Here is a 576,716-nt window from a genome sequence, read left to right on the forward strand (position 1 = left end):
ATTTCTTCTTCAAAACCCGGTTTTGAAGAAGAATCAATCTCTGATATAAGACAGAGTCTAACATCGGCTCCATTTGGGATGGCAGCTGCAGCTTCCTGGAGGTGCCAAGAACCGCAGAACTTTGGGAGAGCAGACCGTGCCTCCACCATTGGGCAATGGAGTCATCATCAACAAATCAACACAGCTGAAGACTTATTTTCACACTGAAACTGAACTCAAACAAACTAAAAGCCAACTGAAACAAGATGCTGCCCTTGTGGCTGCTTATTTATTTACAAAACCTACTCTAATCTGCTGTACAAACAATAGATCAAGTAATGCTAAAATGCCAAATTAACCACTCGAGTAAACCTGACAATGAAGCCGCTTGAGAATGCTGCCACGAAGTCACAGATGCAGTTGCCGGCAGCCCTTCATGCACATGTTGATCCTGGTCAGGTACAAGACAGCCCGATCTGTCAATCAAAGTGAAAAATGTGTCCATGTATGCTGCAATAGGATCACGGACACCGGCCTCTGTTGGCTGCCCCAACTCTACAATGCATATTTCCAGCTGCACATTGTCAATGTATATCTCTATAGGCAAGTCTGTGATTTCTTGTTTCGATGGAGGAAGGATTTCCAAGAACTTTTTAGGGTCTTGGAAATCATAAGAGTGGATCTGCTCATCGAGATATTGAATCTCATTTTCAACTCTTTCAACCACTAACTCATAAAATCTAGTTTTGCCTTCAAAAAGAAGCTTCGGAGATTTCCAACATTGAAGGAAAATACTGAAAAATTCTTCATTAATTTCAATACCTGCTAACATCTCTCTAACTCCATCTAGAACTTCACAAAGTGCAGGGTCTGCCACATACCCTACCATTGCATGAACATATCAACAGGCACTGGAATGTCTGGATCGAGTTGGAGTCGCCAGGTGAATGATTCAGCCTGCATAAGTGTCTGACTGCTGTCCACCATCAGCATCAGATCTGAAATTGATACATGTACTGGGGTAAAGTGTCAATGAAGCGCTATGTTCACAAATCCCACGGAGATAGACTGAAGCAGCGTTTATCTACTTGCGCTGATGTAAAACAAGAGCGTTTTCGAAGGCTTCTGGAGTAACTTCAAGCTCCGTCTAAGACTTATGAAATAACACGACAATGAGCAAACGATTAATATGTTCTTCCCCAGTATGGTCGCCAATATGTTAGCGCTTGAGATTTCACCCTAGGCTGAGGAAGGTAAACCTTCAAGGCTACATCAAACCATTTCACCTCGTAGCTAGCCCTACGAGGTATGAGAAGGCTCTCTCGGGTCAGATTCGATAGATCTTTCAATATGATTAGGCTGACCAATTAAGAATAAGGATTTTAGGCTAGTAAATTGATAGGGGGTTTGGATTTAATGATTTTTGGGGTTTTTTAATGGAATGACGGGGCTTTTCTGGGCTGCATGGGCAAAATCACAGCTTCAAACAGAGAAATATAATGACTACACAGGTTATCAACTGAGGCAAGGTAGGCATGCAATTTAACACCAAATCTGGTTTCAAATGGGATGGCAAGACTGGTGAGGAGCTAAGGAGGGCAGACAATAACTCTGAATCCTCCTTAAACAGTAGAAAACATTGAATGCGAACAAACTTATAGGAGGAGCATATAATACTATGAATTCCTACCTAATCACTTCATTTGTTCAGCTTGAAAGGGTCATGAAATGAAATGGAACATAACTGATTACATATGAAACAAGGGAAAACTTATGCTAAATCAACATACCACATGAATCTCAGCAAACAGAGCTGTGAAATTCCATTAAATTCTCTGCAGAAAACTGTACAATGAAGCTCTGCTATGCTACAGCAACTCTCAGCGCTCAGAAAACTCTCCCCTCTCTCACTCTCCTCTCTCCTTACAAAATGAATTTGTTTTTATAATAAATACATTAAAAGTAAACTGCTGCCCAAAACAGAGGCGCTGTTTTAACTAAAGCCATAAAAATAGAGGAGAATCCTCCATCTGCTCCTAAAGATAGAAAAGCCTTCCATTATTCCAGCGACAACTAGCTGATGATAGAAATAGGTAATCGCACTTTTGAATGCCACTTTGCAACGATTGCCACGTAACTGATAGCTTTAATTCATATGCAGAAGGTTCTATAAAACAACGACTTATGTATAAACAACTCAATGCGGTTTAAAATCCTCTGATGGCCATTTAAAGATATCAACTGGGGCGTAGATCCACCTGGAGATTTAACTAAAGCTATTAATAGAAGATCGAATCTTATTTCTCTATTACGCAGGCTCCCATTGATGACACAATTCTCCCATGTTCACAACTGGCCAGCCACGCGGTCTTCTACGGTTTCAACACTTGTAAGGCATTTTGAAATGCTTGTATCTGGAAAGCAAGCTGTAGTTTCCCTAAAGATAACACCATTATCTTCTCGGCTATCTGATCCATTAGTCTCCAGTCGTTGTTTTGAGGGAGTAAATTCTCTTTCATCAAAATTATTGATTTGCTCTTCCTTTTTGGATAAGAAAGAAGGCATATTGTCGTGACTATGTTCTTCAGTGTCATTAAGTGCATCAGCATAGCACTGAAACAAATTCAGTTAAGAACTGGTCTATCAAATCTGGGCACAGCATTTGATTCCATAATACTAGAACCCACTCTCCCGATTGGTTCAAGTTATATGCCTCTGCCATAATCAGCGCTTCCTGAAATCGGCACTGTTCAACAAGAGCTCGCCGTGCATTTGTTTCAGAACGATTAAGCCACATGGTATCTGGCATTCGTATTTGGAGGGAAACTAATGATGCTTGTGCACAAGACCATCTTGCTTTATTTCCTGCATCTATGCTTGAGTAAACTTCAGCGGCTTCTACATAGAAGCGCATCATTTCTAACAACTCCTCACTCTGTTCTTTATCACGACGCTGAAGCCATTGATCTAGGGCCTTCTGTGCACATGACTCCAACAGAGCCGACATTTCATGTTTCATATCAAAATGATTGTATACCATGGCAAATGCATCAAGATCATCAGGGTTGAAATGCTTCAGAGCTGAAAGAACAGCCATCCGGAAACCTCTGATAGCTTCTGCCGATTCTGTTGTTGCATCTGCCACGGCATATTTTTGAAGAAGGAGCTCAAGCTGACCATTTTCAATGAGAATATCCAGCATGAAATACAGAGCATGGAAATTCCCAACTCCTGTCACCAAGCGAGCCAAACACGAAAAATCCCCTTCTGCAACATATGACTCAACTCGTGTTGCTGCAAGGGCCACAAGAACATCCACTCCATCAAGACATGCAGATGTCTTGTAGAAATGGTACGCCAAAATGAGCAACTCAACCTCACAGGCATGAGGCATGTCATGACCAGTTATGACCAACCGCATTAAGGCATGCCCAAGTTCTGGCTCAGAAGGACACAATTCTGCCCACTTTAAGAAATCAGAGGCTCTCCATAAAAGAGGAGCAGGTCCTTCCTCTCTTTGTGATGATTCCATGTATCCACCACGGTGTGCTGCCAAAAGGCCCTTCAAAAATGATTCTGCAAGAATACGTGCAATGCTTGCTGCCGGCATTGAGTGAGTCTCAACAAGAAGTTTAGCTTCCTCTAGTGAATCTTGGGCTTTGAGAGAAAGAAGCTGAAGAAGTTCAATTGGCTGCTTCTGGAATGCTTCAGAAAATGACAGCTCTAGAAAATTGGCAATCTTCACCACCGCTATTATCCTCTTGCATAAACCTCTTCCACATCCTTCACAGCATTTAGTTGCAATCACTTCTAATACCTCTAAAGGTGTCCTCATATTGATGTTTTCTGTTACATTCAAAAACTGGAGTAATGCAAATGCCGGACACTTGGTCATTGGCAATGTAACATATCCATTCATATTAGGATTGGAAATCTCTGCAACTTTCAAAGCTTCCTCTATAAGTAAGAGCTCTGATGGTACATATGTTGGTGAAAGTTTGTGTTGGAGCTGTTTTGCTGCAGCTATTTGACCAACCTCTAGAAGTGATAACACAGCCCTTTCAAGTTCTGCTGCTACGACCCTTTCTTCCCATCCTGCAAGAGCTGCCTCTATCTTTATATTTTCCTCAAATGATGGAAAAACACCCCCATGTTCATTACTTCTGATAGGAGATATAGAAGATAATAGATTATCTTCAGTGTCACTCTGACCTCTTTCTGCACTATCAAGTGGAGCTCGTTTATGAAGTACATACCCTCTGTTCCTTCGTTTTGGTTTTGAGCCACCACCAGACACATTAGTGAAACTAATGTCTACTATGTGTGGATTACGATTATCTGACTTGCTAATTTCCTTGTTATCAATTTGATATGTAGATCTTGCTCTGATGATGTTCAAGTGACTATCCATTATTGCAATGATACTTGCTGTGTGGTCAATGACACTAGCATTATTTCCTATATTACATTCCTGGTTTGACCTCAAATAAACATTTGGAATCTGAAAAATGGCCTTTCCATTCTTCATCTCTGCTTCAGATTCCACAGCCAGAAGCCACACTCTAGTTTCAATTTCTCGAAGCAAATGTAAGGGATAGACCGGCTGCGACTGTGTCATGCTGCCACTTAACCACTGTAATGCAAGCAACAGCATTCCATGCAGCTCTAATGCTGGAACATCCTTTTCAATAGCTTCTGCATGCTTCAGGAAGAACATACCCGCCTGCAATGGGGGAAAGGAGTATTTTTAAAAAAAATCTTGACAGTGGCCCCACAAAGCAGCCTGTTCTTCTGGCACATCCCATAAAAACTCTTTCCACTCTGCCACCATGGCCTCAGCCACATGAATCTCTTCACTGTCATCCAACTGCAATGGAGCTGTAACACCATAAAGACAACCAAAATATATACCTGCATTTTGCAATACCTGCTCTCCACAAAATATATATAAATGATGCTTTGAAATTGTGTTTGTGCAGGTAGGAGTTTTTGAAGTTTGCTGCTGCCTTAAGAAGAGCTGAAGATAAATTACATAATCTGAAAAGCAACATTAATGATTTCTTCTTCAAAACCCGGTTTTGAAGAAGAATCAATCTCTGATATAAGACAGAGTCTAACAGTTTGCAAATGATGATATATCTACAATCCTTCAAGCAACTTTAACTCAGCTTTTGCCATTAATTCCTTCATATGTCATGTGAACTGTCATAAAAACAGCGCTTGTGTATTTCCAAATACCTGGAAATCAAAATATAATGAAGATTCATTGTCATTCTTTCTCTTTTCTCCTTAATGTTTGATTCACTTTATCTTGTGACATATGCACCAAGCAGAACCATTTTCCATGTCCTCCGTTCCAAACCACTAAAGATCAGCTCCAACAATCTTCATAAAGAGTAACTCCAACATAAAGGTGATGGAACTAGGGGAATGGAGACACCGAGTGAAGATGGAGACAATGGTTTCCAAAACATAAGGATGCTTAAAATCAGTGAAGAAAAACCTTTGCAACTCATATGGTGACTGTTAACTCTTGTCTATCTGTTGCAGGGTTGATGAAACTGGTGAAGATAATACAGTGACAGGGCTGCCTTTGAAGCTGAAACAGGGCTGTCATTTGAAGAGTTGGAAAATTTGAAACATTTTGACAACTTACCTATTTATTACAAAGACACATCTGATGATTTCTTCTTCAAAACGGGGTTTTGAAGAAGAATCCATCTCGCATTGATAACCATCTTGAGATAGAAACTCACTGAACCTTCTTCTAGCCTGTAGGAATCATTTGACAAGTTTGAAGACCAACTATAAAACCTTGACTCTGAAATGACTCTTTTCTGGGCCACAGTAACATCAATGACTGCGAATGACGAGAAATGAACCTTGGTGAATTTGATTGCAGCGAGCTGACAAGATGGAGTCTAACAGAACATACCTAAAATTAACATGGTATTGGAGCTGTGGTGAAGACAAATCCCAAGTAAGAGAAAAAGAGAAATCACCGAAGATAGTTGGAAAGGAAGAAAAGGCTCAATGGGTTCTTCATCACTCTTCAAATTCACCAAGGCTGAAGTCGAAGCAGAGAATAATATTCAAGTGGTGCAGTGGAAGATTTTGATGGCCTACCTAAAGATCACTTTAATGGGAAGTCTAGATCTAAGGGTAGAAAGAAAGGCAAATGCCTTTCTTGAAATAAGTTCGATCATTATGTGAAGGAGTTTCCGAATGGTCGAGACACACACGATGATAAAAATCATTTCGGGACACCTTCAATGATTGGAGGAATGATAGGTAATGCAAGACATCAAGGAAATGGCCGACTCTTCAAAGAAAGAAAGGAACCCCAGGTATGAAGAATCAAATATTGTTATATTGGCCCTCTCCTCCAGACTCTTTGGGAATCTATAGTGCTTCAAGGCATTTCATCGGATAGAAGGGTGCTCTCCCAAATTTGGTAGGGATGGAAACAAATCGTGGGATCCCGAAAAGGGTGTGGGGAATGTTACCCCTCAATTGAATGAGGGTAACTCGATTCATTTACAAGAATCTGTTTATGTACTTGATCGCAAGAAGAACCTGGTTTCCATTTCGGCAATGGAAGTCAAAAGTTTCAAGGTGACATTCATCGTTGGAAAGGTACGTGTTTTGGAATTTTAAAAGATTCTTTTATTCAAGGTTAGAAATTTGTATCAAGTTGCAGGAAGTCCATTGGGGACCATGTCAGTTAACACATCTCAACTATAGCACCGAAGGTATGTTTATTATGGAGCCCTACCCGATGTGAATCAGATGGTAACTAAGATGCCTGAATTAAAGAAGAGGATGAAGGTACATGTCCGAGATGTACCAAAGGAAAATATTACAAGGGGACCATTCCCCTCATGTAGAAAATCCACAAGTTTGGAACAAACCGAGGGGTTTGAAATTCATGGTCAGGAATCTCATGTATGCAGGTGGAAGAAAGCCCTCTATGGCTTAAAGTGAAACACCCTAGGAATTATATGAGAGGATTGATAACTATCTGATGAAGCTAAGATTCACTAGGAGTGAAGCCGATCCAAACCTTTTCTTGAAGGTTGTGGATGATAGACCTCTCATACTGGCATCTTATGAGGATGACCTCTTTATGACAGGTGCAAACCCTCTCGTTTGCAAAAGCAAGAGGGAGTTGGATTTTGGATTTGGAATGGTGAACTGCAAGCCCATGACTACCTTGATAGAGCTCAACTTTTAGAAGTTATGTGGTAGGGATGTTGTACCTGATTTGGGAAATGCCTCTGAGTTTCATAAACTCATTCTAGCATTGATGTTCTTGGTGAACTTCTGTCTGGATATATATTTTGCAGTTAGCATGTTGAGCTCATATATGGTTGAGCCTCACTAGATTAGTGCCAATAATCTTCTGAGATATATTTGGGGCACAATCTCTCATGGATCAAGATACACTGCCGGAAATGTGAAGTTGCATGACTATTTGAATGTTGACTAGGCAAGAAGTGTGGAGGATCGCAAGAGCACTTCTGAGTGCTAGTTCTCTTTGGGTTCTGCTACGATATCTTGGATGAGCAGGAAGCAAAAGACGGTTGCTTCAAGCACTGCTGAGACCGAATACATAGCAACGAGTATGACCTCGTGTGAATATTCCTGGTTGGATAAGCTCTTCAGTGAGTTGTTTGTACACATGATGGATACCACCGTGATCTTCTGTGTCAACTAGAGGGGATTCGATTATTAAGGAATCTAGTATTCTATGATTTCTTCAAGCATATAGACATCAATTACCACTTTATCTTGGATATGGTACATCAATGAGCAAGAAGGCTCCATCACATTGGGATTGATGTATAGGTTGCCAACATTCTGTCGAAGCCCCTAGGAAAGGTCAAATTTGTGACTTTCCGAGAATGACTAGGAGTCATGGAGAGACTTTCTCCTAAGGGTCCTATATGATATGGACATTGAGCTCTGGGAGCTCTAGGGGATTTGGGGGTACATCGTGGAGCGATGAGAGACCATAGGGTGAGTGGTCCAACCTTCCCCTAATGGTTTTCTATGTAGGCAGGATGAGTGGTTCATCCCTCTCCTGCCGAGACACAATCATAGGGTGAGTGGTTCATCCTTCCCCTAGTGATTTGTTGTGTAGAAGGTGTTGGATACCTATACCAATAGGTTTCATATTTCATGATTGGCAAGAGAAAAGCCAAATATGCTCTGCTCTGGTATCCCAGAGATCCCATATTTCGTAGAAAGCAAGAGCTGGGTAAAGTGTTTCAAGTATTGAGGACCTTATTTCAAATTTTGTGGATGATTCAACAGTCTAAACTGGATCATGCCATGTTTCAATTTTGAGTTGTAGAATAGAGAAAGAGGTCTGTCCAAACAGCTTAATCTTGGCAGACAAGTAGTTCAGGTAGAGAAGCAAAGGTTCCCAAAAGTTTAATCTGGGACCTTGGAAGACATAAGGGTAGAAGTAGATAGAGAGAAAAGGAAAAAGCTAAAAAAAAAAGAAAAGGCAATTGAGGGTTGCAAGTCCAAGTGCCCCTCCAAGAAGAAACAAAAAATGCTAGGCAAAATAGTTGGGTAGGCAGTTGTGGTTGCAGAAAGAATATGATCACCATTACACAGGTATCAATAGGTCTCTTGCCAAGGCAATAAATCTATCAGCAAACAAAGTGGTGAATTCCATGAACTCACAGCAAAGAGGATCACTAACTTCTTTTCTTTCCCTCTCTAGTCCATCACTAACACCCCCTTTCTAATTCCCCTCCTTCATTCATATTAACTCCTAATTCTACTATATAACCTCCCCTATCTTACCCCCACCCCTAATAATACTAACACTAAGGTGTATAAAACCCCAAATCTTATGTATATTCCCTCCCCTAGGCATAATAGCCGTGTATTTTTCAAAAGGGACCAAAATGGCATCTGGCCACTTTGGTGAACCTATTCCACCCTATTCCCCCTTTGCTGCAAGTTAATTTACCCTCAAATCACCTCTGCATTGATAAAACCGCCACCTCACCGCCCCTTTGACCAGTCACCCACTGCCACGTCGCCCGATGACGTCAGCAGAAAAAAGCGCCTAATTGGTAAAATAACCCATATTTACCAATTTTCCCGTGTTTTTCACCACTTTCACTGTTATTGCTGTTGGACGCTCTGCATGACCGTTTGCACTCTAATTTTCGCCAACCAGTCTATTAGCCCGGGCGACCTCCTCAAGCAGCAACTGTGCACCTTTGCTTCAACCTCTGCTCATCGAATTACAGGTATTTAGACCGTTTCGCCCTCCATACGACCTTCATTAAGCTTGAAATTGCTCAGAGGGATAGTAGAACCATAAAAACGATATTTGCACCGTTCATTTCCATTTGTTCATCCACCATTGTCATTGTGAGGGCCAAGAAGTACCTGCAGAGCTTTAGAAACCTGCAATTCACATAAAACCACTGTAATTCTGCGTTTTCCCGGCAGAGTTCCTAATAGATATAATTCACCCGATTGGAGAGTTCAGTTAGACCACAGAGAAGTTCTGTCACTAGACTCCAGTAGTATTTCAATTGCTATTGAGAGAATTCCCCTTGGATACTCAAAACATCAACTGTTTCCACAGAGAACTGCCTCCAGACTGTGTTTTTACCATTCCACCTGTCCACCTGCAATTCTTGCAACTTGAAGAGCTATGGAGACCCCTATTGCACTGAATATTAAGCCCATCAATGCTCCTCACCAGGAATTAGCATGGAAAGCCCTGGGAGACATGGACTACCAAATGCTGGATTGGTTCCCCATGGGAACCAAGTACAATATTCAAATGTTGAATGAATTAAGAGCCCAGCACCTCAGTGGGGCAGATATCTTGGGGATTTGGGAGTCTAATTTGCCCATATACAACCTTCCCCAAGTCAATCCTATGCCAGAGCTCATTTATAGCTGCCAGGAATGCTATGACCCCAGCCAAAGAGCAGTCATGAGCCCCACAGGCCTAGTCCTGTTCCAGATCACCCCAGAGAGCATAAACCAGATGCTGCGCTTCAAAACAGCCAAGAAATTGACCCCTCTATCCATGCAGAATCTGATTAACAGAGGGATCAAGCTGTCCAGTGACCAGATTGTCAAAATCAACCAACTGTTTGTCACACCAGGTTCTGAAACAGTCAGAACCCCTCCTATTGGGTACCAATATCTAAATGAGTTGGGCAGAATGTTGGTGGATCTAATTGGCTATGTCCTAGGATTCAGGGGGTTGGAAGATGTAGATGACAACATAATGGCAATGCTGTCTATATTTGCCCCTGGTAAGCCTCCAGCTGTGCAGTATGATTATGCAACTTACATAGCAGAGAAAATCCATGAGCAGTTCATGAATTTGAAAAGGGAGAGACTGTTCAGGTACACCTCCTATATATATCATTTATTCCTTTTCAACCAGCCAGCTACCTTCTCTGTTCCTTTGAGGCCACTCAATGCCCAAGGAAGCCCAAGATCAGTTGTTTTCTGGACCTCTGTTTTTCATTCTACCTCAGTATCACCCTATACATACTGTGAGTTTATTGATTTATTTGTTCATCCAGCCCTAACAGCGCTGCAAGGTACTCCTCCTCCTAGATTAACCGATGATATGAAGAGGATTCTACATTTGAACAAATCTTACAATATTGGCAACTGGTACTTCTACCAGAACCACACAGTCATTAGGATATATGGCTGTGAATTGAACCCATTTAGGTTGCCGAGGTATGTACCCATGAGGCTTTTTGCCTTAGAATATTTCAGGCAGTTTGGGAACTCAGATTACCTTCACTTTCAGAGTAGAAACAAGAAGTCACAATTGAAGGTAAGAAACCAGCTAGGTTCCTTCCTATATAACAGGAAAGAGGAAGGGTGGAAAGAGGCAGACAGCATCCTGGAAGGCCTCAGATTGCAGACCAGTTTTGAATGGATTCCCTATGACCCCAATCATTCTATCTCCCTCAGGAGAATTAGATACAAATTGGGCAACTATGCACATAAAAGACAACCTGAAATTGAACAGTATGCCAATGCACTAGATTGGGAAGAGGGTACACTAGTAGAACAAGTCACTAAGGAAGAATTACTTGAGAAAGAAGCTAGGAATGTGCAAAAAGAAGCTGACTTGGAAACTTGTGGACAGGTGCCCCTCTCCTACAGAAAGCAAATTGGAACAGCTGCTAAATCTTCAGCAGCACAGCAGCAAACTACTGAGAAGACACCCCAGGCAGCAAGCAAAGACAAAGGAAAACAGGTGGAACAGCCACCTATATTGACAGAAGAACAAGTTGACACCTTGCTACAGCAGCAAGAAGAAATGGAACAGCAAGAACTGGGGCAGCAACAAGAAGAAGCACAGTCCAGTGAACAGCAGCCCTTGCAGCAGGAAAAGGGGACAGATCTACCTAGTTACACTGAGCAGCAGCCCCAAACAGAGGTGCCTCCCAGGACAGACACCAATGTAGACACCTCAGTCCTCCAAACACCACAGAAGGAGGACTTGACCAGGAAAAGGGAGAGAGAGACCCCCCACACCTCATCCTTCATCAGAGGAGAGAAGAGACAAAGACTGAATGACTCCCAAGAGGAGGACATAGCAGTAAGGCAAGCCATGGGCATGGGCCCACCCAGTGGAGAACTTTCGGCCAGCTCATCTCAGCGTGGACATGACATGACTATGGGAGGAGAGGTCAGCTCCTCCGGTCAACATAGAGAAGGGCAGTCAAGTATAAAGCAGCAATTCATTGACATCAAAAGGAGGAGTGATCCCATAAAAGTGCAGCTGTATAATCACTTGTTAAACCTAGCTCCTAGCAACCAGCAGAGACTCATGTCTGCTTTCGATGTGAGCGAAGGCAAAATGATAATGAGCCACTTCATGCCCACAACTTTGCATCCTCAGTCCACCTCGGACTATCTAAGAACCAACATGGAGGTTCTTGCCAAAGACATACACCCTATGGACAAGATTGAATTACATAAACAAACTGGTGAAATGGTGTATGCCTGCCTGGCAGATGAGACATTGGAGAACTACAAACTAAAGAGCAGCCTGGATAACACAGCTTCTCAGCTGGAATTAGAAAGAGCATCATCACAAGCCAAGGACAATAGGATCAAGTCCTTGGAAGAGGTAATTATAGATATAGGGCATGATCCTAAAGATGTCAAAGGCATCCAAGAACTCCTGAAGATAAGGGATGCAGACATGGCGGCCCTAAGAAAGAAAATCAAACTCCCGGCCACCATCCATCCACAAACAGATGAAGTTGCCCAGCAAAGGCAAGAAAAGGATACTACAGACCTGCTGGTATCCCTATACAAAGAGCTGGTTAGGACTCAAGACCAGCTAGGACAAACTGAAGCTGCAAAGGCAGCACTACAAGAAGCACTGAAGCAAAGAGAAGAGGGCCAACCCTCCCAGCCTCCTCCTGTGATAATAAATCTTGAGGAAGTCCCTCCAAAGACTACTCCTCCTCCTCAGCAAACAGAAGCTACAGCACCAACTACAGCGCCATCCACAGCAACAACAACTACAACATCGGAACAGGCTACTAGTTTAGACATGCAAAAGCTGCAAGCTGAGATCCAAGCCATGGAATCTCAAATGAAAGAGCTGGATGAACTTAAGAAAACCTTGGCTAAGGTAAATGAAAAGTTTGACAAGAGCAAACAGAATGAGGCAGCCAAGGAGAGAGAGGTAAGAGCTCTTAAGAGGAGAATTGCTGAACTAGAGAAAGAGCTTGCACTAGAAAAAGTGACAGCTGAAATGAAAGCAGTGCTATGGAGCAACATTGGGCGGTCCATTGCCAACCAGTGGCAATATATTGAGACCATGGATGAGCAAATGGTGCTCATCACTAAAGCAAACAGAGAAATACAGAGAGCCAGGGCAAGCCTTGGACACATGCCAGAAGCTGCTACTAGGATGATCAATATTCTGAACTATAAGACTAGCTCTCGATTAGCTGTCATGGGAATCACCAACAGGACAGAAACAATTGCTGTAGCCAAAAGAGTCATAACATTGAGGAACTTGGTTGGAACACTGGAGAGGAGGACACAGGATATGCAGACTGAAATCAACAGATTCCTGGAAAAATTCGTGGCACTACAGAACAGAGGCCTCCCCAGCATTTTAAGCAGTGTAGGAAGACTGCTCACCCTAGACAATTACAATAAGAGAATTGATGCCCATGCAGTAGCAGAGATTGCAAAACCGCCCAGCACTTCAGCAGACGCAGGGCCAGCCACCGGGCAGACTATGTATGACAGGGTGGAGAACCTATTTTTCCTCATGAATGAAGTTGAGCATCTGTTTGATACACCACCTAACTTCTTCAAATTCACAGAAGCAGATGAAACTCTAGGGGCAATCTTAGCACACCAACTGCCCACACAGGATGTCTGGAGAAATTTGACACAGACAATTTTGTCAGGCCAGAATCAGTAGCGCTAATTCTCCAGGCAAATGAGCATACATGCGCAAGCACAATTTTGAAGAAAGATATCTACAAGGAAGAGGCAGAGGCTGAGCCAACTCAGCAGGACCATTGACTCACCACAAGCAGCAGTCACAATCACAGGTGACAAGTCCAAGATACAGCGTACAAGCCTTAAAGACAGGTCTTCCAGCATTTATTCAGAATATCTCGACCGACTTAGCTGTTTCCAAAGGCTAAAATATCTTCTGACAGAGCATTAAAATGCCTGTACTCTGTAATCAATGCTGTATTAAATTTTGGTCATAATATCTTAAGTGGTTGGTAAGAATGTAAAATCTGAGATAACTCAGAACTCAGATATTTTGTAAATGACCGCAAGTATATATTCACCCTTGACAGCAGTTGAAAGGGTTGTTGGAATTTTCTTTTGAGAACTCTCTCTTACTGTAATATTTTCAGAGAAGTAATACAAAGGAAGTATGGAATTTCCAAGGCTTGGTGTACTTTGATGTATTGTGGTGAAAGATGAATGTTACAGGATTCCAGGGTGTTGCATAAAACAATAAGTATTCTCAAATCTCTTTGTTATATGTTTTCGAGTCTTTTGTTCTCTTTTGTTGTTTAAATGTTTTACACTTGATAGCAAGGTGAAAGGATAGTTCCAGGACTTAACCCATGATTACCCTGGACTCAAACTGAGCTATTATACATGTTTTCCTCAGATACAGTGACAGAATTGTAATTCTTAATTGCTGCATTTCAAAACTGTGTCTTTTACTGTGATAGGCATTCTCAGGGATTCAATTTTTGCCCCTGAGACCTCTGTCTTTTCCTCTTAAACCTGTCTGTTGGGAATATATAAACAATAAGTGAAAATCCTTAAATGCTTTCACTGTTTGTGTTACCTGTTTCCAGTCATTTAATCAAAAATCTGTTCTATTAAGCACTCAAATGGCCTTGTAAGTTCCATCTTTCATCTCAAAGTTTCAAACACATATAGCCACAGACTCCATTGCCCAATGGTACTCAACCTCTCTGAAAACTACATCACTGGAATCTAAAAGGAGTTTCATCAACCAAAACATAAACAAAACCTGTGCATAATAGCTAGCCTAAAACCCTATCATAAACAGTTACAAATCATAAAGAGAGAGCCCTCTCCGATCACAGTTTGGCTAGAAACAGTGATCCAAAGATTGGTTAGTGGTTACCCCGGCCGTATTCCCTTGGGAGTCATAGGGAACAACCTGGGTGTTAACATAATTGGCGACTCCACTGGGGACTTAACATTTTGCAATTACTAGCTATCTTCCAAAGCTACCATCAAGCCTGAAACTAGCCAAGAGGCCTAAGGATTGTTTCTCTAATACAGGGACAGCTTTAGGGAAGAGCTAGCTAGGGAAACTTCATCTTAGCTTTGAGACCTATATAGTCATTCCAAAATGCTTGTTCAGTCCTTGTACATATAAAACTTCTGTATAAAGTTCTAAAAGAATACTTAGAAGCTGGCTCCCAAAAGAAACCCAAGGCACACTAGGGCAAACCCTGACCCTAATCAACCCATCATTGTCGATAACCCAAATATCATACCAAAGAACATAAGGAGACAGCAAAAGCAGGACAAGCCTGCTGATTCAAATATAAGTTCGGACCAACCTATCCTCATTCCCACTCCTTGCAAAGTTCTTTTCCGTTCCACACCCAATTCCCCCAGTTCACCATCAACCCCTCAAAGTCCTCTCCTTCCATCTTCACCATCTGCACATACTCCCTCAACCAGTTCCCCACTTATTACCCATCCTCTTAACCCGGTTACACCTGTAATCCCTGTTGTCCCATTTGTTCCTATTAACCCTATAAACCCCATAAATATGGCTAACAGATATGCACCCCTGCAGATACCAGCCAATGCTCCAGCTCTACCCCAAGACTACCAAACTAGACTCTCATTTTTTGACTCCCATGGCCCTTTGACAGCCATCCAGCATGCTAAAAAGATGCAAGACCACTTTGAGACCTATGAAATAGATGATGACAGTGTCAGGATGAGAATCTTTGTTCAAAGCTTAACTGGGGATGTCAGAACTTGGTTTAGATCCTTAAATGCAAATTCCATTGCAACCCCTGAAGTTCTATACCAGGAATTTACCAACAGATGGGAGAAAAAGAGAGATCCGCACCATATACTTGGTGAATATAACACTATTAAAAGAGGTCCCCAAGAAACGGTTTTGGAGTATTGTGCTAGGTTTAACAACATATACAATGCTATCCCCCAGAACTTAAGGCCCCCTCCTGATTTGGCCCTTTATAACTTCCCTGATGGTTTTGATTCTGATATGGCCTATCAGTTGAGAGAAAGAGACCCTCCAACCCTTGCAGAAGCCCAAAGGGTTGCAGTCACTGTAGAGGCCAACCTAATTGCCAAAAGAAACAGGGCAAAGCTGGAAAAGAAGACTGGTTTCAAAGAAGAACCCTCGGGTTTTGATCAAAAGTTAGATGCAATTCTAAATAGCATGAAGAGATTGGGAGAGAGAGTGGAATCAGTAGAAAGGAAATCATCATGGGAGGCACCACAAAACAACCCTCCTAGAAACCCAAATTTTAGGAGAGTCCAGAACCCCAATATAGGAAAGACAGGTGCTGACCAAGATATCAGACCCCCTTTTCAAGAAAACTATGCAGAAACTTCCTCAGCAAATCAGCTCAATGAGGATCTTGAAATCAACCTAATAGGTCTGGATGGCAAAAGTCATGTATTCTTAACTCAGGAGGACCATGAGGAGGATGAAAGCAAAACATTCCAAACTCAATCAGGAGAATCCTTCGACTTTAAACAAGGATATGATACTGCTGTCTATGAAGTCCATAAGCAATACAAACTAAGGAGTAGGACTGTGAACGTGAATCAGCCCGAAAAGATAAAGGAGAAACAACAATCTAAAGAAACCTTAATCACTGAACCTAATGACAAAACAAACTTGCCTACAAAGGAAGTAGTGGTTGAGGAGGTCACTGAACTACTGTCCCCACCACAACAGCCCATGGCAGCCTCGTCCTCTCACCCTAACCCAAACATTAACCCTCAAGACATCAATATAAGGGGCAGGTTCCAAAATCAGGATGAAATCCACCAAGAAGATCTAATGAACAGAGAAAGAACTGCTACCCGTGACTCCAAAATCCAAATTGATAAACCCTTTGACCTAGGAACAGAGATTGGCAAGTTAAAGGTAGCAATCCCCCTTTCAGAGCTAGCCAAGCATGACATATATAAGAAACAGATCAAAAAATCCCTTCAGCTCACCAACAGCAAAGATGATGTAAATGTGCTAGATGACACTCCAGAATTACTGTTTGGCCCAGAGGTAGATGGAAAAACAGTAGTCACAGGGGTTTTACCTTTTTATGTCAGCTTGCATGTTCATGATAAAATACTGCATAATGCAATGTTTGACTCAGGTGCCTCTCACAACCTGATGCCAAAAGCAGTCATGGAAAGATTAAACTTAGACATCACAAGACCATACAAAGACCTGTTTTCTTTTGATTCTAGTCAAGTCAAATGCTTGGGCCTAATTAAGGATTTATGTGTGTCCCTGGTTCAATTTCCCAACAAAACCATACTAATGGATGTTGTAGTTGCTGATATCCCACCCAAATATGGGATGCTCTTATCAAGATCATGGGGAGCGAAACTCCAAGGCTCCCTGCAATTAGACATGTCATATGCAACCATCTCTGTATTTGGGCAACCAAAAAGACTTTATAGGGAAACACTCATGAAGTATATGGTCAGCAGTGAAGAGAAACCCCAAAATTTCCCAATATACGCTGTTCATTCGGACATAGACTCCTTTATCCTCTTTAATGACAGTGCAGGCCTCTCAAGCAGTGATATTAAGACGGAGACACTTATACAAGAACAAAACCCTGATCAAACAAGTAGCACCTGTCAAACATCAATCAGTTCAACAAGACACTTTAGCTCTCCTCTAGTGGTCAAAGATGGTCAAGCAAATGATGAAGTTATCCTAGAAAACAAATGGGAGAACAAACCCCAACTCATGCTCACACTACCATCCCATGAACAGAATTTGAAATCTCCTATTCAGCAAGATAGTCTGTGGGTCCTAGAGTTTGATGGCTCAGTTAACAAGTTAGGGGCAGGAGCTGGAGTATGGATACATAACAAAGAGAAAGGCTATGCAGAAGGCAGGGCTTACAGATTGAAGTTTAGATGCACTAACAACATAGCAGAATATGAAGCGCTGCTATTGGGTCTAAAGCTAGCAAAATCACTACAAGCTCCTAAACTCTCCATCATGGGAGACTCTGATCTAATAATTCAACAAGTGAAAGGAAATTTTGTTACCAATGACAAAAGATTGAGGTCCTATAGGTCTGCTGTAATTGAAATACTAGAGACTTTCTCCGAGTTCGTTATCACAAAGATTCCAAGGGGCCACAATCTCCATGCACACAGCTTGGCAACATTTGCCAGCACCTTCAAATTCCCACTACAACCCAACAATTGTTTCACGGCAGAGGTTAAATATAGGCCTTCTATTCCAAACAATGTCAAAGAGTGGCAAGTATTTGAGAATGACAGGCAAATAAACAATTTTTTAACCTTGCAACAAGAGTTCACAGGATTAAATATTGACCTTGAGATAGCAAGTCAATCACAAATATTTGATGGAGCAAGTCAATCACAATTACAGTTTCAACAGTCTGCCCACCCAATGTCACCTAGAACAGCCAAACAATTACTCATTCCAACCATTTTCAACAAAGAAAACATTCAGCAAATTCACCAAATTGACTGTGAAGAGCTGAGCAACGCTGAAGATGAAATCATACAACTCAAAGACAATCTGCTTCCAGCAGGCCTTACCCCACTAGAGGATATTTTTGACTCAAATGATGTCCCCAGGAAACCAAAGATGCAGCCATTAGATGCAACAATTGAAGAATGTAACATTGGTACCGCTGACAAGCCTAAAATAATAAAGCTATCTGCTGCTTTTCCCCCTGACCAAAAACCCAAATATATTGATCTCTTTAAAGAGTTCCAAGATGTCTTTGCCTGGGGTTATGAGGACTTGAAGTCTTATGATACCTCTGTTATCCAGCACACCATTCCCCTCAAGCCTAATCAAAAACCATTCAAACAGAAATTGAGAAGAATCAATCCTGTGCTCCTTCCTTCCATTGAAAAGGAATTACAAAAAATGTTCAAAGCTGGTATCATAGCACCAATCAGGTTTTCTGAGTGGATTTCAAATTTGGTCCCTACAAGAAAGAAAACTGGTGAGATTAGGCTTTGTGTAGACTTAAGGAATCTGAATCAAGTATCACTCAAAGATAACTACCCCTTACCCAAAATGGATCACATCCTTCAGAGGGTAGTAGGGGCCTCAAGAATATCATTGTTGGATGGTTTCTCAGGCTTCAATCAAATCCTGGTACACCCTGATGATCAAGACAAAACTGCATTTACTACCCCATGGGGCACTTTCAAGTATGTGAAGATGCCCTTTGGATTGAAAAATGCAGGGGCAACGTTTCAAAGAGCAATGGACATTGCTTTTGCAAAGGAAATTCATGATTTCTTGGTCATTTACTTAGATGATCTTACACCCTTTTCAAAATCTGACCAAGAACACTTGAAACATTTAAGACAAATCTTCATAACATGCAGAAAATATGGCATTTCCTTAAACCCCAAGAAGTCATTATTTGGCTTGGAAGAAGGGAAACTTCTAGGGCATATTATTTCGAAAGATGGCATAAGAATTGATCCAGATAGGATACAAGCTATCCTACAAATGCCTCACCCAAGGAATGTCAAGGAGCTGCAAGGATTCTTAGGAAAAATCAACTTTTTGAGAAGGTTTATCCCAAATTTAGCAGAGTTAATCAGATTACTAAACAATATGCTAAAGAAAGATTCAAAGGTTAAGTGGACCGTTGAAGCAAAGCAAGCCTTTGAAAGTATAAAATTGGCCTTGACTCAAACCCCAGTGTTAACTAACCCTCAGTTTGACAGAGACTTCATCATTTTCTCCTTTGCTTCCCAACATACTATTGCTGCTGTTTTATTACAGAAAGATGACCAAGGGAATGAAAAGCCCATTGCTTTTTTCAGCAGAGCTCTTAGAGATGCTCCTCTAAAGTACCAAATAATGGAAAAACAAGCCTATGCCTTAATCAAAGCTATCAAAGACTTTAGGATTTACATCCTTTACTCCCATGTTGTGGCTTATGTACCAAGTCCTATTGTCAAAGACATTCTCACACAAGAAAACTTAGAGGGTAGAAGAGGAAAATGGATTGCAAACATACTTGAATTTGACATTGAAATAAAGCCTACAAAGCTGATAAAAGGGCAAGGTTTGGCCAAGTTAATGACAGAAGCAAATTTCCAAGCCTTAGACATTAACCAACTGGACAGTGAAACAGAGCTGGCGACTCCAAAGATCAATGTAGCCTTTGAACAATCTCCATGGTACTCTGATATCTGTTATGTATTACAAAACCTGTGTGCTCCCCCAGGACTGTCCAGAACTAAGTCTAGGTTCCTAAAAATGAAAACATCTAAATTTTGTGTGATAGATGAGAATCTACTCTGGAAAAACCATGAAGGTATTTTGCTGCACTGTCTTCTTGAGAGTGAAACTGACAATATCATGCAAGAATTCCATGCTGGAGACTGTGGTGGACATTTGTACTGGAAGTCCACTGTAGACAAGATATTAAGGGCTGGTTATTACTGGCCCACTATGTTCTCTGATGTGAAGAAATTCACAACATCATGCCACAAGTGCCAACTGTTTGAAGGCAAAAGACAGTTGCTGCCACTTCCTTTGAGGCCCATTGCAACAGAGAGACCTTTTCAACAATGGGGCTTGGATTTCATTGGAGAAATTCATCCCTCATCTTCAGGACAACACAGATGGATCTTGACAGCAACAGACTACTTCACCAAGTGGATTGAAGCTGTCCCATGCAGACAAGCAAATGATTCAGTAATCATTCAATTTTTGGAAAACAATATACTGGCTAGATTTGGCTGCCCAGACAAGATAATAACAGACAATGCTGCTGCCTTCAGATCCAAGAAGATGGTGAACTTTTGCCATAAATTTCACATTACTTTGGGCCATTCTACAGCTTACTATCCTCAAGGAAATGGCCTTGCTGAATCCTCAAACAAAAGCCTGATAAACATCATAAAGAAAGTGTTGGAAGAGAACAAAAAGAACTGGCATAAGAAACTAGTAAATGCTTTATGGGCAGACAGATTAACCACTAAAAGATCAATTGGGACCAGCCCATATGAGTTAGTCTATGGATTAGAGGCCAGATTTCCTTCATCACTAGGAGTGCCAGTTATGAAACTTCTACAAGAAAGCCAAGCAGAGCCAAATGACATGCAAAGAAGGATTAACCAGATAATCTGTTTACAGTAGACCAGAGAACAAGTTTTCAGCAGAATGCAGATATTACAAGAGAAACTAAAAAAGGCCTTTGACAGAAGAACTAAAGCAGAAGATTTCAATGTAGGGGACAAAGTTTTAAAGTGGGATGCAAGAAGAGAAGAGAAAGGAAAACATGGGAAGTTTGATTCTTTATGGAAAGGACCATTTTCTGTCCAAGCAGTACAAGGTAATAACACCTACTTCCTAAAAAGTTTGACTGTAACTGAACTGGATGAAGGTCCTGTCAATGGCAGGATGCTGAAGCACTATTTTGACTGTTCACTATGATAGAGATTTAGAGGTTCATTGTATATATGCAGCCTTACATATTATCTTCTATTTTAGAATGTAAAAAGAGGTTTTCCCAAATGCTGCACCTAGCAGCAACAGGCAGATAGAATCAGAGGTTCTCCAAGAAAAGGCACACAATTTTGACAGATTATATGCAGCAAATTTCAAAGATTAAGATGGGCAGTCAAGGAATAAGGCAATCTGACCTGTTGTTCTTGGTCTTTCAAAAGAAAAACCATCCCCATGTGGAGCCACTGTTGGATACCTATACCAATAGGTTTCATATTTCATGATTGGCAAGAGAAAAGCCAAATATGCTCTGCTCTGGTATCCCAGAGATCCCATATTTCGTAGAAAGCAAGAGCTGGGTAAAGTGTTTCAAGTATTGAGGACCTTATTTCAAATTTTGTGGATGATTCAACAGTCTAAACTGGATCATGCCATGTTTCAATTTTGAGTTGTAGAATAGAGAAAGAGGTCTGTCCAAACAGCTTAATCTTGGCAGACAAGTAGTTCAGGTAGAGAAGCAAAGGTTCCCAAAAGTTTAATCTGGGACCTTGGAAGACATAAGGGTAGAAGTAGATAGAGAGAAAAGGAAAAAGCTAAAAAAAAAGAAAAGGCAATTGAGGGTTGCAAGTCCAAGTGCCCCTCCAAGAAGAAACAAAAAATGCTAGGCAAAATAGTTGGGTAGGCAGTTGTGGTTGCAGAAAGAATATGATCACCATTACACAGGTATCAATAGGTCTCTTGCCAAGGCAATAAATCTATCAGCAAACAAAGTGGTGAATTCCATGAACTCACAGCAAAGAGGATCACTAACTTCTTTTCTTTCCCTCTCTAGTCCATCACTAACACCCCCTTTCTAATTCCCCTCCTTCATTCATATTAACTCCTAATTCTACTATATAACCTCCCCTATCTTACCCCCACCCCTAATAATACTAACACTAAGGTGTATAAAACCCCAAATCTTATGTATATTCCCTCCCCTAGGCATAATAGCCGTGTATTTTTCAAAAGGGACCAAAATGGCATCTGGCCACTTTGGTGAACCTATTCCACCCTATTCCCCCTTTGCTGCAAGTTAATTTACCCTCAAATCACCTCTGCATTGATAAAACCGCCACCTCACCGCCCCTTTGACCAATCACCCACTGCCACGTCGCCCGATGATGTCAGCAGAAAAAAGCGCCTAATTGGTAAAATAACCCATATTTACCAATTTTCCCGTGTTTTTCACCACTTTCACTGTTATTGCTGTTGGACGCTCTGCATGACCGTTTGCACTCTAATTTTCGCCAACCAGTCTATTAGCCCGGGCGACCTCCTCAAGCAGCAACTGTGCACCTTTGCTTCAACCTCTGCTCATCGAATTACAGGTATTTAGACCGTTTCGCCCTCCATACGACCTTCATTAAGCTTGAAATTGCTCAGAGGGACAGTAGAACCATAAAAACGATATTTGCACCGTTCATTTCCATTTGTTCATCCACCATTGTCATTGTGAGGGCCAAGAAGTACCTGCAGAGCTTTAGAAACCTGCAATTCACATAAAACCACTGTAATTCTGCGTTTTCCCGGCAGAGTTCCTAATAGATATAATTCACCCGATTGGAGAGTTCAGTTAGACCACAGAGAAGTTCTGTCACTAGACTCCAGTAGTATTTCAATTGCTATTGAGAGAATTCCCCTTGGATACTCAAAACATCAACTGTTTCCACAGAGAACTGCCTCCAGACTGTGTTTTTACCATTCCACCTGTCCACCTGCAATTCTTGCAACTTGAAGAGCTATGGAGACCCCTATTGCACTGAATATTAAGCCCATCAATGCTCCTCACCAGGAATTAGCATGGAAAGCCCTGGGAGACATGGACTACCAAATGCTGGATTGGTTCCCCATGGGAACCAAGTACAATATTCAAATGTTGAATGAATTAAGAGCCCAGCACCTCAGTGGGGCAGATATCTTGGGGATTTGGGAGTCTAATTTGCCCATATACAACCTTCCCCAAGTCAATCCTATGCCAGAGCTCATTTATAGCTGCCAGGAATGCTATGACCCCAGCCAAAGAGCAGTCATGAGCCCCACAGGCCTAGTCCTGTTCCAGATCACCCCAGAGAGCATAAACCAGATGCTGCGCTTCAAAACAGCCAAGAAATTGACCCCTCTATCCATGCAGAATCTGATTAACAGAGGGATCAAGCTGTCCAGTGACCAGATTGTCAAAATCAACCAACTGTTTGTCACACCAGGCTCTGAAACAGTCAGAACCCCTCCTATTGGGTACCAATATCTAAATGAGTTGGGCAGAATGTTGGTGGATCTAATTGGCTATGTCCTAGGATTCAGGGGGTTGGAAGATGTAGATGACAGCATAATGGCAATGCTGTCTATATTTGCCCCTGGTAAGCCTCCAGCTGTGCAGTATGATTATGCAACTTACATAGCAGAGAAAATCCATGAGCAGTTCATGAATTTGAAAAGGGAGAGACTGTTCAGGTACACCTCCTATATATATCATTTATTCCTTTTCAACCAGCCAGCTACCTTCTCTGTTCCTTTGAGGCCACTCAATGCCCAAGGAAGCCCAAGATCAGTTGTTTTCTGGACCTCTGTTTTTCATTCTACCTCAGTATCACCCTATACATACTGTGAGTTTATTGATTTATTTGTTCATCCAGCCCTAACAGCGCTGCAAGGTACTCCTCCTCCTAGATTAACCGATGATATGAAGAGGATTCTACATTTGAACAAATCTTACAATATTGGCAACTGGTACTTCTACCAGAACCACACAGTCATTAGGATATATGGCTGTGAATTGAACCCATTTAGGTTGCCGAGGTATGTACCCATGAGGCTTTTTGCCTTAGAATATTTCAGGCAGTTTGGGAACTCAGATTACCTTCACTTTCAGAGTAGAAACAAGAAGTCACAATTGAAGGTAAGAAACCAGCTAGGTTCCTTCCTATATAACAGGAAAGAGGAAGGGTGGAAAGAGGCAGACAGCATCCTGGAAGGCCTCAGATTGCAGACCAGTTTTGAATGGATTCCCTATGACCCCAATCATTCTATCTCCCTCAGGAGAATTAGATACAAATTGGGCAACTATGCACATAAAAGACAACCTGAAATTGAACAGTATGCCAATGCACTAGATTGGGAAGAGGGTACACTAGTAGAACAAGTCACTAAGGAAGAATTACTTGAGAAAGAAGCTAGGAATGTGCAAAAAGAAGCTGACTTGGAAACTTGTGGACAGGTGCCCCTCTCCTACAGAAAGCAAATTGGAACAGCTGCTAAATCTTCAGCAGCACAGCAGCAAACTACTGAGAAGACACCCCAGGCAGCAAGCAAAGACAAAGGAAAACAGGTGGAACAGCCACCTATATTGACAGAAGAACAAGTTGACACCTTGCTACAGCAGCAAGAAGAAATGGAACAGCAAGAACTGGGGCAGCAACAAGAAGAAGCACAGTCCAGTGAACAGCAGCCCTTGCAGCAGGAAAAGGGGACAGATCTACCTAGTTACACTGAGCAGCAGCCCCAAACAGAGGTGCCTCCCAGGACAGACACCAATGTAGACACCTCAGTCCTCCAAACACCACAGAAGGAGGACTTGACCAGGAAAAGGGAGAGAGAGACCCCCCACACCTCATCCTTCATCAGAGGAGAGAAGAGACAAAGACTGAATGACTCCCAAGAGGAGGACATAGCAGTAAGGCAAGCCATGGGCATGGGCCCACCCAGTGGAGAACTTTCGGCCAGCTCATCTCAACGTGGACATGACATGACTATGGGAGGAGAGGTCAGCTCCTCCGGTCAACATAGAGAAGGGCAGTCAAGTATAAAGCAGCAATTCATTGACATCAAAAGGAGGAGTGATCCCATAAAAGTGCAGCTGTATAATCACTTGTTAAACCTAGCTCCTAGCAACCAGCAGAGACTCATGTCTGCTTTCGATGTGAGCGAAGGCAAAATGATAATGAGCCACTTCATGCCCACAACTTTGCATCCTCATTCCACCTCGGACTATCTAAGAACCAACATGGAGGTTCTTGCCAAAGACATACACCCTATGGACAAGATTGAATTACATAAACAAACTGGTGAAATGGTGTATGCCTGCCTGGCAGATGAGACATTGGAGAACTACAAACTAAAGAGCAGCCTGGATAACACAGCTTCTCAGCTGGAATTAGAAAGAGCATCATCACAAGCCAAGGACAATAGGATCAAGTCCTTGGAAGAGGTAATTATAGATATAGGGCATGATCCTAAAGATGTCAAAGGCATCCAAGAACTCCTGAAGATAAGGGATGCAGACATGGCGGCCCTAAGAAAGAAAATCAAACTCCCGGCCACCATCCATCCACAAACAGATGAAGTTGCCCAGCAAAGGCAAGAAAAGGATACTACAGACCTGCTGGTATCCCTATACAAAGAGCTGGTTAGGACTCAAGACCAGCTAGGACAAACTGAAGCTGCAAAGGCAGCACTACAAGAAGCACTGAAGCAAAGAGAAGAGGGCCAACCCTCCCAGCCTCCTCTTGTGATAATAAATCTTGAGGAAGTCCCTCCAAAGACTACTCCTCCTCCTCAGCCTACAGAAGCTACAACACCAACTACAGCGCCATCCACAGCAACAACAACTACAACATCGGAACAGGCTACTAGTTTAGACATGCAAAAGCTGCAAGCTGAGATCCAAGCCATGGAATCTCAAATGAAAGAGCTGGATGAACTTAAGAAAACCTTGGCTAAGGTAAATGAAAAGTTTGACAAGAGCAAACAGAATGAGGCAGCCAAGGAGAGAGAGGTAAGAGCTCTTAAGAGGAGAATTGCTGAACTAGAGAAAGAGCTTGCACTAGAAAAAGTGACAGCTGAAATGAAAGCAGTGCTATGGAGCAACATTGGGCGGTCCATTGCCAACCAATGGCAATATATTGAGACCATGGATGAGCAAATGGTGCTCATCACTAAAGCAAACAGAGAAATACAGAGAGCCAGGGCAAGCCTTGGACACATGCCAGAAGCTGCTACTAGGATGATCAATATTCTGAACTATAAGACTAGCTCTCAATTAGCTGTCATGGGAATCACCAACAGGACAGAAACAATTGCTGTAGCCAAAAGAGTCATAACATTGAGGAACTTGGTTGGAACACTGGAGAGGAGGACACAGGATATGCAGACTGAAATCAACAGATTCCTGGAAAAATTCGTGGCACTACAGAACAGAGGCCTCCCCAGCATTTTAAGCAGTGTAGGAAGACTGCTCACCCTAGACAATTACAATAAGAGAATTGATGCCCATGCAGTAGCAGAGATTGCAAAACCGCCCAGCACTTCAGCAGACGCAGGGCCAGCCACCGGGCAGACTATGTATGACAGGGTGGAGAACCTATTTTTCCTCATGAATGAAGTTGAGCATCTGTTTGATACACCACCTAACTTCTTCAAATTCACAGAAGCAGATGAAACTCTAGGGGCAATCTTAGCACACCAACTGCCCACACAGGATGTCTGGAGAAATTTGACACAGACAATTTTGTCAGGCCAGAATCAGTAGCGCTAATTCTCCAGGCAAATGAGCATACATGCGCAGGCACAATTTTGAAGAAAGATATCTACAAGGAAGAGGCAGAGGCTGAGCCAACTCAGCAGGACCATTGACTCACCACAAGCAGCAGTCACAATCACAGGTGACAAGTCCAAGATACAGCGTACAAGCCTTAAAGACAGGTCTTCCAGCATTTATTCAGAATATCTCGACCGACTTAGCTGTTTCCAAAGGCTAAAATATCTTCTGACAGAGCATTAAAATGCCTGTACTCTGTAATCAATGCTGTATTAAATTTTGGTCATAATATCTTAAGTGGTTGGTAAGAATGTAAAATCTGAGATAACTCAGAACTCAGATATTTTGTAAATGACCGCAAGTATATATTCACCCTTGACAGCAGTTGAAAGGGTTGTTGGAATTTTCTTTTGAGAACTCTCTCTTACTGTAATATTTTCAGAGAAGTAATACAAAGGAAGTATGGAATTTCCAAGGCTTGGTGTACTTTGATGTATTGTGGTGAAAGATGAATGTTACAGGATTCCAGGGTGTTGCATAAAACAATAAGTATTCTCAAATCTCTTTGTTATATGTTTTCGAGTCTTTTGTTCTCTTTTGTTGTTTAAATGTTTTACACTTGATAGCAAGGTGAAAGGATAGTTCCAGGACTTAACCCATGATTACCCTGGACTCAAACTGAGCTATTATACATGTTTTCCTCAGATACAGTGACAGAATTGTAATTCTTAATTGCTGCATTTCAAAACTGTGTCTTTTACTGTGATAGGCATTCTCAGGGATTCAATTTTTGCCCCTGAGACCTCTGTCTTTTCCTCTTAAACCTGTCTGTTGGGAATATATAAACAATAAGTGAAAATCCTTAAATGCTTTCACTGTTTGTGTTACCTGTTTCCAGTCATTTAATCAAAAATCTGTTCTATTAAGCACTCAAATGGCCTTGTAAGTTCCATCTTTCATCTCAAAGTTTCAAACACATATAGCCACAGACTCCATTGCCCAATGGTACTCAACCTCTCTGAAAACTACATCACTGGAATCTAAAAGGAGTTTCATCAACCAAAACATAAACAAAACCTGTGCATAATAGCTAGCCTAAAACCCTATCATAAACAGTTACAAATCATAAAGAGAGAGCCCTCTCCGATCACAGTTTGGCTAGAAACAGTGATCCAAAGATTGGTTAGTGGTTACCCCGGCCGTATTCCCTTGGGAGTCATAGGGAACAACCTGGGTGTTAACAGAAGGTGAGTGGTTCAGCCTTCCCCTGGGATACCCCTTGCGACATGTAGGCAAGATGAGTGGTTAATCCTTCTCCTGCTGAGACATCCTACCCATGCAGTTTGGGACTCATGGGAAGTACCTCTCATCTGGCCAATGAGAAGGGAAATGAGCATAGGGACCATAGTAATACCGATGGACGCATCGTGTTACTACCATACTTCTGATGCTAGGATGATATTGATCTAGGATCAATGTAACTGAATTCGGGTCAGTATGAGTGGTTTGAGACACTCTCTTTTGATATTGATCTGGGATCAATGAAACTGACTTCGGGTCAGTATGAGTGGTTTGAGACACTCTCTTTTGATATTGATCTAGGATCAATGAAACTGACTTCGGGTCAGTATGAGTGATTTGAGACACTCTCTTGTGATATTGATCTGGGATTAATGAAACTGACTTCGGGTCAGTAAGAGTGATATAAATCACTCTCTTTTGGAACTGATATGGAATCAGTAAGAGTGGTATGACACACTCTCTTCATATGGTACTGACTTCGAGTCAGTAGAGAATGGTACGAGACATTCTCAATCAATTCTTCTTCTTCAAGGTTCAACAGAGGAAAGAAAATTAGTGTAGGGCACTAATGGCAGAGATAATCTGATTCCGATAAGTATTCATGGAGATATGTATTTATTTGTGTTATGGGACAATTTGTCAAGGTTGGCCAGCAACTAAACTGCCCCCACTTGTGCTCCACATTTTAGTATAAATACAAGTGCCTTGCAAGTCATTTGTACATACAACTCTCTTGAGATTTCTTCTTCTCCACTTGTTTTGGGTTTTAGTGGAAAGAAGAATATCTAAGGGAAAAACGTAGGTCTAGAAGGAGACCCTATATGAAAAAAAAGGAGGACACCCTAGCCATTGTCATAATGAAGCCTAGCCATAAGTCTTGTGAAGGTTTGGCCGCAGTTCAAAGGGAGATCTAGCACGGTGAAGGAGGCCTAACAACTGACCCTAAACGCAGTCTTATCACACCCTAGATTCCCTAATCTATACGTTGTTTTGGAAGGGCTTGAGATAACCCTTAGACATTGCAAAAGAGATACCCTAACCATAGTAAAGAGGCTCCCATAAGCTGCCCTAAACTGGCTGTCTAAAGGATTCCTAGCCGCATTCCAAGTAGGGAGATCTAATACCTATACACGCTGCCCTAATGCGCAGTCTTATCCTTCCCTAGTCGTAGGTCCCTCATGCTTTAGTCGCAGGTCTTTCACCTTAGATAGAGACTCTTTCTCTGTCCTTAAAGAAGGCTCCTCAACGCAACAAGGAGGCCTCCATATGGTGTCCCCATTACGTTGGCCACAGGTCATGAAGAGAGCAACCTAATTTGCAATCTTCAAGGTTCCTCATCTGCTATCTTAATATCCACTGCAATGAGATCTATACGCTAGCCTAATGATAGAAAAAATCAATCACCTAAACGTTATCTATGGCCACAGTCAAGGAGGATGCATATGTTGCCTTCTATATGCTACTTGTATGCTTCCCTAAGTCACTGTAATGGAAACCTAGCAGCAATGTCAAAATACTGTTGGATTATGTATGGTAGTAGTTGTCTCTATATTGAGGGAGAAGCTGTATGTTTGAACTTGAACTATAGCCTAGCTGCTCTGCTAGGCTGCAAGCCATAGCAAGCAGCTAAGGCTGGTATATGCAGCATAATAATGGTGCAGCATGATGAAGGCAACATGGTACAGTATGGTGCAACAATGGTACAACATGGTGATGATGGGCATATAGCAGTAGCAAGAATGTATTGCAGCAACAGGATGATGAGGTATTGTAGCATGCATTTGGGTGCAGCATAGTGCAATGAAGAGCTCAACATAGTGCAACATGAGGAGATGTAGTATAGTTATGGGTACAATCGTGATTAGTGAAGCATGATGAGATACAACATAGTGATGATGGGTGCAACATGGTGCAACACAGTGAGGTGCAACATGATGATGAGGTGCAGCATGGTGATGGAGTCACCTTGGAGAATCAGTTGAAGCAGCATGTCTTCAACTGAGTTCAGCTACCTCATGTATCATCTTCTTAGAGATGATATATGCTCTTATTTAGATAAGTAAAAGTGTTGACTTATGTTGTATATGTACTATCTCTCTCTCTCTGCTAAACTATTGAAGAACATATAAGAAGAATAGATGAAGGGTTTCTCGACATTGGGGTTTGTCCTTGGCTAGCACCACATCTTGTGTCCTCTTTTCTTGGCTTTTCTTTTGTGATTTATGTCTATGTTCTATCTGCAATTTACTATTATGCTGATGTGATTGCTAATATGGAAAAGATATTGAGCTAACTATGAAAATTGAAATAGATTGCTCTAAGAATAGAACATACGCAAAATTAACAATAAAGAATTCCTCTCATGACTCCACTCATTTTCCAAACCCCTAGTTTACTTGAAGGCGACAACATTCCCCCTTTAACTAGGGTTGTTGCAAAAAGGGGAGAAAAAACTTCATCACCTATTGGAACCACTCTTTTCCTTGAGTTTGAGAAGGTCAATGATCCATCTCCAAAGATTCCATCTAGTTCTAACACTAACCGAAAACAAGATACACCCAAGATGACCAAGAGTGAAAGACACTTGGTTAGTGCCTTTGCCCCTTTGAAATTGAGTGATGATCCCAAACCACTACTTGAAAAATATAACTGATGGTAACCCAAATTCAAAGGGGGTGCTACTTGGACTTCCCATGTCTTTATTGGAGAATTATATTGGCGAATGTCCCCCAGAATGATCTATGATGAATATAGTCTCATGTTGCTTTTCTCCTCATCACTTGAGGGACAAGCAAGACATTGGTACCTTAGACTTCCCCCTACATGCATACAATACTCTAATGAATTTTAAGACCTATTCATGAAGAGGTGGTCGTGCAATGCCCAAGGGACCTTCAATATCAAAAGATTCTACCAAATAACCAAGGGAAGGGAGGATGTGTGAGAATTCATTCAAAATTTTGATAAGTTAGTCAAAGACATACCTGATCATTTGAATCCATCCGAAGCCAATATTCTTGATAAGTTCATAAAAGAGGTGGGTGGCCACTTCACCTATGCATTAAGGGATAAGAAACCATCCACTTTGGCTGAGGCTAAAGAGATAATAATGGAAGTTGAAGAGAACATATGAATCTCGAAGGTTGATATCAATGACCACCCTAGAGCTAGAGTTGAGGTCAAGAAGGAGAATTCCAATGATCAACATGAAGAATTTATCCTTGCCATCCTAAAAAATATGGATAAGTTCGCCGAAGAATCCAATGCACGTGACATGGTTATCATGAAAAAAATCACTGCCTTAGAAAGGGCCCAAAAATCTAGCTATATCCTGAAAGGAAAGGCTTTTCCCAAAAGGAAAAGTGAAGAAGCTAGGCCAAGAATCCTAAACACTTTGGCTCCAACTAATATTGTTGATCCAGACTCTTCATTTGAGGATAAGGAAAGTGAAGGGGAAGAGGGTGAGGATGAACAAACTGATGAGCAGGCCAACCTTGTGGAATCTGACATATTCAACATTTTTCTTGGGGGGGCCATATACATATCCTCCCATTAGTGAGGTCGCCCTTAAAGGGTAAAATGAAGAATCCATCCTTAACTCTGATAGCAAGGGAAGGTTCAAAAGCATCCAATACTCACGAAAATAAAATAACAAAGAAACCACAACCCCCAAGGAACCATCTAAAGGAGATCCATCACCTAAGCAAGCCCCTCCCAAAGAATCTCTCCTTGAAATTCCTTCCAAGAAGGATCCCCCAACAAAAACCAATCTGAAAAAGGATCCTCCAAGGAAAGAAAACATGAAGAAGAAGGAAAAGAGGAAAGAAGTTAAACTTGACATCGACATAGGATTTGTCGTAGGAAGAATGAATATATCCGTTCCTTTGAAAGAGATTGCTAAGCTTCCTTAGCAACAATAACAAATTAAGAAGTCCCTAGGAATTCAGGAGGAAGAAATACCTAAAGAATTGAAAAAAATTCATATTCCTAACCGAAACCCTAGGCATGAACCTTTCTTGCTTACTTTGGTTATCAATGACCTATTCTTACATAATTGTATGTTAGACTCAGGGGCTTCTGCAAATATCATGCTTTTAACAGTTATGAAGCAATTGGGTCTCAACATCACTCAACTATACAAGAAGGTGTGTGGTTTTAATTCCAAACCTGTGGAAGTGGAAGGTCTCATCAAGGACCTAAAGGTTTCTTTAGCTAGGAATCCAGATATATCCCTCCTCATGTATGTTATTGTCATTGATATTCTTGATGTGTAGGAGATGTTGTTATCTAGGTTGGGGGCCATGTTCAAATGGGCTTATCATATACCACCATTTCGCAATCTGATGGCACCTATTTTATCCTTTACAGGAAACCTACCTACTTACCTCATGTGATCAAGCCTGGACCTTACTACAAAATGTGTGAAATCAAGAGGCCTTTTCCTATTCTCCACACTCAAGAAGTTTCTATCCTCAAGCGACCAATCTCTAAAACGAGCAAAATGTGGAAGCCTAAAAAAGAATATAAAGTTGGGGATTTAGTCTTGGTTGATAGAGATCGAATAACCGTCAAGATTCATGGAAAGGTTGGGGAGGATTATTACTACATTTCCAAACATAACAACAAACTTTGGCCCGAGCCGGTCAAATTAAATTGTATCACCTCTTTCCTTGAGACTTGACATTGTATAATATGCATGGTAGATTAGGATGCATTGCATGATGATTTTTGCATTAGATTTAATGTCATGTGATATTTATCAGGGTAGATAGATGCATCTTTGCATATTTTATGTTTCTGTTAATTTTATGGCCTAACATTTAGCATGTTCGATCATGAGACACCGTGAAAGCGTGTTGTCCCATGTTCATCTATTATATGTGCAGGTAATAGGTCTACAATAACCAAGAGATTGTTGGAGTTCTCATGACCTCCCGTTCAAGTAGCTTCATCCACCTCTTTGAGAGATCATGTCCTAGTTGGAGCCAAATGTTACCCACCATTTTGTGGGTGATATCCCTATGAGATTTTTTTTCTCCAATATGGTCCTCAGCTAGCACCCAACAACCCCTTGCATCCACCAGCTAGCTCATTGTTCCATTTCTCCACCACATGAGCTAGCCATATAGTCCTTCAACCATCTTTCATGATCGTATTTGTGAAGGTGGGCCTCCCGAACCTAAAGGTATCCCTTGTTATTTGGTAATTGAGTATTGTAGTTTGTTTATCATGGACACTTCTGGGCGTGGATTAATGGGGGGATTCAATAGAAATAATGGGCTAGGTATGTGCTCTTGTATCCTAGACCCCTTTTGGATATTAACCTTGGATTCTAGTCCCGTGGGATATCTTTTATTGACCATTGGTTCTAGGGATGGTATTTCACGGGAAACCTTGATTTTGGTTGCATGGTCCTGCTCCCTTATCTTCATATATTACCCCCTTTCTACTCATTACTTCCCCATTCATCATTTCTCCTACCTGGGTCCACATAGGGCTAGTTCACCCCTTCCCCTTTCTCACACCTTGGGTCAGGCTTGAAATGATGCCCCAAATGTTGATGCAACTAAAAATAAAACTAAAAGCATATTGGGCCACCTTAAACAAGAAAATGTACAACAAAATGAAAAATATGGTTGGGATAAACACATTTAGCACAAGCTAATACATTAGCTTTACCCCATCATCATGACCATCACCCTGGTTCCTATAGGTTCTATGAGCCTCCTTCATCATATAAGAACCCATGATTTTCCATACCCCTTGTGAGAAATGAACCACCCTACCCTAAAAAGGGGTATTCACTACTATATCTCATACATCATTCTCTTAACCCTTGAGCCCCGGGCAGTTAATCAAAGAAAAATCATAAAAAGGCAGAAGGCATATAAAGAAGGGTGGAAAAATCAAGGTCAAGGCACCTCATGTACCACTATTTCTCCCTCCTATACATTATAAACCCAAGTGTGGGCTTCACTTTTATTAGCTACCCTTGCACCCCAACATGTGGCCAAGGGTTTCCCATTCTCACCCCGACTTCATTCACCTATCTATCACATACCACCACCTTTTAAAGGATGTACCTTGAACATATTATCCCCTTTAGAAGTATAAACTGTGAAAATTTAAGAATCCCACCCGAATCTACTACTGCGGAAACTGATTAAGCTTTTCCTATTTGTTAATTACTAAAACAAATTATCTACTACTTCCTACAACAAATATCGAAGCTAATACAACTACAACCTTCACTTAATTAATTAATTTTACCAAAACAAGGACATAACAATAGAGAAAGATACACATAAGTGACATAGTATTTTTTGGACAAATGTCCTCGGAAAAACCCAATGCGAGAAAACAGTGCAGTAGCTCTGAAGGTTTTATATGATTAAGCAATAGTTTCCGAATACAACTATGGATGCCCTTCTGGTGATCCAGTTACAGAGAAATAAACTAGTAGAAAAACTTAGTGAGATTACCTCACTCTACCTGATAAGTCCCAGCTGATCCAGTAGCTGAACCAACATGTCCCCGGCTATCTCGACGTTGCCCCTACATCAGCCGCAAAGGCCCTGCGTCTGCTCTACACTGAATCTACTTACCTCCTAGAGATTTGACATCAACCTTCCCGTACCAGACGTCAACTCCCCAACAAATATTAGACTTCTGCTGGAAGACTGCACTACTTTTACGTGAGCCCTTCTGGCTCTGCGTCAAAAACTGCGTGGGCCCTTTTGGCCCAGCGTCAAACCCTCCTGGGTTACGCTACCTCCTCTTGGTGTCTCTCTACCTCTCTGCTGTGTATCTTGGGGTTTGGAGAAGATACTCCAACCCAACTATCCCTGCCCCTCATTGCAAAATCTCACTATTGAAATTCTCTCGACAGCTCCTCTGCTCTACTTAAGAAAATCAAACTTCTGAACTCTCTGTATCTTTTCCAAATGACCCTCAAGCCTCAAATAATCTTCTCGTTGACATTCAACGACCCATATTAGAAGCTAATCAATGGCTAAGATCATTTCTGCTTGATCCTAATCTTCTTCTAGAAGTTACACCCACAATTTATATTAATACCCTTTAATTATTTTATTTTCCTAAGTTTAGACTTAGAGTCCCTTTAAAAATAATTAATTATTTTAATAAAATTGTCTTTGGGTGGAATTTCCCAAAACTCTTTCTGGGTTCTTTGGAATACATGTGCCTAAGCCTCCCTGTAAAATTTAAGGATCAAAGCACATCTTATGCTACTAGAAATCAATAATCCGTCTTAGCGAGGAATGTGCTCTAGCAATGCCTCCCACTGAAGCATCACACTGACTTCATATCATCGTCCTCTGCACTATTGATGTTTGACATGTTGTCCATCAACTACTGCAAAAATGGTGCATCTGTACTTTTGTTGACACTGCCACTGCCAAAACTGCATCCCTACTGCAACTCCCTCTGAATTTCTTCATCCGTGCTGCTACTGGCACTGCCACTGCATTGCAAACTGTTGTTGCTACTACATCAACAATGGAAAAACATCCCAAATTACTGAACTAGATACCATGAATGTTGCTAGTCTCTGTGATGATCCTTTGAATCTACTGTGATGTTGCCGACCTCTGCTCTATGCCATTTGCACTACTGCCAACTCTGCTCTGCACTGTTCAATCTCTGGTGCTCCTAGCCACTGCAACTATCTCTCCCACACTCCTCAGCACCATCCGACACCAATCCATCCTGCTACTTCTGATCTCAGATCTTGTAGTAAGGAAGTGATCCGAGAGATGGGTTCCTCAAGGATCCTACCCATCTATAGCTCTTTTGAACTACAACTCCAAATCAGCCCACCTCCCTCCTCGATGTAGCTCAACTGTCATGGTGAACTCCTCTTCCTCGATCTTCATAGGTGCAACCTTTCGATCGTGCTTCTCATCCTTATCCTTCTTCTTGAGAGGAAACTATGTAGCGTAGTGACCCATCTCACCACACTTGAAGCACTTTATCTTTTAGATGTCCTTCTTACGTCTCTATTGCTTCTGCTACCCCTTAGGTGCAAGGGTTGCATTCTCCTCCTCCTCCTTGGGCTTTAACCCACTGTTTCTGCTTTTGTCAAGTTTACACTTTACCAAGTCTCTTCTCAGATCCTCTTGCTTGAGAGCTTCCCACATCTCATCACAATTTGGAAAAGTCACCCTGCCTAGGATACTCTGTACAAAGACTTGCCACTCATTTGAGACATAATTGAGGGCCAGTCTAACTAACTCTAAGTCTTGAGGTGTAGACCCCACAACAGATAACTCATCACAGGTGTCCTGAAGCTTCATGAGGAATGAATCCACACACTCCCCCTTCTGCATTTGAGAAGATCTCATCTTCTTCTCCAAGTACATCTTCTGCTACTCGGAAGATCCCTGATATAGTGTAGACAATGCATACCACATCTCCTTAGCAATCCCTTTTCTAGCGATGTGACAGACAACGTGATCCTTCACTCCATCGAGGATCATTCTTTTTTCCTTTTCCATTTCATCTTGGTACTTCTTCAACAGATCTGCATCTGTAGGCACAACCACCACGTTGTCAACACGTCTTGAGGGCATGCTCATCTAGAAGGAATGACATTCTAGACTTCTAAATGACATAGTTGGATGCTCCATCCAATCTATCCTGATCCCTCAATCCACTGGTTGCCATCTCTGCCACAAATGTCGAAAACATCCTCTCTGGTCCTTACTGCTACTTCTCAACCAATAATAAAACATGCTTCTTGGAGGGAAGTATTTCTAAGGAAAATTTCCCTCACAATGCTTCTTCCTTCTCTTCTAACGTCTTTCTGCCCAACAAAACAACCTACAAAAAAGAATGTGTCCCACCAGCTTCTCCTCATGCTAAGGCTTCAATGTTACTCCCTCTGCCCCAACAAACTTTCGAACTGGGAGCCCTTCCTCTCTGTTGACTAACCCAGAGAGAGACTGCCTCGAAAATCATCCCTCCGGTTAGGATTGTGTAAACCCTCCGGGGTTTCGAACTGCTGCCTCCTGCAAATTTTTCGAACTCCCTCTTTTGCTAAGTGTTGGGTTCTTTGGCATTATTCTTCTTGCTTCACCTGCACTCCTTTGACACCATGTGAAACTTCGAGAATCCCACTTGAATCTAGTACTGCAGCAACTGATTAAACTTATCCTATTTGTTAATTACTCAAACAAATTATCTACTGCTTCCTACAACAAATATCAAATTTAATACAACTACAACCTTCACTTAATTAATTAATTTTCTCAAAACAACAACATAATAATAGAGAAATATACACACAAGTGACACAGTATTTTTTGGACAAATGTCCTCGGAAAAACCTAATTCGTGAAAACCAATGCAACAACTCTAAAGGTTTTATATTATTAAGCAGTAGTTTTTGAATACAATTATGGATGCCCTTCTGGTGATCTAGTTATAGAGAAATAAACAGGCAGAAAAACTTAGTGATATTACCTCACTCTACCCAGCAAGTCTCGACTGAGCTGGAAGCTAAACCAACATGTCTCTGGCTATCTCTGCACTGCCCCTGCATGGGCCCTGCATCACCCTCAAAGGCTATGCATCAGCTCTGCGCTGAATCTACTTGCCTCCTATAGCTCTGACATCAACCTTCCTGGCTCAGATGACAATTCCATGACAAATCTTGGACTTCTGCTGGAAGAATGTGTTTCTTCTACATAAGCCCTTTTGGCTTGTGTCAAGCACTACATGGGCCCTTCTGGCCCAACATCAACCCCTCCTGGGTCTGCGATGCCTCCTCCTGGTGTCTCTCTGCCTCTTTGCTACATATCCTAGGCTCTGGGGAAGATACTCCAACCCAACTATCCCTGCCCCTCACTGCAATAGCTCACTATCGAAATTCTCTTGGTAGCTCCTCTACTTTGCTTCAAAAAATCGAACTTCTAAACTCTCTGTATCCTTTCCAAATAACCCTCCTTAAATAATATTCTCGTTGACATTCAATGACCAAGATTAGAAGCTAATCAATGGCTATGATCATTCCTACTTGATCTTCATCTTCTTCTAGAAGTTACATCCATAGTTTATATTAATACCCTCTAATTGTTTTATTTTCCTAAGTTTAGACTTAAGGTCCCCTTAAAAATAATTAATTATTTTAATAAAACTGTCTCTGGGTGGAATTTCCCAAAGTGTTTTCTAGTTGCTTTAGAATACATGTGCCTAAGCCTCCCTGCAAAATTTTAGACTTAGAGCACATCTAATGCTACCATAAATCAACAAAAAACACCTAATAGGATACTTGGTTAATACCATTTGGAGTTTGGGAGACATTGGGACATCCTAAAGCCCATTATGGAAAGGAAGGCCATTATGAAGTTTCCACTTGTGTTCCATGGTTGGTAAGCTCATTTACTTGATTTCTCTAATGAATTGTTATACTAGAAGGCTAGGGGACGCATTAGATCTTATGCAGGATTGAATATGGTCTCCATCTTGGGTTTGGTTTCCCTATATGGGGTCATAACCATCTTGAGGGCTACATTGGCACATGTAGGGTGTTTATTGAGAGACATGGGCCTTCACAATAGTAGAAAACACTCCATGGATCCCCGAGGATGTTTAGATATTGCTCAAGATTCACCTATTCGATGAGGAAGATGCACCTGGTTAACCTTTGCCCAACCGGCCCCACAGATGTACCATGCACTTGGCAACTGACCGAAGACTTATAGGATGATGTGGCATCACCTACACCACCATCAAAGCCATTTTAGATGATCTACAGGCATCTTTGACTCATTTGGAGACCCATGAGATTATTATTGTGCCCCACACCCACTGAGGGAACCACAAGTTTATTGTTTGGAGAACAAGAGGCCAACCCCTTGTACATCAATTTTGAGGGTTATATTCTTCATTACGGAACTTATGGACCTCATCAAGCCACCTAGAGGGCCCTACGACATGTATTATTTTTCATTTGACCTCTTAAGAGGCTTATTATTTTATTTGTGAGCTAGTTTGGTGGGCTTGTCACCAAAAGTTAGGTTATTAACACATTATTTTATTTTTGGGGCTTATATAGGCCTAGAAGACTAATTTGAACCCCTCATTAGTGTATAAATACAAGTGATACGAGTTCATTTTCTCATAATCACTTTGGATTAGATCTCCTCTCTCTCTCTTGAGAATTTCCCATTTTTTCATGGTGGATGAATTGGAGCTTTATGGATGAATTTTGATGTTTGGATTTGGTTTATCTTATCTTGGAGCTTCTCTATTGTCAAATTATGGATGTTTGGATATTTTATATTACATGTAAGTACATTCTTTTAAAGCTATTCTTGTTTTACTTTTTCATATACATTGGATTGGGAATTTCGTTATTTTTAGGACTAATTGCTGCATGCATTTACTACTTATGAGCCATGTAATTTCGAATGAAATTTCCTAGGGATAATTCTATTAACAAATTCATCTTGATAAGCCATCACCTTTTTCAAGCTGAAGTATAAAAGTTGTAAGGTCGCTTCTCTTTTCCCTAAAAGGTTAGCGAGGTAGTCTTAAGGCCTCCTTGACTAAGAAATAAGGTCCTCATTCATATTTATCATAGACTCCATTCTCCCAAGACTAAGGCATAGATCTATCAAGAGGTGGTCACTCAAAATTCTACTCCTTTTCACCTTTTTCTAGGTCTAGCCAAGTTAGTTCACCTAGGGCATCATTTTCTGAACAAATTAACCCTCCAAAAAAGTTTGATCTCCTATCCTCTCCTGCATTGGTGGGTCCTTAAAGCCTCCTCCAATTTTGAAGCCATTCTGACGGTGGATTCGTGAGAAAAGCCAAGCTCTAGCTCCGAGACCAAACTTTTCCCTAATGTCCCCAAGGTTAGTACCTCATACGATCAATTCAACACCTTTAAGTGAAACTTCTTACTTTGATCCTTCCCCCTCCTTGTCTGGGTTAAGAACATCATTGATTGTTAAATACTTGTCTCTTGACCTAGGTTGGGTCTACTTGGTCTCTTGTGGTCCCACTCCTTTGAAAAGACAATTCTTCAAGAACCATCTAGGATACCATTTCAATAAGGCTATTAGGGATTGGGAAACTCTTTCACAAGTCATATTCCATAAACCTAACCCTCAAATCCCCACATCCTTCTCCTAGCAGACATTGTACCTTGCTTCAAAAGCACACAAGCTCCATTTTTTATCCTCTTCTGGAAGAGGATTGTTTGGGTCACTTTATATCCATTTGTTGATCTATCCTTCATTTGTGACTCCATATATAGTAGGTATCCTCCCATTGGTGAAAGTATGTAAATAGTAGGGAGCCTTAGCTAAGGTGACAGTGGGCTAAGGCTCCATTTGTTTCCCTTGGTCTAGCATTTGACCCTTTAGGAATCCCCTTCAGGTCCCTTGCTAGTTTGAGCGGTAACAAGGTCTATTTCTTACTCAACACAGATAGTATGCCAAGTCAGAGAGCTCAAGTTCATTATAAGTTAAATTACCACTAGGAATGAGGGAAATGAGGGCACACTTAGGAATAAGTAATGGTGGAAATTTTTGTTGCATGGTTTTGGGAGCTTACTCCTCAACCTATCCAAGAGGAGCTTCCTTAGATGAAAAAAAAATTGTATAATCAGAGTCATGTCGTTACAAACATAGAAGTACTTGCATAAGTTGTAGATTGGGTTCTTTATATTGGGCACACATGCCAATGATATAATCAATACATGTATATGGTGGATGTTTATTAGAACCTCAAGTTCCTTCTTGGTAGGGTCTTGGTTCAAAAAAATGAAAACAAGGAGGACATCCTCCTCTCTTTGAATCACATGCAATATCAAATGATAGCTTTAGATTATTGACAAGGGCATATTGAGAAAAATATGGGCATTCCTCCTGATTATGGTTTCTCTTTGGGAAGAAACAAGGAGCCCATACCTGTCGAAGCCACATATTAAGATATTTCCTTCCAATTTGAATATTCATCTCCTATTCTTAGTTTTCTATGTTTCAATCCTATATTTCTTAATCTTTTAAGGGCCTAGGAGGTCCTACATTTAGCATATGTATTTTTGGGTTTTAATTCTCTATGTAGACTCTTGTCTTTTTCTATTTTGAAAAGATTGAAATTTTGGGTATCATCAAGTTTTCCTAGTGGCCAAACATGTTTGAATTCAAGGCCTTAGAATATACTCCTTGATTTTAAGGTAATACAAATAATTCACTTCACCAAAAAAAAAGGTTATATTAATGAAAATTGTTTCCTAAAGTTTTGTTTTGTCTTCTTTTAGTATCCTTCCTTAAGCTAATTAAACATACATATGGTACCCTATTGGGAATGCATGTTTAAACTAGTTAACTTTATAACATAACCTTCTTTTAATTTTGTTTGAATGCTCATTTAAAGTTTGTTATTTGAAAAACTAAAATATCTTCAATATTTGAAGGGAATCTAAATTAAAAAAAGAAGAAGAGGAATTACCCCATCTAGCTACTGGAATCTTTCATCTAAATTAAACTGAGAAATTTTCCTCCAAGGACAACCTAAGGAACAACAATGACATCCTTCTTGTGGGTGTAATAAGGGTTTAACAACCCTCTAGTGTTGATAATATTGTAATTATAGTAGCCATTGGACATAATATGGATTGATTCTAATATGTTCGTTACTATTAAACAAGGCCCATTAGATAGTTATAATTTAGTTATAATTAAAGTTTCTAGCTGGATGCAAATAAGGATGATGATGTAGTATTTGGGGGCTTGTAATCAAAGGAACACAATAGAATTTAAATAAAATACAAGATGTATAATTGCAATAAATACTGCATTCCACAAATAACCAATTATCCAATTAAAAATGCGTTACAATTTACAAAAAAGGCATTCAATAACGTTCTCTACAACTTTATTGAGTTGATAACCAGTGCTATTGAGTCTTATTACATTTACATATAAACTAACATGGTCTCTGTATTAAACACAAAAAAAACTATATAAATCCCAAACCGAGGAGAACCAATAAGCCCATATTACATTATTTCTCAAATATTTGAGCTCTAAATCCATGGCTATTCAATTCCCAAGTCTTTTTATTTATGGGGAAACCCAAAAATTCATTCAATTAATACACATTTAATAATCATATCCTTAATTTCCACATACAACACGATATTGTGGGTTGCATATTTGAAATCAAATAAAAAATAAGCATATGGAAGGAATTTTGAGTTTTATGCCTCTCTATGTTTTTCTTGAACATAACACTTAAACTTGATATATTTTGATTAAATTTAGCGGGGAAAAAATAGAGGATGTCCCTACAACATATAGAAATTTTAGACTGTAACTCCAAGTATTAGATGCATGCAAGTCAAAATAATTCCTATGCTTTGCCTCAAGACTTGTATAATACTTAAACTCACTATTTTTAATGAAGTTTTTTTAGGAAGGTAGATAAAATGGTTATCTATAACAGATCCAAATTTCATATCTTAAATCGAAGAGATGAGAGGATGTTGACCAAAAATTTATCATGTGACATCATGGAAAATCACAAAAAATATAAAATAAAACCAAAATTAAATTAAAAATATGTTTCGTTGTACAAGATTTCTCAAATCCCAGGGATTTTCTTGCATTAGAATTCCCTAGTTAGAATTGATGAATCAACATCTACCAAATATATGAACTTTTTTTTCTTTCCTCTTTTATTTTCCCTTTGTTTTTCAAGTTCTTCTCTTCATTCATCTCCTCTGTATTCTTCAACTCTAGAAAACACATCATTTTTACAAAACACTGCAAATGAAACAATAACGATTCTTAATGTATTCAAACACTCATGCCCAATAAGGCTTACTAACTCCCCACCCTCTCTCTTATATGCAACCATCGTTACTTCATGTCCAAACTTTCCAATACCTTGTTTGGCCATACCATCTCTACTACCACATATTTTACCATAAACATGTCTCATTATTCATTATTAACCTTCATAGAGAAAACATATTCAAATTATTGTTCTACACATTCTTTCTTGGTTGTTTCCTTTGTGGTTTTCATCTCCATAACCATCATCTTAATTTATTTTGCTACAATATCTTCAACCTCTATTGTTTCTTCATATGGTCTACATATTCACTACTTCCAAACATCAAAATAAGTATCTATTGTACCTTAGATTATCTATGATCTTCTATGGGTACATTCCCTTTTCCTTCTTGTAGATTACTAGATAAATGTGTGTGAAAGAACTCCTATTCCCTTAAAAATTTCTTAGGAAAATATATCATAATTCTTCTCTATGTGTTTTCCTCAAACATAGGAAATAATCTAAAAATTCTATTACCTTCCAAAAACTAATAACTATTTTTCACTTCATCAAAATATACCATTTTCTCATGCATCCAAGATATGCCACGCGATACATGACAAGAATCCATAGAAACAACATCAAAATGTATTTGGTCCTAATAATCTTCTAACTAAAAATTCAATAGGAATTGTTTTAAAGCAATAATATGATGACCTTTCTACAACAATGACACCCCAAGGAATAGGACGTGGAATACATTTCAACTTCAATTTCCCAATCATATTTTTTAAAAATAATTTTTCATTGCTTCCATCATCAATAATAATGTTACAACACTTAAATTAGATCTTTCATTTTGTCTTCAAAATTCTTTTCCCTTGTGTCGATTCTTCAACAATATTTTTCTCTAACTTGTAGAAATTCCCATTGTAGATCAACAGATTATGTAATGTACTAAAACACAATACAAGATCTACTTCTACAACTTTGCTTAATTGAATTGAGCAAGATCAAGAGAATACATATAACTGAGAATGAGAAATCAATCACACATAACACAGAAGAAATATTACGGGGAAAGCCTCAGCCTAAAACCCCAACTTTGTATTATCATACAAGTGGAAATCTTGTTCAAGTTACAAAAAGAATCAACTCTCAAGTTATCCTGCTCTCTCTGCAATCCCTCTGCTGCTCATAGACAGTCAAAGGCCTCTCTCAAACCTTCTCCTCTGCCCTCCAAGCCTCCTATTTCTTAGCGCAATTTTCCATGGGGTCCAATGCAGCCACTTGTGTGAATTGGCCTCTTCACACACTCACTAACCTCTTATCTAACTGTGCAATCGTGAAGGAGATAAATGCTTCTCCATGGATGTGTTTCTTTTATAGGAAAAATCCATCCAATTGATAGTACATTATCCCTCCTCTAATCTCAACTGGTTCTCTATCTGAACTGACATGCATGAGTTATTCATGAGAGAATATTCAGTTATTTGAAGTGCAGCAGTTATATGCAAGCATGCATTAACTAACTGAACTCACATTAATTTAAACAAATTGTTTAAGTCAATCTAACTGGACTTGACTTAGTTAACTGAGCCAACTAATTACAAGTCAAATTAGAACTCATCCTTATCTCTTTAACTGATGGATAAATTCCTCAATTAATGGAGAAACTGTTGCATGTCCTCACATAGACTTCATGTTTGATTTTTCACAACTAATTAACTCATGGTGAATTAATTAATTTATTTTCAAATAGCTGTTAAGTTCAAATTCGAATTTTACTTCATTATTTTAGTTTAGGGACTGACTAAAATAGGAATCCATCCCGAACTGCTAAAAATAGCAATGCTATTTTTAACACTTCCATTTTTCATTCCTTGTTGCTCAATCCAGCACTGGTACCCAATCTACTATTTATAGCAGTGTTATTTTTAGAACTTCTATTTTTAGCATTTCCTGTTGCCATTTTCAACACTCCCTCTCAACAAGAAAGGCATTCAACTCGAACCCGATCCTGTACCTTTGGAATGTTCTACATGCAACACTTCTACCAAGAGTGGTTGCTCTAGCAACTCTAGAAACAAAAAAAACTCCCCACTGACCTCTTTGTTGGGCTAGAAACATACTCTGATGCTAAAGCTCTACCTACTGCTGACAAGTGCTCCCTCTCTGACCTCTGAGCTGCTGCAACACTCCATGCATCTTAGACCGTTGCACACCTCTCTGTGCCATCCTACACTAGTGCAACACTCCTATGCCTCTCGCATTGTTGCAGCCTGCTAGCTTTACACAGTCCTGGTACTCCTGCACTGTAGCTCTATCTGCCACTCCATCTGCATCTGTCTCTACCCACTCAGCCAGTCCTACTACTCCTCATCAGGGCTCCTATAGTAAAGTTGAATCAAAGAGGTTGGGCACCTTAAGGATCCTTCCCCTATTCCAACCTTCTTGGGACTGTCACTCCACATCACCCACCTCCGACCTGAAGGTATGGATGCATGTGATACCTCTGCCCACCTGGCTCGAAATTTCCCCCTACTGAAGGTCTCTGCATGAGTAGATCTCTCTACTCAATCTCCTCTCAACTTCTCTAGTTGTGACTGCTCCACAACCTCCTGAAGCTGCTTCATCAATCATGGCTCCTCCACAATCATCTCAGACTTCTTCTGACATTGCATGTTGAGAGGTAATGTACTCTCCCTCTCAGCCACCAAGTCTCCATCAGTTGCCTTGCTCCTCAAGGCTTTGCATGCATCTTGAACCTCAAGAGCATACAGATTCTTGACTCGTGAACCGATCTACTTCACCTTTCTAATGATGATGTGTCTAAGGAAAACCTTTCCCTTACTGAAGACTACATCATAGCCTCTGTATTCTAGCATCGCGATTGAAACCAAATTTCTCTTCAGTCCTGCTACATACTTGACATCGGTCAAGGTAATGCGAGCTCCATGCTCCCTCTAAAAAACAACCGTGCCATCACCTGAGACACTATACATTTCATCATCACCCATCGTTATGAGTATTTGAGATCTTTCTCCTCCAAAGTACTGAACAAACTCTTGTCGAAGGTCATGTGGAAAGAAGCTCCAATGTCAAGAAACCAACCACTTCCCACCATGGATAAAACCATGCATGCGAATAGTGTGAAATCCAACTCGAACTGTGAGGCCAGTGCCTCACCTTCTGGTCCTTCCACAGATCCATTCTTGGATTTCCTCAATGGAAAATTTGTAGCAAAATGGCCCACCTCATGACAACAAAAGCATCGCACTTTCGATTTGTCAAACTTCTTCCCACCTTGGGAAGAACTGGATTGGGAAAGAGAATCCTTCTCCTTCCTCTTCTTCGCCTTACTCGCTAAGGAACAGTTTTCTTCATCCTCCATGGATGAAGAGCCATCTCTGGTGCTTCTTCTTATCTCCTCCTGCATCAGATCCGACCAAAGTCATTCCCAATTTGGCAGTTTCTCTCTTCCATTAACTGAGTCCTGGTAGCTATGCCAGCTCTTAGGAAGACCGAGGAGTGCAAGACTCACCATGTAATCTCAGATGTCACGATCCCTACACTTCCAAGCTCATCCTTGCATGTTGTGATCTTGTTCAGATACGTAGAGATCATGTCGCCCTTTTCACACTTGATCTTATGAAGCTTGTCCTTCAGCATCAACTTCCTCTGATCGCTGCTATACTAATATAGATCTTTCAATGTTTTCCACATCGAAAATGGTGTCTCCTTCCCATGGAGGCTTGAGACAATGTGGTCTTGAACTCCCTCCAGGAGGATTCTCCTTGCTCTAGCCACACATTTCTTCCATTCTACCAGTTGAGTAGCATTAGTCGGCTTGGGGACTTATTGATCAATGAAGTCCTTTAGATTGTTATCCTCTAACACTGCCTCCATGCGATCCTTCCAAGGTATATAATTCAAGCTACCATCAAGGGCATACTTGATTCTTAAACCACTGAATGCCATAGGTGAAATAGAGATGTGATAAGAACTCGATTTCTATATTCAGGAACCAAACTTAGAACTTCTCCTTCTTCTATACTATTCTTCACCTTGATCACCTTTGCTCTGAGACCATGTAGAAATTCCAACTGTAGATCAACAGATTATGTAATATACTAAAACACAATACAAAATATACTTCTGCAACTTTGCAGAAGCTTAATCGAATTGAGAAAGATCAAGAGAACACATATAACTGAGAATGATAAATCAATCACACATAACACAGAAGAAATATCACGGGGAAAGCCTCAGCCTAAATCCCCAACTCTGTATTATCACACAAGTGGAACTCTTGTTCAAGTTACAAAAAGAATAAGCTCTCAAGCCATCCTGCTCTCTCTGCAATCCCTCTACTGCTCATAGACAGTCAAATGCCTCTTTCAAACGTTCTCCTCTGCCCTCCAAGCCTCCTATTTCTTTGCGCAATTTTCCTTGGGGTCCAATGCAGCCACTTGTGTAAATTTGCCTCTTCACACACTCACTAACCTCTGATCTAACTGCGTAATCCTAAAGGAGATAAATCCTTCTCCATGGATGAGTTTCCTTTATAGGAAAAATCCATCCAACTAATAGTACATTGTCCCTCCTCTGATCTCAACTGGGTCTTTGTCTGAACTGACATGCATGAGTTATTCATGAGAGAATATTCAGTTATCTGAAGTGTAGTAGTTATATGCAAGCATGCATTAATTAATTGAACTCACATTAATTTAAACAAACTGTTTAAATCAATCTAAGTGGACTTGATTCAGTTAACTAAGCCAACTAATCACAACTCAAATTAGAACTCATCCTTATCTCTTTAACTGATGGATAAATTCCTCAATTAATGGAGAAAATGTTGCATGTCCTCACATAGACTTCATGTTTGATTTTTCACAACTAATTAACTCATGGTGAATTAATTAATTTATTTTCAAACAATTATTAAGTTCAAATTCGAATTTTACTTCACTATTTTAGTTTAGGGACTGACTAAAGTAGGAATCCATCCCAAACTGCTAAAAATAGCAATGTTATTTTTAGCATTTCTATTTTTCATTCCTTGTTTCTCAATCCAGCACTGGTACCCAAACTGCTATTTATAGCAATGCTATTTTTAGCATTTCTTGTTGCCATTTTCAACATAACTTGAGTAATACTATTCTAACATATGCTTCTCACCTTGTTCATGACATGTTTCTAACATATTATCACAAACCACTAAATAATATTCTACCTAAGCTATGTGTGCCTCTATGTCACTCTTGCCATAATTTTGATGTCCCAATCTATCTTCTACCTTATGCTGTTGTGCTCTACATTTGTAACATGTGATCATGTATTAGCCTTTTCCTTTACTAGCATATGCATTTCCATTGAGACTATGATTGCTACTTGCTTCTTCTTCATCTCTTATATATGCCTGATCTCTTCCAATGTTTTATATTCCTCTTCATCTAATTGATCCTTTGCTTCTAACATTCTATTTCCTTCTATATAATTTCCCTTACATCTTCAAAGAACTCTGAAATGACTCTTCAAAATTATGAAAGCATTGAGTGTTAAGTTCATTTTTGAATCATAAATCTCAAAACAGTTACATACATTTCCTCTTAAGTATTTACATTCATCCAATTCAAATGAATTCCCATTTTTCAAAAAAATATTCAATGTAGTTTCTAACATTCAAGTCCTTTTGCCTCAAATTTTGGACTTGTCTAAACAAATTATGTTGCCAGTTTGTGTGTAAGAAATTTTCATTTATATTTCTTACCATCATTCCCCTTATGCATTCCCACTCTAAATTTCTAAACATAATCCCACCATACTAAAACTTCTCAATTATGCAACATCAAAATTTTTCCTATATGGATCCTCTACATTCTCAATATCAAAGTACATTTCTCTATTGTAAATCCAATCAATCAATACATTAATGTTTAAATTATCATCAAAACAAGATAACTTTATTCTAACACCACCACTGCCATTCAAGAATCTAATCAATTTTAGTCCAAGGTCATTCTCCTTATTTCTATTCTCTTCTATGATATTTGGTCTAGGTTTTTTTAATTTTCATCCTCTTCAACATTTCTAGTGTCTTTTAAATGGCATGATTATTCATATTCTCCTAACAACTCTCACTCCAATCACTTCCCATAGACCAATGTAATCTTAGTATTGTTCCCAACAAGAAAGTGACTCACTCAATAATTGTTTTTGCTCAAACAACTACCTCCATTCACAAGATAAAAAATTTCTTCCTTTCTAATAATCTAACATAGTGGATATGCGACCATTATTGTTCAATTCCTAGGTTTTTTAATTTATTTTGGTAACTCAAGCACTTATTTAGTTAATACATGGTGAAGAATTTCCATCTTAACTTCCAAATGTGACTTAGGATTTATGGTTTGAATATTCAAACTCATAAAAAATAAACACAAAAATGTGTGATTTTTTGTGTGGCATACTTTCTTTTAGCTTATAAACACCGATTAAAGTCCATATATTCTATGAAATTTGGTGGGAAGGTAAAGGAGGATGTTCTCTACAACATATAAAATTTTATTTTTTAACTGCAAATGTTGAATGCATGCAAGTCAAAATACTAAACCTTCCTTTCAACCCATACATTAAAATTCTTGTACATTGACTCAAGGCATGTGCATGGTACTTAAACTCAATATTAATTTATGATATTTGGTGGGAAGGTATAAGAAGGTGTCCTCTATAACATATCCAATTTTTTACCTTAAATCCAAGATATAAGGGTGCATTGATAAAAAATATTGTCCTCTAAGTCAAGGGTGTGTTATATGAAATAAAGAGGTTTTCCTATCTAATTCTTGAATACATTGTTTGTGTCTCAATTTTAAGGGTTAAGGATCATGACACTTATTGAACCAATCTCCTCAAATATTCTTTATTACTTATCTCAATATGGATAATGAGTTATTATTATTATTTTGGTTATATTTATATTTCTCACAATATCAGCTTTCCCTTGCATCTTTACTTCATTTTAACATTTTAACTAGAGACTAAAATTCATCTCATTACTTGTTGCATATAACTAGAGACAAATGCCACTTTAATATTCAAATGCCCTATTTATTATGAGATCCTTGGTTATTCCTACTACTTTTGCAAGGTCTCTTAAGGGTTCCTTTTTAGCCTTAATTCATTATCAAGACTACGATGGATGACCATTGTTTCTAAGAGAAAAATAAACAAAGGATGTTTCCTTAGGAAATAAGTAGTGCATATTGCATAATATACTTTTCGCGTCCTCCTACCAAGAAGGAATTTGCACTTAGAAATAAGCACACGACCCTCAAATTCAATATTGGCCAACTTATGTTATTATCCTTATTCCTTAGAAATGATATGAATCCAATAATTACAATTCTCTTCAAGGGAGAAACCTCCTTTTACAATGAACACAATGGACAAGACAATATTCGATGATTCTAAGACTATGACCCCTTAGTGTATAATATAAGAGAGAAGGGGTACAATTATAATAAAATGGAACCATGAGGGGTTCTAGCATACATAACAATATAACAACAAATATGTAATCACTCAATATCTAGGGATGAATAAGGGGATTTAGTATTAGCATGGGGCTTATAGAGGGCTTAACATGCCCCTCCACTTAAAACAAGTGCTTTCCTCAACACTTGACTAACTTCTAGTGATTTTGCAAGAATAAGTCATCTTCTCATGTCCTCTTTTCCATAGGTACATTATTATATTTGATTATGTACTCCACAATTTCTACGTTACTCGATTGTTTGGTCATTGTTTCAAGGATTGTTTCTACCTATAGAATGATTTTCCCTTCTTCATTTATCTCAGTACACTTCCCAACTACAAATTAATAGCATTTTCATGATCTCAATTAGGTGGAAACCCTTAGGAATTAATGCAAATACCTTGGAATGATTGTTGACAACTTTATGGAGATCCCATAACATAAACGATATTGACATTTGAACGTTTAGTGAACACAATTGTGCCATTACACCCTAATGCCCCTTTTTGATTAAATTTTTTCATTCCATCATAGATTATCACTTTAGAGGGTTTCCTTTGGATACCTCTAAGCTCAATTTCCTCTATTTATGAGGTAATTTTTCTTAATGATTATAGCAATTGGACCCTCTAACACAACATAAACACCACCCATTTGTATTGCAACCATAGGAATATCCAACAAATTCTCCCCCGTATTGAGCTTAATGCTATGAAACTTCCATGAACAATTTATGGTGCCTCCATCTATAGTAATTACTTGAAACTCTAGTGCTAGATATGTGAAACAATTGAGAAGTTTTGCTAATTTGTAATTGATGAAGTCTGGGTACTACCTGAATCAATCAACATTGTTACCTTTTTATTTTTTATACATCCTTCTATCTTAAGGGTTTGTGGAGTATTAATGCCAACCAATTCATGACATGACATTGTTGGAGTAGTCTATTCTAGCTATAGATCTTGTTATTATTCCAATTCTTAATATCCTTCCTCTTCATACTCTGTGTAGAATAATTTCCTCTCACTGCATTTACGCTCCTTATTGTACTTGTTGTCACAGTTGAAACATAATCCCTTTGCACTTCTTTTATCCATTTGTTGAGGAGTCAACCTTGTTGGTTTAGGAAGGGGAGCATGATCTTCACTATAGTTATTAGTGACCGATTTTTTATTGGCTATACTTTTACTTTCAAATTTATTTTCCAGAGTGAAATCATCCTCTAGAGATTTAGGTTCAAAGAGATGCACCTTATGTTGGATGCTTTCCTTTAAGGTTCCCATAAATAGGTCTAACAAATTATCTTCTGAAATATTTTTTGTTTTACTTTGAGGCTCAAATTTTGGAATTGTTAAATCTTCTCTATAACAGGACCTTTTTATTGAAGGCTTACCAACTTACTAAAGAATATATTGCTCTTAATATTCCCATAATGTGTTATCAATTCCTCTATAAAAATGGACCAAGATATAACATAATTCTTTTTCTTTTCATAAAGCCATTGATACCATACATGTTGGTCTTGTTCTAAAAATATTGATGCAATATTTATCTTTAGTAATAATGCCACTTAGTGTAGATCAAAGTATTTCTCCATTTGAAAGATCCATGTTACATGATCATTACCATCAAACTTCCTCATATCAATCTTTTGAATGTAGTAGTTCCTTGGTGCTGACTTGAAGCCCTAATAATGTGGACATTGGATTAAAAATTCATAATTAGGGTTATATGATTCAATATTTGTGCTCTCCAATTGTAATAACATACTCCCCATATGAGATTTATTCTTAATGCCACGTGTTTCCTTATATTCTTATTTTCCTTGGATTTACACACCCTTTTAGGGAGATCTTTAATGGATTGTTTCGTAATTCTTCGATTTCTTCCTTGATGGATTTTTTTATATCCTCCTTGTCATTTTTCATTTCTTCCTTATTTTCATTCATCTTCTTTTCCATTTCTCTTCGAAGCTTTTCTTGAAAACCCGATAAATCCACCCTTTGTAACATACTACCATCTATTTCATTAACTTTTCTCTCTATTTGGGATAACCTAAACTTTAAGTCTTCACTTTCATCATGAATCAAGGATGAGCATTTAATAGATTTAATTCTAGTAGCTTTCTTTGGAGGAATGTTGGAAAATAATAATAGTACTCCTCTTTATCACAATATTCAATCACCAAAAAAAAGGATATTCTAATCAATCATTAGGTCACTAGTAAGTTATGCACCTTAATTTGGAGAATATCATAATGGATAAAGCTTTATTGGTATATCTTCACAACTCCATAGGTGAACTGAATTTGATGCTCCAATTAAAAGTTATGGTAATTTCCCCAAAACTTATTGATTTTTTGGCCTCTTCCCACAAGAAAACTTGTATAATTCTTCAAATATAATTATGAAACTTGTACCTAAAGTACTTTGTATGTCCCTTGAAATCCTTGAAAATTTCACTGTATAAACATTTCCATATAAGAAGATATAGCAAAAGGTTGACTTGTTTAAAAATTATTTCATGACTCTTCACAAATCCTAACTTCCATAGGGTATAACTCCAAAAGTATAGTGAACCAAATTCCACAAATTGAACCGAATTTTCCCCAAGATTTGTCTTTAATATGGTCAAAATTTCACTTTCTAGATCCCTACAAAAAAAGCGTTATAGTGAAAACTCCAAACTAACATATGTGGGACTGATTTCTGGAGCATACAAAAACCTGGAATTAGAAAGAATTTTGTGAGACCATAATGCTTTCTAATTCTGGGAATATCTCTAAAAATATAGTGAACCAAGATCTATAATTTGAACCGGATGTTCACCACAATTTGCCTCAACTTGCCAGGTCCACATTTTACAATATGTGTTGAAATTGGTAACTTCAGTTAGAATTTTCATGAGCAAATTAATGGAGGCAATTCATATTTTGACTTTGGCCAAGTCGGCCTCATAGTACAAAAGTTGGCCCCACATGTGGAAAATACACCTCTCAAGACACATATATATTTGACTTCGTTGGAATTCATTTTGACATCTATCACACACAAGTTCGATCTAAAATTCATAGAAGTCAATCCACACGCGCAAAGGAGCAAGGAGACATTTCATACCAGTGTTGACCAACATTTCTTCTCTATTTTACTTTCGTTGATTGGGCTATTTAGCATCTATTTGATTGAGGTTTTGACTGTATTGGAAGGTAAAATATTGTAGGACTTCGACTCTATTTGACTGAGGGTTGACTCTCTTGGAAGGTCGAAGATTGCAGGAGGAACTCTTTTTTTACCAAATCTTTGATTGAGAATATTCTACTGCGTTAACTAAATATTTCCTCTACATTAGCCAAAATTTAGACTATGTTTCTAGGCTGACTGTAGGGTTTGATTGGGGCATTTGACTGAAGACTTTAGGGATCCCTTTATTGAGGATGGACTATCTTCCATAGGCTAAAATTTAGCCCTCTGTTGCAGACTGTAATCTTTGACCAGTGTTGACTTTTTCTCTTTCTTTTGAATATATTTGACTTGGTTGAATTAGAAAGTCAAAGGGTGGACTTTGAATGGTTTATTGATGTACAAATTGGATTGTAGCTCACCTGAACATTGAATGAATATCTCCTAAGAAGAAGAATTGAATTGGGTTTTCACACTTGTGGGGTTTTCCCAGGTCTTTGACCCAAATATTTGTGTCTCATTATGTATGGTTGTCTTCTATTGTTCATTGTTATTATTGTTCTCTCTATAGTTTCTTAATTGTTTTGAGGTGAATGTAATGGAATGAAATATTGTTTTAAGTAATTATTAAAGAAGAGAAATTGAGAAAAAATAACAATATGAAGCCTTACAGAAAAATTTTATAGCAAAAATGTCGAACTGACTTGTTTGAGATAGATTTTAGGAGCATTCATAAACCCTAAATTCCTTGGAACATATCTTTGAAAATATAGCAAACCGATATTTGAAATTCGAACCACATATTTTATGATTTGTATTCTCAATGTTCTCCTAGTTTCACCATCTGAAACCTCCTTGTATATCCTCCTTGTCATTTTTCATTTCTTCCTTATTTTCATTCATCTTCTTTTCCATTTCTCTTCGAAGCTTTTCTTGAAAACCCGATAAATCCACCCTTTGTAACATACTACCATCTATTTCATTAACTTTTCTCTCTATTTGGGATAACCTAAACTTTAAGTCTTCACTTTCATCATGAATCAAGGATGAGCATTTAATAGATTTAATTCTAGTAGCTTTCTTTGGAGGAATGTTGGAAAATAATAATAGTACTCCTCTTTATCACAATATTCAATCACCAAAAAAAAGGATATTCTAATAAATCATTAGGTCACTAGTAAGTTATGCACCTTAATTTGGAGAATATCATAATGGATAAAGCTTTATTGGTATATCTTCACAACTCCATAGGTGAACTGAATTTGATGCTCCAATTAAAATTTATGGTAATTTCCCCAAAACTTATTGATTTTTTGGCCTCTTCCCACAAGAAAACTTGTATAATTCTTCAAATATAATTATGAAACTTGTACCTAAAGTACTTTGTATGTCCCTTGAAATCCTTGAAAATTTCACTGTATAAACATTTCCATATAAGAAGATATAGCAAAAGGTTGACTTGTTTAAAAATTATTTCATGACTCTTCACAAATCCTAACTTCCATAGGGTATAACTCCAAAAGTATAGTGAACCAAATTCCAAAAATTGAACCGAATTTTCCCCAAGATTTGTCTTTAATATGGTCAAAGTTTCACTTTCTGGAGCCTTACAAAAAAAGCGTTATAGTGAAAACTCCAAACTAACATATGTGGGACTGATTTCTGGAGCATACAAAAACCTGGAATTAGAAAGAATTTTGTGAGACCATAATTCTTTCTAATTCTGGGAATATCTCTAAAAATATAGTGAACCAAGATCTATAATTTGAACCGGATGTTCACCACAATTTGCCTCAACTTGCCAGGTCCACATTTTACAATATGTGTTGAAATTGGTAACTTCAGTTAGAATTTTCATGAGCAAATTAATGGAGGCAATTCATATTTTGACTTTGGCCAAGTCGGCCTCATAGTACAAAAGTTGGCCCCACATGTGGAAAATACACCTCTCAGGACACATATATATTTGACTTCGTTGGAATTCATTTTGACATCTATCACACACAAGTTCGATCTAAAATTCATAGAAGTCAATCCACACGCGCAAAGGAGCAAGGAGACATTTCATACCAGTGTTGACCAACATTTCTTCTCTATTTTACTTTCGTTGATTGGGCTATTTAGCATCTATTTGATTGAGGTTTTGACTGTATTGGAAGGTAAAATATTGTAGGACTTCGACTCTATTTGACTGAGGGTTGACTCTCTTGGAAGGTCGAAGATTGCAGGAGGAACTCTTTTTTTACCAAATCTTTGATTGAGAATATTCTACTGCGTTAACTAAATATTTCCTCTACATTAGCCAAAATTTAGACTATGTTTCTAGGCTGACTGTAGGGTTTGATTGGGGCATTTGACTGAAGACTTTAGGGATCCCTTTATTGAGGATGGACTATCTTCCATAGGCTAAAATTTAGCCCTCCGTTGCAGACTGTAATCTTTGACCAGTGTTGACTTTTTCTCTTTCTTTTGAATATATTTGACTTGGTTGAATTAGAAAGTCAAAGGGTGGACTTTGAATGGTTTATTGATGTACAAATTGGATTGTAGCTCACCTGAACATTGAATGAATATCTCCTAAGAAGAAGAATTGAATTGGGTTTTCACACTTGTGGGGTTTTCCCAGGTCTTTGACCCAAATATTTGTGTCTCATTATGTATGGTTGTCTTCTATTGTTCATTGTTATTATTGTTCTCTCTATAGTTTCTTAATTGTTTTGAGGTGAATGTAATGGAAAGAAATATTGTTTTAAGTAATTATTAAAGAAGAGAAATTGAGAAAAAATAACAATATGAAGCCTTACAAAAAAAATTTATAGCAAAAATGTCGAACTGACTTGTATGTGATAGATTTTAGGAGCATTCATAAACCCTAAATTCCTTGGAACATATCTTTGAAAATATAGCAAACCGATATTTGAAATTCGAACCACATATTTTATGATTTGTATTCTCAATGTTCTCCTAGTTTCACCATCTTAAACCTCCCAAAGATTTTTTTATAGTGAAAATGCTACGATGACCTGTTTGAAGCAACAAAACCCATGGATCATGAGTTATGATACCAAATTTTATTATCCTTGTGCATTAGAAATGATAAGAAACCATAATTGTAGCCATATTGAGGATTAAACCTCATTCTACAATGAATACAATGTATAAGATACTATTCGACTATTCTAAGACTAGGTCTTTTATATATATATATAGATATATATATATATATATATATATAGAGAGAGAGAGAGAGAGAGAGGTATAATTATAATAAAATGGGACCATGAGGAGTTCTTATAGCCTACACAACAAAAGAATAATGCAAATGCAATCATTCAATATCTAAGACTCAATATGGGGTTTTAGGTTAACATGGAGCTTATATAAGACTTAACAACTTGCGGTGAATTAATTTACATCAACATCACATCTCATTGACTTTTAAGCACCATATTTTTCTTCTTATGTTTTAGCTTCATAATATAGTTGTTATTAAAGCTTATAATCTAAAAGTAATTTACATGTTGTTTGATTGAAGTTATTAAATGAACCATATTTAACATGCATGACCTCATAATAGTTTGAAAAAATATTTCTAACTTCTTACATCATATTTCCAAAATACTTATTAGAAATTTGAAAGACTTAATTCTAAAATGAGGGAAGAAGAAATTTGTTCAAGCTCTATCCCACTTACAAACTTTAACTAACTTCTTAGCTTCTATATAATTTTATATTAGTATTATATATAAAATAATATGATTAATATATGATTTAACAACCCCACCCCCACGCCCCCCCCCCCACCCCCAACACACACACACACACACACACACATACATATACTCAAATCTATATCCATTTAGTATTACATCCAATAGTTTCTTTTTACAAGCTATTTTTATTATAGCTTACAATTTAACATTATTTATATTCAATTTTTTATAAAGTATTGTGGAGTAGTTGTCATTTTTTGTCAATTTCCTCCCCACCTATAATGCAGAATAATTACTCTTATTGATTCCATTTATTGTGTATACTATTTTTTCTTCAATGTATTTTAATGGCATGACACTCTTAAGTGCTGATTTTATAGTGATTTCCTTAAATGATAATTACTTCCAATGATTTTATCCATTAGATTAACTTAATCCACTTTAATCATTAAGAAATTATACAAGAAAATATCAACAGTAAATAAGAATGCTAGTAAGATCAAGAAGAGACAACCAAACACAATAATAAACACATAATTTACCCTAGGAAAACTCCAAACCAAGGGAAAAACCCAACAACCTTTTCTTAGATAAATTTATCCAATTCAACAAGGAATGCATCTGATCTTTCCAATCAAAACAAAGACAATCTGACCAGTATTGTTCGTAATCCAAGTGAACCAACTACTTAAACAATTTGTTTTGCCTCAAAGAGATAGTCTTCCCATGAATTTGACCTGCCACAGATAGTAACTTAACAAGAACAAAATAAGAGTGATACGAATTATTTTTTCTTTAATATTTGAAGGGATAAAACTTGAATATGAAGATCGACTATATCTACAAAATTCAGCACTCCATATTAGCTAGGGAGGTATTCATAATTACCTCCACAAATGTTCTCTTATTGAATAAAAAATTCTCTATCCCAAGAAAAGGTTGAATAAATCCATCCACAACATGTTCAACACTAGAACCATGTGGAAATCATCCCACATCATCATCATTCAAAAAGGCACAAGCTCAACCCACTAGCCAAACCCCATGAAAATAAGGTAAGAACCCCACTAATCAGGGGAACAATCTATGATACTCATAGGACCAACCTCTCTAACCATAAGAAATGGTTTCCTAGTCAAACTCCATGACCTAAATGAGCATTCTAGGCCTCAATACACATAGATACAATCTCCCAACCAACTCCATCGCTTCTAGTTCAAATCGTATAACCAAAGGAGAAATCCAAGCTTAATGCTTATAGATCTGATCTCCTTGACCAATAACTATAGTCTCCTGGTCAAATCCCATGACTTAAGGGAAAAAACCAAGATTCAATGTATAGAGGGCCAATTTCCATGACCAATAACTATGGTATGTTAGTCAAACCCCATGTCCTAAGGGAGAAATCCAAGCTTCGATGTATATAGGGCCAATTTCCTTAACCAATGACTATGGTCTCCCAATCAAACCCCATGACCTAAGGGAGCAATCTAGGCTTCAGAATCAATCTCCCCAACCATAATGGTTTCCTAATCAAACTCCATGACCTAAGGGAGTAAGCAAGCTTTGATGCCAACAAAGCTAATCTCCCCAACCCAATCCCATGGCTATCCCAATCAAAACCCATGACCTAATGTTGAATTTCGAGCTCATCAACATTCCCTTCAACTAAGGGAATCATTATCAATCACTCCAAGCTTGTTCAACAAATTAATCATAGAAATACATAGGAGTGTCACTACTCCACGTACTTTGACCTATCATCATGTACTTGCTCAAATAATCTTGAAGCTACCCTTCTTTACCACTTGCAAAAAAAAATGCAATACTTTATGACCATTCTGAATTTGTATAGTCCAACATCTATATTTTATCATAAGAAACATATTTTTTATCAATAGTAACATATTGGTATCTCAATACATGTTGTGCCACATGCCTTGGCTCAACCATAAACTGACTAGCTTGCATCCATCACCACAACTGCTTTTCTAGTGTTGAAACAAATCTTGTTGAGACAATCTAGGTTGCACCATCTGCCACTCATATTCACCAGATCAGATACCATGGGAATGGCCATGGACTTGCTGTCTATAATAAAAAATATACCTTCCTTTTGACCAAGGAAAATCTCATTCATTTTATGCCACACTTCTAGTCCCAAGGACTAATGTAGCCAACCAAGATTCTTCATCTTGAACTTAAAAGTCGATTCTCTTTATCTTTATTTCTTCCTCTATCACGGTGACGAATATTTCTACCACAACTACTCAAATTGTCATGTGAATCCTTGGCTTGCATGCTTCTTTTGAACAAGGAGCCATTCTGGCATGATTCTAAATATCAGTACAATTTCTCCCTCTTAAACACAAACCATTCCAGGGAGAAATCTCTTGTCACACACTTTGCTTTGTTTTTCCAATAATTCCATCTACTACCAGAGCCTTGGAAACCTATACAATGTACCTGCAATCCTCACTGGGAGATCGTTGAAGAATGATTACAACCCAACAAAAGAAATAAAGACAAGAGGATAACTAATAGTAAAACACCAACAAGAGTAATCAAGGAAGAGAAATATAAGACACTTATATTTTAAGGATAGAGGGGAATTTGTCAGCTACCTCTTGATCCTTTCCATCTTGCAAAATCCGTATGCAAGCTCACCATCCTTATCTTCATCATCAATTACTTTCATGCATGAACTAGAGTCTCTTCTTTTAGTGATATCATTGATTTAGGTCCATTTCTAGGATTTTATCCACAAACCATAGGGTTTTCTCATCCATGTCTTCTAGTAAGCTAGGGTTTACAAACTCTAGGATTTCCAAGTACCCTTTGCAACAAACTTTGATATGTGCTAATTAGAATATGTTTCTTTATAGGTGAATAACTCTTTTTTCTAGTTCAAACTCTACCACCAACACAATCATCCCACAAAATGCATCTTCTATATACTCTTTCTCAGTCATACAAAATTTTTCCATAGTAGTACAAGGATATGACATAAGAGGCTTAGATATTTGCAACAACACTTCGTCCTTAAAATAAATATTTGATCCATGCATCTTAGTAGGTCACATCCTACCTTTAGGCCTTATCAAATCATATCTTACTGCAATAGTGTGAGAATGATCCACTTATGGTAAATCTCTAGTTTTGGGATATGTAACTTTGATGTTGCAAGGAGTTTTCCTCAAACATGGAGACCCAGCTATAACTTCCATCTTAAATACATTTAAAATCTTTTGTGACATGCAACCCCAGATTTCCAATACTCAAGAATCCAAGTAGACTATTAATGTATGAAGGTACTTATTAACTTCTTGAGCTGGTAGCGACAAGAGGTAACTCTGCACACTAATGTTCAAAATTTCCAACCACTTACTGAATTTTTTATCAAATTGTAACATACATTCCTCAATATTATTGAATCTTCATGCTTTCACTGTGGGTCAGTTAAGTCTCGACATGTCACAATGTCAATTATAAAATTCTTTATCTCATGCCAACTAAACTCCAAGTTTTTGGTTCTGTTCAATATTCATGCAAGGAACTCCACCAGTAATTCAATATTTAATACTTCATATCATGTTGACAACAATTTAGGGCTTAAATATCCATCAAAATATAGCACTATAGGTCAAGCCATATTTATAAATATTCAAGGTTCCTCTAAAGCACCCCTGTGATTATCAACAAGATCTTCAGTAAAGATTGCTTCATAAAAGTAAGATATCTTCATCTCTTTTCAAACTCCAAAATAACTCAGCACTCAAGAAAAATTTTCTCTCTGAAGAAGAGCTTGGCATCCTTTGTGTCAAAAGAGGCCATCAGGGTAGTATGGAATTAAATGAACTCGCTTCATCAAAGTGTGCTTTAATTTTACTCAACTATTCATTCAACCTTTTTCCTCAGCTCTTGCAACTTGAACTAGCTTCCAATAGTAGCCTATCGAAGGCACCCTTGGTTGATCTTCTTTTATCCTTGATTCCTACCCAAACTAGTGCACAAGAATCCTCTATAATTGTAGGGAAAAAATCCTTCATCAAAGTTTAGATTATGACAAAAATTGGAAAGTACCTTGGCCTCTTTCAGACATCACATTTTCAAATTTGGATTCCGATGCTCAAATTGAGGCATTACTCAATTTCATCTAAGCTTGCGGCCTAACTTCTTTAAGGTCTCAGACCCTTCTAATCAGTGGCATAAAAACAACTTCATCATCACTCACTGTACATAAAATATGGGTACATCTATTAATTTTAGATAAAAATGGTATGTTCTATGCTTTAGAGCAATTTACTTCAATTTTTCTTATTAGCCTAATATCAATTTCCAGATTAGCAATCACATTAAAATTGATAGTAAATGCAGATAGAACATAAACAATAAGTAGAAGACAAGTCAAGACAAGAGGACACAATATTTCACAGAGGCTAGGGAAAAACCCCAATGTGGAGAAAACGCTTTGATCAAATCTTCTTATTATTTTTCAAAAGTTTAGCAAAGAGAGAGAGAGTACAATATGAAAAATTTACTTGCCCAATCACTATAAAACAATCCAATCAAACTGCAATCAACATGATGCCCTGATCAGAAAATCAACGTTGATCAAACTAGCTGAAAATATCCTCCAAATGAGATTGGTCAAACCCAGTCAACTCTGTGGTCAAAGGGCCTGCGGTCAACATAGGTCAAACTGCTCCATATTTCTCGGATTTGGTGCTAGGAAATGTGGCCTCAAGAGATCAGTGTTTTTGACTAAAAATCACAGTCAAAGGAGGTGATTTGACCCTCGGTCAATGTTGGTCATCGTTGCTATAGATAGCCCCAAAAAATTCCTAAAATTCCAACTTAAAATTTTCGGTCAACCTAAGTCAACGCCTAGAGAAGAAGATGCTCTTGGTTGTTGTACGAACCAATGAGAGGAAAAGAGAGAAAGGTTTGTGTTGAGGTGTGTCCAAATGAGGAAAATGCATCTTCTATTTATACACAATGTTGATCGTATAGAGACACGTCTGTTGGGTTGCACGAGCCTACATTAGACTTATGGCTGACCTTGACAATTTGTCCATAGAAGAAACAAATTCATAATTCCATTTGAACTTGTCAGAATGAGATGATCTTTAGATCAATCCTGCACCTCTTGTAAAGAGGAATCCAATAAAAATATCATCTCCATCATATAAGTTGTCCAAGGTGGAGTTTGGCCCTACTTTCCAATTTTAAGACTCCCTCTCAACTAGGGAGAATCCACCTGCCAAACCATATGACAATCTGTCCTATCTCTATCTTCCCTACTCTACTCTACTCTGCTGAACCATGAAGAAATAATGAAGAAGAAATGATCGAGAGTGTATCATACCATTCTCCGTTGACACGAAGTCAGTCTCCATTGATCCTAGATCAATATCAAACATCCTAACATAAGGAGTAAATTAGTACACGATGCATCCATTGGTAGTACTATGGCCCTTATCCTCATTTCCCAACTCATTGGCCAGATGAGAGGTACTTCCCATGAGTCCCAGAATGCATGGGTAGGATGTATTGACAGGAGAAGGTGAACCACTCATCCTTCTCATATGCCATAGGAGAAGGTGAACCACTCATCTTATGCATATATCAACCATCATGGGGTATCATAGGGGAAGGTGAACCACTCACACTGTACGCAATGCACCACTAGGGGAAGGTGAACTACTCACCCTATGGTTGCTCATAGCTCCAATAAGTACCCCAAGCTGCTAGGAGCTCCTAGAGCTCAGTGTTCAACTCATACGGGACCCTCATAGGCAGGTCGTTCCACGACTCCAAGTCTATCTCGAAAGGTTAATCATTTTACCTTCCCTAAAGGCTTCGTGAGAATGTCTACGACCTGCTCATCCATCCTGATGTGTTGGAGCCTTATTGCCCCCTGTTGTACCATATCCAGGATAAAGTGGTATCTAATATCAATGTGCTTGGAGCGGTTGTGGAACACAAGATTCTCTAATAGGCAAATCCCACTTTGGTTTTTGCAAAAGATCACGGTGGTATCAGCAGGTGCTCAAATAGCTCACTAAAGAGCTTCCTCAACCAAACAGCATCACAACAGGCCATACTGGCAACAATTTATTTAGCCTTGGTTATGCTTAAAGCAACCAAGTTATGCTTCCTGCTCATCCAAGATATTGAAGCAGACCCCAAATAGAAGCAGCACCTAGACACACTCTTATGATCCACCACACTGCCAACCTAGTCAACATCTAAATATTCATGTAGCCTCAAGTTCCCAGTAGTGTATCTCAGTCCATAGTGGATTGTGCCCTGGGGATATCTCAAGATATTATTAGCATCAATCCAATCAATGTGATGAGGCTCGACCATAAATTGAATCAACGTGTTCAAAACAAAGCATCTATTAGGATGAGAGTTGACCAAGAACATCAGGCCCCCCACAAGTTGACGATACTCAGAAGGGCTTGCTAATCTGGGCCCAACAATACTTCCATATAACTTCTTGAAGTTGAGTTCCATCTGAGTAGATATGGAATTGTATTCCACCATCCCACATCTCTCAAGTAGCTTCACAATGTATTTTCCTTGCAAAAGGAAAATCTCGCCTAACTTTTTCTAGACCTCCAGTCCTAGGAAGTAGTGCATCAATCCTAGGTCCTTCATCTCGAATTCGGAAACCAACTCCCTCTTGCATTAATGAATAAGAGGGTCATCACTTGGCAGAAAGAGATAATCCACATAAAGGACCAGAATGAGAGGCCTATCCTTCCTCCACCTTGAAGTATAGGTTCGGGTCAACATCGCTCGTTGTAAATCCCAACTTCATAAGATAGTTATCAATCCTCTCATACCAAGCCTTGGGGGCTTGCTTCAACCCATAGAGGGATTTCTTCAACCTGTATACATGTGTCTTATGATCTTGAACTTCAAACCCCTCAGATTGTTCTACATAGAATTCCTCCTTAAGCGAGCCATGTAAGAAAGCAATTTTAATGTCCATCTGGTGTAGGCTCCATCCTTGCGAGGCAGAAAGGGCTATGATCAAACAGATGGTGGTATATCAGGAAACCGGTGTGAATATCTCATCATAGCCCACTCCTTCCTTTTGAGAGAAGCCTCGAGCAACGAACCTAGCCTTGAACTTTACAAAACTTCCAACAGCTCCATCTTTGATCTTGTAGAGCCATTTTGAAGTGACCACTGACTTGTCCTTGGGCCTAGGAACCACATCCCAAACATCATTCTTCAGGATCAATTCATACTCTTTGTTCATCGCATCCTTCCAAACCTATTGCTTCACAACTTCTTTGAATATACATGGCTTAAATTGTACAATAGTACTTGTGACAGCTAAGTACCCTTGGTACCTATTCGGCTTCTTACTCTCATGGAATGTCCCTCTCGATGCAGTGTGTTTCTCAGCATCTTTAAGCCACAAATGCCTATTTCTTGTAGTATAGGGCTCATAAGGAGGTGGATCAATGGGATCCACCAGTCCTCCAACATCCAACATCGGTACATCAGACAGAGATTCATCCTGCTTTTTTGCATCTGCATCAGCATTGGCCTTCCTAAGAATAGGGAGATCTCAAATCTCTTTAAGTGCATAATCTTCATCAAAAGCGACATCATGACTTAATTCCACTTCCCTTTGACCAGGCACATAGATTCTATATGCCTTTGAAGTTTCACTGTAGCCCATGAATGTTCCTTTCTTCCCAGGTGCATCTAGTTTGTTTCTTTTCTCTTTCGACATGTGAAAGTATACGGTACAAACAAAAATTCTAAAGTGAGAAACATCAGGTTTCTTATTAGTGAAAAATCCTTCGTGAGTTTTGGAGTCCAATTCTTGATGAGGGAATCTATTTTGAACATACACGACAGTGTTGGAATATTCTCCCCATAGGAACTTCATAAGGATTTGATCATGAAGCATGGCATGGGTGGCTTCTATAATGGAACGATTCTTTATTTCAGCAACTCCATTTTGCTCAGGAGCATATGCAACAGTAGTCTCCCCTCTTAATGCCAGCTTCTCAACAATAGTCATTGAACTCATTTGATTCATATTCGGTTCCATTATCAGTCCTCAATATTTTGATCTTCTTCCCTGTTTGATTTTCGACCAAGGCTTTGAAAGAGCAGAACCATGTGAACATGTTAAATTGGCAACTAGGGCCAAACTCCATGTGGGTCAGCTTATTTATGGCAGCTGATATTTTTATTGGATCCCTCTCGTCGAGAGGTATAGGATTGATCCAAAGATCATCCGATTCCGATAAGTGTTTATGTAATTATTATCAAGCTGACCAGCTCTTGTGTAGGCTCTAGAAGCCCAACCGACGTGTCTATTCATCATATATGTTTTAGTATAAATAAGAGAGGATTTGGAGTCATTAGACACACTCTTTATGTGATCTCCTCTCCACATCTTGGGTTTTTGGAGAAGGAGAAAACATTAAAGAGTACACTGGCCTAGTATGAAGACATAACACGGTGCCCTAGCCGCAGTGAATCTATACGCATAGCAATAAACTCTATACACTGAGACCTTATACATGGATTACATGCATAGTATAATGACTTAACCTAAGATGCAATCATCTGCACTGCTGGAAGGCGTATACAGGTTTTGGATGGACCACACACGCTGGATAATTCATATATGCAGTTCACGCTGTCATATAATATGGAGACAGTGATACACAGCAAAGAAAACATACGTGGACAACCCTATCAATAGGCGCAGTTCATAATAGATGAGATACATGGAATGCAGTTCATACAATGCTCAGCACCTATACGGTGAGAACATGTACGTTGGATAAGATACCACGCAGGGTAGCCGCAGTATCCAAGTGGAAACCTAACGCTGTAATGAACGCAATTATATTGATAGAATGCAGAGAAATACAGATCATATTCATTAGATGAATGGAACGCACAGATATATGGGTCATATCCATTACAGGACGCAGTTATATTGATGTCAATGGCACGCAGCAATGGCAATAGATATTACATGGAATATATTTATGCACAACGCAGGTGGATACACTGGGCACTCATAGAAATACATGCGCTCGGCTGTCATACAATATACCACGCAGTCATATAATACCATGCAGATATAATACGCATATGGGAACGCAGTCATGCCATGTAGTTATAATACACATATGGGAATGAATGTCACGTAGTCATTTAATATACCTTGTTGTAATATAAACGTTGGAGTATACATGCTGGACAATATATACGCTAGGCAGAAAACGCTACAGTATATACATCATATATATATATATATATATATATATATATATATATATATGCTCGACATGTATATACGCTGGGAAGTCATGGTTATATACACACTAGTCAGGTAGTCATTAATGGATCACTGTCATCAAGCCGCAATGATGAAGAAGTAAACGTAGTGATGGTATTGGAGGAATACCAATACGCCGTGCATAATGGGATTGCGTGGAACCATAGCTTAGCTACTTTGCTAGGCTGCAAGCCATAGCAAGCAGCTAAGGCTGATATGTATATGACCTCTATAATGAAGCAACAAAACAGTATTATGAGCAGCATGATGAGCTGCATAATGGGCAGTATTATGAGCAGCATGATGAGCCGCATAATGGGCAGTAGTATGAGCAGCATGATGCATGATGTATGAGATCATGAGCATCATGATACATGGAGCAAGGGCAACAACATGATGTATGGGTAGCGTGATGTATGAGATCATGAGAAGCATGATAATGCATGATGTAGCATGATGGTGCTTCACGGTCAGGTGCAGAAAATGGATGAGATGCAGCACGATGATAGGTGAAAGAGTCACCTCGGAGAATCAGTTGAAGCAGGATGTCTTCAACTGATCTCATCGTTATATAAAATGATATGTCCTCGATCTACATAAGTCAAAGTGTTGACTTCTGTTGTAAATGTACTCTCTCTCTCTCTCTCTTTCTCTGCTGAACTTTGAAGAACATAAAAGAAGAATTGATCAAGGGTTTCCCCACACATTGTGGGGTTTGTCCCTGGCTCGCACCACATCTTGTGTCCTCTTGTCTTGGCTTGTCTTCTGCATTTTATATTTATGTTCTATCTGCAGTTTATCATAATGCTGATGTGATTGCTAACTGTGAAAATTTAAATAAATTGCTATAGCATAGAACATACCTAATCTTAACATGGTATCAGAGCTGAGGTGAAGACAATGCCCAAGCAAGAGTGAAAGAGCAATCACGGAAGACAGTTGGGACAAGACAGAAGGATCAATGGGTTCCTCATAATTCACCTAGGGTGAAGTCAAAGCAGAGAAAATTATCAGAATGGCGCAACAAAAGATTTTGATGGTCCACCTTAAGATCACTTCATTGGGAAGTTCGGATCTAAGGGTGGAAGGAAAGGCGGATGCCTTGTTGAAATAAGTTTGGCCGTTATGCGAAGGAGTGTTCGAATGGCAGAGACACATCTCTTGATGAAGATAACAATCATTCCTGGGACATCTTCAATGATCAAAAGAATGACTGGTAATGCAGGTCATCAAGGAAATGGTCGACTCTTCCACGAAAGCAAGGAACCCCAAAATCTCTTTTATGGACCTGATCGAACCTGATGTCCATCTTGGAAATGGAAGTCAAAGGTTACAGGGTGGCACTTATCGATGGAAAGGTACGTGTTTGAAAATAGATCTTTTATAGATGTTTTTGAGTTCAGGGTTGTATCAAGTTGCAGGAAGTCCACTGGGGACCATGTCCATTGACTCAGCACCGGAGGTCTGTGAGTCAGATGGTGTCTAGGATGCCTGAATTCAAAAAGAAGCATGAAGGTACATGTCTGAAATGTACCGAAGGAAAATATTATAAGGGGACCATTCCCCTCATGAAACAGGTTCACAGGTTTGGAACAACCCGAGGAGTTTGAGAATCATGATCAAGGAATCTCATGTATATAGGTGGAAGAAAGCCCTCTATGGCTTGAAGAAAAACACCTCGGGCATAGTATGAGAGGATTGATAGTTGTCTAATGCAGCTGAGATTCACTAGGAGTGAAACCAATCCAAACCATTTCTCGAAGGTTGTGGATGATAAACCTCTCGTACCGGCACCTATGTCTGACAGGTGCAGACCCTCTCATTTATAGGAGATAGAGGGAGTTGGATTCTAAATGTGGGAAGATAAGTTGCAAGCTTGTGACTGCCTCGAGGATCTTAACTTTCAGAAGTTGTATAGTAATGATGTCGGACCAGATTTGGGAAATGCCTCTAAGTTTCATAAACTCATTCGTGTTGATGTTTTTGGAGAACCTCTGTCCGGACATCTGCGTTGCAGTTAGCATGGTGAGCTCATATTTGGTTGAGCCTCACTAGATTGGTGCCAAGAATCTTCTAAGATATCTTCAAGGCACAATCTCTCATGAATTGAGATACACTGCCGGAAATATGAAACCACATGATTATTCGAATGATGAGTGGGCAGGCAGTATGGAGGATCACTAGAGCACTTATCAGTGTTGTTTCGTTCTGCAATTTGCCTCGATATCCTGGATGAGCAAGAAGCAGAAGTCGATGACTCTGAGCACCACCAAGGCAGAGTACATTACTGATAGTATGGCCTTCTGTGAGGCAGTCTGGTTGTTGAAGCTCTTCAGTGAGTTGTTTGTACACATGATGAATACCACTGTGATTCTCTATGACAACTAGAGGTGGGATTCGATTATTGAGGAATCTCGTATTCGACAATTGCTCCAGTAGATAGACATCAAATACTGCCTTATCTGGGATATGGTAAGTCGATGATCAAGGAGGCTCCATCGAACTGAGATGATGTACAGGACAGAGCCCCGAGGAAAGATCAAATTTGTGATTTTCCCGAACGACTTGGAGTCATCGAGAGACCTTTGTAAAAGGGTCCTGCATGTTGCATACATTGAGCTCTGGGAGCTCTGGGGGGCTTGCAGTTCTACTGGAGCAACATACGACCACAGGGTGACTCACCCTCCCCTGGTGGTGCGCACTAGAACAAGATGATTCGCTCTCTTGTGGGACAAGATGATTAGCTCTCTTGTGTAGCAGGATGATTAGTTCTCCTGTGAGGCCTGGATTGATGTGTTCTCCATGGCGATTGTAGCAGGATTGATGTTTTCTCCTGTGAGGAAAGGATTGATTAAGTTCTCTTGTCGAGGCATCCTACCCATGCAGTCTGGGACTCATGGGAAGTACCTCTCATCTGATCAATGAGCAGGGAAATGAAGTTAGGGACCATAGTAGTACTGATGGACGCATCGTTGTATTTACCGTACTCCCTACGCTAGGATGACCTCCATTGATATGGGATCAACGATACTGGTCTGGGACCAGTGGTAGGTGTTGTACATACTATGACGCTGACTTCGGGTCGGCTGAGACTAGTCTGGGACCAGTGGTACATACTCCGAGACTGACTTCGTGTCAGTGCAGGACTGGTCTGGGACCAGTGAGAGTCGTACATACTATGACGCTGACTTCGGGTCGATTGAGACTGGTCTGGGACTAGTAGTACACTCTCTGAGCCTGTGATACTGGTCTGGGACTAGTGGTAGGAGTTGTACATGCTATGACGCTGACTTCGGGTCGGCTGAGACTGGTCTGGGACCAGTGGTACATACTCCGAGACTGACTTTGTGCCAGTGCAGTACTGGTCTAGGACCAGTGAGAGTGGTACATTCTATGGCGCTGACTTCGGGTCCGCTGAGACTGGTCTGGGACCAGTGGTACACTCTCTGAATCTATGATACTGGTCTGGGACTAGTAGTAGGAGTGGTACCTACTATGACGCTGACTTTGGGTCGGTTGAGACTGGTCTAGGACCGGTGGTACACACTCTGAGTCTGACTTTGGGTCAGTGGAGAATGGTATGAGACATTCTCGATCAATTCTTCTTCTTCATAGTTCAGCAGAGCTGAGCAGAGCCAGTAGCGCTGAGCCGAGCAGAGCTAGTAGAGTTGAGCAGAGCTAGCAGACAGTAGCGCTGAGCCGAGCAGAGCCAGCAGAACAGAGTAGAGCCAGCAGAGCAGAGCAAAGCCAGCAGAGCTAGTAGAGCTAGCAGAGCCAGCAGAGCTGAGCAGAGTAGAGCAGAGCTAGTAGAGCTGAGCAGAGTTGGGCAGAACAGTGCAGGGCACTGATGGCAGAGATAGTACAGTCGGACTTATGGATCAATGGATGGAGTTCTCCCTAGTTGAGAGGGAGTGTTAAATTGGCAACTAGGGTCAAACTCCATGTACGTCGGCTTATTTATGGCAGTTGATATTTTTATTGGATCCCTCTCGTCAAGAGGTATAGGATTGATCCAAAGATCATCCGATTCCGATAAGTGTTTATGTAATTATTATCAAGCCGACCAACTCTTGTGTAGGCTCTAGAAGCCCAACCGACGTGTCTATTCATCATATATGTTTTAGTATAAATAAGAGAGGATTTGGAGTCATTAGACACACTCTTTATGTGATCTCCTCTCCACGTCTTGGGTTTTTGGAGAAGGAGAGAACATTAAAGAGTACACTGGCCTAGTATGAAGACATAACACGGTGCCCTAGCTGCAGTGAATATATACGCATAACAATAAACTCTGTATGCTAAGACCTTATACATGGATTACACGCATAGTATAATGCCCTAACCTAAGACGCAATCATCTGCACTGCTGGAAGGCGTATACAGGTTTCAGATGGACCACACACGCTGGATAATTCATATATGCAGTTCACGTTGTCATATAATATGGAGACAGTGATACGCAGCAAAGAAAACCTACGTGGACAACCCTATCAATAGGCGCAGTTCATAATAGATGAGATACATGGAACACAGTTCATACAATGCTCAGCACCTATACGGTGAGAACTTGTACGCTGTATAAGATACCACGCAGGGTAGCCACAGTATCCGCAGTGGAAACCTAACGCTGTAATGAACGCAGTTATATTGATAAAATGCAGAGAAATACGGATCATATTCATTATATGAATGGAACGCGGAGATATACGGGTCATATCCATTACAGGACGCAGTTATATTGATGTCAATGGCACGCAGCAATGGAAATAGATATTACATGGAATATATTTATGCACAACGCAGGTGGATACACTTGAGGGCACTCATAGAAATACATGCGCTCGGCTGTCATACAATATACCACGCAGTCATATAATACCATGAAGATATAATACGCATATGGGAACATAGTCATACCATGCAGTTATAATACACATATGGGAATGAATGTCACGTAGTCATTTAATATACCTTGTTGTAATATAAACGCTGGAGTATACACGCTGGACAGTATATACGCTGGGTAGAAAACGCTAGAGTATATACGCTAGAGTATATACATATATATATATATATATATATATATATATATATATATATGCTCGACATGTATATACGTTGGGCAGTCATGGTTATATACACACTAGTCAGGTAGTCATTAATGGATCATTGTCATCAAGCCGCAGTGATGAAGAAGTAAACGTAGTCATGGTATTGGAGGAATACCAATACGCTGTGCATAATGGGATTGCGTGGAACCATAGCTTAGCTACTTTGCTAGGCTGCAAGCCATAGCAAGCAGCTAAGGCTGATATGTATATGACCTCTATAATGAAGAAACAAAACAGTATTATGAGCAGCATGATGAGCTGCATAATGGGCAATATTATGAGCAGCATGACGAGCCGCATAATGGGTAGTGGTATGAGCAACATGATGCATGATGTATGAGATCATGAGCATCATGATACATGGAGCAAGGGCAACAGCATGATGTATGGGCAGTGTGATGTATGAGATCATGAGAAGCATGATAATGCATGATGCAGCATGATGGTGCTTCACGGTCAAGTGCAGCAAATGGATGAGATGCAGCACGATGATAGGTGAAAGAGTCACCTCGGAGAATCAGTTGAAGCAGGATGTCTTCAACTGATCTCATCGTTATACAAAATGATATGTCCTCGATCTACATAAGTCAAAGTGTTGACTTCTGTTGTAAATGTACTCTCTCTCTCTCTCTCTCTCTCTCTGCTGAACTTTGAAGAACATAAAAGAAGAATTGATCAAGGGTTTCCCCACACATTGTGGGGTTTGTCCCTGGCTCGCACCACATCTTGTGTCCTCTTGTCTTGGCTTGTCTTCTGCATTTTATATTTATGTTCTATCTGCAGTTTATCATACTGCTGATGTGATTGCTAACTGTGAAAATTTAAACAAATTGCTATAGCATAGAACATACCTAATCTTAACAGAACACTTTGTCCTTCTTCTTCAAGAAATAAACCGAAGTTTTGCGTGAGAAGTCATCCATAAAGATAACATAATATAAATATCCTCCCAAAGATGTCACGAGAAACATACCAAATAGATCACAATGAACCAATTGCAAAATATCGATAGTCTTGCTATCACTTGAGGGGAATGGTCCCCTTGTATGTTTTCCTTCGGCACAACCCTGACAAACACCTTCATGTTCTACTTTAAATTCGGGCAAACCTATCACCATATTCCTTGCATGGGGTAGGGTTTTATAATGAAGATGATCAAACCTTTGGTGCCATAATTCAGATTGAAGAGACATGTTGCAAGACATAGCTCCCAATGGACTTCCTCCAACTTGATATAGGATGACAACCTTGAATCCAAGAGTGAATGATTCTTTGATTTTTTTTTTTCCAAACTCATCCCTTTCCATCAATGAATTTCACCTTGAATCATTTTTCCTCCATCATCGAGATAGATACTAGGTTCTTCTTTAGATTGGGTACATATAGTACTTCTTGTAGATGAATGGTGTTACCTTGATTCAATTGAAGAGTAAAATTCCCAACTCCTTTCACAGGATAGGTGGCGTTGTCTCCAAGAATGATTCTCAAATTTGTATCCTTTTCTACAGATTTGAAAGAGCTTCCTTATACCCAGTGAAGCGCCTTGAGGCACCACTATCAATCAACCAATTTCTCAAGGTATCCGGAGGGGAGCCATTAGAGAACGAAGATATAAGATAAAATTATTTTTGCTTGTTACCTACAACATTAGATTCATCATACCTAGAGTTTCTTGATATTTTGGGAGGTTGACCATTTCCATGTTGAGTGGAGGGAGCATTCCTTTTTCCTTTGTTGTTGAACGTGCCATTCCTTTGATTGTTGTTGCCCCTGAAATTGTTGCAATTGTTGTTTCATCATCCCAAGGCATATCCCTTTTATTAGGACACTCCCTAGCATAGTGGCCAAACTTGTTACAAATGAAGTATCTACCCTTTCTTCCATCTTTGAAACCCGGTCTTCCTTGACATTACTTCTTTGAACCTGCATTGTTCTTCTTTTCAGCATGAGCGGAGAATGCAGTAGGATCATTCCTATTTGAAGACATGTCTCTCTCTATCATCTTTATTTCTTCTTGAGTACATCTAGTCAACAATTCATCAAAACCTGGAATTGGTCATTATTGAGGATAGTAGTGTTGGACACATCCCATTCACGAGGGAGACCTCCAAGGGCAATGAGAGTAAGTTCCTTGTCAACAATAACTTCTTTAGTTGATAGAATATCATTTTTTATTTCGGTGATCTTCATGAAGTAGGATTGGATATCTTCTCCTCTTCCCTTCTTTATGTCCTTCAACTTGTTCTTGAGAAAGAGGACTTGGTTTGCATTGCTAGATTTAAACATGTTAACCAACTTGTCATACATCTCCTTAGATGTGCCCAAATTAGAGGTGTAAGCAACTAAATGCTTATGAATGGAATCCTTGACGATCTTCTTAGCTTTGAATTCATTTTTCTTGTATTTTGTCTTAGCGGCAGGCGGTGCATTTGAAGGAGGTTCAACAATTTTTCCCTACACATAGTCCATAGCATCATGCTCTTCCAAAGTCAAGTCAAGAGACATCTTCCATGCATGATAATAAGACTCATCATTGATCTTGTCATCAATTTTGAAGCAAGATGAGGAGGCCATTGAATCTTGTCCTTGTCCAAAAAATCTCAGTGATTGCTTTTCTCACTCTTACTTGGGCTTTGTCTTCACCTCAACTCTGATACCATGTTAATTTTAGATAACAATGGTATATTCTATGCTTTAAAGCAATTTACTTCAATTTTTCTTATTAGCCCAATATCAATTTCCAGATTAGCAATCACATTAACATTGATAGTAAATGCATATACAACATAAATGATAAGCAGAAGACAAGCCAAGACAGGAGGACACAATGTTTGGCGGATGCCAAGGAAAAACCCCAATGTGGGAAAACCTTTGATGAAATCTTCTTATTATTCTTCAAAAGTTCAACAAAGAGAGAGTATAATATGCAAAATTTACTTGTCCAATCACTGCAAAACAATCTAGTCAAACTGTAGTCAACATGATTCCCTAATCAAAAAGTCAATGTTGGTCAAACTGGTTGAAAATCTCCTCCAAATGAGTTTGGTCAAATCCAGTCAACTCTGCGTCAATGTAGGTCAAACTGCTCCAAATTTCTTGGTTTTTGTGCCAGGAGATGCGGCCTCAAGAGATTTGATTTTCTGCCTGAAATTCACAGTCAAAGGAGGTGATTTGACCCTCGATCAACATTGGTCAACGCGTTGCAGATAGCCCAAAAATAGTCCTGAAATTCTAGCCTGAAATTTTCAATCAACCCAAGTCAATGCACAGAGAAGAAGATGCTCCTATTTGTTGTAGAACCAACGAGAGGAAGAGAGAGAAAGATGTTTGTTGAGGTGTGTCCAAATGAGGAAAATGCCTCTTCTATTTATAGACAATGTTGAGGGTGAAGAGACACATCTGTTGGGCTTCATGAACCTACATTAGAATTTTGGACGACCTTGACAATTTGTCCATAGAAGAAATAAATCCATAATTCCATTTTTACTTGTCAGAATGAGATGATTTTAGATCAATCTTGCACCTCTCGAAAAGAGGAATCCAATAAAAATATCATCTCCATCATATGAGTTGTCCAAGGTGGAGTTTGTCCTTAGTTCCCAATTTTAACATCTCATGTATCGGCTTGTCTTTTCATGAGTATATCATATGACATCATCGATTAGGACTCACACCATGCACGTTAAGGAGCCTCTTACACTTTCTGTGTTACGACAACTTAGTAGTACTCGATATAGAGTAACCTTATTAATTTCAATACTCAAACCTTAGACAACATTCATAAACAACTTCCATTAGCAATACATCAAATTTTGGCTTATACCTTGTGGCATTCAAAGCTCACTCGTCCATGTATATTAATTCTATATACTTCATTCCTTCTTACAGTTCAAGACATATTTTCATCCTTAGCAATTTAGACAACCACCAACAAGACTTAATCTTGACATATATTTGAGTACTTAGCAGTATTCAAATACTCTCAACAACATAACTTTATATACAGTAAAGAAGATCTTGTCTCCAAATCAGAAGCAACATCAATCGATTTAGATTCTGTCCACAAACCAATGCATCCAACAACAACCACAACAATGAATTTTAAATGAACATGTTTAACAACTCCAAGCAACAACACCCTTAAACTCTCATATGTTCATTACAACAACCAATTTTCCAAATCCATTAAATAATGGTCATCAAACAAAATTTACTAGTATGGGTTTGCATACTCATATCTCAGTTAATACATTCACCAAACTCAACCATAAACTAGGTCATAAGATGATTTTATATCAACGACTTGAATAGCCCTTAGAATAAGCCTTCCTTTGTTCTCAAGCAAACTCATATTGTGGTTCAAAGTGACCTCAGAATGCGGCTACCTCATGCCTAACTCGGCCTATTCTATGTGGCTCAATTGGGGCTACTTCAACCCCTTTCTTCTACAACTCAACAAGGATATTTCGACCCTTCTCTTCTGTGGCTCAATAGGGCCATTATGGCCCTTGACAGGCCTTAAACATACTTCAAAATTCACCCTAAGATTAGGTCTCAAAACAAGCCTTGATTCTGCCTCAAGTGGAAATTCATCCCAATGAAGTACCACAGAAAGAAAAGATAAAAAAATTGAAACCCAAAAACATCATGAAACTTGGCCTCTTTTGAGATATCCTCTGTCCTAAGTATAACTAGATTTAGACTAAGGGTCCAGGACTAGTGATAAACCCTAGAGGATAAATAGGAACAAACTGACTTCTTTAAGGCTTCTCTTTCATCCATAGCTCTGATATCATGTTGAATTTATCCATTAAATTATCTTAATATGCTTTAATCATTAAGCAATTATATAAGAAAATCTCAACAGTAAACAAGAATTCCAATAAGATCAAGAAGAGATAGCCCAACACAACAAGAAACACAAAACTTACCCTGGGAAAACCCAAAATTAGGGGAAAAGCCCAACAACCTTTTCTTAGAAAAATGTATCCAATTCAACAAGGAATACATATGATCTTTCCAACAAAAACAAAGACAAACTGACCAATACTATTCATAAGCCAATTGAACTAGTTTCTCAAACAAATTAATTTGCCTCAAAAAGATAATCTTCCCATGAAATCATCCTACCACAAATAGTAACTTAACAAGAACAAAAGAAGAGATATGAATTTCATGTTAGAAGTGGTTCAAATCTTATCTCAGAAGTGATCCCGAATTGTGCGTTGAGGAGGATGAATGACCAATTTATAGGCATCACAAGAACTCAAAATGGTGTGTCCCTTTACTGGGGCCGTCTTGAAAAATGGAGAAGCCGACTTTAAATTTTAGAGGCAAAAATTCATATTTTGAAAATTCAATTTTTCATCTTTTACAGCCAACTTGGAATACATACACATTTACCTTTTCTTCAATATTTGAAGGGCTAAAACTTGAATATGAAGATTGACCATATCTACAAAATTCAATATTAAGCATGTTGATAAAATATAGATATTTTTCTATACTGGACTACTTTAATAATTGACCTTGAAAACCACGTTGTACTATGAATGTTATATTACAAAGTGAAATATGGAAAATTTTAACTTCTTGCATATATATTTGTTTATCATTGTATATACCATAACTCTTAAATTTCATTCTTCCAAAATAATGAATTAAACTTAGTAATTGGTAAGACCATTTATTAAGACACAAACTCATTTAAAATCTTCATGGTGGTTAATGTTCTCATAAATTTGGAAATTGTGGAGTAGCAAGGTCAAAAGGGAAATTAGTGGGGTTAGATTTTGTTGGACAATGATATCCCTTTATGATCATTATGTATTATTTTATTCATTTATTATGACAACCATAGAGATTCCAAACCTCATTTGTACATTAAAGTTGTAGCTATATATGCATCTCAATTTACCTAACAAGTATAAACATGTAATATCTTCTTTTTCTTTTTCATTTTTTTTATATCTAGAGGAATCAACAATTGGGCCAGTGTCGTACTCACATGACAGGAGTTGATTCCAACCGCTACCATTATAACCTCTAGGTGCCTATGCATTCCCTTTTCATAGTCATAAGCAAATCACGAGGATTTGAACTTCGAACCTCCTCGCACATAAAACTCCATTTTCACGGCCATTATCAATTGAGCTACCCCCAAGAGCTATAAACATGTAATATTTTAAACCATTAGAGGAGATTTCAACCTAAAAGTGCACATGAGATTTCCATGCCATAACATGTAAATTAATCAAAATTATTTAAATTTAAAAAGAGATACATGTAAATATTTTGGAGGGAAAAGAAGAAAAAATATTTTTTTAATTGTATTTTTGGCTTATTTCCATGTAGGTTTACTCAACTTTCAATTGTAGACACTCATTGGATGCGGAATTAAATTCCACGTCCAACGAGTACCCATCTGCATACTTCTAAGAAGACCCACAGTAATAAAAAATAAATATACATTAAAAAAATGTGTTCAATTTTTATTTAACACATTTTTTTTTAATGCATCTTCAATTTTTATTAATATGGGTCATCTTAGAAGTATGCACCATTGGTACTCACTGGATGTGGAATTTAATTCCACATCTAACGAGTGTTTACACTTGAAATAAGAGTAAACCTATAAGGATATAAACCAAAAAAAAAAAAAAAAAAAAAAAAAAAAAAAAAAAATAGTTTTCTTACTTTCCCTCTAAAATCGATAAATCTTATTTTATTATTTTTCTTTAGAAAGTTACTTTTAAGCTAAAATTTTCTATAATGCACAATTATAAAACATAGATTAATATTCAAGACACTAAAATTTATTTGAATATTGAAACTGAAGTGTTAAGCACGTCTCAACATAACTCATAAACACAAACATGTAATATCTTAAACACAATTGAAAGACATAAGTTAATATTACCATACCTCTAGTCACTATAACATAATTTCAAATCCATCATAAGTGTTTTTGGTGAATGTATGGATGGTTACCCACTTTCTAATCTAATGCTTAGTGGATTGTGGATATATGGTCAACCATGTCCACCTTATAATGAGGCAAAATAACCAAAAGGATTATTACTTTTAGAACATTACAAAGCAAACTAATGCCCATCGAATAGTTGTGAAGTAAGCACCTTTGTAATATTTCTTTGTAAGTTTAGCATCACCAATGATTCCAAAGGAAACAATATAACTAATTTTGCATGCATTTAGAATAAAATGAGAAGAAAATTATTCCAAGACTTTCAAGGAATATTGTGATCTTAGTACATAAGATTGTGAATCACCTTGATACATCAAGTTAAGAGTCGACCAAATTGAGAAACTTCTTAGTTTGATAAACACCATGTCAACATACTTACCTTCTATATTGCACATTTGTCATCCATGAAGTTTTTTTATAAAATTGTGTTTTCTACCAATCTCTTCAAGGTAAATAACATCTCAACACTCTAATGTTACAATGATAGGCACCATCCTAACAAAGTAAAACAACATTCTATCTTTTCCTTCTAACTTGACTAGAGTTCAACACTAGGGTTACAATTAATGCCCTCAACCTAAAAGCGTTTCCATGTTCTAGTCACGCAAGGATTGACAACATTTTTCTTTTATTGAATGACAAATAAATGAGCACATCATTGGTAAAGAGCATGTTACCTATAAAACTTTTAAAAAGGGTTGCTCAATAAAGGAACATGGACTACTTAAAATGATAGATCTAAGTAGATGTTAAGAATGACAACAATTAAATGATTGTTAAAAATTTAATTATCTTAGTAAATCTGGTTTTACCGTTCAGACAGTTGCGTAACCATAAGGAGTTATGTAACAAATTCTGCGTATTAAAAATGACGTTGTCCGAGAGGCTTGATGTAATGTTGTATAGTCATTCTTGACTTTGTGTAATAAGAATTCCAATCCCTTGCCTCGTGGAGGTTTCCTTGACACACTGTCACCACGTAAATCCCTGTGTTTTCTTGTGTTATTAAGTTTCTCATTTATGTGCATTTTCCTTTCTTACTTATGCAATTAACGAGCTCAAAATACTAACAAGTGGTATCAGAGTGAGATTGTGAGGGTCATGAAGTAAATATAAGCCTGTTGAAAACACTTTGGACATCGATGCAAAAAAAAAACAAACAGGGGTTTGTTGGGCCGCTAGTAGATATAAGTAGTCGTAAAGATTAATTTTATTTTTCAAGTCAAACCCATTTATAAGAATCCTTTTAAAGTCCACAACAAATTTTTTTTTTTTAAATTGAGGGGACACAAGGGAACAGACAAATGTTTACAAAGGAGCCCCCTACGTAGAAATGAAAAGCTTGATTGCAAAATCATTTGAGAGGCCAAGCCAGTCCCACTAAGCCATGAAAAAGAGTCAAAAAAGTCTGTTGACTAAAAGGAACCTTTTTTTTTGCTCCTTGCCCGAGTCTTGGGATCACTTTGTGACTTCTATCAGTGTGAGCACAACCACATCTTTATAATTTGATTATATTGTGGGAGCTATGTTATCTGAAGAAGTACAAAGGAAGTCTAGCATTGAAACTTCCATGTCAAAAGCTATGGTAGCCAGAGGTCGATCTAGCGAGAGAATAGAAAAAGCAAGAAGTTTGTTCAGATCAAAGTTAAGGGGTAAGAAGTGTAAATTCAAATGTTGGTACTACAACAAAACTAGGCATCTCAAAAAATATTGTTGAAAAAGAAAGGAGTCAGCTGAAAAGCCAAAGAAGGAAGCAAATCAAGTTGAATCAGGTATGATTGATGAAGTTTTATCTGCTGAATCAAGTATGATAGATGAAATTTTTCCTATTTGTAATGTTTCTCAACATTATGAAGATTGGTTGTCAGATTTTGACTCTTATCATCACACAAGTCCACACAAAAATTGGTTCACTTCATATCAAGTTGTGAATGGTAGTTCTATGTTTATGGGTAATAATGTATCTTGTCAAACTATTGGGGTGGGAAATGTCAGAATTAAAATGTATGATGATACGATTAGAACATTGACTGATGTTAGACATGTACCTGAGTTGAAAAAGAATTTGATTTCTTTGGGAGTATTGGACTCGAAGGGTTATAAATTTACAGGTCAAGGTGGAGCCCTAAAAGTTTCAAAGGGTGCTCTGGTTGTTATGAAGGAAGAGAAGATCGGAAACCTTTACAGACTTAAAGGAAGTACTCAAGTCAATGAGGCAATGACTGTATATGAGAAGGAAAGAGATGTTATTTTCCTATGGCATCAGCGTCTAGGTCACGAGTGAGAAGGGCCTTCAAGTACTGGTGAATCACAAATTACTTCCTAATTTGAAATCATTGAGTTTGGATTTTTGCAAACATTGTGTATATGGAAAACAATGTAGACAAAAATTTAAAGCTGGTAGTCATAATAGTAAAGGAATTTTGGATTATATTCATTCTGATCTTTGAGGACCATCTCCTACAGTGTCTTATGGAGGTGCATCTTACTTCGTAACATTTATTGATGATTATTCCATGAAATTTTAGGTCTATATGTTAAAAAGAAAGGCTAATGTATTTAATGTTTTTAAATAGTTTAAAGTTATGGTGGAAAAGAAAATAGACAAAACAATTAAATATTTAAGAACTGATAATGGCAGTGAATTTACTTCCTTAGAATTTGAACAATATTGCAAGGATGAAGGGATTGTTAGACATAAAACTATTGTCTATACTCCTCAACAAAATGACATTGTTGAACATAAGAACCTAGCTCTTATGGAGAGAGCCAGAAGCATGATCAACAATGCTAACCTGCAAAAGGAGTTGTGGGCAGAAGCAATATCCATTGCTTGTTATTTGGTAAACAAATCACCTTCAATTGCTATTAATTGTAAAATTCCTAAAGAAATTTGGTCGAGTCAGTCTTGTGATTATTCATATTTAAGAATTTTTTGTTGTAATGCCTATTCTCTTATTCCAAAGAATCAACGTTCTAAGTTAGACCCAAAAGAAAAATGTTATGTCTTTGTTGGATATGACAATGTTGTGAAAGGATACAGGTTGTGGGATCCTTCTTCACATAAGATAGTCATTAGTAGAGATGTAACATTTGATGAATCTTCTCTTCTAAAATTAGATGTTGAAAAAGTTGAACAAGAACAGGTATTGCCAAATCAACAAATTTAGTTGGAGACTCAACCTTTTTTGGAAATTCAGAAGGAAGAAGAGACTTCTGAAGAAAAAGGTGAAGAAGATGTAAAGGAAACTATAGAAGTTCTGGAACTAGTTCAACAACTAGTCACTCTAAAGAGGTCTACAAGGGAAAGAAGAACACCCAAGAGGTATGAATATTTTGCTTCATCTATTTTGTTGATTACTGAAGATGGGGAACCTTCTTGTTATTAGGAAGCAATGGATGATGCAAATAGTGAAAAATGGAAGAGGGCTATGGATGAAGAAATGGATTCTTTAGCCAAGAATATAACCTGGGAGAACTTCCAAAAGGGAGAAGTGTTGTCGGATGTAAATGGGTCTTCAAATTGAAGTGAAATGTTGATGGAAGTATTGAAATATATAAGGCAAGGCTGGTAGCAAAAGAGTATTCTCAAATAGAAGGTATTGAATTTCATGAGATTTTTTCACTAATTGTAAAACTTGTTTCTATTTGTACCTTGTTAGCACTAACAACATTACTTGATCTTGAGTTAGAACAATTAGATGTTAAAACAACTTTTCTTCATGGAGGTTTGGATGAAAAGATCTATTTGGAACAACTATAAGGTTTTGTACAAGGTCACAATAGAAAATTAGTTTGTAAGCTCAGGAAATCATTATATGTCCTGAGGCAATCTCCTAGACAGTAGTACAAGTTTGACTCCTCCATGGAGAGCTAGAACTTCACTAGAAGTGAGTATGATCATTGTGTGTACTTTAAAAGTTTAAATGGCATATTCATTATCTTGGTTTTATATGTTGACGATATGCTTATTGCAAGCAAAAGTATAGAAGAGATCAACAGGTTAAAGGCTCAAGTTTCTAGGACATTGATATGAAGGATCTTGGAGCTGCAAAACATATCTTGGGCATGGAGATACATAGAGATAAGAAAAATGAAAAGCTCTCGTTATCACAATAGAAGTATGTGGCAAAAATACTTGCAAAGTTCAGTATGGACAATGTGAAGCCTGTTGCTGTTCCTTTAGCTTCCCATTTTATGCTTTCTTCAGGTTTGAGTTCAAGGTGGAGTTTGTTGGAAGTTTGACAACGAATTATGTAAATATGAGTAATAATTGTATTAGTTACTACTACTTAGTTTTATACCGAAACAACAGTGATGTAACGGAGGAGGCTTGTATAAAATTAGTGAATGCCCGAGAAATGTAATCGTGGAGAATCATTGTTGAATTAATAGAGATTCCAATCCCTGGAATGGTAAAGAGCCACAAACCCTATCTGTCTGGAACATTAAAGAACCACAAACCCTGTCTGCGTGAAGCCCTCTGTATTAATTCGACAATGATTCTCCACGATTACATTTCTCGGGCATTTACTAGTTTTATACAAGCCTCTTCCATTACATAACTCTTGTTTCGGTATAAAACTAACTAGTAGTAACTAATACAATTATTACTCATATTTACATAATTCGTTATCAAACTTCCAACAAGACAATTGTGTATCCAGAGGGAGTTATGTAACAAAGTCTTTGTATTAAAAATGATGTTGCTCAAGAGGCTTGATGTAATGTTGGAGAGCCATTCTTGACTTTGTGTAATAAGAATTCCAATCCTTTGCCCTGTGGAGGTTCCCTTGACACACTGTCAGTGTTTTACCACATAAATTCTCTGTGTTTTCTTGTGTGATTCAGTTTCTTATTTATGTACATTTTTTTCTTACTTTTGCAATTAACAGGCTCAAAATACCAACAGTAGACAACTTGAACTTCACTTCCGTTGAGCTGTTTAAACAAACAGGGCATATTAAGTTATAAAGCACCATGTTAGGAGATAAAAGGTCAATTCTGGAAATACCTATTAGCATATCTTACCGACTACAAGATATCAATCAACAAGGTTGCATTAACCTTTATCAAACGCGTATGGACATCGCAGAATGGTGGTTTACTGATGGTTGATCAACTTACCAAAATAGAAAGAATCACCACAATTGAAAAGACATTGTCACAAGAACAAAAATAAACACCCAGTGTTCTGCTACAGTAAATGGCAAAAAACATTTAGCTCATCAGTGATTTTATAAAAATACAATGGGATTTTAACAACTATCTATCAACAAGGTTGCGTATGCCTTTATCAACTATGCATGGATATCGGAGAATATTGGCGTATGCCTTTATCAACTGTGCATGGATATCGGAGAATATTGGCGTATGCCTTTATCAACTGTGCATGGATATGGGAGAATATTGGTTTTAGTGATGGCTAATAAACTTATAAAAATCAAAAGCCTCACCAAAATTGAAAGGTAATGTCACAACAACAAAATATTCGAAGTTCAAAGTGTTCTAGTATGGTAAATCACAAAAGACATTTTCATCAACTGTTTTACCATGGTCGATGACAAAAGACATTGAACTCATCAAGGATTTTACGAAAATATTTCATTCACGGTTAGGGAAAAGATAAATATTTCAGTAACGCCGTTTATGCTATTAGTCCAAGGAAAAGATATATATTGAGATCTAATGTGGATAGGCTCTTCTTTAGTTGATTATGCGCAGTTTTGTAGAAGTTGACTCTGACATAGCTCAGCCGAGGTCTCGAACCATCGATTTGGGAAATTTTGGAAAAGAATCAGTGAACTGCAAAAAATATTGACAAACGTTATCACGAACATAGGTTTTTTTTTGTTGGCAACTAAATTAAAACAGAAACACCAACACAACAAAAAAATGTTTGACACAGAATAGACATCACATTTCTTCGAACAGTTCTTTGAAACAAAGTTCTCAGATATGGGATCGAAATTAGCAAGCATATGTGAGAAAAGAGATCCCCAAAATCACTTTTGATAGACATATCTTTGCCCACAAACCGATTTTTTGGAAACCTCAGGAATCACGAGCAAAAAGTGACGATTTTTCTTAAAGTACTCATTTCATGAATGACTCGTTCATTAGTTGGCAGGTTGTGCGACACTACTCCAAGGACCATAAAAGTATATCCAAGATTAACTTTACTTCTTATCAATTAAATTGTATTTCTTTCATCCAACGGATCTACTCACTCATATTCCTATCCTAAAGCATAATATCCTGAGAATAATATCAAAATAATTCGGAGCTCTTGCAGAATTCTTAGTAAAGCACCCTTGGTGCACAGAATAGATTCTCTTCTAATAGAAAGAAATGAGTACACTCTTTTTGTAGCTGGGTATCTATTGTTCTATGCCTATAATGCACGTTAAATTCCATGCTTATGTAAAACAAATAATTGTATGAAAAAATTTCAAATCATGGAATTCTAACTAAACAAAACCACCTATCTTCATGTAGGATCGAGTCTATGTGAAAGCCACTCCATGGAGAAATATCTATTAGATAATGCTGAGTTATGATACAACAGAATCCATGAAAATGTTATTGTCATAATGGAAAACATAATAATTTACATATTTACCAAAATCAGTATAATATAAACTATTTAAGAAGGCTGAACATGCCTTCATGTAGGATCGAGTCTATGTGAAAGCCACTCCATGGAGAAATATCTATTAGATAATGCTGAGTTATGATACAACACAATCCATGAAAATGTTATTGTCATAAGGGAAACCATAATAATTTACATATTTACCAAAATCAATATAATATAAACTATTTAAGAAGACTGCAACATGCAGTGCTTTCTATGATGAAAACCTTCACAGCAATCCCCCACCCCCTCACCATTAAAAAAAAAATTACTTAAGAGAAATGCAGCAGACTAAATGAATGTTAATTGTGATCCATTCACTAGCATACCCAAGTTAAATAGAAGCCAAAGATCCTTGTCCTAATCTGATAGGAACCTCCAATGGTAAACCTGGAGAAGGTTCCAATACTTGCACATCCAGCGATGCCTTTGATAACAAAGCCTGTCCATAACATGAATTCAAGGAAACAAAAGACTGTTTATAACTTGAATTTAAGTAAACAAAAGCACAAAAATAAAACTACAGAATGTACACTTGAGAATATCATTCTATTCATCATTTACAATGGTGGTAGTTACAAATTAAATGATAGACTCGTGCTTTTAGTCTTTGATTATCATCACCTTAACAAGAGTGTTTACACCATGTTTGGAAGTGCTTCATGTGCTGGGGAGTGCATGGTGTGTTGATTACCCTTAGTTTTATTATGGTTGACATACACATTGGAGATAGCTGACTCAAGGATTGGTAGACCTTGTCTTGATGCTTATGTTGCACACTACCTTGAGTGTTGGAGATCTACAAGTCATGATGACATTATTCATGATGCCCAAATGGTGAGGTTGGTTTCTGTGAAAATTCTACTGCAGTGACTGATTTAATTCTCCTACTTAAATAAGTTATTTACCAAACCCTTCAGTAAACATCAAAATAAATTCTACTGCAATTGTCACATAATAACATAGAGAAAAATAACAATGATATATAAGCACAACAATCAATTACATCAACACAGTGATTTTTGGACAATTGTCCCCAAAAAAAACCCAATGCAGAAAAACCGATACAACAGATGAGGGTTTATTTATTATTCTTCAACAACAATCTTTATACAAGGAACGATTTCACAGAATATAGAGACACCTCTGAGAGAAACCCCTGAAGTAATATTTCCCCTTGCTCTAGAGAAATTTTGACACCCCGGAGACCCTTCAATGTTCATTGCATCACCTCCACATCACTTCTATGTGAGGACTACGTCCCTTGTTGCGCTATCTCTCTAATCTTCCCTCTGCGTTGTCCCTCTAATGCTCTGTGTCACCTCCTCCTCAGTTTTTGACTGATGTTGATGCCCTCCTCTTCCTTCACCCTGCAACTATCCCTCTGAAATCGAACTCCTTCTCTTTGAGAATCGATTTCACTCGGGTCACTGAGTATTTTCCAGGTGTGTCTCCAAATGACTCTCAAGTCTTCTCTTATACTTTTCCCGTTGATGATTCAACAGCCAAGATTAAGTCCCTAATCAACGGCTAAGATTAAAACAGACTTGATCCTCCTCTCTTAGAAGCTTCTCACCCATATTTTTATTAATACCTATTAATATTTTTATTTTCCTAAGTTTAGACTTAGGAACCCCATTAAAAATATTAATTATTTTAATAACCCACAATTCGGGTGGAATTTCTCCAAAAGATTTTTGGGTCTTGGAGATCTCATGTATTCTAGCCCCTCCACAAAATTTCGGAGCTAGAACACATCCAATGCTACCCAAAATCAATAGTTTCTTGCTTGGAGGACAACTCACCTTGAAGGAAGAGTGTTGGGCATCTTGGAGGAGGGTGATGAGCCCTAGATGACATGGGGACACTTGGTTGCTTGCATTGAGGCTCATAGTTGACTTGAAGATTCCTGGGTTGAGAAGTGATCATGTAGGAGAGGTAGACTTGGAAGTACACGTGGGTTAGGAGGGAGCAATGAAGCATTGAAGGTCTTTGGAGGAGCATTGGACTGTGGACACATCTCATGGAGTGCTTAACCTTGGACCCTTGCTTGTTGGACAAGCATGCCTTGGAGCTTGACATTCGTAACCTAGAGATGGAGTGCTTCACATGTGGGTCTATTTAGTGTTTAGATAGGTTGCTTGTTGTGGACTAGGTTCACTTGTTATTGTTGGTCTCCCTCACCTTTCATATAAATAAATAAAGGGATAAGTGAGTCCTTTGATCATATTCATTCTTATTCAATCTTGTAATCACATGTGTTTGACATGTGAGAACTAAAGCAGTCTTTTTGTACTTTTCTTCATTGTATTTTCTCCCTTTGTCCTAGCACCGGAGTTCTTGAAGGAGTTAAAGGAAGACTAGGGGTAGAGTTTTTCCTTAAGAAGACATGAAAGCTGGGGTTTGGGAAAAACCCTAGAAAAGCAAAAGGAACACTTGATTTTTAATTCTTTTAAGAGAAAATTATCAGGTTTTTGTTGCATTTGGAAACCCTAGTGCTACTTGGAATAATTCATGTGGAGAAAATAGAGGGAGACTATCTTGTACACTTGCATGATGTAAGTGAAGGTGCAAAGGAGGACTTGCCAGTGTGTATGCTAGCTTGTTGAGGATCTTTGGTGGAGCATCCTACTTTGGTTAGGAGTGATTCCTAGCCAAGAGGAGTTGTTGGCTAGGGTTTTCTTATTATTTTCCTAGCTAAGGTTGGAGAGCTTGACTTGTACCAGCTTGTACTAGCTGTGTTATATACTTCATCTTGCATATATATATATAGTGTTCCAGATGTCCAAACTTTGTGTACTTGCAGATTTGAATTTCAGCTTCTGTTTTCTTCATGATTGAATAGATTATACCTCTGGATATACATGCCGATTTGAAATAACTTTAACCAGAATTTGTTAAGTGATCTAACACATTTAGAAGGTAAAGGGGGAGATTTACTCCTGTAGATCTGTAATTTGTTTGGGAGGTGAGCCCTAAGAGATAAAACTTTGTTAAACTCAAGTACACTTGATTGGTATTTATTTTCTTGGGCTGTCTGGTGAATTGGGGTGAAGAGAAGTGAAGTATTGGCTGCAGTAAATTTATATTTTAGAATCAGCCCTGGGGCTCAAAGGTCAAGGAAATAGATCCAAGAAACCTTCAAGTTGTGAAATTTCTGAATTTGTATAATTGTAAAGGAACCCAAATTTCTATAAATAATAGTTGATTTCTGCAGCAGGTAAAATTTGGAATACCACTGCTTGAAAGAAAGGAATAGAAGAAGCATTTCTTTATAGCTCATATTGCTTAGTATAAATGACTATCAGTTATTGAAGATTATTCAAACATGGAAGGACACAGGAAGGAAATCCAGTATGCAAGATGAAAACTTAAACTATGAGAAATTTTTGTCAAGTCGAGAAAAATATTAAAAATATCCTTGGGGTGTGTTAATTTGGCAGCTCAGGGATAAATTCTCTCCTTTGAACAGTCTTCCTCATCGAGAGAAACCCCTACTAGCCATTGGAAGAATTTAATTTGGTCAAGGAAAAATATTATTTTTAGTGATGGAACCACATGTGCACAAAACTACAGGTCGGCTTTAAAGACAAATTAGGTCTCCTCCAATGCATATAAGTACACATCATGTCACATCACTTTGAGCACCATCATCACATCACACATCTTCTCTCTCTTCTCTTGTTTGGTTAGTACAGAACTGCAACTGAAGGCCCAAGCTCACACGTGTGAAGGGAAGAAGGGCATATCTGATTTCACAAAAGAATTCACCAGCTTTGACTACATGTTTTGACTTGCTTTGACTTGGAAAATTCTGATTTTTGGAGGCTGAATTCTTTGGTGAAGGAACTGAATTTTTCTGGGCAGTTTGACTTGGGTTGACCGCAGGCATGTTGACTGAAGTTTGACTGCAGACTTTTTCTCTCCTTTGACCGAGCTTTTTGGGACTGTTTTGACTGATCTTTGACCAGGAAGGAAGACCGAATATTTTGACCGTTGACCAAGCTCATTTAGAGGAAGTTTGGGTAATATCCCAAAAAGAAATTTACAGTGATTGTTGATCTAGATTGTCATTGATGTCAATATGGTAATATTCTAGATACAAAATAATTATCTGAAGCCAAACAAAGCAGATCCGTGAAGCAACAAGAGCAAAAAGCCAAAGAGGAGAAACCATCAAGAAGCAAAGAGGAACACATCGAGAGAGGAACATAAACAGTGTTATCGGAGGAGCTAACCCAATCTAAGAAACAAACCGTGGAAACCTTTTAACAAAAGTCTACAACACATCGGAGTTAACATATCAGCAGTATATTATATCGGCGGCCTTATTACAGTGTCACATTGAAAAACCTGCGATTGCGATACCATTGCAGACCCGCTGCACCATTGTAATACAACTCAATAGAATATCACATCCATCGCATAATCGCAAACTATAAAGTTTATTATGTATCACCACCCCAAATCCGTCGATTGCGATATGTGTATTGTGGACCCGCCGGACCATTACAATACTCCTTAAAGAAATATCGCATCTGTTGCATCGGAAGTTTCATATCGCAAGTCTTAAAGGGTTGTCACCGCGTAAAACCCTGATTGCGATATTACTGTGGACCCGAAATAGGTTATGGTAACAACCCTATACAATATCGCATCCGTCACATAATCGCAAGTCCTTTTAAAGCTATTGTCACATTAAAACCCCGATTGTGATATAAGGTGCAGACCTGATCGCTCCATTATAACACGCCCTAAAGAAACATCGCATCCATCGTATCGTAACTTTCATATCACAAGACTTAAAGGGATGTAATGTTAAAACGTCGATTGTGATATAATATGCGGACCCGACAGCTCCATTAGAATACACCTTTATGTAATATCGCATCCGCCTCATCGAGAGTCATATCGCAAGTCTTAAGGATTGACACGGCCAAACCGCCGATTGCGATAAAGGTTGTGGACCCGACAGATTTATTAATGATTGTTTAATATTATATCGCATCTGCTCCGTCAGCAATAAGGCAATCGGCTATGTTATGAGCATGCTTGTAAGAGACCTCCAAAATTTGCGATTGTGGGATTTCGGAAAATTGCGATTGCGATTAATAACGTGGCATGTGGGACCTCCATGTGGGCCTTGGATGAATATTAAAAAGGGCCTCTCCAATATATTGTAGTAAGAGACCTCCGAAAGTTGTGATTGCGATTAGCAGTGACGTGGGCCATGGCATAGAGGGACCACAGACTTCTATTATAATATGGTTATAGCCTCTCTAGTTTCTCTGATAATAAACAAGTCGGCCTCCCTCCAATAAACATGTCTCTCCATTATTGGTGAAACTCATATAAAAACGAGTTAAAATGCTTCACTTCTAGGCATCGATCTGGGTATCGGGCACAGAGACAGAGGAAGCTTTAGAGAAGGAAGCAGAAGACAGAGCAGGAGGACAATCTTTTGACCTAATTCATCTTGGAAGGTTCGAACCCGAAGTGAACCCATAGCGCAGACAACGACCTATTGCAAAGACTACAAGGACAAGATTTGGTAAAGAAGTCCTTGGAAGCAGTATAATACAATCAAACATTTCTTGACAGAGTAAATCTATAGGGTCGAAGCCCTTGGGGTTGGTGCCTCAGAATTGGAAGGATTGGTGTCATTGGAGTTGGTGCTCCTAAATTCAAGGTTGATGCCTTGGTAAGATAGGGTCGGAGCCCTAGAGGTTGGAGTCTCATCGAAGTCCAAGTAAGTGCTTGGCAAAATTCATCAGATATTATATTCAATATTTTTCTATATTTAATAAAATCATTTCTTTGATTAAAATTGTAAAGAATCTAAATTGGTAATAATAATATTGAAAAGAAATATTGATTCACCCCCCTCTTAGTATTTCCAATAGTGATAACAAAGACATGCAATAATTTCAAACACATAAATTTACTCAGTAAACACACATATAAACAGAAATTCTGCCCGGAACACCAAATTGGCCAATTTTTATTAAATATAATTGTTGGAGTACAATAGAAGATGGAAGGAGTGCACCTGGGCTTGCACAAGGCAAGCTACAAGCCTTAGGTGATCAGTACAAAAGTGCCCAACTACTATAGAAGTGCTGCTCTCTAGAAAACTGTGTTGGCCCTATGTTTTTGCACTGCTGGCTGACTTAAGACCCCGATTCCCCCCTCAAAACTGCCCAAAAAATTCTGTAAAATTAGGGGTGGACTCCTTGCCAAAAACCCAGAAAAACCCAAAAAGGGTTTTCCCTAGTTTTGACCCTCCAAATTTAGCCTCCCACAGCTTGGCCCTCCTCCAAAACCAGAAATCTACACCTATAGCCGAGTTTGTCATTTCCTGCTCCCAAAATGCTAGAAATCCCCTCCAAATAAGCCTCCAACCAAAATCCCAGCAACCCAACTCCTCAATCCTCCGACCAAGACTCTCTCCATGCAACCCACACCAATGACTACACAGTCCTGTAGGTGATGACATAGTGTTTGAGCGCACAAAAAATCGTTCTGAATGTTATGCTATCTCGCCTACTAAAGATTCACTCCTCTAGGCTAGAATTTCGTACGAGACACTCCAGTAACACTTCACACCCAATCCCCAACACCTCTGCTCCTCCAAGATTGCGTGGTCTTCTCTACAACATCCCTGTTGAACCAGAACAGCGTGATTCCCTATAGGATATGTCTCCCCCAATCTCCAAATGAAAAGGAAAACCGTCCTAGGGTGGCACTTGTGGTCCACCAAGGAAAGAGAGAGCTTCACTCCTTGGGAATCTCTTGTGCTAAATAGCACATTGTGGCTTAGCTGAACAACCGAAGCAACAATGAGTTTTCAAATTGTCAAAAGGCCACAAATGATGCTTCTCTTCTCCTATTTATGCATGTTGGCCTTGAGTCTCATGTGGGTCCCATCTCTAATTTCGACCTTACTTGGGAAAATCGAATTGCTTACCATGGGGTGCATATTATTTGTGGGTAAGTGGCACCCACATTCCACTAAGATGCTCATCGGCCCACTTTTCCTAAGTTTTCTTCACCAAAAATTGTCTTGGACCAAAAATAACAAAATTGACAAAATTGTTCCTCTCACCTTAGGAAAATAATTAGGAAGGGACATTACAGTCCTCCCCTCCTAGATGTTGCTTGTCCCCAAGCAATTGCAAAGCCGGATGCTGCAAAATTTGTTCACTCTCCCACGTAGCATCCTCCTCCAGCAAATCCTTCCATTTGACCAAATGCTCCCTGATCACCATGTTCCTCAACCTCCTCTCCCGGGTCTCCAATATGAACTCTGGTGTCAAAACCAAATGCGCCTCATCATCCAAGGGAGGCAACTTAGTCACTGTTGTAACCTGCTACCCCAACGCCTTTTTCAAGCATGAGACATGGAACACATTGTGGATCTGGCTCTCTAAAGGTAGCTCCAACTCATAAGCCACCTCTCCAACCCTCCTCACCACCTTATATGGCCCATAAAACCAAGGTCGAAGTTTTTCTGCCCCCTTCTACTTAAGTGAAGATTGTCTATATGGCTGCAAGTGTAGGTAGACCATGTCCCCTACCTGAAACTATCTCTCCACCATGTGCTTATCAACATACATCTTTTGCTGATTTTGAGCCACCTGCAAGTTGTTCTTGAGAGCTCGGAGAATCTCCTGCCTCTCTTGAACCCAATCCTTTGCCGTTGGGGCCCTGCTATCTCCAAACATCATGTCAGAAAAAGAGCATCATATCCATAAAGTGCTCCGAAAAGGAGACATACCGATCAACATGTGATAAGTGGTGTTGTAGCAGAACTCTCCTAGATGAAGCCACTTGACCCACACTCTTTGCTAACCCATCACATAGTTGTGTAGGTATCCCTCCAACCACTTGTTCACAATCTCGATATGCCCATCTGTTTGGGGGTGATAGCTAGTGCTGGGTGTAAGCTATGTCCCCACCAACTGGAACAACTCCTGCTAGAAAGCCCCCATAAACCTGTTATCCCTATCACTAACAATGGTCTTGGGAAGACCATGTAATCGAAAGACCTCCCGAAAGAATAACTCAGCCACCTAGGAGGCTGAAGATCTTGATGAGATGGCGAAGAAATGGGAAAACTTGGTAAATCTGTCGACCACCACATAAATACAATCTCACCCCTGTGCAGCTGGGAGCCCCGTGATAAAGTCCATGGACACACTCTCCCACTTCCCCTCCGGAATGGTAAGTGGCTATAATAAACCGACGGGATGTGACAGCTCCACCTTGTGCCTCTGACAGTCTATGCATGATCCGGATTTAAACAGGAACGCAACAAATGACAGATATAACCATAAATACAAAGATGCAGTAGAAATAACACTTCATTTCATCAATATCAAATACTAAAATATGCTTACAAATAGAAACGAAATAAGACTAGCTTGGGCAATGGTAGCTTATCTCTGAGAAGAGATGTTGCAGCTACATGCCTCTGAACTGCGTTACAATGAGGCTCCAGGGCCTTTTTTATTATTGAACAATTAAAGAAAAACTTAAACCACCAAAACCCTAACCCAAGGAGATGTAACACCAAGAGCGTATGGACCCCGTTGGGGTTAGTTGGACAACCAACTTCCCGGGGTCGCGACTTGGTCATATTATCTTCGTTTGACACGCATGATACCCTGTTGGAAAGATCTCTCCGAGGACTACAACGGAAAAGATGATTTTAGACAAAAAATCACTAGTACAAGATTGCCAAAAAACGTCGTTTAGGGCCTCAAAACGGCTCCAGAAGTTTAGGACCCGAAAAACTGCTAAAAATAGTAAACTGTGCTACAATTAAGGAAACTGAAAAACTGAAAGAAACAATGGTGGGGGTCCAAGTGGAATTTGCGGGTGGCCACCAATATCCACTTGGATCATTCCTCCCCCCTTAGGAAGCAATGGTGCCCATTGCATTGAGTTCCTCCATGAGATGGGGAAACTTCTGCTGAACTTGGTCCCTGGTGAGCCACTTGCTCTAGTGAAGGAGTTGGCCTGCTTTGACAACTTGATACAGTTGGATCTTCTGTTGGCAAGTGTGCTTGATCTGCGTGTCCATGATCCGATCAATTGTGGTTTGTTCCATGCAATCTGGATTTAACTTTGTAGGTGTGAGTTGTTCTGCAAGGTCTGGTGTGTCTAGCAATGGTGGGAAGTATGGTCGAAGGCAGTCCACATTGAACACTGGGTGCAGGCCAAGGAATGGGGGAATGTTGAGCTCAAATGCATTATCTCCCACAGCCTTGGAAATGGTGTACCATATCGGAGTGGTCTGAGTTTCTAATAGGATCCAATAAGGCGTTCCTTTTGCAAATGCAACCAGATTTTGTCACCCACTTGAAACTTGTGTGGCACCTGATGTTGATCATGTCACTGCTTGTACTTGGCATTTGATTTCTCCAGAATATTGTGGACCTGTTGGCGGATATGTTGGATGTGCTCAATGAAGTTGTTTGCCTTATCGATTTCAGACTGGACATGAGCTGAATCTGCCTGAGTAGCTGCAAATGGCATGGCCACATCAATGGGACATAGTGGCTAGAATCCTAAGGCCACCTGAAAAGGGTTGTGGTCAGTCGAGCTGTGGAGAGCCCGGTTATAGTTGTGTTGGACATAGGGGAGGCACTCATCTCATGTGCGTGGATGCTTAGAGTTGTACATGCGCATAATGTGTATGATCATCCTGTTGACGACCTCTGTCTGGCCATCAGTTTGGGGATGGAAAGTTGTGGAGTTAGTGAGCTTGGTGTCCAGCATCGACCAGAGACTCAACCAAAATGTACTGAGGAACCTGCTGTCTCAATCTGAAATGATAGACTGTGGGATCCCAAAGTGTACCCACAATCGTTCAAAGAAGAGTTTAGTTGTGGCTTCCGCTGTGATATTCTTCTTACAGGCAGCCATACTGGCCATCTTCGAGAATCTGTTGACGACCACAAAACACAGTCGTTGCAATGCTTCGTAGAAGAAAGGCCCAACATGTAATCCATGGAGATGGATTCCCAAGGTCGACTAGGGGTAGATAGCGGAGTATAGAGGCCTTGCTTCTTGATGGTCGGTTTGGCAATGGCACAGGCAGTGCAGGATCCAATGTACTTCCCGACATCCTATCGAAGATTCGGCCAATAGAAATACTTCTGCAGTACTGCCACCATTTTCTCGATCCCGAAATGCCCAGTGGCCCGACTATAGTGTGCTTCCCAAATCATCCTAGCACGCTCGCTTGAAGGAACACAAAGGTGTCCCAGGTGGTATAATAGGGCATCTTGCAGGTGAAAATCTAGAACTTGCTAACCCTCCAAGAGCGTCTGGTATGTGTGGCTGAATTCTGGGTCGCTTTTGTAGAGAAGTGGCCAATCAGAAGTCTCGTGCCCACAAGAGTTGAGCACGATGGTTAAGGCCATGATCAGTGGTCGGCTGAGACAATCTGCAACATTATAGTGTTTCCCTTCTTATACTTGATATTCAAATGGAACTGTTGCAGGTATGTGGACCACTTCTGATGGCGATCATTTTGCAACTTCCCTTGCGTTTGTATGAACTGCAGGGGCCGGTGGTCTGTGTGGATGACTGTTTCCTTCCCCGAAATGTAATGCTTCCATTGTCGGCAAACCTGCACAATGGAATACATCTCTTTGTCATAAGTGGGATACTTCAGGACTGTGTTTGAAAGTGTCTCACTGTGATATGCCACTGGATGCCCCTGTTGAGTAAGGACTGCCCCAATAACATAGTCAGCGACATTTGTCTCAACCTCAAATGGTTGTTGCAAGTCTGGTAATGTGAGCACTGGTGCAAAGCAGAGGCGATGTTTCAACTCTGTGAATGCCTTCTGTTGAGATTCAAACCAAAAGAATTTTGCTTTTGTTCCTCCCTTGGTAACTTGACTCAAGGGCCAAGTGATATGAGAGAATCCCCACACGAACCTACTGTAGAAATTAGCAAGACCCAAAAAGCTGTGGAGCTCTGTCAGAGTGGTTGGAGCTTGCCAATCCCGAATGACTTGGATCTTGGCTGAATCCACATGCACCCCCCGTTCATCAATAATGTATCCCAGATATTGAACCTGGGTCATGCCAAAAGTGCATTTCTCCAAATTGGCATATAGCTTGTGTTGCCATAGTGTTTGGAGAACCTGCCAGATGTGGTGGAGGTGCTCTCCCCAACTCTGGCTGAAGATCAGGATGTCATCCAAGTATACCACTACAAATGAGTTGGTGAATGGCCGCAAGATGTCATCCATCAACCTCATGAAGGTTGCGGGAGCATTCGTCAACCCAAAATGCATAACCAACCATTCGAAAAGTCCCTCCTTGGCTTTGAAGGCAGTTTTCCACACATTAGAGGGTTTGATTGGTACCTGGTGATATCCTGATTCCAAGTCGATCTTGCTGAAATATTTTGCCCCCTTCAGTTAGTCCAGAAGGTCATCAATCTGTGGGATCGGGTACCTATTTCGGACAGTGATCTTGTTCAGCGCCCGATAGTCAATACAGAGTCTCCAAGTCCCATCCTTCTTCTGTATCAACACGATCAGGCTCCCATAGGGTGATGAACTCGGACGGATGTGACCATTCTGCAACAACTCCTAAATCTGCCTCTTGATTTCGTCGTTCTCCAGAACGGAGCACTGATAGATTGGTCCATTGGGCAGCGGCACACCTGGGGTCAGATCGATGGAGTGCTTGACCTGACAGTGCAGAGGCACCCCTGCGGGAGAGGTGAAGATGTCCTTGTACTCCTCCACGACCTTGTCCATCTGTTGTTGTCATGCACAGGGGCCCTGTTTGGAGGTCGTGGCCACCATCTTCTTCTTTCCCTAAGGGCGTATCATCAGGAAAACAAATTTCCCGGTTTTGGAAATGAGCTTACTGCATTGTTTTCAGTAACCAAAGAGATGGCGATAGATGGTGCTACCTCCAGTATCACATACAACTTATTTCCCAAAGTAATAATAATAGCACGAGGCCTTGACTCATACACAGCATGTCGCTTCCATAAGTATGGTTGGCCTAATAATACATCACAAACATCAAGTGCAACGCCACATAATACCTCATCCGTAAAGGGCTTGATGTTGTATGGAAGGCGACACTGTTGGGTCACGCAAAAATTTTGTCCTTAGTGAAGCCACCCAATGGTATACAGTTGTGGATGTGTTGTGGTCGGTAAGCCCAGCGGCTTCACAATCTCTACCGAAATGAGGTCCTTTTGGCTCTTGTTGTTGACAATGAATTGTAGCGGGGAACCCTTTACCCACATCTGGGAGTGGAAGAGGCGCTCCTCCTCCTCTTGATCTTCGAGTTCCTCCTTCTAGATCTTCGTGGTCGCAACAGTGGTGTTGGGCTCTGCATCAATAATCTGCTTCCCTTTGTCGGGTTCTAACTCAAAGTCGAAACATGCATCTCATTCTGAAGCCTTTAGCTTAGCCACCAGTGACTGCATGGCTTGACACTCACTTGTGTTGTGACTCTGTGAGTGGAGCTCTTATGGAACTCACACCACTTTCCCGAGTCCTTCTTCTGCTTCGCAGCGTTGTTCTTTGCTTGCGGCTTTGGCAAGTTGTCCTGGGCTGCCCCGCGTTGGCTTTGTCCTTTGTTCTACGGTTTGGGGGCACCTTTCCCTAGCTTCGGATTCGCAGATCCAAAGTCTTGCTTCTTCTGTTTAAACTTTTGCTCAATCTTGACGGCATATCGGTATGTCGTGTCGAGCGAGGAGATGTCTAGGAATTCCATCTCGTCTAGGATGCACCTGTGTAGGCAGCCACAGTACTTGAGAACGAAATGCTTCTCAGAATCGTTGATACCCAATTTCATGCAAAGGGTATGAAAAACATTGGTTAACTTTGGCACATCTTGGTTCCTTCCCTGTCACAACATTGTCCACTTTATGTATTTATCCTCATAGCTCCCGACAGGGTAGTACTGCTCCTTGATGGCATCCCGGAACAAGTTGCAAGTGGGTGCGGCTGAAAACAGTGAGTTTGTACTTTCATCCTTCTGCTCACAGTAGGTTTCCCACCAGTCCTTAACGTGGGGGGCTGCTTTGAGAAGTGCAAAAGTGATCATTCCCCGCTAGAAAAATGATGAACAAAAAAATATCCTTCTAGCAGATTTAACCATTTTTCTACAGCGTCTACATCTATTTGACCCTCAAATATGGGAATGTCAAAGTTAACTTATACTTTAAAGGGTGTGGCGCTTCCAGAGCAGCTGTCGGAAGTAGATGCATTGCCCTTGGTAGCCGCTCAAAGATCTGGGCAAAGTTGTCCATCATCGCATTCCTTTGTCGCTCGAGGGCTTCTTCGAACAAGATTTTGATAGGATCTCCTGCCCCCTCGTCTTTCTTTTCATCTGCCATGGGAGGCCGTGGGGATTTGGGAGGCTAGTGTTGCAAAGGTTCGACCAGTTCAAGCCCTAACTCCTTATATCCCGACCTCGTTGGGGACATGCAAAGAAAAAAAGAGAAAGAGCAAACCGCTCAGATACCACTGGTCCGAATTTAAACAGGAACGCAACAAATTACAAATATAACCATAAATACAAAGATGCAGTAGAAATAACACTTCATTTCATTAATATCAAATACTGAAATATGCTTACAAACATAATGGAAATAAGACTAGCTCGGACAATGGTAGCTTATCTCTGAGAAGAGATGTAGTGGCTACATGCCTCTGAACTGCGTTACAATGAGGCTTCAGGGCCTTTTTTATTATTGAACCATAAAAGCAAACCCTAAACAACCAAAACCCTGTTGGAATTTCTAATTTTAACCCGTTAGAAATTCTTCTTGTACTATCTGGTTTATTTCTTCCTACTTGTTTAATTACTTAACAAGTTATTTACCATGTAAATACTAAAAATAAACACAAGTACAGTATCAACATCTACAGATCATCAACTGAAAGAAAACAAGCACACAAGTGACATCGTTATTTTTGGACCAATGTCCTCGGAAAAACCCAATGCAGGAAAACCGGTGCAGCTATTCAGAGGGTTTTATTATTATGCAGTTTTCAGAATACAACCAGGGTGCCAAAAATGGCTCACCCAATAGAGAATGCTCTCAACAGTAGTACCTCTCCTTGGAGACAGATATTTCGGCTGAACAATCCCACAGCAACAATTGCAGCTCCCACTGCTCTGCGTCACTCTGATAGGGACTGCATCACCCTACTCGGCTCACCAAGTCATGTCTGTCCTACGAAATCCTCCTAGCATTGCCTCTTTAGCTCTGCGTTAGCTTTTGGAGCCTCTGCGTCAACCCCTAGACCCTCTGCGTCTCACACGCTAGCCTCTCCTGGCTCTGCGCAGCTCCTTGCTACCCTTGCGTAGCACCCATCTGCCTTTGCATCAACCTCTCTCGGCTCTACGCTATCTCTCTAGTACCAACTTTGCCTCTCTTCTAAGTATTCACTGCCCCTCGTTGCTGATCAATGATTCTATCTCTATTAGCAAACCTTGCTCTAGAGAATAGAATGACTGACCACTCTAGTGTTTTCTCCAACTGACCCTCAAGCCTCCTCTTATATTTTTCTCGCTGGTCCATCAACGACAGAGATTAAATATCTAATGAACGGCTAAGATTAGATTTGGCTTGATCCATGAATTTTGGAATATTCTAACCTAGTTTTATATTAATACCCATTAATATTTTATTTTTCCTATGTTTAGACTTAGGAACTCCATTAAAAAAATTAATTAATTTAATATCTCCCAAACCGGTTAGAATCTGCCTAAACCATTTATGGGTCTTGGAGATCTCATGTACTTTAGCCTCTCCACCAATTTTCATGGCTAGCGCACATCCGATGCTACCCCAAATCAACAAACCCTAACCCGAGGAGATGTAATACCAAGAGTTTATGGGCCCCATTGGGGTTAGTTGGACAACCAACTTCCTAGGGTCGTGACTTGGTCATATTATCTCTGTTTGACGCACACGATACCCTATTGGAAAGATCTCTATGAGGACTACAATGGAAAAGACAATTTTAGACAGAAAATCACTAGTACAAGATTGCCAAAAAACGTCGTTTAGGGTCTCAAAACGGCTCCAGAAGTTTAGGACCCGAAAAACTGCTAAAAATAGTAAACTATGCTACAATTAAGGAAACTGAAAAACTGAAAGAAACAATGGTTGGGGTCCAAGTGGAATTGGCGGGTGGCCACCAATATCCACTTGGATCAATGCACTCCCGCACGTGCCTCAACACGTCTCCCTTGAGCCCCCGCCATGAGAATATCTCTCTAACAACACGATATGTCTTAAGGAAGCCCGGGAGTCCTGCTAGGGGGGGATCGTGGGCTGCCTACATAATCCTCTCCTTAAGCTGAGATCCTGGCACCAAGTATATCCTGTCTTTGTATTAAATCATGTAATCCATCACTCGAAATTTGTCATCCTAGTGTGTGTTGTCCAAAATCTTGCAAGCTTGCCCGTCTTTGGAGTAATCAACCAAGAGTTTAGCCTTCCAATAATGAGTAACGTCCATCGAAGATAATACTGCAGGTCTTCGAGAAAGTGCATCTGCTACCACGTTATACTTCCCCTTGAAGTACTCAATCTTGAAGTCATAGGTCTAGATCTTGTTGACCCATTTCTGCTGCTGCTCCTCCAATGACTGCTACTCCAGGAAGAATCTAAGACTATTGTGGTCAGTCTTCACTTTGAAATGGTTTCCACCAGACAGTGCCTGAACTTTGCATCATGACCAACATCTCTTTGTCATATACTAAGTACAAGCGCTTGTGGGGTTGCAGCTTCCTGCTCTCAAATGCAATAGGGTGACCCCCCTGCGTTAACACGGCCCCAATTACCTCGCCGAAAGCATCACATTCCAACACAAATATCTGAGTGAAATCTGGCAAAGCCAATATGGGACAACTACTCATCACCTTCTTGAGGCGCTCGAAGGCCTCCTACGCCACTTGTGTCCACTCAAAAGCCCCCCTCTTTGTCCACTCCAAAATGACCCTGATCTTCTCCTAGTGTACCTTCACTCCATCCTCCCCAATCACATGCCCTAGGTACAACATCTTTGTTAGTCCAAATTCGCACTTGGACATCTTTGCATATAAGTGCTGCTCCTCAAGTATGCATAGAACTAACTCAAAATGTTGAAGGTGCTCCTCCCAAGTCCGGCTATAGATAAGCATGTAATCAAAGAAAACAAGGACAAAGCGCCTCAACTGCTCATGACACACATGGTTCATACATGACTGAAAAGTAGATGTAGCGTTGGTTAGCCCAAAGGGCATCACCAAGAACTCGAAATGTCCATAGTGGCAACGAAGGGCAGTCTTAGGGATGTCTTGCTCCCTCAGCCGGATTTGATCATACCCTGAGCGCAGATCTATATTAAAGAAGTATTTCGCTCCTCTAAGCTCATCCATCAACTCGTCAATGTGCGGGATGGGATATTAGTTCTTCAGTATCTTCTTATTGAGGGCCCTGTAGTCAATGCACATGCACAGCATCCCATCCTTCTTCTTCACCAGAACCACAGAAGAAGCGTGTAATGTTTCATTCTCTGGTATTCCTTATAACATAGTTAGGATGGACTTTCAGAGTTGGGGACAGACAGGTCACAGGGGCAAGGTTGGTGTCATCAACGGCCCAGGAGGTTTTGGAGAGGTTTTGAGGAGTTTCTATGAGCTCTGACGGCATTTGCCAAGTATATTCCATCATCTGCATAGTTTGCCTTTCGTTCCAATGCATTCTGACAACTTCTAGAAAATAGAGTTATTATTGGACGTGACTCAATTAATTACACTTAAGGTGGCATTCCGAGAGGAGTACTTGATAGAACACCTTAGTGTAATAGCTTGTTGGAACTCGAACGAGAAGATCTACATGATGGGATGGTTATATGTGGGTTTCAGTGACTTGAGGAGACATGGTGGTCAACTTACCCTTTTTCCGCATTAAAAAGAATATTTTAATTAAAATAGAAGAGGGAAAAGTGCTCCATGATTAAAATAATAAAAAAATAGGAGGTTCTAGAGGGGTCTATCAAATCTATAAAAGAGGAGGAGGCCATAGAGGACATCTTGGATTTGTGATTTCTTCTTGTGGAGAGGTTTGAGAACTTGGTTCTTTACTTCAGCAGTAGCCCCAGGACGGAAACCCTCCGGTGATTTTGGTGAGAGTGGACAAAAAGCCACCTCATCTCCTTGGTAAATTCAACCAGAATTCACGGGTGTAGTGATTGATTTCAGTTCAGTTTTTGGAGGGACAACACAAAATGGGAGCAGTTTCTTGAGGCCAGTTTCCCATCTCAGCTATTCTATTATATTAGCATGTAAACCCCTGTTATATTATGATAAAGCTGAGATTATTTTCTTCTTATCGTGTTAGTGTTATGTAATTGCATGCATTCTATCTATTATATTTTACGTGGCAATCTTATGTTAATTGAATGGTTATTTTATGAAGAATTTTTGGTTAAGCTAGATTTCTGCAAAATTAGGAAAATATCTTGTTTGGGACATTACAGTGGTATCAAAGCCTTGGTCTTGGCTCAGCCTACGGGTTTTTCTAGTTACCAATTGCAACCATTATTATTGGAGGCGTTTTGGAGCTAAAATTTCCTGAAGCAGAACCCTTATCCCAATGGACAATTATTATTATTATTTTATTTTTTTATTTTTTTTCCTGAATAATTTATCATTGTGGATCTAAATTGATTTTTTAGGCCAAAACCATATTTGTTTTCAGAAGCCATATTATTGCCATAGTTCATTGCCTTGATAAGAGTTAAAGAGCTGATTTGGTGGCTACATCCTCATTTTCATTAAGAACATAGACAATGTGGAACCTTATCTGTTAAAATTGGCAGTGTTGTTGCGCGAAATGACACGACAACGCTCAGACCGGGGGCTGTCACTCTGATCCCCGGTCTCTCCGTTTAAGCCTGTCTCCCACGGCTAAGGGGGGTAGACCCTGAGGAAAGATGAAGGCCAACTGCCAGACAGTTGGGCCAGGAGACGAAAAGCACTAAATTGACTTGACGAATTGAGCAGACCAGTGCCTTAAAAGATCTAAATGATTACTAGCTAGATGATCGAAGAACATGAACCACGACCAGCAATCATCAGGAAAAGAGAGCAATGCTTTAAATATTCAGTAAAACACAATGTTCATCAAATAACGATATCCAGCAACTTAAAGGAAATAAATTACTTCAAACCACAAAGAAACCAGATATCAATTTCATGCTCAGATCTCAGCGTGAAAGATACAGCATAAATAAAAGACTGAACTGGCAAAGACAATTTTCCACAAAAGTTTATTTTTTTTATTTTTTTATTTTTATTTTTATTTTTATATCTGAAAATTTTAAAATCTAAAACCCTAAAAAAAAACAAACTAAAACATTAACTAACTAAACTACAGCACCATAAACCTAAAAAAAAAAAAAAAAAAAAAAAAATCTAAAACTATATGAACATTAAAATAAACTAAATGCTAATAAATTCAAACTAAAACTAAAAAAAAAATCAAAATCTAAAACAAATAAATCTAAAGCTAAACTATATATATAAAAAAAAAAACTATGCCTAAAACAATATAAATGAATCCCTTCCTTCTTTTTTTTTTTTTTTTTTTTTTTTTTTTTTTTTTTTTTTTTAATTCTTATGAAAACTAAACTAAAAAAAAATAAAACTTTAAACTAAAACTAACCTACATCTATATCTGAAAATGCATATACATAAACCCTAACTATGCTATCACGTGTGCTTAACCAAAGCAGGGAAAACAAAACGGAAAGAAACGACCAAAACGCAATGCAGAGATACGATTCTCGGTCTTTCGACGGCGGGGGAAAACGCGCAGGGGATGGCAGCCACAGACTAACGCTGAGGAGAAACGAAGGCAAAGAGAGGACGGGGGTTGATGATGACACACTCCGGCAGACCACAGAAGCACGCCAAGGATTCCGCAGGCAAAGCCAGGCTTTCGACGGAGCAGAACGGGTTCTCAGGCTCAGCTATACCCACACGAAAAAAAAATAACGCCTCACTTATAACTGGTTTGCGTGGTAGGGGGACGGAGCTTCGATAGGCACAGGTGCAGGCCAAACCCAACAAGAAAAAATGCAGATGCTTCAAGGCCGTGATCAGAAATGCAACCAGATCGTAGCCTCCCAAAGACACGATGACTAAGGGCGTAAAACAAAACGACTGATGCACATACAGCGGCACTAGAAATTTACTTGAAGATTCAACGCAGATGTGTGGAGAACTTACCCGGAGAATGCAGAGTAAATTCGACTTGAGATTCGACCCTCTTACTGTAACTGTCGGCGGCTGGATAGCAGTATGAATTAATTCCGAGACTTGCCTGTGTGTTCTTGAGGATTCTGGCACAATGCGTAGATCGATAGTTAAGTTGGCACGTCAATAAGAAAAATCGAACTGTGGGCTTCACTTCTTTTGCAGGCTGGAGCTTCCAGCAATCACGCTTGTTTCCCTCTGCTGCAGGCTCTATAATATTTTTGCAACCTCCTCAGTTAGATTCGAAAAACCCAAAAAAAAACTGCACCTGCAATGGCAAACCCAAATATCTAACAGATGTATGCAAAATTTCACAGTAAATCTTTCAAAAATTGACTAAAATCAAAATTTTCACAGCTCTAGGCAGCCAGATTTAACCATAATGACAGTAATGTTCTCAAATTGCTTCAGAAAATTGAAACCATGGAAATTAATCATAACAAGGAGATAAACACTTTGCAGAATAGGTTAATTCAAATGGAAAGAGCGCAACCGCAAAATTTTCAGCCTCGAAATAATAATAACAGAAATAGTAACTGGCAAAGAAAGGGTCAAACTAGTGAGCAGAGACCCCCTAATCCGCTTACCAATCTGGTGGATGATGCTCCTCCCTACTGTCGTGCTTGTGCTGATTTTCACGAAGAGTCCTCTTGTCCCATTATCAGAAGACTTCTCGATAATGGAATGCTTGGGACAGGTGAGCAAATAAACGTAGTAGGGAGCAAGTTCCCTTTGCCCATGAATGATTGGATAGAGGTTAAGGAAAGGAGCTATGATGTTGTGAATCCTCAATCCGCTTTTAGCATAAATAACCTTGAAGACGAAGATGACATTTTGGCTAGGTTATATGGTGAGAAACCTTCTCCTGAGAAAATTCTGGAAATTGCTAGAGATAAGGGTTTGACATACCAGAGAAGGGATAAGGATCAGAGAGGGAATCAAATTCCTCCTCGAACTTTAAACCCTGGTATAAATTCGGGAATAGATGTCGATTTGGGGAGTTGGTTTAATAATGCTAAAATCTGGGTTCCCGTCTCTGAGATCGCTAAGATCCCTTCCCAAAGAGACAAATTACTAAAAGCAATTCAGGGTCCTCAAGTCAACGCTTCTCAACAGAAGATTCGTGAGGTTGACTATCATGATGCTCCTATCTATCTGCAAAGCGTAGATGCTGATAACAAGGATCATCAACCCTTCTTTATCACCTTGTTAGTCAATGGGTATAAATTGAATAACTGCATGTTGGATTCAGGTGCATCTGCTTGTGTTATGACTAAAAGGGTTATGGAACAGCTTAACTTAAGAGTTTCCAGACCCTACTATAATATATGTGCCATGGATTCTAAGAAAATCGAAGTTCATGGTTTAATCAAGGATTTGCAAGTCCATCTTTCGGTTTACCCAGACATCATGGTTGTTATGGATATTGTTGTCGTTGATGTACCTGATGCTTGGGGTATGCTTTTATCCAGAAAGTGGGCCTCTGATCTAGGGGGAAGCATTCAGATGAATTGGTCATATGCTATGATTCCTTCTCCTAGCGGTGACGGTTTTGTTAGACTAAATAGAGAGCCTGAGAGGAAATTTCATGTTGAAAATCCTAAAAAGCCTCATAACGAAATAATTAAAGAAAAATCTGACATCGGGAACTATGCTATCATGTCCAATTTCGTAATTCCTCCCGATGATGAGATTCAAGATCTTAAGGATGAAGTCTGGTATATGTATTTCGATGGTGCGTCCTCTAGTCATGGTAAAGGTGCGGGAGTTGTGCTTAAATCTCCCCTCGGTCACGTATTCAAGTTTGCCTATCGTTTAGAATTTGAAGCAACCAACAATGTTGCTGAGTACGAAGCTATATTGTTGGGCCTTGAACTGGCCAAAGCCTTGAAGATTAAGTTGCTTAGCATAAAGGGGGATTCCGATTTGGTTATCATGCAGCTTAAGAACAAATTCACGTGTAGAAATCAGAGATTAAGAAACTATCGAAATGCTGTGTGGGATACTATGGAGCATTTTGATGCCCTTAACCTTGAAGCAATTCCTAGAGAGCTAAATAGTTCGGCAGATGAACTTGCCGTAGCTGCTAGCACTTTCCAGTTGTCTGATGAGTTAATCAACGATAAAATTAAAATGGAGATAATATTCAGACCATCTGTCCCAGACAACTCAGAGCATTGGCAAGTTTTTAATGATGAAAAGCAAGTCGTTCGTTTTCTCAATAGTTTAGACGAGTTTGAGGATTTCCGGCTAGTTTCTGGCGAGGATGGGTCTTTAGATCAAGGACATATCATAAATCCCACTCCCAGAAATGTAGTTGCCTTAGAGCAATATTTTGATCGGCATGACGCCACGAAGCTGAGAGAAGAAGACAAGTTGGACCCAGGCGAGTACCTTGAAGTTAACATTGGTACTTTTGAAAATCCGAAAATGGTTAAAATCGGTAAAGGTACTAGTCTGGAGGAAAGGAAAAAGTTAATTGGTTTACTTCGTGAATATCGAGATGTTTTGGCTTTTTCCTATGATGAGTTGAAGGGCTACAGGGAAGATATTATGGAGCATACTATTCCCTTAAAGGACGAAAATGCTAAACCTTTTCGGCAGAAACTTAGGCAGATTAATCCTAAGTTAGCCCCCCTGGTCCAAAAAGAACTTGCGAAGATGCTTGCAGCAGGAATCATCACTCAAACTAGGCATTCGACATGGTGTTCGAATTTGGTGATTGTCAGGAAGAAGAATGGTACAATAAGACTTTGTGTCGATTTTAGAAACCTTAATCTAGCGTGCAAAAAGGATAATTACCCTTTGCCAAAAATGGAAACTTTGTTGCAAAGAGTAACTGGGTCTGGGATGATGTCATTGCTAGACGGTTTTTCGGGGTATAATCAAGTTTGGGTTAAAAAGGAAGATCGACACAAGACCACGTTCACAACACCATGGGGCACTTTTGAATACATCAGAATGCCATTTGGGTTAACAAATGCTGGGGCTACTTTCCAGAGGGCCATGGACTATGCCTTCAAAGGATTAATCGGGAAAATTATCGAAATTTACCAAGACGATCTTACTGTTTTCTCTAAAGATGGTATCAGCCATATAGATCATCTTAGGAAAGTTTTCAATAGATGCAGAGAATATGGGATCTCTTTGAATCCGGCTAAATCTGTCTTTGGGGTAACTGAAGGGAAACTTCTGGGTCATATCATTTCTAAGGAAGGAGTCAAGGTCGATCCTGAACGAGTTGAAGCAATTCAAAAGATTCCTCTCCCGCATAACCTCAAGTCCCTTCAGTCTTTCCTTGGAAAGATAAATTTTATTAGAAGATTCATCCCGAATTATGCGGAAATAGCTAAGCCCATTCAAAGTCTTCTGAAGAAGGATGTGAAATTTGTCTGGCAAGAAGAGGGCAAAAGGGCTTTCCAAGAAATCAAGTCTGCTATCGCGAAGGCTCCTGTCCTTGTTAGTCCTGATTACTCCAAAGATTTCATGATTTTTTCTTTCGCTTCTGAGGATACCATTGCCGGTGTCTTACTTCAAAAGAATAGAGAGGGTCACGAGCAGCCTATCGCTTTCATGAGTAGAGCACTTCAAAATTCCGAATTGAAGTACAATACCATGGAAAAGCAGGCCTATGCCCTAGTCAAGTCTCTTAAGCATTTTAAAACTTATGTGGGTTATTCTAAGATCATCGCTTTCGTCCCACATTCTGCTGTTAAAGACATATTAACTCAAACTGATTGCTTAGGGACTCGTGCTAGGTGGGTTACTAAGATACAGGAGTATGATTTAGAAATTAGACCCACTAAGCTGATCAAAGGCCAAGGTTTAGCTCAAATGTTAGCTGAAAGTAATGAAAAGACTCTTGGTTTGTTCTGCCTTGACGATCTTTCTTCACCAGAATTAAGAAGGTTAGCTGAGCATGAATGGTATAAGGACATAGTCTACTACTTAACAAATCTTGCATGTCCTAATCACTTAGTCGCTCATAAGAGAAGGGCTCTTAGACTAAAAGCCACCAAGTACTGCCTTATGAAGGATGGCCTTGGATGGAGAAATCCAGAGGGCATAGTGCTTAGGTGTGTTGATGATGTTGAGTCCAAAAGATTAATCTCCGAATTTCATTCAGGATTTTGTGGTGGTCATTATGCCGCTAGAACTACTGCCCACAAAATCCTGAGAGCTGGTTATTATTGGCCTTCGATTTTTTCTGATGTGCACAAGTATGTTAGAACGTGTCAAGCCTGTCAACTGTTCACTGGGAAACAGAAGCTTGCTGCCCTTCCTCTACAACCTGTTATTGTAGAGGCACCTTTTCAGCATTGGGGTCTGGACTTCATAGGGAAGTTCCATGAAAATTCTAGCAATGGCTACTCTTGGATTTTGACTGCTACTGACTACTTCACTAAATGGGTAGAAGCCATTCCTGCTAAGAATGCCACTGAAAAGGTGATTATGGATTTCATTGAGAATAACATCATTACTAGATTTGGTGTCCCCGCTAAAATCACTACGGACAATGCCAAGGCTTTTAGTTCTTCAGAGTTTACATCTTTCTGTTTCAAATATGGCATTGTCTTATCTCATTCGTCGAATTACTATCCTCAGGGTAATGGTTTGGCGGAATCAAGTAATAAAAACCTTATAACTATTATCAAGAAAATAGTAGGAGATAACAAGAAGTCTTGGGACAGCAAAATCAAGTATGCTTTGTGGGCAGACAGAATTACTAAGAAGAAATCTACTGGTAAATCTCCCTTTGAATTGGTTTATGGCTTGGATGTTACCTTACCTGTGCACCTAAAATTGCCAGCCTATCAGCTTCTCCAAAATTTTTCCACTGATAAAGATGTTGTTCAGAATAGGATAGATCAGATTGTGGAGTTAGATGAGACTCGTCGGACAGCTTTTGAAACTGCATGTAAAAATCAATCTAATATTAAGAAAAGCTTTGATAAATGCTCTAGATCTAGATCTTTGCAGGTTGGAGATATGGTTTTACTTTGGGATCGCAAAAATGAAAAACCAGGAAAGCATAAAAAGTTTGACAGCTTGTGGTTGGGACCGTACATCATTAGAGACATAGCTGGACCAAACTCATTCCACTTGAGCAAATTGGATGGTGAATCACTTCATCTACCAGTGAACGGCCAAATGCTCAAGCTGTTCTTCAGAGATGATATCTGATGCCGTGGGGCATCTTTTGTATTGTATTTCTATCCCTACTCCTTGTCTTTTCAGCATTTCATTTCTGTTTTTAGGATTAGATTTACTTTTCATGTTATTAGTTAGTCAATAAATGAAGAGCTTTTATCTTTCCTGTACTTAATGTATATGATGATTTGGGAATGGACGCTACTTATTTTTATCTGTGTGTTGTATGGATGCAGATTCTGGATTCTCACATTCCTACCAGTGCAGCAACGTGTCCCCAAGTAGAGCCAGATGTTGACCACTATTGGTCAACTACCCATGCAGTACACCTCCTTCCTGTTGGCAGAGAAGGGTAGCTCCTGAGCAACATGTCCGTGCCAGCCTACAGTCATCGACAGCTTGATCATTTTTGTTGTAAACCCAGTCTGCACGTTTGAATTGTAAATAATCTAAGCAGATCAGAGTCATGTATGTAAAGTTGCCTAGGTGGACCTAACTTTCTAATGAAAATCTGCGTCCCGGGAGGTTTTTAGTCTCACCGATCCATGGATCGGCAGAGTTTTCCTTCAAACCCGACCCCAAAGCCGGGATGCATTTCGTCATTAGGACTTTAGGAGAATCCTAGCGTGTTACTCTGCTAGATTATAGTTGTGTCGCAGATCTGGGTGGTCTATGAGGGTCTATGTTAAAGTGGATTCATCCCTTTGAGATGTAAATTGTAAAAATTGTAAAAAAAATCATGATGAAAGGTGTCTTGAGGGTTGAAAATGTTGTAAATCCCCTCATGAGTCCTAGGTCCTAGGTGCTAGGTGATGATTCCAACGGCTGGGTTTGATGATCCATTTTAAAATAAATTTAAATTTTTTTTATGAATAAAAATAATAAATTCATATATAAAAAATAAAAAATTAAAAATTAAAAATAAAAAATTTGAAAAAATAAAAAATAATAAAAAATAAAAAAGCATAAAGCAAAAACCCTAAGCAATAAAATAATAATATTTTTGTGGATCACCCAAAACTGGCCGTTGGGATCATTTCCTTTATGTAGGGTCTTAGGGGGTCATTTCTAGGTTTATCTGATCTGTGAGTCTGTACTGAAAGCTCTCTTGTAAACTGATTTCTGATTAATAAAAAGACTTTGGGGTTCAAACTGGCTGGTGTTACTCTCTGGAACTGCTGTGAGGTGTTTGAATTTCTGCATATTTCAGTTTTCAACAGTTAAAATAGCTGATTTTTTTCAGAGCATTGTGAGTACAGGTATCTTGCTCACGTGCTAGGGTCTGAATGCTGTAGGGTTTCTGGAAAATGGCAGGTATCTCCATTTTCTCTTGAAATCTAGCAGCATCTCTTGCCCTTGTTTGCTGATGCTTGCTTGAGGTGTGCAGGAAACTTTTAGGTGAAGGTTATTTGTGGGCGTTTGGGGAAGTTCTGGGCTGAACCAGCCGACTCCCACAGGCTGTTCTGTGCAGAGCCCAGCTGATTGTGCCCTGGGTTAATTATTTCAAGTTTATTTCATGTTTTACATTGAGAAATTTTTCTGATTTACAGTGAAGTTCACAGTGAATTTTCTTCTGATATTTCAAGAACATTACTGTCATTATGGTTAAATCTGGCTGCCTAGAGCTGTGAAAATTTTGATTTTAGTCAATTTTTGAAAGATTTACTGTGAAATTTTGCATACATCTGTTAGATATTTGGGTTTGCCATTGCAGGTGCAGTTTTTTTTTGGGTTTTTCGAATCTAACTGAGGAGGTTGCAAAAATATTATAGAGCCTGCAGCAGATGGAAACAAGCGTGATTGCTGGAAGCTCCAGCCTGCAAAAGAAGTGAAGCCCACAGTTCGATTTTTCTTATTGACGTGCCAACTTAACTATCGATCTACGCATTGTGCCAGAATCCTCAAGAACACACAGGCAAGTCTCGGAATTAATTCATACTGCTATCCAGCCGCCGACAGTTACAGTAAGAGGGTCGAATCTCAAGTCGAATTTACTCTGCATTCTCCGGGTAAGTTCTCCACACATCTGCGTTGAATCTTCAAGTAAATTTCTAGTGCCGCTGTATGTGCATCAGTCGTTTTGTTTTACGCCCTTAGTCATCGTGTCTTTGGGAGGCTACGATCTGGTTGCATTTCTGATCACGGCCTTGAAGCATCTGCATTTTTTCTTGTTGGGTTTGGCCTGCACCTGTGCCTATCGAAACTCCGTCCCCCTACCACGCAAACCAGTTATAAGTGAGGCGTTATTTTTTTCGTGTGGGTATAGCTGAGCCTGAGAACCCGTTCTGCTCCGTCGAAAGCCTGGCTTTGCCTGCGGAATCCTTGGCGTGCTTCCGTGGTCTGCCGGAGTGTGTCATCATCGACCCCCGTCCTCTCTTTGCCTTCGTTTCTCCTCAGCGTTAGTCTGTGGCTGCCATCCCCTGCGCGTTTTCCCCCGCCGTCGAAAGACCGAGAATCGTATCTCTGCATTGCGTTTTGGTCGTTTCTTTCCGTTTCGTTTTCCCTACTTTGGTTAAGCACACGTGATAGCATAGTTAGGGTTTATGTATATGCATTTTCAGATATAGACGTAGGTTAGTTTTAGTTTAAAGTTTTATTTTTTTTTATTTTTTTTTAGTTTAGTTTTCATAAGAATTTAAAAAAAAAAAAAAAAAAAAAAAAAGGAAAAAAAAAGAAGGAAGGGATTCATTTATATTGTTTTAGGCATAGTTTTTTTTTTTTATATATAGTTTAGCTTTAGATTTATTTGTTTTAGATTTTGATTTTTTTTTTAGTTTTAGTTTGAATTTATTAGCATTTAGTTTATTTTAATGTTCATATAGTTTTAGATTTTTTTTTATTTTTTTTTTTAGGTTTATGGTGCTGTAGTTTAGTTAGTTAATGTTTTAGTTTGTTTTTTTTTAGGGTTTTAGATTTTAAAATTTTCAGATATAAAAATAAAATAAAAAATAAAATAAAAAAAAATAAACTTTTGTGGAAAATTGTCTTTGCCAGTTCAGTCTTTTATTTATGCTGTATCTTTCACGCTGAGATCTGAGCATGAAATTGATATCTGGTTTCTTTGTGGTTTGAAGTAATTTATTTCCTTTAAGTTGCTGGATATCGTTATTTGATGAACATTGTGTTTTACTGAATATTTAAAGCATTGCTCTCTTTTCCTGATGATTGCTGGTCGTGGTTCATGTTCTTCGATCATCTAGCTAGTAATCATTTAGATCTTTTAAGGCACTGGTCTGTTCAATTCGTCAAGTCAATTTAGTGCTTTTCGTCTCCTGGCCCAACTGTCTGGCAGTTGGCCTTCATCTTTCCTCAGGGTCTACCCCCCTTAGCCGTGGGAGACAGGCTTAAACGGAGAGACCGGGGATCAGAGTGACAGCCCCCGGTCTGAGCGTTGTCGTGTCATTTCGCGCGACAACAGGCAGCTAGGGCCAAACTCCATGTGGGTCATCTTAGTTATGGCAGCTGATATTTTTCTTGGATCCCTCTCATCAAGAGGTGTAGGATTGATCTAAAGATCATCCGATTCCGATAAGTATTCATGGAGTTATGAATTTATTTGTGTTATAAGACTATTCGTCAAGGTCCGCCAACAACCAAATAAACCCCACATGTGCTCAACGTTTTAGTGTAAATAGAGGTGGCCTTCAAGTCATTTCAACACACTTGAGATCTCTTCCTCTCTCTACTTGTCTTTGGGTTTTAGTAGGAGGAGAGATCCTAAAGAATAACATTGCCCTGATCCAAAGGGCAGAAAGCCGGCACTGCCGGAAAAGCTGGAACTGCCAGAAAAGCCGGAACTGCCGAAAAAGCCAGAAAAGCCAGAAAAGCTAGAACTGCAGGAAAAGCCAGAAAAACCGGGAATGTCGAAAAAGCCAGAACTGCCAAAAAAGCCAGAAAAGCTGGAAAAGCCGAAACTATCGGAAAAGTCGAAACCGCCGGAAAACCGGAACTGCCGGGACTGCCAGAACTGCGGGGAACAACTGGAACTGCCGGGAACAGCCGTGACTGCCAGAACTGCTGGGAACTGCCGAAACAGCCGGAGCATCTGTCTCCGAAGGAGGGCAGCATGCAAGGGACAGTTAACTAAAGTTGGGATAGTTGTATGGTACTTAGCAGCAAATACACCAAGCATGCTATGTTACAGCTAGCATGAAAGGGACAACTAGCATGCAACAACAAGCATGCTAGGGACAACAAGCAAGCAAGGTGCAGCCAACACATAGGTCAGGATGGCAACATGGTGCAGCAATGGCACATAATGCAGTACAATGATGGGTACAGTCATGATTAATGAAGCGTGATGAGATGCAACATAGTGATGATGGGTGCAGCATGGTGCAACGTGGTGAGCTGCAGCATTATGACGAAATGCAGCACAACGATAGGTGAAAGAGTCACCTTGGAGAATTAGTTGAAGCAGCATGTCTTCAACTGATCTCATGTATCATCTTCTTAGATATGATCTATGCTCTTATCTAGATAAGTCAAAGTGTTGATTTCTGTTGTAAACGCATGTTAAGTTATGGTATGTTCTATGCTTATAGCAGTTTACTTATCTTTCTTATTATTATCCAGAGATTAGCAATCACATGTACATAAAGTAAAGTGCAGATAGAACATTAAACGATCGACAGAAAACAAGCCATGACAAGAGACACAAGATGTGGAAAGGAGTGCATCTAGTTCAAATCTTCTTTTATCTTCAATAATTCAACAGAGAGAAATAGTACAAAAATCTGATTTATATCAGCAGTAGCAAACCTTAGATCATCAGCATTAGCGGCTTCATCATCAAAACTAGGGTAGTCGATATCTCGCAAACCGACTGTCAGATCAGCTTGATTCCTTCACCAAAAGATGCGGCCTTTAGAGGAGATCCAGGTACACCTATAGCACAGTTCAGAGGAGGAGGTTTGATGGTCAATGCTGGTCAAACTTTGGATCTACAGTTGCAGCTTCAGGTTTTGCACCTTCCTTCCACACGTGTGAGAGAAGAGTCACCTACTGCACAGGAGAGAAGAGCTTCTTTACTGTGCTGGAGAGAGAGAGAAATGTGATGAGTTGAGTGAGTCCAAATGAGGAAAAGTCCTCCTGTATTTATACACATCTGATGATAATTGAATAGATGTGACTATTGGGCTTCTAAGCCTACATGAGTTGTTGGTAGGCTTGATAATTATTCCATAATCAAAATAAATTCATATCTCCATAAATACTTATCGAAATCGGATGATCTTTAGATCAATCCTACATCTCTCAACGACAGGAATCTAATAAAAATATTATCAGCCATGAATAAGATGACCCACATGGAGTTTGGCCCTAGTTGCCAATTTTAACAACATACTATCTCTCTCTCTCTGTGTGTTGAACTATTGAAGAACATATAAGAAGAATTGATCAAGGGTTTCCCCACATTGGGGTTTGTCCCTGGCTAGTGCCACATCTTGTGTCCTCTTATCTTGGCTTGTCTTCTACGATTTATGTTTATGTTCTATCTGCAGTTTACTATAATGTTGATGTGATTGCTAATCTGCAAAAGATATGGAGCTAACTGTGAAAATTGAAATAAATTGCTCTAAGCATAGAACATACCTAAAATTAACATTATCACAACAAGGTTTCAGCGTTAAAGAGTTGTCAACGCACTACATGCGCCACCAGACTGAGCTTGTCGCATATCCCTATGCTGAACAACAACAAATTATTCCAAGAAAGGCGAGTTTCATTTTAGAAGGGCCGATTATTAAACCTTTTGAAGAACGATAAATTAAAATTTACAAGGCACCGTCAAAATTAAGGAGCCCAAGGACTATTCTTTTGGGCAGCAGGAAGTCAAGCAATGAAAACACGGTGCAACGCTGGCAAAAATTGTTAGTGACGACAATATTCATTATTAGGGGCCAATTTATTTTAATTTTATGAAGGCCGTGAAAATCATTTTGGGAATTTGTCGTATTCAACCTCAACGCCGTGATTTTGTTTTCTGTGAGCCAAATATGCGGCAATAATCGAGGGAGTTCTGTTAAGTTCGTGGCAGCCTCTGGGACACTATTATTGATGATGAGTGGGGCCAATCCACGTTGGCACAACAATTGCCATTTCGGTGTAAAAACTTTGGCATGAGTTGATGAATGTTCAGACGACCTACAACTGGCTCATGTGATTTAACATTGTGATTGTTGTATCCAGAGAGGGATGCAACAAAAGTTAAAGAGAACAATTCGCTAGAGGTGGTGCTGCAATCGTTGCAGAGTGTTATCAGTTTCGACCGGCAGCGTGTGGAAAGAGACAAGCAAGTGGTCTGTTGCCGACGAGTCAAGAAGATGCGAGATATTCGACACTCTGCCACAAAGATTAAATCTACGTTTGGGCCGCAGAGGAGTTGGTGCTAATCATTGTGTTGGTGGTGTAAGTTACAATTGAGCTGAGAAGCAGCAATTTCATATAAGAATCAAGTTTATGTGTGAATGTCGGTGACCTGAGCAATTAAACTAGGATCGAGGGACCAACGTAGGGAACCCAACCTGCAATTGGAGGTGACAACGTACACTAAAGAAGAACGAAAGGAATGTGATTGGCAGAATACGTTGATCAACCAACAATTTGTCTCAACTGACTTCTATAGACGAGCCGCAAAAATTATATTATAAAGAGCCCGAGACCTGTGGAGAAGTATATGGTTGTTGTACAATTGAAGTTGACGGTTTAGAGGACCTGTAGGGAGCACCGTTAAATAGCAAAACGATGGATATTGGCAACCTATAGAGCGTTGAGTTGTTGTGCGACCAAGAATATAGATGTTGGTGCAACAATTGGCATGTGAAGGAAATTGTGGCAGTCGCCATGTAGAAATCTTGCTTCAGGAGAAGACGCTGACTCAAATTGCAGAAGTATAAATTGGGAGGATTCATAGTACCAAGAAATTCATCAGCAAGGAGGTTTGAATCAATCAAGGAAAGGTGATTGTATGATGGAGGTCTCCTATTCTTCTGATGTCCATTGTGGTGCCTAATGCTGGTAAAAAGTTCATTGTTTAGAATTTCCCTTTTGAGGCAGTGTCTCTGTAACACATGTAGCAGCTTATCGAGAGACAAGCTCAGGAGGTTTGTATGTTGGCCGAAATTTCTTGTACCAAGGAAGGCAATTCGATGTACTTCTACAACAGTTCTAGAAATTGAGGGTTTCTGTAGCAACTTGAAGCCAAAGTGTATTGTGTACATGAACAAATTGGATCGAAGTTTCCATGGTTCCCAAATTCCATCTATACATCTGAGCATTCTTTTGGGACAAGCTATTGATATGTTGATCTATCACTATAGCTGATTCTAATCACTGGAAATCACTTTGTTGGAGCTAACTATTAGTTGGAGCTCTCTGGGGCAACGTATACCAGGTCTCATTCTTCCTTAACTTTCTTTGTATTTAGTCCAACAACTTGTCTGGAGCTTGTTTGTAGTAAATTAATATTTCTGCAGGAGTTGATACTGGCAAACTTATATTATTGTCACACATTGTCTTGTGCCCTTGGTACTTTGTATATTTGTTATGTGGGTTGAGTCAAAGTGTCGTTATGAGTTGCTCAACTATTGGTAGTAGGGTTTGAGTAGCTTGTTTGTATTTTGGGGTATGATGAGCATATTGTTGAGATGTTGTTGAATCAATTGGTCATATCACTGTCAGTCAAAGTCATGTATAAAACAACTTGATGAGCTTTCCATCATTGAGGAAAAACATGAATCAAACCTTCATAAACTCCCATAATAAACTAGCAACAAAAATCAATAGATCTTTGTCCAAGGGAATGCTCACTTTGCTACAGCAAGAGCAGTCACAAAAAGAGCATGAGTTGGGACACAAAATATGTAAACTTGGGACAGATTTGAAACACATGAAGGTCGCAGTGAGAGCTCTTTCCAAACTAAATGAACTAGATGCACTCCTTTCTGAAGTGAACCAATTGGAAGGGAAGAAACTAATTTGGGCTCTAAAACCAACGATGCTTGCTCTCATACAACACAAGTTCTTGAGGGAACTTTGTGAAGGGGTCAGACTTCCAATTGCATCTTGTCTCAGTAACACTATGAGGTTGACTGCACCTATACCTCCTTACAATGATGACATAATGAGGAGAGTCTTTAGATTGATAGTAGAGACCTTTTGAGATTTGGATAATAGTGAGGGTCCTACTTTTGGGAAGAAGCTTGAGATTCTAAAAGCCATGGCCCTGGTTAGATATTATGATATCATGCTTGATTTGGGGTGTAATGACTTGATCCATCAGATGTTCCAATATTTCTTTAGCATTAAGAAACATCATCTTGACACAGTCAAAGCAAACATTCTATCCATTTTGTCTTCAATTATGGGAGATCGTGATGCCATTTGCAGAGATATGCGGGCTAGATTGTTGACCATTTGGAGGAGAGAACAACTAGGTTCACCTGTTGCTTATGAACTGGCCAAAAGGTTGGTTGAGAAAAACATTGGGCTGTTCAGGAGACAGTTGACTAGTAAGGAGTTGCTCAGGTTTGCTGGATCATGCAACAAGTGTTGAAATTTCTAAGTATTACTCATTAGAAATTTTATCTGTATTCTCTGGTTTATTTCGCCTACTTGTTTAATTACTAACAAGTTATTTAACCATATAAACACTGAAATAAACACAATATAGTCTCAACCATCTACAGATCAACAGCTGAAATAAATAGACAAACACACAAGTGACACCGTTATTTTTGGACAATTGTCCCCGGAAAAACCCAATGCGAGAAAACTGATGCAGTGATTCTGAGGGTTATATTATTATGCAGTCTTTCTAAGTACAACTGGGTGCCAAAGTAGCTCACCCGACAGAGAAAATAATCCGGCAGTAATAACTCTCTATTCAGAAGCAGATATTTGGAAAGTGTGCCCCACAAAACCCTCTCCAGCATAATCTAAAGCTTAGCGTCAACCCTCTTGGCCTCTGCGTTAGCCTGATGAGGCTCTACACAACCTCTATGGCCCCATGCTTCACTCCTGCAGCCTTTGTGTGGATGACGCAGGCCCTTCTGGCCTCTGCGCAATCTCTTTTGCCTCTGTGTGGCTCCCTTTCGCTTAGCATCTGCCTCTCTACATCTGCACTGGTCTTCCAACGCTATCTCTGCCTCATACTCACTACCCCTCGCTGCAACTAATCACTGATTAGATTTCTCTTAGCAAACCCCGCTCTAGAAAATTGAATGACTGATCACTATGGTGTGTTCTCCAACTGACCCTCAAGCCTCTTATACTTTTCCTGTTGGTCCTTCAACGGCCGAGATTACATCTCTAATCAACGACTAAAATTAGATTTGTCTTGATCCATGTCATTTAGAACCTTCTAACCGAGTTTTATATTAATACCCATTAATATTTTATTTTTCCTAAGTTTGGAGAGGCACTCCATTAAAAATATTAATTATTTTAATATCTCCTTAACCGGGTAGAATCGGCCCAAACCATTTCTGGGTCTTGGAGATCCCATGTGCTTTAGCCTCTCCACCAAATTTCATGGCTAGAGTACATCCGATGCTACCCCAAATCAACATTCCCTCTTAGTGAGGACTGTGCTCTAGTAATACTCCACACTGAGCATCACTTTGATTATACGACACTGGTACCTATGCTGATGCTAGGCCTCCCTGCCCAACATCCTTTGCACTGTTGCATCCTGTACTGCTACCCATGGCCCTACCACTGCCACTGCTACATCCGTATGACAGCTCCCTCTGCATCCGTGCTGTTGCTGGTCCTTTCTCCCAACACTGCATCTACACTGCAACCCCATCTCATCATGTTGCATCGTGCCATTGCTAACTGCTACTGGACTGCAATTCAAATACTGAGAAGTAAGTAACTGATCCACCCAAATACTGACATCCCTGTCAAGCTAGAAACACTCCCGATGTTGAAGCTCTCTTTGCCGCTATCTCGTGCTCCCTTTACTACCTCTGCGCTACTGCAACAACAACCTGTCTCTTGCACTATTGTAATCCTCTCTGTGCCATCCTGCACTGCTGCAACCTCCTTTGTGCCTCTTGCACTGCTGTAGCCCTCTCTGCGTTGCCCGAGACTACTGCACTGTATCACTCTCTGTCGCTTCATTCGCATCCGCTTTTACCAACATCACCATCCTGCTACTCTCACTATGGGGCTCCCGTAGCTAGGTATGATCCAAGAGTTTGGGTACGTCAAGGATCCTACCCCTCATCGCCTGTAGTCCTCTTGACTACAGCTCGATGTCACCCCACCTCTTCTCTAGAGGTACATGAGCACTCATGGCACAATCGCCATCAACGGCCATCTCCGCTCGTTTCTTCGACTCCCTCTGAGTCTCGACTTCCCTCCTAGAAGTTCTCTCTTAGACTCCCTTTGAGTCTCAATTTCCCTCCTGGAAATCTACCTGCCAATGGTCGAGTCACACCTCTCCGATCTCCTATGCACCTGCAACACTGATCTGGATTTCTTAGCTAGAAATCTGCCTAGGTAGTGACTACCTCTACCTTAGTTTTGCCCCGTTAGGCACTGTTCTGTCTCAGCAGCAACAACACCCTACCAGCTTCACTCCCCGCAATCTGCCCACAGCTTCTTATGCCCCAGCAACTGAAGGAATAAGCCGTTGTGCAATCTCGACACGAGCTGAATTGCTCCACTAGTCAACTGTGTCAACCCTCCTGGTCTCTGTGTGGCTCTTCATGAGCCTCTTTTGCCCTCCTTAGCCTCTGCGCTGGCCTCTCTGGCTCGAACTGATGCCACAATCCCTCTGCGTCAACCCTTCTCTACTGCTTTCTGCTAGGAACAACTTTTGTCACTCAGGACAGCTGTTTCTGCTGCAAATGCTCTGATTCAGCTGGTTCTTTCAACTCTCCTGTGATCTACAACACTCTAATACCATGCTGAAATTTCTAAGTATTACCCGTTAGAAATTTTATCTGTATTCTCTAGTTTATTTCGCCTATTTGTTTAATTACTAACAAGTTATTTAACCATATAAACACTGAAATAAATACAATACAGTCTCAACCATCTACAGATCAACAACTGAAAGAAATAGACAAACACACAAGTGACGTCGTTATTTTTGGACAATCATCCCCGGAAAAACCCAATGCGGGAAAACGGTGCAGCAATTCTAAGGGTTATATTATTATGCAGTCTTTCTGAGTACAACAGGGTGGCAAACTGGCTCACCCGACAGAGAAAATAATCTGGTAGTAATACCTGTCTATTCGGAAGTAGATATTCGAAAAGTCTACCCCACGAAACCGTCTCCAGCACAATCTGAAGCTCAGCGTCGGCCCTCCTGGCCTCTGCATCAACCCAAAACCCTCTGCGTTAGCCCAATGAAGCTCTGCGCAGCCTCTATGGCCCTCTGCATCACTACTACAGCCTCTGCGTGGATGACGCAAGCCCTTCTGGCCTATGCGTAGTCTCTTCTGCCTCTGAGTGGCTCCCTTTGGCTCAGCGTTTGCCTCTTTGCCTCTGCACTGGTCTTCTGGCGCTATCTCTGCCTCGTACTCACTACCCCTCACTGCAACTGACCACTGACTCGATTTCTCTTAGCAAACCCCGCTCTAGAAAATTGAATGACTGATCACTCTAGTGTGTCCTCTAACTGACCCTCAAGCCTCCTCTTATACTTTTCCTGTTGGTCCTTTAATGGCTGAGATTACATCTCTAATCAATGGCTAAGATTAGATTTGGCTTGATCCATGTCATTTAGAACCTTCTAACCCAGTTTCATATTAAGACCCATTAATATTTTATTTTTCCTAAGTTTAGACTTATGAACTCCATTAAAAATATTAATTATTTTAATATCTCCTTAACCGGGTAGAATCTGCCCAAACCATTTCTGGGTCTTGGAGATCTCATGTGCTTTAGCCTCTCCACCAATTTTCATGGCTAGAGCACACCTGATGCTACCCCAAATCAACAACAAGAATGAGCTGAGAAAGGGTCTCTACTTCATTTGCAAGGGACCTTGGGGACTTGATCACTCATGCTTGAGTGATGTTGAGGAGATGACAGAGGTAGAGCAAGTGAAGATTCCTTCTAACCTTCATGGTGAGGATTCTTCTTCTTTGGATGAGTCTATGGGTTCATACAAGGATGCCTCCGAGGAGCACAAGTCATGTAGAGTTGCTGACAACATGCCAGATTTATACGATGAGCAATCAGTGGACCCTATGGGGGACATTTAGGATGATGAGTAACTAATGATGAGTTAGCATGAGCAGCATATGGTGGAGCATGAGTCAGCTGAGGAGGAGGATGCGCACAGTATGCATGATGAGCCTTTTGGGGATAAGCAGTTGGAGGTTCATATTGAGCCCAAGATGGAGGAGGATGGGCAACCACCCTTGGGGTCAATCATCGATGAGTAGGCAGATGTAAAAAGTTACAAACAGCTAGTAGGGTGGCAATATCCATAGACACATGTCTTCAAGAGGTACGAGGGTCTAACGGGATAGTTTTGCAAGAGGATAATTGACGGCATGCGCGTGGAGTTCCCGATTAGAGTGGGGAGGTGTTGGAGATGGTGGTGCATCCATCTTTGGGTCGACCCACTGATGAGGTGCAGGTAGATGCATAGGCAGCTAGTAGAGCTGCAGTATTTTCAGGGAGCAGTCCTCTCTAGGAGTACATAGATAGGTCTTGCAGCATAGTGTGGCCACTTTTACCCATTATAGGGAGAGAGGCAGGGTTTTCTCAATGGATATTGTTCAATGACCAGGAACGGTTGCATGAGTGGGGCACGGTGCAACATAGGGGGCTTATTGGATATACAAGTGCCTATGCATTTGATCCTTCCCATAGGATGGATTGGCAAGAGATCATGAGTTGGTATCCTTTTGATGGAGTATCAACCTTAGTCCGGGGCACAGTATAGCATGGGCGCTTAGATGAGGGGGTTACTACATGTTTCAGTGGGTAGTGGGATGTGGACTGACAGATCATCAGTATTTCAGTCGCACTATCCCAGCATCAGCAGAGTGGCATTGACCTCGGCCTATGCCAGAGGTGGGATTGGAGAGAGTTGATGAGTTGGTATTCACTTTATGGAGTAGCAACTATAGACGGAGACAAATCATAGTCTGCGCCATGGGACTTGGGCGATGATTAGCCATGGTGGGATCGAAGAGGATTGGTTGATGACAAGTACAGTCAGAGATCAGTTTGGGATTCGGGCATTGAGGGGTCCGTTCATGATGAGTTGACACAAAAGCAGAGCATCACCCAGTGGTTCGTATGGGATCTGGGCATTGGGTCTCAGTTGTGTTGCGCCACCAAAATCGTCCATAGGTTTGGATTGCTTGAGGGCAAGCAATCCTGGGGAGGGAGGATTTGTAATGTTCCTTTTTCTGGTATTCCTTATGACATGGTTAGGATGGACTTTCAAAGTTGGGCACAGACTGGTCACAAGAGCAGGTTGGTGTCATCAACGAGCCCAGGGGCTTTTGGAGGGGTTTTGAGTGTAAAAATGACTAATCCTCAAGGAACCCCTACTGCAACAAATTTGAATCTACTTCACCTACTTGATTTATATCCATTATCAAGTTATTCTCTGAATACTGAAGCAAATTACTTCTACAACCTACACTTCTTTAATATTTGAATACATGAAACAGAAAACTAAGCAAAGAACAAGATAGATAGGACACACTTATTTTTGGCAAAATAGTCCCCGAAAAAACCCAATGCGGGAAAATGGATGCACCAGCTCTAAGGGTTTTCTATTATTAAGCAGTAGTTCTGAATACAAATGTTGGATGCCCTCCCGAAAATCCAGTGACAGAGAAAATACAATGGTGGAAAAACTAAGTGAGTTTTACCTCACACTTCACCGGGCAGATTTCAACTAATCCGACAACAAAACTGGCTAACCCTGACTACTTCTGTGTTGGCCTTGCGTCAGCGTTGCGCTGTCTCTTCTGCCTACTGCATCAACCTTCCCGGTTGTTCCGGCAGTTCCCCGGTAGTTTCAGCTTTCGGCGTGGAGGGCAGCTTCAACTTCTATGCTGGCCCTTCTGGCTCTACATCAGGGTTGCGTGGGCCCAGATTGGCCCAGCATCAGTTCTCTGGGCTACTACGTTGCCTCCACTAGCTTCTCTCCGCCTCTCTGTCAGTACTCCTGTTAAGATTAGGTATGTTCCATGCTAGAGGATTTAAATTTTCATAGTTAGCAATCACATCAACATTAAGATAAACTGCAGATAGAACATAAATATAAATCGCAGAAGACAAGCCAAGACAAGAGGACACAAGATATGGCGCGAGCCAGGGACAAACCCCACAATGTGTGGGGAAACCCTTTGATCAAATCTTCTTTTATCTTCAAAGTTCAGCAGAGAAAGAGAGAGAGAGAGTACATTTACAACAGAAATCAACACTTTGACTTATCTATATCTAGCATAGATCATTTCGTATAATGATGAGATCAGTTGAAGACATTCTGCTTCAACTGATTCTCAAAGGTGACGGCTTCACCTATCGTAGTGCTGCATTTCGTCCATTTGCCGCACCTTATCATGTAGCACCATGCTGCCCCATCACAGTGCTGGATCTAGATTCTTCATGCTGCATCTTTCCATGGTCTCATCCACCATCAAGTTGCCCATGCTCATGATTACATTTACTATGATGTTTTCCATGCTCCATGCATCATTGTGTTGCCCATGCATCTGATCTCATACATCATGCTGCTGCCCATCCTCCATCATGCTCGATGTCATCACAGTTGCATCATTGTTGCTCCTTTACTGAGATCATGCTTGTTGTACCTTTGAAGTTGTTACTGTTGCATCTTTTATATAATGACAGTTTCATCATATAAACGCTAGGATCATCAATGTATTAGTGCTGGGGATATACGAGCTAGCAGGAGCACAGATCAACACATGTTTATATATTGATATATAAGTTAATACACATACCTTTTTCATCCGTCCCAGATGACATCGAGATCATACCTTCATTAATGGCATCCGAGATCTACTCCTTTGATCGAGATCTCAAAGAAGGGTTTACTGTCAACAAGACTGAAGCTTACCATTTGAAGTCTTGTCTATCTGTGATTGAGCAGGAGAATGTCCGAGGCAAGTCTCCTTTGACTGCGTATAAAGCCTTGTCTCCATGACTGCGTAGAAGATGATTTCCTGATAGCGTAGGAAGGTATCTTTATTACAGCGTATGTACATATATTGCCATTGCCTGTACCTATATCTTGCTGCGTTGAATTATTTTCTCTCTGCCCTGTGTATATATATATATATATATATATATATATTCTTATGTATTGCTAACGATGAGATCAACATATAATGGCATCAATGTACAGCAGACTCTGCGTATTAATGTCATCAATGTACAGCATACATAAGTCATTCCTGATCTGCGTATGTACAGCATACATAAGTCTTTCTTGATCTGCGTATGCCTATACCCAAGATTCACGTGGATTCTGTTTTGACTGCGAGAACAACTGTGATTCTAATGCCTGCGGCTTCACTTCATGCTGCGGCCAACTGTGCTTCACGTGGCTACCATGACTGCGTCTTCATGCCTTAACACATGACTGTGACTTTATACCTTGACAGTGGTTTCATTTGCGTGTGTTGGATTTGGGCATCATCTGCAGCTAGGGCATCATTATTAGACCAACGTACTCTTTTAGTTTCTCTCCTTCTCCAAAGACCCAAGACGTGGAGAGGAGATCACATGAAGAGTGAGTCCCTAATGACTTCAAATCATCTTCTATTTATACTAAAAATGTAGAGGTTGAATAGACACGTCGGTTGGGCTTCTAGAGCCTACATATGTGTTGGTCGGCTTGATAATAATTACATAAACAAAATAAATTCATATCTCCATAAATACTTATCGGAATCGGATGATCTTTGGATCAATCCTACACCTCTCAACGAGAGGGATCCAATAAAAATATCAGCTACCAAAAATAAGCCAACCCACATGGAGTTTGGCCCTAGTTTCCAATTTAACACTCCCTCTCAACTAGGGGGAACTCCATCCACTGATCCATATGTACGACTGTACTATCTCTGCCATTAGTGCCTTGCACTACTCTGCCTAGCTCTGCTGGCTCTACTCAGCTCTGCTGGCTTTGCTCTGCTCTGCTCAGCTCTGCTGGCTCGGCTCTGCTCTGCTCAGCGCTGCTGGCTCTGCTAGCTCTGCTCTGCTCAGCGCTGCTGGCTCTGCTGGCTCTGCTCTGCTGGCTCTGCTCTGCTCAGCTCTACTGGCTCTGCTCTGCTCAGCTCAGTTCTGCTAGCTTTGCTCTGCTGGCTCTGCTCTGCTCTGCTCATCTCTGCTGAACTATGAAGAAGAAGAATTGATTGAGAATGAGTCATATCATTCTCCACTGACTTGAAGTCAATCTCAGAGTGCATACCACTAGTCCCAGACCAGTCTCAACTGACCCGAAGTCAGCTTCATAGTAAGTACCACTCCTACCACTGGTCCTAGACCAGTATCGCAGTCTCAGAGAGTGTACCACTGGTCCCAGACCAGTCTCAACCGACCCGAAGTCAGAGTCATAGTATGTACCACTCTCACTGGTCCCAGACCAGTACTGCACTGACACGAAGTCAATCTCGGAGTATGTACCACTGGTCCCAGACCAGTCTCAGCCGACCCGAAGTCAGCGTCATAGCATGTACAACTCCTACCACTGGTCCCAGACCAGTATAATTGATCCCAGATCAATGGAGGACATCCTAGCGTAGGGAGTACGGTAGATACAACGATGCGTCCATCGGTACTACTATGGTCCCTAACTTCATTTCCCTGCTCATTGATCAGATGAGAGGTACTTCCCATGAGTCCCAGACTGCATGGGTAGGATGCCTCGACAGGAGAACTTAATCAATCCTGTCCTCACAGGAGAACACATCAATCCTGCTACAATCGCCATGGAGAACACATCAATCCAGGCTGCCATGGAGAACACATCAATCCAGGCCTCACAGGAGAACACATCAATCCTGCTACAATCGCCATGGAGAACACATCAATCCAGGCCTCACAGGAGAACACATCAATCCTGCTACAATCGCCATGGAGAACACATCAATCCAGGCCTCACAGGAGAACACATCAATCCTGCTACAATCACCATGGAGAACACATCAATCCAGGCCTCACAGGAGAACTAATCATCCTGCTACACAAGAGAGCGAATCATCTTGTCCCACAAGAGAGCGAATCATCTTGTCCCACAAGAGAGCGAATCATCTTGTTTCAGTGCGCACCACCAGGGGAGGGTGAGTCACCCTGTGGTCGTATGTTACTCCAATAGAACTGCAAGTCCCCCAAAGCTCTTAGAGCTCAATGTATGCCGCATGCAAGACCCTTTTACAAAGGTCTCTCGACGACTCCAAGTCGTTCGGGAAAATCACAAATTTGATCTTTCCTCAGGGCTCTGTCCTGTACATCATCTCAGTGTGATGGAGCCTCCTTGATCATCGACTTACCATATCCCAGATAAGGCAGTAATTGATGTCTATCTGCTGGAGCAATTGTCAAATACGGGATTCCTCAATAATCGAATCCCATCTCTGGTTGTCACAGAGATTCACAGTGGTATTCATCATGTGTACAAATAGCTCACTGAAGAGCTTCAGCAACCAGACTGCCTCACAGAAGGCCATACTATCAGCAATGTATTCTGCCTTGGTGATGCTCAGAGTCACCGACTTCTGCTTCCTGCTCATCCAGGATATCAAGGCAGATTCCAAACAGCACTGAGAAGTGCTCTAGTGATCCTCCATACTTCCTGCCCACTCATTATTCGAATAATCATGTGGTTTCATATTTCCGGCAGTGTATCTCAATTCATGAGAGATTGTGCCCTGAAGATATCTTAGAAGATTCTTGGCACCAATCTAGTGAGGCTCGACCAAATATGAGCTCACCATGCTAACTGCAACACAGATGTCCGGACGGAGGTTCTCCAAGAACATCAACGCGAATGAGTTTATGAAACTCAGAGGCATTTCCCAAATCTGGTCCGACATCATTACCATATAACTTCTGAAAGTTAAGATCCTCGAGGCAGTCACAAGCTTGCAGCTTATCTTCTCACATTCAGAATCCAACTCCCTCTGTCTTCTATAAATGAGAGGGTTTGCACCTGTCAGACATAGGTGCCGGTACGAGAGGTTTATCATCCACAACCTTCGAGTGATGGTTTGGATCGGTTTCACTCCTAGTGAATCTCAGCTGCATTAGACAGCTATCAATCCTCTCATACCATGCCCGAGGTGTTTTCCTTCAAGCCATAGAGGGCTTTCTTCCACCTGTATACATGAGATTCCTTGATCATGATTCTCAAACTCCTCGGGTTGTTCCAAACCTATGGACCTGCTGCATGAGGGGAATGGTCCCCTTATAATATTTTCCTTCAGTACATTTCAGACATGTACCTTCATGCTCCTTTTTGAATTCAGGCATCCTAGTCACCATCTGACTCACAGACCTCCGGTGCTGAGTCAATGGACATGGTCCCTAGTGGACTTCCTGCAACTTGATACAACACTGAACTCAAAAACATCTTTGAAAGATCTATTTTCAAACACGTACCTTTCCATCGATAAGTGCCACCCTGTAACCTTTGACTTCCATTTCCGAGATGGACACCAGGTTCTTCTTGCGATCAGGTACATAAAAGAGATTCTAGGGTTCCTTGCTTTCGTGGAAGAGTCTATCATTTCCTTGATGACCTACATTACCAGTCATTCCTTTGATCATTGAAGATGTCCCAGGAATGATTGTTATCTTCATCAAGAGATGTGTCTCTGCCATTCGGACACTCCTTTGCATAACGGCCGAACTTATTTCAACAAGGCATCCGCCTTTCCTTCCACCCTTAGATCCGAACTTCCCAATGAAGTGATTCTAAGATGGACCATCAGAATCTTCCACTGTGCCATTCTGATAACATTCTCTCTTTTGACTTCACCCTAGGTGAATTATGAGGAACCCATTGATCCTTCTGTCTTGTCCCAACTGTCTTCGGTGATTGCTCTTTCACTCCTGCTTGGACATTGTCTTCACCTCAGCTCTGATACCATGTTAAGATTAGGTATGTTCTATGCTAGAGAAATTTATTTAAATTTTCATAGTTAGCAATCACATCAACATTAAGATAAATTGCAGATAGAACATAAATATAAATCGCAGAAGACAAGCCAAGACAAGAGGACACAAGATATGGCGCGAGCCAGGGACAAACCCCACAATGTGTGGGGAAACCCTTTGATCAAATCTTCTTTTATCTTCAAAGTTCAGCAGAGAAAGAGAGAGAGAGTACATTTACAACAGAAATCAACACTTTGACTTATCTAGATCTAGCATAGATCATTTCGTATAATGATGAGATCAGTTGAAGACATTCTGCTTCAACTGATTCTCAAAGGTGACGGCTTCACCTATCGTAGTGCTGCATTTCGTCCATTTGCCGCACCTTATCATGTAGCACCACGCTGCCCCATCACAGTGCTGGATCTAGATTCTTCATGCTGCATCTTTCCATGGTCTCATCCACCATCAAGTTGCCCATGCTCATGATTACATTTACTATGATGTTTTCCATGCTCCATGCATCATTGTGTTGCCCATGCATCTGATCTCATACATCTTGCTGCTGCCCATCCTCCATCATGCTCGATGTCATCACAGTTGCATCATTGTTGCTCCTTTACTGAGATCATGCTTGCTGTACCTTTGAAGTTGTTACTGTTGCATCTTTTATATAATGACAGTTTCATCATATAAACGCTAGGATCATCAATGTATTACTGCTGGGGGTATACGAGCTAGCAGGAGCACAGATCAACACATGTTTATATATTGATATATATGTTAATACACATACCTTTTTCATCCATCCCAGATGACATCGAGATCATACCTTCATTCATGGCATCCGAGATCTACTCCTTTGATCGAGATCTCAGAGAAGGGTTTACTGTCAACAAGACTGAAGCTTACCATTTGAAGTCTTGTCTATCTGTGATTGAGCAGGAGAATGTCCGAGGCAAGTCTCCTCTGACTGCGTATAAAGCCTTGTCTCCATGACTGCGTAGAAGATGATTTCCTGATAGCGTAGGAAGGTATCTCTATTACAGCGTATGTACATATATTGCCATTGCCTGCAAATATATCTTGCTGCGTTGAATGCCATTGTTGCGTTGTATCTTTATTGCCTGCGTATGTACATATATTGCCATTGCCTGCAAATATATCTTGTTGCGTTGAATGCCATTGTTGCGTTGTATCTTTATTGCCTGCGTATGTACATATATTGCCATTGCCTGCAAATATATCTTGCTGCGTTGAATTATTTTCTCTCTGCCCTGTGTATATACATATATTCTTATGTATTGCTAACGATGAGATCAACATATAATGGCATCAATGTACAGCAGACTCTGCGTATTAATGTCATCAATGTACAGCATACATAAGTCATTCCTGATCTGCGTATGTACAACATACATAAGTCTTTCCTGATCTGCGTATGCCTATACCCAAGATTCACGTGGATTCTGTTTTGACTGCGAGAACAACTGTGATTCTAATGCCTGCGGCTTCACTTCATGCTGCGGCCAACTGTGCTTCACGTGGCTACCATGACTGCGTCTTCATGCCTTAACACATGACTGTGACTTTATACCTTGACAGCGGTTTCATTTGCGTGTGTTGGATTTGGGCATCATCTGCAGCTAGGGCATCATTATTAGACCAACGTACTCTTTTAGTTTCTCTCCTTCTCCAAAGACCCAAGACGTGGAGAGGAGATCACATGAAGAGTGAGTACCTAATGACTTCAAATCATCTTCTATTTATACTAAAAATGTAGAGGTTGAATAGACACATCGGTTGGGCTTCTAGAGCCTACATATGTGCTGGTTGGCTTGATAATAATTACATAAACAAAATAAATTCATATCTCCATAAATACTTATCGGAATTGGATGATTTTTGGATCAATCCTACACCTCTCGACGAGAGGGATCCAATAAAAATATCAGCTGCCAGAAATAAGCCAACCCACATGGATTTTGGCCCTAGTTGCCAATTTAACAACTCCCGAACTATCACTGCCCCTCTGTTGCAACTGATCACCTAGTTCGAATTTCTCAGCTTCCTAGCCCCAGAAATCTAACTCCAGATCAATCTGTTCTCTTTGTATGTCTTTCTAAATGAACCCCAAGCCTCCTCCTTATACTTTTCTCGTTGAGACTTCAACAACCGAGATTAAGTCTGTAACCAACGACTAAGATTAAAACATGACTTGAGCCGCCTTCTAGATTATTCTCACCCATATTTTGATTAATACCCATTAATATTTTAATTTTCCTAATTTAGACTTAGCAACCCAATTAAAAATATTAATTATTTTAATAAAATACAATCTGGGTGGAATTTCACCAAACGGTTTTTAGGTTCTTTAGAACTCATGTGCCTTAACCTCTCCACCAATTCTCATGGCTAGAGCACATCCGATGCTACCAAAAACTAACACTCCCTCTTAGCGAGGAAAGTGCTCTAGCAACAATTTCCAACTGCATGCTACACTGATTCTGAAGCACTTCCTTCCGCATTGTTACTGCCACCAACACTATGCTCTTGCTGCTACTATACTGCTACCCATGACACTGCCAATGCCACTGCTGCATCTGTACTACAACTCCCTCTCAAATGCTACATATGATATACGGCTAACACTACATTGGTACTGCAACTCAATTGCAGAGAGAAGCAACTGAAAAACATCCAAAATTAACTGAACTTATTGTGTTCAACATAATACCATGGACGTTGGAATCTGATTGCTCTAGTCTCTGACCCTCTGAATCTTTTGCGCTGCTGCTGACTTTTACATTGTGCCATCTGCACTGCTGCCAACCTTGCTCTGTGCTGATCAGCTCCTGGTCTCGAGCTACTGCATTTGTCTCTCCAAACAGTACACTACATCATCTGACACTAAGTCCATCTCCATACTGTTGAATCTTGGCTCCCGTAGCAAGGAATTGATCCAAGAGGTGGACTCCTTAAGCAAGATCCTCCCGACTACAACTTAATATCACCCCATTTCCCTCCTGGAGATGCGTGGGCACTCATGGAAAACTCCTCTTCGACAATCTTTGCTGGAGCAGCCTTAGGATCATGTTTCTCATCCTTATCTCAAAGGACACTGGGGTGCAAAGTGGCCCATCTCACCACATCTGAAACATTTCACCTTCAAAATGTCCTTCTTCTGCTTTTGCTTCTGCTATTCCTTTGATGCTAGTGTTGTGTTCTCCTCCTCCTCCTTGGTCTTTGTGCTACTCCCATTGCTACCATTGATGTTGACCTTAACCAGATCCCTCCTTAATTCTTCTTGTTAAAGGGTTGCTCACATCTCCTCCCATGAAGGTAGTCTTTCCCTGCCCAATATACTTTGGATGAAGACTTGCAATTCATCCGAGACTCCATTAAGGGTCGTCCTTACCATCATGGTAGACTGAGGAGTAGACCCCACTGCAACAAGTTGGTCTCTGGTGTCCTGAAGATGTTGAAGGTAGGAGTTAACCCCTTCTCCCTTCGACATCAATGTCTGCTGCAACTTTTGTTCTAGGTACATCTTTCGTTGTTCGGAAGAGCCTTCATACAATGAGGACAAAGCTTCCCACATCTCCCGGTTGTATCTTTGCCCTGCAAGTGTGAGACCCATGTCGACACCGATGATCACCAACTGGAAGAAGCTTCATGCTTCGGATTCCGAGTTGGTGGATCCCACATTGTACAGGCAGCTGATTGGTTCCTTGATGTATTTGGTCAACACTAGACCAGATATCTGTTTTGCAGTCAACACGATGAGTCAGTTTATGTGTGAGCCTAGGAAGGTTCACTGGGTGGCTGCAAAACACATTTTGCGGTACTTGCAGGGGACAGTGGATTATGGTCTGGACTACAGGCAGGGAGATGGAGTGAGATTGGCAGGATACACTGATTCTGATTGGGCAGGTTGTGCTTCTGATAGGAAGAGCACTTCAGGGTGTTGTTTTGGGTTGGGTTCAGCAGTGGTGTCATGGTTTAGCCGGAAGCAGCAGTCAGTAGCACTGAGTTCAGCGGAAGCAGAGTATATGGCAGCCAGTCTAGCTAGTTGTGAGGCTATCTGGCTTCGCAAGATGTTGTTTGGCTTATTTGGTCAGCCGTTGAGACCTTCAGTGATTTACTGTGATAATCAGAGTTGCATTAAACTCACGGAGAATCCAGTATTTCATGACAGGTCAAAGCATATCGGGATCAGATATCATTTCGTCAGAGACTATGTTCAGAAGGGAGCTGTGAAGCTTGAGTATATTTCCACTGATGAGCAGGTTGCAGATATCCTTACCAAAGCCTTACCACGGGGCAAACATGTCTACTTCAGAGACAAGATGGGTGTGGTGAGGAACACCTTCCTCGGTAAGAGGGAGTGTTGAAATTTGATACCGGAGGACAGGTGGTTCCCTTAGGCTTTGATCTTTGGCCTAGGGAAAAGTGTCCAAAAGAATTTAATTTTTCTCCTAAAGTGACTTTATAATTTTATAAAGTTAAATCTAATTTAAAAGTGACTTTAAGTGATAAAGTTATTAAGTCTAATTTTAAAGTGACTTTTATAAAGTCAATGAAAAATTAGAAAGGAAAAGTGACTTTGGAAATAAATGACTAAGTGGGTCTTTATTAAAGTGGGGTGAATTAAAAAATAGAAAGTGAGATTTAAATGAGCATTTAATCTCAACCATTGATCTAAATCTATTTCAGCCATTGGATTTAGAGATCACCCAAAAGTCACTTGGATCACCCAAAAGTCACTTGGAGTTATATTAAAGGAGGAAAAGGAGGAAAAGGTCATTCATTCTTTCATGAGCAGATTGGGATAAGGAGAGCAAGAGAGCAAGAGAGATTTCTGAGCAGAAAGGAGAAGGAGACAGCAGCTTGGCACACATTCCAAGGCAGCAGTTGAGCAGATTTGTACCGCTGATTCAGTACATAGTGAAAGGCAGATTTTTGCACAAAAATCGAGGAGCAGTTTGCTGATTTTTCTGCACACAAAACGGAGGTCGTACAACATTTATTGCTGTCCTGTTTGCTGTAATTTCCAGATTGCTGTGAGGCACGGGAAAGGAGATAAGTTGTAAATTTGCTTGCTGATTTTTTGCTGAATAATTCTCACTGTAAAAAGACAATTTTCAGAAATAAAGAAGAGCTCTCAAACTGGTTTTCCCCAAGAGTTGTAGGGGGTTTTTCCAGGGTCAAGTTGACCAAAAATATCAGTGTTTTAATGTGTTTTAATGGCTGTTTTTAATTGCTGATTTTTAATTCTGCAATTTCCAGCATTCTGAAAAATTTCCAGAATTTGTGTTTTCAGCAATATTTATTTTTTTCAGTCTGTTAAATGCATGGTTATGGGAATGGGCATTTAACTACATGGGAGAAATAAGGAGAAACTGAAAACCGGGGTGGGAAAACAGAAATTTTTACATGGTATCAGAGCTTGAGTGCTGAAGGGCAGTTTGGGACAGCAAAAGGAAAAATTACAGTTGCTGATTTTTCACTCAGAAAATTCCAGCAAGCTGATTTTTTCATAAACAACAGTTTTATCTTTACTACAGCAGTGCTATTTTTCAGTTTTAGGACAGCAGGATGTCATTGGGATTGAGGGTGGAGGATAGGCTGGATGGGCATATAAATTACAACGTTTGGAAGGAGAGAATGCAGAGTATCTTTGAGGAGGCAGAAGTCTGGGATATCATGGTGCATACCGCACAGAACCCTGTTGTTGTGCCCACTGATGTTACTCAGTTGGCTGAGTATAAAAAGAAGAACAATAAGGGTAAGAGGCTGATTCTAGACGGAATCAAAGACCATTGCATTCCTCATGTAAGAGGAAAGAGCAATGCCCATGAGATGTGGACAGCATTGTCCAATCTCTACCAGAGTACCAATGAGAACCGGAAGATGGTCCTGAAGGAGAAGCTGAAGAACATTAAGATGGGGAATGATAGTGCAGCTGGATATCTCACAAAGATTACCAATGTGAGAGATGAGTTGGCAGCGATTGGAGAGGCCATTCCATCCACTGAGTTGGTGCGTATTGCAGTGAATGGCCTCCCCCGTTCATGGTTGAACTTTGCTGATGGGGTTTGTGCACGTGAGACCCTTCCCACATGGGAGAGGTTTTGGGATGATTGCATTCAGACAGAGATCAGGAAAGGACAGCTTGGGGCAGCCAAGCCAGTTGAGCAGGATGAGGACGTAGCACTGGTGGCAGGAGGCAAGAAAGGCAAAGGGAAGAAGCAGGCTTCCACAAGTGGTGGTGGGGGCAAAGGCAAAGGTAAAGGTAAACAGGGTAACTCACAGAAGGACTATTCCAAGGTGAAGTGTTGGAATTGTCAAAAGATGGACACTATGCAGTTGTGTGTCCGGAGAAGAAGAAGAAGAAGGGGAAGAACCAGGACGTGGCAGCTTCAGCAGAGATTGAGGACTTTGCTGGTCGTTTTGACCGAGAGTTTGCGTTCACTACGTGTGAGTCCTCTAGTACAGGATCACCTGCCACACAGGTTCAGAGGGAGCATGCTTTTCCCTCGATTAGCGGAGCATCTTCAGGTATCTGGTATGTGGACAGTGGGGCTTCACGTCATATGACAGGAGTCCGTGAGTACTTCTCAGAGCTTTCAGAGAGTGGCACTGATATTGAGGTAGTACTTGGTGATGACAGAGTTGTTAGAGCAGTCGGGGTGGGGACAGTGACATTTCAGAGGGAGTCCAAACCTCCCTTGAAGGTGTCAGAGGTTCTTTATGTGCCAGGGATGAGGAAGAACCTCATATCCGTCTCAGCTTTGGAGGACAGAGGATATGAGGTACTGTTCAGGGGAGGACAGGTGTTGATGTATCCCAGGGGCACTCCAGCTGATTCAGCTAGAGTGATAGGTGTACGCCATGCAAAGGTGTACAAGTTTGCATTCCAACCCCTTTTGGCATTGAGCAGTAGTACCGACAGCAGAGCTAGCAGTTCTGAGCTGTGTGAGATTTGGCACCGCAGGATGGGACATATGTATCATGGAGCCTTGAGGACATTGCGGAAGATCACTACAGGTGTGCCAGATTTCAGTACTGATCACTTTGATACTTGCAGAGGTTGTGCGATGGGCAAGTTTGCCAAATCCCCTTTTCCCAGCAGTGACAGCAGAGCGACGGGGATACTTGATTTGATTCATTCCGATGTGAGCGGTCGGATGTCTCATGTTTCCTTGAGTGGATATGAGTACTATGTTTTATTCATTGATGATCACTCCAGGAGGACCTGGATTTATTTTTTGAAGACCAAGAGTGAGGTCTTCAAGCGGTTTCAGGAGTTCAGAGCTCTTGTGGAGACTCAGACAGGTCGAAAGATCAAGTCCTTGAGGTCGGACAATGGAGGAGAGTACACCCTTGGAGAGTTTGTTGACTATTGTGCGGAGGCAGGCATTAGGAGGGAGTTCACTGTTCCTTACAACCCCCAGCAGAACGGGGTTGCGGAGAGGAAGAACAGATCCATCATAGAGGCTGCCAAAGCTATGTTACATGATCAGGGGTTGCCATTGTTCTTGTGGGCAGAGGCCTGCAACACAGCTGTTTACTTGCAGAACAGGAGTCCGCATCGTGCCTTGGGGCACATGACTCCGGAGGAGGCTTTCTCTGGGAAGAAGCCTAATCTTGGTCATCTTCATATCTTTGGATGCATTACATACTCCTATATACCCAAGGAGAAGAGGACCAAACTAGAGCCCACCGCAGAGAAGGGTATCTTTGTGGGCTACAGTGAGACCTCAAAGGCCTTTCGGATTTACATTCCTGCACAGAGGAGAGTTGTTGTCAGACGGGATGTGAAGTTCGAGGAGGACAGGGCCTTTAGGAGGTCACGGGAGTTAGAGTATCTGGATCAGCCAGACCCTCAGCAGCAGTTGAGTCAGTCGCAGGGATCCAGTGGGCAGGGATCAGGAGGATCCGGAGGTACATCTATGAGGATGTCAGGTCCGTCAGTGAGCAGTGGCTCGCCGAGCCAGAGGGGTGGTGCTCCGGGCAGCATGCAGAGCAGTTCACAGAGCAGTTCACTAGGGAGTCCACTGATGGACAGTTCACACGGTACCTCAGCTTCTACAGGTTCAGGTGAAGGCAGGAGGACAGCAGACAGACAGTCAAGAGTTCAGGCTACTGATGGTGATGAGGAGGAGGAGTTTCATTCTCCTATGGGAGAAGCATGCTCAGGGAAGAGGAAGCCCAAGTGGCTTCAGGACACCTTGAGAGATGCCACATCTGTTGCTGAGCCGAAGAGGCCGGTCAGAGAGAGTAGACCACCTGAGAGGTTTTGTAGTTATATGGCGATGGTTACCAGCATCCTTGACTCTGAGCCTTCTAGCTATGAGGAGGCAGCTAGCCAGCAGGTCTGGAGAGAGGCCATGCAGGAGGAGTATTCTTCTATCATGAAGAATGATGTTTGGGAGGTGGTGCCAAGACCTGAGGGCAAATCCGTGGTTACTTCCAGATGGCTTTACAAGGTAAAGCATGCTGCAGATGGCAGCATTGAGAAATTCAAAGCGAGGTTTGTGGCTAGAGGGTTCTCCCAGGTAGAGGGAGTTGATTATGAGGAGACCTTCGCTCCCGTGGCTCGATATACTTCGATCCGCTCCATTATATCGATAGCAGCAGAGATGGGTTGGAAGATCCACCAGATGGATGTGAAGACCGCATTTCTCAATGGCTTCATACAGGAGGAGGTGTACATTGAGCAGCCACATGGCTTTGAGGTGCATGGGAAGGAGTCCCATGTGTGCAGATTGAAGAAGGCCCTTTATGGCCTGAAGCAAGCTCCCAGAGCTTGGTACTCCAGGATAGATGCATACTCGCAGGGGATGGGTTTCACAAAGAGTGAGGCAGATCCGAACCTTTATTTTATTGTGATTGGTGAGGAGCCTCTCATTCTGGTGCTGTATGTGGATGACTTTATCATTACAGGTGCAGAGAGACTCATAGAGCACTACAAGAGAGATCTTGCGGCGGAGTTTGAGATGAAGGACATCGGCTTGATGCATTACTTTTTGGGTTTGGAGGTGTGGCAGGAGGAGGGGCATTTCTTCCTGGGGCAGGGGAAGTATATTGTGGACATCCTTAGAAGATTCCACATGGAGGATTGTAGACCCATGTCGACACCAATGATCACCAACTGGAAGAAGCTTCATGCTTCGGATTCCGAGTTGGTGGATCCCACATTGTACAGGCAGCTGATTGGTTCCTTGATGTATTTGGTCAACACTAGACCAGATATCTGTTTTGCAGTCAACACGATGAGTCAGTTTATGTGTGAGCCTAGGAAGGTTCACTGGGTGGCTGCAAAACACATTTTGCGGTACTTGCAGGGGACAGTGGATTATGGTCTGGACTACAGGTAGGGAGATGGAGTGAGATTGGCAGGATACACTGATTCTGATTGGGCAGGTTGTGCTTCTGATAGGAAGAGCACTTCAGGGTGTTGTTTTGGGTTGGGTTCAGCAGTAGTGTCATGGTTTAGCCGGAAGCAGCAGTCAGTAGCACTGAGTTCAGCGGAAGCAGAGTATATGGCAGCCAGTCTAGCTAGTTGTGAGGCTATCTGGCTTCGCAAGATGTTGTTTGGCTTATTTGGTCAGCCGTTGAGACCTTCAGTGATTTACTGTGATAATCAGAGTTGCATTAAACTCACGGAGAATCCAGTATTTCATGACAGGTCAAAGCATATCGGGATCAGATATCATTTCGTCAGAGACTATGTTCAGAAGGGAGCTGTGAAGCTTGAGTATATTTCCACTGATGAGCAGGTTGCAGATATCCTTACCAAAGCCTTACCACGGGGCAAGCATGTCTACTTCAGAGACAAGATGGGTGTGGTGAGGAACACCTTCCTCGGTAAGAGGGAGTGTTGAAATTTGATACCGGAGGACAGGTGGTTCCCTTAGGCTTTGATCTTTGGCCTAGGGAAAAGTGTCCAAAAGAATTTAATTTTTCTCCTAAAGTGACTTTATAATTTTATAAAGTTAAATCTAATTTAAAAGTGACTTTAAGTGATAAAGTTATTAAGTCTAATTTTAAAGTGACTTTTATAAAGTCAATGAAAAATTAGAAAGGAAAAGTGACTTTGGAAATAAATGACTAAGTGGGTCTTTATTAAAGTGGGGTGAATTAAAAAATAGAAAGTGAGATTTAAATGAGCATTTAATCTCAACCATTGATCTAAATCTATTTCAGCCATTGGATTTAGAGATCACCCAAAAGTCACTTGGATCACCCAAAAGTCACTTGGAGTTATATTAAAGGAGGAAAAGGAGGAAAAGGTCATTCATTCTTTCATGAGCAGATTGGGAGAAGGAGAGCAAGAGAGCAAGAGAGATTTCTGAGCAGGAAGGAGAAGGAGACAGCAGCTTGGCACACATTCCAAGGCAGCAGTTGAGCAGATTTGTACAGCTGATTCAGCACATAGTGAAAGGCAGATTTTTGCACAAAAATCGAGGAGCAGTTTGCTGATTTTTCTGCACACAAAACGGAGGTCGTACAGCATTTATTGCTGTCCTGTTTGCTGTAATTTCCAGATTGCTGTGAGGCACGGGAAAGGAGATAAGTTGTAAATTTGCTTGCTGATTTTTTGCTGAATAATTCTCACTGTAAAAAGACAATTTTCAGAAATAAAGAAGAGCTCTCAAACTGGTTTTCCCCAAGAGTTGTAGGGGGTTTTTCCAGGTCAAATTGACCAAAAATATCAGTGTTTTAATGTGTTTTAATGGCTGTTTTTAATTGCTGATTTTTAATTCTGCAATTTCCAGCATTCTGAAAAATTTCCAGAATTTGTGTTTTCAGCAATATTTATTTTTTTCAGTCTGTTAAATGCATGGTTATGGGAATGGGCATTTAACTACATGGGAGAAATAAGGAGAAACTGAAAACCGGGGTGGGAAAACAGAAATTTTTACAAAAAGCTCTTGAAGCAATTGGTAAACAAGACAGAAAGAAAGTTGCTAGGGAGAGGCCAATGGTCTCAGATAGATAGCTGCTAGTTTTATTTGTTTTGCAACTTTTGCTACATATAAGTTTATAACTCATGATGATGAAATATTTTTAAAGTTTTATATATGTGATGTTATTTTGTTTGAGTCCTTGATTGGATAATTATCAAGGATCAGCAGGATATGTGACGTTATTTTGTTTGAGTCCTTAATTGGACAATTATCAAGGATCAACAGGATTTGGTATCACCTTTGAAGTTTGATGTATCATTTCTATTTGACATCATATATATCAGTGCTTTCTTCATATTTATGTGCCAATGTGTTTAGTTCATGTTGTTATTGCTTTATATGTTTAGAAATCTGAAAAAAAAATGAATATATTATGCATTTTTTTATGCTTGCCGATATTTGCCGATATTACCAATAAGATGTTTTATGGACCCTTGCCGATATTTTGCCGATATCGATATTTTCAACACTGTTCCATATGACATAGTTGGAAGCTCCTTCCAACTTGTCTTGATCTCTGAGCCCGTGCGGTACCATCTCACCCAAACTGTCGAACTGACTCCTCTAGTCACTGCTGCCCGACAAGTGAGAAATTCGAACTTTTGGAGAGAAAACTTCTATGAGGAGAAAATTCCCCTTCTATGTGCCTTCGCTCTTTTCCGACAAATTTCTGCCTCGATAGAAATTGCGTTGAGGCTCTGCGTCACTCCCTCTGCCTCTGCAAACTCACGCACTGGAAATCGTACCTCTATCGACTCTCTTAGAGAGAGATTTCCTTAAAATCTTTGCTTCCCGGCAAGGACTGCGCAATCCCTTCAATGGGATTCGAATTGCTGCCAAGTGCAGCTTTTGGCCTCTCTGCTCAGCGCTGGAGTTGCTCTTCCTATTTCAAAATCAATGCTATGATACCATGTGAAAATTCCTAATCCTCAAGGAACCCCTACTGCAGCAAATCTAAATCTACTTCACCTACTTGATTTTAATATACATTATCAAGTTATTCTCTGAATACTAAAGCAAATTACTTCTGCAGCCTACACTTCTTTAATATTTGAATACATGAAACAAAAACTGAGCAAAGAACAAGATACATAGGACACATTTATTTTTGGACAAAATAGTCCCCCGAAAAGCTGAATGCGGGAAAATAGGTGCAGCAGCTCTAAGGGTTTTCTATTATTAAGCGGTAGTTCTGAATACAAATGTTGGATGCCCTCCTAGCAATCCAGTGATAGAGAAAATACAATGGCAGAAAAACTTAGTGAGTTTTACCTCACTCCACCAGGCAATCTCCGGTTGATCCGGCAGCAAAACTGGCTAACCCCGCCTACTTCTGCGTTGGCCCTACGTAGGTCATGTGTCAACCTTATAGGCTCTGCATTTGCTCTGCGTTGTCTCTTCTGCCCACTACGTCAACCTTCTCGGTTGTTTTGGCAATTCTGACTTTCTGCGTGGAGGGCAGCTTCAGCTTCTGCGCTAGTTGGCTCTGCGTCAGGCCTGTGTGGACCCAGATTGGCCTAGCATCAGCCCTTCTGGCTGTTGCACTACCTCCACTAGCTTCTCTCTGTCTCTCCATCAATACTCTCGAACTATCCCTGCCCCTCTATTGCATCTAATCACCTAGTTCTAATTTCTCAGCTTCCTAGCCCTAGAAATCGAACTCAAGATCAATCTGTTCTCTCCGTGTGCATTTCTAAATGAACCCCAAGCCTCCTTATATTTTTCTTGTTGAGACTTCAACGACCGAGATTAAGTCTCTAATCAACGGCTAAGGTTAAAACATGACTTGATCTACCTTCTAGATCATTCTAACCCATATTTTGATTAAAACCCATTAATATTTTAATTTTCCTAAGTTTAGACTTAGGAACCCCATTAAAAATATTAATTGTTTCAATAAAATACAATCCGGGTAGAATTTCTTCAAACGGTTTCTGGGTTCTTTAGAACTCATGTCCCTTAGGCTCTCCACTAATTTTCATGGCTAAAGCACATCTGATGCTACCAAAAACTAACATTGAGGAGTTTCTATGAGTTCCGATGGCATTCAGATGGTATATTCCATCATCCGCACAGTTTTCCTTTCATTTCGACAACTTTTAGAAAACAGAGTTATTATTTGGCATGACTCAATTAATTACACTTAAGGTGGCATTTCGAGAGGAATACCTGACAGAACACCTTAATGTAATAGCTCATTGAAATCGGAATGAGAAGATCTACATGATGAGATGGTTAGATGTGAGTTTCACTGACTTGAGGAGACATGGTGACCAATTTACCCTTTTCCCACATTAAAAAAAATATTTTAATTAAATAAAAGAGGGAAAAATGCTCCATGATTAAAATAATAAAAAAATAGGAGGTTCAAGACGGGTCCATCAGATCTATAAAAGAGGAGGAGGAGGCCATTGGAGGACATCTTGGATTTGTGATTTCTTCTTGTGGAGAGGTTTGAGAACTCAGTTCTCTACTTCAACAGTAGCCCAACACAGAAACCCTAGAGTGATTTTGGTGAGTGTACAAAAACCCACCCCATCTCCTTGGTGGATTCAGCCAGAATGCACAGGTGCAGTGATTGATTTCAGTTCAGTTTTTGGAGGGCTAACACAACATGGAAGCAAATTCTTGAGGCCAGTTTCCCATCTCAGCTATTCTATTATATCAGCATGTAAACCCCAGTTATATTATAATAAAGCTGAGATTATTTTTTTCTTATCGTGTTATGGAATTGCATGCATTCTATCTGTTATATTTTACATGGCAATCTTCTATTAATTGAATGGTTATTTTATGAAGAATTTTTGGTTAAGCTAGATTTTTGCAAAATTAGCAAAATATCCTGTTTGTGACATTACAAAGCGAAGGGACTCGAACTAGGCCTGATGTGAGCCAACCTCAGTAGCTCTAGGATGGCCCTCTCTATCTCGTCCCGGTAGGCCTTTGGGTGTGAAAATTCCATAAACCGAAATCTCTACTGCAGCAACTGATTAAACTTCTCCTATTTGTTAATTACTAAAACAAATTATTCACTACTTCCTATAGCAAATAACGAAGCTAATACAATGCAACCTACACCACTTAAATAATATGCCCAAAACAAGAACAAAGCAATAGAGAAAGATACAACACAAATGACAATATTTTTTGGAGAAATGTCCCTGGAAAAACTAAATGCGGGAAAACTGGTGCAGCAGATCTGAGGGTTTTTATTATTATGCAGTAGTTTTCTAAATACAACTTTGGATGCCCTCCCGGCAATTCAGTTACATAGAAATAAATCAGCAGAAGAAATTTGTGAGATTACCTCACTCTACCCGGCAAGTTCCGGCTGATCCGACAACTAAACCAATGTGTCCCCAACTATTTCTGCGCTGCCTCTGTGTGCGCCCTGTGTCAGCCTCTAAGGCTTTGCGCCAACTCTGTTGGGAATCTATTTGCCTTCTGGAGCAGTTTCCAGCCCTCCCGGCTCAGAATTGTCAGCTCCCTCAACAAATTCGGACTTCTACTTAGAGAAGTGCGTTGCTTCTGCGTGAGCCCTTCTGGCTCAGCGTCACCCCTCCTGGGTCTTGCACTGCCTCCTTCTGGTGACTCTTTGCCTCTCCGCTGTGTATCCTGGACTCTGGAGAAGATACTCCAACCCAATTATCCCTGCCCCTCACTGCACAAGCTCACTTATAGATATTTTCCCAACAGCTGCTCTGCTTCAGAAAATCGAACTTCTAAACTCACTCAGTGTGTCTTTCCAAGTGACCCTCAAGCCTCCTTAAATAATCTCCACGTTGACATTTAATGGCCCAGATTAGAAGCTAATCAATGGCTAAGATCATTTATGCTTGATCCCTGTCTTTTTCTAGAAGTTACACCCACAATTTATATTAATACCCTTTAATTATTTTATTTTTCTAAGTTTAGAATTAGGGTCCCATTAAAAATTATTAATTATTTTAATAAAATTGTTTCTGGGTGGAATTTCCCAAAACGCTTTCTGGATTCTTTGGAATACATGTGCCCAAGCCTCCCTGCAAAATTTGATACTTAGAGCATGTTGTCACACAAAGTGTCTAAGCTCCGCGACAACGCTTAGATCGGGGGCTGTCACCCTGATCCCCGATCTCTCCGTTTAAGTTGTCTCCCTACAGCAAGCTAAGAGGGGTAGACCCTATGGATAAATGAAAGGAAGGGGAACCAGCTGGGATCATCTGGCTCGAGAGACACAACGAGGCAATCGAAAACTTGTTAAGGCTTAACAAGACTTAAAATTTGATTAAATTTTTAATTGATTAATACCAGTGCCTTATGGAGTCAATGTTCCCAGGTAATCAATTCGCTGCTGCTGCTTATGAAATAATTAATGATTGCTTGAAGAATTTGTAAAATATCTAATATGTAACGAGCATTATATAATTCAAGCAACAACGAAAGATTTTCTATAGAAGCACAACGACTTAGCAATTAAATTCCAAGAAATGTAAATACCTAAATCAACCACGAAATTTAAAAGCTAACCAATTTCAAAAAAAAATGATTCACCACTTTAAAATAGTTAATTTTCAGATAAAAATTTAAACACATTCAACTATAGAGAAATGGCAAACACTATACCAGAATAGCTCACCTTTAGATTTTATCCTTGATGAATTCGATTAATCTTGGGAAAACTTTTGTGAAAATTTAAACAAATTTTAGTCACATAAAATGAACTTTTTAGGCCCTTTTTTATTTTTAATGTTTTTTTTAGATTTTTTAGCTTTTAGGATTTTAAATTTTTTTTATGATTTTTAATTTTTTTTACATTTTTTTTACTTTGATATTTTTTGAGCCTAAGTTTAAATCAAAAGACAAAACAAAATCGGAAAAATAAAAGTGAAAACAAAATCGAAAATCCTTTTTTAATTTTTTAAATGTTTTGTATATATAAAAAAAATTAAAGTCGCAAAAAAAAAACCAAAGCAAAATTTGATTTTCGTTGAAGTCCTAAGTTAACAGGTTATACACATAAAAACAAACTCTACAAACCCTAACTTAATACGAAGAGATAACGCATATATATAAAAAAAAATCGATTTCTTTTTTTTTAGAAACAACGAAACCTAAACTTTAAACGTAAAATCTGTCTATACAAATAAGAAAAATCGAAAACTTGTTTCGTTGATGGTAGGTCCACACGAATAGCAATAACGGCGAAGGGAGAGAGGGTTTGATGGAGCTGAGTTGAAGCTTGCTGCGTGGAAAGGACGCAGATATGAAGTTGCATTTCTTGGTGAGAGCACTGGACTAGAGCAGCGTGAGGGTTTGGATAGTGAACACCGTTTAAAAAAAATTCGAAATTTCTCTGAAAATTGAAGACCCCAAGCAGCAGCAAACAGACTTCCCAGGAAACCCTTAGAAATCTCCAGAAATCTAATAAAAGAAATTTAAATTCTTTGCTTCAGATTTTCCTGATGAAAACCACAAGAAATTTTCAGATCTGAAATCGATACTCCTGTAAGAGCTGATCCTGAGGCCCGATCTTACCCTACAGGGCCTAGATCTGGCTTCAAGCAAGAATATTTCCTCAGATCTGGCAACCTGCAATGGCAAAAATACAAAATTCCCAGAAACAATATATGCAAGGATGAAACCTAAAACCCCAAAAACCAGCTAAATAATTATAATCTTCACAAGATAAATGCTCTAAGCAGCTAGATTTGTCATTATGCCACATATATATATATATATATATATATATATATATATATATATATATTGTAAGATTTTAAATTTAAGATGAGGTGTTTCAGAAAACCCTTCATGCATCCACAACAGAAGTTCTAATGATAAGCCCAGGATCAAAACCAGCTGGGCTCTTCAAAAAATGTTATTTGAGAGTTGGCTGGTCCAACTGAAGACTTCCCTGAACGCCCGGTGATCTCAAAATCAAGGATTTCTTGCACAACTTAATTCGACCATTAACATAGAGAGAGAAAACAACAGTGAAATTCGGATCTAACGGAGATACCTGCCATTATATTCAGAAATTAAACTATCATTCAAACCCTAGTGATTAAACAAGATACCTGTGTTTAAATCAATCTTCAATAAGCTAACATCAATGGCTGAAAGTAAATCTATGCAACAAAATAAAACATCTTACAACATTTTTCCGAAAAGTAACACCAGCAGAGATTAACCCCAAAGTCTTTCTTTATTTGCACATGAAAAACGATTACAAGAGAGATTTCACTCAGCACACGACTCAAAGTTCAAATGATCTCAAATGACAACTGACCCCCTATTTAAAGATAAATTTTCCAACGACTAGTTCGAGTGATCCTTATCAAAGTGATCTCGACCATTGATGAGATCAAAATTTCTTTTAATCTCATCCGTCGAAATTTTAAATTACTAAGGAAATTCGACATTATCAATTAAATGCATTTCAATTAATTCAAAAATTAAATTTTTGAATTAATTTCCTCAAAATTTTGACACTGACTTAACCCTAGGGACCAAGGGAATAAAATTTTAGCAAAATAATCAATTAACCTTAGTCCCTGGGCCTTTTAAAATTTAATTTTTTAAAGGACCCTCGAATTTAGTTTTTGGAAAATTTAAAATTACCTAGGACCTAGGACTTATGAGGGGATAAATTAATTTTCTAACCCTCAAGACATTTTACATCATGATTTTTTACATTTTTACAACTCAAGGGGGAAAACCCATTTGATATAGACCCTCCTAGACTACCCAGTTCTGCGAAACAAACATAATCTAGCGGATCAAGCAATTTGTAATAAAATAACCTAACCAAATAGTTAGGATTATTTCCAAATCACTTTACATAGACTTGATCTAGCACACTAGGACTCCCCTAAAATTCTAATGACAAAATCCATTCCGGCTTTGGGGTTAGACTGAAGGAAAACTCTGCCGATCATGGATCGGTGAGACAAAAAATCTTCCAGAACATAGATCATCACTAGAAAATTAGGTTTACCTAGGCAATTACATACATGATACGGATCTGCTGAGATTATTTACAATTTACACATGCAGACTGGGTTTACAATATAACATGATTAGGCTGATGATGATAGTCGAATGGCACGGACACATTGATCAAGCGCTATCCCTTTTGCGAAAAAAGGGGGTGTACTACTATGAGTTGTTGACGCGTAGTGGTCAACACCTGTGTCTACTTGAGGACACGTTGCTGCACTGTAGGGATGTGAGAATCCAAAATCTGCATCAACGCAACACACAACAAAACATAAGTAGCGTCCATCCGAAAATCATCATATAACATTAAGCATAGGAAAGATATAAGCTCTTCATTTATTAACTATCTAGTAACATGAAATGTAAATCTAATCCTAAAACAGAAATGAAATGCTGAAAAGACAAGGAGTAGGGTTAGGAATACAGAGGATGCCCCATGGCATCAAATGCGTTCAATATAGTGTATACTGAGCATTTGCCTGCTTTCAAACAAATCTGTGGGCTACTTCTCGGATGTGCCATGTCCAATTCTGCATACAGTAGGACTTTTTCTTATCCGAAAACCAAGCTGCTTATGGCTATCTGATGCATCAAATCGCTTTCTTGTTCTCTTTCTCTTGCGTTTTTTCTTTGTGCCAGGGTGTATCACTGATGACATGGAACCTTCTGCTTCAAAACTCTCACATGAAGTATGTAAGATATGTGTGACATGTCTTTCTTCATCTTGCATCTGATTTTTATCGTTTTTAATTTTATCTTAATCACCTTCAATTAACCACTTTTCAATGGAACAAATGAAAAAGAGGCTTCTGATCTATCAACGTCTCCCTGTTTCTTTCATCCTCTGACTGACGCTGAAGCTTCTGTACCTGTATTGTAATGGCATCCATCTGGCTAGAGTGTTCAACCTTCATAGCACTGATTTCCCTGGCATGGTCTTCCTCCATGCTGAATAACTTATTTTGAAGACATATCTGATTAGCTTCCATATCTTTTATTACTTTGTCATTCTTTTCCTTTATGGTCATCAAGCAATGTTGCATAGAGTTTATCTTTTTCTTATGATTTGCTTGCATGGTAGCCAACTGATTATTATAATCGAATGCCATGATAGTCATTTCTTCATCCATAGTTAAGAACTTGTTTTGTATAGAATTAATTTCCCTATCATGATTAACTTTCATGGTTTCCATCTCCTTATCTCGTTTTTCCAGGTGGGTGTATAAAGTTCTCATATCATTGACGTAATCAATTACAAACTTTTCTTGATTAATCTCCATATTTTTTACCAGTCGCATTAGTTCTTCTATAATTTGCTTCTGATTTTCCCTTTCATTGTTGACACTGATTTGAGAATTTGTCCCTGCTTTTCCACTATCATGGATTTGATTTGCAACGATACAAGTGGATGGCACATTCTGATATGGAGAATTATCTTGAAATCTTTCATCGACACTTGAATCCTTCACAAAATCACTTTCATTCTGTTGTAAAATTTCAGGGGCACAAGGCAAGGTATCTTGATAACCATATCTATCTTTAAAAGCATGAATGATGTCTTGTAAAGAAGTGAAAGAATCTTTAGGACAATTATTAAACCAATTCAAATCATCACCCTCTAAAGAAAAGAAAATAGACGCATTTTGACATCTTCATGATCATACTGAGGAGAACTACAATATATGAGCATTATACGAGAAACCTTGCATAGATGCTTTCTAACAGCAACTGAATCACCACCCGAGAACAAAGACAATTTATGAATGGCCACTTCTGGAATATCATGGAGAGCCTCAGTAAAATGACATGGGGTAAACAAATAATCCATGATGAATAATGAGGGACCAAATGGATGATAGAGAGAGACCTCTGCTCAAGAAAATCAAGAGATCCACAAGAAGCGAGCTTCGAGTAGAAATTCTTGTAGAAATGAAAGAAGTGGAGTTGCCACTTGAACATGAATCTAACTCTAGGATCCAAAAAGCAAAAAACAACTAGATATAAGGGAGGGCTTCTTGTCTGAGAAAAAATGAACAGATATGGAGTCGACATCCAAACAAAAAACGAACTGAGAAGTATAGGTGCTTAAAAGTGCAGATGAATCAATTAACAAGATGACGAAAGATAGGGCGATGAAGAGATAAAATGACGCCAGGAAATGTTGGTCGTTTGACAGGCTAATGAATGGCGGAAAAGATGAGATGATTGAAACGATGTCTAGAAACCAAGGCCCAAAAATGCTGACTTTGGCAATTCAAATGAATGATAGAAAGATGAAAGATGAATGATGAATGTCATAAAGCCCAGGCCCAATAAATCGGTCCCTGGCAACGGCGCCAAAAAATGTTGTCGTTGTCGGCTGAAATGAAAAGATGAGTAATGAGAAGAATGATGAGGAAATGTCGTGAGGACCAAGGACAGAAAAAACTCTATCCCCAACAACGGCACCAAAAAATGTTGTCGCACAGAGTGTCTAAGCTCCGCGACAACGCTCAGATCAAGAGCTGTCACCCTGATCCCCGATCTCTCCATTTAAATTGTCTCCCTACAGCAAGCTAAGGGAGGTAGACCCTATGGATAAATGAGATGAAGGGGAACCAGCTGGGATCATCTGGCTCGGGAGACACAGCGAGGCAATCGAAAACTTGATTAAGGCTTAACAAGACTTAAAATTTGATTAAATTTTTAATTGACTAATACCAGTGCCTTATGGAGTCAATGTTCCAAGGTAATCAATTAGTTGTTGCTGCTTATGAAATTTAATGATTGCTTGAAGAATTTGTAAAATATCTGAAATGTAATGAGCATTATATAATTCAAGCAACAACGAAAGATTTTCTATAGAAACACAATGACTTAACAATTAAATTCCAAGAAATGCAAATACCTAAATCAACCACGAAATTTAAAAGCTAACCACTTTCAAAAAAAAATGATTCACCACTTTCAAATAGTTAATTTTCAGATAAAAATTTAAACACATTTAACTATAGAGAAATGGCAATCACTAATACTAGAATAGCTCACCCTTAGATTTTATCCTTGATGAATTTGATTAATCTTGGGAAAACTTTTGTGAAAATTTAAACAAATTTTAGTCACATAAAATGAACTTTTGAGGCCCTTTTTTATTTTTAATGTTTTTGTTAGATTTTTTAACTTTTAGGATTTTAAATTTTTTTATGATTTTTAGGATTTTTGAATACTTTTTTATTTTTTTAGATTTTTTGTTACTTTGATATTTTTTGAGCCTAAGTTTAAATCAAAAGACAAAACAAAATCGGGAAAATAAAAGTGAAACAAAATCGAAAATCCTTTTTTAATTTTTAAATGTTTTGTATATATAAAAAAAAATTAAAGTCAATAAAAAAAAAAAACAAAAACAAAAATAAACCAAATCAAAACTTGATTTTCATTGAAGTCCTAAGTTAATAGGTTATACACATAAAAATAAACTCTACAAACCCTAACTTAATATACAAAGAGATAACGCATATATATAAAAGAAATCGAAATGTTTTTTTAGAAACAACGAAACCTAAACTTTAAACGTAAAATATGTCTATACAAATAAGAAAAATCGAAAACTTGTTTCGTTGATGGCAGGTCCACGCGAATAGCAGTAACGGCGAAGGGAGAGCGGGTTCGATGGAGCTGAGTTGAAGCTTGCTGCGGGGAAAGGACGCAGATATGAAGCTACGTTTGTTGGTGAGAGGACTGGACTGGAGCAGCGTGAGGGTTTGGACAGTCAACACCCTTTAAAAAAATTTCGAAATATCTCCGAAAATTGAAGACCCCAGGCAGCAGCAAACAGACTGCCCAGGAAACACTTAAAACTCTCCAGAAATCTAATAAAAGAAATTTAAATTCTTTGCTTCAGATTTGCCTGATGAAAACCACAAGAAATTTTCAGATCTAAAATAGATACTCCTGTAAGAGCTGATCCTGAGGCCCGATCTTACCCTCCAGGGCCTAGATCTGGCTTCAAGCAAGAATTTTTCCTTAAATCTGGGAAACTGCAATGGCAAAAAACCAAAATGCCCAGAAACAATACATGCAAGGATGAAACCTAAAACCCCAAAAACCAGCTAAATAATCACAGTATTCACAAGATAAAGGCTCTAAGAAGCCAGATTTGTCATTATGCCACACACATATATATATATAATTTTTTAAGATTTAAAATTTAAAATGAGGTGCTTCAGAAAACCCTTTATGCATCCACAACAAAATTTCTAATAATAAGCCCGGGATCAAAAACAGCTAGGCTCTTCAGAAAATGTTATCCGAGAGTTCGCTGGTCCAATTGAAGACTTCCTCGAATGCCCAGTGATCTCAAAATCAAGGATTTCCTGCACAACTTAATTCAACCACTAACATAGAGAGAGAAAACAACAGTGAAATTCGGATCTAATGGAGATACCTGCCATTATATTCAGAAATTAAACTATCATTCAAACCCTAGTGATTAAACATGATACTTGTGTTTAAATCAATCTTCAATAAGCTAACATCAATGGCTGAAAGTAAATCTATGCAACAAAATAAAACATCTTACAGCGTTTTTCGAAAAGTAACACCAGCAAAGATTAACCCCAAAGTCTTTCTTTATTTGCACATGAAAAACGATTACAATAGAGCTTTTACTCAGCACACAACTCAAAGATCGAATGATCTCAAATGACAACTGACCCCTATTTAAAGATAAGTTTCCCAACGGCTAGTTCGAGTGATCCTTGTCAAAGTGATCTCGACCGTTGATGAGATCAAAATTTCTTTTAATCTCATCTGTCGAAATTTTAAATTACTGAGGAAATTCGAAATTATCAATTAAATGCATTTCAATTAATTCAAAAATTAAATTTTTGAATTAATTTCATCGAAATTTTGACTTTGACTTAACCCTAGGGACCAAGGGAATAAAATTTTAGCAAAATAATCAATTAGCCTTAGTCCCTGGGCCTTCTAAAATTTAATTTTTTAAAGAACCCTCGAATTTAGTCTTTGGAAAATTTAAAATTACCTAGGACCTAGGAGTTATGAGGGGATAAATTATTTTTCTAACCCTCAAGACATTTTACATCATGATTTTTTACATTTTTACATCTCAAGGGGGAAAACCCATTTGATATAGACCCTCCTAGACTACCCAGTTTTGCGACACAAACATAATCTAGCAGATCAAGCAATTTGTAATAAAATAACCTAACCAAATAGTTAGAATTATTCCCAAATCACTTTTACATAGACTCGATCTAGCACACTAGGACTCCCCTAAGATTCTAATGACAAAATCCATTCCGGCTTTGGGGTTAGGCTGAAGGAAAACTCTGCCGATCATGGATCGGTGAGACAAAAAATCTTCCAGAACGTAGATCATCACTAGAAAATTAGGTTTACCTAGGCATTTACATACATGACATGGATCTGCTAAGAATATTTACAATGTACGCATGCAAACTGGGTGTACAATATAACATGATTAGGCTGATGATGATAGTCGAATGGCACAGACACATTGATCAAGCGCTATCCCTTTTGCGCAAAAGGGGGGTGTACTGCTATGGGTCGTTGACACATAGTGGTCAACGGAGCACATTCGATGCTACCAGAGATCAACACTCCCTCCTAGCAAGGATGTGCTCTAGTAATGCAATCTGCTGAAGCATCACTCTGTTCTATAACATCTCCCTCTACGTTGCTAATGTCTGACATGCTATCCACCAACCACTGTGCAAATGTTGCATCTGTACTGCTGGTAACCCTACCACAGTCAACACTTCAACTGTACTGCAACTCCCTTTGAATTTTTGCATCTGTGCTGCTGCTGGCACTGCCTCTGCACTGCAAGTTGTTGCTACTACTGCATCAACAACGGAAAAACATCCCAAATTACTAAACTAACTGTGTTTAGTCTGATACCATGTGAATGCTAGAGCCTAACTTTTGCTAGTCTCTGCGCTGACCCAATGAATCTTCTGCGCTACTGTCGACTTCTGCACTACTACCAACTCTACGTTGTTCAGTCTCTGGCACTCCTAGCCATTGCAAATGTCTCTCTGACACTCCTCGACACCATTCGACACTAGTCCTTCCTGCTAGCACAAAATTGGGCTCCCGTAGCAAGGTAATGATCCAAGAGGTGGGCTCCTCAAGGATCTTGCCCATCTGTAGCTCCTAAGAACTACAACTCCAAATCAGCCCACCTCCCTCTTGGAGGTATCTCGGCTATCATGGCAAACTCCTCCTGCTCGATCTTTGCGGGTGCAACCTTCATATCGTGCTTCTCATCCTTGTCCTTCTTCCTGAGAGGACACTGTGTAGCATAGTGACCCATCTCACCACACCCAAAGCACTTTATCTTCGAGACGTCCTTCTTACGTCTCTGTTGCTCCTACTGCCCCTTCGATGCAAGGGTTGCATTCTCCTCCTCCTCTTTGGGCTTCCACCCACTGTTGTTGCTTCTGTCAAGCTTACACTTGACTAGATCGCTCCTCAGCTCCTCTTGCTTAAGAGCTGCCCACATCTCATCCCAATTCGACAAAATCGCGCTGCCCAAGATACTTTGGACAAAGACTTGGCACTCATCTAAGACAGAAATGAGGGCCAGTGTAACCAATTCAGAATCTTGAGGTGCAGACCCCACAACTGATAACTCATCTCGAGTCTCCCAAAGCTTTGTGAGTAACGGATCCACACGCTCCACCTTCTATATTTCAGCAGATCTCAGTTTTTGCTCAAGGTACATCTTCCGCTGCTAAAAATATCCCTGATACAACGTAGACAACGCATCCCACATCTCCTTAGCAATTCCTCTACTAGTGATGTGACAAACAACATGATCCTTCACTCCATCGAGGATCATTCTCTTTGCCTTCGCCATTTCTGCCTTGTACTTCTTCAACGGATCTGCATCTGCAGGCACAACCACCACGTTGTCGACATATGTCTTGAGAGCATGCTCATCTAGAAGGAATGACATTCTTGCCTTCCAGATGACATAGTTGGATGCCCCATCCAACCTGTCATGATCTCTCAAGCCACTGGTTGCCATCTCTATCACAAATGTCGAAAATTTCCTCTTTGCTTCTCACTGCGGCTGCTCAACCAATGAGAAAACAAACTTCTTAGCGGGAAGTCTCACTGAGAAATTCCCTCACTGTGCTTCTCTTCTCTTCTGATCCCTTTCTACCCAGCAAAACGACCTACAGAAAAACTGCTTCCCACCAGCTCTTCCTCACACTGAGGCTTCAGCGCTACTCCCTCTGCCATGGAAAAATTTTGATCTCGAAGCCCTTCTTGTGTGTTGACTCACTTAGAGAGAGACTGCCTCGAAATTCATCCCTCCGACTAGGACTACACAAACCCCTCTAGGATTCGAACTGCTGCCTCCTGCAGCTTTTTTGACCTCCTTTTCTGCTCAGCATTGGGTTCTCTGGCACTGTTCTTCTTGTCTCACTTGCATTTGCTTTGAAACCATGTGAAAATTCTATAAACCGAAATCCTTACTGCAACAACTGATTAAACTTCTCCTATTTGTTAATTACTGAAACAAATTATTTACTGATTCCTACAACAAATATCGAAGCTAATACACTACAGCCTACACCAATTAAATAATATGCCCAAAACAAGCACAGAACAATAGAGAAAGATACAACACAAATGATAGTATCTTTTGGACAAATGTCCCCAGAAAAATCTTGTGCGAGAAAACTAGTGCAACAGATCTGAGGATTTTTATTATTATGCAATAGTTTTCTGAATACAACTCTGGATGCCCTCTAGGTAATCCAATTACAGATAAATAAACTGGCAGAAGAAATTTGTGAGATTACCTCACTACACCCAACAAGTTTCGGTTGATCCGGCAGCGAAACCAACATGTCCCCGACTATTTCAGCACTGCCTCTATGTGGGCCTTGCGTCAACCTCTAAGGCTTTGCATCAGCTCTGCTGGGAATCGATTTGCCTTCTAGAGAAGTTTCCAACCCTCCCGGCTTAGAAATGTCAGCTACCTCAACAAATTCGGACTTCTACTTAGAGAACTGCGTTGCTTCTGCGTGAGCCATTCTGGCTCAATGTCACCCCTCTTAGGTCCTGCGCTGCCTCCTTCTAGTGTCTCTCCGCCTCTTTGCTGCGTATCTTGGGCTCTAGAGAAAATACTCCAACGGCAACCCAACTATCCTTGCCCCTCATTGCACAAGCTCACTATCGATATTCTCCCGGCAGCTACTCTGCTTCAAAAAATCAAACTTTTGAACTCACCCTGTGTGTCTTTCCAAGTGACCCTCAAGCCTCCTTAAATAATCTCCTTGTTGACATTCAATGGTCCAAATTAGAAGCTAATCAATGGCTAAGATCATTTATGCTTGATCCTCATCTTCTTCTAGAAGTTACACCCACAATTTATATTAATACCCTTTAATTATTTTATTTTCCTAAGTTTAGACTTAGGGTCCCATTAAAAATAATTAATTATTTTAATAAAACTGTTTCTGGGTGGAATTTCCCAAACGCTTTCTAGGTTCTTTGGAACATTGTGCCCAAGCCTCCCTACAAAATTTGAGACTTAGAGCACATCCGATATTACCAGAAATCAACATTGGGTGCCTATACGGGGTGGTGATGAATGCGTTCACCCCATCCTCCAAATCAATAGTGTGCTCAAACCCACGATCTAGTGGTCTCGCTGGTGGGATCACCCCAAAAACCCCTTGGCGCCTCTCAACAAGTCCAATATGTCTGGATGCAAACGTTGTTTCAGAGCCCCTGTCTTCGAGATCCTCAAGTCAACTGTCCACTCTATGTCCCCATGTCGTAGATCTGCCTCCATCCAGTGAGCTGAAACTGTCTGGCGTGGATAAGAGTGAATTTCCCTCAATAGTACTAGCTTCCCATCTGCCCCATAAACTCCATCTCTAACTTCTGCCAATCAGTGGTGTCCCTCCCCAATGAATACAACCACTAGACACCCAACACCACGTTGGTGTCTGGGACATCAACTACAAAAAAGTGATTAGTGAGCGAGTAGTTCCCCATCTTCACAGTCAACCCGGGAACATACTCCATGCACTACATGGTCCGATCTCTTGGCCAGTATGGAGAACCCCTCGAACGTATCTGTCTGAATGCCCCTACGCTCCACCATCTAGGCATCAATAAAGTTGTGGGTGGCCCCACTATCCACTAGGACTGACACTCGTTGCCCCTATACGGTCCCCCTAATTCTATGTGTCAAATACTTTGGCATTCCACGAAGTGAAGCAAGGACTCCCCTGATGGGGCAAACAATCCTCCTTTGGGTGGTGGTGGTGGTGGTGGCCCTCTGAATTATTGTCCTCCCTCATCTCCCACTCGACTCCCATTTCAGACTCCTCATCTAACTCATTGTCCAAATACACCTTAATGAAATGGGCCTTGCCCTTGGTGCACTTGTGCCCAGGTGCCCAAGGCTCCTGCCACGTAAAGCACAACCTCCTCCTCCTCAGGTCTCTCTAGGTCTCATCATCCATCTGGCCATGTCCTCCATCCCTCTGAGGTGGCCTAGTGTCTCGGTTCCCCGGCGGGACCGTGGGTCTAGTGGGAGTGAAATCCTGGGTCTAAGGCACTATATCAATCATATCTCGGGTCCTGGAGGTAACATCCAAAAGTGATGTGGGTTTGTAAGCCCTCACCCAACCACGCAAAGGCTCAACAAGCCCCTCCACAAATAGCATGATCAGTTGGGCCTCTGAGATGTCTATCACCATCATTGCTAGTCTCTGGAACTTCGTAATGTAAGCCTTTGCACTATCAGTATGCCTCAGATGGGCTAACTCCCTGAAATGCAACTCCGGGTCTTTCCTCTCAAATCTCTCCAACAACCTCCGGGTGAACTCTGTGTAAGTGGTGATATGGATGTGTCCCAAGGTGATTAGCCCATGATACCACCACTCCTGGGCATCCCCTTCCAAATGAAGAGTAGCAAACCATATAGCATCGACTTCCCTCATGGGGTTCAGGTGGAAATATGTGTCTAGCTTCTGGATCCATGCCCTGGCTGAACTCTTTGCCGACCCATCAAAGTTTGGGAGTGTAACCTTCCCTGCTATCTTCTGCACATCCTGGTTGGATGTTCCCCCTCTGTAGTGGGCCCCAGCCCCTGTAGTACACCTCTCCTTGAGGTGAATGTACTCCCCAAAAGACATCACCGCTTAATCCGAGCATCCAACCCCTCATACTCATCAATACCAGACACAACTGAGTGGACCAAATATGCAACCGAGTATGGCTCTCTCTGGCTCGAGCTCATCCACAAAATAAGGCAAGGTAGAAGGGCCAACCTGCCCACGCTGGGGAGTATGTGGGGGTTGATAAGTACGACTACCCCCTCTTGCTCTAGAACCCCCGTCACCTTGAGGCTCTCCCTCTGGCCTTCCACCCATCTACAGCCCCATCACCTGCTGCATCATGTCCATCATGAGTTGCCCTTGCCTCAACATCTGCTGATTAGTCCTCAACAGCTCCTCCAAAACTTGGTTTTGTCCCATTTGCCTGGGCTACTCATTGTCCTCTTGATTGTCCATCCCACCTCTAAGGTTCTCCACCTCAATGTCTGAAAACAGATCTGGGCCTTCTTCTCTACCTCGACCCCTACCTCTGCCTCTACCACGACCTCTCTAGAAGACTACTCCTTGATATCTAGGTGGCATCACCTGCTCTTGTTCCCCACCCTAGCCAGGAACATGCTCTGATACCATGATAATATCCAAATAAAAATTTATAGTGATAACAAAGACATGCAATAATTTCAAACACAAAAATTTACTCAATAAACACATATAAATAGAGATTATGCCCGAAACACCAAATTCGCCAATTTTTATTAAATATAATTGTTGGAGTACAATAGAAGATGGAAAGAGTGCACTTAGGCTTGCATAAGGCAAGCTACAAGCCCCAGGTGTTCAATACAAAAGTGCCCAACTGCTGTAGAAGTGCTTCTCTCCATAAAACTGTGTTGGCCCTATGCTTCTTCATTGCTTGCTGACTTCAAACCCTGATTTTCCCCCTCAAAACTATCCATAAATTCTATAAAATTAGGGGTGGACTCCGTGCCAAAAACCCAAAAAGGGTTTTACCTAGTTTTGACCCTCCAAATTTGGCCTTCCATAGCTTGGTCGTCCTCCAAAACTAGAAATACACCTAGAGCTGAGTCTGTTGTTTCCTGCTCCCAAAATGCTAGAAATCCCATCCAAATAAGCCTCCAACCAAAATCCTAGCAACCCAACTCCTCAATCTTCCAGCCAAGACTCTCTCCGAACAACCCACACCAATGACTGCGCAGTCCTGTAGGTGATGACGCAGTCTTTGAGCACAAAAAATCGTTCTGAATGTTATGCTCTCTCTCCTGCTGAAGATTCACTCCTCTAGGTTGGAAATTGGTCAAGAGACACTCCGACAACACTTCACACCCAATCCCCAACACCTCTGCTCCTCCAAGACTGCATGGTCTTCTCTACTGCATCCCTGTTGAACCAGAACAACGTGATTCCCTGTAGGATATGTCTCCCCCGGTCTCCAAATGAAAAGGAAAACCTTCCTAGGGTGGCACGAGAGGTCCACCGAAGAAGGGGTGAGCTTCACTCCTTGGGAAGCTCTTGTGCTAAACAACATGTTGTGGCTTAGTTGAACCATCGAAGCAAAAATGAGGTTTCAAATTGTCAAAAGGCCACAAATGATGCTTCTCTTCTCCTATTTATGCTTGTTGGCCTTAAGTCTAATGTGGGTCCCATCTCTAATTTCGACCTCGCTTATGAAAATCGAATTGCTCACCATGGGGTGCATATTATTTGTGGGTAAGTGGCCCTCGCATTCCACTAAGATGCTCATCGACCCACTTTTCCTAAGTTTTCTTCACCAAAAATTGCCTTGGACCAAAAATGACAAAATTGTTCCTCACCTTAGGAAAATAATTAGGAAGGGACATTACAGTTTAACCATTGACTTGTGGACTGGTTAGGGCATCATTTGCTATTGTTGATTCTTGTTGACTTTGATAGAATTTGCAAATTTGACTTTGAGGCTCCTCTTGTATATATTGTGTTAATTTGGCAACTCAGTGACAAATTCCAATCATTGGACTAGATTCATCATTCCGAGTGGACGAAATTTGACCTTTGAAACACTGGATTCGGCTAAGGGAAAGTGTATTTTTTAAGTGAAGCCCACAATGTCACATTTGATCAAGTCGGCCTAGAGGCTAATTAGCCTTCCTCCAATGCCTCCAAATTAAGGTCACCTCAAGCTCATTTGGACATCCATCAACACACATCTCTCTTCTCTATTTGGTTCGATACATCTGAAAATTGCAGGTCATCTCTTCACACGTGTGAGCAAGAGGAAGGAGAAATTTTAGGAGGCCGAATTTTGTTTTGACCAGCACTTTGACTTGGGTTGACTTTTAGAATGGGCATGGTTTGACCAATTTTGACTTGGGTTTTTGGACTGTTTTGGAGGGCCGAATTTCTTGGCACACAAATCGAGATTTTCTGGGCACTTTGACTATGGTTGACTTCAGACCTGCAACTAGGGTTTCAGTTGCCCTTGACTTTGACTTTGACCAAGTTTGAAGGAGGATTTTGGGAGTATTTTTGAGGCACTTTGACCAATTGATCAGGCTGCATTTTTTGACTGCTAACCGAGTTCATTTGGAGGGCTGTTGACTTTTGACCATTGAGCATTTGTTGTTGCTATTGCTACTGTTGACTTTGACCAAATTTGACTATTGGCTCATATTTCGGAGTTTGGTTGATAAGTCAATCTTTGACCTTCATTCTTATTTATGGACTTGGGCTCATTGTCCTCTCTACTGAACATTTGAAGACAATCTAATAGAAGAAGAATTTCAAAGGGTTTTCCCCCTTGTGGGGTTTTTCCCTGGTCTTTGACCAAATCGGTATCTCTTGTTTGTGTGTTGATTGTCTCCTATTGTCATTGCATTTATTGTTCTTGTTGATTTGGGGTAGCATCAGACGTGCTCTAGCCACGAAATTTGGTGGAGAGGTTGGGGCACATGAGATCTTCAATACCCAGAAAGGATTTGGGCAGATTCTAAACATATCAGGAGATATTAAAATAATTAATATTTTTAATGGAGTCCCTAAGTCTAAACTTAAGGAAAATAAAATATTAATATGTATTAATATGAATCTGTATTAAAATGGTCCAAAAGACATGGATCAAGCCAGATCTAATCTTAGCTATTGATTAGGGACTTAATCTCGACCGTTGACATGTCTACAGGAAAAGTATAAGAGGAGGCTCGAGGGTCACTTGGAGAATGCACCAGAGTGATCAGTCATTGTATTCTCTAGAGCGGGGTTTGCTAAGAGAGATAGAATCAATGATCGGGGGAGCAACTGAGGGGCATTGAGTACAGAGAGACAAAGAGGCAAAGATAGTGTCGGAATAGCAGCAGAGCAGCCAGAGAGAGAGACACAAGAACAGCTAGTGCTCACGCAGGGCCATGCAGAGGCAGCTAAGTGTTGCGTAGAGCACCAGAGGGGCCAGCGTAACTGACTCATGGCCTCCTGGGGCTGCCACAGGCCAAGATAGGCTGACGCAATGCCAACATTGGGCTAGGAGAGGCTGACGCAATCCAGATTGGGCAAACGTTGGGGTTTCTGGGGCAGATTGGTGCTGAGTAGTTGCCGAAAGGATTATCCAGGGTTTCAACCAGTAGATTTGTCAGAAACTGAGAGGTATTACTACTAAGGAAATTCTCTGTTAGGTAGGCCAGTTTCGGCACCCAAATTGTACTTTGATATTGCTTAATAACAAAACCCTCAGATAGTTGCATCGATTTTCCCGCATTGGGTTTTTCCAAGGACATTAGTCCAAAAATAATGGTGTCATATGGTGTGTTTGTTCTTGTTTCTTTTAGTTGCTGATCTGTAATATGTTGAGCATGCACTAGTGTTTAATTTCAGTATTTACATTGTAAATAATTTGTTAAGGAAAAATAACAAGTAGGTAGGAATAAATCAGATAAAGTGCATGGAGGGTTTCTAACTAAGTAAACTTAGAAACTTCAACATGGTATCGAAGCGTGATTGCAAGTCACAGGAGGACTAAGAGACATCGGTCGAGCGGAGCAATAGCAGCAGAAAATAGTTGTTCCGAGGTGACAAAAGTTGTTTTTAGCAGCGCAGAAGCCAAGAAATGTGACGCAGAGCCAGCCAGAGCCATGCAGAGTAAGCCGAGAGCTATGAAAAGCCTCAGAGAGGCCAGCATTGCAGAAGCAGAGGGCCAGAGTACTGACACAGGGCATCCCAGGGGTGATGCAGGGCCAGCGTGAGGCAGAGAGGGGTTGACACAGTGCACAGAGAGGGAGTTGCTGGGGTCTAGAAGGCTGCAGGAATATTGCAGAGTGGAGTTGGTGAGGTACTGTAGTCAGAACAGTACCTGGCAGAGTAGGGCCAAAGGAGTTGTTACCGAGGGTTTCTAGCTGAGAAACCCGAATCAGAAGTGCAGTTGCACAAGTCGATCCGAGTAGGGGGCATCTCGACAAGTGGCAGAAGGATTTCCAAGAGGGAAATCAGTTCTCAGAGGGAGTCCAGAAGAGAACTTCTAGGCGGGAAGTAGAGACTCAGAGGAGTCGAACAGAGAACTTCCAGGAGGGAAGTAGAGGAGCATCATGGCACTACACGGGGTAAGAGACCAGGATAGACTGGACAGAGCATCAAACTTCGTAGTCTGGAAGGCCAAAATCTTATCAATGTTTGACAGGAATCGTGTCAAGAACTTCGCCTTGAAGGTAATAGCTATCCCAGTTGACCCCAATGATAATGACACGTACGAAGAGGTAATGGCGAGAGCCAAGTGCATTATCCTTGACAGGGTCAAGGATCATGTGGTACCACATATAGCCGAGAAGGAAACGGCATTTGAGATGTGGGAGGCTCTCAAGAAGCTGTATCAACATACTTTTGTGCAAAGAAGAATGTTGCTCGAGAAACATATGAGGTCATATCAGATGAAGAAGGGACAATCAATTGACACCTTCCCCGGAGGACTAAATGAGATCCGAGACCAGTTGACTGCAATAAGAGCGACATCGGATCAGGAGCTGATGGTTAGGACAACCCTGAATGCTGTCTCAAAAGACTAGGAAGCGTTTGTCCAGAGTATACTAGGCAGAGGGACACTCCCACCGTGGGATGAGATGTGAGCAGCTCTTCGCTAGGAAGAGATTAGAGGACAATCGAAGATAGGTGGCCGCAACAAGGAGATCAACGTGAAGTAGGAAGAGGAAGATGTGGCCCTAGCATCTGAGGGGAAGCAGGAAAAGCGGAAGAAGAAAGATCTCTCCAAGATCAAATGCTTCCACTGTGAGGAGTTGGGTCATTATGCGACCCAGTGTCCAAGGAAGAAGAGTAAGGGAGAGTCTTCTAAGACTAAGGCAACGCCAGCATAGGCAGAGAAGGAATTTTTGACAGACGATGACTGTGCCATGAGTGCACACGCGCCACTTGAGCGGAAGTGGGACATCGAGTTGTAGTCAGATGGACTACAGGTGATGAGGGGCAGGATCCTTGAGGTACCCAGCCTGTTGGATTAGACCTTGCTATGGGAGCCCCAACGAGGTGTAGTAGGACTGGCTGGGTGGGTACAGACAAATGCGGATCGAGCAACAGAGAGAGCTACAGTGCAAGAGACCCGAGATAGTGCAAAGCTAGCAAGTTGCAGCAATGCGAGAGGCACAGGAGTGTTGCACTAGTGCAAGAAGGCACTGAGAGGTGTGCAACGGTGCGAGATGCAGGGAGTTGATGCAGCAGCGCAGAGGTCAAAGAGGGAGCACTTGTTAGCGACAGAGGGAGCTTCAGCATCAGTGGGTGTTTCTAGCCCAATAGGGAGGTCAATTGGGAGATCAGTTACTTACTTCTCAGCCATTGAGTTGCAGTGCAGCAGTGGGCAGCACGATGCAACATGATGAGAGGAGGTGCAGTGCAGATGCAGTGTTGGGAGGAAGGACCAACAGCAACACGGATGCAGAGGAAGTTGTCGTACAGATGCAGCAGTGGCGGTGGAAGAACCATGGGTAGCAGTACAGGATGCAGCAGTGCAGAGGATGTTGGGCAGGAAGGCCTAGCATCAACACACGTACCGATGCCAGATGATCAAAGTAATACTCAGTGAGGAGTATTGCTAGAGCACAGTCCTCGCTAAGAGGGTGTGTTGATTTGGGGTATCATCGGATGTGCTCTAGCCACGAAATTTGGTGGAGAGGTTGGGGCACATGAGGTCTCCAATACCCAGAAAGGGTTTGGGCAAATTCTAAACAGATCAGGAGATATTAAAATAATTAATATTTTTAATGGAGTCCCGAAGTCTAAACTTAGGGAAAATAAAATATTAATGTGTATTAATATGAATCTGTGATAGAATGGTCCAAAAGACATGGATAAAGCCAGATCTAATCTTAGTCGTTGATTAGGGACTTAATCTCGGCCGTTGAGATGTCAACAGGAAAAGTATAATAGGATGCTTGAGGGTCACTTGAAGAATACACCAGAGTGATCAGTCATTCTATTCTCTAGAGCGGGGTTTGCTAAGAGAGATAGAATCAGTGATCGGGAGAGCAGCTGAGGGGCATTGAGTACAGAGAGACAGAGAGGCAGAGATAGTGTCGGGATAGCAGCAGAGCAGCCAGAGAGAGAGATGCAGGAGCAGCTAGTGCTCATGCAGGGCCACACAGAGGCAACTAAGTGTTGCGCAGAGCATCAGAGAGGACGCAGAGGCTCAGAGAGCTGACGCAGGGCCTCCTGGCGCTGACGCAGTGCCAGCGCTGGGCTAGGAGAGGCTGATGCAGTCCAGACTGGGCAAACGTTGGGGTTTCTGGGGCAGATTGGTGCTGAGTAGTTGCCGGAAGGATTATCCAGGGTTTCAGCCAGTAGATTTGTCAGAAACCAAGAGGTATTACTACTAAGGAAATTCTCTGTTGGGTAGGCCAGTTTTGGCACCCAAATTGTACTCTGATATTGCTTAATAATAAAACCCTCAGATAGCTGCACCGGTTTTCCCACATTGGGTTTTTCCGAGGACATTAGTCCAAAAATAATGGTGTCATATGGTGTGTTTGTTCTTGTTTCTTTTAGTTGTTGATCTGTATTATATTGAGCATGCACTAGTGTTTATTTTCAATATTTACATTGTAAATAACTTGTTAAGGAAAAATAACAAGTAGGTAGGAATAAATCAGATAAAGTGCATGGAGGGTTTCTAACTAAGTAAACTTAGAAACTTCAACAGTTCTATCTTCAATTACCATTGTTTATTGGAAGAATTAATTATTGTTGAAAATATTGCTAATTGAATAAGTGAATTGGGCTAAAGTAATTGCAATAGCATAGAGTAGTGCAAAAATTAACATGGTATCAAAGCTAAGGTGAAGGACAAGGCCAAAGGAGACAAGAGCTAGAGCAATCATCTTTGGAAAAGGTGAAGGAGCCTATCACATCAAGTCAAGATGTCTACCTCTTCAAGGAAAACGAGAAGCTGGGTGACTCATCAAACTTTTTTGCTTGGAAGATGAGGTTGGAAATCATATCGAATGACAATGATGTTTTGGAGAACATACAAGGAAAAGTTTCTCAGCCTCTGGAAAATGCTCCCACAGCTGCCAAGAAAAAGTACAAGAGAGGTGAGTTAAAAGCAAAGAAAATTATCGTTGATGGTTTACAAGATCATTTACTTGCCTATATTGGAATTTTGAAGAAGTCTAAGGAGATGTATGATAAGCTAGCTGGCATGTATGAAGTTACCAATTTGAATGAAATCATCTCCTTGAAAGATCAACTCAAAGATATGAAGATGAATAAAGGAGAATCTGTGCAATCCTACATTATGAGGATATCTCGTCTTAGAGATCAATTGCAGAGAGTTGGGGAAACTGTGCTTGACAGGGAATTGGTGTTGGTAACTCTTAGAGGTCTCCCTCCTATTTGGGAAACCTTCATTACTACCATAAGCAATAATAATAGTTTCCCGTCATTTGATGAGCTTGTTAGAAAACTCACTCAAGAAGAATCAAGGATGATCTCAAGAGACAGGATACAAAATCATGAAGAAGGAGAGCCTGCTGCTTTTGTCACTAACAAGAAAAATAAAGGAAAAGGTGGTTCATCAAGTTCAAGGAAGCCTCCTCCTCAAAATTCTAATAGGAGGAATAGAAGAGAAAAGGAATCGTTGCACAGTGAATGCTACAATTTTCACAAGAAAGGTCACTATGCTCGAGAATGCCCTGAGAAGAACAATTCTACACAATACAACACTAGAAGTAACCATAACAAGTTTAATAATCAAAGAAGAGGAGATGATCGAAAGAATGATCGTAATGGAAGAGATGAAAGAAGAAGAAGAGATGCTCTGAATGATCGTGAAGAAGACCACCGTCCTCAAAAGAAGTCAAGAAATTCTAGGTATGAAAGTAATGTTGCTACTAATCAATCTGAATATATCCTTATTTCTGCACTTTCTAGTTCCTCTCCTCCAGATACTTGGGATAGTTGGTTGGTTGATAGTGGGGCCTCTCATCATTTCTCTAGGTATAAGGATGTTCTCTCTAACTTGGTAGAGAGAGACTCAAATTTGAAGATGATTCTTGGAGACAACTCCACTCATCCTGTTAAGGGCTTTGGTTCTGTTAAATTTCATTTGGATTCTAGGGAATCTGTTTTGCTCCATGATGTGATGTATGTGTCGGGGTTGAAGAAGAATTTGGTATCTATATCTTCTTTGGAGTATAAAGGAATGAGGGTAGCCTTCATCAAGGGAAAAGTACTCACTTGGCCAATGGGATCCCCTATGAGAGATGCTCTCACATTGGGATATAGATTTGAAGAACTCTATAGAGTCACTGGAAGACCCCTTCTAGCGAGAGGGACCATGACACTAATCATCAAAGCGAGTTGTGGAACCAAAGATTAGGCCATGTACATTATGAAGCTCTTTCGAAATTAAATAAGTTGGTCTTTGGGATCCCTGATGTTCAAACTCATCATGATGGAGTATGTCCAAGATGTGCCAATGGAAAGAAGACAAGGGGACCATTCCCCTCTAGCATGAATAAGACTAATGATATCCTCCAACTCATTCATTCTAACATATGTGGACCAATGCCTGTACATTCTCTTGGTGGCAATCTTTACTACTTAACCTTCATCGACAATTTCTCAAGGAAGACATGGGTATATTACTTGAAGCTTAAGGATGAGGCCTTCAAAATGTTCAAGGACTTCAAAGCTTTGGTCAAAAATCAAACAGGGAAGAAAATTAATATCTTCAGGTCTAACATCGATGGAGAGTACATTTCAAATGAATACAAAGATTTCTGCAAGAAGGAAGGTATCAAGATGGAAACAATTGTTCCCTATAATCCCAAACAAAATGGAGTGGCTGAGACAAAGAACAGGTCTATTGTGGAAGTTTCCCGAGCCATGCTCCATGATCAAAAGTTGTCGAAGTTCCTTTGGGGTGAAGCAACAAATACAACGTTATATGTTCAAAACAAAGTTCCTCATGAAGCATTAGACAACAAGACTCCTGAAGAAGTATTCACAAGTGTCAAGCCCAACATTGGCCATCTCTGGATATTTCACTACCCCGGTGCAGAAGGAGAAAAGAAACAAGCTAGAAGCCATTGGAAGAAAAGGTATGTTTGTTGGGTATTGTGAAGATTCCAAAGCATTTAGAATATATATTTATAGTCAAAGTAAGGTTGAAATTCACATGGATGTGACATTCAATGAAGATGTTGCCCTTGGAAAATAAAGGGACCTACCTTGGCCTCCTCCTCCTGAGAAGGAACATGATGATATGGATATTCTAGAAGGTTCTTCTATGCCTGAATCTGAGAGAGACATTGTTGATGATCCCATGGAGCCTATGGACCCCTTGGATCCTCCTCCATCTGATCCCCTTGCCAGGAAGAGGCCACTTTGGCTTGATGACACATTACACGATGCCGAGAGACACATTCCCACCAAAGGGACTTTTAGAGAAAGCAAGAAGTCGTGTATGTATCAGGGATATGTTGTAGCGATGAGAAATATGATTCAAGCTAAGCCTCAAACCTTTGAAGAAGTCGTTAAAGAACAAGTCTGGAAGGATGTTATGGCCGAAGAATACGAATCAATTATGAAGAATGATGTATGGGATGTCATGTCGAGACTGAAGGGGAAATATGTCGTGACCTCAAAATGGCCATTCAAGATGAAGCATGGAGCCAATGGAAGTATTGATAAATATAAGGCAAGGTTCATGGCAAGAGGATTCTCCCAAAAAGAGGGAGAAGATTATGATGATGTATTTTCTCCTGTGGCTCGATACACCAGAATCCATTCAATAGTTTCCATTGTTGTAAGTAAAGGATGGACCTTTCATCAAATGGACATGATGGACATGAAGACGACATTTCTTCATGGCATGTTACAAGAAAAACTTTATGTTGAGCAGCCACATGAATTTAAAGTGGAGGACCAAAATGAAAAGACACGTTTGCAAGTTGAAGAGAGCATTGTATGGCTTAAAGCAAGCCCCCAGAGCATGGTATGCCTGCATAGATAGTTACCTGGTGAAGCTTGGATTCACAAGAAGCAGCGTTGATCCCAACCTCTACTTCAAGGTGGTTCAAGGTATGCCATTGATATTAGTTTTATATGTTGATGATCTATTTTTGATAGGTAGTGAGCCCCTGATGATCAAGTGTAAGAGGGAGTTAGCCTTTGAGTTCGAGATGAAGAACCTTGGACTCATGCACTACTTCCTAGGCCTTGAGGTGTGGCAAAGGCCCAGTAATATTTTCCTTTCATGAGGAAAATATGTCATAAAGTTGTTGGAGAGATTTGGAACGATGGAATGCAAGTCCTTGGCCACACCGATGGAAATGAATTTCAAGAAGCTATGTGGAGATGCTCCAAGACCCGATTTGGCAAATCCATCTTGTTGTCACACAGAATTTCTAAGCACCACAACAACGCTCAAATCAGGGGTTGTCACCTTGATCCCCAATCTCTCTGTTTAAGCTGTCTTCCTACAACAGGCTAAGGGGGGTAGACCCTATGGAAAAATGGAATGAAGAAGAACTAGTTGGGAACCAACCAGTTCGGGAGACACAGCGAGGCGATCAAGTACTTGATTAAGATTTAGCAAGACTTAGGATTAAATTAGATTTTAAACGATTAATACTAGTGCCTTATGGAGTCAACGATCTTGCTAGGGAAATGAAGACCAAGTAATTGATGAGCAACTACTGCTTAGATGAATGACTATCTTATATGAGATGCAAATCCTAAAACTTAATGTGAGATGCAAGAATCTTGGTTGATTTTAGTTAAATGCCTACTTAGATTTTGAATCCTTCAATTCTTTTTGTGTTGAGCTTGATTTCGTAGTAATTGACAAAGAGAAGGTCGGGAGAAGCACACTAAGGTGTGATTAACGATACCTCTCCTGAACTTCTAACATACCCGGTGCCTCCAGCGTTCCAGAGAGTTGTGGCTCTGATGACTGCAAGGTCACCGATTTAAGTACTATTAAAACAGGCTTCTCAAGAAAAGATGGATGGAGATCTATTTATCTATCGACCGAGCTTATGCTTGGAAATAAATTTTATTTATGCAAAACTAACTTAAATGAAAATGCACCGAAGATGAGATGAAGTTAGCTTCGAGGATGGGGAAACACTTGCTTTGCTAAAGCCCTCAATTACCCAAATGAGATGTTTGCTTTATTAGATGAAGACTTAAAAGATAAACTCTTGAAGATGTTACAATTAAAACACCAAGTTATTTCAAATCTTCTTGATACAATTTAGCTCAAAGAAGGCAAAAACTACTTTGCAAATTGATATCAATGTCAACAAATGCTCAAAAGTATGCTTAGCTTAGGAAACAGAGATATACGATCTATTATAATTCCACAACAAGATTCTTTAACAATCACTTGAAAGCATTTGCAAAATGTCTAGCATGTAACGAGCATTAAATAATCCAAGCAATGACGATAGGTAGATGCAAGATATTCAACAGATGCACAATGTCTTAGCAATTAAATTTTAAGAGATTCAAATACTTTAAACAACCACAAAATTTAAATGCTAACCAATTTAGATCCTAGAATTTAAATGATTATGCTTAGTGACCCAAATCTAGGAAATTAACCACCTTCCTATAGTTAAACTTAGGATATAAAAAATTTTAGCACCTTTAACTATAGAGAAAAAGAAATGTTGATACGACAAATTTCTCCTTTAGATTTTATCCTCGACAAATTTGATTAGTCTTTAGGAAAACTTTTCGATGTGCTAAGCAAGGCTAAATGTGACCAAAATAAATCGAAAAAGGTTTAATAATTTTTTAAATTTTGTAATATCCAATTTCAGAGATATTCTCAATACGTACAAATGATATAGTAACCGGGAAGCTCAAAGTGATAAAAATAACAGTGGTGCAACATACAATAATGAAAACATGAAATATAAGCAGATACTCCAGAAATGCAAAGAGAAATGCTAAGCCATTTTATTATACTGAGTAATGGAATGAGTACAAGAGGTGATCGGAAAGATGGCACCTCGACTTGCACAAGGCAAGTGAAGAAATACACTCAGAATAGTAAAGGAATGGCCTCTCTCTGAACTGCGTCCAAGCTGCTGGAGAACTGTCATGTTGCTGCTGCTGCTGGAAATCAAATGAGGATTTGGGGCTATTACCCTCCTCAGAAAATGATGAAACTCTGGAATCAGACTCTACTCAAGAAACCCAGAAAAACCCAGAAAGCTTTTTTGAAATAGCCAACCCCCAAAAATCACCCCCTTGGGGATCTACGCTGTCTCTCAAAGCTCTGCGCTGCCACTGAGTATAATCTCCCAAAACTCTGCCCAAAACTCTGCCAAAATCCTCCAATATGCAAGGGTTGATCCCTTGCTCAATCTCCCAGCTCAAATCCTCCACGAAACCCTCAATCCGGAAATACCTCCAGAAGAACTGCGTTCCTCTCTCTCAAGACTGCGTAGTCCTCAAATGCTCAGCTCACCCACAATTCCAAAGATCAATCCCACTGCAAAAGACTGCTAAAAACTACCTTGCCCGAGTAGGCAATCGAAGTCCCCCAGGGCTAAGGGTGAGATCTTTGAACGGAAACACTCAATGCACTAAACAGTGCTGCAGACAGGCTAAACAACCAGCGTGCTCCAAGTCGAAGTGACTAGCTCAAATGCACATAATCAAATGAAAAAATGAGGAGGCTCCTCTCTCCTTTATAGCGTTGGTCTCTCTCAACCCCAAGGCTCACCTCCTCCAACGTAGCCCCTTTTCTTGCCACGTGCTCCTCTCCATCTGCGCAGTCCCTCTAAGTGTCTACATGGGCCCCTCCTCTACGTGGTCCTTTGGCCCCCTTGGCTCCCCTTTAAGTTACAATGTTGTGCTACTAGGGCCTGACTTTATTCTTAAAGTGAGTTATGTCCCCCTTTTCCTCACCTTTTTATTTATAAATAACTATATAAGACAAAATTGAGCAAAATTGAATATTCCAATTAACCATGGCTAATTAGGAATATTATAGTCTCCCCCAGAAAAATGTTGCTTGTCCTCAAGCAACTGAAGTGATGGATGTTGCAAAATTTTCTCACTCTCCCAAGTGGCATCCTCATCCAGTAAATTCTTCCACCTCACCAAGAATTCCCGGACTGTCCTGTTCCGTAGCTACCTCTCCTCGGTATCAATAATAGCCTCTGGCTGCAACACCAAATGCCCCTCATCATCCGTGGGTGGTAGCTCATCTGTCACTGTCACATGCTGCCCCAATGCCTTCTACAGGCATGATACATGAAAGACGTTATGAATCTTGCTGCCTTGGGGCAACTCCAACTCATACGCAACCTGTCCAATCCTGCGTATCACCCTGTATGGAGCATAAAAGCGGGGCTTGAGTTTCTCAGCCCCCTTCTGCTTCAGTGACGACTGTCGGTATGGTTGTGATCGTAGGTAGATCAAGTCCCCTACCTCAAACTGTCTCTCCACCCAAACCCTGTCAGCATACAGCTTCTGTTGGTTCTGCACTGTAGCCATATTATCCTTGAGAGCTCGGAGAATATCCTGACTCTCTTGGATCCAAATCTTGGCTCTCGGAGCCTTGCTAGCACCAAACATCACGTCAACAAAAGATAAAGGATGATATCCGTACAAAGCATAGAATGGTGACATAACAATGGACATGTGATGCATAGTGTTGTAGTAGTACTCCCCCAAATGTAGCCACTTTAGCCATGCTCGCTGCTGCCCACTGACATAGTTACGCAAGTAGCCCTCCAGCCACTTGTTAACTCTCTCTGTCTGCCTGTCCGTCTGTGTGTGATAACTGGTACTCGGTGTCAACTCCGTCCCCACCAACCGGAAAAGCTCCTGCCAAAATCTGCCCATGAAACAACTATCCCTATCACTGGTGATGGTCTTGCGAAGACCATGTAACCTGAAGATCTCTCTGAAGAACAGCTTGGCCACCTGTGCTGCTGTGTAGTGTGCGGATATGGCGAAAAAGTGTGAGTACTTTGTCAGTCGATCAACGACGACAAAGATGCAATCCTTGCCCTGTACCATGGGCAACCCTGTGATGAAGTCCATCGAAATACACTCCCATTTCCCCTCTGGAATGGGAAGAGGCTGCAATAATCCTGCGGGATGGTTCATCTCCCCCTTGATCCTCTGGCAAACATCGCACTCCAGGACACGCTGGAGTACGTCCTCCTTGAGGACCTTCCATGAGAACCTCTCTCTAATGGCCCTATAGGTTTTGGTAAACCCCTGATGGCTGGCCAATGGTGAATCATGTGATGCCTGAAGTATCTTCTTTTTGAGCTGAGACCCCTCAGTCAAGAAGATCCGGTCCCTGTAGTAGATGATCTCATCGACCACCCTATACCTGTCATCCGCCACCTGCCCATCCAGAACCTCCCATGCAAATCTGTCCTCGGAGTACTCTGCTAAGAGTCGAGCCCTCCAGTGTGCGTCCAAGCTCATAAGAGACAATGTGGCTGGTCTACATCAAAGGGCATCTGCTACTACGTTGTTCTTACCCTTGACATACTTAATGTCAAAGTCATATGCTTGGATCTTACTGATCCACTTCTGCTGCCTCTCCTATAGCTGCTTCTACTCCAAAAAGAACCTGAGGCTGTTGTGATCAGTCCTCACCCTGAACCTGTTACCCACTAAATACTGCTGGAACTTGGCCAATGCATGCATGATGGCCAACATCTCCTTGTCATATATAAAATACAACCTCTCGGGCGGAAGGAGCTTGCGGCTCTCAAAGGCTATAGGGTGACCTCCCTGCATCAATACTGCGCCACTCCCCTCTCCCAACGCATCACACTCCAAAACAAATGGCTGCAAAAAATCCGGCAATGCAAGCACTGGGCAGTTGCTCATAACCTCCTTGAGCCTATCGAAGGCTCGCTGCGCTGTATCCGACCAACTGAATGCCCCCTTCCTCATCAAATCCGTCAGGGGTGCAGCAAGCTGTGAGAAACTCTTGACGAACTTCCGGTAGTAGGTGAAAATTCCAATGAATCCTCGAAGTTCTGTCACATTCCTCGACTCCGACCAATCTCTGATGGCCCTGATCTTCTCCTCGTGGACCCTCACTTCGTCCACCCCTATGATGTGTCCCAAGTATAACATCTCCGTCAACCCAAACTCACACTTGGAGAGCTTGGCATAGAACTGTTGCTCCTCCAAGATGCACAATATTGTCTCAATGTGTTGGAGATGCTCCTCCCAAGTCCTGCTGTAAATGAGGATACACCAACACAAACTTCCTTAAGTGACTGCGGAAGATGTGATTCATGCAAGACTGGAATGTAGCTGGGATGTTGGTTAGCCCGAAGGGCATCACCAAAAACTCAAAGTGCCCATAGTGACACCTGAAGGCGGTCTTGGGAATGTCCTGTTCCCTCACGCGAATCTGATGGTACCCAGATCTCAAATCAATCTTTGAGAAGAACCGTGCTCCTCTCAGCTCATCCATCAACTCATCGATCCTGGGTATGGGGTACCTGTTCTTCAGTGTCTTCTTGTTCAGGGCCCTGTAGTCAATGCACATCCTCAATGTGTCGTCCTTCTTCTTCACCAACACCACGGAAGAAGCAAAAGGACTCGTGCTCGGCCGAATGTGCCCAAGAGCCAGCAACTCCTGAATGGCCTGCTCAATCTCATCCCGATAGGCCTTGGGATGCCTATAACGGGTAGTAATCACTGCCTATATGCCCTGCTCAAGCTTGATGGTGTGATCAAACCCCCGGTCCGGTGGCTGTCCCAGCAGAATCTCCCCAAATACTGTGGCATACCGGTCAAGGATGGACTGTATCTCTGGGTGCACTATCTGCCCTATAGTCCCTGCCTCTAATGCACACAACTCCACTGCCCACTCTACCCTTCTGGAAGATTGCCTCCATTCGATGAGCTGAAACAGTCTGAGGCGGGTATGTGTGTTGTCCCCGTATCTTCTCATGCCTCCCCATCTTCTCATCATCCCACTCCATCTCTAGGGTCTTCCAATTTGTCATGACCTTCCCAAGAGTGATAAGCCACTGGACACCCAGTACTATGTTGGTGTCTGGAATATTGACCACGAAGAAGTGCTCAGTCAGTGTGTAGGTGCCCATCGTCACTAATAACTCTGGAACATAATGAGCACACACCATGGTCTGATCTCCTGGGACCAAAACTGAAAATCCATCGAAGGTTTCTGTCGGTATACCTCTCTGCTCAACCATCTGCGCATCGATGAAGTTGTGGGTGGCCCCACTGTCAACCAAAACTGATACTCGCTGGCCACATACTGTCCCCCGTACGCGCAGCGTCAAATACTTGGGAACTCCTCGCAATGCTGCAAGAGCTCCTCTGGTAGGTGCAAAAGCTGCACCACCTGCTGCTGCTGGTGGAGGCGGCAAGGGACCCTGCACGACATGACTATCTCCTGCCTCCACATCATCCTCCTCATCCTCTTCCCCGCTGCTCTCGGAGAAGACCTCAATAAAATGTGCTTTGCCAGCAGCACATCTATGTCCTAGTGCCCACGGCTCCTGACAGGTAAAGCACAACCACTTCTTCTTCAACTCCCTCCTGGCATCATCATCAATCTGTGTTCGTCCTGGATTCCCCTTTGGAGGCGGAATCCTCACATCCTTCCCCTTAGGCTGGAAAGCCTGTCTCTGTGGGTAAGGCGTCCGGGTCCTGGGTAAGGCATCCTGTAAGTCTCGGGTCCTGCTGATAGCATCCTGGAGTGTGGCTGGTCTAGTGGACCTGACTAGACCCCGAAGTGGCTCTGCTAACCCCTCAACAAACATGTAGATCCTCCGTGCTGTGGATAGATCTGGCACCATCACTGAAATCCTCAAGAAGTCTGCAATGTAGGTCTCTGGGCTCCCTGTCTGTTTGAGCCTCATCAGTTCAACAAAGTGTTGTTCCGAATACCTCCAGTCAAACCTCTCCATCAATCTCCTGGTGAACTCGACATATGTCGTCACTAAGGAGTGTCCGAGTGTAACCATCCCATGGAACCACCAATCCTGGGCCTCACCATCCAAATGTAATGTCGCCACTTTGATGGCCTCTGCCTCCGACATCTGGTTAAGCTGGAAATAGATATCCAACTTCTCCACCCAAGACCTTGCCGAACTGTTTGATAAGCCATAAAATGTAGGCAAGTGGAATCTACTAGCTGTGCGGTGGGTGTCTCCATCGTGATAATGCTGGTGTCCTTTGTGATGGTCGCGGGGTCTACTATCCCGCTGGAGCTTAACAAAGTCTCTAAATGAGAGAGCATCCCTGAACTCCTGCCCATAGGCCTGGTACTCTGCAAAATAATCGCCCATATGACCAGGCTCTACCTCCTGCTGGGCTCCGACCCCCGTGTCTGCTCCTAGGAAAGTGGGCATGGTAGAGCGTGTAGGGGCATGTGAGGCCATCTGCGGAGTAATATCACGCTGAGTGGCACCTTGCTCTGGAAAATGGTGAGATGTACCCGATCCCTCACCAACCTGGAAAACCCGTGGGTTCTCACGCTGTCTAGCCTCCACTGCCGTGAATCTTTGCCCCATCACCTCAATCTGCCTCGACAGATCCTGCACTGATTTGAGGAGCATGTCCACAAATCTCTTCCCGTCCTCATCTGCCATCGGATCCTCCTGTTCTGCATCCACCATAGGCTCCTCCTGTTCTGTGTTCACCACAGGCTCCTCCTGTTCTACGTCCACCACCTAAACAAAGTCTCCCTCTCCGTAGGTGTTCTCCAACCTATGCCCAGTGTCTCTGTATCTCCTACCTCTGTAACAGATGTAGGGCTTTTCCCCCAGTGTCATAGATTGCTAGCTCCACATGCTGAGTTAGATCTATGCTCTAATACCACTGTAATATCTCGTTTCAGAGATATTCTCCAAACCCCAGTAAACCCCAACCAAATACTTACAGATGATATAGTAACTAGGAAGCTCAAAGTGATAAAAATAACAGTGGTGCAACATACAATAATGCAAACAAGAAATATAAGGAGATACTCAAGAAATGTAGAGAGAAATACTAAGCCATTTTATTATACTGAGTAATGGAATGAGTACAGGAGGTGATCGGAAAGATGGCACCTCGACTTGCACAAGGCAAGTGAAGAAATACACTCAGAATAGTAAAGAAATGGTCTCTCTCTGAACTGCGTCCAAGCTGCTGGAGAACTGCCGTGCTGCTACTGGAAATCAAATGAGTATTTGGGGTTGTTCCCCTCCTCAGAAAATGCTGAAACTCTGGAATCAAACTCTACTCAAGAAACCCAGAAAAACCCAAAAATCTTTTTCTAAAACAGCCGACCCTCGAAAATCACCCCCTTGGGGATCTCCGCTGTCTCTCAAAGCTCTGCGCTGCCACTGAGTATAATCTCCCAAAACTTTGCCCAAAACTCTGCCAAAATCCTCCAATATGCAAGGGCTGATCCCTTGCTCAATCTCCTAGCTCAAATCCTCCACGAAACCCTCAATCCGGAAATACCTCCAGAAGAACTACGTTCCTCTCTCTCAAGACTGCGCAGTCCTCAAATGCTCAGCTCACCCACAACGCCAAAGATCAATCCCACTACAAAAGATTGTTGAAAACTACCTTGCCCGAGTAGGCACTCGAAGTCCCCCAGGGCTAAGGGTGAGATCTCCGAACGGAGACACTCAATGCACTAAACAGTGCTGCAGACAGGCTAAACAGCCAGCGTGCTCCAAGTCGAAGTGACTAGCTCAAATGCACATAATCGAATGACAAAATGAGGAGGCTCCTCTCTCCTTTATAGCGTTGGTCTCTCTCAACCCCAAGGCTCACCTCCTCCAACGTAGCCCCTTTTCTTGCCACGTGCTCCTCTCCATCTGTGCAATCCCTCCAAGTGTCTGCGTGGGCCCCTCCTCTACGTGGTTGTTTGGCCCCCTTCGCTCCCCTTTAAGTTACAACGTTGTGCTACTAGGGAGTGAGTTTATTCTAAAAGTGAGTTATGTCCCCTTTTTCCTCACCTTTTTATTTATAAATAATTATAGAAGGCAAAATTGAGCAAAATCGAATATTCCAATTACCATGGCTAATTAGGAATATTACAAATTTTTTAATGGGTCAAAGGCCACATAAAAGATTTAAAACCTTTAAAATGTGAAATTTATTTCGATTTAAAACTTTAGGATATCTCAAAGGGTTTTCCGCCTTGTGGGGTTTTTCCTTGGTCTTTGACCAAATCAGTGTCTCTTGTTGATGTTGATTGTCTCCTATTGTCAGTAACTGTTGTTTATTGGAAGAATTAATTATTGTTGAAAAGATTGCTAATTGAAGAAGTGAATTGGGCTAAAATAATTGAAATAGCCTAGAGCAGTGCAAAAATTAACATATTGGTTGGTTGATCTCTTGGATAGTCAAAGGTTTGACTTTGACTCTTTCGTTGATGAATTGGAATATTGTATCCCTCTGCTGAACATTTGATGACAATTTATAGAAGAATTTGAAAGGATTTTCCTCTTTGTGGGGTTTTTCCCTGGTCTTTGACCAAATCTTGTGTCTCTTGTTATTGCTCTTGGCTATCTTCTATTGTGCATTGGATTTATTGTTCTATCTACAATTGCTTTTTGTTATTGGAAGATTGAAATTATTGGATAAGTGATCGCTAATTGACGAAGAATAGGAATAAGTGATTGTGTTGAGCATAGAACACTAGAAAATTAACAAGGTGATATTGCAAATACCTTTCTATAAAACTAGAAACATAAAGCAAAAACTGTTCATTTTCAATAAACAAGTAAATGAGGCATAAAAGATACTTGCAGCATAATCAAAATATAAGTATCCTAGAAATGACAGTAACTACAAAGCACTAAATAATTTAGATTACTCCATGTTGGGAAAACTAGTAATATCGCTAATGTTCTTGCTAACAAACGGGTAAGTGTAGTGCTGGGACCACATTTTCTTTGATGCCTTGTTTATCAAAGGCAGGTATTTCCACAGGCAGTAACCTTCCATTTCAGACATCGGTTGTAGACCCACCCTTAGTGTCTGGATCTTCCCCTAAGCCTAAAGCAATGATGTTGCCTGCTTTGGAGCCCCATCTGTATTAAGTTTTAACGACCTTTTCATTGATTGTAAAAGGGTTCTCGTTTGAAGGATTGGTGCAGCATTCCAAACCCAATGAATCTGTTTTGGTGGACTCTAGTAATGAGGAGGTGAACAAAGGCAACGCTCTGATTATCATCACAATAAACATAGTTTACTTCTGCAATAAGTAAAATATTGAGATACCAATGCCTAAAAGATAAGAATTGAAGAAGCATTTCCTTATGGCTCATATTTCCTTGGTATAAATGACTATCAGTTGAAAATTATTCAAATACAGAGAAGGAAATACAACATAGGAAGCAATATAAAACTTGAATTTCTATAATTTTTTTGCTAAGTCGACAAAACAATTGAAAAAATACCCTGGGATCATAATGTAAATCCTTTTATAGAGAACTAGAAACATAAAGCACAATGCATTCAATTTTAATAGAAGAGTAAATGAGGTAGAAGAGATACTTGCAGCCAAATCAAAAGTTAATTATCCCAGAAATCAAGACAACTAGAAAGCACTAAATAATTTTAGATTACTCTCCCTATTGGGCAAACTAGTAATGTTACCACTAATGCATCTACTAACAAAGGGACTAGTGGAGTGTTGGGACCACATGTTTCTTTGATGGCTTATTTATTAGAGGCAAGTATTTTGGGAGGTAATGGCCTTCCATTTCAAACATTGATTGTAGGCCATTCCTTAGGGTTTGGTTCTCACCCCAAGCCTAATCAGTGTTGCTGCATGATTTGGAGCCTCGTGAGTAGGTCCACATGTGAAGCGCTCCAACTCTAAGTGACAATTTCAAGCTCCAAGGCATGCACATCCACCAACCAAGGTGAGAACTCCACAATTTGTGTCCAATGCTCCTCCTCCAAAGGCCTTTAATGATCCAATGTTCTCTCCTAAGCCATGTGTACCTTTGGGTCTGTTGACCACTACCGGTCAACTGCCCATAGCAGTACACCCCCTTTTCTTTGCAAAAGGGGTAGCGCTTGACCGACATGTCCGTGCCATTCTGCAGTCATCGACAGCTTGATCAATTTATATTGTAAATCCAGTTTGCATGTATAAATTGTAAATAATCTTAGCAGATATGAGTCATGTCTGTAAATTGCCTAGGTGGGCCTAATTTTCTAAGTGATAATCTACGTTCCGGAAGGTTTTTCGTCTCACTGATCCATGATCGGCAGAGTTTTCCTTCAGCCTAACCCCAAAGCCGGGATGGATTTTGTCATTAGAATCTTAGGAGAATCCTAGTGTGTTAATCTGCTAGATTATAGTTGTGTCGCAGAACTGGGTGGTTTATGAGGGTCTATGTCAAATGGGTTTTCCCCCTTGGGATGTAAAGTTGTAAACGTCATGATGTAAAGTGTCTTGAGGGTTAAGAAATGTTTTAATCCCCTCATAAGTCCTAAGTCCTAGGTCCTAGGTAATTTTCCCAAAAGCTAAGTTCAAGGATCCATTTAAAAATAAATTAAAAAATAATAAATAAATAAAAATATAAAATATAAAATATAAAAAAAATAATAATAATAAAATTAAAAAAATATGTGATAAAGTAAAAAACCTAAAAATAATAAAATAATAATATTGAGTAAATAAATGCAGAATTTCAATTTTTTAATACATTAAAAATTCGACGGATGAGATCAAGAGATATCTTGATCCTCATCAACGGTCGAGATCATTTTGACATGGATCACTTGAACTAGTTGTTGGGATCTTTTCCTTTAAATAGGGTGCTAGGGGTCATTTGAGATCATTCGATTTTGGAGTCTTGTGCTGAAGAAGCTCTCCTGTAAACTTTTATGGTGCTAATCAAGAAAGACTTTGGGGTTAAAATCTTGCTGGTGTTACTCTCTGGAAGTGCTGTGAGCTATTTTATTTTCTGCATATTTTGATTTTCAGCCATTAGTAACAGCTTATTATAGAGTATTGTTGAGCACAGGTATCTTGTTCACTTGCTAGGGTTTGAATGGTATTAGGTTTTTGAAGTAATGGCAGGTATCTCCATTGCTTTTTGAGATCTAGTATTATTTTTCTCTCTTTATTGATGGTTGAAGTGAGCTGTGCAGGAAACCCTTATCAAAGAAGATTCAGTGGGCGTTTGGGGAAGTTCTCGGCTGAACCAGCCGACTCCCGCAAGCATTTTCTTGCAGAGCCCAGCTAGTTTTGATCCTGGGTTTATCATTTAGTCTATTTCTCTGAATTTGCATGAGAGATTTTCCGAAGTTTTTCATGGTAAATCTGATATTCTAAAAATATTACTGATTATCATTGGTAAATCTGGCTGTTTAAGAGTCAAGAGTTGTAAACACTGTTTAGATCATCTAGGGTTTAAATTTTGTTTTATGCACATATTATTAGTGTTTTTCTTTCCTTTGCAGGTTACAGGTGCATGTGATTGAGAAGTTTTCGGGGTTTTATCAAGCAAACTTCGAGCCGGGAATTTCAAATATGAATTTCGTGGAGAGCTGCAGTTTTTGTTTCTAAGGCAATCTGTTTACTGTGGCCTGGAGCTTTCAATTTCCTTTAAAAGTTTGGCTTTGGACCTGTGCTCCTCCATTTACTGTTGTCCAAACCCTCGAGATCTGTATCAGAGCTTTACTGGAAGTCATCAATTTTTTTTTTAAAACACTGCTATACCTGCAAACTTCACACTCTTGGCCATCCACTTACAAAACGCGTTACCCCCTCAGTCACAGTTCTTTTTTGTTTCTATGCCAGCGTCAAATCAAAGCTCTCCACACTGCTCAAAGCTGCCTATTTCATGCTGCTGCTATCCTTATCCACGCTGCCACCATAACAAAACGTGCTCGTTGTGGTTTCATTCCCCTGCCTGCGCATATTTTTCTCCCCATTCTGCACGGCAAAACCATTTCAGCTGCCTCGTCGTTTTCGAATTATTGTCCTCTGCCCGTCGAGCCTGAATCTTCAACCTGCATTGCATCTTCTCCTTGCCGCACGCAACTCCCGTTCTGCTCGTCCCACCTGCAAAGCAAATAAAAAGAGGAAACGTGAACTGTTCACCGCTGTTCCATCGGCATTCCACAATCCGTTTCCAATTTTTATCTTTCACGCAGCCATTTACTAGATACTACCCCATGATTTCAATACCTCTACGCCTGAGAAGAAGCTGCTCATTTTGCTGCCATCGGACCTGCACTGTAAACATTCAGATTTTTTCTCTGTCCGCCAACAGCAAGAACGCATCCTTTTCTTTCACGCAGGCCAGTCTCAATACATTGTGCTGAACGGTAATGTTAATTTAGTTTCGATGGCCATGGTTTGGAATTAATGTAGGTCTAATTTTAGATTTAAATTTTTAGTTTATGTTTTAGGGTTTAACTTTAAAAAAAAAAAATGTAAATCAATTTTCATTTAACTTAAATTTTTTTTTTAAATCGATTTTGTCTCTTATGGTTTTTTTTGTTTTATTAAATGTAGAATTTCATTAGAGCTTTGATGTAGATTTAATTTTTATAGTTTAGTTTTAAGATTAGATTAAATTTTATTTCTTTTTAGTACTTAAAATTTTAAAAAAAATTTAAAAAGATATAAAATATAAAAAGACATAAAAAAAAAAAAATTTAGACTTTAGATTTAGATTAGATTGTATTTTCAAAGTTTTGATTATTTTAGTTTAGATTTTAACTTTAGGCCTTTAAAAAAAAAAAAAAAATATATATATATATATATATATATATATATATATATATTTGGAAATATTTTTTGGTCTTGGCTCAGGGGTTTATCACGCTTTATTTTTCCTATTGAGGTTAAAATTTTTGATGTGAGATGAATGTTTATCATTTTATGTGAATTGGCATGCATGAATGATTATTTTGAAGATTAGCTGCACGAATATGATATTTGGTTAATGTTCAAAGTTACATGGTTGTGTATCGAGCTTTTCGAAGTTTTAAAATTTGCTAGATCATCGTTAAAATATTGTGGATTTACTGGATATCTTGCATCGTTCAAGTTATTTGATGATAAATGATTGCTGCACATGGTTTACATTTCTGCAATATCTAGTAAGTGATTGTTTAAACATCAAACCCATAAGGCACTGGTCCATTAAATTAATAAAATCAATTAAATGTCGGTTTCCTTTCGTGTCTCCCAAACCAACTGATTCACAGTTGGTCAGTCATTTTCCATAGGGTCTACCCCCCTTAGCCGAGGGAGACAGGCTTAAACGGAGAGATCGGGGATCAGAGTGACAGCCCCTGGTCTGAGCGTTGTCGTGACAATCTGTGCGACAACATTTTTTGGCGCCGTTGTCGGGGATAGAGTTTTTCTGTCCTTGGTTCTTTCATCTCAAGCTTTTTCGTGTTTTACTTCTTGTTCAGGTGGCGACTCCACTTCATATATTATCTTCGAGAGTGTACACTAGAAGACATCCAAGCAGTCTGTGCAATCCTACTCCTGATCCTGAAAAGGTCCTCAGGGTACGATTACACAAACTCGCTTCTCGTACACTTCTTGTAAACCTTGGACAAGAAGCCCTCTCTGATATTCATTTGCTTTTTAAAGGTCAAGTTAGGCACAGCATCATGGATATGTATGCCCCTTGTGATTTTTCTAACATTCCAGGATATCCCAACGATATTCCATCTATTGGGATTGATAAATTGCCTAACTTTCAAGGAAATAATGCGATTAGTGCTAACTCTCATTTGCGAGATTTTAGCATATGGATAACTAAGTACGTAAGATCTGCTGATTTCGATCATGAGGATGTCAGAATGACTCTTTTCATCTTAACTCTAGGAGGTGATGCCTATGATTGGTTTGCAGAAAAGCCTCAGAATTCGTTTAACTCCTTACAATCGATCATTAATGCATTTAAAGAAAAATATGGAGATAAGAGAGAAAGAAGACACCTCGTAAAAGCTATTAGCCTAATAAAAAAGAGAGAGGATGAAACTGTTGAAGAATTTAATAAAAGGTTTAATGGTATTGTTAGAGAATTACCTCAAGACTATAAACCTACAAATTAAACTCTCCAAGATTTTTACATTGATGCCTTTAGTCCTGAGCCATCTTATGAATTAAGGCGTGCTAAACTTAATGATTATAGAGATTGCCAAGCCTTAGCTATAGAGCTTGAAAAGGACAAGGCCGCCTCTGGGAAGTCTGAGATCCTAGGTTTCGATAGGGCTGCTACGAAACTAAAAGAACCCAAAGGAAAAGCGGTTCAAGAACCTGAGAGTGAGCTTGTTCTCAAATTTCTTCAAAAAATTGAAACTATGGAAATTAATCATAATAAGGAGATAACCACTTTGCAGAATAGGTTGATCCAAATGGAAAGATCGCAAACGCAGAATTTTCAACCTCGAAATAATAATAATAGAATTAACAATTGGCAAAGGAAGGGTCAATCTAGTGAGCAGAGACCTCCTAATCCACTAAGTAATTTGGTTCATAATGCTCCTCCTTACTATCGGGTTTGTGATGCTCTTCATGAAGAGGCCACTTGTCCCATCGTTAGAAGAATTTTAGATAATGGAATGTTTGGAACAGGTGATCAAATAAATGTAGTAGGCAGCAAGTTTCCTTTGTCTATGGATGATTGGATAGAGGTCAAGGAAAAGAGTCGTGATGTTGTGAATCCTTCATCAGCTTTTAGTATAAATAACCTTGAAAATGAAGATGATATTTTGGCTAGGTTATATGGTGAAAAGCCCTCTCCCGAGCAAATCTTGGAAATTGCTAGAGATAAGGGTTTGACCTATCAGAGAAGGGATAAAGATCAAAGCGGGAACCAAATTCCCCTTCGAACTTTTAACCCTGGTGTAAACTCTGGAATAGATGTCGATTTGGGAAGTTGGTATAACAATGCAAAAATCTGGGTTCCTGTCTCCGAGATTGCTAAAATCCCTTCCCAAAGAGACAAGTTACTAAAAGCGATTCAAGGTCCTCAAGTCAATACTTCTCAACAGAAGACTCGGGAAGTTGACTATCATGATGCTCCCATATATCTGCAAAGCTTAGATGCTGATAACAAAGATCACCAGCCTTTCTTTATCACCTTATTAGTTAATGGGTATAAATTGAATAATTGCATGTTGGATTCTGGTGCATCAGCTTGTGTAATGACTAAAAGGGTCATGGAACAACTTAACTTAAGAGTTTCTAGACCCTACTATAACATATGCACCGTGGATTCTAAGAAAATCGAAGTGCATGGTTTAATCAAAGATTTGCAAGTTCATCTTTCAGTTTACCCAGACATCATGGTTGTCATGGATATTGTTGTTGTGGATGTGCCTGATGCCTGGGGTATGCTGTTATCTAGAAAGTGGGCCTCTGATCTAGGAGGAAGTATTCAAATGAATTGGTCATATGCCATGATTCCTTCTCCTAGGGGTGATGGTTTTGTAAGACTAAATAGAGAGCCCGAAAGAAAATTTCATGTTGAAGATCCTAAGAGACCTCACAACGAAATAATCAAAGAGCAATCTGACATTGGGAACTATGCCATCATGTCTAATTTTATAATTCCTCCCGATGATAAGATTAGGGGTCTCAAGGATAAGGTTTGGTATATGTACTTCGATGGTGCAGCGTCTAGGCAGGGTAAAGGTGCTGGAATAGTGCTTAAATCTCCCCTTGGTCACATTTTCAAGTTTGCCTATCGATTAGAATTTGAGGCAACCAACAATGTCGCTGAATATGAGGCTATATTGTTGGGGCTTGAGTTGGCCAAGTCCTTGAAGGTTAAATTGCTTAGCATTAAAGGGGATTCTGATTTAGTTATCATGCAGCTTAAAAATAAATTCACATGCAGAAATCAAAGATTAAGAAATTATCGAAATGCTGTGTGGGATACTATGGAGCATTTTGATGCCCTTGACCTCGAAGCAATTCCAAGAGAGCAAAATAGTTTGGCAGATGAACTTGCCATAGCTGCTACTACTTTCCAGTTATCTGATGAGCTAATTAAAGATAAGATCAAAATGGAAGTAATATTCAAACCATCTGTTCCAGATAACTCAGAGCATTGGCAGGTTTTCAAGGATGAAAAGCAAGTCATTCGTTTTCTTAATAGTTTGGATGAGTTTGAGGATTTTCGGATAGTTTCTGAGGAGGATGGATCTTTAAATCATGAGCATATCATAAATCCTACTCCTAGGAATGTGGTTGCCTTAGAGCAACATTTTGATCGGCATGATGCCACGAAGCTGAGAGAAGAAAATAAGATGGACCCAGGCGAATATCTCGAGGTAAACATTGGTACCTCTGAAAACCCAAAGATCGTTAAAATTGGTAGAGGTACTAGTGTGGAGGAAAGAAAAAGGTTAATTGATTTACTTCGCGAATATCGAGATATTTTAGCCTTTTCTTATGACGAATTAAAGGGCTATAGGGAAGATGTCATGGAACATACTATCCCCTTAAAGGATGAAAATGCTAAACCCTTTCGTCAAAAACTTAGGCAAATTAATCCTAAATTAGCCCCCTTGGTTCAGAAAGAACTTGCGAAAATGCTTGCAGCAGGGATTATCGCTCAAACAAGGCATTCGACATGGTGTTCGAATCTGGTGATTGTTAGGAAAAAGAATGGTATGATAAGGCTGTGTGTCGTTTTTCGAAACCTCAATCTAGCATGCAATAAAGATAATTACCCTTTGCCAAACATGGAGACTTTATTGCAAAGAGTAACCGGTTCTGGAATGATGTCGCTGCTAGATGGTTTTTCTGGGTACAATCAGGTATGGGTTAATAAGGAAGATCGTCATAAAACCACGTTCACCACACCATGGGGTACCTTTGAATACATCAGAATGCATTTTGGATTAACAAACGCTGGGGCTACATTCCAAAGGGCTATGGATTATGCCTTCAAAGGGTTAATCGGGAAATTTATTGAAATTTACCAAGATGATCTTACTGTTTTCTCTAAAGATGGTGCCAATCATGTAAATCATCTTAGGCAGGTTTTCGATAGATGTAGAGAATACGGGATTTCTTTGAATCCAGCTAAGTCTGTCTTTGGAGTAACGGAAGGGAAATTACTCAGCCATATCATTTCTAAGGAAGGAATCAAAATTGATCCTGAAAGGATTGAAGCAATCCAAAAGATTCCTCTCCCTCATAATCTTAAATCCCTTCAGTCTTTCCTTAGAAAGATAAATTTTATTAGAAGGTTTATTCCAAATTACGCAGAAATAGCTAAGCCTATTCAAAATCTTCTAAAGAAAGATGCAAATTTTGTTTGGGAAGAAGATGGCAAAAAGGCTTTCCAAGAAATCAAATGTGCTATCGCAAGAGCTCCTGTCTTAGTTAGTCCCGATTATTCCAAGGATTTCATGATTTTTTCTTTTGCTTCCGAAGATACCATTGCTGGTGTCCTGCTTCAAAAGAATAAAGATGGTCACGAGCAGCCTATTGCTTTCATGAGTAGAGCACTTCAAAATTCCGAATTGAAGTACAATACCATGGAAAAGCAGGCTTATGCCCTGATCAAGTCTCTTAAGCACTTTAAAACTTATGTGGGATATTCTAAAATCATTGCTTTCGTCCCACATTCTGCTATCAAGGATATATTAACTCAAATTGATTGCTTAGGGACGCGTGCTAGGTGGGTTACTAAATTACAGGAATATGATTTAGAGATCAGACCCACCAAGCTGGTCAAAGGCCAAGGTTTAGCTCAGATGTTAACTGAAGGTAACGAAAAGACTCTTGGTTTGTTCTGTCTTAGCGATCTGTCTTCGCCGGAGTTGCAAAGATTAGGAGAGCATGAGTGGTACAAGGACATAGTTTATTACTTGATGAATCTTGCATGTCCTAACCATTTAGTCGCTCATAAGAGAAGGGCTCTTAGACTAAAAGCCACTAAGTATTGCCTTATGAAGGATGGCCTTGGGTGGAGAAATCCTGAGGGCATAGTGCTTAGGTTTGTTGACGACGTTGAGTCCAAGAAATTAATATCTGAGTTTCATTCAGGATTTTGTGGTGGTCATTATGCTGCTAGAACTACCGCCCACAAAATCTTGAGAGCTGGCTATTATTGGCCTTCAATCTTTTCTGATGTGCACAAGTTTGTTAGAGCCTGTCAAGCCTGTCAACTATTCACTGGGAAACAGAAGCTTGTTTCCCCGCCTCTGCAACCTGTCATTGTAGAGGCACCTTTTCAGCATTGGGGTCTGGACTTCATAGGGAAGTTCCATGAAAATTCTAGCAATGGCTACTCATGGATTTTGACTGCTACGGATTATTTTACTAAATGGGTTGAAGCCATTCCTGCTCAGAATGCCATTGAAAAGGTTATTATGGATTTCATCGAAAATAACATCATCACTAGATTTGGTGCCCCCGCTAAGATCACTACTGACAATGCCAAAGCTTTTAGTTCTTTAGAGTTTTCTTCTTTTTGTTTCAAGTATGGCATTGTCTTATCTCATTCGTCAAATTACTATCCTCAGGGTAATGGTCTAGCTGAATCAAGTAACAAGAATCTCATAACCATTATCAAGAATATAGTAGGAGATAATAAGAGATCATGGGACAGCAAAATCAAGTATGCTTTATAGGCAGATAGAATCACTAAGAAGAAAGCTACTGGTAAATCTCCCTTTGAATTAGTTTATGGCTTGGATGTAACTTTACCTGTGCACCTCAAATTGCCAGCTTATCAGCTCCTCCAAAAATTTTCTACTAATAAAGATGTTGTTCAGAATAGAATAGATCAGATTGTGGAGTTAGATGAAGCTCGTAGGACAGCTTTTGATGCCATATGTAAAAATCAATCTAACATTAAGAAAAGCTTTGATAAATTTTCTCGATCTAGATCTTTGCAGGTGGGAGATATGGTATTGCTTTGGGACCGCAAGAATGAGAAACCAGGAAAACATAAGAAGTTTGACAATTTGTGGCTGGGACCTTACATCATTAGAGACATAGCTGGACCAAACTCATTCCACTTGAGCAGACTGGATGGCGAACCACTTGATCTACCAGCGAATGGCCAAATGCTCAAGCTGTTCTTCAAAGATGATATCTGATGCCATAGGGCATCCATTGTATTGTATTTCTATCCCTACTCCTTGTCATTTCAGCATTTCATTTCTATTTTAGATTAACTTTTCATAGTTGAAGAGCTTCTATCTTTTATGTGTTTAAATGTTATATGACGATTTTTGAATGGACGCTACTTATTTCTGTTGTGTGTTGCGTGGATGTAGATTTTGGATTCTCACATTCCTACAGTGCAGCAACGTGTCCCCAAGTAGGGCCAGATGTTGACCACTATCGGTCAACTGCCCATAGCAGTACACCCCCTTTTCTTTGCAAAAGGGGTAGCGCTTGACCGACATGTCCGTGCCATTCTGCAGTCATCGACAGCTTGATCAATTTATGTTGTAAACCCAGTCTGCATGTATAAATTGTAAATAATCTTAGCAGATATGGGTCATGTCTGTAAATTGCCTAGGTGGACCTAATTTTTTAAGTGATAATCTACGTTCCGGAAGGTTTTTCGTCTCACCGATCCATGATCGGCAGAGTTTTCCTTCAGCCTAACCCCAAAGTCGGGATGGATTTTGTCATTAGAATCTTAGGAGAATCCTAGTGTGTTAATCTGCTAGATTATAATTGTGTCGCAGAACTGGGTGGTTTATGAGGGTCTATGTCAAATGGGTTTTCCCCCTTGGGATGTAAAGTTGTAAAAGTCATGATGTAAAGTGTCTTGAGGGTTAAGAAATGTTTTAATCCCCTCATAAGTCCTAAGTCCTAAGTCCTAGGTAATTTTCCCAAAAGCTAAGTTCAAGGATCCATTTAAAAATAAATTAAAAAATAATATATAAATAAAAATATAAAATATAAAATATAAAAAATTAAAAAAACTAATAATAATAATAAAATTTAAAAAATATATGATAAAGTAAAAAACCTAAAAATAATAAAATAATAATATTTTGAGTAAATAAATGCAGAATTTCAATTTTTTAATACATTAAAAATTCGACGGATGAGATCAAGATATATCTTGATCCTCATCAACAGTCGAGATCATTTTGACATGGATCACTTGAACTAGCTGTTGGGATCTTTTCCTTTAAATAGGGTGCTAGGGGTCATTTGAGATCATTCGATCTTGGAGTCTTGTGCTGAAGAAGCTCTCTTGTAAACTTTTCTGGTGCTAATAAAGAAAGACTTTGGGGTTAAAATCTTGCTGGTGTTACTCTCTGGAAGTGCTGTGAGCTATTTTATTTTCTGCATATTTTGATTTTCAGCCATTAGTAATAGCTTATTATAGAGTATTGTTGAGCACAGGTATCTTGTTCACTTGCTAGGGTTTGAATGGTATTAGGTTTTTGAAGTAATGGCAGGTATCTCCATTGCTTTTTGAGATCTAGTATCATTTTTCTCTATTTATTGATGGTTGAAGTGACCTGTGCAGGAAACCCTTATCAAAGAAGATTCAGTGGGCGTTTGGGGAAGTTCTCAGCTGAACCAGCCGACTCCCGCAAGCATTTTCTTGCAGAGTCCAGCTAGTTTTGATCCTGGGTTTATCATTTAGTCTATTTTTCTGAATTTGCATGAGAGATTTTCCGAAGTTTTTCATAGTAAATCTGATATTCTGAAAATATTACTGATTATCATTGGTAAATCTGGCTGTTTAAGAGTCAAGAGTTGTAAATACTGTTTAGATCATCTAGGGTTTAAATTTTGTTTTATGCACATATTATTAGTGTTTTTCTTTCCTTTGCAGGTTACAGGTGCATGTGATTGAGAAGTTTTCGGGGTTTTATCAAGCAAACTTCGAGCCGGGAATTTCAAATATGAATTTCGTGGAGAGCTGCAGTTTTTGTTTCTAAGGCAATCTGTTTACTGTGGCCTGGAGCTTTCAATTTCCTTTAAAAGTTTGGCTTTGGACCTGTGCTCCTCCATTTACTGTTGTCCAAACCCTCGAGATCTGTATCAAAGCTTTACTGGAAGTCATCAATTTTTTTTTTTAAAACGCTGCTATACCTGCAAAACTTCACACTCTTGGCCATCCACTTACAAAACGCGTTACCCCCTCAGTCACAGTTCTTTTTTGTTTCTATGCCAGCGTCAAATCAAAGCTCTCCACACTGCTCAAATTTCAAATGAGCTGCCTATTTCATGCTGCTGCTATCCTTATCCACGTTGCCACCATAACAAAACGTGCTCGTTGTGGTTTCATTCCCCTGCCTGCGCGTATTTTTCTCCCCATTCTGCACGGCAAAACCATTTCAGCTGCCTCGTCGTTTTCGAATTGTTATCCTCTGCCCGTCGAGCCTGAATCTTCAACCTGCATTGCATCTTCTCCTTGCCACACGCAGCTCTCGTTCTGCTCGTCCCACCTGCAAAGCAAATAAAAAGAGGAAACGTGAACTGTTCACCGCTGCTCCATCGGCGTTCCACAATCCGTTTCCAATTTTTATCTTTCACGCAGCCATTTACTGGATACTACCCCACGATTTCAGTACCTCTACGCCTGAGAAGAAGCTGCTCATTTTGCTGCCATCGGACCTGCACTGCAAACATTCAGATTTTTTCTCTGTCCGCCAACAGCAAGAACGCGTCCTTTTCTTTCACGCAGGCCAGTCTCAATACATTGCGCTGAACGGTAATGTTAATTTAGTTTCGATGGCCATGGTTTGGAATTAATGTAGGTCTAATTTTAGATTTAAATTAATCGTTTTTATTTTAGTTTACGTTTTAGGGTTTAACTTAAAAAAAAAATTAAATCAATTTTGATTTAACTTAATTTTTTTTTTTTAAATCGATTTTGTCTCTTATGGTTTTTTTTGTTTTATTAAATGTAGAATTTCATTAGACCTTTGATGTAGATTTAATTTTTATAGTTTAGTTTTAAGTTTAGATTAAATTTTATTTCTTTTTAGTACTTAAAATTTTAAAAAAATTATAAAAAGATATAAAATATAAAAAGACATAAAAAAAAAAATTTTTTTTAGACTTTAGATTTAGATTAGATTGTATTTTCAAGTTTTGATTATTTTAGTTTAGATTTTAACTTTAGGCCTTAAAAAAAAAAAAAAAATTGGAAATATTTTTTGGTCTTGGCTCAGGGGTTTATCACGCTTTATTTTTCCTGCTGAGGTTAAAATTTTGATGTGAGATGAATGTTTATCATTTAATGTGAATTGGCATGCTTGAATGATTATTTCGAAGATTAGCTGCACGAATATGATATTTGGTTAATGTTCAAAGTTACGTGGTTGTGTATCGAGCTTTTCGAAGTTTTAAAATTTGCTAGATCATCGATAAAATATTGTGGATTTACTGGATATCTTGCATCGTTCAAGTTATTTGATGATAAATGATTGCTGCACATGGTTTACATTTCTGCAATATCTAGTAAGTGATCGTTTAAACATCAAACCCATAAGGCACTGGTCCATTAAATTAATAAAATCAATTAAGTGTTGGTTTCCTTTCGTGTCTCCCAAACCAACTGATTCACAGTTGGTCAGTCATTTTCCATAGGGTCTACCCCCCTTAGCCGCGAGAGACAGGCTTAAACGGAGAGATCAGGGATCAGAGTGACAGCCCCTGGTCTGAGCGTTGTCGTGACAATCTGTGCGACAACAGGGTCCACCACACTTACATGACCACTACTCAACCCAATCAAGCTCCAGTCAAGCACAAGCCTCCATGCAAGGTACCAAGTGTCTCCATTCTACTTATTGCCTCAAAATCTAGCAGGTCATGTGCGATGCCTCACAAGGAGAAATCCAAATCAAAACACAACAATGAGGTGGATGCCACTGTCACCTCAACAATCCACCTCCTTTCTACTAGAATTTTACCACACAAGAGGCTTCCAGTTTAGGTCACCTAAAGGATATTCTTGGTCAAGGGTTCAAAGGTGACAAATGAATAAGATTACCAAAGATACTCAGGCTAAGGACAAGGATTGATTCTACTAAAGAAAGAATAGCATACCTTAGTAACAGCCTATAAAGAACTTATGGCCCAAGGTTTTTGATATACAATCTAAAAGTGGCACAACTAGGCATACAAGGAGAGAGAAAAAGTTTGTTATAAGGATATAATCAACAATAGGATATGTTACCACTCAATCTAGCAGGTGTCCTATGAGGAGTTCCTAAAGGTCAACTACTAGACCAAATGGAAACAACGGGACAAGGACCCACTATCACCTCAGTCAATGTCCCTTGCTCTTTATATACTTTCACCGATGGGAGGAGTTTCTATCAAGGAAATCACTAGAATGATGGGCTCAATAACAATGTACAATATGATTTCCAAAGCCCATTCAAAGTAGAGGCTCAAATAATGGCTTGCTTGATTTAAAAGCAAGAGAAGGGCTCTCCAAGAAAGGCTTATTGATAGGAGGCCTAGATTAATACCCATTAGAGTAATACAATTGATAGGAGGCCTAGACCTAGCTAAAATGATCTTAGCCATTGATTAGCTTTTAATCTGGGTCGTTGAATGTCAATGAGAAGATTATTTAAGGGAACTTGAGGGTCATTTGGAAAACACACCGAGAGATCAAGAGATCGAATTTCTAAAGTGAGAAGTCCTCAGGGGGGAATTTTGATTGAGTAGATTTCTTGCAGTTGAGGGGCAAGGATAGTTGGGTTGGAGTATCTTCTCTGGAACCCCGAATATTCAGCAAAGAGGTAGAGAAGCACCAGTGGAGGCAGCGTAGACCTAGGAAGGACTAACATTGGGCCAAGAGGGCCCACACAATGCTTGACGTAGAGCCAAAAAGGCCAGCGCAGACGTAGAGCTGTCTTCTAGCAGAAGTTCGAAATTTATTGGGGAGTTGCCGGATCAGCCAAGAGGGTCAACGTCAGAGCTCCAGGAGGCAAGGAGACCTAGCGCAGAGCTGACGCAAAGCCTCACTCCACGCAGGCCCATGCAATTACTGCGGAGGGGCAACACAGTTGTAGCCGGGGACAGTCAGTTCAGTTGTCGAATCAGCCGGGGTTTGTTGAGTGGAGTGAGGTAATCTCACTAAGTATTATGTCAGTGTCTTTTTCTCTGTAACTAGATTGCCAGAAGGACATCTAGAGTTGTATTCAGAACTACTGCTTAATAATAATAAACCCTCAAAACTGCTACACCGGTTTTCCCACATTGGGTTTTTCCGAGGACATTTGTCCAAAAATAATGGTGTCTATTGTGTTATATTTTCTTTCTTGATCAGTATCTTGTTTCTGCTTATAACTTAATTAAGTGAAGGTTGTGTTAGAGCTCGAATTTGGCCTCAGGCTGAAGAAGGCAAAATCCAAGGCAACATCAAACCACTTAGCCTCGTAGCTAGCCCTACGAGGACAGGAGAGGGCTCTCTCCGGGTCTATCTCGGCAAAAGGTCTTCAAAGGGCTGAGATGACCAATAAAGAACACTGATTTTAGGCTAGTAAACTGATAGGGAAAGTTTGATTTTAAATTTTTAGGGTTTTGTTGGAAAACTGAGCACGGCAATTTTGGGTGCGGGGATGAGACACAGTTTTTGCAGAGGTCTTTTTGGGGCAAGGTAGGAGATTGTCTTGATGCCTTTGAATTAAGTGAATGGATAGAAATGACCGGTGAGGAGCTAAAGAGAGCAAGAAACCTTCGAGAGTTCTCCTTAGACAGATGAAAACATAGATATTAAGCAAACTTAAAGGCAGAGCATAGAAACCATGAATTCTACCTTAACACTTCATTTACTTAATGTGCAGAAAAGAGAAGTAGGAAAATGATACACATAACAAACTTACAAGTACATGAGAGAAACACACCATCAACACAAAACACCACAGGAATCCCAAATAGTGCTGCAAAACCCTGGTCTTTCCTTTGCCAAAATTGCAGAGATACAAAGAGTAATACAGTCTAAGCTTATCCCTCAAGAGTCCAACCTCTCCAACCCCTGAAAATGATTGATAAAATACATAATATAGACCATGCCAACCCATTCCCTAGCCTCTAGGGGTCGAGCTCATCATCCTAGGAGCTGTTTCAACCAATTCTAAACAAAGCACTATAATCTAGGCAATCAAAACAACTTGCCTCTATAAGCTAGGAAACCAATTCATTCATTAAATGTTTGCTATTTTATGAATGAATCTTCTAGAATAGGTAAATAAGTGTCATGTCAACATGAAATTACATCAATTACATCAATGAGGGTGAAAAATCCCATCACAAGTCAAAACTGGTCAAAGCTGGGCGAATTCCTGAGCTGAAGGTGCAAAACTGGCAAATTTTCCCAACGCGTAGTGCGCCATTTCTCAACGCGTAGCACGCCTTTCAGGCCACTTTTGAGGCACTTCCCGGCATCCAAATGAGGCACAAGTGGGCTTGTTGGAAAGGTCTGGATGTCTACTTTCCAGCCCAAGTGGAATTTCTCAATTTGGTGGCCATTTGCGCCTCCAAAATTGCAATCTCCCAAGACTGCTTCCCGTGTGTCCAAAAAGTGGCAGAAGGTCATATTTTGCATGTTTTTTGACCCTTTGGGGGCTCAAATCTTCATGAAATTTCTTGGCAGTGGCTGAGCAATTGTAATCTGTCATGACAAATCCAAAAATGCTGAGTTTTCCTGCAATGGACCTCCCCAACTTAAGGGTAGCGCGCGGCGCGCTACGAGGACGCGTAGCGCGCCTGAGCCCTACGCATAGCGCGATTTTCAGATGCCTTTTGGAGGCCTTCCCGGTGTCCAAATTGGGCGCATGATAGCTCGTTGGAAAGGTCTTTAAGTCTACTTTCCAACACAACTGGAATTTTTCAATTTGGAGTTCATTTGCCCTGTCAAAAATCAAATCTCCCAAGACTGGTCAAAATGTGCCAAATGAGGCTGCCTCAAGGCAGAGTGCTGTTGCAGTCAACTTTTGAATGCCTTCCTCAACTCCAAATTGAGCTCATGATAGCTCATTGGAAAGCTCTTTGTGTCTAGTTATCATTTGACTCATCAAGAAAGTCATTTGGCCAACCAAGCTAGGAGAAAACTTGATTTTCCCAAGGTCACTTCAGAGGTGCATTTGATTCTCCTGAGGCAACGATATTTTTGACATTTCTCTAAAACCCTAACACCTGTGTAAAAAGTGAAGGAGGTTTTTCTTCTTTGGCATGTTGTGGACAAAAACCTCTCTCAGTTTTCCCAAATTCATTTTTGATTGCTCAGAAACATCATGTGAGTAAAACCTATCCCGATGTGTGAAATAAGGGATTTTGTCGAAATGAAGCGAAATGAAGGGGATAAGAGGCTTCTAAATTCTTGGGGAAATTTTTGGAAGTAGGGAGGGATGTTAGGGAGCAGGGGAAAGTGGAATCATGAAGATCGAGTGAGGGGAAGGAGTCCAAAAGGGAAAAACACAGGCCCAACCTAGAAAATTGTCAAGTTGTAGCAAGAAACTAGGGTTTGCGCGAAAATGAGGAATTTGGGGGATCTCAGTGATGGGAAGCATTTGATAAGGTACATGAAGGATAGGGGAAGGTGTATGAACATCTGGATACAAGTTTTGCCGATGATTTGACCGTCCAAGAGAAATTGCCTTCAAAACCCTAGGAGAGGGAAATGACCTTACCTAGGCGCAACTGAAGCATGAACAAGGTGTGAAATGACCCAATGGAACATGACATGATGAGGACAACCCTATGAATGATGATAGGCTCAGCTGAATGATGACATGGACCGACATTTGGGCAATTTTGAAAGGAGTGAAAGCAAACCCTAGACCTAATGCCTAGTGACCAAATTTTGCTTGAAAACTCTTTGAAATGACAAAATTTGACCTGGACACTCTGAGACCACTTTGTAAGAGCATATTTGATCACTGGAGGAAGGCTGGAAAGACTGACACTAACAGGTCGCAGTGTATGTATTACGATATTTGTTGTAGAAAACTGCAAGTAATTTGTTTAAAGGAATTTAACAAATAGGAGTAATATCATCAGTTGTTCAGTTGTTGCAGTAGGGATTCTAGTTGTGGAATTTTCACATTTTTGCTTTTATTGATTTTTCTTTTTACAACTGCTCGAGGTTCCAGGAAATGAGATCATGATGTGAATGATATAGCAGTGGATACCCTCTTAAGGTTGGGCGGTTCATCCTCCACCAGGGGTTGGGGCAATCATGGGTTCCTTAATGATGCAAGGGTTTCTCATAAGGGGCCTTAGGAACTAAGGTGATGGCCATAATGATAGGGGTAGAGCTCTTGTTTGACTTTTGCCCACATGCTAAATTTTTATGTCTCGATTGTTTTTTGCATTTTATGGTACATTTCCTGTTGTAAGTGGCCAAATTATGCTTTTAACTTTCGTTTTAGCTGCATCAACCTTCGAGGCATCATTCCAGGCCCGACCTAAAGTGTGGACAAGGGGGGGGGGCTAACTCCTTGTGGACCCAATGGACAAATGTGGACCCAGATGGGAAATATGTGAAAAGGAGTTATAATGAGCAGAGGGGAGTGATGTATGTGGTATCAAGAAGCGAGACCACACAACCAAAATCAGGGTTTCCCAGGTAGTGCCACTCCTAAAGCTAGTAGCCAATAGAGGAGATCCCACGAAACTAAAATACAAGACTAACCACCAAATTGGACAAGGGGACAAGAGTACAGACCAAGCTCATTCTTTCCGTCGAATCCCCACTAATCCATGCCAGATGTGTCCATGATAAGTAAGCAAAAATACCCAATTACATAATGAAAACCATACCTTCGTGGTTGGAAGGCCCACCTTCAAACATATGATCATAAAAAATGGATGAGGGCACATAACAACTGGCTTAGGTGGCAGATATAGTTCACATCGAGCTATCTGGTGGTTGCAAGGGACTGCTGGTTGCCGGCTAAAGACCATCTAGGAGAAAAAATCTCCTATGGGTGTCACTCACTGGTGGTGGGTAACAGGATCCACAAACCTTCAGTTGAACCTAATTTGAAGCCTTAGTGCAAAATTAGGGTTTTCTAGTCAAAGAATTGCCTAGGGTTGATGACGCCAACATTAGAGAGAGATTTCAAACCATGCAAATTGCTAGATTTTGATGTTTTAAAGCTCAACAAAGGTAGAATATCCTCTAACCAGCTCATTTTTCAGGCCATAGTTGAATTTGGCCTCAAACCCTAACCCTAGTAGCTTGTCTTGAAGGACCAAAAATTTAGGGCCTGTTACCCACCACCTGTGGGTGATCCCATAGGAGAATTTTTCTCCTAGATTTATCTTCAACCAACAACCAACAACCCCCGAAAGCCACTAGTGTAACCGATATGTGTTAGCGAATCTCCACTCTCTGAGTCAGTTGTCGAATACTTAATAAATAATGGGCAATTTCACATGGCCTCAAGAAGATGTATTCAACAGATTTGGCTTAAACCCTTGATTATGATCTTTCCTCAAAATGATCTGCAATAAACCTTCAGGCTGGAAAGATGCACAACTCTGATACCACTGTAATATTCCCAATTGGAAAATTTGATAGTATATACCAAAAATAAGCTTGAAAATCAAAATAATCACAAATAGACACACAATCTAGCAATTTGATACACAAATAGACGCTAATAAATCACTGAGACATTTTATTAATCTACTAGAAAGAGTACATCAACATGAAGGAATAGTGGAATCTGGCTTGCCGAGCAAGCAGAGAAAACCCTCAAAAAGATCTCTGACAAAAATGTTGTATGACCCTAGTAATGTTGTAGATAGATCAGTGAGAACATTGTTGTAACCTGCTATTGCAATACCTGTTCTCTCCAAAACTCCGCTGAAGGACCATGAGATTTTTGGATGAAATCTCCTCAAGAGTGTTGGGTTTTCGTCCAACACCCAATAGCAAACCCGAGGGTTTCCGTCCTGGGGCTATAGAAGTTGGGAACTAGCTTGTCTAAAGCTCATCAACAGAAAATATCAACAATCCAAGATGTCCTCAAATGGTCTCCTCCTCCTCCTTTTATAGATTTGATGGACCCCTCTAGAAGCCTCCATTTTATTATTAATTTAATCACTAGTACCTTTTCCTTCTTTTTATTTTAATTAAAATACCTTTTTAATTTGGGAAAATGGTAAATTGGCCACCATTCCTCCTCATACCAGCAAAAGTCACTTCCCCCCATCTCATTGTGTAGATCTTCTCATTCTGGTTCCAATGAGCTATTACAATAAGGTGTTTCATCAAGTATTCTTCCCGGAATGCCACCTTAAGCATAATCAATTTAGGTTCCATAATAACCCTGTTTTCCGAAAGTTGTCGACATGAAACGAAACAAAAGGCAAGGTGTGTGGATGATGGAGTATGCCAAACGAATGCCATCCGATCCCAAAGAAACTCCACAAAACTCCATAAATCCCCTCCAAAAGCTCCTGGGCCCGCTAATGGAGTAAACCTGCTCTTGTGACCTAGCTTCCTACAACCATGGAATTCCATCCTGACCACGCCATAAGGGAAACCAGAAACAGGAACATGACATATTTGCGAGATCATTGATAACAAATGGAACAATCAACTCCATCGTCGTACACATGTAGCCAAGTATTTCTTGAACCCAAAGTATCATTATAAAGCTTAGCTAGTGTCAAGTCCCTTCTCAAATACATTTGTAACAGGGTGCGGCTACACAATTTTGCACAATTTTGGCTAAGGAAGAGAACCCCTCATTTTCGACTTAGGGACTTAGGAGGCAATTCGACTTTATTTGGCTGCTAGTCGAATGTGGGGGCCACTTACATGAGAATTCGAACTGGGCCATTCGAATGGCTTGGAGGGAAGTCGAATAGGTGGATGGAGGGGCCCACATGAGGCAAGGAAGGCCCAAGGAGTTATAAGGAGGAAGATGCTCTCATTTTGGTTTCATTCTTACACCTTGCAAACAAAATTACTTGATTGTTTGCTTTACTGTTTAGCAAAGTCAACCGACTGTTTAGCCACAAATCTCTCAAGTGGGAGATTCAACCTTTCCTTCGGGGGACCTTTCGTGCCTGCTCTAGGGAAGCAATTTCATAGTCATTTCAGGAGATCCGGGAGTACGTTGCAGCATTCTCATTAAGACACAAACAGAGAGTGCTTATTTCTGGCTAGCTGGAGAATACGCAAGAGGAGTTGGAGCTATCAATAATTAGTTATTTGCCAGGAGAGTTAGAGGATTGGAAGAATAGCAATAGGCCAGCATTCCTTGGGAGTTTTGGAGCCAGGATCCCAATGATTCGAATTACTGGGCTTGGGGACAGCGCAAAGGGCCAGTCCAACATTTTTTCACAGGGCTTAGGAGCAGGTGCCATAGGCTGGAAGCCCACATGGGAAGTCAGGGGATTGATAGTAGGGGTCAGCCCAGCATTTTGGGACCTTTTTGAGAGGATTTACAAGCAGATTCCAGCAGGCCGAGTTTTGCAGTTGCAACTGAGGTTGGGCTCCAAGGGGGTCGAAGTCTAAACTAGCCAAAATCCTTCATGGGTTTAGACCAAGGAGTCCAGGGCTAAAAGCATATAATTTTTTGAGCATAGGAAGTGGACCTTTCAGCCATTCAAACTTCAGTAGAAAGGCAGTTTTCTGGGCAGCGCAGTGCAGATTGGTGCAGCAGTTGGAGCAGTCACCAGATAAGCCATTTTCTCACCTGGGTTTGTTCATGCTTGTCCACTGAGACAAGCCTAGGTGCACCGTTCTATTATCATTTGTATTTTGCCTTCAAAGAAGTAATGAAATGGCTCAGCAGTTCCATATTTGCAGCGTTTCTATGGGTGTTTAATGTATATTTCGTTTTCATATTTTGCTGCACAGATTATTTTTTTTTATATCACTTATATTCCTATTTAGGAATATTATAGCTAGGAGAAGGTCAACTTGGGGAGGTCAGAGATGGATTATGCAAGTACTTGGAATGCATGGTCCCTGAAGAGTCACAGTAGTTTGAAATACGTCGACAACGCAACACTTTCACTAGGGCCATATGTACATTTGGCAAAAGCTAACAAAGATTACAAGAGATGAGGATCAACCAAGTAAGCAATTCCATTTTTTTTAAGTTCAATTGTTTAAAATTCAAACTGTAAATACTTGCCTTTTCATACAAAGTTCAAACTTACCATCTAGATTGTTGAACGATGAACTAACTTTAGTCTTTTTCTTTGCAATTGCAGCTCATTGGTGGGAGTTGTTTGGAAGCCAATGTCCTCAGTTGCAAAAGTTTGCAGTTAGAGTTCTCAACCAAACTTGCAGTGCTTTTGGGTGTGAGTGCAATTGGTCTATTTTTGAACAAATTCACATGAAGAAGAGAAACCCTTTCGAACAAAAATGGTTAAATGATCGTGTCTTCATGTAGTACAACCTTCAATGAAGGCACACTAGTTGTTGAATAGATGACCTGATACAGATCCCATTGAGTTGGATGATATTGATCCAACTTCAAAATGGGTGGATGGGACTTAAATCGCTAAGTTTGATCTTGATTTTGATATTGATGTCATGGAGTTGGGAGGTGTTGACCCTGTTGTCGCGCAGATTGGCACGACAACGCTCGGACCGGGGGCTGTCACTCTAATCCCCGATCCCTCCGTTTAAGCCTGTCTCCCGTGGCTAAGGGGGGTAGTCCCTGCAAGATGATGAAGACCAACTGTCGACCAGTTGGTTGGGAGACACGAGATACGATATAAAATGCACTCGATGGATTTGATTTTATTTAGCAGACCAGTGCCTTAAGAGATTGTTATTAAAATGATTACTTGTCAGATGATTATAGAAACATAAACCGCGAACAACAATCATTTGTCATCAGCAGATATCAGCGAAATCACATAACCAAAACGATATCCAGCGACTGAGAATTTTAAAAGATGAACACTTTAAACCACCACGAATCATAAACCATCAACCAGATATCAACTTCGCATCTCGACTTGAAAATTTAGCATGAAAGATATAACATGAAAACCACTGAAATCTGACAAAAAATAATTTTCCAAAATTTTAATATTTTTTCAAATTTTTTTTTTTATTTTTTTATTTTTTTAAATATTAAAAAAATGAAAATTAAAAAAAATCTAAAATTTATAATCTATTCTAAAACAAAACTATAAAAAATTAAAATAAACCCAAAAATCTTTTTTATTTTATTTTTTAATATCTAAATCTAAATCTAAAAGGTATATACATAAACATTAATTAACATATAAAACAAAATTTATAATCTACAGAAATAAACTAAAGTAAAACTAAATCTAAACAATTAACTATACAAACATAAATCTAAAACCTAAATATTAAAATCCATCATAAATCAAAACTATACAAAACTAAAATTTTAATCCTAACAAAAAGAAACTATTTAAAATCTAAAAATGACAAAATTTAAACTATAACAAAACACTAAACAAACCTGAACTAAACGTAAAAAAAAAACTACGACAATATATACATAAACCCAAGACGTTGAAATGATAATGCCTGACCCAGTCGAAGAAAAAAATTGAAGGAAACTCACGCTGGAGAAAATGAAACGACACGCAGACGTTTGCAAAGGGAATTTACCTGGCCCGGGACTGAGGACGGCGGACGGATTTACAATTACCTGATGTAACTGGAACCTCCGCGTGATATACTCACAGCTGGTTCTCTTGAAATCTTTTCACGCTGGATGGAGTAAACACGTTTTCTTTGTCCAGCCAACACACCAATGTATATAAAAAAAAATCGCCCAGGATTATTCAACGTATGCGTTGCAGCCTCTAATCCTTTTGGAGTATCCGAAACTTGCAGACGGCAGCTGCAAAAAATGGATTGAAAAGGGCCACGAAAACGCAGACCTCAGCTAGATCGTTGCTTGCTTCAGATTTTCCTTTCTGCAGTAACTTCCTTTCTTCCGGATTATAAGATGGAGTTTATCGTTTGCAGGTGCAGCGGGCGAGAGAGGAATATGACGGCGGCCCTGAAGCGTGCAGCCTCCAGCAATCTGACGGTGGCTCCCCTTTAAATATTGAATTTGAAACGCAGTTTGCCTGAGATACGATTAACAATGAAGCTGCAAATACCCTGCGTGAAAAGGAGCTAGCTGGGCAATCTTGACAGCGGACAAAGCAACGCCTCACAATGAAACAGAATTAACACACCAGCATATCAGATTAGACTGCCGGCTCCACCCGTGATCTTGGCAATCGATGCTAATTTCGCAGGCTGAGACAATAATATTCAGCCATGGACGGAGGATGACCCAGCTGCTTTCGGATTGACGGCAGAATTGGCTTGTGCTTGATGTAAATCACCTGTTGGCGGCTTATTGCAGAGTGTGTCGGCGTGTCAACCTTGATGGCAATCCTGCCATTGCAAAAAGGACAAAACCCTAATAAAAACTGTACAAAAGTTTGAAACCCTAGATCCAAAAAATTTGAAACCCTAGAACAGCTAATTAATGTACAGATTTTGGCCCCCTACACAGCCAGATTTAACAATAAGAGCAGAAATATTTTCAATATATCAGAAATTTTGAACTTCACTGTGAACAGAAAGAGAATCTCTCAATGTAAAACAGAAACAGAAACTTTGAATGATTAACCCAGGGAACAATCAGCTGGGCTCTGCACAGAAAGTGCTTGCGGGAGTTGGCTGGTTCAGCCGAGAACTTCCCCGAACGCCCACACAATTTCCTTCAAAAAATGTTTTCCTGCACATCTCAAGCAACCATCAGCAAAGAGAGAGAGAAAGCTGCTAGATCTCAGGAAATAATGGAGATACCTGCCATTATTTCAGAAACCCTAGCAGCCTTCAAACCCTAGCAGGTGAACAAGATACCTGTGCTCACACTACTCTAAAAACAAGCTATGATTAATGGCTGAAAACTAAAATATGCAGAAAATTAAAGATCTCACAGCAATTCCGGAGAGTAACACCAGCCAGTTTTGAACCCCAAAGTCTTTTTATTAATCAGAAAATCAGATTACAAGAGAGCTTTTCAGTACAGACTCACAGATCAGATGATTTGAAATGACCCCCTAAGACCCTATATAAAGGAAATGATCCTAACGGCTAGTTCGAGTAATCCATGTAGAAATGATCTCGACCGTTGATGAGGATCAAGACATCTCTTGATCTCATCCGTCGATTTATTCACTTAAAATATTATTATTTTATTAGTTAGGGTTTTTTGCTTGATTTTTTAATTTTTTATTATTTTTCATTATTTTATTATTTTTATTCATTTTTTAATTTTTTAATTCATTTTAAAATGGATCACTGAACTAAACCTTCGAAAACATCACCTAGGACCTAGAACTTAGGATTCATGAGGGGATTTAAAACATTTCTCGACCCTCAGGACACATTACATCACGACTTTTACAAAATTACATCTTAAGGGACAAACCCATTTAATACAGACCCTCACAAAACACCCAGCTCTGCGACACAACGATAATCTAGCAGATCAACACACTAGGATTCTCCTAAAGTTCTAATGACAAAATCAATCCCGGCTTTGGGGTCAGGTTTGAAGGAAAACTCTGCCGATCCGTGGATCGGTGAGACAAAAAACCTTCCGGGACGTAGATTATCATCAGAAAGTTAGGTCCACCTAGGCAAAATACATACATGACTCTGATCTGCTTAGATTATTTACAACTTATACATGCAGACTGGGTTTACAACAAAAAAAAATCAAGCTGCTGATGATGGCAGGATGGCACGGACATGCTGATCAGGTGCTGCTTCTTTCTGTCAAGAAAAACGGGGTGCACTGCATGGGTAGTTGACCAGTAGAGGTCAACAGACCCCAATGTAAATTTGGTAGTCGAACTAGGAGCTAAAGGAAGAAAACCACCAAGACCAAGCATGGCACATGGTGAGGAAAGCAGTAGTCGTGCAGCTCGGCAAATTCGTGCTTCTTGTTTTGCTAGGTAGCCTAGGCCTAGTGTAGTTGCTAATACTAGTACTACTACTAAGGCTGCGGAGCAGTTTGAGGAGTCCTCAAACTCTGAGCCAGATGATGCTTATGTAGTTCCAAGTGATGATCACATGTTTAGTAGTGATGATGAGTTTCATGAGTGATCATGTTGATCAGTGATTTGTAGTAGGCTAGTTGCCTAGTAGCTTTAGTTGTAGCAATGTTTTTGGACTCTAGAGGCCATTTAAAGCCTCATTGGTTATGTGTTTTGCTGATGATACGTATTGCACTTGGTGCCATTTTGATATATGCTATTATGCACCCGTACATGGTATATAGATGAGCAAACATTGCATATTTTGTCTTTGATGGTTTGGAATCTTAAAAATAAAATAAAAAATTCATTGAAACTCAGTTATTTTATGTATTTTTTTCAATTCTGGTTTATTGAATCTGATTCAATCCAGTTTGATTCCAGTTCCAGTTCGAATCTGCCTAATAAATTCTTTGCATGTCAAGTGGAAGATCATCTCATTTGGGGTTTCCCTTGCAAAATGTTGAAACCAAATCTGGAACTGACTAGAGATCCAATCCAAAAGGGACAGACAAATCCCTTTGGAATCTAGACAAAAATATCTAAAACAAACACATACCAAAATTAGACACATTAGCTTGATTAAGCTTTTCGACTCCAATTATTTTCACTACATAAACATAAAAAAGAGGTTGCAAATGTTTATCCTTATTGCACCTACTTCAAGATATGATCATCATCCACACAAATACTACAAGGTGAAAGTTAGAAAGGGAGGACACATAAATCCACTAGTCAATCAAGTAGAAATATATGTCATTAATATCAATAGAACTATATCGAAGCATAACTTGTTGAGAGCACATAAATCCATCCTTGGAGTAATAGACCCACATTAAGGTAGAAAAAGTCTATATAGAAAGCATGATATTCAGATATATTTTGCTACTATCTCATAACTTTCTAGATTTTTAAAATGTTATAATCAAGATTGGTAAAGCAGTATATAGGGAAGTGAATAGTTTTAACATTTGAAGTCTGTGTTCACCCTTTCAGCTTGCTATTTCAAACTGGAAATCAAAACTAACCTTGAATGACTCCATTGTTCCATCTGAGTAAAGAATACTAGAAAGAATGCCTTTGCTCTCAAGATCTCCATTGTTCATTGGCACAATAAACCTATGCTCAAAGAAAACTCCTTAGCAAGAAGAAAATATAACTCATAGTTCTACATGACTTGAACAAAGTCAAACTTTCAACCATCTAGATAACATATATTTTTTTAAATTATTAACAATTGCACTCTTAAATCTAAGAGCGCTACAAAACAAATTTATACCTGGCATTTAATAATTGTGCCAATTCAACTGCATCCTCCTGTCCAGAGACAAGAGTGAATGCAGGAAGTAACTGTTTGATAACAGGCGTTATGATGACATCAGCATGTTTTCCTTGTAATAGAGATTTGTTATATACACAATGAGGCTCATAGTATAGTACAAATTTTGGATCCTGTGCTTCTATAAAGTACCTGGAAGATAGAATTGAACAATTTCATCATGGTAATCATAACCAATAAAATAATTAGCATTCTAAAACAATGAAGATAGATCAACAGTAATTCCAGGCAAGCTACGTTAGGGTTTGTTGCAAATGCACTGCTCTTGCATATTAAAACAGGCAAAGAATATTGTTGAAACACACTCAGAAACTTGAGAAGTAATATACCATTCACAAAACATACTATCATTCCCTTATGACAAGGGTTGCTTTGATCACATCTGCGATAGCTTACTATGATCAGTTTAACATCAAGACTCAAACCCCTCTTGTCAGATGTTATATTCAAACCAATCACAGGGGCAAAAGGTCAATACAAAACAAAGAAAATTGCTACAGTAAAATCAATATCATTTCATTCAAGAGAAGGCTCATTTTTGCTTGATTCTCATTAAACTTAAAATTTTGTAAAAGTTGTTTGTTCAAATACTTTCTCAAAACTGCAGATGTTTCCATTTCTAACGACAAACCTAGACCTGCTTTCAATGTGATGAGTTGCTACAATTAAAACAAAGCATGTCTGGTATTTGGCAACAATTACGCTGATCTAAGGCCTTGTTACCCCTCTTTCAGCTGGGGTACATATCTGCACATTGTCATTTTTGGCAGCACCATTCTAAGCCCAAAGAATGCAAGTCAAGAGCCCTGTAGGTCATGTGGAGGTTATGTCTTATGGTATCCTAGGCCTATTATGGTTGGCCATGGCTGGTCCTGCCAATACCCACTCTTAACTCCTTTCATCCTGGATAGGGTTGGAGGACATACTGTGGTTCTTTTGGGAATCATGGTTTAGGTGAACCATTGGTTATGCAGTGTTGATTGCACATTGTATGATCAGTCCAACCCATGTCCTATGCACACCTATGTTAGCCCCAAAATCTAGCAGGCCTTCAAGAAGGGCACCCTATAAGGCTAAAACTAGACCAAGAGACAACAATGGGGTAGTGCCTCTCTATCACCACAACCAAGGCCCAAAACCTCTTCTCTTTACGAATTTCCACCAATGGGAGCAGTCTTGATATGTAAAGGGTTGCCTAATGGATATTCTAAGGTTAGGGTACAAGGTGACACAATAAAGCTTCCCACAAGAAAGGCACCATTTAGGTTCAAAACTCCAATTGGGGGCAACTCACTTCCTTGATTGAAGTCTACAAGACCTAGGGTTTGATTGATGAGTTGATTGTTGGTGTAATAAAAGGTCAAGGCTTGGAGAAAAGGTTTGCGACAATGTATACTAGCAATTCCAAGGCTCATGAAACCTCAAAGAAGCCCCTAAGTTGAAGCATGTTAATTTTAGGTATGTTCTATGCTTAGAGCAATTTATTTCAATTTTCACAGCTAGCTCCATATCTTTTCCAGATTAGCAATCACATCAACATTAAAGTAAACTGCAGATAGAACATAAACATAAATCGCAGAAGACAAGCCAAGACAAGAGGACACAAGATGTGGCGCTAGCCAGGGACAAACCCCAATGTGGGGAAACCCTTGATAAATTATTCTTATATGTTCTTCAATAGTTCAGCAGAGAGAGAGAGAGATAGTACGTTTACAACAGAAGTCAACACTTTGACTTATCTAGATAAGAGCATAGATCATCTCTAAGAAGATGATACATGAGATCAGTTGAAGACATGCTACTTCAACTAATTCTCCAAGGTGACTCCTTCACTTATCATTGTGCTGCATTTCGTCATCATGCTGCACCATTCTGCACCCATCATCACTATGCTGCATCTCATCATGCTTCATTAATCATGACTGTACCCATCACTGTACTGCATTATGTGCAATTGTTGCACCATGTTGCCATCCTGACCTATGTGTTGGCTGCACCTTGCTTGCTTGTTGTCCCTTGCTTGCTTGTTGTCCCTAGCATGCTTGTTGTGCTTAGCATGCTTGTTGTTGCATGCTAATTGTCCCTTGCATGCTAGCTGTAATATTGCATGCTTGGTGTATTTGCTGCTAAGTACCATACAATAGTCCCAATGTTAGTTAGTTGTCCCTTGCATGTTGCTCTCCTCCGAAGATAGATGCTCTGGTTGTTTCGGCAATTCTAGCAGTTTCTGTTGTTCCCGACAGTTCAGGCAGTTCCAGTTGTTCCCGGCAGTTCTGGCAGTCCCAACAGTGCCAGCAATTCTGGCAGTTTTAGCAGTTCCGGCATTTCCGCTTTTCCGTCTTTTCCGGCTTTTCCGGCAGTTCCGGCTTCTCCAGCTTTTCCGTCTTTTCCGGCAGTTCCGACTTTTCCGGCATTTCCAGCTTTTCCGACAGTTTCGGCTTTTCCGGCTTTTCCGGCAATTCTGGCAATTCCAACTTTTTCAGAAGTTCTAGCTTTTCCGACAGTTTCGACTTTTCCGACTTTTCTAGCAGTTCCATCTTTTCTGGCATTTCCGGCAGTTCCAAATTTTCTGGCAGTTCTGGCTTTTCCGACTTTTCCAGCGTTTTGAGCAACGTAGAGCTTATTCTCCCATGACTGCATTTAGATCTAGGGCATGTTATCTAAGGCAGCGCATATCCTAGGGCACTCCCTCTAGCTCTCATCTTCATCAAACCCAAAACAGGATGAAGTGAGATCACAAGAGTGAGTGTGTGTGTGACAAATGACTTCAAGTCCTCTTCTATTTATACGAAAATGTAGAGGTTGAATAAACATGACTATTGGGCTTTTGAGCCTGTTGACCCCTACTGGTCAACTACCCATGCAGTGCACCCCGTTTTTCTTGACAGAAAGAAGCAGCACCTGATCGGCATGTCCGTGCCATCCTGCCATCAGCAGCAGCTTGATGATTTCAATTGTAAACCCAGTCTGCATATATGAATTGTAAATAATCTAAGCAGACATGAGTCATGTATGTAATTTGCCTAGGTGGACCTAACTTTCTGTTGATGATCTACGTCCCGGAAGGTTTTTTGTCTCACCGATCCACGGATCGGCAGAGTTTTCCTTCAAACCTGACCCCAAAGCCGGGATGGATTCCGTCATCAGAAAGTTTGGGAGAGTCTTATATGTTAGTCTGCTAGATTATAGTTGTGTCGCAGAACTGGGTGTTCTATGAGGGTCTGTGTTAAGTGGGTTCATCCTTTTGAGATGTAAATTGTAAAAAAATCATGATGTAATGTGTCCTGAGGGTTGAGAAATGTTTTAAATCCCCTCGTGAGTCCTAAGTCCTAGGTCCTAGGTGATGTTTCCAATGGCTTAGTTCGATGATCCATTTAAAAAATGAAATAAAATAATAAAAGATTAAAAATTTTAAAAATTTAAAAAATGAAATAAATAAAAAAAATAATAAAAATTCAAAAATTCAAAAAATAATAATAAAAAATAATTTGAATAAATCGACGGATGAGATCAAGAGATGTCTTGATTCTCATCAACGGTCGAGATCATTTTTACATGGATCAATCGAACTAGCCGTTGGAGCATTTCCTTTAAATAGGGTGCTAGGAGTCATTTTCAGATTCATCGGATCTGTGAGTCTAAGGCTGAAGAAGCTCTCTTGTAATTCATTTCTTGTGCAATAAAGAAGACTTTGGGGTTAAAAATCTTGCTGGTGTTACTCTTCTGAAAATGCTGTAAGATTGTTCTATGTGTTCTGCATAATTTCATTTTCAGTCATTAATGGTAGCTTAACGAAGATTGATCTAGGCACAGGTATCTTGCCTGATCTTTGGGGTTTGAATGATAGTTTAGATTCTGAAATACATTGGCAGGTATCTCCATTTGATCAGGGTTTCACTATTGTTTTCTCCTTCTACGTTGATGGTTGATTTTAAGCTGTGCAGGAAATCCTTTTTTCAGATTACCGGGCGTTAGGGGAAGTTCTCGGCTGAACCAGCCGACTCCCGGGTTGTGTTGTCTGAAAGAGCCCAGCCAGTTCTTGATCCCGGGCTTATCATTCGAAATTTTTTTTTTTTTATGATTGCATGCAGGGTCTTCTGAAGCATTTTACATTTAAACTGTTTTTTATTTATGCTCTTATTGTTAAATCTGGCAGTTGAGGGGCCAAGATCTGTAAATTATTAAGCCGTTCTAGGGTTTTGAATTTTTTTGATCTAGGGTTTCAAAGTTTTATTCAGTTTTCACTAGGGTTTTGGTTTTCTTTTCTTATGTTTGCAGGTATAGGGTTTTGTTTTCTGCGAGATTGCCGTCATTTTTCTCACCCACTGCACCTGTAATGATAAACATTTTATCAGTACCCAGCATTCCATCAATGTCAGTGATGAGCAGCTGTCTTCAAGTATCGGCAAAGCCTCACGCACGGTGACAGTACAGTGGTTTGGGCGTAATAAGTATGTGGTTATGGTAAATTTCGAAATAGTCTTCAATGTGCTCACGCTCAGACGACAGAGGCATATATCGTATATATGGTAGCATCTGCGTATTCCCTTGATCTCATCGGTACATCGGCTTGGAGGCCAGGAAACGTTTCGGATCACGCTCAACTTCAACGATTCACACCTCAAGGGCTGCAGTATTGCTGATTTGCCCAGCGTTTATTCCGACGCGACTGCGGATTGACACACGATTTGCCACCAATTTAACTGTGTTGCCGTCGATCTGTGCTATAAAAACATTAAATCGATTCAGTTGCCTTTCTGTCCACCGCCATTGATTTTTCTTTCAAGCGAGGTTTCTATTCGTGAGGTTATCGTTTCGCTGAGCCAGAGTTTCGATTCAGCATATCATTGCATTTGGTCTGGCGTGTTCTGCAGGCCGATTCACCTGTGCTTTCATTCGATCCCTGCATTTGTTCAAACAAACAAGCAAAAAAATAAAATACATATATAAAATCGGTGAGATTTCCAGAAGATACGCTTCACGGGTTGGCGTTAAAGGGTTTTCTGCGCAGGTATTTCTGATAACGCCATCGGGCCAGAGGAGAAGTGCTTGAGAGTTTCATTTGTCGGCCGTCCGGAACTGGAAAACGCAGACGGAAAAGGTAAAAACGTTTCTACGCAGTCTCAATAACCTGCAAACTCTCACCGAAACCCGCAGGTGAAATCGATTCATGAACAGGTAATATTTCGCTGTTTTATTGTGTCATTGCTGTGGTTGATTTGCCATTTAATATCGGCGTTAGCATAGTCGTAGGGTTTTCAATTTCGATATTTTGTGGTCATAGTAATGTGTAAGCTAGCGTAGGCGTAGATTTTTTTTTTAGGATTTCATTTTAGTTACGTATTTTAATTTATTAGATTTTAATTCTTTTTTTATATAGTTTCATTTTTATATAGGTTCATAAAATTAAAAAATTAAAAATGTTAGTTATAGTTTTTTTATTTATTTGGTCTTTAGATTAAATTTTAAATAGACTTTAGGTTAGATTTTAATATATTTTTTAGATTTAATTTAGGACTTTGGTTTAAATTTTTTTTATTTATTTTTTATAATTTTTAGATTTTTTAAATTTTCATTTAAAAAAAAAAAAAAAAAAATTGAAAAAGTATAAAAAAATTTCGTGGAAAATTATTTTTGCCAGTCTCAGTGGTTTTCATGTTATATCTTTCATGCTGGGATCTAAATTTTCAAGCTGAGATGCGAAATTGATATCTGGTTAATGGTTGATGATTCATGGTGGTTTAAAGCATTTATCTTTTAAATTTTTCAGTTGCTGGATATCGTTTTGGTCGTTTTAAGAGCATCATGATTTAGCTGATGATAGATGGTTGCTGTTCATGATCCATGTTTTTACATCATTTAAAAAGTAATCGTTTCTACATCAGTCTCTTAAGGCACTGGTCTGCTCAATTAATTAAATCTTTCAAGTGCTTTTATATCGTATCTCGTGTCTCCCACCCAACTGTTTGGCAGTTGGTCTTCACTATCTCGCAGGGTCTACCCCCCTTAGCCGCGGGAGACGGGCTTAAACGGAGGGATCGGGGATCAGAGTGACAGCCCCCGGTCCGAGCGTTGTCGTGCCAATTTGCGCGACAACATTTTTTGGCGCCGTTGCCGGGGAATTTGTTTTCTCGGCATTTCATCATTCATCGTTCATTTGTTTATCATTCGTTTGAGCCGGCAACGACAACATTTTTTGGCGCCGTTGCCAGGGATAGAGTTTCCTGTTCCTGGAGTTTCATCGACATTCATCTTCTCATCTCTCATCTCTCAGTTGAGCTGGCAGATTCAATATTTTTGGCATCTTTTCATCCCATATCGGCAGCATCTCTTGGGGTTGTTTCTTGTTTGGGTGGCGACTCCATTTTCTCATTTTTCTCAGACAAGAAAGCCTTCCTCATATCTGCTTGTGATTCCTTTTTGGATCTTAGAATCAGATTCATTGTTCAAGTGGCGACTCCACTTCTTTCATCTCTTGATTTTCTTGAGCAGAGATCTAGTTCTATCATTCATCTAATCCCTTATCATTCATCATGGATTATTCATTTAAACCATGTCGTTTTACTCACCGTCTCCATGATTTTCCGGAGGAGGCCCTTCCTGAATTGCCTATTTTTTCAGATGGTGATCCAATCGCTGCTAAAAGGCATATTGACTTGTTTATCCGCTTCATGATCATATATTGCAGACCCCCTCAGTTTCATCATGGTGATATCAAAATGCGTCTATTTGTCCTTTCTTTAGAAGATAATGCTTTGAATTGGTTTAACAATTTTCCTAAGGATTCTTTCTCTTCTTTGGCTGATATTATCAATGCTTTTGAAGATAGATATGGTTATCCAAACAGCTTGCCTTCTTCCTCCAAAATTGTACAACAGAATGTAAGTAATTTGATAGGAGGTCCAGCTGAAAGATCCCAGGACGATTCTTCATGTCAAAATGTGTCATCCACCGAAAATACTGCAGATCAAGTTCATGATAATGAAAAATCAGGGGCAAATGACAATGAAAAAGAGGAGCAAAAGCAAATTATACAAGATCTAATGATGCTGGTAAGAAATATGGAAATCAATCAAACTAATTATGTCAATGATGTGAAGACTTTATGCACTCACCTGGAGAAACGTAATAGAGAGATTGAGGTCACGCAAAGTCACCATGCTAAAGAAATTGAGGCCATAAAAACTAAATATGAAACAGAAATTGGAAACATGCATAGCAAGATGTCAGTCTTAGAGGAAAATATGGTGACCATGAAAGCTGATCATGATAGGGAAATTGACTCTATGCAAAATAAGCTTTTAACCATGGATGAGGAAATGACTATCATGACTTTCAATCATAACAATCAGTTGGCTGACATGCAAGCAAATCACAGAGAAGAAATAGATTTTATGCAGCATTGCTTGATGGACATAAAGGAAGTGAATGATAAAGTAATAAAAGACATGCAAGAGCACCATGCCAGACAAATTAGTGTTGTAAAGGTTGAACACTCTAGTCAGATAGATGCATTTAGAATAGAGGTTCAAAGGTTTCAGCAATTGGAAGATGAAAGAAACCAGGTGACATCAATAGATCAGGAGCCTTCTCATTTTCTGCAACAAGATTCATCTTATTATTGGGAGGTTGTTGATTCGATTGAAAGACGGTTGATTGAGGGTGATCCAGACAGACTTAAGAATGATAGAGATCAGATGCAAGATGAAGAAAGACATAGCATGCATATCTTACATACTTCATCTGATAGCTTTGAAACAGAAAGTACCAGGTCATCAGTAATTCAACCTGCCAGAAAGAAAAAGCGTAAGAGAAAGAAGATGAGACGAAGATTTGATACATCAGACGGCCGTGAGCAGCTTGATTTTCGGATAGGAAAAAGTCCTACCATATGCAAAATTGGACATGGCACATCCGACAAGCAGCCCACAGATTTGCCTGAAAGCAGGCAAATGCTCAGTATGCACTATATTGAACACATCTGATGCCATGGGGCATTTTTTGTATCGTATTTCTAACCCTACTCCTTGTTTTTTCCGCATTTTCGTTTCTGCTTTAGATAGTTAATAAATGAAGAGCTTTTCTGTTGTGCTTAACGTATATGCTGATTTTTGGGATGGACGCTACTTATTTTTGTGTTGTATGGATGCAGATTCTGGATTCTCACATTCCTGCAAGCAGCAACGTGTCCCCAAGTAGAGCCAGATGTTGACCCCTACTGGTCAACTACCCATGCAGTGCACCCCGTTTTTCTTGACAGAAAGAAGCAGCACCTGATCAGCATGTCCGTGCCATCCTGCCATCAGCAGCAGCTTGATGATTTCAATTGTAAACCCAGTCTGCATATATGAATTGTAAATAATCTAAGCAGACATGAGTCAATGTATGTAATTTGCCTAGGTGGACCTAACTTTCTGTTGATGATCTACGTCCCGGAAGGTTTTTTGTCTCACCGATCCACGGATCGGCAGAGTTTTCCTTCAAACCTGACCCCAAAGCCGGGATGGATTCCGTCATCAGAAAGTTTGGGAGAGTCTTATATGTTAGTCTGCTAGATTATAGTTGTGTCGCAGAACTGGGTGTTCTATGAGGGTCTGTGTTAAGTGGGTTCATCCTTTTGAGATGTAAATTGTAAAAAAATCATGATGTAATGTGTCCTGAGGGTTGAGAAATGTTTTAAATCCCCTCGTGAGTCCTAAGTCCTAGGTCCTAGGTGATGTTTCCAATGGCTTAGTTCGATGATCCATTTAAAAAATGAAATAAAATAATAAAAGATTAAAAATTTTAAAAATTTAAAAAATGAAATAAATAAAAAAAATAATAAAAATTCAAAAAATAATAATAAAAAATAATTTAAAAATTTAAAAAATAATAATAAAAAATTAATTGAATAAATCGACGGATGAGATCAAGAGATGTCTTGATTCTCATCAACGGTCGAGATCATTTTTACATGGATCAATCGAACTAGCCGTTGGAGCATTTCCTTTAAATAGGGTGCTAGGAGTCATTTTCAGATTCATCGGATCTGTGAGTCTAAGGCTGAAGAAGCTCTCTTGTAATTCATTTCTTGTGCAATAAAGAAGACTTTGGGGTTAAAAATCTTGCTGGTGTTACTCTTCTGAAAATGCTGTAAGATTGTTCTATGTGTTCTGCATAATTTCATTTTCAGTCATTAATGGTAGCTTAACGAAGATTGATCTAGGCACAGGTATCTTGCCTGATCTTTGGGGTTTGAATGATAGTTTAGATTCTGAAATACATTGGCAGGTATCTCCATTTGATCAGGGTTTCACTATTGTTTTCTCCTTCTACGTTGATGGTTGATTTTAAGCTGTGCAGGAAATCCTTTTTTCAGATTACCGGGCGTTAGGGGAAGTTCTCGGCTGAACCAGCCGACTCCCGGGTTGTGTTTTCTGAAAGAGCCCAGCCAGTTCTTGATCCCGGGCTTATCATTCGAAATTTTTTTTTTTTATGATTGCATGCAGGGTCTTCTGAAGCATTTTACATTTAAACTGTTTTTTCTGAAAATATTTATGCTCTTATTGTTAAATCTGGCAGTTGAGGGGCCAAGATCTGTAAATTATTAAGCTGTTCTAGGGTTTTGAATTTTTCTGATCTAGGGTTTCAAAGTTTTATTCAGTTTTCACTAGGGTTTTGGTTTTCTTTTCTTATGTTTGCAGGTATAGGGTTTTGTTTTCTGCGAGATTGCCGTCATTTTTCTCACCCACTGCACCTGTAATGATAAACATTTTATCAGTACCCAGCATTCCATCAATGTCAGTGATGAGCAGCTGTCTTCAAGTATCGGCAAAGCCTCACGCACGGTGACAGTACAGTGGTTTGGGCGTAATAAGTATGTGGTTATGGTAAATTTCGAAATAGTCTTCAATGTGCTCACGCTCAGACGACAGAGGCATATATCGTATATGTGGTAGCATCTGCGTATTCCCTTGATCTCATCGGTACATCGGCTTGGAGGCCAGGAAACGTTTCGGATCACGCTCAACTTCAACGATTCACACCTCAAGGGATGCAGTATTGCTGATTTGCCCAGCGTTTATCCCGACGCGACTGCGGATTGACACACGATTTGCCACCAATTTAACTGTGTTGCCGTCGATCTGTGCTATAAAAACATTAAATCGATTCAGTTGCCTTTCTGTCCACCGCCATTGATTTTTCTTTCAAACGAGGTTTCTATTCGTGAGGTTATCGTTTCGCTGAGCCAGAGTTTCGATTCAGCATATCATTGCATTTGGTCTGGCGTGTTCTGCAGGCCAATTCACCTGTGCTTTCATTCGATCCCTGCATTTGTTCAAACAAACAAGCAAAAAAATAAAATACATATATAAAATCGGTGAGATTTCCAGAAGATACGCTTCACGGGTTGGCGTTAAAGGGTTTTCTGCGCAGGTATTTCTGATAACGCCATCGGGCCAGAGGAGAAGTGCTCGAGAGTTTCATTTGTCGGCCGTCCGGAACTGGAAAACGCAGACGGAAAAGGTAAAAACGTTTCTACGCAGTCTCAATAACCTGCAAACTCTCACCGAAACCCGCAGGTGAAATCGATTCATGAACAGGTAATATTTCGCTGTTTTATTGTGTCATTGCTGTGGTTGATTTGCCATTTAATATCGGCGTTAGCATAGTCGTAGGGTTTTCAATTTCGATATTTTGTGGTCATAGTAATGTGTAAGCTAGCGTAGGCGTAGATTTTTTTTTTTAGGATTTCATTTTAGTTACGTATTTTAATTTATTAGATTTTAATTCTTTTTTTATATAGTTTCATTTTTATATAGGTTCATAAAATTAAAAAATTAAAAATGTTAGTTATAGTTTTTTTATTTATTTGGTCTTTAGATTAAATTTTAAATAGACTTTAGGTTAGATTTTAATATATTTTTTAGATTTAATTTAGGACTTTGGTTTAATTTTTTTTATTTATTTTTTATAATTTTTAGATTTTTTAAATTTTCATTTAAAAAAAAAAAAAAAAAATTGAAAAAGTATAAAAAAATTTCGTGGAAAATTATTTTTGCCAGTCTCAGTGGTTTTCATGTTATATCTTTCATGCTGGGATCTAAATTTTCAAGCTGAGATGCGAAATTGATATCTGGTTAATGGTTGATGATTCATGGTGGTTTAAAGCATTTATCTTTTAAATTTTTCAGTTGCTGGATATCGTTTTGGTCGTTTTAAGAGCATCATGATTTAGCTGATGATAGATGGTTGCTGTTCATGATCCATGTTTTTACATCATTTAAAAAGTAATCGTTTCTACATCAGTCTCTTAAGGCACTGGTCTGCTCAATTAATTAAATCTTTCAAGTGCTTTTATATCGTATCTCGTGTCTCCCACCCAACTGTTTGGCAGTTGGTCTCCACTATCTCGCAGGGTCTACCCCCCTTAGCCGCGGGAGACGGGCTTAAACGGAGGGATCGGGGATCAGAGTGACAGCCCCCGGTCCGAGCGTTGTCGTGCCAATTTGCGCGACAACAGAGCCTACATAAGTTGTTGGCTGACTTGACAATTTGTCCATAATCAAAATAAATTCATATCTTCATAGATACTTATCGGAATCAGATGATCTTTAGATCAATCCTACACCTCTTGATGAGAGGGATCCAAGAAAAATATCAGCTGCCATAAATAAGATAACCCACATGGAGTTTGGCCCTAGTTGCCAATTTTAACATTTCCTCTCAACTAGGAAGAACTCCATCCGTTGATCCATATGTCCGTCTCTACTATCTCTGCCATCAGTGCCCTGCACTGCTCTGCTCTGTTGAACCATGAAGAAGAATTGATCGAGAATGTCTCATACCATTCTCTACTAACCCAAAGTCAGTTTCATCTGAAGAGAGTATGTCACATCACTCATACTAATCCGAAGTCAGTTTTATTGATCCTAGATCAATATCACAAGAGAGTGTCTCAAACCACTCATACTGATCCTAGATCAGTTTCATTGATCCCAGATCAATGGAGGTCATCCTAGCATAGGGAGTACGGTAGATACAACGATGCGTCCATCAATAGAACTACTATGGTCCCTATCCTCATTTCCCTGCTCATTGATCAGATGAGAGGTACTTCCCATGAGTCCCAGACTGCATGGGTAGGATGCCTCGACAGGAGAACGAATCATCATGTCCACAAGAGAACGAATCATCCTGTCAGAGGATGCCACGGAGAACGAATCATCCTGGCCCACAATTGCCACGAAGAATGAATCATCTTGGCCTACAGGAGAACGAATCATCCTGTTCCACAGTCGCCACGGAGAACGAATCATCCTGGGCCACAGGAGAACGAATCATCCTGTTCCACAATTGTCACAGAGAACGAATCATCCTGGCCCACAGGAGAAAGAATAATCCTGTTCCACAGTCGCCACGGAGAACAAATCATCCTGGTCCACAGGAGAACGAATCATCCTGTTCCACAGTCGCCACAGAGAACGAATCATCCTAGCCCACAGGAGAATGAATCATCCTGTTCCACAGTCGCCACGGAGAACGAATCATCATGTTCCATAGTCACCACAGAGAACGAATCATCATGTTCCATAGTCGCCACGGAGAACAAATCAACCTGGCCCACAGGAGAACGAATCATCCTGTTCCATAGTGCACCACCAGGGGAGGGTGAGTCGCCCTGTGGTCGTATGTTGCTCCAGTAAGTACCCCAAGCCCCCCAGAGCTCCCAGAGCTCAATGCATGCAACATGCAGGACCCTTATAAGAAGGTCTCTCAACGACTCCAAGTCATTCGAGAAAGTTACAGATTTGACCTTTCCTTGAGGCTTTGACAAAAAATGTTTGCAACCTATACATCAGTCTCAATGTGATGGAGCCTCCTCGCTCATCGACTTACCATATCCCAGATAAGGCAGTATCTAATGTCTATCTGCTGGAGCAATCATCGAATATGGGATTCCTCAATAATCGAATCCCACCTCTGGTTGTCACAGAGAATCACAGTGGTATTCATCATGTGTACAAACAACTCACTTAAGAGCTTCTGCAACCATGTAGCTTCACACAAGATCATACTCGTAGCTGTGTATTCAGTCTCAGCGGTGCTTATAGCAACCGATTTCTGCTTCCTGCTCATCCATGATATCGAAGCAAAATCCAAAGAGAACCAGCACTGAGAAGTGCTCTAGTGATCCTCCACACTGCCTGCCCACTCAGCATTCGAATAATCATGCAGTTTCATATTTCTGGCAATGTATCTCAATCCATGAGAGATTGTGCCCCGAAGATATCTCAGAATATTCTTGGCACCAATTAAGTGAAGCTCAACCAAATATGAGCTCACCATGTTAACTGCAAAACATATGTCCGAATGGAAGTTCACCAAGAACATCAATGCGAATGAGTTTATGAAACTCAGAGGCATTTCCCAAATCTAGTCCGACATCACTACTACATAACTTATGAAAGTTAATATCCTTGAGGTAGTCACAGGCTTACAGTTTATCATTCCACATTCGGAATCCAACTCCCTCTTACTTCTGCAAATGAGAGGGTCTGCACCTATCAGAAATAGGTCGTCCTCATAAGGTGCCAGTATGAGAGGTCTATCATCCACAACCTTCAAGTAATGGTTTGGATCGATTTCACTCCTAATGAATCTCAGCTTCATCTGACAGTTATTAATCCTCTCATACTATGCCTGGGGAGTTTTGCTTCAAGCCATAGAGGGCTTTCTTCCACCTGTATACATGAGATTCCCAATCATGAATCTCAAACTCCTCGGGTTGTTCCAAACCTGTGGACCTGCTACATGAAGGGAATGGTTCCCTTGTAAGATTTTCCTTTGGTACATCTCAGACATGTACTTTCATGCTCTTTTTGAATTCAGGCATCCCTGTCACCATCTGACTCACAGACCTTCGATGTTATGTGTCAATGGACATGGTCCCTAGTGGACTTCCTGCAACTTGATACAACCCTAAACTCAAAAACATCTTTGAAAATTCTATTTTCAAACACATACCTTTCCATCGATGAGTGCCACCCTGAAACCTTCGACTTCCATTGCTGAAATGGACACCAAGTTCTTCTTGCGATCATGTACATAAAAGAGATTTTGTAAATGAATTGAGTTACCCTCATTCAATTGAGGGATAACATTCCCTACACCCCTTCCGGGACAGGTGGCATCGGCTCCAAGTATAATCCCACGATCATTTCCATCTCTACCAAATTAGAGAGTGCACCCATCTATTCGATGAAGTGCCTTGAAGCACTACAATCAATAAGCCAGATTCCCAAAGAATCTGAAGGAGAGGGCCAATACAAGATAACGCTTCTTTATCTTATCAGAAACAACATTAGATTCTTCATACCTAGGGTTCCTTGCTTTATTTGAAGAGTCGACCATTTCCTTGATGACCTGCATTGCCTATCATTCCTTTGATCATTGAAGATGTCCCTGGAATGATTGTTATCTTCATCAAGAGATGTGTCTCTGCCACTCGGACACTCCTTCGCATAATGGCTGAACTTATTGCAACCAAGGCATCCGCCTTTCCTTCCACCCTTAGATCAGAACTTCCCAATGAAGTGATCTTTAGGTAGGCCATCAAAAACTTCCGCTGCGCCATTCTGATAATATTCTCTGCTTCAACTTCACCCTCGGTGAATTTGAAGAGGGATGAGGAATCCACTGATCCTTTTGCCCTTTCCCAACTATCTTCGGTGATTGCTCTTTCACTTTTGCTTGGGCATTGCCTTCACCTTAGCTCTGATACCATGTTAATTTTAGGTATGTTCTATGCTTAGAGCAATTTATTTCAATTTTCACAGTTAGCTCCATATCTTTTCCATATTAGCAATCACATCAACATTAAAGTAAACTGCAAATAGAACATAAACATAAATCGCAGAAGACAAGCCAAGACAAGAGGACACAAGATGTGGCGCTAGCCAGGAACAAACCCCAATCTGGGAAAAACTTGATCAATTCTTCTTATATGTTCTTCAATAGTTCAGCACAGAGAGAGAGAGAGAGAGTATGTTTACAACAGAAGTCAACACTTTGACTTATCTAGATAAGAGCATAGATCATCTCTAAGAAGATGATACATGAAATCAATTGAAGACATGCTGCTTCAACTAATTTTCCAAAGTAACTCCTTCACCTATCAATGTGTTGCATTTTGTCATCATGCTGCACCTCACTGCACTGCACCATGCTGCACCCATCATCACTATGTTGCATCTCATCACGCTTCATTAATCATGACTGTACCCATCACTATACTGCATTATATGCAATTGATGCACCATATTGCCATCCTGACCTATGTGTTGGTTGCACCTTGCTTGCTTGTTGTCCCTTGCTTGCTTGTTGTCCCTAACTTGCTTGTTGTCCCTAGCATGCTTGTTGTGCTTAGCATGCTTGTTGTTGCAAGCTAATTGTCCCTTGCATGCTAGCTGTAACATTGCATGCTTGGTGTATTTGCTACTAAGTACCATACAACTGTCCCAATGTTAGTTAGTTGTCCCTTGCATGCTGCTTTCCTTCGGAGACAGATGCTCCGGCTATTTTGGCAATTCCCGGTAGTTTTGACAGTTTCCGCTGTTCTCGGCAGTGCCGACAGTTCCGATTGTTCCCGACAGTTCTGGCAGTCCCGACAGTCCCAATAGTTCCCGCTTTTCCGACAGTTCCGGCTTTTCCGATAGTTCCGGCATTTCCAATTTTCCATCTTTTCCACCTTTTCCAGCAGTTCCGGCTTTTCCGGCTTTTCCGACAGTTCTGGCTCTTCCGGCAATTCCGATTTTTCTGGCATTTCCATCTTTTCCAGCATTTCTAGCAGTTTCGGCTTTTCTGACTTTTTCGGCAATTCCGGCTTTTCTGACAGTTCCAGCTTTTCCGACAGTTCCGGCTTTTCTAGATTTTCTGGTAGTTCCAGCTTTTCCAGCATTTCTGGTGTTTCCAGCATTTCCGGCGTTTCCGACAGTTCTGGCTTTTCCGGCAGTTCCAGCTTTTATAGCTTTTCCGACAGTTCCAAATTTTCCGGCTTTTCCGGCTTTTTGAGCAATGTAGAGCTTATTCTCCCATGACTACATTTAGATCTAGGGCATGTTATCTAGGGCAGCGTATATCCTGGGGCACTTCCTCTAGCTCTCATCTTCATCAAACCCAAAACAGGATGAAGTGAGATCACAAGAGTGAGTGTGTGTCTGACAAATGACTTCAAGTCCTCTTCTATTTATACTAAAACGTAGAGGTTGAATAGACATGACTGTTGGGCTTCTGAGCCTACATAAGTTGCTGGCCAACTTGACAATTTGTCCATAATCAAAATAAATTCATATCTTCATAAATACTTATCAGAATCGGATGATCTTTAGATCAATCCTACACCTCTTGATGAGAGGGATCCAAGAAAAATATCAGCTGCCATAAATAAGATGACCCACATGGAGTTTGGCCCTAGTTGCCAATTTTAACAAAGCAAAACTAGACTAGGGTTCCCCCTTAAGGTAAACAACTAGGAAAAGAAAAATTATTGACAAGATTGAAGTGGATGTCCACCAAAAAGATAGATTTTGTGGCAAATGCTATCCCATTGATGTTTAGGCTCTTCAATCCCACAAATTCTCCTTGCCTAGGGGTTCACACAAAGCCCTAGTCAATTCACTTGTCCTTGAAGGGGCCAAATTTAGAGGAAGAAAATTATGGATTTAAACAGAGTTTGATCACCAACCAAATGGACCAGACCCTTATCCCTTGAGGGTATGGAGTTAATGATGGTTCAAATTAGCCAAATCGTCTCTGAGGAGGCTGAAATTTTGATGCCCGAGCAACAAAATTCCAACAATTACCTATGCAATAGAAGATGGATTTTCATGGCAGAGCTACCATGAGTTCACGACTAAGTACATTCATTCACATGTTATGTATGAGTAATGCATGTAGTAGATCACCTAGCTTAGCATCCAATAGGTTTTCAATAAATTAGGGCACAATTGCAATAACTAGAATCAACAATATTCCATACATTAGACATGAAAAAGATAGATATTCAACATTTAGATACACTTACAAGATAACATACAAAGATTCCATTCCATTCATCCAAAGAATAGCTCCAAAGTATAATGATTTAGCTCCAAATATCAAAATGCATCAAAGATCTGATTTTCTCCACAAGTTCAAGAGGTTGAAATGCACAAGAAGGTCGAATATCCAAGTGTGATGTGATGATGAGATACAAATGAAGGCCTTCTCTATTTATATGAGGAGGTTGAGTTTTAATTTAGCCTATTAGCCCCTTAAAAGGATAAAATAATGGACAAGTAACACTCTAGGTCACAAGCTGACGTAGTAGCCAATGAAACGAACTCAATTTAACCCACGTGTGAGCTGAAATAGAGAATACGATGACGTCATGCTAGCGTAAGCCCTCCAAGGGCCAACGTTGAGGGCTAGGGATGCCACAAAGTGTGTAAAAAACCTCTAAAATAATCTCCTAGGGGTTGGCCCCTAGGTCTCTGTCAAACTCCCTCTATTGATTCCAATTTTGGTTTTGGGGAATAAAATGTGGCCTCATGCATCTCCAGATGGTCAAAATGCTTGTCTTAATGCTCCAATGTTGAGGGCACTCAAGGTGGTGCTAGCCCTCCCACGTCTCAATGTGTGAGACTCCTTTGGTCCCTACATTTAGCTACCAGCCTTCAAGAAATGCTAAGCTAGTTGGGGGCATGCCTGGTCCAGGTGCATCATCCCATAAAAGTCATCAATGTGGGGCAAAGTGTTGGAACGTTGTGGGTGTTGGGGGTGCCCATGGTTGTGCGATGCTACACTATTGTTCGGAGACCCTTGGCTCTCAATGCCTCACCTGTGCATGCCAATATCCTCCTCTAAGGGACTTGAGCCCTAGTTAAGTTTCCCCAGCCATGATGAAACCACCTAACAATTACACACAATATCCAGTGGTAGCATATCTACATCACCAGGTATATTTAATCATTTTGCATCTAAGTGAACAAAGCTTGCAAATAACGACCAATTTGGCACTTCAATCAAGGCTTCCCCTCCATAATCAAGGCTTTTGAATTCATTCTAGTGTAACCTTCCTAGGTCGGAGTGGTTTATAGACCACCCTATTAGGTGTTTCCAGCCCCTACGAGCAAATGACGTGTCCTTGGTCCACCCTTTGATTGATAGGTTGTGAAAATTCCTTGTATGCAATAACTAGATATTTATCTTCTAACTGTTAGCAGTGTATTTGTCTTCTGAATTATTATTCAGCAAACAACGATAAATTCACTGATGCATTCTTCACAATAAATAAATGCTGCAGAAATAAAAATACAGAACTAAGAAATAAATGCACACACAAAAATTGACACTATTGCTTTTGGACAAAAGTCCCTGGTGTGAAAATTCTATCACTGCAACATCTGATTTACTTTTCCTACTTATTCTTCAATAAGTTATTTGTGAAATTCCTTCAATAAACATTAAAATAAATTCTACTGCAAATATCACACCGTAATACAGAAACAAACACATGTACAAGAATCAACACATTGACAAAAAGATTTTGTACAATAGTCCCCGGAAAAACCCAATGTGCGAAAACCGGTGCAGCAAGAGAGGATTTTATTAATCAGCAAATCTTCAGTACAATAGGGTGCCAAACTAGCTTACCCACAACGAGAAAAAATTCCCCGGCACTTCTAGTCCCAACATCCGCTTGCTTGATCTCTGCATGGCTCCCAGACACTCTGTGTCAACCCCTGATGACTGCGTTAGCCCTGGGCCTCACTACGTCACGCACGCAGACCCTTTAGTGACTGTGCAGTCTCTTATTGCCTCTGCATCTACCTGAAATGCCCTGCGTCTACCTCTCCTGCCTCGGCGCTGGTCTCCAATAGTTGATCCCTTCTCTTTGTTCTGTACTTGCTGCCTCCTGACTACTCACCAGACCACTAGTTTGAATTTCTTAGTTATCTTCCAAGTGACCCTCAAGCCTCCTCTTATACTTTTCTCATTGACAAATCAACGGTTGAGATTAAGTCCCTAATCAACGGCTAAGAATAACTCTGGCTTGATCCATGACTTTTGGACCCTTCTAACACAGTTTTATATTAATTCACATTAATATTTTATTTTTGCTAAGTTTAGACTTAGGGACTCCATTAAAAATATTAATTATTTTACTATCCCCCAAAATGTTTAGAATCTGCCCAAACCAATTCTGGGTATTGGAGATCTCATGCGCTTTAGCCTATCCACCAATTCTCGTGGTGTTAAGTTATGGTATCTTCTATGCTTATAACAGTTTACTTCTTTTTCTTATAATATTCCACCGATTAACAATCACATGTACATAAAGTAAAGTGCAGATAGAACATTAAACGATCGACAGAAAACAAGCCAAGACAAGAGACACAAGATGTGGCGGCTAGCCAGGGACAAACCCCACAATGTGTGGGGAAACCCTTTGATCAAATCTTCTTTTATCTTCAATAATTCAGCAGAGAGAAATAGTACAATAAATCTGATTCATATCAGCAGTAGCAAACCCTAGATCAGTAGCATCAGCATTAACGGCTTCATTATCAAACTAGGGCAGACCATATCTCACAAACCGACAGTCGGATTGACTTCATTCCACCACCAAAAGTTTCGGCTTCTAGAGGAGGTTCAGATGAACCTACAGCGCAGTTCAGATGAGGAGATCTTCTAGGCCACGCAAGTCAATCTTTACTTCTGCAGTTGCAGCTTCAGTTTCAGCAGTTTTCGGCTTCAAACTAGGGCAGTCGATATCTTGCAAACTGTTCGTCGGATTGACTTCATTCCACCACCAAAAGTTGCGGCTTTCAAAGGAGGTTCAGATGAACCTACAGCGCAGTTCCAAAGAGGAGATCTTCTAGGCCACGCAAGTCAATCTTTACTTCTGCAGTTGCAGCTTCAAATTCAACAGCTTTCGGCTTCACATGTGTGAGAGAGAGAGACCCATTTCAGCGCAGTAGAGAAGATACTCATATTTGCGCAGTAGAGAGAGAGAGATGTGATGAGATGAGTGAGTCTAAATGAGGAAAAGTCCTCTTATATTTATACACAACGTTGGTGGATGAATAGATGCGACTGTTGAGCTTCTGAGCCTACATGAGTTGTAGGTCGGCTTGATAATAGTTCCATAATCAAAATAAATTCATATCTCCATGAATACTTATCGGAATTGGATGATCTTTATATCAATCCTACACCTCTCGACGAGAGGAATCTAATAAAAATATTATTAGCCATGAATAAGATGACCCACATGAAGTTTTGCCCTGGTTTCCAATTTTAACACTCCCTCTCAACCATGGAGAACTTCATCTGCAATCTGTCTATCGGTCGTTACTATTCATCCATCAAATGCACTGCCTTGTACAGCCTGACCCTTGCCCTGCTTTGCTCTATTTTGCCTGTTCTGCTTTGTCTTGTTCTGCCCTGCACTGATCTGTATTGTTTTGTTCTGTTCTGCTCTGCTCTTGCATTGTTCTGTTCTGCTCTGCTTTTGTCCGAATTATGAAGAAGAAGAAATGATCGAGGATGTATCATACTGACTCAAAGTCAGTCTCAGAGTATGTACCACTGGTCCCAGACCAGTCTCAACCAACCCAAAGTCAGCGTCATAGTGAGTACAACTCCAATGGTCCCAGACCAATATCATCCTCCACTGACTCAAAGTCAGTCTCAGAGTATGTACCACTGGTCCCAGACCAGTCTCAACCGACCCGAAGTCAACATCATAGTATGGTACAACTCCTACCACTGGTTCCAGACCAGTATCATTGATCCCAGATCAATGGAGGTCATCCTAGCGTAAGGAGTACGGTAGTTACAACGATGAGTCCATCGGTACTACTATGGTCCCTAACTTCATTTCCCTGCTCATTGATCAGATGAGAGGTACTTCCCATGAGTCCCAGACTGCATGGGTAGGATGCCTCGACAGGAGAACTAATCAATCTTGTCCTCACAGGAGAACACATCAATCTAGGCCGCCATGGAGAACACATCAATCTAGGCCGCCATGGAGAACACATCAATCCAGGCCTCACAGGAGAACTAATCATCCTGCTACACAGGAGAGCGAATCATCCTGTTCCACAAGAGAGCGAATCATCTTGTCCCACAAGAGAGCGAATCAACTTGTTCCACAAGAGAGCGAATCATGTTGAAATTTGGTACCGGAGGACAGGTGGTTCCCTTAGGCTTTGATCTTTGGCCTAGGGAAAAGTGTCCAAAAGAATTTAATTTTTCTCCTAAAGTGACTTTATAATTTTATAAAGTTAAATCTAATTTAAAAGTGACTTTAAGTGATAAAGTTATTAAGTCTAATTTTAAAGTGACTTTTATAAAGTCAATGAAAAATTAGAAAGGAAAAGTGACTTTGGAAATAAATGACTAAGTGGGTCTTTATTAAAGTGGGGTGAATTAAAAAATAGAAAGTGAGATTTAAATGAGCATTTAATCTCAACCATTGATCTAAATCTATTTCAGCCATTGGATTTAGAGATCACCCAAAAGTCACTTGGATCACCCAAAAGTCACTTGGAGTTATATTAAAGGAGGAAAAGGTCATTCATTCTTTCATGAGCAGATTGGGAGAAGGAGAGCAAGAGAGCAAGAGAGATCTCTGAGCAGGAAGGAGAAGGAGACAGCAGCTTGGCACACATTCCAAGGCAGCAGTTGAGCAGATTTGTACAGCTGATTCAGCACATAGTGAAAGGCAGATTTTTGCACAAAAATCGAGGAGCAGTTTGCTGATTTTTCTGCACACAAAACGGAGGTCGTACAGCATTTATTGCTGTCCTGTTCGCTGTAATTTCCAGATTGCTGTGAGGCACGGGAAAGGAGATAAGTTGTAAATTTGCTTGCTGATTTTTTGCTGAATAATTCTCACTGTAAAAAGACAATTTTCAGAAATAAAGAAGAGCTCTCAAACTGGTTTTCCCCAAGAGTTGTAGGGGGTTTTTCCAGGGTCAAGTTGACCAAAAATATCAGTGTTTTAATGTGTTTTAATGGCTGTTTTTAATTGCTGATTTTTAATTCTGCAATTTCCAGCATTCTGAAAATTTTCCAGAATTTGTGTTTTCAGCAATATTTATTTTTTTCAGTCTGTTAAATGTATGGTTATGGGAATGGGCATTTAACTACATGGGAGAAATAAGGAGAAACTGAAAACCGGGGTGGGAAAACAGAAATTTTTACATGGTATCAGAGCTTGAGTGCTGAAGGGCAGTTTGGGACAGCAAAAGGAAAAATTACAGTTGCTGATTTTTCACTCAGAAAATTCCAGCAAGCTGATTTTTACATAAACAACAGTTTTATCTTTACTACAGCAGTGCTATTTTTCAGTTTTAGGACAGCAGGATGTCATTGGGATTGAGGGTGGAGGATAGGCTGGATGGGCATATAAATTACAACGTTTGGAAGGAGAGAATGCAGAGTATCTTTGAGGAGGCAGAAGTCTGGGATATCATGGTGCATACCGCACAGAACCCTGTTGTTGTGCCCACTGATGTTACTCAGTTGGCTGAGTATAAAAAGAAAAACAATAAGGGTAAGAGGCTGATTCTAGACGGAATCAAAAACCATTGCATTCCTCATGTGAGAGGAAAGAGCAATGCCCATGAGATGTGGACAGCATTGTCCAATCTCTACCAGAGTACCAATGAGAACCGGAAGATGGTCCTGAAGGAGAAGCTGAAGAACATTAAGATGGGTAATGATAGTGCAGCTGGATATCTCACAAAGATTACCAATGTGAAAGATGAGTTGGCAGCGATTGGAGAGGCCATTCCATCCACTGAGTTGGTGCGTATTGCAGTGAATGGCCTCCCCCGTTCATGGTTGAACTTTGCTGATGGGGTTTGTGCACGTGAGACCCTTCCCACATGGGAGAGGTTTTGGGATGATTGCATTCAGACAGAGATCAGGAAAGGACAGCTTGGGGCAACCAAGCCAGTTGAGCAGGATGAGGATGTAGCACTGGTGGCAGGAGGCAAGAAAGGCAAAGGGAAGAAGCAGGCTTCCACAAGCAGTGGTGGGGGCAAAGGCAAAGGTAAAGGTAAACCGGGGAACACACAGAAGGACTATTCCAAGGTGAAGTGTTGGAATTGTCAAAAGATGGGACACTATGCAGTTGTGTGTCCGGAGAAGAAGAAGAAGAAGGGAAAGAACCAGGACGTGGCAGCTTCAGCTGAGATTGAGGACTTTGCAGGTCGTTTTGACCGGGAGTTTGCGTTCACTACATGTGAGTCCTCTAGTGCAGGATCACCTGCCACACAGGTTCAGAGGGAGCATGCTTTTCCCTCGATTAGCGGAGCATCTACAGGTATTTGGTATGTGGACAGTGGGGCTTCACGTCACATGACAGGAGTCCGTGAGTACTTCTCAGAGCTTTCAGAGAGTGGCACTGATATTGAGGTAGTACTCGTTGATGACAGAGTTGTTAAAGCAGTCGGGGTGGGGACAGTGACATTTCAGAGAGAGTCCAAACCTCCCTTGAAGGTGTCAGAGGTTCTTTATGTGCCAGGGATGAGGAAGAACCTCATATCCGTCTCAGCTTTGGAGGACAGAGGATATGACGTACTGTTCAGGGGAGGACAGGTGTTGATGTATCCCAGGGACACTCCAGCTGATTCAGCTAGAGTGATAGGTGTACGCCATGCAAAGGTGTACAAGTTTGCATTTCAGCCCCTTTTGGCATTGAGCAGTAGTACCGACAGCAGAGCTAGCAGTTCTGAGCTGTGTGAGATTTGGCACCGCAGGATGGGACATATGTATCATGGAGCCTTGAGGACATTGCAGGAGATCACTACAGGTGTGCCAGATTTCAGTACTGATCACTTTGATACTTGCAGAGGTTGTGCGATGGGCAAATTTGCCAAATCCCCTTTTCCCAGCAGTGACAGCAGAGCGACGGGGATACTTGATTTGATTCATTCCGATGTGAGCGGTCAGATGTCTCATGTTTCCTTGAGTGGGTATGAGTACTATGTTTTATTCATTGATGATCACTCCAGGAGGACCTGGATTTATTTCTTGAAGACCAAGAGTGAGGTCTTCAAGCGGTTTCAGGAGTTCAGAGCTCTTGTGGAGACACAGACAGGCCGAAAGATCAAGTCCTTGAGGTCGGACAATGGAGGAGAGTACACCCTTGGAGAGTTTGTTGACTATTGTGCGGAGGCAGGCATTAGGAGGGAGTTCACTGTTCCTTACAACCCCCAGCAGAACGGGGTTGCGGAGAGGAAGAACAGATCCATCATAGAGGCTGCCAAAGCTATGTTACATGATCAGGGGTTGCCATTGTTCTTGTGGGCAGAGGCCTGCAACACAGCTGGTTACTTGCAGAAGAGGAGTCCGCATCGTGCCTTGGGGCACATGACTCCGGAGGAGGCTTTCTCTGGGAAGAAGCCTGATATTGGTCATCTTCACATCTTTGGATGCATTACATACTCCTATATACCCAAAGAGAAGAGGACCAAACTAGAGCCCACCGCAGAGAAGGGTATCTTTGTGGGCTACAGTGAGACCTCAAAGGCCTTTCGGATTTACATTCCTGCACAGAGGAGAGTTGTTGTCAGACGGGATGTGAAGTTCGAGGAGGACAGGGCCTTTAGGAGGTCACGGGAGTTAGAGTATCTGGATCAGCCAGACCCTCAGCAGCAGTTGAGTCAGTCGCAAGGATCCAGTGGGCAAGGATCAAGAGGATCCGGAGGTACATCTATGAGGATGTCAGGTCCATCAGTGAGCAGTGGCTCGCCGAGCCAGAGGGGTGGTGCTCCGGGTAGCATGCAGAGCAGTTCACAGAGCAGTTCACTAGGGAGTCCACTGATGGACAGTTCACACGGTACCTCAGCTTCTACAGGTTCAGGTGCAGGCAGGAGGACAGCAGACAGACAGTCAGGAGTTCAGGCTACTGATGGTGATGAGGAGGAGGAGTTTCATTCTCCTATGGGAGAAGCATGCTCAGGGAAGAGGAAGCCCAAGTGGCTTCAGGACACCTTGAGAGATGCCACATCTGTTGCTGAGCCGAAGAGGCCGGTCAGAGAGAGTAGACCACCTGAGAGGTTTTGTAGTTATATGGCGATGGTTACCAGCATCCTTGACTCTGAGCCTTCTAGCTATGAGGAGGCAGCTAGCCAGCAGGTCTGGAGAGAGGCCATGCAGGAGGAGTATTCTTCTATCATGAAGAATGATGTTTGGGAGGTGGTGCCGAGGCCTGAGGGCAAATCCGTGGTTACTTCCAGATGGCTTTACAAGGTAAAGCATGCTGCAGATGGCAGCATTGAGAAATTCAAAGCGAGGTTTGTGGCTAGAGGGTTCTCCCAGGTAGAGGGAGTTGATTATGAGGAGACCTTCGCTCCCGTGGCTCGATATACTTCGATCCGCTCCATTATATCGATAGCAGCAGAGATGGGTTGGAAGATCCACCAGATGGATATGAAGACCGCATTTCTCAATGGCTTCATACAAGAGGAGGTGTACATTGAGCAGCCACAGGGCTTTGAGGTGCATGGGAAGGAGTCCCATGTGTGCAGATTGAAGAAGGCCCTTTATGGCCTGAAGCAAGCTCCCAGAGCTTGGTACTCCAGGATAGATGCATACTTGCAGGGGATGGGTTTCACAAAGAGTGAGGCAGATCCGAACCTTTACTTTATTGTGATTGGTGAGGAGCCTCTCATTCTGGTGTTGTATGTGGATGACTTGATCATTACAGGTGCAGAGAGACTCATAGAGCACTGCAAGAGAGATCTTGCGGCGGAGTTTGAGATGAAGGACATCGGCTTGATGCATTACTTTTTGGGTTTGGAGGTGTGGCAGGAGGAGGGGCATTTCTTCCTGGGGCAGGGGAAGTATATTGTGGACATCCTTAGCAGATTCCACATGGAGGATTGTAGACCCATGTCGACACCGATGATCACCAACTGGAAGAAGCTTCATGCTTCGGATTCCGAGTTGGTGGATCCCACATTGTACAGGCAGCGGATTGGTTCCTTGATGTATTTGGTCAACACTAGACCAGATATATGTTTTGCAGTCAACACGATGAGTCAGTTTATGTGTGAGCCTAGGAAGGTTCACTGGGTGGCTGCAAAACACATTTTGCGGTACTTGCAGGGGACAGTGGATTATGGTCTGGACTACAGGCAGGGAGATGGAGTGAGATTGGCAGGATACACTGATTCTGATTGGGCAGGTTGTGCTTCTGATAGGAAGAGCACTTCAGGGTGTTGTTTTGGGTTGGGTTCAGCAGTAGTGTCATGGTTCAGCCGGAAGCAGCAGTCAGTAGCACTGAGTTCAGCGGAAGCAGAGTATATGGCAGCCAGTCTAGCTAGTTGTGAGGCTATCTGGCTTCGCAAGATGTTGTTTGGCTTATTTGGTCAGTCGTTGAGACCTTCAGTGATTTACTGTGATAATCAGAGTTGCATTAAACTCACGGAGAATCCAGTATTTCATGACAGGTCAAAGCATATCGGGATCAGATATCATTTCATCAGAGACTATGTTCAGAAGGGAGCTGTGAAGCTTGAGTATATTTCCACTGATGAGCAGGTTGCAGATATCCTTACCAAAGCCTTACCACGGGGCAAGCATGTCTACTTCAGAGACAAGATGGGTGTGGTGAGGAACACCTTCCTCGGTAAGAGGGAGTGTTGAAATTTGGTACCGGAGGACAGGTGGTTCCCTTAGGCTTTGATCTTTGGTCTAGGGAAAAGTGTCCAAAAGAATTTAATTTTTCTCCTAAAGTGACTTTATAATTTTATAAAGTTAAATCTAATTTAAAAGTGACTTTAAGTGATAAAGTTATTAAGTCTAATTTTAAAGTGACTTTTATAAAGTCAATGAAAAATTAGAAAGGAAAAGTGACTTTGGAAATAAATGACTAAGTGGGTCTTTATTAAAGTGGGGTGAATTAAAAAATAGAAAGTGAGATTTAAATGAGCATTTAATCTCAACCATTGATCTAAATCTATTTCAGCCATTGGATTTAGAGATCACCCAAAAGTCACTTGGATCACCCAAAAGTCACTTGGAGTTATATTAAAGGAGGAAAAGGTCATTCATTCTTTCATGAGCAGATTGGGAGAAGGAGAGCAAGAGAGCAAGAGAGATTTCTGAGCAGGAAGGAGAAGGAGACAGCAGCTTGGCACACATTCCAAGGCAGCAGTTGAGCAGATTTGTACAGCTGATTCAGCACATAGTGAAAGGCAGATTTTTGCACAAAAATCGAGGAGCAGTTTGCTGATTTTTCTGCACACAAAACGGAGGTCGTACAGCATTTATTGCTGTCCTGTTTGCTGTAATTTCCAGATTGCTGTGAGGCACGGGAAAGGAGATAAGTTGTAAATTTGCTTGTTGATTTTTTGCTGAATAATTCTCACTGTAAAAAGACAATTTTCAGAAATAAAGAAGAGCTCTCAAACTGGTTTTCCCCAAGAGTTGTAGGGGGTTTTTCCAGGGTCAAGTTGACCAAAAATATCAGTGTTTTAATGTGTTTTAATGGCTGTTTTTAATTGCTGATTTTTAATTCTGCAATTTCCAGCATTCTGAAAAATTTCCAGAATTTGTGTTTTCAGCAATATTTATTTTTTTCAGTCTGTTAAATGTATGGTTATGGGAATGGGCATTTAACTACATGGGAGAAATAAGGAGAAACTGAAAACCGGGGTGGGAAAACAGAAATTTTTACAAATCATCTTGTTCCAGTGCACACCACCAGGGGAGGGTGAGTCACCCTGTGGTCGTATGTTGCTCCAGTAGGAACCGCAAGCCCTTAGAGCTCCCAGAGCTCAATGTATGCAACATGCAGGACCCTTGTACAAAGGTTTCTTGCCGACTCCAAGTCGTTTTGGAAAATCACAGATTAGATCTTTCCTCGGGGCTTTGACAAGTTGTATCAACCTGTACATCATCTTAATGTGATGGAGCTTCCTTGCTCATCAACTTACCATATCCCAGATGATGTCTATCTGCTGGAGCAATCGACGAATACGGGATTCCTCAATAATCGAATCCCACCTCTGGTTGTTATAGAGAATCACAATGGTATCCAAACAGCTCACTGAAGAGCTTTCGCAACCAGACTGCCTCACACGAGGTCATGCTAGCAACAGTATATCCTGCTTCAGCGGTGCTCAAAGTCACCGACTTCTGCTTCCTGCTCATCCAGGATATCGAAGCAGATCCCAAGGTGAAACAGCACTCGGAAGTGCTCTTACGGTCCACCACACTGCCTGCCCAATCAGCATCAGTATATCCAAGTAGTCTCACATCTTCGGCAGTGTATCTTAATCCATGAGAGATTGTGTCCTGAAGACATCTCAGAAGATTCTTGGCATCAATCTAGTGAGGCTCAACCAAATATGAGCTCACAATGCTAGCTGCAAAACATATGTTCGGACGGAGGTTCACCAAGAACATCAATGCGAACGAGTTTTTGAAACTCAGAGGCATTTCCCAAGTCTGGTCCGACATCACTACCATATAACTTCTAAAAGTTAAGATCCTCGAGGTAGTCACAGGCTTGCAGTCCATCATACCGAATCTTTCCAATATATTTACCACATATTTTCCTTGAGATAGGAAAATTTCCCTTGGCTTCTGCCACACTTCAAGTCCTTGGTCCTTCATTTCAAATTCAAAAGCCATCTCCCTCTAACATTTGTGAATGAGAGGGTTTGCACCTGTTAGAAAGAGGTCATCCACATACAACACTAGTATGAGAGGCTTGTCATCTTCAACCTTAAAGTAAAGGTTAGGATCGGCTTCACTCCTAGTGAATCGTAGCTTCATCAAGTAGCTATCAATCCTCTCATACCATGCTCGGGGTGCTTGCTTCAGCCCATAGAGAGCTTTCTTCAACCTGCATACATGAGATTTTCGATCATAAATCTCAAATCCTTCGGGTTGCTCCACGTAGACCTCTTCTTTGATTGAGCCATGCAAGAATGCAGTCTTGACATCCATATGATGTAGGTTCCATCCTTGTGAAGCGGCAAGGGCTATGATCGAGCGGATGGTCATATATCTGGCAATAGGTGCAAATATCTCATCATAGTCTATACCTTCCTTTTGGGAGAAACCTCGAGCAACAAAACGAGCCTTATACTTTTCTGTGCTTCCATCTGCTGCATGCTTTATCTTGTAAAGCAATTTTGAAGTAACAATTGTCTTGTCTAGGGTCTGGGAACTACTTCCCAGACATCATTCTCCATAATAGACTCATATTCTACGGTCATAGCATCCTTCCATACTTGATGCTTGACGGCATCTGAGAATGACGAAGGCTCATTTTGAATGATCGTGCTCATGATGGTCAGGTATCCTTGATACCTATTAAGTTTCTTACTTTGACGGAAGGTTCCTCAGGGTGCAGCATGTCCTTTAGCATCATCAAATACCCCCCTAAGCCATGAAGGCCTCTTCCTAGAAGAGGAAGGCTCATGTGGATGAGAATCTATCAGATCCATGGGTTCTTCTACATCAGGCATTGATTCATCATCCTTTTCTTTCGGTTCCTTGGTGTTGGCTTCTTGAGAGCTCCTCAAAGTCGAAAGATTGTTCACCTTGCGGTGAACTTTTCTTTAGGAGTCTTGGAACCGAATGCTTGATGAGGGCATCAATTTTGTACATATACGATGGTGATTGTAGTTTCAGCCCATAGAAACATCAGAAGTCTTTGATCATGTAGCATGGCCCAGACAGCTTCCATCATTGTGCGGTTCTTCCTTCCCACCACACCATTCTGCTCAGGAGTATGTGGTGTAGTAGTCTCCCTCTTAATGCCAACCTCAGGTATGCCTGAGTGAACCAATTGTAATATATCAGAGGTCTTGCTTTGGCTTGAGGGGACTGGTCCCCTTTTGAGCTTTCCTTCAGCACATCCTGGACATACACCTTCATTCTCTATTCAGAATTCGGGCATCCCTATCACCATTTGTTTTACACCGAGTATAGCTTTATAATGAAGGGGGGAAAACCTCTAATGCCAAAGTTCAGACTGAAGAGATGTGTCATAAGACATGACACCTAGCAGACTTCCATCGACCTGATATAATGAATCAACACTAAACCCAAGAGTAAAGGCATCTTTAACATTACTTTTCCTTATACATACCTTGCCATCGCTGAAGGTTACCTTGTAGTCTTTGTCTTCCGTTCCCGAGATGGACACTAGGTTCTTTTTGAGGTCAGGTGCATTTAATACATCCTGGAATTTCTGGCCTTCTTGAATGCTTGTCCTCTTCCTTGATTCCCAGCTCTCCTCTTACCTTTGTTGTTGAATTTGTCATTCCTTTGATTGCCATCAGAGGGACTTTGATCATCGTCCTAGAGTGAGTCCTTTCTATCAGGGCACTCCCTTGCATAGCGACTTGCTTTATCGCAAATGTAACATCGTCATTTTCTTCTAGCCTTAGGTCCAGCCTTTCCTTTTGATTTAGACCCGGAATTATTTATTTTCTTTGCATGAAAAGAAAAGGCAACAGGAGGACCTTTAGGCATGGGCATTTCTTACATTTCTTCCCTTGTTTCTTCTTGAATGCATTTAGCCATTAATTCCTCCAAACCAGGAATTACATTATAGTTCAGAAGAGTAGTCTTGAACACATACCATTCAGATGGTAATCCTTCAAGAGTTATGAGTGCCATTTCTCTGTCAATAATAGTTTCCCCAATAGATAGGAGATCGTTCTTGATCTCGGTGATTCTTAAGAAGTATGCTTGCATACTTTCATCTTTACCCTTCTTGATTTCCCTCAGCTTATTTCTAAGAAACAAAACTTGATTTGCATCATTAACTTTAAATAAACTCACCAGTCTATCGTAGATTTCCTTGGAGGTGTCTAGATCAGAGATGTAGGCCACCAAGCGCTTGTCGATAGAGTCCCGGATGATCTTCTTTGTTTTGACTTCTCCATTTTTCCATTTGTTTAAGGCAGCAGCAGATGCATTTGATGAAGGCTCAACAATATTGACTCTTACATGGTCCAGCACTCCTTGATCTTCAAGGGTTAGATCGATAGACATCTTTCATCCGTGATAGTCAGCTTTCTCACGGAGCTTGTCTTCGGCAGGAAAGAGTGTTGAGGACCCCATAGTTCTTTTAGGATAGCCTTGCCAATCTTCTCTTCAATAATTGCTCTTGCTCTTGCTCGGGTTTTGTCTTCACCTCAGCTCTGATACCATGTTAAGTTATGGTATGTTCTATGCTTATAACAGTTTACTTCTTTTTCTTATAATATTCCACTGATTAGCAATCACATGTACATAAAGTAAAGTGCAAATAGAACATTAAACGATCGACAGAAAACAAGCCAAGACAAGAGACACAAGATGTGGCGGCTAGCCAGGGACAAACCCCACAATGTGTGGGGAAACCCTTTGATCAAATCTTCTTTTATCTTCAATAATTCAGCAGAGAGAAATAGTACAATAAATCTGATTCATATCAACAGTAGCAAACCCTAGATCAGTAGCATCAGCATTAATGGCTTCATTATCAAACTAGGGCAGACCATATCTCACAAACCGACAGTCAGATTGACTTCATTCCACCACCAAAAGTTTCGGCTTCTAGAGGAGGTTCAGATGAACCTACAGCGCAGTTCAGATGAGGAGATCTTCTAGGCCACGCAAGTCAATCTTTACTTCTGCAGTTGCAGCTTCAGTTTCAGCAGTTTCCGGCTTCAAACTAGGGCAGTCGATATCTTGCAAACCGTTCGTCGGATTGACTTCATTCCACCACCAAAAGTTGCGGCTTTCAAAGGAGGTTCAAATGAACCTACAGCGCAGTTCCAAAGAGGAGATCTTCTAGGCCACGCAAGTCAATCTTTACTTCTGCAGTTGCAGCTTCAAATTCAATAGCTTCCGGCTTCACATGTGTGAGAGAGAGAGACCCATTTCAGCGCAGTAGAGAAGATACTCATATCTGCGCAGTAGAGAGAGAGAGATGTGATGAGATGAGTGAGTCTAAATGAGGAAAAGTCCTCTTATATCTATACACAACGTTGGTGGGTGAATAGATGCGACTGTTGGGCTTCTGAGCCTACATGAGTTGTAGGTCGGCTTGATAATAAATCCATAATCAAAATAAATTCATATCTCCATGAATACTTATCAAAATTGGATGATCTTTATATCAATCCTACACCTCTCGACGAGAGGAATCTAATAAAAATATTATTAGCCATGAATAAGATGACCCACATGAAGTTTTGCCCTGGTTGCCAATTTTAACACGTGGCTAGAGCACATTCGATGCTACCCCAAATCAACACTCCCTCTTAGCGAGGACTGTGCTCTAGAAATAATCCTCACTGAGTATCACCCTGATCATCCAGCATCGGTCCCTGTGCTGATGCTAAGCCTCCTTGCCCAACATCCTCCGCACTGCTGCATCCTATACTATTGCCCATGGCTCTACTACTGCCACTGCTACATCTGTACAACAACTCCCTCTGCATTCGTGTTGCGTCTTGTCCTTTCTCGCAACACTACATCCGTACTGTAACTCCCTCTGCATCTGTGTTGTTATCACTCCCATTTCTGCTACTGAAATGGGTTCTTTACCATCCCCATCTTTTCCCTGAAGTAGTCAAACTTTGTCCTTCCAAGGGCCTTGGCGAGGATGTCTGCCACTTGTTCTCCTGTAGGAGTGTAGCTCAACTGTACAGCTCCTCGTTGGACACAGTCCCTAACAAAGTGACACCGGATATCAATACGCTTTGACCTATCATGAAACACTAGATTCTCAGAGAGCTTGATGCAACTCTGATTATCGCACATGATCATGGTCATCTCCATATTCCTTCTTAATAGGTTCACAAGCAGTTTTCTAAGCCATATCGCCTCACACGAAGTCATGCTTGTCACCATATATTCTGCGTCAGATGAGCTCAGAGCCATGGACTTCTATTTCCTACTGCACCAGGAGATCGTTCCTGATCCAATGTTGAAACAGTACCCAGAGGTACTTTTCTGATCCACTGAACTTTCCTGCCCAATCTGCATCAGTAAATCCACTCAATCTGATATACTTACTCCTAGTGTACAAGAGTCCATAATCGACTGTTCCCTGTAAATACATAAGAACATGTTTAGCTGCTGCCCAATGTGCTCTTTTTGGTTCCACCATGAACTGGCTGAGGGTGTTGACAGCGTAGCAAATGTCTGGCCTGGTATTGACCAGGTACATCAGGGACCCTATGAGCTGCCTGTATAAGGTGGGATCAACATCCTTGTCTTCTGATGCATCAATCTTCTTCCAGTTGGTGATCATTGGAGTAGCCATGGGTCTACAGTCCTCCATCTTGAATCTCTTCCAGATTTCGGTATCATACCTCCCTTGCCCAAGGAAGATCTTTCCCTTTTGCTGCCAAACTTCCAACCCTAGGAAATAATGCATTCGTCCCAAATCCTTCATATCGAATTTTGTGGCTAGATTCTTCTTGCAGTCCCCGATGAGCCTGGATGATCCTGTCAAAAAGATATCATCCACATACAATACTAAGACTAGCAGCTCATTCTCTACAACCAGATAGTAGAGATTTGGATCTGCATCACTCTTGACAAATCCCATCTTTTGCAAGTAGCCATCGGTTCAACCATACCATGCTCTAGGTGCCTGTTTCAGCCCATACAAGGCTTTCTTCAACCTGCATACATGAGACTTCTTCTCATGTGTCTCAAATCCCTCTGGTTGTTCAATGTATACCTCTTCCTCTATTACCCCGTTCACAAAAGCCGATTTGACATTCATCTGATGAATCTCCCATCCCATCTGAGCTATAAGAGATATCACGGTCCTAATAGACATATACCTGGCTACCGGGAAGAAGGTCTCCTCGTAGTCAATTCCTTCATTTTGAGCATACCCCTTAGCCACAAACCTAGCCTTGTATTTCTCAACACTGTCGTCTACAGCATATTTGATCTTGTAGATCTATCTCGAACCTACCACTGATCTGTCTTGAGGCCTTAGCACTACCTCCCAGACATCGTTCACCATTATGGAGTTGTACTCCTCTACCATCGCGTCTAGCCAAACATGATGCTAAACTACCTCCTTGAAACTGGCAGGCTCCCCATCCTCAAATACTAATGCCTAATATCTCTCTGGTTGTTTTCGCTCCCTCTTTTTTTTTCTTGGCGCACCAATGAAGTCCTCTACATCTCGCAGAATCTGATGAAGTACCTTGCTAGTTCTTCCTCTGCCAGCAGGTGCTTCTATTAGCTCCTCCTCATCCTGAGAATCTTCCTGACCCGAGAAAGAATTTTTTTACTTCCATTGATTGAAGAAGCTTAACCAGCGGATCCTCTTTTCACTGCTCCTCGGAAGGCATCTCTTGAGATTTTCTAAAAGCCCTGTCCTACATGAACTTTACATCTCGTCAAATAACTACCTTCCTACTCCCTGGAAGGTAGATTCTATATGCCTTAGCGTTCTCGCTATATCCCACTGGATATCCCTTTTCCGCAGTTTGATCCAGCTTCTTTCTCTTTTCCTCTGGTATGCGGCAATATGCTAAACTCTCAAATATCCTGAAATGACTGACTTTAGGTGTCTTCCCTGTGAAAACTTTATCTGGAGTAATCTTGCCCAACGCCCAATGAGGAGTCTTGTTCTGAACATAGACTGTTGTGTTGCATGCTTCCGCCCACGGAAATTTCGGCATATCCTGATCATACATCATGGCCCTAGCTGCTTCTACAATAGTCCTGTTCTTTCTTTCTGCTACTCCATTCTGCTCCAGATTGTAGGGAGTTGTCCACTCTGTTCTAATGCCCTCCTTAGTGCAAAAATCAGTGAAGTCCTTATTGACATACTCTCCACCACTATCTGAGCACAAAACTTTTATTTTCTTCCCAGTCAGATTCTCCACCAAAGCCTTGAACTCTTTGAATCGACAGAAAACCTCGTCCTTGGTTTTCAGAAAATAAATCCAAGCTTTCCTTGAGTGGTCATCAATGAAGGTAAGGAAATACTTGGCACCACTAAGAGCTTTGACGAAATAGGTCCACAGATATCTAAGTGTACCAATCCTGGTACACTCTTAGCCCTGTGTTTGCTCCTAGGAAATGCTGCCTTGGCATACTTTCCTAGAGCGCATCCTCTGCATACATCATCTCTTTCTGTACTCAGATCCGGAACTCCTGTTACAGTGCTCCTGAGAATTCTCAGAGCTCCATGATGCAAATGACCCATTCTTCTGTGCCATAGTTCATTCAAGTCCTTGTCTCCATGATTGCCGATTAGTGCCATTGGTGATTCTAGTTTTAATCTGTACAACCTATTACTTTTGACCCCGATTTGCACTTTCTTTTTCCAGCTCAGGTGTTTGACGTATAACTTCTCCTTGATGAAGTAGACGTCATAAACCTTGTCTTGAAGTTGTGACACAGAAAGTAAGAGTTCATTCCCAATCCTGGTACATGCAACACATTTGTAGCACATAACCGCTCTCCCGATTCTGTTTGAAAAACTATGGTACCCTCCCTAATGGAGTACACTTTGCCTTGTTCCCCATGGTGATCTAAAATTCATCTTCTCTTCTCGATATTCTGAGAAACATTCCCTGATTCCCGTCATATGCCACGAGGCTCCACTGTCTATATACCACACTTCTAATGATGCAGAACTAGTCATACAAGCCACTTCTTCTTCTAGCCTGGAAGCCAACATACAGAAATCGAAGTCTCTTTCTCTTGTGCAATCTTCTAAAAATCTATGCGAATCCCCTGACGTTAATGCCTTTGCATCGTGGTCTCGACCCATAATTGATTTTCCCTTCCTGTATTTGCTTACTTTCTCTGATACCATGTGAAAATTCCATCACTGCAACATCTTATTTACTTTTCCTACTTATTCTTCAATAAGTTATTTATGAAATTCCTTCAATAAACATTAAAATAAATTTTGTTGCAGATATCACACCGTAATACAGAAACAAACACATGTACAAGAATCAACACACTAACGCATATTTTGGACAATCTCCCTCGAAAAACCCAACGTGGGAAAACCAGTGCAGTGAGGGAGGATTTTATTATTCAGCAATTCTTCAGTACAATAGGGTGCCAAACTAGCTTACCCACAGAGAGAAAAAAATTTCCAACACTTCTCCTATTCGCAGCGTCAGCTTGGCTGACCTCTGCATGGCTCCCAGACACTCTGCGTCAACCCCTGCTTGATTGTGTCAACCCTGGGCCTCTTTGCGTCACCCACGCAGACCCTCTAGCGACTGAGCAGTCTCCTGCTGCCTCTGCATCTACCTGAAATGCCCTACGTCTGCCTCTCCTGCCTCAGCGCTGGTCTCCAATGGCTAATCCCTTCTCTCTATTCTGTAGTTGCTGCCTCCTGACTACTCACCAGACCACTAATTCGAATTTCTCAACTAACCCCGCTCCATAAATTGAACTGACTAGTCTCCCTCATGTGCCTTCGAGGTGACCCTCAAGCCTCCTCTTATACTTTTCTCGTTGACAAATCAACAACCGAAATTAAGTCCCTAATCAACGGCTAAGATTAGCTCTGGCTTGATCCATGACTTTTGGACCCTTCTAACACAGTTTTATATTAATTCAAATTAATAGTTTATTTTCCCTAAGTTTAGACTTAGGGACTCCATTAAAAATATTAATTATTTTAATATCTCCCAAACTATTTAGAATCTGCCCAAACCATTTATGGGTATTAGAGATCTCATGTGCTTTAGCCTCTCCACCAATTTTTGTGGCTAGAGCACATCTTATGCTACCCCAAATCAACACCGGGAAAAACCCAGAAGGGAAAACCAGTATAGCAGACGAAGGTTTTATTATTATTCAGCAATTTGAGAGAAATATTACAACTGATTGCCTAACTAACAAACCTCCAGCAATCCACTGCCAAAATATCTGGAAGACACTCTTGTCTCCCTTTATAACTGATCTAGCCCTCTCCTAGCCACACCCACCCCTATCTGGAATTCGCACTTCCTTCATAAACATGCAACAACCCTGGAATCACCTCAAAGTGAGCTGTACTACCTTTCTCTCCCTTTGAAACCAAATCGCTCTACCTGCGAGACACTGATCCGACCACTAGCAATTGAAAGTTGGCATCCTCCAGTAACTCGCACTAGAGATATGGCTAGCTTGCACTATTGTATTTGTCCTCCTCTACAGAAAAGTCGGCCTCCTGTTTCCTGTCAACCAAACACTGGAAATACTGAGGAAATCTTCCTCGAGAATCTCTGCACCCAAATCTCTGCTACAACCCTTGCTCTGATGCTTTCCCTAGCTTCAATTGTGCCCTGGCTGAATAACTGCCACTGGATATTCGATCTGCTCAACTCATAAATGATCTGATGTCTGTTCTCCAACCCATTCGACCTGCTCTTATAATCTCCCACTGGAGGAGTCTCAACGACCAGAAATACATCTCAACCAATAGCTAAGATCATCTTCACTTCATCAATAGAAGTCTCTAGAGAAAAACCGAACTTCCTTAATTAATTAGCTTTAATTAACTATTTTTCCTAAGTTATACCTAAGAAATAATTAAATTATGGCTATTAATTTAATTAAGGTGTCTCTAAGAGTTATCTCGAGAGACCATTTCTGAGTTTTAAATATCTCATGTTCCTTAGCCTCTTAGACATCATCTGAGACTAGAACACCTGTCCGCTGCTACCAAACCACCAAAAACCTAACACTCCCTCTTAGCGAGGAAGGTGTTCTCCATTATACCCATTTGTTCTCTGAAATAAACGAACTTGGCCCTACCTAGAGCCTTCACGAGTATATCAGCGACCTGTTGGTTAGTGGGAACATGTTGTAGCTGAACAAATCCACACCGCTAGTGTCTGACATCTATGAAACCTCCTTCCTTCACATCTTCAACTAATTTGACTCCTTGTCACTAGAAATCACTGTGAAGAAAATACATCGGTTGTCACTATCCAACATGCTTGTTAATTTTCACAATGTTCTATGTTGTAACAATCACTTAAACCTAAGTTGCAGGAAACACTAGCAGGGGAGGAGTTTCTGTACGGAAACGGAAACGAAACACAGAAACGCGTACGGTGCAGCCCAGAAACGCGTTTCTGGTTGTACTGGCACGTTTCTCGAGGTGGAAACGTGACCAGTACGGCCAGAAACACGTTTCTGGGCCGTACAACGCCATTTCCACATGCAACTTGACTATTTTTAAATTTTTTTTTATTAATTTGTCTTCAAATTTTTAATTAGGTTTTTCTAATGCCTTCTAGTTGCTTCGAGATACCTGTCTAAAGTTATAAAAGTGAACTTTTGCCCTAGTGTTGATATGCAGTTCTATTTTCATCCTTTTGCTTAAATTTTTAACATTACCATGAAATGACTCAGGATGTTTGAGAGTGGTTTCGTCCTCATTGGATTTCATATGGAGAAAGTAGTATTTTAGATCTCACTCAAAATCCAACAGACTTATCTGTTTTTCAGGATTTTAGGATTGGGGGGATTGCAATGTTTCCATTGGATTTTATCATGTACTAGGGTATGGAACTTGTATTTAATCAAGAGAACCAAGCCCTCTATGCAGGGGAGAATCCCAATAATCAAGAGCATGTAGGGCACTAGGGTATGAAACTTGTATTTAATCAAGAGCACTAAGGTCGTTCAACTATGTAGGAGGAGACTCCCAATCAAGCATGAGACAAGAAATTAGAAATTTCTCGTGGCTGATTTTGGATATTTCTATTTTCAATATGTGATCATTCATGAGTAAATTTGATGTAAATTTAGAGACTTATAGTTTATGCATTGACAATTGACAATTTTATCATAATGTAATAAATTAGAATGTATCATATATGCTTTATGATTGCACATATTTCTTAAATGTCCTAATCTATATATATATATATATATATATATATATATATATATATATTCGCGTTTCCCCGTTTCCAAAATTTGGGGGGGTCACGTTTCGTACCCGTGCCTGTTTCGGAAACTCGTACCCGTTTCCCCGTTTCGTGCAACCTTGACTTAAACTTATTCTTCTTCTAATAGCATTCACTTTTTCCAATTTATTTTCGAACACCCAATAATAGTAAGCAATTGTAGATAGAACAATAAACAATATGCACAATAGAAGACAGCCAAGATTAATGGGACACAGAGATTTAGGTCAAAGACCAGGTAAAAACTCCACAAGGGAGAAAATGCAACCAGATTCTTCTTCTATTAGATAAATAATTGTTCAGCAAAGATACATAGTTCAAGTACAACCATCAACAAGTCAAAGATCAAAGCCTTGACTATCCAATTCAACAATCCAATATCCAATCAAAGATGAGAAATAAAGTCAAATCTAGTCAAAGTATTAGCCGTGCAATTTTCGGCCCAGTTAAGTAGAGTCAACTGTAAGTCCTAACTAGACAAAGTCAATGCTCAAATCAGCTCCAAAGAATTCGGTCAATCCAACAACAAATGTAGCTTTCTTTCCTAAGTTAAACCTAGTCAAAATAGTGTCAAAATCTCGGTCAAAGGAGACAAGATCTATGGTCAGACCTGCAGTCAAACCCTAATCAGATCTACGGTCAAACCAGTCAACATGCCCAAAAAAATTTGGTCAATAGCTCAATCATTGTGGCCTCCTAAACCAAAACAAAATTTGGTCAAACCAAATCCAAGTCAAGCGAAGTCAATGCTGGTCAAAGAAGCCCAAAACAGAAAGTCAATGGCACTCAAACAAAAGTCCTCCTTTCACACGTGTGAAGTCAACCTGCAATTTTCAGAAGTGTACAAACCAAATGATGAAGAAGAAATGTGTGATATGATGCCTCCAATGTGAAAATTCCGTGAACCGAAATCCCTACAGCAGGAATTGATAAAACTTCTCCTATTTGTTAATTACTGAAACACATTATTTATTGCTCCCTACAGCGAATATCAAAGTTAATACACTACAACCTACACCAATTAAATAATATGCCCAAAACAAGAACAGAACAATAGAGAAAGATACAACACAAATGACACAGTTGATTTTGGACAAATGTCCCCGAAAAACCCCAATGCAGGAAAACCAGTAACTCTGACGGTTTTTATTATAATGCAGTAGTTTTCTAAATACAGCTCTGGATGCTCTCCCTGCAATCCAGTTACAGAGAAATACACTGGCAGAAGAAATTTGTGCGATTACCTCAATCCTATGTTACTTGGGAGCGGGAGCAAAAGTGGGGAGCGGGAGCGAAAACAGGGGCAAGAGTGACCATTTTCGGAAGCTCCCAGTTTGGGAGCGAATCCCGGATCGATTTTTTAAAAATATATATATATTTTATATTTTTTAATTTTTGATACATATATGTCAACAAAAACATGTAGAATGATGAATTAGACATAAAAAACATTAAAAAACATAGATTGATCATTGATCATTAAACCATATCACATCAATGATCAATCATCTAGAAATTATAATCTTCATCAACCATGTCCACAAGTTAGTAAAATACATATTACAACTGCAACATATTGAGTCTCGTGAATCATGATTCATCAAATTCAATCTTAAAGTTTCAACTTCAAGCTTTCAAAATTGAAAATTCAATATATAACATTTATCATCATTGATCACCAAAGTTGTACTTGCAAGCTAAGTTTAACCATTACAAGAAGTAATATCTTAGATATTTCTAAGTCCTAACTTCTAATTGTTAACATGAAATGAAATGTTATAAAATGAAACATGAATAATGAAATGAAATGAAACAACTTTAGTCTTTCACGAAGCATCATATTCATAATTCACAATCATTACCAATGAGTTATAATTGCCAACTTCAAACTTCAAATTTTCATTGTCACAGTCATATATTGTTTACAAAAAATATCATTATGATATGAAAGAGTCAAGAGTCAAGAGTCAAGGACTCAAAACTCAACAGTTATGAAAACTAAAGTCTAATAGAAACTAGAAAAGACAAGTAAACTGTAAATCTACATGTGGCCCTTGCCACGAGAGTCTCCAGGAGTATAAGCAGGTCGTGGTGGTCTTCTAGGAGTCTCCCGCACAGACCAACGACCAGAACTAGAAGGCACATGCCCTCCACGTGAGGGTGTAGATGGAGGTGGCGACAGCAAAGGAACAAGACTCGGACCTCGAGCACTACTACTGGATGGTGGAGGTGGAGGTGGCATGGCTGCTGCAGCTACTTCATCTTCATCCCTTATAAGCTCCTCTTCCAGTTCTTCAAGATGTACAATGCCATCCTCCAAATTGTCATCCTCTTTGTCCCAAATTTTATATGTGGGATCCAAATAAGCCCGATCACAGTAATGACTCAACAACCTCAAGTTGTAGTGCACATAAACCAAGCTTTCTACTCGGTTTTCATTGAGTCTGTTTCTTTTCACATTATGTATGTAGTTGTAGGTGCTCCAACACCTCTCTGCAGAAGAAGTATTTACAACTTCTGAAAGAACTTTTTTTGCCAATTTTGGCAAAAGTCCCTGGCCGCCATATGTTTCCCACCATGTGAGAGAATCAAATCTATCTCTGTCGTCCATTGCATGGAAGTTACCATACAAACTAGTGCCACTGAAGTATTTGCCTATTTCAAGGCGCACAGCTGCACATTCCTCCCTGTCAGGTATCAACTTTTCTAATGCTTGCAAATATCCACTAGTTACCTCTGGATCTAAATGGGGTTTGGTCCTAATCCCACCCCCTGGTGCAGGTTGGCCCAACCAAGATGTAGAGTAGTATTTTGGCATAAGGATATACGCCAAGCAATGTAGTGGAAGATTAAGTCTATTCCACCGTTTACACACACAATCATGAATCAATTTGTACAAGTTGGGATCTCTGTTATGAACAATATCTTTTATTTGCCCCAACATGGTATCCATTTGCTCATACACCTCGCCAATCACTGGTTTGTTTGTATCTACAAACCGAATCGTGTGATAAATGGGCTTGGTGAAATCCAATACTTGCCTCACACTTGTCCAAAACTGACCATCAAGAGCGGCCTCCTCCACCAGTTCAAAACCTTCCCTGTCAGTTGCATTTGTAGCCCTTTCCTTTAATACCTGCCAGTGTGGACTTGATACCATGCTAGCCAATGACTCTCTTACCTTCAAAAGGTGCCTGAAGGTGAGGTAATAGCTACCAAATCTGGTCTTCGCAATCTTCAACAACTCCAATCTCAAGTGATTGCAGAAAAGGCCATGGGTATTGCTATGATTTGTAATAAATTTTATCATTTGTTTGCCTTTCTTGTACAAATCACCAATCCATTGGTATTGTGCATTTTTGTTCTTGACAACATCATGCATCAGAAGGTTCAATGTGTGAACCAAACGTCCAGACCAAAATATGTTGGGGTATTTATCCTCAATAATTGCTCCCGCTGCCTTACAATTAGCAGCATTATCAGTGATGACTATGACATTGTATGGCCCAATACGGTCAATTGTTTCAAGTAATGCTTCTGCAATGTTGATGGTGGTCCTGAACTTGTCTGAGTAATCATGTGCAGTTAGAAAGATGGCACCACTAACAGACATAGCAAGAACATTTATCAATGGCTTGCCTTTTACATTTGTCCATCCATCAGATACAATGGACACCCCATGGTCAGTCCAAGAACGTGTCATTCTATTCAAAGAATGTGATATTTTTGCTTTTTCATGATCAAGTCCAACGGTTCTTGCCTTGTCATACCCAGGGTTCTTGTATCCTTTAGGCGCATCATTTATGGCAGAAACCATTTCATGCCAATAAAGTGAGCGAAGAACATTGAATGGTATCCCAGATCCTTAGCAAAAACCCATCAAAACCCAGGAAGGGTTTGGCCTAGTTCAGACCCCTGAAAATCGACCTCCAAGGAGCCCGTCCTCCTCCTCATGCTAGCAAACTTGGCCTGTCTGAAATGTGCTGGGAAAGCTCACCAAAACTACTGCAAATCACTGCGATGTCATCCCTCATGAATTTCCACCCTTCTCTAATCTGATCCCAGTGTTGTGGCTCTAACTCTCAATGCCCACGTGATGCCCAATTTGGCCCTCTGCGCAATCCTCCCACTGCCCAAATGCTGCAACCACCTGCTCCAAAACTCCACCCAAGGCTGAACTCCTAATATGCTCCAAATCTCCAAGTTTCTCCGGCAAGTGTTGCCTGGATGAACCCCTGATCACAACTGCGTGTTCCCTTCTCTACTGGCCCAAAAATATGCACTATTGTTTGTGGGTTGACTGTGTTGGCTATGAGTCTTCCCCGGTGCTCCTCAAGGTACTCTGAAAATGCCTTCCTAGGGTGGCACTCGTAGTCCCCCGAAGGTAAGGTTGAATCCCCCGCTTGAGAGATTCGTGGCTAAACAGCTAGTTGACTCGGCTAAGCAGCTCGAGCAAACAGTCAAGTGAATTCAATGTGCAAGTATGAATGAATCACCAACTGAGGAGCTCTTCCTTCCTATAACTTCGTGGGCCTCTCATTTCCTCATGTGGGCCCCTCCAACAGCCATACGATTTCCCCTCCAAGGCACTTTGAATTGCCCAATGCATTTTCTCACATGGGTAGCCCCCACCTTCCACTAGCAAATTAATCCAGCCTTCACTTCTCCTAAGTCCCTAAGGCAAAATTGCTTGGGTCCTTTACTTTACAAAAATTTGTACAAAACTATGCAGAAACCAAAACCTGTTACAAATTCATTTGGGAAGGGACATGACAAAGAAGCAAGGCATTGATCCTTGCATCCCTTTGGTGGTCAAAATTACCCCTCTTTTTCTCATGTCTTCTAATTCTAGGCCTAACCCTAGTAGGTCACCAAGGGCGTCAAGCAAATTTCTTTGTAGCCACCCAAAACCCTTGATTTTTGGTCCACTACTTCGTTGGGCTTTTCTCAAGAGGTCCTCCAAGTTTGAAGCAAATCCGACTGTGGAATCCTGAGATATAGCAAGCCCTAGCCACAAGACCATCTCTCTCCCTAGGTTGATTTGGGTTAGTGTCCTCACTTGGGTCATTGCATTTGTATCTCAAAAGAAAATTTGTTCTTTGATCCTATTCTTCTCCATAAACAAGTCAAGCCCCTCCAATGGTGATCAACTCCATATCCTTGACCTAGTTTGGGCCCACTTGGGTTCTTTGTGGTCCCTCAACTTTGTAACTCACATTCCACAAGCGTCACATGGAAGCCATTTCCCCTTTAGGATTCTTAGGTCTAGGATACCTCTTGTCCAAGGATACTCTCCAACACTAGGTCTAAGGATCTTCATAGCCCTTCTTAGAGAGCTAGTCACCTTGCTTTCAAAGAAAGCAAGCTAATTGTTTGAGTCTCTCTTGTGAATAGGCCATAGGAATCACCCATATTTTATCATTAATCCATCTATTCTTGTGATTCCTCTCATACTGGGACTCCTCTCATCAATGAAAGTCTGTAAAGAGCAGGGAGCCTTAGCTAAGGTGACAGTGGGTTATCGCTCCATTGTTGCCCCTTGACCTAGTAGTTTCTCTATAGGATCCCCTCCTAGGACCCCCGCAAGTTTGACCGGTAACATTTTGGTGTGTTGCCGGGGAGAAAGCGGGTCTACCTCCCTAGTGAGTCATTGAAGAATTATTTCTTTAACGACAATATAAGTATTCCTCTAGCGACTCCACAACACCCTTCTTAGATTGGAGAAACCCGAAGTCTTGACATATCATCAAAGAAGTGATGAAGCACCTCATACTCTATTCTTTGATAGGGTACTCAATAAAAGGTAGCATAAGCACGAATTTTTCACTGATCTTAACTTTTCCAATACCCTTAGGGCATTTCTTCCTCCTCCCCCTGAAGACCCAGATAAGCCAAAATTCAACGGAAAAGAGGATCCCCAAGAGCATCTCTCGAATTTCGAGTATTGAGTATGTGATCCGTCCTATAGTGCAAGCACTCACATGATCTCCTTCGCCATGACTCTTGCAAAGGATGCCCCAGTATGGTATCTGTTGTCGCGCGGATTGACACGACAACGCTCAGACCGGGGGCTGTCACTCTGATCCCCGATCCCTCCGTTTAAGCCTGTCTCCCGCGGCTAAGGGGGGTAGACCCTGTGAGGTGATGAGACCAACTGTCGACCAGTTGGTTGGGAGACACGAGATACGATGATAAAAGGGCTCGATGGATTTGGTTAATTTAGCAGACCAGTGCCTTGTGGAGTTAATGTTTAAATGATTACTTTTTAAATGATATAGAAACATGGACCATGAACAGCAATCATCTATCATCAGCTAAACACACAATGCTCTTAAAATGACAAAAACGATATCCAGCAGCTAAAAATTTGAAAAGATGAATGCTTTTAAATCACCACGAGAATCATAAACCATCAACCAGATATCAATTTCGCATCTCGGCTTGAAAACTTTTAGATCTCAGCAATAAAGATATAACGTGAAGCAACTGAAAATGATTTTTCAAAAAAAAAAAAAATTTAAATCTTTTTTCAATTTTTATTTTTCAATGTTATAAAAATTAAAAAAAATTCCTAAAAGGTTAAAATTCTAAAAAAAAAACTAAATTCTAATCATTTAAAAATAAAACTAAAAAAATATATTTTTTCATTTTTCATTTTTTATTCCAAAATCAAAAAATTAAAAATTAAAATCTAATTAAAGCTAAATCTAAAAAAATCTAAAATCTATATATTATACAAAATGCTAAACTAAACCTAAAAAAAAAAAAAAAAAAAAAAAAAAAAAAAAAAATTGAAATTAAAAAACTAACCAAACTTAAAACTATAGAAAATATATACATAAACCTAAATCTAAAAAAAATCTAATAAACGAAAATCTAAAGTTAAAATATAATGAAACTATACAACTAAACTTACAGCTAAAATTAAAATAAAAGCATCTACGCTAAACTCCTTTTTTTTTTTTTATGTGAGACTTTATAAAACAAAATGACAAACCCTAACTAAACATTATCACACCTACGCATAACACACAATACAAATTAAAAAACGTGAAGATTAAGAACAGAATCGTGAGACGGCAGGGTGTTCGAAGGTGCGATTGCTGAGGGAGGAGAAATTCGTGACCGCATTTAGGTTCGATAAGACAAGGATAATCGTGAAGAACCAGAGGCGTAAAGGAGCATCAAATGCGATTTAAAAAAAAACGACAGCGATTGCAATCGAAGGTGTGAAAGAAGACAACAGAATCATGAGACTCAATGTGTGACTGCGTGAAAACGATGCATAGTATAGCAGACGGCAGTTTTTGAAATCGATTTTGCAGATATGTAAAACATTTACCAGATTGTTCGACCACAGAGATACCCGTTTCTTAGTGGAAATCGAAAGCTTGATGGGGATGACCCTTGAAACCGTCAGCGTGAATGAAGATTGGCTGGCTTGCGAATGTTGATGAGGAAAATCAAACACGCGTTATGTGGCCACAAAAATCGATTTACCTGGAGCGGAATGATTTTTTCCAGTGAACTGATTGAAAACCGATGCTGCCTGAGATGTGAACTGTCTGCCGGTGATGGAAAAGGAGCAGCGAAACTATAGCTTACGCCCTCAACGATTTCACAGAATTTACTTGGCCCAAATAATGTGATGCTCAGGTGATGGCGGTGCAAAAAAAAAACAGAATTCGAAATCAATTTAAAAGGAATCCTGAGGACGATTTATGCGCCAATCCCCTGGTTTGATGACAAATAGCTTCTAATTTCGAATGCTCTCTGAAATTCCCATGCAGAAATATACACTGACAATTTCACATAAAACGCTGTTTCATTGTTTGGCCTGTACACATTTTCCACAATTTTTCTCTCGAGACTCTTCTTTCCACGCCCAGGGAATCAAGCTGCTTACAAAACCCTTGCCTTAGAAATTTCTGCAAACCTGAAAGGACAAGATCACCCAAGGAAAATATATGCATGAAACCAAAACTGGAAAAACCTAATGAAAATTTTGAAACCCTAAAAAATCTGTGTAAAAAAAAATACAAAACCCTAGATCAGAAAAATTAAAACCCTAGAACAGCTGCTAATTTACAGATTTTTGGCCCCTGAAATAGCCAGATTCAGCAAATAAGAGCAGAAATACTTTCAGAATATCAGAAATTTTGAACTTCACTGTGAACAGAAAAAAAAATCTCTCAATGTAAAACACGAAATAAAACTTAAAAGATTAACCCAGGGCCAATCAGCTGGGCTCTGCACAGAAAGTGCTTGCGGGAGTTGGCTGGTTCAGCCGAGAACTTCCCCGAACGCCCACGAAATTTCCTTCAAAAATGTTTTCCTGCACATCTCAAGCAACCATCAGCAAAGAGAGAGAGAAAGCTGCTAGATCTCAGGAAATAATGGAGATACCTGCCATTATTTCAGAAACCCTAGCAGCCCTCAAACCCTAGCAGGTGAACAAGATACCTGTGCTCACACTACAAAAAACAAGCTATGATTAATGGCTGAAAACTGAAATATGCAGAAAATTAAAGATCTCACAGCAATTCCAGAGAGTAACACCAACACGATTTGAACCCCAAAGTCTTTTTATTAACCAGAAAATCAGATTACAAGAGAGCTTTTTCAGTCCAGACTCACAGATCAGATCAATTGAAATGACCCCCTAAGACCCTATATAAAGGAAATGATCCTAACGGCTAGTTCGAGTGATCCATGTGGAAATGATCTCGACCGTTGATGAGGATCAAGACATCTCTTGATCTCATCCGTCGATTTATTCACTTAAAATATTATTATTTTATTAGTTAGGGTTTTTGCTTGATTTTTTTAATTTTTTTTTTTTCATTATTTTATTATTTTTTATTCATTTTTTAATTTTTTTAATTTATTTTAAAATGGATCACTGAACTAAACCTTCGGAAACATCACCTAGGACCTAGGACTTAGGACTCATGAGGGGATTTAAAACATTTCTCGACCCTCAGGACACATTACATCATGACTTTTACAAAATTACATCTTAAGGGACAAACCCATTTAATACAGACCCTCATAAATCACCCAGCTCTGCGACACCACGATAATCTAGCAGATCAACACACTAGGATTCTCCTAAAGTTCTAATGACAAAATCAATCCCGGCTTTGGGGTCAGGTTTGAAGGAAAACTCTGCCGATCCGTGGATCGGTGAGACGAAAAACCTTCCGGGACGTAGATTATCATCAGAAAGTTAGGTCCACCTAGGCAAATTACATACATGACTCATGTCTGCTAAGATTATTTACAATTCATACATGCAGACTGGGTTTACAAAAAAAAAATAAAAAAAATGATCAAGTTGTTGATGATGGCAGGATGGCACGGACATGCTGATCAGGAGCTACCCCTCTCTGCCAACAGAAAGGAGGTGTACTGCATGGGCAGCTGACCAGTAGTGGTCAACAGTATCTATCCTTACCCACATCCTCCATTTCTTCCTGGGATGATTTCGCTAGTGCATTTAAAAAGAAATGATTTCACAAAAGGGATGCAGTCGAATTCTACAAAGGCTTCCTATCTAGCAAAACGGGTGACAATGAATCCATTGCAGAATTCAACCAAAGATTCAACATGATGATCCATTCTATTCCCCAAGAGCTGAGCCCTCCAAAGGAGGTGACCCTATCTGAATACTTCAATGCTTTCACTGGGAAATTGGCCTTTGATGTTAGAAACAAGAAACCTACTGATCTTCTTCAAGCTCAAGACATCACCTTTGATCTTGATCAAGCCATGAAACAAACCTCCATCAACATAGTACAAATCGATAGTCTTGGCATTCCCGCAAATGGTGAAGACTAATCACTTCATGAAGAAGAAGCAATGCCCAAAAAAAACAAGAAAAGAAGAAAGGGTTACAATGAAAAACCTCCAGACCTAGCTACCTTGAGCCTTCCCCTCAAGCTAGCCTTAGATATGCATGACCCTTTCTACATAGCCCTGGGTATCAATGGTCACACCTTGAGAAATTGTATTTTGAATTCTGGGAGCCCAATCCACATCATGTCCTTAAGTATAATGAGAAAGCTTGGACTCAAAATTTCCAAAGAATGCACCAATAAAATGGTTTTGAATTACGAGGAAGTCAAGGTACATGGGATGATGGAAGGGGAGAAAAACATAGTCATAGTAGAAATGAGTCCTGCATGGGGAATGATCATATCCAAGCAACTGAGAGAAGATCTAAAAATATCCATAAACGAAGATAAGTCTAGTGTGTATCTCCCTATGACCGAAAATTCTTATCCATCCATTCCTAGGCATGAATTTTCTGCCCCCATTATTGCTTCTTCGGAAAATCCCAATGAAGACCTTAACGAGGAAAATGTTGAGCTTGGGGATGAAGGATTTTTAAAAGAGAGTCTATTAAAGCTTTGCCTCTGCAAGGAATTTGGGCAATGTATTTTGATGGAGCTTGTTCTAAGTTCGGGGTCGGGGTTGGTATTGTCATCATCTCCTGTTAATTTTAGGTATGTTATATGCTTAGAGCAATTTATTTCAATTTTCAAAGTTAGCTCAATGTCTTTTCCAGATTAGCAATCACATTAGCATTAAAGTAAACTGCAGATAGAACATAACCATAAATCGCAGAACAAGCCAAGACAAGAGGACACAAGATGTGGCGCTAGCCAGGGAAAAACCCCAATGTGGGGAAACCCTTGATCAATTCTTCTTATATGTTCTTCAATAGTTCAGCAGAGAGAGAGAGATAGTATGTTTACAACAGAAGTCAACAATTTGACTTATCTAGATAAGAGCATAGATCATCTCTAAAAAGATGATACATGAGATCAGTTGAAGACATGCTGCTTCAACTGATTCTCCAAGGTGACTCCTTCACCTATTGTTGTACTGCATTTCGTCATCATGCTGCACCTCACCGCGCTGCACCATGTTCCACCCATCATCACTATGTTGCATCTCATCACGCTTCATTAATCATGATTGTACACATCACTGTACTGCATTATGTGCCATTGCTACATCATGTTGCCGCACTGACCTATGTGCTAGCTACATCTTGCTTGCTTGTTGTCCCTAGCTTGCTTGTTGTCCTTTGCATGCTTGTTGTTGCATGCTAGCTGTCCCTTGCATGCTAGCTGTAACATTGCATGCTTGGTGTATTTGCTGCTAAGTACTATACAACTATCCAAATGTTGGTTAGTTGTCCCTTGCATGCTGCTCTCCTTCGGAGACAGATGATCTGGTTGTTCCGGCAATTTCGACAATTTCAACTGTTCCCGACAGTTCCGGCAATTCCGGCTATTCCCGGCAGTTCTGAATTTTCCGGCTTTTCCCGGCAGTTCCGGCTGCTGCCCTCTGTGTCAACTTTCCCGGCTATTCTGGCAGTTCCAGCTATTCCCCACAATTCCCGGCAGTTCCGGCTTCTGCCCTCTGCGCAACTTTCTCGGTTGTTCTAGCAGTTCTGGCTATCCCCGGTAGTTCCGACTATTCCTGACAGTTTCGACAATTCCAGCAATTCCGGCAATTCTAGCAATTCCAACTTTTCCCAGCAGTTCCGGCTTCTGCCCTCTGGATTAAGGCAGCGTTATCCCTTAGGATCTCTCCTCCTACTAAAACCCAAAGACAAGTAGAGAGGAAGAGATCCCAAGTGTATTGATATCACTTGAAGGCCACCTCTATTTATACTAAAACGTTGAGCACAAGTGGGGTTTATTTGGTTGCTGGCCGACCTTGACGAATTGTCCCATAACACAAATTAATTCATATCTCCATGAATACTTATCGGAATTAGATGATCTTTAGATCAATCCTACACCTCTCGATGAGAGGGATCCAAGAAAAATATCAGCTTCCACTAATAAGATGACACACATGGAGTTTGGCCCTAGTTTCCAATTTTAACATCTCCCCATCTAACGAATATTTGATGTTTGCCTTAAGACTCCAATTTGCATGTACCAACAACGTGGTTGAATATGAAGCCCTATTATCAAGACTTGAGGCTGCTCAAACAAGGAAAATTCAACAACCACTGATAATTGGAGATTCTGACTTGGTTGTTTCACAAATAAGAGGAACCTTCAACACCAAGCATCAAAGCATAAGACCATATAAGGAAAGAATCACTCACATGATAAAAGATTTCAAAGAGGTTTCCTTTCGAGCTGTCCCTCGATCCCTCAACTGTGTGGCCGATGCCCTAGCTGTGGCAGCATCTACCTCTTTGATAATTGATAATGATACCTTAAAACTGGGAAGATGTGTGGTCGACACCATTTACAGACCCTCCATTCCTAACTATGAAGACCACTAGCCTGCTTTTGAAGATGACAAGGAAATAAACAACTTCCTCCAAAATCATGAAGCATCATCCAAAGAGGAGAAGGATTTAATCAGTGAGCAGTATTTTGATAGGGATGACCATAGCATAATCAAGCCTGAAAACAATGACTCCCCCAATAAAATGGACCTCGACCTGGGATCTGAAACCTCCCCTCAAATGATTAAGATTGGGAAAGGATTATCCAAAGAAAAAAGGGATGAATTTGAAAGGTTACTGAGGGAATTCAAGGATATGTTCGCGTGGAACTTCAACTTCTTTACTACCTAGCATTGAGGGAATTGTTCATTTTGTATTCATCTCTTTGCAGAGTATGTTATTTCACGTTCTTTGTGCATCCTCAATCTACAAGAATTCATGCTTCATAGTTACTAATCTTTTACCCAACAACTAAAAACTAAGTTGGTTTAAATATTTCAACTTCTTTATGTAAAACTTTCTGAATCTAATAAACCATAAATCCTACTACAGCAAACTGATTTACATTACCTACTTGTATTCTTCATTTAACAAGTTATTTTCAGAAATATTCAGAAAATATTAATGTAAATACACTGCAGCCTACACCACCATACAGATCGAACACTGAAAAATAAATGAGACAACCATGCAAAGGACACAGTTATTTTTTGACTAAATGTCCCCGGAAAAACCTAATGCAGGAAAATCGGTGTAGCAGCTCTGAGGCTTTTCTATTATTAAGCAGAAGTTCTGAATACAAATGTTGGTTGCCCTCCCAGCAAACCAGTGACAGAGAAATACAATGGCGGAGAACCTGAGTGAGTTTTACCTCACTTCACCCGGCAAAATCTGGTTGTTCCAGCAGCAAAACTGGTTGGCCCCAACTACAACTTCGCTGCCCTTCGCAGTAACTATGTGGGCATGCGTGGAGCTCTCTGAGCCTCTGCGTCAACACTTCTACCCACTGCATCAGCTTTCCCAACTATTTCGGTAGCTCCCCAACTTTCTGCGTGGAAGGCAGTTCTTCCTTTGCGCTACCCCTCCTGGCTCTGTGTCAAGGCTACGTGGTCCCAGATTGGCCCAACATCAGCTCTCCCGGCCACTGTGCTGCCTCCACAAGTTTCTCGCTGCCTCTCTGTCTGTGTTCCTGAACTATCACTTCCCCTCAGCTACAAGATCTCCCCAATCGATTTTCCTCCTGAGAACTTCTCACCTCAGAAAATCGATTTCCTCAATCTCTCTGTGTGTCTTCTCTAACTGACCCCAAGCCTCCATTTATACTTTTCTTGTTGAGAAATCAACATGATTTAATCTCTAATCAATGCCTAAGATTAAATTAGACTTGATCCTCATCTCTTAGAAGCTTCTCACCCATATTTTTTTTTTTGGTAGGTAAGCACCCACAGGGGATTTGAACCAGTGACCTATCACAAGGAGTGACTTAACAGTGCACCCATTCACCGTCAATCCAAAGCCCCGTGACTCACCCATATTTTTAATAACACCCATTAATATTTTAATTTTCATAAGTTTAGACTTAGGAACCCAATTAAAAATATTAATTATTTTAATAAAATACAATCCCAATGGAATTTCACCAAACGATTTTTGGGTCTTGGCAATCTCATGTGTTCTAGCCCCTCCACAAAATTTCGAAGACAGAGCACATCTGATGCTACCCCAAAAATCAACACTCCCTCTCAGCGAGGAATGTGCTCTAGCAATACTTCCCAGCAGAAGTATCACACTAATCCACGACATCGGTCCTCTGCACTGCTAATGCTCGGCCTGCTGCCCCTCATCCACTGCGCTGCTGCAACCTGTATTTCTACCCATGACATTGCCACTGTCACTGCTACATTTGTACTACAGCTCCCTCTCAGTATGCTACATCATGCTGCCCATAGCACTGCCACTACTAATTGATGCACTGCAACTCAGTTGCTGAGAAGTAAGCAATTGAAAAGCTACCCAAAAGCTGGCCTGCTGGTCAGTCGGGATGTCCCTGAATGCTGAAGCTACCTCTGCTGCTAATCTATGCTGACCCTCTAATGCTATTGCGCTACTATTGTATCTGCTCTGTGCCTCTCGCACTACTGCAACACTCCACTGCGTTGGTTTAGACTTTGGCACTCTAGCTCTACAACTGTTGCTCCATCATCCCTCGCACCAACTGACCCCCGTCATTCTACTACTGTCATTAAGTGCTCCCGTAGTTGTATGTGATCCAAGAGTTTGGTCACCTCAAGGATCCTTCCCCTTACTGTAGTCCTCCCAACTACAGCTCAATATCGTCCCACCTATTCTCTAGAGGTGCATGAGCACTCATGGCGTAATCATCATCATCGCCCTCTTTGTCAACTTGTGTTGGAGTAGCCTTTGAGTCAGACTTCTCTTCCTTGCCCTTCTTCCAAGGGCACTGAGTGGCGAAATGACCTAGTTCTCCACATTTGAAGCATCTAACTTTGGATATATCTTTCTTTTTCCTCTTCTGCTGCCCTTGTTGTCCCACTGATGTGAGAGTTGCATCCTCCTCTTCCTCCTTCTTGGCTCTGATCCCTTTGTCGCTGCTTCCCGCCTTGGTCAACCGTCTGATCTCTTCCTATCGAAGAGCTACCCACATCGCCTCCCAACTGGGGAGAGAAGGCTTGCAAAAGATGCTCTGGAAAAAGGTTTCCCAGTCTTCAGTGACTACACTCAGGGCAATCATGACCATCAATTTAGGATATGGTGTAGACCCTACGGAAGTTAGCTGGTCTCGGATCCCTTTTGCATCTGAAACTGTCTCAGCTGACTCTCAAGCAACATCTTACATTGAACGGAAGTTCCATCGTACAAGGTGGTTAAGGCCTCCCACATTTCCCTTACTGTGTCCTTCTCACCAATATGTGGGATCACATGATCCTTGACCCTGTTGACCCTGTCGCCTACACCTACCTACAAGTAAGTGAGAAAAGCCTTCAACCCCACAAGTTGTGGTTGGTCGCAGGGAACTCAGAGAATGCGTTGTCAAACTAATCCCGACTCGCTCCATTTGAGCTATCTCCTAGGTTAGCTAAGGGGGTGGTCCCTAATGAAAAGTTAAGTTAAAAAAATGTGTGTCTAGGAGAATTGTTCGAGTTAAACAGATTATTTCTTTAAGATTTATAAGCAAAATTGATATGAGCAATAACCATCAATACATAAGATAAGCATGAAATACATAAACAACTAGTGCCTTCAACGTATTTCTCTTTAAGAAATGAAATTGTATTTGCTTAAAATGAAGTGAAATTCTTTCAAATGGAAAGCCAAAATAATCCTGAAAAGTGAAACAATAAATTGTTAGCGGAAGATATTATAAATGTTTTTAAGATGAATAAGTCTACAAATCAAAGCATGGAAACTATCTTGCTCAAAAAGATACCATCAGAAATTTACTTGTGAGAATGAGATGATAAAAAGAACTCAAATGTTAGACCAAGCTGACAACATGCAATTAAGTTTACAACCCCAAAACAATAGTACTTGAAAGTGAAATCAACCATTCATGACAATATGCAATTAAACGAAAAGATAAGTGTTAAAATTGGAAACTAGGGCCAAACTCAATGTGGATCACCTTATTTATGGCTTCTGATATTTTTCCTAGATTCCTCTCATTGAGAGGTGTAGGATTGATCTAAAGATCATCCGATTCCGATAAGTATTTATGGAGATATGAATTTATTTTGATTATGGATAAATTGTCAAGGTCGGCCAGCAAACTTATGTAGGCTCAGAAGCCCAACAGTCATGTCTATTCAACCTCAACATTTGCATATAAATACAAGAAGCATTCTCCTCATTTGGACAATTCGATTCACTCATCTTCTCTCTCTCTCTCCTACGCATAAAAGGAGCCTCTCTCTCTTTCACACGTGTGGCTGAAAGGAAGACATTCTAGGGCAAGGAAGACGCAGAAAGAAGGACGTTAGGGCAGCAGGTCATCTCTTTGACCAGCGTTGACCTTCCAAGAGTGCGGATTGGATGTGGTTGCCTCTCCTAGGTAGGCCGCAATTTTTGGCACAAAAATCGAGGTAATCTGTCCTCTGATTTGACCAGTGTTGACTGCCCTAGTTTAGGGCTGCAAGTTGACTTCAGAAATCTGCGAATTGACTGAACTTTTGGGGTTGTTCAAGGGTTGTTTCTTCAGGCTACTCGAGGACAAGTTGACCGGAAATTAACCAAGTATTTTAGAGGTTAATTTCAGCGAGTTTGACCAAGTTTGACTTTGCCGATCTAGGGTTTGTTGTTGCTGATATAAAATTACAAAATTTAGATTTTGTACTATTTCTCTCTGCTGAACTATTGAAGATAAAAGAATATTTGATCAAAGGGTTTCCCCGCATTAGGGGTTTGTCCCTGGCTAGCCGCCACATCTTGTGTCTCTTGTCTTCGCTTGCTTTCAGTTGACCATTTAATGTTCTATCTACACTTTACTTAATGTATATGTGATTGCTAATCTATGGCTAATAGGAAGATAAATAAGTAAATTGCTCTAAGCATAGAACATACCATAATTTAACATGGTATCAGAGCTGAGGTGAAGACAAAGCCCAAGCAAGAGCAAGAGCAAGAGCAATCACTAAAAAGAAGGTTGGCAAGGATATCTTAAAGAAATCATGGGGTCCTCAACACACTTCCTTGCTGAAGACAAACTCTGTGAGAAGTCTGACTATCATGAATGGAAGATGTCTCTCGATCTAACATTAGAAGAGCAGGAAGTATTGGACCACGTGAGAGGTGGGATTGTTGAACCTCCATCAAATGCATCCGCTGCTGCTAGGAACAAATGGACCAAGGGATAAGTCAAAGCAAGGAAGATCATCCGGGACTCTATCGACAAGCGCTTGGTGGCCTATGTTTCCGAGCTAAACACCTCCAAGGAAATCTACGATACACTGGTGAGTTTATTTAGAGTTAATGATGCAAATCAAGTCTTGTTTCTTAGAAATATGCTAAAGGAAATTAAGAAGGGCAAAGATGAGAGTATGCAAGCATATTTCTTAAGGATCACCGAGATCAAGAAGGATCTCATATCTATTGGGGAAGTAATTCCTGACAGGGAAATGACACTCACAACTCTTGGAGGACTACCATCTGAATGGTATATATTCAGGACTACTCTTCTCAATAATAACATAATTCCTGGATTTGAGGAATTAATGGCCAGATGCATTCAAGAATAAACAAGGATGGAAGAGCAAGAAATGCCCATACTTCAAGGTCACCCCTTTGCCTTTTCTTCTCATACTAAAAGAAGAAACAATTCCGGGGCCAAATTCAAAGGAAACGCTGGACCAAAGGGTGGAAGAAAAGGACGATATTACAATTGCAATAAAACTAGTCACTATGCAAGGGAGTGCCCTGATAAAAGGGACTCACACCGGGACAATGATCAAAATCCCTCTCAACGCAATCAAAGGAATGGCAGGTCAAATGGCAGAGGTAAAAGAAGTACCAAAAATCAAGGAAGAGGACAACCATTCAAGAAGGCAAGAAATTCCAGGTATGAATCTAGCATTGTTAACAATAAGCAAGATGAATATTATCTACCAGCAGTGCTATCTACTACTACTCCCCCGGACTCGCTGGGAAATTGCTTATTGATAGTGGTGCCTCAAGGCACTTCACTAGTTACAAAGAAGCTCTCTATAATCTGATAGAGAAGGAACCAACCTGGAAATTGTTCTTGGAGATAATTAAAAATATCCCATGAAAGGCATAAGAAATGTCACTCTTCAATTGAATCAATATAATACCATCCACTTACAAGATGTATTATATGTACCTGATCTCAAAAAGAACCTAATGTCCATTTCGGCAATGGAAGACAAAGGCTACAAGGTGGCCATCAGTGATGGCAAGGTACGTGTATGGCAAAAGAACTTTAAAAATGCTTTTACTCTTGGGTTTCGAGTTGATTCATTATATCAGGTCGGTGGAAGTCCGCTGGGTGTCATGTCTTGTGACACATCTCTTCAGTTCGAACTTTGGCATCGGAGGTTTGCTCACCTTCATTATAAAGCTCTACCCGACGTAAGAAAAATGGTGACCAGGATACCCGAGTTCAGATTAGAGCAAGAAGGTTTATGTCCAGGAAGTGCCGAAGGGAAGCTCAAAAGGGGCCTATTCCCCTCAAGCCAAAGCAAGACCTCTGATATATTGCAGTTGGTTCACTCAGACATATCTGATATGATGCTTGTGAACTCCTTGGGAGGATATTTATATTACCTCACTTTTACAGATGATTATTCTTGCAAGACTTGGATATACTTTTTGAAAAAGAAGGATGAAGTGTTCTCCTGGTTTCGGCACTTCAAAGCCTTGATCAAGAATCAAACCGAAAAGAAGATCAAGATCTTAAGGACTAAAAATGGAACTGAACATGAATCCAATGAGTTTCATGACTTTTGCAAAGAGGCTGGCATTAAGAGGGAGACTACTACACCATATACTCATGAACAGAATGGTGTGGTAGAAAGAAAGAATCGTACAATTGTGGAAGTTGTCTGTGCTATGCTCCATGATCAAAGACTTCCGAAATTTCTATGGGCCGAAGCTGCAAATACCGTTGTATATGTACAAAACCGATGCCCTCATCAAGCATTGGGTTCCAAGACTCCCGAAGAAATATTCACCGGTAAGAAACATGACATATCTCATTTTAGAATTTTTGGAAGCTGTAAAGACCAAGAACTGAAATACGGTAAGAATCAAAATTGAAATAACGTAAGAATCAAAACTGAAATGCAGTAACCGTAAGGGATTTTAGACGCCTACCTGAACTGCTGCCTGCTCTAGTGCTGCTCTAGTGTAGTTGATGGCGTTGTGGTTACTCTGATCCAATTATCGGGAAACCAATTCCACCCAGCCAGACTTAGCAGAGCCTGGCTGCTCAATCCAGTAAGCTTCTCGCAGAAGCTTACTGTCCCCCGTGCCCAGAACCTCAGAATACCTAAAGCTCTTCCCTTGGTCAATTGTCTTCCTCTGGTTTGTCCTCCCTTCTCTTCTAATTTTTCTCCTCCTTCTTTCCTGCCTTCCTACCCCCCGTGATCAGCTCAAATCAGTGGTTTTATAATTGCAGGCTTGGCGGTGGCCGCCCTCCCGCCTACGGCCACCGCTCTTCCTCCTCCCGACACGCCTCCGCATGCATTTCACTCTCAGATATTTATCCCTCTGATCTTATGTACTTTGCTTATATTTCAGGTTTGGTCGATGCGTTACCTTTTACATAAGGTTTCAAATTTTATATCTTTTTTATTATAAACTTTAATTTTATGAAGTTTAATATTATATATATTTATAAAGTTTAAAATTTATATGTATAAAGTTTAATCATATTTATTTTAAAGTTTGATTCATATTTGTTTTAAGGTTTATTATATCTTTTTTTAATATAAAGTTTAAAACTTTATATTAGTGGATTAGTTTAGGTGGGTTGTTACATACACTCGCCCTTCAGAAAACTTCGTCCCGAAGTTAGAGTTTTAGGTTTAAGATTTTAATGGTCATGTCTTTCCCTATCTAGGTCCCCAAGCTATTCTAAATCCTCCTATCCTTCCTAATCTCTTCTGCTCCCATCCTATCCGTCCTCTACTGGAGTATGCCATGGCGTTAGTTTTACTGACCTAACCATTCATAAACTCTGAGGTGAGAGCGTCAGTTATACCAACCTGATTCCCAGTAGCCATCCGGCAGTCATTATCACACGTCTAGGGGAGCGTGATTCACACAGTCCTCCCATGACTCCAGGATTCGGAGGATAAAAGGTGGGCAACACCTCCACCCCTCCTAGTAGAATTAGGGCTAATACCCTATCATAGAATCACTTTGAGCTTTAATTGTTCTGAGGTTCTGTCATCACGTGGTCATCCCGGTAACTGTCTATTACCTGCAATCATACACTTATCTATGCATTCGTAAAATGTGTATCAGCATATTCAAAATAACTCACGTATTATTCACTTATGAATTCATCTATGATACTACAGTACAACATATTTTGCCATATTCCGTACATGTCTTTTGACTTTCATCTAGAATGTATTCACTTCCTGATTTCTATCCCATTGATCATATTGACATGTATAAATAAATCAGATCTATAATATCTTAATTTCTTTCAGAAGTAAAATCATTCAACGATCTTTAACTTTACCTTGACAACTATAATTTAGTAAAACGAACCACATATATCGTTTTGGTATCCATGTACCAGCAGAAATTAAACATATATTATGTCTCAAAATTTTACGTTTATCTATAATCATTCAAAATGTTTCTGAGTCTCTGATTGCAATGAAGTAAATATATACTAAACATAGTTTAAAGTTCTTCAAAATTGACATAGATGCATGGAAGGCGTGTCGGGAGGAGGGAAGGCGGTGGCTGCAGGTAGGAGGGCGGCCACCGCCAAGCCCGCAGATAAAACCGGAGGTCTAAACCGAGAAGAGGGGCTGGAAGAACGGAGTTAGAAACCAGGAGGAGGGATTCAGCAGTAAGAGAGGTCTGCCATTGGAAGAGCTTTAATCCGTCTGAGGTTCTGGGCACGGGGGACAATGAGCTTCTGTGAGAAGCTTACTGGATTGAGCAGCCAGTCTCTGCTTAGTCTGGTTGGGTGGAATTGGTCTCCCGGGTAATTGGAGCAGAGCAGTAGCAGCATCATCAACTTCACCGGATCAGATAGCAGTCCAGGTAAGTACAAAATCAAAAATTTCTACGGTTTCTGTTTTCCAGTTTTGATCTTTACAGAACCCCTATATATTTTCATGTGCCGAAAGAGAAAAGGAATAAATTGGGTGCATTTGGAAAGAAAGGAATCTTCGTGGGCTATAGCGAAAATACTAAGGGCTATCGAATCTATGTAGTTAGTCAAAGGGAAGTCGAGATTAGTCATGACGTCACCTTTGACGAAAATATGGCTCTTAGCAAAGTAGACAATCTTCCTACTTTAAGGCTAAGTTGCACGAAAAGGGGAAATGGGTACAAGTTTCCGAAACGGGCATGGGTATGAAACATGACCCCCCCCAAATTTTGAAAACGAGGAAACGCAATAGATATATATATATATATATATATATTAGGACATTTAAGAAATATGTGCAATCATAAAGCATATATGATACATTCTAATTTATTACATTATGATTAACTTGGCAATTGTCAATGCATAAACTATAAGTCTCTAAATTTACATCACATTTACTCATGAATGATCACATAATAAAAATAGCAATATCCAAAATCAGCCACGAGAAATTTCTAATTTCTTGTCTCGTGCTTGATTGGGAGTCTCCTCCTACATACTCAAACGACCTTAGTGCTCTTGATTAAATACAAGTTCCATACCCTAGTATCCTACGTGCTTTTGATTATTGGGAGTCTTCCTTGCATAGAGGGCTTGGTTTTCTTGATTAAATACAAGTTCCATACCCTAGTACATAACAAAATTCAATGGAAACCTTGCAATCCCCCAATCCTGAAATCCTGAAAAACAGATAAGTCTGCTGGATTTTGAGTGAGATCTAAAATTCTACTTTCTCCATATGCAATCCAATGAGGGCGAAACCACTCTTAAACATCCTCAATCATTTCCTGGTAATGTTAAAAATTTAAGTAAAATGATGAAAATGAAAAATAAAAGAGAATGTCACTTTTACTTTAAGAATTTAACATTACCATGAACTGCTTATCAACACTAGGGCCATAGGCTTGAACATTAGGTTGCCCCACTCAAAAAATCCTCTTTTTTATAACTTGAGAGGCATCTAGAAGATATTTTAGTCGCCCAATAAAAAATTAGAAGTGAAAAAATAAAAAATAAAATACAAGAAAAAGTCGAATTAGAAGAGGAAACTCCATCATACAGCCTGGAAACGCGTTTTCGGCCGTACTGGCCACGTTTCCTCCTCGAGAAACGGGCAAGTACGGCCAGAAACGCGTTTCCAGGATGTATGATACGAGTTTCCTCGTTTCTGTTTCGTTTCTGGCCGGAAACAGACCCTTCTCCAATGTTTCCTGCAACTTAGCTTTAAGGGGATCTCAAGAAGCTAACACCGGGGAACCTAAGGAAAAAGAAGATGAGATGATGCCCGATGTGGAAGAACCTATGGATCCTATTGATCCTCCTCCGTAAGAGCCTTCCTCTTCTAGGAAGAGGCCTTCATGGCTTAGGGGGACACTTGATGATGCTGAAAGACACATTGCACCCCGAGGAACCTTCCGTGAAAGTAAGAAGTCAAACAGGTATCAAGGATACCTGACCATCATGAGCACGATCATCCAAAATGAGCCTTCATCATTCACAGATGTCGTCAAGCATCAAGTATGAAAGGATGCTATGATCGAGGAATATGAGTCCATTATGAAAAACGATGTCTGGGATGTGGTCCCCAGACCCCAAGACAAAGTAGTTGTCACTTCAAAATGGCTTTACAAGATAAAGCATGCAATTGATGGAAGTGCGGAAAAGTATAAGGCTCATTTTGTCGCTCGTGGCTTCTCCCAGAAGGAAGGTATAGACTATGACGAGATATTTGCACTTGTTGCACGATATACCACCATCCGCTCGATCATAGCCCTTGCTGCTTCACAAGGATGGAACCTACATCAGATGGATGTCAAGACTGCGTTCTTACATGGTTCGCTCAAAGAAGAGGTCTATGTGGAGCAACCCGGAGGATTTGAGATTTATGATCGAGAATCTCATGTGTGCAGGTTGAAGAAGGCCCTCTATGGGCTAAAGCAAGCACCCCGAGCATGGTATGAGAGGATCGATAGCTACTTGATGAAGCTGGGATTCACTAGGAGTGAAGCCGACCCTAACCTTTACTTTAAGATTATAGATGACAGGCCTGACAGGCCTCTCATACTGGTGCTATATGTTGACGACCTCTTTCTAACAGGTGTAAACCCTCTCATTCACGAATGTAAGAGGGAGTTGGCTTCTGAGTTCGAATTGAAAGACCTAGGACTGGAAGTCTGGCAGAAACCAGGGGAGATTTTCCTATCTCAAGGAAAATATGTGGTAAAGATATTGGAGAGATTCGGCATGGTGGACTACAAGCTTGTAACTACCCCGATGGAACTTGACTTCAAGAAGTTAAGCGGTAGTGTTGCCGGACCTGTTTTACGAAATGCTACCGACTATGGAACAGGATGATTAGTTCTCCTGTGGACCAGGATGATTCATTCTCCGTGGCGACTGTGGAGCAGGATGATTAGTTCTCCTGTAGGCCAGATGATTAGTTCTCTGTGGCATCCACTGGATAGGATGATTCATTCTCCTGTGGACAGGATGATTAGTTATCCTGTCGAGGCATCCTACCCATGCAGTCTGGGACTCATGGGAAGTACCTCTCATCTGATCAATGAGCAGGAAAATGAGGATAGGGACCATAGTAGTACTATCGATGGACGCATCGCTATATCTACCATACTCCCTATGCTAGGATGACCTCCATTGATCTGGGATCTGTTAGTGTCAGTCTTTACAGCCTTCCTCCAGTGATCAAATGTGCTCTTACATAGTGATTTTGAAGTGTCAAGGTCAAATTTTGTCATTTCAGTGAGTCTTCAAGCAAAATTTGGTCACTAGGCATTAGGTCTAGGGTTTGCCTAAATGTCAGTCCATGTCACTATTCAGCTGAGTATATCATCATTCATATGGTTTTCATTATCATATCAGTGTCTAATGAGTCATTTTACACCTGGTCCATGCTTCAGTTGCCACCCAGGCAAGGTCATTTCCCTCTCCTAGGGTTTTGAAGCCAATTTCTCTTGGATGGTCAAATCACCGGCAAAACTTGTTTCCTGATGTTCATACACCTTCCCCTATCCTTAAAGTACCTTATCAAACACTTACCATCCCTTAGATCCGCCAAATTCCTCATTTTTGCACAAACCCTAGTTTCTAGCTACAATCTGGCAATTTTCTAGGTTTGGCCTGTGTTTTGCCCTTTTCGACCCCTTCCCCTCACTCAATCACTGAGATTCCACTTTCCCCTGTTTCCTAACATCCTTCCCCACTCCCAAAAATTTCCCCAAGAATTTAGAAGCCCCCTATCCCCTTCATCTCGCTCCATTTCGACAAAATTCCTTGCTTCACACATCGGGACAAGTCGCACTCAAATGATGTTCCAAAGCAATCAAAGATGAATTTTGCAAAACTGAGAGAGGTTTTTGTCCACAACATGCCAAGGAAGAAAAGCCTCTTTCACTTTTTACACAGGTGTCATGGTTTGAGAGAAATGTCAAAAATACCGGCGAGAACAAAGGTGCTCCAAGGACGGTTGGCCAAAGCACAAAAACGAAGGAAAACGCCCGATCCACTCCAAACTTTGGCCAAAGCCTCTTTGACTCAGCATGGTACTTGATTAGGGACTCCCAGCCCAAATTTCAAGAAATTTGGAGAAAATTTTGTCATTTGTGAATTTTTTGTGCAATTTACAGGTTTTTCCCAAGAACTGGTCTCACCCCAGGTGAGACCAGTTTGAAGGGCTGCTCGGAATTTTGAAAACTTGGCATTTTTGGAAAGGGAATTCAAAAAGAAAAATTACCAATACTTGGGAGAAGCCTGATTTTGAGTTTTGAGCCTCCAAAAGCTCAAAATACACCTAAAAAATGACTTTCTGCCCACTTTTTGAGTTGCAGAAAGTGACCTTGGGAGAAATGGTTTTTGAGGGGTCAAATCAACACCAAATTCAGAAATTCCACTTGGGATGGAAAGTAGACAGGCCAAGCTTTCCAATGAGCCATCTTGCACCTGATTTGGACCAGTGGAACCCACTCAAAAACAGCTGTGAAGGGGCGCGACCAGAACTTCCAAGGGCGCGACCAGAACTTCCAGATTTGCCAGAATTCACATTTTTGGTCAAAAAACACTGTTTTGACTATGGTTGACCATTTTTACTTGTAGATGATGGATGAATGTAATATTTTCATGGTACTTTGATAGGCTTTATCTTTCTTTACTCTTCTAGAAACTTCTTTGATGTAAATAGTTAATATTTAATGCATGGATAGGCTTCCTAACTTTTAGAGGCAAGTTGTTGTGCTGGCCTATTATCTAGTGACTGATTTAGAATTAGTTGTAACAGCTCCTAGGAAGCTGAGCTCGACCCCTAGAGGTGGGGGAAGAGGTTTGACCTTCTATATTATGCCTTCTCTTTCTCATTTTGATGGTTGGACTTTTGTGGGAGAAAGCATTATTGTGTATTGTACATCTACTTCTGCAATTTAAGGAAAGGAAGGCCAGGGTTTTGCAGACTTCATTGTGGATTCTTGTGGATCATTGTGTTGATGGTGTGTCTTCTAATTGTTACTGTAAGTTTGTTTATGTGTTACATCTCTCTTTCTTTGCTGCTAATTGAACATGATGAAGTGATAAAGTTTGAATTCATGCATGCCATGCTCAGCTTTTAATTCTGTTCAATATCTATGTTTTCCACTGTTTAAAGAGGATTCAAAGTCCTTGTTTGCCCTCTTTAACCTCCTCTCTTTCTTCCCTGATCACTCATCCAAGCCAAAGGCATCAGCACAAGTTCCTACCTTGCCCCAAAGATCCCCCTGCAAAAACTGTGCTCAATCCCCGCACCCTGAATTGCACTCCCTCCAATTGCCACCAAAAAACCAAAAATCTTTAAATCAACCCCCCCCTCTATCAATTTACTAGCCTAATATCTTGATCCTAATTGGTCAGCCTAATTATATTATAAGATCTATCAAATCTGACCCGAGAGCCTTCTCATACCTCGTAGGGCTAGCTACGAGGTGAAATGGTTTGATGTAGCCTTGAGAGTTTGTCTATCTCAGCCTAGGTGAATTCCAAGCGCTAACAGGATCAATGATACTGATCTAGGATTAGTAAGAGTGGTTCACACTCTAAGACTGACTTCGGGTCAGTGGAGGATGGTATGATACATCCTCAACCATTTCTTCTTCTTCATAGTTCGAGCAAAGCAAAGCAGAGCAGAGCAGAGTGGGGTCAAGTTGTACAGGACAGTGTATTTGATGGATGGATAGCAGTGACGGTCTGACGGATTGTAGATGAAGTTCTCCCTAGTTGAGAGGGAGTGTTAAAATTGGCAACTAGGGCCAAACTCCATGTGAATCACCTTATTGATGGCCTATGATATTTTTCCTAGATTCCTCTCATCTAGAGGTGTAGGATTGATCTAAAGATCATCAGATTCCGATAAGTGTTTATGGAGATATGAATTTATTTTGATTATGGATAAATTGTCAAGGTCGGCCAACAAACTTACGTAGGCTCAGAAGCCCAACAGTCATGTCTATTCAACTTCAACGTTTGCATGTAAATACAAGGAGCGTTCTCATTTGGACAATTCAATTCACGCATCTTCTCTCTCTCTCTCTCCTATGCATAAAGGGAGCCTCTCTCTCTCTCACACGTGTAGTTGAAAGGAAGACGTCCTAGGGCAAGGAAGATGCAGAAAGAAGGACGCTAGGGCAGCAGGTCATCTCTTTGACCAGCGTTGACCAAGCATTGACCTTCCAAGAGTGCGGATTAGATGTGGTTGCCTCTCCTAGGCAAGCTGCAATTTTTGGTACGAAAATCGAGGTGATATGATATTTGGTTTGAGCGGTGTTGACTGCCCTAGTTTAGCGCTGCAAGTTGACTTCAGAAATCTGCAAATTGACTAAACTTTTGGAGTTGTTCAAGGGTTGTTTCTTCAGGCTGTTCGAGGACAAGTTGACCGGAAATTGACCAAGTATTTGAGAGGTCAATTTCAGCTAGTTTGACCAAGTTTGACTTTGTTGATCTAGGGTTTGTTGTTGCTGATATAAAATTACAAAATTCAGATTTTGTACTATTTCTCTCTGCTGAACTATTGAAGATAAAAGAAGATTTGATCAAAGGGTTTCCCCGCATTAGGTGTTTGTCCCTAGCTAGCTGCCACATCTTGTGTCTCTTGTTTTGGCTTGTTTTATGTTGATCATTTAATGTTCTATCTGCACTTTACTTAATGTATATGTGATTGCTGATCTGTGGCTAATAGGAATAAAAATAAGTAAACTACTCTAAGCATAGAACATACCATAATTTAACAATAAGTCAATTTCCAAGTACAAGAAAATTAAAACTTATTGCAGAATTAAAAGGGATTACAATGCTTGCATCCAAATTGCCTCTTGAAATAAGATTTGAATTTCAGATTTTAAACCATTAAGATAGCAAAAAATTTAAAAACTTTGCAAACAAAGCAAATGTGATGGAATGTTGTGTGGAAATTTGTAAGTCTGACACATCAAAAATCCCTACTGCATTATCTGGTTTATTAGCTCCTACTTGTTCTTTCAATTAACAAGTTATTTATCAATATAAATACCGAAATAAACACAAATGCAGCCTTCACACATATACAGATCAGCAACTGAAATAACTGAGACAATCACACAAGGGACACCGTTATTTTTGGACAATCGTCCTTAGAAAAACCCAATGCGGGAAAACCAATGCAGCAAATATGAGGGTTTTATTATTATGCAGTTTTTTAATACAACTAGGGTGCCAGAAATGGCTCACCCTTCAAATAATTTCCTCAGCAGAAGTACCACTCTTCGAAGACAGATATTTCGGTTGATCAGCAACTGGATGATTGATCCCACAGCAACTTCGACAGTTCCTTAACTAGACAGCGAAAGCTACTCCAAGCTTCTCTCTGGAATAACGTCACCCTCTACGGCTCTACGTCTACCTCTCAACTTCCAGTCTGCCCCACAAAAGTTCCTCAACGTTGCCTCTTCAGCCTAGCGTCAGCTCTGCTAGCCTCTCTGCAACCTCTGCTGCCTCTACGTCAGCCTCTTGACCCTCTACATCTTCTGCGCTGGCCTCCTCAACCTCTACGTCAGTCCTGGCTGCCTCTGCGTCAGCGTTCCTAGGCTCTGCGTTGTCTCTCCGACACTTTCTCTACCTCTCTGATATGTATTCTCGCCCTTATGCCGAACAGCCCCTCGCTGCAACAAATCACTAACTCGATTTCTCAGCAAACCCTGCCCCAGAAAATCGAATTCTTGATCAATTTGGTGTATCTCCAACTAACCCTCAAGCCTCCTCTTATACTTTTCCTGTTGACGAATCAACGGCCAAGATTAAGTCCCTAATCAATGGCTAAGATTAGATTTGGCTTGATCCTCATTCTTTAAAACTTTCTAACCCATATTATATTAATACACATTAATATTTTAATTTTCCTAAGTTTATACTGAGGAACCCCATTAAAAATATTAATTATTTTAATATCTATCCATCCGGGTGGAATTTCCCCAAACGATTTCTGGGTCTTGGAGATCTCATGTACATTAGCCTCTCCACCAAATTTCATGGCTAGAGCACATCTGATTCTACCAAAAATCAACACTCCCTCTTAGTGAGGAGTTTGTTGTAGTAATGCTTCACCATTGAAACATCACACTGATCCTCCGCACCCATACCTGTGCCGATGCTTGGCCCACTGCCTCACATCCCCTGCACTACTGCCCATGACACTGCCATTGCCACTGCTACATCTGTACTGCAGCTCCCTCTCAACATGTTGCATCATGCTACCCATAGCACTACCACTACTAACTATTGCACTGCAACTCAGTTACCGAGAAGTACGTAACTGACTTTACCAAATACTAACATCCCAGTTAGTCTGAAAACCTCGTGATGCTGAAGCTGCCTCTGTTGCTAACTCGTGCTCCCTCTGTTGCCATTGCGCTACTACAAACACCTCTGTGCTTCTCGAACTACTACAACCTATACTGCGTTGCTACAGACTTCTGCACTCTAGCCTTGCCTTGCTGCTCCACCCGACACCTGTCATCATGCTACTGTCATTAAGGGCTCCCGTAGCCAGATGTGATCCATGAGTTTGGGCACCTCAAGGATCCTGTCCCTAATATGTAGTCCTCCTGACTACAACTCGATGTATCCCCACCTCTTCACTAGAGGTGTATGAGCACTCATGGCACAATCATCATCAGTCTCGACCTCTTTCTCCGCCTTAGCTGGAGTTGCCTTTGAATCGGAAGCTTCTCCCTTGTTTTTCTCCCTGGGACACTAGGATGCATAATGTCCCAGCTCCCCACAATGGAAGCACTTAACCTTGGATATGTCCTTCTTTTTCCTCTTCCCTTGTTGTCCTGCAGATGCTAGAGCCGCATCCTCTTCCTCCTCTTTCTTGATTCAAACTCCTTTACCACTACTCCCCGCCTTGGTCAACCTCCTGATCTCTTCCTGTCGAAGAGTTGCCCACATCTCCTCCCAACTAGGAAGAGTAGCCCTGCCCAAAATACTTTGGACAAATGTTTCCCACTCCTCGGAGACTGCATTGAGGGCATTCTTGACCATAAAATCTGGATCCAATGTAGACCCCACGAAAGTAAGTTGGTTGCAAGTCTCCTGCAACTTGAGAAGGAATGGATCTATCTACTCTTCCTTCTGCATTTGATATGACTGTTGATTTTGGGTAGCATCGGATGTACTCAAGCCATGGAAATTAGTGGAGAGGCTAAAGCACATGAGATCTCCAAAACCCAGAAATGGTTTGGACAGATTGTACCCGATTTAGGAGATATTAAAATAATTAATATTTTTAATGGAGTTCCTACGTCTAAACTAAGAAAAAATAAAATATTAATGGGTATTAATATAAAACTGGTTTAGAAAGTTCCAAAAGTCATGGATCAAGCCAAATTTAATCTTAGTCGTTGATTAGAGATGTAATATCGGTCGTTGAAGGACCAACGAGAAAAGTATAAGAGGAGGCATGAGGGTCAGTTGGAGAACACACCAGAGTAATCAGTCATTCGTTTTGCTAAAGCGGGGTTGCTAAGCAAAGTCGAATCAGTGATCAACAGCGAGGGGCAATGAGCACTCGATAAAGAGGCAAAGATAGTGCCGAGAGACCAGCACAGAGGCAAAGAGCGAGAAACAGCATCCAGAGCAGGCCACACAGAGCCCAGCAGAGACAGTGCAAAGGCCAGAGGGCCTACGTCATCCACGCAGAATGTAGTAGGAGTGACACAGAGAGTCCCAGAGGCTGTGCAGTGCCTCAGAGAGTTGACACAGAGGGTTCTGAGGCTGACACAAAGCAGCAGGACACTGACGCAGTGCTTTAGAGTTGTTAGAGAGGGTTTCATGGGACAGGTTTTCTGAATACTTGTTTCCGAATAGAGAGGTATTACTGCCAGTTGTTTTTCTCTTTCGGGTGAGCCACTTTGACACCCAGTGATACTCAAGGAAATACTACATAATAATAAACCATCAAAATAGCTACACTGGTTTTCCCGCATTGGGTTTTTCCGGGGCGTTTGTCCAAAAATAACGGTGTCACTTGTGTGTTTGTTTTCTTTCAGCTAATGATTTGTAGATGTTGAGACTGTATTGTGCTTATTTCGTTATTTATATGTTTTAAATAACTTGTTCGAATTTAACAAGTAGAAGAAATAAACCAGAAGAATACAGATTAAATTTCTAACGGATAGACTTAGAAATTTCAACAATGACCGCCCCTGATTCTCCAATAGCGTCTTACGTTGCACGGAAGTGCCCTGATATAAGGTTGTCAAAGTGTCCCACATCTCCTTTGTTTTGTTCTTCTCAACAATATGTGGTATGACATGATCTATGACCCCGTCAAGGATCATGCACTTCACCCTCGCTTGGGCATCCTCATACTTCTTGTTCTCAGTTGGGTCAACTGGGATAGCCATGGTTTTCAAGGCATAGTCCTTGATGCGATGTCAATCCAAGACTGCTAGGATCCTAGCCTTCCAAATGACAAAGTTGGAAGCCCCGTCCAACTTGTCCTGATCCCTCAGTCTGTTTACTGCCATTTCAGCTCCTCTTCTGGACTCCCTCCGAATCTCGATTCCCCTCCTGGAAATCTCCCTCTAAGTCCTGATTTCCCTCCTGGAAATCGTCTGGCCAACTGTCGAACAACTCCTCTCCAATCCTCGTTGCAACTGCAACTCGGGTCTGGATTCCTTGGCTAGAAACTCGTCGAGCTAGTGACTCCCTCTACCTTGGTTCTGTCTCCTTAGACATTGTTCTATATCGACAGAAATAGTGTCCTGCCAGCTCCTCAAATCACAATCTGCCCACAGCTCCCCAAGCCCTAGCAACTGAAAAAACTGAGCCTTTCAGCTCTGTGCAATCCTAGAAAAGATTAAATCTGCTCCTCCTGGAAACGGCGTCTATCCTTCTTGGCTGAGAAAGATGACCGGGCACTGCATAGGTCTGATCTGCCTCTGCGCTGACTCTCCTCTGGGTTCAAAACGCTGAAGCAGGCTCTGCGCCACTTGTTCTCTAGCTGCTTCTACTCTAGAACAGTGTTGTCTCTCGGGACAGCTGCTACTGCTGCAAATTTCAGATTTATGTTGGTGCCTTCAGTCCTCATGTGATCTGTAATGCTCTGACACCATGTGGAAATTTATAACTCTGACACATCATAAATCCCTACTGCATTATCTGGTTTATTATCTCCTACTTGTTCTTTCAATTAACAAGTTATTTATCAATATAAATATCGAAATAAACACAAATGCAACCTTCACAGATATACAAATCAGCAACTAAAATAACTGAGACAATCACATAAGGGAAACCATTATTTTTGGACAATCGTCCCTAGAAAAACCCAATGCGGGAAAACCGGTGCAGCAGATATGAGGGTTTTATTATTATGTAGTTTTTGAATATAACTAGGGTGCCATAAATGGATCACCCTTCAGAGAGTTTCCTCAGCAGAAGTACCACTCTTCGGAGACAGATATTCCGAGTGATCACCAACCAGATGATTAATCCCACAGCAACTTCAACAGTTCCTTAGCTAGACAGCGAAAGATTCTCCAAGCTTCTCTCTGGAACTGCGTCACCCTCTACAGCTCTGCGTCTGCCTATCAGATCCCAGTCTGCCCCACGAAATTTCCTCAACGCTGCCTCTTCAGCCCAGCATCAGTGCTGCTAGCCTCTGTGCAGCCTTTGTTGCCTCTACGTCAGCCTCTTGGACTTCTGCGTTAGCCTCTTGGCCCTTTGTGTCTTCTGCGCTACCCTCCTCAGCCTCTGCGTCAGTCCTGGTTGCCTCTGCGTCAGCCTTCCTAGGTTCTGCGCTGTCTCTCCAACACTTTCTCTGCCTCTCTGATATGTATTCTCGGCCTTCTGTCGAACTGCCCCTCACTGCAATAGATCACTAACTCGATTTCTCAGCAAACCCTGCCCCAGAAAATCGAATTCTTGATCAACTTGGTGTATCTCCAACTAACCCTCAAGCCTCCTCTTATACTTTTCCTGTTGACTATTCAACGGCCGAGATTAAGTCCCTAATCAATGGCTAAGATTAGATTTGTCTTGATCCTCGTTCTTTAGAACTTTCTCACCCATATTATATTAATACACATTAATATTTTAATTTTTCTAAGTTTATACTTAGGAACCCCATTAAAAATATAAATTATTTTAATATCTCTCCATCTGGGTCGAATTTCCCCAAACAATTTTTGGGTCTTGGAGATCTCATGTGTCTTAGCCTCTTCACCAAATTTCATGGCTATAGCACATTCAATGCTACCAAAAATCAACATGTTGTTCTTGGTTTATTTTATTAATTAGTGCTAAGGCAAAGTTCCAATTAAACTTTAGTCTTTAGACCTCATCCTCGCCCAAATATTTGGATCTCACAATGAGGAGTCAATAGAAGTAGACCTAAAAGTCTATTCAACCAGCTTAAGTTGGAGGTAAGTTTTAGTGAGGCTTGGGGCTTTCCTATACTAAAATGCTTAGATGAAGTGCAAATTGTATTAATTCCCCAAATTAAACTAATGTAAATGCAAATGCTTCAAAGAGAAATAGTTTGCAAAACTTGAGAGGCTAGAATGTAAATAAGCTCATATGTGTCTGCACCATTGAATGGAAAATAAGCAAGTAAAATGGAATAGATTTGTTTAAGCTACAACTGTTTCAAATAAATGATAGTGCTCCAATAGTTTTCATGACATATAGCATAAATTGACCAAGTAGTGAAGCATATGATTGAAGAAATTATGAAACAATTAAAACTTGCCAAAGTATGAAGTGTTTATACGTAAGATGAGACTTTCTCAACTTTACAATTTGGAAACGTATGCATGTGGGAATTTAAATACAAGATTAGTAAAAAATTGCATGTGGAGTGAAATGTGTTGATTTTAAGCATGCACAATATGAAATTAAAAGCTAGAAAGCTAAGAAAAACTAGAAGCAAGATTATGCCACCCACAAAAATCCCTCCTCTAAATGAGGAAGGGGGATGACAAGGGAAAAATCCCAAGCTCTCTCCAACAAAATTTTTTATCTTTTATTAGCGCTTAAAGCAGGTAAAAATACCTCTAAAAGAGCATCCCACAATACAAAAGAGATATTTACAAAGATGGGACTCTAACAAAGCTAGATTCTCTCCCCAAAAAATATAAAAACAACAAACTTGAAGATGGAAAAAAAACTCTTCAAAGAGATTCACAAGGCTGAAAAGGCCCACAGCCTAAATGAGTTCGCAACTCTCTCCCAAGTGCTTATGCCCTCCCTAGAAATCAATCTTTGGATAGCGTGAGGGGGTCTTGCATACACACGAGTGAGTAGTTTTCCAAAGCTTCTCCTCAAGCTCCTTGATGCTCAATGTTCAATACTATGAGTTGCAAACACACAAAAAAACCAATTGTCAATGTGAAATACAGAAAAAGAAACCATAACTAAACTTAAAATTTAATTTACAAAGTATTGGCTCAAGTAATGGGAGTGAACCCCCATACTTGCCTAACTTTGGAAATGACTCTTGAACAGGAGATATAACTTTGAAAGAACTAGAATCAAGGAAATATTTTCAATTTAAATGGATGATCAAGTAGCTATAGAGTAAGAAAACTCCCTTTTTCTCTTCGTTGGATAGAAAACTTGGAGCGAAAAAATGGCTGAGTCTTGGATCACTGTGACTCTAGGAGTGAGTTGATCTAATTGAGATTTCTCCCACTTCCAGATAGATTCCTGCACACAATACAAAAGATCTTTCCTACACACTTGAACACGTATTAGTTTGCACAAGATTAGAGCAATATAATGAATAAGATAAACCAAGCATTTCTCCTAAAATGAATTGGCAAGTTTATCCCTAGAATACTACTCTAAATCAATGATATGTGCAAGATAGCTTGCACACATCAATCTAAGCAAGATGGCAAGTATAAACTAATATTAATTCAATATGTGAAAGAAATTAAACACAATAGCAGTAGCATGAAAGGACATCACTTCATAACACCAAGAGAACACCAACCAGATAGCCCCAAAGTCTTGATTGTATTAAGAAAGTATGCAAGTACAAAATGGCAGAGTTTCCTCAAGCCCAATAGTTCATTACATGATACAATATGAGAGCATATAGCCTCATTATATAGAGAGTTGGAAGCAAATCCCAAAGAAGAATGCATGTGAGAACTGAACTTGGAGCAAATCTCAAGGAAAGATAAGTCAAGTTCGATGTGGAGAAGACAGAGACATTAGAGCAAAATCGAATTCCATATGTGCACATCAAGGGAAATCGAATTCCTTATATGGCATAGTAAACTCATCCATGAGTGGATCCAAGTACCATGATAACTCCAATCAACAAATGCAAATTCGAATTAAGTGATGCCACATATGTAGATGATCCCCAGATAGCGCTGCATAGGTCCCGAGGAACTGCGTGATTCCTCCATGTGCAACTCGTAGTCTAGCCAAGTGAAACTCGTAATCCTCAAGAGCGGAGTGCTAAGAGTAGAAGAACCTGAGATAACTATGACATGAGGCCCCACCTAATCTTCAGTCTAAATATACCATAGAATATTCCTTCAGTGCATGAGCTCCTCTAATAAATTCAATTTTCCACATGTTCAACTACTGCTTTATCTCTGGGAAATTTGATTTTATGAAATAAAAGGTGTATTTATGATGCAGTGTGCTCAGTCATCCTCCACATGTCCTTTGACTCAACTCTTTGACTAAGGATAGTTTCCAAGTCATTTCCATGTCATTCTGTCACGTGGAATAATTTATGTCTCTCTATTTTATTTAATTTTAGCCTAATTAAATGCCACAATTTCCACTCAACTTAGAAAATGTGGGTTTTGAGACTCCAAAACACATTATTAACCCCTCAAAGTGTGCCATAGTAGAAAGTTGAGGGTGAAAGATGTAATTTTGATTACTCATGCCCAATACAACTTCTCTAGACTACACTTATTACAATTTAAATACAATTTTAGTTGTAATTTTTGACCTGCGAGAAATCTAAAAAATTAAAAAATGACTTACCTAGACCTAACCAAATTCCACGAATTTTTTTGTGTGATCTAGTATGTTAATATACATCGACTCTAGACACTAAGATGTGTTAGGGGCTCAACCTTCAAACCGTCACCCCCGCTTTGGGATAAAAAGTAAGTGAAAAAACCCAGAAAATTACCCGCCTCTGAAAAAAAGGGATAATCAACCAGATAAAAAAACACTCCAAGGTGTACACGTTTGCTGATCGAGTCCCAACATCCTAGGCTAGTTACAAACTCAAAACTTATCATTACCAGTATCACTTATTACAATTCCCTGCAGGGTGTGGAATCTGGGTACAAGAAAGATGATGAGAAGATAGAAGTAGAGCTAAAAAACTTTGTTGACTAATGATATCTGATGGTACAAGTTTCCTCTAGATCATCCTTAGGCATGGAGTCTTCATATAATCATCAGGTGCCACTTCAGTGGTCAACAGACCCCATCCAAGATCATGCACTTAGCTTTTGCCTGAGCCTCCTCGTACTTCTTGAGAGGATCAGCATCAACCGGAACAACAACCATCTTCAAGGCATAATCCTTGATGTGATTTTTGTCCAAAACTGTTAGGATCCTGGCCTTCCAGATGACAAAGTTGGATGCTCCATCCAACCTGTCCTGATCCCTCAGTCCATTAACTGCCATCTCTGCTCAAATGAGTGTCGAACAGGTTCTCTTCTCCCTCTTTCGTTGTTGCCCCAGCAAAACTCGAATCTGGATTTCTTTGGCGCTAGAAATCCTCTAAGGAACAAGCTCCCTTTGAAATTCGATTTCCTTCACAGAAATCCTTCTGCCAACAACTGTCGAACCACCCCTCTCTGATCTCTCTTTGCTGCTGCTCAGCATTGGATCTAGATTACTTGGCAAGAAATCTTATGAGGAACTGATTCTCTCTACTTTGCTTCTACCCCACTCGGTATTGTTCTGCACCAACAGAATCAACACCCCACCAACAACTCCAATTGAAGTCTGCACTAGCCTCGGTAATCGGAAAAATGAGACTCAACTGTCTCTGCACTGGCCCAGCAATCACTACACTGCCCTCTACAGCTACAACGTCACACAAACAGGTTGACACAGGCTCTGCATGAGCCTCCCTTGGTGACTGCGTCACCCCTCCTCTACTCTCTCGGCTAAAAATTGCATTGTCTCTCGGGACAACTGTCTTCAGCACAGATTCTCCTCTGTCTTTTCACTGATGGCTTCAGTCCTCCTTGATCTGCAATCGCTTTGATACCATGCGAAAATTTCTGAATCTAATAAACCAGAATCCTACTGCAACAAACTGATTTACATTACCTACTTGTATTATTTTCAAAAATATTCAGAAAATATTAATGTAAATACACTGCAGCCTACACCACCATACAGATCAAGTACTGAAAAATAAATGAGATAACCATGCAAAGGACACACTTATTTTTGGATTAAATGTCCCTGGAAAAACCCAATGCAGGAAAATCGGTGCAACAACTCTGAGAGTTTTCTATTATTAAGCAGAAGTTCTAAATACAAATGTTGGTTTCCCTCTTAGCAAACCAGTGACAAAGAAATACAATGGCGAAGAACTTGAGTGAGTTTTACCTCACTTCACTCAACAGAATCTGGCTATTTCGGCAGCAAAACTGGCTGGCCCCGGCTACAACTTTGTTGTCCCTTCGTAGTAACTGCGTGGAGCTCTTTGAGGTTGTGCGTTAGCTCTGTGTCAGCACTTATGCCCACTGTGTCAACTTTCCCAGCTGTTCCAGCAGCTCCCCGGCTTTCTGCGTGGAAGGCAGTTCTTCCTTTGCATTGGCCCTCCTAGCTCTGCGTCAAGGCTGTGTGGCCCCAGACTGGCCCTGCGTCAACTCTCTCGGCTACTGCACTACCTCCACAGTTTCTCTCCACCTCTCTATCTATATTCTCAAACTATTACTGCCCCTCAGCTGCAACATCTCCCCAATCGATTTTCCTCCTGAGAACTTTTCACCTCAGAAAATCGATTTCTTCAATCTCTCTGTGTGTCTTCTCCAACTGACCCTAAACCTCCATTTATACTTTTCCTATTGAGAAATCAATGGCCGTGATCTAATCTCTAATCAACGGCTAAGATTAAATTAGACTTGATCCTCGTCTCTTAGAAGATTCTCACCCATCTATTTATTAATATCCATTATTATTTTAATTTTCCCAAGTTTAGACTTAGGAACCCCATTAAAAATATTAATTATTTTAATAAAATACAATCCCGATGGAATTGCACCAAACGATTTCGGGGTCTTGGAGATCTCATGTGTTCTAGCCCCTCCACAAAATTTCGGAGCTAGAGCACATACAATGCTACCCAAAAAATCAACACTTTACTACCCAGCATTCAGGGAATTGTTCTTATTGTATTCATCTCTTTGCAGAGTATGTTTATCATTTTCAGTTATGATGCTTCTTGCCTTTTAAAACCTGGGTTATTTCATTATTCTTTGTCGTTTGGTTCTCTTCTTATTAGGACATTTGTTGTTAATGTGTGTCTCCATGGTGTTTGCATAGCATATTTTTTTCCTTAGAAGCGGGGTCTCTCCTTAAGAGTGCATTTGATTCATAGTTTCTGACATCTTACTGAATGCTTGAGGGTGACAAATGGTCCCTTATAAATTAAAGTACAAGGTTAATGGCTTTTCCACTGCCATTGTGGGAACTTAGTCCACTTATGAATCAGACTATTGAGTATTTAATACATGTATGTACCATTCTAGTGACTAAATTTTCCATTCTATTGCTATATTTTATACAATTTGTTCATTTGACCTCTTCCCATTGCTGAAAGGCCATATCTTCATCATTTTCAAATGTGAATCTATCTATCATTGTCGCTTATAGTTTGCCCCATCTTTTGAGAAAGTTGTTTCTATGTTATTTCACCATTCTTTGCCAAACCCTTAAGGTGCAGGACAATTGTTTGTAATTTATAGTCTGGTTGGGTCTCACAATTCAAAACAGTAATCTACTGATTTAAGCTAACCTTGAGCTGTAGATCAACTTCCTCTTTTGTCAAACTCGAGAAAGGTTATGCCCTTGGATATTCAACATTTAGGCTCTTGAATAGTGGTGGTGGTAATTTCCTTTATGTACTACAAGAGCACATATTTTGGTCACTGTTTGCAGTTTAAATTCCATCACAATTATATCCTGCAAAAATTATATTTCCCTACTCTAAAGAGATGGCCAAAAACCTTATCAACAACTTTGACTAGTCCTCAAAAGAGTTTCCTGTTTGAGTAAAGCTATGGTGTTATATGTTTCATTTGAACCAAGGAGCAAGTAGATTTACTTAATCCAAATTGCAGTAATAATAGTACAGTAGATGAGAATAACCATATAATTACTCATCTATAAGGAGACTAGTATGTGGTCCTGGACTCCTGGTGAGTGTTTATGTAAGCATTATATCGAATGAATTAGAAACAAAGAAGATTGCTCATTGCTTTAAATGAACAATGGATGAACACGTGGAGCTTGAAATGTTCCAGATTTTTAACAAATAGAACTAGACCTAACCCGTTCTCAGGGCGCTGCCAAGGTGGGCCAAGAATAGGCCCTGCTGATGCACGAATATCTATCTCCGAATCATTTTTTCCCCTCAACCTTGTGCTTTGACCAGGTTCTATGTAGATCACCTGAATGAACCAACAAAAGAAGTAAAGCAATTTGAGCACTAAATTTCAAATACCAAATCAAACAAAGATAGTACTGGAAGCACATCCATCCCATATATGTAAAATCACAATTCCAATGGATAAATCACAGAGCATTTACTTCAATTCCCTAGGGGCTTGAATCCAATAGTAAGATCTCACAAGAAATGAAATAAACTGGAAAAATCCCACAACATTTTCCCATCATGCGCCTTGAATATCCTGCAGTGATCCTTGAATCTCTAATTATGACCACTTCCACATGCAATTAGTCCTTATAATACTTCATAAACAATGGTACAAGAACTACAACTTCTAAAACCTGATACCATTAACCAAAAAAGAGGAAAGACGAAAATATGCTTCATTCTTGCGCAATGCATTATTTTGGCCAACAAAAATTGGAATCATAAGACTGTTTCCTTCAAAGGAAGGCATAAGAATGTCATTTGGAGCATAAGTGCATAAAAAATTAGAAATTCTGTCCATGCATGCTGTTTGAATCAAGATAAATACAATAAGGAGAAGTGTAATATCCCCATTTTCTGGTTTCCCTTATGATGCAGTTAGGGAGGGTTGTTGTTTGTCAAATCACAGGAGCAAGATTACATCATCAGTGTGCCCGGAGTTTGGAGAAGTTTTATGGGGTCCGATGGGGTTCCCTCACTGTATTTCATCATTATGGTCAGTTCCGCTCAGTTCGTTCTTGGTTCTGTTGCATTCCGACGATTCCCGTAAAACGGGGATATTATTAGCATATTTTAATTAAATACGCTAAAAGTGTCATTTGGGTAGGATTATTTGAAGAAACACCTTAGTGTAATAGACCGTTGGAACCGGAATGAAGAGATCTACAGGATGGAATGATGAAAAGTGACTTTCAGTGGTCAGAGGGATCATAAAGGCAGATTTACCATTTTCCGAAATTAAAAACGACTTAAATAAAATAAAATAAAATAATAAGTCACTTGAATAAAATAAAAGGGAGAAGCTTTTAGAGAGGGAATAAAATAATAAAATAAAGTGCTTCCAGAAGGTTGGAGAGAGATTCATCCAATATTTAAAAAGGAGGGGGAGCAAGTCACTTGGTATCATCGAGGATTTGGAGTATTTTCTGTTGGAGAGGTTTTGGGAACATAGTTCTCAGCTTCAGTGAGCCCTAGGACAAAAACCCTTGGGTACTTTGGTGAGATTGGATGAAAACCCTTCTCTACCAATCTTTGGTAAATTCATTTTAGAATTCATGTGTGTTTATCAGTTCCAATTCTAGTTTGGGCAGCCAGAATCAGTATTGCAGCAGATGTTTGGAGGCCATCATTTCTGTTATTTTCTAGCTAATTCAATTGCCATGTTTTCCTGCAATTTATTAATGTAATCTCTTCACAGTGTTAAATAAATGAAAATTCGCTGGGGTTTGCAGCAATTTATTGCTAGTTTTCTGGGTTGCAATTGTATGAGTTATTTCAGCACAGACAATTTTATTGTACGACTTTATTGTGTTCCTGGTAAAATTTCATGGTGTACTCTACTGTGGAGAATTTCTGGAAAGATTGATCAATTAAATAAACAGGAATATTATAGTGTCCCAGAATTCTTTAAATTTTATCTAAATGGGATATTACAAAAAGTTTATTTGACCCATTTGACAAAGCAATCAAAAGTAAGAGAAATACTATAGATAAGTGTTGAAGAAGGATGAACACGGAAAGCACCAGAAGAACGAAAAAAAAGGTTCAAGATATCCATAGCATCAGAACAAGCAATATCTACAACAAACAAATGAATAATTTGAATTCCATTTTTCATGATACACAATGCTATTCTCATTCCATACCACATCAACAAGATGGGACAGAATCACAGATGATAGCCATTCACATCTCTGCTAGCTAGCCTGAATAATCATTTATTTTAGAAATGCAACATGTATTACTTAATGGAACAAAAGAGTTACAGCATGATGACAAGTAAATTCCCATCATAGAAACACCAACAAGGTGAGCATATGAGCCTATTGCCACCCAAACCCTTACTTCTCAAGATAAAAGTCCTAAAACTCAAGAACGACCCTAGGATGCACTAAAGAAGGGCTACCCAATGTCACCATGGTAGAGCTTTTGACACAGTTTTGGCTGGCTCTCCCTGGCACAAGGGGGGAATCCCTAAAAAACCCTAAGCGAACTAAATAATAAACAGAAGAAATGAAACAGGAAGCTTCAGAGAACAAATCTAAAATCTGTTTTACTTTATTAATTTCCAAATTTGTGAATAATCATAGGAAGAGGTTGATTTTATAGTTTTTTGGGTGGTTGAGAAGTGAGGTTCACACATAAGATTAGTATTGGACAAATTGGATCTATGAGTTTTAATTTAATGGGCTCTTTCCCATGAAATAAGGGCAAACTGACATATAAATGAACAAATTACAGCACCCTTATATGGCTGTCCAAGAAAGCAGAAAATGGTTTCAAAACCCTTACTAAAGAATATTATCAAACACATCAAGAACGAAAGATTATTACTATGAGATGTAAAGTCCAACTACTTCAAATTAAGAAACATGACATTCCTTCAACATTTCTAGTGGCTAACATAAGGAATTTAAATGGAAATTGTTACCACTCAAACTCTGGATAACAAGAAAATTCCTAACCTAAATTGAAGAGCCTACAAGCAACCACAAGGCAAGCCACCAGCTATCACCTCAGTGACCTTACCTCTGAATCTAGGCTAAGGTGGGAAATTTTTTTAGTCTACTGGGGTATCTCTATAGTCAATTGAACTACAGATTGTAGAACCGTGAGTGTTTTATTATGTTGAATTGATTATGAAATCTTATCACCAAATGACCAATTTTCCTTATATATGAGAGAAGTGATTAAGCATGCAAGTTTATTACTCCAGATAACACTAGTGTCCCAATCAATCATGAATCAACAATAAAAGTGTCTTAAACTGTTGGAAATGAGTTGTGACAATCTTTATAACCAAGTAAAATGAAATTTGCTTATCACCACGATGGTTTCTCAACAGATGTTCAAAACCAAGTATTGCCCAAGAATGCTCAAATGTGCTTATGTCCAAACACAACCATACATTCAAATCAATGATCCAAATGCTGAAACTGTTAGGTAGAGGGAATAACTCCATGCTTGATTGAATTTCAATAAAGTGAGCCATTCATAAATACAAGTAGAACTGACCTTTGTTTTCATTTTCCAACAGGTCCGAAGGACTCTTCCTATCCACCTATGAGTCTTCATATTCCTCCTGCATTTATATTTACAATTTATGTCAATCCCTAAGGATTAGGTATCTAACATTTCCCCTCAATCCAAAGGGGCATTTGTGAGTGCAAGCATCATTATGATGCTTCTTAGACTTTTCTCTTTGAAGGTTTATAGTTGCTTTGTAGGCTTCTAAGAAGCATGTGACACAGTGACATCAACAACTATACCTAGCTCACAAATTGGATATCCAAAATATTTATAATATAACGATATCTATTTATAATAAAAAAATAATATATTGAATAAATATATGAGAGTATGATATGATAGAATTACAAGCAATAGCTCTGTTGCCGCAAAATGTAACCGTTCTTGTAGAGGGGTACCCTACAAGGCAAGCACCAGACCAAGTGACAACACTAAGGTAATGGCCCATAGTCATCACAGCTACTACCCCCTACTCTTTATGGATTTTCACCAATGAGAGGAGTCCCAACATATAGGTCACCTACAAGATATATTCTAGGCTTATGGGTTTAAGGCGACACAATAGGCTTCTAAAGGATGGCTCAACTTAAGCAAAAGGTTCAAGCAATGAAAACAAAGCAATTTGCATCCCTTAGAGAGACCAAACTAGGGCACGCTAAACCTAGGGTTTGATTGATAGCATGCAAAATGGAGCATCCTCAAGTCAAGTCACCAAGGAAAAGGTTTCCAATAATGAGTATTTGCAATCAAATGGAACTTGAAACCTCCAAGAAGTCCTTAAGTTGAAGCTTAGACAAAACTAGGTTTTCTCCTAGGGAAAATTAGCTAGGGAAAGAGAAATCAAGGCTTATAATGGATAGATTAGCCACCAAGGAGGTTGATTTTGAGGCAAACAACTATACCCTTGATGTTGAATCCTTCCACCACCAAAAATTCCTATCCTAGGAAAATTCACCCCAAGCCATAGGTGAGGTCATTTATCCTTCAAAGGGCTGAAAAACAGAGAGGAAATGACAGCGAAATTCAATTTATGGATAAGATAAAACCTGATCACAAAAATGACAAGGCCAGTGCCTAGTCCTTGGGTTCATGGAGTCTATGGGATTGATAGATTAGCCAAGTCTTGCAAAGGAGTATGGATATTTTGATACCATAGCCAAAAACCCTAAATATTACCTTTGTAAGGTGTTGACCACACTTTGTCAACAATCCAAGGAAGCAAAGTACAAATATGTGAAGAAATTTTTTTCAAAGTTCAAAGTCATCAACCAACACTATTATATCATTGTAAACCCAATTTCTGCAAGTTGTATTGTAAATGATGCTAGTATGACCATTTAATTATGTAACAACAGCTAGGTAAGCCTTTGATTTTGGCAAAGGATTTCATCTTAGGAAATTTTTTAACCTCACGAATTATGTGTGTTTCTAAACATGGATAATCAACAGAGTTTTTCTTCTAGCTTAAACCCCAAAGCTAGAGTGGAATTCCTTAACAAGGTCTTAGGTGAGTCCTAATGTTATATCGAGTCTTTTGTAAAACTGTGTTTGGAACACCAATGGAATTCCTTGACAAGGTCTTAGGTGAGTCCTAGTGTTATATAGAGTCTTTTGTAAAAGTGTGTTTGAAAATAATTTTAGCACATTTGGCTAATTTATTTTATTACAAACACACTTGGTTTATACTAGATCATATTGTGTCGTGGAATTGAGTAAATTATTGAGGGTCTGAGTCTAAATGTGTTTTCCCCTTTCAAGTGTTGATATTGTAATAATTTGATGTAAAAAATATTTGTGCATGGTCCCTCATTTAGACATCTTGGCTAAAATATTTGAGGGTGGAAAAATTATTAATTCCCTATAGTGTCAATTAATTAATTTTTCTCGCAAAATTAAGTAAAAATCCTAAGCAAGAAAATTAATTAATTTTGAGTCAAAACATAATTATAGAGAAATTAATTTCTCTCCAAGTGGAAAATAATCAAAAATTTGTGGATCAAAGGAAAATCATTGTAATTAAGTAATTAAAAAACTTAATAATCTCACCTTAAGAGAACTCATACTTTGCATTAGCATCTTAGGAGTAGCCTCTTGCATTAATTAATTAACTTACAAGCATAAGATTGGTCGATAGAGAGATACGCCCACCTTTCTCATCTAGCTTGAGGAGTCTAGTGTTAGTTTATGTAGCATCATATGTGTTCTAGCCACAAAATTTGGTGAAGAGACTAGAATGCATGAGATCTCCAAAACCTAGAAATTGTTTCCAAAAATTCCATGTAGAAATGACTTAATTAGATTATTAACCAATTCTTTAATGTTTCCTAAATCTAAACTTAGGAAAACTAGTTAATTAATCATAATTAATTAAGTCAAGGTGATAATTCTCTAGAAACTCACACAGGTCGATCCAGAAATGATCTGAACCATCGATTAAGATTTAATCTTGGCCATTGGAGTCCCAACAAGAAGACATAAGAAGGGATTGATGGGCAGTTGGAGAATACACCAGTGCAGATACTCAGTTGCCCAGGCAATTCGATTTCCTCAATAGCAGAGACTCAACAAAGAAGATAAAGCCAGAGGGTGACTAGCAGGTGGTAGAGGAGGTCAGCAGCATTTTAGGAGGAAGTATTTCAATTTCTGGAGAGGCAGTGAGAGGTAGGACGAAATTCCCAGAGGTTCTGCGCAAGCACTGTGCAGAGGTTGATGCAGAAGGATCTGTGTGTGGCTAGGGAGGCAGTTTCAGGGGCATAAATTAGCTATGGGGTGAGAGAAAATTCTCACAATAATTTTGCCAGTATTTTTCCTCAGATTAGATTGTCAGTAGAGCATCTAAATTATTGTACTCAGAATTGTTGCTGAAGAATAATAATAAAACCCTCATTTGTTGCACCGGTTTTCCAAGTTGGGTTTTTCCGGGGACAATTGTCCAAAAACAACTGTGTTAAATTTTTGTGTGTGCTAGAATTTCTCAATTTCCAATATTTTATTTTCCACAGTATTTTTATGGTGAAAATTGTAGTAGAGAATTATTCGTTGTTTGTATGTGCAAATAAATTGTTAAATTAAATTAACAATTAGGAGAATAATTTCCAGTTACTGCAATAGATGAAATTTTCACATGGTATCAGAGCGTGAGTGATCAACCAGGAAGCTCAAAAGCAGAGGAAAGAATTTCGCTGCTTAGAGGGAGCAGTAGGCCGAAATTCCTAGAGGTTGCGTTGTTCATTGACAAGCAGGCCGAATTGTTGGGGCAGAAAATTTGATTTTCAATGGAAGGTTGGCAAAAAAGTCGAATTGCCCGAGATTGTGATTCCAGCAATCAAAGGGAGCAACATGAGCTAAGATTTTGGCTGAGCAAATTTCTGGTTGGACGCATAGGATTTTGCAGTAGTTTCGAGTTGTAGAATCAGCATCGGGTGGAAAGAAGAATAGCACACAGTCTTCAGTAGGACAAAATTGACATTCAGGAGGCTTCAAATTTATCTTCCAGGTTGAGGACGAATTTGCTTGCTTGTCAGGATCAACGTCACGAGGTGTTTGGTATATAGACAGTGGACCATCAGATCATATGACAAGAGTTAGAGAATATTTCTCTAGCTACAAGGAGGAGCAGATGGACTTCCAGATTACGATGGGAAACAAAACGAAGTGTACTCTTGTAGGGAGAGGTACCATCGATTTTCAGAGGGAGTCAGGAGCAAGCACCAGCGCTACAGATGTATTGCATGTGCTAGGATTGGGTATGAACCTGATTTCAGTATCCCAACTACAAGATAAGGGATATGATATCCACTTCGTAGGGAAGAAAGTGTTTGTCAAACACTCAAGCTAGAAGAGGGTAAGACAGATTGGAGTTCGAAGCAACAGATTATACAGATTGCAGCTCGACTCTCCAATGACACTAATTGGCAATGACAGTAGCAGTGGGAAGGAACTGAATGAGTTATGGCATAGGAGAATGGGACATTTACACCATGGAGCACTCAAGATGCTCAAGAAAATAGTAACAGGGGTTCCATAACTTGGCACGGAACACGATGATGTGTGCAAACGATGCGTACTTGGGAAGTATGCTAAGGCAACATTCCCCATAAGTGACAGCAGAGCAGATGGCATGTTAGGACATATACATTCAAATATTTGTGGCGTGATTTCCACCAGAGCTCTCAGTAGTGTCGAATACTTTGTCACCTTTATTGATGATCATTTCAGGAAAACTTGGATCTACTTCTTGAATACCAAAGATGAGGTCTTCGATTGTTTCAAAGAGTTTAAGGCTTTTGTGGAGAATGCAACAGGGAAGAATATGAAGGTGCTTCACTCAAATAATGGTGGAGAATATATTGATAAAAACTTCATAGATTTTTGCGCAAAGGAAGGCATCATAAGAGAATGGACAACTCTATATAATCCACAACAGAATGGGGTAGAGGAGTGGAAGAAAAAAACCATAATTGGGGCTGCAAAAGCTATGTTATATGACCAGGATTTGCCCAGGTTTCTATGGGCAGAAGCATGTAACACGAAAGTGTATATTCGCTAGAAGGGTTCTTCACAGGGAAGAAGCCAGAAGTGAGTCACTTTAGGATGGCAACATTGTTTATTGCCACGTGCCAGATGAGAAGTGCACCAAATTGGATGAAATTGCAGAAAAGGGGTCTATCGTTTGGTATAGCGACACCTCTAAGGCATATAGGATCTACATTCCTAGCAATAGGAAGATTGTAGTAAGACAAGACGTAAAGCTCATGGAAGATCGAGCTTTCAAGAGATCTTGTGAGATGCTTGCATGGGATCAGATTCATCCATCTAAAGCTCCATTGGTCCAACAACAGGGACAACCAATGGGATCACCAGTAGGATAGTCACAGGGATCCAATACAGTAACCAGTACTAGCAGTTCCTTAGGAACAGGAAATCTAGTGAGATCTCAGCAAATGGAGCAGCAAGGACAAGATGAGGAGGAGCTTGTAGAACCTCCCAATACTAGTGGTCGAGCTAGCAAAGAGGTTCGTCAAACATTGAGAGATGCAAAGGATTTTGTTGAAGCTCCTAGGACAAGCAAAAGAGAGCACAAGCAGCCTGACAAATATCAAGTATTGGTAGCTCATGTTGCAGAACCTTCTAGCTTTCAGGAAGCCACACAACATCAAGTATGGGTAGATGCCATGGTAGAAGAATACAACTCTATCATGACGAATGATGTTTGGGAGGTGGTGCCGAGGCCTGAGGACAAGTCAGTTGTAGGTTCTCGATGGATCTACAAGATCAAGTATGCTGCAAATGGCAGTGTGGAGAAGTACAAGGCTAGGTTTGTGGCAAAGGGGTATGCACAAAAAGAAGGGATAGATTATGAGGAGACCTTCGCTCCAGTTGCCAAATACACTTTTATTTAGTTAGTTGCGAAAGTAATGACAAGATTTCACAAAACTTATGCAAGGGAAACAAGGTGAAAGTTTCCTCCAAATGCCCACAACTTAGAGAGGAAAATGGGCAGCCCTCTATTGAACTCGACTTGTGTACAAGTTATGTGCCAAAACCCCTGCAAAACCACTTTGTAAGATAAGACTATGAAGGCTTAAAGAACGAATGAGAGCTCCTTTAAGAATGTATCAAGAGTGGGTTGGTCTCTCCAAAGACATCCCCTCATGCTTGATTTTGTGATCCCAACAAGATGTTCCCTCTACAAAACTTCAATCAAGAATTAGTTCCATATAGATTTAGCAATAAACAATGATAAGAAACTCTAAATATTTATTTAAAACCAACTAGAGTATTTTAAACCTAGAGCATACTTATAAATCAAATCTCAATGTAAGATAGCTCTACATTAACAAATCTACAAGAGCATATGGAAACAAATTAGATCAAGCATGAGTAAAAGGAATTATACCAATGATCAATAATTCATCACACTCCCAAAGGAGGAACACCTCATGAATGAAACCCCAAAGTCTTTATTGATATTTTTGAAAGTGTACAAGGCACCAACGTTTCCGCAAGCATAATAGCTAGTAACAATATTATCCAAATGAGAGTTCAAGGCTGTATTATATAGAACTATGGGAGGCAATCCCAATGTAGAAGTAATTAAACAAGTGGCATGAGATAACAATCCGAAAAATACATTCGAATTTGTTGAATGGAGCTCCAATGCCAAGTGTAAAAATTGAATCGAATTCTGGCAATTGGACATCATTTTCTTCTTCCCTTACGTGCCAAATTTGAATTTTATGATGGATTAACAAGTGTATATGGGTGGTAACCCATGTGGGGACAATTTCCCACAAAAATCTCCACCAAATATTCTCCCAAATCCTCCCAAATGTGCATTAACTTCACAAATTCGAATTTCCAAGTAAGCAGTTTTCTCATTTAATGCCAGAAATTCGATTTTATCTGAGCACATGTCATTTCCTTGATTTTAGAAGTCCATATCACTTTGGGACTTCACTTTAACTCCCCCATAATTTTCCCATCATTTCCACAACATTTAGCATGTGTGGATATTTATTTTTCTCCATTTATTTAATTCATGGCTTAATTAATTGTCAGATTTCTCACTAAACCTAGCAAAAGTGGGTTTTGAGGGTTCAAAACACATTTTTAATCCATCAAAGTGTGTCATAGTAAAAAGTTGAGGGTGAGAGGTGCAAATTTCATTACTCATACCCCATACAACTTCTCTAGACATCACTTATTACATTACAAATACAATTTTATTAGCAATTTCCGCAATGCGGAAAATCTAAAAAAATAAGAAAATGACTACCTAGACCTAGCCAAATTCCACGAATTTTTTTGTGTGATCTAGTATGGCAATATACATCGAATTTAGACACTAAGATGTGTTAGGGGCTCAACCTTCAAATCGTCAACCCAGCTTTGGGGTAAAAAGTGAGTGAAAAAACCTAGAAAATTATCCGCCTCTAAAAAAAAGAGATAATTAACCAAATAAAAAAAAACACTCCAAGGTGTACTCGTTTGTTGATCAAGTCTCAACATCTTAAGCTTGTTAAAGACTCAAAACTCATCATTACTAGTATCACTTATTACAATTCCCCACAGGGTGTGAAATATGGGTACAAAAAAGATGATGAGAAGATAGAAGTAGAGTTAGAAAACTCTATTGACTGATGATATTTGATGGTACAAGTGTCCTCTGGATCATCCTTGCGCATGGAGTCTTCATATAATCATTAGGTGTCACTCCAGTGGTCAACAGAAGCCATTACTAAAAATAAAATTCCTTGCTCATGAAACCCATGAGACAAGCATTACAATAATAATTTTATTTTTCTTCTTTTCATCAATTACATAAAATCACAATTCCACATGTCATTATGAAGACCGGACCAAGTTACATTTTTCAACACATACCTTGTAGACATTTGGATGGGGTATGTACCTTGAAGAGGTAGTGTGGTATCACACGTCAAGCCTCCAAGCATAATGCTCTTGATTAAAGAAGAGCTCGTCTAGTTAGGCCTCAGAAACAGTGTTGATTATGATGATGATTCTTACGGTATGGCTTATCAATCCAACTCTTCTTGTGATAACTCTTTAGTTTGAGATATGATGTTGTGTTGGTTGTACAATTATGAATATCTCCCTAGTTAAGAGGGAAAGTTGAAAATGTAACTAGTTTCAGTCTTCATAATTGTTGTACTCATTTCAATATGTATCCTATGTAACAAACAAGAGAAGAAGAAAAAAATTATTATTGTAAAGCATGGGTTTCATGCTCATTATTGATGGTCTTCTAGGTAAAAGCATGTTCTTCGTGCTTCTAGGGTTTGTTAGGTCTTAGAATTTATTATCATGAATCCAAGGAGTCAACATCATGTTTATAAAACCCTTCCGGGCTATTTGTAATTGTAAAAAGAATTATTTTTTAGTCTAGAAAGTCTAGGAAACTCCAAAAGCACAAGTCGGTCCCGGCAGTTACAAGTCGGCGTAGAGGAAATTCGACCCCTTGAGAATGCTATATAAAGAAGAAGTTTCACCTCATTTCACACACACTCACAAGTTCAAACTTCAATCTATCAAGAAAGAATTCGATCTGTAGTTGGGAAGCAGGAAGAAGAAAAGCAAAGGTCTAGGAGAAGCTAGAAGGTCGAAATGTCTTGTTTTTGGGCTCTATCTCTCTCACACATGTGAAGTTCTAGGAGGTTGTGTTGTCACTAGTCACACACACCTAAGTTAGTGAGAAAAAGCCCTTAACCCCAAAAGGTGTGGTTTGGTCAAAAAACTAAGAGATGGAATTGTCACCCATTCCCAACTCTCTTTGTTTAAACTCTCTCCTAGGTTAGCTGAAGGGGGTGGTCCCTAAATGAAAACTAAGTTAAAAAGGATATGAGGTTTCTAGGAGATGTTAGAGTGAAATGGGTTACTTGAGATTATGAGCAATATAATGTGAGAAATATGAAATAAAATGAACTTCAATAACTATCAACACATGAATTAAAGATTAGCATATATAAAACCAGTGCATCCAATATTGCGTTAAAAATAACTGATACTTGCTCAAGAAAAATGAAGTGCTTCAAATTGAAACACAAGTAACCCTGTCAATCAAACACAAGATGTTAGCAAAATATGATATCATATGCAAAATATAAAATTTGTTTTCAAGAAATGCTTTCAAAATATATAATCATTCACAAATCCAAAGCATGTATGGAAGCAATTGTAACGAATAAATTATATATAAATAATGTAAAATAATGTAAATGATAATGAGCATAAATAATTATTACTTAATTAGTAATTAGGTTGAAGACGCATGTCTAAATGAGACATGACTCTTCATGAAGAGACACTTGCCTGATATATAAGCAAGCCTCTCGTTCTCATTTGTAAATCATTCTTATTCTTATTCACACATTTAAAATATAATATTTATATCCTTAATGGATATCTTGATATTCCAAGTCTTTTGGAGTAATTAGTTTATAGAAGAAACTTTGTTTGCTTCATTTGGTATCAGAGCACTTCGATCCTCTAGGTTGCTTAACCGATGCACAGATCTCGTTCTCCGATCCAAGTCCCTAGCTATCGAAATTCGTCAACCGTGTTGCCGTACAGTTGAAGCATTTTGCTCAAAATTTGGGAGTTTCTCCTTTTCTCCATTTTTCTAGGCCTTTAGCCATTAAAATTAAAATTAAAAGAAAATTCGCTAGTTGACCTTTGGCCATAAAAAAATTAACCAAAAAATATATATATATACAAGTAAATAAATAAATAAATAAAGTACAAGAAAAAACAAAACGGATACAAAATCTCATACCAAGTATATTTAAAACTTTTTAGATGGAGAAGCCCATGGTTTTAAAAACAACCCATGGTAATTGCCCATGGTATTTTAAAAAGTCAAGGAAAAAAAAACAAAAGGAATACATTTTACTTTTACGTGGAGAACATTTTAACGGAGGTTTTAAAAACAATCCATGGTAATAGCCCATGGTATTTTAACATCGTGACCGTGTCATATGAAAAGACGTGACTTTTATATTTATTAAGTGGGGTGACATTAAAAAGTTATCAAGGGAGTAATTAAGTATATAAAAAAAGGGACCAATTTATTATTTAAAAAAAGAAGTGAAACTATTATTATTATAAGATAATAAAGTTATTTTGAAAGGGGTCTTAATATAAAGAAATACATACATATATAGAGGGCAACAATATAAAGGGGTATTTTTTTTTTAATAAAAGGGTATTCAAGTTTTTAACAATCCATATTAGGGAGAATATTGGAAATATATATATACAAAAAAGGGAGATAAAAGAAGTTATTAAAAAAAAAAAATCCATACAAAGATAAAAGAAGTGAAGAAAAAGAAAAAATATGGAATCCCTGAGTTGGGAACAAAAACAATCAACCGCAAGAGATATAGAACAATTTATTACAATAATGGAGCGACGGGCTGAGGAGAGAAAGAGGATGGATTCCTTCTTCTATTCTTTACATCCATCATCACTTCCACAGAATGATGTTATCCAATGTACCGAGAAAGTGTAGCTAAAAGATCAAGAGAATGACAAAATAGCCAAAATTCAACAAAGCAAGGAAGTGTTAGAATGCGAAAGTTGAATGTACCGAGAAAGTGTAGCTAAAAGATCAAGAGAATGACAAAATAGCCAAAATTCAACAAAGCAAGGAAGTGTTAGAACGCGAAAGTTGAATGTACCGAGAAAGTGTAGCTAAAAGATCAAGAGAATGACAAAATAGCCAAAATTCAACAAAGCAAGGAAGTGTTAGAACGCGAACATGAAAATCTTGTGGATATACATTACAAAGAGATAATGGAAAAGGATGAAGAAATTTCTCGTCTCAAGGAGCACGTCGAAAAATTACTGGCACAAGTGAAGAAGACTAAAGTCTCAAAGAAAGAACTCAAGCAGCACTTATCAGAACAAGAAGAGGAAAATTTACATTTAAAGAAACTTAATAAAAATTTATTAGAACAAATTAGAGATCTAAAAGATGAAAAACTTAAAATTCAAAACACTGAAAATAAGGTTGATGAATCAAAAACCAAAGAACTTTTACGTCTGAGAAACCATAATCAAAGTCTGCTCAATCAAACTAAGAAACTTAAGGAGGATAAGAAAGCATTAAAAGATAAGTTGGAACAAGTCACTCAAGAAGAAGTATCGAAATCTCCAGTCACAACAGTTCAAGTTGAAAATAAGGGAACGAATACCGATCCAGTGAATATGACAACTCAAGAAGACAAGTCAGTTGAAGAAACGACACACGTAGATGTTGCAGTTCAAACAATGGACATCCCAAGTGAATGTTCCATAACCAATTCAACAACATCTTCGCCAGAAGAAAATCTAAAAACTTTATATCGACATCCGAATCATGAGAATAGACAAATCAACCAAGCTGTGTATCAGGACCATTCAAACCGTAGACAACAAATTAATGTTTTAGAGAATAATGACGTAACATCAATTCCGTCTTATTCTAACAAGTCATTACAAAATTTTAGTGATCAGAATGCTAGACAGAAGATTAATCTGGGATGGTCTGATCGCTTCTTAATGTGACAATTTTGTTTGTCACTAAGAAGATCATATCAACTTGTATCAACGAGGATGACTATTTCAAGAGAGAAAGACGTTCGAAGCCGAAAAAGAGATCAAGCGTTTTTTCATCGACAAGCTTTGAGGACAAAGCTTTTTGAGAAAGGAGGCAATGTAAAGAATAAAATATATATAAATAATGTAAAATAATGTAAATGATAATAAGCATCAATAATTATTAGTTAATTAGTAATTAGGTTGAAGAGTCATGTCTAAATGAGACATGACTGTTCATGAAGAGACACTTGCCCGATATATAAGCAAGCCTCTCGTTCTCATTTGTAAATCATTCTTATTCTTATTCACACATTTAAAATATAATATTTATATCCTTAATGGATATCTTGATATTCCAAGTCTTTTGGAGCAATTAGTTTATAGAAGGAACTTTGTTCGCTTCAACAATATAGAGTGCCTTCCAAAGGAAACAAATTAAACTTCACTTGTAAAAGTGAACAAGATGATACTTGACTAAATAAGATAATCAATTTAAGAATTTTGCATCAATGACAAGTACATGAAATAATTTGCTATTAAAATAGAAAGATGTGTTAGCATGAAATGCATTTAAACTAAGATTGAATGCAATTATCTTGGTAAATTTTAATTTAAATGCCTAGTCTAGATGTGATCTTTCTTTCAACTGTTTTTGAGACAAATCTCTTATGTGAGTTGTGTAGATTTCTGGTAGCATCGGATGTGCTCTGTTGTCGCACAAATTGACACGACAACGCTCAGACCGGGGGTTGTCACTCTGATCCCCGATCTCTCCGTTTAAGCCTGTCTCCCGCGGCTAAGGGGGGTAGACCCTATGAGGTGATGAAGACTAACTGTCGACCAGTTGGTTTGGGAGACACGAAGAAACAAGCACTAAATTGATTTTGTTAAGTAAAAAGACCAGTGCCTTGTGAGTTTGATGTTTAAACGATTACTTATCAGATGCTGCAGAAATATAAACCATGTAGAACAACCATTCAAACAAAAATTAATTTTTATCAAATGCGAGAAAATGCTTAAATGATACTCCAGCAACTGAAATTTCGAAAGATAAAGGGCTTTAAACAATCACGTAAAATATTAACCAGAGATCAAATTCATGCAGTTAATCCTCAGATGAACATTGAATCATATTAAACAATAATTCCCACGTCAAAATTTTAGCCTTAGCATAAAAGATGAAATCTAAGAAATTTCCGAGCCAAGACTGAAATTGGCAATATATTTCCAAAATATTTTTATGATTTTCAGAAAAAAATTTAAAACAAAAATTCAAACTAAATGCAACTTAAAAATATAAATCTATACTTTAAAAGAAAAGAAAGTCCCTTTTTTTATATAATTTTTTATAAATTTTTATTTGATTTTAAAATTTTAATTTTTTTTTTTTGAACTTAAAACTTAAAACCTAAAAATAAAATTCTATCTAATCTATTTCTAACACTAAACTAAAAAAAAATTAAATCTAAAGTCTAATAAAAAATGAATTTTTTATGTCTTTTTTATATTTTATATTTTTTTAAAAAGTTTTATAATTTTTATGAGTTTTTTATTTATATATATATTTTTTTAAAACAAAAATAAAATCTAAACTAAAACTAAAACAAAACTTAAAATCTAATCTAAATTTAAACTAAAAAAAACTATGTCTAAACTAAAAAATTAAATTAAAACAAACGATTTTGATATTTTTCTTTCCTTCTTCTTTCTTTTTTTTTTTTTTTTAAAGATTTTAAAAAAAACTAAATGCTAAAACTAACATTTAAAAATCTAGACTAATCTAAATTTTAAATAACCTATATAAAATCTAAACGAAAATGAAAATCAATTTTTATTTGTTAAAAAAAAAAAATTATTTACGTTAAAAACTAAGGCAGGAAAATTTTAAAAAAATCGATCTAACTAAATCTAACGCCATACCTATCAATATTTGACCAACACTATGGTTAATACAATGAAATGAGATTGCCTGCGTAAAGAGAATAAACTCGTTCCTTTTCGTCGGCAAAAAACCCTTCTACGGCGGACAGGGAAAAAACTTGAGTGTTTGAGTGTTTGCAGGATGCTCGACGGCCGGTGGAGATGCGTTTGTTGGTCAACCGAGGAAGGGAGTCGATGCCATGCAAGGATAGCCGTGTGGAAAGATGCAAACGCAGCGCGTAAGAAAGAGAACAATGAAGTCTGCGTGATGAGGGTCGATTGGCCTGCGTAGCAACAAATTTTTTGTTTGACGGCGGCTTGCAGGTATTTTTCAATGAGCAGAAGACAGCGTGAGAGAGAGTCGAGCCACGCAGATTTGCCTGGAAGATTTTGCAAGCTTACGGAAGCTCTGGCAGCGGCAACCTCACGTAAATTTGCAGGTGATTCAATGGATAGAGGGCGGCAGAATGCTGGCTGCGTGGTTGAGCAAGTAGTCAGTGCATTTGCAGGTGGAGCGTGCTTGACAGGTTTGCTGGCCACAAAAAAATTTCGATGGGGATAGTGGGAAGTATGGAGACGGCTGAGCAGGTGGAAGATCAGAGAGCATAAGAAAAACAACCTGCTCTATGCAAATAAGCTTTGAGCAGCAAAACAATTTCAACAATCCGCCCAAATTCCTTCAGAAATCTAGAAAATATGATGAAGCTTTTCCTTGCCGAAAACCCCAGAAAACGATGAAGCCTCTCCAATTATGTCTAGATTTTCTCTGATCTGTAGCACCTGTGACCTGCAGAATAACATAAAAACCCTAATATAATATATGCATAAAACAAAATTTGAAAAAAAAAAAAAAACTAAACCCAGCAAAAATTTACAGTATTTACAAACTGAAAGCTCTTCAGAAGCCAGATTTATCAATAATCACAATAATATTATCAGAATTTAATTTTAATATAAAACGCTTCAGAAAACCCTGCATGCATTCATAAAAAATATATTTCGAATGATAAGCCCGGGATCAAGAACTGGCTAGGCTCTTTCAGAAAACACAACCCGGGAGTTGGCTGGTTCAGCCGAGAACTTCCCCTAACGCCGGTAAATCTAAAAAAGGATTTCCTGCACAGCTTAAAATCAACCATCAACATAGAAGGAGAAAACAATAGTGAAACCCCGATCAAATGGAGATACCTGCCAATATATTTCAGAATCTAAACTATCATTCAAACCTCAAAGATCAGACAAGATACCTGTGCCTAGATCAATCTTCATTAAGCTATCATTAATGGCTGAAAATAAAATTATGCAGAAAAAATAGAACAATCTTACAGCGTTTTCCGAAGAGTAACACCAGCAAGATTTTTAACCCCAAAGTCTTCTTTATTGCACAAAAAATGAACTACAAGAGAGCTTCTTCAGCACAAGACTTACAGATCTTCTATCTCAAATGACCCCCTAGGACCCTATTTAAAGGAAAAAATCCCAACAGCTAGTTCGAGTGATCCATGTCGAAATGATCTCGACCGTCGATGAGAATCAAGATATCTCTTAATCTCATCCGTCAAATTAGTTAATTCATTAAAAAATGAAATTTTGCATTTATTTACTCAAAAATATTATTATTTTATTATTTTTAGGGTTTTTGCTTTATTTTATAATTTTTCTTTAATTTTTTATTATTTTTTATTTTATTTTATTATTATTATTATTATTATTTTTTTAATTTTTTAATTAAATGGATCCTCGAACTTAGCCTTTGGAAAAATCACCTAGGACCTAGGACTTAGGACTCATGAGGGGATTAAAACATTTTCTAACCCTCAAGACACTTTACATCATGACTTTTACAACTTTACATCTCAAGGGGGAGAACCCATTTGACATAGACCCTCATAAACCACCCAGTTCTGCGACACAACTATAATCTAGCAGATTAACACACTAGGATTCTCCTAAGATTCTAATGACAAAATCCATTCCGGCTTTGGGGTTAGGCTGAAGGAAAACTCTGCCGATCATGGATCGGTGAGACGAAAAACCTTCCGGAACGTAGATTATCGCTTAGAAAATTAGGTCCACCTAGGCAATTTTCATACGCGACTCATATCTGCTAAGATTATTTACAATTTATACATGCAGACTAGGTTTACAACATAGATTGATCAAGCTGTCGATGACTGTCGAATGGCACGGACATGTCGATCAAGCGCTACCCTTTTTTGCAAAGAAAATGGGGGTTACTGCTATGGGCAGTTGACAGGTAGTGGTCAACATCTGGCTCCACTTGGGGACACATTGCTGCACTGTAGGAATGTAAGAATCCAAAATCTGCACCCATGCAACATACAACATAACATAAGTAGCGTCCATCCAAAAATCATCATATAACATTAAGCAAAGGAAAGATATAAGCTCTTCATTTATTAACTAATCTAGAAAAGCAAATTTAATCCTAAAACAGAAATGAAAATGTTGAAATGACAAGGAGTAGGGTTAGAGATACAATACAAAGGATGCCCCATGGCATCAGATGTGTTCAATATAGTGTATACTGAGCATTTGCCTGCTTTCAGGCAAATCTGTCGGCTGCTTGTCGGATGTGCCATGTCCAATTCTGCATATGGTAGGACTTTTTCCTATCCGAAAATCAAGCTGCTCGCGGCCGTCTGATGCATCAAATCTTCTTCTCATTTTCTTTCTCTTGCGCTTTTTGTCTGTGGCAAGCTGTATTACTGATGACGTGGAACTTTCTGTTTCAAAGCTATCAGATGAAGTATGTAAGATATGCATGACATGTCTTTCTTTATCCTGCATCTGATCTTTATCATTTTTAAGTCTATCTGGATCACCTTCAATTAACCATCTTTCAATCGAACCAATGACCTCCTCATAATAAGATGGAACTTGTTGCAACAAATGAGAAGGCTCCTGATCTATTGATGTCTCCTGGTTTCTCTCATCCTCTGACCATTGTTGAAATTTTTGAACCTGTATTTTAATGGCATTTATCTGACTAGAGTGTTCAACCTTTATAGCACTGATTTGCCTGACATGGTCTTTTTCCATATCTTTTATTACTTTATCGTTCTTTTCCTTTATATTCATCAAGCAATACTGCATGGAGTTTATTTCTTCTTTATGATTTGCTTGCATGGTAGCCAACTGATTATTATGATCAAACGTCATGATAGTCATTTCTTCATCCATAGTTAATAACTTGTTTTGCATAGAATTAATTTCCCTATCATGATCAGCTTTCATGGTCGTCATATTTTCCTCTAAGCCTGACATTTTGCTTTGCATGAATCTAGTTTCTGTGTCATGATTAATCTTCATGGCTTCAATTTCCTTACTATGTTGATTTTGCATGATCTCCATCTCCCTATTACGCTTTTCCAGGTGAGTGCATAAAGTTCTCACATCATTGGCGTAATTAGTTTGATTTATCTCCATATTTCTTACCAGTAGCAATAGACCTTGTATAATTTGCATATGATCTTCCTTTTCATTGTCAACACTACTATGATATGCAATGGTACAAGTGGATGGCACATTCTGATATGAAGAATTGTCTTGGACAGCTGGACCTTTTACAAGATTACTTTCATTTTGTTGCACAATTTTAGGGGCACAAGGCGAGCTATCTGGATCACCATATCTATCTTTAAAAGCATTGACAATGTCTTGCAAAGAAATGAAGAAATCTTCAGGAAAACTATTAAACCAGTTCAAAGCATCACCCTTTAAAGAATGGACAAATAGACGCATCTTGAAATCTTCATGATTATATTGAGGAAGTCTACAATATATGATCATTACACAAGTAAACCTGTTTAAATGTTGTCTAACAGCGGCCGAATCACCACCTGAGAACTTAAATAATTTAGAAATGGCCTCTTTCGGAAAATCATGGAGATTATCAGTAAAATGACATGGTTTAAATGAATAATCCATGATGAATAATAGGGGATCAAATGGATGATAGAAAGAGATTTCTGCTCAAGAGAATTAAGAGATGAAAGAAGTGGAGTCGCCACTTGCACAATGAATCTAATTATAGGATCCAAAAAATCAACCAACAAGCAGATATGAGGAAGGCTTCTTGCCTGGGAAAAAATAAAAGAAATGAAATGGAGTCGCCACCCAAACAAGAAATGAATCGAAGAGAAGTTGCTGATATGACGAAAGATAAGGTGATGAAAAGATCAAAACACGCCAAAGAATGTTGGCCGTTTGACAGGCTAATGAATGGCGTAAAAGATGAGATGACGCCGAAAAATGTTGAATCTGCCAACTCAAACGCGAGATGAGGAAGAATGATGAGACTGATGAAAAATGAGAAGATGAATATCGTTGAAACGCCAGGAACAGAAAAACTCTGTCCCCGGCAACGGCGCCAAAAATGTTGTCGCACAAATTGACACGACAACGCTCAGACCAGGGGTTGTCACTCTGATCCCCGATCTCTCCTTTTAAGCCTGTCTCCCGTGGCTAAGGGGGGTAGACCCTATGAGGTGATGAAGACCAACTATCGACCAGTTGGTTTGGGAGACACGAAGAAACAAGCACTAAATTGATTTTGTTAAGTAAAAAGACCAGTGCCTTGTGAGTTTGATGTTTAAACGATTACTTATCAGATGCTGCAGAAATATAAACCATGTAGAACAACCATTCAAACAAAAATTAATTTTTATCAAATGTGAGAAAATGCTTAAATGATACTCCAGCAATTGAAATTTCGAAAGATAAAGGGCTTTAAACAATCACGTAAAATATTAACCAGAGATCACATTCATGCAGTTAATCCTCAGATGAACATTGAATCATATTAAACACTAATTCCCACGTCAAAATTTTAGCCTCAGCATAAAAGATGAAACCTAAGAAATTTCCGAGCCAAGATTGAAATTGGCAATATATTTCCAAAATATTTTTATGATTTTCAGACAAAAATTTAAAACAAAAATTCAAACTAAATGCAACTTAAAAATCTAAATCTATACTTTAAAAGAAAAGAAAATCCCTTTTTTTATATAGTTTTTTATAAATTTTTATTTGATTTTAAAATTTTAATTTTTTTTTTTTATTTATTTATTTTTTTTAAACTTAAAACTTAAAACCTAAAAATAAAATCCTATCTAATCTATTTCTAACACTAAACTAAAAAAAAAATTAAATCTAAAGTCTAATAAACAATGATTTTTTTATGTCTTTTTTATATTTTATATTTTTTTTAAAAGTTTTATAATTTTTATGAGTTTTTTATTTATATATATATATTTTTTAAAACAAAACTTAAAAATAAAATCTAAACTAAAACTAAAACAAAACTTAAAATCTAATCTAAATTTAAACTAAAAGTTAAACTAAAAAAAACTACGTCTAAACTAAAAAATTAAATTAAAACAAACGATTTTGGTATTTTTCTTTCCTTCTTCTTTCTTTTTTTTTTTTATAAAGATTTAAAAAAAAAACTAAATGCTAAAACTAACATTTAAAAATCTAGACTAATCTAAAATTTAAATAACCTATATAAAATCTAAACGAAAATGAAAATAAATTTTTATTTGTTAAAAAAAAAAAATTATTTACGTTAAAAACTAAGGCAGGAAAATTTAAAAAAAATCGATCTAACTAAATCTAACGCAATACCTATCAATATTTGACCAACACTATGGTTAATACAATGAAATGAGATTGCCTGCGTAAAGAGAATAAACTCGTTCCTTTTCGTCAGCAAAAAACCCTTCTACGGCGGACAGGGAAAAACTTGAGTGTTTGAGTGTTTGCAGGATGCTCGACGGCCAGTGGAGATGCGTTTGCTGGTCAACCGAGGAAGGGAGTCGATGCCATGCAAGGATAGCCGTGTGGAAAGATGCAAAGGCAGCGCGTAAGAAAGAGAACAACGAAGTCTGCGTGATGAGGGTCGACTGGCCTGCGTAGCGACAAATTTTTTGTTTGACGGCGGCTTGCAGGTATTTTTCAATGAGCAGAAGACAGTGTGAGAGAGAGTCGAGCCCGGAAATTTGCCCTGAAAGATTTTGCAAGCTTACGGAAGCTCTGGCAGCGGCAGCCTCACGTAAATTTGCAGGTGATTCAATGGATAGAGGGCGGCAGAATGCTGGCTGCGTGGTTGAGCAGGTAGTCAGTGCATTTGCAGGTGGAGCGGTGCTTGACAGGTTTGCTGGCCACAAAAAAATTTTGATGGGGATAGTGGGAAGTATGGAGACGGCTGAGCAAGTGGAAGATCAGAGAGCATAAGAAAAACAACCTGCTCTATGCAAATAACCTTTGAGCAGCAAAACAATTTCAACAATCCGCCCAAATTCCTTCAGAAATCTAGAAAATATGATGAAGCTTTTCCTTGCCGAAAACCCCAGAAAACGATGAAGCCTCTCCAATTATGTCTAGATTTTCTCTGATCTGTAGCACCTGTGACCTGCAGAATAACATAAAAACCCTAATATAATATATGCATAAAACAAAATTTGAAAAAAAAAAAACTAAACCCAGCAAAAATTTACAGTATTTACAAACTGAAAGCTCTTCAGAAGCCAGATTTATCAATAATCACAATAATATTATCAGAATTTAATTTTAATATAAAACGCTTCAAAAAACCCTGCATGCATTCATAAAAAATATATTTCGAATGATAAGCCCGGGATCAAGAACTCGCTGGGCTCTTTCAGAAAACACAACCCGGGAGTTGGCTGGTTCAGCCGAGAACTTCCCCTAACGCCCGGTAAATCTAAAAAAGGATTTCCTGCACAGCTTAAAATCAACCATCAACATAGAAGGAGAAAACAATAGTGAAACCCCGATCAAATGGAGATACCTGCCAATATATTTCAGAATCTAAACTATCATTCAAACCTCAAAGATCAGACAAGATACCTGTGCCTAGATCAATCTTCATTAAGCTATCATTAATGGCTGAAAATAAAATTATGCAGAAAAAATAGAACAATCTTACAGCATTTTCCAAAGAGTAACACCAGCAAGATTTTTAACCCCAAAGTCTTCTTTATTGCACAAAAAATGAACTACAAGAGAGCTTCTTCAGCACAAGACTCACAGATCTTCTATCTCAAATGACCCCCTAGGACCCTATTTAAAGGAAAAAATCCCAACGGCTAGTTCGAGTGATCCATGTTGAAATGATCTCGACCGTCGATGAGAATCAAGATATCTCTTAATCTCATCCGTCGAATTAGTTAATTCATTAAAAAATGAAATTTTGCATTTATTTACTCAAAAATATTATTATTTTATTATTTTTAGGGTTTTTGCTTTATTTTATAATTTTTCTTTAATTTTTTATTATTTTTTATTTTTTTTATTATTATTATTTTTTTTTTAATTTTTTAATTAAATGGATCCTCGAACTTAGCCTTTGGAAAAATCACCTAGGACCTAGGACTTAGGACTCATGAGGGGATTAAAACATTTTCTAACCCTCAAGACACTTTACATCATGACTTTTACAACTTTACATCTCAAGGGGGAGAACCCATTTGACATAGACCCTCATAAACCACCCAGTTCTGCGACACAACTATAATCTAGCAGATTAACACACTAAGATTCTCCTAAAGATTCTAATGACAAAATCCATTCCGGCTTTGGGGTTAGGCTGAAGGAAAACTCTGCCAATCATGGATCAGTGAGACAAAAAACCTTCCGGAACGTAGATTATCACTTAGAAAATTAGGTCCACCTAGGCAATTTTCATACATGACTCATATCTGCTAAGATTATTTACAATTTATACATGCAGACTGGGTTTACAACATAGATTGATCAAGCTGTCGATGACTGTCGAATGGCACTGACATGTCGATCAAGCGCTACCCTTTTTTGCAAAGAAAAAGGGGGGTACTGCTATGGGCAGTTGACCGATAGTGGTCAACATGCTCTAAGTCTCACATTTTGCAGAGAGACTTAGGCACATGTATTCCAAATAACCCAAAAAGAGTTTTCAGAAATTCTACCCATAAATAGTTGTATTAAAATAATTAATTATTTTTAAAGGGACCCTAAGTCTAAACTTAGGAAAATAAAATAATTAAAGGGTATTAATATAAATTGTCGGTGTAACTTCTAGAAGAAGATGAGGATCAAACAGAAATGTTCTTAACCATTGATTAGCTTCTAATCTGGGAATATCAATGAGGAGATTATTTAAGGAGGCTTGAGGGTCACTTGGAAGACACACAGAGAGTTCAGAAGTTCGATTTTCTGAAGCAGAGCAACTGTTGGGAGAATTTCGTTAGTGAGTTGTTGTAGAGAGAGGCAGAGAGAGTTTTGGCTGGAGGATCTTCTCCAGAGCCAAGAATACTTAGCAAAGAAGCAAAAAGACACACAGAGGAGACAATGCAGGGGGCAGAGAGGGTGACGTAGAGCCAGGAAGGGCTCACGTAGTTCCCACACAAAGCAACGCAGCAGCATCCAGCGTAGAGGTCCAAATTTGCTGAAGGAGCTGACGTTTCAGAGTCGGGAGGGCTGGAAAAGGATCCTGAAGGTAGATCGATTCTCAGTTGGGCTAACACAATGACTTGGACGTTGACACAGGGCCCAGGGGCAACACAGAGGCCGCTGGGGAACTCGCAGTTCAGTTGCCGGATCGGCCGGAATCAACAATGTTGAGTGAGGTAATCTCACCAGTCTTTCTTGCCAAGTGATTTTCTCTGTAACTGGATTGTCGGGAGGGCATCCAGAGTTGTATTCATAATACTTCTGCATAATAATAAAAACCCTCAGGTCTGTTGCACCGATTTTACCGCATTGGGTTTTTCCGAGGACATTTGTCCAAAAAATATTGTGTCACTTGTGTGTATCTTTCTCTATTGTTTTGTTCTTGTTTGGGCAAATTAACTAATTAAGTGAAGGCTGCAATTGTATTAGCTTCGATATTTGTTGTAGAAGCAGTAAATAATTTGTTTCAGTAATTAACAAATAGGAGAAGTTTAATCAGTTGCTACAGTAGTAGATTCAGATGGGATTCTCAAAGGTTCACATGGTCTCAGAGCAGTGCAGGTGAAGCTAGAAGAACAGTGCCAGAAAACCCAACGCTGAGCAGAAGAGGAAGATCAAAAAAACTGCAGGTGGTAGCAGTTCAAAACCCCAGAGGGTTTACGCATTCCTAGCTGGAGGACTGAATTTCGAGGCAGTCTCTCTCTGAGTGAGTCGACAGAGAGAAGGGCTACCAGATCGAGATCTTGTCGTGGCAGAGGGAGCAGCACTGAAGCCTCAGCGTGAGGAGAAGCTGGTGGGACGCAGTCTTTTTTGCAGGTCGTTCTGCTGGGCAAAAATACGTCAGAAGAGAAGGAAGAAGCACAGTTGAGGGAATTTCTTCCTCAGAGGACTTCCAGCCAAGGAGTCTGAATTCTCACTTGTTGAGTAGCAGCGGAGAAGGGCATATCTACAAGCTCCAACAGGGAGTGTGTAGGGCAGTCTAGTGCTGCGCAGAGGAGAGAAGAGGTCATTCAACAGTTCTTGTGGCAGAAATGGCGACCAATGACTTGAGAGATCAGGATAGGTTGGACGGAGCATCCAACTATGTCATCTAGAAGGCTAGAATTTCATGCCTTCTAAATGAGCATGCTCTCAAAACATATGTCAACAGCGTTGTGGTTGTGCCTGCAGATCAAGATCTATTGAAGAAGTACCAAGCAGAAATGGTGAAGGCAAAGAGAATGATCCTCGACGGAGTGAAGGATCATGTAGTCTATCACATCGCTAACAGAGGGACCGCTAAGGAGATGTGGGATGCGTTGTCCACGCTGTATCAGGGATCTTCCGAGCAGCAGAAGATGTACTTAGAGAAGAAACTGAGATCTACACAGATGCAAAAGGGGGAGCGCATTGATCCGTTCCTCACAAAGCTTCAGGAAACCCATGATGAGTTATATGTTGTGGGGTCTACACCTCAAGAATCAGAGTTGGTTAGACTGGCCCTCAATTCTGTCTCAGATGAGTGGCAAGTCTTTGTCCAGAGTATCCCGGGCAAGGCGACTTTGTCAAATTGGGATGAGATGTGGGCAACTTTCAAGCAAGAGGAGCTGAGGAGAGACTTGGTCAAGTGTAAACTTGACGGAAGTAGAAGCAGTGGGTCGAAGCCCAAGGAGGAAGAGGAGAATGCAGCCCTTGCAACTAAGGGGCAGCAGGAGCAGCGGAGGCGGAAAAAGGACGTCTCGAAAATAAAGTGCTTCAGTTGTGGTGAGATGGGTCACTACGCTACATAGTGTCCTCTCAGGAAGAAGGACAAAGATGAGAGGCACAATCCGAAGGTTGTGCCCACGAAGATCGAGGAGGAGGCGTTTGCCATGACAGTTGAGATACCTCCAGGAGGGAGGTGGGCTGATTTGGAGTTATAGTTCAAAAGAGCTACAGATGGGAAGGATCCTTGACGATCCCACCACTTGGATCAATTCTTTGCTATGGAAGCCCAGATCAGAAGTAGCAAGATGGACTAGTGTTGGATGGTGCCGAGGAGTGTCAGAGAGACAGTTGCAGTGGCTAGGAGCGCCAGAGACTGAGCAGTGCAGAGCGGAGTTGGCAGCAATGCAGATGGCACAGAGTAGTAGTCAACAGCAACGTAGTAGATCCAGAGGGTCAGCGCAGAGACTAGCAGCAGTCAAGCTCTAGCATTCACATGGTATCATACTGAACACAATTAGTTCATTAATTTGGGATTATTTTCCATTGTCGATGGAGTAGCAGCAACAGTTTGCAGTGCAATGACAGTTGGCAGTGGCAGTGCCAACAGTAGCACGGATGCAGAATTTCAGAGGAAGTTGCAGTACAAATGCAGTGTTGACAGTGGCAGGGTCAACAACAGTACAGATGCAACATTTGGGTTGCAGTTGATGGGTAGCTTGTCAGTCATCAACAGTGCAGAGGACGATGTTATGAAGTCGGCGTGATGCTTCAGATTGAAGGCATTGCTAGAGCACATTCCTCGCTAAGAGGGAGTGTTGATTCCTGGTAGCATTGGATGTGCTCTAAGTCTCAAATTTTGCAGAGAGGCTTAGGCACATGTATTCCAAAGAACCCAAAAAGCATTTTCGGAAATTCCCCCCAAAAACAGTTGTATTAAAATAATTAATTATTTTTAAAGGAACCCTAAGTCCAAACTTAGGAAAATAAAATAATTAAAGGGTATTAATATAAACTGTGGGTGTAACTTCTAGAAGAAGACAAGGATCAAACAGAAATGATCTTAGCCATTAATTAGCTTCTAATCTGGGTCGTTGAATATCAACGAGGAGATTATTTAAGGAGGCTTGAGGGTCACTTGGAAGACACATAAAGAGTTCAGAAATTCGATTTTCTAAAGCAAAACAATTGCCAGGAAAATTTCGATAGTGAGCTATTGCAGAGAGAGGTAGAGAGTTTTGGCTGGAGGATCTTCTCCGGATCCAAGAATACTCAGCAGAGAGGCAGAAAGACACACAATGGAGGCAGTGCAGAGGGAAGAGAGGGTGATGCAGAGCCAGGAAGGGCTCACGCAGGCCCCACGCAGAGCAGCGCAGCAGCTTCCAATGCAGAGGTCCAAATTTGCTGAAGGAGCTGACGTTTCTGAGCCGGGAGGGCTGGAAAAGGCTCCTGAAGGCAGATCGATTCTCAGTTGGGTTAACGCAGTGACTTAGAGGTTGACGCAGGGCCCACGCAGGGGCAACGCAGAAGTAGCCAGGGAACTCGCAGTTATGTTGTCGGATCAGTCGGGATCAACAGTGTTGAGTGAGGTAATCTCACCAGTCTTTTTTGCCAAGTGATTTTCTCTGTAACTAGATTGTCGGGAGGGCATCCAGAGTTGTATGCAGAATACTTCTGCATAATAATAAAAACCCTGAGATCCACTGCACCGATTTTCCCGCATTGGGTTTTTCCGGAGACATTTGTCTAAATAATACTGTGTCACTTGTGTGTATCTTTCTCTATTGTTTTGTTCTTGTTTTGGGCAAATTAATTAATTAAGTGAAGGATGTAGTTATATTAGCTTCGATATTTGTTGTAGGAAGCAGTAAATAATTTGTTTCAATAATTAACAAATAGGAGAAGTTTAATCAGTTGCTGCAGTAGTAGATTCGAGTGGGATTCTCGAATGTTCACAAGTTGTGGAAAGGGGTCCAAAGAAAGAGAGTCAAGGCTATATTAACGAGTCAAGGCTATATTAACGATACCTCCCTTGGATTACCCAACATTCCCGATGTCTTCGGCACTACAGAGATTGTGGCTCTGACAACTGCAAGGTCACCGTGTTAACCACATAAGAGGGTCTATGTCCCTCAAGTTGATGAAAGAAAGGGGTCCCTAAGAAATGTCTTTCAACCAAGCTTATGCTTGGAGGTAAATTAAGTTAAAATGCAACTATACTAATATGCCTAAATGAGATGCAAGTAAGTTTATTAGTGCTTGTAAAAGGAAATGCTTCAAGTAAATGGAAATATGCTCAATGAGATAACTTAGATAATTGCTCAAAATTGTACAAGATACAAGAACATAAGCTTCATAAGCACATAAGATTGTAAGTTGCTCAAAGTAAGTGCTTTAACAAATGATATATCAATGATCCACCAACTAAAGCAATGAAATGAGATGAAGCTTCAAAGTATGAAATTCTTGCAAAGTGATCAAATAACTTGAAATAAATGAGCAAGTAACCAAATGAACCTATAATGAGGCAAGTATGAAGCAAATTGTCAAATTAACTAAATTTATTTTTGCCACATGATTTGAAATGATTGCATATAATGAAGTAAGTTGCTCAAAAGTGAAATTTCCAAATTATACTTAAATGAAAATATTCAAATGCAAGACATAAAATGGAAACTAGTAGCAAAATTAAATTTAGTAAGTTAGATTGTGATGGTGAAATTGTGTTAATTCTTAAGGCATGCAAAAAATGAAAACTCAGAAAACAATGCAAGATCAATTTACCAACATGTTTCTCCTTCTAAATAAAGAGAAGATGATGTCTTCGGTGAAACCCAAGCTCCCATAAGAAAAACTAAGAATTTTTATTAGATCGTTTTAAAGATGAGAAACCTTCCAAAAGGTCTTAAGTAAAACTTCAAGTGGAATTTTTACAACATATGAGGCTTTTCAAGCACTAGACTTCTTTCTTGAAAGTTAGAATTCGAAACTAAAGTAAGTACAATAAGAATGCTCTCAAAATTGAAGATGTTAGGTGTCTCTTGGTATTCCAAAGCTTAGCCTCCAATGGTGAATGAAGTTTTGCAAGAGAGGAGCTAGCCTTCTATGCCCATGGCCTCCTAGAAGATGAACTTCGAATAAGCTTGGGAGGTCCTACAAGACAATGGTTAGAGTTTGAGTGATTTTTCTTCAATACTCTTGTCACCAACACTCCAACTTAGGGCTGCAAAATCAAGAGACCATTAGTGTAGAGAAAACATGTAAAACAAATAAATATAATACAAATAATGTACAAGAAACCAAATCAAGTGATGGGAGAAAAACCCATCACTTGCTTTAGTTTAGAAAATGCTCTCAAGTAGCTAATATAGAATCAATGAAACACTATTTGAAATATTTAAAATATGGTATGGTTTGCTTGTATACAAGCTATGTCCAACGAATCCCTGCAAGAACACTTTTCCGTAAGATGAATTATGAAAATCCAAATAACAAATGAGAGTTCCTTTGAAGGTGCCTCAAGAATGGGTTGGTCTCCCGAAAACTTCCCCTCACACTTATTTCAACAAAAATGATTCTTCTGCAATACTCCAATCACATGTTAGTCCATATAGATTTAGATAAGAAAATAATGAATTGAAAATTTTACAAATTTATTAGAAAATAAACTAGAACTTTCAATATATAGAGCCTAATTCGAAAATCAAATGCTAGTACAAGATAGTTTTGCACTAGCAAGTCTACAAGAGTATATTAAAAATGAAATAACTCAAAACATAAATAGAAGAGATTATACCAATAACTCACAATGCACCATGCTCCAAAGGAAGAATACCCATGAATGGACCCCTAAAATATTTTTATTAAAACTCTTAAAAAGTGTATAAAGTAGCAGCGCTTCCACAAATACAATAACTAGTAACAAAAAATTACATAGTGAAAGACTAATGCTCACTTATATAGAAGCTTAGGAGACAATCCCAAGGCAAATGGTGACAATCCCAAGACAAATGGATGACCATCCCAATACTCTTTCATGAAAATTCGAATTTCCCAAGTGGCAACTTGATTTCTTCCTTAGAGGCCCATGCAAACCTTGACGATGGAGCTAGAATTAGATGAGAGGACATGTAGGAGAGTGAAGTGGAGTGGTAGGAGACCACTCTCCACCTCACTCAAGTGAACTCTAATTCAATCTCAAGTCAACTCATGATATCTCTTTGGAGCTCGAGTTAACTTTCTCAAATTGTAGATCTTGTCACTAGAACTCGTTGTATTCTCCACAAAAAAAATTGATTTGTTTGATTTGTGGTTTATGTGCAATCCACATCACTTGGTAACTCAACTTTGACCTTTAGATGAATTTCCACTTCATTTCCACATCATTTGAGCATATGTGAATATTTATTTTTCTCCATTTATTTAATTGTTGGGCTAATTTATTGCCACATTTTCCACAAAACTTAAGAAAAATGGGTTTTGAGGGTCTAGAACTTATTTTTTACCCCTCAAAGTGAGTCATAGTAGAAAGTTGAGGGTGAGAAATATAATTTTGAACACACATACCCCATTCAACTTCTCTAGACATCACTTATTACATATTACAATCAGATTTTATTTAAATTTCCACCTTGCGGGAAATTTAAAAAAATTTAAAAATGACCCCTAGACCTAACCAAATTCCACAAAATTTTATGAGTGATCTAGTATGGTAATATACAACGACTCTAGACACTAGGACTCACTCAAGGCCTCGCCATCAAGCCGTACTCCAGATTTGGGGGTATGTTTGGAGAAAAAAACTCAATTAATTATTAAATTCTTGGAGGAAAATGATAATTAACCAAGTGAAAAAAACCTTCCAGAAAATACCCACTTGATGACAAGCTCCCAAGTTACATAGGCCTGTTACATGACTCAAACTCATCACACTAGCATCACTTTACATCATCCCCATAGGGCTTGTGGAATTTGGGCACAACAGAAGAAGATGAGAAGAAGTAGAGTTAAAAAACTCTAGTGATAGGATGATCTTCGATGGTACAAGCAATCTTTGGTACATCCGTGAGCATGGAGTCTTCAAAAAAATTTCAAGTGCCACTATAGTGATCAACAGGCCGAAGGTACAAAACAAACCGAAGGTACAAAACATGCCAAAGGTACAGAACTGAGTCGAAGGTGCAGAACAGGCCGAAGGTACAAAACATGCCAAAGGTATAGAACTGAGCCGAAGGTGCAGAACAGGCGAAAGGTACAGAAAAGGTCGAAGGTGCAGAATTGAGCTGAAGGTGCAGAACTAAGCCGAAGGTGCAAAACAGGCTGAAGGTACAAAACTAAGTCGAAGGTGCAGAACAGGCCAAAGGTACAGAACTGAGGTAACAAGCCGCAAGTGCAGAACTAAGCTAGTTGATGCAGGTTCAAGGGCGGGCTTGTTGGAAGGGTTGTCTTAGTACTTGGAGGACTTGGTGTAGGGTTTGGGTTTATGTGTCTCAATTGAAGCAGATTCTAAAAAGAGAAAAGTTTACGGGTTTTCCACTTGGAGGAGTTTTTCCCTGCCTTGGAGCCTAATTTTTGTGTCCTTTGTTGTTGTTTTATTCTTAATATTTGTTTGATGAAAAGATCTAACTAAAGAACACAAGAAGAATAACTAAGCTCACAAGCAAATATTAAGGTTAAGGGAAATAAGATTAAATAAGTTGCCACTTTGCATTTTCCAACATTAACACCTTAGAATAGGAATAAATAAAATTAACCAAGACCACTTAACTTCACACACTCACCTACAACTTTGATTTACCTTGTATGTAATTGGTTATCATTTTAGCTCTTTCTCAAATACATACAAGTTGAATTGTGAGCATCTCAATTTACTTGCAAGCATTTTATTTTTCATACTTGTCTATTTCATTTACATGCTCATAGTAAAATCTCATTTGATGTCATTGTATCATGCTTGAGCAATTTCATTTACAAGTACAAGTTTTGCTTACTCGCAAGCTCTATTTCCATTTAGTTGCTCATTCTTCAAAGTTGTATATAAATTTTGCTATTGTGGTTTTCTCTTGATCCGTTAACGCTTGTTCTTGCAGCTTCCCATTCTTACAACTTGTTGCAATTTGAATGTTATATTTCATTGAAAGTATTGCGATTTCGTTTTGAGAATATATTTCTTGCAAGTTTATATTTAAAGGCATTGGTCTTCTTACAATTGCCTTGCTCATAGTTATTTGTACTTGCTAATCAATTTCATTTTGAGTTATAATTCAAGTTATTTGAGTGGTGAAGACTCAATTGCTTTAACTGATATCATAATCTCCTAGAACTTGTTAGATTTAACAAGCCTTCTTTAGAAATATTCTTTAGGGACCACCCCCCTTGGCTTAGCTAGGAGAGAGCCTAAACGGAGAGAGTTGGAATTAGGTGACAGCCCCTTCTCTGAGTGTTGCCACAAAGAACACACCTTGTGGGGTTGAGGAATTTTCCCACGTCTCTGGGTGTGCAAATCCGTGGACAACAGGCAGCAAGTTGTAACAGTGCACTATGGGCAGCATTTCATTATGTTTCTTGTTTGTGATTTTTCCAATCTACGCTGAGTTTCTGGGCTGTGACAGTGCATTTTTGGGTTGTGTTTCACCCTTCCAGTGTAAAGTTTCAAACTTTATCAAGGCAATCTTGATTCTTATCTATCACAACAACAGTTGTTGTTATTGTAGGGAATTAGCATTGATTGCAACTTCATAAATGACCTTCAATAATCTACTTAAGAGGAAGACGTATACTTCTATATGCATGTTTCCATATCTATGAGATGTATGCTTCCATATCAGAGACATACTGGGTTTTTGCAATTTGTATCTTTTCTATACCAAACCTTATTCATATATATATTTGTACTCAAATCTTGCTACTATGGTTTGCATGTAAGGTTAAGTCAACCTTTTCCAACTCGAAGGATGTTTCTTTAAGGAATTAGAGCCTTAACATCTCTACCCCATTTGGGAAACATATTGTTGCTAGTGAGACATTTGTTTAGTCGTTTTAGTAAAAGATCTAGGTGAGTTTTGAGTTCTTCATTTTACTAGAGATTAGGATATTGTATGGATACTAATTAATTTTCGTAAGGATGAAATGGATGAATCAATATTACCATAACGCAATAGGTGTATTTGTTAGGCCAAAAGGCATAACTAGGAATGCACAAAATCCATCATATAACCCTTGTTCCTGCAAAATCTAGCAAGTCTAGTGTAAAACCTCATTAGGCAAATCCAAATATCAAGGCAACAAGAGATCAGCTACCACTGTCACCTTAGCAGCCTTTCTCCAACTGTTTAGTGGTATTCAACCACACAGAAGGCTTCCCTAAGAGGATCACCTAAATGGCATTCCATAATAATGGCTTAAGATGATGGATGGGGGTCTAATGATTTGGATATAATACCAACAAAGGCTAGATGTTCAAGCACTATATCCTTAGACCAAGTAAATGAAATACAGGGTTATTATAAGTTAGGGTTTTGCAGATTTTCAATGATAGAGCAAGAAATGTCATATAACAGCCGAAAGAAAAGGTCCTTTCTATGATGTTATTTTTTATGGTGTTCCTTATGGATGGACTTTCAAGGTTGGAGGCAAACAAGTCACAGGGGCAGGTTTGCTTCATCAGCGGACGCAGAGCTTTTGGAGATGTTTCATGGGGTTTTGAGGAGTCTCTGTGGGATCCGATACCATTTGCTTGGCATATTCCATCATCTGCACAACTTACCTTTCGTTTCGTTGCATTCTGACAACTTTCGAGAAACAGGGTTATTAATGGGCCTAACTCAATTAATTACGTTTAAGGTGGCATTCCGAGAGGAATACTTGACGGAACACATTAGTGTAATAGCTCATTGGAACAGGAATGAGAATATATATAGGATGGGATGGTTAGAAGTGATTCTCAATGACATGAGGAGGCATGGTGGCCAATTTACCCTTCTCCCACATCAAAAAGAATATTTTAATTAAAATAAAAAGAGGAAAAATGCTCTATTATTAAAATAATAATAAAATAGGAGATTCTAGAGGGGTCCATCAGATTTATAAAAAGATGAGGAGCAGGCCATTAGGGACATCTAGGATTATTGATATTTTCTATTGGTGAGGTTTGGATAACCTCGTTCCCAACTTCTCCAACCCCAGGACGGAAACCCTCAGGTATGTTGTTGAGTGTTGAATGAAAACCCAACTCTCTTTGAGGAGACTTCGTCCAGGAGTTTCATAGAGCTTTAGGGATATTGGAGTGAGGATCATTCAAGTCCTCAATTGGTACTTCATAGTCTTTCAGTTGATCCCGTGGCAGCTGTTGTTGGAGGGAGTGTGCAGCCGTTGTGGAGTTTTGAGAGATCCGGATCAGCATAGTAGCAGAATATTTGGAGGTCCACTCAGGTATCATCTTTTCTATTTTGTCTCAGATATTTCCAGTTGTACTCTGCAAGCTATATTAGAATAAATGAAACTGAGTCATTCCTTGTGCTGCACTTTCTAATGTTATTTGAGTTTCTGGGTTTACTTCTGTGAAATGTCAATATATTTGTCATACTTGTATAATTTATGGGTTCTTATTTGCTGGTGCATTTTGGCATAATTTCGTGGGTTTTTGGCGAAATTGTCGGCATAAAATTTTATAAAGAATTTTTTTAGAAAAATACCACAAAATGTCCAAAAGGAACATTACACTTTCAATGATAAATCAACAAAGAAACAAGACCTTCAGTTAGATAATAAGGATCTAGGGTTTACATTGGAGTTTCTATGGCTGAAACATAATGATGAAACAAGGTCTCCTCATTATGTTTCATCATTATGAAACTCCATTATAAATTAGTCTCCTCATCCCCAATACATAATGATTGAACAAGGTTTGTCAGAGGGTTAGCATGCAATACCTATGTAGTTTTGCAAGATAGTGGTGAATCAGTGAATAACTCTTCTACTAAAACCCTTAGATCACGCAATTGAGGACGGCTATGATGCTTCCCTAGCCAAGACCTCTCAAACTAGATTCAACCAACAAAATACATGCCTAAACCACAAAGAAATCCATAAACCTAATACCCATATTGTGACCATAAAAATGCATTTTTGTTTATATCTAATTTTAGATATTTTAAAACACCTTTTGTGCTTCACCTCTTGCTCCTATTTCCATGCACATAAATGCTATTGTCATTGTTCTGCTATGACAAGCTTTTTGATCAACAGTCACAGACAAGTTGTAACAGAAGGCACAATAATTGAGGTCAACAAGGCTACATCAATATGTTCTTCAATAAGGAAATGATGAAAGCTAGCTAGAAATTCAAATGTGACCTTAAACCATATGTGTAAATGCACTGACAACTAGTCTTGAGATTATTTCAAACTGGAAAAAACAGATCTTGCACCATTAATGCCCAGTTTCCTGGCTCACCAAAATGAAAAGAAAAAACATATCAAATTGAAAAGCAAAACATACTTCATTGAAAATATTTTTCAAAATTGGCTCCGCGTTTGGGGTTGAAACCACACACAGGTCTGGATACATTTTTGACAGTGGCTCGAGTGTCTTCGTGTGACAATGATCATCAAGGCTTTGTGTTATTAGCAAGCAGTCAAGCTCTTGCAAGTCCTCCAGCTGCCAACAGAAACATAATAAAATAAGCACATACAAAATGAGTTTTAAGAATTTGCACTGTGATCATTGTACTAAAAGAAACAGGTGCCATTTTATGTACTGTCTCAAATTGAATAAAACACTAGTTACCACGAACATACTGCTAATGTTAGATATCATAAGATTCTGATGGGAGCAATTACAAAATTGATCGTAAAGTAGATAGATTAATCGAAGTAAAAGAAGCTTTAGAAAGGTCTATATCTCTTAAGATGATGAATAAAACATAGCTGCCAAGCTAATCAATGCTTCAAAAAGTCAGCAAGGTATTGACAACGAAGCCACACAAGCCAAAGGTTCACAAAACATCCTCAATCTACTACTTCCAAGACACCAGGAACAACATATAACAGCAGATATCTATGGCTCGGTCATACCAAATTAGGTTTATATTTTTCCTTTTGATAATCCAGCAGATTTTGCAAGCCACATTACCTAAGTCTTTTTATTGCAAAGCCTCATTTTAATACAGATACTACCTTTAAAGTTTGGTCCTACTAAAGAATGTGAGACGCCCATAAGATTGCAGGACCTAGCAAGTGCCTGCTTTGAGATGGCTAATGATAAAGGTTGCAACTGCGTATAACCTGATTCCTGCACTCAGATATTGAATTGCACAAAAAAACACACTAAAAACATGTCATGATTGGTCAGCCCAAATGCTCATTAACTACAGCAGCAAGGCTGCATATACATCAACATCCCGAATGCTATGCACCTACATGTGCACTGGTGCAGTATCAGCAGCTAGGTGTCTACATCATCAATGTGGCAGAGCTGCAATAAAAGCCACACTCAGCTATCCACCATGCAGGTGGGGCGGGGGGGAACAAGTCTGTCAAGATCTGAACATTGGTCATCCCCAAGGCAACCACTCCAAGTTGTCGGTACAAACAGCCCAACGGATAACTCATATCTCGAACTGTATAGCACATGGTATTAACATCCAATCATTGGTATGAAAGCAACTGTAATAGAATAGAATGTAGCCATCTCTAGGAATTTATCGAAACAATTTTTGGAGTAATGTTAACCACCAGACGTGCAGATATACAAATTGCCAGATTCCGAGAAATAGGGTTCAGCAAGGGCTTACCAATGTTAGCAATTCTCAGTTAGAAAATCCTCAAACTCCTTTGGCTAGAAATAACTAAAGTGATAAAAGTGAATTGAAAATAGGCAGCATTTCAGTATTGAAGTTCCCCTCTTCTCACAAATGTCCAGATATAAACTACTTGTGGTTGGCCAGATTCCAACCAGCTTATGATAACTTCCATGTGATGTTCCCTCTACTTAAGTTCACCTAGCAGCTACACCAATTTTGCAATTTTGTCCAAGTCTAATTTATTTTGCCTCAACTTAGGATAAGTGTGTTAGTTTTTTGTAGCATAGGATGTCTTCTAGCCACGAAATTTGGGGGAGAGGCTTGAATACATGAAATCTCCAAAACCCATAAATCGTTTCTAGAAATTCTGCATAAAAATGACTTAATTAGATTATTAACTAGTTTTAAAATATTTCCTAAGTCTAAAATTAGAGAATATGGTTAATTAATCAAGTTTAATTAAGTCAAGGTGAGAATCACTAGAAACTCACACGGATCGATCCAGAGATAATCCTAGCCATCGATGATCCTACTTGGTCGTTGGTGCTCCAACAGAGGATTATAAGAGGAGGTCGATGTATTGATGGAGAATACACTTGAGCAGTTTGATTTCTTGGCAAATCGATTTCCAGAGTAGCAGTGGCCAGTTGTCGAAGAGAGCTAGAGATCAAAGCAGTGTGTGAGGGGCAGAGACAATGAGGTTGGAGGAAGTATTCCAAATCCAATGAGTACATAGGCGGAAGAGCCACAGAGAAGCTGACACACGCGAAGCACAATAGCTTCTAGAGGCAAGTTCGATTCGCTGAGAGGGATTGACGTCTTCCGTTCCAGAAGCCGGGAAGGAGTCCTAGAGTGTCGGAGAAGCATATTTCCAACCAGCAGAGGGCAAAATGACTTCATCAGAGATCAGTCAAAGGCTTGAGGTAAAGCAGACTGTGAAGAGCAGTGTAGAGGTTGGCGCAGAGGGTCTCAGGGCCAAGTTCTGAAGGCAAGTTGTGTCGGGGTTTGCCTGTGGAGTGAGGAAATACCTCACTAGATTTTTGCCAGTATTTTTCTCTGTAGGATTGCCAAATTTTCGGCATCTAGTTGTACTCAGAATTTCTCACTGTTGCACAATAATAAAACCCTCAGCTCTTGCACCGGTTTTCCCATATTGGGTTTTTCCGAGGACTTTTGTCCAAAAATAATTCTCATATTTTACATGTGTGTGCTAGCATTTCTCAGCTTCCAGTGTTTTTATTTTTCCACAGAATTTTATTTGTGAAGGTTGCAGTGTGTTTATTTTGATATTTGTTGTAGCAGATAAATTGTTAATTAATTAACAATTAGGATAAATAATGTTAGTTGCTGCAATAGGGTTCTAGTTTGGAATTTTCACATGGTATCAAAGTGCAGTTGATCAGCTGGAGAGCTCAAAAACGAAGGAAAGGAATTTCGTTGCTCAGTAAGGGAAGCAGGCTGAAATTACCAAGGGTAGCGCAATATTTTTTCTAGTAGGCCAAATTGCTTGAGGAGGTTCATTTTATCTGAGTGGGGCAAAAAAATTCGATCCTTCCAGAACGAGTGATTCCAAAGGCAGAGGGATAAGCTCAATACTTTCATTGGGCAGACCTCTAGCTGGATGCAGGGGTTTTGCAGTAGTACACTGAAGTAGAACCAGCGTTGGGGTGGAAGAGAGAAGAGCACACACAAAAGGAAATTTTTCCTCAAGGAACTTCTAGTCTCAAGAAGTTTGATTTTCCTTACAGATCGCATTAGTTGTGAACAGACCTCGTTCGAGAAGGGAGTGCGAGTAGCAAAGCAGCAGTCGAGCAGAAGGAAAGAGGAAGTTTTTGATAGTTCGTTGAGATGACCACTGCTGGGCTTCGTGATCAGGATAGGTTGGATGGAACTTCCAACTACGTCATTTGGAAGGCAAGAATGTCCTTCCGTTTATATGAATATGGCCTGAAAGCCTACATTGATGTTGTAGTGGCAGTTCCTCGGGATGCAGATCAAGAAAAGGAATATAAGAAGGAAATGTCGCGGGTGAAGTGGTTGATCCTAGATGGAGTCCGGGATCATATAGTCTCACATATAGTTGGCAAAGATACTGCCAAACAAATGTGGGATGCTCTCTCCACGTTATATCCGAGTACTTCCAAGCAGCGAAGGATGTACCAAGAGGAGAAGTTGAGACTCATCTGGATGCAAAAGGGGGAAGGCATAGATCCCTACCTTACCAGAATTCAAGGGATCCGAGACCAACTGTTAGTTGTTGGGGCAGCGCCTAAATCCACAGAGTGTTGATTTTTTGTAGCATCAGATGTGCTCTAAGTTCAAATTTTGTAGGGAGGCTTAGGCACATGTATTCCAAAGAACCCAGAAAGCGTCTTGGGAAATTCCACCCGGAGACAGTTTTATTAAAATAATTAATGGGTATTAATCTAATTGTGGGTGTAACTTCTAGAAGAAGACGAGGATCAAGCAGAAATGATCTTAGCCATTGATTAGCTTCTAATCTGGGTTGTTGAATTTCAACGAGAAGATTATTTAAGGAGGCTTGAGGGTCATTTGGAGGGCATACAAAGAGTTGATCAATCAGGTCGAATAGCTGAAGCTAGAGGCAGCGCAGTGATTTCATGGTGCACGCAAAGAGGGGCAGAGAGAGTTTTGGCTAGAGTATCTTCTCCGGAGCCAAGAATACTCAGCAGAGAGGCAGAGGAAGCAACGTAGTACCCAGAAAGGGTGAGGCACAGCCAGGAAGGGCTCATGCAGAGCAGCGCAGAGCCTTCACGCAGAAGTCAGAGATTTGCTAGGGGTTTGACATTCTGAGCTGGGAGGGCTAGAGTTAACTCCTAAGAGAAAATCGATCCAACAAGAGGTGACGCAGGGCCTTAGAGGTTGTGACGCAGGCCCACGCAGTGACTGCATAGGGGCAACGCAGAAGTAGTCGGGGACTCATTGGTTTAACTGTCGGATCAGCCAAGACTTGCAGTGTAGAGTGAGGTAATCTCACTAATTTCTTTTGCTGAGTGATATTCTCTATAACTGGATTATCGGGAAGGCATCCAAAAGTTATATTCAGAAATACTTTAGCTTAATAATAAAAACCCTCAGATTTGTTGCATCGGTTTTCCTGCATTGGGTTTTTCTGGGGACGTTTGTCCAAAAACAACTGTCATTTGTGTTATATCTTTCTCTATTGTTCAGTTTCTTGTTTCGGCAATTTATTTTAAATGGTGTAGGCTACAGTGTATGTATTTTGATGTTTGCCATAGGAAACTGCAAATTACTTGTTCATCTAACAAGTAGGAGAAATATCATCAATTGTTGCAGTAGGGATTCCCAGGTTTAAGGAATTTTCACACAGAGCTAGCGCAATTGGCACTCAATATCATCTCAGAGGATTGGCAAGGTTTTTTCCAAAGCATATTGGGCAGAGATAGGCTACCAAACTGGGATAAAATGTGGGGCAATTTGCCGCGAGAGGAGTTGAGACAAGCTCTGTTAAAGAGCTCCATCAGTGGCAGCAGCAGTGAATCAAACATGGTGAAAAAGGAAGAAATGTGGGCCTCGCATCAAAGGGTCCCAATCAGGGGCAAAGGCAGTAGAGGAAGAAGAAGAAGGACCTGCCAAAGGTCAAGTGCTTCAGGTGTGGTGAGCTCAGTCACTACAGTACCCATTGTCCTCTCAAGAAGAAGGACAAGGAGGAGAAGCAGGACCAACAGGCACCTTCAACAGAGATTGATAATCTTTCCTCCAGGCTGGAGAAAGACTTCGCTATGTTTATCGATATACCTCTAGGAGTGAGGTGGGGTGACTTAGTGGTGTAGCCCCAGAGTGCTATAGTTGGGCAAGATTCTTGAGGAGAAGCAGGACCAGCAGGCAACTTCAACAGAGATCGATAGGCTTTCCTCCAGGCTAGAGGAAGACTTCGTGATGTTTGTTGATATACCTCCAGGAGTGAGGTGGGGTGACTTGGTGTTGTAGCCCCAGAGTGCTACAGTTGGGCAGGATCCTTGAGGAGTCCACCTCATGGATCAATACCTTGCTACAGGGGCCCACAGTATTCAGTAGCAGGATGGATCAGTGGCAGTTGATGTAGTCAGATGCTAGAGTGATAGTTGCAGAGACTAGTAGCAATCAGATGCTAGGGAGCACAGTGCAGAGTTGGCAGCAGTGCAGTTGGCACAGTGTAGAGTCAGCAACAGCGCAGATTCCTCAGTGACAGTGCAGATACTAGCAGCAGTGAAAGACTCGAGTGACAGATGCATTATACTGATCATAGTTGATTCAGCATTTTGGATGTTTTTCAGTTGCAGGCTTGCAGCATTAACAAAAGAGAGCGAGTTGCAGTGCAGATGTAGTGTTAGCCCAGTATGGCAGTGTGAACAGTAGCACAAATACAGCATATATCAGAGTTGTGCAGTGGTTGGTGGGCAGCACCAGCCAGAGATCAACAGCATGACAGGAGATGATGCAGAGATAGGGTGCTACTACATGGTCTGCAGTAGAACTAGAACATTCCTCGCTAAGAGGGAGTGTTATTTTTTGTAGCATCGAATGTGTTCTAGCCATGAAATTTTGTGGAGAGGCTAGAATACATGAGATCTCCATAACCCAGAAATCGTTTCTGGAAATTCTGCCTAGAAATGACTTGATTAGATTATTAACATGTTTTTAAATATTTCCTAAGTCTAAACTTAGCGAATATGGTTAATTAATCAGTGTTAATTAGGATATTTCCTAAGTCTAAAATGAGGGAATATGGTTAATTAATCAGTGTTAATTAGGTCAAGGCGAGAATCATCTAGAAACTCACACGGATCGATCCAGAGATGATCCTAGCCATCGATTATGTTTTAATCTTGGCCATTGGTGCTCCAACAGAGGATTATAAGAGGAGGTTGATGTGGTGATGAAGAACACACTTGAGCAAATCGATTTCTAGAGTAGCAGCAATCAGTTGCCGAAGAGAGAGCTAAAGATTGAAGCAGTGTGAAAGGGGCAAAGACAGTGGGGATGGAGGAAGAATTCCAAATCCAGTGAGTGCATTTGCAGAGAAGCAAAACAACCACAAAGAGGTTGACGTTGGGGCAGCGCAACATCTTCTAGAGGCAAAGTCGAATTACTGAGAGGGATTGACGTTTTCAGTTCCAAAGGTCGGGAAGGAGTCCCAGAGTGCCAAAGAAGCGTCTTTCCAATCAGCAGAAGGCAAAACAACTTCATCAAAGACCAGTCTAAGGCTAGATGTCTAATAAGTTGCGTATAGCAACGTAGAGGCTGACGCAGAGCATCAGCAAGCCGAGTTTCAAAAGGCAAGTCGTGCCGGGAGTTTGCCTGTGGGGTGAGGAAAATTCCTCACTAGATTTTTGCCAGTATTTTTCTCTATAGGATTCCCAGATTTCAGCATCCAGTTGTACTCAAAATTTCTCACAATTGCTTAGTAATAAAATCCTCAGTTGTTGCACCAGTTTTCCCAAGTTGGGTTTTTCCAGGGACTTTTGTCCAAAAATAATTATGTTATTTTTATGTGTGTGTGCTAGCATTTCTTAGCTTCCAACGTTTTATTTTCTTCCACAATATTTTAGTGAAGGTTGTAGTGTGATTTATTCAGTATTTGTCGTAGCAAATAGCAAATAAATTATTAAATAAAATTAACAATTAGGAGAATAATTTCCAGTTGCTGCAATAAGGTTGCAATTTGGAATTTTCACATACACCTCCTCAATCACTCCATTGAGGAAGGTTTTCTTCACATCCATTTGATGTATCCTCCACCCCATCTCTAAAGCAATAGATATGACAGCCCTGATAGAAGTATACCTAGCGGCTGCAGCAAATGTCTCCTCCTAATCCACTCTCTCCTTCTAGGAAAACCCTCCTGCCATGAACCTTGCCTTGTACTTTTCAATACTTCCATCCACAGCATGCTCGATCTTGTAGATCCTTTTGGAGCTAACCACCAATTTCCCCTTTGACCTGGGGACAACGTCCCACACATAATTCTTCGTAATGGAGGCATACTCCTCCACCATGGCATCCCTCCACACCTATTAATCTGCAACCTCCTCAAAACTGGAAGGCTCGGAATCATTGATGCCATTGACAAACACCATATAATTGGAAAACTTCTATGGTGATTTGCACTCCCTAGGAGTACTCCTAGGAACCTCCACATGCTCCGGAGCATCTCTTAGTGTTTGCTCAAGCCATCTCAACCTCCTCTTAATAGAACTAAAAGAAACCTCCAATCTCCTCCTAATATGAAGACTAAGTCACAACTACTAGTGGTGTTGGCTCTCCTTAATCTTCGAGGCCTCCTGCTCCTTATCCTTTGCCACTGCTGGGAGAGGTTCATTGACTTCTTAAAGGCTCAACTCTCCTCGAACCTGACATCTCTGCTCACCACAATCTTCTGATGCGATGGAATGTACACTATGTATGCCTTTGAAGTCTCATTGTAACCTACAAAGTTTTGAGAGCTCCAACTTCATCCTCTTCTATAAAGGTAGATGGATATAAACTAGACACTCAAAGATGCAGAAATGACCCACCTCTAGTTTCACCCCCCTGAATGCCTCCTCGGGAGTCTTGTCCTCCAAGACCTTACGAGGACGCATGTTCTAAATGTATACTATTGTGTTGCATACCTCTGCCCCTCCAAGACCTTATGAGGATGCATGTTCTGAATGTATACTATTGTGTTGCATACCTCTGCCCAAAGGAACATGGGAAAATCCTAATCATGGATCATAGCCTTGGAAACCCCAATGATGGCCCTGTTTTTTCTCTCTACAACCCCATTTTGTTGAGGGTTGTATGGTATTATCAACTCCTTGATTCCTACCTTATATCCCTTGTCTTCCATGGTTGAGACTACTTATCCCTAGAACATAAAGCACAATTGTCACCGCCAAAGGTCCTCCTGACTCTAGCCGAAACTGAATAGTCCCAATCCCCTTTACTGCATACTTGGCAGTATTACCTAGTTCCACATGTAGTTCTAACTCTCCCTCTAAAATACTAGTGAACAACTCTCATGATCCCATCACATGACAAGAAGCACCACTATCCACAAACCATGAACCCTTGAATATGGTGCTAGAAAGACAAGACACCAATGAGAAATCCATCTCAAATTTGGTAGCAAACTCATTATCTGTGAATCTATTGAAGCTAGAACCTATGCCTTCCCCTTGCCCTTCTTCTTGTTCAAACATTGACCTGTATAATGGCCAAACTTATGACATGCAAAGAATTTTTTGCTTTGCTCATGTCTTTCTTCTTTTCATCTCCTGAGGTAGTCTCTCCTCCAAATTCTTCTTAGCCTTCCCCTTGTCCTTCCTTGCCTCACTAGCAAGGTCAAGGTTCTTATCATCATCCTTGTGTTGGCCACCCCATAGAGATTCCTCTAGAATCTCCTCTTGGATGAAAACATCCCACAACCTCTCATGCTTCAATACCTTTGACAAAGAGAGCCCATGGCTTAGTGAATACATCCAAAGTCGTCCTCACCAATTCTTGGTGGGACACAACCTCCCCAACTATAGAAAACCCATCACGAACTTTTGAGATCTTGGCAAGATAAGATGCTACGGTATTTTATCTGGACATCTTGGTGCCCCTAAGTTTCTCCCTTAGCATCATCTTTCTGTTTTGGTTATCACTCTGATATAATTTTGTTAGAGCCTCCCACATGTCCCTAACAATCTTCTTTCCAAAAAGATGAGGGATCACATGATTCTTCAACACATCCAGAATAATCCTTCTGGCTTTCAGATCCTTTTGGTTATGGATGTCCAATAGGGCAGGCTCGGTAAGAGAGGTGAGTTGTTGATCTACAAACTCCCAAATTCCATTTTCCATTAACATCAATGTTATCCTCTCCTTTCAATGACTATAGTTAGATGAGCCCTCCAACTGGTCTTCAAAGCTCAAGCCTCATTGTAGCAATCCTTCCAACCTCCAAAAAAAATAGTCAACGCAGTAAAATATTACTGCTAAAAATTATTTTGTTGTAAACCTATGACAAATCAATCTCTCACTCATTGTTGCTCAAAATAGCATCGGGATAACGTCTACAAGGGTCCAAAAACCAAAAAAAATTGTAAGAATCAGGAAAATATCAGTAAAAATCGGCAAAATAATATTTATATAGAAAAAATAAAAATGTGACTTAAGGAAATCTTTTGGATGGACTCACAATTTTTTACAAGTTTATCCTGATTTTTTCAAACTTAAAAATCAATGATTTTTCAGTCAATAAAATCGGCACCCAGAAAAAATTGCGATGTGGCAATGTTATTGCAATGTTTACAACATTGCTCCCACTTCTCAAAGTTTAGAGCTTTGATATCATGTTAATTTTCCAACACCATATCTGATTTTATATTCCCAACAATATTTATACCCAGAAATAATTTAACTCAATAAATTGATTTTCTAAATTGTTGAATTAAAAAAACAAAAATGCAGCAGAAGTACAAGTAGAAAAATCAATCGCACACAACAGAAATTTTGTCCTCCAAATATCCCCTTCATTAATTTGCTCACAAAAATTAAGGGATCCCTTAACAAGGAAAATGGCCTTTAGAGAAATACAAAATTTATACAGCAAAATGGAACTTGGAAATATCGGCCTCCTAGAAGTTTCGACCATCTAAAAACTCAGCCTCTTGAAAATTTTCGACCCCTAGAAAAATCGGCTTCGTCAACTTGCAATTCAGCCTCCTCTCTCTAAGATCTCGGTCCCTTCAAGTTTCTGTCAACAGAATTTCCTTGTTGCAGCTTTTCCTTCTCTTTAGCCTTGAGTCTCTCACTCTCCACTTGAGAAAATCACTTTCTCAATGATTCAATGTGTCTTTCTCCTCCCTTCGACTCTCTTTTATAATTATCGTTCAGCCAAAACCTTGACCCTCGATCTCCGAAGTGATGGATGGTTAGGATTAAATCCTAACCCACTTAGATCAATGACAGAGATTAGATCTAATTCACTAAAGTGATTAAATTGTTTTCCCTTAGAAAACTCTAGCTCAATGGCCAGCATTAATTAATTAATTAATTAATGTGCTTTTTCCTAAGTTAGACTTGGGAAAGAAATCATAAAAGTCACTTGCTCAACATGAGCAATTACCTCAAAAGTCTTGGACCACTCCTACAAGCTTGACGCTTGGTGTTAAAATTGGCAACTAGGGCCAAACTCCATGTGGGTCATCTTATTTATGGCAGCTGATGTTTTTCTTGGACTCCTCTCATCGAGAGGTGTAGGATTGATCTAAATATCATCCGGTTCCAATAAGTATTCACGGAGTTATAAATTTATTTGTGTTATAAGACAATTCGTCAAGGTCAGCTAGCAACCAAATAACCCCCACATGTGCTCAACGTTTTAGTATAAAAGGAGATGACTTGAGAGTCATTTCACACACACTTCTCTCTTGATTTTCTCTCCACTCTCTTTGGGTTTTAGTGGAAGAGAAATCTAGGAGAATGATGCCCTAGCCGCAGTCCTAAAGTGGAAGATCTAGCCGCAGTCCAAGGGAGAAGACCCCTGATTCTATACACTGCCCAACCTGCCCTCTATGCTGTCTAAAGGAGAGACAGCACATTGAAGAAGATCTATTCACGCTGCCCAAATATGCAGATCTATCATGCCCTAGCTGCAGTAAGGAAGACCGAACAGCGTGGATTTTTGGAGGCTGTTTTAGGGTCATGTGAAGGCCGAGTTGTTGTTAGGAGGGCTGAGATATCTTCCTAGAGGGCCGAAGCAGAGGAGCGTTGTTTTGGTTTGATGTGTGAGCCGTAAGCTATAGCAAAGATACATGGGACAGCGTGGGCTGTTTTGGGGTCATGTTATACCCTCATCTTCGAAGTGGAGGCAGAGGGTTTACACTTGCCTAGGCCGCATTTCATAAGGGCAATTCTGGGCCAGATTTGAGGACGGTTAGGGACTGTTGTGTGCCCTAACCAGTCCCAGAAATTACAGTAGTAATGAAGTGACAAACAGCAGCGTTTGTATGGTGTGTTTGCAGCAAAGATAGACAAGACAGAAAGGTCTCATGGTGAAGCAAAAGATGATGCGACAGCAAGGTCTCATGGTGCAGCAAAAGAAGATGGGACAGCAAGGTCTCATGGTGCAGCAAAGGTAGATGGGACAGCAAGGACATGGTGCTTGCATGGGACACCAAGCAAGCAAGGTCTCATGGTGTAGCAAAGGAAAATGGGACAGCAAGGTCTCATGGTGCAACAAAGGAAAATGTTACAGCAAGATCACATGGTGCAGTAAAGGTAGATGGGACAGCATGGACATGGTGTTTGCATGGGACAGCAAGCAATTTTGGTGCTGTTAATTTTTGGTATGTTCTATGCTAGAGCAATTTATTTAATTTATTTTCCATATTAGCAATCACATCAGCATAAAGTAAATTGCAGATAGAACATAAATATAAATCACAGAAGACAAGCAAAGACAAGAGGACACAAGATATGGCGTGAGCCAGGGACAAACTCCACAATGTGTGGAGAAACCCTTTGATCAAAGCTTCTTTTATCTTCAAAGTTCAACAGAGAAAGAGAGAGAGAGAGAGAGATAGTACATTTACAACAAAAGTCAACACTTTGACTTGTCTAGATCTAAGCACAGATCATCTCCTATAATGATGAGATCAGTTGAAGACATTCTGCTTCAACTGATACCTATCATCGTGCTGCATCTAGTCTAGTTGCACCACTGCATACTGCACCATGCTGCTGCCCATGTCCATGATTTTATCCATCATAATGCTGCTCAAACTAATGTGCATCATCATCACGCTGTTGCCCCTGCTAATGTATCATTGTATTGCCCATGCACATGATCTCATAGTGCTACCCACCATGCTGCTACCTCTGCCTTCTCTTTGCTTCATCATGCTACAACAATTTGCCTCTGTTGATATCAACCTTAGCTGCTTGCTATGGCTTGCAGCCTAGCAAAGCAGCTAAGCTATAGTTCCACGCAGTTCCATCTTAAACAATCCTTCTATTTTCATGCTGTCCCCTACAACAATACTTGAGACCTTGTTATCAGTGACCGGAATCTTCTTGTGATCAGGGCAGATAGAGGCTTCATCAAACAGTGTATAGATGAGATTATATCTTCTTCTTGACAGCACTTAGAGCTCTATTTATAATTTCATTATATAGAGTATAGAGGCAGCGTATGTCTTATTTAGGATTGTGTAGGAACAGTAGCTCTTTGTACTTTTTCATAACAGCGTTACCATGTCATTCTGGACCTGTATATATATATATAGATATATATATATATGTCTTTATACACAACCTATTATTGTCTTATTGACCAACGAATTCATGTAGCTGTGCATTCTCTTCATTGCTGCGTATATAATATGCATTCTGGACCAGCGTATATATATCCATGATGACTGCGTTCCATAATCTATATGACTTGTATATATCAGCGTTCCATCCATCATAAATATAACTGCGTCCATAATGAATATGACCTGTATCATGTTGCGTTCCATTGACCGTGAATATATTTCTCATGAACAACGTATATATACAGCGTGTATAACATGAACAACGTTGAATGCATGTTAATAACTTTATCACTACGGCTGTTCCAGGCATCACGTTGACTATCCATGAATCTGCGTGTAATGATTCCATGTGACAACGGATGCAGGGTTATGGCATGATCTGCGTTCCATATATAATCCAAACTGATGGCTTCATACCTTAGCTGTAGCATTCCATATATAACTGCGTTTCAATCTGTGGGTTCCATATATGATTTACGCTGCCAGATCTGCATACATTGAGAGTGTCAACAATTCTGCGTACCATGTCTGCACCATACCCTGCGTATGAGTCTTTTATGAACAGCGTGTATGTTGTATAGGGTTTCTAGGGTTTCACTACGGCCATTGCAACTAGGGCTTACTGCGTCTTCATTACCATTACTGCAACTTCATATGGAAAGTCTTCTTTGCGGCTGTGGATAGACCCTTCCCCTTGCTGGGAAGAGAATTCTTCATGACCAATGCTCCTGCGTTTTAGATCTAGGGCATCATTTGTAAGGCCAACGTATTACTCTTGGTGTCTCACTCCTCCAAAATCCCAAGACATGGAGAGGAGGAGATCACTCAAGAATTGTGTTGTGAAATGACATCAAATCCTCATCTATTTATACCAAAAACGTATAGTTTGAATAGACATGACGTTTGGGCTTCTAGAGCCTACATAAGAGCTAGTTGGCTTGATAATAATTACATAAACAAAATAAATTCATATCTCCATAAATACTTATCGGAATCGGATGATCTTTGGATCAATCCTACACCTCTCGACGAGAGGGATCCCATAAAAATATCAGTTGCCATAAATAAGCCGACCCACATGGAGTTTGGCCCTAGTTGCCAATTTAACACTCCTTCTCAACTAGGGAGAACTCCATCCGTTGATCCATAAGTTCGATTGTACTATCTCTGCCATCAGTGCCCTGCACTGCTCTGCCCAGCTCTGCTTGCTCTGCTCAGCTCTGTTGGCTCTGTTGGCTTTGCTCTGCTCTGCGCAACTCTGCTCTGCTCTGCTGGCTCTGCTCTGCTCTACTCAACTTAGCTCTGCTGAACTATGAAGTAGAAGAATTGATCGAGAATGTCTCATGCCATTCTCCACTGACCCAAAGTCAGTCTCAGAGTATGTACCACTGGTCCCAAACCAGTCTCAATTGACCCGAAGTTAACGTCATAGTATGGTACAACTCCTACCACTGGTCCCAGACCAGTATCATTGATCCCAAATCAATGGAGGTCATCCTAGCGTAGGGAGCATGGTAGATACAGCGATGCGCCCATCAGTACTACTATGGTCCCTATCTTCATTTCCCTGCTCATTGATCAGATGAGAGGTACTTCCCATGAGTCCCAGACTGCATGGGTAGGATGCCTTGACAGAAGAACTGATCAATCCTGTCCTCACAAGAGAACACATCAATCCTGCTACAATCACCATGGAGAACACATCAATCCATGCCTCACAGGAGAACATATCAATCCTGCTACAATCGCCATGGAAAACACATCAATCCAGGCCTCACTGGAGAACACATCAATCTTGCTACAATTGCCATGGAGAACACATCAATCCAGGCCTCACAGGAGAACACATCAATCCTGCTACAATCACCATGGAGAACACATCAATCCAGGCCTCACAGGATAACACATCAATCCTGCTACAATCGGAGAGTGAATCATCCTATTCGACAAGAGAGCGAATCATCTTGTCCCCTAAGAGAGTGAATCATCCTATCCACAGGAGAGCGAATCATCCTATCCATAGGAAAGTGAATCATCCTATCCCACAAGAGAGTGAATCATCTTGTTCCAATGCGCACCACCAGGGGAGGATGAGTCACCCTGTGGTCGTATGTTGCTCCAGTAAGAACCACAAGCCCCCAGAGCTCAATTTATGCAACATGCAGGACCCTTGTACAAGGGTTTCTTGACGACTCCAAGTCATTCGGGAAAATCATAGATTTGATCTTTCCCCTAGGGCTTTGACAAAGTGTATCGACCTGTACATCATATTAATGCGATGGAGCCTCCTTGCTCATCGACTTGCCATATCACAAATAAGGTAGTATCTGATGTCTATCCGCTGGAGCAATCGTTGAATACAGGATTCCTCAATAATCGAATCCCACCTTTGGTTGTTACAGAGAATCACAGTGGTATTCATCATGTGTACAACTCACTGATGAGCTTCCCCAACCAGGCAGCTTCATACAAGATCATACTCGTAGATATGTATCCGGTCTCGGTGGTGCTTATAACAACTGACTTCTGCTTTCTACTTAGAAGCAGAATCCAAAGAGGAACAGCACTAAGAAGTGCTCTAGTGATCCTTCACACTGCCTGCCCAATCAGCATTCGAATAATCATGTAGTTTCATATTTCCAGCAGTGTATCTCAATCCATGAGAGATTGTGCCCTGAAGACATCTCAGAAGATTCTTGGCACAATCCAGTGAGGCTCATCCAAATATGAGCTCCCCGTGCTAACTGTAAAACATGTCTAGACGGAAGTTCACCAAGAACTTTCCCAAGTCTGGTCCAACATCACTACCGGATAACTTCCTCGAGGTAGTCACAGGCTTGCAGTTTATCATTTCACATCCAGAATCCAACTCCCTCTTACTTCTGCAAATGAGAGGGTCTGCAACTGTCAGAAATAGTTCGTCTGCATAAGGTGTCGGTATGAGAGGTCTATCATCCACAACCTTCAGATAATGGTTTGGATCGGTTTCACTCCTTAGTGAATCTCAACTTCATCAAACAGCTATCAGTCCTCTCATACTACGCCCGGGGTGTTTTGCTTCAAGCCATAGAGGGCTTTCTTCCACCTGTATACATGAGATTCTCGTTTATGAATCTCAACCTCCACGGGTTGTTTCAAACTGTGGGTTCTGCTACATGAGGGGAATGGTCCCCTTGTAAGATTTTCCTTTGGTACATCTCAGACATGTACTTTCATGCTCTTTTTGAATTCAGGATTCCCTGTCACTATTTGACCCACAGACCTCCGGTGCTATGTGTCAATGGACATGGTCCCTAGTGGACTTCCTATAACTTAATACAACCCTGAACTCAAAAGCATCTTTGAAAATTCTATTTTCAAACACGTACCTTTCCATCGACGAATGCCACCTTAAAAACTTCGACTTCCATTCCTGGGGTTCCTTGCTTCCTTGAAGAGTCGCTCGTGTCCTTGATGAGCTGCATCTCTGCCATTCGGACACTCCTTCGCATAAGGGTCGAACTTATAACCAAGATATCTGCCTTTCCTACCACCCTTAGATTTGAACTTCCCAATGAAGTGATCTTTAGGTAGGCCAGCAGAAGTTCCACTGCACCATTCTGATAATATGCTATGCTTCGACTTCACCCTATGTGAATTATGAGGAACGCATTGATCCTTCCGTCTTGTCCCAACTGTCTTTGGTGAGTTCTCTTTCACTCTTGCTTGGGCATTGTCTTCACCTTAGCTCTGATACCATGTTAATTTTTGGTATGTTCTATGCTAGAGCAATTTATTTAATTTCTTTTCCATATTAGCAATCACATCAGCATAAAGTAAACTGCAGATAGAACATAAATATAAATCACAGAAGACAAGCCAAGACAAGAGGACACAAGATGTGGCGCGAGCCAGGGACAAACCCCACAATGTGTGGGGAAACCCTTTGATCAAATCTTCTTTTATCTTCAAAGTTCAGCAGAGAAAGAGAGAGAGAGAGAGATAGTACATTTACAACAGAAGTCAACACTTTGACTTGTCTAGATCTAAGCATAGATCATCTCCTATAACGATGAGATCAGTTGAAGACATTCTGCTTCAACTGATACCTATCATCGTGCTGCATCTGGTCCTCTAGTTGCACCACTGCATACTGCACCATGCTGCTGCCCATGTCCATGATCTTATCCATCATAATGCTGCTCAAACTAATGTGCATCATCATCATGTTGCTGCCCTTGCTAATGTATCATTGTACTACCCATGTACATGATCTCATAGTGCTACCCACCATGTTGCTGCCTCTGCCTTCTCGTTGCTTCATCATGCTGCAACAATTTGCCTCTGTTGATATCAGCCTTAGCTGCTTGCTATGGCTTGCAGCCTAGCAAAGCAGCTAGGCTATAGTTCCACGCAGTTCCATCTTAAATAATCCTTCTATTTTCATGTTGTCCCCTACAACAATACTTGAGACCTTGTTATCAGTGACCGGAATCTTCTTGTGATCACGGCAAATAGAGGCTTCATCAAACAGTGTATAGATGAGATTATATCTTCTTCTTGACAGCACTTAGAGCTCTATTTATAACTTCATTATATAGAGTATAGAGGCAGCGTATGTCTTATTTAGGACTGCATATGAACAGTAGCTCTTTGTACTTTTTCATAACAGCGTTACTATGTCATTCTGGACCTGCGTATATATATATCTTTATACACGACGTATTATTGTCTTATTGACCAACGAATTCATGTAGTTGTGCATTCTCTTCATTGCTACGTATATGATATGCATTCTGGACCAGCGTATATATATCCATGATGAATGCATTCCATAATCTATATGACTTGTATATATCAGCGTTCCATCCATCATAAATATAACTGCGTCCATAATGAATATGCCATGTATCATGCTGCGTTCCATTGACCGTGAATATATTTCTCATGAATATACAGCGTGTATAACATGAACAGCGTTGAATGCGTGTTAATAAATTTATCACTGCGGCTGTTCCAGGCATCACTTGACTATCCATGAATCTGCATGCAATGATTCCATGTGACAACGGATCCAGGGTTATGGCATGATCTAGTTCCATATATAATCCAAACTGATGGCTTCATACCTTGGCTGTAGCATTCCATATATAACTGCGTTTCAATCTGTGGGTTCAGTATATGATTTACGCTGCCAGATCCGCATACATTGAGAGTGTCAACAATTATGCGTGCCATGTCTGCACCATACCCTGCGTATGAGTCTTTTATGAATAGCGTGTATGTTGTATAAGGTTTCTAGGGTTTCAATACGGCCACTGCAGCTAGGGCTTACTGCATCTTCATTACCATTACTGCAGCTTCGTATGGAAAGTCTTCTCTACGGCTGTTAATCGACCCTTCCCTTGCCGGGAATAGAATTATTCATGACCAATGCTCTTGCATTTTAGATCTAGGGCATCATTTGTAAGGCCAGCGTATTACTCTTGGTGTCTCACTCCTCCAAAAACCCAAGACCTGGAGAGGAAGAGATCACTCAAGAATTGTGTTGTGAAATGACATCAAATCCTCATCTACTTATACCAAAAACGTATAGTTTGAATAGACATGACGTTTGGGCTTCTAGAGCCTACATAAGAGCTGGTCGGCTTCATAATAATTACATAAACAAAATAAATTCATATCTCCATAAATACTTATCGGAATCGGATGATCTTTGGATCAATCCTACACCTCTCAACGAGAGGGATCCAATAAAAATATCAGTTGCCATAAATAAGCCGACCCACATGGAGTTTGGCCCTAGTTGCCAATTTAACAAGCGCAGCAGTATGAGCATTGACAGCGTTGTGATAAGGGGCAGCATGATGTGAAATGCTACAACACAATGATGGGCATCATGACAAAGTAAAGTGTAGCATGTTGTGTGCAGCACTTGCTAGTATAGTACAGTGATATTAAATGCTACAATGAGATACAATACAGTGATGGGTAGAGTCATGATTAGCGAAGCATGATGACAAGGTGCAGCACAATGATAGGTGATGGAGTCACCTTGGAGAATCAGTTGAAGCAACGTGTCTTCAACTGAGTTCAACTACCTCATGTATCATCTTCTTAGAGATGATCTATGCTATTATAAGTCAAAGTGTTGACTTCTGTTGTAAATGTACTATCTTTGTCTCTCTCTCTCTCTCTCTCTCTCTCTTTTGAACTATTGAAGAACATATAAGAAGAATTGATCAAGGGTTTCCCCACATTGGGGTTTGTCTCTGGCTAGCGCCACATCTTGTGTTCTCTTGTCTTGGCTTGTCTTCTGCGATCTATGCTTATGTTCTATCTGCAATTTACTTTAATGCTGATGTGATTGCTAATCTGGAAAAGATATTGAGCTAACTGTAAAATTGAAATAAATTGCTCTAAGCATAGAACATACCTAAAATTAACATGGTATCAGAGCTGAGGTGAAGACAAAGCCCAAGCAAGAGTGAAAGAGCAATCACCGAAGACAGTTGGGAAAGGACAATAGGATCAGTGGATTCCTCATCCCTCTTCAAATTCGCCTAGGGTGAAATCGAAGCAGAGAATATTATCAAAATGGCTCAGCGGGAGCCTCTGATGGCCTACCTAAAGATCACTTCATTGGGAAGTTCGGATCTAAGGGTGTAAGGAAAGGCAGATGCCTTGTTTATAATACGTTCGGCCATTATGCTCAGGAGTGTCTGAATGGCAGGGACACATCACTTGATGATGATAACAATCATTCCAGCGACATCCTCAATGATCAAAGGAATGTAGGTCATCAAGGAAATAGCCGACTCTTCAAAGAAAGCAAGGAACCCAAGGTATGAAGAATCAAATGTCGTTTCTGATAAGATAAAGAAGCATTATCTTATATTGGCCCTCTCCTTCAAACTCTTTGGGAATCTAGCATATTGATTGTAGTGCTTCAAGGCACTTCATTGGATAGAAGGGTGCTCTCTCTAATTTGGTAGAGATGGAAATAATCGTGGGATTATATTTGGATTCAATGCCACCTATCCCGGAAAGGGTGTAGGGAATGTTACCCCTCAATTGAATGAAGGTAACTCAATTCATTTACAAAATCTCTCTTATGTCCCTGATCGCAAGAAGAACTTGGTGTCCATTTCGGCTATGGAAGTCAAAGGTTACAGGGTGGCATTCATCAATGGAAAGGTATGTGTTTGAAAATATAATTTTCAAAGATGCTTTTATCTTTGATTTCAAGGTTAGCAGTTTGTATCAAGTTGCAGGATGGTCCATTAGGGACCATGTCAGTTGTCACATCTCATCTATAGCACCGGAGGTCTACTTATTATGGGGCCCTACCCGATGTGAGTCAGATGGTGGCAGGGATACCTGAATTCAAGAAGAGCATTAAGGTACATGTCTGAGATGTGCCAAAGGAAAATCTTACAAAGGGACCATTCCCCTCATGTAGCAGGTCCACAAGTTTGGAACAACCGAAGGGGTTTGAGATTCATGATCGGGAATCTCATGTAGGCAAGTGGAAGAAAGCCCTCTATGGCTTGAAGCAAACACCCCGGGCTTAATATGAGAAGATTGATAGCTCTCTGATGAAGCTGAGATTCACTAGGAGTGAAGTCGATCCAAACCATTGCTTGAAGGTTGTGAATGATAGACCTCTCATACTGGCATCTTATGAGGACGACCTCTTTCTAACAGGTGCAGACCCTCTCATTTGCAAAAGTAAGAGGGAGTTGGATTCCGGATTTGGAATGGTGAACCGCAAGCCCGTGACCACCTCGACGGAGCTTAACTTTCAGAAGTTAAATGGTAGTGATGTCAGACCTATTTTGGGAAATGCCTCTGAGTTCGAAAACTCATACTAGCATTGATGTTCTTGGTAAACTCCCGTTCAGATATATGTTTTGCAGTTAGCATGTTGGGCTCATATTTGGTTGAGCCCCACTGGATTGGTGCCAAGAATCATTTGAGATATCTTCATAGCACAATCTCTCATGAATTGAGATACACTGTCGAAAATGTGAAGCCGCATGATTATTCTGATGATGATTAGGCAGGCAGTGTGGAGGATCGCAAGAGAACTTCTGGGTGCTGACTCTCTTTGGGTTCTGCTCGATATCCTGGATGAGCAGGAAGCAGAAGACGGTTTCTTTGAGCACTAGTGAGACCGAATACATAGCTATGAGTATGATCTCAGGTGAAGCTACCTAGTTGTGGAAGCTCTTCAGTGAGCTGTTTGTACACATGATGGATACCACCATGATCTTCTATGTCAACTAGGGGGGGATTCGATTGTTGAGGAATCCTGTATTCTAAGATCGCTCCAGCATATAGACATCAGATACTACCTTATCTGAGATATGGTAAACCGATGAGCGAAAAGGCTCCATCACATGGAGACTGATGTACAGGTCGCAGACATTCTGTCGAAGCCCCAGGGAAAGGTCAAATTTGTGACTTTCCCGAACGACTTGGAGTCGTTGAGAGACCCTCTTATGAGGGTCCTGCATGATGAATGCATTGAGCTCTAGGAGCTCTGAGGGGCTTGGGGTACTTCTTGGAGCAACAAGCGACCATAGGGCGACTCACCCTCCCCTAATGGTGTGATGTGTACAGGGTGAATGGTTCAGCCTTCCCCTATGATACCCCGTAGCGACTTAAGGACAGGTTGAGTGGTTCTCCTGTCGAGACATCCTACCCATGTAGTCTGGGACTCATGGGAACTACCTCTCATCCGCCCAATGAGTAGGGAAATGGGCTTAGGGACCATAGTAGTACTATCGATGGACGCATCATTGTATCTACCGTACTCCCTATGCTAGGATGACCTCCATTGATCTAGGATCAGTATGAATGGTTTGAGACACTCTCTTTTGATATTGATCTGTGATCAATGAAACTGACTTCAGGTCAATAAGAGTGACATAACTCACTCTCTTTTGGAACTGATCTAGGATTAGTAAGAGTGGTATGACACACTCTTTTCATATGGAACTAACTTCGGGTCAGTAGAGAATGGTATGAGACATTCTCGATCAATTCTTATTCCTCATGATTCAGCAGAGCAGAGCAGTGCAGGGCACTATTGGCAAAGATAGTACAGTCTGGCAGATGGATCAGCAGATGGAGTTCTCCCTAGTTGAGAAGGAGTGTTAAATTGGCAACTAGGGTCAAACTCCATGTGGGTCATCTTATTTATTGCAACTGATATTTTTCTTGGACTCCTCTCATAGAGAGGTGTAGGATTGATCTAAAGATCATCCGATTCCGATAAGTATTCATAGAGTTATAAGTTTATTTGTGTTATAAGACAATTCATCAAGGTCGGCTAGCAACCAAATAACCCCCACATGTGCTCAACGTTTTAGTATAAAAGGAAATGACTTGAGAGTCATTTCACACACACTTCTCTCTTGATTTTCTCTCCACTCGCTTTGGGTTTTAGTGGAAGAGAAATCTAGGAGAAGGATGCCCTAACCGCAGTCCTAAAGTGGAAGATCTAGCCGTAGTCCAAGGGAGAAGACCCTTGATTCTCTACACTGCCCAACCTGCCCTGTACGCTGCCTAAAGGAGAGACATAGCACGGTGAAGAAGACCTATTCACGCTGCCCAAATACGCAGATCTATCATGCCCTAGCCGCAGTAAGAAAGACCGAACAGCGTGGGTTTTTGAAGGCTGTTTTAGGGTCATATGTGAAGGCCGAGTTGCTGAAGCCTGAGATATCTTCCTAGAGGGCCAAAGCAGAGGAGCGTTGTTTTGGTTTGATGTGTGGGCCGTAAGCTACAGCAAAGATACATGGGACAGCATGGGCTGTTTTGGGGTCATGTTATACCCTCATCTTCAAAGTGGAGGCAGAGGGTTTACACTTGCCTAGGCTGCATTTCATAAGGGCAATTATGGGCCAGATTTGAGGACGGTTAGGGACTGTTGTGTGCCCTAACCAGTCCCAAAGATTACAGCAGTAATGAAGTGACAAACAGCAGCGTTTGTATGGTGTGTTGGCAGCAAAGATAGATGGGACAGCAAGGTCTCATGGTGCAGCAAAGGAAGATGGGACAGCAAGGTCTCATGGTGCTACAAAGGTAGATGGGACAGCAAGGACATGGTGCTTACATGGGACAGCAAGCAAGCAAGGTCTCATGGTGCAACAAAGGAAAATGGGACAGCAAGGTCTCATGGTGCAGCAAAGGAAGATGGGACAGCAAGGTCACATGGTGCAGCAAAGGTAGATGGGACAGCAAGGACATGGTGCTTGCATGGGACAGCAAGCAATCATGGTGAAGCAGTATGAGCATTGACAGCATTGTGATAAGGGGCCACATGATGTGAAATGCTACAGCACAATGATGGGCATCATGACAAAGTAAAGTGTAGCATGTTGTGTGCAGCACTTGCTAGTATAGTACAGTGATATTAAATGCTACAATGAGATGCAGTACAGTGATGGCTACAGTCATGATTAGTGAAGCATAATGAGGTCCAGCATAGTGATGATGGGTGCAGCACGATGCAGCACAGTGAGCTGCAGCATGATGACGAGGTGCAACACAATGATAGGTGATGGAGTCACCTTGGAGAATCATTTAAAGCAACATGTCTTCAACTGAGTTCAGCTACCTCATGTATCATCTTCTTAGAAATGATCTATGCTATTATAAGTCAAAGTGTTGATTTCTGTTGTAAATGTACTATCGCTTCTCTCTCTCTCTCTGCTGAACTATTGAAGAACATATAAGAAGAATTGATCAAGGGTTTCCCCACATTGGAGTTTGTCCCTGGCTAGCGCCACATCTTGTGTCCTTTTGTCTTGGCTTGTCTTCTGCGATCTATGTTTATGTTCTATCTGCAATTTACGTTAACGCTGATGTGATTGCTAATCTGGAATAGATATTGAGCTAACTGTAAAATTGAAATAAATTACTCTAAGCATAGAATATACCTAAAATTAACACTTGGCCTACGTAGAAGTACTTGTCCTCTGCTATACTATCAACAAAGTAATTAACTATGCATGAAATTTAGTAGATGAAAGCTCCAAAGGGTGACCACAAGCGACCCACACCATTGTGCCTCCAAGTTTGTGATGATGCCTCTAAAGGTGATGAAAAATGGAAAAAAAGGCAGCAAAAATAACAACAAATGGTCATCAAGTAATCCTCCTCTATATATAGCCTACTTGGATAGGCTCTTCAAACTAAGACATCTTGCATGCTACATGAGGGAGTCACAATTCCCACCTGTCCAAGCATCTAATATCACAATGCATCTAGTCATATTCCATGATTCCCTAAGCTCATCCATTCTATGAGCGCAATCAAACTTTGCAATAAGAGGCCCTCTCATCTCATCGTAGGTAAGGGCCTTGTACATTGAGCCAAAAATAATAGCAACTTCAAACATTGACTAGCAAAATGGATTGTTCTTAGCAACATTGGAAGAAATGTCACTCCATACAGAAGATATAGACACAATCTTGTTTGTTGATGAATGTAACTAGGTTAAGTCTTCATAATTGTATTTGAGTCATAATGAAATGTATTCATCAAAAGAAAGAAAAATAAAATTTTATCATTATTGTTATGACTTATTAAAGCATGGGTTTCATGCCTAGGTCATCATGTTTGAGGTCAAAGTCCCCATTGAGGAATTCTAGGTTTTGTCTTGAGTCATTTTCCATTTAAAGAGACTCTTCTTGGGCTTTTAAATCATGTAAAAATAAATAATATTGAGTAAAATAAGTCATTTGTCACCTCCACACCAAGTCAGCCCTTACCTGATCAAGTCGGCCTAGAAGAGGGTAAATCGAACTCCAGAAAATGGTATATATAGAAGTGCAGTTTGATTCATTTGCAGAATATCTCACACAAGTTCGATATAGGAGGAGGAGCAGAAAAAGTGCGAAATTGCAAGAGAAAAAGAAGGATTGCGAGATCGAAGTTTATGGGTTGTATCTCTCTCACTCATGTGGATTTACTCGGCTATTTACTGGATCAAAGTTTTGCTGTTGGGAAGGTCGAACTTATGGATTTGTTGGGTGGAAGTTCTGCTGCTGGAAAGGTCGAAGTTCTTCTAGATCGAAGTTTTGTTGTTGGGTCGAAGTTCTGCTGCTGGAAAGGTCGAAGTTCTTCTAGATCGAAGTTTTGTTGTTGGGTCGAAGTTCTATTGTTTGGAAGTCAAAATTCTGTTGTTGCTAGACTGAAGTGCTAGGTCGAAGTTGTTGCTGGAAGACTATCATCTGCAGAAGAAAGGAAAGGCTGACTTGTGTTGAAGGAAATGGAACTAGGCTAGGTCTTCATAAATGTAATTTTGATGTTTGTACTTATCCAAGAAAGAGAAATTATTCTTGTATTATTTGTCAATGAGTTTCTTGTTCATTGAAAATAGGACAAGCACATTTTGAAGTGCTTCTACAGAGTCAAAGTCAAAATGTAATTATGATAAGACCCTTTGAGGGCATGATACATCATGTATAACAGCATACAAGGTCAAGGGAACACCTCCAAGCATGGTCAAATCCTCTCCTAGCATCAACGTGGTCTCCAAGCAGCAAAATGATGGGTAAAAATTGAATTATGGTACAAACTGTAAGTCAGCCTAATGGACAGTCTAGTTGGCCTAAAAGAGGAGGGACAGACCTCTATAGAGGTTGTCCACTCCTCATTTGGACACACACTTCACTCTGAAATCCGCAAGCAAGAGAGGGCTAAAAAGGACGAAGACAAGGGCAGAAAAGGGTAATGAGGACAGCGAAGATAAGGAGGAAAAACAACGAAGTAAAAGAAGCCATTTCTGGAGCAGACACAACCACACGTGCGAGAGAATGAAGGACAGTCTGCGGCCCTAACAACAGTAAGATCACAGTTGGATATTTCTGTTTGTTTGGGGCTGAAATTAGGTCCATAATGGCCTACTACTCCAGCGAGGAAGAAGGACATCAAGCAAAGTAATAAAAGGAGACCGAAGTATAAAGGATTGTTTCTAGGGCTAGAAACAGTCACACGTGCGAGGTGCAGCAAGGGTATGACAACAAGCTAAACAGTCTATTGTTTGGGTGAAGAGATCAAGCCTCCAAGGACTCACAAGCCTAGTGAAGGAGTCCATTTCTCTAATGTGAAAAAGACTCTAATTGGAAAACGAAGTGTTGGAAGACAAAGTGTCAGAAGTGACAGTGCAGAAAGAAGGATTTGACTTATGCTTGGAGGATATCCTAGTCAAGGGTCTAGGGTTTGGCATTTGTTCAAATAAGAAGCTTCAATAAGAGAAATCTTACAAAGGGTTTTCCTCTCAAGAGTGGAGAGGGTTTGTCCCTAGCAGAGAGCCAAATTTTGTGTTCTTGTTATTTTGTTTTGGTAGCAGTTTGATGAAGCACACACATATGCACTAATAAGAAGAAGAAGAAGTATAAGCTAACTAGAAAAAGTAAAAAGACTTCACAAATTGTTATCAAGTCACAGAGAATCATCACAACACTACTTTGCCCTAGATTCTCTAACAACTTGGTGATTGGATGAAGTATTGGATCATCTCGTGAAACTATTAAAGGAAGAGTTGTTGACTGGGTTTTCCCCTAGATAGGGGTTTTGTCTGGTTTCCCACCTACATCTGGTGTCTTTGATCTTCATGTTATGGATTTAGTAATTGCTTAATGAACTAAGTTAAAAGAAGAACACAAGAAAGTTAATAAGAATATCACAAGTAATTATCAACATAAAGAAAATCTTTCTACCTTTTTGATTTTCCAACATGGTATCAGAGCTAATGTGAAGAAGAAGGAAAAAGGCAGCGTGAAGATCTATTGAAAGGAGAATAAGGAGTTGCAAGAAGTTTGAATAAAGATCATCAAGGAAAAAGATCATATAAGAAGTCAAGCCTACCATCTTCAAGAACAATGTCTAACTCGATGAAGGGAGAAAACAAAATAGAAGCAGCATCCAATTATAGGGCATGGAAAAAGAGGATAGATCTCATCCTCGAGAAGAATAAAGTCTTGGATCTAGTCAAAGGTAAAGTAAAGAAGCCTACAGATGAATTTAGAGAAGCAGTGAAAGCAAAGTTTAGAGAAACATAGATTTTGGCCATGAACCTAATAGTGAATGGAATAAAGGATAACCTCATCCCATATATATCCAACATGGATTCTGCTCAAGAGATTTGGAAGGATACTCCTACATTCAAGAATGCATGCAGTCAAGAGGAAGTTAGAATATCTTAGTAAGCAACCAGGATAGGGAAGAAGAGAAAATCTTGAATACCTATTTCAAGAATAAAGGAACCTTCAAGAAGTCCAAAAGGCCAAGGAAGAAGATAGACCTATCCAAGATTGAATGCTACAATTATCACAAAATAGGTCACTATAAAAGTAATTGTCCTAAGAATCCAAGAAGAGATAGGGATCAAGGAAACATTGCCAACGAAGGCTCACCAAAGAAGAAAAATATGGAAGGATCTGAAGTCAAAACCTATTTGCTAGGGACTCTATCCCTTACATATCCTTCTACTCTAAGTTTTGAATTGTTTTCCTTTATGCTTTGATTTTTAGTATTTATAGGTTTAACATGCTTTGGAAAAACATTGTTGAATTGTTTTGTTAAAGTTATAGGTATCCCTCGAGATTGGATTAAGAGGGAACCCTCACCATTTTTCCAAAGATAAGTATCTTACTCCTTGTATTATCTTTTATATTTGGTTTTCCTTTTCCTATCTAAATGTGTTTGTACTAAATGCTAATAACATTTCTTTTCATGTTTTCCTTGGTTAGGAAAAGCTTGTTGATATGCTCAAGGGATACAGAGAGAATCTATTGGAATTGATGTCCTGTCTAGAAAGCAACTCTCAAAGGTATGTCGTAAACCATAAGTTTTGTTCTCTTCAAGATAAAGGTACATGCATTCATTCTAAATGAATATGCTTTACATTACTAACAAGTGATATGTCTAGGACCTTTGAATCTTAAAGATTCTTGTTTGGGTGATTAATCTTTAGATTGAATCTACCCTCATTAAAATCATTATGTTTGTGGAACCCTAAAAGGTTCTCTATAAAACCCTAACCTAAGGGTATGTCAATGCTAATGTGAAAAACCCTAGTCTACTTAGGGTTACTGATGAAATCTAGAAAATACTATTATTTTGATGTTTGGGGTTTTGATGGTAATGTCATGTTTGGAGTTTTGGTATTATTATGGAAACCCTAGTCCTTGAGGGTTGGATGGTAATGTGTTCCTAGACCTTGAGGTTTTGGTAAATTAGGGTTTATGAGTAAAACCCTTATGTATAGAGAGTAAGCTCCTAGGAATGAAACCCTAGCTGTATGTTTGTACGTCTAATCAAAAACCTAGCCTAATCTAGATCGGTATATGTCTGAATTTAAATTTATTGATATTTGTGCATTGGGTTTGTCCAATATATGATATGCTTATGCATGATTATCCTAGATATGTATATGTGCTAACCTATTTGTTGATAAGTTCTAGGTTTTGTAACTAAGGCCTAGTAGAAGTTTGATATTCTAGGATATGATGTGATGATATTGTTTCAAATGTGATGATAAAATCTAAGGTTTACAAAAAGGTTGGTCATATTGTATGAAATCTAGGGTTTGCATTAAATCCTAGTAGACGTCTAACATATGAATTCTAAAGTTGTTGGATGCATTGTAGAACTATACTTGTTTGAATTGCTTCTAGGGTTTGCAATATATTATAGTAGAGTATGTCATATCTCTGAAAAAAAATTTGAGACCCTAGATATAATGAAGATTGTTATCTTGATTGAGTTGTTTGAAGTCTTGATGATGAAGTCTAGGGTTTATGACATAACCCTAGCAAGAAGTTGAAGTGTAAAAGTATGTGTCTCTTGTTGATTATGAACCTAACTAAGTTTAGGTATTTGATGTCTAAAGTTTGATGCTTCCATTATTGTATGCTTCTGATATGGTTAACTTCATGCTTCTATATATATGTATCTGGTTGGACTTGTTGTTTAAGTTGAGCAAGTACATAATCTTCAAGATGATGAAGATGTTCGTAAGTAAAGTTGATTTGATTGATAAGCATGATGAAGAAAGTTATATGAATGAGGATGATCAAGATGACTTTGATAAGAAAGATGGAAGCCATGAAAGATTCTCCAATGTCATAGAAAGGAGTTGATCTCCCTAAGTTAAGAGGGAGTTGGGATAAAAGGAAGGATATCTCCCAAGTTGAGAGGGAGGGCATATTGTAGTCATAATGGATACCTTGAAGAAGAAAATTGGAGAATGTATATTGAGGTGGTGTTGAAAAAAGGAAAGCATGATCGGGTTGTAGAATATGTTGTTGCATGTGAAGTAGGAAAGGAAGCTATATGATTGAGGAAACTTCTATTTGGAATTGTTGGGAAGCCTCTAAAGTCCTACTATGATAAATTATAAAGCAACATCAAGATGTTTGAAGACCCCGAAGGTTTGTGTTTACTTATGAGTATTTGAAAGATTGTCACTGATTGGGGTCGTGTTTGCACAGGCAAATCTCTTGAAGTTTTGAAAGCATACTTGATGTTACCGATCCATTTGATCAAGAGATATTTGATGTGTTGAGGCATGGTGTATGCCTAGGAGGACATCTGGTCGACCTGTGTGTTGATGTCTAGTTCCGGAATTCGGGAGGGTGGAGTTGGTCATAGAGCTCTGACCTTGCATTACGCACCTAGTTCCCTGGGTTGATGATTAGCAAGTAATCCTAATAGTACCTAGAGAGGTTAAAAGCTTTAGTCAATCTTAGTCCCACTCGAATAGATTGCCCTGGTCAGGAATCTAGTTCATGGCACCGTAAGTGCCTAAACTCTTTGTGGCTCATGTGTTTTGAGATCTTCCATGTACTTGTATATGTATGTATGAATACCTCCCTAGTTAAGAGGGAGTGTTGAACAATGTAACTAGGTTCGATCTTCACAATTGTATTTGAGTCATAAAGAAAGAAAAACAAAATTTTATTATTATTGTTATGACTTATTAAAGCATGCGTTTCATGCTTGGGTCATCATGTTTTAGGTCAAAGTCACCATTGAGGACTTCTAGGTTTTGTCTTGAGTCATTAGAGTCATTGTCCATTTAAAGAGACCCTTCTTGGGCTTTTGAATCATGTAAAAGGAATTAATATTGAATAAAATAAGTCATTTGTCACCTCCACACCAAGTTGGCCCTAACCTGATCAAGTCAGCCTACAAGAGGGTAAATCGAACTCCAAAAAAAGGGTATATATAGAAGTGTCATTCGATTCATTTGCAAAATATCTCACACAAGTTCGAAATAGAAGGAGCAGAAAAAGTGCGAAATTGTAGGAGAAGAAGAAGGATTGCTAGATCGAAGTTTTTGGGTTGTATCTCTCTCACTCGTGTGGATTTACTGGGCTATTTACTAGATCGAAGTTCCGCTGCTGGGCAGGTCGAATTTCTACTGCTGGGTTGAAGTTCTGTTGGGTCAAAGTTCTGGATTTGTTGGGTCGAAGTTCTGCTATTGGGAAGGTTGAAGTTCTGTTGCTAGGAAGTCAAAACTTTGTTGCTGCTAGACTGAAGTGCTCGATCGAAGTTGTTGCTGGAAGAATATCATCTGCAGAAGAAAGGAAGGGATGACTTGGTGATTGGAGGAAGTCTATGTCTAGGTCAAGGAGTCTTGGATCATCTCATGAAACTATTAAAGGAAGAGTTGTTGACTGGGTTTTCCCCTAAATAGGGGTTCTGCCCTGGCTGTCCACCTACATATGGTGTCTTTGATCTTCGTTTTATGGTTTTGGTAGTTGCTTGATGGACTAAGTTAAAAGAAGAACACAAGAAGGTTAATAAGAATATCACAAGTAATTATCAACATAAAGAAAACGAATGACCTAATAGAAGGTTGTGCCCTAGAGATGGACCTCATAACAAAGAAAGGTGAGCTTTACAAGGCATTATGGAAGGTGTGGTTGAGTATTAGCGTCACTTCCCTGAGTGATGCACACCCTTGAGAAGAATGTGGTTCTTGAGATCCTTGAAACTCCTCCAACTTGAATTTCAAGCCTCAATAATTCCCTCTCATCTTTGTACTTATAAATATCAAGAATTGATTGAGTGACAAAATGGACAACTTTCAAGGTAGATGCAACACAAATTTCCACTACATGCCCAGGAATTTTGGCAAGGTAGTATGTCAAGCATCTAATCCCATCATTTATTTCCTTACCACCCAACTTCTGTCAATTATGAGGATCAACCAGCTCACTATATTCCCATAGTGGGTCCAATGCCTTCAGTGTCTTTTTTAAGGCACTGACTACACCTAGGGCACAAAAATAAATAAAAATCAGTGCAAAAGAATGTTGCAAATAAAAATCGGACATAGACGCATTAAATCTCCCATTAATAATTAGCAAGAAGAGGCAAATCTATTGGACATTGCAAACCCTATACTAAATCTCAAATACCAAACAAAATGCAAGCATAAATTTTTATACATGCTAGGAATATGGAAATCGTAGATCAGAATCTATCCCCACTCCACAATAGCTCTGCCTATGGCAATGAAAACACTATATTTTGTGAAAATTTGGATGCCCAAATTTCTACTGCAGCAACTAATTAAGTTTCTCCTACTTGTTAATTTATGAATCAAGTTACTTACTGTTTCCTACAATAAATATCAAACTAATACTCTACAGTCTACACCATTTAAATTATAAGCAGAAACAAGAGACTGAACGGGAATGAGATACAACACATCTACACAGTTATTTTTGGACAAATGTCCCTAGAAAAATCCAATGCGGGAAAACTAGTGCAGCAGCTCAGTGTTTATTATTAAGCAGTAGTAATTTCTGAAAACCAACTTTTGGTGCCTTCCAGGCAATCCTGTTATAGAGAATATCACTTACAGATAGATAAATAAGGTTACCTCACAGGCTCACACTATCACCTGGCTGATCCAACCACTGAATTTACTACCCCTGGTTGCCTCTGCGCTGCCTCTGCGCAATCACTACATCAGCCCAGCATCACACCCTCTAGGGACAGTGTCACCCCTTCTGCTACTCAGGAAATTCGATTTTCACCTCCCAGACTCACACCCCATCTTTCGGCTTTTGCAATCGATTCCTTCAGCTGATTTTTGGATTCCCTCTTGGCTTCTACGATGCCTCTGCGTGGCCCTATGTGGCCCTGTGTCAGCCTCTCGAGCTCTGTGTTGCCACTGTTGGATCTCTCTTTGCCTTCTCTGCGGAGTATTCTCTGACCGGGAAAGATCTCCCTTCAGATACTATCCCTGCCTCTCTCTGCAAAATATCACTATCGAAAATCTCTCTGGCAGCTGCTCTACTTTAGAAAAGCGAACTTTTGATCTCCTCACTATGTGTTCTCCAAGTGCCCCTCGAGCCTCTTCTTATATCTTTCTGTTGGACAACCAACGGCCCAGATTAATTTCTAATCAATTGCTTAGATCATTTTGGCTTGATTCTCGTCTTCTTCTAGAAGTTACACCCACAATTTAGATTACTACCCATTAATTATTTTAATTTCCTAAGTTTAGACTTAGGGTCCCATTAAAAATAATTAATTATTTTAATAACACTGTGTCCGGGTGGAATTTCCCAAAATGATTTTTGGCTATTGGAGAATGCATGTGTCTAAGCCTCCCTGCAAATTTTGAGACTTAAAGCACATCCAATGCTACCAGAAATCAACACTCCCTCTTAGCGAAGAATGTGCTCTAGCAATGCACCCTGCTGAAGCATCACCCTGTTCTGTAACATCTCCTTCTGTGTTGTTGATGTCTGACATCTCTGCCCACCAACTGTTGTGCAAATGTTTCATTTGTACTGTTGCTAACCCTGCCACTGTTAACACTGCATCCGTACTGCAACTCCCTTTCAATTGTGCATCTGTGTTGCTGCTGTCACTGCCAACTGCATCTGCACTGCAACCTTCTCCAACTATCGTTGCTACTACATCAGCAACAGAAAAGCATCCCAAATTATTGAACTGGTGTTCAATATGATGTATCTCGTTGTTGGAGTTCTGATTGTTGCTAGTCTCTACGTTGACCCTTTGAAGCCTCTACGTTGTTGCTGACCTCTGCTCTGTGCCAACTGCACTGCTACCAACTCTAGCTCTGCGTTGCTCAGTCTTTGGCGCTCCTAGCCACTGCAACTGTCACTCTGACACTCCTCTACATCAACTGACACTGGTTCATCCTGCTACTTCTAATATGGGCTCCAGTAGCAAGGAATTGATTCGAGAGATGGGCTCCTCAAGGATCCTGCCCATCTACAGTCCTTTCAAACTACAGCTCTAAATCACTCCATCTCCCTCTTGGAGATGCCTATGCTATCATCGCAAACTCCTCCTCCTTGATCTTTGCGGCTACAACCTTCAGATCATGCTTATCATCTTTGTCCTTCTTCCTGAGAAACATTGTGTTGCGTAGTGACCGAATTCACCACACCTGAAGCATTTGATCTTCAAAACATCTTTCTTCTTCTTTCGTTGCTCCTGCTGCCCCTTGGATGCGAGGGTTGCATTCTCTTCCTCCTCCTTGGGCTTCGACCCACTGTTGTTGCTTTTGTCAAGTTTACACTTGACCAAGTCCCTCCTCAACTCCTCTTGCTTAAGAGCTACACACATTTCATCCCAGTTTCGCAAAGTCACCTTCCCCGGGATGCTCTGGACAAAGACTTGCCACTCCTCAAATACTGAATTTAGCACCAGTCTTACCATCTTGAAACCTTGAGATGTTGACCCCACAACTGTCAACTCATCTCGGGTCTCCTGAAGCTTAGAGAGGAACAAATCAATGTGTTCCCCCTTCTGCATCTGCATAGATCTCATCTTCGGCTCCAAGTACATCTTTCGCTGCTCAGAAGATCCTTGATACAGCATCGACAATGCATCCCACATCTCCTTGGCAATGTTTTTGCCAGCGATGTGATAGACTATATGATCCTTTACTCCATCGAGGATCATTTTCTTTGTCTTCGCCATTTCTCCCTTGTACTTCTTGAGCGGAATTGGATCTGCAAGCTCAGCTACCATGTTGTCGATGTAGACTTTGAGAAAATGCTCATCCAAAAGGCATGACATCCTTGCCTTCCAGATCAAATAGTTGGATCCCCCATCCAAACTATCCTGATCTCTCAATCCATTGGTTGCCATCCCTGCCAAACGAAAAAGTTGAATAACCTCCTCTCTCCTCTACGCAGCACTAGACTGGCCTACTCTTAAATTTTGGTATGTTCTATGCTTAAGAGCAATTTACTTCAAATTTCTTATTAGTCCAATAACGATTTCCAGATTAGCAATCACCTCAACATGATAGTAAAATGTAGATAGAACATAAACATAAACAATAAAAGACAAGCCAAGACAAGAGGACACAAGATGTGGCACCAGCCAGGGGAAAACCCCAATGTGGGGAAACCCTTGATCAATTCTTCTTATATTCTTCAATAATTCAACAGCGAGAGAGAGATAGTACAAATATATAATTTTGATATTTTATGACAGCGACAGCAAACCCTAACCAGCAAAGTCAAAGTTGGTCAAACAGGTCAGATTTGACCTCTAATCAGCTCGGTCATAAACCCAAACAACTCGGCCTCCAACAACAAGGAGAAGCAACCCAAAACAGTCTGAAAATCACTGTCAAACTTCGGTCAACTGCAGTCAACCCTACGGCCAGCCCTAGCACAATCAACGCTGGTCAACGCAGTGTCAAGGAGGGGTCTAGGAGGCTGTCCAAAACTGTGGCCTACCAAAGAGAGGTAGCGTAACCCAATCCGCACTCAAGGAGAGATGACGACACTTGAAGCATTTGATCTTCAAAACATCTTTCTTCTTCTTTCGTTGCTCCTGCTGCCCCTTGGATGCGAGGGTTGCATTCTCTTCCTCCTCCTTGGGCTCAACCCACTGTTGTTGCTTTTGTCAAGTTTACACTTGACCAAGTCCCTCCTCAACTCCTTTTGCTTAAGAGCTACCCACATTTCATCCCAGTTTCGCAAAGTCACCTTCCCCGGGTTGCTTTGGACAAAGACTTGCCACTCCTAAAATACTGAATTTAGGGTCAGTCTTACCATCTTGAAACCTTGAGATGTTGACCCCACAACTGTCAACTCATCTCGGGTCTCCTGAAGCTTAGAAAGGAACAGATCAATGTGTTCCCCCTTCTGCATTTGCATAGATCTCATCTTCGGCTCCAAGTACATCTTTCGCTGCTCAGAAGATCCTTGATACAGTGTCGACAATGCATCCCACATCTCCTTGGCAATGCTTCTGCCAGCGATGTGACAGACTATATGATCCTTTACTCCATCGAGGATCATTTTCTCTGTCTTCGCCATTTCTCCCTTGTACTTCTTGAGCGGAATTGGATCTGCGAGCTCAACTACCATGTTGTCGAGGTAGACTTTGAGAAAATACTCATCCAAAAGGCATGACATCCTTGCCTTCCAGATCACAAAGTTGGATGCTCAATCCAAACTATCCTGATCTCTCAGTCCACTGGTTGCCATCCCTGCCAAACAAAAAAGTTGAATAACCTCCTCTCTCTTCTACGCAGCACTAGACTGGCCTACTCTTAAATTTTGGTATGTTCTATGCTTAAGAGCAATTTACTTCAAATTTCTTATTAGCCCAATAACGATTTCCAGATTCGCAATCACATCAACATGATAGTAAAATGCAGATAGAACATAAACAATAAAAGACAAGCCAAGACAAGAGGACACAAGATGTGGCACCAGTCAAGGGAGAACCCCAATGTGGGGAAACCCTTGATCAATTCTTCTTATATTCTTCAATAATTCAACAGCGAGAGAGAGATAGTACAAATATATAATTTTGATATTTGATGACAGCGACAGCAAACCCTAACCAACAAAGTCAAAGTTGGTCAAATAGGTCAGATTTGACCTCTAATCAGCTTGGTCATCAACCCAAACAACTCAACCTTCAACAGCAAGGAGAAGCAACCCAAAATAGTCTAAAAATCACTATCAAACTTTGGTCAACTACAGTCAGCCCTACGGCCAGCCCTAGCACAGTCAACGCTGGTCAACGCAGGGTAAAGGAGGGGTCTAGAAGGCTGTCCAGAACTGTGGCCTGCCAAGAGAGGTAGCGTAACCCAATCTGCACTCAAGGAGAGATGACGCTGTCCAAAACACAGTCCAAAAACCCACCTGCTGCTTCGGTCAAACCCAGTCAACACTGCCCTAACAGAAAATAGAATTCATCCTTCCACACGTGTGAGAGAAACAGCTCCAGAAATGCATACCCAAACAAGAGAGGAGAGAAAAGGATGAATGGATGAGATGGTGAAATGAAGCCATGAATTCTCCTCTTTTTATAGCAATGTTGACGTTAAGTTGGGGGTGAAAAACAACTAATTTTCTTGCTCGTTGACCTTGACAAATTGTCAAGAATATAAATAAATTCATATCTCCATATATACATGTCAGAATCGGATGATCTTTAGATCAATCCTATACCTCTTGAAGAGAGGAATCCAAGAAAAATATCAACTGTCCCAAATAAGGTAACCCACATGGAGTTTAGCCCTAGTTGCCAATTTTAACACTCCCTCTCAACTAGGGAGAACTCCATCTGCTAATCCATCTGTCTGTTAGTACTATCTCTGCCATCAATGCACTGCTCTGCTGAACTATGAAGAAGAAGAAGTGATCGAGAATGTATCATACCATTCTCTACTGACCCGAAGTCAGTCCCAGATAAAAGAGAGTGTCTCATACAACTCTTACTGACCCGAAGCCAGTTCCAATAAAGAGAGTGTGTCATACCACTCTTATTGACCCAAAGTTAGTTCCAATTGATCCCAGATCAATATCATCTGAGCATAGGGCGTATGGTAGTACACGACGTGTCCATCGTAGTACTATGGTCCCTATCCTCATTTCCCTACTCATTGGCCAGATGAGAGGTACTTCCCATGAGTCCCAGACTGCATGGGTAGGATGTCTCAGCAGGAGAAGGATGAACCACTCATCCTGCCTACATGTCGCCACGGGGTATCACAGGGGAAGGCTAAACCACTCACCCTGTACACAGCAAACCACTAGGGGAAGGCTGAACCACTCACCCTATGGTTGCTCATCGCTCCAAGAAGTACCCCAAGCCCCCCGGAGCTCCCAGAGCTCAATGTCCATATCATATAGGACCCTCATAAGAGGGTCTCTCCACAACTCCTAGTCGTTCTCGAAAAGTCAAGAATTTGACCTTTCCTAAGGGCTTCGTCAGAATGTCAGCGACCTGCTCATCAGTCCCAATGTGATGGAGCCCTATAGCTCTTCGTTGTACCATATCCCGGATAAAGTGGTATCTGATATCGATGTGCTTGGAGTGATCATGAAATAAGGAACTCTCTGATAATTGGATCCCACTTTGGTTGTCTCAAAGGATCACGATGGTATCCAACACATGTCCAAATAGCTCACTGAAGAACTTCCTCAACCATACAGCTTCACAAGAGGCCATACTCGCAACTATGTATTCAGCAGCAGCGGTGCTCAAAGAAACCGACTTCTGCTTCATGTTCATCCAGGATATCGAAGTAGAACCCAAAGAAAAACAACACCCAGAAGTGCTCTTGCAATCCACCACACTGCCTGCCCTATCAACATCGGAATAAACATGCAGCTTCACATCTCCGGTAGTGTATCTCAGTCCACGAGTGATTGTGACCCGAAGATATCTCAAAAGATTCTTGGCGCCAATCCAATGTGAGTGATGAGGCTCAACCATATATTTGCTCAACGTGTTGATTGCAAAACATATATCCAGACGAGAGTTCACCAAGAACATCAATGCTCCTATGAGTTGACGATACTCAAAAGCATTTCCCAATTCAGGTTCGGCAGCACTACCGCATAACTTCTTAAATTTAAGCTCCATCGGGGTAGTCACAGGCTTGCAGTCCACCATCCCAAATCTTTCCAATATCTTCACCACATATTTTCCTTGAGATAGGAAAATTTCTCCTGGCTTTTGCCAAACCTCCAACCCTAGGAAGTAGTGCATCAGTCCTAGGTCCTTCATCTCAAATTCGGAAGCCAACTCCCTCTTACATTTGTGAATGAGAGGGTCTGCACCAATCAGAAAGAGGTCATCCACATAAAGCACCAGTATGAGAGGTCTATCATCTTCAACCTTAAAGGTTCGGATCAGCTTCACTCCTAGTGAATCCCAACTTCATCAAATAGCTATCGATCCTCTCATACCAAGCTTGGGGTGCTTGCTTCAACCCATAGAGAGCTTTCTTCAACCTGCATACATGAGATTCCCGATCATGAATCTCAAACCCCTCGGGTTGTTCCACATAGACTTCCTCTTTAATCGAACCATGCAAGAAAGCGATCTTGACATCCATCTGACGTTAGTTCCATCCTTGCGAGGCTACAAGGGCTATGATCGAGCAGAAGGTGGTGTATAAGGCAACAGGTGCAAATATCTCATCATAATCTATACCTTCCTTCTGAGAGAAGCCTCGAGCAACAAGCAAGCCTTGTACTTTTCTACACTTCCATCAGCGCCATGCTTGATTTTGTAAAGCCATTTACAGGTGAAAGCTGAGTTGTCCTGGGGTCTAGGGAGCACATCCCAAACATTGTTCTTCATAATGGACTCGTATTCTTCATTCATAGCATCCTTCCATACTTGATGCTTCACGGCTTCTTCAAATGATGTAGGCTCATTTTGAATGATAGTGCTCATAATTGTCAAGTATCCTTGATACCTGCTCCGCCTCTTGCTTTCACAGAAAGTCCTCTTTGGTGCAATATGTCTCTCGGCATCTTCGAGAGTCTCCCTAAGCCATGAGGGCCTCTTCTTAGAGGAGGAGGGCTCTTGAGGAGGAGGATCAATAGGATCCATAGGTTCATCAACATCCGACATCGTTTCATCTTCTTTTTCATCCTGCTTTCCGGTGTCAGCTTCTTTATCCTTCCTTGGTATAGGAAGATTGTCAACCTTGCTAAGAGCCATATCTTCGTCAAAGGTGACATCATGACTTATCTCAACTTCCCTTTGACCAGCCACATAAATTCTATAGCCCTTAGAATTTTCACTATAGCCCACAAAGATTCCTTTCTTTCCAGATGCACCCAATTTGCTTCTTTTCTCTTTCAGCACATGAAAGTATACAAGACTTCCAAAAATTCTAAAATGAGAGACATCGGGTTTCTTACCAGTGAACATTTCTTCGGGAGTTTTGGAATCCAATGCTTGATGAGGGCATCGGTTTTGAACATACACGGCGGTATTCATAGCTTCGGCCCATAGAAACTTCATAAGCCTTTGATCATGAAGCATGGCATGAACAGCTTCCATAATAGTATGGTTCTTCCTTTCAGCCACACCATTCTGCTCAGGAGTGTATGGTATAGTGGTCTCCCTCTTAATGCCAACTTCTCTGCAATAGTCATGGAATTCATTGGATTCATACTCGGTCCCATTATCAGTCCTCAATATCTTGATTCTCTTCTCAGATTGATTTTCAATCATGGCTTTGAAGTGACAGAACCAGGTGAACACTTCATCCTTCTTTTTCAAGAAGTAGATCCAAGTCTTGCGAGAATAATCATCTGTAAAAGTGAGATAATATAGATATCCTCCCAAAGAGTTTACGGGCATCATACCAGATATGTCGGAGTGGACCAATTGCAATATATCTGAGGTCTTGCTATTACTTGAGGGGAATGGTCCCCTTTTAAGTTTTCCTTCGACACATCGCAACATACACCTTCATGCTCTACTTTGAACTCGGGCATCCCTGTCACCATCTATCTCACATCGGGTAGGGCCTTATAATGAAGGTGGGAAAACCTTCGGTGCCATAGTTCAGATTGTAGAGATGTGTCGCAAGACATGGCCCCCAATGGACTTCCTCCAACTTGATACAAAGTGTCGACCCGAAACCCAAGAGTAAAAGCATCTTTAAAATACTTTTTCCAAACATGTACCTTTCCATCGATGAATGCCACCTTGTAACCTTTGTCTTCCATTGCTGAAATGGACACCAAGTTCTTCTTGAGATCAAGTACATATAGAACTTCTTGTAAATGAATCGTGTTACCCTGATTCAATTGAAGGGTAACATCCCCTACACCCTTTACAGGATAGGTGGTGTTGTCTGTTATAGACATTTTTGTGCCTTACAGCATTGAGCATGAAATGTCCATAATCCAAGGGATCCAAAGTCCATAAACATGTTGTTCCTACCCCTAGAGGAACAAGGCTAACAAACCACAGCAATTCACAGAAGTTCTCCACCAGAAACTACTCAAAAACAAGTCAATTCAGGATCAATTCAGAGGCTCCACTAGCTGTCTGCGCTGAAATGCAGAGATTGCACTGGCTAGGTGCACTGCAACGCAGGTAGAAGCACTACCAGGGTGCGCTGAGCGGGAAGTGACAAATGGCAAGTTCATTCAACGAGGTGGAAAGACCCTGGAAGCTTCCAGAATCTTCTCCAATGACACTTGCCTCAAGGAATTCGACTAGTGATGAGTAAGAGGCTCTTAGTCTCCAAGTGGAAGCAAGAACTGACAGAGGGAGAGGACACTAGTCAGATCTCAAGCTGACTCATCCTCTCTCCAAACATCTATATATGGATCTCTCCTCCATGAGATCTAGAGGCTGGAATTTTGTTATTGCAAAGAATTGTTGTTGGTTTGAGACTGGAATCATTGGGTGCTTAATGCTTTGAAGGAAGGTCAAGATAGGAATTTCATTTGCTGGGAAGGAGATGCTGGATTGGAGCCTTCTTGGTTGTATCTCCTCCTGAACCTTGTTATTCATCAATAAAGCTATCTTGGTTTAAACTATATACTGATGTATCTTTGATGTATGATTGCATTAGTATGTTTAGTTTATTTCTAATCCTGAACTAGTTATGAATATGAATCTATGTCTTTGTGTAGTGTTCTCTCCTTGTGATCTTGCAGGGACCTGTTGAAGCTGGGCGAGCGAGAAGGCAAGTAGCTTGGAACTCTCAAAGAGAAGAGAAACCGGATCGAGGGACAAACGGAAGACACCGGTTAGTCCATCTATCTCTCTTCATTCCTAATTCATAAAGGAAGAATACTAGAATAGCTGTTTCTGTTTGTTGCTAAGGCACTGTCACACCTTAGGTGGATAGGATCGTCCTGCATAGGCATTTTTCCCCACAACATTGTCCCCAAGAATAATCTCCAAGTTTGTCTCATTCTCTATCAAATTAGAGACAGCTTCCTTATATCCGATGAAGTGCCTTGAGGCACCACTATCAATAAGACAATTCCCCAAAGTGTCAGGATGAGAGGTAGTGGAGAGGGCCAATATAAGATAATACTCATTTTGCTTATTGTTAACAACATTTGATTCTTCATACCTGGAGTTCCTTGCTTTCTTGAACGGTTGACCATTTCCATGATTTCCCGCATTCCTTTTTCCCTTGCCATTGAACCTGCCATTCCTTTGATTGTTTTTGAAGTTGCCCTTGGAGTGATTGTGATCATCATCATGTGATGTGTCCTTTCTATTTGGACACTCCCTCGCATAGTGGCCAAATTTATTGCAAACAAAGCATCTTCCCTTTCTTCCACCCTTAGATCCGAGCTTACCTTTGAAATGTCCTTTAGACCCTGAATTATTTCTCCTTTTCGCATGAGCAGAGAAAGCAATGGGGTTGCCTCTATTTGAAGACATTTCTTGCTCCACCATTCTTGTCTCTTCTTGAATGCATCTCGACCTCAATTCTTCAAACCCTGGAATTCGATCATTATTGAGAAGAGTGGTTCTAAATATATACCACTCGGATGGGAGCCCTCCAAGGGTAGTGATAGTAAGTTCCCTGTCAGGAATGACTTCTCCAATAGATAGAAGATCATTCTTGATTTCAGTGATCCTTAAGAAGTAGAATTGAATATCCTCATCCTTGCCCTTCTTAATATCCTTCAACTTATTTTTGAGGAACAAAACTTGATTTGCATCACTAACCTTAAACATGCTTACTAATCTAACGCACATCTCCTTGGAGGTATTCAAATCGGAGATGTAGGCCACCAGACGCTTGTCAATGGAATCTCTAATAATCTTCTTCGCTTTGACTTCACCCTTAGTGTACTTGTTCTTTGTAGCAGTCGGTGCATTTGATGGAGGCTCAGGGATTTTACCCTTCACATAGTCCAACACTTCTTGTTCTTCCAATGTCAGATCAAGAGACATCTTCCATCCGTGATAGTCAGATTTTTCACAGAGCTTGTCTTCAGCCAGGAAGTGGGATGAGGAACCCATTGAGCCTTTTGTCCTTTCCAACTATCTTCGGTGATTGCTTTTTCACTCTTGCTTGGTCTTTGTCTTCACCTCATCTCTGATACCATGTTAAATTTTGGTATGTTCTATGCTTAAGAGCAATTTACTTCAAATTTATTATTAGCCCAATATCAATTTCCAGATTAGCAATCACATCCACATGATAGTAAAATGCAGATAAAACATAAACATAAACAGTAAAAGGCAAGCCAAGACAAGAGGACACAAGATGTGGCACCAGCCAGGGACAAACCCCAATGGGGGGAACCCTTGATCAATTCTTCTTATATTCTTCAATAATTCAGCAGAGAGAGAGAGATAGTACAACTATAAAATTTTGATATTTTATGGCAGCAACAGCAAACCCTAACCAGCAAAGTCAAAGTTGGTCAAACATGTCAGATTTGACCTCTAATCAGCTCGGTCATCAACCCAAACAACTCGGCCTCCAACAGCAAGGAGAAGCAGCCCAAAACAGTCCAAAAATCACTGTCAAACTTTGGTCAACTGCAGTCAACCCTCCGACCAGCCCTAGCGTAGTCAACGCTGGTCAATGTAGGGTCAAGGAGGGGTCCAGAACAGCGGCCTGCCAAGGAGAGGCAACCTAACCCAATCTTCACTCAAGGAGAGATGACGCTATCCAAAACGCAGTCCAAAAACCCTCCTGCTGCTTCGGTCAAACCCAGTGAGTGCTGCCCTAACAGAAAACAAAATTCGTCCTTCCACATGTGAGAGAAACAGCTGCAGAAATGCGTACCCAAACAAGAGAGGAGAGAGAAGGATGAATGGATGAGACAGTGAAATGAAGCCATGAGCTCTCCTCCTTTTATAGCAACGTTGAGGTTAAGTTGGGGGTGAAAAATAACTAATTTGCTTGCTAGCCGACCTTGACAAATTGTCAAGAATATAAATAAATTCATATCTCCATATATACATGTCGGAATTAGATGATCTTTAGATCAATCCTATACCTCTCGGAGAGAGGAATCCAAGAAAAATATCAGTTGTCCCAAATAAGGTGACCCACATGGAGTTTGGCCCTAGTTTCCAATTTTAAAACCTATGCACTCCCTGTTGGAGCTTGTAGATCTGCCCCTCTCCGCTGTTGCTCATCAAGTGAGAATTCGGACTCCTTGGCTGGAAGTCCTCTGAGGAAGAATTCTCTCAATCGTGCCTCTCTCTTCCCTCTGACGTCTTTCTTCCCAGCAATTGCCTACAGAAAATTGCGTCCCACCAGAAACCTCCTCTTCGCTGAAGCTTTTGCGCTGCTCCCTCTGACACTAGCAAATTTCGATCTAGAAGTCTTACCACTCTGTCGACTCACTCAGAGAGAGATTCTACCACGAAAACTTTGTCCTCCTAGCCTGGACTGCGCAATCCCTCTAGGGAGTTGATTTGCTGCCTACGCAGCAATTCGACCCTCCTCTTCAGCACTGGGTTCTTCTGGCTCTACTCTCTTGCTTCACCTGTAGCTCTGATACCATGTGAAAATTTGGATGCCCAAAATTCTACTACATCAACTGATTAAGTTTCTCCTACTTATTAATTTCTGAATCAAGTTACTTACTGTTTCCTACAGTAAATATCACTAATATGCTGCAGTCTACACCATTTAAATTATAAGCAGAAACAAGAGACTGAACAATAAAGAGATACAACACATCTACACAATTATTTTTGGACAAATGTCCCCACAAAAACCCAATGTGGGAAAACTGGTGCAGCAGTTGAGGGTTTATTATTAAGCAGTAGTAATTTTTTAATACAATCTTTGGATGCCTTCCCGGCAATCCAGTTACAGAGAATATCACTGACAGAGACATAAGTGATGTTACCTCAGACTATCACTGGAAATCCTGGCTGATCCAGCCATTGAAGGAACTACCCCTAGCTACCTCTGTGCAGTCACTGCGTCAGCCAGCGTCACACCCTTTGGGGACAGCGTCACCCCTTCTGCTGATCAATTTGTTGCTCAAGAAATTCGATTTTCACCTCCCAAACTCACAACCCGGCTTTCGACTTCTGCAATCAATTCCTTCAGTTGATTTTCGGATTCCCTCTTGGCTTCTGCGCTGCCTCTGCATGGCCCTGCATCAGCCTCTCTAGCTCTGTGCTGCCATTGCTGGATCTCTCTCTACCTTCTTTGATGAGTATTCTCCGACCGAGAAAGATCTCCCTTCGGATACTATCACTGCCCCTCTCTGCAAAATATCACTATTGAAAATCTCTCCGGCAGATCCTCTGCTTCAGAAAATCAAACTTTTGATCTCCTTACTGTGTGTTCTCCAAGTGCCCCTCAAGCCTCTTCTTATATCTTTTTGTTGGACAACCAACAGCCTAGATTAACTTCTAACAATGGCTTAGATCATTTTGGATTGATCCTCGTCTTCTTCTAGAAGTTACACCCACAGTTTAGATTAATACCCATTAATTATTTTAATTTCCTAAGTTTAGACTTAGGGTCCCATTAAAAATAATTAATTATTTTAATAAAAGTGTGTCTGGGTGGAATTTCCCAAAACGATTTATGGGTATTGGAGAATGCATGTGTCTAAGGCTCCCTGCAAATTTTGAGACTTATAGCACATTCGATGCTACCAGAAATCAACATATTTCCCCTCCTTAAATCAATGAAAGACAGTGAGAGACTTCTCCATGTTAGATTTCTAATACCCAACTACTAGTTTAACAAGTATTCTAAGATGCAAGAACTGAAAGTTGAACTGCAAAATTCACTTACTAAATATGTTGAGTATTCTAATAGAATAATAGCAGTGCAAAAATAAATCTTAGAAGACACAAGCACACAATAAACATTACACCAGAAATTACCTAGGAAACCCCAACTAGGGAAAACCTGCCAGCTTGTGTGTTTTATTAATATTCTCAGCAAAGTCTCAGGAATCGGTTACAAATACTGGAAAAATTTCCTCAACACATTGATCGGTGCACCCTTGATCAAATCGGCCTCATGCATGCACAACTATACGAATGGTACAAGCTAAATTGGCCTCTCTGCGCAAGCCAACTCGACCCTAAAGGAGATGCGCTTTGGCTCTCGAAATCGCTAAGACAATTCAGCCTCTCTCTCTGTCATAGTGTGCTAATCTCAAAACCTCCATTCACTAAGCTAAAACATACAAGTCTCTAGTGCATAATCTCATGATTACCTAGTCTACGCCCTTTCTCCTTACAGAATCGAACTAGCTCCTCAACTCAAGCAAACTGACTCCTTGAACTTAAGTCGAACTAGCTCCTTGAACTTAAGCCGAACTACCTCATTGAACTCAAGTTGAACTGAGATCAAATCTCCATGCATGGTTGAGTTATGTTGTAGTATAAACTAGCAGGCCTAGTTTATAGGCTAAAACTAAAGGGCACAACAATACTTGGGTACTAAGGCCCACTATCACCATAGCCTAAGTCCCCTTCGCTTCTCAGATTTCAACGATTGGAGGAGTCCCAATATCCCTCACTTCTGATTGATGAGTCTATAATAGGCTTCAAAGTGAGGCAAGGATGGCTCTTTCAAAGGAAAGGTTCAATGAATATGCAAGCTTTGGGAGAAGCTAGTACGACTTTCCAAGAAAAACCCCTTGAAAAAGATCCTACATGAGACCTGGGGTTGAGATGTATGACGATATATTGCCACATCCAAGGTCAAGGTAGGCAAAAGAAAAGGCTATGAATGGTATACTTCAACAAGTACTAAATTGCAAGCCTTCAAAGAATCCCCAAGTTGAAGGATGGCTTCTAGGGTTCCCACTTGGTGTGATAGCTAGGGCATCAAATATATTGAAATTCCACCATCAGAATTTGTTCAAAACTTGTAGATGCCTATAGGAGACACTAGGGAAGAGTCTTGTCAGGACGAAATTCAAAAATTCCTCCTCCCTATAATTTCGCACCAAACCCTAGATGGGCTTCCTTATCCTTAAAGGGTCAAAGAAAGAGAGGTAAAAGAGGGAAGAAAGATAATTTGTTGAGTTAAGAGTGATCACCAAAGATTTAGGACCAGTACCTAGCTATTGGGAGGATTGGAGTCAAAAATGATCTTGGTTTGGAAACTTCGCTCTTCAAGGAGGCCTAAAGAAGCAGCTTTGCTATCTATGGATGCAGCTACACGACAACTTTAAACTTTTACAATTGGAGGGCAATTGTTATGGAGTTTCAAGGATGCAAATGCAAATAATCCTCTAGGAACATTCATTCATTCATTATTTAAGCAACACATGCAAAATTTTCCAATAGTTCCAAAGTTTTAAACAATTTTTCATGAATTAGTGCACAATAATAACCATAAGAATAAAATTCCATGCATTAGACATTCATTATTTCATAAATATAGCATTAAAAGGCACTTACAAGACAATGAAGAGTATATCCATCCACAAGAATGCCAAAAAGAAGCTCCAAGATAGAAAACAAACTTTTCCAAATATCAAAATGCATTAACTTCATCCAAATCTCTCCACAAAATTGCAGGCTGAAAATCCTCTAATGAGGTAGCCAAAAATCCCCTAGTGCGATGATCTCAAATGAGAGTGACTCTCTCATATTTCAACAATATTCATTAAATATGAGAGTGGCTCTCTCATATTTAAACAAGATTCATTAAATATGAGAGTGACTCTCTCATATTTAAGCCCCTAAAGTGTTAAAACAAGGTAACAAACCCTTGGTTACAAGCCAACCAAGATAGCTTTACATTAATTACTATTTTATTTGTCCTTTAGCCCATGTAATTAATGTGAACTGCTCTCCAATGCTAGCGTTGAGGGCTCATGTGCTAAGAATGAGGGTGAGAGCCTCGAAAATGATGGTGAAGAGGGAGATGCCCTCCAAATGCTGCAAAACATCTCCAAACCCCAATTTGGGCTCCATGCCCCAAATGGGTCTCATGGGTCTCCAAATGGCTCAAGATCTTATCGATGCTCGATCAATGAGGGCTAGAAGATGACACATGCCTCTTCGGTGAGGCAAAACCTCCTTTGGGCTCTGAATCGACTGCCAAGTGTTGGGTGCAATGTGTAACTAGTTGGGCAATGTGGTCCAAGTGCATCATCATCTTTGTATAACTTGGGCACGAACAAGCAATGTGGTGGTGCTGAAGAAGCCCATGGTGTGGCAATCAATGCTCTACAATGTTGGAGGCCCATAGCTCTCAAATCTCACCCTACAAGTGCCATTATGACCCTCTAGAGGGCTTGGATTGTAAGGTACTGAATTTGGAAAAACTTTGAAATTTGATACTAATAATACAAGCAGTAATAATACATACAGTAATTATTGAGCGGAATTAATTAAATACACAGCTACATACCTTGCTACTGAATTTGGACTGAATTTGAAGTCAATCCTGTGTGGTTGTAGCTCCTAGTATGATCATGTTAGCAAACCGACCGAATCCACCCTGCCAATTTGGGTTCAACCTCTTCGGTACCCAGATCCAGAGGACTTTAAAATTAAGGTCCTCTGCGCCAGTGCCCAAAACTCTAAGGATTGAGGCTCAATTTCTCCAAATATCCAGCTTACTTCTCGTTTTCACAGTATTCTCTCCAACTACTACACTCCCAAGGAAAGTTCTCCCCCTTTCAGTGTTTCCCCGACCCCCTTATATGCAGAAAGTCCACCAAATCTCCCTCTTTGGGAGTCGGTTTCGTACTTTCTAGCATCTTCCTCCTTTCTTTTAGAGTTGGTCACCTTCATAATTTTTATGATAAGTAGGTTGACTCTTTTTTTTAGTTAGAATTAACTTTATTTTATTTAATAAAAAAATTTAATTAAATTAATTTACTTCATTTATAATTTTAATTAAATTACCTTATTTAGAATTGAAATTATTTATTTTATTTATTTTTAATCAAATTAAATTGTAAATTAAATGAACTTATTTCATATTTTATTTTGATTAAGGAGTATCATACGTATGTAAAGGACTCCATTCAATATATTCCTTATAATTTTGGTGAGTTAGGAATTTACTTCGATAAACGATTTATTAACCTATTAACTTAAACATTTTTCAATATTAGCTAGTACGTATACTAGTACAATACATGTGGTTCATGCATATGTAGCTATCATATGGATGTCCTTTATGCATACTAATATTCTCATTTTATTTGTAATTGTAGGTGGGTCATTACATACACCCCTCCTTCTGAAAACTTTGTCCCGAAGTTAGGGTTCATATAGTATATTAGTAGTTATTTAGTGATTAGTATAATTACGTAGGAATTGTGTTTCAAAATTGAATTTTGTTTAATGTAAGGGCATTTAAAATTTGTGTTCTGAACATTTATAATTTTACAACTAATAATAGTCATGCCCTGCCCCTGCCGAGTTTCCAAGCTATTCTAGAATCATCCTATCCGTCCTAATCTCTTCCGCTCCCATCCTTTCCGTCCTCTACTAGAATATGTCATGGCGTCAACTATACTGACTTAACCAAGGTTGCACGAAACGGGGAAACGGGTACGAGTTTTCGAAACGGGAAGCGATACGAAACGCGACCTCCCCAAATTTTGGAAACGGAGAAACGCGAATATATATATATATATATAAGGACATTTAAGAAATATGTGCAATCATAAAGCATATATGATACATTCTAATTTATTAAATTATGATAAAACTGTCAATTGTCAATGCATAAACTATAAGTATCTAAATTTGCATCACATTTACTCATGAATAATCACATAATGAAAATTGAAATATCCAAAATCAGCCACGAGAAATTTCTAATTTCTTGTCTCGTGCTTGATTGGGAGTCTCCTCCTACATAGTCGAACGACCTTACTGCTCTTGATTAAATACAAGTTTCATACCCTAGTACCCTACATTCTCTTGATTATTGGGAGTCTCCCCTGCATAGAGGGCTTGGTTCTCTTGATTAAATACAAGTTCCATACCCTAGTACATGATAAAATCCAATGGAAACATTGCAATCCCCCCAATCCTGAAATCCTGAAAAACAGATAAGTCCGCTGGATTTTGAGTGAGATCTAAAATTCTACTTTCTCCATATGAAATCCAATGAGGGCGAAACCACTCTCAAACATCCTGAGTCATTTCATGGTAATGTTAAAAATTTAAGTAAAAGGATGAAAATGAAATATAAAGGAGAATATCACTTTTACTTTAAGAATTTAACATTACCATGAACTGCATATCAACACTAGGGCAAAAATTCACTTTTATAACTTTAGATAGGCATCTGGAAGCAACTAGAAGTCACTAGGCTAACGTAAGAATAGATTAGAAAACAAATAAAAAATAAAATAAAACACAAGTAAATGCTGAAACGTGGGTCGTACGGCCCTGAAACGCATTTTAGGCCGTACTGGCCACGTTTCAGTTTCGTGAAACGTGGTAGTACGGCCTGAAATGCGTTTCAGGGCCGTACCAAACGCGTTTCAGCATTTCGTACCCGTTTCCGTACAGAAACACCCTTCTGCCCCACGTTTCCTGCAACATAGGACTTAACCATTCATAGACTTTAAGGATGACAGCGTCGACTATATTGACCTGATTTCCTAGTAGGCATCTGGTAGTCATCATCACACGTCTAAGGGAGCGTGACTCACACAGTCCTCCCATGACTCCAGTCTTTTGAGGATAAACGATGGGTAATACCTCCACCCATCCTAGTGGGACCAGGGTTAACACCCTATCATGAAATCTTATTGAGCCTCAATTGTTCTTGGAGTTTTGTCATCACGTGGTCGATTTGGTAATGATGTTCTCTGCAATGTAAACACTTATCCACACATATGCATCAATATATCCAGAACAAATTGTATTTAAATAGCAGTTTTTGTGTATTTTTACATTTGTTATCTATGATATTGATCTTTGCATTTACATAATGTAGTTGGCCATGTCCAGCTCATATATCTCTAAGTTAGTTTTCGTTTTAAAATGTAGTCATTCTTTCGTCTCATCAATCATGTCGATATGTGAAATAAACAAAAATTACAGATATCTCATTCAAAACATAATTCATAATTTGGATTTCATAGCAAGGTTAATCAAATACTAAACTTCATAATGGTATCCATATTCTAGCAATGTTAATTAAATAACATATTTCATATTAGTATCCACGTATCAACATAGTTAAGAAAATAACATATACAATGTATCAGCAGAGTTAAGTAAACAACATATTCTTATTGGTATCCATGTACCAGCAAAATAAAGGTTCACTTTTTTTTACATGTGGTAGTCCAACATAATAATCTTAAATATCCAAAATAAAGTAGATATATACAAAATAAGTTTTTTTTTTTTTAATTATTTAAAGTCAACACAAGTTGGGGTACTTTTGGCATATGATCCATGTATTTTCTCAGGTAGCCGATCCAGGGTTATATTTGTCCCACTGAACTTTAACTTGGTTTGCCAGGCGATTCCTCAACTGTTGAACCCTACGTTCCAGACTTCCAGTATACGTAATGGTTCGACCGAAATGGTTCCCTCGTTTGATCCCTGCATTCTTTCCATTGAAAGTTATGAAATTTGTCAGCTATGTAATGTCTTAATACAGATACATGAAACACATTATGAACTTTATGCAAGTGGGGTGCCAGTGCAAGATGATAGACGACAAGTCCAACTTTTTCCAGGACTTTGAATGGTCCAATAAATCAGGGTGACAACTTTGTCCCTTTGCCAAATCGGATAGTGCTTTTATTTGGTCTGATGCGAACAAAAACGTGATCTCCTACTTCATAATTCCTATCTGTTATATGCGCATCCACATAACTCTTTTGTCTATCTTGTGCCTCTTTCAACCATTGCCTAATTTGTTTCACCTGTTCTTCCATCTCTTGAATTAATTCCGATCCCACTATTCCTCGATCTTCTAACCTATCCCAACTTAACGGTGTTCTGCAAGGTCTATCGTACAATGCTTCAAATGGAGTCATTCCTATTGAACTGTGGTAACTGTTATTGTATGCAAATTCAACTAAGGGTGAGTACTTTTCCCAATGTGATTGTTGATCCATAACGTACATCCTCAACATATCTTCTAGTACTTGGTTCACTTTTTCTGTTTGCCCATCAGTCTCAGGATGATAAATTGTACTTAAATTTAGTTGAGTTCCTAAGACTGATTGCATACAAGTCCAAAATCTTGAAGTGAATCGTGAATCTCTATCTGATATGATCTTCTTAGGTATTCCATGAAATCTGATAATTTCATTTATGAATACTCGAGCTACGTCAGCAACTTCGTAAGTATCTCTTACGGAAATGAAATGGGTGCTTTTCGTTAATTTATCCACCACAACCAGAATGGCATTGTGATTTTGTGGAGTAAGAGGTAGCCTGACGATAAAATCCATAGAAATTATCTCCCATTTGGTCATAAGAATGTTGTGAGGTTGCAGGAGACCTGCTGGGTGACAATGATCAGCTTTCACTTGCTAACATTCAGGACATTTTGCAATGAATTGAACAATATTGCGTTTCATGCCTGCCCAAAAGAAGAGTTTCTTTGTATCAGCATACATTTTCTTTACAGCAAGATGTGCACAATACAATGCTTTGTGGGCTTCCTTAAGGATGGTGTCTCGGAAATCCCCATTATTAGGAATGTACATCCTTCCATGGAATCGCAAAATTCCATCATCTTCTAGTTCATATCCTTCAAACTTAGATTCTTTTGGATTTTTATTATTGAGCTCGGATTTTACTTTTAAATACCAACTGTCTCTCAAGAGATGTTCCAGTACTTGTTGCCTTAGGTCTACCTTGATAGGTATGAGGGAAATATCAGAGGTCTTCTACTTAAAGCATCTGCCACTACAGTCTCTTTTCCTTTAATGTATAAAATTCCAAAGTCATATTCGCTTAGGAATTCACTCCATCATCTTTGCCTAGCATTCAAGTCTCTTTGAGTGAATAGGTATTGTAGACTTTGATGGTCGCTTTTGAGCATAAAGCTTTTCCCTGCTAGATAGTGTCTCCATATCTTTAGAGCTAGCACTACAACAGATAACTTTAAATCATGCGTGGCATAGAGTTCTTCATGAGTCTTTAATTTCCTTGAGGCATATGCTATTACGCCTCTATCTTGCATTAATACTGTACCTAATCCTTGCTTGGATGCATCAGTACACACAATAAAATCTTTGTCCATTTCAAGTACTCACAAGGTTGGTGCATTGATAAACAATATTTTAAGTTCAGAGAATGCCCTATGACATTCTTCAGTCCATTCATACCTAACTCCTTTACGCTGGAGGGTTGTGATATGCTTTGCAATTTTGGAGAATCCTTCTACAAACCTTCCTTCAATAGTAGCCAGCTAAACCAATAAAGTTTCACACTTCATGTGCATTTTTCGGTATCGGCCATTCCATGATTGCCTTTACTTTCTTAGGATCTATTGAGATCCCTTCACCAGATATAATATGACCCAAGTAATGAATCTTTTTTTGAAAGAATGAACACTTGGATAACTTTCCATATAATTGGTGTTCTTTGAGGCAAGATAATACTATCCGTAAATGTTATTCATGTTCTTTCTCACTTTTGGAGTAGATGAGAATATCATCCAAGAAGACATGTATGAACTATTTGCGCAAAATGTTGTTCATAAGGTGCAAGAATATTGTTGGTGCATTAGTCAACCCAAACGGTACCACAGTGAACTCATCATGCCCGAATCGTGTTCGGAATGCAATTTTAGAGATATTGCTTTTCTTAATCCTCAGTTGACGATAACCTGATCGTAGATCGATTTTTGAAAAGGCAACAGCTCCTTTCATTTGGTCAAATAGGTCACCAATTCGAGGCATTGGATATCGATTCTTTAATGTAGCTCGATTTAAGTCTCGGTAGTCTATGCATAATTGCAAGGAACCATCCTTCCTCTTGATAAAATTACAAGAGCACCCTAAGGTGAAATACTAGGTTGAATGTGTCTTATATCCAATAAATTTTTCAACTGAATTTGCAATTCTTGAAGTTCTAGAGCTGTCATTCTGTAAGGTGTTTTAGAGATTGGTTTTGTACCAGGTTTCAATTCTATTGTGAGATCTAGCTCTCTTTCGGGAGGTAATCCTGGTAATTCCTTTGGAAAAACATCTGGAAATTCGGATAACACTGGATATTGTTCTAAGGACGATCCTTTCTCTTTGCTTACTTCTTGAACTGCATACACCTGACAACATTTTTTTAAATAACGCTTCATTTGCATTGTTGAGATGAAGCGTAAAGATACTTTTCTCTTAATACCTTGGATTTGGATCGTCTCCCCTTCATCATTTATACAGAGAATTGTTTTCCCGTAACAGTCTACCCATGCTTGATGAGCTTCTAACCAATCCATACCTATGATGAGGTCATAAGTTCCTAGGGCTGTGACATAAACTTTTAACTTAGTCGAACAAATCCCTAAATCAATTTTGCATTCCTCCACACTTAAATCTACGAGTTGAAGTTCTCATGAAGCCATTTCTACCTATCTAAAATCGTTTTGCTTACAGGCTATCAACCCAAAATTAATTTAATGCATATGACGAAATAAAACTATCAGTGGCACCAGTATCAAATAAGATTTTGAGTTTTATGTCGTTAATAATACTTGAGGATTCCACTACAGTGAACTGATGTGCTGCCTGATTGTTGTTAACCACTGCATGGATTCTATGATTGCCTTGGGTATTTGAAGAAGGCTTTTTCCTATTCTACGCATTATACTTGATGAAGCTTCCAGATAATCACATTGAAAATGCGGTCCTCCACATCCCCAACAATTAACCTGGGGTGATCCCCTTGAGTCAAATTGTGAGTTTCTAGACAAGGAACTTTGTCCTCTTGTGCCACTTCCTCTCGTGTTTCTTCCTCTATTAGCAGTTCCTCAAGATTTGCACGGACTTGTGTTTGATGATTCAGTAGCTATGGTATTAATTGTCATAGGAACTCTTGTTCCAATTGTTCCAACTCCTCTAGGGGTAAATCTATTACCATAAGGAGATGGTCTCGAGCTACTTCCCCTGAAGAAGTTTTAGGGAGTCTTTCCTGGAAATCCTAGTTGTGGGGATTATGTCGGCCTGACATCCCTTTTTATCCTTAAATTTTCCTCTGCATAACGGCCACATTCAATTTCTTCGACTAGTAATGATGGTTTCCACATCCTAACCATGGCTTTGATTCGAGGATTTAATCCATATACGAAGCGCTCAGCTTCACGTTCGTCAGTATCTAGAGAATGAATATATTTCACAAGCTCCATAAACCTTATCTCATATTCCTCCACTATTTTGCTACCTTGGACTAGCGTATGAAAAGCCCTGACTTGCTACTCTTGAAAATATGGAGGTAGGTACATGGCGCGGAATCTTTCCTCAAAAAACTCCCAAGGACCATTATCTATTGTGAGGTGTAATTGTTTTTCCAAATTCCCCCACCAAATCAAGGGACTTTCCTTTAACTGAAATATGGAAATTTTCGTTTTGGAAGTAGAAGAGTACTCTCTTAGCACAAAACATTTGTTCATTCCTTCTAACCATGCTTCAGCACGTTCTCCAGCTCGTCCCCCTGAAAATTCTGGGAGTTTAATTTTCTACAACTCCCTAGAAATATCTTCCTTTGATTGTCTATCCTTAGAACCTTTGGTTTCTGTTGGATTTCTTTCTTCAAGTTGAGGTTGCTCTTCTTTAGTATTAGCTATTAGTGGCCTTTTTAATGTTTCCAATATAGCTTCCAATGAGCACATTATAATGGTTAACTCCATCGCTGAAGTGATTGGCGTTGATGATGGTCTCAGTGGTGGTGGTGGTGATGGCGATGGCGATGGTAATGACGACGGTGGTAGTGTCAGTGATGGCAATGCTACCCGATCACGTCGTCGTCGTTGATATGTCCTTACCATCGTAGCTTTTCCTGGATACATAATAAAATTATTAAAATTTGAGGTACGATTTAAATTTAACAGATATAATTTTCGTAAATTCAAGCTCTCATACGGATATATTTTTTTGCTATTTTTACCTACTAGGCAGGTCTTACTAGTACCGAAGTCAAGGAGGGTGGTATCACTACCTCCTTGGCCTAATGCATGGTGTTCTATCCTAATGCATAATAATACTTATCATAATGCATGGGTCTTCATAGACCATAGTATTACTTCGTAATATTTGCCTAGCATTTTTTAACCTTATTATGTTCATGGAAGGTTTATTAACTTTAGGCATCTTTGTTAATGACATGATTAATTCTCTGAGTAGCCTAACAAATATATATAGACCAAGAAGTATTAGCATAAACCATGCAATCAATGTTATATAGTTTATTAAAACGAAATAAATTGGCCAATTGTAAAGAAATAAGGAATAATAATTATTATAAGGTATAATTTAGATTTAAAGGAACCTATGTTTTTTTGTTTTTATAAAATCAATTGGCATTTATTGAGGTAATCAAATGTTCTTTCTAAAAAGAAAATAAATTTCAAATTTCAGTGGGCATCAAAAACATAAAAGATGTATATTTTAAAGTAAATGATTAAGACTGCAAATTAACAACATGAACACCTTAGTTAAAAAAATTAATCAATAAAAATCATAAAGTAATTTAAAATAATAATATTAATATAATCACAAATTTCTCATTTCCACAAAATTAAAACTCTCAAGTTTCCATAGTTATTTTAAGCCAGTTTGATGTTTAGTTCCATTTCTAGATTCTCAAAACATAAAAATAATTTTAAGAAATAATAAAAACAATTACCATTTAAATACATTTTTATTAATTTATATCTGAAATAATAATATATATTTCAATTTATATATCATATAATTAATTCATCAAGATCGAGAAAGCATTCTAGGCGTAAATTTCTATAGTTAAAAAAAAATCTTTTAGTAACTATTAACAATCGATATTAATTCCGAAAATAGATTATCATCATGCATATGGTGACCTGCCGGCTTAGGAACGCGGCATTGTTCGAACGAGAGGTGTATGCAGTTTGAGGTGTATAAAGCCTAGGTTATGGCGTATCGTGCCCGTCGGCATGCGTGCCTGGTGTTTACCCGAGGGTAAGGCACGGCTCCTCATGTTCAATACCGTAAACCTCATATTCCTCGTGTGACTCTGTAAACCTCATATTCTTCACGTGAAAGTTAACGCGTTGTGCACAAAATATGCCCCTCTCAACTTGGCGTTATTCCTTCCTTGTAGCTTGGCAGTGGACGTATTTGGCACAGTCTTTGGTATGATGGTTGAGTGTTTTATTTGGTTATACTCTCCACTTCATCGGTGGACTTGGCATTTGATTAGGGCGTGGGGCTTTGATGCGCATGGTGCAATGGTTTGACAGTTGATTTGCGCGTTGGAGATTTTGCTATTGCTTATATGCTGACAATTTCTACAGCACATGCCATCTACTAAATCTCTTTATCCTCTTCGCACACATGCTGTCCTCTAGTGATTTCTCACATTCTGTGAGCCTAAATTAAAATAACCAGCTTCTCCAATGAAGTTGGTACAGAAACGACTTCCCAAAATTACTTAATTATATTATCTGTACAGTGTGTGTTGAGTTGTAGCACAGTTCAACTATCTTGGTGATTATGCATGTTCTCATTCAGACATTACTCAGCCATTCTACTCCCAGCTCCAGTTCTATAATCAATATATTTTATCCAAACAATAGAAATAAGAGGGGTGTCGAAGACAACAGATTGTGACAGCTACTGGCACAATTTCCATTTATTTAGCATCAATATTTTATCGGTTTGGTAGCCATAATTTTTTTTCTATAAAATAAGGATGGAAGCACAGAAGATTGCAGGAGCCTTCCTAAGAGGTGAAGTAGGAGGCACATCCTGTTCCTCCCAGCAAATTATCATTCCTGGTGCTTCTTCTGGCCCTTGTTCAACTTCCACACTTCCATTCTTGTTGGGATACTCTCCTTCATCTTTTCATCACTACGGCCTCCATTCTCATTTGCATTCACCAAGGGAATTTGGCATCTCTCTATTAAGCAAAAAGGACAGGCTATGGAGTTGGGAGGGTGAACCTGCCTCTTCTAGGGGTTACAGAAATTATAAATTATTAAATAATTATGGGGCCTCCTTGGTGGCTTATTCAAAGGAAATAACACAATTGAAGTGACTAGACAGCAGTATGTTGGAACTATGGCTACTGAGAATGGTTTGGAGGTGAAAATATCCCAATTATCTGATGACGGATTGAGAGCAAATAAAATATAACGATTTTATGTAGTCAATTCTCTTTAAAACTTACAGGTTTGAAGGTAGAGGTAAAATAATTTTGTAAAACAACGAAAACTATAAAACTTTAATTCCCAAAGGTCCCGAAATTTCAACTTAAGCTCTAATACCAATTGTAAGGTACTGAATTTGGAAAAACTTTGGAATTTGATACTAATAATACAGGCAGTAATAATACATGCAGTAAAATTCTTGTGCGGAATTAATTAAATACACAGCTACATACTTGGCTACTGAACTTGGACTAAATTTGAAGTCGATCCTGTGTGGTTGTAGCTCCCAATTCAATCCTGTTAGCAAACCGACCGAATCCACCCTGCCAATCCGGGTTCAACCTCTTCAGTACCCAGATCCAGAGGACTTTAAAATTAAGGTCCTCTGCCCCCATGCCCAAAACTCCAAGGATTGAGGCTCAATTTTTCCAAATCTCTAGCTTACTTCTCGTTTTCACAGTATTCTCTCCAAATACTACACTCCCAAGGAAAGTTCTCCCCCTTTCAATGTTCCCCCGACTCCCTTATATGCACAAAGTCCACCAACTCTCCCTCTTTGGGAGTCGGTTTCGTACTTTCTAGCATCCTCCTCCTTTCTTTTAGAGTCGGTCACCTTCATAATTTTTATGATACATAGGTTGACTCTTTTTAATTTAGTTAGAATTAACTTTATTTTATTTAATAAAAAAAAATAATTAAATTAATTTACTTCATTTATGATTTTAATTAAATTACCTTATTTAGAATTTAAATAATTTATTTTATTTATTTTTAATCAAATTAAATTGTAAATTAAATGAATTTATTTCATAATTCATATATTTCATATTTTCTTTTGATTAAGGAGTATCATATATATATGTAAAGGACTCGATTCAATATATTCCTTATAATTCTGGTGAGTTAGGAATTTACTTCGATAAACGATTTATTAACCTAAACTTAAACATTTTCCAATATTAGCTAGTACTTATACTAGTGCAATACATGCGGTTCATGCATATGTAGCTATCATATGGATGTCCCGTATGCATGCTAATATTCTCGTTTTATTTGTAATTGTAAGCAGGTCATTACATGGATCCCGCCTAGGGAGACCAAGTTCAAGACGAAGACCCACCTACAATACTGTATGAGATCACACGCGTCTCCTCACCTTCCACTACAATAATTCATTAGTATAATTGAGTAAATAAGCTTGCTAATCAAGGGCAGAAGTGGGCACTTCATAGAGGCACACCCTTCAAGTTGGTTTTGAACATGTAGTAATGTTACCTTCCTTGACAAGAGAGGTTAATGAAGGACCATATTAGGTGGTTTCAACTTCTAAGGGAGAGACAGGTCCACGGTACATCCATCAAATGGCAAGTGCCATGTGAAATAATGATGGAATGGAGTGGGGGGCAAAAGGGAGGCTCCAAGCCACATGCCATGGTACAAGGGTAGCTATAATGAAGGAGGCCCACACCTTGGGTGTATGAATGTAGGAGGGAGAAATCGTGGTACATGAGTTACCTCGACCTTTGTGTTTCCACCCTTATTCATATGCCTTTTGCCTTTTAATGATTTTTCTTCTTTTTACTGCTCGAGGCTCAAGGAGATGAGAGTATGATGTGTAAGATGTAGCAGTGAATACCCCTTTAAGGTGGGATAGTTCATTTCCCACCATGGGTTGGGACAATCATGGGTTCCTTAATGACGCAGAGGGTGCTCATAGGGGCCCTAGGAACTAGGGTGATGGCCATAATGATAGGGGGTAGAGCTCATGTTTCGCTTTTTCCCACACGCTAAATTCTTTTGTCTCGGCCATCTTTTGCATTTTCTGGTACATTCCTTGTTGATTGTGGCCATATTATGATTTTATCTTTCTTTCTCGCTGCATCAACCTTTGGGGCATTATTCCAAGCCCGACCCAGGGTGAGGAGAAGGGGAAGGGGAGGCTAACACCTTGTGGACCCAATGGACGCTCAAGTGGTTGAGAATACTAGCACATTGAGCTATCAGGTGGCTACAAGGGGACGTTGGTTGTCGACTGAAGACAAATCTAGGAGAAAATTTATCCTACAAGGGTCACACACAGGTGATGGGTAACAAGTTCGATATATTATTTTTGAACATAGGAAAATTAGAGAATTTTCCTAAGTAAAACTAAGAGAAAGTATAACTACACCTTAGCTTCACTCGTGGCTTCCACTGCCAAATTTAGCGCACTTCTAAATTTAGCAGAACCCTTCCATCTCTAACTTCAATTAACACTCCCTCTTAGAGAGGAAGGTGTTTTGTACTACACCCAATTTATCTTTGAAGTAGACGAATCTGCCTCTTGCCAATGCCTTGGTCAAGATATTTGTTGTTTTCTCCTCTATAGGTATGTATTGAAGTCTGAATTTGCCTCTCCGAACACAATCTTTGATATGGTGGTACCTGAACTCGATGTGCTTGGAGCGATCATGAAATATTGGATTTTCAGAGAGTTTGATGCAACTGTGATTATCACAGTTTATGACAGTGAGCTCCAACTCTGACTAAATAACCCAACATGTAGCTTCCTCAACAAAATAGCCTCGCAAGTTGCCAAGCTAGCAGCCATGTACTCCACCTCAACTGAGCTTAGTGCCACTGATCTCTGCTTCCTACAAACCAGGAAACAAATGTTGATCCTGTAGAAAATCCACGAAAATTTTGATCTACTTGAATAAACAAATCTAAAACTAACTTGTAATCCAAGACACAAAATTTTCCCTACTTGTTTTGGAATTGAATAGGAACAAAAATAAACACCGTCACACAATATCCAAAAACACAATTTTTCTAGGGAACCCAACTAGGAAAACCCTCTACTTGATTGAGAATCTTATTGAAGAAGAATGAGCAATAAATCTCTTACAATGCAATATTGTTTCAATAAAGAATACAATGATCTTCTTGCTTGAACTAAGCTTGAAACAACATGCAAGACACCTGATCTGCTTGCCTTCTTGCCTTGCCTGGATGAGCTCTAAAATCCTTGCGCAAATCCTAGGAAATAAGCCCTTATTTCCTTGCGCATGGGTTGCTCCTATTTCTTAGGAATTAGCCCCTATTTCCTAGAACATTCCCAAGGCAATTCGTCCTTCTTCAATACTCGCACAAACTCCTCTTGCACGTTCTTTCCTTCACAATCTCACAAGCTCATAAACTCGTGCTCGAGAATGATTACAATTGTGCCTTCGTTCCTCCTTATAAGCAATTTGAATGGCTAAATTTGGCAAGTCAATATTTTAGGAATCGAACTGATGATGGAGTTGTTAACTAAGTTGAAGTGAATCGTGCAACTCGTCCTAAGTCTCAATCTAGAATTAGAGACTTGTCACTTGTCCTTTTCCAAGTTAACTCGCACTAGAAGACAAGAATCTCGACCTTCTACTTTCGCACATTAGTTAACTACTTCGTAACTCGTCCTAACTTTTAGGAATGAATCTTAAATTATAGGAATTCGTCCTAACTTATAGGGAACTTGAGCATGCCAAGGAGAAACTCGCTTTGGTCCCTTTGATTAAGGCACAAATCAAGGAACCTTTCTCGCTACTATTTTCAACACTCCCTCTTAGCGAGGAAGGTGCTTTTGGAAGAACCTCATCCACCTAGGTCCGTCTCCAACACTACCATGTTCTCTGTTGCTACAGCTACTCCTTCTGAACTAAAAGACTTCCCTGCTTTCTTCTATGGAACCTGATCTAAAGACCTAGTCTTTCCCACCATGTTTTGCGAGTCTATCACCTCAGTCATAAGTGCCATGTACCTTGTGTACCTCTGTGGCTGCTTCTTCTGCCTGAAGGTGGTACTGGGAAATCCAACTCTCTTCTAATTCTCCCCAAACAAATCCTCTGCCCACTTGGCTCGAACTTTCCCTATACTCGCAGTCACTGACTGAGTGGCTGCCTCCACTTGCCTTGGGCTATGCTCCTCATCATCCTGTTGGTCGGCCCAACCGCCAACTAGCTTAGACTCAAACTGAGATACTGGCTAAGGGTCCATCTTGAGAGCTCTATCGTACTCTCGCTCAATCACCACTTCTCTACTCTGAGCTCTCCTTGCCTTCCAGCTCAAAGTTGCACATGTCTCTACCTGCAACTTGTAGAGATTCTTCACCCTCACACCTATTTGCTTCTTACATCCCAAATCTAAGTGTTGGAGGTACGCCTTACCTTTGCTGAAGATGATACATATCCCTTGTCGTCAAGGGTAGCTACCAATACAAGATTCTGCCTCAATCCTGGAACATAGAGAACATCTTTGAGATGAAGAGGATTACCTGACTCCCTTTGAAAACTGACAGTACTAACTCCTCTAGCTGCATATTGACCATCATCTCCTAGCTCAATCTGAAACTGTATGTCCTTCTCCTTCAGCTGGCTGAAACTCTTCTTGTTCTCGGTCATGTTGAAGGATGCTCTTGAATCAATATACCAGATATTGTTGTCTGTTGAGCTTTCCGTGCAAACAATCAATGAAAAATCTTTACAAACTGGGCTGAAAATGCACTACCTCCATTCATGCAGCTACATGAACCTTACTGGACTCCTTCCGCTTAGGACACTTAGTGCCATAGTGTCCAAACTCATGGCAATGGAAGCACTTGATCTTGCTTAGATCCTTTTGACTGGACTCAGCATCTCCTTGGTCCTTCTTGCCCTTGGCCTTACCTGCAAGAGAAAAATCTCCTTTTCCTTCTCAACCTTCAACCCCTTGCCACTACTACTCTGGACAAGACCGAGTCTGAGCTCCTCCTGAGTGAAATCACTCCACAGGTGTTCCCAACCTAACAATTTATCTTGTCCAGTAATCCCTTGAACAAAAGTAGCCCACTCCTTGGTAAACCCATTTATAGCAACTCACACCAGTTCATTGTCTTTTGGTTTCTCTCCTATAGCTGCTAGCTCATCACAAACATTCTGAACTCTGGCGAGATAGGAAGTTACGTTCTCACCCTTTTGCATCTTGGTGACCCTCAGCTTCTCCTTGAGAATCATTTTACGATTCTCAGATGGATCCTGGTATAGCTTCACAACGGCATCCCACATTTCCTTTGTGGTATCCTTACCGGAAACATGCAGAACTATATGATCTCGGACTCCATCTAGGATCATCCTCTTAGCTTTGGCCATCTCTGTTTGGAACTATCATAACTAGTCTGGATCTGAAGGTTCTACAACACCTTTCTCTGCATAGTCCTTCAGTCCAAACTCATCCAACAAGAATGACATTCGGACTTTCCAAACACCAAAGTTCAAGGCGCCATCAAATATATCTTGATCTCTCAACCCTACTGTGGCCATTGCTACCGCTCAAACAAGTAAAGGTCCTAAAAGGGGATCTTAGAGGGGCAACTGCTAGGTCAAGGGCATCAATGGAGTAATAGCCCACTGTCACATTAGCTAAAGCTCCCTACTCTTTACGAACTTTCACCGATGGGAGGTGACCCAGTATGAAGGGAATCACCTAGATGAATTAGGAAACACAATTTTTCTAGGGAACCCAACTGGGAAAACCCTCTACTTGATTGAGAATCTTATTGAAGAAGAATGAGCAATAAATCTCTTACAATACAATATTGTTTCAATAAAGAATACAATGATCTTCCTGCTTGACCTAAGCTTGAAACAATCTGCAAGGCCCCTGATCTGCTTGCCTTCTTGCCTTGCCTGGATGAGCTCAGAAATCCTTGCGCAAATCCTAGGAAATAAGCCCCTATTTCCTAGCGCATGGGTTGCTCCTATTTCTTAGGAATTGGCCCCTATTTCCTAGCACATTCCCAAGGCAATTCTTCCTTCTTCAATACTCACACAAGCTCCTCTTGCATGTTCTTTCCTTCACAAGCTCACAAGTTCATAAACTCGTGCTCAAGAATGATTACAATTGTGCCTTTGTTCCTCCTTATAAGCAATTCGAATGGCTAAATCTAGCAAGTCAATATTTTAGGAATCGAACTAGTGATTGAGTTGTTAACTAAGTTGAAGCGGCTCATGCAACTCGTCCTAAGTCTCGATCTAGAATTAGAGACTTGTCACTCATCTTTTTCCAAGTTAACTCGCACTAGAAGACAAGAAACTCAACGTTCCACTTTTGCACATTAGTTAACTGCTTCAATACTTGTCCTGCCTTTTAGGAACAGATTTTAAATTATAAGAATTCATCCTAACTTATAGGGAACTCGAGCATTCTAAGGAGAAACTTTTTCTGGTCCCTTTGATTAAGGCACAAATCGAGGAACCTTTCTCGCTACTATTTTAAACAGATCCAACACTGAATGCACAACCTGAATTTCTCTTCCTGTCTACTCAAACCCCTGCCCAATCTGCATCTGTGAATCCCTAAAGACTCGCTCGATCAACCTGTCTGTACAACAACCCATAATTTGTTGTGCCACTGAGATACCTCAACACGTGCTTGGCAGCAACCTAATGCACTCTGGTCAGCTCAACCATGAACTAAGTCAATTGGTTAACTACAAAGCAAATGTTTGGTCGTGTGTTCACAAGATACATCAACGACCCTATGAGCTTCCTATATAGAGTGGTATCCACTCGCTCACCTTTGGTAGCATCCACCTTCCTCTAGTTTGTGACTAGAGGCATGGTCATAGGCCTGCAATCCTGCATGTGGAACCTCTTGAGAATCTCCTATGTGTATCTTCCTTGCCCCAAGAATATTTTTCCATCACCCTGCCAAACCTCCAACCCAAGGAAATAGTGAATAAACCCTATATCCTTCATCTCAAATCCCTCTGCAAGATCTCTCTTACAGTCGCAGACGAGCTCCTCATCCCCTATTAATATCAAACCATCAATGCACAACACAAGAATGAGAGGTTGCCCCTCAACCACAATATAGTACAGGTTGGGGTCAACTTCACTCTTGGTGAAGCCCAATCTAAGAAGGTAGTTGTCTATCCAAGCATATCATGCCCCCGGTGCCTACTTGAGCCCATAAAGAGCTCTCCCTAGCCTACAAACACATGTCTTTGTTGAAAGTCTCAAATCCCTCGAGCTACTCAACATAAATCTCTTCCTTAACAACTTCATTAAAGAAGGAGGTCTTTACGTCCATCTGGTGGATCCTGCACACCATATGTGTTGCAATCGCCAGAATAAGTCCTAATGGACAAATATCAAGCCACTGGTGTGAACGACTCATCATAGTCTATCCCTTCGACTTGAGAGAATACTTTGACCACGAATCTAGCCTTACACTTCTCCACACTCCATCAGCTACATGTTCTTGCTCTTGTACACCCAACATGATCTCACAATTGATTTGCCAACCAGTCTTGGCTGTCTCTCCCAAACATCATTCTGCATGGTGGAAAACTACTCTTCCTCCATAGCATCACACCAAACTTGCAGAGAAGTTGTTTCCTTGTAGCAAGAAGGCTCTAAGTCTATCACCTCAGTCATCAGTGCCATATATCTCGTATATCTTTGTGGTTGCTTACTTTGTCTGAATGTGGAGTTGGGGGCTCCAATTTTCTTCTGGGCCTCCCTAATCAACTGATCTACCCACCTGGCTCGCCCTCTCCCTATGTTCGAAATCACGGGCTAAGTGGAAACAACTCGCTCTGCTCTCTCCTCTTGTTCCTGCACTTTTCCGTTGCATGTTGCTTGGCCTCCCAACAATTGGTTGTGAGGAAGTTTGAGGAGTTGGTTGAGCCTCTTGGTTGGGAGCCTGCTACTCATCCTCTTGTGCTACCTCCTGCTTATGCTCTAAGGATTTTCTGAGAGCCCTCTCCTCCTCCTTCACATCACACCTGATCACTGTCTTCCTAAGTGTTGGGATGTACACCCTGTACGCCTGAGATGTCTCATTATAACTCACGAAAATACCCTTCTCTATCGAGGACTCCAGTTTCTTCCAACTATCAGAGGACACATGGAAGTAAACCCGACTGCCAAAAATTCGGAAGTGAGATACCTCAAGCTTCTTTCTTGTGAAAGCCTCCTCTGGGATAACTCTGCCTAGTACCTGTGTGGACTCTTGTTCTGCAAAAAGGCTGTAGTGTTTCATGCCTATGCCCAAAGAAACATAGGTAGCCCCTAGTCATGAAACATAGCTCTAGCCGCTCCAACAATGCTCTGGTTCTTGTGCTCATCCACCTCATTCTATTGAGGGTTATGCAGTGTGGTGAGCTCTCTCTTAATGCCCTCCTTGGCACACAAATATCTAAAGGCATTGGAGATGTGCTCCCCACCATTGTCTGACCTCGACGCCTTGATCTTCCTACCAGTATGTTTCTCCACCAAGGCTCTGAACTCCACAAACTTCGAGAAGGCTTCATCTTTCTTCTTCAGTCTTTCTCAAGTGGTCATCAATGAAAATGACATAATATTTGTATCCCATTAGGGATGGAGAAGAAAACGGTCCGCATACATCCAAGTGTACCAACTCCAAGATACTCTTGGCCCTATTGTCCCTGTTGGGAAAGGATGTCTTGGCATAGTTGCCAAGTGTTCAACCCTTGCACATTTCGTGTTGAACTACGTTGCACTATGGTAACCTTGTGGCAATGTCCATCAAAATCTTTAGCGCGCCATGGTGTAAGTAACCCATACGCCTGTACCAAAGCTCCCCAAGGTCACATCTTTGCACACTAATCTCTTTGTTGCTCAAGGGTTGCAACTGTCTCAAACTATAGCCTGTAGAGGTTCCTCACCCTGACTCCAATCTACTTAACTGCTCCGAAGTTGAAAGGCTTGATGAAGGCTTTTCCTTTACTAAAGATAACCTCATAACCCTTGTCCTCCAAGGTTGAGACTGAAACAAGGCTTTTCTTCAACCCTTGGGACATAGATGACATCACTAAGATAGAGGAGATTTCCAGACTCCCTCTAAAACTTGATTGTACCCACCCACTGCACTAGGTACCTTCCATCACCTCCCATCTCCATGTGAAATTGCATATCCTTCTCTTTCAACTGGCTGAAATAAGCCTTGTTCCCGTCATATGAATGGATGTTCCACTGTCAATATATGACACGTTGCTGGCACTAAGCTTGTCATGCAAGCTATGAGCGAAAGCTCCCTCTCAAACTGAGAAGTGAACTCCTCTACCTCTATTGATGTTGCCACATGATCCTTCTTGGATCCCTTCTTCCTGTTTGGACACTTGGTGGAATACTGCCCAAACTAATGACAAGAGAAGCACTTTACTTTGCTAAGATCTTTCTTCTTCTTGCGTCCCTCACTAGACTCAGCCCCTCTAGCATTCTTCTTGCTCTTGGCTTTGCCCCCTTTGCCAGCTAGGGCAAAATTCTGCTCTTCATCACTCTTCGCATGAGACCCAGATTTCACTTGCTTCCGAATCTCCTCCTGTACGCAATCACTCCACAGTCGCTTCCAATCTGGAAGCCTTCCTCTGCCACTCACTGCATCAGTGAAGTTTTTCCATGACTTGGGAAAACCGAATAGAGCAAAACTGATAATGTTCATCTGAGACTGTCTCCCCAACCCTAACTAACTCAACCTTCACTTGGGCGAATTTGGTCAGGTATGAGACCTCGGACTTAGACTTCGCCATGCTAATGTTTTTGAGTTTGTCCCTGAGTACCAGTTTCTTGGCCTCACTCGAACCCTAGTACAGCCTTATGATGGTTTTCCACATGGCCTGAGTTGTCTTCTTTTCGGAAAGGTGAGGTGTGATGTGATCCTTGACTCCTTCAGGGATTATTTTTCTGGAATTTGCATCCTATTTATTATGCTAGGCAAGTTGTTGAGGATCTTCTAGTGGACTATCTACAAACTCCCAAACTCCCTGCTCTTCCAAAACTACACCAATCCTCTCCTTCCAAGAACAGAAATTAGAGGACCCCTCAAGGCGGTCCTCAAATCTCAGCCCCAAATATGCCATGTTGCTAGTTCAAACTTCTCAAAAAACCCTTGTGCAAAGCCCACTAAGGGAAAACCCTAGCACACTAATCTAGCAAGAAGAATTGTGCTCTTTAGGATAAAAACCTTAAGTTGCATTGATAGAAACCCTAGCGCAACCCTGAAATGCACACTCTTTACTGCGTTTGTCACCTACTCCTGAGGAAAAATAACACTCTATCTGGTCTTCAATCAAAAACTTGCTTTGATACCATGTTAGATTTCTAATACTCAGCTGCTAATTTAACAAGTATTCTAACATGCAAGAACTGAAAGTTGAACTGTAAAATTTACTTACTAAATATGTTGAGTATTCTAACCGCACCTTAGCTTCACTCGTGAATTCCACTACCAAATTTAGCGCACTTCTAAATTTAGCAGAACCCTTACATCTCTATCTTCAATTAACACTCCACTCTCAATCCCCTACCTCCATTTTTCAAAATGAGGTAAAAAGAACTAAAAGTCAAGTCTTATAAGGTTATTGAAATCCATTAATAAATTCCATCAACTCATGATATTTTCAAAATATATCATGACATTTTTAAAAATAACAATATTACTAAGGTTCAAAAAAATGCAATATTTTGATGCAATAATATTGGCAACTTGAAATCTCGCAATATTTGCAACATTGGGCAAGCCCACATTTTCTCAAGATTGGTCCTCCTAATCCAATAAAAGGTCCTTTGCTCCACATTTAATTTTAGTTTATACAGTCAAATCTTAGCATTCCCTCATGTGCTGAACATAATGGCTCAATCCTTGAACTCGTTAATCCCTCCCCTCAAAACCTCTACTGAAACCTCAAACAAGCCTAGGTAAGGGGTACCTTTTCTGCCTTTACAACTTTTAACTGAATGAAGTATAAATTATACTATTTTGGTAGCTTTGAAATGGGAATGAACAAGAGATCGTTAGTTAAGTTTTCCTAGCCTTTGTAACAGCAAATCAATGAACTTTTCATCTCCAGAGAACTACTTATGATTTTCCATAAGCATTTACATAGAAAGATTTTGAGCAGTTTTCTCTTTAAATGAAAAATAACAGTAAAAACTTGCTTTGAATAACATATTTTGAAAGTTAAAATGGTTTTCTATCTATTTTCAAGACTCCAAATTTTATGCCTTATTTACTTAGATTTTGTAAAATAAAATTATAAATTTAAGATTTCTTTTATATCTTACAAGAAACATTATAGTGGAAATTTTCTTGGATGATGCTTCAGACCATCACGGTGCAAGTTTGTTTTTGTTAATTTGGTAGCTCAATGACAAATTCCAATCATGGGACTAGATTCCTCTTTTGTAGAGGACCAATTTTAATTTTTGACTTTTGAAGCACCTGATTTGGACAAGGGAAAGTGTATTTTTAAATTGAAGCCCACATGCGCACAAAAGGATAGGTCGGCCCAAACGAGAAATTGGACACCCTCGGATGGCTATAAATACAAGTCAAGTGACCCTCATTTGGACATCATCATGATCATTCTTCTTTCTTTGGTTTGGATCGCACAAGCCTAAGGTGGTTTGCGGAGATTGGTTTGTACAGGTCCGAAATTGCAGGATCCGAAGCTCGCACGTGAGATCTAGGGTTTTGGTTTCCAACACCAGGGATGATACAGGCATTTTTTGGTTGCAACCGCAGGTACGCAAGCCAATGAGTACAGTTGGAGGGTTTCAGTTGCAAGCTAATGAGTACAGTTGGAGGGTTTCAGTTGCACGCACATACACTCTTTGCATGCAGTTGGAAACTAGGGTTTAATTTTTCAGTTGACCGCAAAATTCGGTACCACTGACAGTGATAGTTGACTGCAGGTTTCTGAATCAGGGTTTTAATTATTAGCATTGTTGGGTTCATTTCTTAGATGTTGTTTAGTTGATTTTGCTGGATAGTTTTGTGGTTGAAGATATGGATCATTGTACTCTCTCTTTGTTGAAACATTCAATGACAATCTAATAAAAAGAAGAATTTGAAAGGGTTTCCCCCTTTTGGGGTTTTTGCTTTGGCCTCTGACCAATCCTGGTGTCTCTATGTGTGAATGTTTTCCTTCTATTGTTCCTTTATGTTCCGTTGCATTAATGATGATATTGTTCTTTCTATATAATTGCATATGTTGTTGAATAATGTTGTAAAACTAAATAATGTTATGATGTTGTGGGGTGAATTTAATATGTAAATGAAGAAATGCAATTATCTAAAGCAAAGAACAATATAGCCCTAAGAAAAATTCCCTGAGATCATTGGGATAACCCCTGAGAAGACACCTTTGATAGAAGCAAGATAAGATGGAGCAGACCTAAAAGAATACTAGGGTTTGAAGGAAACCATAGGCAATTTAGTTATTAGGGTTTGATGGATATTATGAGGTTAGGGTTTGGAAGAAACCCTGGATTATGACAAAGATTTGAGATATGAAATCTAGAAACCCTAGCATGATCAGTGTGAAGATGTTCTAGCACTTATGACAGGTTTGATGTAGCACTAGATGGGATAGTCTCAATTAGGCCTGGTTGTTGATGAAGTTGGTTGAAATATAATGAAGGCAACAATGTTATATGGACAATGGACAGTCATGACTCTTGAAGGTTGGTTCAAGAGGGAGATGATCACCTCTCATTGAAGATAAGTACTTTTTCTTTATGTCTTTACTTTTGTCTAGATTTATTGATTTGATCATTGATTATACTTCCTGCATGTATATTTGAGTATTTGGATACTTCTAACCTCCTGATGAGATATGATAAGTGGATTCTTCTTAAGGATCATCCAAGTGTTGAAGAATGTAACTAGTGCCGGTCTTCATAATTGTACATGAGTCATAATGAAATGTATTTATCAAAAGAAAGAAAGAAAAAAAAATATTCTTAAATAAATTGACTTATTAAAGTATGGGTTTCATGTTTGGGTCAATTGTTTTTAGGTCAAAACCTCCATTGAAGGCTTCTAGGGTTTATGTCAACTGTCCTTGTCTATGTCATATTGTAAAGAACCCTTCTTGGGATTTGTTTGTGAAAAAAGAAATTTATTTTATTTTTAAATAGGTCAATTAGGCCTCCTCCACCAAGTCAGCGTCAAGAAAGGATAAGTCGGCCTCAACAAGGGAATTCAACCTCACAAACTCACTATATATTGGAACAACTCGACTCATTTGGTAGCATATCTCACACAAGTTTGAATTACAATAGCTGGGGGCAGAAAAAGTGCGACGTTCAAGAAGGAAGTTGGAATCGAAGTTTTTGGGTCTCTCTCTCTCTCCCTCTCTCTCTCTCATGTGCAACGAAATTCTGAAGATGCATCGAAGCTGGGAAACTGCATCGAAGATGTGAAGCTACATCGAAGTTGTGAAGCTGCATCAAGGTCAAAGTTGTGACGCTGCATCAAGGTCAAAGTTGTGACACTGCATCGAAGATGTGAAGTTGCATCAAGGTCGAAGGTGTGAAGCTCCTAGGCTGGAGCTCTAATATTCCTAATTAGCCATGGCTAATTGGAATATTCGATTTTGCTCAATTTTGCCTTCTATAGTTATTTATAAATAAAAGGTGAGAAAAGGGGGACATAACTCACTTTTTGAATAAAGTCACTCCCTAGTGGCACAACGTTGTAACTTAAAAGGGGAGCCAAGGGGGCCAAAGGACCACATAGAGAAGGGGGCCCACGTAGACACTTGGAAGGACTGCGCAAATGGAAAGGAGCATGTGGCAAGAGAGGGGCTACGTTAGAGGAGGTGGACCTTAGGGTTTGAGAAAGGCCAACGCTATAAAGGAGAAAGGAACCACCTCATTTTGGCATTCGATTATGTTACATTTGAGCTAGTCACTTCGACTTAGAGCACGCTGGCTGTTTAGCCTGTCTACAGCACTGTTTAGTGCATCGAGTGTCTCCGTTCGGAGATCTCACCCTTAGCCCCGGGGGACTTCGAGTGCCTGCTTGGGTAAGGTAGTTTCATCAGTCTTTTGCAAGAGGATCGATTTTTGGAGTTAAGGAGGAGCTGAGTATTTTGATGATTGCGCAGTCTTGAGAGAGGAGGACGTAGTCTTTTTGGTAGGAGCTCCGGATTGGGTTTATGTGGAGGATTTGAGCTTGGTGATCGAGCAAGGGATCAACCCTTGCATATTGGAGGATTTTGGCAGAGTCTCGGGCAGAGTTTTGGAGGATTCTCTTCAGTGGCAGCGCAGAGCCTTGAGGGATAGCGTAGATCCTCAAGGGGGTGATTTTCGGGGGTCAGCGATTTTAGAAAAGCTTTCTGGGCTTTTCTGGGTTTATTGAGCAGGCTGATTCCAGAGTTTCATCATTTTCTAAGGAGGGGAACAGCCCCAAATCCTCACGTGATTCCAGCAGTGGCAGCAGCACAGCAGTTCTCTGGCAGCTTGGACGCAGTTCAGAGAGAGGCCATTTCCTTACCATTCTGAGTGTATTTCTTCACTTGCCTGGTGCAAGTCGAGGTGATATCTTTCTGATCACCTCTTGTACTCTGTCCATTACTCAGTATAATAAAATGGCTTAGCATTCCTCTCTGCATTTCTTGAGTATCTGCTTATATTCCATGTATACATTATTGTATGTTGCACTACTGTTATTTTTGTCTCTTTGAGCTTCCCAGCTACTATACCACTTGTGTGTTTTTCTCCTATACTCTTAGACAGAGTCTGGAAAGGGTCGGGCAGCCTCCAAATCTCGTCCTCTTTTCAGAGGCGATATATCTGGTGAACGCCCTCCCAGTCCATCTCTGGTTGGAGTTTGCTTGTGTTTGAGGGATATCCCTGAAAATGGATATTACAGTGGTATCAGAGCATAGATCTTGCTCAGCCTGTGGAGCTAGCAGTCTATGACATCGAGGGAGAAGCCCTACATCTGTTACAGAGGTAGGAAATACAGAGATATTGAGCATAGGTTGGAGAACACCTACGGAGAGGGAGACTATGTTCGGGTGGTGGACACAAAACAAGAGGAGCCTGTGGTGGACACAGAACAGGAGGATCCGATGGCAGATGAGGACGGGAAGAGATTTGCGGACATGCTCCTCAAATCAGTGCAGGATCTGTCAAGGCAGATTGAGGTGATGGGGCAGAGATTCACGGCGATGGAGGCTAGACAGCATGAGAACCCACGAGTTTTCCAGGTTGGTGAGGGATCGGGTACATCCCACCATTTCCCAGAGTAGGGTGCCACTCAACGTGATACTACTAAGCAAATGGCCTCACATGCCCCTACACGCTCTACCATGCCCACTTTCCTAGGAGCATACACGGGGGCCGGAGCCCAGCAAGAGGTAGAACCCGGTCATATGGGCGATTATTTTGCAGAGTACCAGGCTTATGGGCAGGAGTTCAGGGATGCTCTCTCATTTAGAGACTTTGTTCAGCTCCAGCGGGATAGTAGACCCCGCGACCATCACAGAGGGTACCGGCATTATCATGATGGAGACACCCACCGCACAGCTAGTAGATTCCACTTGCCTACATTTGATGGTTAATCAAACAGTTCGGCAAAGTCTTGGGTGGAGAAGCTGGACATCTATTTCCAGCTTAACCAGATGTCGGAGACAGAGGCCATCAAGGTGGCGACATTACATTTGGATGGTGAGGCCCAAGACTGGTGGTTCCATGGGATGGTTACACTTGGACACTCCACAGTGACGACATATGCCGAATTCACCAGGAGATTGATAGAGAGGTTTGACCGGAGGGATCCGAAACAACATTTTGTTGAGCTGACGAGGCTCAAATAGACCGGGAGCCCAGAGATCTACATTGCAGATTTCTTGAGGGTTTCAGTGATGGTGCCAGATCTATCCGCGGCACGGAGGATCTACATGTTTGTTGAGGGGTTAGTAGAGCCACTTCCGGGGCTAGTCAGATCCACTAGACCAGCCACACTTCAGGATGCTATTAGCAAGACCCGGGACTTACACGATGCCTTACCTAGGACCCGGACACCTTACCCCCACAGAAAGGCTTTCCAGCATAAGGGGAAGGATGTGAGCATTCCGCCTCCAAAGGGGAATCCAGGACGAGCACAGATTGATGATGATGCCAGGAGGGAGCTGAAGAAGAAGCAGTTGTGCTTTACCTATCAGGAGCCGTGGGCACTGGGACATAGATGTGCTGCTAGCAAAGTACATTTTATTGAGGTCTTCTCCGAGAGCAGCAGGGAAGAGGATGAGGAGGATGATGTAGAGGCAGGAGATAGTCATGCCACACAGGATCCTTTGCCACCTCCACCACCAACAGCAGGTGGTGCAGCTTTTGCACCTACCGGAGGGGCCCTTGCAGCATTGCGAGGAGTTCCCAAGTATTTGATGTTGCGCGTACGAGGGACAGTACGTGGCCAGTGAGTATCAGTTTTGGTTGACAGTGGGGCAACCCACAACTTCATCGATGCACAGATGGTTGAGCAGAGGGGTATACAGACAGAGAACTTCGATGGATTTTCAGTTTTGGTCCCAGGAGATCAGACCATGGTGTGTGCCCATTATGTCCCAGAGTTATCAGTGACGATGGGCACCTACACACTGACTGACCACTTTTTCGTGGTCAATATTCCAGACACCAACATGATACTGGGTGTTCAGTGGCTTATCACTCTAGGGAAGATCACGACAGATTGGAAGGCCCTAGAGATGGAGTGGATGACGAGAAAACACGGAGGCATGAGAAGATACGGGGACATCACACATATGCACCTCAGACTGTTTCAGTTCATCGAATGGAGGCAGTCTTACGAAAGGGAGACGTAGAGTGGGCAGTGGAGTTGCGTGCATCAAAGGCAGGGACTACAGGGCAAACGGTGCACCCAGAGATACAGTCCATCCTTGACCAGTGTGCCACAGTGTTTGGGGAGATTCCACCGGGACAGCCACCGGACCAAGGGTTTGAGCACACCATTGAGCTTGAGCAGCGCATACAGGCAATGATTACTACCCCCTACAGGCATCCAAGGCCTATCGGGATGAGATTGAACAGGCCATTCAGGAGTTGCTAGCTCTTGGGCACATTCAGCCGAGCACGAGTCCTTTTGCTTCTTCCATAGTGTTTGTGAAGAAGAAGGACGGCACATTGAGGATGTGCATTGACTACAGGGCCCTGAACAAGAAGACACTGAAGAACAGGTACCCCATACCCAGGATCGATGAGTTGATGGATGAGTTGAGAGGAGCACGGTTCTTCTCAAAGATTGATTTGAGATCTGGGTACCATCAGATTCGCATGAGGGAGCAAGACATTCCCAAGACCGCCTTCAAGTGTCACTATGGGCACTTTGAGTTTTTGGTGATGCCCTTCGGGCTAACCAATGCCCCAGCTACATTCCAGTCCTACATGAATCACATCTTCTGCAGTCACTTAAGGAAGTTTGTGTTGGTGTTCTTTGATGATATCCTCATTTATAGCAGGACTTGGGAGGAGCATCTCCAGCACATTGGGACAGTGTTGCGCATCTTGGAGGAGCAGTAGTTCTATGCCAAGCTCTCCAAGTGTGAGTTTGGGTTGATGGAGATGTTGTACTTGGGACACATCATAGGAGTGGACGGAGTGAGAGTCCACGAGGAGAAGATCAGGGCCATCAGAGATTGGACGGAGCCGAGGAACGTGACCGAACTTCGGGGATTCATTGGCATTTGTACTTACTACCGAAAGTTCATCAAGAGTTTCTCACAGCTTGCTGCACCCCTGACAGATCTGACGAGGAAGGGGGCATTCAGTTGGTTGGATACAATGCAGTGAGCCTTTGACAGGCTCAAGGAGGTTATGAGTAGCTGCCCAGTGCTTGCATTGCCGGATTTTTCACAGCCATTTGTTTTGGAGTGTGATGCGTCAGGAGAGGGGATCGGCGCAGTGTTGATGCAGGGAGGTCACCCTATAGCCTTTGAGAGCCGGAAGCTCCTTCTGCACGAGAGGTTGTATTCTATATACAACGAGGAGATGCTAGCCATTATGCATGCATTGGCCAAGTTCTGGCAGTATTTAGTGGGTAACAGGTTCAGGGTGAGGACTAATCACAACAACCTCAGGTTCTTTTTGGAGCAAAAACAGCTACAGGAGAGGCAACAAATGGATCAGTAAGATCCAAGCGTATGACTTTGACATTGAGTATGTCAAGGGTAAGAACAACGTGGTAGCAGATGCCCTTTCACGTAGACCAGCCACGTTGTCTCTTATGAGCTTGGATACAGACTGGAGGGCTCAACTCTTAGTAGAGTACTCCAAGGAAAGATTTGCATGTGAAGTTCTAGATGGGTAGGTGGCGAATGGCAGGTACAGGGTGGTCGATGAGATCATCTACTACAGGGACCAGATCTTCTTGACTGAGGGATCTCAGCTCAAGAAGAAGATACTTCAGGCATCACATGATTCACCATTGGCCGCCCATCAGGGGTTTACCAAAACCTACAGAGCCATTAGAGAGAGGTTCTCATGGACGGGCCTCAAGGAGGACGTACTCCAGCATGTCTAGGAGTGCGACGTTTGCCAAAGGAACAAGGGGGAGATGAGCCATCCCGCAGGATTATTGCAGCCTCTTCCCATTCAGGAGGGGAAATGGGAAGAGGCAGCATCACAAGGTTGCCCATGGTACAGGGCAAGGATTGTATCTTTGTCGTCGTTGTTCGACTAACAAAGTACGCACATTTTTTCGCCATATCCGCACACTACACAGCAGCACAGGTGGCCGAGTTGTTCTTCAGAGAGGTCTTCAGGCTACATCGCCTTCCTAAGACCATCACCAGTGAAGGGGACAGCCATTTCATGGGCGGGTTTTGGCAGGAGCTTTTCTGGTGGTGGGGACGGAGTTGACACCGAGTACCAATTATCACCCACAGACGGACGGGCAGACAGAGATAGTTAACAAGTGGCTAGAGGGCTATTTGCGTAACTATGTCAGTGAGCAGCAACGAGCATGGCAGAAGTGGCTGCATCTGGGAGAGTACTACTACAACACTACCCATCAAATGTCCATTGGTATGTCACCATTCTATGCTTTGTATGGATATCATCTCTTATCTTTCGCTAACGTGATGTTTGGTGCTAGCAAGGCTCCGAGAGCCAAGATTTGGATCCAAGAGAGTCAGGATATTCTCCGAGCTCTCAAGGATAATATGGCTACAGCGTAGAACCAGCAGAAGTTGTATGCTGTCAGGGGTCGATTGGAGAGACAGTTTGAGGTAGGGGACTTGGTCTACCTATGGTTACAGCCATACCGACAATCGTCACTGAAGCAGAAGGGGGCTGAGAAGCTCAAACCCCGCTTTTATGGGCCATACAGGGTGATACGCAGGATTGGACAGGTTGTGTATGAGTTGGAGCTACCCCAAGGCAGCAAGATTCATAACGTTTTTCATGTATCATGCCTGAAGAAGGCATTGGGGCAGCAGGTGACAGTGACAGATGAGCTACCACCCACGAATGATGAGGGGCATTTGGTGTTGCAGCCAGAGGCTATTATTGATACCAGGGAAAGGCAGCTGCGGAGCAGGACAGTCCGAGAATTCTTAGTGAGGTGGAAGAATTTACCGGATGAGGATGCCACTTGGGAGAGTGAGGAAATTTTGCAGCATCCATCACTTCAGTTGCTTGAGGGCAAGCAACATTTTGCCGGGGGAGATTGTAATATTCCTAATTAGCCATGGCTAATTGGAATATTCGATTTTGCTCAATTTTGCCTTCTATAGTTATTTATAAATAAAAAGGTGAGAAAAGGGGGCATAACTCACTTTTTGAATAAAGTCACTCCCTAGTGGCACAACGTTGTAACTTAAAAGGGGAGCCAATGGGGCCAAAGGACCACGTAGAGAAGGGGGCCCACGTAGACACTTGGAAGCACTGCGCAGATGGAGAGGAGCACGTGGCAAGAGAGGGGTTACGTTGGAGGAGGTGGGCCTTAGGGTTTGAGAAAGGCCAACATAAAGGAGAGAGGAACCACCTCATTTTGGCATTCGATTATGTTGCATTTGAGCTAGTCACTTCGACTTAGAGCACGCTCGTTGTTTAGCCTGTCTGCAGCACTGTTTAGTGCATCAAGTGTCCCCGTTCGGAGATTTCACCCTTAGCCCTGGGGGACTTCGAGTGCCTACTCCGGCAAGGTAGTTTCATCAGTGTTTTGCAGGAGGATCGATTTTTGGAGTTGAGGAGGAGCTGAGTATTTTGATGACTGCACAGTCTTAAGAGGGAGGACGCAATGTTTTTGGTAGGAGCTCCGGATTGGGTTTATGTGGAGGATTTGAGCTTGGTGATTGAGCAAGGGATCAGCCCTTGCATATTGGAGAATTTTGGCAGAGTTTTGGAGGATTCTCTTCAATGGCAACGCAGAGCCTTGAGGGATAGCGTAGATCCTCAAGGGGGTGATTTTTGGGGGTCAGATATTTTAGAAAATCTTTCTGGGCTTTTCTGGGTTTATTGAGCATAGGCTAATTCCAGAGTTTCATCATTTTCTGAGAAGGGGAATAGCCCCGAATCCTCACTTGATTCCAGCAATAGCAACAGCACAGCAGTTCTCCAGCAGCTTGGACGCAATTCAGAGAGAAGCCATTTCCTTACCATTCTGAGTGTATTTCTTCATTTGCCTAGTGCAAGTCGAGGTGCTATCTTTCTGATCACCTCTTGTACTCTGTCCATTACTCAGTATAATAAAATGGCTTAGCATTCCTCTCTGCATTTCTTGAGTATCTGCTTATATTCCATGTATACATTATTGTATGTTGCACTACTGTTATTTTTGTCTCTTTGAGCTTCCCAGCTACTATACCACTTGTATGTTTTTCTCCTATACTCTTAGACAGAGTCTGGAAAGGGCTAGGTAGCCTCCAGATCTCGTCCTCTTTTCAGAGGCGATATATCTGGTGAACGCCCTCCCAATCCATCTCTGGTTGGAGTTTGCTTGTGTTTGAGGGATATCCCTTAAAAGGGATATTACAGGAGCAACTAAAGTTACTAGTTCGAAACTATAGTCCTAAAGTTGGGTCAAAGTTCTGATGCTAGGGGTCGAAATTTTGGGTTGAAGCTACATTTTAGAAGCTGGCGCTTGGTAACTTTGGAGGGGATCATCTATCAAAAGGAAGAGTTGACTTGGTGGAGAAGGAAGGTCTTTTGGTCTAGGGTCTTGGTCTATCTCATTTGAATTACTAAAGGAAGAGTTCTTAACTGGGTTTTCCCCTATATAGAGGTTTTTCCCTGGCCATGCGCCTACATTTGGTGTCCTTGATCTTCATGTTTTGGTTTTGGTAATTGCTTGATGAACTAAGATAAAAGAAGAACATAAGAAAGATAATAATAACTCAAAAAAATCACAAGTAATTATCAACAAGAGAAAATATTTATGCCTTTCCGATTTTCCAACATGGTTTTAGAGCTAAGGTGAAGAAGAAGCAAAAAGGAAGCCTAAAGATCCATTGAAGAAAAGAAGATTGAAGGAAGGTCATAAAGGAAAAGGACTATATAAGAAGAATCCTACATGAACTATGTCTAACTCAATGAAGGGAGAAAACAAACTAGAAGAAGCCTCCAACTACAGAACCTGGAAAAAGAGGATAGATCTCATCCTCAAAAAGAACAAAGTTTTGCATCTTGTTTTAGGAAGAATCAAGAAGCCTATAGATGAAGCAGAGGAAGCAAAGTTCAAAAAAATTGAGGTCTTGGCAATGAACCCAATAGTGAATGGAGTAAAGGACAACCTCATTCCATACATATCCAACATAGATTCCACTCAAGAAATGTATGAAGCTCTATCCAAATTATTCACAATCAAGAACATTGGTCAAATAGGAAGCCTCAAGAATGAATTAAGAACTATCAAGATGACGAAAGATGATATTGTGGCATCCTTCTTTATAAGCATATCTAGAATCAGAGATGAACTTCAAGCAATAGATGTAATTATAATAGAAAAGGAGCTCGCAATTACTACTCTTCTAGGTCTGTCGTGTTAGTTTTTGCAGTATCAGATGTGTTCTAGCCACGAAATTTGGTGGAGAGGCTAGAATACAAGAGATCTCCAAAACCCAAAAATCGTTTCTGGAAATTCCACCTAAAAGTGTCTCAATTAGATTATTAACCATTTTAATATTTCTTAAGTCTAAACTTAGAGAATATGGTTAATTAATCAGTATTAATTGAGATAAAGTGTGAATCATTTAGAACCTCACACGGATCGATCCAGTTAGAAGAATAATTTCTAGTTGCTGGAACAGATAAAAATTTCACATGGTATCAGAGCACAGTTGATCACCCAGAGAGCTCATAAACAAAAAGAAAGAATTTCATTGCTCAATGTGGGCAGCAGGCCGAAATTCCCAAGGGGCAGCGCAATCTTTTTGCCAAGAGGTCGAATTGCTTGAGGAAAACTGATTTTTTTGAGAGGGGCAGAAAAATTCGATCCTTCCGGAGCAAGTGACTCCAGAAGCAGAGGGAGCAACTTGGATTCTCTTGTTGGGCAGTGTTGTCGCACAAAGTGTCTAGGCACCGCAACAACGCTCAAAGTGAGGGTTGTCACTCTTGATCCTTACTCACTCCGTTTAGACTCTCTCCTAGGCAAGTCAAGGGGGGTAGTCCCTAAGGTGAATGAATGAGAAAGCCTGTGGAACACGGGCTCTAGGAGATTTTAATAATGAACAACTTGATGAATTTAAAGCAAGTCTCGGTCAATTACGATAGATGGATTAAGATAAGACACAATTACAAGATATAAATGACTACAGACCAGTGCCTTTATGTTGAATTAATCGTAGACTAAGTAATAACAAGTCATCCAGAGAAAACTTATAGATGTGACAAAGCGACGATCAAGAACAATTAATGTAAATTCCCAAAAATTTAATATGCAAGAGATTCCAGATTTGAAATGATTTCACTTAATAGCCCAGATCTAGGATTAATTAACTTTCTCCTATCGCCAATATAAATTTTGAAACATTAATCGTACTTGACAATAGAGAAATATAAAAATGCATTTAATCACCAAATAATACTAAGAAACTTCAGATAAACAATTTAATTATTCCTTAAGAACTTAATTAAATGCAAAAAATGAGGAAAACAAATCAAAGGGTCAATAAAATAGACTTTTAATGGGCCATAGGCCACATCAAAAATACTTAATGTGAAAGCGCAAGTCCTTTAATTTATTTTAGTCCAGATTCTAAAGTCACAAAAAAAAATTAAAATTTTTAGATTTTTTTTTAAATGTTTTTAAAATCTTTTAGATTTTAAAAAAAAAAAAAAAAAAAAAAAAAAAAAAAAAAAAAGAAATTATTTTAACGTCAACAAGGCTAAAGATAGCCTATGAGACAGGATGCCTCTTCATCTGCTTGATGTATTCGGCCCTTTTTCTGTGAAGCTTCAAAGTAAATGCTCCCAGCTTCTCGACAAACCCCTTGCTAAATAGATTTTCCCAAGAGCTCGCTGCGAGCATATCTGCATAACTTTCCCTGTTGTCTTTGAAGGCCTCACATTCTAAAATGAAAGGTTTTTCTGTTTCCAATTTTCCGGAAGAACAAAAAATGCATACTCTTTCCTCCCACACTTCCTTTGGCCTTTTCCTGTGCCCTGTTTCGCAACGGAGTTTATGAGAATTAGTCCTTAACTGAGCAATAAGAATTTTGGCTCTCCAAGAGATATTGGCCTCTATGTATGCTTTTGGTTGATGACTACAAGAGGGGTTAAACACTTCAATATAGTATTTTTTTCTTTCTTCCTATCTCCTTATCTCAAGTACGCTTGTGGAACTTTTCCATAACAAGAGTTTTTATCTCTTTTTTGTTTATGGGACACGCATTCAAGCAAATACCCCATTCACTAAACTATTTGTTATTTTGCTGCATCCACTTTTTTTTGCTCTTGCATAATCTATCATTAAAGACAACCTTAGGCCATCTACCCTCTTCCATTTGCTCAATTTTTTTTAAATACCTTATGACTTGTGCCATAACAATTGCTTCAATAGACCCGGATGCGGGTGATTAAGACAAGCAAGAGTGGCACGGGCCATCACGTGGCCGGGTGTCAAGACCTCAAGGTGGGACGGTACCACGTTGCAAGAAATTCAAGGGGAGTAAATAAGGCGGAGGCTGGCAAGGGGATGGCATTAATGCCAGTCCTCTCGGCTCGAGGGAAGCAGGTAAGCATGCGAGGGAGGAAGGAGGTTAAGTGGAAGAGTATGGCGGGTTTGCAGGTTACAAGCGCGTCTGGTTCTGTGACCCTCCTCTGTGCTCGCCGCAAGGTGAAAGCAGAGCCGAGGTGGGAACCTGGCAAAGGTGAGACGGCGGAGAGCACAGGGAAAACAACGGTGAGTTCTCTGTTGAACGTTTGGTTGACATTCCTTGCTGTTAGCGAGGTGAATTTGCAGGGTCATTGGGTACGCCAGATGCATTTGCTTTGTCACTGGGTTGGTAAGGTCTGTGAGGAAGATTTAGGAATTAGGAGTGCGTTCTGGCAAGGGGCACTGGTCGCCCGCTCGTGGAACGAGCCCTCAGGACTGGTTCTGGTTCCTGAGCGAGATTGGAGGACGCATTCGGACCTGCCACTGGGAGCAGCGTTGATTTGGGCGACTATCCAGAGCATTGACGGTGACAGCATGCCGCGAGACAGGCTGCGAATGGGTAGCAGGAGAGGAGGAATTCAGGGACGCGCTCCGCCGAGAGATGACCATCACTCCCCCTCTTCCTCAATTGAGGTCACCTCCCATCCTCGTTGGTTTCAGGACAGCAACGACGAAGTGGGAGGGCAGAGGGAGAGTAGCCCAGCTGAGGGAGACAGTCGCAGGGAGCTTCCAATTCTCAGGTATCGCCTCCCCTGTCCGCATGTTAATTCCTCTCTGATTGTGACAATTGAAGTTGAACATGATTTGGAGCCTCAGCAACAAAAGCAGCACAACAGCAGGGATGAATCCCCTATTGCCTGCCTGCCCATGGGTGGAGAGAGCGGAGGAGTTCAGCCTGTGCTTGTACCGGGGATGGGATGGTCTGTTCCGTATACTGCAGGAGAGAGGAAACTGGAAAGACCAGGCCTCCATATGAATCCAGACGCAGGCCCCTCGGTTCCCGTAAACCTTCATCCGCCGGATTTGAGCAAAGGAAAACAGAAAATGGAGGACTTAGATTTCAATTTGGATTATGTTGCTGATTCCCTGGTGCATGCGGCTCCCTGGCCAGGTCCAAGGGAACTTGCCAGAAATGACAGTCCTCACAAAATCATCCAGCTCTCGGATTCTGAGAACACGCTTCACTTCGGATGCCGAATTAAAGAGCAGCTCCAGTCTACGAATGAAGAATGATGTTGCTATGGTATTTTTGGATTTTTGTCTCAATTTCCATATGTCGGCCTTCCTGTCCAAGTGTCCAATGTATGTGTTCAGTGTTATATGTCTGTGTCCAAGTGTCAATATGTTTATGTGTTTCTTCTGTTCAGTCCAGCCATGGACAGTTTATCAGTGTCATGTAATAGAGCTCGCGGGTGCTGCAATGTGGGCAAGGCCAAAGAGACTGAGAAATCTTAAACCTTGCCCTATGTAATCTTTTTGTATATATGTTTTACACAGTTAATAGAAGTAGTCATATTCAGAAAAAAAAAAACAATTGCTTCAATAGAAATGAAAAAGAATCAAGTCAAAATCTAAAAAGATAAAAAGAAAAAAAAAAAATCGAGTCAAAATCTAAAAAAAATCAAGCCAAAATTGAATTGAAATAAGAAAATAAAAATAATAAAAAGAAATCCAAAACCAAAAATTAAAATCAAACCTAAGTCAAAAATCAATGAAACTAAAAAATGTACATACGTTTAACCCTAACCATATATGGACTTAAAGCTAAAAATAAAAAAAATAAAAAATGAATTAACTAGAATAAACAAAAATAAAACCTAACCAAACGAAACACATACATAGTAATGAAAATAAAATGGAATGCAAGTTTGTTGTTGTGCGTGTGCAGGTCTCGACGGCGGAAAAGGGACGAGGAGTTGAGGTAGCGTGGGAATGTTAGCTTGGAGATCTGCGGCTCTCGTGTGTGTGTTTGCGGGTGGAGTTGGCAGACAGCGCGGGAGAAGAATGCAGATGGGCAGTGGAGAGTTTGGGCAGGCAGCATTGGAGAGCTGCAGAGGGACAGAGAAGGATAGAGGCGCGTGAGGGCAGATCTGCGGGAGAGAGTTTTTCCCAGTACGCGGAGAGGCAGCGGCGATGAGCAGCGTGACAGGTTTGAGGATGTAGTGACATTCAATGGGCAGCGTGGAGGTGATGAAAACGCAGATCGATGGAGGGTTTAGGAGGGAAATCAAGTTTAGAAGGGATGATAAGGAGATAGAGCCGCAAGCCAAATGGAGGATTTTTTCAAGAAAAAGAAAAAAAAAAAAAACAAAAACAAAAAAACAAAAAAACAAAAAACAAAGAACAAAAAACAAAAAAAAAACAAAACAAAACAAAAAAACAAAAAACGAGATTTCTCTGCAGCAGCGAAAATGAAAAACCCCAGGCAGCAGCAAAGGTTGTGGGCCTTGTAAAAAAAAATCGAAATGCACAATGAACTCCACAAATCAAGCCGGAAATCAAAGAAACCAACCAACAAACTGGTGGCCCAGAAGCCCCTTAAAATTTTCTAGAAATCTTAATTAAAATATTAAAAATTTATGCTTCAGATTTTTTATGAAACCCTTCAAAAAATTTCCAGATTACTAAAAAAAAAAAATTAAACTCCTGGATTGCAAAGGCTTAATAATATTCTCTGCAAAATGATTTTGACAAACCCCAGAAATCCAGATCTTACCCTCCAGGGCCTAGGTCTGGACTCTACATAGATTTCTCCTTCAGATTTGTAGCTGCAAGACAACAAGAAACACCCAAACGATATATACACTGACCCAAAAAACAAAAACCCAGAAAACCCAAGTCAGAAAACTGAAAATAATTACAGATCTATGTACATGAATGACAAATCTATTAGATCTAGGGAGTGTAAGTCCGACTCCGTTCCCAGATCTAATAATCCAAGGCTCTCAAGGGCCAGATTTATCAATTTAGCACATAAAAAAATAAAAAAAATTAAAGTTTAAAGGTGTTGATCTCAAAACCCTTCATGCATCATCCATAAAAAAATATCTTATGATAAGCCCAAGATCAAATTAAGTTGGACTCTTCAGAAAACACGGATCGGGAGTTGGCTGGTTTAACCGAGAACTTCCCCAAACGCCAGATGACTTAAAAGTCAAGACTTTCCTGCAAAACTCAATTCAGCCATCAACATAAAGAGAGAAAACAATAATAAAACCCAGACAAATAGAGATACCTGCTATTACGTTCATAATTTAGATTATTATTTAAACTCCAGCAACTAAGCAAGATACTTGTACTCAAATCACTCTTCAGAAGCTATTATCAATGGCTAAAAAAAATTTACGCATGAAAATAACACATCTTACAGTATTTCCAGGAAGAGTAACACTGAGAAAATTAACCCCAGAGTCTTCCTTTATTATCCGAAAAAGTTTACACGAGACTTTCGCTTATAGTACACAATTCAAAGATCAGATGAATTGACTAACAAATGACCTCCTATTTAAAGCTAAATCCTCCTACAGCTAGTTCGAGTGATCCTCGTCAAAACAATCTCGACAGTTGATGAGAATAAAAATTTCTTTTAATCTCATCCGTCAAAATTTTAAATTCTTGAGGAAATTTGAATTTTTCAATTAAATGAATTTTAATTAATTCAAAAATTAAATTTTTGAATTAATTTCCTCAAAATTTTGACTTTAACTTAACACCAAGGACCAAAGGCTTAAAATTTAGCAAAATAATCAATTTACTTTAATCCCTTGACCTCTTAAAATTTAATTTTTAAGGACCAAAGAATTTTGCCTTCAGAGAATTTAAATTTACCTAGGACCTAGAATTAATTAAATTTCTGGCTTAGGATTTTAATTAATTTTTTGCCGGAAAATTTAATTAATTAACCTATGGAGGGGTAAATTATTTTTCCAACCCTCAAGACACTTTACATCACAATTTTCATATATTTTACACCACAACGGGGAAAACCCATCTGAAATAGACCCTCACAGACTACCCATTTCTACGACACAAATATAATCCAACAGACTATGCAATTTGTAATAAAATAACCTAACCAAATAGTTAGGATTATTCCCAAATCACTTTTACATAGACTCGATCTATAACACTAGAGCTCGCCTAAGATCCTAGTGACAAAATCCATTCCGTCTTTGGGGTAAGGCTAAAGGAAAACTCTGTCGACCATCAGAGAATGGATCGATGAGACAAAAAAATCCTGGAATGTAGATCGTCACCAGAAAAGTAGGTTTACTTAGGTAATTACATACACGACACAGATCTGTTGAGATTATTTACATTATACACATGCAAAATGGGTTTACATTATAAGATGATGATCAAGCTGATGATGGTAGCTGGACGGCACGAACACATCGATCAAGCACTATCCCTTTTGCAAAAAAAGGGGGTGTACTACTAGGTCGCTGACACGTAGTGGTCAACATCTGGCTCTACTTGGGGACACATTGCTGTAGTGGAGGAATGTGAGAATCAAGAATTTGCATCCACGCAACACACAACATAACATAAGTAGCATCCATCCAAAATCATCATATAACGTTAAGCACAGGGAAAATATAAGCTCTTCATTTATTAACTAGTCTGACAACATGAAAAACACAAATCTAACTACAAAATAAAATACTGAAATAACAGGGCATAAGGTTAGAAATACAATACAAAGATGCCCCATTGCATCAGATGCATTCAATATAGTGCATATTGAGCATTTGTCTGCTTTCAGGCAAATCTGTCTGTTGTTTCTCGGATGTGCCATGTCCAATCCTGCATACGATAGGACTTTTTCCTATCCGAAAATCAAGCTGCTCGCGGCCATCTGATGCATCAAATTGCTTTATCATTCTCTTTCTCTTGCGCTTTTTCTTTGTGGCAAGCTGTATCACTGATGATGTGGAACATTCTGCTTCAAAACTCTCAGATGAAGTATGTAAGATATGCGTGACATGTCTTTCTTCATTTTGCATCTGCTCTGTCAAGAATGATGGATCAGTCGCATAGGTGTCATGAGTAATAACTTGACCTTTTTTAATTTCTTCTTTGATCATGTCATTCTTAGTTAAATCTTCGTTAATGGAGTTAGCCTCTTTCTCGGGATATTCACAACAAGACGGGACCTGTGATTTCCTCTCTTCCAGCCTCTTATGTAATGAACCCATTTCTCTGGCATGTCTTACTATTAACTTCGCTTGATTGAGTTCAGTTTTCACGAATCTTTCTTCTAGAGTGACATGATTAGCTTGCATAGCCTTTATTTTATTCTCAATAATGGACATCTGATTAGAATGATTAACTTCCATTATTTTTAATCTGTTTTTGATGATATGTATTCCACCCATATTTATCACACATGGTACCTGCTTTTCTTCTATGGCCAATAATCTATTCTGAAAAGATATTTGACCAGCTTCCATGTCCTTTATAATTTTATCATTCTTTGTTTTCATGCCCATGAAACAGTTTTGCATATAGTTTATCTCTTTCTTATGATCTGCTTGCATGGTAGCTAACTGATTATTATAATCGAATCTCATGATGCTCATTTCTTCATCCATAGTTGACAATTTGTTCTGAATCGAGCTTATTTCTTCTTGATAACTTGCTTCCATGGCAGTCACTTGATTTGAATGATTGGATTCCATGATCGTCATCTTTTCCTCTAGGACTCATAACTTGCTTTGCATAGAATTAATTTCCCTATCATGATTAGCTTTCATGGTTTCCATTTCCTTAGCATGTTGACTCTACATGTCGGTTACGTGATCAGAGTGTTTAATTTTCGTGATTTCCATCTCCTTAGCACGTTTTTCCAGGTGGGTGTACAAAGTTCTCATATCCTTGACGTAATCGATTACAATTTTTTCTTGATTAAGCTCCATATTTTTTACCAGCTTTGTTTGACTAAACTGCATGTCTTTAACCAACAGCTTTAGTTCTTCTATAAGATGCTTATCATTCTCCCTTTCACTGTCGACACTGATTTGATAACTTGTTCCTGCTTTTCCACTATCATGGATTCGTCCTACAACGGCATGTCAAGTGGATGGCACAATCTGATATGGAGAATTGTCTTGAAATCTTTCATTGACAGTTGGATCCTTTACAAGATCACTCTCATTTTGTTTCATAATTTTAGGGGCACAAAGCGAGCTACCTTGATTACCATATCTGAAAGAAGAAAAAGAATCTTCGGGACAATTATTAAACCAATTCAAAGCATCACCCTCTAAAGAAAAGGTAAATAGACACACTTTGACATCTTCATGTTTATATTGGGGAGAACTACAATATTTGATTATTGTATGAGTAAACCTGCATAGATGTTTTCTAACAGCAACTGAATCACCACCTGAGAACAAAGGCAATTTATGAATGGCTGCTTCCGGTATATCATGGAGAAAATCAGTAAAATTACATAGGGTAAACGAATCATCCATGAGGACTTGCTTGAAGGGATAAGGAAGGACCAAATGGATGCTAGAGAGAGACCCCTGCTCAAGAAAATCAAGAGATCCACAAAAAGCAAGCTTCTAGTAGAAATTCTTGTAAGAAATGAAAGAAGTGGAGTCGCCACTTGAACATGAATCTAGCTCTAAGAGCCAAAAGGCAAACAACTGGATGTAAGGAAGGGTTTCTTGTTTGAGAAATAGTAAATAAAAGAAGTGGAGTCACCACCCAAACAAGAAACAAACCGAAATGTTCAGGTGCTACAAGTGCAGATGAAATGATTAATGAGATGACGAAAGATATAGGGCCATGAAAAGATCAAATGACGCTAGTAAATGTTGTGCCGCTTGACATGCTAATGAATGGCAGAAAAGATGAGATGATTAAAATGATGTCGAAGAAACCAAGGACAGAAAAAACTCTATCCCCAGTGGCAATGCCAAGAAGTGTTGGCTTTGCCAGCACAATTGAGAGATGAGAAAGATGAATGTCATAAAGCCAAGGCCCAATAAATCGGTCCCCGACAACAGCACCAAAAAATGTTGTCGTTTCCGATAAAAATGATAAAGATGATATGAGGAGAATGAAAATAAAATGTCGTTGAAGTGCCGAGAATATAATATCCCCGACAGCGGCGCCAAAAAATGTTGTCGCACAAAGTGTCTAGGCTCCGCGACAACGCTTAGAGTAAGCGTTGTCACTTTTGATCCTTACTCCGTTTAGACTCTCTCAAATGCAAGTCAAGGGGGTAGTCCCTAAGGTGAATGAATGAGAAAGCCTGTGGAACACGGGCTCTAGGAGATTTTTTTTTAACACAGTCAGTTACTTTTTATATATTGCAAAAAAGAGGGACAGGAAGCTAGTTCCTTGTACAATCAAGGGAGGGCAGGTTCAAAAGTAGTGCGTATATGGGAGCGCAGTCCCCGCAACTACTTTTGCCGCCTAGAATCCATAAACTTCAACAAAGATGACTTGAACTCCAAAAAATGACTTAACTTTTGAAGAGGCGGATAAAGTCAAAGACTATTATCCTCGAAAAGTCAGCATATACACAAAACACGGTAATTAATTATTTCCGCTTTTCCGAAGCCTTGGCACGATCTTCACCGTAGAAAATCCTCTGTCAGATCTGACCGGTCAAACAACTTGCACGTCCCACTTCTGTCGTCGATCCACACACGATAGATCCAACGGTTGGCATGAATATCGCGCGGAGAGTACCCGCCCAAAAAGGTGGTAATCTCACACCGCCCTCATGATACGTGTCCATCAGTGAGTGGAATTGGGTGGTTCCCTCCCGAAACCACTTACCGCTGAAACTCTGCCCGAAATACCATTCCAGTTTACAATCCCGCCTTTTCTTATTGTCTAACTCTCGTGCAAGAAAGTGCCCGATGGCCATTGATCTACCACCATCGACGGCTGTGACGACATTTCCGAGATCCTCTTCCGCTGCAACTGAAGTCAAACCTCGGCCATTGATCTCCAGAATCCCACGATACCTGTGCGATGATTCTTCATCAGTCTCCGCACTCCTACTTTGCGGCCTTTCTTCATTGATTTGTGGTTTCTGGTCCTGTCTTATTGGTCTCTGTTGTGAAGAAACCTGCTGTTGTTGATTGCCAAACTGTCTCGGGTCACCTGGGAGCCTGCACTGATACATGTGGATCATGGTATACATTCTCGTTCTTTATACTGGGAGAGGGGGTCAAGGGATACTTTCTTCATAAACTTCATTGTTCTCTTTGACTATGCCAACTGGTCTGTCAATTGCTTTGTTGGCATGGCTATCCGCGTCCTTATTTTGGTTTCTCAGGACGTGCTTTAAGGTTATATTTCCCAGACTTTCAAAACTTGCTCTGATCCTTTGATAGATTTTATTGATGGCTATGCTTTTGAAGTCCCTATTGGCATCCAGAGCGGCTATTATGATAGCAGAGTCCCCTATTATTATAGGGTTTTTGAATGCGTTTTTGTTTAAAAGCCTTGTGCCTAAGAGAAGGTTGTATGCTTCAGCCCTATTGTTTGTCATTTCACCCAAGCTCCATTCATAGGTTATTATTTTTTGTCCATTTGGGTCTAGTATAACTCCTCCTGCCCCTACTTTGCGTAGGTTATTTTTTGCAGCTCCATCAAAAAAGAGAATGTGTCTCTTATGTTCTTTTATCCTTTCTACAAATTCTTTGTCCTCCAATCTTAATTTCCAATTCTTGTTTGTGTGGGATTCTTTATTATTTGTTGTAACCGCTGCTTTTGCTTTGTTTTCTAGCATTGCTTTACTGTATCAGTCTTTCTCTTCTTGTTGTAAATTATTCTCGTCCATTTTTGAGATTCCATTTGTATTGATTATCTCTGCAACTTGGCTCTTGCTAAAATCTTGCCTAGATTTGGCTTTTGTTCTTTGAAAATGCATTTGTTTCGGGCTAACCAAATTTGCCAACATAGAATTGAAGGGAGACATTTCCATATCCTTTTTATTGTTGCCTTTTTTTTCTTTGTATATGGGTAGCTTTTATCCCAGTTTTTATGAAGAATTGTCAACTGGATTGTTGGATTTATGTTTATTTCCAAAGGACTTGTTGCCTGTTTCCAGCACTCTCTCGCCACCATACAGTTAACGAAGAGGTGTTGGATAGTTTCTTCCTCCTTTTGACACATGACACATTTTGAGGGCCCTTGTATTCCTTTTTTTTTAATTTTCAGAGGTAATAATTTTACCTTTGAGAAGGGTCCAGGTGAAGAATTTAATTTTGGGCAGACTCTCTGAATTCCATGCTGCCTTCCAAAGACTCCAGTCATTTTGATTGTGAAGATTTTGGAGGAGGTTGTACCCCGATTTCACTGTGTAATCCCCTCCATTTGGGTCCCAAACAAAGTCATCCTGCTCTTCTATGTTGATGGGCGCAGCCCCAGCCAAATGGACTTTTAAAATTTCCCACTGACTTTTAAGTCTTGGTGGAGTGGCCAGCTTTTTCCATCTAACCCAGTTATTCTGATCCCAATCCGAAAGAGAATAAAGTGTGTTAAAACTTTGGTCTTCCATCCATCTCTGAAGGCCCCTTAAATTTTGTTGTTGATTTAAGGGGGTTTTCCCCATTATTCTACCCTCCCAAATAGAAATTGTTTTGCCATTCCCTGGATTTTTGGATATTCGATCTCTAATAAGAGGAATTATCCTTTTAACCAATTTCCAAATTTGGGTGCATGGCCTGTCTAGAATAGTATCAGTGAACAGCTTTGTTCTATGACCATTCAAGTATTTCATTGTTAGTACTTTTTCCCACTAATGATCGTTTCCATTTATCATTCTCCAGATAATTTTTGTCCCTAGGGCAATGTTCATTAGTCCTAGCAGCGCTATTGCTATACCTCCTTTTTCATAGGGAAGAGTAACTTGCTTCCATTTAACAAAGCTAAATTTTTTATTATCTTGTTTTCCTCCTTGCGAGAGGAAGCTTCTAGTTATCAGTTCCATTTGCTTGTGGGCGCTTGCCGAGCCATAATGATTGCATATTGATATATAGGCAAGGCCGAGAGAAGTGCTTTAATCAGTGTCACTCTTCCTGCCAGGTTGAGCCACATCACTCCCCAGTTCTGAATTTTTCCCCTCATTTTCTCCACTTGCCTGTTCCAGACTTCTGATTTTACCACTTCCTTTGCTAAGGGCAGCCCAAGATAAGTGAAGTGGGTCCAATTTATTTGTAGGGGTATTTCCAGAATTTGTGAGATACGCTGCATTGTTGTTGTTGGGGTGTTCCAGCAATAAATTCTGCATTTGAAGTTGTTTAAGGTTCCTCCTGAGGCTAGGAGAAATTCATCCAAGACTTTTTTGAAACGTTTTGCAATAATGCAGGATGCCCCACCTATGAGAAGGGTATCATCTGCAAAGAGAGAGTGGTTTATATCTTTGACTCCTCTCGAAATGTGGATCCCTGTTATTTTTTTCTCTTTTCTCTGATTTTCTAGCATAGCACTCAGCGATTCAACCATGATGATGTACAAGAATGGAGAAAGCGGACAGCCTTGCCTCATCCCTCGTGTAGATTTGATATACATGCCTGGATAATCTCTATGAAATTTGTTGAAAAGCCAAACCTTTTGAGAGTTGCTGCAAGAAAGTTATGGTTAACTCTATCAAAAGCATTAGCCATATCTAACTTAACAATCATTCATCTTTCCTTTCTTTGGATGCTGCTGTGGATAGCCCCCTATACAATTATCACATTGTCTGTGATTTGCCTCTTGGGGACAAATCCTCTTTGGTTCTCTGAAATTATTTCCGGGAGTAATTTTTTCATTCTGTTTGCTAGGATTTTGGTAAGTATCTTATAAGACGAGTTGCAAAGGGAGATTGGCCTATATCTGTTAAAAGTTGTAGGATTGGGTTCTTTGGGAATGAGGGCTAGGAAGGAGGATTTAGTATTTCCTCCAATCTTTTTTTTCTGGAAAGCATTTTTGAGCATTCTCATTAGGTCTTTTTTGATAATTTCCCAATGTTGTCTGTAAAAGGCCATTGTAAACCCATCTGGACCTGGTGCCTTATCAGGGTGGAGATTCCACACAGCTTCTCTGACTTCTTCCTCAGTAATTTCTTTGTCTAATTCCCTGTTTTGCTAGTCGCTTATTTTTTTTTTATATGCTGCAAAATTTCTTCATTAGCTGCTTGCTGGTCACTTGTTGAGAGGAGTTCTTTAAAGTGTTTATGGGCTGCATTTTTTACTACTTCAACTCCTTTTATTTCTTGACCATTTACTTGAATCTGTTCAATCTGATTTTTTGACCTCCTTATTTTCATTGTATTATGAAAGAAGGTTGTATTTTTGTCTCCAGATTTTAGCCAGAGGCATCTTGATTTCAGTCTGCTTTCCTCTTCTTCTTGCCTATTTTGCTTATATATTTGCAGATATATTTCCTTTTCTTGTATATGATTTTGCTGGCTTTGTTCCTTGTTCTCTTTTTCCTTGCAAAGGTTATCCATTTTTTTTTGCAATTCAATTTTTTGGCTTTGTCCCGGAGATCATTTTCTCTTGCCCAATTTTTTAGGTGTATCCTTAGGTTCTTTAGCTTAGTTTCCCAAACATACTGGGGAGATCCTGTGACATTTTGTTTCCAGCTGTCCTTTATTTTTCTGTCAAAATCTTCCTTACTGTCCCAAATTGAATTATATCTGAAGGGAAGGGGTCCTTGATTTTCCAGTTTCCTAAGGTTAACACCACTGGCTTATGATCTGAAGCTGAGTTGTGAACAATTTTACTTTTCACAAGGGTGTAAGCAGTTGCTATGCTTTCATGAATAAGAATTATGTCCAACCTTTTTTTTATGTTGTTTTTTCCAATTCTTTTGTTGTTCCAAGTGTATTTTCCATTGCTTGGTGGAATGTCTATTAATTTGTGTTCTTCAATTATTCCTTCAAGAGCTTCTCTTGACGGATCGTTGTGGAAGATTCCGCCAAATTTTTCTTCTGTATTCCTTATCAAATTTAAGTCTCCTCCCAAGATTAAGTGCCCACTTTGTCTCTCTGCTATTTCTTTTTTAACTGATTTCCAGCATTGTTATTTTTCTCTGTAGTGATTTGGAGAATACACATTTAAAATGCTATACTGTTCTTTTGTTTTGAGATTCCTCAACTCTGTTCTAATCCAGTGTCTGCTGATTTTTTGGGTCATTAGTTCCCATTTTCTTTTATCCCAGATAATGTTGATTCCTCCTGATGCTCCTATGGCTTCTAACGCTACTTCTTCATAATTTTTTAGTTTTTGAATCATTTTTTTATTTTCTTTCTTATTTAGTTTGGTCTCTTGGATCATATATATGTCTAGTTGTTCCTTGACTAAAATGTCTCTAGCTGCATTGACTTTGAAGAAGGTGCCAAGGCCACGACAATTCCAAGAGACCACTATCATTATTTACTATTGTGTTGGTGTGATCCTCCCTTTCCTCTTTGCTGAGTTTTTTCATGACTTCCTGTTTGTTTCCCAAGAAATGAATCCATTGGCTGTTGCATTCTTAGGGCCATTTCTTTAGTTGCTGCCTCATCTCTGATTTCCTTATTGGATTTCCTTCCCAATTTTTTTTGCTGATCCCAGGCTTTGGGGAATTTCTTTGGCTTTGTTTCTAGTAAGGATGCAGTCCACTGAGGGAGGAGGTGGGGAGGATATAGGGGTTGGGGGTGGATATGGGAGCTAAAGAGGTAGGGTTTGAGGGAGGGGATCTGGGAGAGCATGGATCAAAGGAGTCTTCTAGTGGCTCAAAAGCATTCGAAGTTGTTTGATCAGGAGGAGTAACCTTCGCTGGAGGTTGAGAGATTGTTTCATTTGCTTCTTGGGACTGATACATATTTGACGTTATCTGCTTGTTGGTAGGTTTTTTCCTTTTCACTTGTTCCCATGTAGGTTCTTGCTCTTCTACATTTTCATGCTCTACATTTTTAAGACACCTATTTGGAAAATGACCATATTCGTGACATACTTTGCATTTAAATAGTATTTGCTCGTAGTCCAGCTGTTGAATGTGTATCCACTGGTCGACCTTGATCTTTATTGCTTCTAGGAGGCCTTTTCCGAGATCTACTTCCACACATATTCTTGCGCACGCATGCATGTTGTCTTTTGGCTCACATCTGTCAATATATTTGCCCACTGTGTTTCCTATAACCTTCACAAATTCGTCTCCCCAACAGTGAAGAGGAAGATGTGGGAGCCTGACCCACACAAGCACAACGTTTGGGACATCCATCTCCGGATCAAAGTCTGGCGTCCATCTGTTCAGGTATAAACCTCTGGAGTCCATGAAGTAAGGTCCATTTCTAAATATCAGATCTTTATCCTCCTTTGTTTCAAAGAGAAAGGTGTAGTATCCCCTTCCACAGAATCGAATTGCTATCTTCCCCTGTGTGGTTGCGTTCCAGTTTCTTTCCACCCATTTTTGCACTAATTTGGGTGAAGGCCATAGCCCTGTGAACTGTCCTACAAGTCTGCATTCTGCCAGAGAGATGGTTGCTCTTCTTAGAAGTGCTAGAGGGAGAGAAATCTCTGGGATACTTTCGAGTTTCTTTACAAATTTGTTGACTGATGGCCTATTCCTTGGAGTTCCATTCTCTGCGACCAAAGATGCAAAGGCTTCCGCGTTTTCTTCAATCCCTGGGTGCATGGAAGAGTGGGGATCTCCCTCCTCAGAGGACTGCATGGTTTGGTTGGCCTCAGCAACAGGAGGCTGCCGAGGGAAGGATCTGCAGGGGCAGCGGCGGCTAGGTCAGCAGAGGCAGCGGCGGCTAGGGCAGCAACAGGGAATCCTCAAGTGATTTTGGTAGCTATTTGATGAAAAGAACACAACAGGGGCTCTAGGAGATTTTAATAATGAACAACTTGAAGAATTTAAAGCAAGCCTCAGTCAATTACAATAGATGGATTAAGATAATATGCAATTACAAGATATAAATGACTACAGACCAGTGCCTTTATGTTGAATTCACTATAGACTAAGTAATAACAAGTCATCCAAAGAAAACTTATAGATGTGACAAAGCGACGATCAAGAACAATTAATGTAAATGCCCAAAACTTTAACATGCAAGAGATTCCAGATTTGAAATGATTTTCACTTAATAGCCCAGGTCTAAGATTAATTAACTTTCTCCTATCGCCAATATAAATTTTGAAACATTAATCATACTTGACAATAGAGAAATATAAAAATGCATTTAATCACCAAATAATACTAAGGAACTTCAGATAAACAATTTAATTATTCCTTAAGAACTTAATTGAAAGCGAAAAATGAGGAAAACAAATGAAAGGGTCAATAAAATAGATTTTTAATGGGCCATAAGCCACATTGAAAATACTTAAATGTGAAAGCACAAATCCTTTAATTTATTTTAGTCCAGATTCTAAAGTCGCAAAAAAATTAAAAGTTTTAGATTTTTTTAACGTTTTTAAAATCTTTTAGATTTTTTAATTTTTAGGATTTTTAGAATTTTTTTAATTTTTAGATTTTTTAGGATTTAGGATTTTTAGAGTTTTTAATGTTTAGGATTTTTAGATTTTTATATATTTTAAGTATTTTATATTTTTTAAGTCAAAAATAAAAGTCATAAGTAAAAAAATTAAAATTAAAAATTAAAAATGAAATGAAAAAGAATAAAGTCAAAATCTAAAAAGATAAAAATGAAAAGAAAAATAATAGAGTCAAAATCTAAAAAAAATCAAAACAAAATTGAATTGAAATAAGAAAATAAAAATAATAAAAAGAAATCCAAAACCAAAAATTAAAATCAAACCGAAGTCAAAAATCAATGAAACTAAAAAATGCACATACGTTTAACCCTAACCATATACAGACTTAAAAGTAAAAATAAAAAAAAATAAAAAATAAAAATAAAAAGAATTAACTAAAATAAACAAAAATGAAATTAACCAAACGAAACACATACACAGTAATGAAAATAAAATCGGATACAAGTTTGTTGTTGTGCGTGTGTAGGGCTCGACGGCGGAAAAGGGACGAGGAACTGAGGCAGCGTGGGAGTGCTAGCTTGCAGATCTGTGGCTCTGGTATGTGTGTTTGCAGGTGGAGCTGGCAGACAGCACGGGAGAAGAATGCAGATGGGCAGTGTGGAGAGTTTGGGCAGGTAGCATTGGAGAGCCGCAGAAGGACAGAGAAGGATAGGGGCGCGTGAGGGCAGATCTGCGGGAGAGAGTTTTGGCCAATACGCGGAGAGGCAGCGGCGATGAGCAGCTCGACAGGTTTGAGGATGGAGCAACGAGATTCGATGGGCAACGTGGAGGTGATGAAAACGCAAATCGATGGAGGGTTTAGGAGTGAAATGGATTTTAGAAGGGATGATAAGGGGATAGAGTCGCAGGCCGAATGGAGGTTTTTTCAAGAAAAAAACGAGATTTCTCTGCAGCAGCAAAAATGAAAAACCTCAGGCAACAGCAAAAGGTTGTGGGCCTTGTAAAAAAAAATCAAAATGCACAGTGAACTCCACAAATCAGGCCGGAAATCAAAGAAACCAACCAGCAAACTGGTGGCCCAGAAGCCCCTTAAAAATTTTCTGGAAATCTTAATTAAAATATTAAAATTTTCTGCTTTAGAAATTTTATGAAACCCTTCAAAAATTTTCCAGATTTAACAAAAAAAAAAAATTAAACCCCTGGACTACAAAGGTTGAATAATATTCCCTGCAAAATTAATTTGACGAATCCTAAAGATCTAGATCTTACCCTCCAGGGCCTAGATCTGGACTCTACACAGTTTTTTCCTTCAGATCTGTAGCTGCAAGACAACAAGAAACACCCAAATGATATATACACTGACCCAAAAAACTAAAACCCAGAAAACCCAAGTCAGAAAACTGAAAATAGTTACAGATCTGTGTACACGAATGACAGATCTATCAGATCTAGGGAGTGTGAGTCCGACTCTGTTCCCAGATCTGATAATCTGTAGCTCTCAACAGCCAGATTTATCGATTTAGCAAATAAAAAATCAAAAATTTTAAAGTTTAAGAAGGTGTTGAGCTCAAAACCCTTCATCCATCATCCATAAAAAATATCTTATGATAAGCTCGGGATCAAATTAAGTTGGATTCTTTAGAAAACACGAATCAGAAGTTGGCTGGTTCAACCAAGAACTTCCCTGAATGCCCGATGACTTAAAAATCAAGACTTTCCTGCAAAACTCAATTCAACCATCAACATAGAGCGAGAAAACAATAATAAAACCCAGACAAATAAAGATACCTGCTATTACGTTCAGAATTTAGATTATTATTCAAACCCTAGCAACTGAGCAAGATACTTGTACTCAAATCACTCTTCAGAAGCTATTATCAATAACTAGAAAAAATTACACATGAAAATAACATATCTTACAGTATTTCCACGAAGAGTAACACTGGCGAAAATTGACCCCAAAGTCTTCCTTTATTATCCGAAAAAGTTTACACAAGAGCTTTTCACTTAGTACACGATCCAAAGATCGAATGAATTGACTGACAAATGACCTCCTATTTAAAGATAAATTCTCCAACGGCTAGTTCGAATAATCCTCGTCAAAAGAATCTCGACCGTTGATGAGGATCAAAATTTCTTTTAATCTCATCCGTCGAAATTTTAAATTTTTGAAGAAATTCGAATTTTTTCAATTAAATGAATTTTAATTAATTCAAAAATTAAATTTTTGAATTAATTTCCTCAAAATTTTGACTTTGACTTAACCCGAGGGACCAAAGGATTAAAATTCAGCAAAATAATTAATTTACGTTAGTCCCTGGACCTCTTAAAATTTAAACTTTAGGATCAACGAATTTTACCTTCGGAGAATTTAAATTTACCTAAGACCTAGAATTAATTAAATTTCTGGCTTAGAATTTTAATTAATTTTTGGCCAAAAAATTTAATTAATTAATCTATGAGGGGATAAATTATTTTTCCAACCCTCAAGACACTTTACATCACAATTTGCATATCTTTTACACCACAAGGGGGAAAACCCATCTGAAATAGACCCTCACAGATTACCCATTTCTGCGACACAAATATAATCCAGCAGACCAAACAATTTGTAATAAAATAACCTAACCAAATAGTTAGGATTATTTCCAAATTACTTTTACATAGGCTCAATCTATAACACTAGGACTCGCCTAAGATCCCAGTGACAAAATCCATTTCAGCGTTGGGGTAAAGCTGAAGGAAAACTCTGTCGACCATTCAAGAATGGATCGGTAAGACAAAAAACCTCCCAGAATGTAGATCGTCACCAGAAAAGTAGGTTTACCTAGGTAATTACATACACGACACGGATCTGCTAAGATTATTTACATTATACACATGCAAAATGAGTTTACATTATAAGATAATGATCAAGCTGATGATGATAGCTGGACAGGACGAACACATCAATCAGGCACTATCCCTTTTGCGAAAAAAGGGGGTGTACTGCTATGGGTTATTGACACGTAGTGGTCAACAAGTAGATCCAGTGTTACTTGGGAGCGGGAGCGAAAGCGGGGAGCAGAAGCGAAAACGGGTGCAAGAGCGACATTTTCAGAAGCTCCCAGTTTGGGAGCGAATCCCGGAGCATTTTTATAATATATATATATATATATATAAGTCAACAAAAACATGAAGAATGATGAATTAGATTAAAAACAAAAAAAAAAAAAACATAGATTGAACCATATAACAACAATCATCTAGAAGTTATAATCTTCATCGACCACGTCCACAAGTTAGTAACATAGTAACATACAATATATTGAGTCTCATGATTCATCAATCTTAAAGTTTCAAGCTTTCAAAATTCAATATATAACATTTATCATCATTGATCACCAAAGTTGTACTTGTAAGCTAAGTGTAACCTTTACAACTAACATGAAATGAAATAAAACAACTTTCCACTTTCATGAAGCATCATATTCATAATTCATTACTAATGAGTTATAATTGCCAACTTCAAACTTAAATTGTCATATATTGTTTAAAAAAGTATCATAATAAATATGAAAGAATCAATAGTTATAAAAACTACTAGAAACTATAAAAGACAAGTAAATCTATTATCTATTGTTTATGCTTGGGCCTTTTGCTACCAGGAGAAATGTCTAATTTTTTATTCTTGTTGGAAATCAAGATCTTTGTCATTACCTCTGTATCTGTATAGGGATCTTTGTCATTAATATCACTCTCTAAGCATTAGAATAAGATACAAAAAGCATAGCATGTCAAGTCAAGATTTTGTTTGAGTGATGCGTACATTTTTAGGAGAGTCGTGATAGAGGAATTCGACAACCAATGTCACTAAAATCAAGGTACATAGAGGGATTGGTGCTCTTGATTAAATACGAGTTCCATGCCCTAATACATGACAAAATTCAATGGAAACATTGCAATCCCCCAACCCTGAAATCCTGAAAAACTGATAACTCTGTTGGATTTTGAATGAAATCTAAAATTCTACTTTCTCCATGTGAAATCCAATAAGGTCGGAACCACTCTCAAACATCCTGAGTCATTTCATGGTAATGTTAAAAATTTAAGTAAAAGGATGAAAATGAAAATTAAGGAGAATGTCACTTTTACTTTAAGAATTTAACATCACCATGAATCGCATATCAATACTAGGGCCATAGGCTTGATCATTAAGCTGCTCCACTCAAACCTTATTTGTTTCCTTGAAAAAATTACATTTGGAACATTACTGCAAAAAAAAAATTGCAAAAAAGTCTAAACGCTCCTAAAAAGGCAAGAAGCGTTTTTTTTTTAGGAGCGCGCTCTCGCTCGGAGCGCAAATTGGGGGAGTGAACGAGAGGGGGGCGGGTGCTCCCCCGCAACCCTGGGCAGATCTCTAGCTAGATGCAGAGGCTTTTTGCAGCAGTTCACTAGAGCAGAGCCAGTGTCGGGGTGGAAAACAGAAATACCACACTATAAATTCTTCAATAGAACCATGGACAGAAGTAACGTTCAGGAGACTTCAGATTTATCTTCCAGATTGAGGGACAAATTTGTTTCCTTATCAGAATCAACTTCACAAGGTGTCTGGTATATATATAGTGGGGCATCAGCTCACATGACAGGGGTTAAGGAATATTTCTTTAGCTACAAGGAGGAGCAGATGGACTTCCAGATTACTATAGGAAACAGAACGAAATGTACTCCAATAAGGAGAGGTACCAAAGCTTTTCAGAGGGCGTCAGGAGCAAGCACCAGCGCTACAGATGTATTGCATGTGCCAAGATTGGGTATGAACTTGATTTTAGTATCCCAGTTACAGGATAAGGTGTATGATATTCACTTCGTATGGAAAAAATTGTATGTCAAACACCCGAGCTAGAAAAAGGTAAGATAGATTGGAGTTCGAACTAACAGATTGTACCGGTTACAGATTGATTCTCGAATGGCACTAATAGGCAATGACAGTGGCAGTGGGAAGGAGTTGAATGAGTTATGGCATAGGAGAATGGGACACCTACACCATGGAGCACTCAAGATGCTCAGAGAAACAGTAATAGGGGTTCCATAATTTGGCACGGAACACGATGACGTGTGCAGAGGATGCGTACTTGGGAAGTATGTTAAGACAGCATTTCCAAGAAGTGAAAGCAGAGTTGATGGCGCATTAGGACTCATATATCCAAATATTTGCAGCCCGATGTCCACTAGAGCTCTCAGCGGTGCTGAATATTTCGTCACCTTATTGATGACCATTCTAGGAAAACCTGGATCTACTTCTTGAAGACCAAAGATGAGGCTCTCGTGAAGAATGTGACAAGGAAGAAGATCAAGGTGCTTCGCTCAGATAATGGTGGTATTGATAAAGAATTCACAACTTTTTGTGCGAAGGAAGACATCAAGAGAGAATGGACAACTCCATATAATCCACAGCAGAATGGTGTAGCTAAGCAGAAAAAACAGAACCATTGTTGGAGCTGCAAAGGCTATGTTATATGACCAGGATCTACCTAAATTTCTATGGGCAAAGACATGTAACACGACAGTATATATTCAGAACATGACTCCTCATAGAGCATTGGGGAAGAAAACACCAGGAGTCTTCACAGGGAAGAAACCAGAAGTTAGCCACTTCATAATTTTTGGCAGTGTTGCTTATTGCCACATGCTAGATGATAAACGTACCAAACTAGATCAAACTGCAGAGAAGGGGTTCTTCATTGGGTACAACAAAACCTCAAAGGCATACAGAATCTACACTCCTAGCAATAGAAAGATTGTAGTAAGGCGAGACGTGAAGTTCATGGAGTATCGAGCTTTCAGGAGATCTTGTGAGATGCCTGCAGGTGATCAAAATTAATCAGCAGAAGCTCCTTTGGTCCAGCAGCAAGGGCAGCCTGTGGGACAGGCAGGAGGACAGTCACAAGGATTGAGTACTGTGACCAGTACTAGTATTTCCTAAGGTGCAGGAAATCTGGGGAGTTCTCAACAGATGGAGCAACAGAGGCAGGATGAGGAGGAGATGGTTGAACCTCCCACAACTAGTGGTCGAGCCAGCAGAGAGGTTCGTCAAACATTGAGAGATACAGAGGAGTTTGTTGAAACTCCTAGGATGAACAAGAGATAGCGCAAACAGCCTAACAGGTACAAGGCATTGGTGGCTCAGGTTGCATAACCTTCCAGCTTTCAGGAGGCGGCACAACGTCAAGTATGGGTAGATGCCATGGTAGAAGAGTATAGTTCTATCATGACGAATAATGTTTAGAAGGTAGTGCCAAGGTCGGAAGATAGATTAGTTGTAGGTTCTAGATGGATCTACAAGATCAAATAAGCTGCAGATGGAAATGTGGAAAAATACAAGGCTAGGTTCGTGGCAAAGGGGTATGCACACTAAGAAGGGATAAATTATGAAGAGACATTTTCCCTAGTTGCCAGATACATTTCTATCCTTTCAATTATATCCCTAGCAGCTTAGATGGGATGACAGATTCACCAGATGGACGTCAAGACATCCTTCTTGAATAGGGTGATAGAGAAAGAAGTGTATTGTTGACGGTATTGGACCCACCAACAAAGGGGATCTCCCCGATATGAAGTCCCAACTAGACCTCACACTGTTTGGTGTAGGAGTCCCATCCGGTATGATGGCCCGGTTTCCATTTACTTAGAGATCTGCCTTGGCTCTAGCTATCAGCACATGAGAGTGTTACGCTAGTATCTCCGAACAACAAGGTACGTGTGCCTCATGAGTGCATAATGTAACTGTGTCAAGGTTCTCTTACTACAAAGGGGGAGAGTAAAGTGAGCCTCTAAATGAGAGGTAGTAGTACCACCCAGGAAGAGACACACACGAACTAGAAAGGTCTGTCCAGCACCCAACGGAATAGTCCATAGTGGATGCGGCAGTCATTAAAACCGAGGTGAAGGGGACAACACATACACCACCCAACAGAGTAGTCCACACGGATGTGACGGTTATTATAACCAGAAAACAAATATGGTATGTCGAGTATCCCGCGAAGTAGTCCACAAGGATGTGACAGCGGTGATAGCCAATACACAAAGGTGGTCTGTCTAGTATCCCGCAGAGTAGTCCACAGGGATGAGACAGCGGTGATAAGAAATACAGCACATCTTCAACAATGTGAGTACTAAAACAACCAAAGTAGTTCAACTATCTTAGTACAGGTTAAGCAGACATGCATTATAAATGTTTAAAGAGTAGTCTTACAAACATCTACAAAACATGTGTGAAAGCGTATTGGCCTTAACAGGCTTCTGAATTAAGCAAAAGTCCCAAAACCCATATGTACACCATACATCACTAGTCCCAGTAATGGGACATTGGAGCCACTCCTCGCTCCTTAAAGAACAGACTAAAGACTCTCAAGGCTATGTGGGAAGAGCCATGTGAAAAGTCCTTGCTCATACAATGGGAGGGGTATATATAGCCAAGGGTGATGCTTGACCCTTATGACTCTTGGACTACCCTCATTATCGTTCAACTTCCAATGACTTTTCAACTGACATGACTTTTCAATTTCTTGTGTGCGTCCATTAGACCTCACTTTACATTACATTGAGTTACAACGGATATGGCCCATAGTGGTGATGTGGCCAAGACAACTTATGACACAACTCGACATGACACTGCTAACATGTATTGGTTGACTGTGGTGTCCATGTCAAGCTGTTGCGCTACTAAGTGATGGATGTACTATGGGTGTACTTTGTCTTCTCCTCCACATGGCATGGTGTTGCGGGGTCTTCGATGGTCTTGGTCTTGCATAATGGTTCAATGCATATGTTCCTTTCACTTGTTGCTTGATGTGCTTGGTACGTTCGTCCAGCTGCAAGCAATTTTTCTAGCATGCGCACTTCTTCTTCATCCTGTTCGTCGTCTTGCCATGATCTATCAGTGTACCTGTTCCTGCAATTCACTCACGATGAGACAGAACAGAGCACAACTCAGGCTGGAATGAGGAACTCCAGGAGGACAGCGTGTATTATTGAGAAAAACTGCGCAGTGACCACTAGGAGGCAGAATTGCTCAGTGAAGGACACCAGTGGCAGCTGCAAGGTGAGACCCTGTGGAGCATTTCTGCGTAGTTCCTGGAGGGAAGGCAAGACAGGGTTGTAGGGGACCTGCTGGGCAGTTTTGCGCAGTTTTCAAGAGCAAGGCATGACAGAGCTGCAAGGGACCTGCTAAGCATGACTGCGCAGTTTTGGAGAACAGTGCAAGACAGGCAACAAAGGGCCCGCTAGACATGTCTACGTAGTTTCTAAAGGCAGTGCAGAGCAAGGCAGCAGAAGACCAGCTAAACATGTCTATGCAGTTTTGGAGATCAGTGCGGGACAGGCAGTAGGAGACCTACTAGACATGTTTGCGCAGTTTCTGAAGGTAGTGCAGAGCAAGGCAGCAGAGGACCAGCAGGACATGTATGCGTAGTTTTGGAGATTAGTGCAGAGCCGAGTATTGGTGCAGTGCAAGGTTCCGACAGACCAGAAGGAGGCTTGATGACTGTGCTTGAGAAATGCGCAATTCAGTTTGGACATGGAGGCAGTTTCTACGCAGTTCTGGGAGGCAGACAGGCTGCTCACCTCTGGGATTGTGCAGTGCAACTGACCTGGAGGACAGCCTCAAGCACTGCATAGTTCCGGGCTGCAAAGCAAGGTCACTGAGGGTTGAGACTGCGCAGTGCAGCTCAATTGGGATCCAGTGGAAGAGGGTTGTCCGGTCGGACAGATTTTCAGGAAAATGGCTAAGTGTTGAAAGCAAGTGAACTTGTGCAGACTTGACATTGTGATCATACACTTAGCATACTTCGACGATAAGACAACATAGACCACCAGTACAACAAGACAAAACATGCCCTCAGTGAGACTATCTTAGAGCTAAAAGCGACAAGCGCGACACTTGAGATAGACCTTCGGACAACCGTGATGACACTTGCGCGACAGTGCTTACAACTTTGTGTGTGAGTACGACGGATGTTTACATAGCGAAGACAACCCAAACACAAAGAAAAACCTTCAAACTCACCAAAACAAGATCGCAAGCATGACAAAGCAATCAATATGCCAAAAGATGATCGTTGGTCAAACAAGCAAAAGGGTGAAAAGACTTCACAAGAGCTCATGGGATGAGCTCGAGTGTTTGCAACCATCAAAGGAAAAACCAAGGAAGGCTCCAAAATTTGGATGTAAGCCAAAATTTTGGAGGGTGTTGCAGCCGCTACAACACTTGGCAACACACTGGTTGAATACCAGCTTCTCTGTTTTGGTTCGTTTACAATGAAGGGCCTTGGCCTTTCGGGGAGTATTGATTCATTGTGTGGATCACTTCAGCTTCCCCACTTACCCCGTGGATAGACACAATTCACCTTGTACCGACTTAGTTGAACACAACACAAAATTCAACCAGATCACAATGTTTCAAATCAGGAAGGGTAATTTGGCTCGCGAGCTTAAGATTTTCAGAGTATAATTTTTCATCTCTAGTGTTGCTCCGCTGCCAGTAGGCTTGGACAGAACCCCAGCGGAGTCATGCAAGAACACAAGCATTGCTCCACTGCCATCGAGCCTGGACAGTACCTCAGTGGAGTTCCCTACTTCACCTCTCTACGCAAGAAGCCTTTCTCTTCTTTTGCCTTTGTTATTTTTTGAAAGAGAACTGTGCCTAGGCACTTATTTATTTTTGGGGTAGAAGAGGGAACCCGACATATTGAGAACAAGAGAGGTTGTTCCTTCAGAGAAGCATATAAAGACCTCTGATTCAGGTTTACTCATTTACATTTTTCCCTTCTCCATTTCTACTAGTTGGATAAGTTTGAACACACCAAAGCAGAAATCTAAGTATAGGCATGAGGTTTCCCAAATTGGACACAGGTTCATGTTTCGACCAAAACTTTCCTTACAGACGGATCGTATTTTCCGTCAAGACTTCAGCAACTAGAAGTTACAACCAAGCACAAAGAAGACGGACACGGGACTAGTCAAGCGCTGCAATGTCACAAGACTCTTTGAACTTTAGCCACATACCAATTCAGAAACCAGAACACAGTGCAGGCACTAATGTATAATTCATTAGTGTGTAATGAGTTATAAATTATTGTTGGAAAATCTACATGCTCACAATTGTATAAACATTGATCTTTCCAAACAACTAGGTCTCTGTATATTCCCCATCAAGGACCTGACCATGTCTGTCGCTACTAGAAGGAAAATCAAGGAAATAAGAGAATGTCAAAAAGTTCCAATCCATATACAAGAACTAGAGCTACAACAGAGCTATTTGCCCTGTCACTCAAAGAAATGGATGTAGTTCTAGGTGCAGAATGGTTAATACAACTAGGGAGTTATACTACAAACCTTGAAGAACAGTTTATGGAGTTTAACTGGCAAGGACGACATTATAGATTAAAAGGTGTTAAGACTTCCAGTGCCAAGGAAGGTACAAGTATTCGTGAAGGAAGCACCAAACCACAAAAGGATGTTGTGCCATCACAACAATGTTCAATTAGAGAAGACCCTTTTGGTTGTGCTTTGAGGACAAAGCATCTCTAAAGGGGGTGGCAATGTTATGAATTAAAGTATTCATAACCATCAATTAAGATAATAAAATATTAAGAAACAAATATTAATGAATAATAAATTAATTAAATTAGTTAATGGTCATTAGTTGATGAAAAGGCATGGGTCAAAAGTTGTGACCTCTATCTTCGTGGCCAGTCAATGCCTATATAGGCACACCGCCACGAAGATTTGTAACCACCATTCATAATATATCTAATACAATACTACTTACTACAATTGCACATCTACACATATGGTTCATACTTACATACTAATTTAAATGTATATGAGGTCTAAGAACGCTAGTGAACAGAAATATTGTTCCAAAGGGATCATCTATCAAAAGAAAGAGTTGACTTGGTGGAGGAGGAAGGGCTTTTGGTCTAGGGTCTTGGTCTATCTCATTTGAAATACTGAAAGAAGAGTTCTTGACTAGGTTTCCCTTATATAGGGGCTTTTCCCTGGCTGTGCGCCTACATCTGGTGTCCTTGATCTTCATGTTTTGGTTTTGGTAATTGCTTGATGAACTAAGATAAAAGAAGAACATAAGAAAGATAATAATAACTCAAAGAAATCACAAGTAATTATCAACAAGAGAAAATATTTTTGCCTTTCCGATTTTCCAACAACGAGGTGCAAGAAAAGATAGCTAGTGCAGGAAGAGAAGAGTTACAATTGCCCATGACAAGTAAGTGATACAAAGTGTAAAGGTATCTAAATGTTATAAGGTATGTATAGTATATTGTTTCAGCTGCAATATTGGATGACAAGGTAAGCCCTAAGGTATGATGGAAATATCACCTTCCTGAATGACTCATATATGCATATGAAAGTAAGTTTGATTCATGGTACATATGATGAGTTGGTGCACTTGGTATTGGACAAGTATCTTACATTCTATTAAGTCATCGTAAAGCTACCTAGAAACATTGACTTTTGATATATGGTAACTTGATACTATTGATAATGCTTATGATAAGCATGATAACCCCAATGATAAAAGTGTAACAATAAATTGATATTTAGGACCACCTTGTTGACATTGATTAGGTTTGATAAGCTTAGTAATTTTGTCAATATGGTAAAATGGGATGTCTCGACTTGATGGTTGAATGATGTGATTATGATCCTTGGAGTATGATGGTACACTTGTCAGCTACCCTAACTATATGACACTAACCCTTCATGAATGTTTCATGTCATGTTCATATGTAATTATGAAGTAGTTAATGCTAATATGCTATGAATATGATGTATGAAAACCCGATATAGTTTGATTTCATGATCTAACAGTTTTGCTAATGCATGACAGCATTATGATAGACAGGTTGATGTCTTAAATTATGATGATTGAAGTGGCTGCCCATTCAGAGGGAGAAACTCTCTATGAGATCTCAACACCTATTATTAATTGCAGAAAATGAATAGAAGGCACTTGAATATTGAAGGAAGGATTCTGGACATGGATAACCATTTGATGTTGTTGAAGAAGTTTTGGCAAGTTCTGATTTGAGCAGAGAAGGTTTCTCCTAGTTCAAAGCCTCAATCGTTGGGAGAAAAGTTTAAGGGTGCGGTTATAAGCCTCCCAACCACACGAAAGATGGCCTATGGGTGTGGTTGTGCGTGTAAGACACAAAAACTTAAGTCTTATGCACGAGATCAGGAGCGCACCAGGAGTATGACAATCCTATAGATATGGAGCAAACAATAGAAAGCCCTATAAGCAGGGAAGTTGTTAGATTTTGTAGCATCGAATATGCTCTAGCCACGAAATTTGGTGGAGAGGCTAGAATGCATGAGATCTCCAAAACCCAAAAATCATTTCTGGAAATTCCACCTAGATATCACTTAATTAGATTATTAACCTATTTTTTTTTGTTTCATAGGTCTAAACTTAGGAATATTTTTTCCATTGTAAAAATCGTAATTTTATTCATATTGAGTAAAATTACATGTTGTAGATGTTGTAATAGCATACGCTGTATCAAGATTCAAAACTTGTCCCGCTGAAAATACGGGATTTAATAATCATTAACTGTCTATCTATGTTTTCCTACCTTTCTTTTTTTCCACTTTCCGCCAGCCTTCATTGTTGGGCATGGCTGTTACAATAGTCATTTGTGCTTCATTTGTGGCAGCCAAGATTTCTTTTTCAGAATCTGAGCTTGCAGTAGAGTATGCTCGTTTGCTGCCTCCAATTTCTTGCCCAGGGGTGTGTTTCTCATATTGCTGTTGTGGGTTGCTTGTTTTTGGATCTATTGCATATTCAATCAGATTTTCATCATTCTGTAGGTTGTGTGGAAAGCTTTCTTTGCTGATTTCTGGATTATTCCTTCCATCTTCTGCTTCTTGAGGTATACTAGTGGTTTCTGCATTCTTTTCCTCTTCTATATCCTCTGCCCATGTGGCTGAAAACTGCCATCCTTTCGGCTTTGGTGGCTGTCTTCTTTTCCTATCTTTTTTGTTTTGTGGGCATGCATTCTGAAGATGACCAGTTTGTCGGCATATGTGGCAGCGGAAAGCAGTATTTTCATAATCAAGTGGCTGTGCCCATTGCTTTTCGTTATGGAGTAAGAGAATGTGATCTGGTAAGCCTTGACTGAGATCAACCTCCACACAGATCCTGGCAAAAGTATAGATATCCTTGGATAGGCGCTCATTGTCTACTTTTAAGAATGTCCCCAAGGCATTGCCGATGCCTTCCAATACTTTGTAGTGCCAAAAGTGTAGAGGTAAGTTATATAATTTTACCCACACTGGCATTTTGGAAACCACCATGCTGTTTGGGTCGAAATCCGGAAACCAAGATGTCATAAAAGGCCAGCATTACCCCAGAACCATGGTCCCTCGTGCAATGCATATTCCTTGTCTTTTATGGTGTCGAATTTGACAATAAAAAATCCCTTTGAACAGAGATGGATATCGCAGTTTTCTGTCCATATGGAGTAAATCCATTGACGAAGGGCTTCTGGTTTGGGCCAAAAACCATTAAACCTGCATATCACTGCTTTAGTTAAATAATCAGCATGTATTTGATTTACCTCAGGTATGGCGATTGTTAATGCAGGGTTCTGTGTTGTCTGCTCGACAATGTAGGCCCCTGGGGTTGTAGCTTGTTGTTATGTTTTCGCTTGAGGTTCCATCTTCCCTTTTACTGCATCTTTGACGGAAGTGTTAGGATATTCCGACACATAGGAAATAGTTAAGTACAACTTGGTCTAGTATAGAGTTAGGTAAAGTGTGTTTCTTTACCGTTGTACATTTTGTAACTTACAATCCGACGGTTCATTCTCTCCTCGATATTACCGACACTTGATCCGTGGCTTGACACCCGATTGGTCCATGATTTCTATTTAAAGCGCATGGAGGGTCATTTGTAGGGTAATCCGTGCATGAGAGAAACATATGTAGATTTTCATTCTTTTATTATTAAATTGCCTGAAGTGGCTGCGTTGGCTCAAGCCGTGGATTGTTTCCCTCTTTGAGGGTTTTAACCACGTCAAAAATACTGGTGTATTGATCTGCGATCTGGTTGTGAGCGGTGTCCTTTGGTGTTCTGTCTGAGGAACTTACCCTGTAAATTCCTACATGGTATCAGAGCTATTTGAGGGTCGCGTCCGTTGGTGATCCAAATCTGAAGCCGGTAGAACTGCATTCGACTGTCGTTTCCTAGATCTGCTGTTTCTGACTGCTTTCGGGCCGAGAGGACTGCTCTGTTGTGTTGGGAGCATCTGTTCCAGTGAGGAACCCCTTTCGTTTCACGCGAAAAGGTTTCCGATAGCCCTAGCTGCGTCATTTTTAAGATCTGGAGGTATACAGTGTTTATTTGCAGTTTACAGTTATTTTCTCTCTGTTTATTTTGGTTTCGGTTTATTTAGCTTTTTTTTATTACCGGATCTATACCTTTCATTTTTGTGTATGCTCTTTGCCCTGTGACTCTGTGCGATCTGGGCAAATCAGAAACAGAAAGGAAGGATTTTTCTCATGCATATGCTCTTTTCCCTGCGCCTTAGTGTGATCTCGGAAAATCAGAAACATTGAGAAAAATATTTAGTTTCCGGCTAAAGCTAACTTTGAGCCGCAAGGTTCATTTTTGAAAATATTTAGTTTTTTGGCTAAAGCTAACTTCGAGCCGTAAGGTTCGTTTTCTTTGCATGTCCGTGTTGGGTTTTGTGTTTTTTGTTTTGTAGGGAAAAAGAGCTTTCTCAAAGCAAGCACGCAACCCAAAGCACCCCCCCCCCCCCCCCCTCTCTCTCTCTCTCAAATTTTTTGTATAGCTCAATTGGTTCAAAGCTATTTTAAGAGAGTAGAGGTCTTGGGTTCAAGTCTCCATTTTGTGGGGGCGGACTTTTTCATTTCCGCACATTCCCGCACTTCGTCGGCAACTTCATCAACTTTTTTTCAAAAAGCCATAACTTCTTCATCCGGAAGCCATTTTCAGAGCCGTTTTTTTTAAACCAGCCTAATTTTTCGAGATCTATCCATTGGAACACTTGTTTTCAGCATCTTTAGCTTCAGTTTCCGTTGAAATGAAAAGTCAATACCAAGTTACCCTTGACAGCACCAACTACTTCCAATGGTTGTCCTACATTGAGGATTTACTTAGAAGTAAAGGTCTTTATAGAATAGCCTCAGGCCAAGAAAAGAAACCGAAGGATGAAGATAAAGCTGCTAAATGGGAAAATAGGCAAGATCAAGCACGTGGATTGATAGGGATGTCTATTTCTCCAGATCTTAGATTCCATATTGCAGAACTTGATATTCCTAATGAAGCAATGAAACAAATCAATAAAGTTTTTGGGATTAAAAATGAACTTAGAGCCCATCAACTTGAAAATGAGTTGCTTACATTGGACCCTAATAATTTTTCTTGCATTGAAGATTTCTTGTCCAAGTTCAAGACCCTTAGATATCTCTTGGAAGGTGTTAAAGTTAAGAAAGAAGATAGTAACCTTATCTATTCCATTCTTACAAAGTTGGGACCAGCCTACTCTGTGTTTGTTTCCACCTTCCATTCTACAAGAGAAGCCTTCATTTCTCAAAGAACAGACTACAAGTCCCCTTCCTTTGACTCTTTTTGTGATTCTTTAATAAGAGAACAAGAAAAACTCTTACACCTTGGTCTTCTTAATCTTGGAAACTCTTCCAAGAAAGCGTTAGCCGCCCAGCAGCAACCAAATTCAAAGAATCCTAAGAAGTCATATCCTAAAAAGAATGGTCCTAAACCAAACAAGGGTCCTAAGCAATCTCAGCCTGAAAATGAAAAATCATTTCAACAAAATGATAAGACAAATAAAAACAAATGGAAGAAGACTGATAGACATTGCAACTTTTGTAATCGAGATGGCCACTTAGAATCCAAATGCTTTAAGAAGGTGAAAGTCATTGGAAAGCAGCTAAAAGAATACTTCGTTATGTTCGAGGTACAGTTCAGTTTGGGATTCATTACATTGCCGAAGCATTGGTTGGTTTCACTGATTCTGATTGGGCTGGTGACCCTGATGATCGGAAGTCTACTGTCAGTTATGTGTTCACTCTTGGTTCAGGACCTATTACATGGGCTTGTAAGAAACAAGCTGCCATTTCTCTTTCATCAGCAGAAGCAGAGTATCGTGGTGCCGTAGAAGCTAGTAAGGAAGCCTTGTGGCTTCGTCAGATCCTGTCAGAGTTTGGCTTTCAGCAGCAGCATCCGACTACACTTTGGTGTGATAATCAAAGTGCCATTCAGCTATGCAAAGATCCAGTCCAACATCAGCGCAGCAAACACATTGAACTGCACATGCACTTCATCAGAAAGCTCATTCATGACCATGTTCTTGAAGTGCAATATTGTTCAACAGATGATCAAGTTGCAGACATCTTTACAAAGGCTCTCACAGAGGCGAAGTTCACTAAACTTCGATTTATGGTTGGAGTTCAGGAAGTTGTCACTAAGGGGGGATAGGCTCTAGTGCCTCCTTCCTTCTCCTATTGTGTCATATTTGTAAATCCTTCAATCCTATCCCAAGTTGTTCTTAAGGGAGGATGTTAGGATATTCCGACACATAGGAAATAGTTAAGAACAACTTGGTCTAGTATAGAGTTAGGTATAGAGTTAGGTAAAGTGTGTTTCTTTACCGTTGTACATTTTGTAACTTACAATCCGACGGTCACGATATGTAGTGATCCGACGGTTCATTCTCTCCTCGATATTACCGACACTTGATCCATGGCTTGACACTCGATTGGTCCATGATTTCTATTTAAAGCGCATGGAGGGTCATTTGTAGGGTAATCCGTGCATGAGAGAAACATATGTAAATTTTCATTCTTTTATTAATAAATTGCCTGAAGTGGCCGCGTTGGCTCAGGCCATGGACTGTTTCCCTCTTTGAGGGTTTTAACCACGTCAAAAATACTGGTGTATTGATCTGCGATCTGGTTGTGAGCAGTGTCCTTTGGTGTTCTGTCTGAGGAACTTACCCTGTAAATTCTTACAAGAAGCAGGTCTTTTTGAGCTCGTGCCGAAACAGCCTCCGCAAAGTCTTGTGCTAAGACAGATGGTTGATTCATTGCCTATGCCATATTCTTTTAGCTTGTGCTCCTCCTGCAGTACTTTCCCGGTGTAGAGCAAGAGTTGTTTGCATGGTGGGATTCCAGTCCTTTCTTGTATCTTTTGTTTGAGTGTTTTTGTCGCCTCCCATTTCCCTATCTTGATGCATATTGTGTTCCCTCCCATGGATCTGATAAAGAGATTACTTTTTCTTCCTTCGAGCATATCTGATGCAGGTGCTTCAGGCTCTATTGTTGGGATGTTTTGCTGATCCGGCACAACCATCGCATCTCTCTGTTGCCAGCTCCGTTCTATGATCTGAGGCTGCGATCCAGAGCTGAGAGGAGACTTTTTGTTATCAGTTCTCCAGATCTGGTTTTGGTGAATGTGCCTCCCGATCTGGTTTTGGTACAAGTTGTTCCATATGTTGTATGCCAGATCTTTTGGATCCTTGACATAACTGTGATTTAAGTGCCCTTTCATAGTGAGAGGGATCGATCTAGGTCCTTGCAAAATCCGTTCAAGATCTGCACTAGCGGAATCGGGATCCAGTCGCCGCACTCTGGATTGCTCAGGTCGAGCCAGCATTAAAGCGCTGCGGACAAAAAAAGACTGCCTGCAACCAATGTGGGCTATTACAGGGCTGGATCTGATTGCCATGATCACTATTGTTATCAATCCAGAGACTGGATACCTCAGATCTGGAAGGACGAGACTCCATTCCGTCAAGTTGTACCACAGATCTGCCTCCACTCCTCCCCTATGGATGCTCGGTTCCCACAGCGAGGTGTTAATCTCCTCATGCACCGGATTTGTCCGTGGGGCTGCTTCTGGGTCAAAAACAGAAGGAGAAAACCCAACTGCGTTTGTGACAGATCGATATACTTTGCTTGTAAAGAGAGGTAACCTTAGCCATTTCAGATCCAGCCCAGATCTAATGCTCTTTTGATTTTCGAGCGCTCCACCCTACGTTACGGTGGCCCTCGGATCCAAACCCCACTCAAAACTGCGCCTCCGTTTGCCATCGCTCGATCCATCCAGTGTTGCTATGCCCCTTCTCTCCTCTGCGGCATCGATTAGTGAGAAATCTGCGATCTCTGTCCCTGCCCTTTCCTCTCGGTGCGTCTCTTTTTACCCCTAATGGCGCTGGTGCGCTTCGATCCAGCACTGGTCTCGCTAGGATAGGCGCCATCGAATCAACGATCCGAGATCTGTTTCTCTCCGCGGAGCAGATTTCTCCTTCTTGCTTCAGATCCGCTCCTAAACTTAGGAATATTGGTTAATTAATCAGAATTAATTATGTCAAGGTGAGAATAGTCTAGAAACTCACATGGATCGACTTCAAGATGATCCTAGCCCTTGATTAAGTTTTAGTCTTGGTCATTTGTGCTCCAACAGAGGATTGTAAGAAGAATTCAATGGGCATTTGGAGAATACACCAGAGACACTTGTGTAGTTTGATTTCCTTGGAAAATCTATTTCCAGAGAGCAACAGCAATTATCGAAGAGCCAAAGATCGAAGAAGAGAGACAGTGAGGGGCTGAGACAATGATCTGGAGGAAGTTTTCCAAATCCCGAGAGGCAACAACACGGCGGCCGAGTTATTCCCAGTGAGGCAACGCAGAGGACTGCGCAGTTGCTTCAAAAGAGCAACTCGATTTAGCTAGAGCAAAAATCGTTTTCCATTCCAGAGACCAGACAGAGTTTCCCGAATGCCGGAGAAGCGATTTCCTCATAATAGCAGGCAAAACAATTTCATTAGAGGCAGTTCAGAGGCTAGATGTCATAGGGCCTGTGCAAGCACTGCGCAGAGGCTGACGCATAGGGTCCAGGAGGACGAGTTTTCTGAAGGCAAGTTGTGTTGGGGTTGCTTGTGGAAGAAGGGTAATTCCCTTAGATAATTTTGGCCAGATTTTCTTGCTATTTAGATTACCATTTGGGCATCCATAAATTGTATTCAGATTTCATTGTTGCATAATAATAAAACCCTCATCTACTGCATTGGTTTTCCTAAGTTGGGTTTTCCGGGGACATTTGTCCAAAAATAATTGTGTCATTTTTATTGTGTGTGCACGCTAGAATTTTCTCAGTTTCCAGCGTTATTTTTCTTCCGCAATTTATTTGTGAAAATTGCATTAGAGAATTATTCGTTGTTTTTGTGGGCAAATAAATTGTTAAACTAAATTAAAAATTAGAAGAATAATTTATAGTTATTGCAATAGATGAAATTTTCACATGGTATTAAAGCGTGAGTGATCAGCTAGGAAGCTTAGAAGCGGAGGAAAGAATTTCGCTGCTCAAATGGAGAAACAAGCCAAAATTCCTAGAGGTTGCACAGTTCATTGACAAGTAGGTCGAATTGCTGGGGCAGGAATTTGATTTTTAGTTGCAAGGTTGCAGAAAAGTCGAGTTGCCCACGATAGTGATTCCAGCAATCAGAGGAAGCAGCATTAGCTCCGATTTTCGCTGAACAAATTCTTTGGTTAGCAGCAAAACCAGGCTCGAATGGAAGAGAAAATCACACACAGTAGAGAGAAATTCTCTCTCAAGGAACTTCGAGTCTCAGAAGTTCAATTTTTTTCAAGCAAATTGGCAGTAGCAACTAGAAGATTTGCGCATTCCATGAGGGAGTACGAGTAGCAAAGCAGCAGCCAAGCAAAGGAAAGAGGGAGTTTCGACAAATTCAGAGATGGCCACAGCAGGGCTTAGAGATCAGGATAGGTTGGATGGAGCTTCCAACTATGTCATCTGGAAGGCTAGGATGTCTTTCCTTCTAAATGAATATGGCCAGAAAGCCTACATAGAAAATGTGGTGGCAGTTCCTTAGGATGCAGATCAGCTCAAAGAATACAGGAAGGAGATGGCAAGGGCGAAGCGGTTAATCTTGGATGGAGTCTGAGACGATATAGTCTCACATCTGGCAGATAAAGGTACAGCGAGAGAGATGTGGGTAGCTCTCTCCACGCTATATCAAGGTACTTCCGAGCAACAAAGATGTTCCTAGAAGAAAAGTTGAGATGCATAAGGATGCAGAAGGGAGAAGGCATAGATCCCTTCCTCACCAGGATTTAGGAGGTCCAAGATCAGCTTGCAGTTGTTAGGGTAGCGCCTCAACTATCAAAGCTAGTGCGATTGGCACTAAACAGTGTCTTGGAGGATTGGCAAGTGTTTGTCCAAAGTATATTGGGTAGAGACACTTTGCCAAGATGGGACAGGATGTGGGCCGATTTGCAGCAGGAGGAGTTGAGGTGAGCTCTGTTAAAGAGCTCCATCAGTGGCAGCAGTGGCAGCGGATCGAAGAGTGTGGAGGAGGAGAATGTGGCCCTTGCATCAAGGGGTCCCAGTTAGGGGAAGAGGGAGCAAAAGAAGAAGAAGAAGGACCTATCTAAGGTCAAGTGCTTCAGGTGTGGCGAGTTTGGCCACTAGAGTACCCAGTGCTCTCTCAGGAAGAAGGACGAGCAGGAGAAGCAGGACCAGACGGTAGCACATGCTAAGATAGATAGGTTGTCCTCCAAGTTGGAGGAAGATTTTGCGATGTTCACAGATATACCTCCAGGAGTGAGGTGGGGTGATTTGGTGCTACAGCCCCAAAGAGCTACAGAGATGGGCAAGGTCTTTGAGGAGTACACCTCATGGATCATTACCTAGCTACAGGGGGCCCACAATATTCAGTAGCAGGATGGATCAATGGCAGTTGATGCAGTCAATACTAGAGTGACAGTTGCAGACTAGTAGCAGTCAGATGTTGAGGAGCGCAATCCAGTATTAACAGCAGAGAGGGTGGCTCAGTGCAGAGTTGGCAGCAACACAGAGTCTTTAGTGACAGTGGAGATGCTAGTAGCAATGAAAGACTCCGGAGACAAATGCATCATACTGAACACAGTTGATTCAATATTTCAGAGGCTTCTCAGTTGCAGTAGTCGCAGTTGCAGCAACAACAAATGAGAGGTAGTTGCAGTGCAGATGCAATGTTGGCTACAGTATCGCAGTAGCACATATGCAGCATCAGAGTTGCGTAGTGGTTGGTGGGCAGCAGTGGCCAGACATCAGCAGCGTGATAGGAGATGATACAGAAACAGAGTGTTGTGGCAGGGTGTGCATCACTAGAACACAATCATCGCTAAGAAAGAGTGTTATTTTTTGTAGCATCGAAGGTGTTCTAGCCACGAAATTTGGTGGAGAGGCTAAAATGCATGAGATCTCCAAAACACAAAAATCGTTTCTGGAAATTCCACCTAGAGATGACTTAATTAGATTATTAACCTATTTTTTAATGTTTCCTATGTCTAAACTTAGGAAAACTCGTTAATTAATCAGAATTAATTAAGTTAATGTGAGAATAGTCTAGAAACTCACACGAAACGACTTCAAGATGATCCTAGCCCTTGATTAAGTTTTAATCTTGGTCATTAGTGCTCCAACAGAGTATTATAAGAAGAAGTTGATGGGCACTTGGAGAATACACCAAGGACACTTGTGCAGTTCGATTTCCTTGGCAGATCGATTTCCAAAGAGCAACAGCAATTGCCGAAGAGCCAGAGATCGAAGCAAAGATAGTGATCGAGAGGAAGTTTTCCAGATCCAGAGATGCAGCAGCAAGAAGGCCGAGTTATTCTCAGTGAAGCAGCACAAAGGACTGCAGTTGCTTCAGAAGAGAAACTTGATTTAGCTGGAGGAAAATTCATTTTCAGTTCCAGAGGCCGGACAAAGGTTCAAGAGTGCCAGAGAAGCGATTTCCTCAGCTGAGATAGGGAGTACAACTTCATCAGATGCAGTTCAGGGGTTAGACATCATAGGGCCTACAAAAGCATTGCGCAAGGGCTAACGCAGAGGATCCAGGAGGATGCGTTTTCTGAAGGCAAGTTGTGTCAAGGTTGCTTGTGGAAGAAGGGTAATTCCCTTAGATAATTTTGGCCAGATTTTTTTGTTGTTTGGATTGCCAGTTGGGCATCCATAGATTGTACTCAGATTTCACTGCTGCATAATAATAAAACCCTCATCTACTGGACCGGTTTTCCCAAGTTGGGTTTTTCCAGGGACATTTATCCAAAAATTATTGTCATTTTTATTATGTGTGTGCTAGAATATTCTCAGTTTCCAGCGCTATTTTTCTTCAACAATTTATTTGTGAAAATTGCAGTAGAGAATTATTCGTTGTTTGTGTGGAAAAATAAATCGTTAAATTAAATTAACAATTAGAAAAATAATTTCCAGTTGCTCCAATAGATAAAATTTTCATTGAAATTTGAATGTTTGACTTACTATAGAGAATGTGAATGTGTTGACTAAACTTGTGTTTGCATGGGATTGGAATTTGCATTTCAATATGTTATTTTGATTCGATCATTGAAATTAATATATGTTAGTATTTGATAACAGTTGCAAGGGTTTGACAAGATTTCGCTTATTGGATTAATATACATAAGCAGTATTGCAATTTTGACATGATGCTTAACAGTTCATAAATATGTTTTGTCTTATGGATTGATTGAAGTCACGGTGATAATGAATTAGGGTTTTGATCAGATTTGGTTCTTGATAATGGTAATTTGCCTTGATGTGAAATAACAGTGTTATGTAGACATAATTGATTTTGTATTGGCATCATTGGCATTTGGCACATTGGTTGAAGAGTAAACAGTTATGATTCAATATGCAGTGATCTCACTATGAATGGATAGAACTTATATGACTTATTCTTGGTGTATGCATTCACATCTAGGGACATAAATGATGATCATAAGGATGACTTGATGAAGTTTGGCTTGATATTATAAATAACAATTGTTTACGGGTCAAATAGATAAGGTTGTAATCTAGTATTTAGATGTGAGGTCTACTTGGGAACTTGGATTAAAAAGTTTAACAGTGATACTGGCAGGAACTTTCATAGCTTTGATATTTGTTCTGGTTTGACAAGTAGACTTGGTTGATTTGATTGCACAATATTGATTTGTTTGAGGTTGAGCATATTGGTTTGGTCAAGTATTATGTTTGCAGAAAGCATTGTATGAAGCAAGCTCCCCGAGCTTGGTATGTCTGCATTGATAGTTACCTAGTAAAGCCTGAAAGATGTGTCAATCCAAACCTCTACTTCAAAGTGGTCCAAGGTATGCCTTTGATTTTGGTTTTATATGTTGACGATCTATTCTTGACAGGTAACAAGCCTCTGATGATCAAAGGAAGAGGGAGTTGGCCTTTGAAGTTTGAAATGAAGAACTTGGCATGATGAAGTTTGGAAAAGGGAAATATATCGTGAAGCTATTAAAGAAATTTTGGAAAGTGGGAATGCAAATCCTTGGACACCCTGATGGAATTAATTTATGCAGAGTTATTGTTCAACTTGGCAACCGACAATTGATTCAAACACTGATGTTCTGTCTAGATATTTGTGTTAGTTTTTGTAGCATTGAATGTGTTTTAGCCACGAAATTTGGTGGAGAGGCTAGAATACATGAGATCTCCAAAACACAGAAATCGTTTCTAGAAATTCCACCTAGAAGTGTCTCAATTAGATTATTAACCATTTTTTAAATATTTCCTAAGTCTAAACTTAGGGAATATGGTTAATTAATCAATATTAATTGAGATAAGACGAGAAAGATCTAAAAACTCACACAAATCAATCCAGAGATGATACTAGCCATCGATTATGTCTTAATCTTGGTCGTTGGTGCTCCAACAGTGGATTATAAGAGGAGGTCAACGTGGTGATGGAGAAGACACTTGAGCAGTTCGATTTCTTGGCAGATCGAATTCCTGAGTAGCAGCAGCCAGTTGCCGGAGAGAGAGCCACAGATCGAAGCAATGAGTGAGGGGCAGGGATTGTGATCCCGAGAGGCAGCAGCAAGAGGGTCGAGTTATCCCAGTGAGGCAGCACCAAGCTCTATGCAGTAGCTTCAGAGAGGGCAATTCGATTTGTTGGACAGAAAATCATTCTCAGATCCAAAGGTCGGGCAGAGGTTTCAGAGGGTCGGAGAGACAAATTTCTCAGCAGCAAAAGGCAGAACGACTTCATCAAAGACCAGTCAGAGGCTAGACATCATAGTGACTACGCAGTCCAGTGCATAGAGTGACGCAGAAGCTTTAGGAGGCCGATTTTTTTGTAGGCAAGTTGTGTCAGGATTGCTTATGGAGGAAGGGTAAATCCCCTTCAATAATTTTGCCCAGATTTTCTTGTTGTGGATTGCCAGTTTCAGGCATCCAAATTGTACTCAGTTTTTCACTGCCGCATAATAATAAAAACCCTCACTACTGCACTGGTTTTCCCAAGTTGGGTTTTTTCCGGGGACATTTGTACAAAAACTTTGTCTCATATACTATGTGTTTGTGCTAGCATTTCTCAGTTTCCAGTGCATTATTTTTCTGCAGTATTTTATTTGTGAAGGTTGCAATGTGTTTATTTTGATATTTGTCGTAACAGATAAATTGTTAAATTAGTCAACAATTAGGAGAAATGTTGCAATAAGATTCTGGTATTGGAATTTTCACATGGTACCAGAGCGCAATTGATCAGCCAGAGAGCTTAGAGGCGAAAGAAGGAATTTCGTTATTCAGTAAAGAGCAGCAGGTCGAAATTCCCAGAGGCAGTGCAATCTTTTGCTAGGCAAGCCAAGTTACTTGAGGAAACCCGATTTTTCAGACCAAAAAAAATTGATTTCCCAGATCGAGTAATTCCAAAGGCAGAGGGAGTAGCTCAGATTCTTCGTTGGGCAGATCTCTAGTTGGACGCAAACGGTTTTTGCAACAGTTCGCCAAAGCAAATCTAGCGTTGGGTGGAAGAGAGAGAAGCACACAGTTGAGGGAAAAATTTCCTCAGAGAACTTCTAGTCTCAAAAGTTCGTTTTTCCTTGCAGATTAGCAGTAGTTGTGAGCAGATCTTCTCACTCCAGAAGGGAGTGCGAGTAGCAGAGCAACAGCCAAGCAAAAGGAAAGAGGAAGTTTTCGACAGTTCGTTGAGATGGCCACTGCAGGGCTTCGTGATCAGGATAGGTTGGATGGAGCTTCCAACTATGTCATCTGGAAGGCTAGGATGTCCTTCCTTCTAGATGAATATGGCCTGAAAGCCTACATTGATAATGTAGTGGCAGTTCCCCAGGATGCAGATCAGTAGAAAGAATACAAGAAAGAGATGGCGCAGGCGAAGCGATTGATCTTGGATGGAGTCTGGGATCATATAGTCTCACATATAGTTGGCAAAGATACTGCCAAACAAATGTGGGATGCTCTCTCCACGTTATACCAGGGAACTTCCGAGCAGCAGAAGATGTTTCTTGAGAAGTTGAAATGCATCCGGATGTAGAAGGGGGAAGGCATAGATCCCTTCCTTACCAGGACTCAGGAGGTCTGAAACCACCTGTCAGTCGTTGGGGCAATGCCTTAACCCACGGAGTTAGTGTGATTGGCACTCAATAGTGTCTCAAAGGAATAGCGAGTTTTTGTCCAAAGCATATTGGGCAGAGATAGGCTACCAGAGTGGGACAGGATGTGGGCCGATTTGCGGCAAGAAGAGTTGAGACGAGCTTTGTTAAAGAGCTTCATCAGTGGTAGCAACAATAGCGGATCAAAGGTGGTGAAGGAGGAGGAGAGTGTGGCCCTCGCATCAAAGGGTCCTAGTCAAGGGCAGGGGGCGCAGAGGAAGAAGAAGAAGGATCTATCAAAGGTCATGTGCTTCATATGTGGTGAGCTTGGTCACTATAGTACCCAATTGTGAAAATCTGGAAATTCCAAATCCTACTGCAGCAACTGATAATATTTCGTCTATTTGTTAATTTACTGAACAAATTATTTGTAGTTGTCTAGGGCGAGTATCGAAATACATACATTGCACTCTTCACAAATTAATTACTGCGGAAAATAAATGCAAGGAAAATACTAGCACAATAATAACACATTAACACAGAGGTTTTTGGACAATTGTCCTCGGAAAAACCCAATGTGGGAAAACCGATGCAGTAGATGAAGGTTTCTTTTTATTATTCTTCAGCAAAATCTCACGTACAATCTCAGATAGCAGAATAGAAGAATCACTAAGAGAAATTTTACAAACAAATTTCTCCACTCCACAGTGAATTTCTGACACCTAAGAGGACCTTTTGCCCTCAGGCTAGCCACACTGTGTCACCCTCTGTGCATTGGTTGCGCTGTCCCTGCGCCATTGTCTCTGCATGGGAGATCTGTGTCCCTCTTCTGTGTTGCCTCTTCCTGTCGTTTCCTACACTCTCAACTATTGTTGATACCCTCTCTCTCTCACCTGCAATTCACCCTCTAATTCAATTTCCTCTTGTCGAACTTCAGCTAGTGAGAAAATCGATCTACTTGCGCAGCTGAGTATCTTCCTGGTGTATTTTGCAAATGCCCATCGAAGTCCTTATAATCCTCTTGTTGATCAATCAATGGCCCAGATTAGACTCTAATCAATGGCTCAGATCATTTTGACTTGATCCTTGTCTTCTTCTAGAAGTTTCACCCCCAGTTTAATTAATACCCTTTAATTATTTTAATTTCCTAAGTTTAGACTTAGGCATCCATTAAAAATAATTAATTATTTTAATAAAACTGCCTTCGGATGGAATTTCCCAAAACTATTTCTGGGTATTATGGAATACATGAGTCCTAGCCTCCCTATAAAATTTGAGGCTTAGAGCACATCTAATGCTATCAGAAATCAACACTCCCTCTTAGCGAGGAATGTGCTCTAGTAATGCAACCTGCTGAAGCATCACCCTAACGTTTTAACATCTCCCTCTGTGTTGTTGATCTCTGACATCACTGCCCACCAACTACTGCGCAAATGTTGCATCTGTAATGTTGTTGTCCCTACATATTGCTGCCAACTCCTGCATTTGCACTACAACTCCCTTTCATTTGTTGATGTTGTAACTGAGAAACCTTTTGTTTCTGTTATTGAAATGGGTTCTCTACCATACCCATCTGTTCCCTGAACTAGATGAACTTAGCTCTTCCTAGCGCCTTTGTGAGTACGTCTGCTCCCTGATCTCCTGTGGAGACATATTGCAGTTGTACTGCCCCACACTTAACACAATCTCTGATAAAGTGACATCTGATATCAATGTGTTTCAACCGATCAGGAAATATTGGATTCTCAAAGAGTTTGATACAACTCTGATTATCATAGAAAACACTGGTCGCTTCCATGATCCATCCTTTTCCTTAACAAATTCACAAGTAGTTTTCTAAGCCATATAACTTCACACATAGCTGTGTTGGCCGCCATATATTTTGCTTCTGCTGAGCTCAGAGCTACCGACTTGTGCTTCCTGCTGCACCAAGAGATCATTCATGATCCAACGCTGAAGCAATACCCGAGGTACTTTTCCGGTGTACTAAACTACCTACCCAATCTGCATCTGTGAATCCGTCCAATCTGACGTCATCTCCTCTAGTGTATTTCAACCCATATCCGACTATTCCACGCACATATCTAAGAATGTGCCTAGTTGTTGCCCAATGTACCCTTTTCGGTTCCACCATGAACTGACTAAGGATATTGACAGCGAAACAAATGTTTGGACTAGTGTTGACCAGATACATGAGCAACCCAATGAGCTGCAATACAAGGTGGGGTCCACTTCCTTATCTCATGATGCATGTATTTTCTTCTAGTTGGTGATCATTGGCGTAGCCAAGGGCCGGCAATCCTGCATTCTGAATCTCTTCAGAATCTCTGTAGCATATCTTCCTTGCCCAAGGAATATCTTCCCATTCTTATGCCAAACTTCCAACACTAGAAAATAATGCATCAACCCCATATCTTTCATGTCGAATTCTACTTCAAGATTCTTCTTGCAGCCCTTTATGAGCCTAGATGACTCTGTTAGAAATAAGTCATCCACATCTAATACCAAAATAAGTGGCTCATTCTCCACCATTAGATACTAGAGATTGGGATCAACATCACTCTTGATGAATCCCAACTGCTGCAATAACTATCAATCCGACCATACCATGCTCTGGGTGCCTGCTTGAGCCCATACAAGTTTTTTTTAACTTGCATACATGATTTCTCTTTTCGTGAGTCTCGAAGCCTTCGGGTTGGTCTATATACATCTTCTTCTATCACCCATTCAAGAATGTTGTCTTGACATATCCATCTGGTGAATCTTCGATCCCATTTGAGTTGCTAGGGATATAACGGATCTGATAGAGGTTTATCTAGCTACTGGGAAGAAGGTCTCCTCATAGTCTATTCCTTCCTTTTGTGTGTACCGCTTTGCCACAAACCTGGCCTTGTACTTCTCTATACTACCATCTGCAACATACTTGATCTTGTAGATCCACCTTGATCCTACAACTAATATATCCTTTGGTCTAGGTACCACTTCCCAGACATCATTCGTCATGATAGAACTATACTCTTCTACCATGGCATCCACCCAAACTTGGTGTTGTACAGCTTCTTGAAAACTGGAGGGTTCTTCAACCTATGCTACCAAGGCTTGGTACCTGTTAGGTTGTCTACGCTGCCTCTTGTCAGTTCTAGGAGCTCCGAAAAACTCCTATGCGTCCCTTAGCGTCTGTCGTACTTCCCTATTGGTTCTACCACTGGTGGTGGGAGGCTCAATAAAATCCTCCTTTTGTTCCTTTTGTTCCTGTTGTTCCATCTGCTGAGAACTACTTGGATCTCCTACTAAGGAAATATTGGTGCTGGTTATAGTACTCTATCCTAATATCTATCCTCCTGCTTATCCTTCCTGCTGCCCCTGCTACTGTTGGACTAATGGAACTTTTGTTGACTGATCTTCTGTTGGCATCTCTCGAGATTTTCTGAAAGCTTTATCGTCCATGAACTTTGCATCTCGTCTTACTACAATTTTCCTCTTGGATGGAATGTAGATTTTGTATGCTTTTGAGGTCTCGCTATACCCTACAAGGTACCCCTTTTCTGTAGTCTGATCCAGTTTACTACGCTTCTCGTTTGGAATGTGACAATATTCCAGACTTTCGAATATCCTGAGATGACTCACCTCTGGCATTTTCCCTATGAAGACTCCTTCAGGCGTTTTCTTCCCCAATGCTCTATGAGGAGTTCTAATCTTGATATACACTGTTGTGTTGCATGCCTCTGCCCATAAAAATCTAGGCAAGTCTTGGTCATATAACATAGCGTTTGTTGCTCCAACAATTGCTCTATTCTTTCGCTCTGCTACTCCATTCTGCTGTGGGTTGTATGGAGTCGTCCACTCTCTTTTGATGCCCTCCTTTGTGCAGAAATCTGTGAAGTTCTTATTTGTATATTCTCCACCATTATCTGAACGCAATACCTTTATCTTTTTCCCTGTCATGTTTTCTACGAGAGCCTTAAACTCTCTAAACTGATCAAAGACCGCATCCTTGGTCTTTAAGAAATAGATCCAGGTTTTTCTAGAGTGATCATCAATAAAGGTGACAAAGTACTCGCCACCGCTAAGAGCTTTCGTGGACATCGGGCCACAAATATCTATGTGTATCAATCCCAACACGCCTCTTGCTCTGTTGTCACTTCTGGGAAAAGTTGCCTTAGCATATTTCCCTTGTACGCACCCTCTACATATATCATCATGTTTAGTACTAAGAACTGGAGTTCCTATAACAGTCTCTCTGAGCATCCTCAGTGCTCCATGTTGTGAGTGTCCCATTCGCCTGTGCCATAGTTCATTCAGTTCCTTTTCCCCATTGTGATGACTGCCTATCAGTGCCATTGGAGATTCGAGCTGCAATCTATACAATTTGTTTCTTCGAGTTCCAATTTCTCTCTTCTTCTTCCAGCAGGGATGTTTGACATACACTTTCCTTCCAATGAAGTATACATCGTACCCCTTGTCCTGTAATTGGGACATTGAAATCAAATTCATTCCTAACCTCAGGACATGCATCACATTAGTGGCTCTTATGCGAGTTCCTACTTCCATCTGAAACGTTATGGTGCCTCTCCCTACTAGAGTACACTTCGTTATGTTTCCCATAATGATCTGGAAGTCCATTTGCTCTTCCTGATAGCTAGAGAAGTGCTCTTGTACTCCAGTCATATGAGTTGAAGCCCCACTATCAATATACCAAACACTTGCTGATGCTAAACTTGATAAACATGCGAATTCGTCTTCCAATCTGGAAGATAATACATCTAGAATATCCATGTTGTTTCATGCTATTCACCTTCTCCTGACGTTTTTTGGCCCAGGGAACTGCTGCAGAAAACTGCGTCCCACCTGAAGACTGCTCAGCGTTGGATTTGTTGTTGTGTTGCTCCCTCTGACACTAACAAATCACGAACTGGAAATCTTACCTCTCTGTCAACTCACTCAGAGAGAGATTTTCCTCGAGAATCTTGCCCTCCTGGCTTGGACTGCGCAATCCCTCTAGGGATTCGATCTGCTGCCTACGCAAGACTTCGATCTCCCTCCTCAACGTTGGGCTCTTCCAGTCTGCTCTTTTGCTTCACCTTCGCTTTGATACCATGTGAAAATCTAGAAATTCCAAATCCTACTACGGCAACTGATAATATTTCTTCTATTTGTTAATTTAATGAACAAATTATTTGCAGTTGTCTACGGCAAATATCAAAATAAATACGCTACAATTTTCACAAATTAATTACTTTGGAAAATAATGTAAGGAAAATACTAGCACAACAATAACACATTAACACGGATGTTTTTGGACAATTGTCCCCGAAAAAACCCAATGTGGGAAAACCAATGTAGCAGATGAGGGTTTCTTTTATTATTCTTCAGCAAAATCTCATGTACAATCTACAAATAGCAGAATAGAAGAAGAATCACTGAGAGAAATTTTACAAACAAATTTCTCCACTCCACAGTGAATTTCTGACACCTAAGAGGACTTGCTGCCCTCACACTAGCCACACTACATCACCCTCTGCGCAGTGACTGTGTTGTCCCTGCATCACTGCCTCTGCGTGGGAGATCTGTGTCCCTCTTCTACGCTGCCTCTTCCTGTCGTTTCCTGCACTCTCAACTATTGTTGATACCCTCTCTCTCTCACCTGCAACTCACCCTCTGATTCGATTTCCTCTTGCTGAACTTCAGCCAGTGAGAAAATCGATCTACTTGGGCAGTTGAGTATCTGCCTGGTGTATTTTCCAAATGCCCATCGAAGTCCTTCTTATAATCCTCTCGTTGATCAATCAACGACCCAGATTAGATTCTAATCAATGGCTCAGATCATTTTGACTTGATCCTCGTCTTCTTCTAGAAGTTTCACCCCCAGTTTAATTAATAACCTTTAATTATTTTAATTTTCTAAGTTTAGACTTAGGCATCCATTAAAAATAATTAATTATTTTAATAAAACTATCTCCGGGTGGAATTTCCTAAAACAATTTTTGGGTATTCTGGAATACATGAGTCCTAGCCTCCCTATAAATTTTGAGGCTTAGAGCACATCCAATGCTACCAGAAATCAACACCAATGTCCTCTCAGGAAGAAGGACAAGGAGGAGAAGCAAGACCAACAAGCAGCTTCAGCAGAGATCGACATGTTGTCCTCTACGCTGGAGGAAGACTTCGCGATGTTCGCAGATATACCTCTAGAAGTGAGGTGGGGAGATTTAGTACTATAGTCCTAGAGAACTATAGAGATTGGGCAGGGTCCTTGAGGAGTCCACCTCATGGATCATTACCTGGCTACGGGGGCCCACAATATTTAATAGCAGGATGGATCAGTGACAATTGATGCATTTGAAGACCGCGTGAAAATTGCAAAGACTAGTAGCAATCAGATGCTGGGAAGCGCAGTGCAGTGTTGACAGCAAAGCAGGTGGCTCAGTGCAGAGTTGGCAGCAGTGCAAATTCTTCAGTGACAATGCAAATGATAGTAACAGTCATAGACTCAGGAGACAGATGCATCATATTGAACACAGTTGATTCAGTATTTTGGATGCTTCTCAGTTGTAGTGGTTGTAGTGGCAACAACAATAGATGAGAGGGAGTTGCAGTGCAGACGTAGAGTTGGCAGCAGTATTGCACTGTCAGCAGCAGCACAGATGCAGCATTAGAGTTGAGTAGTGGTTGATGGGCAACAATAGCCAGACATCAGCAGCATGACAGGAGGTGATAAAGAGACAGGGTATGCAGCACAAGAGAGAACACAGTCCTCAGTAAGAGCAATTGTTAGTTTATGTAGCATCAGATGTGTTTTAGCCACGAAATTCGGTGGAAATTCAGTGGAGAGGCTAGAATAAATGAGATCTCCAAAACACAAAAATTGTTTCTGGAAATTCCACCTAGAAGTGTCTCAATTAGATTATTAACCTTTTTTTAAATATTTCCTAAGTCTAAACTTAGGGAATATGGTTAATTAATCAGTATTAATTGAGATAAGGTGAGAATGATCTAAAAGCTCACACGGATCGATCCAAAGATGATCCTAGCCATTGATTATGTTTTAATCTTGGTCTTTGGTGCTCCAACAGTGGATTATAAGAGGAAGTCGATGTGGTGATAGAGAAGACACTTGAGCAGTTCGATTTCTTGGCAAATCGATTTCTTGAGTAGCAGCAGTCAGTTGCTGGAGAGAGAGCCAAATATCGAAGCTGTGAGGGAGGGGCAAGGACAATAATCCAAAGGAAGTTTTTCCAAATCCGGAGAGGCAGCAACAAGAGCGTCGAGTTATCCCAGTGGGGCAGCGCAGAGCTCTGCGCAATAGCTTCAAAGAGGGCAATTCGATTTGCTGGAGAGAAAATCGTTCTCAGATCCAGAGGTCGGGCAGAGGTTCTAGAGGGTCAGAGAGATGACTTTCATGGCAGCAGAAGGTAGAAAGACTTCATCAGAGACCAGTCAGAGGTTAGACGTCACAGTGATTGCACAGTCCAGCGCAAAGAGTGACACAGAATCTTCATGAGGTCGAGCTTTCTGTAGGCAAGTTGTGAAGGGATTGCTTGTGGAGGAAGGGTAAATCCCCTTCAATAATTTTGCTCAGATTCTCTTGTTGTGGATTACCAGTTTCAGGCATCTAGATTGTACTCAGATTTTCACTACTACATAATAATAAAAACCCTCACTGTTGCACCGGTTTTCCCAAGTTGGGTTTTTCCGAGGACATTTGTCCAAAAATAATTGTCTCATATTTTATGTGTGTGTGCTAGCATTTCTCAATTTCCAATGCATTATTTTTCTGCAGTATTTTATTTGTGAAGGTTGCAGTGTGTTTATTTCAATATTTGTCGTAATAGATAAATTGTTAAATTAATTAACAATTAGGAGAAATAATACCAATTGTTACAATAGGATTCCGATATTGGAATTTCCACAATTTGTTTTGCAAAAACAAGTTAATTCAATTCATGATTGAGCCGCTTCATACACATTGGGTTGCCGCCAAGCACCCTTCAAGATATTCGCATAGGACGATAAATTTTTGGTTTGAGATATTCTTCCTATGATATATGACTGCATGGATGAACTAATGTTATTTGCGATCGTTATTTATGAGATGAGCACATTTGAGTGTTGCCCTAGTATGAGATCTACCATAATATTTTGGGTAAGGAGTCTGTAGCTTTAAGCACTGTCGAGGTTGAGTACGATGTTGCTAACATGGCTAGCTATGAGGCAGGTTGAAAAAAATCTTTGGAAAGCTATTTTGAATAGGTTTTGGATGTGATAGTGATACATTGTGATAATAAAGAGTGGGATTCGATTGGCAAAGAATCCTGTATATAGTTGGGACTGAGATATCTTCATATATTGAGACAGTGTTGTACGAGACAAGCTTAGGCTTGTGGTTGCTGCCTCCGTGATAGAGAGGATGAAGAAGGTATCCTTTTGTGACATATATTTGCTCTAACATAATATTTGATTTTGATGACCTGCATGAACAGGAAAACAGAGGACTAGTGCTCTTGGTGATGTTTGAGGCAACTCTTCAGTGAGTTGGTAAAGTTGGTACCAGATGTGAGCACGTTGATATGTTTATGATCTACAGAGAGCCGGACTAATCGAGAACACTAAGCCAGCTTTTCTAACCTGTCTAAGCTCCCAGGGTGAGGGATTGAGATGTACAGCTCCTGGAGTTGAGGGATCTCTGGACAATAGGGTATCACCCCTATCTGTTACCCATAGGGTGGAAGATTTTTCTCCCCTATCTTGGTCTATGCAGAGTATACCCCAATTGGCATCATACCCACAAGTTGGGCTTGTTGGGATTATCGCTCCCCGTCTGGCCAACGGGTTGAGAGAGTTTGGAGGTGTGTGACCCAAGTTGATTATGATGCAAGTGTTCTACCACATGACTCTTGAGGGTCATTGTTGGGAAGATCAGTGGGAAATAGGATGGATGAGATATTGTTGATCAACATAGGGTGGAAGATGTTTGCTCCCCTATATGATGACTCCTATTGCTCGACATAGGGTGGAAGATGTTTGCTCCCCTATGAGATGACATGAGGTGAGAGTGTCCCATAGGACCTTCCTCATTGTCATTGGATTTTGGGTTGAGACTAAGCTCCCCGATGTGGTTTCAGGTTGAGATGTGCTCCCTGATGTTAAGCTCTCTGATGTTTCTCGGGTTGTAGCATTAAGCTCCCTGCTAGCAGATGATTTCGAGAGGTAGAAGTGGCTCCCCGATGAATAGAGGGTGGTAGCTTGGACTCCCCTCCAATGTCAAATTTTTCTTCTTCTAGATTCGAGAATGTTCAACATATAAGCGGAGACAAACAAGAGATAAGCAGAGATGAGCCGCGATTATCAGTGACGACATTTGATGACGAGATACTTGAGATAGAATATGATTTAATGACAGGATACTTGCAATGATTACATGATGCAGTTAGAATTTCTCCCTAGCTAAGAGGGAGTCTTAATTGGCAGGTCAGTGACAAATTCCAATCATGCGACTAGATTACTCTTTTCGAGAGGACCAATTTTGACTTTTGAAGCACCTGCTTTGGACAAGGGAAAGTGTATTTTTGAGTTGAAGCCCACATGTGCGCAAAAGGACAGGTCGGCACAAAAGAGAAATTGGACACCCTTGGATGGCTATAAATACAAGTCAAGTGACCCTTATTTAGACATCATGTTAAATTTTAGGTATGTTCTATGCTTAAAGCAATTTATTTCAATTTTCACAGTTAGCTCAATATCTTTTCCAGATTAGCAATCACATCAGCATAATAGTAAATTGCAGATAGAACATAAACATAAATCGCCGAAGACAAGCCAAGACAAGAGGACACAAGATGTGGCGCTAGCCAGGGACAAACCCCAATGTGGGGAAACCCTTGATCAATTCTTCTTATATGTTCTTCAGTAGTTCAGCAGAGAGAGAGAGAGAGAGAGATAGTACATTTACAACAAAAGTCAACACTTTGACTTATCTAAATAAGAGCATAGATCATTTCTAAGAAGATGATACATGAGGTAGCTAAACTCACTCGAAGACATGCTGCTTCAATTGATTCTCCATGGTGACTCCATCACCATGTTGCACCTCATCGTCATGTTGCACCTCACTGTGCTGCACCATGCTGCACCCATCATCACTATGTTGCATTTCATCATGCTCCATCATTGTACTGCGTCATGTACCATTGATGTCCCATTGTTGTACCAATGTTGCACCATGTCCAGCAACACTGATCTACACCATGCTGCACCATTACTTCTGTCATGCTGCCACACTGCTTTAGCTACTGGCTATGGCCTATGGCCTAGCCCAGCAACAAGATAGACTGCAATAGTCAACACTTTAACGATAATCTCTCATTCCAAGTTTGCTGCCCAACCACTGTGGAAGTTGTCACTAGTCTAGGGCATCTAATCATGAGATCTGCCCTCATCTCATTGACTTCCACAGGCTGCCTTAACACGATCCAAATCTGAACTTCATCTAGGATCCAACACCTACAAGAAATTTCATTAATAACATAACTTAGTTCACTATTTTGTTGAAATTTGGTACCGGAGGACAGGTGGTTCCCTTAGGCTTTGATCTTTGGCCTAGGGAAAAGTGTCCAAAAGAATTTAATTTTTCTCCTAAAGTGACTTTATAATTTTATAAAGTTAAATCTAATTTAAAAGTGACTTTAAGTGATAAAGTTACTAAGTCTAATTTTAAAGTAAATGAAAAATTAGAAAGGAAAAGTGACTTTGGAAATAAATGACTAAGTGGATCTTTATTAAAGTGGGGTGAATTAAAAAATAGAAAGTGAGATTTAAATGAGCATTTAATCTCAGCCATTGATCTAAATCTATTTCAGCCATTGGATTTAGAGATCACCCAAAAGTCACTTGGATCACCCAAAAGTCACTTGGAGTTATATTAAAGGAGGAAAAGGTCATTCATTCTTTCATGAGCAGATTGGGAGAAGGAGAGCAAGAGAGCAAAAGAGATTTCTGAGCAGGGAGGAGAAGGAGACAGCAGCTTGGCACACATTCCAAGGCAGCAGTTGAGCAGATTTGTACAGTTGATTCAGCACATAGTGAAAGGTAGATTTTTGCACAAAAATCGAAGAGCAGTTTGCTGATTTTTCTGCACACAAAACGGAGGCCATACAGCATTTATTGCTGTCCTGTTTGCTGTAATTTCCAGATTGCTGTGAGGCACGGGAAAGGAGATAAGTTGTAAATTTGCTTGCTGATTTTTTGCTGAATAATTCTCACTGTAAAAAGGCAATTTTTCAGAAATAAAGAAGAGCTCTCAAACTGGTTTTCCCCAAGAGTTGTAGGGGGTTTTTCCAGGGTCACATTGACCAAAAATCTCAGTGTTTAAATGTGTTTTAATGGCGGTTTATTACTGCTGATTTTTATTTCTGCAATTTCCAGCATTCTGTAAAATTTCCAGAATTTGTGTTTTCAGCAAATTTATTTTTTTTCAGCTTGTTAAATGTATGGTTATGGAAAAGGGCATTTAAGTACATGGGAGAAATAAGAAGAAACTGAAAACCGGGGTGGGAAAACAGAAATTTTTACATGGTATCAGAGCTTGAGTGCTGAAGGGCAGTTTGGGACAGCAAAAAGGAAAAATTACAGCTACTGATTTTTCACTCAGAAAATTCCAGCAAGCTCATTTTTTCATAAACAGCAGTTTTATCTTTACTACAGCAGTGCTATTTTTCAGTTTTAGGACAGCAGGATGTCATTGGGATTGAGGGTGGAGGATAGGCTGGATGGGCATATAAATTACAGTGTTTGGAAGGAGAGAATGCAGAGTATCTTTGAGGAGGCAGAAGTCTGGGATATCATGGTGCATATCGCACAGAACCCTGTTGTTGTGCCCACTGATGTTACTCAGTTGGCTGAGTATAAAAAGAAGAACAATAAGGGTAAGAGGCTGATTCTAGACGGAATCAAAGACCATTGCATTCCTCATGTGAGAGGAAAGAACAATGCCCATGAGATGTGGACAGCATTGTCCAATCTCTACCAGAGTACCAATGAGAACCGGAAGATGGTCCTGAAGGAGAAGCTGAAGAACATTAAGATGGGTAATGATAGTACAGCTGGATATCTCACAAAGATTACTAATGTGAGAGATGAGTTGGCAGCGATTGGAGAGGCCATTCCACCCACTGAGTTGGTGCGGATTGCAGTGAATGGCCTCCCCCGTTCATGGTTGAACTTTGCTGATGGGGTTTGTGCACGTGAGACCCTTCCCACATGGGAGAGGTTTTGAGATGATTGCATTCAGACAGAGATCAGGAAAGGTCAGCTTGGGGCAGCCAAGCCAGTTGAGCAGGATGAGGATGTAGCACTGGTGGCAGGAGGCAAGAAAGGCAAAGGGAAGAAGCAGGCTTCCACAAGCAGTGGTGGGGGCAAAGGCAAAGGTAAAGGTAAACAGGGGAACACACAGAAGGACTATTCCAAGGTGAAGTGTTGGAATTGTCAAAAGATGGGACACTATGCAGTTGTGTGTCCGGAGAAGAAGAAGAAGAAGGGGAAGAACCAGGACGTGGCAGCTTCAGCAGAGATTGAGGACTTTGCTGGTCGTTTTGACCGAGAGTTTGCGTTCACTACGTGTGAGTCCTCTAGTGCAGGATCACCTGCCACACAGGTTCAGAGGGAGCATGCTTTTCCCTCGATTAGCGGAGCATCTACAGGTATCTGGTATGTGGACAGTGGGGCTTCACGTCGCGTGACAGGAGTCCGGGAGTACTTCTCAGAGCTTTCAGAGAGTGGCACTGATATTGAGGTAGTACTCAGTGATGACAGAGTTGTTAGAGCGGTCGGGATGGGGACAGTGAGATTTCAGAGGGAGTCCAAACCTCCCTTGAAGGTGTCAGAGGTTCTTTATGTGCCAGGGATGAGGAAGAACCTCATATCCGTCTCAGCTTTGGAGGACAGAGGATATGAGGTATTGTTCAAGGGAGGACAGGTGTTGATGTATCCCAAGGGCACTCCAGCTGATTCAGCTAGAGTGATAGGTGTACGCCATGCAAAGGTGTACAAGTTTGCATTTCAGCCCCTTTTGGCATTGAGCAGTAGTACCGACAGCAGAGCTAGCAGTTCTGAGCTGTGTGAGATTTGGCACCGCAGGATGGGACATATGTATCATGGAGCCTTGAGGACATTGCGGGAGATCACTACAGGTGTGCCAGATTTCAGTACTGATCACTTTGATACTTGCAGAGGTTGTGCGATGGGCAAGTTTGCCAAATCCCCTTTTCCCAGCAGTGACAGCAGAGCGACGGGGATACTTGATTTGATTCATTCCGATGTGAGCGGTCGGATGTCTCATGTTTCCTTGAGTGGATATGAGTACTATGTGTTATTCATTGATGATCACTCCAGGAGGACCTGGATTTATTTTTTGAAGACCAAGAGTGAGGTCTTCAAGCGGTTTCAGGAGTTCAGAGCTCTTGTGGAGACTCAGACAGGTCGAAAGATCAAGTCCTTGAGGTCGGACAATGGAGGAGAGTACACCCTTGGAGAGTTTGTTGACTATTGTGCGGAGGCAGGCATTAGGAGGGAGTTCACTGTTCCTTACAACCCCCAGCAGAACGGGGTTGCGGAGAGGAAGAACAAATCCATCATAGGGGCTGCCAAAGCCATGTTACATGATCAGGGGTTGCCATTGTTCTTATGGGCAGAGGCCTGCAACATAGTTGTTTACTTGCAGAACAGGAGTCTGCATCGTGCCTTGGGGCACATGACTCCGGAGGAGGCTTTCTCTGGGAAGAAGCCTGATATTGGTCATCTTCATATCTTTGGATGCATAACGTACTCCTATATACCCAAGGAGAAGAGGACCAAACTAGAGCCCACCGCAGAGAAGGGTATCTTTGTGGGCTACAGTGAGACCTCAAAGGCCTTTCGGATTTACATCCCTGCACAGAGGAGAGTTGTTGTCAGACGGGATGTGAAGTTCGAGGAGGACAGGGCCTTTAGGAGGTCACGAGAGTTAGAGTATCTGGATCAGCCAGACCCTCAGCAGCAGTTGAGTCAGTCACAGGGATCCAGTGGGCAGGGATCAGGAGGTACATCTATGAGGATGTCAGGTCCGTCAGTGAGCAGTGGCTCATCGAGCCAGAGGGGTGGTGCTCTGGGCAGCATGCAGAGCAGTTCACAGAGCAGTTCACTAGGGAGTCCACTGATGGACAGTTCACACGGTACCTCAGCTTCTACAAGTTCAGGTGCAGGCAGGAGGACAGCAGACAGATAGTCAGGAGTTCAGGCTACTGATGGTGATGAGGAGGAGGAGTTTCATTCTCCTATGGGAGAAGCATGCTCAGGGAAGAGGAAGCCCAAGTGGCTTCAGGACACCTTGAGAGATGCCACATCTGTTGCTGAGCCGAAGAGGCCGGTCAGAGAGAGTAGACCACCTGAGAGGTTTTGTAGTTATATGGCGATGGTTACCAGCATCCTTGACTCTGAGCCTTCTAGCTATGAGGAGGCAGCTAGCCAGCAGGTCTGGAGAGAGGCCATGCAGGAGGAGTATTCTTCTATCATGAAGAATGATGTTTGGGAGGTGGTGCCGAGGCCTAAGGGAAAATCCGTGGTTACTTCCAGATGGCTTTACAAGGTAAAGCATGCTGCAGATGGCAACATTGAGAAATTCAAAGCGAGGTTTGTGGCTAGAGGGTTCTCCCAGGTAGAGGGAGTTGATTATGAGGAGACCTTCGCTCCCGTGGCTCGATATACTTCGATCCGCTCCATTATATCGATAGCAGCAGAGATGGGTTGGAAGATCCACTAGATGGATGTGAAGACCGCATTTCTCAATGGCTTCATACAGGAGGAGGTGTACATTGAGCAGCCACAGGGTTTTGAGGTGCATGGGAAGGAGTCCCATGTGTGCAGATTGAAGAAGGCCCTTTATGTTAGGATATTCCGACACATAGGATATAGTTAAGTTCAACTTGGTCTAGTTTAGAGTTAGGTATAGAGTTAGGTAAAGTGTGTTTCTTTACCGTTGTACATATTGTAACTTACAATCCGACGGTCACGATATGTAGTGATCCGACGGTTCATTCTCTCCTCGGTATTACCGACACTTGATCCGTGGCTTGACACCCGATTGGTCCATGAGTTCTATTTAAAGCGCATGGAGGGTCATTGTTCGGGTAATCCGTGCATGAGAAAAGCTTATGTAAATTTTCATTCTTTGATTAATAAATTGCCTGTAGTACCCACGTTGGGACAGGCCGTGGACTGTTTCCCTCCTTGCACTTTGAGGGTTTTAACCACGTCAAAAATACTGGTGTATTGATTTGAGATCTGGTTGTGAGCGTTGTCCTTTTGGTGTTCTTTCTGAGGAACTTACCCTGTAAATTCCTACATGGTATCAGAGCTATTTGAGGGCCGCGTCCGTTGGTGATCCAAATCTGAAGCAAGTAGAACTGCATGCGGCTGTCGTTTCCTAGATCTGCTGTTTCTGACTGCTTTCGGGCCGAGAGGACTGCTCTGTTGCGTTCGGAGCATCTGTTCCAGTGAGGAACCCCTTTCGTTTCACGCGAAAAGGTTTCCGGTAGCCCTAGCTGCGTCATTTTTCAGATCGGGAGGTATACAGTGTTTTTTTTTGCAGTTTACTGTTATTTTCTCTCTGCTTATTTCGGTTTCGGTTATTTAGCCTTTTTTTTAAACCGGATCTATACCTTTCATTTCTGCGTATGCTCTTTGCCCTGCGACTCTGTGCGATCTGGACAAATCAGAAATCAGAAACAGAAAGGAAGGATTTTTCTCATGCGTATGCTCTTTTCCCTGCACCTTAGTGTGATCTCGGAAAATCAGAAACATTGAGAAAAATATTTAGTTTTTCGGCTAAAGCTAACTTTGAGATTTTTTTTAAATTTCTAGTTTTTTTGGCTAAAGCTAACTTCGAGCCGCAAGGTTCGTTTTTCTTTGCATATTCGTGTTGGGTTTTGTGTTTTGTGTTTTGTAGGGAAAAAGAGCTTTCTCAAGGCAAGCACGCAAACCAAGGCCCCCCCCTCTCTCTCTCTCTCTCTCTCTCAAATTTTTTGTATAGATCAATTGGTTCAAAGCTATTTTAAAAGAGTAGAGGTCTTGGGTTCAAGTCTCCATTTTCTGGGGGCGGATTTTTTCATTCCCGCACATTCGCGCACTTTGCCGGCAACTTCAACAATTTTTTTTCAAAAAGCCATAACTTCTTCATCCGGAAGCCTTTTTCAGAGCCGTTTTTTTTAAAACCGCCTATTTTTTCGAGATCTATCCATTGGAACACTTACTTTCAGCATCTTCAGCTTCAGTTTTTTTTAAAAATGGAAAGTCCATGCCAAGTCATTCTTGACAGCACTAACTACTTCCAATGGATAGCCTACATGGAAGATTTACTTAGAAGTAAAGGTCTCTTCAGAATAGCCACAGACCAAGAGAAGAAACCAAAAGATGAAGACAAGGTTGCAAAATGGGAAAATAGACAAGATCAAGCACGTGGTTTGATAGGGATGTCTATTTCTCCTGATCTTAGATTCCACATTGCAGACCTTGAGACTCCTCATGAAGCATTAGAAAAACTCGCTAAAGTTTTTGGGATTAAAAATGAAATTAGAGCCCATCAACTTGAAAATGAGTTGCTTACTTTGGATCCTAATAATTTTTCTTGCATTGAAGATTTATTGTCCAAATTCAAGACCCTTAGATATCTCTTGGAAGGTGTTAAAGTTAAGAAAGAAGATGGTAACCTTATTTATTCCATCCTTACTAAGTTGGGACCAGCCTACTCTGTATTTGTTTCCACTTTCCATTCTACAAGGGAAGCTTTCATTTGTCAAGGAAAAGACTACAAGGCCCCTTCCTTTGACTCCTTTTGTGATTCCTTAATAAGAGAACAAGAAAAACTCTTACACCTTGGTCTTCTTAATCTTGGAAACTCTTCCACGAAAGCGTTAGCCGCCCAGCAGCAACCAAATTCAAAGAATCCTAAGAAGTCATATCCTCAAAAGAATGGTCCTAAACCAACTCAGCCTCAAAATGAAAGATCATTTCAGCAAAATGATAAGACCAATAAAAACAAATGGAAGAAGACTGATAGACATTGTAACTTTTGTAATCGAGATGGGCACTTAGAATCTAAATGCTTTAAGAAGATGGAAGCCTTGGAAGCCGCAATGAAGAAACATAACATCCATGTGGAGCCTACTTCAACTTCAACTTCCAGAATGGCACTTTCTGCCTGTCGTTGTCAATCATCTCAGTCTGGTTATGCATTAAATGTATCTTCTTCTTCTTCTCATTCTCATGACTGGCTCATTGATTCTGGAGCCTCTTATCACATGGCCAAAAACCAAGCCATGTTTTCTTCTTTAAATGATTGTAACACCAAAAATATATATGTTGGTGATGATAGATCTCTTAATGTTGTAGGGACTGGAACTGTTCATCTAGACAATGGTCAGTTTAATGATGTATTATGTGTTCCAACCTTATCCTGCAACCTTCTATCTGTCTATCAGATAACTCATTCAGGTGAAGGTAAAATTGTTGAATTTTCACCTCATGATGTTGTAATCAAGGATCTAAAAGATCCTAAACAGATTCTAGCTACTGGTCTTGCTGATGATTCCACAAGGTTGTATAAGTTTCACAACTTTGGGTCATCAAATCTTCCCTCAGTATTTGTTGCTCATAATGATGAAGTGAGCAAACTTTGGCATGAGCGATTTGGTCACTTAAACTATCGCTCCCTTCAGCATCTATGTAAAGAAAATATGGTGACAGGTCTTCCTATGGTATCTTGCAGAGATGGTGTTTGTTCCGGATGTGTACTCGGAAAACATCATCGGGACAGTTTTGACAAACGTGCCTCTTGGCACGCCTCAGCCCCTTTACAGCTTGTGCACAGTGATTTATGTGGTCCTCTTCCTGTTGCTTCATTCTCTGGCTGCAAGTACTTCTTAACTTTCATTGATGATTTCTCCAAACGCACTTGGGTATACTTCTTAAAACTCAAGAGCGAAGTATTTAACACATTTTTGGCCTTCAAAGCCTTTGTTGAAAAACAATCTGGACATCAAATTCTTAAGCTAAGAACTGATAATGGTGGAGAATATGTTAAAAACACATTCATCAACTTTTGCACCGAAAATGGAATTCAAATGCAACATACTGTTCCATACACTCCACAACAAAATGGTGTAGCTGAAAGGAAAAATCGCACCTTAAAGGAAATGGCTAATTGTATGCTGCAATCTAAAGGACTCAGTCTTAGTTTTTGGGCCGAAGCAATTAACTGTGCAAATTATATAATCAATCGCACTCCTACTAAGGTTCTAGAGAATATCACTCCAGAATAAGCTTGGAGTTCCATTAAACCAGATGTAAGTCACTTTCGTGTGTTTGGAAGTGAAGCATGGGCCCATATTCCAGATGAAAAGCATAAAGCTTTAGAACCTAAGAGTGAGAAATGTATTATTGTTGGATATTCTGAAGATGTAAAAGGTTATAGACTTATTCCATTTAAGTCCAAAAATGTTATCATTAGAAGAGATGTAAAATTTGATGAAAATAAATCGGCCTGCGAGCCTAGTCCGGCGGATGTGCCACCTCTTCCTATCTCTTCTACTTTTGAAAATATTTCTTCTTCAGATGATGAAAGCGAGGATGATAATCCTCCCCCACCTTCTCAGGATCCTCAACTTCCAAGATGGGTCCGTGCTACTCGGGATGCAGCAGGTGATCTTGCCGGTGATCCTACAAATCAGCGACGTACACGTTCTCAGTTTGAAAGAGCCTCTTCTTTACTGGCTCAAGCTCCAGTAAATCATGATCCTGACACTTTTGCAGAAGCTTCAGGCCATCCACATTGGGAAGCAGCTATGAATGAAGAATATCATTCATTGATGACAAATGATACATGGGATCTTGTTCCTCTACCAAAGGGACGCAAACTTGTTAGATGTAAATGGGTTTACAGAACCAAGTATGGACCAGATGGGAAAGTTGATAAACATAAAGCTCGTCTCGTTGCTAAGGGCTTTTCACAAGTTGAAGGCATTGACTACACTGAAACCTTCTCCCCTGTTGCCAAAATGAACTCTATCCGCCTTGTTCTTTCCCTTGCTGCCTCTTTAAAATGGGAAGTCCATCAGATGGATGTTAAATCTGCCTTCTTGCATGGGGACTTGCAGAAAGAAATCTATATGGAACAACCCATTGGCTTCATACAAACAGACTCCAGCCTTGTTTGTCGACTTAAGAAATCCCTTTATGGCCTCAAGCAAGCTCCTCGGGCTTGGTATGCCAAAATGGATAGCTTTCTTTTAGAATCTGGCTTTTCTAGGTGTCATTCTGACAATACTGTCTACACCAAGAAAGTGGGCAACTCTCTTATCATCCTTGTTCTTTATGTTGATGATCTTATTCTTACTGGTAGTGATCCCAACCTTATAAACCATGTGAAGTCCAGCCTTAAAAAGAAATTTGAAATGATAGACTTAGGACACTTACACTATTTTCTCGGTCTTCAAGTCTTGCAATCCAAGGAGGGTATTTTCCTTTCCCAGTCCAAGTATGCTTGTGATATTCTTCGTCATTTTCACATGGAAAACTGTAAGCCAGCCCCTTCTCCCTTTCAGTCTGGAGTCAAACTTTCAGTCTCTTGTACTTCTCCTGAAGTTGATGCCACCTTATACCGTCAACTTGTAGGAAAACTCTTGTATTTAACCCATACTCGTCCTGATCTTTCCTTTGTTGTTGGCCTTGTTGCTCGTTTTATGCAAAACCCCCGTGAAAGTCATTGGAAAGCAGCTAAAAGAATACTTCGTTATGTTCGAGGTACAGTACAGTTTGGGATTCATTACAGTGCCAAAGCAGCTCCTCTGTTAGTTGGTTTCACTGATTCTGATTGGGCTGGTGACCCTGATGATCGGAAGTCTACTGCCGGTTATGTCTTCACTCTTGGTTCAGGACCTATTACATGGGCTTGTAAGAAGCAGGCTGCCATTTCTCTTTCGTCAGCAGAAGCAGAGTATCGTGGTGTCGTGGAAGCAAGTAAGGAAGCCTTGTGGCTTCGTCAGATCCTATCAGAGTTTGGCTTTGAGCAGCAGCATCCAACCACACTTTGGTGTGATAATCAAAGTGCCATTCAGCTATGCAAAGATCCAGTCCAGCATCAGCGCAGCAAACACATCGAACTACACATGCACTTCATCAGAAAGCTCATTCATGACCATGTTCTTGAAGTGCAATATTGTCCAACAGATGATCAGGTTGCAGACATCTTCACAAAGGCTCTCACAGAGGCGAAGTTCACTAAACTTCGATATATGCTTGGAGTTCAGGAAGTTGTCACTAAGGGGGGATAGGCTCTAGTGCCTCCTTCCTTCTCCTATTGTGTCATATTTGTAAATCCTTCAATCCTATCCCAAGTTGTTCTTAAGGGGGGATGTTAGGATATTCCGACACATAGGATATAGTTAAGTTAACTTGGTCTAGTTTAGAGTTAGGTATAGAGTTAGGTAAAGTGTGTTTCTTTACCGTTGTACATATTGTAACTTACAATCCGACGGTCACGATATGTAGTGATCCGACGGTTCATTCTCTCCTCGGTATTACCGACACTTGATCCGTGGCTTGACACCCGATTGGTCCATGAGTTCTATTTAAAGCGCATGGAGGGTCATTGTTCGGGTAATCCGTGCATGAGAAAAGCTTATGTAAATTTTCATTCTTTGATTAATAAATTGTCTGTAGTACCCACGTTGGGACAGGCCGTGGACTGTTTCCCTCCTTGCACTTTGAGGGTTTTAACCACGTCAAAAATACTGGTGTATTGATTTGAGATCTGGTTGTGAGCGGTGTCCTTTTGGTGTTCTTTCTGAGGAACTTACCCTGTAAATTCCTACATGGTATCAGAGCTATTTGAGGGCCGCGTCCGTTGGTGATCCAAATCTGAAGCCGGTAGAATTGCATGCGGCTGTCGTTTCCTAGATCTGTTGTTTCTGACTGCTTTCAGGCCGAGAGGACTGCTCTGTTGCGTTCGGAGCATCTGTTCCAGTGAGGAACCCCTTTCGTTTCACGCGAAAAGGTTTCCGGTAGCCCTAGCTGCGTCATTTTTCAGATCGGGAGGTATACAGTGTTTTTTTTTGCAGTTTACTGTTATTTTCTCTCTGCTTATTTCGGTTTCGGTTATTTAGCCCTTTTTTTTAACCGGATCTATACCTTTCATTTCTGCGTATGCTCTTTGCCCTGCGACTCTGTGCGATCTGGACAAATCAGAAATCAGAAACAGAAAGGAAGGATTTTTCTCATGCGTATGCTCTTTTCCCTGCACCTTAGTGTGATCTCGGAAAATCAGAAACATTGAGAAAAATATTTAGTTTTTCGGCTAAAGCTAACTTTGAGATTTTTTTTAAATTTCTAGTTTTTTTGGCTAAAGCTAACTTCGAGCCGCAAGGTTCATTTTTCTTTGCATATTCGTGTTGGGTTTTGTGTTTTGTGTTTTGTAGGGAAAAAGAGCTTTCTCAAGGCAAGCACGCAAACCAAGGCCCCCCCCCCCCTCTCTCTCTCTCTCTCTCTCTCTCTCTCTCTCAAATTTTTTGTATAGATCAATTGGTTCAAAGCTATTTTAAAGAGTAGAGGTCTTGGGTTCAAGTCTCTATTTTGTGGGGGCGGATTTTTTCATTCCCGCATATTCGCGCACTTTGCCGGCAACTTCAACAATTTTTTTTCAAAAAGCCATAACTTCTTCATCCGGAAGCCTTTTTCAGAGCCGTTTTTTTTAAAACCGCCTATTTTTTCGAGATCTATCCATTAGAACACTTACTTTCAGCATCTTCAGCTTCAGTTTTTTTTTAAAATGGAAAGTCCATGCCAAGTCATTCTTGACAGCACTAACTACTTCCAATGGGTAGCCTACGTGGAAGATTTACTTAGAAGTAAAGGTCTCTTCAAAATAGCCACAAACCAAGAGAAGAAACCAAAAGATGAAGACAAGGTTGCAAAATAGGAAAATAGACAAGATCAAGCACGTGGTTTGATAGGGATGTCTATTTCTCCTGATCTTAGATTCCACATTGCAGACTTGAGACTCCTCATGAAGCATTAGAAAAACTCGCTAAAGTTTTTGGAATTAAAAATGAAATTAGAGCCCATCAACTTGAAAATGAGTTGCTTACTTTGGATCCTAATAATTTTTCTTGCATTGAAGATTTCTTGTCCAAATTCAAGACCCTTAGATATCTCTTGGAAGGTGTTAAAGTTAAGAAAGAAGATGGTAACCTTATTTATTCCATCCTTACTAAGTTGGGACCAGCCTACTCTGTATTTGTTTCCACTTTCCATTCTACAAGGGAAGCTTTCATTTGTCAAGGAAAAGACTACAAGGCCCCTTCCTTTGACTCCTTTTGTGATTCCTTAATAAGAGAACAAGAAAAACTCTTACACCTTGGTCTTCTTAATCTTGGAAACTCTTCCACGAAAGCGTTAGCCGCCCAGTAGCAACCAAATTCAAAGAATCCTAAGAAGTCATATCCTCAAAAGAATGGTCCTAAACCAACTCAGCCTCAAAATGAAAGATCATTTCAGCAAAATGATAAGACCAATAAAAACAAATGGAAGAAGACTGATAGACATTATAACTTTTGTAATCGAGATGGCCACTTAGAATCTAAATGCTTTAAGAAAATGGAAGCCTTGGAAGCCGCAATGAAGAAACATAACATCCATGTGGAGCCTACTTCAACTTCAACTTCCGGAATGGCACTTTCTGCATGTCGTTGTCAATCATCTCAGTCTGGTTATGCATTAAATGTATCTTCTTCTTCTTCTCATTCTCATGAGTGGCTCATTGATTCTGGAGCCTCTTATCACATGGCCAAAAACCAAGCCATGTTTTCTTCTTTAAATGATTGTAACACCAAAAATATATATGTTGGTGATGATAGATCTCTTAATGTTGTAGGGACTGGAACTGTTCATCTAGACAATGGTCAGTTTAATGATGTATTATGTGTTCCAACCTTATCCTGCAACCTTCTATCTGTCTATCAGATAACTCATTCAGGTGAAGGTAAAATTGTTGAATTTTCACCTCATGATGTTGTAATCAAGGATCTAAAAGATCCTAAACAGATTCTAGCTACTGGTCTTGCTGATGATTCCACAAGGTTGTATAAGTTTCACAACTTTGGGTCATCAAATCTTCCCTCAGTATTTGTTGCTCATAATGATGAAGTGAGCAAACTTTGGCATGAGCGATTTGGTCACTTAAACTATCGCTCCCTTCAGCATCTATGTAAAGAAAATATGGTGACAAGTCTTCCTATGGTATCTTGCAGAGATGGTATTTGTTCCGGATGTGTACTCGGAAAACATCATCAGGACAGTTTTGACAAACGTGCCTCTTGGCACGCCTCAGCCCCTTTACAGCTTGTGCACAGTGATTTATGTGGTCCTCTTCCTGTTGCTTCATTCTCTGGCTGCAAGTACTTCTTAACTTTCATTGATGATTTCTCCAGACGCACTTGGGTATACTTCTTAAAACTCAAGAGCGAAGTATTTAACACATTTTTGGCCTTCAAAGCCTTTGTTAAAAAACAATCTGGACATCAAATTCTTAAGCTAAGAACTGATAATGGTGGAGAATATGTTAAAAACACATTCATCAACTTTTGCACCGAAAATGGAATTCAAATGCAACATACTGTTCCATACACTCCACAACAAAATGGTGTAGCTGAAAGGAAAAATCGCACCTTAAAGGAAATGGCTAATTGTATGCTGCAATCTAAAGGACTCAGTCTTAGTTTTTGGGCCGAAGCAATTAACTGTGCAAATTATATAATCAATCGCACTCCTACTAAGGTTCTAGAGAATATCACTCCAGAAGAAGCTTGGAGTTCCATTAAACCAGATGTAAGTCACTTTCGTGTGTTTGGAAGTGAAGCATGGGCCCATATTCCAGATGAAAAGCATAAAGCTTTAGAACCTAAGAGTGAGAAATGTACTTTTGTTGGATATTCTGAAGATGTAAAAGGTTATAGACTTATTCCATTTAAGTCCAAAAATGTTATCATTAGAAGAGATGTAAAATTTGATGAAAATAAATCGGCCTGCGAGCCTAGTCCGGCGGATGTGCCACCTCTTCCTATCTCTTCTACTTTTGAAAATATTTCTTCTTCAGATGATGAAAGCGAGGATGATAATCCTCCCCCACCTTCTCAGGATCCTCAACTTCCAAGATGGGTCCGTGCTACTCGGGATGCAGCAGGTGATCTTGCCGGTGATCCTACAGATCAGCGACGTACACGTTCTCAGTTTGAAAGAGCCTCTTCTTTACTGGCTCAAGCTCCAGTAAATCATGATCCTGACACTTTTGCAGAAGCTTCAGGCCATCCACATTGGGAAGCAACTATGAATGAAGAATATCATTCATTGATGACAAATGATACATGGGATCTTGTTCCTCTACCAAAGGGACGCAAACTTGTTAGATGTAAATGGGTTTACAGAACCAAGTATGGACCAGATGGGAAAGTTGATAAACATAAAGCTCGTCTCGTTGCTAAGGCCTTTTCACAGGTTGAAGGCATTGACTACACTGAAACCTTCTCCCCTGTTGCCAAAATGAACTCTATCCGCCTTGTTCTTTCCCTTGCTGCCTCTTTAAAATGGGAAGTCCATCAGATGGATGTTAAATCTGCCTTCTTGCATGGGGACTTGCAGGAAGAAATCTATATGGAACAACCCATTGGCTTCATACAAACAGACTCCAGCCTTGTTTGTCGACTTAAGAAATCCCTTTATGGCCTCAAGCAAGCTCCTCGGGCTTGGTATGCCAAAATGGATAGCTTTCTTTTAGAATCTGGCTTTTCTAGGTGTCATTCTGACAATACTGTCTACACCAAGAAAGTGGGCAACTCTCTTATCATCCTTGTTCTTTATGTTGATGATCTTATTCTTACTGGTAGTGATCCCAACCTTATAAACCATGTGAAGTCCAGCCTTAAAAAGAAATTTGAAATGACAGACTTAGGACACTTACACTATTTTCTCGGTCTTCAAGTCTTGCAATCCAAGGAGGGTATTTTCCTTTCCCAGTCCAAGTATGCTTGTGATATTCTTCGTCATTTTCACATGGAAGACTGTAAGCCAGCCCCTTCTCCCTTTCAGTCTGGAGTCAAACTTTCAGTCTCTTGTACTTCTCCTGAAGTTGATGCACCTTATACCGTCAACTTGTAGGAAAACTCTTGTATTTAACCCATACTCGTCCTGATCTTTCCTTTGCTGTTGGCCTTGTTGCTCGTTTTATGCAAAACCCCCGTGAAAGTCATTGGAAAGCAGCTAAAAGAATACTTCGTTATGTTCGAGGTACAGTACAGTTTGGGATTCATTACAGTGCCAAAGCAGCTCCTCTGTTAGTTGGTTTCACTGATTCTGATTGGGCTGGTGACCCTGATGATCGGAAGTCTACTGCCGGTTATGTCTTCACTCTTGGTTCAGGACCTATTACATGGGCTTGTAAGAAGCAGGCTGCCATTTCTCTTTCGTCAGCAGAAGCAGAGTATCGTGGTGCCGTGGAAGCAAGTAAGGAAGCCTTGTGGCTTCGTCAGATCCTATCAGAGTTTGGCTTTGAGCAGCAGCATCCAACCACACTTTGGTGTGATAATCAAAGTGCCATTCAGCTATGCAAAGATCCAGTCCAGCATCAGCGCAGCAAACACATCGAACTACACATGCACTTCATCAGAAAGCTCATTCATGACCATGTTCTTGAAGTGCAATATTGTCCAACAGATGATCAGGTTGCAGACATCTTCACAAAGGCTCTCACAGAGGCGAAGTTCACTAAACTTCGATATATGCTTGGAGTTCAGGAAGTTGTCACTAAGGGGGGATAGGCTCTAGTGCCTCCTTCCTTCTCCTATTGTGTCATATTTGTAAATCCTTCAATCCTATCCCAAGTTGTTCTTAAGGGGGGATGTTAGGATATTCCGACACATAGGATATAGTTAAGTTCAACTTGGTCTAGTTTAGAGTTAGGTATAGAGTTAGGTAAAGTGTGTTTCTTTACCGTTGTACATATTGTAACTTACAATCCGACGGTCACGATATGTAGTGATCCGACGGTTCATTCTCTCCTCGGTATTACCGACACTTGATCCGTGGCTTGACACCCGATTGGTCCATGAGTTCTATTTAAAGCGCATGGAGGGTCATTGTTCGGGTAATCCGTGCATGAGAAAAGCTTATGTAAATTTTCATTCTTTGATTAATAAATTGCCTGTAGTACCCACGTTGGGACAGGTCGTGGACTGTTTCCCTCCTTGCACTTTGAGGGTTTTAACCACGTCAAAAATACTGGTGTATTGATTTGAGATCTGGTTGTGAGCGGTGTCCTTTTGGTGTTCTTTCTGAGGAACTTACCCTGTAAATTCCTACACTTTATGGCCTGAAGCAAGCTCCCAGAGCTTGGTACTCCAGGATAAATGCATACTTGCAGGGGATGGGTTTCACAAAGAGTGAGGCAGATCCGAACCTTTACTTTATTGTGATTGGTGAGGAGCCTCTCATTCTGGTGCTGTATGTGGATGACTTGATCATTACAGGTGCAGAGAGACTCATAGAGCACTGCAAGAGAGATCTTGCGGCGGAGTTTGAGATGAAGGACATCGGTTTGATGCATTACTTTTTGGGTTTGGAGGTGTGGCAGGAGGAGGGGCATTTCTTCCTGTGGCAGGGGAAGTATATTGTGGACATCCTTAGCAGATTCCACATGGAGGATTGTAGACCCATGTCAACACCGATGATCACCAACTGGAAGAAGCTTCATGCTTCGGATTCCGAGTTGGTGGATCCCACATTGTAAAGGCAGCTGATTGGTTCCTTGATGTATTTGGTCAACACTAGACCAGATATCTGTTTTGCAGTCAACACGATGAGTCAGTTTATGTGTGAGCCTAGGAAGGTTCACTGAGTGGCTGCAAAACACATTTTGCGGTACTTGCAAGGGACAGTGGATTATGGTCTGGACTACAGGCAGGGAGATGGAGTGAGATTGGCAGGATACACTGGTTCTGATTGGGTAGGTTGTGCTTCTAATAGGAAGAGCACTTCAGGGTGTTGTTTTGGGTTGGGTTCAGCAGTAGTGTCATGGTTCAGCCGGAAGCAGCAGTCAGTAGCACTGAGTTCAGCGGAAGCAGAGTATATGGCAGCCAGTCTAGCTAGTTGTGAGGCTATCTGGCTTCGCAAGATGTTGTTTGGCTTATTTGGTCAGCCGTTGAGACCTTCAGTGATTTACTGTGATAATCAGAGTTGCATTAAACTCACGGAGAATCCAGTATTTCATGACTGGTCAAAGCATATCGGGATCAGATATCATTTCATCAGAGACTATGTTCAGAAGGGAGCTGTGAAGCTTGAGTATATTTCCACTGATGAGCAGGTTGCAGATATCCTTACCAAAGCCTTACCACGGAGCAAGCATGTCTACTTCAGGGACAAGATGGGTGTGGTGAGGAACACCTTCCTCGGTAAGAGGGAGTGTTGAAATTTGGTACCGGAGGACAGGTGGTTCCCTTAGGCTTTGATCTTTGGCCTAGGGAAAAGTGTCCAAAAGAATTTAATTTTTCTCCTAAAGTGACTTTATAATTTTATAAAGTTAAATCTAATTTAAAAGTGACTTTAAGTGATAAAGTTACTAAGTCTAATTTTAAAGTAAATGAAAAATTAGAAAGGAAAAGTGACTTTGGAAATAAATGACTAAGTGGGTCTTTATTAAAGTGGGGTGAATTAAAAAAATAGAAAGTGAGATTTAAATGAGCATTTAATCTCAGCCATTGATCTAAATCTATTTCAGCCATTGGATTTAGAGATCACCCAAAAGTCACTTGGATCACCCAAAAGTCACTTGGAGTTATATTAAAGGAGGAAAAGGAGGAAAAGGTCATTCATTCTTTCATGAGCAGATTGGGAGAAGGAGAGCAAGAGAGCAAGAGAGATTTCTGAGCAGGGAGGAGAAGGAGACAGCAGCTTGGCACACATTCCAAGGCAGCAGTTGAGCAGATTTGTACAGCTGATTCAGCACATAGTGAAAGGCAGATTTTTGCACAAAAATCGAGGAGCAGTTTGCTGATTTTTCTGCACACAAAACGGAGGCCGTACAGCATTTATTGCTGTCCTGTTTGCTGTAATTTCCAGATTGCTGTGAGGCACGGGAAAGGAGATAAGTTGTAAATTTGCTTGCTGATTTTTTGTTGAATAATTCTCACTGTAAAAAGGCAATTTTTCAGAAATAAAGAAGAGCTCTCAAACTGGTTTTCCCCAAGAGTTGTAGGGGGTTTTCCAAGGTCACATTGACCAAAAATCTCAGTGTTTAAATGTGTTTTAATGGTTGTTTATTACTGCTGATTTTTATTTCTGCAATTTCCAGCATTCTGTAAAATTTCCAAAATTTGTGTTTTCAGCAAATTTATTTTTTTCAGCTTGTTAAATGTATGGTTATGGGAAAGGGCATTTAACTACATGGGAGAAATAAGGAGAAACTGAAAACCGGGGTGGGAAAACAGAAATTTTTACATATTTTGAGGTCTGATTTGTTTGCTGCAAACTAGGCCTGGTTAGGGCATATCACAGTCCCTTTGCCAGCCTTCTTTTCCACCCAGATTTGCTCCAAGGTGATGCGGCTGCCCTTCCTTGTGGGGATGAGACCCTTCACTGTAATCCTGGGTGGTTCTAGCCCTTACAAAGTCCTCGGCCTGCCCTCAATCCCTGCGGCATGCTACAGCAAGCTTCCACAGGCCTGCAACAACCTTGTTAAGGGTTTTCCCACCCTCAAACGTCCTCAAAACAGTCCCTCCTTGCCTCGGCCCTCTAGGAAGGTACCTCGGCCCTCCTAACAGCAACTCGGCCTTCACAAAATGACCCTAAAACAGCCTCCTAAACCCACATTGTTCTGTCCCTCTTTGTTGTGGCTTAATCACAACAGGAAGGTGCCTTACTTGGCCTGTTTTGTTGAAGTTTCTAAGTTTACTTAGTTTAGAAACCCTTCATGCACTTTTTCTGATTTATTCCTACCTATTTGTTATTTTTCTTTAACAAGTTATTTACAAAGTAAATACTAAAAATAAACACAAGTGCATGTTCAACATATTACAGATCAGCAACTAAAATAAACAAGAACAAACACACCACATGACACCATTATTTTTGGACCAATGTCCCAGGAAAAACCCAATGCAGGAAAATCGGTGCAGCTATCTGAGGGTTTTCTTATTAAGCAATATCAGAGTACAATCTGGGTGCTGAAACTAGCCTACCCAACAGAGAATTTCCTTAGCAGCGATACCTCACAGTTTGAGAGAAATCTCCTAGCTGAAACCCCGGAAAACCATTTCGGCAACTCCCCAGCACAAAACTGCTCTCCAACCCCAACGTCTGCCCAAATTGGACTGCGTCAGCCACTCTCTGTCTCACGCTAGCCCTGCGTCAACCTTTCTAGGCCTGCGTAAACCCCAAGAGGCCCTACGTCAGCTTTGGGAGCCTCTGCGTCAGCTGCGCTGGCCCCTCTGGTGCTCTGCGCAGCACTTGGCTACCTTTGCGTGAATCCTTGTTGGCTCTGCGTCACCCTCCTTGGCTGCTGCACTGCTCTCCCGGCACAATCTCTGCCTTCTCTATTTCTCTGTACTCAATGCCCCTAAGTTGCTCTCCCGATCACTGATTCTATCTCTCTTAGCAAACCCTGCACTAGAGAATAGAATGACTAATCATCTGGTGTGTTCTCCGAGTGACCCTCAAGCCTCCTCTTATACTTTTCCTATTGACATATCAACGGCCAAGATTAAGTCCCTAATCAACGACTAAGATTAGATCTGGATTGATCCACGTCTTTTGGACCATTCTAACACAGATTCATATTAATACACATTAATATTTTATTTTCCCTAAGTTTAGACTTAAGGACTCCATTAAAAATATTAATTATTTTAATATCTCCTGATCTGTTTAAAATCTACCCAAATCCTTTCTGGGTATTGGAGATCTCATGTGCCCCAACCTCTCCACCAAATTTCATGGCTAGAGCACATCCGATGCTACCCCAAATCAACATGTTTTAGGAGGATTTCTAACCCAAAATAGTGCCTAATTATAGCGGCCCTTCAACAAGGAACTTCGGCCTCCTTCCAGCACTCAGTCACCTGAAGTTGGCCTCCAAACATCCCTTCAAACCCTCGTTGGCCTGTCTTCCTTACTGCGGTTAGGGTCACCCTTGGGACAGCATATTAGAGGGTTGTCTTCCTTAATAGCATAGAGGGTTAGGGCATCTCTTCTTCCTAACATGATTGTGTCTTAGATCTAGAAAAGATGTCAAACTAGGGCTCGGCTAGGACTGCGTTTAGACTTCAAGCTTAGCTCCTTTCCTCCTGCATCTAGGGCTTCCTCCTCTTAGACTTCTCTTCCACTAAAACCCAAAACAAGTGGAGAGAAATCAAGAGTGAAGTGTGTGTGCAAATGACTATCAAGTCCCCTCCTTTTATACTAAAACGTTGAGCACACATGGGGGTTATTTGGTTGTTGGCCGACCTTGACAAATTGTCCCATAACACAAATAAATTCATATCTCCATAAATACTTATCGGAATCGGACGATCTTTAGATCAATCCTACACCTCTCGATGAGAGGAGTCCAAGAAAAATATCAACTGCCATAAATAAGATGACCCACATGGAGTTTGGCCCTAGTTGCCAATTTTAACACATCATCATGATCATTCTTCTTTCTTTGGTTTGTCTAGCACAAATCTAAGTTGGTTCGCGGAGATTGGTTTGTACAGGTCTGAAATTGCAAGGTCCGAAACTCGCACATGAGATCTAAGGTTTTGGTTTCTAGAAGCAAGGATGACATAAGCATTTTTCGGTTGAAACAACAGGAACGCAGGTTCATGAGTGCGGTTGGAGGGTTTCAGTCACACGCATGTACACTCTCTGCATGCGGTTGGAAACTAGGTTTTGATTTTTCAGTTGACCACAAAATTTGGCAGTTGACCGCAATCAAGGATAGTTGACCGCAAGCTTCTGAATCAGGGTTTTGATTATTAGCATTGTTGGATCCATCTCTTGGATGTTGTTTAGTTGACTTTGCTAGATAGTTTTGTGACTGAAGATATGGATCATTGTACTCTCTCTTCGCTGAAACATTCAATGGAATCTAATAAAAAGAAGAATTTGAAATGGTTTTCCCCCATGTGGGGTTTTGCCCTGATCTCCGACCAATCCTAGTATCTCTATGCGGGAATGTTTTTTTTCTATTGTTCCTTTATGTTCCGCTGCATTGATGATGATATTGTTCTTTCTATATAATTACATATGTTGTTGACTAATGTTTTAAAACTAAATAATGTTATGACGTTGTGGGGTGAATTTAATATGTAAATGAAGAAATGCAATTATCTAAAACAAAGAACAATATAGCCCTGAGAAAAATTAACAGTTTTCCCCATTCTGGGAGCATTACAATCGAGTGTCATCCGCGTACAATACTTGAAAGAATCCCATAACGCTATGGGTGGGAGCTACATTACCAAAAGCCCAGCATTGAGGCACTGTATCTGGGCAAACCCCATAAGAAACACCATTTCTAATACCAATTTCTGGTTTCTTGATAAGTAACCCATTGTCCAAGAAACCCCCTCAATTTTTGGCAAAACATAGTTGTTTATTTGAGAAATTGTCAACATTCTCGAGAAAAATAGACCATCTCCACATAAATAGCAAGGAAATGAAAAGAGATGGAAAAAAAATTGAAAAAAAAAAACACTATTGTAATTTTGTAACCATAAACCTCAACTTTAAAATAGTTTAATAAAGCCATGAAAATATCATTGTTTTCACGCACTTTGCAAGACAACACAAGAAACTGATCCAGATTGTTGAAGTTTGAGAGCATCTGCAAATCCCTGTGTGAATGTGTCACAAATTACAATCAATGGTCATTACATTAAACTGTTTAAGAGCCGAGGCTCGAGAGATCAGAAGCCAACGTTGGACTTGGATCCTAGAGGAGCACATGGACACTAGAAATTCAGATCTGGAAACTAAGAGAAAAACATCAAAACAGCACCATGTTTCGGCCAAATTTCACCCAGTGTGAATTACACCACTCAGTAGAAGAATAGTAGAAATTGCACAAAGTTGGCATCTGTTTACTTTCAACTCTCTTTGTTATTTTTAGTTTTTAGTATTTTCTATTTCAAATTTTTATTTTCTTCTCTACTATATTGTGATTTCCCTTTATCCAAGTCCAGGGGTTTTTATATCGTGGTTTTCTCGATTATTTTTAGAAAACTGAGGTTTTCAAAAGAAAATATATCCTGGAACTTCAAAAGGAAACAAAGTATTAAAGCCTTCTAGGCGCTCTTCTTTCTTTTTTGCATTGTAAAAGGAACATAGAGGTGTCATGTAAAGGGTTGCATATTAGTCATCAGTAGTGTTATTGTTGTATGTACCATACCTAAAACACAGTCTCCCGTAACATATCCATTTTGTATTTCTTTCTAATATCATAGTGTGGTAGTATTTACTCCAAGGAAGTCACCAAAATCATCTAAAACTTGCACCTGTCCCAACCACAAGAAACTGTTTTCCCTGTGTGCTAGTCCCCCTCGAGGGGCCAAAAGCATCTACAAGAATTTGAACCATGGTGGAGTATGAAACATCCCAGCCCTGACATTGAATTCCAAAGCTGTTGACAATATACTGGCCATTTAAATTGCCTGCAAACTTGATCACTCTCTGGGACGAGAGTGTGTGCTCATTTTAACACTTTAACACGACGAGAATTAGAGACCTATTGTCTCTAAAATGCCTTATTGGGCTGTTCCTGAATGTGAAATCACAGTTACGAACCTATCAACCAAGCAAAGAGGGAGGGGTAGGGGGAATTACCCGGAAATTCTTTAAGGCCTTCTTAGCTGCATCATAAAGCCATGGGACTCCGAAGTCGAGATTTCCTACCAAGATGGGATCGACGGCTATCCTTATGCCGTTCACTTCCCACAGCCAACTATTCCCCTGCACGCGCCATTCAATGCCAAGATTGGTACTACAAATTGGTTGGCGCCATTCAATGCCAAGATTGGTACTACAAATTGGTTGGGTTGATTTGAATTGAAGGTAAAAATGAAGGATTTGTCAAATGCCAACCTCCAGGTAAGTGAGCCTCAGAGGAGGAGGTCGTCTTGTTCCTCCATCCCCACTCGAAGCAGCGCACACTCCCCTCCTTTTCCATCTGTCCCTGTTCTTCGCATTAATTACAATTGTAATAAGAAACACCCCCATTAACTAGGAAAGGAAAGGAAAACAACCAACGCATTATTTGAAATAGGAAGTGTAGACCTGAGCACGGATGTATTGTTTCTTTGCGCATAACGCGGACCAAATGCCAGTGTTGCAGGTGGAGCACTGTACGTGCGTGAGCAATGGTATAGGAGCGCCATTGTTTTTTATTGAAGTCCCTGCTCCACTCTCAAAGTTCCGATAATTCGGCTGTTTGGTCTTTGAATTTCCAGCCTTTGAAACGTGTCAATTTTTAATCCACCGTTGAATGCATACGCTGCTCGGGCGTTCGATGCTGTGATTTTCCTCTCAACACGTTTGTTTTTCCTTTTATATCCATTTAAGTATAGGCTAGCTGTGATTTTCCTCTCAACACGTTTGTTTTTCCTTTTATATCCATTTAAGTATAGGCTATCTAGGCGTTCAACGGTGTGATTTTCCTCTCAAACACGTTTGTTTTTTTTTAATATCTTCAGCATGTCCAACAAAATCTCTTATAAGCACAATTTATGTCTAATAAAATCTTTTACAATCAGAGTTTTTTTTACCTTAGAAAATTGTAATACTTTCAAAATGATGTTAGAGAGGCACTTTGAGAAGGAGTAAATCACAATTCATAGTCATGAATTAACACATTTAATTCAATGCGCACTTGCAAAGTGCAAAAGAGCAAAAATTAAGAAGTCTAAAACAAATTTCTTTTTGGGTAATGTTTGGTTTGACAGGGAATGCAAAAAAGGCAAGGAGAATGTGGAAAGAGTCAAACAAGGATAACATAAAGCTCAAAGCTTAGAAGCAGTTATTAAGCAAGAAAAATGTTGATTTCATGGTTTCAAAGAGGGAAGAACTAATCTTCCTTGGGAAAAATAATCCCAAATTATTTTGGAAGGAGCTCCAACCGAAAATATACAAATTGGAAATAATATCACAGCTTCTAAATGGTTTGACTATGCAAGACAACTCTATGAGCAGGTTCTCAAGGTTGACCCTCCCCCCTTGGTCAACACTGATACTGAACTCTTCATGGTACAAGAGGTAGAGATGGGTATCAAGAAGTTGGGTGTTGGAAAAGTAAAAGACTTAGCTGAACTCCAAGCAGAATATCTAAAGTGGGGCTCAAATATTCTTGCACCTCACATTACATAAATCTTCAACAACATCATACAACAAGGGCTTCCCACAAATTGGACAACTAGTCTGGCAATACCTATTTTCAAGAGCAGTGACGTCAATAATCCCTCCAATTATAGGACCATCATGATAAACCCTTTGTTTGCAAAGTTATTTGGAAGCATACTCTAAAACAAAATTAGCAAGTGGGCAAAAGATAGAGATAAGCATGCTAAAGGGCAAGCAGGTTTTAGACCTAAACATTCCACAGTTGATCATTTTATAACTTTAAGGCATGTCATTGAAAAATTTTGGGAGAAAAAGGAAGAAGTCTTTTGTTGCTTTGTTGATTTTAGAAAAGCATTTGACTTGATTCCTAGGGATAAGCTTTGGCACAGAATGGAGGAACTTGGGGTTCCTAAACATTTGAGAGAAGTTGTGCATAGACTGTATGAAAAGGTGAAAGTCAAAATTAGAACTTCAGCAGGGATTTCTGAAAGTTTTAGAAGCGATATCAGGGTCAAGCAAGGTTGCCCACTGTCTCCTACCCTTTTTGGTTTATATATCGACAAGCTGGAGGAGTGGTTAAATTCGCAAGGGGTGATGATATCTATTTGGGCAAGTTTGTTATAAGGCTTCTTTTGTATGCAGATGACCTTATTTTGATTTCTAAATCAGCTCTTGATTTACAAGACTATCCCTTGAGCATTTTTGTAGAAGTGTGGGGATGCAAGTCAATATCAGCAAAACGAAAGTAGTGGTCTTCTCTAAGAAAAGAAAACATAACCAGCATAAGTTCTACTTTGAAGACAACATTCTGGGAGAAGTTGCGGATTACAAATACCTCAGAATTGACTTCAACAAAAATCTAAGTTGGAATGGTTGTAGAGAGAAAAGAACTTTGGGGGTTTGGAAAGCATTTTATGTTTTTCAAAATAAGTGTAGAGAGGCAGAGTTATGGAACTGGAAAACCACTCAAACTTTTTTTGGGCTTCTAGTGATTCTGGTGATTCTCTATGGTTGTGAACTATGGGCCAACAGTACACCCGACATGTAGTGGAAACAAATTGAGAAAATTCAGAAGCGTTTGATTACAAACAAATTTAAGATTAAAAGTGCAGTTCCTTATGATATCTTGTTAAGTGAAACAGGGACTGCTCCTATTGAAGCAATTTCTATGGTGCGAGTCATGAGGTATTTAAAAAAAATGAGCAAATGGAAGAGGGTAGATGGCCTAATATTGTCTTTAATGATAAATTGTGCAAGAGCAAAAAAACTTGGATGCAGCAAAATAACAAATGGTTTAGTAAATTGGGTATTTGCTTGAACGTGTGTCCCATAAATAACAAAGAGATAAAAGCTTTTATTATGGAAAAGTTCCACAAGCATACTTGGGATAAGGAGCTACGAAGAAAGAAAAATTATTATATTGAAGTGTTTAATCCCACACATAGTCATCAACCAAAAGCATACATAGAGGCCAATATCTCTTGGAGAGCCAAAATTCTTATTGCTCAGTTAAGGACTAATTCTCACCAACTCCATTGTGAAACAGGGCGCTGGAAAAGGCCAAAGGAAGTGTGAGAGGAAAGGGTATGCATTTTTTGTTCTTCCGGAAAAGTGGAAACACAAAAACATTTCATTTTAGAATGTGAGGCCTTCAAAGACAACAGGGAAAGTTATGCAAATATGTTGGCAGCTAGCTCTTGCGATAATCTATTTAGCGAGGGGTTTGTCAAGAAGCTGGGAGCATTTATTTTGAAACTTCATAGAAAATGGTTGAATACATCAAGCAGATGAAGAAGTGATATGTCTCATAGGCTATCTTTAGCCTCGTGGACATTAAAATAATTTCTTCTTCTTCTTCTTCTATCCATTTAAGTATTTAGGCTATTATGCTATAAGTATCTAGGGAGCAAAATAGTATGAATGAAGGGATTTTAATGACGTCCATGACACCAAGCGATCTAAGGGACCTAGGATTTTAACACATCACAACTTCAAACTTTTTTCTAAGTTTACTCTCTTGTCATGAATCTTGACCAAGAAGCTCGCAGTTTTGATAAGCCTCGCTTCCTTGAACAACTTGTTCAAACAATCCACCTTCAAAATGCTACTAAACTAATTATGAATATCTTCATAGGCCGACAATCCATGATGTAGTGTTATTTTGTTTCAACCTCTCGTTTCTTACAAAAGATGCAGATTCTTTCTTCCCACTCTTCTTTTGGAGTTGTCCATCTACCTATTTCACCTTTGAGATGAAGAGGCTCGGTCCTCAACTGTACTATTAATAATCTAGCCCTTCCTGTGATTTTGGCACCCAGATATATCTTCTCATCATGAGACCATGTCGAATTGAAATCTTTGGCATATAGAGATTTTTTTCGACCAATCTATTTTTCCCACGTGGCAGTCCTGAATTTTTCAAGCACCCATTTTTTTATCTCCTCTTTAGAGTTAGGACAATCCTACCACTTAATGTCTGTTATGCAACCAACTCACAAAATAGAAGAAAAGATAGATCAATGACTTCAAAATCAGCCTCTTCGAGGGGGCAACCTCCTTTACATTACACAAATGAATAATTCTTAGATGATACCAATGACAAAACCTCCTTTCTATATATAGGAGTATAAGGGGTCACAATATAATCAAAGCCAACATAACAATAATAATATAAGGACACAACAATAACAATAGTGGGTTTCTATGGGGCACAATAATAACAATATAGGAACAATAGGGGCACAATAATAACAATAAGGGCTACAATGACAATAGTAATGGGGGAATCACTAGTATTATAGGGACCTAACATGCCCCTCTCCTTCAAAAAAGTGTTGTTCTTAACACTTGAGTAATTCTGGATGCTTCTGTATAAAATTCTCATCCTCCCATGTGGAATCTTCAGTGGGTAAGTTCTTCCACTTAATGAGATACTCCGAAATTGATCGATTTCATAGTTGTCGAGTTCTTGTTTCTGTGACTGCTTCAGGTTCCAATATGATTTTTCCTTCCTCGTCAAGTTCTGGCAATATTGTTTGAACTGGGAGCTTGTCACCTATAACCTTCTTTAAGCATGAAACATGGAAAATTGGGTGCACTCAGGAAGCTGCAGGAAGCTCCAATTTATATGCCATAGTACCAATCTTTTGCAACACCTTGTACGGACCATAATACTTTGGTGATAATTTATTATCATTCTTAGCTTGATTGAGGGACATTTATTGATATGGTTGTAGCCATAGAAATACCCAATCACCTACATCAAAACTTCTTTCACTTCAATGTTGATTTTCCTATTGTTTCATTCTATTCTGTGCCAAAATGAGGTTATCCTTTAAAAGTTGAAGAACTTGTTGTTGATGCTCGATGTGATCTTCCACTGCTTGAACCTTAGAATTTTCTCTTAAATATGATGTGATGGACGATGGATGATATCCATAAAGTGCTACAAATGGGGTCATTTTTGTTGCAGTATGGAAGGAAGTGTTATACCACCATTCTGCCAGAGGCAACCATTTCACCCATTGTGTTTGTTTATTAGATACAAATCAACGAAGATATCCTTCTAAACATTTGTTTACTATCTCAGTTTTCTCATCAGATTGAGGATGATAAGATGAGCTATGAGCTAACTGAGTACCAAGACAAGAAAATAATTATGTCCAAAAATTTCCAGTGAAAATTGGATCTCTGTCGCTTACAATAATCTTTGGGTTTCCATGTAACTTTTGAATTGTTTCCATAAATGCATTAGAAACTGTACTGGCTTTAAATGGATGAGATAATGCACAAAAGTGTGCATACTTGGTAAGTTTGTCAACTACCACCATGATGACACTCTTCTCCTCAAACTTGGGTAAACCTGTGATAAAATCCATTGAAACCTCCTCCCAATGTTGGCTTGGAATGGATAAAGGTTGTAATAGACCTAGGGTCTTAATTATTTCAACTTTATTTTGTTGGCAAACCAAACATTCCGCCACAAACTTTTGAATATTAGATTTAAGGCCGTCCCCAAAAAAAATATTTCTTAGCCCTGTGGTGAGTTTTTAAAAATCCTGAGTGCCCTCCTAAGGGAGAGGTGTGCAATTCCATAAGAATATTTTGTTTGAGTTTGGAAATCTTACATAGGTATAAGTGATCTTTGTACCATAACGAACTATTTTTTCAGCTAAATGTATCAGATGTACAGGGACCTTTTTGTATCTTTTGAATGAGTGCACACACTTCTTCGTCATTCTTCCATTCATCCCTTGCTTCGTTTATCCAATCTGGTTGGATAATAGAAATGGTGCAAAGCAACATCTTCATCCTTTCTTGAGAGTGCATCTACCACAACATTTTGCTTCCCTTTTTTGTAGATGATTTCAAAGTCATAACCCAACATCTTTGTGAGCCAATTTCGCTGCTCTTTTAAAGATAATCTTTGTTCTAAAAAGTATTTAAGGCTATCATGATCCGTTTTTACCTTGAAGTGTCTTCACATTATGTAGGGTTGTCATTTCTTAAGTGCATGTAGTATTACCAACATTTCCTTCTCATAAAATAGCTTTATGTAAATACTTTCCTTTGATTGGATGACTTTCGAAAGCAATGGGTCTTTCTTCTTGCATTAAAACAACACCAATTCCATTTTGTGAGGCATCACATTCCATAGTAAAGGTTTTTGTGAAGTTCGGCGTAGCTAAGACTGGTGCTTGGCACATTGCCTCTTTACGATGTTCAAAGGCCTTCGTTGCTTCTGGAGTCCATGAAAATGCATCTTTCTTCAATAATGTTGTTAAAGGTGTTGGTATTCTGGTATTCTCCCATAATTCTTAACAAACTTGCAATAATACCATGTCAACCCGAGAAATCCTCGCAAATGCTTTATGGATGTGGGGATTTTCCATTCCTTAATAGCTTTAATTTTGCTAGGGTCTACCTTAACACCTTCATGGGATACAATATGACTCGGATATTCCACCTCTTATACTCCAAAGAAACATTTGGAGCTTTTTTGCATATAATTGATTCTCCTCCAATAGTTTGATCACCCTGTCAACATGTTGAACATGATCCTTCCAAGACTTGTTGTAGATTAGTATATCATCAAAACATACTAACACAAATTTTCTAAGGAAGGATTTGAAAATGGAATTCATCAAACCTTGAAATGTAGAAGGTGCATTGGTAAGGCCAAAAAGCATGACCAAAAATTCATAATGACCCTCATGAGTTCTAAATGTTGTTTTTGGAATGTCTTCAGTCTTCATTCTGATTTGATGATATCCTAAACGAAGATCCAACTCGGTGAAGTAAAATGATCCATGCAATTCATCCAATAATTCATCAATGATAGGAATGGGAAATATCTTTAATAGTGAGCTTGTTGAGCTCCCTATAATCCGGACGCATGCACCATGATCCATCCTTCTTATGCACCAAGACTACTGGAGCAGAGAAAGAACTTTGATTAGGTTGAATTATACTAGCCTCTAGCATTTTTGCAACCATACATTCAATTTCACTCTTTTGGGCATAGGGATATCTGTAAGGCCTGATGTTTGGAGGAACACATCCTGGAATCAAATGAATAGCATGATCATGATCACGAATAGGTGGGAGGCCTTTGGGAGTCTCAAATACCTTGGAATGATTGTCCAAGACTTTTTGGAAATCTGGAGAAATAGATGATTTCAACGTGGGAACCGCTAGCGAACATAATTGTGCAATTATGCCTCGTTGTTCTTTCTTTAGAAGCTTTGTCATTCCGTTAGAGCTGATTATCTTTCCTGGTTTCCCTGTGATACCCCTTAATTCAACTTCTTTTCCTTCCGAAAAACTTTCATGAAAAGTTCTTGAAAATTAAAAGCTATCGTACCCAAATATTGTAGCCATTGTACTCCTAGTACAACATCAGCACCACCCATTGGAATGGAAAGCATTGGGCTATTCAATACATATTATCCAGTGGATAGCTTGATATTATGGCACTTTCCAGAGCAATTTATGGTTCCTTCACTTGCAACCATCACTTGACACTATGGTGTTAGATATAGGAAGCAATTCAATTCCTTGGCTATCTTACAATGAATAAAATGATGGTTACTGCCCGAATCAATCAACATTATTACCTTTTTCTTCTTGATATGTCCTTCTATCTTGATAGTTTGAGGAGTGGTAATTTCAGCCAATGCATTACAAGATATGGTTAGTTTCATTTCTTCTTTCTCTAGGGTTTGTTCCTGGTGTATATCCTCTTCATTTGATGTTTTTTGTTCCTTTTGTTCCTCCTCTTCACAATCTATGTAAAATAATTTCTTCTTAGTGCACTTATGACCTTTAGCGTATTTTCTATCACAACTGTAACAAAGCCCTTTTTCTCTTTTTTCTTCCAATTGTTGTGGTGTCAACCTTGTAGGTTGTGGAAGGCCAGAGGCAACAACTCTTCCATCTTTATAGTTGTGAGTGGTAGGCTTCCTTGTTGCCATAATTTTGCTTTCCATTTTTCTTGCCAACCTGAATGCCTTCTCTAATGGATCGGGTTCCCAAAGGCGAACCTCATGTTGGATGTTATCATTTAAAGTCCCTATGAACACATCAATCTTATGCTCCTCTCGAATATCTTTTACCTTTATATTCAATTTTTGGAAGTCCTCAATGTGCTCCATCATTGAACCCTTTTGTTTGAGATTTATCAATTGGCTGAAAAAAAGTGTTGTTTTTTGTATCCTCATAATGTGCTATCATTTCTACCATAAAAATTGCCCAAGTGACAATTTGTTTACAAGAGCAAAGCCATCGATACCATACAAACTGATTTGATTCCAAATATAAAGTTGCAATGCGTACCTTTTGTGTGTTTTGCACATTATGGAAATCGAAATATTGCTCCCTCTGTAGTATCCATGTTACGGGATCCCTGTCACCAAACTTCCTCATATCGATCTTTGGAACATGGTAGGTCTTCAATCCAACGTTAGAGTCTATGAAATCATGATTAAGATTTCTTTTGTTCTCATTATGAGTTTCCTCTACTACCTTTTCGCCATTAGGAAGCATTTCTTGTAGCAACTTTTCCAAACCTCCTTTCAAACCTTCCATGTCTTTCTTCAAATCTTCAATGTTTACTTCTAAACCATCCATCTTAGCTTCCATGCTTTTCTTTAAACCATCCATCTTAGCTTCCATGTCTTTCTTTAAACCATCCATCTTAATTTTTGTTACTTTTTGTGAGAGTGAATTTTGTTGCAGTTGGTCTCGTAATTTTGATATATCATGTTGCATTTCTTTCTCTTCTTCATGAGTCATGGTAGAGCTTTAGGTTTCTTACTAGGTGTTTCTATTTTCTTTCTTCAGAGCATCAATTAGTGATAATTATGCTTTACTATTCCCTTTTAATTCCTTCAAACTATTTTTTCAAACCAAACTTATGCAAAATTTTAAAAAAAAATTACACATCTTCTTTTTCACTTTGTAGGAGCTCGATATTGGATCTGTTGTATCTCTGTAATTGCAGATCTCCAAAGTCTAAAATTTCTTCCTGTGGTATCCCTCTGAGTCCTCTTTCCAACCCCACAAGTCTGATCAATATTGGATTCTCGAAGGAAGAGTTATGTCAAATTTCCCAAGATGACCTGATTATAAACTGGTTCAGTAGAGCAAACTTGTACGAAGTGTCACTTGTCACTGTTTTGCCTTAGGTCCTGAAACTGATACACAAAAAACTACAAGCCTTCCACTTTCTGTAACTTGTTACAAAATTTCAATTTGATGCTCAGAGAGTAAGCTATGAAGATTTTCCCCAGGTCACGTGTTTGAGATATAATTCGAGAGCCTGCAAAAACCCTAACTTTCTTGGATCATATCTCTGAAAATATAGTTACAAGATCTGAAATTCATACCCGAGGTTCATCAAGATTTCGGCTCAAATGGGTTTTAATTTTAGCTTCTAAAACGTTGTAGAAAAAAGTTATAGCGAAAATACCATGATGACCTGTTTGAAGCAGTGAAACCCTAGAATCCAAAGCTCTGATTCCAATTGTTATGCAACTAGCTCACAAAATAGAAGAAAAGATAGATCAACGACTTCAAAATTAGTCTCTTCTAGGGGGCAACCTCCTTTACATTACACAAATGAATAATTTTTGGATGATACAAATGACAAAACCTCTTTTCTATATATAGGAGTATAATGGGTCACAATATAATCAAAGTCGACTTAACAATAATAATATAAGGGCACAACAATAACAATAGTGGGCTTCTATGGGGCACAATAATAACAATATGGGGAAAATAGGGGCACAACAATAACAATAAGGGCTACAATGACAATAGTAATGGGGGAATCACTAGTATTATAGGGACCTAACAATGCCCCATTTACCCAACCACTTTTCATTTTGTTTCCTCCAAGTTTTCTTCCTCCTTTTGAAATCCTCTGCAACAACTATTTTAGGCCAACAATTCCCATCCATGCTTTCAACCTTTTTTAAGTAACTTAACAAGTGACTGACCGCCTCAACCTCCATCGAAAACAAACTAGCCTCAACTAGCAAGATCTCATAAGGGACCGTTGATTTGACTTTGAAATTATTAGTGATTAAGTGCTTTTGAATTCTTTCTAATTGTCTCCACTTGTGATTTAACATATTGTTCCCCCAAACTTCACATCCATATAGTACAATTGATGTAACCAATAACCCAAAAATGGTTTTCTTGGTCTTCCAATCCTATAATTCCGCTTTCCTACATCTGTTTTGTAGAAGGTAAAAAACTCTCCAACCTCCTTGAATCCTTTTAGCTCTACATGTCTCCCAATTGAGCTCATTGTGAAAAACAATTCCTAGATACTTGTATTCTTCCACTATTTCCAAGGGTTTCCCCTCAAAAATAAAATTAACCTGATGCTTTTTCATCTTCAAGGAGAAGATCATGATCTTGGTTTTGCTAACATTTACTTACATCCCAACCTCTTGACAAAATATCTCTAAGGCCTTTAGATGCTCTCTCGAACCATGAGCCGATTTCGCAATTAGGATAAGGTCATCAACATATAAAAGAAACCTCACCACATAGCTTGCTAATTGAATACCCTCGCCATTGTTACTGCTTAACCATTCTTCTGGCTTATCAATATATAATCCAAACAGTGTGGGGGAAAGAGGTCACACCTACTTGACCCCAATGTCACTACCAAAGCATTCAAAAAAGCCTTCCTTAGTTGTAATTTTAGCTCTAACTTTCTCATAAAGCTTATGAACCGCTGCTCTATATTTGCTTGGAATTCTGATCTCTTCCATCCTTCTCCACAACTTGTCTCTATGAATAGCGTCAAAAGTTTTCTTGAAATCAACAAAGCAATAAAAGGTCTCCTCACCCTGTATGTCCCATAATTTTTCTATGAGATGCCTAAGAGTGATACAATGATCAATGGTAGAATGTCGTGGCCTAAAACCAACCTGCCCTTTTGCTCTTTTACCTTCCTTTTCTGCCCAACTGCTAATTCTATGCTCCACCATGCTTCCAAATAGCTTTCCAAAAAGAGGATTAACCATAATAGTGTGGTAATTGGAGGGAATATTAATGTCTCCACTTTTGTAAAGAGGGATAGCAACACTAGTTGTCCATTCAGTTGGGAATTGCTTTGTGTGACGTTGTTGAAGATCCTTTTGATAATCAGAGCCAAGGTTTCAACCCCCACTTTAAAAAAATTTCTTTCAATCCATCAGTGTCTTGAGCTCTACCTTTTGCTAACTTTGTTAAACCACGCTTGACATCTTCTAATGAAAATAACTTAGTTGAAGTGTTGATTATGGGAGGGTTGCTTCTCTCTTGTTCTCTCTCATATAGAAGTTTTGCATAATCTAACCATTGAGTAGCTGAGATATTATTATCCATTTGCTTTTTCTTTTGTTGTTGTTCCCTCCATAATCTTTTGGGATTAAGTTTTCCAAGAGAAATTAATTCAATCCTTCTTGAATTCTATAGTTTTTATCCTATTTTTGTACTTCTTCATGCTTTCATTGTTTATCTCATTCTCTTTAAGTGATCTTTTTGTAACCTTACACTCCTCATCAAACTAGGGATTGGTTGGAAAATTGTTTGAAATTCTCTTCATTGGACGAGATCTTTTGCACACCTTTAAGGCCTTGTGGATTAAAGGGATCACCATACTGCTGCCAATGTTCTCTATTATTACATTGTCCTCTTCCCTTTTTGAGTTGACTTTTGTCAACAGAAATTGATGTTCTAGAGCAACAACAAAGAGCTCTTGATTTTCCTGATTCATAATGACTCTACCATTTGCATGAACTTTCTTATGTAAATGTTGGTTTTTCTCTACCTACATCCCACTTGTGTGCATGCCCAACTTAATAAAGAGAGGCATATGATATGATTTCAACTCAATAGGACAAGCTCCAATATTGAACTCTGACAAATTAGAAATAAAGCTCTGAGAGCAAATCACATAATCCACCACACTTTGACCATTGTAAGTTTTACATGTAATGTCACCGGATCTAGGCCAAGCTTTCATGCCATTGCAAATGACCATGTCATAGAGGCTACATAAGCCTAACAATTCAGTACCAAAGTGTGAAACACTCCCTTTTCCATCTTGAGAAGACATTTTCCACGTGTGATCCTCACTCTCATTTAGCCAAAGAGGATTGTTGTCCTTATTCTCATCACTACCTAACTGCATAGACTGATTGTTTGTTGTCCTTGCATTAAAGTCACCGATCAAAACTATATCTCCTAAAGTCTTGAAGGCAGAAATGTCTTTTTTTAGAGTAGCATAAGGGTCTTCACTATCTAAGTTTTCCTTCTTGTAGAACTTTGAATTTTTTGGAGCAAAGTAACAAGCAACCAACCTGATTGTTGCATTGTTGTTTGTTATATTAAGCCATATAAATTGCTTATTTGGGTCCTCTTTTTCCACTTTTACAATTCCACTCCAACTTTCTCTTATTAGAACTGTGATCCCTCCATGCCCTTTACCTATTCCATTCTCTTTATTCCATACTGAAATTTTATTGTATCCCTCAAATTATGGAACCCTGCAACCATCATGTTCATGACTTTCCTCCCCTCCATGGATAACCTCTACAATTCCAACTTACCATGTTTAGATACTCCTGGGGGGGCCTGATCCGTATTTTTGATTTGTTACATGCTCGTTGATTTGGGCTTTCCCATTTTTTAGCCATGCACATTTTCCTGCCTCCCTTGTTGTTTTCACTTTCTCCTATTCCTTCCTTTTCTATTCTTGTTGTTCAACTGTCAAGTCATCGTCCAAGTAAATAGGAGTACCTCTAAGCATCCCCCTAATCCTTAGGATAGCCATATTATCTCCTATACTTCCCAAAAGAACTCTCACATGTCTGCTACTCCCATTTTCTTCTTTCCTACGAATCCTGTTTGCCTGTTGAATATAGCTTGACCATTTCAACTCAACCTTGAGAAAATCCCTAACTAGAATATATGTCCTCTCTTTCTCTCCAAAGTCCTTCAAACCATTGATAATTAAATTTTTAGCCTTGAATTGCCTGTCTTTTTCTTCTCTTACTTGCATCTTGATTTGCCTCTCCATGGTTTCCTTTTGCTCGACTAATGGTTCATTTACCACTTGTGCCCAGGATTTAGCCTTTTCAATTTGTTGTCTTAGATTGCTTTCTCTCCTCTCCATACTTACCAAGGCTGATTGAAACTCTTCTATCTGTTTTGTGTTGCCAATGTTCCTTGTCTTCGATCCTTTTTCTTCAACTACCTTGGTTTGCTCTAATTCTTGTCTCAAAGCGACCAAATGTTGTTTCCCTCTTTCCATATTATTTTGCAAATTTATTTTCTCTTTAAGAACCTCGTTTTCATTTTCAAGTTTCTGACTGAGTACTAGCATTTATTTTATCTTTTAATCTTCATGTTGTTTCTTCAATTCAATAAGCTCAATTCTTCTTTTCATGTTCATGAGCTCACTTACATAAAGCTCGGATGACCACAAAAGTAGAGTAGTTGTGGGGTTTTATGTGTTCTTACTGCTTTATTCTTTGTTTGTTGATAGAGTTTCATTTTCTCTTTGCTTTAGCCTATACTCTTTTTGTTTAGACCACCCCCCTTTATCTTTTATCTTAACCCCCTCTTTATCTACCTGCTCTTCCTCTGATGAGTGCGGTTTGACGATGAGAGTTGCCTTGTTATTGATTGATTTTGTTAAGATCCATGTGAGTTTTCTTCTCTGTGCATGTTTCATTTGTTTAGCTTGTCTATGACTTAAAATCCCTTTGTACTGCTTTGCATTCACAAATATCAGCCTTTCACTTGTACCAAATCTATCAGCTGGAACACACCTTATACCTCTTATACTCTATGTCTTAAAGTTGGGATAAGATTCCATAAGACTTGGAATTTGAAGAGGATGATCCAAGGAATGCTCCAACCTTCCTCATAAAACCTCCTTAAAACAGAACCCAATACTTGGTTTTGAAAAATGGTTGATGTATTGCAACCACTTGAGGTAAATTTCCCTAACTCTAAGTTACGTGGGTGCTTGTTTTCCACCAAAACAAGTCATTTATCTTCATTGGACCTCCTTGTCCCCATGCTTTAAGACAGATACAAAAGCACAATATATATAAACTAAAGAGAAAATATGTGGGTCCAACCTATTCCTCGCGCTGCGTTGACCTGTCGTTGTGTTGTTGTTGCTTTGCAACTACTATGTCGCTCCTTGCCTCTCTCATAGTCGCCTCACAGCCGTCGAGTGCCTCATAGTCGTTGAATGCCTCACAACCCGCTTACTTTGTCTCATAGTTGCTCCTTGCCTCCCTCAAAGCCCTCTATCTATGAATAATGGGATAATTTAGTTAGTGAGCGAGGTAATTTAGTTCATGGGATAATTTAGTTCGAGGCAAGGAGCTACTGTAAGGGAGAGTGAGCGAGTTGTGAGGCATTCAACAACTGTGAGGCACTCAGTGGTTGTGAGGCGACTATGAGAGAGGCAAGGAGTGACAAAGCAGTGACAAAGCAACAACAACACAACGACAGGTTAATGTAGCATGAGGAATAGGTTGGACCTACATCTTTTCTCTTTAGTTTATATATATTGTGCTTGTGTATTTGTCTTAAACCGTAGGGACAAGGAGGTCCAATGAAGATAAAGGACTTTTTTTGGTGGAAAACAATCACACGCGTATCTTAGAGTTAGGGAAATTTACCCCAACTGGATGCAATACATTAACTGTTTTTCAAAACCAAGTACTAGGTTTTGTTTTAAGGAGGCTTTACGAGGAAGGTTCGAGCATTCCTTGGATCCATCCTCTTCAAATTCCAAGTCTTACAAAATCTTATCCCAACTTTCAGACATAGAGTATAAGAAGGACAGGGTGTGTTCCAGCTGATACATTTGGTACAAGTGAAAGGCTAATATTTATGAATGCAAAGCAATACAAGGGGATTTTAAGGCGTAGACTAGCTAAACAAATGAAATAGGCACATAGAAGAAAACTCACATGGATCTTACCAAAATCAATTAATAGCAAGGCAATTGTTATCGTCAAAATGCACTCATCAGAAGAAGAGGAGGAAGATAAAGAGGGGGCTAAGATAAAAGATAAAGAGGGGCTTAATCCGTATTGACAGTTAGTTCGTTGGATAATTTAGTTAGTGAGTGGATTAGACTGTTGAGAAGTTGAGAGATGGTTGTGTTATAGACTATAATGTCCTGAATATTAAAATTTCTTCCTTCTTTTATATATATATATATATATATTTAATTTAGTTAGTTTGATTAGTTTGAATTGAAAAAAAAACTATATATTTTATAATACACTTAACCTCTATTTATTAGATTTAAATTTTGAATTTAATGGAACCTAAATCTATACAACATAATTATTGTCATAAGAAGCGCTTAAGTGTGGTAGAGATGTAATGTAGTGTCTTATAAACATTTTAATTTGGTCAAGATAAAATAAATTAATATTTATAATAATATTTATAAATTATTATTATTGGTTTTTTAGCCTATTTATGTGGAATATAGCCTATTTAAAGGAGGGAATTAAAACAACGTAGGTCTATCTTAACCCTGGATCTACCAAACGATTTGATTCCTCTGGCGGAGCTTGAGTTAAGATGGATCTAGGCTAGTTGCGCTGAGAAGCACTCTCTAACCCAATATGGTAGAGATGGTGTAATGTCCCGTAAACATTTTGACTCGATCAAAATAAAATAAAAATAACTTCAAATTAAAATAATAAAAATAAAAATTCTACATTACTACTATTAATTCCTCATCTACAATAAGATTAACCCCTTTTCACTCTAAAAAAAATTTACATCTTAAGAGATTTGATATCTTTCAACACTTGATTTCGAATTAAAATGAATCTAAATTAATTTTATGTTAATAAAAATAATTCTTCAAATATTAATAAAATAATCCATAAATTAATTTTATGTTAATAAGAATAATCCTTTATTAATAAAAAATCCATAGATTAATTTATCTTAATAAGAATAATCCTTCGAATGTTAATATGATAATCCATAAAAGATACGTGAATAGGTTACAAAGCTTGTTCTCTAATTTTTATTTTGTATTAGTTTACGTGGAGGGATATTGGGAATGTGAATACTTGTATCAAATATGGTTGAAGATTTAATAATTTTATTTTATTTTATTTTTTTTAAGAACGAAAAAGCATCATAATATTATATTGAGAGAATATAAGGTTCCAGATTGTACAAATAACAGCATTCAGGAGCTGTAGGATCTTGATTTTGAAGATACATCCTGATGACAAAAATATTCCAAAAAGAGCATCAGTCATAAACAAAACCATGAATATATGCGACACATACAAGACCAATTCAGATATGAAAAACTAGATCAGAGATACTGCTGGGCATCCATATATCATGACATGTTCAGACATTAGAAGCAAGAGATGAAAAGGAAGAAAAAACCATAGAAAAGTCAGCATCCAGGAATAGAGAAATCCTGGATGAGCCAGGAATTCTCGTCGAAAATAACCTTCATGGACCAGGTCCCTGACCCAAGAAGCAGACCCTCCTTTGACAGGCAGTCTGCTTGCTGATTTTGAGCACGACAGATGTGTTGAATTGAGTTATCTTTCATGAGTCCCCAGTAGAACATGATCCTGTCCAACCATCCTGCTAGGTGGGGGGATCTGATGTGACTCGATCCCATGACATGATCAATCACAGATTTGGAATCACCAAAAATAGAAATAGTCTGGATATTAAAAAAGATACAAAAAGTGAGAAGACCTGCTAGGGCCCGCACCTCAGCCAAGCTATTGGTACCGCTCCCTCCATTCCATGAAATAAAGTATTGCAGATTCTTGTCCATTATGATATGAACCCCACATCCACAGATATTTTGTTGTTCAGCACCATCAAAAAACGCCTTTGGAGTCTCTGAGTGGAAGCATACATCCTCTGTTCTGATGCCTTTCTTTATTTTGGGCTACTTTTTTGGAATAGTATCATAGATAGATATGATTTGCTGTAGGATAGAACTGAGGGGGATCTTTGATTTCTTGAAGATCTTGTTGTTCCTCCATTTCCAAACATACCAAAGGACAATAATAATCATGGGCCTCCATGAGTCTTTTTGCGCACTCCACCAATCAAAAGCTGCCTGAGTGGAAGCAAAAACAATGAGAGGGAAACCATATAGATTTGCATCGAAGATTGACATTGGAAAAACATGTGGAAATTGGATTCCTCGTGAGAGTCGCACAACACACATTTGCTCGGCCTGTGCCAATTCCTTTTCCTCAGATTCTCCCATGTCAAATTTTTGTTGTGGAAGACAAGCCACGAGAAGAAAATTAATTTCGGAGGGCAGCCTGTCTTCCATAAGAGCGGAGGAAAAATCGAACTAAAACGAGGGGACTTTGGGTCAAACAGATCAGCGTAAATGTCTTTTACTTGAACCACCATGTTTGCATTTGGAACCGTCCAGATCAGATAGTCTACTACCCTTGTACGATGAAAGCCACAACCTTTCAGAGATACCATGACGGATTTCCAAAGCCCAGCCAGAGAAACCGGCATGCCGAAATCATTGGCCTCTTTCCAAAGGGGGATAGGACCTTGCCAAGCTGAAATGAGCTTGTCCCAAGTAAAAATACCAATTCTGTGGAAAAAACTAAGAAGTTCCTCAGGAATGGAAATGCCCTCCCGGCCACCCATGATGGGGTCTATGCCAATAAGAATTCTGCTGCCAGATTGTAATTTCCACTTTAAATTTTTTAGAAAATATTGCTCTATTTTTCGAAAACTGAGCCAAATAGCTAATCCATATTTTGTACCAATCCTACCTTTCCTGTACCAGAATTCTATATCCCTTCCTTTCATATATTTCTTTTTGATAGAGTTGCTCCACGGCCCTTCCCCGAAGATCCCCCTCCACAAAGACTTACAAAGGAGAGCTTTACCAAAGACCCTCAGATCCAGTAATCCCCAGCCTCCTAAACTCTTGGGCGAAGCTATCTTTTCCATCCTAGAAAGGTGATATTTCTTCTGATGAGATTTACCGCCCCATATAAAATTTGCAGAGATCTTGTTCATTTTGTGTATTATAATTGCAGGGAGGAAGAAAATATGAGCCCAATAAACAACCAGTTGCGATAAGATAGCTTAAGTTAAAATAACTCTACCTGCCAAGGATAGACACTTGAATTCCCAAGCCGAGATCTTTTTGTAGTACCTGTCAATCATCCACTGCCAGTCCGCGCTAGAGTAATTGTTGGCCTTTAACTGAAAGCCCAAGTACTTTACACCATCCTTGATCGGCCTCGACTCTATTCCAAATAACTCAGAGACCCAATTCACCATTTCCATATTGGTGTCGTTGTGGAAAAGAACAGACTTAGCCTTGTTTATATGTAACCCTGTTGCGCTTTGAAATCTATTAAGGATATCATAGAGGCAGGTCCACGATGCCCTACAGAGCATAGCAAAAATAAGCACATCATCAACAAAAAGATTGTGTGAGATGAAGTTTTTCCTGCATATCTTTACGGGCCTGCACCTATTTTCTGAGACCGCCTTGTTAATGTGAAGGCTCAGAGAGTTCATTGCCAGGATAAACAGAAGAGGAGATAGGGGGCACCCTTGACGAAGCCCTCTTTCAGCTGGAAAAAAAGGAGAGGGCATGCCATTAATGATGACTGCATAATTCACATTCTCCACGCAGGCCATAATCCAGCTAATGGAGTTTGATTTCAGGCCAATTTTTGCTAATAAACATTTTATAAATCCCCAATCCAAACAGTCATAAGCTTTTTGTAAATCAATTTTCAGAATGGCAGCATCTGATTTCTCCGAGAGCATAGTAAACAAGCTTTCCTGTGTATTGGCGACGACATCCAATATATTCCTTCCCTTTAAAAAAGCATGTTGATCCTTAGTAAGAAAGGTGGCAAGAGTCTCTTTTATCCTTTCAGCAATAATTTTTGTGATGATTTTGAAAGATATGTTGCATAAGGAAATCGGCCGGAAATCTTGGAAGGAAACCGCCTCCACTTTTTTCGGGATAAGAGCTATTAGAGTGGAGGATGTAATCTGATGAATACTACCTGAAATTCTTGATGCTTCGACCATCCTCAACAGATCTTGCTTGATGATATCAAAGAAATGAATAAAAAATTCTATTGTCCAGCCATCCGGGCCAGGACATTTGTCCTTTTTAAAGTCCTTCAAAACACCCATAAGCTCGTCCTCTGTTATAGGCCGAAAGAGACTCTCATTTTTTTCATCATCAAACATCTGAGGCACCAAATCGATTCCCCATAGGATGTCCTGGAAACCGCATCCTTCCCTTCTTTTATATTGGCTTTTAAAATGATTTACAGCTTCCTTAGAGATATCTTGTTGAGTGACATAAAAGCCTCCCTGACCATCGCTTATCCTCCATATGGTGTTTTTCTCACGCCTGGAATTTGCATATTTATGAAAGAACTTCGTATTCCTGTCACCCTCCTTAAGCCAGGTTACTCTACTTTTGAGCCTCCAAAAGGCTTCCTCCTGTTTCAAAATGTTCTGTTTTTTCCTTTCCAGCTCTTTTATCCTGCATCTCATGCTGAAGGAAAAGGAATTAGCGTCCATATCCATGTGGATCCTATCCAGCTCCCTCTGCGTTTCTTGAAGAGAGGCTCTATCCCTCTGTCTTTTTTTAAATTGCCAATCTTTGACCACTTTTCTCATGGCATTCATCTTGTCTCTGAAAGTCATAAACGGGGGAACCGAATCCTTAGCAGAAAAATCCTTCCAAGTTTTAGTTACGACCTCATTGAAGTCTGGGTCTTGTAGCCATGTTCTATTGAATTTAAAAGGGTACCCCTTTCTGAAAACACTTTCCTTCCAACAGAGATAAATTGGTCTATGGTCGGATATAAGAGCAGTCCCAATGGACGAGTGTGGCATTCCCATTTTATCAATGATGCTGCCATGAACAATGAACCGATCGATCCTTTTAGCGATATACGCCTTTTCTGATCTTCCGTTATCCCACGTCGGCATCATTTTAGAAGGGGCAATGTCTACAAAATTTCTCTGCAAAAGTTCATGCTTTATGCGATCAGCAAGCGGATCTTTATTCCTGCAGTTTCCCCATCTTTCTTCAGTGCTTAGAGTTACGTTGAGATCGCCTGCAATCATCAGAGATTCTATATCAAAAATTTCTGAAGCAAATAATTTATCCCAAAAGGTGAACCTGTTCTTATAAGGGGCATAGGTATTCAAAATATTAATAGGGCATTCTTTTCCTCTGATGGATGCTGAAATGAGAATGTCGGCGAAACACTTGAACGCCCTTGCCCTGATCCAATCAGGGTCCCACAGAACCGCCAGCCCTCCCGATAGACCCTTAGCCTCTGAAGCTACCAGGAACCATGAGGGAAACATTTTCCTAGTGGCTTATTATATATTAAAAATATAATATATTATTTAAATTAATATTATTTTAAATAAAGGTTATATAGCAATTATTATTAGCCATTTAATTTATATATAACTTAATTAAACGAAAAATAACAAGGGTTACATAGTAGCTAGTACACGCTACTTAGTTTAAATATAGCGTAATGAAACAAAAAAAATTAATAAAGACACAAATTTCATCGCTAAAATAAAACAAATAATAAAATATTATATTGTTGAATGCCATCACCAAAATTAAGAAAAATGATTAATTAATATTGTTTATATTAAAACACATATATCCATATATGTGTGTTTTATTTTTATTAATATATATAATTGTTTATAATTAAATTTATTAAAATATATTTTTAATATAATAATAAGTTACTTAAATTGAAAATATCGTGAAAAAATTATAATTCATAGAAAAAAAGGGAAATAAAACAAAAACAAAAAATTAGCAATTAATAGAAATAGAAGTTACTAAACAACCCATAATAAGGCCTCAACCAATCATCTTACAAATAAATAAATTTCAATAATAATAAAAATTGAATTCCTAATGTTAAACTATGGATAAATGTCATAAATATTTGGTCAAAGACAAACTAATACCTACTGAAAGTATCATAAGTGGGAGATTATTTTAATAAAATTTATTTTTATTATGGGTTAGAATTGTTGTATAATGTTTATATTATAATATATTAGACTTTATTATGTTAATATATTAAATTTTATTTTCAATGCTAATAAGTATAAATTCAAATTATATTAAAATATGTAATTAAAATTTATATTTTTCGAATAATCATAGTATTGAAATTATTAATTTATTTTTTGTTCGTAATTATATGAATATATACTTGCATGGTTGAACACGAGAAAAGAAGGACAAAATAAGGACAAGGGCTATGGTAGGATGACAATAACTAGCAAAGCCAAGCCACACACCATCCTCTGTCCAACTCATGATATGGAGTTTTAGGTATCATCTGCAACACACAGGTCTTGTACAATGGCTCCTCCATTGCAATGACACTCTTATTCATTTATTGATTAACATGGGTCTCAAGGTAATTATATTGAGTATTACATTAGGCTCAACCCCTGCATGCTTTGAAATGCGGCTCTCATCTTTGCGACAATTTAATATCTCCTCTCATATGAATTCAATTGAATTGCAAAGGTGTTCTCCCTTTTCCAATTGCTCCTCGACCCAACCATAAAGCATACCCTTTAGTCTGTAGAATATGCATGGAGACTGCAATCAAAGAGGTTGCTAAATGTTGTTTCAATGTTGTCTCCCCTATATGAAGAAATGTGATCAGACCATTGGAAGTTGAGGTTAAAACTAAGTGAGAAGTAGTGGAGGATGAAGAGCTAATAGACAAGGCTATGAACATTCTCTTGGTTATGGGTGTTAGCGCTTGAGATTTCACCCTAGGCTGAGGAAGGTAAACCTTCAAGGCAACATCAAACCATTTCACCTCGTAGCTAGCCCTACGGGGTATGAGAAGGATCTCTCCGGTCAAACTCGGTAGATCTTTCAATAGGATGAGCTGACCCAATTAGGAACACTGATATTAGGCTAGTAAACTGATAAGGGGGGTTGATTTAAAGTTTTTGGTGTTTTTGGTGGCAATTGGAGGGAGTGCGATTCAGGGTGCGGGGATTGAGCTCAGTTTTTGCAGGTGGGTCTTTGGGGCAAGGTAGGAGTTTGTGCTGATGCCTTTAGCTGAGATGGATGATCAAAGAAGAAAAAAGAGAAGCTAAAGAGGGCAAACAATGACTTTGAATCCTCTCTAGACAGTGGAAAACATAAACATTAAACAAATTTGAAAGCTGAGCATGGCAAGCATGAATTCAAACTTTATCACTTCATTTGTTTAATAAGCTGCAGTAAAGAAAGAGATGGAACACATAAACACACTTACAATTACAATAAGAGAACACACCATCAACACAATAGTCCACAAGAATCCCAATGATGTCTGCAAAACCCTGGTCTTCCCTTTCCTCAAATTGCAGAGATACAAGTAAAATATACAATAGGAACTTCTCCCTCAAGAATCCAACCATGAAAATGAGTAAGAGAAGGCATAATATAGATGGTCTAACTCCTTTCCCCACCTCTAGGGGTCGAGCTCAGCTTCCTAGGAGCTGTTTCAACTAATTCTAAACTGAGCACTAGATAATAGGCAGTCAAAACAACTTGCCTCTAAAACCTAGGAAACCTATCCATGCATTAAATATTTACCATTTACATCAAGGAAACTTCTAGAAGTGTTCAAGGAGAGTAAAAGTATCTAAGTGCTATGAAAATTACACAAAAATCCATCATTTACATGCCTCAAAAGTCAACCAAAGTAAAAACAGTGTTTTGCTGGCCGAACTGGTCAAAACAGTGAAATCTCCCTGAGTGGTCGCGCCCCTCACTTTGACTGGTCGCGCGCATTGACAGCTCTGTTTGAGGGCCTTCCCGGTGTCCAAATCAGGTACAAGATAGCTCATTGGAAAGGTCTGTAAGTCTACTTTCCAACCCCACTGGAATTTCTGAATTTGGAGTTGATTTGACCCCTCCAAAGTCATTTCTCCCAAGGCAGCTTTCTGCAACTCAAAAAAGGGGCAGAAAGTCAAAATTTGCATGTATTTTGAGCTTTTGGAAGCCCAAATCTTCATAAAATCTGAAACCCATCCATAGGCAAGTGTATTTTTGCATGAAAATTCCAAAAATGTAGAGTTTTCCCCGTTCTGAGCTTTCCCCATGACTGGTCGCGCGCGGGGTGAGACCACTCAAATGGCCAAAACCTGTAAAATTCTCAAAAATGCCAAAAATGTCTCAAAACTCTCAAAATTTCTTGGGTTTGCTGCTAGGAGGAGGCTAATGAGTATCATGGTGAGCGAGAGAGGCCTCAGCCAAGATATGGAGCGGGTTGGTCTTCTTCTTCCTCCTGCGGGCCTCGGACAACTTCCTTTGGAGTATCTTCATCTTTGCTTTGCAAACATGCATTCTCGCCCAATAATGATTTTTCATGTTCCGTAGCAACCTCTTGTCTTGGTTGGCTTTCTCCAACAGTCTCTCCAAGTGTGCATTCACACGGATAAGCATGGATTCCCTCTCCTTGGGCAGCAAGTCACCGGGCCTCCTACGGTTCAAACCTCGATTACCGCGGATCCTCCATAGCTCATCAAGTTCTTTCTCCTCCTCCAATTGTCTGTTGCGTTGCTCCAGATAAGTGATGGTCCATTGAGCCATTTCGAGCTTTTGCTGCAACACGAGGTTCTCCTCCTCTCTCTGTCTGATAAGCTCATAAAAATCTGAAGAAGGAGAGTGAGCGTCAAGGTCAATGAAATCATGATGTGTATCGCCAACTCTCTCATCCTCAACCATGGGCTGCTTGCCCTCCCGTACTGCCTCTGCTGATGAAGAATGCGAGGCCCCTTCCACCTGATGTGGAGATAACACTCGCTGACCTGAAGATGACGACGAGACCCCTTCCACCTGCTGTGGAGAAAGTACTCGTCGAGCTGCTGCAAACAAGGTCCTGTGACCCCTCTGATATGTAAGCTGCGGTGGGGAAACAACATGTCTCGGAACAATAATCTCGGGCTGGTGTGATGGACCTCCCTCCTCATGAATGGCCTCTGGCTCTGGTTGTGGCTGTGGTGGCACTGTAAAGAACTCATGAGAAATGAAGTCTGCCCATGGAATGCCTTGCTGACTCAACTGATGAGAAACAATGAGCTAGATGAGACCATGATGGCACAAACTCCTATGCTGCTGAGCTGGGGACTGCCTCTGAAACACGGACACCATCCTCTGAAATTCCTGGAAGAAGAAAACCGGGATGTTCATCATCCTCACTCGGGTAAAGTGCATCAACAGGCGAATGTGACAAGAGAAGACCTGTGAAAATCTTCCCTCGCATGTGAAGTAACGCATGATAAGCCGCATGATCGGAGCATACTCCCCCCGGAGGAATCTGAAGGGAAAGACCCCTGACAAGTGACTCATGAATGCTGGCCTGACATATGGCTCAAAATAAACATAATCCAACATTTTGCGCTTGGGCCACACCTCACCCACATTTGGTATCCCGGTAGCCTCTGAAATCACCTCCGGAGATAGTACAAAATTCACCCCTGCAAGAGTGACCTGCCCATCATGAAGGTGCAAAACAAATAAGCGGGCCAACTCCCTGTGGTGCTGAATCTGGGCAAGCCTCTCACAGAACTGAAAACATGACATATAACGGAAACAATTCACTGCCATAGGACAGGCCTGCAATTCTGCCAAAGAGGTGGGTTCCTCTCTCCTATGATGACCACCTTTGCCACCCTTACGAGGCCTCTGCTGTACCTCGATCTCTGTGGAAGAAGACCGGTCATCACCTTGCTCATAGGTTTCAGTGGTTGACATGGTGCTTTTGAGCAAAGTGAAGCAAATAGATAGAGTAAACTGCTGCCCTTGCCTGCAAAAATGCTGAGAAGTATGCTGATTTCAAGGGGAAAAAATCATAAGGGAAATGTTAGGGGAGGGATTTTTAATAAGGAATGGGAAAATATGTAAAAACAGGGATTTTTAAGGGATAATTCACAAAATGTCAAACATATCATCTCATCTTCCATCATTAGGAAATCATTTGCAAAGAAATACTTTATTAGGGAAAATACGTATGATAGTTATCAAGGGAAAGGACATGCATTTGCAACAGGAGTATAGGACAGCATAGATAGCTTGCTCCTTTGAGTTTTTTGTTTTTTCAATGTACATCATAAGGTAAACAGTGTTTTTCAAAGGATTTTATGTACATTTAGTCATAGGGGAACAAGGCTTCTTTTACATCTTGTCATAAGGGAAAAGGGATCTTAATTGAACAGGATTTTAGGGAAGGGGTAGAGAGGAAAACAGGGCTTAGTTTTGGGGAGACACAACAATATTCTTTTGCAAACAATATTTACAGCAATATGTCCATTTTATACATATACACAGCTGCATTTTTCTTGTTTTTTCTATGGATATGCAACAGCAGTGTGTCTTCTATTTTCCAATGACTATGCACAGCAACATCTTTTTTTTATTTGGTCATTTTGCCATATTATTGCTCTTTTCTCTTTTTACATAACATTTTTTATCCTTGCTGTTGTTCATTTATTTTCCTTGCCGTGTGGAGGGTATTAGGGTTTGGGTAGAATATGTTAGCACTTGAAATTTCACCTAGGCTGAGATAGACAAATCTCAAGGCTACATCAAACCATTACACCTCGTAGCTAGCCCTACGAGGAAGGAGAAGGCTCTCTCCGGTCAGACTCTAGGTATTTTCTCAATGGGGTGAGCAGACCAATTAGGATCAAAGATATTAGGCTGGTAAACTGATGAGGGGGGTTGATTTAAAGTTTTTTGGGGTTTTTGGTGGCAATTGGAGGGAGTGCAATTCAGGGTGTGGGGATTGAGCTCAGTTTTTGCAGGTGGGTCTTTGGGGCAAGGAAGGAGTTTGTGCTGATGCCTTAAGCTGAGATGGATGATCAAGGAAGAAAGAGAGGGAGCTAAAGAGGGCAAACAATGACTTTGAATCCTCTTTAGACAGTGGAAAACATAAATATTAAACAAAATTGAAAGCTGAGCATGGCATGCATGAATTCAAACTTTATCACTTCTTTTGTTTAATTAGCAGCAATAGAATAAGAGATGGAACACATAAACACACTTACAATGACAAGTAGGAAACACACCATCAACACAATAATCCACAAGAATCCACAATGATGTCTGCAAAACCCTGGCCTTCCTTTTCCTCAAATTGTAGAGATACAAGTAAAATATACAATAGAGCTTCTCCCTCAAGAGTCCAACCATGAAAATGAGCAAGAGAAGGCATAATATAGATCATCTAACTCCTTTCCCCACCTCTAGGGGTCGAGCTCAGCTTCATAGGAGCAGTTTGAACTAATTCTAAACTGAGCACTAGATAATAGGCAGTCAAAACAACTTGCCTCTAAAACTTAGGTAACCCATCCATGCATTTAATATTCACTATTTACATCAAGGAAACTTCTAGAAGTGTTAAAGGAGAGTAAATGTCTCCATGTGCCATGAAAATTACCCAACAATCCATCATTTACATACATCAAAAGTCAACCAAAGTAAAAACAGTGTTTTGCAGGCCAAAATAGTCAAAATTGTGAAATTTCCCTGAGTGGTCGCGCCCCTCCCTTGGAGTGGTCGCGCACATTGGCAGCTGTGTTTGAGGGCCTTCCTGGTGTCCAAATCAGGTGCAAGATAGCTTGTTGGAAAGGTCTATGAGTCTACTTTCCAACCCCACTGGAATTTCTGAATTTGGAGTTGATTTGACCCCTCAAAAGTCATTTCTCCCAAGGCAGCTTTCTGCAACTCAAAAAAGGGGCAGAAAGTCAAAATTTGCATGTATTTTGAGCTTTTGGAAGTCCAAATCTCCATAAAATTTGAAGTCCATCCATAGGCAAGTGTATTTTTGCATGAAAATTCCAAAAATGTAGAGTTTTCCCCGTTCTGAGCTGTCCCCACGAGTGGTCGCGCGCGGGGTGAGACCACTCCAATGGCCAAAACCTGTAAAATTCTCAAAAATGCCAAAAATGCCTCAAAAGTCTCAAAATTTCTTGAGTTTGCTGCCAGGAGGAGGCTAATGAGTATCATGGTGAGTAAGAGAGGCCTCAGCCAAGATACGGAGCGGGTTGGTCTTCTTCCTCCTCTTGCGGGCCTCGGACAACTTCCTTTGGAGTATCTTCATTTTTGCCTTGCAAACATGCATTCTCGCCCAATAATGAGTTTTCATGTTCCGTAGCAGCCTTTTGTCTTGGTTGGCTTTCTCCAACGGTTTCTCCAAGCGAGCATTTGCCTGAATGAGCAAAGACTCCCGGTCAGCAGGCAATGGGTCCCCGGGCCTCCTATGGTTCAAACCTCGATTACCGCGGATCCTCCATAGCTCATCAAGTTCTTTCTCCGCCTCTAATTGTCTGTTGCACTGCTCCAGATAAGTGATGGTCCATTGAGCCATTTCGAGCTTCTGCTGCAACACGAGGTTCTCCTCCTCTCTCTGTCTGATAAGCTCATAAAAATCTGAAGAAGGAGAGTGAGCGTCAAGGTCAATGAAATCATGATGTGTATCGCCAGCTCTCTCATCCTCAACCATGGGCTGCTTGCCTTCCCGTACTGCCTCTGCTGATGAAGAATGCGAGGCCCCTTCCACCTGGTGTGGAGATAACACTCGCTGATCTGAAGAAGATGACGAGACCCCTTCCACCTGTTGTGGAGAAAATACCCAACGAGCTGCTGCAAATAAGGTCCTATGACCCCTCTGATATGTAAGCTGCGGTGGGGAAGCAACATGTCTCGGAACAATAATCTCGGGCTGGTGTGATGGACCTCCCGCCTCATGAATGGCCTCTGGCTCTGGTTGTGGCTGTGGTGGCACTGTAAAGAACTCATGAGAAATGAAGTCTGCCCATGGAATGCCCTGCTGACTCAACTGATGGGAAACAATGAGCTGGATGAGACCATGATGGCACAAACTCCTATGCTGCTGAGCTGGGGACTACCTCTGAAACACGGACACCATCCTCTGAATGTCCTAGAATAAGTAAACCGGGATGTTCATCATCCTCACTCGGGTAAAGTGCATCAACAGGCGAATGTGACAAGCAAAGACTCGTGAAAACCTTCCCTCACATGTGAAGTAATGCATGATAAGCCGCATGATCGGAGCATACTCCTCTCGGAGGAATCTGAAAGGAAAGTTCCCTGACAAGTGATGTACGAATGCTGGCCTGACATATGGCTCAAAATAAACAAAATCCAGCCATTTGCGCTTTGGCCACACCTCACCCACATTGGGTATCCCGGTAGCCTCTGAAATCATCTCAGGAGAAAACACAAAATTCACCCCTGCAAGAGTAACCTGCCCATCATGAAGGCGCAAAACAAATAGCTGGGCCAACTCCCTGTGGTGCTGAATCTGGGCAAGCCTCTCGCAAAACTGGAAACATGACATGTACTGGAAACAAGTCACTGCCAATGGGCAAGCCTGTAATTCTGCTAAAGATGTGGGCTCTTCTCTCCTATGATGACCACCTTTGCCACCCCTACGAGGCCTCTGCTGTGCCTCAACCTCCGTAGAAGAAGACCGGTCATCACCTTGCTCATTAGTTTCAGTGGTTGACATGGTGTTATTGAGCAAGGTGGAGAAAATAGACAAAGTTGACTGCTGCCCTGCCTGCAAAATGCTGAGAAGTATGCTGTTTTCAAGGGGAAAAAATCATGAGGGAAATGTTAGGGGAGGGACTTTTTCATAAGGAATGGGAAAATATATAAAAACAGGGAACTTTTAAGGAATAATTCACAAAATGTCAAACATGTTATCTCATCTCTCATCATCGGGAAATCATTTGCAAAGAAATATCTTTATTAGGGAAGACATGTAATAAGGTCACCAAGGGAAAGGACAATACATTTTTCAACAGGGGGTAAGGGGTAGCATGTAATACAGGAGATGGGGCAGCACTGATTACTAGCATCAACAGATAGCTCTTAGATTTTGTCCTTTGACTGTACATTATTAGGCATACTCTGTTTTTCCAAGGGATTGATGTACTTTTGATGCTAAGGGGAAATAAGGAATTAATTTACATTTGTCATAAGGGGAGGAGGGCTTTACTTAACAAATTCAAAAGAGAAAGGAGATGCATTGCATCAAGGGTATTAGGGGGATAGAAGGGAAAAGGATGCGTAGGGTTTGGTTTTGGAGACACAGCAACATTCTTTTGCAAACAGTATTTCAGAGCAGCATGTCCTTTAATAAATATGTACAGCTGTATTTGCTTTATTTTTGCTTTGAATAACACAGCCTTCTTTTCACTGTATTTGTGAGGACTATGCACAACAATAAGTTTCTTTTGTTCTTGCAATGGCTTGGCTACACATAGTAATCTTTTCCTCTGTTTTTTGTCTTTTTTGTTTTATTATTTTTACCATTGCAATTGCTCTTTCCTTTTACACATCACTATTTTGATTCTTGCTGTGTTTTTATATATATATTTTTTCTAATATTGCTGTGGGGAAGGAATTAGGGTTTAAGGGATGCATATGAGAGGGATTAGGGTTTTAGGTATAGGGAATGGGGAATTGATATTCATTGCAAATGTGATGAGATAGAGACACATTATGACAATTGTAAATCTAATAGGAGTAATGGAGGGAATAAAGAGGAATTAAAAACCTTGAAAGCAAACACCAACCTTAGCAAAATTGCCTACATGAACAAACAATCACTAAACCTATTTCTCTTCATATTTTTGATGGTAAAAATGCATGAACACAAGCTCATCATCCATGTTTCAAACATTCAATACATTAGAGAGGCCTACCTCGAGCAATTAGCAAACCAAAATGCGATTTGAGTGGATTTAGGAAGGTTCTGTGAGTGGGAGCCCGAGTGGTTGCGCGCAGGCTCCGAGTGGTCGCGCACACCCCGAGTGGTCGCGCGCGTTAGAAATTTGAACTGTGGAGGAGGCGCCGAGTGGTCGCGCACCGCCCAGGTGGTCGCGCACACTGCCCGAGTGGTCGCGCACCAGAAATCTCCTTAATTTTTCTGCAATTCGCCCTCTTTCTCTCTTTCCGCCCTCTTGCTCTTCTTTGCTAGCTCATAGAGGCATAATGAAGATGTTTAGAGGGAAATTTACCTCTTGTAGGTTCAATTTGAAAAAATTAATTTACAAAACCCACTCTCTAATGTTCTATTTTGACATTCACTTTTAACACTGCTTTTTGAGTTGCTTTGTCCTGAATTTAGCTTTTGAGGCGCTTTAACTTCATTCTTTTTGCAGGTTGACCATATGATGGACTCTGGCGAGGAGACCAGGGTTATTGCCGGCATTTTGAAGACTTTTGAAATTTTCCTTATTTTTTACAAATATTACATGACCTTGGGTTTAAAAACAGGGTTTTTAAATCCAAGGTATAAATGAGCTGTACCTGATGAAAAATATCAATGGAACATATGTACATACCTCCTTCTGGCTTGCTGGGCACTCATGGACCTTTGACTCATGACCTTGCAGTGATTTTTGACCAAAACCCTAGACCTAAGACTTGGGACTTCAAGACAAAACGAAACAAATATGACACAAGCTTAATACCTGACATGACCTGATCCAGCAAAGCCAAGAAGGGGACAAGGACCAGCTCCTCCATCAGTTTTATGGCATGCCTAACGGGATGCAAAACTGACACTGATGAGACACCTACCTATGCATATGCAAAGAGCTTTTGATCACCGATGGAGGGCTCAAGACCGACACTAACAGAATACATGAAAGGGCATTAGGGTTTTGTAAAGGGATTTGGGGGAGGGATAGGGTTTTAGGAATTTTGGGATGAGAGATTTAGTATTTATTGCAAATGAGATAAGATATAAACATATTATGACATTTGTGAATTTAATAGGAAACAAGGAGGGAATAAATAGGGATTTAAAGCCTTGAAAAAACATCAACCCTAGCATAATGCCTACATGAACAAGCAATCACCCAAATCCATTTCTCCTTACATTTCTTGGTGATAAACATATATATGCAAGCCCATCATTTCATGTTTCAAGCATTCAAACGCACTAGAAGACCCTACCTCGATCAGTTGAGCAAGCAAGAGGGCGATTTAGTCGATTTGGAGTGGTTCTGTAGAAGACAGCTTGAGTGGTCGCGCCCCTGCTCTGAGTGGTCGCGCCCTGCCTGAGTGGTCGCGCCCTTTACAAAAATACACTGCAGAGGGGTCGCTGAGTGGTCGCGCCCTACCCAACTGGTCGCGCACTGAGCCTGAGTGGTCGCGCCCCTGAGAATGACTCCAACTTTCTGCAAATCGCCTCTTTTGACCTCTCACTCGTTTTTGCAAGCTCTCAAATGCATAATGAGGCTGTTTAGAGGGAAATTTACTCTTTATAGGCCCAATTTGAAAAAATTAACTTACCAAACCCACTTTCTAATGTTTTTGTTTTGACATTCACTTTTAACACTGTTTTGAGTTCACTTTGTCCTGAATTTGATCTTTTGAGTGCTTTAACTCCGTTCTTTTTGCAGGTTGACCATCTGATGGACTCTGGCGAGGAGACTAGGGTTATTGTCGGCATTTTGAAGAATTTTGAAAATTTTCCTTATTTTTTGCAAATTTCCCATGACCTTGGGTTTAAAAACAGGGTTTTTAAATCCAAGGTATAAATGAGCTGTACCTGATGAAAAATATCAATGGAACATATTTACATACCTCCTTCCGGCTTGCTGGGGACTATTAGACCTCTGACTCATGACCTTGCAGTGATTTTTGACCAAAACCCTAGACCTAAGACTTGGGACTTCAAGACAAAAATAAAACAAGTGTAACACAAGCTCATTAAATGATATGTCCTGATCCAGCAAAGCCAAGAAGGGAACAAGGACCAGCTCCTCCATCAGTTTTATGGCATGCCTAATGGAATGCAAAACTGACATCGATGAGACACCTACTTATGCATATGCAAAGAGTTTTTTGATCACTGATGGAGGGCATCATGACCGACACTTACATTGGCTCCAATGGGGATGGTAGCTCCTTGGAGGTACCAAGAACCTCAGACCTCTGGGAGAGCAGACCAGTGCTTGCAATCATTGGGCGATGGAGTCATTATTTACACATGTGACCCAACAATTTGACACATTTATTAGATGAAAACTTGACTGAACACTGACTGCAACTTAACTTAAGCTTGACTCAAACCGACTCAATGACAAGCTGAAATAATTTGAAAAACTCACTCAATAGACCAACACAAATGACTCATGACTGACTTAACTAAAACAAGAACTTACAAAGCTTGTTGAAGGGCAGCAGTCCATCAAGATTTGAAATCATGATGACAACCACCTGTATTTCATACAAGACAATATACATCAAACTATATCAAAATGCCAATGCAACCAATCAAGCAGATGCCTTCTTGATTGATTCTCCTGATCAGATCTCATGATCAACAATAGATAGTGGTAACTGGGCATCCAAAAACATAACTGACCATGATCTCCTTCATCACTGAACACTGCAATAAACACTATCACTGCTGGCTGCAACAAACTTGCTAGAGGATCATGAAAAACATGAAGATTTGCCACTGCCACCTCCTGCTGAAAGATCAAGGTGTCCTTTGTTTCAAATTCTGATCTACCTTCATCATGTGCTTCGGTAAAAGTAGGCTCATAAGCTTCAAAAAATTCCGAACAAATGGATGAGCAGATCTCTTCTTGGAAAAACACTTCAGCACATGAAACATATGAAGAATCTGAAAGGGAATCCTGTATGCTCTGATCTTCGGTAGTCAGACAATATGGTAAGTGATCTTCATATGATATGACAGCCGGATTATCATCTTTGTGAAGGAAAACATTATCAGTTTGCTGCTCTACAAGGCAATCATCTTCTTCAACAGAGGAAGAAATTTCCCCAACATTTTCCTGACTATGTGTGCATTGCAAATCTGCTGTAGCTTGGGCTGTAACAAGACCTTTCAAAAGCTGATCTATTTCCTCTTCAGACAAAGGAGACAATGCCTTTTGTTTTCTTCTGCTTAAACAATAATTATCTTCATATGACAAGGCATCCAAACTATCATTTATTACTGAGTTATTGAAAGGAGATTCATCACTTACTTGCACAAAGATCTCACCTTGCTGTTCATGAACATCTGAATCCAAAACTCTGTCTATGATCTCAACAGTAGAGCTTTCTTTGATGGGTTGCATGCTGCTGTCTTCTGTGGGCAGATCTGAAACAACGTTTGCTCTTTCCTCATTTTCAACCATATTGAAATCTTCAGCCTGCTGATCTTGGCAAGTATCCTCTAAGATTTCGGTGTGTTGCTGAAATGGATTCTCATACAGAGCTTCCATGATCTCTTCATCCATGAAATTATCATCTTCATAAAACTTCTCAAGGCTTTCAATAAAACTATAGGCATGCTTGCAACAGTCTTGAACTAAATTTAATGATGGATAGGAGTCCTTATATCTTTCAATGAACATAGCATGAAAATCCTTTAAACAGTAAATACAAGCAGGCGGCAAACTTTCATACCATGATTGGGCTTTACCTTCCAGAGTGGCCAAGAATATCTTCATCAAGCAATCCTCAGGAAAATCGATCTTGAATTTTCGAATATGCATATGAAATCTGACTAGATGTAAAGCAGCATCCTTCTTACCATCATCACTAAATGTAGGCAAATTCCTTGACCAATCTACCTTCGGAATTTTATTCGGAAAACCTGGAATGTGATCTCGGCTCAAGGGAGCATATCTTCTTGCAATCTGATCCATCTTGAGAAATCTCAAAGCTACTGATCTCTCTGCAGTGAAGTCACCATGAAGCACTGATTGCTGGATTCTTCAGTGAAAGGAGTCGCCAGTGAATGATTTCAGCCTTTCAAGTGTCTGATCGTTGTCCACCATCAACAATCAGATCTGAACTTGATACATGTACTGGGGTAAAGTGTCAATGAAGCGCTACGTTCACAAGCTCCCGGAGATTGACTGAAGCAGCATTTATCTACTTGCGCTGATGTAAAACAAGAGCGTTTTCGAAGGCTACCTGGCGTAACTTCAGGCTCCGTCTAAGACTTATGAAATAACACGTCAATGAGCAAAGGTTTAGATGTTCTCCCCAGTATGGTCGCCACTATGTTAGCGCTTGAGATTTCACCCTAGGCTGAGGAAGGTAAACCTTCAAGGCAACATCAAACCATTTCACCTCGTAGCTAGCCCTACGGGGTATGAGAAGGATCTCTCCGGTAAAACTCGGTAGATATTTCAATAGGATGAGCTGACCCAATTAGGAACACTGATATTAGGCTAGTAAACTGATAAGGGGGGTTGATTTAAAGTTTTTGGTGTTTTTGGTGGCAATTGGAGGGAGTGCGATTCAGGGTGCGGGGATTGAGCTCAGTTTTTGCAGGTGGGTCTTTGGGGCAAGGTAGGAGTTTGTGCTGATGCCTTTAGCTGAGATGGATGATCAAAGAAGAAAAAAGAGAAGCTAAAGAGGGCAAACAATGACTTTGAATCCTCTCTAGACAGTGGAAAACATAAACATTAAACAAATTTGAAAGTTGAGCATGGCAAGCATGAATTCAAACTTTATCACTTCATTTGTTTAATAAGCTGCAGTAAAGAAAGAGATGGAACACATAAACACACTTACAATTATAATAAGAGAACACACCATCAACACAATAGTCCACAAGAATCCCAATGATGTCTGCAAAACCCTGGTCTTCCCTTTCCTCAAATTGCAGAGATACAAGTAAAATATACAATAGGAACTTCTCCCTCAAGAATCCAACCATGAAAATGAGTAAGAGAAGGCATAATATAGATGGTCTAACTCCTTTCCCCACCTCTAGGGGTCGAGCTCAGCTTCCTAGGAGCTGTTTCAACTAATTCTAAACTGAGCACTAGATAATAGGCAGTCAAAACAACTTGCCTCTAAAACCTAGGAAACCTATCCATGCATTAAATATTTACCATTTACATCAAGGAAACTTCTAGAAGTGTTCAAGGAGAGTAAAAGTATCTAAGTGCTATGAAAATTACACAAAAATCCATCATTTACATGCCTCAAAAGTCAACCAAAGTAAAAACAGTGTTTTGCTGGCCGAACTGGTCAAAACAGTGAAATTTCCCTGAGTGGTCGCGCCCCTCACTTTGACTGGTCGCGCGCATTGACAGCTCTGTTTGAGGGCCTTCCCGGTGTCCAAATCAGGTGCAAGATAGCTCATTGGAAAGGTCTGTAAGTCTACTTTCCAACCCCACTGGAATTTCTGAATTTGGAGTTGATTTGACCCCTCCAAAGTCATTTCTCCAAAGGCATCTTTCTGCAACTCAAAAAAGGGGCAGAAAGTCAAAATTTGCATGTATTTTGAGCTTTTGGAAGCCCAAATCTTCATAAAATCTGAAACCCATCCATAGGAAAGTGTATTTTTGCATGACAATTCCAAAAATGTAGAGTTTTCCCCGTTCTGAGCTTTCCCCATGACTGGTCGCGCGCGGGGTGAGACCACTCAAATGGCCAAAACCTGTAAAATTCTCAAAAATGCCAAAAATGTCTCAAAACTCTCAAAATTTCTTGGGTTTGTTGCTAGGAGGAGGCTAATGAGTATCATGGTGAGCGAGAGAGGTCTCAGCCAAGATATGGAGCGGGTTGGTCTTCTTCTTCCTCCTGCGGGCCTCGGACAACTTCCTTTGGAGTATCTTCATCTTTGCTTTGCAAACATGCATTCTCGCCCAATAATGATTTTTCATGTTCCGTAGCAACCTCTTGTCTTGGTTGGCTTTCTCCAACAGTCTCTCCAAGTGTGCATTCACACGGATAAGCATGGATTCCCTCTCCTTGGGCAGCAAGTCACCGGGCCTCCTACGGTTCAAACCTCGATTACCGCGGATCCTCCATAGCTCATCAAGTTCTTTCTCCTCCTCCAATTGTCTGTTGCGTTGCTCCAGATAAGTGATGGTCCATTGAGCCATTTCGAGCTTTTGCTGCAACACGAGGTTCTCCTCCTCTCTCTGTCTGATAAGCTCATAAAAATCTGAAGAAGGAGAGTGAGCGTCAAGGTCAATGAAATCATGATGTGTATCGCCAACTCTCTCATCCTCAACCATGGGCTGCTTGCCCTCCCGTACTGCCTCTGCTGATGAAGAATGCGAGGCCCCTTCCACCTGATGTGGAGATAACACTCGCTGACCTGAAGATGACGACGAGACCCCTTCCACCTGCTGTGGAGAAAGTACTCGTCGAGCTGCTGCAAACAAGGTCCTGTGACCCCTCTGATATGTAAGCTGCGGTGGGGAAACAACATGTCTCGGAACAATAATCTCGGGCTGGTGTGATGGACCTCCCTCCTCATGAATGGCCTCTGGCTCTGGTTGTGGCTGTGGTGGCACTGTAAAGAACTCATGAGAAATGAAGTCTGCCCATGGAATGCCTTGCTGACTCAACTGATGAGAAACAATGAGCTGGATGAGACCATGATGGCACAAACTCCTATGTTGCTGAGCTGGGGACTGCCTCTGAAACACGGACACCATCCTCTGAAATTCCTGGAAGAAGAAAACCGGGATGTTCATCATCCTCACTCGGGTAAAGTGCATCAACAGGCGAATGTGACAAGAGAAGACCTGTGAAAATCTTCCCTCGCATGTGAAGTAACGCATGATAAGCCGCATGATCGGAGCATACTCCCCCCGGAGGAATCTGAAGGGAAAGACCCCTGACAAGTGACTCATGAATGCTGGCCTGACATATGGCTCAAAATAAACATAATCCAGCATTTTGCGCTTGGGCCACACCTCACCCACATTTGGTATCCCGGTAGCCTCTGAAATCACCTCCGGAGATAGTACAAAATTCACCCCTGCAAGAGTGACTTGCCCATCATGAAGGTGCAAAACAAATAAGCGGGCCAACTCCCTGTGGTGCTGAATCTGGGCAAGCCTCTCACAGAACTGAAAACATGACATATAACGGAAACAATTCACTGCCATAGGACAAGCCTGCAATTCTGCCAAAGAGGTGGGTTCCTCTCTCCTATGATGACCACCTTTGCCACCCTTACGAGGCCTCTGCTGTACCTCGATCTCTGTGGAAGAAGACCGGTCATCACCTTGCTCATAGGTTTCAGTGGTTGACATGGTGCTTTTGAGCAAAGTGAAGCAAATAGATAGAGTAAACTGCTGCCCTTGCCTGCAAAAATGCTGAGAAGTATGCTGATTTCAAGGGGAAAAAATCATAAGGGAAATGTTAGGGGAGGGATTTTTAATAAGGAATGGGAAAATATGTAAAAACAAGGATTTTTAAGGGATAATTCACAAAATGTCAAACATATCATCTCATCTTCCATCATTAGGAAATCATTTGCAAAGAAATACTTTATTAGGGAAAATACGTATGATAGTCATCAAGGGAAAGGACATGCATTTGCAACAGGAGTATAGGACAGCATAGATAGCTTGCTCCTTTGAGTTTTTTGTTTTTCCAATGTACATCATAAGGTAAACAGTGTTTTTCAAAGGATTTTATGTACATTTAGTCATAGGGGAACAAGGCTTCTTTTACATCTTGTCATAAGGGAAAAGGGATCTTAATTGAACAGGATTTTAGGGAAGGGGTAGAGAGGAAAACAGGGCTTAGTTTTGGGGAGACACAACAATATTCTTTTGCAAACAATATTTACAGCAATATGTCCATTTTATACATATACACAGCTGCATTTTTCTTGTTTTTGCTATGGATATGCAACAGCAGCGTGTCTTCTATTTTCCAATGACTATGCACAGCAACATCTTTTTTTTATTTGGTCATTTTGCCATATTATTGCTCTTTTCTCTTTTTACATAACATTTTTTATCCTTGCTGTTGTTCATTTATTTTCCTTGCCGTGTGGAGGGTATTAGGGTTTGGGTAGAATACATGAAAGGGCATTAGGGTTTTGTAAAGGGATTTGGGGGAGGGATAGGGTTTTAGGAATTTTGGGATGAGAGATTTAGTATTTATTGCAAATGAGATAAGATATAAACATATTATGACATTTGTGAATTTAATAGGAAACAAGGAGGGAATAAATAGGGATTTAAAGCCTTGAAAAAACATCAACCCTAGCATAATGCCTACATGAACAAGCAATCACCCAAATCCATTTCTCCTTACATTTCTTGGTGATAAACATATATATGCAAGCCCATCATTTCATGTTTCAAGCATTCAAACGCACTAGAAGACCCTACCTCGATCAATTGAGCAAGCAAGAGGGCGATTTAGTCGATTTGGAGTGGTTCTGTAGAAGACAGCTTGAGTGGTCGCGCCCCTGCTCTGAGTGGTCGCGCCCTGCCTGAGTGGTCGCGCCCTTTAGAAAAATACACTGCAGAGGGGTCGCTGAGTGGTCGCGCCCTACCCAACTGGTCGCGCACTGAGCCTGAGTGGTCGCGCCCCTGAGAATGACTCCAACTTTCTGCAAATCGCCTCTTTTGACCTCTCACTCGTTTTTGCAAGCTCTCAAATGCATAATGAGGCTGTTTAGAGGGAAATTTACTCTTTATAGGCCCAATTTGAAAAAATTAACTTACCAAACCCACTTTCTAATGTTTTTGTTTTGACATTCACTTTTAACACTGTTTTGAGTTCACTTTGTCCTGAATTTGATCTTTTGAGTGCTTTAACTCCATTCTTTTTGCAGGTTGACCATCTGATGGACTCTGGTGAGGAGACCAGGGTTATTGCCGGCATTTTGAAGAGTTTTGAAAATTTTCCTTATTTTTTGCAAATTTCCCATGACCTTGGGTTTAAAAACAGGGTTTTTAAATCCAAGGTATAAATGAGCTGTACCTGATGAAAAATATCAATGGAACATATTTACATACCTCCTTCCGGCTTGCTGGGGACTATTAGACCTCTGACTCATGACCTTGCAGTGATTTTTGACCAAAACCCTAGACCTAAGACTTGGGACTTCAAGACAAAAATAAAACAAGTGTAACACAAGCTCATTAAATGATATGTCCTGATCCAACAAAGCCAAGAAGGGAACAAGGACCAGCTCCTCCATCAGTTTTATGGCATGCCTAATGGAATGCAAAACTGACATCGATGAGACACCTACTTATGCATATGCAAAGAGTTTTTTGATCACTGATGGAGGGCATCATGACCGACACTAACAATGGGAACAAGTTACACTCATGACATGAAGTTCCATATAACATTGGAGTTATATTGGCATACCAAAACTTTGAGTGCTCATGCCCTCATCAAAGAAGAAGTAGAGCGTAGAGGCTTGAGAGGCCAAAGACCAACTACATAGATTAAATAAGCTAGGGCACCTTCTTATGGCTCTTTGAAGGTAGATGACGAAAAACCAAAGAGTCATCCTTATCTCTAAGACCAATATGGGTTCCAAGTGTTAGTTTATGTAGCTCGGATGGGTGTTCTAGTCTCAGATGGTGTAAGGAACACAATGGATTAATTTTCTCCAATACCTAGAAAATTTTTCTAAGGAAAATTTCCTTGATTAGAATTAATTAGCTAGTTTATTAATTTTCCTAAGTCTAACATAGGGAAATGACTTAATTAATCGAGATTAATTGAGGTAAATTGGTTTTCCTCTAGTGAATTCTAGAAAAATCATTTGAAGGGGTCAAGATGATCTTAGCCATCGATTGATATTAGATCGTGGTTGTTGATTGCTCAATAAGAGATTACAAGAGGAAATCGATGGGTATTTGGAGAACACATCAGAGACACATATTTGTAGTGATAACAAGCGTACAATGATAGCATGGAGGACCCTAGCAATAGGGTTGAAGCAGGAAAATTAAGGAGAGAATTTATTCACGAAGATTCCAGTTATTCCAAGAGAAGGAAGGAGGTTGAATTAATTTTGCAGAGAGGAAACATTAGCCAGTGCGAGTTGTTAGGAAGCAGTTCAATTTCCAGTTTTCTGAGGAAGGCGAGTTGCTCTATTGAATTGTTGGAGGTAGAGAATATTATTGAAACGAATTTCCAGAGGTAGTGTGAGTTCCAAAAGAGGACACACACAGTTGCACAAAGAAGGGTCAAGTTTGATAATAGAGGTTCGATTTGGATAGTAGAAGTGGAGAAGAAATATTGCCATAGATTTTCCAGTAAGAGGTAAGTAATCTACATAATTCTCAATTGATCAAGATTTATTAATAATATAAACCCTCACCTGTTGCACCATTTTTCCCCACACTGAGGTTTTTCCAAGGACTTTTGTCCAAAAATATCAGTGTTCACTGTTTGTGTGGGTGCAATATTTTTTCAATTCCTGAGGCTTATTTAATTTTATGTGAACTTGCAATAATGTTCTATTTAGTATTTGCTGCATATAAATTGCAGAATAAAAATAATCAACTTTGATAGGTGAATAATAACTAGTAACTGCAACAGTATTAAAATTTCACATGGTATTAGAGCAAATTTGAGGGTGCGGGAAGGCTTTAAACAGGCACAGGGAGACAAAAGACAAGGATTTAAAAGCTAGTTCATATTCTTCAGTTTACTAGGGTTTCACTATATTTTTGAGGGTTTGTAAAATCGCCTTAGCAGGTTTGAGAAATCATGACAGATTGGATGGAGCCTCAAATTTTGGCATTTGGAAATCTAGGATTTCTTTATTGTCGGAAGAAAATGGTCTTAAGGAGTTTGCAACCAATGTGATAGCCATTCCAACGGATCTAGCTCAACTTACAACATACAAGAAGGAAGATGTCGCGACAAGGAGGATAATCCTTGATGGAGTCAAGGACCATATAGTTCTCCATATCACTAAGTTAAATGTAGTGAAGCAAATGTGGGATGTTATTTTGAAATTGTTCCAAGATGCTACCACTAATAGGAATCTACTTCTAAGAGAAAAGTTGAGGAATACCAAAATGAACAAGGGAGAAGACATTACAAGCTACCTCACCAGGCTTAGATTGGTAAAGGACGAGCTAGTTACAGTGGGAGATCAACCAAGTGATGACGAGATGGTGCGTATAGCCTTGACTGGATTTATGATGTGGTGCGATGTATTTTTCCAAGCCATTAATGTATGAAACACCTTACCAGGTTGGGATCAATTATGGAGTGATTTCACTTAGGAGGAGCTGAGAATTAGTCTTGTTAGTGACAAAAATATTAGGACTCAAAACAGTGAGGGCAGTGGGATAACATGGCCCTAGCAAGAAAAGGAAAAGCAAAGAATGGGTTCAGCAAGGGACCAAACACAAATGGTGAGAAGAAGAAGGACATTTCTAAGGTAAAATGTTATGGTTGTCATGAGTTCAACCATTATGTCAATAATTATCCACATATAAAGAATACTTAGAAGAAGGGAAAGAAGCAGGCTACAACTTCAACTAGTGCAGATGAGCTCTCAAGTAGAACAGATCATGGATTCACACTTATTGCTTGCATATCTAGCTCGACCTCACAGGGAGTCTGGTATATAGACAGTGGGTGTCATTTCACATGATAGGAGTTAGGGAGTACTTCTCCAGCTATAAGGAGGAGGACATCAAATTCCAAATTTAGACGGGGAACAAGTCCAAGTGCAATCAAATTACAAGAGAGATTGTTTTATTTCATAGGGAGATTGGAAAGCCAATTCTGATTCATGATGTATTGCATGTGCCAGTCTTCAATATGAACCAAATTTCCATATATATCCCTCATGATAAATGGGATTTTCTCTTTAGAGGGGCACAAGTGTTGATTAGGCACAAATATTGGAAATCACCTATATCAATTGGAGTTAGGAGTGACCGGTTGTACAGGTTGCAGATGGATACTCCTGAGGCACTGGTTAGAAACAATAATCCAAGGGATCAAGGGGATCTATCACATAGGAAGATGGGCCATGTACAACATGGAGCACTTATATTGCTTTGTGAGACCGTGAAAGGCATTTCAGAGGTGAGCATAGACGATCCAAGAGGATCCCAAAAGGCCAAAAATTTGAAGTCTTCAAATCTTAGCGAAAATCTAAACTAAATTGAAGATCTCGTCATTTTGAATCCAATGGCATGAACGACACCTCAATCTGACACCGTATACAAAAGTTATGCCCATATGAAGTTCGGGCCAAACAATGAAATTTTGTGCAGGTAGGCCCCATAGTGTGCCACATGGTGCTCCCACAGGTCACCACATAGTAGATTTGTCAACTGCCCACCAACACCATAAGATTCAATCATAATGCACCACTTTTCGACCTCAGAGACACACACTATGGCATTTATTTTACCAATGAGGTGATGCCATGTAGCCCAATAAAATGGTGCCACATGGCACCATGGTGGAAGCCCAAAGGGCTGGGTCAAACCCACATAGCAGGCTGGATAGTTTTGGAAATGTGATGGCATGGTTGTTAGTGGTAACACAGAGAGTTCAAATGGGTAACGGTTACACCAACGAACGACAGTTTCACAACTGTTTCCATTATATCTAATAAAACAACAAGTGGCGGGAGGTCGTGGGGTTTGAACCCTTGACCGAATTACAACCAATGACTTAACATAGCCAGGGGGTCCATTGAGCCAATGAGCCTTCATTGGAACCTCCACCCGCCAACATGTTTATAAACCAAACCATTGTCATGGATCGGGAAAGAGACCAATAGAACCACACACAGAGGGAGGCAGAACCTATGTGTTGGGAACTAGGAGTTGATGACATAACCTTGTGTTCTAGGAACCAAGAGTCAGGGTTCTAGGAGGGGAATATTTTAGGAATATTCCTATGAAGGAATATGCTATGGAACCTTTTAGATTCTCTAAGGTGCCATAGTTGTTGGTGATAGAATATAATCAAGGCTATACTCAAATTTCTTATAATTTCAAGAAAATTTCAACGGCGCAGTTTGTTTCTGGATCTAAGCATCCCATTTTTAGGTCACTTCTAGGATTGGAGGTATAATGATGTATTTTATCATGTACTCATTTTTTTATTTTTGTTGAGATGAATGAACAGGCCTCCCCATTATTGAAACATGGCCTCGAGACGTAGTCCACACTAGACGAGCTTCGGTATCAAATTTTTGTGTGCATTGACTTTATGATATCCTTTATGTTTCCTCTTCTTTAAGTGTTTGCATATATGGTTTTACATGCTCTTTTCATGCAATTTTGAAAATATCCATGAAGTAAATATCCCAGATCATGTTTGGTATCAGCGCAATCTTCTTGTTGATGTGAATTGTGAGTCTGAATGATAACCAGGGCTAACCTCAAAAAGGGTGAAGGAAAAATTTAACTTTTGACCTAGAGATTAGACATGCAACATGAAGAAGGAAAATGGCGGGTGACAATGCCCATACCGAGAATGAGAAAGCTTTCTGTAAAGCTTTCTACACCATTGCAAATAAGGTAGGCATTTTTTTTGCAGATTATGAGAAAAAGTTGGCAAAAAGGAAAAGAAGAAGGAAGTGAAAGCAGAGGATCGTGCTTTAGTAAATTAGGAAAATGGAGGAGAGCCTCCTAAACCTCTAGCTCCATCTTCTAGTTATTTTTCTACTTCTTTATATTCTTCTCACCATTCTAGTAGACACCATAAAAGTGCTTCTAAAAATCATTTTTTTAAGTTCGATGTAAAGTTTGATTTTCTTATGTTTAATGAAGAATGTAATGCAAAAAAGTTAAATAATTGGATCAAATAGATTGAAGTGTATTGCTAGATACAATAGATTAAAGAAGATGAGGCCAAGATCCTATTAACATCTCTTTGACAGGGAGGCATCGCTCTCGTATAGAGGGAGAGAAAACTTCATAAAGGTAGCAAACATTTGGGTAAACTCCTTTCTTCCTGGTTTGGATTTGATTATGCATTGAGATATCAATTCCATCCTTTGGAATATCGACAAAAGGCCATGATGGAATGGCAATATTTGAGACATGGAAAAGGTCAAAATGTTCAAAATTTCACAGAGGAAATTAGGAAGTAGGCATTAGCATTTGGCATTCCTTTAGATTCACCGAGACTGTGACGAAATGTATTGGTGCTTTACTTAGTTATCTATGGCATTATTTATTATTGTTTGAACCCATTACTATTGACACGGCTAGTGTGAAATCTATCCATATTGAAAGCAAGGGTAAACATGACAAGGAGGATCATCCAAATAAGTCATCATCCAAACCTCATAACAACAAATTCAAAGGAAAAGGAAAGGGAAAGGACAAGAAGACAACTACAACCAAGAAAGAGGAAGGAAATCGATCTTGCACACACTACAAGAATGTAGACAATTGTTGGAAGTTGCATCCAAAATTGAAGATAAAGAAATATGTTGGAAAAGGGAAGCAAAAGACGTTTGCAACTGTGCAACAAGGCCGAGGGATCTGATTCTTGTGACGAGATGCAAATTACAACTGTAGGAATACAAGGTAACAACTATTTTCATGTAAATTCAAGCTCTAAGAATCATGCTAGTTCAAGTACAACAAATCAATGTCGTGTTGATGAACAAAAGAGGAGTGAATTGTTCCATATTAGGGTTGTGTAGAAACATACCAAAATAGAAACATTATTTGATTTGGGCTCTCAATTCAATCTAATTTCAGAATCAACTATTAAGAATTTTGAAATTGAAACCAAGCCTCATCCAAACCCTACCCTCTTGGTTAGGTATGTGACAATGAAAATATCCATGTAACCAAGAAATGTAGGGTTAGGTTTGTCATTGCATAAAAAACGGTAGATGTAGTTGATATGGATGTTGTCTCATTGAATATATGTTGCATAGTTTTGGGAAGTCCATATTTGTATGATAGGAAAGCAGTCCTCTTTCGACATGAGAACAAACACCATCTCACCAAGAATGGGGTGGAGTATATTGTCAGAGCTCACCGTATGAAGATAAATGCAAGCCTTGTTAGTGCAAGTCAAATTAAAAGGCTTATTAACTCCAACGAGAATTGCATGCTCATGGTTGTGAGGGAAAAATATGATGAAGCATATGATGCTTTCTAAGGTTGTGATCCCTCTCACAGGAAAGAATTGTAATGTTTTGTTTCTAATTATGGCGATATTTTTCAGGAACCAAGTGGGTTGCCTCTTGCAAGGGAGATCCAACATGAAATTCATCTCCAACAAGATGTACCTTTTCCAAATGTGGGCATGTACAGGTTGTTAGTTGTTGAAATGGAAGATATCAAGAAGTAGGTGTAGGACTTGTTGAACCAAGGAGTCATCAAACCTAACTCTTCTCCATGTGGTTCATCCATCGTATTGGTGCTAAAAAAATATGGCACATGGAGGATGTGCATGGATTATCGGTCGCTCAACAATATCATGGTGAAAAAAGCTACCCTCTCCCTCAAATAGATGATTTACTTGATCTGTTGAAAAATGTTATTTATTTCACTAAGTTAGGTTTGCACAATGGCTACCACCAAATCAAAATTGTAGAACATGATGTGTGGAAAATTGCATTCAAGACCAAGCAAGGGTTGTTCAAGTGGTTGGTGATGCCATTTGGGCTTTGTAATGCCCCAACCACATTTATGAGGGTGATGAATGATGTATTTAGACATTTTCTAGATGATTTTGTGCTTGTGTATCTTGATGATATATATATATATATATATATTATTTTTATTTATTTTTTGTTTTTTGTTTTTTTGTTTGTTTGTTTTTTGTTTTGTTTTTTTTTTTTTTCAAGTTGAAATGGGGATGATCATGTGAAACATGTCAAAAAGGTGCTTGAACTTTTGCAATAAGAAGAACTGTATGTAAAAAGGTCCAAATGTAAATTTGGAAAAACTGCTTTGGTTTATTTAGGTCATATTGTTGATGGAGGTCAATTGAAAATTGATCCTTCAAAAGTTGATGTAATTGTTAAATGGCCTAAGCCTACCAATTTAATAGAAGTATAAGGATTTTTGGGTGAAATACAATATTGGAGGAGGTTCATTGCCAACTAATCCATCATAGCATCTCCTTTGCATGCCTTAACTAGTGTGAAACAGACTTTTTAGTGGGGAGGAAAGCAACAGAAGGATTTCGACACCCTGAAGGAAAAGTTTAGTACCACACGAGTACTAGCCTTGCTTGATCTCCAGTAGCCATTCGAGATTAAGAAATATGCCATTGGTTACACCATGGTGCAATGTTAATGCAAGAGTGAAAACCGATTTGTTACCATTCAAAGACATTCTCTCAAGTTGTGAATTATCCCACTTATGACAAGGAGCTTTATGCTTTGGTGCAAAGTGTCAAGAAACGGAAACATTGCTTGATTGGGAAGGAGACTATCATTCATACAAACCATTAGCCTTTATAGTACCTCTAGTCAAAACCAAGTTGCAGTAGGCCCATCATTTCAGGTGGATGGTATTTCTTCAACAATTTCACTTGGTAATAAATTACAAAAAGGGTACAAGCAACAAAGTAGCAAATATGCTCTCTAGACCTCATTTTTTTGCATCTGTTATTTTGAAAAATGCTTCTTTATCTCATGAAAGCTATGTTGAGCAATATGTTGTTGATGAATATTTCAAAGAAGTTTATGAGAATCTAACCCATGGATGGTAGGTAGGCAATTATCATTTGCAGGGAAAACTGTTTTACCACCTTTGCAAACTATGTATTCCTACCAATGAAAAGGTCCATGTAATACGAGAAGCTCACACATATCTTGTGTCTGGTCATTTTGGTGTAGGAAAGACTACGTCTCACTTGCAAAGGTTTTGTTATTCGCCTATTATGAAAGAGATTGTAACAAAATAAGTAAAGGGGTGCATGATGTGTTATGTTTGTAAGTCCACTAATAGAAAATTGGGGTTGTACACACCACTCCCTGTTCCTTCTCATCCTTGGGAGAGTGTCTCCATGGATTTTGTAGGAGGGTTTCCTTTGTAAAGAAGGAGTCATGATTATTTGTATGCCGTGGTGGATAGGTTTAGTAAGATGTGTATCTTAACGCCATGTAAGAAGCAAATTACTGCTGAGCAGACTACTCAACTCTTATTTCAACATGCATGGGTCCATTGGGTTACCCACATCCATTGTATCATCGAGACTCTCAATTCCTTGGAGAGTTTTGGCCGAGATTGTGGAATATGATGGACAACAAGCTGAAGATGAGCACGACAATCCATCCACAAATCGACAGACAATATGAGGTTGTCAATAGAATGGTGGTTCACTTGCTTCAAGGCTATTGTAGCAAACATACCAAGTTATGGGATGAGAAGATCCATCATGTGCAACATGCATACAACAGGGCCTTGCACTCATCTACTCAAAACTCATTATTTGAGACATGCTTTGGGTACCTATTGAAATATCCCTTATATTTGGTCTTTGGCAAGGATGATGATTCCAGTTAACAAAGTGATGAAGACAAAGCATGCAAGTTCATTTAATGAATCCAAATGATTCATCAAGCAACACAGGAACACTTGGAGAAGACTCAGGATTGATACAAAGCTCAACATGAAAAACACTGAGTTGATCATCAGTTCTAGGTTGGAGATAGGGTATGGCTCCATATAAACAAGGACATGATGAAGGGAGAAGACAAGAAATTGAGACCAATTAGATATGGTCCTTGGATCATCTTGGAGAATATTGGAAACAATGCTTATTGCCTTGACCTTCTAGCATATATGCATATGTATTATGTGGTTAATTATGAAAACTTGAAACTTTATGAACCACGTGTGATTATGGATCCAGAGTATAGTAGACAAGTACCTTTAGTGAATTATTTTGCACGAGACTACTTGAACAATCTACTTGAAGACATCATTCTAGACAAGAGGACTAGGACTTCATGACAAGGAGACGTGGAGTACCTTCAAGTGGGTTTCAAAGGCATGAATCCTAATAAGGCTCGATGGATTGAAAAGGAAAAAGTGAGGGAGAAATTCCCTCACCTTCCAGTTGATTGATAAGGCTTTTGGAGGCCCAAAATATTCTTAGTGGGGAGGAATGATATAGGAGGATTCCAAAAGGCCAAAAGTTTAAATTCTTCAAATCTCATTCAAACCTAGACCAAATCAAAGAGCTCATCGTTTTTAATCCAACTACGTGAATGCCACCTCAATATGACATCATATGTGAAAGCTATGCCCATCTAAAGTTTAGGCTAAACAATAAAAAAATTGTACAGGTAGGCCCCATAAGGTGCCACGTGGTGCTCCCATAGGCTGCCACATTTACCACATGATCCAATCAGAATGTACCACTTTTCGGCCTCAGAGACACACCATAGGGCATTTTTTTTACCAATGAGGTGATTCCAAGTGGCCCAATGAAATGGAGCCATGTGGCACCATAGTGGAAACCCAAAGGGCTATGCCGAACCTGCGTAGTAGGCTAGATGGTTTTGGCAACGCAGTGGCATGGATGTTAGTGGTTACACCATGTGGTAAAATGGGTAACGGTTACACCAGATGATGACGGTTTCTCAATAGTTTCCATTATATATAATAAAACAACAAGTGACGAGATTTCACAAGGTTTGAACCCTCAACTGAATTATAAACAACGAATTAACATAGTCAGGGGGACCATTGAGCCAACGAACCTTCATTAAAGCCTCTGCCTGCCAACATGTTTATAAACAAAACCATTATCATGGAATAGGGGGAGAGACCAACAAAACTATGCTTAAAGGGAGGCAGAACTTGTGCGTTGGGAAATAGGAGTCGACAACGAAACCCTGTGCACTGGGAACTAGGAGCTGATGCCGGAACCCTGCGTGCCGAGAAATACGAGTGAAGGTTTTAGGAGGGGAATATTTTAGGAATATTCCTATGAAAGAATCTATTGTGGAATCTTTTAGATTCTCCAAGGGGCCAGAGTTGCAGGTGACAGAGTATAGTCAAGTTTATACCCAAATTTCTCAGAATTTTAAGAGGATTTCACTGGTACAATTCGTTTCTAGATTATGCAACCAATTGTAAGGTCACTCCTATGATTGGAGGTATAATGATGTATTTTTCCATGTACTCATTTTGATTTTTGCAAAGATGAATGAAGAGGCCTCGTCATTATTGAAGCAGGGCTTGGAGACATAGTCCACACTGGACAAACTCAATTATTAAATTTTTGTGCCCATTGTCTTTATGGTCTCCTTTATGTTTCCTCTTCTTTAAATTTTTGCACATATGGTTTTACATGTTCTTTTAATGCAATTCTAAAAACATCAATGAAGTAAAGATCTAAGATCAACAAAGCATGATGACATTTATAGAGGATGTGTGTTGGGGAAGTTTGCAAATGCAACTTTTCCAGGGAGTGACACTAGATCGAATGACATTCTTGACTTAGTGGATTCATATAGATATGGGCCAATGTCTATGAAGACTCTCAAGGGATACAAGTACTTCACCACTTTTATCAATGATTTCTCAAGGAAGATTTGGATATAGTTCTTAAAGACCAAGGATGAGGTCTTCAGTCACTTTCAGGAGTTCACAACTCTTGAGAAATCTAGGGACAACAAGTCTAGGTGATTTCTATTTTCTTTGATAGCTATTTGTGATGTATTTTTACTTCAATTAATTAGATTCTTCCTTCTCTTAATTATAATTAGTGTTTTATTCATAAAAAAACTACCAAACCATAAAGAACAATAAGACAAAGGACACAAGATATAAGCAATAAGCCAGGACCAAAACCTCTCCAACTCTGAGACAGAAACCTACAAGAATTATTCTTCTTATAGAACCTTCAATTCATGAATTCCAAGACCTAGACCCTTTACCAAGAAACTTCTCCAAGACCAAGTCAATCCTTTCCTTAATTCAAAGTCAACTTGTTGATGCAATCTCTCCTTCAACCTTAACCTTCAGCCTTGCAATCCTAGTCTGAAATTCTTGGCCTCATTTCCTGCAATTTTTGAGCTCTTGAAGTTGACTGCAATTTTCGCACGTGTGACAGAATTAGGGAAAGTTTAGTCCTTCTTCTCCTTCGTTTGACAATGCCTTTGGGTATGTTTTCATATAGGAAAATCCATTTTGGCCTTAAAAATGTTGGGGCTACCTTTCAGCAGGCTATGCCTTACGCTTTCCATGACATCAAACATCTAATTGAAGCTTATTTGGATGATTTAGCTGCGTGCTCTTGTAAGAGAATGGAACATCCAAAACATCTTCATCTAAATTTTGAGAGATGTCATTATTATAAAATTTGGTTGAACCTTAATAAGTGTGTTTTCACAATTACATTTGGTTGGTTGTTGGGATTCATCGTTTCTAATGAAAGGATTCAGGTTGATCCTTTCAAGGTTGAGGAAATATTTTAGTTGCCTCTCCCATCCAATAATTGCCAACTTCAAAGTCTCCAAGGAAAAACCAATTTTTTTAGGAGATTTATCGTGAACTACGTTGAGATCACAAAAGGTTTTATTCATTTACTTAAGAAATGGGTTCCATTTGTTTGGGACGAATTCACTCAACGCTCATTCAATGCTTTGAAAAAGGAATTGACCCCTGCTCCCCTTTTGAGTCCACCTGATTATAGCATAGATTTCCTTTTGTACCTCGCGATGACAGAATCAACCATTGGTATGGTTCTAGTTCAGGAATATTATGCCCTTAGAGAGCATGTGATTTATTATCTAAGTTGTGGCTTAGTTGGTCCTGAACTTTGGTATTCTCATATTCATAGAAAATGCGCAAGATAGGAGTTTGCAATTTTTTGTTTGTTGCTGTCTACATGTTTTGTTTTTGTTGAGTTGGAGAATCAGAATGCTTTGTGTTGTACTCGTTTTTTCATTTCTTGTAGTTTGGTCCCGATTTCGTTTGCAGGGAGAGAATGAAAGAGATGAGATAGAGGTTATTATTCATAAATGAAGGTAGTATTTGGTTTTCGCAGTTAATTTTGGAATTGCCTTGTGAAGGAGATGGCACTTATGAAGAATAATTTCTGGATGAACATCTTTTTCTTATCTCTTCGTAATATCCTTAGTATGGAGACATCATTGTATATCTCTAGACTTCGAAGTTCCATTAGTCTTTTTCTAAGGATGAATGCTGAAAATTACGTCACCTAACTAAGATTATTTGATCATTGGTGATACTATATATCGTCATGGGGTTGATTCAATTCTTAGACCTTATTTGACCTTAGAAGAAACTGAGTCAGTTATAAATGACTGGCACAATGGGCCTTGTAGAGGTCATTTGTCTGGGCTTGCTACATCTAAGATAATCTTGTGTGCAAGGTATTTTTTGCCTTCGATTTTCGAAGATTGTATTGAGGCCATAAAAAATGCCATCCTTGTTAAACCTATACTCAAAAAATGCGCGTTCATACAACTCCGCTTTTTCCTGTCATCACTGCCGGTCTATTTACTAAGTGGGCAATTGATTTTACTACTTGTAACCCGACTTCGGCAAAGGGACACAAGTACATTATCGTAACATTAGACTACTTTGCAAAGTGGGTTGAAGCTATGCCCACTTTTAATAATGATGGTGAGACAACACATCCTTTCATTTTTAATCAAATCATTTTGCGTTTCAGTATCCCTAAAGAGATTTTCACTGATCATGGCAGTCACTTTCCACTAGTAGAAAATGGGAAATTAATGACTAGGTGACTTAAAAAGTTAGTCACCGTAACTTATCCAAGCGAAATACTACTAAAAATGAGCAATCTTAAGTGACCCAACTAAAAATGACTAACAAAAACGACTAATTTAGTCCCAAGTTAAAATATATGTCTAGCTAATAAGTAATACAACTAGAATTGACTAACATGAATAACTAATCTAGTATAGGAACAAAAATACGACTACCTAGCAAGTACTACAATAATACAAATCAATCGTTTATGTTAATCATTTTAATTGTGTCATTTCAACAATCTAAACATACAAGTGATAGGTGATTCAAAGGTTGTTATAGATTGGCTAAAAGGTTATACTTCCTTAAACACTTCTTTATTGGATCAACGAATGATTAGAGTTATGGGTTTGATTAGAATATTTGGGGTTATATCCTTTGATCACATTCATAGGGAATTAAATTCAAAGGCTGAGAGATTATACAAAATGGGAGTGGGCTTACAACTAGGTCAAATACATTATGAAGAATACTTGTAAGGAAAAATGTTGGTTAGTTGTAGAGGACACATTTTCTTTAGTTGAAGACTTAACTTTTCATGCATATCTACATTTTATTATTATTAGGGTCATATCCACTAAACTTAGGATACTAGTTTTTAACTTGGATATCAAGTTGTTTATCTAGTTTGAATATACATTATGAACATATCAATACTACTCTTATGAAATTGTTTTGAATCCTATGGAGATTTTGATATTGACCGAACATTAGATGTTGCACATATTATAATATCCCGTTATATATTTCAAACAAATTTAGTATATGTTAGATTATATAAATTACACCTTTGCATTAATATTAATACAAAATGATGTTTTTTTTTTCTTATTGGAAAAAAATTATGGAAGAGGTTTGATGACACTTTTCCTTGGCCATCTAAGACACTAAGTGTTAGAAGAGGCTGCTTTAGCTACCAAATTTAACTTAGTATGTATGATCCAAGTGTATATGATATTTTCATGTGTATTATTTCTATTGTGATCATTTAAGCAATCTATTCTAAGTCTTGATGCTTTGGCTATAAATTCTAAGTTGATGGTGTTTCATAATTTTACTCAAAGAAGTGATGTCATCTTAATGGTTTAGTTATATACTTGGTGATTTAAGTAGATGCTACACATCGATGTTATTTTACCCTTATTTCCCGCCAAAAATTTTCCACTCTACCTTGCATTTTTGGCGTGAATGAAGTCTTATTTATTGAGTTTGACGGAGTTGAATGAAGTCTTATTTACTGAGTTTGACAGAGCTAAAAAATACATGGTTAATTAATTTTAAATTTATGATAGTTTATTTTAATATCAATACCAGTGGATTGAAAACCTTCAGATAATTAGGGATATATACTCCGATGGTGACTTTAGATACAAACATAAGTGTGAAAAAATGGCGATGGGTCTATTGTGGTCGCCTTACACACAGATTCCATGGATTTTGACTGGTGTTCAATAAATTATAAAACCCAACAGATTGTTTTAAAAAGGTCCTAACTAGGCAAGACTATGTACTGGAATAATAAATCTCACAATGCAGGTTCACGCATCTCCTGACATGTCTCCAATCACCATTTCCACCACCAATGGCGGATTTTATGAAGGTGAAGGTTGATGCACGCCATATATCTTACGAGACCCTCTTTTACGTCGTGTTGCTTTTGGCATTTGTCTTGCCTTTTGTATTCAGTTTCACTGCGATGATTACTTTGGATGATTTTGAGGATTGCACTTCACTTGGTCAGAACATAGAACATATGGGTTTTTGATTCATTCTTGTGGTTATCACTCCCAAATTTCCTCTAGGGTTGTTATGATGTGTTTAAAGAAATAATAGAGGTAACCACAAACCTACTTTTGAGATCAGGATCTAGCCTTCCTAATGCTCAGAGAGGGCTCTCTCTTAATAATTTAACTTTGTTGAATTAATTGATTTTAGGCTAGTTATTTAAGCTTGATTGGGTTTTGATTTGATTTGTTGGTGGAATTACTGACTTAGATGGATAGAAGACTGTCTATTTTCCATTGGGCTATGGAGTCAAAATGTCAAGAAAACAAGACTAAATCAAGTTCTAAAGGAAGTGTTCACAGGGCAAGGTAGCTGAGCAACAATAGATACTTTAGGGCTGAGATAGTGAAATGAGTTTCAATCAGGATCAAGGAGCAGTTAAGGATTCCTTAAACCAGATAATGAAGGAAATGATAGAGGTCAATTAAAATTAGGGAGCAATGAAGAATTCCCTACTCTGGATATCAGAAGAAAACATCAAAATGAATAATAGCTCAAGACAGAGTGTAATTAAACATATTCTGCAATAATTTTCCTGTTATAACATTTAAATTTGGAAAACACACAAGTTTATGGAATACTTAAGAAAATAACAGTTTGAACAATTGAAATATACTTCACTGAAGTTGCTCAACACATGAATCCAGTAATGCAATGCCTTTATTACTTGTCCAGTCTGTTGACTTGAAAATGGTACAATAAACCCTCAGGTTGTAGATGAGTTCCACTATAGAAATGTTAAGAAATCCACCCTTCAATACTTCGAATTGTGAAGTATTTATACAAAAACTATTACAAAATATCCTAAAACTGATTTAGGAATTATTCAAGGAAAGAGAAATATCTTTATGCAAGAAGATAGAGACACCTAGGAGACTTAAAGGTTACCTGTCCTCGCTTTTACTGATTTTGTTGTTGTTGTTTTGATCTTTTAATGCTTTCCCTCTTTTGTTGTTGCTCTACGCTAGCTGTCCCTTTACTCTACCTTTGACTTTTAAACTTTGTCTTTCATCTAATACTCTTTGACTTAGCTGATCTGTTACTCTTTGTTGTTTTACCTTCACTGCTCTTGACTGCTCTGTTTTCACTATTTTACCTTTCATTTTCATAGTAAATCATTCAACTTTTCCCAAGTCTCTGCATTTGGTATTTTGATCTTTGCCATTCTTCCGAAGATTTCATCAGCCTCTGTGTATTTTGCAAATGTAGGTTTGTTGATAAAGAGATATTTTACCTCATGCTGGAGGTAAAAGAGATTCTCAAAAGTATGATATAGCACTTTTCCTGTTGGAATTTCTTTCATGGTTGAATTGTTTGCTTGTTCCTTTGCCACTTCTCTAATTTTCTTATCATAGTCTGCATGCCTCATCAACCTGTCATTAATAACCAAATAATTTGGTAGGCCTTTTTGCCTCAAAACATCAAATTTGACCATGAACCTAGCTATTGCTAGCTCCATTGTTTGGCATTTCTCCTGAAGTTATACTATCAAGTTCCTCCTAGAAATCACCTTTTTCACTTCTATAATTGTTTCAGTCCTATCACTTATGCCAATCTCTTCCAATTTCTGTTTGTTCTTGGAATTAAGAAACTTGATGATTTCATTGGCCTTCTTTGGCTTGTTACCAAATTCTTCCTTAACTTTTTGAATAGATTTAGTTGCTTCCTTGATTAAATCCTTCTGCTCAAAGATGACTTGGATGGATGGCCAAATATCATTAACATAGTTAATGATATTGGCCCACAGCTGCTGCTTTGCTTGGGCAAGTGGTTCTTTCAATGTCAATTCTTTCTCTAACTTATGTATTCTCTCAGCCAACCTGTTTGACTTCTGTGTTTCATTTTTATGCATAATTTGTGCCAACTTCTTTTCATCCTCTAGACTTTTTATTTGATCTTTAAGTATATTTATTTCATTTGTTTGGATGGACATATCCTGTGTAGCTTTGATTAATTTACCTGCATCATCACTGGGATGAGCTGCTATTGTTGTTGAATCTATTGCTGATGTGGTGGCTGATGTAGATGGAAGTGTTGTAGCTACTAGAACTGGTGTGGCCGCTGAAGCTACTAAAGTAGAAGGAACTACTGTAGTAACTGTAGGAATAGTAGTGACAGTAACTGATTCCATGCTGGCCTTTTTCTCTGTACTAACTTATCCATTTCATTTTCCATTTCTGTTAATTGAAGAATGAGGTTCATCATCTCATCTTTTTTGTTTTGATTTTCTAGAACTTCCTTGGTCTGTGGATGTTCAGTAGAGGCAATTTAAGATGTTTCTTCAATGCAACAATGTCTGCACTCTTTTTCTTAATGAGTTCCTCCGCACTTTTGACATTCTTTGGATCATATCCCATTTCAATAACCAAATCTTCAAGGGATTTAATTTTGTTATCTTTAGCCTGTGAGGATGCTTTTTTTAGTTTCAACTGTACTTTTACATTTTCCAAAGAATTGTGAAGCTTTTGGGCACTCATAGCTTTGTCGGTCATAGTTGAGTATAACATTTCTCCTACTTGCTTATGAAATTCTATTTGGTATATAGGATGAACATCTTTGGCAGAAATCTCATAATCTGTCTTTTTGTAATCTGTTGCTGACTTAGGATGCTGTATTGTGGGTTGCAAAAAAGTCATCTGCATTTTTCCTGTCTTTTTTTCCAAGGAAAAAGTGTAATTTTGATTAATAAATTAACAAAATTACATGTTGTACTGGCTAAAAGCAGCAACATCAAGTTAGTGACCAGATGTTAAGCAAAGACGAGCAGAAAAGAAGAAAATAATGTACATGGTGGGGGAAGCTATGCTTTCCGCCCCTTCTTTTTTTCAACCTTGCGCCATTCCCCTTGGGATGGCAACAAAGAGACTAGATCTAGATAGAGTCCCGCATTCATTTTGGTATTGTCCTTGTCAGAGTCTGAGGTATCTGATGTATGGAGACACTTATTCCCACTGATGTCCCCTTTGTCAGGGAGCAAGTCAGCCTGTACCCTGTAGTTCTTTGCAATTGATCGTTCTTGTGGAGATCCCTCTTATGTATCAGTTTCCATTGGAATCTGACTTTCCTCTTGTGGGGAAGGTTCCTCCAGGGCTTCATCCTCCTCCTCTTTAGGTTTAGGTGGGGGGTATTGCCATCCTTTGGGTTTCTTCCCTGGGTTCTTTTTCCTTTTGGTATCCTTTTTGCCTTTTTCCTGTCTTATAATCAAATGCAGAAAGTAATCTGTTGTGGCCGCCAGGAGTTTGCTTCAAATACTGCGAATATATTTAAGCTTTTATTTCTTCATTTTTGGCCTTAATATATTTGTATCTCTCTTTGATGTCTATTTCTCTGTCCATTGGTTCACTTGATGAAGAGACTTCAACACTATGCTACTTTTGGATGATCTAAGAACTAGAAGTTGAACGTTGATGAGTTTCCTTTAAAACTGATGGAAGTGGATTTTCTTTAAATACATTGTCTGCATCAATGATCTCAATTGTATCAACTACTTCTTCTTTCTCATTTACTGGATTCAGCTTTGTTCTTTTACTATACAATATTTCAAATTTGTTATTTTTTGTATCTTTGTTTGAGAAAGAACCTTCTTCTCTAGTCCTTTCTGCATTTCTGTCCTATAGGGTTGGAGTATGTAAAATGGAACTAATATCCATCCGCTCCTCCATATCCAATAAAGTGTTTTCCAACCACTCTGTTTGGTTGGCATATCTTTTAATCTCTGGCTTGGAATCATGCATAAAAGGGCTCAATTTGAACTTGAGTCTCTATTTTTTTATGACACCCAAGGATCATACTGCCATTTGGAACTATCACTGAACTTCATTTCTTGTAAACATCTTTCTGCTTCCTCTCCAACGTTCCTATTATTGCAGATAAAAGGACCAAGCTGGTTCTTGATTTTAAATTGTGTTTTCTTCCTGGCTGATAGAAAATTAACATCACCTGAATTTATGATCTTCCTGATATTATCTAGTGTAAATATCCTCATGGGGAGATATTTGGGTAGCTTATATGGAGTGAGTTGACATCCATACACCCTAATTTCAGTGTAGTTCTGGTATAAATACCAGTCTCCTGTTCTACTATGTTTTGACAACTGTAAAACTTTCTTTATTTCATCACTGACCTTGGGTTGATTGCTACTGCTTAGCATGTTAACCACTGGGTGAACAAATGAATCAATGAAATCCTTGTAGCTGAAAACAGTGGAATATTTTTGGATTAAGGGTGTCCAAAAGATAACAGATCTAGGATTGCCCTTAGTGTCCAGTTTTTGGATGTTAACTGTAAACCTTTTTGATTGGAAATATAGAAACATATGGAACAATACTGAAGAGTATTTGAATACTCTTTCATCTGGCAATATGATCAATTGATCATGGATTTTGTCTGCTAAGAATTGAGAAAAATTGAAAACTGCGGCTGGAGGCTTGCCTAGACAAAAAATAGAAAGGAAACCAAGTATAGGTTCATCTACATGTTCATCAGTAGTATATCCTAGAACACATGATAACATGGTTACAATCTGTCTCGCTCTCTCAGAGAAAATGGTGGTAGAAAATGGAAGGTTTTCTATAAGAACTTGAGCTTTTTCTAGGAGGAAAGTCTGCAAAATTTGGGATCTCTTGGGAAGGTCCAACTTTAGGTACAAATCAATTAGGTTTTCAATAGAAAATAGGGCTTCATTAGGCTATGGCTAGATTTGCAACATTTCATTTATTGAGCCTGTAGTGATTGTGAACAAAATTTGCTGGCTAGGAGAGACTATGTCTCTTTGACTTGGGATATAGCAAAGTTGGCATAGGTGGATGATTTCATGGAATTGATATACCGGTGGGAATAAGTATTTGGGTAAATTTGACTCCCATAACTGAATATCATCATTCTGGTTGAGGAATTTATCTTTGCTCTAGCAGTGGAGTTTTAATATATTGCTAGGGGAGGTTGTGTCTTTGATATGGAAATCTTTATCGTCCAAAGGGAGGTGACCAATATTTAGGTGAGGAGTTTGTAGGGGTTTTGCATCCATAATTCTTTGGGAAGCCATAGATTTGTTTATTTTATTCAATTTAGCACTATCTAGCTTAAGAAGTAGGCTTAGGACCTTTGAATATTGTGAAAAGATGAATACAGTCTGTAGAAAGGGTTTTGGATGCAACAATGGATTTTTTTAGGTCAGTAAGGCTTTTAATTGGTTAAATTGATTAACCTATTAGAAATGTTATGGAAAGATTTAAGTACAGGCCTTCGGGACTTCAAGAATACTTGGAAAATGAAGCTTTGGTATGCAGAAGGGTTCGCTGGGGAAGTGGAGGCTTTCTGAGGCTTCAATAGTCTTTATAGTGCTTCAAATTGGAGTCGACAGCGTCTTCTGGTAGCAAAGTTTGAATTGTGATTATAAATCCGCTCAAAATAGTTCAAGAGATCTTCTGGCACTTTGGAATAGGTTGGCAGAGGTTCTTTCCTGCAATCGCTAACATAATAATAGTGAAAAGATTGGAAAGGGTGGTTTTTTTCATTTTTAAAAAATAATGGTAAATCTTTGGGTGCGGGGTTAAGTTTAAATAGCAGGGTGGTTTCATCTGACGCGAGGATGTGGTAAGGTGGTTTATCGCACTGCTTTTGAGTGGTAGGGTGGTATTATTTTGGAGGATGCGATATAATGTGGGGCTACCACGTAGCAAAAAGGTAGGTGGGGAAAACTACTAATCTCGCGTGATTTTGTGATGTTAAGAGTCAGACATCAAAGTGCGCGATATGGAATGCATGCCATTGGATTTGGAGGTGGGTGATCGAAGGGTTATCAGATGGCAGAGTTGTGAGGGGTGAGTAAGGGTGTGGGGTTGAGTTATAGATAGGCGAAGGTTTAAATGATAGCGGGAGTTTAAATGAAGTGGGACCCGGGATATTGTATGCGGAGGGGTATAATACATATTACGAAGGTTTAATATAGTGGGGGTTAGGATTATATGGCGGGGAATAAATATATCAAAACTATAGGTTAAAATAATATAAAGGGGTCTTGAGGAAATATGAGAGCGAGTGTTAGAAACACATTAGGGATGAGTTAAATAATATCGGGGGGGGGGGGGGGGGGGGGTGGTATTTTCGCATGGGGTCTGATTACCTTAAGGGAAGGGTTTTAATGATGGGAATGGGTTTTTAAGCTAGGGAAAGGGTTTTAAGAAAGGGAAAAGGTTAGAATAAGGGAAAATTAGGAAGGGGAATGTGTTAGAACAAGGGAAAATGAATAGGGAAGGGGTTTTCTTACAAGGGAAAATGAGTTTGGAAGGAAGTTAGTAATATAAAATGAGCCAATTGATGCTCTCCATGCCTTGTGAAAACTGCTTCTGCCTACCCATCATTTACCCTAACATTTTTTCTTCATTTACTGGGTGCATTTGAGCTTGCTGACCCTTTATTTCTTTTTCTTTTGTAAGAAAACTATCTAATTCTAACTTTATGACTTTCCAATGGCTCAGATTAAACTGTTGAGCTCGTTATTATTCTCTACCTAACTACTGATCTGCGAAGATGAAATAGTTTGGCTAGATCTTTATTCTCTATCTATCAACATGAAATATAAAACATGAATGAATCAAGATTAAACTATTTGACCATCATGGATTGTGGCATTTTTGACAAGCTACACACAATCTTATTTTGCAAAGCAAAGTAAAAAGTAGTGGCGTTTGAATTTGCATCACTTTCAGAAACTATTTTTTATCTCCTTTTGGTGGGGTTCATATTTTATTTTCTTTTTTGATCATTTTCTTTTAATCCTTTGATTTTTCTTTTAGGACTTCATCCTCTTTACATTTTTTTATTTTTAATATGGGAAAACATTTTGCAGAAAGCAAAAGTATGTACAATATTACAAGACTAATCGTAGTCAATTCAAAATTATGAATCCTATTATTATAGGACCCTAATAGTGGCTCCACATGGGGATGGCGTTTCCTTGTGAAATGTCAAAAACTTTAAGATCAGTAGCCTTTGAAACTTTGACTATGCTTTCCTTGTAACTACTTTTCTGTGATCTTCTTTATTCATACATATGATGCTACATCTTTCAAAGCTTAGGGCCTTCTCCTTTGGGCTTCAACCTCAAAAGGTAATCATCCAATCCAATCTAAACTTTGCAATGTTATGTACAATGAGAAAAATAAACAAATGAACTAATGTTAATTTGGGGAAAAGTAATGGTTCAACATTCTACCATTGGCTGGTCAACCTGGTAGATCTGTTCCATCTAATTGTTTTAAGAAAAATGCATTGTTACCTCTGTAACCATAAATGATGTAGGGGCCTTACCATAGGAAATCAAATTTCCCATGTTTACCTTTTTCTTCTCTTTTGGGATCCCATTTGAGTACTTTTTCACCTATGTAAAAATCACCAGCTTTGGTTTTCTTATCAAAACTCTTTTTGATTTTATCTTGGATCACTTGGGATTTGTCATAAACTTCTTCCCTGCTTTGCTGCAAATGCATTGTTTGATTTATCCTCCTTTGGATATCATTGGATTCTACTTGCAATTCTTGGATCATCTTCATCACTGGTACTCCTAAAGAGGATGGAAAAATAGCATCCATCCCATATACTAGTTGATAAGGAGATGTGCCAATAGACTTTTTTGTATTTAGTTTGTTTGCCCATAAGTCATTAATCAACTTTTTGTTCCAAGTCTTCTTGTTATCTTCTAATAGCTTCTTGATGATATTAACAAGGCTTTTGTTTGAGGATTCTGCAAGTCCATTACCTTGAGGGTAATAGGTCATGGAATGGCCAAGGGTAGTGTGGTATCGGTTACAAAAGTCTACCATTTTCTTAGATTTGAAGGCAGCAACATTATCAATGATGAGCTTTTGTGGGCATCCAAATTTAGAAAGGATTTTGTTCTCAAGGAATGAAATGATGACAGAATCTGTGGCTTGTCTAGAAGGGATGGCTTCTATCCACTTGGTGAAATAATCAGTGGCTGTCAAAATCCATTTATGCTGGGCAGAGGATGGTGGGTGAATTTCACCAATGAAGTCTAGACCCCATTGCTAAAATGGAATTTCTGTGGAGATGGGTTTGAGGGGTAAAGGTAATAGTTTTTTCTTGCCTTCAAAGATTTGGCATTTGTGACAGGAGGTCACATATTTTCTGACATCTGCAAAAAGGGTGGGCCAGTAAAAACCTGCCCTTAAAATCTTATCAGTAGTTGTTTTCCAATATAGGTGTCCCCCACAATCCCCTGCATGACTTTGTCAGCTTCATCTTTTAATAAACAATTTAACAAAATGCCGCCATTATCTTTCAAAATAAACGCTGTCTAAGATACAATATTTCATTGCTTTCATCTTTAGCATGGAAAATTTTAGGGGCGAATGTTCGCCCTTAGGTGAAATTAAGGGGTTTTAAATTTTTAGTGGGTGAATATTTTGTATCATAGTACATTTTTACAAATCGCCTCAAATAGCCCACCTTATTTTAAGGGAGAGGGTAAAAAAGGTAAATTTAGCCCTTGAAATTAGGAGTTACAACCTTCCATTCGCCCTAATTTTCAAGAATAGGTTTTATTTAAGTGAATCCTATGAGCCAAATACCATATTTATAAAAGAGGTATGGTAAATTAATAAAAATATAAATAAATGAGTGGTATGGTAAATAAATAAAACATTTTTTATATTTACTCCATAAGTCACCTTATATAAATGCAAGGGTGTAAACAAATAAAAATATAAATAAAGTGGAGGTATAGTAAATAAATAAAACATATTTTTATACTTACTCAAAAGGTATGGTAAATAAATAAAAATATAAATAAACTAGACGTATGGTAAATACTTCTTTTTATATTTAGTCCATAACCCTCTTTCTATTTATGAAGGCTCAAAAAAGAGGTTTTATTTAAGTGAATCATATGGGCGAAATACCATATTTGTAAAAGAAGTATGGTAAATTAATAAAAATATAAATAAACGAGAGGTATGGTAAACAAATAAAACATTTTTATATATTTACTCCATAAGTCACCTTATATTTAGGAACACTCAAAAAATGCGTTATATTTAGGTGAAACCTATGGGCAAAATACTATGGGCCAAATACCATGGGCTAGATTATTATTCATACCATGCAAACAAACATTATTAACCCTAATATTAGTAGTAATAAAAATAAAAATGGCACATGGTATTGACCCATGGTATTCACGTGGAATGTAGCCTATTTAAATGGGGGAATTAAACAACATAGATCCATCTTTACTCTGGATCTACGAAGCCCCGAGAGGGATCAAATATCCTGATATGCAAACTAGCATAGAGTGAAAAAATATTTGATCCCTCTTGGGGTGTTGGGCCTAAAAATAGTCCTTATTCTCACTCCATTATTCATCAATACCTTCACATTACTTCCATATTACCTTCATGTCACCTCCATTCCACCTCCACATCATTACATTTACCTCATCATTGGCTTATATCTATGCTTTTCCAAAGTTTATTAATTCTTAACATTTTAAAGTGGATTTATGGTTAAACTTTAGAAAATAATATGCTTATACTTATACCTAACAATTAGAATGAGTTTGTTGACATGTGTAGGTGATTTGGAAGGTTCCAAGATACTCTTATGTGGCCTCCAAGACTCAAATTCGAATTCTCTTGAAGATTTGAAGGAGATTTGGGATAGGGGTCAAGCATATCTCATGGAGGAAAATCATGGATAAAGGAATATGTGTCTCATATTGGTTGTAACCATATGAGGGATTAGTGGATCCCCATTAATGAGTTAGTTGCTTAAATTTTTGTATAAATAGGAGTAACTCCTCCATTCCAAAGGGGAGGATTCTTGGAGCATGTATCCAACTTATGATGGAATAGAATAAAGCTTCATTTTACATAAATTTCCATTATATAGTTTTAGATATAAATTGTGTTAATGTAGTATATGAATTTATGGAATAGTTTGTCACTTTGTTCTTAAGAGAATTGAGCTCACTCTAAAGGGATCAAAGAAACATTTTATTTCATAATAGATCTTATTTCATTGCTTAGATGTTTGAGGATTTGTTTGTGATTGGTGAATGAGTTTTAAATTAAAACCTTATCAGCATATGAGAGAACAACCAAGGGTCTAAGTTAGGCTCTCCCTCTATTTGATTTGCATGATAATTGAAATTCATTCTTTTGCTTTTAAGTTTCAAGTTATTTCATTTCTTATGCTTATGAATGAATCTAAGTTTAGTTTGGATCGGTATATGAGGGGAAAATCAATGGACTAAGTTAGTCTCTCTCTCTATTTGAATCTGAACAACAATTAAATTCATTCTCTTGTCTTTATTTCAAGTTTCTAGTTTTATGTAATCAATGATTTCTTTTCAATCTATAATACTGTAGGGAAGGACAACCAGGACCTCCTCAATTAGGAGCCTCTTCCCTTGCATATTATATTGAATCATAAATCATTTAGTTAGACATAGAGTTAGTTGCCTACTCTTGCATATATTTTGCTGGCATCATCACAAGCTTACGAGTTTCCCTGGTTGATAATTTAATGACAACAATTTAAGCAATTAAATTGCCCAACATTTTGGCGCCGTTGCCGGGGATGGTGCTAAGGGATTAGGCATTAGGAATTTAATTCAATACTAGTATTTTTCTTTGGAAAAACTAACTCATGTTGAAAGGATTACTTGGTGACAACAAGATCTTCGTAACATGGGGAAGTGTACATAGGTGTTAGCTTTGAATCTCATTTTTAGCTGTATATATAAATCATGATAAATAGGATGCATAAATTTCAATCAATATTTTCATTATAAAAGTGTTAAATTAATCCATTTATGGACAGGAAATCTAGAATGATGTTCAAGCATTTGGAGGAAAGTCAAGAGAATGAGGACTACATTGAAGATTGGTTTCAAAAGGTGACTAGGCCACAACTTTCTTCCATTCTTCAATGAATCCTAACATTTAATCCAAATGTGCAATTGATCTCTCATATCCTTGCAAACATTCAGGTATATTTTTCAAATTTGGATGTGAGCATACTAGAGACTTTGATCCGTAAATGACTTTATTAAAAATACTCTTGAAAATAAAAATAAAAATCTCTTTCTCAAAAGGGAGTAGGATAGAATAGGAAAATAAAACCAAGCTTGGAAAGTTTTTTAAAAAGTTTTTGATTTTTAAAATTTGATTTCATTTATTTCTTGGAAATTTTGGTGGTGCAGTAAGAGCCACCTAATTCACTAACCATTGGCAGGAAGATCTACAATCAAAGGAATATTTGTGAAGAAGGAAAACAAGTGGAGATTAGAAAGTTAAAATTTGAGGTTTGAAATCAAATTCTTATATTTCTTTTTAAATTTCAGATTTCAATTACATAAAGAATCCATAAGTATGCTCTCCTCCTGTGCTTTGTGTGATCTCATTAGAAAAAGGATTTCATGTTAGTATATTTTTTATTGAAAAAAAATCAATATTTGTTTTTCTAAATAATAAAAATAAATAAAAACACAAAAAAAAATGAGAATAAAGTAAACAAATAAAAATTCATGGAAGCCAAGGAAACAAATCGCTGCAAATGTTATGTGTGATTTTGAAAAAATAAAAGATAGTTGTGCATTGTTGTGATTTAAAAAAGAAAAAAACGAATTTCACAGAGGCCAAATTCACAGAGGTTAAAAATGTCATTTTTAAAATGATTTTTGTTGCCAAATGAAAACGAATCTGAAAAATCTAAAACATGGGTTTTTCTCAGAACGGGGTGAATTATGTTAATCGCGAAATATTCTTGCAAAATTAGTAACCATTTGAGAGTTTTTCATGGTTCTCTGGAGTGTTATTTGTGAGGTTACATGAAAAAAAATGGTTTTTCAATTAAATGCAGCCAGCAGCCAAGGCCATGGCCATCCATTGGCTTAGCCATAGAGCTATGGCCAGCCACCCAGTAGTGTTGCCAAGCTGCAGAGAAAAAAATCAATCAATAAATTTAAAAAAAATTGATAAAAAAATTTAATAATTAAATAACAAAAAAAATTAATTAAAAAAAAAATTCTTACTACAAAGATGAGATTTTCTCCATGCTTACAACCTGCAACAAAAAATATATATATAAAAATCATAAACATTTCCCAAGCTTTTATAGAATAAAAATTGGTTAAAGAATCCAGTTTTTAGGCAAAAAGAATGAGTTCAAAATATATGAAAAATAATTTGCCAAATATTTTGGAATTCCATTTTCTAAAAAAACTTGGAAATGATAAATTCAAAAGATATGAAAAATAATTTGGCAAATATTTAGGAATTTCATTTTTCTAAGAACCTTGGAAGTGATGAATTCAAAAGATATGAAAAATGATTTGGCAAATATTTTTGAATCATATTTCCTAAAAATCTTGGATTTAGATTGGCTACTTGTCAAGTTGTTGTTTCAATTTTCATTTTAAAATAATTTCCAAATTTCCATTAAATTCATAAATGTGACTTGTGATTTATTGGTAAGTCATTCAAATTGCATAATGGAGGTCATGAGTTCAAATCTTGTAGGGATTGGTATTTGTTAATTATTCTTCAATTTTGACACAACATTAATTAAATAGCAATTTTGCCACCACATGGCAACACAACATCGACCAATATTGCACATTCACTACCACATTCTTCAACGCATTGACTCCTTTTTCTACTACGCAGACTCTCTCATTCACTGCCACATTCTCCAACGCATTGACTCCTTTTTTTCCACTGCACAAACTCTCTCTGACATTCAAGCATTTGATATTTGTTCATGTGTAACATTGTGGGTTGGTGATGTTATGGAATATGGGCAAAGCACATAAAATCACAACACGACGAAACTTTTGACGAGTAACAATTAGTTTTCATTTTGAATTTATTTTTATTTTTATTTTTATTTGATGCATCTGTATTAAACATCTTGCAATGATGCAGATTTTGGCAAATACAAGATCAAGGACGACATGTGAAATTTGATATCGTCGACGCAAATCATGAAACAATTTCGACTATGTTCGGGATTTGCATAATTGCAACAAAATTGAATTTTATTTACAAAAGTTACATAAGAAGGGAGTTAACTATACTCATTTCATATTTGAAAATGGGTTTGTAAAAAAATCATGGAATTGGGCTAACTTATACATTTGATTTTATTTAAATTTGTTTCATTGGTATTTAATTTTTGCATAAAAAACCAAGTAGAAATTGATCACTTTTGCTTGGATATATTTATGTTTTGTGAATGCCAAGTTTTTGCAGGTTTGCATTAATCAGATGATCATTCAAGGAGTCTAATTTGTCGACAATTGGACTTCCAACAGATCAATTTTATGATGAATCATGTGAATAAGTCCATATTCATTACAACCAATATTTTCTTCCCTTTGTAAAATTGTAAATCCCAATGAGTCCTCAATGCAAGCCTTTCAGATGCCAGTATGCTTCTTCAGTTAATAAACATTCACCTCATTTCCCTTTACATTCGCCATTATATTTCTACTCCTTTTCCATTCCATGTTTTCAAATAAAACCTTGATAAATTTTCCATTCTATTTTCCTTCACAGTCATTTTCCTGTCTCTTTCACTAACCTGTAGCCCATGAATAAAGTCATTCAACTCCGTTACAAAACTGAGTCACCCCATTTTCCTTTTCTTCCAAATAAACCCTGCTCCAATGCAAATTTTCCATTTTTGGTCCTTCAAAATCATTATTTCATACTCGTGTTAGATGATGGAGGATTCCTTAAGGCCTCCCTTCTAACAAGTCTTGACCCATTGACCTCAGCACCTTATCTGGGATAAAGACTAGAGTCATTATTAGTACCTTGAGGCTTGTATGCCTTAATGACAGGCTCTCTCGCCAGCAATCATGGGAATACACCAATGTCCCTTGATCGTTGGATCTTGCAAGTGGCTCGACATCGGCTCATCTATTCGCACTTCGCAAGATGTACTTAGGTACCTTGGCACTCATTGACATTAATGGTGAGTTTGCCTCGCATTGGTTAACGACATTCATCAATGGTCGGTAATCCAATGACTTCTTTCCATGTTCGACATCGACACATTTATTCACATGGAAAGAATTGTGCCATCGAGTGTTGAAGACTTGAAGACCCAAATTTTGTAGCAGATGAAGACGATTTCCTTTCATTGTTTTTCAGTTTGTCATGACTTGAGGACAAGTCAATAAATAAGGTTGGGGGTGGAAATGTAACTTCTATATTTTGTATACCTTCCAAGCCTTATACATTTTCAGCCGCATTTAGCAGCAGATTCCGAACATTCAGCGGAAGATCCAACAACAGATCTAGCAGCAGATGCAACAACAATAAAAGATTCACTCTTTCGATTTCATCCACCATTTTCACAACCAAGTAAAGAAGACTATGAACAACATTTTTGCAGCCACACGTGCACAACTCTCATCCATTTTTGGAAGGGTAAGTTAAGGTATGATATTTTCTAACTTTTAACCATTAAATTCCTTGAAAAGTTAGAATAATAATTTTTGGAAAAGCTTCACCCCCTTTCCTCATATTCACATAACTGCCAAAACCATCCATTTAAGGAGAAGGATACATTTACATACATACTTTGTCACATTCATATAACATCCATATTCATATATCACATTTTAAAACCCACTTACCTTCAAAATATATTCACTATTACATGAGCATACAAATGGCTTTGTCAAAAAGTATTTATAAGTTAATTGGATGCCAACACAATCATGGTTGTTACACAAGAACCAACCATGATGCATTCCAACAAAAATACTCTGCAATAAAAATCACATTATCAATATGCAAAGATCATACATTAAAATTGAATGCAACAAAGAAAATATGGTTGAAACACAAGAACCAACCAAGTTGCAGTTCATCAAAAATGCTTTGCAAAAGTTAAGTAAATGATATCATGCAGAGTTTAAGCCAAGCTCAAGTATCAAAAAGTAATGTAATAGATTGCATGAGGACATGCAATATCTTCAGTTTGGGGGTATGTTGGGCCTAAAAATAGTCCTTATTCTCACTCCATTATTCACCAATACCTTCACATTACTTCCATATTACCTTCATGTCACCTCCATTCCACCTCCACATCATTACATTTACCTCATCATTGGCTTATATCTATGCTTTTCCAAAGTTTATTAATTCTTAACATTTTAAAGTGGATTTATGGTTAAACTTTAGAAAATAATATGCTTATACTTATACCTAACAATTAGAATGAGTTTGTTGACATGTGTAGGTGATTTGGAAGGTTCCAAGATACTCTTATGTGGCCTCCAAGACTCAAATTCGAATTCTCTTGAAGATTTGAAGGAGATTTGGGATAGGGGTCAAGCATATCTCATGGAGGAAAATCATGGATAAAGGAATATGTGTCTCATATTGGTTGTAACCATATGAGGGATTAGTGGATCCCCATTAATGAGTTAGTTGCTTAAATTTTTGTATAAATAGGAGTAACTCCTCCATTCCAAAGGGGAGGATTCTTGGAGCATGTATCCAACTTATGATGGAATAGAATAAAGCTTCATTTTACATAAATTTCCATTATATAGTTTTAGATATAAATTGTGTTAATGTAGTAAATGAATTTATGGAATAGTTTGTCACTTTGTTCTTAAGAGAATTGAGCTCACTCTAAAAGGATCAAAGAAACATTTTATTTCATAATAGATCTTATTTCATTGCTTAGATGTTTGAGGATTTGTTTGTGATTGGTGAATGAGTTTTAAATTAAAATCTTATCAGCATATGAGAGAACAACGTAGGGTCTAAGTTAAGCTCTCCCTCTATTTGATTTGCATGATAATTGAAATTCATTCTTTTGCTTTTAAGTTTCAAGTTATTTCATTTCTTATGATTATGAATAAATCTTAGTTTAGTTTGGATCGGTATATGAGGGGACAATCAAGGGACTAAGTTAGTCTCTCTCTCTATTTGAATCTGAACAACAATTAAATTCATTCTCTTGTCTTTATTTCAAGTTTCTAGTTTTATGTAATCAATGATTTCTTTTCAATCTATAATACTGTATGGAAGGACAACCAGGACCTCCTCAATTAGGAGCCTCTTCCCTTGCATATTATATTGAATCATAAATCATTTAGTTAGACATAGAGTTAGTTGCCTACTCCTGCATATATTTTGCTGGCATCATCACAAGCTTACGAGTTTCCCTGGTTGATAATTTAATGACAACAATTTAAGCAATTAAATTGCCCAACATTTTGGCGCCGTTGCCGGGGATGGTGCTAAGGGATTAGGCCTTAGGAATTGAATTCAATACTAGAATTTTTCTTTAGAAAAACTAACTCATGTTGAAAGGATTACTTGGTGACAGCAAGATCTTCGTAACATGGGGAAGTGTACATAGGCGTTAGCTTTGAATCTCATTTTTAGCTGCATATATAAATCATGATAAATAGGATGCATAAATTTCAATCAATATTTTCATTATAAAAGTGTTAAACTAATCCATTTATGGACAGGAAATCTAGAATGATGTTCAAGCATTTGGAGGAAAGTCAAGAGAATGAGGACTTTGTTGTGGAATATTATCAAAACTAATAGAAGGATATGAAAGAGTGTATTGTAAAAACCTTGACAAACACGACCACAGAAACTTGGAACATTGTTTGTAGGAAGAGAAAATTATGTTTCTTTTTTCCAAACATATATGTTAGTATATTACATTTTAATGAATATGTTTTCTTATTATCATATATGGTTTCATACTTTAACAAAACATTCGTCAAGACCTCACAATGTTTTATTATTCAATAAAAGATTTTCCAAGATCTTACAAGATTTTATAATTCAGTGAAAGATTCTCCATCATTGTACAAGATAATATAATCTGGTGAGAGCTTTGCTAAAAAAATTATATATACATATTATATTATTGATAAAATCGCCTCCCATTTTTCCTATGTATCATGGGGATTAGCCCATTTATTATACATTTAAATTTAGGGTGGTTCTTAAAATTTTCCCTGATCTTTAGGAATCTACTTTTAGTTCTAGATAAACCAGGAGAAGCTTGTAGGTTGAGTAAAACGAAAATAATGTCTGCATACTAGGGTGAATCTATGAAAGCTTCACTGATTTGTGGAGTTGCCACCTCTTCCTGACCATCTATAACAACAATGAAATTTATGTCTAAGGCTCGACAGTTCGATTCAACCATGAGTTTGGCTAAACCTTGGCCTTTAATCAATTTTGTAGGCTTGATCTCAATGTCATATTCTAGTATGGTGGCAATCCATTTGCCTCTTTTTCCATCAAGCCCATTCTGAGTTAGAATGTCCTTTACAACTGAGTTTGGAACATATGCTATTATGTGAGAGTATAAAACATATACTCTGAAATCCTTTATGGCTTTTACTAAAGCAAGAGCTTGTTTTTCCATTATATTATACTTTAGTGTAGCATCTCTCAAAGCTTTACTGAAGAAGGCGATGGGTTGTTCATAACCCTCATCATTCTTTTGCAACAAGACTGCTGCAATAATGTGTTCTAAAGCAAATGAAAAAGTTATGAAGTCTTTGTTGAAATTAGGACTTATGAGGACAGGTGTTTTAGTAAGGGCTTCTTTGGTTACTTCAAAAGACTACTTAGCCTCTACTGCCCACTTAAGTGTTGGATCCTTTTTCAACATGTTATTCAAATATCTAATGAGTTCTGCTAAGTTAGAAATGAATCGTCTAAGAAAATTTATTTTACCTAAGAATGATTGCACTTCTTTAATGTTCTTAAGATGACTGATGTTTAGGATTGCTTTTATTCTAGATGTATCAATTCTAATGCCCTCTTTTAAAATTATGTGTCCTAAGAGTTTACCTTTTTCTAGTCCAAAAAATGATTTTTTAGGATTTAAGGATATGCCAAATTTTCTGCATTTTATGAATACTCTTCTTAGTTGATCTAGATGTTCATTATCTGATTTGGAAAACACTGTGATATCATCCTGGTAAATGACTAAAAAGTCATGGATTTCTTTTGCAAAAGCTATGTCCATTCATCAATACAAAGGGAATTTTTAAATACATGAAAGTTCCCTAGGGAGTGGTGAATGCAATCTTTGCTTGATGTTCAGGTTGAACTAGGATTTGATTGTATTCAGAGAATCCATCAAGTAATGAAATTCTAGATGACCCTACTACCCTCTGGAGAATGTGGTCCATTTTAGGGGGGGGGATAGTTATCCTTTAGAGATACTTTGTTCAAGTTTATGAAATCAACACAGAGTCCGATTTCTCCTATTTTCTTTCTAGTGGGGACTAAATTAGAGATCCAACCTGAATATCTAATTGGTGCTATGATTTGTGCCTCATACATCCTTTTTACTTCTTTTTCAATCAATGGAATAAGAACTGGATTAATCCTCCTAAGCTTTTGTTTAAAGGTTTTCTGATCTTCTTTGATGGGTATTTTATGTTGAATAATGCCGGTGTCATAAGATTTTAGATCTTCATAACTTCCGGCAAAGACATCTTGAAATTCTTTAAACAGACTTATATATTTATGATTTTCAGCTAGAGGTAATGCTTTGGATAATTTAATAAGCTTAGGTTTTTCTTCTGTTTCTATATTACATTCTTCTATGTATGGTATTAAAGGCTCCATTTTTGGTTTTCTAGCTACATCATTTGAATCAAACAAATCTTCTAATGGGGTTAATCCCTTAAGTAAAAAGTTATTTTTAAGGTTTAAAATCTCAGAATCATCATTGACTATTTCTTCTATTTCTACTTTTTCTAAGTTATCTATTTCTACTTTAGTGAATTTAGTGGGTTTATTTATATATACATCATTTATATCTCTCTCACTATTTATGATGTCATCTATCATACGATCAATATCTATGTTACAGTTTTGGAATTCTCCCTCAACATTCATAAAATTATACATTTGAGAATCTTGTGAAAAAATCTGCCAATATTTCAGATTATTAGATATAACAGGCCCGTGTCTTACCTCTGCAGTGTACTGGTGATTGGGCTAAAAATGTAATCTGCAAGTGCTAGCAAAAGTAGCCAAACTGTGAGCTTGCATGTTCTGTTTCCTAGGAATAACAACAAAATCAATTTCAAGAAATTCTTTAATTAGATCTAGAACAGTTTCTCTGTATTGGTTAAGTCTGGGATTATTTACAGAATAATCTCCTTTAATTTGTTTTATGATCAATTCCGAGTCTCCCATGATATAAACTCTCTTGGCTCCAAGGTTTCTTACAATTTACAATCCTAAGATTAAAGCTTCATACTCTATCATGTTGTTAGTGCATTTGAAGTTTAATCTAAAGGCATGACCTTCAGAATGATTATTTTCCATGTTATGAATCCAAACTCCTACACCTGCTTCTAATTTGTTCACTGAACCATCAAAATCTAGGTGCCACCTAGATTCATGTAATATATTATCATAGTTAGGTTCTTTATGTTTTCCTTCTAAAGCTGTGATTTCATCTTTTGCCATTGTCTGAATTATACAAGATAAATGAGTCCAAATCAAAATGCATGGAATAAATAGGGTAATTCTGTGGTCTTTCTGAACTACTTACCATGTATTTCATCAAGGTTTCTTTGTAAAGCTTTCTTTGATGTCCAAATACATAAATGGTAGCATATGACATGTCTAATTGCAAAGATCCTTGTAATTTTTCTCCCTATGAGTGAGATAACAACATACCCTATTTAGGTGGAATATCAACAACTACTATGTCCATAACAATACTTTTTGTTGGGCATTGGACTAGAGTTACACACAAATCTTTTATCAAGCCTAGGCATTTGACTTGACTAGAATCAAAGGAAAAGAGGTCCTTATAGGGTCTAGTGATGTCTAATTTTAATCTTCCCATGACTGCTTTAGGCATTAAGTTATGAGATTCTCTTGAATCTAACATAGCATTATGCGGGATTTTATCATGAACGTTTAAGCTAATGTAGATTGGAGGAATACCCCCTTGTTGATGTTTGCCATTCACTTCTGGACCAAATAATAACTCAGGTTGATCACCATTAAGGTTTACAACATCTTCGCCTTCACCTACGTCAAGCGTTTCAATAATTTATGCTTTGTATGATTCATTTTTCACCAGCTCTGTTAAAGGAACTGGTATTTTCAATTTGGCTATCTCAATTTTGACATTGAATGGCATTTGATTTTTGCATGGTTGAATGGTTTCATCTTTAGCAATTTGGGTTTGTGTGTTTTTGTCTTCTTTACTAGCACTTGGTAATTCAGTTTGTGTATCAACAGTTTTGCTTTCAATTTTCTTGTTTGGAATAGTTTGAGTAGCAGTTGAAGTTTGAGTTTCAGTTGAAGTTATGTCTACAATTTTTTGGCTGGAAGCCTCCTGAGTTCCTCTAGGTAGAATTTGTAGAACTTTGGTCACAGGAGATTTTGCTACTTTCATAGTTTGGGTTTGGATTGATTTCTTAGTAGGAACTTTTGTGTTCTTTTTTCTTCTAAGGCTATATTGTTTGTGAACTTCATAGATAGCAGATTCATAGCCTTGTTTGTAGTCAAAGGACTCTCCAGATTCTAATTGTAATTGTTGTAACATGTAAAATTCTTGTTCTTCCTGGGTAAGAAAAATGGCATCTTCATTGTTTACTCCCATCAAGTTTATTTGGGTGTCCTAATCTTCTTCAAGCTGTTGTGAACCTTCAACATAATTTTCTTGGAAAGGTGGCCTAATTTGTTGATTAGGTGTACCTTCTTTTGATTTTCTAGTATTAGGATTTTTCCTAAAGTTAGGGTTTTTGATTTGAGGTCCTTGTTGATTTTCCCACTGAGGTTTTCTTTCCATATTCTCTAATCTATCCATTAGCTTTTCTAAACTTTTAGCTAAACTATCTATCTTAACATCTGAAGTGGATAGTTCTTCCTTAATGGTAACTCTCCTCTCATTCCTCATTCTAGCTCTTTTAACCAACAAGTTAGCTTCTACACTAACTGCATCACTCTGCATCTGTTCTAAAGTTGGAGGGTTTCTTTTTCTCAATTGGTAAGACATATCAGTGTCAAAACCATCAGGAAATTTGATTAGTCCCAAGTCTGGTGGAGGTTTGATATTTGTAGGGATTGCATTATAAATACTGTTAAACCTAGTACAATAGTCCTGGACAGATTCATTAGGATCTCTTCTAATGTTTTCATATTCAGACAATATTTGTAAAGGATTTTTCTTTCTTTCCCATCTATTGATAAACAATCTATGGAAAATAATTAAATCAACAATATGACTAGCAGGTGTTGGGCCGCTAATTTGTCATTATTATTATCACTTTTTGATGTCTATTTCACCAATTTCTACCATTCTTTATCACGTCATTTATCATAATTTATCATATAATTCCATTTTATAATTATTTATGCTCTTATGGATAAATACTAATTTTCTCCTTTATTTTTAATAAATTGATGATTATTATGCATGATTTTACCAATGATGGTTTATTAATGGATTTGTTGTAACATCACTCATGATTTTAGCCTCCAAGATCTTTTCCAGATTGCAAATTTGATCTCCAACTCACAATTAAATATTCCAACTCAGAAATTCGCTAGAATAAGAAGTGACAATTTTGCATTGGACGTTTCAGACAAATGAAGGAGAATCTGGAAAATCTGAAACATGGGTTTTGTCTAGAACGGACTGAATTAGTTTTGTGATGAGTAGTTTTCCAAAATTCGGTCTGTATTAAGAGAAATAGAAGGTTCTTCAAAGACGATTTTCTCAGATTTGCTGTTGCAGCCGTTTTCCAAATTCTTCTAGTTGCAATACCAAATTCGACTTGTTCTTGCTGAATGTTGATGGAAAGATCTTTTAGATATGATCTTGCTGATCAATTTGTTTTGTATAATCAAATTTTTTAATGGAAATCATTTTGTAATTAGCTTTGTTGTAACTTCCCTTTGCTCTTTGTGTGTTTAAATGAAAACAGAGATCAAAAAGAGGAGAATAATATGGGGAGAATTGGAGAATAGAGAGGAGGAAACTTCTCGCCTTTTTACTTCGGTTGTAATTTTAATATATAGAGCATGATTTTGAAGAACACATCGTGTTGTAATGACATTTGAATTTGATGATTAATACATAATTTGAGTTGCTGTTCACTCGCGATATTATGAAGTAGTTGAGCAGTATTCGCTAGTAGCTTGGGCTCGGTCACTGGTGGATTTCACTACTATTTCCTGTTTTATACTTTTACTTTTCCTTTACCGCAAGTTTAATTATTCTTCTTTACAGTTTTACAATTGATTTACTTTTATCGGTGTGGATTTCATGTATACATTTCATTACTTCTTAATTCTGTCAATTGATTTCATTTATTTATGTTGTGGAGTGAATTAATCATTAGATGAGAATTATTTATTGTTCATTTAAAAAACAAAGTGTTATTGATTAGATTAGATGCTTTATTTCTATGCAGTAGTTTAGATTCAGCTGAAAGAGCTCTGTTATTGCTACAATGCACTTGGTTGATGTAATTGCAATTAGAATCTCTTGATTAAGATTGAGTCTTGGTTTTGATTAAGATTGAGTTTTGATGCTTAGATAGATTACGTTCCTTAAAGTTCCAAGTTTGAGATTTATGTTTTGATCCATTTACTCTTGTATTGAATTTGATAAGTTATATTAAAGCATTACTCTCTATAGATATAACGATTTCCATCACTTACACATATTGTGTACACTCTTGAAACAAAAAGATTTACACAGGTTGATAATTAATGTGAGGAAATTAGGAGTTATAAAAGACACCTTATATGCACCCAACATTTTGGCGCCATTGCCGGGGAGAGTGTTGCTATTTTGCAAAATTAATGTATGTTTGATATTTGTTGTTGGGAAAGAATTGGGTATTAAAAACGAAAGGCAAGAATCTGCGTATGAGTAAGTAAAGTGCTTGCTCCCTCGCCCACTTTTCAATGCAATTGCGTAGGAATTGAAGTAGAAATAAAGTTTGATGTTTGTTGCTGCGAAAGAACTGGGTATTAAAAACAGAAGGTAAGAACCTATGTACGAGTAAGTAAAGTGCTTGCTCCTGTGCCCGTTTTTCAACAAAATTGCGTAGGAATTAAAGTAGAAATAAATGCTTGAATTTTTGTGTGAATGTCTAAAAAAAAGGGTAGAAGTTTTGAAAAACAAATCTCATGATTTCACTTAAGTGTGATGTAAGCACCACCCATTTCACTAACCAATTGAAAAGAACATTTGAAGGAGGAGCCTCAAGGAAACACATGAAGAACATCTTCTATTATGGTAAGAAATGGCCCACATTTCTACTTTGAATTCCCTATCAAAGATCTAGGAGGAATGCCACAAATGCACATAATTCCCCCATCTTCTTTATCAAATTTTCATGGTTTGGAAAACGAAGACCTAGATACATTTTTATTTGAGCTTGAAGTACTTTGTAGAGGATACGATTATTGTACTAATGATGAAAGGTTGAAAGTGTTTCCTCTTACTCTAAAAGGAGCAACTCTCTGATGGTTCATGAGCCTTGGTTGGAACTGCATCCAAACATGGGAGTACATGAAGAACGTATTCTTGAAGAAGTACCAAGACTATTGCAAGGCTGATGAATATATTTTCAATATGATACAAGGGGAAGATGAAAGCTTGGAGGACTATGTAGAGCGATTTCATTACAACCTTCAAAAATCAAAGCATAAGCATTTGAAAAAAGAGATCTTAAAAAAACTCATTCTTAAAGGAATCAAAGATGAATTTTTAGAACTCTTAAATCTGATAGGAAAAGGTGATGTTTTTCAGTTATCATATGATGATGTTTGTAAATTATGCATAAGGTATTCAAGAGGAATCTCCAAGGCTGGTAAGAATTCTAGAGAAGCTTCTTAGTTCTTTTCCAAATCTACTACAAGAACAAGAGATATAGGGGTTGAAATCAATGATTTATTTGAACATTTTAAAATTGATTTTATTAGCTCTCTAAATTCACAATTGGATATTTTGCAGGTACAGAAAAATCAAGAAATAGAAGAAGTGTTTTTCCCTCATTGCCAAAAGGAGCATCACATAGATAGTTGTTCTTCCTTATCTAGGATGGAAGCATCATATCAAAGAGATGGGGCAGCTACAACAAGGTTAAAACCATGGAAATCGTGGTCTACATGTATGGTTCAAAACACTTCCTCTCCATTTTCTTACTTGCAGAATCCATTATGGAATACTCATGTTTTAGGGCAGCCATGTCAATCTCAATATAACCCCCACCAATCCTGTCTACAAGTTTGGCATGGTTTGTCTTATGATTACATGAATACTCTCCCACATCTTGTAGCACAAACACATCATCCATATTCTTCACCAACTCTTCCACAACATCTCACTTGCCCATCAAAATCATCCACACAACCCAATCAACCACATCATCAAAATGCTCCATGCCCTACACAATTTCCTGCTCAACTCACTCCACACCCTCATCATAATAAACTAGTACAACATGCTTACAGTGTTGAACTGCAAAATTTACCTACCATTCACACCCATTCTATCTCACACGCACCATTGCAGAAAACTTATATTGAGAGTGGGAATGTTTCAAATCCAAAAATTGTAGAAGTTATGAAAGAAAATGAGGTTTCTTCTAGCTTACATCAACAAGCCGTTTTAAAAACTCAAGAACTTCATAATATGATGATTATGAGAAATCAAGAAAGTAAGGGATATATTGAAGATTGGTTTCACTCCATCATTTGTTTGCAGCCTCACTCCATACTTCAACAATTTCTGGCACCATCTTTTCAAGGGATGTTGGTTTCTCATACCCTACTATTTATTAACATGCGTTTTTCAAATTTGGGTATGTACATACTTGAGGCCTTATTCCGAAAATGGCTCCGCTGGAAGTACTCGTATACGTAAGCATATTCAATTTTCAAAGAAGAGTAGGTTAGTATAGAAAATAAATAAATAAGGACATAAATAAATAAGTATATAAATAAATACATTTTCATTATTATGTAAAAATAATTGTTTTTGTTGCAACACGCTGTGGAAATCAACATTGGTGATAAATATTTTGATTTATTTATGTATGTAGATGTATTATATTGAAAATAACAGTTCTACAAACACTAATATTCATTTTTATCACCAATATGAAAAAATCACTTGAATATCATATTTTTTGGCTTGCGGGCTTGATGAAAATTCTGAAAACACAATAGGGATAGTCATGTTTTGAGGGACCAAAAATGAATATTTTAAAAACCTGTTTCTATTATAAGTAGCCCTTGATGTCTACTTTCCAACCCAATTTTAGTCACTCCATTTGGATTTGAAACGAAAAAGTTATAACTGAAACATTGGCAGGGCGTCTAATAGACAGCTCAGGAATAGAGTTGGGACAGTCAGTTTCTGAAGGCCTAAATTACTACATTTTTAAAACATGATTTTATGGTATATTCCTTTATGAATCTATTTTATAAGGCAATTTGAATCACTTGATTTCGATATCGTATGAGAAATTTATGACCCAAATACTGACTGTTTATCATAAATCAGCACTCTTAAAACTCTGTTTTTCGAGCCGTTCATTAAAGTATTTGACCCATCAATTCTTCTTGTCTTCAAAACTTGTTTCTATTGGAGATAAATAAATGAATTTACTTTCATTTCCAATTTTAATCAACTCAATCCGTCATCAAACAAAAAAATTAAGCTTAAAATATAAACTGTTGGTCTAAGATGGGAAATCGAAAATGACTATGTTATGCAGGTCGTTCTAAGTAAAATTGACATATCATATCATGGAATTTATGAAACCTGTTTCTATTAGAGATATCCCTCTAAATTCAATTTCATTTGGCTTTGGAATCACTCAAATCGGATGAAAAAAGAAGAAGTTATGATTAAAACATTTCAGGTTAGCATGATTGGTCACTGCTCTCTCGCAGGTAATAAATTAATTTTACTTCGTTATTTTCTCCGTGGATTTGTTTATAGAGTAACTACTTGTTATTTTTTTGCATAATTCTTGGATTAGGGGAGCTCGATCACCTCTATTTCTCCATGGTTTAATGTTTTATTGCAGGTAGACACTCATTATTTTTTGCAGGTCTTAGGAGAATAAAAAAGGTCAATTTATGAACGAGCAATTCTTGAAAGAAATTTTAAACAAGGGCATTTCATCCAATTCATTACTTAATGGATTCATAACAGAACAAATGGAGAATTGATTTCCATTTGAAGATTCATATCACTACTGTCAAACCATTTTTCCAAGAGATCTTTTTTTCCATTGACAAATTGATATTCCCTTAGGAAATAACATCATAGCTGTTGTAACTTAATTAATTTATTTACCGTTTTTATATGAAGTGTTGTTTATTTTCTGAGTTCTCTTATGTTTTTGTGTTTCAGGTGTTGTTTCCTTCAAAGTGGTAATTTCCGCTCCATTGGCAATTGAACAATTGCTGTTCAATCTTATGAATAACACTTTCTTTTATTTTTTGTATTGTTTGCTGTTCATTTAATTGAACAGCTGTTGTTCAATATTTTGAACAACACTTTCTTCCTTTCGTGTTTTGCTGTTCAATCTTTTGAACATCTGTTGTTTAAAATTTTGAACAACTATTGTTCAAACTTTTGAATAGCTGCTGTTCAAACTTTTGAACAACACTTTTTTCCTTTTCGTGTTTTGCTGTTCAAACTTTTGAACAACACTTTTTTCTTTTCGTGTTTTGCTGTTCAATATTTTGAACAACACTTTCTTTTTTTGCGTATTTTGCTATTCAAACTTTTGAACAACATTTCTTTTGTGTATTTTGCTGTTCAAACTTTTGAACAACACCTTTTATTGTGTGTTTTGCTGTTCAAACTTTTGAACAACATTTTTTTTTGCATATTTTGCTATTCAAACTTTTGAACAACACTTTTTTCCTTGCGTGTTTTGTTGTTCAAAAGTTTGAACAACATTTTTTTTTTTGCGTATTTTGCTGTTCAAACTTTTGAACAGCTGCTATTCAAATTTTTGAACAATACTTTCTCTTGCGTGTTTTGCTGTTCAAACTTTTGAACAACAATTTTTTTTTACGTATTTTGCTGTTCAAACTTTTGAACAACACTTTTTTTCTTGCGTACTTTGCTGTTCAAACTTTTGAACAACATTTTTTCTTGCTTATTTTTTTGTTCAAACTTTTGAACAACTGCTGTTCAAATTTTTGAACAATATTTTTTTTGTGTATTTTGCTGTTCAAACTTTTGAACAACTACTATTCAAATTTTTGAACAACACTTTTTCTTGCGTGTTTTGCTGTTCAAACTTTTGAACAACATTTTTTTTTTTTTGTGTATTTTGCTATTCAAACTTTTGAACAATACTTTTTTCCTTGCATGTTTGTTGTTCAAACTTTTGAACATCATTTTTTTTTGCGTATTTTGCTGTTCAAACTTTTGAACAACACTTTTTCTTGCGTGTTTTGCTGTTCAAACTTTTGAACAACATTTTTTTTTGCGTATTTTGTTGTTCAAACTTTTGAACAACGGTTTTTCTTGCGTATTTTGCTGTTTAAACTTTTGAACAACTGTTGTTCAAACTTTTGAACAACATTTTTTCCTTGAGTATTTTGCTGTTCAAACTTTTGAACAACACTTTTTCTTGCGTGTTTAGCTGCTCAAACTTTTGAACAGCTGTTATTCAAACTTTTGAACAAAACTTTTTCTTGCGTGTTTTGCTATTCAAACTTTTGAACAACACTTTTTCTTGCGTGTTTTGCTGTTAAAACTTTTGAACAACATTTTTTTGTGTATTTTGCTGTTCAAAATTTTGAACAACTGTTATTTAAACTTTTGAACAACACTTTTTCTTTTTGAAATTATTTTGCTGTTCAATCTATTGAACAACACCTTTTTCTTGCATTATTCCACTGTTCAATCTACTGAACAACACTTCTTTTCTTTTTTTACATTGTTTGTTGTTCATTTAGTTAAACAACGGTTGTTCAATCTTTTGAACAACACTTTCTTTCTTACATGTTTTGCTGTTCAATCTTTTGAACAATGGTTGTTCAATCTATTGATCAACACTTTTTATGATGCCCTGTTGTTCAAACTTTTGAACATCACTTTTTTTTCTTGCGATTATTTTGTTGTTCAATGTATTGAACAACACCTTTTTCTTTCATTATTCTGTTGTTCAATCTATTGAACAACACTTTTTTTTTTGCATTGTTTGTTGTTCAAGCTATTGAACATCACTTCTTTTTATTTTGTGTGATTTCTCTTAGCTTATCTCAACCCCATTTTTCTTTTATTCTTCATTTTGTTTTCTTTTCATAGCATGAAGTACAATTCAATCAATTGAACAACACTTTTGCTGTTCAATCAATTGAACAACACTTTTGAGTGTTTTATTTTTATTGTTCAAATGATTGAACAATTGCTGTTCAATCAATTGAACAACACTTTTGCGTGTTTTATTTTTTTTGTTCAAACGATTGAACGATTGTTGTCAATCGATCAAACAACACTTTTTGCATTTTTGTAGGAATAATTGCGATTTCTCTTTACCGTTTCATTGCCAGTGATTTTGTCATTTTTCTTTTTCTTTTATGTTTTGAATAAAAAAACCATCTAGTTGGATTTGTGCCTAAGATAAAGAAAAATAGTAATATTAATACCATTATGACTTATAAACCTTTTGATGGTCATCTATATTCCGAAGCTGACATGGTGCACCTATATAATGACTGGTTGAATATTTTCTCTTTGGACATATCATAAAATGATTTATTATTCTAATACCATGCTAGTTTATCTTTTACACTTTTAAAAGGATAAATCCCTTTGATATGATGATATGGGGGGAAAAGCATAACCATTTTTTTTTTTTTTAATTTATTTTTTTTTTTATATATATTTTATATATTTTTTAACTTCTGACGCCATCCCTGACTTTTATGGAGTAAATGAGCCTCTCTCTCTTTACAATAAAAGCATTAACATATAAAAATATGAAAATGTAACAAGCATTGTTTTAAATAGGATAGGGGGTCTCATCACGAGCCAGCCTACCATGATCATAAGGGTGTAACAGGTGACATTCCATTATGGCCACCACACCAAGGTAATAACCTTCTTGATAGTTAAAACCGTGAGAAGGACAGGGGGTCTCATCACGAGCCAACCTGATCACTTTGTTATATCCTAGTGAATGGCATTATGATTATCTGGTTACCATGCCAGCATAGTGGTCTCTTTATAGCAATAAAAAAACAAAAAACTATTTAAATACTAAATGGAGGACTCTAGCTCATTTTTGGGGTTAAGAAGAAACCTTGTCGAGGCTATGAACGCCTGCTGGCAGGAGTGGCTCTGCATGTGGTATTGAAGTACTATGTTACATTTCCAAATACTCTATATCCTATTACCCCCTATGGATTCATTTCTAAAAGAGAATTTACCATTTGAACAACATTTTTAATTCAATTAGCCAATATGCATGGTAAACTATATTTTTATGCACATTATATCATTATTGTCCAATCACTCTACCACTAGTCATTAACATTTATCACTGGTCATGCTTTCGTCATATTTTTCCACCTAAGGTAAATATATATTTACATAATGATCTAATATCTGTTTTATTCTTTTTTTGGTATTTATAATCTTTTGATGTGTAATGCTTTGATTGCCTTTGTCGTATTTTATGCCGTTTTTATTTGATTGGTTGCCTGCATTTATGAATCCTCAAAGTCATTTCTCTTTTTTCTATGCTTTATGGTCATGGACGCCCTTTTCTAATTGGAGGGGGGAAGGTATGCATTATGGGATAACATGCGATATAATTACTGAACTGTGCCATAACTTGCTGATTTGACAAAATATTGCATTTATACAAAAGTTTTTTTCGTGATTGCAATCTTTGCATGCGGTTTATATGTTGTTCTTCAAAACTAAAAATGTGGATTCAAGAAAATTGCATGCAGAGTAGTGAATTGTTTATAGGAGAACAATAAGTATGGGGGCAACTCTATCCGTAGCGAGTCCACACTATTGCAACTAACATAAGAGGCTCGAGCAACTCATAGACATAATGTGCCTGCATGGCTTCCACCTTTTGCATCACTTTCAACATCAACTCAACCTACATCAGCTTCAACAAATACCAGTCCATACATGTTATTCCACATTTTTTTGGAGGTAAAATAGCATAAGTTTCCGATTTATTAAAAGTTTAGGAGAATTTCATGAAATCTATTGAGCATTAATTATCATCATTCATTCCACATCTTTACCACTTCCATTTTCAGAGACATAGAAGCTTTCAGTTTGGGGGAGAGTTACTTTAATTCATTTATTTATTATGATCATGCCATCATCCACCGATCTCCTTATTCATTCTCAAAACCTCCCTTATTCCATGTTGTTTTACACCAAGCATAGATTTCAACCACAATTTTAGCAACCACCTCAATTTGTTCTTTAGTATTACATGAGGGCATGCTAATTCTCCAGTTTGGGGGAGGAATTTATACACATGACGAATGTTTTCTACCTTTTTTTTTCATTTAAGGCATACAATTTCATTTTTATATAGTGCAGAAATTGATTTGTGCATACCTTTAAAACTATGAACTGAATTCTTGTGATTTTTGGACAGCAAATATGTATCATCAAAATACACAAACCTAGAAAATTTCAAGTTAAATTAGTTTGTAAAATTTTATAAATCATGCACTATCACCTACAACCATTTTTCTTATATCTCATGCTCCATGCATCAAAACGATATGATTTTTGTATTAGAGAAGAATTAATATAGTAGAAATCTTCTTGCCAAATTTCAGCAAAATTTGGTTTGTAGTTTTTGAGAAAATGGTTAATGAAGTTTGTCGTTACTTATATCATATTTTGTTGCAACTTCATATACATATGGTTGAAAGTCAACGTGAAAATTGTTACGCCTTCACCAACATTGCTAAAATTTAATATTCATCATTTATGGAAGAACTCATTCGTTCCATCACTTTCATCTCTTGGGGCAAACATTTCTTATAGCTTGGTCAATACAAATGTTTTGGGGTTGCATGAGGACATGAACCATATTCAGTTTGGGGGTATGTTGGGTCGCTAATTTGTCATTATTATTATCATTTTTTGACACCTATTTTACCCATTTCTACCATTCTTTATCACGTCATTTATCATAATTTATCATATAATTCCGTTATATAATTATTTATGCTTTTATGGATAAATAATATTTTTCTCCTTTATTTTTAATAAATTGATGATTATTATGCATGATTTTACCAATGATGGTTTATTAATGGATTGTTGTCACACCACTCATGATTTTAGCCTCCAATATCTTTTCTAGATTGCAAATTTGATCTCCAACTCACAATTAAATATTCCAACTAAGAAATTCGCCGGAATAAGAAGTGACGATTTTTCATTGGATGTTTCAGACAAATGAAGGAGAATCTATAAAATTCAAAACATGGGTTTTGTCCAGAACAGATCGAATTAGTTTTATCATGGGCAGTTTTCAAAAATTAGGTTTGTATTAAGAGAAACATAAGATTCTTCGAAGACGATTTTCTCAGATTTGCTATTGCGGCCGTTTTCCAATTTCTTCGAGTTGCAATACCAAATTCGACTTGTTCCTGTTGAATGTTGATGGAAAGATCTTTTAGATATGATCTTGCTGATCAACTTCTTTTTTATAATCCAAATTTGTAATGGAAATCACTTTGTAATCAACTTTGTTGTAACTTCCCTTTGCTCTCTGTGTATTTATATGAAAATAGAGATCAAAGAGAGGAGGATAATATGGGGAGAATTGGAGAATAGAGAGAGAATAGAGAGGAGGAAACTTCTCGCCTTTTTTACTTCGGTTGTAATTTTAATATACAGAGTGTGATTTTGAAGAACACATTGCGTTGTAATGACATTTGAATTTGATGATTAATACATAATTTGAGTCACTGCTCACTTGTGATATTCTGAAGTAGTTAAAATGTATTTGCTTGCGGCTTGGGCCGGGTCACTGGTGGATTTCACTGCTATTTCCTGTTTTATACTTTTACTTTTCCTTTACTACAAGTTTATTTATTTTGCTTTACAATTTTACAGTTGATTTACTTTCATTGGTGTGGATTTCGTGTATTCATTTCATTACTTCTTAATTCTGTCAATTGTTTTCATTTATTTATGTTGTGGAGTGAATTAATCATTAGATGAGAATTATTTTTTGTTCATTAAAGAGACAGACTGTTATTGATTAGATTAGATGTTTTATTTGTATGCAATAGTTTAGATTCAGCTGAAAGAGCTCTGTTATTGCTACGGTGCACTCGGTTGATGTAATTGCAATTAGAATCTCTTGATTAAGATTGAGTCTTGGTTTTGATTAAGATTGAGTTTTGATGCTTAGATAGATTATTTTCCTTGAAGTTCCAAGCTTGAGATTTATGGTTTGATCCGTTTACTCTTGTATTGAATTTGATAAGTTATCTTAAAGCATTACTCTCTATAGATATAACGATTTCCATCACTTGCACATATTGTGTACACTCTTGAAACTAAAAGACTTACACAGGTTGATAATTAATGTGAGACAATTAGGAGTTCTAAAAGACACCTTATATGCACCCAACAACAGGTAAAGCTTTAAACCATTTCTTGACATCTCCTGCTAGTGTTTGTGCAAATAATCTCGTCTGTACATCTTCTTCATCAATTTCATGTAATTCAAAATAATCATTCATTTTATTTACATGTTGTTGTGCAATATATTGACCAGTACCATCAAACTGAAAAATTTTACTCCGGTAGTCTTGGGGCATGGCATGCACCTGAACTAGTAAGGTCAAAGGAGCATATCTGGTAGCCATGGCTAAGATTCTAGCTTGACTAGGAGGTAAAGTCTTGAAGATGAACTTGAAGTGCTAGAAAATGTAGCAGAAGTGCTAGAAGATAAACTTGGAAGGTTAGGTTGGAGAGGAAGTTTAGGTATAACTGGCTTTGTGGAATGAACTGTGGTGGATATTATAGGTGGGATGGTACTGAATGAGGTTGTATTTACAGTTTCTGAAGGTACTGTAGAGTGTTCAGAGGTAGCAGTAGTTAGGGCAGCTAATTCAACTGACTGTTGAAAATAGGCTTCGTCTATGTGCCTTATCAAAGTTGAGGTTAACACTTCAAGTTTGTCAAAAGTGTCTAGAACATGTTGGTCTAAATCAGGATGTATAGTATTCTTCTTTGATTCAACAAATTGAATAAAAGTAGGGTCTATTACAGTATCATAGACTGAATTTTCAGATTTGGTACGAAATAAAGAATGCTCAAATGATAAATCAAATTGAATATCCTCTAAGTTTGACAACTCTTTAGGAAGTGAATTTGCTTTGATTAACTGACTAATACTTCCTTGAATTTCTACTTTTCTATTTTTTTTTCTTAATATTCTGTTTGGATTATAACCAATTATAGTAAGGTTTGGATATGGATGTGCCCTGGTATACTATGTTCTTTTGGAAGCCAGAATTTTAAATTTTTTTTTTTTTAATGAAACTTTTTGACAACCCTAAAATGGCCTTAAGGTGAAAAGATGAGATTTAGGATTTCCTTTAAGGTTTATTAAATCGAGGACTAGTCCCCAGTATGGTCGCCACTATGTTATCACTCCAAAATTTCCTCTAAGGTTGTTATGATGTATTTAAAGAAATAATAGAGGTAGCCACAAACCTACTTTTGAGATCATGATCTAGCCTTCCTAATGCTCAGAGAGGGCTCTCTTTTAATAATTTAACTTTGTTGAATTATTTGATTTTAGGCTAGTTATTTAAGCTTGATTGGGTTTTGATTTGATTTGTTGGTGGAATTAATGACTTAGATGGATAGAAGACTGCCTATTTTCCATTGGGCCATGGAGTCAAAATGTCAAGAAAATAGAATTGAATCAAGTTCTAAAGGAAGTGTTCACAGGGCAAGGTAGCTGAGCAACAATAGATATTTTAGGGCTGAGATGGTGAAATGAGTTTCAATCAGGATCAAGGAACAATTAAGGATTCCTTAAACCAGATAATGAAGGAATTGATAGAGGTTAATAAAAATTAGGGAGCAATGAATAATTCCCTACTCTGGATATCAGAAGAAAACATTAAAATGAATAACAACTCAAAAACAAAGTGTAATTAAACATATTCTGCAATAATTTTCCTGTTGTAACATTTAAATTTGGAAAACACACAAGTTTATGGAATCTTAAGAAAATAACAGTTTGAACAATTGAAAGATACTTCACTGAAGTTACTCAACACATGAATCCTGTAATGCAATTCCTTTATTACTTGTCCAGTCTGTTGACTTGAAAATGGTACAATAAACCCTCAGGTTGTAGATGAGTTCCACTATAGAAATGTTAAGAAATCCACTCTTCAATACTTTGAATTGTGAAGTATTTATACAAAAACTATTACGAAATATTCTAAAACTGATTTAGGAATTATTCAAGGAAAAATAAATAACTTTATGCAAGAAGATAGAGACACCTAGGAGACTAAAAGTCTATTTGTCCTTGTTTTTATTGATTTTGCTGTTTGCTGTTTTGATCTTTTGCTACTTTCTCTCTTTTGTTGTTGCTCTACACTAGCTGTCCCTTTACTCTACCTTTGACTTTTAAACTCTGTCTTTCATCTGATACTTTTTGACTTAGCTGATCTGTTACTCTTTACTGTTTTACCTTGACTGCTCTTGACTGCTCTGTTTTCGTTGTTTTACCTTTCATTTTCACAGTAAATCATTCAACTTTTCCCAAGTCTCTACATATGGTAATTTGATCTTTACCATTCTTCTGCAGATTTCATTAGCCTCTGTGTATTTTGAAAATGTAGGTTTGTGGATAAAGAGATATTTTACCTCATGCTGGAGGTAAAAGAGATTTTCAAAATTCTGATATAACACTTTTCCCGTTGGGATTCCTTTCATGGCTAAAAATTTGCTTGTTCCTTTGCTACTTCTCTGATTTTCTTATCATATTCTTTATGCCTCATCAACCTGTCATTAATAACCAAAGGATTTGGCAGGCCTTTCTGCCTCAAAACATCAAATTTGACCATGAACCTAACTATTGCTAGCTCCATTGTTTGGCATTTCTCCTCAAGTTGTACCATCAAGTTCCTCTTAGAAATCACCTTTTTCACTTCTAGAATTGTTTCAGTCTTGTCACTTATGCCAATCTCTTCCAGTTCTTGTTTGTTCTTGGAATTAAGAAACTTAATGATTTCATTGGCCTCCTCTTGGTTGTTACCAAGTTATTCCTTAACTTTTTGAATAGATTCAGTTACTTCCTTGATTAAATCCTTATGCTCAAAGATGAATTGGATGGATGGCCAAATATCATTAACAGAGTTAATGAGATTGGCCCACAACTGTTGCTTTGCTTGGGCAAGTGGTTCTTTCAATGTCAATTCTTTCTCTAACTTCCGTATTCTCTCAGTCATTCTATTTGACTTATGTGTTTCATTTTTATGCATAATTTGTGCCAACTTCTTTTCATCCTCTAGACTTTTTATTCGATATTTAAGTTTATTTATTTCATTTGTATGGATGGATATATCCTGCATAGCTTTGATTAATTAACATGCTTCATCACTAGGATGAGCTAATGTTGTTGTTGAATCTGTTGCTGATGTGGTGGATGATGTATATGGAAGTGCTGTAGCTACTGGAACTGCTGTGGCCGCTGAAGCTGCTAAAGTAGAAGGAATTGCTATAGTAACTATAGGAATAGTAGTGACAGTAACTGCTTCCATGCTAGCCTTTTTCTCCTGTACTAATTTATCCATCTCATTTTCCATTTCTGTTAATTGAGCAGTTAATTGAAGAATGAGGTTCATCATCTCATATTTTTGGTTTTGATTTTCTAGAACTTCCTTGGTCTGTGGATGTTTAGTAGGAGGCAATTTAAGCTGTTTCTTCAATGCAACAATGTCTGCATTCTTTTTCTTAATGAGTTCTTCTACACCTTTGACATTCTTTGGATCATATCCCATTTCAATAACCAAATCTTCAAGGGATTTAATTATGTTATCTTTAGCCTGTGAAGATGCTTTTTCTAGTTTCAACTGTACTTTTACATTTTCCAAAGAATTTTGAAGCTTTTGGGCACTCATAGCTTTGTCGGCCATAGTTGAGTATAACATTTCTCCTACTTGCTTATGAAATTCTATTTGGTCTATAGGATGAACATCTTTGGCAGAAATATCATAATCTGTCTTTTTGTAATCTGCTGCTAACTTAGGATGCTATATTGTGGGCTGCAAAAAGGTCATCTGCATTTTTCCTGTCTTATAATCAAATGCAGAAAGTAATTTGTTGTGGCTGCCAGGAGTCTGCTTCAAATACTGCGAATATATTTCAACTTTTATTTCTTCATTTTTGGCCTTAATATCTTTGTATCTCCCTTTGATGTCTATTTCTCTATGCATTGGTTCACTTGATGAAGAGACTTCAACACCATGCTGCTTTTGGATGATCTAAGCACTAGAAGTTGAAGGCTGATGAGTTTCCTTTGAAACTGATGGAAGTGGATTTTCTTTAACTACAATGTCTATATCAATGATCTCAATTGTATCAACTACTTCTTCTTGCTCATTTACTGGATTTAGCTATGTTCTTTTACTATACATTATTTCAAATTTGTTATTTGTTGTATCTTTGTTTGAGCAAGAACCTTCTTCTCTAGTCCTTTTTGCATTTCTGTCCTGTAGGGTTGGAGTATGTAGAATGGAACTAGTATCCATCTACTCCTCCATATCTAGTAAGGTGTTTTCCAACCACTCTGTTTAGTTGGCACATCTTTCAATCTTTGGCTTGGACTCATGCATAAAAGGGCTTAATTTGAACTTGAGTCTCAATTTGTTTATGACACCCAAAGGATCATACTGCCATTTGAAACTATCACTGAACTTCATTTCTTGTAAACATCTTTCTGCTTCCTCTCCAGCCTCCCTATTATTGCAGATAAAAGGACCAAGCTGGTTCTTGATTTTAAATTGTGTTTTCTTCCTAGCTGATAGAAAATTAACATCATTTGAATTTATGATCTTCCTGATATATTCTAGTGTAAAAATCCTCATGGGGAGATATTTGGGCAGCTTATATGGAGTGAGTTGACATCCATACACCCTAATTTTAGTGTAGTTCTGGTATAAATACCAGTCTCCTGTTCTACTATGTTTTGACAACTGTAAAACTTTCTTTATTTCATCACTGACCCTGGGTTGATTGCTACTGCTTAGCATGTTAACAACTGGGTGAACAAATGAATTAATGAAATCCTTGTAGCTGAAAACTGTGGAATATTTTTGGATTAAGGGTGTCCAAAAGATAACAGATCTAGTATTGCCATTAGTGTCCAGTTTTTGGATGTTAACTTTAAATCTTTCCGATTGGAAATATAGAAACATATGGAACAATACTGAAGAGTATTTGAATACTCTTTCATCTAGCAATCTGATCAATTGATCATGGATTCTGTCTACTAAAATTTGGGCAAAATTGAAAACTGCAGCTGGAGGCTTGCCTGGACAAAAAATAGAGAGGAAACCAAGTATAGGTTCATCTACATGTTCATCAGTAGTATATCCTAGAACACAGGACAACATAGTCACAATCTTTCTGGTTCTCTCAAAGAAAATGGTGGCAGAAAATGGAGGGCTGTCTAGTGGAACTTGAGATTTTTCTAGGAGGAAAGTCTGCAAAATTTGGGATCTCTTGGGAAGGTCCAAATTTAGGTACATATCAACTAGGTTTTCAATAGAAAATGGGGCTTCATTAGGCTTTGGCTAGATCTGCAACATTTCATTTATTGATCCTGTAGTGATTGTGAACAAAATTTGCTAGTTAGGAGAGACTATGGCTCTTTGACTTGGGATATAGCAGAGTTGGCATAGGTGGATGATTTCAGGGAACTGGTATACCTGTGGGAACAAGTATTTGGGTAAATTTGACTCCCATAGCTGAATATCATCATTCTGGTTGAGGAATTTATCTTTGCTCCAGCAGTGGAGTTTTAACAGATTGCTAGGGGAGGTTGTGTCTTTGATCTGGAAATCTTTATCGACCAATGGGAGGTGACCAATATCTAGGTGAGGAGTTTGCAGGGGTTTTGCATCCAGAATGCTTTGGGAAGCCATATATTTGTTTATTTTATTCAATTTATCACTATTTGGCTTAAGAAGTAGGCTTAGGGCCTTTGAATATTGTGAAAAGATGAATACAGTCCACAAAAAGGGTTTTGGATGCAACAATGGCTTTCTTTAGGTCGACAAGGCTTTTAATTGGTTAAATTGATTAACCTATTAGAAATGTTGTGCAAAGCTTTAAGTACAGGCCTTCGACACTTTAGGAATACCTGGAAAATGAAGCTTTGGTATGCATAAGGGTTCTCTGGGGGCAGCAGAGGCTTTCTGAGGCTTCAATAGTCTTATAGTGCTTCAAATCGGAGTCGGTAGCATCTTCTGGTAGTAAAGTTTGAATTGTGGTTGTAAAATGGCTCAAAATAGTTCACGAGATCTTCTGGCGCTTTGGAATAGGTCGGCAGAGGTTCTTTTCTGCAATCGCTAACAAAATAATAGTGAAAATATTGGAAAGGGCAGATTTTTTTCGTTTTTAACTAACAATGGCTAATCTTTTGGCGCAGTGTTAAGTTTAAACAACAGGGTGGTTTCATATGATGCGAGGAGATGGTAAGGTGGTTTATCACACCACTTTTGAGTGGTAGGATGGTATTATTTTGGAGGACGCGATATAATGTGGGGTTGCGACATAGCAAAAATGCGGGCAGGAGAAACTGCTAATATCGCGTGCTTTTGTGATGTTAAGAGTCAGACATTAGAGCACACGATATGGAATGTAGGCCGTTGGATCTGGAGATGGGTGATCAGAGGGTTATCGGGTGGCGGAGTTGTGAGGGATGAGTTGGGGTGTGGGGTCGGGTTATAGATAGGTGGAGGTTTAAATGATAGCGGGAGTTTAAATGAAGTGGGACCCAGGGATATTGTATGCAGAGGGGTATAATACATATTGCGAAGTTTTAATATGGTGGGGGTTAGGATTATATGGCGGGGAATAAATATATCAAAACTATAGGTTAAAATAATATAAATGGGTCTTGAGGAACTATGAGAGCGAGTGTTAGAAACACATCAGGGATGAGTTAAATAATATCAGGGGTGGGGGGATTTTCGCATGGGGCCCGATTACCTTAAGGGAAGGGTTTTAATGATGGGAATGTGTTTTTAAGCTAGGGAAAGGGTTTTAGGAAAGGGAAAGGGTTAGATTAAGGGGAAAATCAGGAAGGGGAATGTGTTAGAACAAGGGAAAATGAATAGGGAAGGGGTTTTCTTACAAGGGAAAATGAGTTTGGAAGGAAGTTAGTAATATAAAAGGATCCAATTTATGCTCTCCATGCCTTCTGAAAACTGCTTCTGCGTACCCATCATTTACCCTAACATTTTTTTTGTTTATTTACTGGGTGCATTTGAGAGCTTGCTGACCCTTTATTTTTTTTTTCTTTTGTAAGCAAACTATCTAATTCAACCTTATGACTTTCCAATGGCTTAGATTAAACTGTTGAGCTCATTATTATTCTCTACCTAACTACTAACCTACCAAGATTGAATAGTTTGGATAGATCTTTATTCTCTATCTATCAACATGAAATTTAAAACATGAATGAATCAAGATTAAACTATTTGACCATCATGGATTGTGGGATTTTTGACAAGCTGCACACAATCTTATTTTGCAAAGCAAAGTAAAAAGTAGTGGCGTTTGAATTTGCATCACTTTTAGAATCTGTTTTTTATCTCCTTTTGGTGGGGTTCATATTTTATTTTAATTTTTGCTCCTTTTCTTTTATTCCTTTGATTTTTCTTTTAGGACTTCACCCTCTTTACATTTTTTATTTTTAATATGGGAAAACATTTTGCAGAAAGAAAAAGTATGTAAAATATTACAAGACTAATTGTAGTCAATTCAAAATTATGAATCCTATTATTATAGGACCCTAACACCTACGAAAATTTATTTGGGATTCCTTCAATTTTTGGGCTTATTTTGGATGTGCACATCCTCTTTTCACAGATTCGATGTGAAATTTTAAGTAAAATTTGAGGAGCAGAGTGTTTAGTTAAAAATTTTTGGTGTTAGTTATGTAACAAACAATTATTTGTATTTTGGTTATCTTTATGTTGATTGTTTAGGGAAATTGGGACCAAGGATTTTGAGGAGGGAAAATACTTCACCTATAAGTCAAGCCACCTCTCCCATTCATTGATCAGCCAGGCAAAACATAGGTCTCTAGTTCATAAATACATGACTATTCTGTTTGAAAGCTTATGCCTAATGTGATTCTCTTGTTTATATTCCTGTTACTAGCTTTGGCTTGATTTGGAAGCCTTCAAGTGATTGTGTTGTTATCTAGGGTTTAGATTCCAGAGTGGTTCATTATGTTTGTCCATCCTTCGGGCTTAGGGTTTGGTATAGTTAGCTTCACTGGATTTTGTTTTTTGTCTTTCAATTCAACCCTGGGAATTTAATGGCATGTCAAACATGAAAATGCAACACTATAACTACTGAAGCAACTCTCCTAGCTGATGATACAAGTCAAACTCCATTAAAACTCCTTCCCAAAATCAGACTGTGTTTCGGTCATTAAGTTACCTGATTTTTTCTTAATTTAGGTTACTTGCTTTTCTTAAGTGTCTATTTCCTGAACTTTTAATGGGTTGAGTTATTGTCGAAGTCTGTGATCAGCCGATTTGGTTGGTTGAGTCTCGCATTTGAGTTCTCCTAATGTATGTGCAGATTTGTTGCCGAGTCAACTCACGTGATATTGTTTTCACATTGTAGTTATGGTTATGTAGAAGGGCATACTTGAATACGTTTGCCCATTATGTAATGGCTTCTGTTAATGATTGAGATTTTCAATTCATTGACATTTGAATATGGCACATGTGGAACCTTGTGCATTGTGGAATAAGGTCATATCTATGTCATTGTGCATTTTGTGCCTACTTTCATGCAAGAAAAAAATCATTGATTACCCTTTCTTTTCTGAGATCCAAGGACAATGCAACTCCAAACTCATCGTTGAAACAACTCTCTTTTTAGAAAATTTCCTCTTCATCATCAAAATCCTCATCACATGATAAGTCTTCTGCAAGCTGGAAGTCTCTTGTGTTTGTAGAAATGTCCTCACAAAGACTATCATCTTGATCAATTTCATCTTTCCAACAACGATGATAATTTTTCTGAAACTTTTGGCAAGGCCAATTATACTCAACCTGGTTGCATGGGATTATATTATTATAATGGAATGGTCTTGGAAGTCTTGAGATCTACCCAACAAACTTTCGAACTTGACAAAGCTTAGAAAACCTTTGAAGCAACCTAAAATTTATTCATGTCAATAGTTCTTCATGGCATAAATCAAATTATCCTCTAGATATTCAACGTCCAATACCATTTCTTCTCATGATCCACCATTGTCTTTGAATATAGGCCATGCTCTTTGAGGTAATCGAGCCAAAATATGTGAATTAGTGTCTCACCCTTGAAAAAATAAGGGCACTTTTCATCGGTAAACCTACTTTTAGAAAGCATGGACATTGTAGGATGGCCTTGATAAATCAAAGATTCTGGGTTTATAAGAAATCTTGTAGGGTCAAATCATTCTCATTTGGTGGATCCTTATAACTCAACATTCAATGAAGACCATATTGCATTCAAGACTGGGGATAATGGAATCTTTTTATGCATAAAAGGGAATTATTCTATTATAGATGAAAGTGATATTATCATAAACCCACCTCCAATCTCTCCAAATAGATCCCTGCATATTGACATTCATTTTAGGCATATCCTCATCTTTTACAAGATATTGCAGTCCTACATAGATGTTCTATCAAATGAAATCACTACCTTGAAATGAGAAAAAATTTGGCAATCTATCAAGGAACTGTGATCAAGATCCCATAGATCTCATCATAGAAAGATTCTTTTTTTACAAAGCCTCTTTTCTTGAATTCTGGGAAGCTCTACAATACTTTTCCCATGAATCATCCAGTCCCAAATAGGGAAAATAGATAGGTACTAACCACTTTTTCTGCCTGAAACATTCCAAGAACAATCATTGAACAATAGATTTCCAGGCTCAAGCAATTCTACTAATTGCAATCCTTGTTGTATGATTTGTCTATTTCTTAAATGTCTTCCATCAAATATTGTCAAAGAACCTCAAAATGTTCAATTTACATTTCAACAAGGTTATTTACCATCTAGTTGCAGATGTCAATGCTTCTAAAGATCTTTAATATTTCAACTTTCATGCCTTAGAAACAATAATTTTTCTGTAGAATGTCCATAATATGCTTTCCGCTCTTTAAGAGGTGCACTCCTTATTTATGGGTAGCTTTACATAAACATGTTTTAATAATATTGGATGGGTTTACATATGAAGAGATGTACATTTTTCTATATTGTTTTTCATCCATTGCTTTATTCGTTGTTATAAGAAATGTGGTTAAGCTATCATGTCTATTTGTATAACTAACCATAAGGTGCTTGTACTTTTTTCATTAGGTGGATATATCCATCAAGTATCTTTGCTTCTTTCTTGAGGATGATGCAGAATTGGAAAGCATTAAACAAGTGAGTTACCATTTTCTATTTCTGACAATTTAATTTTTTAATTGTTTAGAAATTTGTGTTGTTGTTGTTTCATGCAACATGCCTCTATTTTTTCTTTGTTAGTAGTAGACGAATCTAATTCTTACATTCCTATGTGTAGAGATCTAGGGTAATTCTGCCCTAGAATTTCCTTGTAAGAAATTTTCCTCTTTCTAACACAGTGACTTAATTCAATACAAATCGATGAACAATCAAATTTATTAAACAAAGTCTTTCGGTAGAAATCACATGAGAGAATTTTGTTCAATACTTTCTTTAATTGATTATGGATCACAGAAGCTTGAATACAAAAATCAAATTTATGTCATTGATCAATCGTTCTGTAAACAACAATATAAAATCTTGGCAAGACAATATATTATTCAATAATATATTATACCCAATTAGCTCAATTTAATTTAGCATATAGTTCAGTAAAAAACAATCCCATACGAAATAATTCAAATTCCTAGTCAACAAGACCAAAAACCCTAACCATATATCACAGTGAAAGGATGGCCATTTAAAGTTCTATTCAGACCAACTGATACCTACGACTACTTACTATGCTAGATTAGAGATGCTACAAGCCTCGACTCTTTTCTATCTATTAGACCCAAGCTCTCAAAATCTATTCAATCAACCATGAAAGTTTTTAATGACTTATTTAATCCGTAGCGAGGACCTATGTTCCTTGGAGCAGCTTTGTATCCTGTTTTAGTCCCACAACAAGGAATTAATTCTTTTGTCCTGATTTATTCTGCCTCAGCCTTCGTAGACGCCCTAAGATAGAGACTTCCAAAATCCTCAAGAAGATCAATGTGCCAATCCCTTGCTATAGAATTTCTCATGTGTGGATATATAGTAGTTTAATATTCTCAAAAAATTTATCCTTCAGCTACAAGACACCTTACAAAGGTGTATTTGTGTACAAAACTTTGTCCACTTAAAAAAAATCACGTACCGAGACCCAGATCTAACATAAGGTGAGCCATCATAGAGTATTTAAATTTATGTTGCCTTCATTGAATGGTTCCTGTAGCCAAAACAAGGGACAAAGAAGAGAAATCACTTCACTGTCCTTCCATATGATATTCTCATGCCTAGAACAAGGGATCAACCCAACAGAGAGCTTCACTCCCCCTTACAGAACAATATCCCAACAAGAATTTTCACTACTTTTCGTATGTACGTTCTATGCCAAAATGAGAAATAAAACATATAATCGCTTCCCTATTAGATTGGTTCTCAAACAAATACCAAGAACTAGCAAGATTTCACTCCCCTTCCAAATCAAATTCCTAAGCCCATAATAGAGAGAAACGACAGAATGGTGTCAACTAGGGTGGAATCTTTCACCACCGAAATTGACAGGAGAAAAAGGGGTCTTAAAACCCTCAAAGCCTCAGGCTCAAGAAAAACAGAGATAAAATGATCCACAATTGATGCTCTCAAAATGAATTCAATCCTCCCATATTTATAGATTTCTCAGAGGGGACTCTTCTTCCTAATTGATTGAGTAAACTTTACCCCAAGCCCCAGCTTTGGGTTTCTTCACCCAGCTGCCCCAAAACTCACCCTACAGTGGGAATTTTGGGATTTTTTCCCTTTATGAAGGACTATAGCCTACGGGGATTGATAGGCTACTTTGTCCCTTGAGAAATTATTTTTTTGGGAACATTACAGTCCCCCCTTCTTGACATCGCTTGTCCTTAGGTAATGACAACTTTTGTTGCTACCCAATATGTTGTCTCCCTTCTTCAATATCTTTCAATGCAATATCACCACCTGTAAATAAATATTATTTGATATCCTTTAATGCAACTTCATAGATGGTTGGGTGAATAATTTTAAAAGTCTGAGGGGTATCATCACCTCCATGGAATTTTTGAGCAGAATGATTTTTATTGGTGATCTCATCCATTTTACTTGTACCTTGCCAGAAAGGTGGCATGAATCCTCTCACAACATTCACAACTATTGTCTTAGCTGAGTTCATTGCTTGTTTAACCTTATCTCTTTGAATTGAGATAGGATTGACACCAACAACATACTTGTAAGTTTGGTCAGGCACAGGGTCCTTGCCATCAATCACTATAAATTTCCATTCAAATCTACCATCCAAAGTATCAATTTCAACTAGAACCTGCACCTTTTCCCGTTCTACCAACTCTTGATGCACAAGAGGAAGTTTGACTGTGTCAAGAATTGACTTCTTCTCATCTTCAAGTTTACCAACATCTTCCCATTTTGCATTTGGCACTTTTGGTTTCCTCCAAGTTGATGCGGTTTTCTTGTTCATTCGGTCTAATTATTTTTCCAAATCTTCCTTACCCAATGAATGTACCTTTGTGTTTGAATCTTCATTTATGTTATTCACAACATTAGTCTTTACATCAAGGCTTTGGGTGGGTGTTTTTGTTAAGTTCATTATTTTTATCTTTTTTCCATGATTCTCGAAACCAGGTATGCTCCAACATCAACAATTATGACTCGAGTGTACCTGGGCATGAATCCTGAAATTTGCCCAGAAATGGCCTTCAATAAAAGGTTAATCCTATCATATTTAGAACCAATTGTCACATTGTGAACATAATGGCAGAGAAATCTGCCCCATTGTGTTTCTATAGGAGCTCCCCATACTTATCTCATGACTAAAGCAATGCCTAACAAAGGACATGTTATCCTCAGTATTGTATGCTTCTGCAACTAGGATAACTAAACCTTCTTTTAGTCCCCATATTTTAGATGTGATCTGCATCAAAGTAAAAGGGGTGTCCTTCATTTTAACTGCATCAACATCACCTCCTTTCTTATTCAATTGGGATGGAGTAAACTGGTGAAGAACATAAACAATTTGAGAGACATGCTTTGCAAAATTCTTTATTGAGCTAATTTAAGGAACATTGTCAACGGATTTTAACTCAGAATGATGGATATTGCTATTAGGCCATCTAGTTAAAGTCCTTCCCTCTGATAATATTATTATGTGGTTTCTATACTTGACATTTGTATGGAATTTACCATTTGAGGCTTGTCCTCCAATTATTGGATAAGAAGGTTTTGACATGAAAGAATAAAGGCCAGAAAAGTTGCGATATAAAGATATGTGTATTATGCAACCTTGTTTAGGATTTGCAACATTTGAATGAGATGAAATAGGTTCTACATTGTGGGGAATTTTAGATGTTCCTTCGAGTCCTTCCTTGAATAATGGAAATGGCTTGGTTACCTCCTTGGAAAATGGAAGTGGCAGACATCCCAAAATTATATTTGAACATAACCAACATAACATGTCGGGAGAAGTTTCCATCTTCTTCGACCATTGATTATAGTCAACATGCTAACTGATGATGAATCCTTCCATCTTGATGTCAAACTAAGATCTACCTGAAAAAAACTTTTTCTCACCAGAAGTTCTAGGTTGTCCAATTAAAAAAAATTCATGTTTCACATCCACATGATCAAGAAATTTTAAATGTCGTTTCTGAAGTATTAACATTATCTCTAGAGTAATGTATGAAATAATTTCTGTAGACATTGCTTGATTAGATGAATCCCAAGGGTTGGGCCCCAACATAACCTTTACCAAAATATAGTAATCTCCCTGATGCCTATTGTCTCTCTCATTATTGTGTCCACTGTTCCACCAATACTCCACCTAATAAAGGTAAGGCTCATCTTCATATCAAAGCTTGTTTCCTTTCTTTCTAAGTAGCAACAAAACCTTATATGTGTTATTTGATTTCTCCAATCCACCAAGAAGTTTTTCTTGCAAAATATTATCTAGAAGTGACACATACTCATCTTTCTTAGGTGTAGAAAATGCTTTGAGTGTTCCAGAAAAATCCCTCCCAGCTGTTGCATCTATGTTTTGATAGGTAATAGTGTAAACTTCATCCCAAAATCTTCGATTGTCATACCTAGAAAAATTTGAACCAACGTACCTTTGCTCATATCCATCTAGTACAGTATGATGCATCATTGCCTGGTATAATGTAGGTGATATGTCAAGATGCTTCCAATCAATGAAGAAGTTCAATTAAGGACAAATATTTGCATTAGGAAAAGTATAAACTCTGGTGGTCTCCACTTTTGAGAGCTTCTTGTGCATAGATAGATACATGGTCATTCGTATTAGTGCTTGTTGCAGTTGTTGAAGAAAATACGCTGGAATATGATGGATACCCCAACTCTGCTTTGTGCATTTGTTCTGCTAAGTAAATTTCATCCCCTTCCAGATCTTCTTTTCCATTCTATTTGGAAGAGTAAGCTTCTTCCATAGGTATAGCCTCTCCAATTTTAACAGGAGTCATATCATGATCCTCATCATGTTTGACTATTTCACTGGTAGGAGAATCCAATTTTCTTAGTAGGGCATTCATGGAATGAACATTGGAACCAATATACTTTCCATTTGCAGTTCCAATTTTAGTTTCCATATGATTTGAACCCAAGTGGGGAGGATAACAATGTTAGACATTCAAAAATTAATAATACCTTGTGCTAATTATGTTAGTGAAACAAAGTGTGTTAAAACTCGTTACAAAGAAGTCAATGTTAGGGCATTTTTTTTTTATATCCTAACAACCTTTTCGTTAACTAGTAAATTGAACAAGAAGATTCATGTGACGTAATTCCAATGACCCCTCACTAAAACTTGGATGATGGTCATATGTGAGCAGTCCTAGCATATTCCATTGCAAATGGTTGAATTAGTTTAGTGAGTTTACAAAGACAATGTAAAAGATAATTCCTTCTACTAAAGATGATAGTAAAATAGAGTTTGTTAAAACTTGTCTGAAGGCAATGCTAGGGAATTTTGATATGTTCTAGTAGTGTTCTCAGTGACTGGTAAATTGAATAAGAAGTATTAAGTGATACTTTAGCAAACCCTGGATGATGGTCATCTATGCAATGAGCCAAAACGAATAAGAAGTATTAAGTGATACTTCACCAAACCATGGATGATGGTCATCTATGCAATGAGCCAAAACTTGTGCAATATGCCCATGTTATTTAATCAATTCAATGCTCATTCCTTCAACATTCTGTATTTTTATATTCTTGCATGTTGGAATAAAATATGAAAGAATTGATTATGTGGGAGTTGCTTTAGTTGAAAAACTGAAAGATAGGTCTATGACATGTTTATGTTCTGTGACAACTACAAGAATGGAGATCCATTAACAACAGAAGATGGAAATGAAGTCATTGAAAAAGTTCTTTGTCACCATCCTAAAATGGAACCTAAAGTTGGCAGTGGCATTAATCATATCCTGGTACATAACAGATTTTGTTCTTCCGACTTATATTAAACTTATTGGAACTTGTTTGAGAAAGGATTATTAGGACTGCATTATATTATAGAGAATGAAAAAACTACTACAAGCTATATTTTTCAAAGGAAAATAGAAAATCTCAGGTAGTTAACTGTTATATTATCATCTTATATGTACAGATTGCATTCTACATAGGGCAATGTCTCAACAATTAAAGTTGGTCTGATTGGATTATATATATGCTAAACAAATCATAACATTTGAAAATTATTGAAGTCAAAGGATAAGGTAAGGTGTGTCTATCATTAGAACGTTTATGACATCAAGCCAACATAATTTTAGTGTGATTTTCCCTGGACATATTTGATCTGCCTATACGTATCTGCATTATTTTCTGTTGTAATACTTGGCTCATCATTTCAACTCCAATGGAAGCTCTTATTATTTGATGCTCTTGTTTTTAGGATCTGTCGTTTGTTGGATCTTTCTCCCAAACTATTATCCCAATCTGATTCTTTAACTGTTTTCTTTCTACTAGCATTCCAACCATTGGCATCTGACTAAGGAAGACTAACATTATTTTCCATAGTACTAATTGGCTCATTATTCCAACTGTTCCAACCCTCATTATTTGATGCTCCTTTTTTTAGTAATTCCTAGTTGGTTGAAATTCCATCCCAGCTATTACCCCAATTTAATCCTTTATCTATTAGAACTAGTGTTCCAACCATTGGCATCTGACTGGCTAAGGTTGGCATTATTTTTCATGGTACTAGTTGGCTCAATATTCCAACCACCCTTCCAACCCTCATTATTTGATGCTCTTGTCTTCAGTAATTGCTGGTAGCTGGAAATTCCACCCCAACTATTAAATTTTTCTCCATCGCCACATTTTCAGCATTGTAATCGCCACCCCAACCTAATTTTATGTTTGATGTTGCAGGTTCTGGGTTCCAACCCTCATTACATAGAACTTTTGGTAGAAGATGCTCCTCACTTTGTTTTTTTTCACTCTAACCATTATCTCAATATGATCCATTTTCCATTGCCTTGGAAGTAGTGTTCCAACCATTGGCTTGTGACTGTTGGTCAATCTTTAATCCATCCATGTTGACAGAGAGATTATCATCCCAACCACTCTTATCCATTTCTTTCGAATTTAAAGTCAAACATCCCCAACCATCTGTCTGGATTGGAGATTTATCCTAGGATTTCCAATTAGATGTCATAACTTTGTTTGAACTGTCCTCTTGAACTAGTGAATTTGCAACAAGATTCTCAAAATCAGGCTGCTCCCCAAAACCAAATATATCATATGAAGGCCTACTGAAATATGAAAATTTCCCCTCTTCATCTTTTAGGTCATCAACATCCAGCCCAAGACATAAGCTTGATGGCAACATTTCCTTTTTATTTGGTGCCCTGCCTAAGATTTTGAAGAGTTCACAGACATCCAGTTGTCTATGATAGTAAACCAAAGGTTCCTTTGCCTCCTGCATACAAATAAAATGAAGTTATCACTGCCCCTTCTCTCCATGCCTCATCCTCAGAGATAATCCTATGTCAAGACTCATAATTATGGATGTTTTACTAACTGTATTTCAAGTGTCCAAACAAAACATTTTCCTGTGCAAAGTTGCACATATTTTAATGCAATGATCAACACATGCAGAAATTACATTTAAATAAAACACACAAAATGTATCTGAATAGAAAATATAAACCTCGAAAGGTTTTACTAAGAGAGATATTTTCTTGGACTCCTTTTGTACCAACATAAACAAACTTGAATGAAAGGCTTTCTTCAGCATCATTTGAGCATTTTTCAAATCACTACTGATGAATGTACAAACAAGTAGCAAACATTTCAAATATTACCCCATAAAATTTCAAAATATGAACCTGTTCCCATAGGAGCACTTCTACCCCAAGAACATGATGTGACTGCATGAGAAAGGGCATCCTTCAAACCTTTTACAGTTGCTCTCTCAAAGAATTTAATGGGTGTCTACATATTCATATTTAAGTTAATGTGTGGCTCTTGATGATATTGCTAAGCATAGAGAGTGTGACCAGATCAAGGCCTTGTACAAGGAAGTGATGTCCATCATAACCTTCATCGCAGTGTATATTGTTGTCCACTACATTTACCAAATTCACTTTACTTGTAGCTACTTAAACTTGCAAGGACTAGATTTGGCCACTATTAGCTTGCCTTTAGGCACTTGTTGAATGTTGGATGAGCATTGTCTGA

The 576,716-nt window shown here is 39.6% G+C and overlaps 1 protein-coding gene across 1 annotated transcript; it reads right to left on the reverse strand.

Annotated features, from left to right (window-relative positions):
- Window positions 1–85,342: 85,342 nt before the first annotated feature.
- Window positions 85,343–473,688, reverse strand: LOC149169788 (Metallo-hydrolase/oxidoreductase superfamily protein). Its single transcript, XM_089428815.1, has 8 exons — window positions 473,445–473,688; window positions 473,253–473,343; window positions 472,995–473,120; window positions 319,068–319,226; window positions 283,036–283,154; window positions 204,807–204,998; window positions 204,556–204,646; window positions 85,343–85,852 (listed from the first exon to the last, which is right to left on the reverse strand). The coding sequence occupies exons 1-8, from the start codon at window positions 473,543–473,545 to the stop codon at window positions 85,745–85,747; spliced, it is 987 nt and encodes a 328-aa protein (XP_089284941.1). The 5' UTR covers window positions 473,546–473,688; the 3' UTR covers window positions 85,343–85,744.
- Window positions 473,689–576,716: the final 103,028 nt, after the last annotated feature.

This window comes from Pinus tabuliformis, chromosome 4_2 (genome assembly GCF_031772625.1).
Source record: "Pinus tabuliformis cultivar Carrire ecotype Pingquan chromosome 4_2, CPIR1, whole genome shotgun sequence".
NCBI lineage: Eukaryota > Viridiplantae > Streptophyta > Pinopsida > Pinales > Pinaceae > Pinus > Pinus tabuliformis.

Coding starts and splice junctions, on each gene's coding strand:
- LOC149169788 (XM_089428815.1), bottom strand. CDS start 473,545: ATGGCGCTCCTATACCATTGCTCACGCACGTACAGTGCTCCACCTGCA. Junction 473,121..473,252: donor TGAGGCTCACTTACCTGGAG/GTTGGCATTTGA, acceptor TGGCGCGTGCAG/GGGAATAGTTGGCTGTGGGA. Junction 204,999..283,035: donor TGGCAGCGCCCTGAGAACGG/GTTAGGTCTAGT, acceptor TCTATCTTCCAG/GTACTTTATAGAAGCACAGG.